This window comes from Cryptomeria japonica, chromosome 5 (genome assembly GCF_030272615.1).
Source record: "Cryptomeria japonica chromosome 5, Sugi_1.0, whole genome shotgun sequence".
Classification (NCBI taxonomy): Eukaryota; Viridiplantae; Streptophyta; class Pinopsida; order Cupressales; family Cupressaceae; genus Cryptomeria; species Cryptomeria japonica.
The window spans coordinates 362,383,736-362,960,451 of record NC_081409.1 but is presented as its reverse complement, the minus strand read 5'-3'; the positions used below and the strand labels follow the sequence as shown (position 1 = coordinate 362,960,451).

Here is a 576,716-nt window from a genome sequence, read left to right as displayed (position 1 = left end):
ATGTACTTCTTTATCTACTGCTGAAGTTGAGTATGTTGCTGGTGCTACTAACTATACACAGGTTTTATGGATGAAGCAAATCTTGAAGGATATAAAGGTGGATTGTAATGCACCGATAGTTGTTCACTGTGATAACTCTGCTGCTATTGACATATCAAAGAATCTTGTATTTTATTCCAAGACAAAGCACATATCTATCAAGTATAACTTTTTGAAGGAAAATGTGGAAGCAAATGAAGTTAGTCTGGTTTATGTGAACACTAAAGAGTAGATTGCAGATATTTTCACTAAGCCTTTGCCTAAGGAATCATTTAAGTACTTCAGAGACAGATTGGGGGTTTCTACCCCTCCGACAAAGAACTGATTGTTGCGGTTTGGCATCAGTCTAGTATGCATTATCACAAATATTTTTTATTCTGGCACAGGTGTGATAATGATACTGCTCAGGGGGAGTAGTCAGCTTTGAAATTCAGTGGTTTATGTTTTTGCTTTGATATTTATGTCAGATTTCTGGCATTAATGTCAAAGGGGGAGAGATATTGATGTGAAAAATAAAAAATTAAGGAGTTGTATACAACAGAGGGAGAGATATATGTGTAATGCAGAGCTTTACTGAGATATCATTCACAGGGGGAGTTTGGTCTTTGTTTCATAACTTCATTGCTATATCTTTGAATGGGAGATTGTTGGTTGTCTTCCATTGGGGGAGACTTGTTTGGCATTTCTTGGTACTTAGATGTTTTTCACATCTAGTCTGGCCATCAATGCCAAAGGGGGAGATTTTTGGCCATTTGGAGGAATTGATTATGTGTTGCATTGATATTTTTGTCATTGATGCGAACACTAGCTATTTGGATATTTTACCGACACCTTTCTGGTCTCGGTAGGTTGAGTAGTTTCTAGTTGGTTTGGATCCGACATGATCTGGTGGGCTCTGGTATGGTTTGGCTATGGAATTGTCTTATTCATGATACTCATGTTCATATTCAGTCAGTCGGTCTTGGTCTGGTGATCAAATGCTATCTTGTTTGCTTGGCTTGTGGTTCCGACGAGGGTTTCATCAGTAGAGCTTTTGATGAAGATCTTTGATGATATGCATAAGTGGTGTTGGTGCAGCTTCTGGTGGTTTTTTAGGATGCTGTTGGTGATCATGTTCGAGACTTGGCAGATAGAGATCATTTCTTTAGCGTGTGGGCCTATATTGGGTCCCGATTGATCTAGTTTATGGGCTGATTTAATGAAGCGTGTGGATTGGACCTCTCGATGTGTTTTCGGGATATCTTATGTATTCGATATTATTTGTTTGGTCTAAGGCCGTCATGTTTTGTAATTATGTAATTGGTTTATTGTCTAGTGGTCGACCTGATTGTTTATGGTCAAGGGTTTGTATATATATGATGTAAGATCTCATTGTAGATCATCATGGTTATGGTCAAGGGATGTAATGTACGAATAATGTAACATCATTCAGGCAGAGGATTTGTTTGATCATTGGAGATCGAATTGGGTTTATGTAAGAGGATTTAGTCCTCCGATATTGAGCTTAACCAGAACTGTACTCAGGCATAGGAGATGCTATCTTTTTGTAGTCAGTGAGGCTCTTTTTATGATGAGCAATGCACTCTAGGCTGTTGGCATCCTGCAAGTGCAGGCCCCTTAATTGTAATTCACATACTTATTGTAGAAGTATTATCTGATTGTTAGGCTTCCCACCGTGGTTTTTCCCTTTACCGGGTTTTCTACGTATAAATCTTGGTGTCATGTGGATGGAATTTATTCTGTGATTATTATTGATGCTTAATTGGTTAACTGCTATTATGGTATTTGTTTTAAGCATTCTGGTATTTATGTTTTGGGTACCGGTATTAAAGTTTTAATTGCTTAAGGTTTCAGTAATTTGTGACAACTGATTCATCCCCCCCTCTCAGTTGTCTTCTGGTTATTTGAACTATCTAATAGGGGATTGGTATGATTTCATGTTATTTTCATGTCTTTGTATGAGCTTCTTTACATCAATTTGCATATTTACATTCATGCTTTAGATCATTTATCATAATTGGTTTGAAGCATTGTTATTTACATTCACATTTACATTCAGGGTTTACTCTCAAGCGTAGAATAGCTCTAGTTTCTTTCATTTTAGGATCTTGCATACACACAAAGTTCTAGCACACACATTTTCAGTACATTATCAAATATTTATGGAGGTGGAAATCACCAATATAGGGGTTTTAATAAGGAAAAACCCCATATAGCCACCCACACCTTCCCTTTTCAGTTGCAGGTGTAGAAACGGGTACCTGGATGCACTTTCGACTCAGCAAAAGGCACAGGAACCACCCATAATCATCAAATCTGCCCTAATCTGCCTAGGACAAGGGTGTAGTGCCCTGGTTCTACCCAAGAAAGTGGTGTGGTGCCATGGTCGCTCTACTTTTCAATGATTTTTAACAGGTTGTAGCTTTAGGATCTCAGATTTGCAGTGTCTCAGTTGCAGCCTCTTGTCTGCAGAAACATGACAGTGGTGTGGCACCCTGGTCTAGGTCAATTTTGTTCAATTTGAAACATTAGGTACACATCCATAATCCTCTCCCTTTCATTCTTTCAATATCTCAATTTCAGATCTATAGGTTTGTTCAATTCTGAGTTCATTTATGCTTCATTCTTTATCTCCTAGTCTAGTTGATTATTCAAACCCTAGTTTTTCTCATCATTTCCAATAAGATAAATATAAACCCTAAGAGGTAATCCTTGGCTCTCTCTTTCTCACAAGAAGAATCCAAAGTGAGTTATCTACCTAGGCTCTTTCTTATTCCCAATGTGTTGGCAAAAGTGGGATTAGGACCCAGTCACCCAATCTCGCTTTTCCCGCCACCACATTTTGGTGAACCCGACGTGAATCCAACCTTCTTTAATTCTGTTTTATGTTCTCAGATCTGAGTGCTTTTGTTATTTCAAATTCAAATTTACATTTACAAGTTTCAATTCCTTGTAAATTTCAAAATTTAGAGGTTAATTTTGCTAAAACCTTAATTTTTCAATTCAAAATTGAACTTGTGGATAGCTTAATTTGGATCATTAATTATAAATCTGATTTTGGAACACATTTCACTCATAAATTTTATTTTCTAAATGAACATTTAGAGTGCTTTCATTGGTTAAAATTGAACATTTCCTTCTATTTTGCATATGTTATCATTTGAAAGAGGAAATTTTTTGTCATGATGCATTCATTTCATAGATGTGATAATGGGTTAGCTTCCCTCGTTTCAATTTTTCCATCTCTTAAAGAACATCCTCCTATCTATGACAACATTTTATTGCCTAAAGGAGTTGTAACTGTTGACTCTAAATTTTACTTTGAAAGTAGACAGCCTTATGGGAAATTCAGTGATGGGGGACCAATTGCGCAAAACTCACTAAATAACCTCTGGATCTAAGAGGCCAACTCTTCCTTATGGTTTTGAGAAAAGGGGAAGAAGAAAACTTAAAACAAAAAGATCTAAACTACTGAGGTGATACACCAGAGCATTTTGTAAAATCATTAACAACATATAAAACCCCAAAGACACGCGGTTTTAAAGCCCATGCAACAATCTACATATCCGAACAGAACCACAATTTAAGATACACTCAAAATTTCTTTGCAACATAAAGAAATATCAATCACGCATCTACCAGATAACAAGTGCAAAACATAGTTTAATCGACAGAGTCTTAGATATATATTTCTAAAGTTATCATAATCACAAGGAAAAATCACAGGAAAACCATCAAAGCATACTGAAAAGAGACAATTTGATTAACCCTATCAAGAAACAGTAACAGCTAAAAGGCTGAAATTCTATCTAATAAAACTTAATTGTTATTTTTGAAAGTTTTGAACCCCCAGAAAAGGGAAAAATAAAGCATAAATAGAGCCCACGACTTTGCTAACAGCTCAAGCATCTGCTAGGCAAGCAAAACCACCCCTGAAACAGAAAAACCATGTTGTAGCATTTCGCAGGAACACACCCAGCAAAACAGACCCCGAGGTTGTTACTCCCACTCAGCCATGACAATCTTCATACCCGCCTGAACATAAAAGTTTGTGCTAAGAACAACTCGGCAGACAACGCACTTTGAAGAACACGCAGAAGCTCAGAGGAACCTCCATGAAAAAGCATCCCAGCCGAAATACTACCAACAACACGGAGATGCCATGTGTCTCCATATTTCTTAAACTACAGGGTGGAGCCCAAAAAAAATGTCGAGTCACCAAAACTGATCCATTTGTCATCTTCATGCTCCTTTAGACTTGAAACATAAAACACGGGCCGTCGGGGGCAATGCCGAGATGACATTTGGCCCATATGTTGAGTGCAGCTGGAAAGTTAAAGAAGGAAAAAGGCATCCCGATCAAAATTTCGCCCGTGGACTTTAACTGAAAATAATGTGAACATTTATTGGCGACTAAAAGGGGGAATTCTGCCTGTGGAATACAAGAACCCAAAATTGTTGGTTCGGAGACAAGACTTCATGCCTGGACGGGGCAGAGCATATCAAAGACCTACTACAAGGAGGTCCAATCTTCCTCAGAGGGCAACACTTGCGATTCCAGATTCTGATAATGTTGATCCAAGTAGATAATTTCATCAAAGAGCAAGCCTACTGGTTCATCATGGACCAACTCCAAGAGCACATAGAGATGAGCTAGGGGGTGTAGGAGACATTCAACCTCCTATGTGGAGATGGGATCACTCAGGCACTGGATGAAAGTTCTATCTTGTTGCAAATGCTCGACCTGACTCAATACTTGTTCAACCCCCAGTACAGAACCATCCAAAGGGAACGGAGAAGGTAGGCCTAATGAGACAAACCTCTCTATACATTGTTTGATATCTGGGATGAAGATTTGCAAAGGCTCAAGTGTCACTGATATGTGCATAACCACTCTATGATGATTGATGAAAACATTCATCTTCTTGATCAGTTGTCGGCGATCTGCTATCCCTTTCTCTCTCAATTCTTCATCTCGGGCTGCATATAACATTTGGATTAGGTCCTAAGCCATGGGGATCTTAGGACCAAGGATGACCATAAAGTTGTTGACAAGGACTCCCACCTCAGCATAGAGGGATTACGCTTCCCGAATGAATCTTAGCATAGGCTGCAGTGAGGGGCTATATTGCTTAATTCTTTCTCAATGGAAATTATACAACTCTATTAGAATTGACAAAAAATATTGAGAAGCATGCCTGGGGGGAGGAATATTTAGAAACTACAAGACGTCCTCGCTCTTGGAAGCTACTTCATGTTGCAACTCCTTGCACCTATTTTGCTCAATGATCATCTGGCTTTCTAGAGCGAGGATCCTGGCACTTCCGTCTTGCACCGCTTGCTGGAGCTGCACTGTACGATCTCGTTCTTGCTGCAACAAAACCTCTATGTCTAGAAATTTCCTTTCGGACAATTCTAAACTATCCTCCCTATTCTGTAGCTCTACTTCAAATCTCGCTTTCTTCTCTAAGAACATAATCTGTGCATCACTCAGCTGTCGGGTGTACTCTTTCGTTAGACGGACTTCTTCACGTAGTTGAACTTGCACTTGGGTGGCATCTCTAGAAGCTTCTCTTAGCTATTGGATCTCCAGGTCTTTCTCCTACAATTCTTTTAAGGCCACGTTCCTTGTCACCTCTTGGCCCTTCAATTGGGCACTCACGTTATTAAGGACTGACTGTAGTTTCCCATCTCTGAATTGGCCTGCGTCAGCAAACTTTGAAGGCGATTGATTTTTGAGCTCCGAGCCTTGTCTTCTTTCCTCTGCTGGGTCAGGGACTCTCAGAGATGCACATTCTCTGCTTGTATTTTCTCCTAGTGATGAATCTTTTTGATGAAATATGAAGACACGGCCTTTGAAGTTTCTTCCATCATTTCCACCTTGTCAAATATCGTAGCATTTTGAAGGCTGACGTTGATAGCATGTAAGATACAATAATTGGGTCTCATTTGGGATTTTGGCTTGTCAACCTTGGCAAAATGATTTGCGAAGAAAAGACAATCTTTCTCTTCGCTGAAATGTGTCTGAAGATGTGGACGAGTTGGACGAGTGCCCTCCTTTTCTTTTCGTTTGCCCGTTCTACCAATGCGGGCAGTCTTGGAGTAAGCAACTTGCTACTGGAAATCATCTGGGTTATCAATAGCATGGCCTGCAAACGCGGCGCCAGGGGGAACTGCAAAGGGAAACTGGGAAATAGGCCTGCCGAATGTGGTCTGAATAGGATGGGCAAGGGTTGATGAGGAAAACAATGGGATGAAAGGAGAGGCTACAGATGGAAAATGACTCATGGATGTTGACCCCATAATTGAGGGGGGAGTGGACTCTCCAAAACCAAGCCTACGCGAAATGGAGGCTGCTTCAAAAATTTGTGTGGGTCGGGAAAGGAATGGAAACCTGCGGGAATGCATCTTGGGATTCAACCGGCGTTCTGACAAGTGCCAAAGTAAGGGTAGTGGGGACCTGGGTTTGCATTGTGACAGGAGGGACAGTAGAGGAAATAGCTTGAGCTAGAAAAAAAAAAAGGTAAAGAAGGGCGTACCTAAACCGTAGAAGTCGCCAACCGCTGCGGATCCGAGAGGACTCCTGGGTTTTGGGGAGGTGAAATCTTCTTTGTTGAACTCAGATGCCGCCTTTTCCTTGGAGGGGAGTCATGCACTTGCTTCTCAACTTGCCTCTTACCAGCTTGGGAACATGGTCTGCAAGTGGAACTAGCTAGAGGAAGGAGGATATGGGGTTCTGGATCTTGCCCTTTGATATTTATAACCCCTACATCCTATCGCGGGGCCACCTTGGGGGACGAGTCCCCATGAGGGGAACTATCACCTGTCTCTTCATCTGATTTATTAAGCTAACACCATTCTAGCTCGAAACGCTCGTCCAAGGGGGCATTTCCGATGTTAGTCCTCATCTAACTTACCTCCTGTTGACGGATCCAAAAATCTTCCCCCTTTTTCCTGGGCCAGGCATCCAAAGTCATGGTTTCTAACATCACCTGAGGAATAGACTTTGCGGGGTTGTACCTCTGCAAGACTATATAAAAGATTAACTAGGGGGGACGCTTGAGGATAGGAAACTCATCGAGACCAACATATAAACTTGGGTCATCGGCCTGAGGGTTTGTACGTCCCTCCCACGAGCTTCGTAGTTTATGCTTCACCGCATTTTCCCTCTTGCTGAGGCAATCATCGGGGTCATAGCTCGAGGAATCATCAATTACTACTAGCCTGAGCTACACTGGCTTGGATGTCAAGACCTCTTCTGCAATGTTTCTCTGTACCAGAGTGATCAGACCAATGGCTTTGTGGTCTTCAGTAATAGAGGTATCATGCTTTCCTTCTCCAATGGCCCTCTCAATTCTTACCAACTGTTGTGCGATCTCCAGAACAAGGGTCCTCTCAGTCACATAGATGGGCAAGCGAAAAGGTTCCTCAGAGAAACCATGAACTCAGATGAAAGAAAAATCATTGCCTATGAACCAATCATAGGGAGGGTGCTCATTTTGCATCCAGTTCATCTGGACCTCAGAGAAAAGGGCCAGTGGTTCATTGGGGATTGAACCAAAATATTTAAGCATCAGAGTCAGGAAAAGGTCAAAAAACTGATATACATCAAAGGAAAATAACAATAGGGGTGTCCAACCCGACACCGACATCCTGTTTCCTGGCTCATCACAAGTTGCCAACCGCATGTATTGGTCGAAGAAGGCCTCGTTCCTATGCAAGAGCAAATGGACTAAGACCGAGGAAAACCTAAATCGTCAGAACTGCTGAAATTCTGATAATTGCTTCACCATGGCTTTGGCTATACAAACTGAGAAGTTGAAATGGAAGGACTCCCTCTGTTTTCTGCACTTAAAAAGAAAACCCATCATAGTGGTCGTGATGTCTCGGTCATTATCATAACCGCGTAACCAGGCAAGGGTGGAGGAAATATCTTTGAGATCTTCATGCTTTAGGTCACTGTGGGACAAGGGGAACTTTGGGAGCTTGGCAGGTAGATTCCAGTTGAGTGTTCTCTGGCAAAAAGCCAATGCATCCCTTATGGTACCCCAGAATTATTCCATTGCAGTCTCAGAGAAAACCTTTGTTCCCTCGAAAATGGGACAACACATCATATTCCTAATAGTCTCCGGGATGATCACCACCCTCAAAGATGAGTCATTGATTGAATAGGAGGTGGGATCAAAACTGTCGGTGCAGACCACTACGAGCTCAGGACAGTATGGAACCATGGGGACCGCAAATTGAGGCGCACCACTACCCCAGAACCGAGTTGCCATTGATTGTGGCTCTGCTCTATGATGGAGCATTCTGTTGCAGGCAGCCTCTCTGAGATTCTTGGGCTACTTGCGGACTTCTGGTTCAAAGACGTTTTCAAAAGAATCTAACATAGCGGACGTGTTGCCGGTGATTGTCTTTGTCTTGATTTTGGTCCTCGGGTATTCCGCCTTAGGAGGAATGGAATGTGATGAATATGAGAGCTCTCCAAAAATATCCACCCATAGTCTTCCTGGAATAGAACCTGAAGATGTGGCTTTAGCTTCCATTTTCAGTTTGAGGCTCTTCTTCTGCTAACCTTTCAAACTCGAGAGAAAAACTGAAAACTTAGGCTACAAAAGAGTAATAAGATGAACAAGGGCAACCACATTCCTTAAATGTGCTAAGTGCCTAGATTTTCGCAAAAGAGGACGCTTAATGGCAAACGTCCGTTTACATGTATGCCAACTCATTTTGCAGCTATAATTAACTTTTGATGAGTACGAGTGCCGCCATCCTCACTTTCCAAGTGAGCACTTATTTAACCCACCATTGCTTGAAGCCACTTGAGATGAAAAGCTTGTCCGGATGGATCTCCTCTTTAACTGAGAAGATCGACAGATAGCGAGCCTCACACAAGTGGAGATAGTCCTGCGGTGGCTTTGGTTTAAACGCGATGTAATTACACAAATGCATGGTGTTTGCTTGCACAATCTCTTATTTCGAGGTATCGACAGGACATCGCCAACTCTGAATCAAAGTTCATTCCCTTGTGTGAATTAATGGAGAGTGACAAGAGCGTTGGAGTTCGAGAGCATTGGCATCTCAGCCACTCGCCACCTTGAGCTGTAATTTTGCTATAAATATGTGTTTTCAGACATTCTTTTGTACAGTGCTAGCTTCAACGACATAGTTTCTTCAAAAAATGGATACTCCCATTGTAGACACCTAAAAATGTCTCATTGATCATGTACTAATTATTCGTCTAATTGAATAAATAATTCTTTAATTCTTTAATTAAGTTAATTAATCATATTCTTCTAAATTCATATTTCCTCATCATTTTACTAATTATTCTATTTTCTATTTCTTTTAACACTTAATCATTTAAACCATTTTTCTAATGTTAATTAAATATTTATTATTTAATTAATTCTGATTAATTCCCCAATTTAAATAATCTTTATTATTTAAATAGATTAATTAATTCACAATTTCTATCTCTAATCATCTAATCATTAACCCTTTTCTAAATATTAATTATTTAATTAATTGTGATTTAATTCTTTAATTTAAATAATCTTTATTATTTAATTAAAGTCCATCTCTAAATAATTAAATAGTTTCTTTTAAATATTTAATTAACTAATTAATTCTTCTAATTCCATTTCCAAATCCCCAAATTCTAATTTCATCTAATTTCAAATTCTTCTAATTTCTTCTAATTTCAATTACATGTGCATGATTTCAAAAACCAAATTGAAAATCAAAGTCAAGTTCTAAATATATTCAAATACTAAATTTAATAAATTCAATTTATTTGAATTAAAATCTCATGCAAAGATTAAATTGAAAATCTAAGTTAAAGTGCAAGCACATGCTAAATTAATTAATTCAATCAATTAATTAATTAAATCATTTATCTCTCCAATCTCTATTTCCATCTTCTAGTTAGCTTTTTCTAAATAAAGTTCTCTTTGTCATCTTCTTAATTTCCTCCAATCATTCTTTTTCTTCCCTCAATTAGCTTTTTCTCAATCAGTTAACTCAATTAATCTATTCAATCTATTCTGTTTCACCTCTAAATGAACAGTTCAACTATCAATTTTCATGTGAGCTCACCTGAGTTCCACCTCTTGATCAATCTGTTCCACCTTTCAATCAATCCTCTCCAATAATCTATAAATTGAGCATTCAATCTCCATTTTCAACAATCACAAACTTGGAATCTTTGTGTCAATTGCAGGTTGCTAGCGCAATATCTGAGAGCCACCATACCACAGAGAGGAAAATAGCAATGGAAGCCATGATGCACAATAGGGAGTTTTATATTGTTTATTTTATTCTATATTGCATCTATTTCATTGGTTTTATGTTTGGATTGCTTAGATAGTTAAGGGATTCATGATTTTCCTTATTTCCTATTTAGCAATGATGAATTTGAGCATAGCACATTTTTGTGAACCCGATGTGAGTAACAGCTAATTAACCTTCTCCATTTTCTGTGTTATTTTTGCAGATCGTATGATTTTTTTTCCTTTTTTTGTAGGCTTGCATGGATTTCAAGACAAATCTCTTCATCACGCATTTGCGGTTGCATCATCACACAATCACATAGATAGGGCTACGTAATCGACCAGACAGGGTTACGCATTCGTGCGCAACCCATCACGCAATCGCCCTTACAGGATCACACAATTGATCTGATACTGTCACACATTCATTTTGAATCTTTTTATTCTGATAATTATGTTTTTATTCCTTTTCTGTTATCTGATCTATTTAATTTTGCATGAAATTGAGTAAATCTAGAAACAGATTATTTTTATTGCATGTTTTTGTTTTCACAGTTAATGGCAGGTAAGGTATAATTCAGGATTTCAGGTGCCAAAAGAACAAAGGAACAAAGAAGGCAGGCCAGAAGCTATCAGAGAATTCTCAAAGAAGAAAAGAAGATACAAGATTGGGAAGACCAACCAACCATCGACAGATACAACAAATTAGTTCTCTCATATCGGGTGAAATATTATTTGATTAACATTGAATGGATGATGAGAGATCTAGCTAGGGCCTCACAATCTGTTTTGTAGGTTTCTGATCAAATTTAGTTTCAATTTTTATTTTTTTGTGTTATTTTCCTGTGTGTCACGTAATCACCTTATTAGTATAACGCAATCGACTTGTTAGGATCACGCATTCATCCTGTCAGGATCACGCAATCGATCTGACAGAATTACGCAATTGCCTATGCAGGTTTACGCAATCGTACAGGTATCATCATGCATTCATTTCTGTTAATCTTGGATTCTTTGTTTTCTGTTGATTTGATTTTACTGCTAATCATCTATTTGTAGCCTACGGTGAATTTACAAAAAGGATCGGATTAGTATTAGATCAATTGCACTCATACTCTCACACTTCATTTTTTGGTGCTTAAAATCAACAATGGTTAAAATGGACATGCATGCATAACACTTCAGTTTGGTGCTTAAAATTAACATTGATTAAAATTGACATGCATGTACAACACTTCGATTTGGGCTTAAAATTAACAATGTTTAAAATGGACATGCATGCATAACACTTCAGTTCAGTGCTTAAAATTAACATTGGTTAAAATTGACATGCATGTATAACACTTCGATTTGGGCTTAAAATTAACTATGGTTAAAATTGACATGCATGCCTTCACATTTCAATTTGGTGTTTAAAATGGACGTGCACATGCGTATTCAACACCTCAATTTGGGCTTTAAAATGAACATGAATCAGACTGCATATAGATTAAATCATATTTGATTTTCTTAATGGAAAGAACTTTTATCGTGTCTGGGGTGGACCTACTGTTGCATTAACTAACTTTCCACCCGCCTTCGGGGTCTTGGGAGAAGGGAAGGAGGTGACAACGACACTCAATTTTATTTTATTCCACATAGAGAGGGGTATCTTTGACTGGGGATTTCATCACCCTACAGAGGTACTTCGAATTGGGATGCGTTGGGGATATCATCTCTCCCAGCGTACTCACAAGCGGGTTTTTCGAGCTGCTATATAAACATACTGGTCAGGCGGCTAGAGTGTTGAGTGAATTTGACGTATGTGGGGGCCTTCCCTGCATTGATAAGATCAACTAAAGTCTCAAGTGGCTTGATCTGAGATTCCGTCATTGGATCGAGATCCTTCAAAATTTTACAATAAGAACCAACTTAGTATCCCAAAACCCTACATTCAGTGATTCCGGGAGTGCAGATCGTACCCCATAGATACCCTTCACGTACCTTGCATTATGATACAGAATTCCCTCGGTTATAAGATAAATGTCAGTACAAATGCAAACTCTCAATCAAGTGCATCATCTTCAACAATAAATGTTGGTGTACCAACATAGAGCATACCAATAATATCAAGTGTCTCAGCACCTATTTCAACACAGATTCCTCATACAACAAGTGTGACCCAACCTCTAGTTTCCTATTCTATAGGATCGACATATAATCACCAAAATGCAAATCGAGGTCTTGCAAATACAACCACTACGATTCAGCCTAACATGGGTTCACATATCAACTATTTCACAATACCTAGTGGAACATACAACACGAGAAATTACAATCATGGTACCTTCCAACAAACTCCTAGTTATGCTACCACAAATACTTTTGTGGGAAACACACAGACACAAGGTGTACCTTTGAATCAAATGGATATTCTGACATAATAGTTACACAATTTGCAACAATAGGTAACCACTATGCAAATCGGTAACGATAAAAAGAGCTACACAATGCAGGACTTACGTCCTTATCCTTTTGATCACACATTGTACATGCTGCCTTTCCCACCACATCTTGAAATGCCAAAATTCGATAAATATTGAGGGAAAGGCGATCCTAGAGACCATATCAGAGATTTTTTTACGACATGCATAGAGGTTTCAACAAAGGACACTTACTTAATGAAACTGTTTCCTAAAAGTCTAGGGGGGCCAGCCTTAGAGTGGTTTTCACATCTACCACCAACCATCACATCATGGGGAGAATTAGCTCAACACTTTATTGCAAATTTTTCACATAACATTGAAACCCCAGTTACTTTAATGGACTTGTGTGCCGCGAAACAATACGAAAATGAAACATTTGCATCCTTCATACAATGATGGAGGGCTCTCTATAGGAGGTGCAAGACAATTATTCTAGAAACAGAGCAAGTGGATATGTTCACTGAAAACTTGATCCCTAAGATTAAATATCCCTTACAAATGCAATGTTTAACCACATTCAAACAAATCATGAAAAAAGCTCTAAAATGTGAGAAACGACTACTGGAACAAGGTCTTATTAAGTATGGCAACACCAACAACAATGACAAATTAAAGTTTTGGTCGAAAAACAAGATTGTGACCAATGATGGTGTTGTAGATGCCCGAACAGTAAATAGAACTCAAGCAGTTTTATCTCTAGGCACGAGTCAATCATCAAATCCACATATGAAGAATAACATTGCCTCAACAAATGTAAATTCTAAACAAAACATGAACACAAAGTACCCCAGGGTAAATGATCCAAGAAGGAATTACACACCTCTAGGAGAACCTATTGAGTTAGCCCTCAAAAAGTTAATACAGATAAACATGATCACTTTACCAGAAAGAAGAGTATATGAACGAGGTCCTTTCAAACCCACATGGTGGAATGATAATGATTTATGTGATTATCATCGGATTAAAGGTCATAAAATGGTGAGTTGCTATAAATTGAAAAACTTGGTCCAAGATATGATAGACCAAGGCGACATCACAATCGATACCGATAAAACCTCAATAAACACAAATCATCTTTACAGATCAATTTGTTAAGCATGACAAAGGGAAAGCTACTACATCAGGTACTCAAGATAATACAACTAACTACACAAAGGTCTCATATGACTACACTATTCATGCCATTAGCTCAGGAGATGTAGTAAACAATGATTCACAAGAAACATTTGATCAAGATGAGCAATATCTAGATACTCACATAGATGATAACCAAATTTGCATGCTGTCAGAGGAACCAAAATACGATGATGATAGAAATCTTTGTCTCAGAGACTGGGGGCATGATGAATCATCTCATTCGAGATGGTTTGAAGATGAACTCATAGAACAAATCATGGATGTCAAACATACACATGAAGACTATGAAGAGGGATTTAACATAAACCTTGATAACACAACATATGATACTGACAATACCTGTAAAAGAGATGATACAGTGGCTACGATCACAATAACTCCTAGAGACAAAGATTGTGCAATAGTTACTCCCAGATCAAAGGTAACTTTACAAGGAGTACCACCAAACCTACCACCAACAATAGGGACCAATAATGTTGTGGAGAAACTCAAGAAAACCCCGACACAAATATCACTTTTTGAACTCTTGTGTATTTCACCCACTCATAAAGCCATTCTAGAAAAAGTGCTTCAAGATTTAGTAGTGGACAAAGATATAGATGAAAATTCCTTCCAATCCATGGTAGGGAAATTGGCACAAGGCACTTGCATTGCATTCACAGAACAAGACATTCCTAGTTATAGACTGCTCTATAATGACCCGCTACATCTAGAAGCTTACATACATAAGAGAAGAATCAGAAGAGTACTCGTAGACGGAGGAGTCGGTCTCAACATTTGTACTTTAAAACTGGTTAAAGCACCAGGATATTCTAAACTTCACATTGATTCATCCAAGAGGATAAATATCAAGGCATATGATGATGACGAACATCCCTCAAAAGGCATAGTCACACCACCCGTACAAGTGGGACCTATAATAACAAAGGCCACTTTTCAAGTCTTGGACAGAGAACTAGGATATAACATGTTATTGGGTCACCCATGGATCCACACCATGCAAGCAGTACCATCCAAATTTCATCACTGTGTCAAATTCCCATATAATGGTATTGAAATCACCATAAAAGGTGATCTGAATCCCTTCCAACATTGCAATTACTTGAAAGAAAGTATGGATAATCAGGTACCTATTAATCAAGTAGCAAATCTCAATACACAACTGGATGCATTAATAATCACAGAAAGAAAGAAGAATATGCCTACAACATCTTCTTTACAGATACGAGATATGGGTTGTGGAGAGTACTCTATTGCAAATACTTCAAGTGGAAAATAATTGTCTCTATCTCCTAAGTCTTTTGGGAAGCCTAAAAATGCAGTACAAAAAAAAGACAAAGGAAAAGAAATTTTCAAGTACACAAACTCATTCTCTTTCATTAGATGGGGTGACTTACAGGAAGAATCCCTGAATGAAGATGTCAACCATTGGATATATAGAGAAGAGGATCATATGAAAATACCTAGAATACCCCTAGATACGTATGTAAATGGATTCAAAATTCTCCAGAGACATGGATATGATGGTACCACAGGCTTGGGGTCACAACAACAAGGAAGACTAGAACCTATTGTCCCTAACGACAATCTAGGGAATCAAGGGTTAGGTTATAAACATGTACCGCATATCACAAAGGCAAGACAATGTACCTTAGATATATTAAATAGACCAATGAAACCGTCAGACTATATACCGCAAAGGTATTTGTCCACACGTGTGCTTCCCTCTTCATCTCAAACAAGTAATCAAGTAACCACATCGCCTAGCATGAAATCAGATGGGGAAGACATGAGACAACTCCTGCAAGAGCCTAGCACTGAATCATAAAATGATACAGTTGTTGACACAATAGTACAAGCTAATGTTGCAACAAACATAGGATCACCATCAGTAGATGAAACAAATACATGGTTATTATCAATACTCTTGCCACAGGAAACTACTCAAGCTCAACCTAATGAATCAAATGAAGAAAGATTACAACGGCTTATTGTTAGGGTTTCAAGCAGATTCGAAGCAAATATGAACTAACAATTATATGCAGATTTAAATACAAAAGATAAAGAAATAAAACAGGACACAGATAACACATAGATTTAAAGTGGTTCACCCAGAATGGGTTACGTCCACCATACACAGTCGTCCAATCTTTCTTATTATCCAGCAAAAATAGTACATCAAAATTACAATGCCTTAAGCATCCCAGCCGCTTATAACATGCGTTTTTAGGGCAATAAACAAAGTCAGCCTTTTTAGGGTTTTATTAGAATGGCAGTTTTCATCAACGAAAAATGACAAAAAAAATTTCTCAGGGGCTGTCGCCCCCGAACCCCTGCTTGGGGCCCGGCCCGGCCCCGAACCCCGATGAGGATACATGCTGAGTGTATAGTACTTTGCTGATCAGTTGCCACATTTCAACAATCTCCCACTTGGAGAGTAATCAGGCTCCACACCGAACAATCTCCCACTTGGAGACTGATACTACATGACACCACTGTACATGCAACATCCACTGGATAAAACACTAGGACTCGACTGATATAAATTCCACAATTATCAATCAAGAAGACCAACAGAAACTGATGAAGAAATCAACTTCTCCTATGGAACTGCCTTCATGAACATATCGGTAGGATTCTCACTTGTGTGAATCTTCTTAAGTCGTAACTGACCCTCCTACAAAACAGTCCGGATGAAGTGGTACCTGAGCTGAATGTGCTTTGTCCTTGAATGAAAAGCAGAGTTTTTTGCAAGATGAATGGCACTCTGGCTATCAGTATACAATGGGCTATCCTCTTGTGTCTAACCCAATTACTCCAGAAAACATTGCAACCAAATCATCTCCTTGCTGGCTTCTATAGCAACAACATACTCAGCTTCAGTGGTTGAAAGTGCAACAACCTTTTGCAGCCTAGAAATCCAACTGACTACAGTTCCCCCTATAGTAAAAACATACTCTGTAGTACTCCTCCGTGAATCAATATCACCCGCCAGATCAAAGTCAACAAATCCACTTAGAGCAACATTAGATCCTTTGAAACATAATGCCTTCGTAGTAGTTCCTTTCAAATACCGAAGAATCCATTTCACAAGATTCCAATGTTCCATATCCGGATTGCTCATAAACCTGCTCACAACTCCCACTGCATGTGCAATATCTGGCCTTGTGCATACCATTGCATACATCAGACTACCAACAGCTGATGAATATGGGATGTTAGACATTTTATTAACCTCTTCATGTGCCTTTGGGCACATCTCCTTAGTCAATTTGAAATGACTAGCCAAAGGTGTACTAACTGCTTTTGCATCCTGCATGTTAAATCTTTTCAACACCTTCTTTATATACTCACTTTAGGACAAATTCAAGGTTCTATTTTTCCTATCTCGTGTAATCCTCATACCAAGAATTTGCTTAGCTACAGCCAAATCCTTCATAGCAAATGACCTGGTTAATTTCTATTTAAGATCATTTAAATGTTGCATGTTAGACCCAGCAACAAGCATGTCATAGAATCAATTATTTTGAAATCTAATCTCTCAAAAATGGCAGAAGCGGGAGCGGGAGCCCAAATTTCAAACTCTCAGCAAGGCGGGAACCCTGGTTCCAATGGTGAGATCGGCCAGATCAATGGCACTGATCCTATTGGCGATAAGGACAAGCCCCCGGACTTCCCAGTCGTTGTTGCTGACTCTCAGTCTGATGGTACTCTGCTAGAGGTGACAACAGATTCATCTAGGCATCTGGGGGAAGGGTCCAATGGGGGGCCCATTCCATGAGATGACCCCATGGATAGCGGGAGGGAGAAAAAGAAATGGTCTTCCCTTTTTGGAACTAGACCAACTGGTAAATCCTCCCTTCCTCCTGTAAAGAATATTTCTGACCCTTCTGGTGGTAAGTTTGCTATCTCCATCCCTGACTAGGTTCTGGACCATAATATCAATAGGATGTCGAACTCCTTGGTAGTGAAATTTATGGGTTCGCACCCTAATATTGAAGTTGTCAGGGCCTTTTTCAAATGAAAATGGGCCCTTAAAGGAAATGTTGAAGTTTCGGCACTACCCAAAGGTCTTCTATCTTTTTCCTTTTCGTGTGAAGAAGATAAGGTTAAGATCTTGTGCGGGAGCCCCTAGATGGTAGGAAAGACAACTCTGGTTCTTAGAAAATGGCATCCGAAACTAAACATGAATGATTCTCTTCTGGCCCATGTCCCAGTTTGGATAAAGCTTCCAGGATTACCTCTTGAATATTGGGCAGAAAGTATCTTCTCTGGAATAGCAAGTTCTTTTGGCGAGCTGCTCTCTATAGACCCAGTCACTACTTCAAAAAGAAGATTAACCCATGCAAGGTTCTGTGTTGGAGTAGCCCCTGAGGCAGATATGCCAGAACAGATTGACCTAGTTTCAAAATTGGGAACCTGGAAGCAACAAATCGAATATGAAACTATCCCTTTTGCGTGCTTCCACTGTAAAAAAGTAGGTCATTGGGCAAAATCCTGCCCAAATAAGCAAAAGGTAGAAGCCGAGTAGCTTAAACCTCAGATTGAAAGTCAGAAGGTGCCAGAGAAATGGGTGTGGCAAGTTAAAAACACAGTTTATAAGGAAGAAAATTCCAATCATTTTTTTCCTTTGGGGGAACAGAAGGAAGCCTCAAACTCTATCTTCAGTCCCACAATATAGGAAGCAGAGAGAAATGAAACAACATAAGCCAGTCCCATAAGAACAACTCAAAAAAAGGAAATGAAAGATCAGAATGATCCTCCAAATGAGATAGCTGAAGTGGTGGATGACACACATGAAAGCAAGGTAGTGGAAGCAAGAGATTACCAACCTGAGGAAGGAGAGATCCCTGATCCCCAAACTAAAAGGACTGATTCTTCTCTAGCCATACCTAGTTTTGAAATTCAAGATGCCCAAAAATGTGCAATTTTGGGTATGAATCTTTCGGATTCGGATCAAAATTCAATAACAGTGAGCAATGTTTCAACTGATTCAAGAACTCCTAAATGAGGTAATGAAGAAAAAATTTCCAAAATCCTCATCAACCCGGAAATGACTCCTGTGATAGAAGCGGAATGGAAGAAACCAAAATATAGGAACAAGAAAGCAGCAACTCCTTCGACATCTCTAATAAGGAAATCCAGCAGAATAGCTCAAGTTGATGTGGGATACATTTCCTCTTCCCTAGGACGGCCCTCTAACCACAAAGTTAGAGACAAGGAGGCCAACAAGAACATAGCAGATGGAACTCAAAAAACTCTCAAGGAGCTGGGAATCAGTAAGTAGCTATGAAGATAGTTTCTTGGAATATAAGGGGACTAAACAATCCCCATAAACATGACATTATTAGGAATATGATAAGAGATAGCAATCCTGACATTTTTCTTATTCAAGAAACCAAAATGAGTAGAGAAAAAGTTGAATCTTTGAAGTTCTTCAAAAATGGTAATGTTAGTGGGTGTAGTTCTAAGGGTGCTTCTGGAGGCATTGCTACCATCTAGAATCTTAACACTGTTAAAGGTCAAGTCATTATTCAGGAAAGTAATTTTTCTTGTATCAAATTTGAGCACCTTAAAGATGGTTCTTCATGGGTTCTCACAAACATTTATGCTCCTAATACCTTAAAGGCTAGAAACTCTTTTTAGAAAAAGATTAGACAGGCTAGGGACAACTTCAAAAATCTCAGCTGGATGGTTATGGGAGACTTTAACACACCTTTGAAAGAGGAGGAAAAATTTGGAGGCAGTCCTCCTTAGTTGGAAAGTAGGATGGCCCTTATGGATTTTATTAATTCTCAAGCTCTTAATGACTTGGAGATACAGGGTTGCAATTACACTTGGACTAACAGGCGAAATGGTAATGACCTTATCCAAGTGCGTCTTGACAGAACTCTCATTTCCGATGACTGGTATAGTTAGTACTTCTGTTCTTTGTCTGCCCATATTCGGGCTGGATTCGATCATTTTCCAATCACCTTCAATGCTGACTTGATCAATAGAAGGAGAAACTATCCCTTTAGATTTGAAAAAATGTGGATCCTTCACCCTGACATTAAAAGAAATATTCAGAAATGGTGGAGTATCCAAGTTGAGGGAATGGCTATGTTCAAAGTTGTTAAGAAGCTCAAAAGTGTAAAGGACAACATTCGACTCTGGAATAAGACCATTTTTGGGAATATATTTGAGGCTAAGAGCAAAATTCAGGAAAACCTTAAAGAAATATAGGACCAGATCCAGAAGGATGGTTTCAGCACTGTGTCTATTGCTGATGAAAACAAGATCCTTAAGAAATACCATGACATTATTGCCAAAGAGGAAATGTTCTGGAAGCAGAGATCGAGATGCATTTGGCTCAAGGAAGGGGACAGGAATACAAGGTTCTTCCATATGTCGACTATCAAGCATAAAGCAGTCAACAAAATGAACAAGCTAGTTGTGGAAAGTGGGGAGCTGGTCAAGGAAGATAAAATAAGGAATGAAGCTAAGAGGTATTTCTCGGACCTCCTAAAGAGGGATAACTGTCTGGATGCTGAAGTCCAATCCTCTTTTCTTCAGAACATTCCTTGTCTCATTGATGCTCAAAACAATGCCTTCCTCTCCTCCATTCCCTCTATCTCAAAAATTAAAAATGTTGTTTTCTCCTTTGATGGCAACAAAGCACCTGGACCTGATGGTTTCCCAATGTTCTTTTTTCAAGATTTTTGGGATATTATTGGGACTGATGTAGCCAATGGGGTTAAGGAATTCTTTGGGGCTAGAAAACTCCTGAAAGAAATCAATGGTACTTTTATTGCTCTTATCCCCAAGATTCAAGGTGCTAACTCTTTGGACAAATTCAGACCTATTAGCCTCTGCAACTCCTTTTACAAGATTATCTCTAAGGTCCTGACTACTAGACTTTTGTCTATCCTTCCTGCCTTAATTAAACACTAGCAAAATGGGTTTGTTCCTAGAAGATAAATTCTTGATTCCATTATTACAGTTCATGAGAACATTCACTCTCCTATTAGAGCTAAGAAGCAGGGTCTCATCCTTAAGCTTGACCTCTCCAAAGCCTATGACAGGGTCGACTGGTCTCTTCTCTAGAAGGCTCTCACTTCTTTTGGGTTTGCTCCTAGAGTTGTGGATCTTTCTCCCAGCTTACTACTTCTGCGTCTTTTGTTGTTCTTGTCAATGGTTCTCCTTCAACTTTTTTCCAAGCCTCGAGAGGCCTTAGGCAAGGAGATCCTATCTCCCCCATCCTTTTCATTATTTTGGCAGAATGCTTTGGTCGGACCATGGAAAATTTGGTGCAGCAAGGGTCCTTTAAGGGCCTCCAACCTTCTTCTGCTGACCTTATTTGTTCACACCAGCAGTTTGTTGATGATACAATAATTATGGGGGAATCAAGTATCTCAGAAGCTAAAGTACTGAAGAGTACCCTGTGTAAATTTGCCTCTGCTATGGGGCAGCTTATTAACTAGGCCAAAAGTGATGTCTTTTTCATTAATAATCCTGAGAGAAGACAACAGAGGATTAGCAGAATTCTGGAGTGTAAGATTGCTGACCTTCCTGCTACCTACCTCGGACTCCCCATGGGGATTGCCCCTTCTGATTCCTTCTGAAATTCTCTAGTTGACAAATTTCACAAAAAACTTGCAGGTTGGAAAGGGGCCCTCTTAAGTCAAGCTGGTAAGCTCCTTCTCCTTAAGGCTACTCTTCAAAGTATTCCCATTTATGCTCTTAGTCTCTTCAGAATTCCAGTCAAGTATGTTGAAGCTATTGAGAAAATTCAAAGAAGATTCCTATGGTCTGGGGTTGAGGAAAAGCAAAGAATGTCCTTGGTGGCATGGGATCAGGTTTGTAGGCCGAAAAGCAAAGGTGGTCTGGGTCTCAAGAGGATTCATACTTTAAATGAAGCTCTCTTGTCCAAACAAGCTTGGAGATGGTTTCATTCTGATTCTGAATGGTGCAAAATTTGGAGAAGTAAGTATTCCTTCCTCTCTTCTTCTCTCTCTTCTTTTCTTAATTCGGATTTCAGCATAAATGGATCCCACATTTGGAACCATGTTTCTAAATGTAAAGATGTGATTGTTAAAGGAGTGATATAGAAACTTGGAAATGGCAGAAAAGTTAGATTCTGGGAGGATCCCTGGCTTTTTGATAAACCCCTAATGGATTCCCATGAATGGGCCTCCCATGCCCCTTCCTGTATTGGCTCTTTTGGCTCCTTAGTGGTAGATTACTGGGATGAGAACAATTGGCAGAACATTGATAGTATCCACCTTAGTCTTTCTAAGCTCAAGACCCATCTGTTTGTAATTTGGCTGAATAATGAAGAGGATTCCCTGATTTGGAAGCATGATCCCAAAGATATTTTAACTGTGTCTTCGATGTATTGTGTCCTATTCCCCCCCCCCCTCCTATAAATCCTTTCTGGTCTAAAGCTTGGATAAAAGGTGTCACTCCCAAAATCAATTTTTTCTTCTGGACTATCCTCCAAAGTAAGATCCTTACTGTTGACAACCTAAAAGGCAGAGGTTTTGCCCTTCCAAATAGGTGCGTGTTGTGCTTTCAAGAGGAAGAGTCTGTGGACCACCTTGCCCTCCACTGTTCCTTCTTAGCCTCTGTTTGGGAAAGTTTCCTCAAGAGCTTTAGTTTAGCCTAGGTGTTTCCTAGTAACATCAGAGATTTGTTCTCCTCCTGGCAAATTAAATGGACTAACTCTTTTCTGAGATGTATGTGGCAGCTCTCTCTTCCTCACATTTTGTGGGGTCCTTGGAAAGAAAGAAACAACCGAATCTTCAGGGATGTTTCCCTAAATTATGATATTGTTTTCCAGAAAATTCAAAGGGCTATCCAGGAAAATATGGGAATTATGGAGGGGTCATGTTACTCAAACAACTCCCTGGAGTCAAACATCTTAAGGGCTTGGAATATGAAGATCACTGATGGTCCTAATCTCAACTATAATAAAAGGCTTGAAGCTAAATGGCAAACCCCTCCCCAAGGTTGGCTCAAAATCAATTTTGATGGTGCAGCCAAAGGAAACCCAGGTCCTTCAGGCTATGGAGCTATTGTTAGAGATCATAGAGGCATTTGTAAAGAGATGATTGCTATCCCTATTGGTACACAAACCAATCATAAAGCGGAAGCTATGGCAGCTCTTCAAGGCATTATCCTAGCTAAAAAATGGAATTGCCCCTATCTTTGGATAGAGGGGGACTCAAATAATATAATAAAGTGCCTCAATGGGACTTCAAAACCCTCATGGTCGATTCACAACATAATCATTTCTGCTATTGACATCATTACAACCTTTAAAAAATGCCATATATCCCATATCTATCGGGAGGCCAACTGTTCTGCTGATTGGGCTGCAAATGTGGCGGTTAAGAATTGTAAGGAAGTAAAGTAGCGGAAACAACTTCCTACACTAACCTTGAGAGGAGGGTAATGCAAAACTTTTTCAGATCATTACAACAGTTACAGAAAATAGAAATAGATATAATAGAATTCATACCACAACACAGTGATTTACGTGGGGAAAACCCTTTCGGGAGAAAAACCCCACCCTCCAAAAGCAGCTCAATATTTTATTCAGCAATCAAAAACAGACTACAAAATACTTGCAGAGCAAGCTCTTCGCAGGAGTACCACTAATCAGAGATTCAGAGGCAACTCAATAGCCATAAGACTCTTACACCCAACCTCTATCTCACACACCTCATAAATAGGAGATACAATACAAGAAACCGTCAAACGGTATTACAAAACCATGGGCTAAAACCACCCAATAAGGTGTAGCCGACCTTATCTCCCTTCTAGATGCCCTATGACATGTTAAAGCACACATCAACACGTGTCGCTCCCTTTTACAGCTCATTTATGTATTCGATACAAATTATTTTTCCTATTTCAGGAGTACAAACTTCCGGAGGCCATAACTTGAGAACTGGGTGTCCGATTGACGAACCGTTTGAAGCGCCGGAAAGCTCGCGAAGTGCTCTATCACCTCGTAACCCGCTTCGCCGGTTACGGCAACTTTTCAGGGCATTTCGGAGCCTCTAAAGTCCCCAAAATTAAGTTTAAACATTTTATTGCACCCCTCCAAGACGAAAACTTTAATATCTTCAAAACTAGCTGTGACCTTGCGACGAAACTTTACCGGAATGCTTATCTAGCCAACCAGAAGCTTCAGGGAGAGTTTCGCACCATTTCGTGCTCAAATAAAAACTTACTATAAATAGTAACCTCACATAAATGCAAGGTTGAGACACCATTTTTCCCAACAAGAATGAGACAATTACCATGTGGATGGGTGAGAGCGGAATGCCCGAAGATGTCAGACAAATTATAAGTGATGAACGATATCGAAGTACCCCAAAGACTCTTGATTGACAGGGTAATTATGAAAAGTATTGATGTAAGCACTTCAAGTTATTTCTATAATGAGAAAATCACTCATTATAACATCAATGCCATCAAAACTTGTTTTATAATCAATCAGATCATTAAGGCCAAGAACTCACATGCTTTCTGGGTATTTGTTTTAGCTTTGAAAAGCTCTTTGTTTTACCAGCTCTGCAATCTTCAAAATTTGACTGTGAGAAGCAACACCATGGGCGGAAATAGGAGACGATATGAGCCAAGTAGTTGCAAGGAGTGGAGATAGAAGGAAGAGGTGTGGGGTATTTTGCAGAAGGGTGGTCTGTCAAACTTCATAGAGAGACTACACAGCCATGATGGAATGGTAACTAGCCTCTTCTGCAAAAATTAGAAGAAGGGGATGCTAAAAATGGGTGATCAAATGATGGAAATTGATGAAGATTTAATTGTTAAAGCTACAGGTCTCAACAGGGAAGGCTGCAACTTCTACAGAGACAGGAAGGTCAGCAGGGGAGCCATTGAAAGGTACCCGGTTACTGAGAAAGAGAAAAAAAGACTGGTAAAGTTGAGCAAAACCTATTACCTGCCTAGGGCTTTTGCCAAACCCTGGCGGGAAATTCTCTTTGTTTTAATGCGATATATAACTCTTGATGGTAGGTTTACGAAAGTCTATGGGTATCATTTTGTTCTGTTAAACCATTTTAGGCATAATGATAAGGTGAATTTTCCTTATTTCTTGCTTTTCTCAATGAATGCCTCCCTAAAAGCCTACAAAGAGAATCCTCTAGGTGATACCACAATGCACCAAGGTCTTATGGTCCTCATTTATGACCATTTAAAGGCCAATCAAATTAACCGGATGCAACACTCTGTGGACTCTGAGGAAGATATGTCTGATTTTGCTTTTTTGGAGGAGGAGGAATCCGACAATGACTCCTCATCTGATAATGAGGATAGCTCTGATGACTCAGAGTATGAGAGTAGTAAGAAGAGGAAATCAAGACCCTCATCTTCTAAGGGCAAAACACTTCAAAGCAAACCCTTGATCAACATCTCTTCGGAAGAAGAGGATTCAGATTATTTTGAGGAGAAGAAGAACCCTAAGGGGTTGCTGAAGAAGAAAAGTAAAAACCAAGCCCAGAACCAGAAGAAGCATAAGAAAAAAGAGGAGACTGGCAAGGAATCGGAAGCTGACAAGCAAGCTAGGACCCTGGAAGCCGAGCACAGCCTGGATAAGGAGACAATGGAAGAGACTCTCAGGGCTGCCAACACTATCTCTGCCCTCCATATCCCTAAAGATGAACAAGTAACCCCTGGAAAAGTGACTCCCTCTTTTGGCCCTCCTTCCGAGGCCTTGAATGGTTTTATGAAAACGATTGAATGGCTCGTTGATGGTTCCAAGAAAGCTGCGGATGAGTATAAAAAACTATGCAACAGAGTCCTGATTCTGGAGACCATTAATATTGGAGAGGGGAATACAATGGCTGACTATATCAAGGACTTGAAAAACACTATTGCTAAAGCAGAAGACATTAGAGATGCTTTTAACCCCAGGTTTGAGAAGATTGAAAAGGAGATGCAGGACAGAAAAAGCCTTGCGGAAACTAGTGAAAAAACACTCTCGAATATAGTCACGAAAGTGGAAAAAAATGAGGAGTGCCTTAAGAATATTGCAGAGCAGAGCCTTAGTATTTTGAAAATCTCGGCCAATAATACTCATACCCTCATCAGTAAGCTTGATGACGACAAGGAAATCCAGGAAATTGATCTGGACGCTTAAGGAACAGGGGAAGCTCAAGGCCCCAAAACCCGCACCAGAGGCAAGAGGAAGGAAAAGAAAGTGAATAAGGATCTGGAAGAGCTGAAAGCTATTGGGGTGACCTATGATGAACTGGTGATAAAGGCAGAGGATCTGCTAAAGAAAATTGCGATGTAGTGTCTCCTCGGTTTCTTTGCTGTGTTTTGTTGTTTTGTTGTTCTTTCTGTTCGCTGGTCTTTTGGCGAGTTGCTATGTATGCGGACTTTAATTCCTTTTGCTACTCTTTTTCTTTCTATGATGTAATGGTTTCGGGTCCTTAAAACCCGTTTTTTAATCAATCAGAACAAGCATGTCATCAACATAAAGCAACAGGATAATATAACTGCCATTATCAAATCTCTTAAAATATACACAATGATCAGAATGACATCTATGATAATCGTGTTTAGCCATGAAACTATCAAATTTTAAATACCATTGTCGGGGTGCTTGCTTTAGGCCATACAATTTTTTCTTCAACCTGCACACCAAGTTCTCCTTACCTTTGACCTCATATCCTTATGGTTGCAACATGTAAATTTCCTCCTCCATATCTCCATGGAGAAAAGTTGTTTTGACATCTAATTGTTCAAGATGTAAATCATCTGTAGCCATAAGACTAAGTACAGTTCTAATTGAAGTCATTTTTACAACTGGAGAAAATATTTCATCATAATCTATACCCTTTTTATGTGCAAAACCTTTTACCACAAGTCTGGCCTTATATCTTTTCTGAACTCCTTCCTCCTCCTTCAGCCGATAAACCCATTTGTTAGGCAAGGCTCTTTTTTTTGCAGGTAAAGGGACTAAGTCCCAAGTCTTATTTTTCATCAAGGAGTCCATCTCCTCTTTCATGCCTAGCTCCCACTATTGTTTGGCATCTACCTGCATTGCTTCTTCATATTCTTTTGGTTCACTAGAATCCATTAATAAAATAGAATACAAAGAAGGAGAAAATATTTCAGGGGGTCTACTTGTCCTCGTAGAACATCTAACACTTGCAGGAGTTTGTGGGACAATCTGTTGTTTCTAAGCATTAGGTACCCGTGGCATTTTATTTTGAGGAATCTCATCCAACACCACATATTCTTGTTTGTCCCGTTTATGCTTCTTTTCCTGCATCTATTCTTTATACATAACCTTCTCATTGAATATAACATCTCTACTTCTAATTATTTTCTTATTTTCAAAATCCCATAACCGATAGCCATATTCATCTATTCCATATCCAATGAAGGTACATTTCTGAGATTTAGCATCAAGCTTGGTTCTGTTTTCTTTATCAACATGGACAAAAGCTTCGCAACCAAAAGTTTTTAGAAAAGAATAATTTACCTTTTTACCAGTCCATGCCTCCTCTGGAATACCACTATCCAAAGGGGTTGAAGGTCCTTTATTTATCAAATAGACATCAATATGTACAACATCTGCCCAAAAATGTAAGGGCAATCCAACATGCAATCTCATGCTCCATGCTCCTCGCGTGTTCCATGATAGTCCTATTCATTCTCTCTGACACACCATTTTCCTGTGGAGTTCCTGGAACTGTCTTCTACTTTCGAATCCCATTTAAGGAGCAGTAATCTTCAAATATTTTGCTGCAATACTCACCTCCATTATCTGATCTGACACACTTCAACTTTTTTCCTGTCTCATTCTCAACCAAAGCTTTCCATTTCTTAAAAGTTTCAAAAACATCTGATTTTTGTTTTAGGAAATATACCCATGTTTTTCTAGTTGAGTCATCAATAAAAATAACATAATAACAAGAGCCACCAAGAGATGATACCTGAGTCAGTCCCCATACATCTGAATGTACAAGCTCTAACTTCTCACTCTTCTTCTCTTTCCCAACCTTGAGAAATCTGACTCTTTTCTGTTTACCATAAACACAGTTTTCACATAACTCTAAATCAATCTTCTTTAGTCCTGGCAATAGATTTTTGGAGTGAAGGGTTTTCATCCCTTTCTCACTCATGTACCCAAGCCTATGGTGCCACATTATCGAATCTGTTCTTACAACATTTATTGTTGTTGTCCCTGCAGTAACTTTATCTGTAGCAGCTAAGGTAGAGTAAGTGTTACTAGTACACAGATATAATGTGTCTACCTTCACACCTTTAGCTACTACTAATGATCCTTTAGTGACCTTCCACATATTGTCTGAGAAGGTAACTATGCAACCTTCACTACCTAGTTGCCCTGCAGAAATTAAATTTCTTCTTAAATTAAGAACATGTCTTACCTCCTGCAGAAACTAGTCATTACCATTCTGCAACTTGATCTTTATCTTTCATTTTCCAACAATTTGACATTGCTCATCATCACGCAAATATACCTGTCCAAATTCACCTTGAACATAAACTAGAAAATATTTTCTATGGGGTGTAGCATGAAATGAAGCCCTAGAATCTATTACCCAGGAATCATTAACATTATCCAAACATAAGATTAAAGCATCTTGTAAAGTATTACTTGCAATATTAGCTTCCTTATTGTCATTTTCATTTTTGTCTCCTTCTTTGTTTTTTCGAGACCAACAGTCTTTCTTTAGATGACCAGACTTTCCGCAGTACCAACAATCTTTCTTTCCTCTAAATTGAGAGTGTCCTTTCTTTGACTTCCCTTGTGACTTCTCATTCCCAGGGCCTTTTCCTCTTTCCTTTGATCTTCCTTTGTTCTCCACATTCAAAACACTACCCGATGATGTTGGAGTCTCACCTGTGCTTTTCCTTTGCATTTCCTCGCTTAGGATAACACCAACAATATCATCAAATACCAAAGTATTTTTACCAGAGACAGAGTTACTTATAGCCATAACCAAGCTATTCCAGCTTTCTAGCAAAGAACATAAAATCAAGAGAGCCCTAACCTGTTCTGCAAAGGTAATTTTTACCGAAGACAATTGACTGATAATTGTATTAAATTCATTTAAGTGCTCCGCTACAGATCCTCCCGCACTCATTTTCAAATTAAACAAACGCTTCATAAGAAATATCTTATTCGAAGTTGAGGGTTTCTCATACAACTTAGCCAATGTTGCCATCAAATCTACAGCCGTTTTTGCTTCTATTATATTGAATGCTACAGACGGCGCAAGGCACAATCGAATGGATCCCAGTGCCTTTCTATCTAAAATGTCCCACTCTTCATCTGACATTGTGGTCGCTTTCTTTGCCTTTCCTTCCAATGGCCGCCACAAATCCTTTTGATACAGGTAATCCTCCATCTGCATTTTCCATAAATGATAATTCTGGTCGTTAAACTTTTCGACCTTGAATTTAGAATCCTCCATTGTTCCCACTCAAATTTGAAAGTCCTGCCAATTTATAGAAAACCTCACTCTGATACCAATTGTTAGGGTTTCAAGCATATTCAAAGCAAATATGAACTAACAATTATATGCAGATTTAAATATAAAAGATAAAGAAATAAAATAGGACATAGATAACACAGAGATTTAACGTGGTTCACCCAGAATGGGTTACGTCCACCATACACAATCGTCCAATCTTTCTTATTATCCAGAAAAAATAGTACATAAACCTTACAATGCCTTAAGCATCCCAGCCGCTTATAACATGCATTTTTAGGGCAACAAACAAAGTCGACCTTTTTAGGGTTTTATTACAATGTCGGTTTTCATCAACGAAAAATGGCAAAAAAAATTTCTCGGGGGCTATCGCCCCTGAACCCCTATGCGGGGCCTGGCCCGGCCCCAGACCCCAACAAGGATACATGCTGAGTGTACAATACTTTTGCTGATCAGTCACCACATTTCAACACTTATACCAGGCTTAAGAAGGGTTACTACTATCCAAAGAAAACTAGTCAATCTGCAACAAAATCAGAGGCAGGAACAAGAGGAGATAAGTAAGACCTTTGTTTAAGGTGAAATTCATGTAGGATTTTATTAGCTTGGCATTGGTCTATGTAGCGGAGTAAGACCCCATCAAAATTCCTTTTGAAAAGTACGCCATCTACAGGCAAAAATTGTTATTTTGGAGTCTATATAACCTTTTCTTTTTCGGAGGGAGACCCTCAAAGAAAATCTCGGTCTTCATAAAGTGCTTCCTGGCCTCCATCCAACATGTGTTTGGAGGCTCGGGGGAAACCATCACGACTTCCTTTGTGGCCATCTCGTCTTCACGGTGTTCGCACTCATGAACTATATATTCGCGTAAGCCTCTGCTGTGAACTGTTTTGGTTGGCCTGAAATCAACGTCGTACTCCAGGATCTTAGTGATCCAATTAGTCCTCTTTTTGGTGATGTCACCTTCCATGATGTATTCTCAGACTGCAGGATGGGCTACATACATAGTGGTTTTATTGCAGGCAATGAAGTGCCTAAATTTCTTCAGTCCCTTCACTATGACCAAGGCTTGCTTTTCGACGAAGTTGTATTTAGCCTCATATTCTTTGAGAGTCTTCAAATGGAAAGCTAAATGATGCTCACTCCCCTTTTTGACATCCTTCTGGGTCAGGACCATGACAATGCTATGCTGACCTGAAAAAACATACATTATGAAGTCTTTTGACATATCTGGGTTAGATAACATGAGGGCTGAACATATGGCATCTTTGATTTTGTCAAAAGCTCCTTTGGCTTCGGGAGTCCATTTGGAATGTGTCTCCTTATTGAGCATTAGGGTGATGGGCCTTATTATTCAAGTAAAATCAGAAATGAAACGGCTGACAAAGTTGACCTTTCCTAGGAAAGACTGGACTCCCTTTTGTTGACAGGAAGGGAAGGATCTTTTATTGCTTTGACTCGGTTAGAATCGATGGAGACACCTTCCTTGGAAACTATATGTCCTATTAGCTTACCTTGGGGGACGTCAAAGATACATTTCTTTGGGTTTAAGGAAATCCCAAACTTGAGGCACTTTTGGAAAACCAGCTCGAGATGATCAAAATGATCTTCTCGATGTTTAGAAAACACTATTAGGTCATCCAAGTATATTAGAATAATTTTATTAATGAGCTCTTTAAAGGCCAAATCCATAGCTCTTTGGAAAGTTGTTCTAGCATTTGACAACCTGAAAGGCATCTTTTGGTATGCGAACATTCCCCACTTGGTGGTGAAAGTTGTCTTGTGTTGGTCTTCCGGCTTCACCAAGACTTGATTATATCCCGAGAAACCATCGAGCATTAAGAATATTTCCGATCTCGCCACTGTGCTCAACAACTACTCCATTGAAGGCAAGGGGTAGTGATCTTTGAGAGATGCTTGATTTAGATCTCTGAAATCTACATAGAGCCAGATGTCTTCATTCTTTTTCCTTACGGGCACCAAATTGGACACCCACGTGCTGTGTTTAATGGGGTAGATAATCCAAGACTCGATCAAATTCCTCATCTCTTGAGCCATGAGAGACTCAATCTTCGGGTTGACCGACCTTTGCTTCTGTTAGACTGGCCTAGCTCCATCAGTGAGTTTGATAGTATGCCGAATGACGTTGGGGTCATAACCTTTCAAATCTTCATAAGACCATGCAAGGACACCCATGTAGTCATCACAATACCGGGTCAAGCATCTCCTATCTTCTGGAGAAACATCTTTTCCTACTTTAAGTATTCTCCCATCTCCTACCGACATTTCTGTATAATCTCCTTTATCAGCCGTAAGCTTTCGCCTATCTTTTTTGGCATCATCATGGTCGAACAAATTCTCTAGGGTGATTAGACCATTAGGAAGTTTATTGGATTTTAGCTGGAGGATTTGGTCTTTGTAAGCCTCCTTCACTTTAGGTTGCAGCTGATCTATAAACTCCCCCGAGTTTTGAATGAACAGTGCAATCTACTCATCATTCTCAAAAACTTGCCATTGGGTATCGTTATCAGGAATAGCCAGCCGGAAAACCACACAGACTGCTTGGGTATTGGCGAGCAAGTTCGCAATAGGGTCGAATTGTGATCCGATTGCAGCCATTTGATCAACAACAACATTTTTTTGGGGGGGATACTCTGGATATTGAAAGCGTCGAAGCTTTCAATTAAATCCCACATTCTGGCACGGTAAGATCTCATGCGAACATGTTTAGCACTAGAAATTCCTCAAACTTGGTGTACTACCAGCTCAGAGTCACTCAAGACTCTTAGTTGCTTAATACCCATCTTCTCTGCCAAGCTCAAACCTTGGATCAATCCTTCGTATTCTGCCTCATTATTTGAGCATGCAAATTATAGATGGAAGGACTTCAAGATTCGCTCGCCCGAAGGTGAAATGAGGCAAATCCCAGCTCCGAAACCTACCTTGCATCTTGCACCGTCGAAGTGCAAGGTCTAGAGAGTAGACAACAATTCTTCCTTAGAAAATGGCTCTTTGGTAAGCTTTGGGATGACCTGGTTTTAGTCAAAAATGTAATAGGTGCCTAGGCTGGTAGCATGGTAGTTGGAGAATGGATCAGAGTCTATGAATTCATTTAAGAAAACCTCTTGATTTGGCAGGATCTCCCTGATCACTTAAGTAATACTAGGGCACGCGAACAATGTCAGCGGGAGGCTTTTGATAAGACCTATGGTATGGACTTTATTCCCGTCCAATTGCATGACTCCCCTATTTAAAGGTTTGTACTTGATATTCAAAACCTCAGTGATCTGTCTAAGCATGAAAATAGTGCTAGCTCTAGAATCTATCATAGAATTATGCAAGAGCTTATCCCCGACTATAAGGGTTAGATAAAATGGGTTAGGTTTGGGCTTACCTTCCATCTGAGCCTTGGGAGATGTGATCTCATTGGTTAACATAGTCAGAGAGCACGATTTGTCTGTAGAGGGTTGGGGCTCTCTTTCGTTGTACTTTGGAGCTTTGGCATAATTTTCACTTGCACTTCCACCGGTGTCGGACAGGGCCTCTTTCAGCCGATTCTTTTGCTCTGGGATGCTAAGGAGATCCCACAGAGATACATTGGCTGAAGCCTTCTTCACTTGCTCCACCACATCTAGTATTGCAAGCACCGATGCTTTTGGCTCTCTTATCTTAAAGGGGACAAACTCTTTCCTTGGGTATGTGGGGACAACTGCAGGTTGCTCAGAAGCTTTATCTGTGGGTGCTCTCCCTGATGTGTTCATATTCTCCCAGGTGAAATGTCTTTTAGAGTGAATATTATAATCTAATTGTACGAAGGGGTTCCCTCCTTTAAGGTAGTTGCGCCATTGGTTAACACTGCATCTTCATCTTCCATCCAAGAGAATAATGCATGATCTGGGGCAATCTTTGTTTCCTATTGCATTGACATACCCTGCATTTGGGCGATCAGAGAAGCATTATCCATACCAAGCGATGCATAAATAGACTCATCGGGTGTCATGCCTAGACTCTGTTGCTCTACAATCTTTTGTTGTAGATTTCCTCTTAGATAATTTCTTGGTGTGTGAGCATTATTGCAGGGAAAACACCAAGAGTTAGTATCATCCGCTAGATTATTTTGACCCACTGCCAACTATTTGTCGGTGTTGGGGTAAACAGTCTACAAAGGATTGGGGACTGGGACTATTTGGCCGTTCGACTGGGCAGACTTATCGGTACAGTGGTTTGCATGCCGATTATGCTAGTATGGGGGTCGATTTCCTTGGAAATTTTGTTGAAAAGGGGGTCTAGTGGGTGAGATTTGGGCTCTTTTCAGATTAACGATTTCGTTCTAGAAGGATCTCAGCAAGTCTTTCATGTCGTTGACCTCCTTTGCTAGAGACGATTGTGAAGGGACATATGTTTGCTGGGGCCGGGGTACACATACATAGATTGCGGGGTAGATGTACTAGGGATGACCTTTTCAGGAGTTTGGTGAGATATCTCAGGAAAGACTAGCATGATGGGGCGAGGGGCAAGCTTCCCGACATCGATCATATTATTTTCTGATTGAACTGCTATGTCGAATGCTTGCAGGAGGGTGTTGCCTCCTAGAGATTGGATCATTACCGATATGTCAAAATTGAAAGCCTTTAGGTAAAAGACGAATGCCATATCCGCAAGAGGGCAGGCGGATAAAGTTATTATTTGCCAGGTCCTCTAGAATCTCAAATTGAATTTCGTCAATGCTTCTTAAGGGGCCCTCTTTATTGTGATGAACTGGTGCATCAATGATGATTTGTCGGCCTTGTTAGAGAATCTCTGAAAGAAACAGTTGCCCAGCTGATCCCAATCTGCTATAGTAATAGGCCCCAAGGATCTGAACCAATCTAGAGCTCTTCCTTTGAAAGAGGCTATGAGCAATCTCAAGGCTACATGTTGCTTGGTAATACTGTGAACCGTGCAGACGCTAGCTATATCTTGCAAATTCTCCCTAGGAGTCTTATGACATTCTCCAGTAAACTTGGGTACAACATTCAGTGCGATCATGAGGATTATCCCCTAGACTACAAGTGGAGTTGGGGGAATGAGGGGGCTCCCGTTATTCCAGGTCACAAAATTTATGGGGGGGACGTGTGCCATCACTGTGAGGGTGACTGCAAGAAAGATAGGTAATCTCTGAGAAGAGGAAGATGCAACTGAATGAATGTTTAACCAAGGGGGGAAGGAGTAAATAGGGATTTAGGGTTGTTTGACTCCTAGTGACGGGCCTATGACTCATAAAATGGCTCAAGGTTTATTCAAACTATGGTCCCACCAAGCGTGCCAAAAAAAAGAACTGTTGACTCTAAATTTTACTTTGAAAGCAGAAAACCTTATGGGAAATTTAGTGATGGGGGACCAATTACGCGAGACTCACTAAATAACCTCTGGATTTAAGAAGCCGACTCTTCCTTATGGTTTAGAGAAAAAAGGGGAAGAAGAAAACTTAAAACAATAAGATCTAAACTACTGAGGCAATACGGCAGAGCATTTTGTAAAATCATTAATAGCATATAAAACCCCAAAGACATGCGGTTTTAAAGGCCATTCAACAATCTACATATCTGAACAAAACCACAATCTAAGATACAATCAAAATTCCTTCGCAACATAAAGAAATATCAATCACGCATCTACCAGATAACAAGTGCAAAACATAGTTTAATCACCAGAGTCTTAGATATATATTTCTAAAGTTATCAGAACTACAAGGAAAAAGCACAGAAAACCATCAAATCATACTAAAAAGAGGCATCACAAAGGCCACAGACACAATTTGATTAACCCTTTCAGGAAACAGTAACAACTAAAAGGCTGAAATTCTATCTAAGAAAACTTTGTTCTTTTTGAAAGTTTTGAACCCCCAGAAAGGGGAAAAACAAAGCATAAATAGAGCCCATGACTTTGCTAACAACTCAAACATCCACCAGCCAAGCACAACCACCCCTGAAACAAAAAAACCATGTCGTGGCATTTCGCAGGAACACACCCAGCAAAATGACCCCCGAGGTTGTTACTCCCACTTAGCCGCGATGATCTTCATACCCGCCCGAACATAAAAGTTTGTGCTAAGCGCAACATGGTAGACAATGCACCCTGAAGAACACACAGAAGCTCAGAGGAACCTCTACGGAAAAGCATCCCAACCGAAATACTACCAACAACGCGGAGATGCCATGTGTCTCCATCTTTCTTAAACTACAAGGTTGGGCCCAAAAGAAATGTCGAGTCACCAAAACCGATCCATTTGTCACCTCTGCGCTCCTTCAGACTTCAAACATAAAAAATAGGCCGTCAGGGGCAACGCCGAGATGACATTTGGCCCGTACGTTGAGCGCAGCTCGAAAGTTAAAGAAGGAAAAAGGCATCTCGATCAAAATTTCACCCGTGGACTTTAATTGAAAATAATGTGAACAATTACCAATCCCTTCAAAACTCTCCCATGCTCTAAGGATGAAGATTTGAAGAGTGATCTTGACAATTTTCCTAAAATATGCCCTTCTCATCTAGCTATCTTAGAGGAAGAGGTTGATATCATAAAAACATTTCTTAATGTTACTTTACCTTCTCTACATTATGCCTCTCTAAGTCATTACATGTATGGTTAGACAGATATAAGCATGAATAATAAAACCATAACAAATCAACCAATTGCCTTCTAAAAGATGTGAGTATAAACTTGCTCTCAGATTTGTACAAGCAATACCAGTGGCTAGACTACACCAAGACGAAGGATTTAATCTATATGAGCATGATATTAAGCTAAATGGATGCAAGATTATGCTAGATGGATGAATAGTAAGCTATATGAATTCAAGCAATCATAATTGAACTAAATATGGAAAAAGCTAAACTAAGATGCAATAATCTCAAAAAAGCAAGCAAAATATCTTCAATGACTCCAGAGCAAAAACTGTATAATAATAATAAATCTCGAGGGTGTTTTGAATGAAAGATGAAGGCTGAATTTATAGAGAATCACAAGAGAGACCAATGGTCAAGACAATTAGCAATGAGCTGTTGAGATTATTCAAGAAAAAACACAATTTAGGATAATTGAAATAATTGAGAGATCAGATTCAGTTAACCTTGAGATAGATTCCAATTATAGTTTGATTGAAATGCATTCAAATTATAAGTTTGAGTTTGCATTGGAGATAAAATTCAATTAATTCCATCAACTTGAGATAAAAATAAGCAATTCCATGCATATTTCTTTGATTTATTAAAAAAAAAAGTCTTTTCAATGCAACTAAACTTCTTTTCTCAAAAGCTTTGAGTTCCAATTTTAGAGAATGATTAATAATTCATTTTAATTGTTTTTTTGATTTCAAGTTCTCAATTTATAAAAAGAAATAATATCTCAAGTTTGATTTCTCTTTCAATTCAATTCTTTTATTTTATTTTCAATTTAACTCTTGCTTTGCATATTGATTCCTCTTTTGTAATAAATTAATTCATTTTTTATGATTAAATGACAAATTTATTAATTAATTAAATATGCTAGGATATTTAATAAATTAAATGGGACAATTGATCAAAATGATTTTCTTTGAATGATTTAATTAATTAAATAAATATTTAATTAATATAGAATAATTCACTTGCCATGTGATATTTAATGATTGAAGAATTAATTAATTGTATGCTCAAAGTTGATTTAATTGCCTTTGGTTAGGACCTTGGTGATGTTGTCAAGATTAGGGGCCCATGGTTTAGGTGACCAATTTTAGGGTATTACATTTGCCCCTCTTTGAATTAATGTGCGAGCAACGTGTTGGTTCAAAGAATAGTTGATGTCTAGGAGATACCAGTTCTGAACTTGATTGATCACGAACCAGATGAAGAGTGAGGTATTTAGCTTATTTTGAAGTGATGAAACTAAACAGAGTTGATTAAAGCGATACCGATCCTGAACTTGATTGAACTAGGACCGATGAAGAGTAAAGATACTGAACTTGAACTTGATTGAACTAGACACAGTGAGCGAAGATAAAATCGATCTTGAACTTGATGGATCAAGACACGATGAGGGAAGATAAACTGTCCAACTTGATTTGAAGCGATGAAATTGAACACTTGCTTAGATTGAGCATGTGATAAAAGATACTTTTAAAACTTTTGATTGAGTTTAAACAAATAATCAGCTTGATGAAGAGCGATGAAACTGATTAACATTAAGAGATTGATTTAGATGAAGGCAATATCAGCTTGAATTGAAGCAATGAAACTGATATGACCCTAGTGATTGATTTGATTTAGATGATCGAGAAATCTCAACTTGATATGAAGCGATGAAGTTGAGATGCCACTAGCGATAAGGTCTTGTTTGATTTTCTTTAGTTGAAAAGATTTTTGCTCGACTTTTGATGAAGATTTAAAAAATTTCTCGACATTGAAGATGTGAGGTCATGAGTATGCTCCCTTGGGAGCGAAATTGAAAGATAGCGAGGGTACATGATTTTAGGCAATTTTTGGTGATGATAATTATTTGAGCACGAAGAACGAGTCAGAGGATCATTTGAAGATTTAGCATTGATTAATGAGAAATTGAGCACAAATCGAAGAAAAGAATGAGAATGTGATGAAAGTGCTAAGTGGTCATAGTTGTGCGAAATTGACTAGCAGAATGACCTTGTATTTTGATTTCAATACTAAAAATGGAATCAGGATGGGCAAATTAGCTAAGGGTATAATTTTCATGTCCATCAGAGCAAGTTGAAAAATTAGGGTTTTGGCTATATAAGGGGTCTAAGTGTCATTTTCAATTCATTTTAACCTCTCCAAATTTGAAATTTGAAAAGCCTTCTGTGAAGAAAAATGGTCCTTCCGATCAAGGAGCATCGATTCAAGCACCAGAGATGTCGCACCAGACCGCGGAACTACGAGCCAGTGGTAAGTCATCAATTTTAAGCCTTTGCATTTCATCAATTTTCAATTCTGGTTGAATTTTTGGCTTTTTAATGTCGTCCAAAATCAGTCATTATCGTTTTGTCATGCGAGACGATACTATCTCTCATACGACAAACTGTCTTTATGTTGTTTATCGTATTATGCTATATGTTTTGTCATCTGGGGTCATCCCATGTATCTTACAAGAGTTTGCTTGAGAGCCCATTTTATCATGCGAATGCATGTAGTTTATCATGCTACATGAATTCCTGACTCGTACGAGTTTCTGCTTATACTATGAAATGTCATATGAAAAACAGTGAGCATTTTTAAGGATCAAAACGTGAACTTTTTATTTGGCATTTGGTGTATTTGGATTTGCGTGATGTTTGATAGGTCGTATAGCGTAATTTGAATGACTTGTTGATGCTCTGTTGTTTGATTCTTGCAGGTTCGACTACCACATACCCTGTTTTGGTGTGTCTATCCTCCTATGATAAGGCTAGTTTGCGAGCTATCAGATATAGATAGAGCACATATTGATTTGTGTAGCTTTACTCACCTTTTACAGATCCCTGATATCCATGTGAATCACAGGATGCTTACTGCACTTGTTGAGCGGTTCCATTCAGAGCATAACACCTTTCATCTACCAGTGGGAGAGATGACTATTACTCTAGAGTATGTTTACAGGATTTTGAGGATTTTGTTTGCTGGGGATAAGGTCAACTATGATTCTACTCAACGACCTAGTATCTTAGCCTTGAGACACATATTTCATGATGAGGATATTCTTGAGCGGGCTATCACCTGGGATGATATGATGGCTAGGTATAGTGAGTAGTTTTTGTTGGCATGTGTATTAGCAGGGTTCATTGGTTGTTTCATTATGCCAGATAGGGGACAACATGACTTCTTATGTGGCTGGGCTAGGATGCTCAAGAGACTACTGACTCATCCTGAGAGATTAGGGTGGGGATTGTGTTTGTTAGCCCACATGTATCATGAGATGCATGAGATTACATATAGGGATGGGAAGAGCATGGCAGAAGGAGTGTTGGTTTTGCAGATTTGGGCCTGGGAGCATATCCCAGTTTGTAGACCTATTGTGGATGATGCCAGAGATCCACACCAGCCAATTGTTTATAGATATTCGTGATACGTTACTTAGCCCCACCTGGGCAAGATAGAGTATTAGCAATGATAGCTTGATGATCTGATCGTTGTTGCATGGAGACCGTACACAGGTCTAGAGTTGTGGGACGACTAGAGAGCTTAGCGGAGAGATATGTTCATGACCCATCCTCTTATCGGTATATTTGTGACCATTATTGAGCAATTTGTTGTATCTTGGGTGATGAGGCAGTATGGCAGGCCTCAAGGGATTTCACAGGAGTTCACAACCTACACCCGTTATGGGGAGGAGGAGAGACAAGGATGGGCCTCTAGGTTGTCATACACATTGAGCATGCAGGCACTTGCAGGATTGCAACAACTTCAATGGGACTATCTGGAGGATATTGCAGATGCGGGGGTATTGCCCCAGTACAGGAATTGGTTTTAGAGTCATCCCTTTCCTAGATTTACGGATCCAGTTGAGCATGCACCTCTCATAGAGGAGGCTGAGGATGAGGCCCCTGCACAGGCACAGGTATAGGGACAGGCACGAGGACAGAGAGTAGCAGATTCTAGGTAGGCAGGTGGTGATCCTGGTGCTAGCAGCAGCAGCGTACCAACTGGGGGGAGACAATAGTAGAGAGGGGAGGGTGGATCCCTTGGAGCTATTAGTGTGGGGGCTAGTGGTGCCAGGATAATGAAGGGTGGAGGAGAGGAGGAGCGAGAAGCTCCTAGACAGGTGCGACAATGGAGGGATGAGCAGGGTGGAGAGGGAGGCATAGATGGAGGCAAAGATAGAGGCAGAGAGCTTGTGAGGGAGCAAGGGGTAGCTGATGCAACATGGTTTATGAGATCGAGATTAGCAGGTTTGCAATCATAGTCGGCAGTGGCTCAGACACAACTTGTAGAGTGAGACCGATAGTTGACGAAGGTCAGAGCTGAGCATGATCATCAGCTCACTGAGATGAGGGCAGAGAGAGATTGACAAGTGGCTGAGCTCAAGGCAGAGCGAGACACTCTTCAGTGGGAGGTTTCGCATCAGACTAGTTGAGCGACTTATTACGTTGTGACATATAGCATAGCAGTTCTAGTAGCATAGCAGGTTGTCCCATATTCCCAGTATATGACTCAATTTGAGGGAGCTCGGGCACCTAGGTAGGATGCTGGTCAGCAGGATCCACCTCCTCCACCACCTGGCAATGAGGGAGAGGCAGAGAGATAGATTTTTATAGCTCTTAGATTTTGCTATATACCCCATTTTTTTGTATCCCATATGATTCTTACTCCGATGAGAGATTGTAGATGGCAGTTGATATCATTTGTACCCTGAGACTTTTATTTGTACTCTGAGATATTTATGATGATATATACGAGATCTTGATTTGATGTCATCATACTTGTGTTGATTGATTTTGAGATGTTTTTCTATATGCTTTATTCAATATGTATGCATATTTGTTCAGTATGGATGTATGTAATGCCGATGAATATGGATGTTTGTTTTTTGTTTTGTTTCTTTTCATATGCAAATAAATGATGAAAAAGAGTAACTAGTAATGCAAAAAAATAAATCTATGTGATAATATGAATGCAAATGAATGTGTATAATGAAATGTATGGATCTATATAAGATGCTTATGTATGCAGCTAACATCTCAATACACAAGTACTCGATCAGAGAAATGATGAAAAAGAGACCACTTAGCCGAGAAATGATGATACTTCAAACTCTCATTCAGAAGATAAAGAGATCATTGTTATCATACCGAAATCACTCGAAATGCACAAAATGCAAAATGAATGCAAACTAAAACTAGTCATTGGATTTGGAATGCTTAATTTTCATCACTCAGTGTTTACAAACATAGCAGGAAGAATAAAGTTCCTTCCTTTTTATGTGCAATATTAATTATCTTGTCCGCAATGATCCTTTTTTCGTTCATATCCTTGGACAGATTACGCATGCATCCGTATTGCACATTTAAAAAAATTCCCTCAAAATAGACAAAGAAATGATGCCAACCTCCCTATAGCATACCAATAAGTGGAGTCGAGGTATGTGTGGCAATTTCACCTTAATGTGAAGGCACTTATCACAGACACCCAACTAATTAGATGTTTCCAGATCATCGAAATCATTCCTACAAGCAGAAAACAAAGAAAATATTATGCCCCCAATCCTTTCTCCTCTTAGTCAAGATATACTTCCTCGAGTTACTCAGAGGGAATAATAATAAAAAACCAATATAAAATACAACACACAAATAAAATCAATCATATCTCAAACTGTTTAGTGATTGTTTTCAGTAATGTTGTTTTACTTGTTTACTAAGTGATAAAACTCTTTAGTAGTTAGGAGACAAGTGATTGACTCGGATTGGATGACCAGGTATCATGGATAGAAAGATGAATTGGTTGATACTCTTTAGGACACGTAAATTACTTATTCAACTACCCTAAGACTAGGACATTGATCAATTTCAAGCCATGAGTGTTCTAAAAGAACCAGGATGCCACAAAAGTGACTAAAAGATATGTACAAGTGAAATCAAAGATGCAGGAAAGCGGGAAATGCCAACGTTGCATTGATAGATGGAATGCTTGAGTACAAGAGGCGCCTGTTTGCCAGGTTTTCACCTGCTTAACAAAGATTTTTTTTTTCTTTTTTTTTTAGGATATTTTATGATTTTTTTCTTAGGACCTTTTCAGCTATATAGGTTGTTGGAGCAGAGAATACTAAGTGAATAATTTCTTCAAGTGGATGGTGTTGATCAATTAACAGAGCTTTTCTCCTTCCGATGTTGAGAGTTGATAGGCACTAGAGCCAAAGACTGTAGTAATGATGTAGGGACCCAACCAGTTGGGTTCAAACTTCCCTTTGTTGTCTCGAAACTGTTGATTTTTAGGATTTTCTCTCAAAACAAGGTCACCAACCTGAAATTCTCGTTGTCGAACCTTCTTGTTGTATTCTTTAGACATTCTCTTTTGATACACTCTCAGATGATCAAATGCCACTTGCCTATGTTCATCCAACAACTCGAGTTCTTGCAATCTAGATATTCTGTAGTCTTCATCAGTAACGAGACCTTGCAAAGAAACTCTTAGAGATGGTATTTCCACCTCAAGAGGTAAGACTGCTTCAGATCCATACACCAAAGAAAAAGGTGTAGCCCTATTAGGTGTTCTAATACTTGTTCTATAAGCCCATAATGCAAGATTGAGTTGTAGATGCCAATCCCTCCCAGATTTATTTACTGCTCTGTGTAAGATAGTCAACAAATTTTTGTTAGATGTTTCAGCTTGTCCATTACCTTGAGGGTAATATATGGATGACCAGTGCTGTTTGATTTTGAATTTTTCACAAAGCTCATCTAGATCTTTATTCTTGAATTGTCCTCCATTGTAAGTCACAATGGATGAAGATATTCCATACCTGCAGATGATATAGTCAAGGATGAACAGAGCTACTTGTTTACTAGTTGCTTTGATGAGCGGAACCACTTCTACCCACTTAGTGAAGTACTCAGTGGTAGTTATGATAAACTTGTGTCCGTTAGATGATGCAAGATATATTTGGCCAATGAGATCAAACACCCGTTGCTGAAAAGGCCAATGTGTAATGAAGGGTATGAGATCCCTTGCTGGAGAATGTATGAGATTCCCATGTAGCTGACACTTCTCACAAGTTTTAGAAAACATTGTAGCATCTTTCTCCATGTCTGGCTAGTAGCAGCCAACCCTTAGTAGTTTTCAAGCTAAAGTTAGACCATTTGAATGAGATCCACAAATACCTTCATGGACTTCAGATAATGCGTGTTGGGACTCTTCAGTTTCTAGACACCTAAGCAAAGAACTATCCAAAGCTCACCTAAATAGATCATTAGCGATGATAACATACCATGAAGCATTTCGGGTTAGGTTCCTTTTCTCATTACGTGTAAGATTTTCTGGGATAATTTGGTCTCGTAGATAAGAGTAAATGTGGTTGTAGCGAGATGAGTCATGTCCAATAATAGAACAGACTATCTGGGACTTAGGATAATCATAGGCAGGGTAATGTAACTCTTCCACCAGGAATTCAAAGTGAAAATTAGATTCTTGTAACTATGGTATAGATACCAAGGTGGCCATAGCATCTGCTGCTCTGTTTGCTGATCTGGGGATCTTCTGAAATGATACAAAAGTAAAATATTTCTTGAGATCATCAACCATTCTCTTATAAGGCATCAGTTTCTCATCTCAAATCTGATATGTATCATTGATTTGGTTGATGATTAGCTGTGAATCTCCATAGATGTGTAATTCTAGAACCTTCCATTCGATAGCCAACTTCATCCTGTTTACCAAAGCTTCATACTCTGGAATGTTGTTTGTGCAAGGGAAGAGAATCTTGTAAGCCTTCGGGATTGAATATTTTTGAGGAGTAATAAAAAGTATTCCAGCACCAGAACCATGTTGAGTGAAAGACCCATGAAAGAACATCTTCCATGATTGTTGAGTAAGGTGCATGATAGATTCATCCGGAAATTCTATATGCAAAGGTTGAGTGTCTTCAAGTGGAGCATCAAAAAGTTGATCTGCAATTACTTGTCCTTTTATGGCTTTATGTTCTACATATTCAATATCAAACTCTGTAAGAACCATGACCCATTTAGCCAATCTTCCGGTAAGTGTTGCTTTGTTGAGAAGATATTTGAGTGGATCAATCTTAGCCACTAGCTTGATGGAATGTGCTAACATGTAGTGTCTTAATTTTTGTGATGAAAAGACTAATGCCAAACATGCTTTTTCTATTATAGTATAGTTCATTTCATAAGACACCAAGGTCCTGCTGATATAATATATAGCTCTTTCATTTTTATTTTCATCCTGTTGTGCTAGAAGTTCCCCCAGTGATGAATCAGTAGCTGATATGTATAAAATCAATGGTTTACCTTGAATTGGTGGCATCGGTATTGGTGGATTAGATAGGTATTCTTTGATTTGTTGAAGGTGTTGTTCACATTCTTAATCCCAGTTGTATGGTACTCCTTTCCTTAATACTTTTGTGAAGGGTTGAACTTTATTTGCTAGCTGAGAAATAAAGCGTCTTATTGACTGGAGACGTCCTTGTAAACTTCTCATTTGACTTATATTATTTGGAGGTGGTATTTCCATTATAGCTTGGACCTTCTCAGGATCAACCTCAATTCCTTTGTTTGAAATGATGTAACCAAGTAATTTCCCAGATATCACTCCGAATGCACACTTTTTAGGATTTAGTTGGAGCTTGAATTTTTCCATTCTATCTAGTATAAAGCCTAGCTCTTGAATATGTGTGGATCTCTTCATAGTCTTTACTAAGGTGTCATCAACATAATCTTCCATGTTTTTATGCATCATATTATGAAAGATAGTAGTTACTGCTCTTTGGTAAGTTGCTCCTGTATTCTTTAGCTCAAATAGCATGCCATTCTAGCAAAAGGTTCCCCATGCACAGGTGAAAGATATCTTTTCTTGATCTCCAGGAGCCATTTTGATCTGATTATAACTAGAGAGTCTATCCATTAATGAGTACATCTCATATCCAGAAGTCATATCCACTATCATATCAATGTTAGGCAATGGAAAATCGTCTTTCAAACATGTTTTGTTGAGATCTCTGAAGTCTGTGCAAACCCTAATAGATTTGTCTACCTTTGATACAGGTACTATGTTTGAAATCCCTTCTGCATAGTCTATAGCTTTGATAAATCCATCTTTTAGCAATTTTTATAGCTCATCCTTGACTAGTAGTGCCACATGAGGGTGCATCTTATGGAGTTTTTGCTTGACTGGTTTAACTCCTGGTGTAATAGAAAGATGTTGCATGATGAGATCAGGATCTAGGCCTAGAATATCAAAGTATGTCCATGCAAAGTTGATCTTCTTTTCTAAAAAGAGATTGCTGAAATATTTTAACTCTTCTGCTGATATTGATTGAGCTAAGTGGATGATATGTGGCATCTCTTGACTCCCAATATTTACTGGCTGAGTTGGTTCAATCGATATAGAAGACCTTTCCTGGAAGTGACTTGGTAGTATATCAAGTATCTCACCTTCAGGTGCCTCAGAGAGGTTTTCACCCTTAGGTACGTCCTTTATTTTTCTATTTTTTATTCTAACACCGCCATAGTGTGATTTTCGCCATCAGATCTTTTATTTTTATTTTTTTTGCGACTAAAATACTTGATATCTGTTTCAGTCATGTTCTCACTTTGTTTGTTGGTGGAAGAGTCCATTGGTTCAACTGCATTAAGGTAGTAGGCTAACGTGTAGTCATTGGCAAAGATAGGTACATTCATAGGTTGGTTTTGGAGACTATAGTCAATCAGTTCAAGATGTACCAAGGATAAAGTTTGAACAGGTTCGAGGGAGTTTACAGTATTATCATCATAACTTCAGACCGACAAGTTGAGTTCCAAAAGACTACCTTGTGTAAATGTCTCAAGACCAGGAAGAGTTACAACATGATCATTTAAGTGCACGTTAATATTTAGTTGACCAAATCTAATAGACCTACTTCTAGCATCGTTCTCTATGCTAGAATGGACTGCATATCATGGTTTGATAGTAACAAGATCAGTAGATAGATTCTCGACATCCATGACAAAGGAGTCAGAGTTTGATGTTGAATAGGTATTGTCATAAATATGACTGTTTTCGGAGCCATCAGAGTCATAAGAGGAAGTTTCCGACTTGTATTCAAGTGATTGAGTGAATGTATGTATAGTGTCAACACCTACATCTTTGATGCTGCAAGTTCCTTCTTGATTTGGTTCATTTATCACTTGTATCTGACATACCTATTGACATAACCTTGATGGCTCTGTGAATTTATGTCTTCTACTCCATTCAGCTTCTTTTGGAATAATGACTGGTTCTATTTTTGTAGCTTCCAATTCTTCTTGTGTAGTTCCATATCTAATTTGTACTGTCCTATTAGAGGGAGACATAATAGGTGAAGATTTTTCTTGTGTTCTTCCTTCTTTCAGCTTTTGTTCATAGTCTTCTTGTCTTTTTAGTCTAATTTCTTCTATCTCCTTTGCAGCTTTAAGCGTATTAGCTCTTGTGTGTCAGTTGTGATATCATTAGATTCTTCTAAGGTTTTTGTAGTAGATGTATCTAAGAGATAATCTGGACCCCATTCATACTCATTCGAGTTAGTTTGTGAATAATCTACTTGTTGTTTACCAGTTTATGTGACTAGAATTTTCAGTGGTACAAACAATTCTTTGATTCTTTCTACCTCTTCTCTCATATTCTCTGGGACTTCTACTCCTTGTAGTGTTGTAGCTAATACCATTGGAAATTGAGTACCAATTGTTTCCTCTCTCTTGTTTGCTAGTTCTTCCTGTTCTTTTTCATACTCTTCTTGAGTCTGTTGAGTGTTTACTTCCTGTGATGTCGAAGGTAGTATCTTTTTCTTCCACTTAGACTGATGATGGGAAGTATGTTTCTGGTCTGATGTCTTTCTTGGATTGTATCCCAGTCTAGCTTTATCATTTGTAGATTTAGTTTGTAGCTGAATAGGTTCAACAATACCTTCTTGATATTTGCCTAGAGGACCAGTACCTGATAATCCCATGGGTTGAATCATTTTATATCTTGGACCATATTGTGTCGGGGAAATCTCACAATGTTGTACTTCTTTATTTTCACTATCTTCTTTGAAAATCCATTTGAGAACAACATCCTCTTCTATTTCATCTGCAAGGGAAGTAGAGGATTGTACAAAGAGACCATCATATATGACATTTGGAGTGGAAGTCTGTGGCTTCATAACCTCTGATGGTTTTCCTGACTTTCTTGGTGATGGAGGAAGAGAGATTAGTGAAAGTACTGGTTCTATCTTGTATCCATCCATGCCAGTATTTGTGACTTTCAATTTCTTTTCTAAGTCCTTCATCAATGTTTTTGAACTTTCAACTGTAGAGGCTACTCTATTATGAGGCAGAAAGGTATCATCACTCTTTGTCAATGCATTACAGGGGGAGTTTGTATCAGCAGGAATATTGACTTCAACTCTGTTATAAAAAAAATTTAAGCATTGATGATATGTAGATGGTACTGCCTTCATTTCATTAATCCATGGCCTACCTAGTAAGATGTTGTATGACAGAGGAAGATCAAGCACCTAGAAAATAACATCTCTTTCTACAGGTCCTACCCTGATTGGTAATAGTACCAGACCTTTAGAGGTTCTTTCTTCTTCATCGTAAGCTTTGATTGTTATTTTCTTGGTCGGATCAATGATATTTTCAGAAAAGCCCAGCTATGTAAGCAGATTATAGGTACAAAAATTCAACCCAGCACCTCCATCTATCAAAACACATTTAACTCGGTGTTTATGGATCATAGCTTCAATGTGCGATGGTTGGTTATGTGGGTGATTCAGCGAGTTGTCATCTTCTTCAGAGAAAGTGAGATAATGAGGTGAAGTCAGATGACCCACCATAGATTGAAACCAATCGATATCTAAATCTTTTGGGACATTAGTTGTGAGCAACGCTTTGTCCAGGATCTCTTTATGAGAAGAAGAGATTTTAAGCAATTCAAAGATGGAAATTTGAGCGTTCTTTCTTTTCAATTGTTCGACAATGCTATAACCAGGAGAGAATGATGAAGCCAGTTGTTTGGATTTAGCCATGGTTGTATCTATTTGTCTATTTGAAGAAGTTGGTAGGTTTGATGTTGTTTGAGCAGGAGTTGAAGAACTAGCTCCTTGGAGAGTGACTTTCTTTTCAACGCGGGTCACAACATTTGCATTTTGTGATTTGTTTTGTTTATCTTTGATTATGATCACATTGCAATATTCAAGTTGGGAAGACTCAATCATGTTGATCACATTGTCATTGTTGGTATAGGTGTAATTAACTTTGGCACCTCCTTTTGACTTAGAGGAATCACCTTGTTCATAAACAACTAAGGGTTCCTTAAAAGCTTGAGATCTTGAGATCTTGAGATCTTGAGTTGTTTGTGTTATGACCTTTGTTTCGATGGTATTTGTAGTATTCGTTCTCTCTCCACTATTTTGGTTTGATTTCAGGATCATATGGCCTAGAATTATCTGGTAAGGTTATCAGATCATTTGCCAATAAAGTTTTGAAAGCAGATTTGTATGATTCTTCTAGAGGAGTGAAGTCGCGTTTAGGTTTCGAAAGCCAAGGTTTCTCTTTAAACTACTCTATTACTTTCTTCGGGGGATTTTCTGCTGCAGTTTCAGCTGCTCTAAGTGCTTGTGTGCCACTAGCTAGATTAAATATCGTGGATTTTGATTTTGCTTTAACAGTGTCTACCACTCCATCATTAACAACATTTTTGTTGTTGTCTTTGCCATATTTCCAATATTTGTTCTTTTCTTTGGAACTAGAACCTTGTTGTGTTTCTTTCCAAAGTGAGATATCTCCTTTCATTATAAGCACATCTTCCATTCTAATGGCATTGTCTACCATTTTATGGAATGAAGGGTATACTTGCATTTGGATACTTTATTTCAATTCAGGGATCAAGTTTTTGACGAAGATATCCATCTTCTCAGAATCTGGAATAGGCTGTGAATATCTAGATAACATCTTTCTCCAACGTTGGAGGAAAGTGAGAAAGGGCTCTCATGTTTTTTGTTTGGTATTGCAAAGCTCAATCATAGTGACTGGATGACGAATGTTATAGGAGTATTGTTATAGAAACAATTGGACTAATTCTTCAAAAGTTTTTATTCCCATAGGTAGGCTTGAGAACCATTCCATAGCTTGCCCTCCTCAACTTCTCGGGAAAAGGTACATGAGATATGTTTGTTCATGTATGAACTCCATACATAAAGCACAAAATTCTCTAACATGGTCTTGAGGATCTGAGTTGCCATCGTATTTGTCAAATTTTGGGATCTCCACTCGTGAAGGAAATGAAGGCATGTAAACATTTTTATCAAATGGAAACAGGCATATCGTGTCCAGAGAATATTGGTTTGATGATTTATCCTTGTTTTTCAATTCTATGATCTCAGTCCGTAACACTTGTAATTGTTTGTTTACCATTGCTAAGGGTGTCTCTTCCTCTTTAGTGATGAGGGTCTCAACGTTATAACTAGTGGGAAGTTTAGCACCTTGCTTTGCTAGTTCTAGAAAATAGTCTTCTTTTTCTCTAGCCATGATAACCTTCATTAGTTTCGGTAGGTTCTAAGGCTTTAGATTCGCCTGATGAGGAATCACTATCAGTAGAATGGATACTGAGATCATCATAAGCATTGTGTTTAGCAACTCATCTTTCTTGTTTTGTTCTAGATACGGTAGGAGACAAGGGTTGATCATAAACTGGTATACTTGATGATGAAGGTTTATTAGTGACAGGGTCCTCTACGTAAAATGGATTATCTTGATATGAAAAGGATGGTCCTTTGCCTTTGTCGCCTTTCTTACGAGAAATTTTGGTTTGAGTAGGCATTTTTATTGATTGATGTGACCTAGAGTTGTTTGTGATGCAGAAGTCAAGATCAAATTTGGAGCTAGTTGTTTGTTTAACGTATTGATTGAGAGAAGCAACTAAGATTTAGTCTGATTTCAAGAAAGATCTATCCTGTGTAAGAAATGACCTAAGTTACCTAGTTTGATTTGAGAGAAGTGACTAAGACTCAGTCCGGTTTCAGGAAAGATCTATCCTATGTAAGACTTTATCTAAGTAACTTAAGTTTGATAAATGGTTGATTGAACTAGCTGAAAGATGATCGACAAAATCATGCAACACAACGACAAAAGTACATTGTTTAGATTTGTTTATGCTTAGGATGATGATAACCAGTTTTATGCTTGTTGTAGACTGTTTTTAGGCAAGTTTTGATTGTTTTGGATTGACAAAATCAGAGATTCGTACGATAGGGTTTACAAGACTAGACGATAGTTTGATATCTTCAGGACGATGAAAACTGTATTTTGTACGAGTTGCTGCCTAGGTTTGTACGACATGTGGGTATACCTCAGACGACAAACTGATGAATGTGATGTTTTCTTGTACGACATAGGACAAGGGCTCAGACGATACTTACCTAAGCAGGACGACAATTTATCAGATTTCGTACGACACATAATAGAGGCTCAGACGATAAACTGTAAGACTTGATGAAATTTCGTACGAAAACATGTATGTAGCAGGATGATAAATCAGAAGACTCGTACGACAGTTTACTGGATAGAGACAAATTTTTGATAGACAAAGTTTTCAATGACTGACGACGACCAGTTTTGAGATGGACTGAGTTTTTGATAGCTGATGTAGACTAGTTTGTGACATAGATAGAGTTTTAATGACTAAGGTAGACTAGTTTTTGATACGGACAGAGTTTTGACCACTAAGATAGACTAGTTTTTGATACAGACTGAGTTTTGATCACTAAGATAGACTAGTTTTTGATACGGACAGAGTTTTGACCACTAAGATACACTAGTTTTTGATACAGACAGAGTTTAAACCACTAAGATAGACTTGTTTTTTATACAGACAGAGTTTTGACCACTGAGTTGTTTATTGTTTTCTCCAGTTTTGGTATTCCAGTTTCAGTTTCAGGGATGAAAACACAATAAACACACAATATGTATAATGACTTCAATCACAACACACTAACCCTATGGAAATTGGTGAGAGAAGAAAACCTTTGCTTGAAGACTCAAGTACACACCCAATGCTAATCAGAATATGGTCATTGAGTCTCATGCAGTGAATTCTCAATGTTGTATTAGCCAACTCCAAATGCTAATGGGGGCACGAAATGACAAGTATCTTGGGAGAGTTACTATCTCTCTTGCATAAAGATTATCCCCCCTTTCGGAAGTGAACTGAGTAGCCTCTATCTTGTAGTTCTTAGTCAGGAATTTCATTCGAAATTACCCCTTGAAATCATGCAAGCATGGTTGAGGCCTATAGCCCGACAAGGTACCAAAACAAGTTGTAGTCATGTAAACGTGATTGAGACCGCGAGGCCCTACAAAATGCTCGATATGAGAGATCTCAAAGAGAAAACTCAAATAATCCTATCCTCTGAGACTTTAATCAACCAAAAGACTATTTATTATAGTGAGTTAGAATGCCCAGGTCCTATTGTACTCACTTGGGTCGTTCTCATAGGGTGATTACTTTTCCCACTATGACAGACACGCTAAAGGTACACAAATATCAAACTTAGAAAAAGCCTCAAGGGTCTAGATTTCTGATTGTCTGTGCAGACAAGAGCATACTCTCCTACCTCTCAGAATTTTTTTAAAACACAAAAGATAGATTTGTTCATTAACCAGATAGCAATTTAGGTGCCTAAAAATGAATTTAAAGAATACACGATGTTTACTTGAATCTCCTCAGGCAACCTGCAAAGACAACGAATTAGTAGTCATATTATTTTTGTTTGACAAGCATATTCTTCGACAAGCATTCTGCAAAAAACTGATGAGGCTATGTAAATTCCTCAGACAAACGAACAACAAGCCAGGGTCAGTAGTAGTATGATAAAAATTGAATAAGAAAACCTGAAGAATGAGATCTTCTTTTAACCCAAAAACACAAAATACCGTACGACAACTCTCAGCGAGCTGTATGATAATTTGTACGAGATCACACGATATCTGCAGTTTGTCATTCGGGTATATGGGAAATCTCGTATGATATTTCGCAGTAACTGTACGAACAAAAATTCGAAAAAATAAAAAATCTGAAAAATAAGAAAAAGTTAGTTTTCGAGGCCGAAAAGATGTGGTCTTCTGCCCCACGGTGGGCGCCAGAAATGTTTTTGTGAAAAGTGGAATAAGTATCTACAAGCTGTAAGACACAACACTTCAATTAAGTCATTACATGTATGGTTAGACAGATATAAGCATGAATAATAAAACCATAACAACTCAACCAATTGCCTTCTAAAAGATGCGAGTATAGACTTGCTCTCATATTTGTATAAGCAATACCAGTGACTAGACTACACCAAGATGAAGGATTTAATCTATATGAGCATGATATTAAGATAAATGGATGCAAGATTATGCTAGATGGATGAATAGTAATCTATATGAATTCAAGCAATCATAATTGAACTAAATATGCAAAAAGCTAAACTAAGATGTAATAATCTAAAAAAATCAAACACAATATCTTCAATGACTCCAGAGCAAAAACTGTATAATAACAATAAATCTCCATGGTGTTTTGAATGAGAGATGAAGGTTGAATTTATAGATAATCACAAGAGAGACCAATGGTCAAGATCAATTAGCAATGAGCGGTTGAGATTATTCAAGAAAAAACACAATTTAGGATAATTGAAATAATTGAGAGATCAGATTCAGTTAACCTTGAGATAGATTCCAATTATAGTTTGATTGAAATGCATTCAGATTATAAGTTTGAGTTTGCATTGGAGATAAAATTCAATTAATTCCATGCACTTGAGAAAAAAAAATGCAATTCCATGCATATTTCTTTGATTTATTCAAGAAAAAAGTCTTTTCAATGCAACTGAACTTCTTTTCTCAAAAGCTTTGAGTTCCAATTTTAGAAAATGATTAATAATTCATTTTAATTATTTTTTTGATTTCAAGTTCTCAATTTATAAAAATAAATAATATCTCAAGTTTGATTTCTCTTTCAATTCAATTCTTTTATTTTATTTTCAATTTAACTCTTGCTTTGCATATTGATTCCTCTTTTGTAATAAATTAATTCATTTTTTATGATTAAATGGCAAATTTATTAATTAATTGAATATGTTAGGATATTTAACAAATTAAATAGGATAATTAATCAAAATTATTTTATTTTAATGATTTAATTAATTAAATAAATATTTAATTAATATAGAATAATTCACTTGCCATGTGATATTTAATGATTGAAGAATTAATTAATTGTGTGCTCAAAGTTGATTTAATTGCCTTTGGTTAGGACCTTGGTGATGTTGTCGAGATTAGGGGCCCATGGTTTAGGTGACCAATTTTAGGGTATTACAACATCAATGCCTACTTCTAGTATCCCTCCTAAAACTGGTCTTATCCATGATAATATTTTAGTTCAAGGAGAGACTATCAACAATTCTTCCAACAATATTGTTCATTCCTCTTCTAAGGACACCTTTGATATTCCTAAACCATCCTCAATCAATTTGATATATGTGAATGAAACACCTAAGAAACCCCTCTTCATAGTTCAAGGTGCTTGTCCTTCTCAAAGTCCTCAACGTAAGCCTATCTTAGTGGTTCAAGGTGGTTATGCTAATGATTCTTTTTTCACTTCTAAGAAACCTATTATTACTGTGCAAGGAGGTTATCCTACTAAGAGCCCTTATGAGGATGCTAAGAAAATTACTGGAGAGAGTTATAATATGATTGCTCATACTTACAACATAAGAAACAATAGGCAACCTATTCCTCCTCTAGTTATCCCCCCTTCACTTCCTCTATCTCAACCTATTCTTCCACAAGCACCTCGTATATAAAATCTTAGCAAGGAGTATGATCTCATTGAACAACATAAGGCCACTCTTGCTAAGATTTCTATTTGGGATTTGGTTCAAACTTCACCTTCTTATCATGGGATGTTACAAGATGCTTTGAAAAACTTAGATTTCCCACCTTTAGTGACACCTAACAACATGACCGCTTTGATTGATCCTACAAACAAATCCAAAGCTCAAATTGTATTCACACAAGACAAGTTACCTTCTCCTGAAATCCAAAATAAATATGATCTTCTTATGATTGTGGTTATTATCCATGATAGTGCTATAAGATGAACCCTTGTGGACAATAAAACTGGCCTTAATGTTTGTGGTGTGGACTTATTGGATAAGATTAATGTGGATCGATCTCTCATCGAACCTTCTTCTCTTACTATTCAAGGTTTTGATAATGTGGCTAAACAATGTATAGGTGTCATAACCTTTCCTATTAGGGTAGGTCTTGTTGTGTTACCTACACCTATTCATGTTATGTCTGGTAATTTGACATATAACCTTCTATTAGGGAGACCTTGGATTCATAGCATGCAAGATGTCCCCTCAACTTTGCATACGCAAGTCAAATTCATTTATAGCAATACGACATACACCTTGTTTGTTGCCAAACCTCAAGAACCATTAAAATATGGGTCTTCTTGTTCAAATGCTTCCCATTCTTCCTCCAATACTTCTACTTCTTCAAATACATCTATTTAATTTAATGACGTTGTTCCTTCTAGTACTCCTGATTCTTCTACTCAATCGGAATCTACTCCCAAAGATATCTTTTCTCCCAAAAAAGTGCTCGCAAATGATGATTGGGGATCTCTAGACTTTACCCCTACTTTTATAGGAGAATATAGGGTACCTTGGAAAGGATCTAAGACTAAGAAGGAGAAATCAAAGGAGGAACCTAAAGAGCAACCTACTTTGTCTAAACAACTAAGTAACCATTTTGTGGCTCCTTCTAATTCAAATCATTCTTCAAATCCTTCCTCTAATTCATATAGTACCGAGACCTATGAGTCATCACCATCTCCTTCTGATTTGCAATCCCTTTATGGTCCTAGTTTTCACATTTTAGCTAAGAGTGGCTATGATGGCAATGGTTGTGGCGCAAATGAATGAGGAATTAAAGTTCCTTTAGAACATTACACATGAAGCTTCATTTGGACTTGGATATAATCCTTCTAAGCCCACCAAAGCATCTAAAACACCATCTCTCATTGTGAATGCTATATCCAGTAGTGATGATAGCCTCACCTCAATTAAACCATCTTCTACTTCTTTCAACACTCATCCCCCTCATAAGGAAATATTCGTGATGAACAAATCTCTTTATGAAACTCTGCAAGAGATCTCTAATCTCTCTTATGATGCTTTATTTTCTACTCATTCTAAAATTCCTTTTTCTAGGAATAAGGCTCTAATGAATTACACTTATCCCTCTTCTAAGATCTCTTGTGTGCAAGAGAAGTATGACGTAGTGGCCTATTCTTCTCCTATAAACTTTTCTCTTTCTAAAGCCTTTTTAACATTCATCATCTTATACATGTTTTTAATCTCACTTATAGTAGAGAATTTAACATGTGATATTCAAATACCTCATTCAATCTATCATGTCTTTAAATAACATTAATGGCTATTATGTTGCTCATCATTATGTGATATTGGTAGCTCACTTACTGGGGGCTCATTGTCATTCATGATGGTACAATTTCACGTGCAATCATACTTTTGGAAGCAACATAATAGACTATTTCTATCTCATCTCTTCTCCCTATATATGGAGGGCAAGAGTGATTTCAAACATCTCTCCTTCTTAAGGTTAATATTTCCCCTTTGTGAAGTAGTGTCTTCTATAAGTATTTCTTATTGGTTGTAGAGGTGTATTCATATTTGAATTCCTTCTCTCATATTGGAACAAGCATCCCTAATGGGTATCTTAAGTACATATCCTTAATTGGGACCTCCTCCTTGGTGTTGGAGGTCTTTGATCATTCATCAACTTCTTTTTTTCGTTGAGTAGTATATTTTATAATAAATCATTCTATTTTGTGCACGTGCATATCCCCCATGAGGATCTCTTGCCTTCTTTTAGAAGACTGTTGTTATAAATAATCTCTTTGATGTCATCTCAATCCTCTGCTCTTTTCAAAACTCTTGCATTCATTCATTCTAGAAGATGTTATATTTGTCTAAGACAACTCCTCTTGAAGGTATTTTATTTTTAACATAGATCTATTCTCCTCCAAGGATCTCCATTGCACTTATATAGCAAGATATCTCTTTTCAACTATCTTATCCTTGCTTGAAGAGTATTCCCTCTCTTGCTTGGATTTATGACATTTTTGCATGATGGATATATTCTTGGTGTTGAAGGTAGGTAGCCTTGTTCTACTTGCACACACATGCACGAGGTTGAGTGGAACTAACAATGTTCTCACTCTCCTCCCTTACATGGATCACCCAGATAGATTCTGAGGGCTAGTTTTCCTTGTCCTTCTCTCCATGGATCACCTAGTTTTAGGAGCGATATGTCCATGGTTCCTTTTCTCTTCTCATGGATCACCAAAGTGTGTATTCTTGCTTTATGTCTCTTCTTCCTTCTCTTTGCAATTGTTTCCATTTAAATCTTTCATCTTGTGTTAGAGATCTCTCAAATCCTCACACTCTTTGTTGTGTTGGAATTGAGGCTTAGTTCTCTTTCTTACCAAATGATTCTCCATTAATTTTTGATCTTGTATCAAATCTTCTTTTGAGCATTTGTCATCAATCTTCTTTCACAATTCGATGTGGTAAACATGATACCCTATTTCAACTAACTAAAATTAGCAAGCCGAAACAAGGGGGGGCATATAGCTACCCTTGAATTTTCATCACCTTCCTTAGTAAGCATTTAGGTGATTTTGTGATTTTATCTAACATGTGTTTTTTGTAGGGTGTGGATCCTAATTGTGTACTGCAGATACCGTTGGGGGCTTCATCTGACAACTTGTGGATATATCCTTTTTCAAATGATGTTTAATTTTCTATACTTTAGCTTGCATATGCACGTAGTTTCATATGACCATTCAAGTGGGGGCTAAATGTAGTGTCGTAAATTGTACACCCTTGCTAGGGTGGTACAATTTCACACTTAGGTTAGCACCCGCCTTAATGTGTTTGCATCTTGCATTATTATTTCCCGTTAAGCATTTAATTAATTAATTAAATTAAATCTAAAGTCATATTTCATCACTTCACACATTATAAAATTGGGCACTTTACCCTAAGTGTGCCCCTTTTTATTTTATTCCTCCAATAAATCATTTAATCATAAACCTTAATTATGTCCTATTTCGACCTTTAAGGCCCGATTTCGCATATCAAAACATCTCGAAGTCAGCTGTAACTTTGGGATTCTCTCTAATATCATCATATCTAATGGCCCTAAAAATTTGGTGAAAATTTGGTCGGACCGTGGCGGGAATGCACATGGTCCTCGGTTTTTTCTTGAAATTTTGGGAGCACAATTCTATGATATTATAATGCTTAACCCCAAAAGGTTGGTGGGAAATTTAATTCCTAGGTCGGCCTAAAGGCAAAATTAAATTGAAATTAAGATCTAGGGTTTCATACATAAGAGCTCTCTTTCTTCATTTGAAGGAAACTAAGAACTAAGATCGATCCATCTAAGAATCTAAGAACAGGTTTTTGGAGCATAAGGAGCCTTCTATGTAGTAAAAGATAAGCATATGTGGAGTCTTCAACAACATTCAACAACATTTTATCAAACATCCATCATCAATTAGGAGCCTTGAAGTCATTGAAGAGTAATAGGAGATATAGTGGCAATATCTCTCCATTGAACAATAGAGTCAAAGAGACCTCATAAGAAACTCAAAATTAGAGTTGAACGCACTGTTGCCAACACCTTTAAAACAACTAACCAAACACTTAAACTAAACAACATTTAGTGTGCTTTAGCAATTGGAGGAAGACAAGACTCAACTTTGTGCAATCAATACTTATTTAAAAAGAAACCTAACCTACCCTAGACTAACTAAGTGACAAAACCATTAACTGGTACCTTGAAATAGCTGCCTTTCCCTTTAATTTGCAATGATTTTCATGTTCATGAGAAGCCAAGAAGATACGAAGAAGTGGTAAATTCTTAACTAGCTACTGTAATGAATCTTGAAGAAAGAAAACAAACTCACTTACCCACGTATATTGGTTGTTCATATTGTTGTTCTAAAGTGGATGGGTGAGGTGAGATTGTTGTTCTTTAGCTCTAGCTTCATAATTTGGTACAAGCATGACCTTTGATGATTTGTTGGCCTCTATCCTGGCTAAATACCTTATAGGATAGCTTATTGAAAGGACAAACTCTAAGCTCTCTTTATTGGAATTGTTCTTGTGGATTGTTACTTCATCTTGCTAATTGAATTTACTGGATTCATGTGGCTCAAATGAAAACACACTTGCTTCCATATTCTAATCTTGTTTATCATGATTTTTTGAGATAGGAGATGTTGGATCAAGACATCTAAGCTTGTGCAAAACATTTCAAGCTCTTCCCAAACATTATTATGTTTTTTGTGTGGAAGGATTGGTTTCAACATTATGATAGGTATCTTGATGACTTGTAAGAACATCAAAGTCATCTTGTTGAGGTTAGAGTTTTGATTTTTCCTTGCACTCAACTGGACCATCAACTTGGTGTATACCAACTTCTCCTTTTTGCAAAACCAAATTGTGCTCATTTGTCTCATCATAGTCTGACACTTCATCATGATCTATTATGGATTTTGGCTATTCAAAAACTTATCTTGATATTGATATAGGTATGTTCTCTTCATCTTTGTCAGTGAAACAAGGAAGTTATTCAAATAGGAAGTTACTATATTGTTGTAAATTGCACCCTATGTGATTCCATGTTGCATAAGCACCTTCACTTTATGTTGATTCAAGAACTCCTTTATATCTTTGTCTTTTTGTTCCCGTAGCTTGCCTTTCCAGCCTTGGTTTTGGCATTTTTCCAAACTTTGTGGATTGTCTAACTCGTGGACACTAGCACACCACAAAGACATCTATGTGCTGCACCAGTGTGTCACGAATCTGCAGATTGATAGTGGCCATTTGAGGATTATGCCTACGATTGGCAGAGTTCGTAATGCCTCTTTGCATTCCCACCAACATCAGTTTCATTCCCAACATACATATCTTCCTTTTTGAGATTATTTTTGGTATGGATGATCTCTCTAGGAACTCTAGTCAAACTATCAAAAGATTTGGGACTCTTTAGATCTCTATTCATAGTTTCCAACACTCTTGGCTCTCTTCAATACATTTTTATCTCTCACATTCTGACATTCATTCTTGAGACTCTCATTATTCTTATACTTTGAGGAGGATTCGGTGCCTCATCTTCTTCACTCGATGATCTCTTGGTGTTGGGTGTGGAAGGGGAGTTCTTTTTTTCCTCTTCTTTTTAATCTCCATTAGCATATTTATATCATATTTTACTTTTTATTTCATTATTGGTTTATCAATCAATCTATTTGGTTGTCCATGGAGGTGGAAATATTAAAACGGGGGTCTGACTATGGCAAACCTCTAATCACAACCCAACATTTTTCCTCTCTTACTTGCGTGCAAATTTTGTTGGTGAAGAACTTATTATTGGAGGCTTCAATCGTGGATTGGTTGTGATATCATTCTTTCCTTTCTTTTCCTTCTATTATTCACTATTTATAGTCATTTTTTTTGTTTTTCTTATTCATTTGTTTTATTCAAAATCTATCTAGGGTACATATTAATCACTCTATATTTTTTGTACGAACTCTACACTCTATCCATACAGGATACCAGTGTGTCGCGTTGTTATCTACAATCCATGTGTACGTCCTTGGATAGAGAGCTATCAGAAGTTGTAAGAAGATTTTTGGGACACGTTTAGTGTCATCTATGGGGTACTTGACGAACTTAGGCTTTATACTCATCTTAAGTGGAGAGGTAGACTAGTGAGTCCCCAAGAGTTTGTTATATGCCTATCGGTGTGGTTCACTTTTTCCCCTGTACATTTTGGTGAACCTAACGTGAACGCTTGTCTTCTATTTGTGTAGTTGGTTGTCATTTACTCTTCTCTTTGAGAATTTGTGTCATGCTTTTTTCCTGCACCCCTTTTTTAGAATTATCAAAATGTCATAAGACTGGCCCATGAGCTTTACAACCTAGATTTCCTCTAGGATTGTTGTGAGGAGAACCTCTATACTGAGAATCCTTTCAAACCACTATAGTTTGACTCATCTAGGATTGATGTTCACAAACATGGTGGATCCAAATGATCCCTTTCCTTCATGACCCCTCAAAATTATTTTGACTATAGGCTCCTCTAGAAATAGTTTGAGAAATAATACTCCGACGAATAATCCCCTAACATCTCCACCTATTGTTGGTCATGAAATCACTCTTGAGGTCCTTTTTGAACACATTCATTATATGGAGAGAAACTTAGAGGACTTTGAGGGCTTCCTTGAATGATAAAATGTCCTTCCTCAAGTTGTTTATGTTGTTCACACTTTGAGAGATATACTTATCTCATTTAAGAAAGTCTTGGAAGTATTAAGGGATCTATCTATGATCGTTGAAAATCATGTGTCTCTTGTTGAAACCCCCACTCAAGACAACCAATTTGACATCATTGGCCCACAAATTGGTGTTGAAATCCCTAGAGTGTCACATATGTTACCTATAAATTTTTTAACTTTTGCTAAGTCATTTCCCTCCGCTATTTTTCCATTCGCTCTTGTCACAGCCTTGCTAAATTTCCTAACTTCTGTCACGAGGTCCCAGCTTCTAGAACCGCTTGATCACCCGACCGACTTGGGAAAGTTTGCATAAAGTTGACATCTCTAGGGAATTGAACTTGTGGTCACTTTTGAAAGGAGTTTGATGATTTTGGACTTGCTTGATCTCTCGACTTTTTGATATTCCTCATGTTGTGATGAACATTGAGCTTTCTCAAGATTTTAAGGGATATCTTCCATGCCAAGGATATTCTGGCATGTAGTTTCAAGTTATTTCAGTACCTTGGGGTGGCAACATGAGTGATGGTAAAGATAGGTCATGCTTGGGCGTCGCCGAAATTAAATAAACTATCAGGTCGATAAGAATAATTGCTTCCTGCCACTACTCTTGCTACCTCATCAATTGCCACGTCATGCATTGATTCAAAGGAGAAAATCAAGGGGAGATTTATGAAATACCGTCATTAATGGCCATTAAGCAACCAAGACACAAAAAAGGTGGTGGCATGCGTTACTTCACTTGATGTTGTCATTTTTGCAAGAAACATTAAAGATAGCTAAAGGAGGAAAATGTCATGATTTGCATGTATCAGAATGGTTTTGCCTAATGACGGTGAGCTATTGTTTTATAACCTAGATTTGAATTGGCCAGAGAAAGAGCAGGAGGATATAGTTCGACAATTACGACCTTTTGTATGGAAAGCATGAATTGATTTTAGTGAATAGAGGAGGGTCATCACTATATTAGACAAGATTGTAGAGTAAGTTAAACATCATGAACTACGCTTGCAGCGCGAGCTCACAGCGGGAAGGAACCTGAATAATTAGCTTCGATAAGATGGTGCTTAAAACTAAGAAAGGCCCTATGGTACAACTAAATGTTGAAGAATTCTAGGAAGATATCATCATGGACTTGACAAAAAAAATTCAAGCCACTGTACTCGATGAGGAAGAGTTTACAGATCTCCTTATGACATTGATTGAAGAAGAGGAAATAGCAGAGGAGATTGACAAATAGATTGCAGAACGACACCTGAAACCTGATGTCGAAGCTTGAGTCTGGTGACTTTATAGATTTGTGGTCTTGTGATGTGATTTGGACTTTGTTTCTTAGTAGATCTTTTTCTATTTTGAGAACAGTCATGTTCAAGACCGTTATCTTTAGTAACTATTTCTTGAAAACAAAAAAGATAGGGGGTAATAGTTATAAATAAGTAGATTAGTAGATCTTTAAAGATCTTTTAGGAAAACTTTGTTTTTATCTTAAGAACAAAAAATTCTTTAAGCATTTTTCTATTTACTGTTTTGAATATAGAAAATTTGATGGTGGCTTCAGATATTCGTAATCTTTGAATTATGGTATGTGAATGCTTTCTATTCTTTTGAATGGTTATCGGTGGATGCATCTATATTTGAAGTGGTGAATGGTTTCAGTTTTTCTATTGTTGTGTCTTTGAATGGTATTTTGTAGCAATCTAGTTGTTTCAAAATCTTGGAAAATTTAAAAAGTATTTGTATGTTGTGCATGCCTTTTCAAAGCTTTCTGGTTAAATGCATTTAAGTTAATTTCCATTCATTGAATGTCATCAGAAGGTAGTTGCCACCTTGTAAAATACGAAGAGAATCAGTTAGTAATTAGTTTGTTTAGACCGGTTCAACTATGGTTACATTTGTCACCTTTGTGGGCATGAGAATATAGAGTTAGGTGATAAATTCATTAACCAACAAGTTCACATGGTGGATATTGGACCTACTATCATCCCATTATCTAATGGAACTATACTTGGTGTAGTATCATAAATTATAACCAATACAAGTTACACCTCATGTAGAGAATCGATTCACATGGTGGATATTGTTGGAAGTATATGTTGTTATGATTATCATTGATGTCAAACTTGTTGTTTTGGATAGATGTTGATCCAGAAGTCTATCGCGTATAGATATCTTGTGTTGGTGCTGCAGTTATTGTATTTGTTGTTCCAGAAGTGTTCGGATCTAAGAATTGTTATTAATGTTGTTATCTTTATTGGCTATGTTTTAGCTTTATGGATATGTGAGTTTTGTGGTCTGAAAATATCTTTGTGTTCTCTGGATGATTGTGGAATGGAAGACCACCTACTATGAAATATTTCAAATTTTTTGGAACCAAATTTTATATTAGAAGAGATCAGGATAACCTTGGGAAGTTTGACACTAGAATAGATGAAGGGATCTTTCTGGGATATGCTACAACTAACAAGGCTTACCTGTGTTTCAACAAAAGAGTGAATAGAATAGTAGAAACTATGAATGTGAAAGTGTGTGAAGAATTGAATCTAATACTAAAACTGAGGTTGAGATTGTTCCAATAATTACAAAGAAGATAAGTGATCCAGAAGAGAACAAGGAGAATAAAACAAATGAAGAAGAAGAAGAGGAAGACATAGCAAAAACTTCTTCTAAGTATTGCCAGAAGCATCATTCTAAAAAATTAGATAAATGGAGATAAGGAAAAAGGTGTTTAGACAAGAAGGAAAATTGTAGAAGCACAAGAACAAGCCCACTACTCTTTTCAATTGATGACTGAGTCGAAGACTTATGAGGAAGCAAGTAAAGATTAAAGTTGGGTAAAAGAAATGGAAGAAGAACTAAACCAGATACAAAAGAACAAGACTTGGGAGCTGGTATCTAGATCGATGGACAAGAATGTGATAGGAACTAAATGGGTATTCAAGAACAAACTAAATGAGCAAGGACAAATCACAAGAAATAAAGCAAGACTGGTATGTAAAGGCTATTCACAAGTGGAAGTCATAGATTTTGAAGAAACTTTTTCTTTGGTAACAAGGATGGAAGCTATATGTATGTTTCTTGCATTTTCTGCCTACAAGAACTTTAAAGTTTATCAGATGGATGTCAAGTCAACATTTTTGAATTGAGACTAGAAGAGGAAGCATACATTGAGAAACCAGATGGGTTTAGACTATCAAAAGATCCATATAAAGTGTGCAGATTGAAGAAAACATTGTATGGGCTCAAATAGGCACCCAGGGCCTAGTATGCAAAATTAGACAAGTATTTGCTCAGATAAAATTTCACGAAAGGTAGACATATAGTAATCTTTATTTTAAGATTGAAGGAGATAAGTTACTAATTGTTATAGTTTATGTTGATGATATTATATTCAAAGAGAATGATAACTTATGTAAAGAATTTGCTAAAGAGATGCAGAAAGAATTTGAAGTGTCAATGATTGGTGAGTTATCTTTCTTTCTTGGATTACAAGTTATTCAATCAGAAAATGGAATTTTAATCTCACAAAGCAAATATGTGAAAGAAATGTTCAAGAAATTTGAGTTGGATGGTTGTAAACGTGCTAGAACTCCTTTGACTGTTGGATGCAAGCTGAACAAAGATGGTGAGTCTTTGGAGGTTGATCACAAGAAGTACAGATCAATGGCTGGTTGATTGTTGTATTTGACAACATCTAGACTAGATATCATGCAGGCTATTTATTTGGTGGTTTGATTTCGGGCTAATCCAAAGGTGACACATGAGAAGGGTATGAAAAGAATTTTTAGATATTTAAAAGGGACTGTATATTTTGGACTCTTGTACAAAAAAGGGTGGAGATTTCATGTGGAAGGATTATACTAATGCAGATTGGGTTGGAAATGTTGATGATGAAAAGAGTACTAGTGGTGGTGCCTTCTTTTTAGGAGATAGATTGGTCTCTTGGATCAATAAGAAACAAGATTCAACTTTTATATCTATTGTTGAAGCAGAATACATTGCAGCAATATCTTGTTCTACTCAAGTAATGTGGATGAGACAAACACTTAAAGATATCAAGGTAACATATGATGAAGCAATTCCTATTATGTGTGACAATAAAAGTGCAATAAACATTTCAAAAAAATTGCTTATGCATTCAAGAACAAAACACATTTCAATTAGATATCACTTCGTTTAGGAAAAAGGTTCCTAAGAAGGAAGTTTGGTTGGAATATATTTCTACAAAAGAACTGGTTGCAGATATTTTCACTAAGGCATTGGTAAAGGATGCATTTGAGTTTCTTCGACAAAAGCTTGGGGAGAAGTTATCTCTTAATCATTATTCAAACTTTACCAATCTACGTGTAGCATCCTAAATTATACTCCCTTACAATTTTGACTGCATTTGACCCCTCACCTTAGCGTTCATGCTCTGAGGCCTGAATAGGATCTGATTATGCTCTTTCTATGCACATTTATCCATAAATTCAATTTGTACATCATCCTACCCTAAAATTTTTGAGCCAAATTAGGCAAGACTAGGGCGCCACGCCCTGGTTCCCTCTCAGGACCAAGGTGCCATGCCCTAGTCCTCTCAATTAGAACCCAAATTTGAGCCTCTTAACGATCATAAAATTTGATTGAGAATCCCAGCTTTGTGTTGGTTCATGTTGAACAATTAGTTTTATTTTTCGATGAGCAAGTATTAAAAGAGGTCTACCCCTCTCACTTTGATATACATCTAATAATCCACGCACATAAAATTCAATTCAAATTCAAGCAATCAAGAACTCAAGTTCAAGCAAGCAAGCAATCAGTCTTCCTTCAAGCATTAGAGCAGAGATAAAGTTAGGATTCAAGATTTGGAGTTGACATTCATGTTTTATGTTATTGAAAACTTCATGAAATCCTAATTCTATGTGGAGACAAACAAAACTTCACAAGGAGGTATATCATTTATCTTTTAGTCATTATTTAGCATCTCCCTCAAAGGGAGAGCATTTACATTACTATAATTCAATTAGATTTCATTTCTATTTCATGGTTAATTCTAAAATCAAAGTTTGACCTATGACAAACCCTTATTCCCAACCTATTTCCCCTTTTCCCCTCTTTTTTTGAGTAGGAAGCAGTTAAGAAGTTGAGATCTTCGGGATAATATTTATTTACAGAGATGAATTGATCCCCCATTGGAGTGTGAAAAGTTGGGAGGACCAGAGCTACTGGCACACCAGTCCCAACAAATTAGGAGCTCCTTCTGGGAATAGGTCTGAATCTTCTTACAATCCTCAGATCTAGGTTCGTGGCTTGGTCTAGTGACTGTTGCTTACTATTTATGCTTTTTTACATCAATTTCTAACACATTTACTTGAATTTCAGAAAATTCAATAAATCAATTCAACTCAAGGGAAAAAGGGGGGTACATGAACACCACCCCTAGAATCATATCAGAATCTAGATCTATTGGATTTAGATCTATCTAATTCTTATCTTTCCCTAATGTGATGGTCTTAAATAGAAATTAGCAATTTTCATACATCTAATGGTGGAAACCCTAGTTTTACACCATTACATTTTGGTGAACCCGACTCCTTGCACTTCTAATTTTTGTTTCCAGATCTGAGTGTTTATGCCTTTCAAATTCCAAATTTCATTTGTAATTTGTAATTTGTAATTTTTATTAAATTTTAAGAATCTAGAGGTTAAATTCACAAAAACCCTAATTTTTAATTCTAAAATTGAGCTTGTGGATTGTCTAATTTGGATTTATCATTTCATATTTGATTATGTTTTTAATTTAACATTTAAATATTCCCTCCTAGATCTCATTTTCAAATTGAATTACATAGATTTAGTGGTTGAATTTACAAAAACCCTAATTTATAATTCAAAATTTGACCATGAGGTTTGCATAAATTTTCCATTTAATTTTCAGATCTAATTTTTATGAATGTTATGCTATGATCTAGATGCATTTTTCTTTCCAATTCACAAATCAAATTGCTTAATTAACTGGTTAATCAATCATTTTCACAACATTTGGTATCATTTAATCATAATTTTTTAAATTCAAATTCAAATTTCCCTCCTTTGTGCATGAGTTTTACTACTCTTAGTCCTACTTATAATATTCTTGTGAGAAGAAGTTGTTGAATTAAGGTTTCTGAAGGTTTAATTACTAAGGATATGGAGCCTAACTTTGATAACTCATTTCATGAGAATGTGGATGGTTCTTCTATTCCAATAATTGATGTTGTTTATCCCCATTCTTTATGTCATAATTCTCATGATGAGGGTGAATCACTAAGTAGGGTTTCTACTGACCAATTGGAGAAGATTCACAATGAATTTGAAAATCATCAACAATAGATGAGTCAACAATACCCAAAAAGTGAGGCTATCCCATTGATTGAAGGATTAAAAAGAATGGTTCAAAGTGATAAAATTGGTGTTGATATGTTGTGAGGCCTTGCTCATATTTTTGACACTAATATCATGCCTTTGAAAAGTTATGTTGAAGCCCTTAGTTACACTCAACCTCCTAGTGAAGTTAACATTCTATTCCTATGACTACTTCTATGACTAGTGTACCTACTTTCACATCCAACATCATGGTTACTTCCACACAAAATGTTATTCATGCACATGCGAGTCTTCCATTTGTTACCCAATCATCTCTCATACATACATATCATAGTGTTCCACCTCATTATTCTCAACCTCCTTCTTCATTTAACAATGTTACTCCTACATCTCAATCCAACGTGTCTAATTTCAACCCATCCATCAAAGAAACCATAAATAGCCTACCTCAAACTGTGTCATCTTTGCAAAAACAAATAGCTTCCATGAACCAATCAAAGTATAGTGTGCCCATATTTGATGTAGTGAGCCCATTATCTAATGATATTGTTTGTGTTGTCCCCTCTAAACATGTGGAAGTCCTTTAGTTGGATCTTTATAATGAAAAGGCGATCCTATGATTCATGTGAAAACATTTCAAACTTTGTGTAGTGATTTTTGCTTATGATCAATTTTTTTTGGCTAAATTGTTTACTAGAACATTTAGAGATAAAACTTTGGAATGGTATTGTTCTTTAGCTCTTTATTCAATTACATCATTTCAACAATTGGCTAATGCTTTCATTCAACAATTTTACAATAATATTGGTCCTAAGATTACTTTGATTGGTTTAATGCATTGTAAGCAACGTGTTAAAGAAAAAGTGACTAATTTTATTGGTAGATATAAGAATTTGTATTCTCAACTTTCTTATCATATGCCTGATAGAGATGTTCAAAGAATTTTCTTTTCTAATTTTCAAAAAGACATTAGGGATAAGCTTCTCTTTTCTGAGTTTACTTCCTTTACGCAATTATAAGCAATGCTTCATAAATATCAGCTTCAAGTGAGTCAATTTGAATCATCTCCTTCAATGGCTCTAGTTGAGAAGAATGAAAGTTCCCAACAACCTTTTGCAAAGGGTATTCTTCATCACCATGCTTCTTCTTGCAGATTGGACAAAAGATCGCTAAGGCTTTTTTAGCCTCTTCCTGATTTTTACAAGTATACAATGTATCTATTTATCTACCCACATGGCTCAAAAAATCACTCTTTAAATCTTCAAGCAACGTACCTAGCTCCCTTTTGGTGATACCGAAGGTACTTCCTCCTGCCACATTGTGCCTCCCTATTGAGCCTTGCATTGTTCAAGCAAACCGTGAATATTTCCTGCATGCTTCATAAATGTCATCAAAACAAAATTTAGAAATATCTCCCTCACCCATAAGATTTAAATTATCTCCATGTAATCATCTTGAACTCCCCTAAGGAATAACATTTTGACAGTATCATTATTTAAACCATTTTGATAGGCTTGTTGGAGACTAAACAAAAATCGTTCCAAATAATCCTCCAGTGTTTCGTCTTCACATTGTGTCATGCAGAAGATTTCATCACGTACCTTTTTGGTCTTGCAATATTCCTGATATTTAGCCAGGAAATTTTCTTTCATATTGTCCCAAGTGTGGACTAACTATGATCCCAAACTCATGAACCACCTGAGCGTTGCATCTTTTAAGGTGGCTGGAAAAAAAAAAGAGCTTATGTGCATCATTTTGATAGTCATAGTTGTTACACAAGACTTCAAATTTAAATAAGAACACATCAGGATCTTCTACTATCAATCCCCTAAATACAGGTAAAGCAAAGTGAGGGATATTTTTTATTGGAGCATCTTCTGTGGGGTCAACAATTGGGAACTCAAAAGTTACTGTATTATTATTGGCAAGTGCCCCCCTATTGTTGTTGTTGTTGTTGTCACCCATATTTCCTTCAAATGCCCATAGGGTATAAACAACTGTGAATGGATTTTCTACAATCTTCCCACTACGTAATTCAAATGAATTAACAATTGTTGGGCAAATTCTAGGGTAACTAATGGCTCTTGAGGAAACTCAGGGATTTTTTGTGATATGCTAGGTGGAGAGATAATAGAAGGTTCTACCACACACCTTTACAAATCAGGCTCAAACACCAATGGATGTTTTTGTAATTTTTCTTGTTTTTGAGTTTGTGAATTTTCTCCTACTTTGTGTACCTTAACAAATCTACTTTTTCTATCCCTAGGTTGATGCATGCACCTTTATGACTTATAAAAGCAAAAATCAAGAGTATTCACCCAAACAAGGTCGACAATTCTACAGGATTTTCTCAAGACGTATTGGTCCTAATTTTACTCAATATGGATTCACACCTTTAATACCTTTCGCCGGCAACAACGCCAAAAATGTTGGGTAAAAATGTGGTTCAAGTTGATTCTCGTTTTAGCTTGAAATTGGAATCATGTAGGTTTCCTCAGTTTGTACCTAAGAGTGTCAATTCGGGGTCGTAAACTGATGAAAGGTATAGTGGCTATCTACTCAAGGGATGAAGATAATGAGTTGAGTGGGGATGAATGCGCCTAAATCTTAAAACAATTATAAGCAAATACAATCTCACTCTATCTTTCAAATGTATCTACTTTAATGAAATTAACTAATACACATTCAATTCCTTAGGATATGCAGATATTAACATTAAACAGAAGGAATGTAATTGTTGTAAATTTTTCGCTATGGTATGAGTCACAAATGAGAGGTGACAAGAAGTTGGATGGGGTGTGCGACACAAGGTTGGATGTGTGACAAGGAATTACAGAACAAAACAAAGTGTAGAATCAAAATTCAGAGTTTTAATCTGCAAAGATAGGTATTCAAATTATGATTGTATTCCTTAGGAAATTGGTTGTGTTTATTAATATTCTTAATATTAGATTGGTCCTATAAACACCATTGTAATTGATTCTAAATTTTTTCACAGAGAATATACTGAACCATAGCTCGCAGAAATTACAATAGATGTAAATTAATGAAAATCATCATATTTTAAAGAATCAATTGAAACACAACTTACTGGCAATAGGAAGGAAATTACAACAAATAAATTCTAAGATAATGAAAACATAAAACCATCTCACTAAGCTTCCCAAGAGGGGGCCCTTCCTCTGGTCCACAAGGTGAGAAAACAAAGTCGACAAAGCTAGCTTATGACATGATCAATGCATTCATTCACTTGATAAAAGTATTAGATTAGCAATTCCACAGATTCTATATATCAGATCACAGTATACACACACATATATAGATGTATTGTCTACCAAATACCACAAAATGAACCAAAGAACTATGGTTTCTAATCTAGTAATAGTCTATAATAACAAGCTATGGTTCGGTCGTAGGCCATAACCCTTAAAAGTCTTAAAACAAACAAGATAACAATAGTTTATGGTTTGGCCGCATGCCACAAACCATAGAAGTTCTAAACAACTGACTTAAAATAGAACATAGAGACAAAAACAAGTATTAATCCAGAAATGGTTAGTCCAATTATGTGTCCAAGGGTTTGTCCATATGGCCAATGCCTCCTTCACATGTAGTTCCTGTAGCAAATATTTCAAATCATGCTATTAATTCAAGGGTTTTGGTATATTGAGAATATTTATTTACCTCTTAGAAACCTATTAAATATTATTCATTCTCCTAAGAATTAATGGCAAAAGGGCTTAGGAAAAAGGCAAGGAATGGTAATGGAAGGGAACACAAAAGGTATAAAAATAAAACATGTTTCACACCCATCAAAAACTAGTGTGCATGCGAGCATAAGAATCATCCATGGGTGATGTCCAGAGAGTGTTATGTCGCTTTGAATCCTGCGAGTGAATAATTAGTGTCTACTCCTTCCTCTACTATTTTTGTGCAACAGATGAATAATGACAGTTTCAAAGTATAAACAACTGTTTATGGAAAATAACCGGTAGTAGGTTAGAGGTGTAATGGGTAATAGTCAGTAATAGGTTAATGGTGCAAGTTGGCACGTGACATAGAAATGTGACTAGGAAAAACCATCAAAGGATACAATGAGGCAAATCAAAACAATCACGATTCACGGTTAACTCGTGACTACCCCCCAGATGAAGAATGAACCGTCCCGATGATGCCATGTAATTATTAGCAATAAATAACATTTAACAAGTTTAAAAGAGAAAATATTACTCATTGATACTGAGAACCATGATGGAACAACCGAACAACAGGTAAGGTATGAACGGAGCCAGGAATGATGTCACAAGCGAGCGAGGTAGATATACAGGTATAGATTTGAGTCAGCAAGATTATCATGATGTGGGACAAAAGGTCTGGAGCAAGCAGCTAAGGTGGATATTATGAACAAGAGTGGAAATACCCATGGTGGCACAAGGATTACCCACAAGTGCTAGGAGAGATATGGGCCAATGGGACCCACAAAACAACACCAAATTGGCCAGGCAACAGGAACCTAAGAAAAGGCCACTAGAGAAGCATCAGGAACAACAAAAAGTTTATGCCGCAGTAGAGGAAGTCCAGTGGATAATGTTTCGGGAGTGCTTCAAGCGGGTATGTTGATTTTTTTTTTCGATACTAGACCGTCCGTAAACCGGTTTTCAATCCACCATCACTTAGAGGCATCGGGAGACCGATTTTCACCTGATAAGTTTATTTAACAATTAGCACCCACCGAAGATCGATTTTCAAGTGCCAACTAGCCAACAACGTCCGAAGGTTTTTGCTATTCGATTTTTTATTGCATTTTTTTTATTATATTGGAATTCAATTATTGAGAAGGCCAAAAGGAACAACAGTAAGTTCCTTTTCTATATTACAAAAGAAAGTTTCCTTGGAGAGAGGTTGTTTATAGAGTTTCAGGTGATTTCCATTAACAAGGAGAATCTTTCGTTCAAAATCCACAGTACAGAAATGAACATCACCATTGTCATATATTCTCTTGATCCCATAAGGCCCGAGCCACCGTGTGTGAAACTTGCCTTTGAAATCTTGAAAATAAGAGTCATACAGGAGTGCCCAATCTCCTGGCTGAAATGACCGCTAGAGAATGAAGCGATCATGCCATAGAGCATGTTGTTTCTAAACTGTCTAAGCATGAAAAAGAGCCTCCTCAACGCAACTCATCCAAAGAATGTAATTGAGTGATACACTCTTTTTGTGCATCAGAAATATTCATGCCTAATTGAAGTGCAGTGCAAAGCGTCTTCACCTCAAATTCAATTAGGAGGACAACCTTCTTGCCATAGAAAAGCTAATAAGGGGTTAGACCTATAGTAGTCTTCCATGTTGTACGATAAGCTCACACATCTTTAGGAAGATGAGAAACCCAATCGCACTTGTGAAGAGCAATTATCTTGGTAAGGATATTTTCAAGTTCCTTGTCGGTGACTTCAACCTACACATTAGCTTGGGGGTGATAAGGTGAAGAGTTGTGATGCCAAATCTTGTACTCCTAAACCAAAGCATAAATGAGGTCAGACGTGAACTGAGGTCCTTGGTCTATGACAATTTCCCATTGAACACCAAATCTGGTAAAAATATCAGAATATAGAAATTCACCAACTTTGGTGTCCTTGGCATGTTGCAAGGCGACAACCTAAACCCACTTAGTGACATAATCTGTACAAACAAGAATATACTCCTTATTTTGTGATGGTAGATTGATAGGCCCAACAAAATCAAGCCCCCATTTTTCAAAGGGCTTAATAGATAGTTATGGATGCAAAGGCATCTCATCAAAGCACTTCAGACAACCCATTCACTGACATTTATCATAGTGATGAACATATCGCTTACAATCCTTGTGAATTGTAGGTCAGTAGTAACTAAAATTTAATCTTGGTAGTAGTTCTCTGAGCAGCAAAATGTCCTCTGTAAGTTTCAGTATGGAAAGCACGAAGTATGTCGAAGACATCGTCTTCAGGCACACATCGGTGCATAACATTATCTATCCCTATGCGGAAGAGCATACCATTGATCCATGTGTACTAACCACTAACTCCAACCAGCTTCCTACATTCTCGTGGAGAGAAATACAGAGGAAACTGACATGTGACTAGGTAATTTGCGATGTCATCAAACCACAAGCTTTTCGCCGACATGGCAAAAAGATGCTCATCTGGAAAAGTGTGATCAACGGGGATTGTCTCATCTTGTTGTTGTAACTTGAATAGGAAATATGCAACCACATTCCCATGACCAGGTTTATCAAGTATAGCAATGCCAAATTCTTGAAGCAAAAGTAACCATCTAACTACTCTACTAGTTACAATAGGTTTATTCATTTGAAATCGAATGGCAGAATGATCAGTATGGACAAACACCTTATACCCAGTAATATAATGACAAAATTTATTTACTGCATAAACAAAAAATAGAAACTCTTTTTTAGTTACTGTATAGTTTACCTCAGCGCCTGTGAAGTTCTTGTTGATGTAGTAGATGGAATAAAAGAGATTATCATCTTTTTGTCCAAGCACAACTCCCATGGAAGAATCAGAGGCATCGATATGGATATGGAAAGGTAACTCCCAATTCAAACCTCTGAGTATAGGTGTGGTTACAAGTTTGGCCTTAAGGGCTTCAAAGGCTTCTTGATATTCTGGTGTCCAAGAGAAAACATCTTTTTCTAGCAAGGCAAAGAGAGGTGAGGCAACTTTACTAAATTTTTGGATGAACCTATGGTAGTACCCAACATGACCTAAAAAAGCTTCGAACATCTTTTTGACTAGCAGGTGTAGGTAGGTCTTTAATGATTTGTATCTTTTTGGGATCTACCACAATACCCTTAGAGGAAATATGATGACCAAGTACAATTCCTTCCGTCATGAGAATATGAAAATTTTCATGGCTTAGAGACAAATTAGTTTTAATATACCTTTTAAGCACTTGTTCTAAGTTTGCTTAAGCTTCCTAATAGTTATTCCCATACACGGTAAAGTCATCCATATACACTTCCACACAATCATGTACAATATCAACAAAAATACTCAAAACTGCCCTTTGGAAAGTGGCAGGGGCATTACATAACCCAAAAGGCAACACATTATAGGCAAAAGTACCCCAAGGACAAGTGAAAGTGGTCTTGTCCTAATCTTATGATGCTATGCGAATCTAGTTGTAGCCACTAAAATCATCCCAAAAGGAAAATAACTTTTTACCTGCAAGAGTATCCAACACTTGATCAATAAATGGCAACAAAAAATGATCCTTTTTAGTAGCTTTATTAATTGCTCTGTAATCAACTCCACTTACCATTTTTCTTTGGAACTATAACAAGAGGAAAGACCCATTGAGTGTCATAAATTGGGTATATAAACCCTACATTTAATAACTTTTGTAACTCCTCTTTAACTATTTCATGCAAGACAGGGTTAAGTCTTCTCTGTGGTTGCCTAACTAGGCGGCTACCTTCTTCAATATAGATATGGTGCATGCAAGTATTAGGGTGAATACCACATATGTCTTGATATTACCAAGCAAATGCACCTTTATGAATTTTAAGCAGAGTAATTAGATCTTGAATTTGTTCAGTGCTTAAATATGGATTAAGATTAAGTGTACGACCTAGTAAAATTTCCATAGCCTTAGATTGTGCAGGTGAATTAAGAGCTAGGACTTGTGATGCATTAGTATAATTTTCAAAGGACAAGAATGAACTATACAAGCAATCATGAGGTAGTAATTGATGCAGCATAATAAAGTGTTGAACATATTGTGAACTACCTACCATTGGAAAATTACCAAACGGGCAATTGTCACTCATCCCAAATAAAAGCACCATCCTTTTCAAAATTTCATTAGAACCATATCTATTTTGGAGAAAATTAATAAGAATATACTATTCAGAACACTCCCCTGTATCAAATGTTTGGCCAATAGCAAGGATTGGCAATGATTCCTCATAATCACTATCAATTCCAGACTGGATCATCTATTTCCAACAAAGGTTGTGCATGAGGATATAGTGTTAATTGCTCAGTTTGTTTCTCATTAGAAATCATCATATTACCTGACCTGCAATTGATGAATGCATCTGCAATAGCTAACCAAGGTTGCCCTGAGATCAGGGGATATCCCCCTAGCTTAATTTTTGGTTGCAAAATCATGAAGTCATTAGGGTATTCCCATGAATCAATAGAAAGAATCACATCTTCTATAAAACCTTCAAGTTTGACCAAAGAATGGTCTGCCATTTGGAGAATTGTAGGAGTGGGTCTAAGTCCTCTAAGTTATAATATTTCATTTGTTTCATTTGTCATAACATTAATTACAACTCCTAAATCAACAAGTGTATTAGGAATAATAACATTACCAATGCGTACCTTTATCGTAGGACTTCCTGGATCAACATATTTAGGAACAGTTAGGTTCTCGAGCATAAGGTCAGCAAGTTGTCCAATGACTTGAACAGTCTTGGGATCCATCTTCTTATTTTGCTTGTGAGTACACAACTCTCGAATTGTCTTCATGTACACGTGAATGTCTGTGATAGCGTGCAATAGAGGAATTTTGATGTTAAAATTACGTAATTCATTTACAAAATCAAATGCAGGTTTTGAAACTTCCTTTTGTATTTGTTCAGTTTGTAGGCGTCCAGGGTAGGGAGGTTCCTTCACTTTTTCTACCCTTGGTTCTTCATAGGAATCATTGACTTCAATGATGGTGGGCCCTTGAAGGGATTTTCCTAACTGCAATTGAACTCCATCAATTTTAATTGAGTTGACATGATCAGGTGGATATCCAGTTGCCTCATTATTTTATATGGGGATTGTTGGCTTATTATTAGGATTTTGAGCTGGTTGAGTTGGCATAGGTGTAGATTTTGGGGTTTTTGTTGACTAAGGCAATTGATTACTTGTTGGTGGAGGTGGAATGAGTTGTTGGGGTGGGGATTGATATGGGTTTACAATGGAAGGTGGTGGATAAGGTGGAAATTGTCATGGGTATTGATGAGCCTATAGATTGACCATATTATTTCATGTTTTATGATACTTTACCTCATGTTTATAATTCTCTTCCAAGTAATTTCCAAACATTACCTTGGTTTTGTGAAGCATTAACTAGGATTAATGGTGTTTGATATGCATATGTATGTCTAGCTAGACAATGCTAAATATTGATAAAATATTAGAATAAATAGTTTTTATTGAATGTAAATTACTTAAGAAGGATTAACATGTTGTTTTTGATTGGTTTGAGTCATTCATATAGCTAGAAAGGAGGACGATCAAATTGGCAATTGACAGATGTAGCAGTTGACTGAAAGTGCAGAAAAATTCAAAAGACCAATTTCAGTAAAATGGGCATATCTTACTCATTTCTTAACAAAATTCGAATTTTCAAAATGATCTTGACAGCTGAACATGAGATATAAAAATGGATTAACCCGTTTGAGTTGATTCGTGATATTTAATGAGAAACATTCACCAAAAGTTGACTAAGACAAACTAGCAGATTTTCAGGCAGCTGTTATGGATTGAGTTCTAATTCAACTTGGACTCTTCTACCTCTTCATGAGTTCATGTATTTGGAGTTATTGAAGTGAAGGAACATTGGATAAGATTGTAGAAACAATATTTGATGATTCATAAATAATTATAACATGTTTTGTACACATGTTCAACCATGACTCTACTTTATAGTTGTAGAGTTCGAAGAGGATTAGAACTCTCTCAACTTTCGCTAGTTTAATATTTATTATCAGTCATGAGTAGAACAATTCATCTCCTTGCCATCATAGGAGAAATGAAATTTTTAATAAGTTGTTGAGTTTGTAATTACTTCAACTCTCAAGCTTCAAGCATAAATATGAGATTTTGTTGAGTTGTGAGTAAGTAGTGTTGAAAGTAGTGTAGATGTATAAATCTGACCACTTTCTTAAATAAATATTTAATATTTATTTTAACCCAATCCCTCCTATTAACTAAATCCTATTTAATTAGTTTATTCATTTTTATCTATTTGATTAAGTGAATTACTCGATTTGTTTAATTAAATTCATGTAAACCTTTTCTATCCTTTAATTAAATAAATCACTTTATTTAATTAATTTTCCTTTCTTCCTTTTAAATTAAATTTACATTTAATTAAATTGACCCTTGCATATAAATAAATCTAATTTATTTATAAAAATCATCCCACTTGTATTTATGCAAGTTTCATCTATTTTAGTTCAAATAAAACATTTTATTTTAATTAAAATTATTTTTCTCCCACTTGCCCTCTCCTACATTTCCCACTTGCCTCCTAAACATTCTTTTATAACCCATCTAATCCTAATAAATTAGTTTTAATCCCTCTAATAATGTCATTTCCCTAAATTTGAGGAGGTCAGTTCTCAAATTTGGAAGAAAGTCTTCTATATGCATTAAAGGCTTTATTTCTTCAACAAGCTAACTTGTTGAGTTCCCCTAAATTTGGAAGGACTCTTACAAATTTGTCCCCAAATTATTCCAAACCATTAATGGTTAATTCAACCTCCCCTCATGGTTAGAGACTTTCTCTCTAACTTAACCCTCATCTGACCCAAGGGTCTCATCAAGAACTCATGTCTTTGACCCTAGTTATCCTATTAACCCTTGCACAAGAGTTTACCCCTTGGGTAAAAGCTTTATCCAATGGATCACCCTAACCTAGCCATAATCTTACCTCCTAAGGTAATCTTCATCTCTCCTCAAGCATTTAATTCCTCTTGCATCTCCTCTCAAGCCACCTCTTATTGACAATTGTCACCATTTCATTGGTGAAAATTGTAAACATGAATTGATAACTTTCAATCTTGACCCTTGTTACCTTGTTAAGATTATTCAATCATAACCATTCATTGCCCTATTTCCTCTATAAATAGAGATCACATTCTTCATTCTCCATAACCAAGTTTCATGCATCTACATCATAGTCTAATTGTATTAATCATTTTAGCCTCTCTTTATTATAATGTCATCATAACATTTAGAAGCATTTTCATATCAATAGTATATCCATGCTTGTATATCATGTTAGGATAATTTAGCAATATCTTTACCATATCACTATCTTCATCTTAGCTTCTTTATCATATCACTATCTTCATCTTAGCTTAATCATCATAGCTTTTAACATATCACATAGATCTTAGAATGCAATCATGCATATATATCACAATATCACTTGTTCTTGGAGTTGGCATTTATAAGTCATTTGCTCAATGATCTGAGAGCAAAACATTGGCTTTAGAGATACTGTGAGATAGAGAACAATGGGACACACCTTGGGAAGTTAAACTAGTTTAAATTAGTTTTTACTTGCACTAAGAGTCTCATTGGTATGTAGGTATTTCGATCTCAATTTATTTGTTTTGATCACCACATTTTCCCACATACAAGTAGTGTTGAGAATAGTTAGTGTAGAGTGTAGAGAGAGTATCCAGTTACTGTTGAGTCTTGTTAGTGGTTTTCATGTCCAGTCAACAAGTCTGATATATGCCCATGTAATATTTGATTTGCAATAAGAAGATTATTTGAGCATTGAAGCTTGTTTATTGAAGATGGAATGCAAATGACAGATTGAAGCAACTCAAGAAAGAGCCACTTGAGGAACTGTGATTTCATCATAGTTTAGATTTTTATTCATTATGCTTTACTTTTATTAGTGATTTGGTTATGATAGGTTTTATTTTCAGCATATTTGATTTCACTAGTATTAGAACAGCCAACCTGCAGCCACTGTTGTTGCAAATAACCAGTCTTCCTGCAACCACTGTTGCGTAGTTAGTTTTATTTCCAACATTGTTGTGTTTTCAATTTAGTTTATTTTTTTGAGTTTATTTTCTATACACAACTGATACAATACCTTAAAAGGCTTCCATAGTGCATATATAATTTTGTCTCATTTCAAGTTCACGTCACTGGGTTGATAATTAAATGTAGCTTCTAGTTCATGAAGGGTTGCTTAGTGTGGATAAAAAACCCTAAGTTGTGAATTAGTATTCCAACCACAATTGCACTTAAAAATCTCAGCAGGTATTGTGTAACTGGAAACTATGGCTGAGACCTCCAAGGTTGTTGCCAAGGTTGTGGGGCATATTGATTAAGCCAAGGTTGATAAGGAATAGGTTTTGACCAACCATCATACCATCCAGATTGCTTAGTGAAGGAGGAAGGTTGACAAGGCTCAGCCATAGAATAAGGATTAGTCATCCCAGAGGGCATATGCCGAGGTGGCCAAGGACGTCTAGGAGCCATAAACTAGACTGGTTCTTTTATATACTCCACTTCTGCCATATTCACGGGAAGGGGCCTAAGAGTTGTATGCCTACTAGCTTCCTCTAGGGATGCAAATTTAGTCCTATTGTAAGGGCATTCTTCATCACTATGCTTCTTGTTGTAGATTGGACAAAAGATTGATAAGGCTTTTTTAGCCTCTTCCTGTTTTTTACAAGTATACAATGTATCTATTTGTTTACTCATATGGCTCAACAAAACAATCTTTAAATCTTCAAGCAATGTACCTAGCTCCCTTTTGGTGATACCTAAGGTACTTCCTCCTGCCACATTGTGCCTCCCTATTGAACCTCGCATTGTTCGAGCAAATCATGAATAGTTCCTGCATGCTTCACAAATATCATCAAAAAGAACTTTATAAATATCTCCTCCACCCATACAATTTAATATCTCCATGCAATCATCCTAAACTCCCCTAAGGAATAACATTTTGATAGTATCATTATTTAAACCATTTTGTCGGGCTCGCTGGAGACTAAACAAAAGCCATTTCAAATAATCCTCTAGTGTTTCATCTTCACGTTATTTCATGCAGAATATTTCATTGCATACCTCTTTGGTCTTGCAATATTCTTGATATTTAGCAAGGAACTTTTATTTCATATTGTCCCAAGTGTGGACTAATTGTGATCCCAAACTCATGAACCACCTAAGTGTTGCATCTTTTAAGGTGGTTGGAAACAATTTGAGCTTATGTGCATCATTTCGATAGTCATAGTTGTTACACAAGACTTCAAATTCAAAAAAGAACATATCAGGATCTTCTACTATCAATCCCCTAAATACAGGTAAAGAGGAGTGAGGGATATTTTTAATTGGAGCATCTTTGGTAGGGTCAACAATGGGGAGCTCAAAAGTTACTGGATTATTATTGGCAAGTGGCCCCTATTTTTGTTCTTGTTGTTGTTGTCACCCATATTTCCTTCAAATGCCCACAGGGTATAAACAATTGTAAATGGCTTTTCTACAGTATTCCCACTATGTAATTCAAATGAATCAACAAATTGTTGGGCAAATTCTAGGGTAACTAATGGGTCTTGAGGAAACTCGGGGACTGTTTGTGATATTCTAGGTGGAGAGATAATAGAAGGTTCTACCATACACCTTTCCAAATCAGGCTCAACCACCAATGGATGTTTTTGTGATTTTTCTTGTTTTTTAGTGTGAATTTTCTCCTACTTCGTGTGCCTTAACAAATCTATATTTTCTATCCCTAGGTCGATGCATGCACCTATATGACTTATAACAACACAAATCAAGAGTATTCACCCAAACAAGGTCGACAATTGTATAGGCTTTCCTCAAGATGTGTTTGTCCTAACTTAACTCACTACGGCTTCACGCCTTTAATACCTTTCCCTGAAAATGATGCCAAAAATGTTGGGTAAAACTGTGGTTCAAGTTGGTTCTTGTTTTATCTTGAATTCAGACTGATGTAGGTTTCCTCTATTTGTACCTAAGAGTGTCAATCTGGGGTCATAAACTGATGAAAGGTATAGTGGCTATCTACTCAAGGGATGAAGATAACGAGTCAAGTGGGGATGAATGCACCTAAGATTTAAACCAATCATAAGCAAATATAATCTCACTCTATCTTTCAAATGTATCTACTTTAATGAAATTAACTAATACACATTCAATTCCTTAGCATATGCAAATATTAACATTAAACAGAAGGAATGTAATTGTTGTAGATATTTTGGTATGGTATGAGTCACAAATGAGTGGCGACAATAATTTGGATGGGGTGTGCCACAAGAGGTTGGATGTGCGATAGGGAATTAAAGAATAGAACAAAGTGTAGAATCAAAATTCAGAGTTTTAATCTGCAAAGATAACTATTCAAATTATGATTGCATTCCTCTGGAAATTGCTTGTGTTTATTAACACGTTTTGATGGCCATTTGGTGGAATTGATTATGTGTTGCATTGATGTTTTGTCATTGATGCCAACTCTAGCTGTTTTGATGCTTTACTAGCACCCTTCTGGTCTCGGTAGGATGAGTGGTTTCTGGTTGGTTTGGATTTGGCATGATCCGGTAGGCTCCGATATGATTTGGTTATGGAATTGGCTTATTCGTGATACTCATGTTCATATTCAGTAAGTTGGTTTTGGTTTGGTGATCATATGCTATCCTATTTTCTTAGAAGCTCGGCTTCTCGTTCTGGCGAGGGTTTCACCGACAGAGCTTTTGATGAAGATCTTTGATGAATTTCATAAGTGGTGTTGGTGCAGCTTCTAGTGGAGTTTCAAGATGTTGTTGGTGATCATGTTCGAGACTCGGTGGATAGAGATCATTGCTTTAGCATGTGGACCTATATTGGATCCCGGTTGGTCTAGGTTATGGATCGGTTTAATGAAGCATGTGGATTGGACTTCTCGATATGTTTCTAGGATGTCTTATATGTTGAATATTGTTTGTTTGGTCTAATGCCGACATGTTTTGTAATTATGTAATCTCCAAACCAGATCTGATTGCTATAATGTAAGATCTCATGTGTCTTATGTGTTGAATATTGTTTGTTTGGTTTATTGTCTGGTGGCCGACCTGATTGTTATAATGTAAGATCTCATTGTATATCAACATGGTCATGGTCATGGGAATGGGATATGGATATGTAATGCGCGAAAAATGTATTATCATTCAGGTAGATGATTTGGTTGATCATTGAAGATCGAATTGGGTTTATGTAAGAGGATTTATTCCTCTGGTATTGAGCATAATTGAAACTATACTCAGGCATAGGAGATGCTATCTTTGCAATTCAACCTCTTCTCAGGATTGTAGTTTGGATTTATATGTAGTCAGTGAGACTCCTTTTGTGATAAGCAGTGTGCTCTAGGCTATTGGCCTTTTTGCAATTGCAGGCCCCTTAATTGTAATTCACATACTTACTGCAGAAGTATTATTTGACTGTGGGTAGGCTTCCCACCGTGGTTTTTCCCTTTACCGGGTTTTCCATGTACAAATATTGGTGTCCTGTGGATGGTATTTATTCTGTGATTGTTGTTTATGCTTAATTGGTTTAACTATTATTCTGGTATTTAGTTTAAGCATTTTAGTATTTTGGGTTCCAGTATTAAAGTTTTAATTGCTTAAGGTTCCGGTAATCTGTGACAACTAATTCACCCCCCCTCTCAGTTATCTTCCGGTTATTTGAATTGTCTAACAATTGGTATCAGAGCTCTGGTCCTCTCTGCAAAAAGCTTAACCACTTGAGGAAGATCCTATGGTGACTAACAGTTCAAGTTCATCTAGTTCATCTGGAGCTATCTTTCAGAGAGATATTTCTAGGCTTGATGGAACAAATTACACATTATGGAAGATTCAGATGGAGACTCATCTGAGATGTCTTGGCAAGGAGATTTGGGAGATCACACAGAATGGTGTCACACCTTATAATTCAACATCTAACAATCCTCCTCCAGCAAACCTAGATAAGGAGCTTGAGAATGATTGTAGAACAAGATAAGCCCTCTTGTATGCACTTTCTGATCAACAAATAATGGTATTAACCGACAAATCATTTGGAAAGGTTATATGGGATAAGTTGGAGACTCTTAATGAAGGTAACCCTAAAGTGAAGATAGCTAAACTTGATGGTTACTAGGTGAGATATGAAAACCTAAAGATGGAAGGAGATGAAAGGATTACTGCATTCATGGAAAGGGTAAATGAAATTGTTATGGGTATTCAATGTTGTGGTGGAACTCTAAGCGAAGATGAAATTATTTCTAAAGTTTTGAGAGCCCTACCACTAGCTTACAAGATGAAGGCTATTGTGATTAATGAGTTGAGAATAATGGCTAACACATTTGTCAACAAAGATACCTTGATTGGGAAATTATCTACTTTTGAGATTGAAGAATTTGGACGTTCTGGAGTTGTTAAGACTGAACCTGCTTTTAATGCATCTGCATCAACAACTGGTAAGAAAGATTGGAAAGCTTTATATGCAAAGGAATTGGATGATATAAAGAGAGAAGATGAATAATTTGAGCAACTTGAAGCACTATTTTCTAGAAGAGTACCTAAAGGACCGATAGGAAGTAAGTATGAAGGAAAAACACCTTTTAAATGTTTTGCATGTATTAAGATTGGTCATTTGCATCTAGATGTCCTAAAATGAATTCAAGAATTGAAAAAAGAGTTAGAAGATCTTTTAAGCCCAACCCTAGATATCAGAACAAGTATAAGTACAAGAAAAACAATGGGAAGGAATGGGTATTCTTGGCCATCAAGGAAGATGTTTCAGCACTGGAAGAGAATGAACCTGAAGAGAAGGCACTTGCTGCTAAAATTGAAGACAAGGATGAATGGGTAATTGACAACAGTTGTTCACATCATATGACTAGAGATAAAGGGAAGTTTCTATCTTTGCAAGAATTTGATGGCGATCTGGTTAGATTTGGAGATGACAAAGCATGTATGATCAAAGGAAAAGGAACTATATCATTGGATGGTAAGAACAATACTGACAATGTTTATTATGTTGAAGGTTTAAGGTATAATCTTTTGAGTGTAGGACAATTGGTGTATAAGGGATTTCAACTACAGTTCAAGGATGAAAAATGCAAAATCATTAATAGATCTGGTTTGGAGATTGCAACCGGTACACAAACAAAAGGTAATATATTTCATTTGAACTCTGGTAAAAAGACATGTTTGATTGTACAAATTGATGAGAGTTGTCTATGGCATAAAAGGTTGTGTCATGCTAATTTTGATTGCATTGTGAAGATCAATTCAACTGAGGCAGTTAGAGATATACCTCAGATTATGAATCCCTATAATCTGGTATGTAAAGAATGTCAAATGGGTAAACATGTCAGAACCTCTTTTAGGAGTAAAAATGATAAATCTAATGATGTTCTTGATCTTATTCATATTGATTTGTGTGGCCCTGCTAGAGTTAAAAGTTTTCAAGGTGATATATATTTCATGCTAATCATTGATGATTATTCTAGAATGACGTGGGTTACTTTTCTAAAGGAAAAATCTGAAGCATTTGAAAAGTTTAAGATCTTTAAGGCTAAAGTGGAAACTAAGAGAGGATTGAAGATTAAATGTTTGAGGTCTAATCATGGTGGAGAATTCACATCCGGTGAGTTTAATAACTTTTGTGAGAAGCATGGTATAAGAAGACAAATTTCTGCTCCCCGGACACCTCAGCAGAATGAAGTTGTGGAAAGGAAGAACATAACTATCTTTGATGCCGCTAGAACAATGATGATGGAAGCTAGTCTACCTCATATCTGTCAAAGAGCAGTAGTGAGCACAACGTTTTATAAATTCAACAAAGTACACATCAAAGGAGAAACTGGTAAGACACCTTATGAATTATGGTTTGGCAATACACCTATAGTTAAGTATTTTAGAATCTTTGGTAGTAAGAGTTATATCAGGAGAGATGATATTATTGGTAAATTTGATCCTAGATGTGATGAAGGGATATTTATTGGTTATTCTAATGAAAGCAAGGCATATAGATGTTATAACAAGAGATTGCAGAGAATTGTGGAGAGTGCTAATGTCAAAGTGGATGAGCTGAATAGAGGTCAAATAAGAGTTTATGAGAAGGAACCGATGGTGGAAATGATTATATCCGAACAAGTAGCACCTTTACTAGAACAAAGTGTTGACCCAGTTACTCCGACAATATCAGAAAATTTTGCAGTAACTGAAGAATAGGGAAGAGGAACAAAGAGTCAGAGGACTCCTAGGTACGTGAGATTGAATCATTCAGAAGATCAGATCATTGGGGATAAGAACAATATTGTAATAACAAGAAGAAGACTGGCAACTAATGAGGTATGTTTAATTTCACAAGTTGAACCAGTATCAGTAATTGAGGCATGTAAAGATGAATATTGGTTGAAAGCTATGGAAGAAGAATTAGATCAAATTGAGAAAAATAACACATGGACTTCGGTTTCCCGACCTAAAAATAAGAATATTATTGGAACTAAATGGGTTTTTAGAAATAAATTGAATGAGGATGGTCAAGTTATAAAGAATAAGGCTAGATTGGTTTGTAAAGGATATTCTCAGAAGGAAGGAATTGATTATGGAGAGAATTTTGCACCTATAGCTAGGATTGAAGCAGTAAGATTATTCCTTGCCTATGTTTCTCATAAGAAATACAAGGTTTATCAGATGGATGTTAAGTGTGCATTTTTGAATGGGGATCTTATAGAGGAAGTTTATATTGAGCAACCTGATGGTTTTTCACTATCAGATGATACAAACATGGTTTGCAAGTTAAGGAAAGCTTTATATGGATTGAAACAGGCACCTAGAGCTTGGTATGCAAGGTTAGATAAATATCTTTTGAAGATTTGTTTTACTAAGGGTAATGTTGATAGTAATTTATATTATAAGATCACTACTGATGATATATTGATTATTGAAGTATTTGTTGATGACATTATTTTTAGAGGTGAAGATAAGTTGTGTAAGGAATTTGCTAACAATATGGAGAAAGAATTTAAAATATCTACGATTGGAGAGATGATTTTTTTTTAGGTTTGCATATTACTCAGACTGACAAAGGTATTTTCATCTGTCAAACTAAGTATGCTAGGGAATTGCTGAATAAATTTGGTATGAGAGATTCTAAACTGGTAAGTACTCTTAAAAGTGAGAAATTGACAAGGAAAGATGTTTCTGCACCAGTAAATCCTACAAGATACAAATCTATGATTGGAGGTCTTCTTTATTTGACTCAGACTAGGCCTGACATAATGAAAGCTATTTGTATTGTATCAATATTTCAGAGTGATCCTAGAGAAAATCATGAGAGTGCGATGAAAAGGATTTTTAGATGCTTGCAAGGTACATCCGAATATGGTTTGTGGTACCTTAAGGATGATAACTTTACTTTATGTGCATATATAGATGCTGATTGGGCTGGAGATGTTGATGACCGAAAAAGTACTTTCGATGGAGCTTTCTTTCTTGGAAAGAAGTTGGTTTCATGGATCAACAAGAAACAATCATGTACTTCTTTATCTACTGCTGAAGCGGAGTATGTTGTTATTGCTACTAATTGTACACAAGTGTTATGGATGAAGCAAATGTTGAAGGATATAAAGATGGATTGTAATGGACCGGTAATTATTCATTGTGATAACTTTGCTGCTATTGACATATCAAAGAATCTAGTATTTCATTCTAAGACAAAGCACATATATATCAAATACAACTTTTTCAAGGAAAACGTGGAACCAAATGAAGTTAGACTTGTTTATGTGAACACTAAAGAGAAGATTCCAGACATTTTCACTAAACCTTTGCCCAAGGAATCATTTGAGTACTCTAGAGACAGATTGGGAGTTTCTGCCCCTCCAATAGAGAACTGATTGATGTTGTTTGGCATTAGTCTGATATGCATTATCAAAGATATTTTTCATTTCGGCACTTATGTGGGGATGCTACTACTCAGAGGGAGTAGTCAGATTTGTAATTCACTAGTTTTTGCTTTGATATTTTTGTCAGATTTTTGACATTTATGTCAAAGGGGGAGCGATATTGATGTGAAAAAGAAAAAGAAAGGGGGAGAGATATATGTGTAATTCAGAGCTTTTCAGAGATATCATTCACAGGGGGAGTTTGGTCTTTTTTTTTCAGAAATTTATTACTACATTTGCATGTGGGAGATTGTTGGTTGTCTTCCATTAGGGGAGACTTGTTTGGTATTTCTTGGTACTTAGATGTTTTTCACATCTAGTGTTGTTGTAGACACTTAAAAATAATTATTTTTAATTCCTCACATAATTAATTGATTAATTATGTTAATTCAAATTCTCCTCAATATTAATTAAATATAATTGATATTGTCACTATAGTATGTGACTGATTTATTTAATAAATCAATCCCTTTCTTTATTCTTCTAAAAATTGAATTCTCACAAATCTCTCTCTTAGCTAATTAATTTCAATTAATTAGTTAACCCACATGCTTCCTACAAATCATCTTCTTAATTCATCATTAACCTAATAAAGTCTTCTAGAAACTCCCTAAACTCACTTAACGTTATTCTTCTAATTTTTAATTCCCTCCACTCATTCTCTCTCCTAGTCAAATCCTCCTACAAATCCTAATCCCACCTAACATTTCCTCTAATCCCCCTCCTAATGAGTTGCTAATGGCTAATCATCATGATTAGCCATGAAGTCAACTCCTTGTCCCTTCCATCCAACCACTAGCTTTTAATGCTCTTTTCCTAGGTGAATGTGAGATTTTCAAAATCTCACAATCCTCTAGGCATCTCCTCTCCCAAGTAATTTTTAATTCCTTCTTATTCCTCTAATCCCCATGATTATCCCTTTTGGAGAATTTTAAATTCCTCCTCCCCATTCTTCAAAGAATTTCACATCCCTTGCTCCTCTCAAGGCACATTGGGAAGCCTTCCCAATGCACCTTTCTCCTCTCAAGGCACATTGGGAAGCCTTCCCAATGCACCTTGCTCTTCTCAAGGTACTTTGGGAAATCTTCCCAATGCACCTTGAGGAGTGTGGAGATAAGAAATGCCTTTAAGACATATCTCTTGGTCTCCACACCCTCTCTTGGACCTTGTGTGAACTCACAAGCAATCCTAGCCCTTCATCTTGAATCCATGTTAGCCATCAATTCTTCCTCTCCTTCTCTTATAAATTGAGGACTCCATCCTTTCATTTTTCATCTCCAAGTTCAGTAATCTTATGCTGCCCTTTTGAGCCTAAGAAAATCATTTTAGCATCCTTATCATGTTCAAATCATATCTCATCCATAATTGATCATCTCATTTCCATCATCCTCCAAGATCCATCTTATTTGTGCACAACATTGGAGAGAAATCCACATCAAGCAAGTAAGAGGACCACATCAAGTGGAGAATCATCCAAGGGCACCTTCACTTCATCAAGCTCCATCTGAAGGAGAAGGTATAAGGTTTGTGAGGTATATGCATTCTTATTATTGTTTTAAGCATTTCAAATTATGTCTTTCAATTTCGTATGATTATATGTTTGATTTGCATTCTTATTAACTAATCCACCTCACAGGTCTTTTTCCCATCTTTAGTTGCCATCAATGCCAAAGGGGGAGATTGTTGGCCGTTTGGTGGAATTGATTATGTTTTGCATTGATGTTTTGTCATTCATGCCAACACTAGCTTTTTGGATGCTTTACCGGCACCCTTCTGGTCCCAGTAGGATGAGTGGTTTCTATTTGGTTTGGATCCGGCATGATTCGGTAGGCTCCGATATGATTTGGTTATGGAATTGGATTATTCATGATACTCATGTTCATATTTAGTAAGTTGGTTGTGCTCTGGTGATCAGATGGTATCCTGTTTTCTTAGAAGCTTGGCTTTTAGTGCCAGCGAGGGTATCACCGATAGAGATTTTGATGAAGGTCTTTGATGAATTGTATAAGTGGTGTTGGTGCAGCTTCTGGTGGAGTTTAAGGATTTTGTTTGTGATCATGTTCAATACTTGACGGATGGAAATCATTGTTGTAGCGTGCGGACCTATACTGGGTCTCGGTTGGTCTATGTTATGGACCAATTTAATGAAGCGTGTGGATTGGACTTCTCAATACGTTTCCAAGATGTCTTATGTGTTGAATATTGATTGTTTGGTCTAAGGCTGTCATGTTTTGTAATTATGTAATTAGTTTATTTTCTGGTGGCCGACTTGATTGTTTATGGTCAAGGGTTTGTATATATAATGTAAGGTCTCATTGTAGATCATCATGGTCATGGTCATGGGAATGGGATATGGATATGTAATGCGCGAATAATGTATATCATTCAGGTAGAGGATTTGTTCGATCATTGGAGATTGAATTGGGTTTATGTGAGAGGATTTAGTCCTCCGGTATTGAGCTTAACTGAAACTGTACTCAGGCATAGGAGATGTTATCTTTGCAGTTCAACCTCTTCTCCGGATTGTAGTATGGATTTCTATGTAGTGAGTGAGACTCCTTTTGTGATGAGAAGTGCACTCTAGGGTGTTGACCTTCGTGCAAGTGTAGGCCCCTTAATTGTAATTCACATACTTACTGCAGAAGTATTATCTGACTGTGGGTAGGCTTCCCACCGTGGTTTTTCCCTTTACCTGGTTTTCACGTACAAATCTTTGTGTCATGTGGATGTTATTTATTCTGTGATTATTATTTATGCTTAATTGCTTTAACTTCTATTCTGGTATTTGGTTTAAGCATTCTGGTATTAAAGTTTTAATTGCTTAAGGTTCCGGTAATTTGTGACAACTGATTCACCTCACCCCCCCTCTCAGTTGTCTTCCGGTTATTTGAACTATCTAACATGTTTAATATCAAATTGCTCCTGTAAACATCATTGTAATCGATTCTTAAACATTTCATAGAGAATATACTAAATCACAGCTCGCAGAAATTACAACATATGTAGATTAAAGAAAATCGTGATATTTTAAAGAATTAAATGAAACACAACTCATTGGTAGTAGGAAGGAAATTACAACAAATCAATTCTAAGCTAATGAAAACATAAACCCATCTCACCAAGATTTATGAGAGGGGGCCCTTCCTCTAGTCCCTAGGGTGAGAAAACAAAGTAGACTAAGCTAGCTTATCCCACAATCAATGCATTCATTCACTTGATAAAAGTATTCGATTATCAATTCCACATATTCTATATGTCAGATCACAGTATACACACATATATATAAATGTGTTGTCTGCCAAATACCACAAAATGAACCAGAGAACTATGGTTTCTAAACTAATAACAGTCTATATAAATAACAAGCTATGGTTTGATCGCATGCCATATCCCTTAACAGGAATTAAATAAACAAAATAACAATAGTTTATGGTTTGGTCCCAGGCCACAAACCATAGAAGTTCTAAAAAATTGACTTAAAATCGAACAATTTGACAAAAACGAGTATTAATCTAGCAAAGGTTAGTCCAACTGTGCGTCCAAGGCTTTGTCCATATGGTCAGTGCCTCCTTCACATGTAGTTCATGTAGCAAATAATTCAAATCATGCTATTATTCAAGGGTTTCGGTATATTCAGAATATTTATTTACCTGTTAGAAACCTATTAAATATTATTCATTCTCCTAAAAATTAATGGCAAAAGGAGTTAGGAAAAAGGCAAGGAATAGTAATGGAAGGGAACACAAAAGGTATTAAAATAAAACTTGTTTCACACACATCAGAAACTAGTGTGCATGTGAGCATAAAAATCATCCAAGGGTGATGTCCAAAGAGTGTTAGGTTGCTTTGAAGCCTACGAGTGAATAATTGGTGTCTACTCCTTCCTCTATTGTTTTTGTGCCTACTCCCATTCTCGTTGCTTCTACTACCCATGTGCTTAGTTAATATTTTGTGTTGCTTCCACCCACTCTAAGAACCACTGATGATCTTTTCCCCAAAAGCATACAAGTTTCTGTTTCTCCCTCCTTGGAGCCTCCCCTCATCATTTCCTTGCCTAATATTCCTCCATTTTCCCAACCCGTTGACATGTTGCATACATAGGTTGTGTCCAGTGCAAATTTGTCTAGTTTTCTTTCTTCACAATTGTCTTTAAATCAGGGTTTTCCCCAGGTAGTTGAGCATGCTGCAATTGATCGAAGTCCTTCACCTTCACAAAAACCCAAGTGGAAGTTTGAGCAGGCCCCCCTCCCTGTGTTTCATCATCATAAGTCAACTCTAGTGCCTTTAATTTCTATTTCTTTGCCTATTTTAGTATTTATTTGTTTATTACTTCTATTTATTTTGTTGAATAGGTTCCACCTTCTTCGGAGTTCATCTTCATCCCTTTTTCAGAGGTTGGTGGTACAACTCCTATTCCACCACCTTGGGCCAAGTCACATACCTCTTTTGCTAAGAGACATTTATTTGACTTTTTAGAGGATATTCCAACACTATCTACGATCTTTACATGGTCATCGACTCTTGCTCCTCAAGTTCTTTTGGATGACAATGTGGAAGTTGCATCATCCTTGGCTCTTGCTGCTAGTAAAGCACCTAGTGTTTCCTTTGTCGTTGTCCCTCTCCAAGCTCATCCCCCTCCTCATATGATCAATATTGGGAGGATGATGACTTGATGACAAAAAACTTGTAGGATAGTACCTCATTTTCTTTATCTTCTAGATTAGAATGTGTTTGTTTGTGTTCCCTCATGCTTGCTTTATATGTGTGTTCCCTCTCAAAAGAGACAAGTTGCTTTGTTGGTGCTTGAAAATGAGAGGTTGACTATCTTTATGTGTTTGTACTCTTTAGAGGACTTGAGTTGCTTCAAATGTTGGTGCTTGAAAAAAGGGGATTTTTTGTCATGCCTTTCTTATATTTTTTATTTACCCTTCTTGTATATATCGTATCTTGATTTTTGATATCAAGGATGATGCAAAGTGTTGGGGGCATTTAGGCTCTCTTCCATTTTGACCCAAATTTTAGTTTATCTTTGTATTCATGTTCCTTCTTCATATGATCCGTAAAGTGTGGCACCATGATGAAATACTCATATGCAACCATATACATTGTCTCATCTCACTAGTATGGGTTCTGACATCGAATTATTGGATCTCCTTGTGCCTTTGTGTTTTTGTTGATATTGTGGGACCTATGTATCATTCATCAAAGATGGAATTCCATTAAAACATCTCATTATGTTGATGTGACACAGTGTCTCTTCTCCTTGGAATGACATGTGTTCCACGCATACCATTCTATGGGGGGCTTTCATATCTCTGCATCTCTTCATTTCATTTTTGCATGTACATCATGATTCTCTTAATATATTTATCTAATGATCTTTTTATTCGTTGCTTTTGTGGGGGCCAATTACACTTTTACTATGTATCTCAGAAAAATCTCTCTACTTTATCTCACATCTTGTGATAGTAATATGCTCGCTAAAGTGGGGGGGAAATGTAGTATCATAAATTGCACCCTATGTGATTCCATTCTACATAAGCACCTTTACTTTATTTTGATTCGAGAACTCCTTTATCTCTTTGTCGTTTTGTTTGCTTGGCTTGGATTTGGCCTTTTTCTAGACTTTGTGGACAATCTGACTCGTGGACACTAGTGCGTCATGGAGATGTTTGTGCATCGTGCTAGTGTCCCCCAAACCTGCATACTAAAGGTGGCCATTTGAGTATCACACCTATGATTGGTATAGTTAATAATGTCTCTTCAAGCACCCACTGATTTTGATTTTATTCCTAGCATGCATATCTTCATTTTGAGCTTCATTTTTAGTATGGATGATCTCTCTAGGAACTCTATTGTATCTATCAAAAGCTTTGAGACTCTTTAGCAACTTTCTTTAGCTCTCTATTCATAGTTTCTAACACTCTCGACTCTCTTGCATGCACTTTTCTCTCTCACATTCTAACATTTCTGTTTTAGACTCTCATTATTCTTGTGCTTTGAGGAGGATTTGGTGCTTCATCTTGTTCACTTGGCGAGCTCTTGGCTTTCAATATGGAAAGGGGAGTTCTTCTTTCCTCTTCTTTTCTATCTTCATTAGAATATTTATATCATATTTTACATTTTATTTCGTTATCGGTTTATCAATCCACCTATTTGGTTGTTCATGGAGGTGGAAACACCAAAATAAGGATCTGACTGTGCCAGACCTCTAAACACAGCCTCGACATTTTTCCTCTCTTTCTTGTGTGCAAATTTCATTGTCTAAGAGTTCTTTGTTGGAGGCTTCAATCGTGCACCAATTGGGAGATCTTTCTTTTGTTTCCTTTCTTTTTATTATTCACTCTGTATAGTCATTTTCACTTTCTGTTATTCATTTGGTTAGTCCAAAACCTATGTGGGGCACATATTCATTGCTCTACATTTTTTGTACAAACTATACACTATTCATAAAGGATTCTAGAGTGTCACACTGTCATCTACGACCCACGCATGTGTACTTGGACAGAGAGCTATCAGACGTAATTAGAAGATCTTTGCAATGTGTTTAGTGTCATCTACAAAGTAATTCACATCCTAAGTGGAGAGGTAGACTAATGAGTCCTTGAGAGGTTGTTATTTGCGTGTTGGTGTGGTTCACTTTTCCCCCTCTATAGTTACCTTGTTGTCACAGTTGATTTGTTGGCATAAGCATTGATACTTCTCCCTCATCTTCAACAAAACATGGAAGTTCATCAAAAAAATCAGCCAACACTTTGTGTTGAGCATCATCTTCTTGTTCTATACCTCACTGCTCCAATTGGTTATACTCATCATTCAATTGCAACAAACTTGATTTTTCTTTTTCTTCCTCAAATGAAGGCTCATCCACTATAATTTTCTCCTCTTTCACCTCAAAAAAATCTGTGTTTTACTCACCTCCTTGCTTAATGTCTTGTTTCCCCAACTCTGTATGCTCATTTTCTCCATGTAACAAGTCTAATTGGTTAGTTCTTAAAATATAAGAAAAATCATTAACAATGACTTCTTCTTTTTTTCCTCAAGCTCCGCCATTTCTTAGTCATGAAGCCAAAAATTTATTCATACATTAGGTCCATTCGATGGTAATAAAACAATACTAGGAATATAGGATTCAAAAGATGAGGGAAATTGATAGGTTTGTTGGGTTTCTTGTACATGAATTAATGTTAGAGGGAGCTTTTTGGAGAATAATGGACTGATTTTTGGCATGTGTAGATTCTTGCAAGGGGTGAAAGCTCCTAAAACTTGGAAAGTCAAATTTGATGGGCTTACTTGAGGATTCGGGAGGCTCACCTTGCTTAAAGCTTGGAAAATTGTGCTTGGTAACCTCTTCTTTCATAGGTTCATTTGCAACTTCAAATGATGCTTGTCTGGAACTAGGAATCCAAGGAGCTTATTAGACCTCTAGCCTCTAAAATTTTACAAGAAAAAGATTCCTCTAGTCTTCTCTAGCAACAATCTCCTTTGAAAGAGCCTCTTTATATTGCTTTGTTTGTATCTCCAACTCCTTCTCGTAAAGATGGGCTTGATAAGCCAACTCATCTTGCTACAAATTATATTCTTGATGTCTCTTTATCTCATGAAATTGCTTAGTCTAGTCTAGCAACAAGATTTTTATATTACTAATTTCCATATTGTTAATGTTTTGACGTTGACCAAAATAATCATCATGTTGTTTTAGCATGGAATTATTTTATCGAGGATAATTTTACACATATATGGGTTGCCATGAAGGTTGAGCATGGTACGCATATGAAGGTTGTTGGTTTGCTTTTGTGATAGGGCTATTTTGGTTGAAACCAACAACATAGTTGGATTGAAATGGTTAATAAGGACATGGGTAGGCAACATTCTCATGAAATGGTGAATGATAAGCTATATTTTCATGAAACATTAACATATTTATTCATTTATAAGGCTATTACACCTCACTTCAAAGAGGGGCAAAATGTAGACACTTAAAAATAATTATTTTTAATTATTTTTAGTTCCTCACATAATTAATTAATTAATTATGTAAATTCAAATTCTCCTCAATATTAATTAAATATAATTGATATTGTCACTATAGTATGTGACTGATTTATTTAATAAATCAATCCCTTTCTTTATTCTTGTAAAAATTGAATTCTCACAGATCTCCCTCTTACATAATTAATTTCAATTAATTAGTTAACCCACATGCTTCCTACAAATCATCTTCTTAATTCATCATTAACCTAACAAAGTCTTCTAGAAACTCCCTAAACTCACTTAACCTTATTCTTGTAATTTTTAATTCCCTCCACTCATTCTCTCTCCTATTCAAATCCTCCTACAAATCTTAATCCCAACTAACATTTCCTCTAATCCCCCTCCTAATGAGTTGCTAATGGCTAATCATCATGATTAGCCACAAAGTCAAGTCCTTGTCCCTTCCATCCAGCCACTAGCTTTTAATGCTCTTTTCCTAGGTGAATGTGAGATTTTCAAAATCTCACAATCCTCTAGGCATCTCCTCTCCCAAGAAATTTTTAATTCCTTCTTATTCCTCTAATCCCCATGATTATCCCTTTTGGAGAATTTTAAATTCCTCCTCCCCATTCTTCAAAGAATGTCACATCCCTTGCTCCTCTCAAGGCACATTGGGAAGCCTTCCCAATGCACCTTGCTCCTCTCAAGGCACATTGGGAAGCCTTCCCAATTCACCTTGCTCTTCTCAAGGTACCTTGGGAAATCTTCCCAATGCACCTTGAGGAGTGTGGAGACAAGAAATGCCTTTAAGACATATCTCTTGGTCTCCACACCCTCTCTTGGACCTTGTGTGAACTCACAAGCAATCCTAGCCCTTCATCTTGAATCCATCTCAGTCATCCATTCTTCCTCTCCTCTTATAAATTGAGGACTCCATCCCTTCATTTTTCATTTCCAAGTTCAGTAATCTTATGCTGCCCTTTTGAGCCTAGAAAAATCATTTTAGCATCCTTATCATGTTCAAATCATATCTCATCCACACTTGATCATCTCATTTCCATCATCCTCCAAGATCCATCTTATTTGTGCACAACATTGGAGAGCCATCCACATCAAGCAAGGAAGAGGAACACATCAAGTGGAGCATCATCCAAGGGCACCTTCACTTCATCAAACTCCATCCGAAGGAGAAGGTATAAGGTTTGTGAGGTATATGCATTCTTATTCTTGTTTTAAGTATTTCAAATTATGTCTTTCAATTTCGTATGATTATATGTTTGATTTGCATGCTTATTAACTAATCCACCTCACAGGTCTTTTTCCCCTCTTCATTCTGGCACGCCTGGTGGGACCCACGTCTAGAATTTAACGATTTTTTTTTTGTTTTTTTTGTGAAGTTTTTTTTTCGCAGGTTCACGACTATTTCTGCATCAGCACGACTGTTTTTGAATCATTGCGAGTGCCTGTTAATCACCGCGAGCACTTCGGGTTCGGCGCGACTGCAGGAGAAATTCAAAAAAATTTGGGCGTTCGCCCATAAAATTCTTCTATCTCCTCATTCTTCCTCTTCTGCATTTTCTCACTTCTATTTATTTTCTGTTTCTGCTTCAGCACGAGTGTTTTTGTAAAAAAAATGAATATTAGCACAACTGCCTTTTTTCCTTTTCTGTTATCTAATCTGTTTAGTTTTAATAATCTGTCTGTAAGTTGCTCTGTTTAGTTCTAATAATTTGTTTAGTTTTTAATAATCTGTCTGTTAGCTGCTTTGTTTAACTTTAATAATTTGTTTAGTTTTAATAATCTGTCTGTTAGCTGCTCTGTTTATTTTAATCATCTGTTTAGTCTTAATAATCTGTCTGTCTGCAACTCTGTTTAGTTTTAATCATCTGTTTAGTTTTAAATGATCTATCTATCCGCAGCTCTTTTTAGTTTTAATCATCTGTTTAGTTTTAAATAATTTGGCTTGTGTTTGTGGAAAGTGTGAAAGGAGAGTATGCTCTTGTCTATCTAGACAATTAGAAATCCAGACCTTTGACACTTTTCTATCTGTTTAGCGCGACTGTCTGCTCTGTTATCTGCTCTGTTATTTGCTTTGTTTAAATTAAGAACGAGTAAAATTTATTCTTTTTTTTTGCCATATCTGCTTTATCTTCACTCCATTTGCCTCCAAACTTCACTAGATCCCCCGCATTGCCATTTTGCACATTTCCTTCCTTGGGGACCTTATTCCAAAATCCACTTTTTGAAGCCCGAAAACCCACATTCCTCTATTTTTAGGGTTTGCCATAACTCCTTCCCCTTTTATCCAATCACCTCCAAATTTTTCCATATTGTCCATCTCCAACTTTTGCTTCTTTGTCCCTCTTGGACAAATTTTTCCATTCCTTCATCTCTCCTCCAAAATCCCCATTCTTTGTTTGCTTATCCCTTGGAAAGTAGCAAAAACCTAGTCAAACACCATTTACCCATCAAATTTTCCTCTAAATCCATATTTGTCATTAGTAAAAAAGTTTTTATTTATGTTTTTCTACTTATTCCCAAAAATTCAAAAAAATTAATATTTTTGTCATTTTGTTGTCTTTTGCAGGACGCTTGTTGAAGATTCCATTTTTCAAACTACTGATCAAGTTGTTTTGCAGGTTACCTAAGAAATCCGACCAAACATTGTGCATTTATTTAAATTAGGCACCTAGATATTAATTAAAATGGAATGAACCATTGTCTTATGTGTCTTTAAGAAAAGCGTAAAGGTAGGAGAGTATGCTCTCGTTTAGCTAGACGATCAAAAATTCAGACCCTCCAACCTTTTCTTGTTTGATTGCATGTTTACCTCTAGCGGGCCTGCCCTCCCAACTTGCTCTTTGAGAAGGTAAGAGGGGAATGACCCAAGTGAGTACACTCAGACCAGGGGTTCCCAACTCACTATAATAAATAGGCCATTGACTACGAAAGGGTCAATGGTTGGGGCTATATGAGAGTTCACTCTCACATTGGGTGCTTAGTAGGATCCTAGAGATCTCAATCACGCTTGCATGACTACTAAGTTCTTGGTGCTTCATTGGGCTATAGGCCTCAATTGCGCTTGCGCAACTTCGAAGGGTAGCTCCTAATGGGAAGACTTACTAAACACCTTGTTCATAGTGGCCAAAAACCTTCTAGTCATTGGTGTAGGAGGTCGGACCTCCGAAGCCGCCCATATTTTTACGGCCCTTAGTAGAGACACAAAGTTCGCCATGAGGAGTTTTCATGGGAATTGATGCTTGGCTGCCTCGAGAAGTGAGTGTCATGGAGGGGAGCCAGTGGGGTCAAGAATCTAAGTGTCTGCTCTGGGTAAGCATAGATGGGAAACCGATTGGGATCCAATGACTATTGTCCTTGCCAGCCTTAAGAATGTTGTATATGAGCATGAATGTCTTTGAGATAATATGCATTTGATCATTGTGTTTGCTTTGTTTGATACATACTTGCCAAGAGAAGACTAAAAACATATCACTATCCCCAAACACTTTGCAAAAACACTTGTCAAGACACAAACAATTATCCAAGTCATTACCCACACAAAGTCCAAAATTACGTCAAAACTCCATCCGTCCCATGTTTCATAAGCCCAAGAGAGAAGCTAAGAGTCCATCCTCTCCATCAACATTCAAGATTGTCCATTGAAACACCAACTATCGTCCAAATCAGGGTGGTCGTGTCCCTTCATATAACTTGTCATTCGAATCTATCCTCCATTGAGTCATGTTCATGCCAAGAACAACCTATTCATCAAGTTTCTTCTAAGCCATCACTATCATACCTCCTCCATCAATCATCCTCAAATTTACAAAGGACTTCGCACATTAAATCAATCTCCCACCGTTATCAAATTAATTATCATAATTCAAATCCAATCATCCTCTAATCCAATTTAACCTCGCGTTAAGGTTACATGCCTTGTGAAATTCCATTTAGACCTCATCATTAATCAATTGGCTCTCGTGATTGAAGGAGAATCCTCTCCAAGTACATTTTGCATAATCCTTTGAGTTGATCAAGACTCTTAACTCATGTCTTTACTTTGCTTAGGGTCATTAGTCAACCCTTGGTATAAGAGAGGCTTTTTAATCATCAATCCAAGGTCTAAATTCTACGCAACTTGGCCATCACCTTACTTGTGGTTGCATCCACCACCTAAAAAACTCATCCAAGGACTAAGGTGTCAAATCCTAATCAAATCTGGGCTCTAATCCAAGAACCATACCAATCAACAAAATCCCTTGTCATAAAAGACAAAATCCAAAATTCCACAAATATCTTGCTAAGTCCTTTCATCACAAATTTCCCCCTCCAAACTTTTCCAAGGTTATTCGTGTATGGTCACAACTCGATCCCAAAAGAGAAAGATGGCTGAACAACAATATGGCATGTCGGATATTAGTACCCTATATGAAGATCCCATGCAAGATCCTACACAAAGTGGGCAACCTAGCAATCAAGATCAAATCCAAAATCCTAACATGGTTAGCTAAGATGAACTTTCTTTGGAAGTGCAAACTTTCCTAGCGGATTCTTATAACCAAGAGATGATGGAAAAGTTTATTCAACACAATCCTACTGCACTTCTAAAAACTCTCCTTGAAAATGGAGCTTAACTTCCGCCTGAATTTAATAGATCCGCTCTCACCCAACAACCACAAGGAGACCTCACTCCCACACAAAGTGTTGCACCTATTATTTAGACTCAATCAATTGCAGCCCCATCAATCATCCAAGCTCAATCAATACCACCCGCGGCACATCCCACCGTGGTCTCCATCCCACCTTCTTCCTCCTTACCATCTATACCACTATCACATCTGATCTCATCTATTCTCCAACGCACTTCTATACCACCTCCTTCCGTTCAACCACATATTTCTATTCCACAAACTTCCCTTCCTGCCAACAATGTCGCAAATTTCATCCGAGCCATACTCAATCTCGTCACAACAGTTTGCGGACCGCAACCAACTATCACACAAATCCCTGCGACATCGGTCCTCACATCCCACGTTCCCGCCTCCTCATCATATCAATATATTGGTGGTGGTGCACCTTATTTGGCTCACCCAATTCTTGGGGCAAATACAATTCATCATTATCAAAGTCCACAACAAGACCTCATCAAGGAAATTCAAGACATGAAAAATATCATCAAAGACATGAAACAAAGGACTAATAAAAGGAAAACTTACTCATTTGAAGAGTTTTTTCCTTGTCCTTATGACCCATCTATATTAGTTGCACCCTATCCCGCGGGTTTTGAGATCCCCAAATTCACCAAGTATGAAGGCAAAGGAGACCCCCGCGACCATGTCCGCGAATTCCACATCTTATGCCAAGATGTCTCCTATAGTGACCTTTATCTTCGCAAACTCTTTCCCAAGAGTCTCACAGGAGACGCCCTGGCATGGTTCTCATCTCTACCGCGAGGTTCTATTGTCTCCTTTCCAGACTTAGCAGAAAAATTTGTGGCCCACTATGCTTACAACATGGTTAATGATGTTTGTATGATGGACCTATGCAATACAAAACAAAGGCCTGGAGAAACCTTTGCCAATTTCCTACAAAGATGGCGACATCTTATCAAAAAATTCCAGTGGGACATGCCAGAACAACATCAAATTGAGCTATTTCAAAAGAACTTGGTGCCTAAACTTTCGAGACCCTTACTATTCCAATGTATCAAATCCTTCCAAAAATTGACCAATAAGGGCCTCACCCTCAAACATGTGTTGTTGGAGGAAGGAACCTTGAAACATTACCAAAAATCGACACAAAGTTCTTCCTCTTATCATAACGACAAGCCAAAATTCTAGTCTAAAAACAAAAACGTGGTCAATGATGGTGTAACTGATGCAAAGCGGGTCCAAACCGTGGCCGCTCCCCCAAAATGCACCAAATCATCAATTCAATAATCAAAACAATCAAAATCAATCCCAAAAACCTCACAACAATGTCTCAATCCAGGGACGACCACCCCGATCGAATAACCGGACTCCAAGAGACTTCACTCCTCTGGTTGAGCCTATTGAAATGGTGTTTCAAAAACTTGTCCAAGTAGGTGTAGTGGTTTTTCCAATCACTCGCCTGTTTGACCCCAATCAACCTAAACCAAGATGGTATAATGAAAATGAGTATTGTGAATACCATCGTATCAAGGGACATGATACACGAAAGTGTATGAAACTGAAGATCTACATACAAGATCTCATTGATAGAGGTGAGATTGAAGTAGCAAATGCAAAACCTAGTAATAACAATGATAAACTCAAAATGTACGAGGAACCCTTCTCGAAGCATGATAAAGGAAAAGGCTCATCATCTAACGCAGTGGGTTATGAATACGCTAATCACATAACCGACTTTGATTTTTTAGTAGGTCGCATTGAACCTACAGACAATCATGTCAATATCATAACCATCCAAGGAGTTAATCCTCCTTCCCAAAACAGACCAAATCCTGCTAGGATAGTCATTCAAGGCACCACGCCTTCCACCTCCCATTTCCAGAATGACTGCAATGTAACTACATGCCGAGGTAAAGCCACCATCCAAGGAATCCCTCCCCCACCAAACCCCCCACCCATGTCTTCCACTCGCTGATATGACCTCCTTGACCAACTTGGGAAGACACCCGTGCAGATCTCCATTTTGGAACTTCTCAAGACTTCCCTGGTCCATAAAGAAATTTTGGAACAAGCCCTTCTTGAATCATGTGTTCCTGATAACATCAACGCCACCCAAATCCAAGCCCTCATTGGAAACCTTGCTGCCCAGCAGCACCTTGTATTTACCTCCAAAGATGCTCCTGCAGATGAAGACCATAACAAACCTTTGCACGTTGAAGCTCTTATCCACAAGCACAAGGTCAAACATATCCTAATAGACGGTGGATCCGAGCTTAATCTGTGTACATACAAATTAATAAAACAATTGAGACTTTCTGAGGACCTGGTAGACACATCAGGAAGGATCACAATAAAGGTATATGATGATGTAGAAAGAGTTTCAAAGGGCATGATCACCTTACCTCTTCAAGTGGGCCCCATTACAATTGAAACCCCTTGCCAAGTACTAGATCTTGATCTCCCCTACAACATTCTCCTTGGTCGGCCATGGATTCACTCCTTGAAGGCTATACCCTCCACCTATCACCAATGCATCAAATTCCCCTTCAATGGAAGAGAGATAACTATCAAAAGTGATCCACAACCCTTCCAGTATTGCAAACTCCTAGAGGAAAACCATCCATATCATTGCCCATTAAATAGACCATCGCCAACGCCTCCATCTGACACATCAAATGTTGCCTCCACATCATCCCAACCAGATAATCAAATCAAGATCTTGGACAATGGTTGTGGAGAATACAAATTGGAGGACGTCTTATTAATAGGCAACCTCCCTCTCTCTCCTAAGTCATTTGGCAAACCAAAAGAGCTCAAAAAGGACCCAAAACTAGTCATGCAATGCCAAAATACCACCTTCCACCAATGGGGCCCACTTAATGAGGAGAGCCTTGAAGTATATGTCTCTTCCTGGTTGTACCGGGAAGAGGATGATGATCCAGCAAAATATCCAAAAAAATTTACCCAAAAGCATTCGCCATAGTTGAAAGAATGGGTTACAAAGGACACGGCCTGGGACCAAAGGAGAAAGGAAGAAAAGCACCCATAAATCCTATCTCATACAGATACAACAAAGGATTGGGGTACACCCCAATGCCTAAGATTACTATCATTGGTGCCCCTTCTAATCCTTCTTCAGATATCAAAAGCACTGACGAAGAGGAATTCCATGAAATGCCTTGTGAATACGAGAAAGATATCTTCTTTGACACTTACATCAATACCCTCACCCCTATAACCCCTCCCACTTCAGACAAGCTACATCTTGTCCATCCTAAACTCATTGACTGGGGCCAACGAGACAAACCCACTTTAGATATCTGCGTCGATGATAATGCTCTCGTTTCTCTCCTGACGATGCGAAACCTGGAAGATTGTAACAGAATCGAGGGTATTCAACTACACGAAAAGGGATACTTTGGTGGTCAGGTCAATTCCCTTAGCCACAAAAAAGATAATAAAAGGAAAAGACATGATTCCCTCGGTGAAAACCTCCCTGAGGCACCTTTGGATGAACAAAAAATAAAAACAAAGAGCGTATCCAAAAGTTAAAACTTGGAAAAGGCACTTGACGATGAGGGACTTGACCTCCCTACCATTGGTTACCTTCCATAGGACAAATCAAATTTACTGATAGAAGAAAGAGACAGCATCAACATGGGCATTGAAGTCATTCCGAAAAATGTGCTCATTGCCAAATCCCTCACAGAAATAGAGAAACAAGACTTCATCAACTTCCTTACAGAGGTAAAAATCAATTTTGCATGGTCCTATTCCAATATGCCACGGTTGGATCCTGCCTTGGTGGTTCACAATCTCGTTGTCTGCCCAGATGCAAAACCTGTAAAACAAAAATTGCGCAAAATTCACCCACATATTGCACTCCTGGTCAAGGAGGAACTCCAAAAGATGTTAGACACAGAATTTATCAAACCAGTAGACTACGCTGAATGGGTCTCTAACATTGTACCTGTCGGCAAACCTGCTCGGGGCATCCGCATCTACACAGATTTCTGAGATCTAAATAGAGCTTGTCCTAAATATGATTTCCCGTTCCCCAATATAGACATGATTGTGGACCTTACAGCAGGACATGAAATGCTATCACTAATGGATGGGTTTTCCGAATACAACCAAATAAGGATAGCAGATAAGGATCAGCATAAAACCGCATTCACAACACCATGGGGTACTTTCTGTTATCAGGTCATGCCTTTTGGTCTCAAAAATTCTAGAGCTACATACCAACGTGCCATGACAACAATTTTTCATGACCTCTTACACAAAATTATGGAGGACTATGTGGATGATCTGCTAGGCAAATCTAAGACAAGACAAGAACACATTCCCATTCTAAAGTAGATCTTTGAAAGATTAGAAAAATACAAACTATGCCTGAATCCCAAAAAGCGTGTGTTTGTAGTCACATCGGGAAAATTATTAGGATTCATTGTTTCCCGCAGAGGCATCGAGGTCAATCCTGCAAAAGTAAAAGCTATCATGGAAATGCCTCCACCAAAAACTCTCAGACAACTGCGTAGTCTCCAGGGAAAACTCCAATCTGTTAGATGTATTATTTCACAACTAGCAGATAAGTGCCATCCATTTGCACACCTCTTGCGCAAGGACATGAAATTCAAATGGGACTGCTTATGTCAAAAGGCCTTTGCGAAATTAGAAGAATATCTAGCATCACCTCCAATTTTGATGCCACCTACCCCTGGAAAACCCCTCATTTTGTACAAATGTGCTACTATAGTGGCATTGGGGGCATTACTGGCGCAAATAGATGATCAAGGGAAGGAACACGCCATTTACTATATCAGTTGGACATTGGTAGGATATGAACTCAATTACACCCCCATTGAAAGAGCATGTTTGGCATTAGTGTTTAGCACACAGAAACTATGACACTATATGCTAAACAACAAGACAAAATTAATTGCTAAAATTGATCCACTTAAATATCTCCTGTCAAAAGTTGCTCTCACTGGTAGAACCGCCAAATGGGTCATGCTCCTAAGTGAGTTTGACATCGAATATGTGGACAGAAAGGTAATCAAGAGAAAAGTCATTGCAAATCAGTTGGCTAAAGCTCCACTTCTAGGTGACCATCCTATTCTCACAGAATTACCAGATGAGTTCATTATGACTATTTCCACATCCTCCACATGGCAATTATACTTTGATGGCTCCTACACCCAAAATGGATCGGGGGTAGGAATATTATTGGTCACACCTCAAGGAGATGGCATCCCCAAATCATACAAGATAGCCTTTGCATGTACCAATAACATAGCAGAATACGAGGCACTCATCACAGGTTTGTGTCTAGCTATCCACTGGAAAATAAAGGAGTTACAAGTTTATGCTGATTCTCAACTCGTTATAAAACAAGTCAATGATGAGTACCAAACAAAAGATGATAAACTCCTTCCTTATCGTACCATGGTTGAAGATCTTAAGAAACATTTCATAGCAATCACATTTAATCAAATCCCATGAACAAACAACAGGGCTGCAAATGCAATGGCCACCATTGGCTCCCTCCTTCAAATGCCAACACACAGTCATAAGTGCAAGTTCTTGGTTGAGCAATTATTTATACCAGCATATGACCTACCAGAGTCTAAAATGGTGTGTGTTCTCATTGGTCCTGAGTCCCCTTGATACCAAGAAACCTTTTCTTTCCTCAAAGACAACACCATTCCCCCACATCTCACAAAAACCCAACAACAAACCTTCATCCGTCGATGTGCTCGTTACACCATCCTCGGAGACACCCTATTCAGAAGGCATTTCGATGGTTCCCTCCTAAGGTGTTTAGATAAACAAGAGGTGGAATGTGCATTACGCGAAGTACACAAGGGTATCTGTGAGGCACACTCAAGTGGGCTCACATTAGCTAAAAAGCTTTTGAGAACATGATACTATTGGCCTAAAATGGAGGTAGATGCATATAATTATATGAAGAAATGCATCCCTTGCTAGCAACATGGCGACAAAATTCATGCACCATCACAAGAATTGCAGCCATTTACAACACCATGGCCCTTCTCACAGTGGGGGCTCGATCTCATTGGGAAAATCCACCCTTCATCTTCCAATGGACATAAATTCATTATCACCGCCACCGAATACTTCACCAAGTGGGTAGAGGCTATCCCTCTTACTTTCAACACCGGCAAACAAATATCCAAATTCATCCTGAACTATCTAATCTGCCGGTATGGCATCCCAAAAGTTATTATCATAGATAATGGCAAACAATTTAAAAACCAGGATATCAAAGAACTCTGCCAAAAATTCAACATCCAACATCGCTTCTCCACCCCATATTATCCCCAAGACAACGGCCAAGCTGAGGCTTCTAATAAAACCTTAATCAAAATCCTCAAAAAGACAGTCAATGAAGCTGGTCATGATTGGCACCTCCAACTCCATCCTGCTTTGTGGGCCTACCGCACCTCCATCTGCACCCCCATAGGCGCCACCCCTTATTCCCTGGTCTTTGGCTCCGAAGCCACCCTTCCCCTTGAGATTGAGATCCCCTCTCTAAGGGTATCGCTGCAAGACATCCTACCAGAGGAAGAATACAGAATTGCTCACTTACAAGAGCTAGAATTGTTAGATGAAAGGCGTCTCGAGGCCTTGAACCATCTCCGGGTATATCAGAACCGCTTGCAAACGAGTTATCACAAAAAAGTCAAAACCCGGGAATTCGAAGTTGGTGATCTTGTCCTCATGGAGAATCAAAAAAATCTACAAGAAAGAGAAAAGAAAGGCAAGTTCGAGCCTAATTGGCTTGGACCATATGTAATCACAGCAAAATATGGATCAGGAGCTTATCAGTTGGCTACTCCTGAAGGCGATCCTTTGGATGATCCAATGAATATCATGCACCTCAAAATATTTTATGCTTAGTCCTTAGAAAGTCTTAAATTGTCAAAAAAAAAATCAAGAAATTTTTTTTTTTTTTAAATGATGAGAAAAAGATCCTGAAAAAATCGTCACTTTGGTGAAAACCTGGCAAACAGGCGCCTTATGACACAAAAAAAATTAAAAAATCAGAAAAAGAAAGAAAAACAATTCATCCACCAGTGAAAACCACTTTGTGGGGCTATAGACAAGTACCTTGGTGAAAACCTCTGTGCAGGCGCCAAGGTAAATAACCGCATCCACTGTCTAGCATATCGATACTACAAATCATCCGCCATCCAACCCACCCATGCGCAACATTCCTTCTTTTCCGCCTCCCAATAAAACATGCGTATGATGATGAGTCTTCGCCTGAGTCATGAACAAGGAATGTCCCATTAGAACTGAGCTTTTATGCCTCTGTGTAAGCTTCAAGAAGTCTTGAGAAACAATCCCAAATCTACTAGTCACTCTCCAAAACCATAGAATCGCTTGCCTAATCCAAAAGCTCACTTTGCCCTAGGGATGACTCCTTCCCTCGCCTGGCAACCTAATCCTTCATCCTAGTTCTACTCTTGGCAAGAGGTATCATTTGAGTGCAAGTAAGTGACTTGTTAGATTTTGTTAGATCTTTTCATATAGACTTGCATCTTTTGCCCTACGACTGCCACTATTTACGAATGCTTGGGTTCTTCCATATCCAGGTACGTTATGATAGGCGCATACTGGGGCATATTTCATGGGATGGCATGTTTTGGATCCCTCTTGTATAAACCGGTGACCTGGTACTAGTGTTTATCAACACTTAGCTTCTCGTGTACAAGAGGTATCGGTGTGTTTGAGGGTTTCCTTGCATGAACCCACAACTTTGTATTAGTGTTTCTTAGCACTTGCATTGTTGTGTGCAAGAAATTCCCGTTTGTCTACAGAGTCAGTCCACGCCCTAGGTTTCTCATGGCATCCTAATTTCTATAATCAGTGGTGCAAGCCACTCAGGGCAACATCAAACTAGGTTGGCTCGCCACATTTGTTGTGCACAAAATCTCACCATCATTCCATCAAATCCTAAACTCAATAATCCCATGGAGTTCTCAATTTCCCTCACTTCCCATCTATTCCATATTCTTCTATCTAAGATCATTGTGTTATTATTGGCATATTCCCTCTTTTTATTAATTCATTCACATCATATAAGATTGCATCACACAAATAAAAGATACACTCATCCATATAGCATTACATTTAGACTGCATCATAAATCATTCACACATGTGTATTTATACATAAAGCATAAAAAACACTCATCCTGCATCCAAAAACTACGTCAGCAACACATCATAAACATACATACATAAGCATCCACTCTGCATCACAAAATAGATCAGCATAGCACATCCATGATTGCATCCATATATGACATCATAAGATAAACAAAAATAATCCATCACAATAAATGCTACACATCATCTATCACCAATCGAATCATGTATATATATATATATAAAGAGTAAAATATGTCCGTCATGATACAATGACCCCTCATTGGGTCCGTTGTGGCGTATATGGGCCCCCGTGAGGGCCCATCTTCCCTCGCGGTCTCGCCTCTCCTATTCTTCTTTCCAAATTCTTCACGATTGCTTCATATTTCTTCCTCATTTATCTCTTCCACCCTGATTCTTCTTCCTCTCTTTTTTTCAAGAATTTTCCGTCCTTTTTTTCGAAAAAATTCTTGAGGGGGTATACACCTCTCATGCTTTATGCTGGGGCATCCTTTTCTTCTTCTATCTTCTACACATCGCCAAAATGTAGACACTTGAAAATAATTATCTTAGTTATTTTTTTAATTCCTCACATAATTAATTATGATTATGATCATGTCTTATACAGGATGAATCCTTCCTGAAACCAGACGTTGCGCTCTGATCATGTCGTATACGGGATGAATCCTTCTTGAAACCAGATGTTGTGATCACTCATGTCTTATACAGGATGAATTCTTCCTGAAACCAGACGTTGCGCTCTGACCATGTCTTATATAGGATGAATCCTTCCTGAAATGAGACGTTGTGATTAGTCATGTCTTATACAGGATGAATCCTTCCTAAACAAGACGATGCGCTCTGATCATGTCTTATACAGGATGAATCCTTCCTGAAACTAGACGTTGTGATCAGTCATGTCTTATATAGGATGAATCCTTCCCGAAAACAGAGGTTGCGCTCTGATCATGTCTTATACGAGATGTATCCTTCCTGAAACCAAATGCTCTGATCATGTCTTATACAGGATGACTCCTTCCTGAAATCGGACTGAATCTAGACATTATCAATCGAATCAAACAATATTATTCTTTGAATCAACGCATCATTACACCTCGCTTCAAAGAGGGGCAAAATATAGAAACTTAAAAATAATTATTTTTTAATTATTTTTAATTCCTCACATAATTAATTAATTAATTATGTTAATTCATATTCTCCTTAATATTAATTAAATATAATTGATGTTGTCACTATAGTATGTCACTCATTTATTTAATAAATCAATCCCTTTCTTTATTCTTCTAAAAATTGAATTCTCACAAATCTCTCTCTTAGCTAATTAATTTCAATTAATTAGTTAACCCACATGCTTCCTACAAACCATCTTCTTAATTCACCATTAACATAATAAAGTCTTCTAGAAACTCCCTAAACTCACTTAACCTTATTCTTCTAATTTTTAATTCCCTCCACTCATTCTCTTTCCTAGTCAAATCCTCCTACAAATCCTAATCCCATCTAACATTTCCTCTAATCCCCCTCCTAATGAGTTGCTAATGGCTAATCATCATGATTAGCCACGTAGTCAACTCCTTGTCCCTTCCATCCAACCACTAGCTTTTAATGCTCTTTTCCTAGGTGAATGTGAGATTTTCAAAATCTCACAATCCTCTAGGCATTTCCTCTCCCAAGGAATTTTTAATTCCTTCTTATTCCTCTAATCCCCATGATTATCCCTTTTGGAGAATTTTAAATTCCTCCTCCCCATTCTTCAAAGAATGTCACATCCCTTGCTCCTCTCAAGGCACATTGGGAAGCCTTCCCAATGCACCTTTCTCCTCTCAAGGCACATTGGGAAGCCCTCCCAATGCACCTTGCTCTTCCCAAGGTACCTTGGGAAATCTTCCTAATGCACCTTGAGGAGTGTGGAGACAAGAAAGGCCTTTAAGACATATCTCTTGGTCTCCACACCCTCTCTTGGACCTTGTGTGAGCTCACAAGCAGTCCTAGCCCTTCATCTTGAATCCATCTCAACCGTCCATTCTTCCTCTCCTCCTTTTATAAATTGAGGACTCCATCCCTTCATTTTTCATCTCCAAGTTCAATAATCTTATGCCGCCCTTTTGAGCCTAGGAAAATCATTTTAGCACCCTTATCATGTTCAAATCATATCTCATCCACACTTGATCATCTCATTTCCATCATCCTCCAAGATCCATCTTATTTGTACACAACATTGGAGAGAAATCCACATCAAGCAAGGAAGAGGAGCATCATCCAAGGGTGCCTTCACTTCATCAAGCTCCATCCGAAGGAGAAGGTATAAGGTTTGTGAGGTATATGCATTCTTATTCTTATTTTAAGCATTTCAAATTATGTCTTTCAATTTCGTATGATTATATGTTTGATTTGCATGCTTATTAACTAATCCACCTCACAGGTCTTTTTCCCCTCTTAAGTTACCATCAATGACAAAGGGGGAGGTTGTTGTCCATTTGGTGGAATTGATTATGTTTTGCGTTGATGTTTTGTCATTCATGCCAACACTATATTTTTGGATGCTTTACCGACACCCTTCTTGTCCCGGTAGGATGAGTGGTTTCTAGTTGGTTTGGATCCGGCATGATCTGATAGGCTCCGGTATGATTTGGTTATGGAATTGGCTTATTCATGATACTCATGTTCATATTCAATAAGTTGGTTGTGGTCTGGTGATCAGATGCTATCCTGTTTTCTTAGAAGCTTGGCTTTTGGTTCTGGTGAGGGTATCACCGATAGAGATTTTGATGAAGATCTTTGATGAATTGTATAAGTGGTGTTGGTGTGACTTATGGTGGAGTTTCAGGATGTTGTTTGTGATCATGTTCAATAGTTGATGGATGGAAATCATTGGTGTAGCTTGTGGACCTATATTGGGTCTCGGTTGGTCTAGGTTATGGACCGGTTTAATGAAGCGTGTGGATTGGACTTCTCAACATGTTTCCAGGATGTCTTATGTGTTGAATATTGTTTGTTTGGTCTAAGGCTGTCATGTTTTGTAATTATGTAATTAGTTTATTTTCTGGTGCCCGACTTGATTGTTTATGGCCGAGGGTTTGTATATATAATGTAAGGTCTCATTGTAGATCATCATGGTCATGGTCATGGGAATGGGATATGGATATGTAATGTGCGAATAATGTATATCATTCAAGCAGAGGATTTGTTCAATCATTGGAGATCAAATTGGGTTTATGTAAGAGGATTTAGTCCTCCGGTATTGAGCTTAACCGAAACTGTACTCAGGCATAGGAGATGTTATCTTTGCAGTTCAACCTCTTCTCCAGATTGTAGTATGGATTTCTATGTAGTGAGTGAGACCCCCTTTGTGATGAGAAGTGCACTCTAGGTTGTTGACCTTCCTACAAGTGCAGGCCCCTTAATTATAATTCACATACTTACTGCATAAGTATTATCTGACTATGGGTAGGCTTCCCACCGTGATTTTTCCCTTTACCGGGTTTTCCACGTACAAATCCTGGTGTCATGTGGATGTTATTTATTCTATGATTATTATTTATGCTTAATTGCTTTAACTTCTATTCTGGTATTTGGTTAAGCATTCTGGTATTAAAGTTTTAATTGCTTAAGGTTCCTGTAACCTGTGACAATTGATTCACCCCACCCCCCCTCTCAATTGTCTTCCGGTTATTTGAACTATCTAACACGTTTAATATCAAAATGGTCCTATAAACATCATTGTAATTGATTCTTAAACTTTTCATAGAGAATATACTGAATCACAGCTCGCAGAAATTACAACATATGTAGATTAATGAAAATCATGATATTTAAAAGAATTAATTGAAACACAACTCATTGGCAGCAGGAAGGAAATTACAACAAATCGATTCTAAGCTAATGAAAACATAAAACCATCTCACCAAGATTTATGAGAGGGGCCCCTTCCTCTAGTCCCTAGGGTGAGCAAACAAAGTCGACTAAGCTAGCTTATCCCACAATCAATGCATTCATTCACTTGATAAAAGTATTTGATTATCAATTCCACATATTCTATATATTAGATCACTGTATACACACATATATATAAATGTGTTGTCTGCCAAATACCACAAAATGAATGAGAGAACTATGGTTTCTAAACTAATAATAGTCTATATAAATAACAAGCTATGGTTCGATCGCAGGCCATAACCCTTAACAGGATTAAAATAAACAAGATAACAATAGTTTATGGTTTGGTTGAAGGCTACAAACCATAGAAGTTCTAAAACATTGAGTTAAAATAGAAAAATTTGACAAAAACAAGTATTAATCCAGCAACGGTTAGTCCAACTATGCATGCAAGGCTTTGTCCATATGGTTGGTGCCTCCTTCACATGTAGTTCGTGTAGCAAATAATTCAAATCATGCTATTAATTCAAAGGTTTTGGTATATTCAGAATATTTATTTACCTATTAGAAACCTATTAAATATTATTCATTCTCCTAAAAATTAATGGCAAAAGGAGTTAGGAAAAAGGCAAGAAATGGTAATGGAAGGGAACACAAAAGGTATTAAAATAAAACATGTTTCACACCCATCAGAAACTAGAGTGCATGTGAGCATAAAAATTATCCAAGGGTGATGTCCAGAGAGTGTTAGGTTGCTTTGAAGCCTACGAGTGAATAATTGGTGTCTACTCCTTCCTCTACTATTTTTGTGCCTGCTCCCATTCTCGTTGCTTCTACCACCCATGTGCTTAGTTAATATTTTATGTTGCTGCCACCCACTCCGAGAACCACTAATGATCTTTTCCCAAAAAGCATACAAGTTTCTGTTTCTCCCTCCTTGGAGCCTCCCCTCATCATTTCCTTGCCTGATATTCCTCCATTTTCCCTAACCGTTGACATGTTGCATACATAGGTTGTGTCCAGTGCAAATTTGTCTAGTTTTCTTTCTTCACAACCGTCTTTAAATCAGGGTTTTCCCCACGTAGTTGAGCATGCTCCAATTGATCGAAGGCCTTCACCTTCACAAAAACCCATGTAGAAGTTTGAGCAGGCCCCCCTCCCCGAGTTTCATCATCATAAGTCAGCTCTAGTGCCTTTGATTTCTATTTCTTTGCCTATTTTAGTATTTATTTGTTTATTACTTCTATTTATTTTGTTGAATAGGTTCCACCTTCTTTGGAGTTTATCTTCATCCCTTTTTCAGAGGTCGGTGGTAAAACTCCTATTCCACCACCTTGGGCCAAGTCACATACCTCTTTTGTTAAGGGACATTTATTTGACTTTTTAGAGGTTATTCCAGCACTATCTACGATCTTTACATGGTCGTCGACTCTTGCTCTTCAGGTTCTTTTGGATGACAATGTGGAAGTTGCATCATCCTTGGCTCTTGCTGCTACTGAAGCACCTAGTGTTTCCTTTGTCATTGTCCCTCTCCGAGCTCATCCCCCTCCTCATATGATCAATATTGTGAGGATGATGACTTGATGACAAATAACTTGCAGGATAGTACCTCATTTTCTTTATCTTCTAGATTAGAATGTGTTTGTTTGTGTTCCCTCATGCTTGCTTTATATGTGTGTTCCCTCTCAAAAGAGCCAAGTTGCTTCGTTGGTGCTTGAAAATGAGAGGTTGTCTATCTTTATGTGTTTGTGCTCTTTAGAGGACTTGAGTTGCTTCAAATGTTGGTGCTTGAAAAAAGGGGATTTTTTGTCATGCCTTTCTTATATTTTTTATTTACCCTTCTTGTATATATCGTATCTTGATTTTTGATATCAAGGATGATGCAAAGTGTTGGGGGCATTTAGGCTCTCTTCCATTTTGACCCAAATTTTATTTTATCTTTGTCTTCATGTGCCTTCTTCATATGATCCGTAAAGTGTGGCACCATGATGAAATACTCATATGCAACTATATACATTGTCTCATCTCACTAGTATGGGTTCTGACATCGAATTATTGGATCTCCTTGTGCCTTTGTGTTTTTGTTGATATTGTGGGACCTATGTGTCATTCGTCAAAGATGGAATTCCATGAAAACATCTCATTATATTGATGTGACATAGTGTCTCTTCTCCTTAGAATGACATGTGTTCCACACATACCATTCTATGGGGGGCTTCCATATCTCTGCATCTCTTCATTTCATTTTTGCATGTGCATCATGATTCTGTTAATATATTTATCTAATGATCTTTTTATCTATTGCTTTTCTGGGGGCCAATTACACTTTCGCTCTGTATCTCAGAAAAATCTCTCTACTTTATCTCACATCTTGTGTTAGTAATATGCTCGCTAAAGTGGGGAGAAAATTTAGTGTCATAAATTGCACCCTATGTGATTCCATTCTATGTAAGCACCTTTACTTTATTTTGATTGGAGAACTCCTTTATCTCTTTGTCATTTTGTTTGCTTGGCTTGGCTTTGGCCTTTTTCTAGACTTTGTGGACAATCCGACTCATGGACACTAGTGCATCATGGAGACGTTTGTGCATCGCGCTAGTGTCCCCCGAACCTGCATACTAAAGGTGGCCATTTGAGTATTACACCTATGATTGGTATAGTTAATAATGTCTCTTCAAGCACCCACTAATTTTGATTTTATTCCTAGCATGCATGTCTTCATTTTGAGCTTCATTTTTAGTATGGATGATCTCTCTAGGAACTCTATTGTATCTATCAAAAGCTTTGAGACTCTTTAGAAACTTTCTTTAGCTCTCTATTCATAGTTTCTAACACTCTCGGCTCTCTTGCATGCACTTTTATCTCTCACATTCTAACAATTCTGTTTTAGACTCTCATTATTCTTGTGCTTTGAGGAGGATTTGGTGCTTCATCTTGTTCACTTGGCGAGGTCTTGGCTTTCAATATGGAAAGGGGAGTTCTTCTTTCCTCTTCTTTTCTATCTTCATTAGAATATTTATATCGTATTTTACATTTTATTTCATTATCAGTTTATCAATCCACCTATTTGGTTGTTCATGGAGGTGGAAAAACCAAAATAAGGATCTGACTATGCCAGACCTCTAAACACAGCCTCGACATTTTTCCTCTCTTTCTTGTGTGCAAATTTCATTGTCTAAGAGTTCTTTGTTGGAGGCTTCAATCGTGGACCAATTGTGAGATCTTTCTTTTGTTTCCTTTCCTTTTATTATTCACTCTGTATAGTCATTTTCACTTTCTATTATTCATTTGTTTAATCCAAAACCTATGTGGGGCACATATTCGTTGCTCTGCATTTTTTGTACAAACTATACACTATTCGTAAAGGATTCTAGAGTGTCACACTGTCATCTACAACCCACGCATGTGTACTTGGAGAGAGAGCTATCAGACATAATTAGAAGATCTTTGCGACCTGTTTAGTGTCATCTACGAAGTAATTCACATCCTATGTGTAGAGGTAGACTAATGAGTCCTTGAGAGGTTGTTATTCGCATGTTGGTGTGGTTCACTTTTCCCCCTCTATAGTTACGTTGTTGTCACATTTGATTTGTTGGCATAAGCATTTATACTTATCCCTCATCTTCAACAAAACATGGAAGTTCATAAAAAAAATCAGCCAACACTTTGTGTTGCGCATCATCTTCTTGTTCTATACCTCACTGCTCCAATTGGTTATACTCATCACTCAATTGCAACAAACTTGATTTTTCTTTTTCTTCCTCAAATGAAGGCTCATCCACTATAATTTGCTCCTCTTTAACCTCAAAAAAATCCTTGTTTTACTCACCTCCTTGCTTAATGTCTTGTCGCCCCAACTCCGTATGCTCATTTTCTCCTTGTAACAAGTCTAATTGGTTAGTTCTTAAAATATAAGAAAAATCATTAACAATGACTTCTTCTTTTTTTCCTCAAGCTCCGCCATTTCTTAGTCATGAAGCCAAAACTTTATTCATACATTAGGTCCATTCGACGGTAATAAAACAATACTAGGAATATAGGATTCAAAAGATGAGGGAAATTGACAGGTTTGTTGGGTTTCTTGTACATGAATTAATGTTCGAGGGAGCTTTTTGGAGAATAATGGACTGATTTTTGGCATGTGTAGATTCTTGCAAGGGGTGAAAGCTCCTAAAACTTGGAAAGTCAAATTTGATGGGCTTACTTGAGGATTCGGGAGGCTCACCTTGCTTGAAGCTTGGAAACTTGTGCTTGGTAACCTCTTCTTTCATAGGTTCATTTGCAACTTCAAATGATGCTTGTCTGGAACTAGGAATCCAAGGAGCTTATTAGACCTCTAGCCTCTAAAATTTTACAAGAAAAAGCTTCCTCTAGTCTTCTCTAGCAACAATCTCCTTTGAAAGAGCCTCTTTATATTGCTTTGTTTGTATCTCCAACTCCTTCTCGTGAAGATGGGCTTGATAAGCCAACTCATCTTGTTGCAAATTATATTCTTGATGTCTCTTTATCTCATGAAATTGCTTAGTCTAGTCTAGCAACGAGCTTTTTATATCACTAATTGCCATATTGTTAATGTTTTGACGTTGACCAAAATAATCATCATGTTGTTTTAGCATGGAATTATTTTATTGAGGATAATTTTACACATATATGGGCTGCCATGAAGGTTGAGCATGGTACACATATGAAGGTTGTTGGTTTGCTTTTGTGATAGGGCTATTTTGGTTGAAACCAACAACATATTTGGATTGAAATGGTTAATAAGGACCTGGGTAGGCAACATTCTCATGAAATGGTGAATGATAAGCTATATTTTCATGAAACATTGACATATTTATTCATTTATAAGGCTATTAAAATAGGAAAAATGAGATTTGTTTTGAAACATGCCACCACGGGGACCACTAAAACCAATAGACTTGAAATCAGAGTAGCTAGGTGTGTGTAATAAGGCCTCCAAAGGCTAAACTTTCTAACATAATCACCTAATATCAGCAATAAGAAGGAATTTTTTAAACTAAGATAGTTCAAACGATCCCACCAGGCCTGCCAAAAACTATTATCACCTTGGTTTGGTTCCTTGCTAAGTTGACAAATAAAAAATCTAATGATACATGGGATACTCACTCGAAGTGTGGGTTTTAATAAGTAGAGGGAAACCTCTAGAGAGGGTTGGTTCCCTTTGGATACTTCATGTAAAACTACTACTATTGGGAAAAGGGAAAGAAGATTTCTTAAAACGAAAACTAAATCTAAGGGGTGATGTACCTAAAATATGTTTTAGACTCGTACTTGCTCAAGCATACACAACAAGATCAAAGTAACCAACAAACTATAAAACTCTTAGATTTGACATATTTTTTGCATAAGTATTACATAGAAAATTCTTTTAGTTTATAAAAATAATCAGAAGGAAAAACAAATGATCTCTAAGGATTCAAATGAGAGTCTTTCACAACTAAGTCTTGTAAAAAATAGATAAACACAAACTATGACCTGCAAGAGCCTTGTATTCTTACTAAGAGGTAAGAGAATGAAACAACATATCAAGTAAAAAACAACTTTATCACAAGATAAGACCAATCATCCATTAGTTTCACACAATATAACAATGTTGAGAAGGTAAAAATTGACTTTATTATTGATAAAAAGGATACATCTGTGCTGATACAAGTTTGAAAATGTTTGTTTCTTACCCAAACATTGAGTCACAATGAACTAAAATTCTTAAAGAAAATGACTACAAAATAACTTTGAACAGTTATAGTGCTTAGCCAAAAAAAAAAGAACGCCCCCAAATGAGCCTATGGCCACCTATTTCACCATCCAACATTGGAGATAAAATAGGACAACCTTGAAGATTATTAATTACTCTTGACTTCTATTCAACCTCTACTCGGTGTTGGAAAACTACGCTCCCTATTTTTATTACACAAAAGGCTTCAAGGTGGTGTGAAAGAGAGATGATTCTACCAATCTTTAGCTTTGTTCATTCAATATGATCCATAACCAACTCCTTTATGTCCTCACAATGGTTCAAATTGTTCAAATCATCTCCTAGATTCTTAGAGGAAGTCCATATTGCTCAAACTAACTTCTTCATGATTATGGGGAATGCTCCCTATCTTCCCTCTTTATGCGGCATAGAAGATGGACTTGGTTGACCCCTTAATCAAAAGTTTACAACCTATTGTATTTGCATTTGACTCCTTTTGATAATTCCATTACTCTCCTCTTGGTTTGCTCTTTTGATTTATCTTAAAAAATACTACAGACTTGTCTTTTAACTGTATATTGTCTCCCCATGTGGACTGCTACTCCACCATTAATAACATTCTTCGTTCCTTCTATCCCTACTGAATATTATAAACTCCATCAATGTCTCAACACATTATCATATTGGATTGCAACATTCTTAACCTACCCATCATCATTCTAGTCATCTCATCTATATTTCAAGAATGAGGATAAGCCTAGGCAGAAGGAGAAATTAAAACACACTTCATTTGATAATCAACATTTTATGACATAGCTCCATAGTGAACTACCACTACCTATTATTTATTATCACTATCCCTTCATCATCATGATTTGATTATATGATTCAGGACCTCTGTTTGTTATTTTGTTGGCCTCAACTCTCCTTACTAAACCTTTAGGGTTGTCATTTGAAGTTCAAAAACCTTCACAATTATTGTAAGAAGGTTGACCTACCATGTATATTCTTCATACATTCTATAAACTGTGGTGCTTGCACCAACATTGTTGATTGTCCTTTATGTTCTTGTTGTCCATTTGTATTATCTTTGGCCTCTACATATAAATTTTGTTATTTTCTTGTTATTGTTGTACAACATGTGTTTGGACTCTCACTTTTATTTTGATATATTTTCCTCTTCTTTTCAATATTTTCATGTGCATTGGTTTTCATACTATAACAAAAGTGTATGTCTTCAACCCATAATCTCTTTGTGAGTTGTCATACATTATATAATTTCACAAATGGTGCAATCCGATAGGTTTCAAACTTGGTGACATTCAACTCAATGCCATTGAAAATTAGACTTTACTAAGACCATCACCACTCTCCTTTGTCGCATTTATGATCTTGACTTAATTTTTGGGAGACTACCATTTATGTTTTTGGAAGGGTCCAATGTCGGACCTCTATGTAGACTATATTATTGAAACTTAGGAAATACCTTACTATTCATATTCATTATCATTATGTTTCAACGCGCTTTACTGTCATGATTGGATGGGAATTTTCCTTCATCATTGATTGTCCCTTGTCATATTCTACCATTGTTTCATCATGATGATGGACTACCATTTTTTCAAGTGTCTAATAACTTTTGTCCTAACTGTGAAAGCAGTCATTATCATGTTTAGATAACATTGATTTCTTTGTTTATTTTGTCATGAGGACTATCATAATTGGTTGAGAATTAAGGTTTTTCAAAGTGAATCAGTTTAATTAGAATCATGAGTGACTCAATATCACCAATTTTCTAAGGTATTGTCCTATACCTTGCTGGCCACTATCATCTTCTTCATTCCATTCTCTACCATTACTTTTGATTGTTTCATCCATCTTATCTTCCTTGTCTTCAAGCTCTCTTTTCATTGTCATGAAACTTTAAACTTGGTGAATATTTTACCATTAGCCTTTACTAGGATTATCATATATTACTATTCAAAATTGTATCCTTCATCCATGATATCTTTTGAGCTTCATTTTGACTACCTTCTTGTCTTTTGACCCTCATTAGACAACTCATATACTTTTGAGAACTAAAACCTATCGTCTTTGTTCACATGGAATAGAGACTTCAATTTGAAGTAGGAAATGCCTATCATAAGTTATTCAAGAAAACAAAAAGTAGAACTTTGTTTTCATTCTTGACACACATATATGCTCACTAGTATGGCTGTCATACTTTAAACTTACCAAAACTATCACAACTGTCCATAATTTGACACTTAGAATTTCTGATTGACTGTTGTTTGTGTGCATCAACTATGCCAATTTGGCCTTGTAAAAGCTGAAAACTAAACTTCTCATTGAAGTAGAAGTTATATTCTTCAACAATAGCTTTTCCCATTAGTTCCTGAGAAAGCACAATTTTTCTTTTACACATGCAAGAGACTATAGGTATTTCTTCAGGTCTAAAGGAGATATGTCTATTGTTGAGCAATTTCCTTATAACTCGAGTGGTGTGTAGAATTGAAATAAAACACAAGGATGAAGGTTTGATATGTTGAGACATTGAGTTGATGTTTCTAACATTTTGCAAAGATTGCTTTCAAGTGTGTTGTAAGTTTGTAACCATGTCTGGCTATGGCCAGTGATTGAGAAACTTATCTAGAACTAGTTCTACATCCTCTTCATTTACTTATTTAGATGTTCACATCTACTGATCTTAACTACTTTGGCACAAGTTTGTTTCACTATCTTCCATGTATGACACCATTTCATAAAATAGTATCTTTGCCAATATGTTTAGGAAATTCTCTCAAATGGAACCCTTTTATCAATTTCAAGACACCATTTCTAATAGTGAATTAATCCTCTTTTCAAATCAGTTGTCTCTATTCATTGCTTTTTCATTACCCTTAGTGATCGCCAAAATTTCTTTAATATAAAACAATGAGTACTTGGTGGCTCATGAAACTCACAACAATATTCTCAACATTTAAACAATTCATATTGTAGTCTATCAATTGCAACAACCCAACATAAACCCTTCAAAATTGAAATATAGTCCACGCAGGGTATTGAATGCTTACCATGTAGCAATGACATCTTGAGAGCACATGGGTAGAGATTAAATGAACCTTCTAAAAGTTACCTCTCCTTTCTACATTATGCCAAAATTTGTCCTTCTCCATTGAAATTTGGATAAATATTTGTGCACACTCCTATAACATGGTGAATGCATGCCACAAATTTGGAAAAAGGCTAAGCAAGAAGTGCATGTCTCACACAATGAATGAGGGACATTGTCAATGATAGAAAAATAGAAAACTCTAAACTCTTCCATTGTTATGTGCCCTATTATTCCTCCATTTTTATTGGACGTGGCTTCAATCAAGAGCTTGACTCTTTCAAACTCTATCCTCCTTGGTGGCTGGAACGTGGGTTTGACCATTGTTTATGCTTGCAATGTGTATTCTAATTTATTTTTACTACAACATGCCACCATCTGCCATTATTATGCCATGAAAGGAGCCTCCTTTAAACAAGAAACCCTATTTCTTATTATCAGATTAATAGAATGCAGATATAAGACAATTCAATCAAATTTGCACAACATATACCCTAGGAAAACCCTCCAACATGAGGGGAAAAAAACCTAACAACTAGATCTTTTATTATATGTGTCAAATAGCAAGATGTATTTACAAGATACATGGCTTCATTCCTTAAAGCTAAATGAATATGAATCGACCTAATATGATCTATTGTAGATCTTCTCTAGGGGTGTAGACTGTTGTATATGTGGATCATTGTAGATGATCAGACTGATGTAGAAGTTATATGTTTTGCTGTGAATGAGCGAATTGTTGTTGTCTTTCTACAATCTGCTATGAATGAGCGAACTGTTGTTGTCTTTCTACAATCGGCTGTGTATATTCGATCCAAGGAGAGGAGAACATATCTCCCTTTATACCCCATTGAAGGTGCCTCTCCATCAAGGGTCAACACACTTCGAACCAAGATGACTCTTCATTAGGGTGGCAGAGATATATCAAGTCAACTCCCTTAATAATATTTATATTTGTCATAACAAATGAATCACTCTTGTTAATAGAGTCGACTAATACAAATAAATGTATATAGAAAACAATCGCTAGATGCAAATAAGCAAGGTCGAAGGCTATTTGCTTATTTGGATGAAGTTGGCTCCCTTAAGGAGACTCCCGTAGCTATACACGTCAACATTCCCTATTAGCTAGAGAGGAATCCTTCTTGAATCTATGTCATGGAATGACATCCACCATGGCTACTCCTAGAGGGTGGAAATTTTTTTATCACGAAGGAACTCAATGTGGTGACATTCATCATGGCTACTCCCATGTATGAAAAATGAATATGTACACAAGTGCCCATCACAGAGTCACTCAATGTGATATCGTCATCTCATCATGATGTTCATCACGGCTACTCCGAGAGGGTGATCAAACACAAGTGATATTATCATGGAGTCTCTCAATATGACATCCACCATGGCTACTCCCAGAGGGAGGAACACAGGCTTTCACCTCAAACTTCTCTCTCATAGAGAAGAATGCATTAACAAGGGCTTTCACTTCAAACTTCTATCTCACAGAAAAGAATGCATAATCAAGGGCTTGCACTTAAAAATTATCTCTCACAGAGAAGAATGCATTAAAGTACATCTCAAGAAATCATTGATGTTGAGACTCCCTCTCAACAAGTGCTTCATTCTCCACAACTCCAAGCTTGTCTCAAAAATAAACAAACTTCATTTTGGCAAGGGGCTTGTTGAGAATATCGATCGTCTGATCATCAGTGCTAATGTACCTCAGTTGAATGGCTTTCCTTAGAACCATATCTCGAATGCAGTGGTATTTGATCTCCTCATGTTTTGTTTTGTCATGAAACACAGGGTTGATAGAAAGTTTCACACAACTTTGATTATCACAATGAATGACAATAGGTTCCATTTATTGTCTAAACAATCCTGTAAGGAGCTTCTGAAACCACATTGCTTCTTAGGATGCCACACATGCTGCAATATACTTTGCTTCTGCGGTGCTCAGTGCAACTGAAGACTACTTCCTTCTACACTAAGAAACCATAGCAAATCCCAAATTAAAGCAACAACCTGAGGTGATCTTCCGATTAGTAACACTCCCTGTCCAAACAAAATTAGAATATCCTTACAGATTTAGATCTGCACTAGAAGTATATCTCAACCCATATCCTACAGTGCCACACAAGTACCTCAATATATGTTTTGCTGCAACTAGATGAATATGTCCTGGTTCACACATAAACTTGTCGAGATCACTCACTGCATAACAAATGCCAGGTCTAGTATTGACTAGGTACCAATGAACCAATCAACTCTTTGTACATGGTAGGATCTACCAAATCTAAACTAGTTGCATATTCACTTAAGTTCAAGTTTGTCTCCATAAGTGTAGACATAGACTTGCAGTCCATCATTCCAAATCTCTTGAGGATATCTATGGTATACTTCCCTTGACTTAGAATAATCTCATTGGGTCTTTGCCATACCTCCAATCCTAGAAAGTAGTGCATAATTCCTAGGTCCTTCATCTCAAACTTAGAAGCTAACTCCTTACATTTGTCAACGAGATGGTCTTCTCTAGTAATAAATATATCATCAACATAAAGAACCAGAATAAGAGTCTCGCCATTAATTACCTTGAAGTAAAGATTTGGATCTGCATCATTCTTGAAGAACCCCAAGACCATCAAGTATCGATCAATCCTCTCATACCAAGCACGAAGAGCCTACTTTAGTCCATACAAAGCCTTCTTTAGCCTGCAAACATGAGACTCCTTCCCATGAATCACAAAACCTTAAGGTTTCTCAATGTAGACTTCTTCTTCAATTACCCCATTGAGAAAATATGTCTTCATATCCATCTGATGTAGCTTCCATCCTTTTGCTGCTGCAATGACAATAATGGTCCTGATAGAAGTATAGTGGGAAACTAGAGCAAAGGTTTCTTCATAGTCTATTCCCTCCTTTTGAGAGAATCCTCTAGCTACAAATCTTGCTTTGTATTTCAAAATACTTCCATTTGTTGCATTCTTGATATTGAACAACCATTTGGAGGATACAATTGATTTTCCCTCAGGTCTTGCAACAATGTCCCAAACATCATTCTTAATAATGGATTAATATTTTTCATCCATTGCAACTCTCCATACATGCCAACTTGAAGCTTCCTCAAAACTAGAAGGCTCAGATTCAATGATATTACTCATTAATGCAACATACCTTGAAAAATTCGGAGGTCTTTGGCTTTCTTTGAATGTGCCTCTAGGAGCTGCAAACTTTTTTGTCTCCTACGTAGTTTTCCTAACCCAAAGAGGTCTCTTTTTGCTTATGATAATGTCTCTCAGATCATCAATAGGTTCCACGGGTTCAAATTTTATCAAGAGCCTCTACAGGTTCAGTAGACTCCCTTTGAATCTCAAGAGTATGATCAACATCCATTTCTTGAGGAGTTTTTAGGTCATCATCATCTATCTCCATGCATGAACCTTTAGATCTTCTGAATGCAACATCTTCCTCAAATGTAACATCTCTGCTAACCTCTATTTGTTTATGTCTTGGAATATAAATCTTGTAGGCTTTTGAAGTTTCATTGTAGCCCACAAATATCCCTCTCTTTCCAGAAGGTTCCAACTTGGTTATTTTATCTTTAGGTACATGAACATATACTATACAACCAAAGATTCTGAAATGACTAACTTTAGGCTTAACCCCTGAAAAGGCTTCTTCTGGAGTCATATTCTGCAATATCCGATGAGGACATCTATTCAGAACATATATTGTTGTCCTGGAAGCTTCTGCCCAAAGAAAGGTTTGCAAGTCTTGGTCATGAATCGTGGCTTTATCTTCTTCAACTATGGATCTATTCTTCCTTTCTACAACCCCATTTTGCTGTGGGTTGTAAGGAACAGAAAGCTCCCTCTTAATTCCTACCTCAATGCAGAAATTATGAAATCATCTTGAAGTGTATTCACCTCCATTATCAAACCTTAAGACTTTAATCCTCTTCCCAGACAACTTTTCTACTTGGGCCTTAAACTCTTTAAATCTATCTAGGACTTCTTCAGAATCTTTAGACTTTAAAAAATAAATCCAAGTCTTCCTAGAGTAATCATTCACAAAAATTACATAATACAAAAATCCACTTAGGGATGCCATATATATTGGACTACATAAATCACAATGCACAAGATCTAATATTTCTTTTGACCTACTTTCACTACTATGAAATGGAATCTTAGTATTTTTACCCATAGCACAACCTTTACAAGTGCCATCATGCTCATGAATGAGCTTAGGCACACCTTTAACCATTTTCTCCAATGATGGGAGGGCCCTATAGTGCAAATGAGAAAGTCTTCTATGTCATAGGTCACTGGAATTTGAAGAGTCATGCAAAAGTGATTGAACTAGATAGATGGAAAGCTTGTATAGACTCTCATATCGATTCCCAATCACATGTGCTATCTTGATGCTAGAGTTCTTTGGCCAAGCAAGAAATTCTCCTGAAAATGGAACTTGATAACCTTTGTCTTCCAAGGTTGAAATGGAGTCAAGGTTCATCTTGATTCCCGACATGAACAAGACATCACTTAGATGGAGAGGGATGCTAGATTCTAAGTTGAGAGAGGTAGATCTAGAGCCTTTCACCGAGTAGCATGCATCATCTCCAATTACCACTTGAAGATTGGTATTTATTTTTACCAAGTCTAAAAGATGTTCCCTATAGCATGTGATGTGATGAGAATCGTCACTATCAATCAACCAAGTGCTGAGTATCGGTTCGAACATTGCTAGATAGGGCAGAAATAAATAGAAATCTTTCTTGGTTGTTCCTAGATTCCTTTTGAAGAGATACTTCACCAACATCCGCCATAGAAGCATGTTGCGTTGGCCTTGTCAAACAATCTCTTGCATAGTGACCATACTTGCCACATCTAAAACACTAGATGTGGGAGAGATCTTTCTTCTCCTTAGAATTGCGTGTGTAAACTAAACTTCTATCTCTATTTCTTTTGAAGTTGCCTTTTATCCCATCCCTTCCTTTCTTCTTTGTAGTTTGAGTGGCTAGAGCATGATTGTCTTCATTGTGAGAGTTTTGGCCATTTCCCCTCGCAGCCAACCTAGATTCTTCTTGGATGTAATCTGTACGAAGACGGTCAAACTTGGAAAACTTGGATCTCCCACTAAAATTTTGAATAAATGGTTCCCAAGATTGAGGGAGACCATTTTATGCCAACATAAAAGATCTTTGTCCACAACTTGATCTCAAATGGTGCTTAGTTGACATCTTAACACAATAATCTTCATGAAGTATGATATGACAGATTCTTCTTTTACCATCTTGATTTGATGAAGTTGTTGCCTTAGAGATAGGATTCTACTAGTGTTGTTGATATCATAAAGTCCTTCCAAGGGTTTGAACATATCTCTAGCGGTTGACATCTTGGAGATAAGTGACACTAAATGATCGTTCACCGAATCAATCAACATCTTCTTGGCCTTTATGTCATTTTTCTTCATTTGAAGTTTCTCAGCTTCATCGATTGGTTCAGATATTTCATCCTTTTCTATGAACTCAAGATCATTTTCTTCAAGTGCAATTAGAATTCTATATTTTCATGAAGTGAAGTTTATTGCACCTTCAAGCCTATCTTCAACCTTGAGTCCGTTCACCATATTGATGCTAAGAATTACTGCTTAGAATGGGGAGGAGAATAGTGAACTTCGTTTCTTTAGAGAAATCTGATCATGATCTTATTAAACCCGCTCTGATAGCATGTTATTTGTATGATCATATTAATAGAATGCATATATAAGACAATTCAATCAAATTTGCACAACATATACCCTGAGAAAACCCTCCAACATGAGGGGAAAAAACCCAACAACTAGATCTTTTATTATATGTGTCAAATAGCAAGATGTCTTTACAAGATAAATGGGTTCACTCCTTGAAGCTAAATGAATATGAATTGATCTAATATGATCTATTGTAGATCTGCTCTAGACATGTAGACTGTTGTATATGTGGATCATTGTAGATGATTGGACTGATGTAGAAGTTATATGTTCTGTTGTGAATGAGCAAACTATTGTTGTCTTTCTACAATCTACTGTGTATATTCAATCCAAGGAGAAGAGAACATATTTCCCTTTATACTCTATCGAAGGTGCCTCTCCATCAAGTGTCAGCACACTTCGAACCAAGATGACTGTTGATTAGGGTGGCAGAGATATATCAAGTCAACTCCCTTAATAATATTTATATTTGTCATAACAAATGAATTGCTCTTGTTAATAGAGCTCATACAAATAAATGTGTATAGAAAATAATCGCTAGATGCAAATAAGAAAAGTTGAAGGCTAATTGCTTATTTGGATGAAATCGACTCCCTTAAGGAGACTCCCGTAGGTATACACGTCAACATTTCAATATTGTGTGCACATAGGGCCTAACATAAGGAAACAAGAAAAACAACATTCTGTCTCTTTGTTTTCCTATCAGATGTTAAAAATAGAATTTGACATTATACTTTTCCAAACAAAAACTATGACACAAATTTATTGAAAGAGGCCACACAAGCCATAAGTAGATCATTTAATAAAAATGCATTAGCACGGATTTTTAAATACCCCCTTTCAAAAGATTAGAGGTAAGATCCCTAGGCAAAAGAAATTAAGGCAAATAATAGACCCAAATCAGTAAAAAATACAAAAATGGGTAAATGTACAGTTTGCGATAGTGTTTTTTCATAACACTATTGTCACATGAAATTGCACCTTGTTGAAACCAAGCCCAACATTCTAATTACATAATGGAAATGCCCCAAAGATGTGGGACCCTTGCAAAATAAGGTCAAATCTCCAAGGTCGCCTTCCTCTCCAATCGATATGAAACAATGTTAGTCCAACCCACCATTATGAAACACTAAACTATTGCCTTGTACAAGGTAAGGGTAAGAAGGAATGCATGAAAAAGGGGGTGGTGCAAACAAGTTAGAATGTGGTTCTTACTACCCAGTGCTACATAGAATATTGACAAAGCTAAAAAAAAAAAAAAAAAACACAACTCTGACATTCCACATATTGACACGTTAATATTCTATAGAGAGGTTTTAAGTCTTCATGTTTTATAAGGAAATATTTTTTTGCATCCAAAAAAAATCTCAAACTAGCAACATAGTCTAGAACCTACACTAAATATATATGTTTCTTTTAAAGGTATTGGTGCATGGGATACACTATAAATGATCTATATTTGAATCACAAGATAATGCATCAACCAAAAAATAGAATACAAGTTAACAGAAAATGAGTTAAGAAAAGGTAAGGAATAAAAAAATTTATTGATAAAGAGGCATGAACTAGGTTACAATAATAGAGATGTAGAAAAATGCCTAAGGCTCTGCTAAGAACTGAAAGAAGAACCCACTGTGAATGAGGATTAACCACCTATTTATGCATATTTGAGCACCAAAAAGAGAGAGCATGTGAAAGATAAGATAAAACCTAGTTTAATTACAACAATCTAGAAAGTAATTCTATGGACCCATCCCATAACTTGAGCAACCAAGGAGTACTAAAAAGACATCAGAAACACGATACATCCTAGCATTGATTATCTTTGTGAGCTTGAGTGTCTAATACCCTAAAAATGGCCATCTACACCATGGGCCCCTAATCTCGACAACATCACCAAGGTCCTAACCAAAGGCAATTAAATCAATCTCGAGCACATTATTAATTCTTTAATCATCAAATGTCACATGGCAAATTAATAACTCAATATTAATTAAATCATTCCAAGAATATCATTTTGATCAATTATCCTATTTAATTTATTAAATATCCTAGCATATTTAATTAATTAATAAATTTGTCATTTAATCATAAAAAAGGAAGTAATTTATCACAAAAGAGGAATTAATCACAAAGCAAGAGTTAAATTGAAACTAAAATAAAAGAATTGAATTGAAAGAGAAATCAAACTTGAGATATTATTTCTTTCTTCTAAATTGAGAACTTAAAATCAGAAAAGCAATTAATTATATTATTAATCATTCTCTAAAATTGGAACTCAAAGCTTTTGAGAAAAGAAGTTTAGTTGCATTGAAAAGACTCTTTTCTTGAATAAATCAAAGAATTACCTATTTTTATCTCAAGTGCATGGAATTAATTGAATTATATCTCTAATGTAAACTCAAACTTATAAACTGAATGCATTTCAATTAAACTATCATTGGAATCTATCTCAAGGTTAATTGAATCTAATTTCTCAATTATTTCAATTATCCTAAATTGTGATATTTCTTGATCTCTCTTGTGATTCTCTATAAATTCAGCCTTCATCTCTCATTCAAAACACCCTAGAGATTTATTATTATACACTTTTTGCTCTGGAGTAATTGAATATATTGTGCTTGCTTTTTGAGATTATTGCATCTTAGTTTAATTTCTTTTTGCATATTTCATGATTGCTTGAATCCATATTGCTTGAATCCATATCACTTACTATTCATCCATCTAGCATAATCTTGCATCCATTTAGCTTAATCTCATGCTCATATAGATTAAATTGTTCGTCTTGGTGTAGTCTAGTCACTGGTATTGCTTATACAAATCTGAGAGCAATCTTATACTCACATCTTTTAGAAGGCAATTGGTCGATTTGTTATGGTTTTATTATTCATGCTTATATCTGTCAAATCATACATGTAATGACTTAATTGAATTGTTGTGTCTTGCAGCTTATAGACTTATTCCACTTTTTCACACACACATTTCTGGCGCCCACCATGGGGCAGAAGACTACATTTTTTCAGCCTCGGAGACTAACTTTTTTTATTTTTCACATTTTTTATTTTTTTGGGGATTTTCATCCGTACAGTTTCTGCGAATTGTCGTATGAGTTTTCCTACAGTGTTGGACGACAAACTGCAATTATCGCATAATCCTGTACGAGTGATCGTACGAGTCAGTGAGAATTGTCGTATAGATCTGTATTTTTGGGTTAAAAAGAAGATTTCTTTTGTCAAGTTTTCTCATTCAATTTTTATCTTACTGACGCTGACCCTGGCTTGTTCTTCGTCTATCTAAGAAATTTTCACAGCCTAATCAGTTTTTTTGCAGAACGCTTGTCGCACAAAGACAATATGACTACTGATTCATTGTCTTTGCAGGTTGCCTGAGGAGAATCGACCAAACATTGTGTATTCATTAAATTCTTTTTTTTAGGCACCTAACTTGCTATCTAGTTAAAGAACAAATCTGTATTTTGTGTTTTAAGAAAATTTTGAGATGTAGGAGAGTATGCTCTTGTCTGCATCAACAATCAGAAATCCAGACCCTTGAGGCATTTTTTTAAGTTTGAGATTTGTATATCTTTAGCGGGCCTGCCCTCTCGAGGAGCTAATAACTCTATAGCCATTACAGTCGATGAGAGGGCAACGACCCAAGTGGGAATGGCTAAATGCCAAGTACTCCAACCCACTATAAAATAAACGTGATTTGATGAAAATCAAGTCAACGACAGTGCTCGAGAATAGCTCTCCTTTGTACCTTCGGGTATATTAAACCTTGGTTTTCAAGGCTGGGAGACCTCTTAATTGAGTTTATACCCCGACGCACTGAATGGATCCCTTACTAGTTCCAATTAAGATTAAAAACTACTTGGTTCACCTCCAAAAGGGGGGGTAATCTTTGTGCAAGAGAGATAGTAACTCTCCCAAGATACTTTCCATATTGTGCCCCCATTAGCATTTGGAGTCAGCTAATATGACATTGAGAATCCATTGCATGAGACTCAACGGTCGTATTCTGATTAGCTATTGGGTGTGTACCTAAGTCAGCAAGCAAAGGTTTTCTTCTCTCACCAATTTCCATAGGGTTAGCATGCTGTAATTAGATTCATTATAAATATTGCATGTTTACTGTGTTTTCATCCCTAAAACTGAAATTGAAATACCAAAACTGGAGAAAACAATAAACAACTCAGTAGTCAAAACTCTGTCCGTGTCAAAACTAGTCTATCCTAGTCAAAACTCTATCCGTGTCGAAACTAGTCTATCTCAACTGTCAAAAAAAAAAATCAGTCCATCTTAAAATTGGTCGTCGTCAGTCATTAAAAACTCGGTCTGTTAGAAATTTTGTCTATGTCCAGTAAACTGTCGTATGAGTCTTCTGATTTATCGTCTTGCTACATATCTTCTATCATACGAAATTTCATTAAGTCTAACAGTTTGTCGTCTAAGCCTCTGTTTTGTGTTGTATGAAACCTGATAATCTGTCATCCTACTTAGGGAAGTGTCATCTAACCCTTGATTCTGTGTCGTACGAAACATCATCACATTCATCAGTTTGTCATCTGAGGTATACCCATTAGTCGTACGAACCTAGGCAGCAACTCGTACGAAATTCTGTTTCTGTCGTCCTCAAAGCTATTAAACTGTCATCTAGTCCTATAAAACATGCCATATGAATCTCTGATTTTGTCAATCCAGAATAGTCAAACTTGCCTAAAACAGTCTACAATGAGCATTAAACTGGTTATCATCATCCTGAGCATAAACATATCAAAACAGTGTACCTCTGCCATTTGTGTTGCACGATTTTGTCGATCATTTTTCAGCTAGTTCAAATCAACTACTTATCAAACTTAAGTCACTTAGATAACGTCTTACACACGATAGATCATTCCTGAAACCAGACTGAGTCTTAGTCACTTCTCTTGAATCAACTTAGATAAACGTCTTACACATGATAGATCTTTCCTAGAACCAGACTCAATCTTAGTTGCTTCTCTCAATCGATACGTTAAACGAACAACTAGCTCCAAATTTGATCTCGACTTTTGCATCACAAATAGCTCTAGGTCACATCAGTCAATAAAAATGCCTATTCAAACTAGAAGCTCTTCTAAAAATTCTGACAAGAGTAAGAAGCCCATGGATACCTTGGCTCAACAAATTCAAGATCTCAAGAAAGAAATATATGACATTCAAGCCCAACAAAAAGATTCAATGACTCCTCTTGAGGTGAAAATTCGTGATATTAAGAACACTAGACTTCAAAAAATGCTAAAACAATTACATAGGATGGAACATAAAGTAATTGAAAATCAAAAGTTAAATCTCATACAAGATCAGAAGACACATTCACCAAGACAAAAAGACATCTATTCCCTAGATAGATAGTTTACACCTTTGGGGCAATCTATTGAGTCGGCTTTGGAAGAGCTTCTTAAGAACAATCTTATCATATTACCTAAAAAGACCACATGAGGATGTGAAGTTTTGAGTAAATAATGTGCATACCATAGGCATAACAAACATAAGACTTCAATGTGTATGGAATTAAAACATAAAATTCAAGACCTCCTTGATGATGGTGTTATTGAAATCAAAGACCCTAATAATTCACCTAAAGAGAAACCATATGTTATTACCAAGCATGATCAAAATGATGAACCTGTGTCTAGCAATGGCCCACATATAGCCTCCATTTCTTGCATGATGCCACCATCTCCTAAGGCTTCTCAACAACAATTCATATCATATCCCTCAAATTATGAACCTAATGATGAAATTTTTCATGTTGACCCTCAAGGGCTATCTCAAGGGCCATCCCATCCAATGGTTGAAAAAGATCCTATCTCATTGGAATCCCATGATGATTCCCTTATACCTTTCCATTTCTTCCAAGATGATCCCCTTCCATCTCAAGAACAAAGCATACTTCCTAAGCAATATCATGATGCCTCTTCTACCTTTTCAAAAGAACATATTCAAAATGAAGAGTCAAATTCTCTATCCAATGGTCCTCTTCCATGTCAAGATCAAAGTATGCCTTTATCTCCTTGTCATAATTCTCCATGTTCACCTCAAGGATCAGTCATGCCTAAAAACCCCTCTCATGATCCTCCAAGTCAAAATATTTATAAACGCAAAGGGGTAGACCTTCACAAGCAAGAACCTCTCCATGTTAAACACAATATTAAGGGTCATGGCCTCAGTGACATTCCTTGAAATGGTTGTATCCCTACTAAACCAAAATCCAAATGCACGCCTTCCCCTTCATCTCTTCCATCCATTTTAGGACCCTATATTCCTCCATCCCTTGTGTAGGATCAACAAAGGCGTACATCTTCGCATACCTTCCATCCATATAAAAGGACACAAAGGCCCACTGAGAAAAAGAAAGAAGAATCAAAACCTATAGGGGTTCCTAAGGCAATTGTAGAAGCAATGCATTCCAAGAAACTGCAAAAGCGTGAAAAATCAAAAACCATGTGGATCCCTAAGCATCTCCTTGAAGCACAACAGTCTAAAGAAAAATCCAAATCAACAACCAAGATTATTGTTCCTCCATCCAAACCTTCCAAATCTATTCCTCCATCACCTCCTTCATCTATTTTGGAACCTTTGTCCCAAAATCCCTGATTGTTCCTCCATCCAAATCTCAAAATCTGAGTTCCACTTTTCCTCCATCAATCCACCATCCCTCAAGATGTGTGCCAATGGTGATCCCACAAATGTTTCCATTCACTCATGCACCAAACTTTCAATATCCGATCCATTATCCAACACCTCATTTTCATCCTTCCATACCCCTTATCCAATCCTTTGCATAAGACTTTACCCTAGTTTCATCGCAAAATCCAAAGAAAAAAAACTAAGGAAATCAACATTGGAGATGTTGGACATGTATACTAGTCTGAGTCCTTCTTGGAAAGACATCTTTATGCAGGACCAATGAAATACCTACACAAAACTCCCTGACCCTATGAACAACATGCACCTTCAACGATATCATATCTAAGGCCTGGGTTAGTTTAGCATTTGCTTTCTACACTGCATATCATTTTATTCAAAGCACTGCATCGCATATAGTTTCTTTTTTCTTTTTTTTCTTTGCATCTTGTTCATAAATTTTTTGCATTTGCATATAGCAACATCAATAAAACATGGCAACTGTCCAAGTTTATCATTTGTTTGCATTCGAGAAAAACAAGGGCCGTCTCCTTTCTTAGATATTCAGACATGAAGTCCTTGAGGTCATAAGGTCATTCATTTTCAACATTACCCTGTGACAACGGTTTACTTATGGTTGGGTAGTGATTTCACTATTTGAGACTTGTTAACCCAAAATCTATCAATTGCTATATCTCAAACACATTAAAAAACCTCTAATTCATTCTAGACACCTAGTTGATCATATGACTAGTGAAAAATCTAAAATTCTACTTTAGTGCTACTGTAATTGTCACACCCAAGTAGGTTTCATTACTTACAAGTCAAGGCACGAAAAAAAAGAAGAAGAGAAAAGTGTTATGCCAAATATTCATCTCAAGGCAAAAGAGCAATGATATATAATTGAAATCTCATGCATACAAGTGCGACAAAAATCTTGACTATGGGAATATGCGAGTAACTCCATCAAAGCTATGAACGCCTACTGGCAATGGAGCAATATTCAAGAAATTACAGTCTATGACCTCGTCAGAGCTCTAAAATATTTCTAGCAGTGAGGCCCTATTCGAGATGCTTTTGAAGTTAGAATAATCCATGTAGCTAGTCATATAGGATGCTAAGGATCTTTAGTGAACACAAGAGCGGGAATTAACTCATTTGCACTCACATGGGCAAAAGAAGATCAAAGTTTCAAAAATCTATGGGGAAGTTTTATGCATCTCCATTTGTAAATTCTAGTCACTAAGTGTGTTAATTTGGATGTTCCAAGGGACCTTAAGGATTGATTGACCGCTTATCTATGAAATGTTTTGTACCTCCAATTCAATTGGTGTATTACAAAGTGTTAAACAAACACGGTTATTTTTGTTCGAATAGGAAATGCATCTTCATCATGCATATTGCATTAACATAGGTCATATCAAAATTCATTGATTCCACATATATTTTGCTGGTCATCATGTCATATAGGTCTGTTTACTTGGGGCATAGCTGAGAAAAATCCTAAAAAATCATAAAAAGGTCTTGAAAAAAAAAGAAAAAAAAAAAAAAAAGGAAAAAGAGAGAAAATGCCCTAGTGAAAACCTGGTAAATGTAGGTCCCGGAGACAATTGAGAGGGGGGGGGGGGTGAATCAGTTGTCAAATAAATTCAAATCAAAAACTTATTAACCAACTTAATGCTTAATACCGGTAAGATAGTTAAGTATGTTGGTAAACAGTGTTAACAAAAAATTGCAATATCGGTAATAATTAATGCATGAAACATAAGCACAAAGTCATCCACAACACATGACACCAATATTTGTACGTGGAAACCCTGTAAGGGGAAAAACCACAGTGGGAAACCTTACCCACAATCAGATGATACTACTGCAAATAGTAAGTGTACGAAGAGGGGTCTACACATGCAGAAAGGCCAACAACCTAGAGCTCACTGGTCAATCACAAATGGGAGTCACACTGACTACAGTTGGATGGTTAAATCCAATGAGAATGTACTGCACAAAATAGCATCTTCATATGCTGGATTCAGTACCGGTGTAATGCTGATATGCTTCTACAAAAACCTAACTTCACCTTCAAATGATGTCTTCGTGTATATCCCTGCTTGATCTCACATATACCTTCCTTAAATATTTTTCGCATTCCACACTTGATCTTACAAATAAGATCTTACATTTATACAATACCCTAAGACCAATTTTAGTAGGTTAGCTCTACAAGATATTACAATAAAAACATTTTACAAATAATACAATATCCGATGCAATAACCGATTGAACATGTCGGCTTAATGCATTTACAACAATAATAAATCATCTCCATAGCGTGCCATGCTGATTTGGAAAAGATAAACCTGTCGGTGTAACCCTAGATAACTTGGACCTATTTGTCGGTAAAAGCAAATATGCAAATAAGAATATACCAATGATTATTACTTCAAAGTAAAGTGTCCACATGATGTCTTCAACATTACCAAGTGTCTTCCATGTCAATGCAAGTACCGGTTAACATTAGATCCTGTCGGTTAACCATATACCGGTAACTGTTTGCACAGTTTATTGTTTGTCGGTGAATGTTGTTGGATCTCCAAAGTAGGTGTATTTAGCAGGTGTTGACATCAATGACAAAACCATACCAAAATACCAACAATCTCCCCCTTTGGCATTGATGGAAACACAAGATGGAAAAACCATCAAAGTGCCAAAACAGAAATGCCAAGTACAAAAATCAACAATCTCCATTTCTCCCCCTGGGAGTAATATGTGTTTATACCAATCTCTCCTCAAAAAGATAATGCATTTTTATACATCTCTTCCTAATGTTTTTCCATATATATCTCCCCCCTTTGACATCAAATGCCAAAGTCACAAGAAGTCAAGTTCATACAAAATACCAACCAATTCAATATACCAACTACTCCCCCTGGGAGGTAGCTTCCTCATCAAATACCGGAATAAAAGATTTGTCCATTTAATTCTGCCGGTTGATGACAATCATCAACTGTCTAAGTCTCTACCGGTGGAGGTAAGACTCTGAGCTGATCTCTGAGATACTCAAAAGTTTCCTTAGGCAAAGGTTTTGTGAAAATATCTGCAAGTTGTTCTTTAGTATTCACATAAACCAGTTTTATCTCCTTTTCTTCAACTTTTTCCCTTAGAAAATTCAGTTTGATAGAAACATGTTTTGTTTTAGAATGTAATACTGGATTCTTAGATATATCAATTGTTGTAGTGTTATCACAATATATAGCAATAGGTTCCTTGCATTTTACCTTTATGTCTTTCAACATTTGCTTAAGCCAAAGTACCTGTGTACAGTTTGTTGCTGCTGCAACATATTCTGATTCTGCTGTTGATAAAGATGTACAACTTTGTTTCTTACTTAACCAACAAACTAATCTCTTTCCAAGAAAGAATGCTCCTCCAGTGGTGCTTTTTCTATCATCCACATCTCCTGCCCAATTTGCATCTGTGTATGCATATAGATCAAAATTTTCATCTTTAGGATACCATAATCCAAGTTTTGTTGTGCCTTGTAAGTACCGGAAAATCCTTTTTAATGCTGATTCATGATTTTCCTTAGGATTACTCTGAAATCTAGAAACTATACATACTGCATTCATAATATCAGGTCTGGTTTGTGTTAAATACAGTAAACCTCCTATCATAGATTTGTATCTAGTTGGATTAATAGGTGTAGATTCATCCCTTTGAGATAATTTGTCATTTGTAGTCATAGGTGTGCTTACCGGTTTAGAGTTCTCCATCCCAAATTTCTTAAGTAGTTCTTTCAAGTACTTAGATTGACTAAAAAATATGTCTTTATCAGTCTGTAAAATCTGCAATCCTAAAAAGAATTATATTTCTCCGATCATAGACATTTCAAATTCATGTTGCATTTCAAGAGAAAATTCTTTGCATAATCCATCTTCTCCTCCAAAGATTATATCATCAACAAATACTTCCATAATCAAGATGTCATCATTAGTTACTTTGTAATATAAATTGCTATCTGCATTTCCTTTAGTAAAACCAATCTTTAAAAGATACTTTATCCAATCTTGCATACCAAGCTCTTGGAGCTTGTTTTAATCCATTTGGAGCTTTTCTTAATCTGCAAACCATATCATTGTCATCTATCAAGGAAAATCCATCATGTTGTTCAATATAGACTTCCTCTTCAAGATCTCCATTCAAGAATGCACATTTAATATCTATTTGATAAACTTTGTAATCCTTGTGAACTGCAAAGGCCAAGAATAATCTAACTGCCTCAATTCTGGCTACCGATGCAAAGGTTTCATTGTAATCAACTCCTTCTTTATGAGAATATCCCTTACACACTAGTCTTGCTTTATTTCTGACAACCTTACCATCTTCATTGAGTTTGTTTCTAAATACCCATTTGGTTCCAATTACATTTTTATTTCTAGGTCGGGGAACTAATGTCCAAGTATTATTTTTCTCAATTTGTCCTAATTCTTCCTCTATAGCTTTAATCCAAAATTTATCTTCACATGCCTCATTGATAGATAATGGTTCAATTTGAGATATAAGACATACATCTTCATTAGCCAATCTTCCTCTTGTCATGACTCCTTTAAATTTGCTTCCAATTATCTAATCTTCAGAATGATTCAGTCTTACATATCGGGGTGTCTTAGTCTGTTGTTGTTCTTCAATTACTGTGGAATCCTCTGATGATACCGGAGTAACTGGATCATCATTCTGTACCGGTGGATTTACTGTTGGTTCATTTGTCATAATTTTTGTTACCGGTTCAGAGTCTATATACCTTGAAGTTCCTCTGAATTGTTCATCAATCTTTACATTTGTACTTTCAACAATTTTCTGTAATATTTTATTAAAACATCTATAAGCTTTACTCTTAGATGAATAACCAAGAAATATTCCTTCATCACTTCTAGGATCAAACTTGCCAATATACTCATATCTTCTAATATAACATTTACTTCCAAAAATTCTGAAATACTTAAGAGTAGGAGTATTACCAAACCATACTTCATGAGGGGTCTTACCAGTTTCACCTTTGATGTGAACTTTGTTGAATGTATAGACAGCAGTGCTTACTGCCTCTCTCTAGTACACATGTGGTAGATTTGCTTCTAATAACATACTTCTTGCTGCATCCAAAATAGTTCTATTTTTCCTTTCAACAACTCCATTCTGTTGTGGTGTCCGAGGTGCTGATAACTGTCTTTTGATTCCATTTACTTCACAGAATGTATTAAAATCTCTAGATGTGAATTCTCCTCCTTGATCTGATCTTAAACATTTAATTTTCTTACCGGTTTCATTTTCAACCATTGCTTTGAATAGCTTGAACTTCCCAATTGCTTCTGATTTTTCTCTGAGAAAAGCAACCCAACACATTCTAGAATAATCATCAATAATTAGCATGAAATATCTATCACCTTGTAAGCTTTTAGTTCTAGCTGGACCACATAAATCAGTGTGAATTAAATCAAGAGCATTATTGGATTTTTCTGGAATGCTTTTAAAAGTAGCTCTAACCTGTTTTCCAAATTGACATTCCTTGCAAATTGTATTATGAGGTTTCACAATTTTAGGTAGATCTCTAACTGCCTTAGAAGTACTGATTTTTACCATGCAATCAAAATTTACATGACATAGTCTTTTATGCCATAGCCAACTTTCATCTATATGTGCAATTAAGCATGCCTTTTCACTATTATTCAAATGAAAGATATTACCTCTAGTCTGATTACCGGTTGCAATTTCCAAACCAGTTCTATTCATGATTTTGCATTTTCCATTTTTAAATTGTAACTGAAAACCTTTCTCAACTAATTGACCAACACTTAAAAGATTATGTTTTAATCCTTCAACATAGTTGGCATTGTCAGTGTTATGTTTACCATCAAGAGATATTGAATCCTTACCTTTGATTGAACAAGCTTTGTCATCTCCGAATCTTACTAAACCTCCATTGTATTCTTGAAAGTTCAAGAATTTACCTTTGTCTCCAGTCATGTGATGTGAGCATCCTGAGTCAATAATCCATTCATCCTTTGATTCAACTTTAGCTGCTAGGGCTTGTTCTACTGGTTGAGAAATAGGTACCGGTTGATCTTCTGTTATAGCAACAAAGACCCATCCCTTGTCTACTGGATCCTCATCAGAATCATCAGTTACACCTTCATCAACAATCTAACAAGATTTATCTTTGTTTTTCTTAAATCTGTATCTCTGATATTTAGGATTAGGTTTGTATGTCCTTCTAGCTTCTTCTCTTAGTCTAGCAAGTCTATCAGGGCATCTTGAAGCCATATGACCAATCTTATTGCAGTTGAAACATTTAAAGGGTGCTTTACCTTCATACTTACTTCCAATGGGACCTTTTGGCATTTTTCTTGCAAATAGTGCTTCAAGTTCTTCAAGCTCTTCATTCTCCTTCCTGGTTTCTTCAAGTTCTCTTGCATAAAAGGCTCTCCAGTCTGATTTTTTGAAGGATGGAGCAGATGATGTTGATGCTTTGAAGGCCAAATCAGTTTTTATAGTAGCAACAAGTCCAAATTCCTCAATTTCAAAAGCTGAAAGTTTTCCAATCAATGTATCCCTAGTTACTAATGTATTAGGCATTGTTCTCAACTCATTAATAGCAGTAACCTTCATTTTATATGCCGGTGGCAAACCTCTTAAGATTTTTGAAACAATCGCATCTTCACTCAAGGTTCCTCCACAACATTTGATACCCAAAACAATTTCATTTACTCTTTCCATAAAAGTAGAAATCCTTTCATCTTCTTCCATTTTCAGATGTTCATACCTGACTCGGAAGCTTTCAAGTTTTGCAATTTTGACTGTGGAATCCCCTTCATTCAGTGTTTCAAAATGATCCCAAATAGCTTTTGCAGTGGATCTATCTGATAATCCCATGATTTGTTGATCTGATAATGCGCTCAAAAGTGCTTCTCTTGCTTTGCAATCATTTTCTTCATCTTTAGCTAAAGTAATGGGAGCAGTCTGACTAGCTACAACAGCAGTATAACCATTCTTAGTAACTTCCCAGATGTCTTTACCAATGCAATTCAGATGTGTCTCCATTCTGATTTTCCATATCCCATAGTTGGTTCCATCAAGTTTAGGACTATCCTTTCTGAAATAATTAGTAGACATTGGATCTCCTCAAGTTGTTAAACTTCTGCAAAAAGAGGATAAAGCTCTGATACCAATTGTAGGTCCCGGAGACAACTGAGGGGGGGGGGGGGGGTGGGGTGAATTAGTTGTCAAATAAATTCAAATAAAAAACTTATTAACCAACTTAATGCTTAATACCGGTAAGATAGTTAAGTATGCCGGTAAATAGTGTTAATAGAAAATTGCAGTGCCGGTAAGAATTAATGCATGAAACATAAGCACAAAGTCATCCACAACACATGACACCAATATTTGTACGTGGAAACCCTATAAGGGGAAAAACCATGGTGGGAAACCTTACCCACAATCAGATGATACTACTGCAGATAGTAAGTGTACAAAGAGGGGTCTGCACATGCAGAAAGGCCAACAGCCTAGAGCTCATTGCTCAATCACAAATGGAAGTCACACTGACTACAATTGGATGGTTAAATCCAATTAGAATGTACTGCACAAAATAGCATCTTCATATGCTGGATTCAGTACCGGTGTAATGATGATATGCTTCTACAAAAACCTAACTTCACCTTCAAATGATTTCTTCATGTATATCCCTGCTTGATCTCACATATACCTTCCTTAAATCTTTTTTGCATTCCACACTTGATCTTACATTTATACCATACCCTAAGACCAATTTTAGTAGGTCGGCTCTACAAGATATTACAATAAAAATATTTTACAAATAATACAATATCCGATGCAATAACCGATTGAACATGTTGGCTTAATGCATTTACAACAATAATAAATCATCTCCATAGCATGCCATGCTGATCTGGAAAAGATAAACCTGCCGGTGTAACCCTAGATAACCTGGACTTATTTGCCGGTAAAAGCAAATATGCAAATAAGAATATACCAATGATTATTACTTCAAAGTAAAGTGTCCACACGATGTCTTCGACATTACCAAGTGTCTTCCATGTCAATGCAGGTACCGATTAACATTATATCCTGTCGGTTAACCATATACCAGTAACTGTTTGCATAGTTTATTGTTTGCTGGTGAATGTTGCTGGATCTCCAAAGTAGGTATATTTAGCAGGTGTTGACATCAATGACAAAACCATACCAAAATACCAACAGTAAACAGGCACCTTGGTAAAAAAAATGAATCTCTGCCAAGCAGGTGAAAACCTGGCAAACATTCGCCTCTTGTACTCAAGCGCTCCATCTATCAATGCAACGTTGGCATTTCTTGCTTTCCAGCATCTTTGATTTCGCTTGTACATATATTTCAATCACTTTTGTGACATCCTAGTTCGTTGGAACCCTCATGGCTTGAAACTGATTAATGTCCTAGTCTTAGGTTAATCAACATAGCACATTACATGTCCTAAGTAGTGTCAACCAAGTCAACTTTACGTCAGTGAAACTTGGTCGTCCACTCCGAGTCAGTCACCTGTCTCCTGACTACTGAAGAGTTTTATCACTGAGTACACAAGCAAAATAACATTACTGAAAACAATCACTAAACAGTTTGAGATATGAATGAAATTTTTCTTTGTGTGTTGTCTTTTATATTGGTTTTTGATTATTATCCCTCTGAGTAACTTGAAGAAGTCTATCTTGACTAAGAGGAGCAAGGATTGGGGGCATAATATTTTCCTTGTTTTCTCCTTGTAGGAATGATTTTGATGATCTGGAAACATCTAATCACCTGAGACTCTATGATAAGAGCCTTCACATCAAGGTGAAATCGCCACACATACCTCGACTCCTCTTATTTGTATGCTACAGGGAGGTTCACATCATTTCTTTGTTTGTTTTGAGAGAATTTCTTTATCATGCAATCCGGGTCCCTGCGAAATCTGTCCAAGGATATGAACGAAACAAAAGGGTCATTGCGGACAAGATAATTAATATTGCACATGAAAAGAAAGGAACTCTAATCTGCCTGCTATGTTTGTTAACGCTCAGTGATGAAACTTAAGCATTTCAAATCCAGTGACTAGGTTTAGGTTGCATCTCATTTTTCATTTCATTCTGCATTTTGTGAATTTAGAGTGATTTCGGTATGATAACAATGATCTCTTTATCTTCTGAATGAGAGTTGGAAGCATCATCATTTCTAAGCCAAGTGGTCTCTTTTTCATCATTTCTCTGATCGAGTACTTGTATATTGAGATGTTAGCTGCGTACATAAGCATCTTATATAGATTCATACATTCATTTGCATTCATATTATTGCATAGAAAAATAAGCAAATTTGCATTACTCATTACTCATTTTCATCATTTATTTGCATATGAAAATAAACAAAAACAACATCCATATTCATTTGCATTACATACATCCATACAAAAAAGATATGCATACATATAGAATAAAGCATATAGAACAACATCTCATAATCAGTCAACACAAGTACGATTAAATCAAATCAAGAGCTCATAAATTGGCTATCCTGAGTCAATTTTTGAGATCGAAATTGAAATCTAACGTCAATTCTCTCATCAAAATTTCACGACGTTGACCACTTAGCACTTTCATCCTCAAGTCAATTTTTTGAATCATTTTGCGCTCAATGCTAAATCTCAATTTAATTCTCAAATCAACTCTAATTTTAATCATCAACACTCATTCTTTGTGCTGAAATAAATTATCATCGCTAAAAATTGTCTAAAATTGTGTACCCTCGCTATCTGTCGATTTCACTCCCGAGGGGTATACTCGTGACCTCATGACCTCACATCTTCAAAGTTGAGAAATTTTTTCAAATCTTCATCAAAAGGTGAGCAAAAAATATTTTTCAACTAAAGAAAATCAAATTAATTCTTATTGCTAAGGGCCATCTCAGCTTCATCACTTCATATCAAGTTAAGATCTCTCGATCATTTGAATCGAATCAATTGCTAGGGGCATATCAGTTTCATCACTTCAAATCAAGCTAATATTTGCCTTCATCTGAATTAGTCTCTTAACGCTAATCAGTTTCATCGCTTTTCATCAAGCTGATTATTCGTTTAAACTCAATCAAAAGTTTAAAGAGTATCTTTGATCACACGCTCAATCTAAGAAGGTGTTCAGTTTCATCGCTTCAAATCAAGCTAGATAGTTTATCTTCGCTCATCGTGTCTTGATCCATCAAGTTCAAGACCAATTTTATCTTCGCTCACTGTGTCTAGTTCAATCAAGTTCTAGATCAGTAAGATTCTCTTCTTGATCAATCAAGTTCAAGTTCGGTATCTTTGCTCTCTATCGGTCCTAGTTCAATCAAGTTCAGGATCGGTATCACTTTAATCAATTCTGTTCAACTTCATCACTTCAAATCAAGCTAAACACCTCACTCTTCATCTGGTTCGTGACCAATCAAGTTCAGAACTGGTATCTCCTAGATATCAATTATTCTTTGAACCAATGCGCTACTTGCACATTAATTCAAAGAGGGGCAAATGTAACACCCTAAAAATGGTCATCTAAACCATGGGCCCCTAATCTTGACAACATCACCAAGGTCCTAACCAAAGGCAATTAAATCAATCTTGAGCACATTATTAATTCTTTAATCATCAAATGTCACATGGCAAATTAATAACTCAATATTAATTAAATATTTATTTATTTAATTAAATCATTCCAAGAATATCATTTTGATCAATTATCCTATTTAATTTATTAAATATCCTAGCATATTTAATTAATTTATAAATTTTCCATTTAATCATAAAAAAGGAATTAATTTATCACAAAAGAGGAATCAATCACAAAGCAAGAGTTAAATTAAAAATAAAATAAAAGAATTGAATTGAAAGAGAAATCAAACTTGAGATATTATTTCTTTCTTCTAAATTGAGAACTTAAAATCAGAAAAGCAATTAATTGAATTATTAATCATTCTCTAAAATTGGAACTCAAAGCTTTTGAGAAAAGAAGTTCAGTTGCATTGAAAAGACTCTTTTCCTGAATAAATCAAAGAATTACCTATTTTTATCTCAAGTGCATGGAATTAATTGAATTAGATCTCTAATGCAAACTCGAACTTATAATCTAAATGCATTTCAATTAAACTATAATTGGAATCTATCTCAAGGTTAACTGAATCTGATTTCTCAATTATTTCAATTATCCTAAATTGTGCTTTTTCTTGATCTCTCTTGTGATTCTCTATAAATTCAACCTTCATCTCTCATTCAAAACACCCTAGAGATTTATTATTATACATTTTTTGCTCTGGAGTCATTGAATATATTGTGCTCACTTTTTGAGATTATTGCATCTTAGTTTAATTTCTTTTTGCATATTTCATGATTGCTTGAATCCATATAGCTTACTATTCATCCATCTAGCATAATCTTGCGTCCATTTAGCTTAATCTCATGCTCATATAGATTAAATCGTTCGTCTTGGTGTAGTCTAGTCACCGGTATTGCTTATACAAATATGAGAGCAATCTTTTACTCGCATATTTTAGATGGCAATTGGTTGATTTGTTATGGTTTTATTATTCATGCTTATATCTGTCTAACCATACATGTAATGACTTAATTGAAGTGTTGTGTCTTGCAGATTACAAACTTATTCCACTTTTTCACACACACAAAGTGTAGCAGTGGAAAATTTCTCACAAAATAATAAATGGAAATGGGTCTTTGATATAAGAGAGTCCATGAATAATTAATGACCATGGATGGAGTCTTCAACCTTGGGATATCTATAAAATAAGATAGAATCCACTCTTGCAGCTCAATATCTCAAGATATAGTGGTTTGAGAAATTGATCATTTACAACATTTTCGTGCTTAAAAACATGCCATTACAATCATCATCAAGGTGTTAGGGTTAGGATTTTCATCATGCAAGGCATCAAAAAAGGACATGTTGGGAATCAACCTCCTGATTTTGAGATAACACCTTGTGAGAATGGGAGGATTGATAAAGAGGAAACCCCAAGGGCCATGTGGTGAAGAGAATAAATGAAGAAAGGAAGTAAATAAAAAAGATTCATGATTTGGTCGAAAGTATTGAATGAAAAAAATGAGAGGCAAACGATAGAGATCATGGTATGAGTTTCTCTGTGACCCTCACCATAAAGGTAAGGGTTATGGAGAATTATTCGCCCAATATTATTGAATACATGCTTTAGAAGAAATTACAAGATAAGTGAGGATTGGGCTTCAGGGCTTTGAGATTCAACTTTTTGAGCATGGGAAAAGGGGAAGGAAGGAACCTTGAGGGTCAAGGGTGAAGGAGGTGAAAATGGTGGGAGGATACCCTTAAAAGAGATGACAATGGGAGTTAGAGGGGATAAATGATTAGTGGTTAAGGTTTCTTTTTAAACTCGATTATTGAGTACCTTAAACAAATTAAAGGTGAGAAAGGGAATATTGTGTATTGGGCTTTGAACCTTCCCCTCAACTCCTTACCAAAAGGTAAGGGTTATGAGGGAAAGTTGAGGGTCGATGATCAGTTGGACACAAGAACTTAGGAAATTTGGGGTGTCGAAGTTCAAGGGTCACAAGGATGAAGGAAATGGAAGGATGAAATGTGAATATCATAAACCTAAGGCCTGATAAAATCAAAACACAACCATTTTTTGAGGTTTTTAATTGGAAAAGGGGATGAGTCCGAAGACCGATGACCTAAGGAATGTCAATGTGTAGGTAACTAAAACTCCAAAAACTTGAAGAATCAATACAACAAAATTTAAGGGACTTTGCAACTAGATTTTTTGGCCAAGGTTGGAACAAAAAGCAAGGCGATCCATTTAGGATCTCTTGGATGGAACATAACTGTTGGACCACAGGGGCATGAAAAATATATACAAGCACCTAAAATCATATGAAAGAAATACAACTTATAACACATAGATCTAGGTTTCTAAAGTTTTAGAGACAAGACATTATTTAGGGATCTCTCAAAATGCTCATTTTATTAAAAAAGGTTCATTTTCTAGGTTACATAATTTTTCTTATGGGATCATAATTTATCCAAGAAAATGAATACTATTTTTATTGGATGAAATTTGGAACTAGGGTTTCAATTAAGATAATAAAACCACTAACAAGCCAAATCAGCCAACACATTAAAAGAGGGGTGAACCTTATAGATCTAGCCACAATCCAAACAAGGAAAGAGATAAAATTATAATTAGATTAACTTGTTGTTAATAGTTATTCTCTTTCTTAGTTGAATTTGGAAGGTAATTGTGAAATTAGGGTAAAACCATGAATAATTGAAGTAAATTATTGAAAACAAACTGTTACAGATATCCCACAAAGCCACAAACTAAGATCGAGGCAAAAGTAAATGTTTAGAACCCATTCCCAAAAGTTCGACCTAATTTTCAAGACTAGGAAGTACACATTCACCTCGGTCCTTCCAATTTCACTCCATCAAAAGTTGAACCTGTTCATTGTTGTCGCCTTTGTTAGAATCCTAGAGTACAACTCCTAAATCTATTTCCAGCATACAAAAAGAGAGAGAAAGATTTTGTGGGTAGGGGTTTACCTTAGGTCAAACCTCGGTTTAGGAATTAACCTTGAAATTGAAATAGGAATTGAAATGGAAATTACTACAAAATGCTTTCCTTTTGAGGGAAAGGCTAGATCTGAAGTAAAAATGCATGTGATTGAAATATACTTTGACGAAGTTTTGTTTGATCATCATGCAAGGGTTTTAGGATGTCTTGTGGAATATCTTCAAAGAAGGTTAATCATGGATGCCATCTTGAATCCATGAAATTAACTTTTTCTCTAATAATTGATGAATGTTTGATTTCTTTCTCACTTGAATTTACTAGTGTAATTTGCATCTTGATTGAGGATAGGTTTTAAATGAGAGGGATATACCTCATTTTATACTTGACTAGAAATTTAATTAAATTTTTGGAGTAGGCCAACATGGGATCAGATTTCCCTCTCATTTGAGATGATTGTTGTGGGGATAAAAATTGAGCCCTAATTGAGAGGAATAGGGTGTGAGGTAGCCTGGTCCTGTCAATTAGGACTTGAGCTTGGAAAAAATGTAGATAAGAAGATGAAAATGTAGGATTGTGGATGGTGTGAGGAGAATTAGAACATGCATCAAGATTCAAAAGGTGAAGCACCAATGTGAGGTCTAGGCGAGGGCAAAAGTCTATGCGAATACAATTTATGATGCTACATTTAGCCCCCACTTTAGTGAGAGAACGAGACTAAGCATGCTCACAGTAAAGTGCATAGTCACATTGAAAAACTTTCACCAAGATATCAAAGAGACAAGACACACCAAGCCCATATGGAGTTTAGGATCTTACTACTCAAATTTCAAGGTATAAGGGGGAACGCGTAAAAGGAAAAGAGAGAGAGAGAGAGAGAGAGAGAGAGAGAGAGAGAGAGAGAGAGAGAGAGAGAGAGAGAGAGAGAGAGAGAGCATGACTGTATTGGCCTAGTAAGATTTTATTACCATGAGTCATGAAAAATAAAAATACCAAATAAGAAAGCAAAAGGCTCAGTTTTCAAATTAACTTTAGTATCAAAAACATGTCATGGTGTGTGCATAAAGTGTAATATTGAGCGAAGTGTATGCCCCCACATTAAAGTGATTGCGTACGCCTTATTGAGAGAAATTGCTTTAAGGTAGCATGCATCCAAAAGACAAGCACATTACCACAATGAGATGCCCCCGAGAAAGGACAAATCAAAGGACAATGGTCACAAAACATAAAAGAAAAGACATATAAGGGATCAACTAACTTGGGTCAATATGCTCTTATGACATATAATGTCTATCAAGAATATTTGTATTGAATTGACCTCATCCCCCAAAGGTAGTGGAACTATGAACACAATCGAAGAAGAGCACAAGAGATAAAAAAAAAGTGTCTTTTTGAGTCAACATGGAAGAGACCAAAAAGAGATCTCAATGCTTTACATCGTCCTCAAGTAAACAACACAAGGCACGTAGTTACAACATGTAGAAGAACTGAGATAGAAATAGAATAATGTCTCAACAGACTCAAGCTCTTTATTACTTTGCACCAACAAATTAACAAGGGTTATCCAAAGAGAACCCAACATAACACAAAAACATATCAAGCAACACATCATGAGGGAAGCGCATTACGAACAAGGAAACACACAAAAGAGGATCTTTGACATGAATGAAGCTAGCCAACAAATTCATCTACCTCCATATGTTATTGAACATCATTTAGGGATGGTGGAAAAGATGGAAGAGGAGCCACTTCAAGCACAATAGATGGAGCTATTGTGAGTTCCAAACAAGGACCATGCTCTAATGATGAGTCACTTTGTCTATCACTAGGAGCTAGGGCTAATGCTTTTGAAAAATGTGCAGATAACTCATGATTAATCTCAACAAGCTCATACATATCATCAGAATCGTTTGAATCAACATTGTTAGCATGAACAACATTATTATTATCCATGTCATCATCTAGATTAATAAAAATATAATCTCTAACACAAAAAGAAGTTGAACCATCATTTTCAAGCATTTTAATTTAGGCAATTTGATGTGAACTTCCTCCCTAGAATTAGGTGAAGGTTGGACAAATGGGACCAAGTCAACATTTGGTGTCTTCTAGGAGGAAATGGTTTGGGATGCAATCTCATTAGACTTAGCATGATGTAATCGTCAACATTTTCTTGCACAATGATTCCTTTTAGTTTTAGTCGAGACATACAAAGGTTTAGGATCAATGGACATATGCTTATTTTCTTCCCTTGTAGTGGGAGGAATGAAAGAAACCTAAACAGGTTGAGAAGACTTGATACCAAACACTTTCCATTATAAGAAGGAGGAGGCGAGACTGGGGCATATATAGGGGGAGTAGAAGGAGTAGGAAGAATACTAGGTCCATTATGAGGAGGAGGAATATCCGTGGGTGTAGGGTCTTTAGGTTTACTTGAGGACATGATCATCTCATTTTTCCATTTTTGATAAGATAAGAAAAGGATGTCGTTTCTAGGCTCAAGAGGTTCAATATGTTTAGGTCAAAAGTAATCAAGGGTAATATTTCCACACTTCTCAATGGGTTGGTAAAGGCTATACTTTATTGTTATGATAGTGCCATTGTGAGATAATTTCAAACATTTGTGGATTTTAGAAGAGATAGCTTTCATGGAAGAGAGACAAGGATGTACCATCTTCACACAAAATTGATTTGATGTATGAATATTAGCAAAAGTGACATCTAAGGACTTAGTACCAACCTCAATAGGAAGGGTGATGAAAGCAATATTAGGACAGGAGAAACCATCGTACACCTTAGCCATAAAATCAGATTTATCATATGTTACTTGATGCAATTGTTGAATATAAATATTTTCTTTAGTGATCATATTCACCATACACACTGGATCAATGAGCACCCCTCATGAGAGTTTGTCTTTGCTTTTCGTACTGATATATAATGGGCCATCAGGTGCAACAATAGTATCACTAGGATCAAAAGTAATTCACAAGTCTTTTGGTGGCATAGGTATGTCAACAAGGTTCACAAAATTATTAGATTCCATAACAAGGTTGTTAGGAGAAAAATCAAGAGACTCAAACTCAACAACATTGGTAGAATGAGAAGGCAAAAAAATGGTAAATATTTGTAGGTTTTGACTAGGAGAATCTATGGATTTATTCCCTTTGTCATTGATACCAACTACAGATAAAGTATTGTTATCAATGAATTTTTGGATTTTATTTATCAACTTGTAACACTTTTTAGTATCATGGCCAGGTTGACAGTGATATTGACAAAAAGCTTTAGGATCATAGTAAGGTGGAAATGGTTTAGAATTGTCAATTGGCTTGATGGGAGGAAGTTAAAATAGATTAACATTCATTAACTTCAATATTTTACTATGCAAAGACTCAAAAAGAGGAGTTAATTATTTTCTAGCGTTTTTGGATGAAGGGGCCAAACTTGATGTCATGACTGCTACTTGAGTGTTGATGTCATCATTTATTTTGATGAAACCTTTATGGGGTTTGAACTTCATAAACGATTGTTCAACACTCTAATTCTTATCAACTAAATCAATTGAAGAGGATGATTTAAATTGAATCACTTGATAATTATGAAGTATTGCACACAATTGCATAAAAGAAGTAAAATCATAAAATGGAAGCTTATCTTTAATTTTTTTTTTTTGTAAATTAACAATGAAATTTTTTCGAACATCATGATTAGGCACTTGATAAGCAATTCGAGAATGCAAATGTTTATATCTACCAATAAAATAACTCACTTTTTCTTTAACTCCTTGTTTACAATGAATCAAATCAGTCAAATTATTCTTGAGACCAATGTTACTTTGAAATTGTTGAATAAAAACATTAGCCAATTGTTGAAATGAAGTAATAGAATAAGGAGACAAAGGACAATAACATTGAAATGATTTATCTCTAAAGGTTATAGTGGAAATTTAGCCATATTTCTTTGGTCATGAGAAAAATCACTACATGAAGTTTGAAATGTCTTCACATTAGCCAAAGGCCACCTTTTCCATTATACAATTCCAATTAAGGGACTTCCACATGTTCAGGAGGAACCACATAGACAATGTCATCGGATAGTGGGCTCACTAAATCAAATGTGGGAACATTGAACTTGGATTGAGTTATGGAAGCCGATTGATGTTGTAAGGATGTAACAATTTGGGCTAGGCTATTAAAGGTTGCTTTGGTGGATGGATTGAAATTGGACATATTGGATTATGATGGAGTAACATTGTGTAAGTAGGAGGAGGGGGAACATTATAGTATGTTGGTATGGGAGATGGTTGTGACACAAATGGAAGACTCATGAAAGAAGTAATGTAAGAATATCAATTAATAGTATTGTGCCCCATGACTAACATGTAGTAGTGCGCCCCATAACTCATGAAAGAAGTAATGTAAGAATATCGATTATTACCAGGACGGAGCCAACTGGTGATGGTAAAGGTGATGTTGGGGATCTGTCAACTCACATTGGCCCGAGTGAAGGCTCGCACGTTCTGAGTAGATCTCCGGCCTTCGATATCTATAGGATCTTAAGGGATAATGATCATGTTGATTATTATGACCGTTTAATTCAAGTCCGACACATTTATCTTAACCATTCCGTCTTGAGTTTGCTTCGGCTCTACGTTCTAGCTTTTTGTCTTTCTCAAGCTATGAAACTAGAGGATTCAAGAATGGGGGGGGACATGCTCAGACTGGAACCCAATAAAGTGGACGAGTTCAAAGCTAAACCGACGGCCTAGTTTGTGTGCACTAAAGGCGGTATTGACAAATTCATGGAAAGTATGAAGGGCAATGATGAGAGACTCTCCAAACAATTCATGACTTATTGGGAGGACAAAAGGGTGACCATGGGGGGAATCTCTTTCGAAATCAATGAAGAGGTTATTGCTTAGGCGATAGGCCTTTCAATGGAGGGCAGAAAATGGAAAAAGTAGAGCTGCATTGCGAATTCTACTAGCCTTAACCAGTTTTTCTGCCAAGGCGAGAACCCTATCAAGAGTGTTGGAGGATTCAACAGGGAGGAGCTTCCTCACCTGTGGGACGAGGTCTGCTATATTGTGATGAAGTATTTTACACTGGAGGGTAGGTATGACATTTTCTACTACTACCATCTCCCGTTCCTGAACCATTTGAGGAACAAAGACCTCTTTTTCATTCCGTTCTTTTTACTGCATTCGATGGATGCTAATATTAAAGATATAGCTAAAGCTAAGAAGAAAGGGAAAGACTTTCCCATCCTGCATCAGGGCCTTATTCTCTGCCTGTATAACTTTCACCTCGCCCTCTGCCCGCCCCGTTCCATTTCTGTGCAGAATGTCAGCCCCTCGACCCAACCTCCGACCATTAATGATTCAAGCCCTCGGTGCCCAGAATTTGGCTCCTCCGGCAAGAAAACCAAGAATCACTCCCCGGAGGAGGTCAAAACCCCTAAAAGAGTCAAAATCCAAGAGATTGACTCTGATTTGGACATTACTGAAGAAGCCAACACCCCCCGCCGCTCTAGCAGACTGGCCTCTAAACCCTTGGATAAATCCCCGAGAGACCCCTCCTCCTTGCACGACACGGGCAACTCCATTCTGGCTGTTAAAATGCCCCTGACCCAACACAAATAGACCCCTCATTCTATAAGCTCCACCCAAATTTCTGAAAGCCCCATCTCCTCTAAGAGTCTGGAGCCAACCAATTTCCCATCCCCGACCTTCAGGATTGAAAAAATGCTGGTCGTTGAAGAGGCCAGTAGCATGAAGGAAGAGGATCCCAACCTGGCAGAGCTTGAGAAAAAGATAGAGGCCCTCTCTGACAATGTGCAGGTGATCACCAACAGACTGGAGGTGATGGAGTCCAAGATGCACGATGTGTCCAAGTTCGCGTTCAATATCATGAGATGCTTGGCTACTACGCTGTGCCTTTTGCAGGATAGCACGACCAAAGGGAAAGGCAAGGAGGATGATGACTACAAAGGCCTTTTCAAGTTTCTCACTAAGGAATGGGCTAGAAAGCTGCTCCCTAAGAAGAGCCAAGGGAAAAAGAAATAACTTTCTGCATGTGGAGGAGTTTTTTGTCTATGCTGTGTAGTTGTTGGCTAGATAAGCCCAGTTTGGGCTTATGTTTATATTTTGCTGTTTATAGCCCTGAGTGGCATATGAATTATACTCTGACTGGTAGTTTTTTATCGCTGATAAACTCTCATAGTATGGTTTTTGTTTTTGATAGAGGTAAAAGACTGCTACTTTGCTGATTATATGCGGACAATGGTCCTGCCACTATTCTCTTAATTGTACCTATGGGTCAGCCCCCTCATTTTTGGCTGCTTTAATTATCAAAAACGTGTGTAGGATTCACATTTTGTGTGGAAGTAGTCATGATAGAAGATATAAATGTAGGCACACTAGGCAATAATGTAGGCATAGGAATGGTTAGCTTTTCTAGTGGGTTGAGAATAACCAATAACTTTGGTACAACTTTTGATTTGCATAATATTAGTGTCAACAATATGAGCAAGGCCATGCAACAAATCCCCACCTATCTTGTCACTTTGCACCATTCTTTTTAATCCTTCGATTAAGGGGATTACCTCAATTCTTAGGCATTGTTGACTCATCCATTGTTGAAGATTTTCAAATTCATTGTCAATCTTCTCCAATTGGTCAATAATAACCCTAATTAATGATTCATCCACCTCATGAGAAGTATGAGGAGAATGAGGATAAGTGATGTCAATTGTTGGATTAGAGGAAGGACCAACATTCACATGGAACGAGTTATCCAACTAAGGCTTCATATTCTTAGTGTTTAAACCTTGGGAATCCTTAAATCTACAACTTCTTCTCACTGGAATATCAAATGTATGACTAATGGTAACAAAACTCATGCACAAAGGAGGGAAATTTAATGAAAATTATGATTAAGCAATGCAATTCCTTATAAAGATGATTAATTAACTAATTAATTAAGCAATTTGAATTATGATTTTGAATAATAGATTCCTCTAAATCTGAACATAACATGTCATAATAATCAGATCTGAAAACACAATTGAAAAATATGCAACCAACAAGTCAATTTTAGAATATAATAAATTATAGTTTTTTATGAATTTAACCACTAAATTTATGTAATTCAATTGAAAATAAGATTTATGAGTGCAAATTTGAATGTTACAGTGCATAACAATTAGATCTGAGATAATAAATTAAAAAAAAGTATGAAAGAAGTCGGGTTCACCAAAATAATTGGATGAAATTTGGAATTAGGGTTTCAATTAAGATAATAGAACCACTAACAAGACAAATTAGCCAATACATTGAAAGAGGGGTGAATCTAATAGATCTAGCCACAATCCAAATTAGGAAAGGGCAAAATTTTTAATTATATTCAATGGTTGTTATAAGTTATCATCTTTCTTAGTTGAATTTGGAAGGTAATTGTGATATTGGGGTAAAACCATGAACAATTGAAACAAATTGTCAAAAATTGTTTGTTATAGATTTCCCATAGAGCCACAAACTAAGATCTCTGCAAAACAAGATGTTAGAATCCGTTCCCAAAAGTTTGGCCTGATTTTTCAGCGCTAGGTAGTAAAGGTTCACCTTGGTCCTCTGAATTTCGCTCCCTTGAAAGTTGAGCCTATTCGTAACTATCAACTCTGTTGGAATCTCGAAGTATAGCTCCTGAACCTATTTCCTACATATAGAAAGAGAGAGAAAGATGTCAGAGATAAGGGTTTGCCTGAGGTAAAACCCCAGTTTAGGAATTAACTGTGAAATTGAAATAGGAATGGAAATGGAAATTATTGCAAAATGCTTTCCTTTTGAGGGAAAGACCAGATCTAAAGTAAAAATGCTTGTAATTAAAATATACCTTGATGAAATTTTATTTAATCCGCATGAAAGGGTTTTAGAATGTCTTCAAAGAAGGTTGATAATGGGTCTTATCTTGAATACATAAATTTGACTTCACTTTGCTCCAATGCTTGATGAATGACTGATTGCTCACTCACTTGAATTTGCTAGAGTGTAATTTAGATCTTGATTGAGGTTCAGTTTCAAATGAGAGGGGTAGACCTCCTTTTATACTTGATTGCCCAAAAATTAATTAAATTTTCAAAGTAGGCTGACTCAAGATCAAATTTCCTACTCATTTGAGATGACTGTTGTGGGGACCGAAAATGGGCCCTAATTAAGAGGACTAGGGAATTGGGCACCCTGGTCCTGTCAATCTAGATTTAAGCTTGGAGAAAAGGTAGAGAATGAGATGAAAATGCAAGATTATGGATGGTGTGAGTAGAATTAGAACATGCATCAGGCATCGAAAGCTAAAGCACCAAGGCGAGGTCTAGGCAAGGACAAAATTGTATGCGGATACAAATTATGATGCTACACTATTTTAATTTAGTTTACCTTTTAAAATATTTATAAATTAATGAGTTTCATGGGTTTGGATGGTTATTACAAAAGATGTGAAAGAATTTTTGAAAATCACAACCCTTATTGCCGCCTTTTAGTGTAAAGATACCAGGTTTGAGTGTATAGATAAGTATAAAAGAGCCTTGTATTAAATAGAGAGTTGACTACTAGACTAATTCTAGAAGTGGGATATTTATGATAATTTTGAAAATGATTTCGTAGAAAGTATAGGTAGATTTTTAAATAAATATGGTCATGCGATGCTATACAAGTAAAGAGAATATTTTAAGCTAAACTATGAATTGCATTTAGATCATTGCTTAAAATTGCATAACTTAGAATTAAATTCCATAACCCATACCTTAAAGAAGTGGAAACACTTTTTGTGAAGCAAATTTTTGGAGTTAAATTTGATCATTTGGGGCTAAATAGAGCTAGTAGACCCAATTTAAACCTATAATTCAAATTATGATGTTTAGTGTTTCTTAGAGAGTATCCATTCAACCTAGAGCAGAAAACTTGGTGAATATTATATCAACAGTGGTGCTTACTTTTAAACAATAAAAATATCCAATTGAAATAAGCTACACTAAAGATGATCACATTGAAAGATATACAAATTGAACCCTAAGTAATGGGTGCATATGTTTGGACCTAGGACTTAATTTCATTAAACGTTAGCATATTTTACACTAATCAAGAATAGTATCAATAAATAAAAAAAGGGAAAGTGCGAAAGGATGGAGGTGGAAAAAGGGATAAATGAGTCAAGATGAAAATTCTGAACAAAAATAGATCCACTTTGGTAAGATTGGATATCCAATTTTTTTTTTTCAAATATTATATCTTTCCAACCTTCTTTTCCCATAGTGGTTATCATTAAAATTGAAAATTTGGGTGTGTGCAATCCTGGGGGTTAAAATGTGGTATTATTGTACAATTAATGACAATAAGATAATCCCCTGGATCATTAATCCACCAAGAGTGATTTATGAGAATTTTGGAGGAATAAGGGCAATTAATAGAGCCTTGGATTGTTTGAGGAAGGGTTTTATAATTAGAATAGAGCTAGAAATAGTTAAATGAAATGCATGAAAATAAGTAGAAATTTGAGGAAAACAATACATAAGGATTCAAATTACATAAATGAAAAATGAGAATGACCTATAGACTACTAGTTATTAAAATGGGGATGCATAGTCTTTGGATCGATATTTATGCGTCTAGATCCTTTGACAACCTCCATTGGAGTAATTTCTAAATCTTGCAATTATTCAATGAGAGACATAATTTGAAAAAAATATGTTATTCAAATGAAAAAAGGTTATCTTTATATCAATATTAGGTTTAATTGATTATTTAGGTTAATATTGCAGGGTAAAAGATAATTAAGACTATAATTTTAAAGTTAGAATAAATCATAGTTGATTTAGGCCTTAATGTCCAGGTGACATTTTGTCTTGAGATCCTAGTGTCTCAACTTGGAATTTAAGCCTAAAAGTTTTAGAATAAAGAACAAGGCTAGATGTCACTAGAAATTAGTTAAAATCATAATGCAAAGGGTAGAAATCAAGGTAAATAATCCTAAAATAACATCACAAGGGTGAACACTAAAATGCCTATAGAAATGTAAGGTGAAATTATGAAAAAGATACTTTTTGTCCATAGACAAACCATAAAGTATTATTTTTTTATTTATTCCTTTCATTTTTTTGTGACAATAAAAAATTTATTCACTATTTTTTGTTAATTACTTTGATCACATGTATCAACTATATCCCTTAAAGAATGTTACATACTTTTTCTTCAACATTACATAAAATTTTCCTCCCATCTTTATTTCTAAAATATAATTTTACACTTTGTATAGCCTATAAACATATTTTTTTATTAATTAAATACTAAATATTAATATAATATTTGTAAATAATTATATACTTTTCATAATTTACATTTATATACAAATATTAACAATCATATATATTATGTTGACATCATGTTTTCAAATTTTTACATTTCACATTAATAAACATACAATACTAAATATTTCTATATAACTTAAACTATACTTAATTTTTTTTATTAATACTATATTTAATTGTTTAAAAGTTAATTCATTACTTTAATTCCCCACAATCAAATATAACATGACACATTATGTTTTTTTTCACATAATAATGCTTGAGAATTACCTTTCATAGATTGTTTAATGAGAATCATGGGAGGAGGGTCCTTAGCTACAACTACTTATATAAATATAATAATGTCCTCTAATGATTACCAATTAAAGAAGTGCAAATCTCATAAAATTTTCAATCACTTCAAGTATAGTGCTTATGAAAGTCACATAATTAATTATTACTCATATTTATGGTTATTAAGGTAAGAAATTGTTGGTTCAAATGTATTTGTTTTTTAATTGAGAAGGAAAAATAAATAAAATCAAGAATAATAATTTTTTAAAATATTTTATTTGAATAGAATTCATTTGTGAAGAATTTGATTTGATTTTCTTCAATAATTTTAAAATTTGATTATTAATTTTATTTTTGAAAAATATATATATTTTCGGAAGATGGTATAACATAGTTGTGTACAAATGATTAGATATAAAAATATTTCAAAAAAATATTCTATATTAAAAATTGATAAAATTTTGACTTAATAAACATAGTTTTCTTTCTTCTTTAAGACCCATCTTCATAAACCAATAGTATCCTATCAAAGATCTATGATTTTTTTACTAAATAATTTTTTTTTTTCTTATGTAAGGTTGATCTAATATTGGAATATCATCAAATTTGAGAAAAAGAGGATGATGTATCAAAGTAAAATATAAAATGACCATTTCAAAATCATCAAGATACTATATTAATTGAAAAAAATCCTTACATTATTCATGAACTTCATAGCTAATGTGTATAAAAATCAATAAGATCATTTGGTGATGGTGTGTCTCAATGACATCATATTAATTTTATTTTAGGAGAGAAGAAAACTCATAACGTGTAAATCTATTTTTTCCCCAAAAACTTAGAAAATATCTAAAAATGTTCTTTCTATCAAATTCTACATACTTGTCGTTGGTATTGGCATGGTGTGATGGTTAAATTGTGTTGTTGTTCTTGCCATTAAGGTTCAAAATCTACTAGGGTTCTATTCTTGAACGTTTAAATGGGGATGAGGTCCCCTATTTGTGACCTCACTGACTCATAGCTCTAGGTCAAAAAGTGTGCCAATATTGACATGGTGTTGTTTTTCTTACCATCAAGATTCAAACCTTGTTGAGGCGTTATTATTGAATATTTAAATGGGGATGAGGTCCCCCATTTGTGATCTCATTAGTTCATAGCTCCGGGTCAAAAGCATTTACATACTTGTCTAATATGTACAATTATTATTAACTACTTTATTGATACATTTTTTATACCTTTGAGTATAATTGATAGTTTAAGCTCTACAAATAAAAATTGAGATTAATGTGTGTCAAGTATGCTTGAGTGTGGAAACAATTGCTCACTATACTAATTTAGAATCTAATAACTAATATCGACATGTTTAGTAATCAAACTTAAATTATTGATTTGAGATTGTAAATGTAGTGGCAAAGAGAGAACTAGAATGTGTTTATATTTGTCTAACACTTTTAGTAGTTGATAGTTATTTTTTTGATATAGGTTGTAATTGATGATCATAATATGCCTTTTAAAATTGGACCAACACTATATACTCATTACAAATTTTATTACAAATTTTATTAGAATGTTTTCTCTACTTTTGGAGTGGAACACACCCATGATTTGGGCCTCTTAGTATGGTTATGTCTTTGCACTATGACTTTGTACTCCGCTCTCACACTCTTTAGTAAGGTTGTTTGTCTGTATATATGGGTAGAATTGAAAAACACTTTTATATTAAAATTGTAATAGTTTTTAGTATAAAAATTATATTATTTATCAATTCTTTTTGATTAATTATAGATAGATCACTAATAACTTATAATTTTTTGGTTACAAGATCTTGACATTTAACTCAAAATGTTTAACATAAAATTTAATAAACAACATTAAACATAAAAATACAAATAACTATAATAAAATTAATCTCAAAAAATTACAAAATTTAAAACTTCTTAAACAAAAATAAAATATATTGAAAATTATTAATATACACAATAAAAATATATCCAAAATTATAATAAGTACTACATCATGGTGAGTACTTGCCTTCGTAGAATTGTAATAAAAATATTTGTAGAATTTCTTAATTATTATAATTTTGAATTGTTGTTATTTTAAAATTATAATATTTTAATTATATTTATGTAATATTAATTATAGCTCTCACTTCAATAGAATAGTATTAAAAATTACAGTATAATATAAGCATTATAATAAAAATATACATTTAAAAAAAAAGCATAATCCTAATTTAATTAAAAAATCTATATAATTATTATTATAATTATAAAATTAATCTTAAATTTAAATATTAATTATTAATTTAAGATTATATAATTTTAATTTTACATTTCTTTTCTAAATATAAAGAAATTAAGAAAAACCTAAAAAATCTATTATTTCTACAAATTTGCTCCTGTAACAGTGGATTGATTAAACCAATCATAATGTAAATAAATAATTTAAATTTATAAGTAAAAATCTTAATATTATAAAAATCAAATTTATTTTGAAACAAAATAATAATCACTTTTTTTTCATGGAAACATGTCAACATATATAGATGTTGTCATTTTAGCCATTATATAGCAGATTCCCCTGGGATCAAATCTGATTCAAACACACCTTTGAGGATTTGAATCTTGATGAATGACATCTACATCTATATCTATATATCTTACCATCCTCACTAATTGTACCCAAATCAATTGAACAATGCCTGTCTTACTTGGCTGCATAACTACTGAACTACAATCCCTTGACAAAATAATAGTCACTTTTAATTGATTAATTAAACTTCATGAACACAATAGTATCACCTAGTACAAGTACTAATAATAGTATATTAAATTTTCTCCCCATCAACATCTTTTAAAATTAGACCAACATTTAAGGTACTAAAATATTTTCTACCTAAAAATTGAGGTAGCCATTCGTATTGTAATTTGGCCCCGCCTGCGAGGATAATTCGATTCCTAGGTAATTAATAATTACATCATCAAACTCATTTGTTGCTTGAGGTGTACACTGTAAGGCAATGAAGAAGGACGTGCAGATCAACTCAACGAGAAAAACTTCATACAATGTGAAACCGGAAGCAACTCTTGTGCTGCATTTACAGACAATGATCAACAAGAGGTATGAAGAAATATGTTCAATTTATTTCGTAATGGTAGCACTCTTAGACATGAAGTACAAATTAAAATGCTGGGATCTTGTATTGCTGGTTGAGAAAACAAGGGATCGGGCAATAAAAAAAACGGGTATTTCTATATATAAATGACAAATAATAGTCGCGAAATCGGTTTGACTTAAATGCTATCTCAAGCTCGCAACTTTGAATCCTTTTAAGTCCTCAAATTCTTAAGAAACTCAGGTTACCAGCTTCACTACAGAGTGGGTGTTTTTTTCCCAATCACCTTTCTCTGCATCGGCCCCTTTTAAATGCCATGGAGTGAAAGAGATAGTTAATTCAATATTATTTATCATGTCCTCTGCGGATTTGAAACTGGGGCGTTGAAGACCACATTGATTTACCGCTCGAGGCAATTTTAGTACCTAAATGAACTATTCTTTTGGTCATCGTACTGCATTTGACAATTGATTCTACCATTTAAGTTCCCCTTGTTTATAAATCGTTACAGAGGAGCCTCAATCACCCATATTATGCAGAATCCTAAGGAACCTAAATTAATTTGAATAAGTGGAATCCCTGTTACCCTGTTTGAAAGCAATGCTCACATTAATGTAAAAGCTTATGTGCTTCCTGTTTGTTTTCTTTTATTTATTTTTCAATCATATATTTACATCAAAGTTTATATTAAATTTACTAAACATCTGAGGGGAACTGTTTCTCATTTGAAACACAAGTGTACCAATTTGTCCACTACACACAAAAATTGGCCATTACTCCAGACCAATTTACGGCTTTAGATTTTCTCAACCATGATGTGTTCTCCGTTTTTATGTTACCATCTTTTCAACATCGTTCTGAATAGTTATTATTGGCTGTTGTTTCCTTAAAACCACTTTTGATGACCCAAGTTTACAAAGGCAATGACGCTAGAAGGTTTGCTACTAATTCTATTGTATCGATATTGCAACAATGTAAATGATAACAAAAGTAACAATGAACGCAATGAATTTCAAATAAGTAGTCTTTTCATATAGGTAGTGTCTATAGACTCTATACAATTGTTTGATATAGGAAGGACTCAAAGATCGACAACTCTTCCTTGACATGTAACCTTTCTGTTAAATGAAAAAGCTTGTAGTTATTGGTTACACAACTAACAACCGAAATTCAAGAAGGTACTACTTAATGTGGCAACAAGTTGGCTCCAATAAAAAAATAATAATGCAATGGTCTACATTATCAAAGATGTGTAGGATGATTCTTTGGAACATATCCAAAGCATTACAAGTCCAGATGACATCTACCTGTGAGCATAGGCTCAAAGATGTGTAGGATGATTCTTTGGAACATATCCAAAGCATTACAAAGTCCAGATGACATCTACCTGTGAGCATAGGCTCCATCTTCTAATATGAAAGTAGTTTTCGAGTTGTCTTCCTTAGCTGTGCTTATCTAGTTCTATTCAGAGAGGCCATCCATAAATGAGTAGATCTCATGTCCAAACACTTCTTCAAGATTGGAATTTATGAATAGGATAGTGAATGGGTCTTCAAATTTCAAAAACCTACATAAATCCTTGTTGCTCCTGACTCTTTTTTCAGGAAAATGACTATGGGAGACACCCATCAACTTGTTTTGACTTTGAGCATTTTGTCATTTTCTTACTACACTTTGTTTGCGTACAAGGTGCACCCTTGGTACAAGGGAATCTTACACATAGTTTTAGTAGTATTCTTGTCAAGTCTTTGTATACCCATACAAAGATGTTCTTGTAGTTTGTAATGTCCCCTTTTGGATTGCCCTAAATCTGCCCTTGTAAATATCGAAGTCTACTAATTTTCTCCCTTATTAATTCTGATATTAGATATTTCTCCCTTGATCCATGGACTTTCTTGTCTTCTTTGATCTTATGGATGATTCTTCCAAATCCCCCTTCTCAATTGAATTAATCTCTTCTTTATATTGTCAATTGTGGGAAGTCACACCTCTTCATAAGAAATGAGTCATCACTTTTCATTGCTGCCCTTTGAGAATAATAATTATTCTCCAAATTGATCTCCCTTGGATGTCCTCAAATGAGACCTTCTCCTTTTTATATCCTCCTGTAATGTCCCCAAAAGAATAGGGCCTGTGGGCCCTAAGCAGTGTTGATTAACACCCTTAATTTCTGTTTTTCAATTCGTATTAGATAAGTGAGATTGTCTCATTCTCACATTTGGGCCGACTTTTGAATTAATTTAATTTTGTGCTTTTTGCCGACTTATGTTCGGCTATTCTTAACCCGGCACAGCTTTCTATATAGCTGGTTATTCTTTCTGATCGGGGATGCTTGGATAGTCATATGACAGCCTTTGTGCATGACTGGGCCTGGACGACAAACCCAGACCAGCAGCAGGTTGGGATGCAACCCCTAACCTTTGCATTTGCTTTTATCTGAGCACTTTCTAAATATCTCTGAGCTGTATAATAATCCCTTCTCTTCGAACTACTGAACAGGTGGAGCCAGTGCGAAAGATTCTAGCATCAAGGCAGAGCCAATTATCCACCGGGAAGACTTGAAAAGCTGGATTGTGGAGAGGGCGCAAGGAAAGATTGAGTTTGCCAGTGCTGTAATTCGATCCCAGGTAGCCTGCAGCTACGAATTTGGGGAAGAAACGAGCTATCTGCCTTTGCCTGTGTCTTCGACAGGGCAAAGTCAGAATATTCTTTGAAATTGGGTTAGGGGTAGATATTTTCTCTGCACACACACCCTCCAATAGCCGTCATTTTCTCTACTATGGTGCAATTTGATCTTGTAAGGACAGCCTGAACAACGCTGGATATTAAATCGTGTAACAGATAAGCTATATTTCTGGAGCTTGCTGTTAATAAATCTAGAAACAACGATTTTCAGTGTGATGACTTTTTCCTTTGTGAAAATTGTTGAATGCATTTTGGTGATTGAGTAATGAGATATTCAAGTTGTCTGGAAGTTAGATTTGTGATTTAGAAATTTGTTGAATCTGAGTGTGTTATTGGTGAAAATTCTGGAATAAAATCTGTGATATTTCACCTCCAATGTGAGGGGGAGTCACACCTCTTCACCATGTCTGCCCTTTGCAATGGTTACAACCTTCATAATTATCATCTTTTGAAAGAGACCCAACCTTTCATTATTATTACCTTTTGAAACAGTCACAGCCCTTCATTTTTTCTGCCTTTTTGAGAGAATCACTTCCCATTCCTTCTTCTCCATTTACCTTTCCTTAATTCCTATGGTCCCATCTTTTTCCCTTCCTCCTTGTCCTCTTTCAAATGAACTCTTCTCCCTTTCATATCTCATGCTTGAGGTTGTTGCAACTCTTCATAACATGCCTCTTGACTTTTCATTAAACTTAATTAACTTGTAGTTATAGTATATTATATTTTAATTTAATTATTATTTATTATTAAATCCTATTATAGAAAAGGGATATCACATAGTTCATGATTATCTTGATTGTTATTGCTTTTAGTATTGAATTTCAATTTTCATTGAGCATCATCAACTTTGAAGTCCCATCTAACTCAATATTCACCCTCATAGTAGCAGATTCTTCATATTTGATGACAACTATACTTTCTAAGTGATGGGTTGGCGTATCATCCTACTTTACCTCCTTGTCTTGTATTCTATAATTTTAGGGGGAAATGCCAAGGTTGATGGTATGGAGGGTTCCAACCGTACCCTCTTTTGATTCTTATCATCTCCTTTAACTCTTTCTTCATTAATCTCCATTATTTCAATGAAATTGTACTTAGGGAGGAATACTTAATAGTTTTTTATTTGCCAATAGAACAAGTTGCTTTGGGAATTCGTTTTATCTTTAGAACATGGATGCAACTCTAAGATCCCTTAGGATTCAACTCCACAAGCCCTTGATCACTTTTCTTTTGCCACCTTTGGAGTTTGTATCCAAGGACATTACTTCCTCACTCACTACCTAATGCAAATAAAAATGGTTTAGTTCCAATCAGTATCTTTGTGCTGCCATGTCTTAGAGCATTTTTATCCCTTGTTGGTCTATTCCTACCACTTGAAATGTTGAAGGCCAAAGTGGGCTTGCCCAAACTTTTCCAAGTGTCTTCTAGAAGCACATTCATGTCGAACTCACCATCAAAAATAGTATTTGTTAGCTTCTTGAGAATCTCTATATGTATCACTGCTATTCTTTGTGCTTGGTTCACCATCAAATGTGTCAGATCAATCATTGAATGAATGAAAGATTTTAATGACGTTCACAAGACTAAGTAGTCTATGGGACCAAGGAAAACAAACTTTATTTGTCTTCATATTCTTTTCCAAGTCTGATCTCGTACTATTAATTTTGACTAGGAGGCTGGCCGTCTGATTAATCCTATCTCCCTCAATTAATTGGTGCATATTGTCAACTTTCGAATTGTTTTCATACTGAGTACGAATATCCTCATAAGTTGTGCATTCCATGATAAAGTGCCATTTTGTTTCCACCGCCCCCTTATTGCAGAATATGCAAGCTCTTTCTTCCCAAGTTTCCTTGGGTATCTTCCACCTACTAGGCTCACATGTAAGATGATGCAATCTCGTCCTTAATTGTGCAACTAACGTAAGATGATGGAGAAGGCGAGCGGAGGGGGTGGAGGAGGTGTTAGGGTTTCTCGAGTTGGAGAAGATGCAGACAATGGAGATGCTGATGATGAGGGTGATGCCGCTTGGCTTGGTTGGTCCCGGCTTGCCTGTTGCGGTGGTTGCCTTGTTTTGGGTTTCTTCGGTGTGGGAAAAGATGTCTCTAATCCCCTGTTTCTCTTGTTCCTGGGGTTTGGGCTGCACCTCTTTTGGGTTCTTGTGGCTCTTTGCGTGCCTGCAGTGCTGTGGGGTGGGTGGTGCGTGGTATGCCGGTGCCTTGGGTGGAGCTTTTGCCCGTGGATCTTTCCCACTTTGTGTTTGGGTGCTTCGCTTTTTGGCGCATGGTTTTCTATGTGTGGCGTGTTGTAGATCTTTCTGCTCATAGGGCTCTTGGGTGTGACAACGTTTGGTGGTGGGTTGCCTCTTTCTTGGGTCAGTGCCTCGTCTTCTTCCCTCTTCGCCATTGCCTCTTGCAATTGGTGGGTTTTGTTTATTTCTTGGTCGATGGGCCTGCATCTTGGGGCTTTTGTCCTTCCTGAGGTTCACTTTGCCCGTGAGGTTGGGGAAGATGATGATGGTGTGGATGATGGAGAGATCCCCCACTTCTCACTTTCTCCTTTTGGGTCGTGGGTTCTGTCTGATGTTCTTCATGGTCTGGCCCCTGTGGCTTTCGTGTGGGAGTTGAGGGTGGAGGTGTCCGGTACTATGGAAGATATGGTTTTAGGTGCGACTTCTGCTAGAGGTTTTGCTGGGGTTTTTATTCCCTCTTGCGCTTCTGGGTTTGGGGCCTTGCGCTCGCCTTGGCTTGGATGGGTTGTTTGGGACCCAGGTGGCTACAAATATATTGACAGCTTGGCCGTTGGTTGGATTTTGAAGCTGCAGGGGACTTTTGTTTTGGAGGTCTGCCTGTCTTTGTTTTGTTTTCTCTATGGGTTCCTTCTTGCCGTGTTTGAATACGCCTCTCTTTCTATCCTTTGCAAGAGGTTCCTAGGTGTTTTGCAGGATGATTTTTTTCATCTATCCTCAGTTCGTCCTATTGAGGGGGACCATTCCTCTCTTACGGGGAAGTGTTGGCTGAGCTTGATGGGATGGTTCCTGTTGGGGGTTTTGATTGCCCTTTTTCTTGAGGTTGGTGTGCTTTTTTATCTTTCGTTGTTGCCGGATGTCTTTCCTATGTCTCCTATAGAGGTGGAGAGGTTGGTGGAGCCTGTCTACAGGGATTTTGATTGGATCAGGCCTCTTCTGTTTTGTAAGGTTGTGGGTGCCTTTTCAAAACCTAGCTGTCCAACAAAGCTTCACCGTGCCTTCTCTTGGTCGCTGGATTTTTGCTTGTGGCCAGCATATTAGGTCTCTCTGCGGATGATTTCTCTCTTTTCAGCCCCTATGGAGGTGGGTCACTATCCTATAAAGGTGGATGGGTGTTTTGCTGTTAAAGGAGTGATCAGATACTATGGGATTGCTGGTTGTTTCTTTGTGGTTTTGGGAGCCATTTTAAAACCCAAATCGAAGGTTAGGGGAGCCTTTCAAAACCCCCTTGCTTATATCTGGCTGGATGCTGACAGTTTTGAAGGGCCCAGCTTAGATCGTGATAGTTTTTGGTTAAGGGTCGGGCTAGCCTTTTGCTGCCGGATTTTTCTGTATATGTGTAGGGGAAATCGGAAAATCCCTGATGTTTGGATGAGGGAGTCTATCGACATCATCTAAAGACCTAGGTTGTGCTGCCAGCAGGTTTTGTAATGATTTTCTCTTAGTTTGGCTGGCTTATTCCTGCTTATGGTTGTGCTGGCTTTTAGCTGGCATTAGCCAGATTTGTTGAAGTGGTCTGCTGATCTTATTTGCCTATCTTTTTTGGCAGAAGTTTCATTGTAGGTTCTAGATCCTAGTAAAATCTGAGGGTTTCGGGTCCCTTCAAAACCCGTTGTATGGGGTTTCACGGCCCCCTCAAAACTTGTTTTTCCCTTAATCAAAAACAACCTCACTTTCCCTTTGATAGCTGCACCTAAATAAGTTTTTTCACTATGATCCTTTGTTGGGTTAAAGTCTTTGATGTAGTATGCTTTTTTTTGCCCAATTTGTTTCGTCCACATTGCAGTTCTAAATTTTTCAATTGCATAACTTTTTATTTCACTATTGGTGCTAGGACATTCTTGCAAATTGATGTTCCACTTGTTCATCTAGTTGTTGTTTTACTTCATCCAAGTTTTCTTCCTACAATCCAGCACCTCCTCTATAACCATTTTGGGCCAACGGTGGTTATCCATGTTTTCAACCTTCTTTAAATAACTTATCAAACGGGTTATTGCTGATGCTTCCAATGGAAAAGTCCATGCTTTATCTAAAGGAATTTCATGTGGGATCGTTGTATTAACTTTGAGATTGTTTGTTATTAGATGTTTTTGGATTCTTTCTAGTTGTCTTCAATTGCATTTTGACATACTGCTTCCCCATACTTCTCAACCATAAAGTACAACTAGTGTGACTAGCAAACAAAAAAGGGTTTTCTTGGTTTTCCAATCCCAAAGTTTAGCTTAGTAGCCTTTTTGTTCTACAAGTCTCCCAACTGAGTTTATAGTGAAAGTCAATCTCAAGATACTTGTATTCTTTCACCATATCTAGCGGGCTGCCTTCAAAAAGAAAGGTAATGTGCCTATCTTTTCTATTTGATGAGAAAATCATGATTTTGGTTTTGGTTATGTTCACTTGCATCCCAACCTCCTGACAAAAGTGTTTAGTCTCAAACTTTTTTTTTCAACAAAATTCAAAGGTATTTGAGAAGCTGATTTTTTATCTCATTTTCCATGTCTCTAGATAGCTGGAGGGATGGCTTCATTACCCAACATCATGTTGGAAGGCACTCAGAGGTTCAACAACAAGAATTACAATACCTAAAACCAAAGGATGCTCACCATTTTTGAGTATTGGTGCCTAGATAAGATTGTTTTGAGTAAATTTGCTTATCCGATAGTGGCAGACAAAGACTAGAACAAGTTTGATGAATGTAACCATGAAGCAGTTATGTTGCTCAAGTTATCAGTCATCGATGAGATGCTTTCAAAAGTGTCGTCTGACAAGATTGCTGCACAAATTTGGACTCACTTGAAGGATCTACGCAAGACGTTTGATAAAGGCAGAGCTAACTTCCTTAAAAATATGTTCTCGATAATGATGGATGGCAAAATATCTTTGCAGGATCATTTAATGAAGATCAAAGACATTCACGATCAATTGGAGGCAATTGGTCGCAAGATGGAAGAAGAGGATATGGTGGTTATCACACTAAAAAGCTTACCACAATCCTATGAGCACTTCATTGAAACTCTCAACATTACATCCACCAATGTTGACTTGAAGTTTGATGATATGTGCACCAAGCTCTTGCAGCAAGACAAGTGGAAAAAGCAATTTGGTAGGAACAACGAGACAACCAGTGTAGAAAAGGCTTTTACTACCAAGGACAAAGGCAAAGGCGAGTCCTCTTAGTAGAAATGACAAGGCAAATTTGAGGAGAATTCCAAGAAGAATATCACATGTCACTGTTGTGGTAAACTTGGTCATATGAAGAAAATCTATAGAAAGCAGTTGGCTGATTAAAAATGCAACGAAGGAGGGTCTCAACACTAGGCTCATGTCGTAGAGCATTTAGAGGAGAAGTAGTCAACCTTATATGCATTCATGGCCAAAAGGCCAACAAATCATGACAAGTCTTCTGCATGGTAGTTAGTAGAATGATCATTAAGGGAGGGTATTAAAGTAATATTGTAATATTTAGCTTAAAATGGTCATTTAAGTCATTTAGTTAGTTTATAGTAACTTTTTGTTCTATAAGTCGGTTTGTTAGTATTTAGAATCTTTCTATTTTGTCTTTAGTTCTCGATTGTTTTTGTTACGGAAAGATATTCTGTAAATGCTTATATAAGGAGCATTCCTCAGCTTTGTTAATAACAACAATCAATTATTATTTCATTCACAAAGTTTCAACATAAAAAACTACCCTGAACAATGAGAAAGAATGAGTTTTGTAATGAAAGGTAGTAGTGTGTTTGGTAGGTTTTAGTAAGCTATAGATTTTTCGCCTTTTAAGTTTTTTTAATAAAATCTGATATGTTCTTAAAAATTACTTTGGATTTTTCTTGAGTACTTGCTAGGCATGCTCAGGATGTGCCTTGTCCATTGAGGGTACCCCGACCTACCTAGGCCATACCTGTACTGCTTGGGATGCACTTGGGCTGGGAATTGTACTTGGAGCCATTAGGGACTGGTATTGCCCTAGGTATAAGGAAAATTGGTAATGTATCTTGTGATCATTTACCGTGATGGCCTAGCGTAGCCCAACCATGGTAAGTTCTAATTTTTCTATAATCATTTTGCTTCATTCTACAAACTTTGTACTATTTTTACCATTTTATTAATCTTCCTTGTGACTATTAGCTCAGTTTGTCGTATTTTAGCTGATCACTAAGTGGATTTGTTAAGGTTGTCAGACAGTGGTATTTACAACATTCTCTAGTTAATTCATATGGGCTAAATGTATTTGTAGTTGCACATACAATATAGGCCCTAACATCCTTGATGAATGTTTCATGCATTGGATAACTACAGCATTGATCATCTTTTAAAAGGAAGCTTGTTATGGTCCCCTTTTGCCCTTTTCCTTTGATATACATGACCTCTTTCTCTTTCCTGATTATCTTTTCCTGTTTTTGTTGTAACTGATGCAGATGAGGGATGTATATAGAAAATATTGAAATGAAAAGCAGGCTTGTGGAGAATATGGCTGAAAATGATATTTCTTTTAAAAGGTAAAATGACCTTTTTTAATCCATCAATGATCTTTTTAGTATGCATCATAACTTATTGCAGTGATTTTTTGCCACTTATATTTTTATAAGGAGATGGTTTCAAAATTTGAGCCATCGCAAATTCCCAATGATGATTTCTAATATTTCTAGGATTGATTGGCAGCTATATTACTTTACAAATTGGTTTCTATAGTTTTTAGCGTGAAACTCCCATTAGTTTTTTCATTTTATAGAATAACATTTGTTATATTTGGTAATGTTATGTGTTGCTCTCTACAGCTCTTCATAAAGAGCATTGGGTAGAAAACGCCAAGCAAGATAATTATGACATGAAGGATTAACTAGCGAATAGAACTTCAGAGGTAGAAAATGGATCCTAAAGTTATTGTTAAATTAATAAATATTTGTGTTAAATCTGGCATGGATGGAAATTTACCTTAGGACAGCCGCCTTCAAGGCAATAACCAATGATGATGAAGATCGTAATGCGAAAAGGAAGATTAATGTGTTGGTAACCAATAGTGTAAAAATATTTAATGGTGCGAATAATATTGGTACAATGCAGATTTTCTATTTAAGCAATTAAATGCAGACTTACAAACTTCTTATAACAAGGCAAATGTAGTGATGTTAGGACAAAAAACAAACAGAAGGCGACAGAATACCTGGGAATTCTTTTCTGTTTTGAAATTTGTTAGACATTTCCTCCTATTTGACGGGATATAGGAGTATTTTTTTCAAATGTCACCTATGTTGTTATTTTGGACATCCTTGAACGTTACCTCTTTAATCTGGTATTTAATATTATTTGTAACAGTCTTATTCTTGTTGATTGGGTTTAACATATAACACATCTGACAAAATTTTACTCCCAGCTAATATGACGGCATTACTTTTTACTATACCGTATCTATTTTGTTGACATATCTAAATCATGTTCCTGGTGGAATTTATACAAATTTGCTACTTCACAAGATGCATATTGTAGACTTTTAGCTACTAAAAATAGTACAAAATAAAAAATAGAAAGAAAGAATATACATTTTTTTCTGCATTCATAAAAAACTTTGATAGTAATAACAATATGGAAGATCCCATATGATTGGTTAGGACATGATAGGCCCAAATAGCCTAAGTTTTCATTATAGCCCACACCATGTGGGTTTTGAAAAATTAATTTTAATGACGCAGCCAATGGCAGCCCTCTGCTAGTGGGAGGAATTGGTGGTTTTAGAGAGCAAGTGGAAAGTCAACCTTGATCTTTACTATTGATTTTTGTAAAGATACAGGTAACTTGACAGAAGCAATATCTATGTCCAAGGGCCTTCAAATTGATTGGTTTTTGACTCAAGTACCCAACATTATGTTTTCTTTTAAGAAGTGTTTTTTGAAGTTAGATTCATGAGTGACACATCTAGACCACATCTTTTTTCTTCTTTCTTTATTATTTTGCCTTGTTTGAGTGACAATTCCATCTGCTGGGGCCACTTATGTTTGTTAATGTCTTAACTTACTTTTCTTTTCCTTTTAAGTCACTTAATGTTCTATTATCACTTAACTCTTATATTGTTTCTCCTATCCCTTACCTATTTCTTAATGTTCAAGACTAAGCTTCTAACTTTTTCCCATGGAATCAATCCCCAACCCTCAAAAGAGATAATCCCCAGCTTCCCTCTAAAGGGACTTGTAATGTTCCCTATTCGAAGCTGTCATGGTTCAAATAATTTATCAATCATTAATGAATAAATTGTCAATTTATCATACTAGATAATTAATTCTATCATCACTAATCGATAATTCTTAATGCAATGTACCAACCTCTGTTACTACTTCAGCTTTAAGGAAGAAGGAGGATATGTATGTTACCAAAGCGCTTAGAGACCAACTACAATAGGTTCCCTCAAAGTTTACAGATCCAAGCCCTTACCTCTCTTGGGTCTATACCCTCAAGGCTTACGGGTCGCTGATCCCCGCCCTATCTTGGGACTTAACCCATTGCTTGGATTTAGACTACCCCTCTTTGGAACATCTCATTCCCATCTTCTTAAATATTGACAGTAATAACATGATTTAGACTATAAGTATACTAATTTCTTATGTATTATGAATATATATGAAATTAAGTATGACTGTCATACATATTGCAGTCCATATTAATATTTTTATTAATTCGGCATAAGAACATTATCGGGCTTCATATATTAAGCATACTTATTAAACACATTCCCATGCATACCACCAAGAACAAATATGTTACTGCCTGTAACTTAATAACAGTTTTGATCTGATCTGATCCATGGTGATACCACTAGATGCTTTTGATTCCTTCCCTTTATATCTCTCAATGTGAGGGAGAGATCACGCCTCTTCATCATGTATGTCCTTTGGCAAGAGACACACCCTTTTACCATTAGCACCCTTTGAAAGAGTGCAACTCTTCATTCTTTCTGCCCTTTGAAAGGGACACAACCTTCCACAATCAGATCTGCACTTCTTATTTAAATTAGATCTGCACTTCTCATTTTCCCAAATTCTCCCCTCATCAAATGAGTTCTCTCGTCCCTTTTATACCTCATATTTGCAGGAGTCACAACTTATCATTTCACGCCTTTTGACCATTCATTAACTTTAATCAAATCTTAATTATATTCTTTTATATTTTTATTTTTATTTTTATTCTATTGCATTTTAATTTTATTATTATCATTTATTATTAAATTATATTTGAAAGTGGGGACATTACAGTCCGCCCTTCCCAAATTTGCTTGTCCTCACGCAATCTCGATTTTAATTTTCTCAAACCGAGTCATCTACCAATATTAATCAAGCACAGTGCATACACATGAATGAACACATGAATGACACGAAGCATACACATGGATATATGCAAACATAGAGCATACACGTGAATACACGTATCGTTAGATTTCTTCTTATTGGCTAGAATGATTCATTGATTCATCTTTACCCTACGGGATGGCAGGATCAAAGCTCTGGTACCATTTGTAGTGTTCCCTATTCGAAGCTGTCATGTTTCAAATAATTTATCAATTTATCATACTAGATAATTAATTCTATCATCCCTAATCCATAATTCTTAATGCAATGTACCAACCTCTGTTACTACTTCAGCTTTAAGGAAGAAGGAGGACATGTATGTTACCAAAGCATTTAGAGACCAACTACAATAGGTTCCCTCAAAGTTTATAGATCCAAGCCCTTACCTCTCTTGGGTCTATACCCTTAAGGCTTATGGGTCGCTGATCCCCACCCTATCTTGGGACTTAACCTATTGCTTGGATTTAGACTGCCCCTCTTTGGAACATCTCATTCCCATCTTCTTAAATAATTACAGTAATAACATGATTTAGACTATAAGTATACTAATTTCTTATGTATTATGAATATATATGAAATTAAGTATGACTATCATACATATTGCAGTCCATATTAATATTTTTATTAATTCTGCATAAGAACATTATCGGGCTTCATATATTAAGCATACTTATTAAACACATTCCCATGCATACCACCAAGAACAAAGATGTTACTGCCTGTAACTTAATAACAGTTTTGATCTGATCTGATCCATGGTGATACCACTAGATGCTTTTGATTCCTTCCCTTTATATCTCTCAATGTGAGGGAGAGGTCACACCTCTTCATCATGTATGTCCTTTGGCAAGAGACACACCCTTTTACAATTAGCACCCTTTGAAAGATTGCAACTCTTCATTCTTTCTGCCCTTTTAAAGGGACACAACCTTCCACAATCAGATCTGCACTTCTTATTTAAATTAGATCGCACTTCTCATTTTCCCAAATTCTCCCCTCATCAAATGAGTTATCTCCTCCCTTTTATACCTCATATTTGGAGGAATCACAACTTATCATTTCATGCCTTTTGACCATTCATTAACTTTAATCAAATCTTAATTATATTCTTTTATAGTTATATTTATATTTTTATTCTATTGCTTATAAATTTTATTATTATCATTTATTATTAAATTATATTTGAAAGTGGGGAAGGACTCAAAAAATTATTACTTTTCCACTCATCAATCTGATTATACCAAAACTGATCCCAATTTGCTTGTTGATATTTATGAAATCATTGATATGATAAAAAATCATAACAAGAATATTGTAAAGGTGTTCGCATCCATATTTAGGAACTGATCTTGATTAGGCTCTATATGTGATCTCAAAACAACATAAATGGATTGATGCTATGGACACTTGTGCTGATCAAATAAATGAGATAATTGTGCAACATGGTCAAACAGTGCAAGCCATTATCACTATGTAGCTTTTGGAGAATGCAAGGAGGATGGTGGATGTTTACTCCCTAAGGGAGCTTACTTGATTATGCAAAGTAAACAAAATACTAAAATAGAAACAAACCAGAAGTAATACCAATTAACAGTACTCAACACAACATATGGCATAAATATATATTCTTTATTATCAAAGTGTAATGTGTACAATCATATATCCTTCTCAATACAACAATGAGAGTATATATAGTGTCTGACAGTTGGTTAAGTCTGCCAACCATCGGCAACTACCACAACCTCTCGAGAACAATTAATTACGTTGCCAAGTATATTAACAAAACATAAACAATCTTTATTTATTATTAAGCCAATTTTGTCGACTACATCAACCTCCCCCAAAAGGAAGTCGTCTTCCAGATGATGACAACAAAATGGGGTTGTGTTGATGTGTGTTTTATGCACATAACATTCAGAATAAAATATCGAAGTAATTTACCCTCTTTTGAACAAAATCACTTCAGATGCTAAGGGTAAGATCAACTAAAATGATTCAGAGGTTTCTACAGTCAGGTCTTGACGAGTGGGTAACTCAATGGTCGATGTGAATTGCTGTTTTCATTTGGGGACTTACACAATTGTTCGACTTAACTTTTTTTAATCATGATATGGAATGGGTGTGCTGATAACTTAGGATATGGCAATGTAGTTCTGGACTCAATTCTAACAAGACTTACTAAAAAAATGGCAAAAGGGAATAGGGTCCAGGAAATCTATTCTAAGCCTAGGAATGTAAGAAATGATGAACAAATTTATTGGAATCAAACTAGGCAAGGTCTCACCATCAAATCGAACAAATTTTGACACGAGCTTAGTGCAATCATCTAGGGTATACTTCATAGATTTTCAAACTATTACCATCAAGCATTGAGACCATCCAAGTTGATGCATAACAATGGATATGTAATAATCAAAGTTAAGAAAAGTTTGCATAAATTTCCAGTTGACCACGCAAGGCACATTTACAATCAGCAAGAGGCTAGTGGTATGGATTCATAGATTCCACACAAATATACTCAACAATTCTTTCATTCAATCTAACAAACATGAAAGCAAATTTTAAATCTAAAATTCTAATCTAACTTGGAGGAATTGAGAACCTTGAATGCAAAACAACACTTGAAAGACAAAATCACCATCAAGTCGAACAATGATTTATATTCAAAAGTTGCAACATACACCAACAATTCTACAAAAACTCTCTTACAAATGAAAGGCAATGAGGTATATATAGAGTCTCATACAAAATGGATGGCCAAGATTAAAACTAAATCAAGGGCCAAGATCATGCCAACAAAACCCTAGAGTTGCCCTAATTAGGGTTTACATAAAAATGGAGCCACCAACATATGGCCCAATAGAAAGACACCTATTCATCAAATAAGGAATCTTCTAGAAGATTCCATCCTGCATCTCTTTTTCTCCTAGCATACTCCAAGAATCTAACCAATACAAAATCTAACTCCTCCATGGAAATGTTGGGTAAGGTATCCTGCTGTAAATCAATCACGTCCAAAGCATCCGAGCAAGCATCCAAAGTGTTCTCCCAATCTGGCATAAGTTTGTGTGTATTATGAACATGAATCAACAAAGAGACCAAATCATCTATTTGACTCTTCTTCAAAGAGTCCAAGAATTTCATTTTGTCTCTTAATTCTGCTAAGTGTAAACCACTGATTTCACTGACATCAACTCCTAATAACTCCTCAATTGAGGCAAGGATCTTCAATTGAATATCATGAATTGATCCTTCCATCTATGCACAACTTAGCTGTGCGCTCTCATAAGTTGATTTCTTAATGGCTAATGAACAATACCAGCCATGGAAATCGTATCTATCTCCATTGTGCACAACATTCTCCCTGACCAAGGTGGACTTATGAATCTTCTTCAAAGCTCTGAGGCGTGGAATAGTCTTCTCCTGAATAAGTTGGAATTCTTCCCAAACTCCCTCCAAATACTGTGTTTAGAATATGAGCCCTGTTCTTCTGTTAAATGCCTAGACAAACCAAGTACGGAAATCATCCACCTATCTCTTTGTATTTTCAATCGATTTTTCCACCTTCGAGAGTGTATCTCTCGCTACCTCCTAATGTGAATGTAGTCCACGATCAATTGCAATAGGGGAAATAAGGGTGGGATTCTCACGCCTTATCTCTGCAATGTACTCTCGAAGTCTGATATTCTCTTCTTCGTACTTCTCTCTTTTCTCTATCTCTCTATCCAATCTCGCACTGATTACCTTGAGGTTATCACCAACCTCCCAAAATTCTTGCTCTATTGTGGTGCGGCCAAGGGCAATTGAAGTAATCTGGAAATCCATGGGAGTAGCAATGTCCTCCTTCACACCTCCAATAGGAACACCTCTTGCGCAATCCTCATTCCCGTCTCATCTCTAGCTATGTGTGACAAAATCTTAATTCTCTTAGGTTCTCTCTCCTTATTGCTCCTAGCTAAGTAGTCATCAATGTCATCAATAGGCTGTGCTTCTATCATCTTCTTACTTTTCTCCATACTCTTCATCAACCAATCAGGAATAGCGGCCATTTCCATACCATCATCGAGACACATCTCTCGATCAAGCCCTCTCAATGCTGAGATAACATCATCATCATCATCATCATCATCATCAGGATTATCCCTGGTCAAATCATATACATTCTTTCCCAAACTAACCTCCAAAAGGATAGTAGGGGATCTCGACTGATCATCATCCTCATTAGGTGGAGTAGATGTTGCTGTGGCATGTAAATCTTGAATATTCTCTGGTAGCATCACTGTGTTGGAACATTGCTCAGTCCCCTTGTTTTGTTCTGGCACTTCAACTTCCTTGATTGATAAGACACTGAGGGGTGGTGAAGGAATGATAGTCTTTTGCTTCTTCTTCTTAACCTCCTCAATCTTCTTCCCTCTAGCCTTGACTTCTCCTGGTGTGTTCTTTCTTCGCTTGGGAGCTTGTCTCTCCTCATCCGCATGAATCCTGATATAACCAATAGTCCTCTGATCATCTTTGGAAGAGGATTCCTCCGGTTTCATCTTTTCATAAGTGAAGGTAACACCCATATCAACTAATTTGTTCATTTGAATATCCACCTATTTTCGGGAGAAACTCAAGATCTCTCTCATCAATACATTCAAATCTATTTCTTCTGGTTCTGACCAATTAGGCAATAGAATCGCTTTCTTCATTTTATTTTTATATTGTGGATGCGTATGATCCCTGTCATCTAACACTTGGTCAGGAATGAGGAAAAATCCACACTTCCTCATGAAATCCACTGACATTCTGGACCACATTCTTCTCTTTACTGCCTGCTCGTCCACTGACAAGTGGCTGGAAATGGAGTTTTTCTGAGGACAGCCACCTACCAATGGAGTCTCAGACCTGTAACAACTTAAACAGCTCTGAAAAATGCTCTAAAAATGCCTTCAATCAGCTTCTAGGCAAAATCGCCTTAGGTGGAAATCAGCTGGGAACAAATTGTTAAGTCTGAAAATTGAACTTCCAGCCAACAATGGAGGTAGAAAATCTTCAGCAATGGTGGATATATCAGGTCTGAAAACAATTACTAGCAACTCCCAACAATGGCACCACCACCCAAGGAGGAAGAAATCACCATAAATGGAGGTAAAACCTCCCCAAAACAAAAATCACCCTCCTCCAAAAATGGCGCCACCTCCCACAAATCGCCAAAGTTTGAAAAATGAAGTTTCAACACACTCCAATGGCAGCCAATAAAAATCGCCTTGGGCTGGAAATGAGGAAAAATGAGCAACAAAACAATCTTCAACCCAATGTGTCAACTTGACACTTCACCAAAATTTGCCAGCTGGAGGAAAAATCGCTTTAGCAAGCACAAACTTGGCAAATATAATAATATTATAATTCTGGCCTCCTTTTAAACTTGTTTTCACCTTGAACTTTCACCACACAAGCAATGTGGGATAAAAAACTTGTACTTATACTTGCCTGGCAAAAACTGATTTGCTTCTAGAAGGTAAAATCATTAAATGCTCATTGCAAATCATTTATTAATTGTTTTTTATTTTTAAATAATCGTTGCACTTAAAAAAAACAATTAAATGTGGGTCACTTTATTGAAAGATTTAAAATTTAGATAAAAAATGACCAATAGGGGAAAATCGATGTTAATTGGGATAAAAATTTCCAACAAAATCATTAAAAAATCATTATATATCCCCTTTGGGGGAAAATCGCCCTAAGTAGGGATAAAAATCCCTATCAAAAATTCATCAACTTGCACAAAAATGGGTCCAGGGGAAAATCGATTTCGGTCTGGAATCAAAATTCCAACTTAAACTTCATCACTTAGCACAAAAATCTTCCTAGGGGAAAATCGCCCCCTGTTTGGACATTCATCCGAACACAAAAAATCATCAAAATCATCCGCAGTGGAAATTCGCCTAGGGTTTGGAATGAATATCTGCATAAAAATCCACAAAATCTCGTCACAAAAATCCTAGTGGAAAATGGATCCATGTCAGGAATCATCATAAAAGTCATCCGTAACCTTATCCACACTCCTAGTGGAAAAACGAAGGTAGTGTTGTGACCTTTTTCACACATCACCCCATTGAGAATGGGGACCCTCTCCTTTCCTGCTTTCTAGGGTTTTTGTTAGTGTCCCGTGGCCTTCCCCTTCAGTTTTGCTCAGTTCTGTCAAGTTTTGAATGGTTCGAGTCTTAAGGATTGAAAGTTAGTTTTTGCAATCCAAGTGATAACAAAGTCTAGACACCATCAAAATGCCCATAAACGCCAAAGGACAAAGAACACAATTGATTTGAGCGAATTCAAACAACTTTCTATTTTTGGAAAGTTGGCTTTTTTTTTGCTTTTTCCTATTTTTTAGGAAGTTTCATTTTTGGCATTTTTAGCTCGATCCTTGGGATGGCTTTTTTTAGAAAGTTTTCCCTTTTTTTAAGGGATGTCTGCTTTTTGCTTTTTCAGAGTGGGTACCTGTTGTGATGTATTCACACATCGCCCTATTGCAAATGGGGACCCCTACTTTTTGCTTTCTGGGGTTTGTTTTTCTAGGTCTTTTAGGGTTTTGTCTATTAGCCTTTGCATGCTGAGTGTTGCCAGAGGGATCACTAACATAGCAGGCCCTATTTTAGCTAAAGGTGAGTCAGTGAATGTTCCGGGTTAGGGTCATCTTTGAAAGTCTTCCTTAGGACAAGGTTTTGCTCTTGTTGCTAATTGTGTCTTGTTTGAGTTTGAGGAGGTCAATGAAGCTTGGTGAGTGAATATCATCTTTGAAGGTCTGAGTTAGGTCAAATTGGTGAGTGATGAAGTCTGGAATGTCATCCTGATCTTCAAATGTCCTGAAATTTGGCTAAGTCTGGAATGTCATCCTGATCCTGAAATTTGACCAAGTCTGGAAAATTGAAGAATCCTCCAAAAACTAGATTTTGCATTATAATTCCTGGAGGTCCGAAACCACTCTCAAACATCCTGACAGTATATGGAATATAACTTAAAGTATAAGTACTTAAATGTTATATTCCATACATGAATCCTGACGGAGAGACCAAAATGTCAAATTTCGCTCCTGACCCTTCCAAAGGGTCCAAAGCGAATTTCAATTTCACTGCTGACCCTTCCAAAGGGTCCAGAGTGAAATTCTCCATAAGACATTCTACTTTGACCCAAACTTAGAACTAACTCATTCTCAGGCATTATTGAGGGCAAAACACTTGTTTGGATGAAGAAATGTGAGAAATGAAGTCAAGATTTGAGCCTAAATATGAATTTCGCTCCTGACCCTTCCAAAGGGTTCAGAGCAAAATTCTTGAATGACCTTATTTTCTCACTTAGACCTTGAAATAAATGCCACTTTGAGAGCAATTTTACTTGATGATGGTTGGAGGAGGCCTAAGAAGTCATATTCAAGCCAAGAAAGGGAGGAAAAAGGTGAGAAAAGGGAGGAAAAAGGTGAGAAATGAGCCCAAGTAGGAATTTCGCTCCTGACCCTTCCAAAGGGTCCAGAGCGAAATTCACATAACCTTCATTATCTTCCTTGATATGGCCAAGTTTTGGACTTCTAAGGCATGGTTGGAGTGACCTTGAGGTGTTCTAGCCTTTGAAAGAAGGTGAATTGAGGCAATGGAGTGTGAAATCAACCTAATTTATGAATTTCGCTCCCGACCCTTCCGAAGGGTCCAAAGCGAAATTCTTAGAAGACACCCTTTCCTTCCTGGATTAGACCAAGGTCTTAGTTTCCAAGGCATGTTGTGAAGGTTTTGGTATGTTCTTGCCTAAGGAAGTGATTGGAATTATTGAAAAGTGAGGGTTTTGTCCAAGAATGGAAATTTCGCTCCTGACCCTTCCGAAGGGCCCAGAGCGAAATTGCCCATAAACCTCATTTTCTTCCTTGTTTAGGCCAACATTCTAGTTCCTTGGACATATTTGGAAGTGGATTAGCATGTCTTTGCTTTTTGAAGTGATATGATGTAAAAATGTGAAAGATTTTGTCCTAAAACTAGAATTTCACTCCTGACCCTTCCAAAGGGTCCAGAGCGAAATTCTTGGAAACTCATATTTTCTTCTTGGAGATGGTCAAATTCTTGAGTTTTGTGGCATGGTTGGAAAGATTTTGATGTGTTCTTGCCTAGAACAAGAATTTCGCTCCTGACCCTTCCAAAGGGTCCAGAGCGAAATTCTTGATAAACCTCTTTTGCTTCCATGTTTAGGCCCCAAACCTTGTTCCTTGGGCGAAGAGTGGTGTATTTTTACCTTGCAAAGAAGATTGGAGTTGAAAAGATGAAGAGTCAAGCCTAGAGTTGAAATTTCGCTCCTGACCTTTCCAAAGGGTCCAGAGCGAAATTTCACAAAACCACTCTTTTCCCTCAATTTTGTGCCGAGTCAAGTGTGGACTAAGATGAATTAGGATTGGAGATGTCTTTGGGCATAACTTTGGGTCGCTAAAAATCAACAAATGTGAAGGAATTAAGCAAAAACAAGGATTTCGCTCCTGACCCTTCCAAAGGGTCCAAAGCGAAAATCCTAAAACCTATTCCATCCTCCAAAGTTTGTGTCAAGACAAGCCTAGGCCAAGGTGAGAGAAGTTGGGAGATGCCCCTAGGATTGTCCTGGAATGGGTTTTTCTCATCAAAGATGAAGATTTTAGGCTAGGACAAGGATTTCGCTCCTGACCCTTCCAGAGGGTCCAGGGCGAAATCCTAAATAGGTCCTGTCCTTGGCCATGGTTTTTTAGCGAAATTCTCCTTTTTAGCCATGTTGAGGTCAAGCAAGTGTTGTTATGTTGAGAGATAGATCCAAAGGTGAGAATCAAGTAAGAACAAAGTGAGAGTAATGGAGTTGAATGAGGGAAAACAAGCAAGAAATGAATTTCGCTCCTGACCCTTCCAGAGGGTCCAAGGCGAAATTCTTCTAACCACCTATTTTTTTCCTTGATTGAAGCCAAAACCTTGATCCCTATGGCATGATTGGAAGAAAAGTGATGTATTCTTGCCTTGCAAGATAGATTGGAGTGAAGGAAATGAAATATCAAGTGAAAACTTGAATTTCGCTCTTGACCCTTCCAAAGCGTCCAGAGCGAAATTCTCAAAATGTCATTTTTCCTTCAAGTTTGTGCTAGGCCAGGACAGTGATCAAGGTGAATTGGACTTAAAGATGGCCATAGGCATGTGTTTGAATAGGTTATGAGTCCAAGAGGTAAGGATTTTGAGCTAAAGAATGAATTTTGCTCCTAAGCCTTCCAAAGGGTCCAGAGCGAAATTCTCAATTTCACCTAAATTGCTCATGATGAAGGTTAGGAGATGGATTCCCAGGCCTTGGTGGAGAGAGGACTAGCGTATGCTTGCCTTGGAAGACATTTCGGAGTGGAGGAGTGACAAAACTTGAGCCTAAACTAGAATTTCGCTCCTGACCCTTCCAAAGGGTCCATAGCGAAATCCTCAAAAACTCCATTTTTCTCCAATTTTGCATCAAGCTTGATGTTGGTTGAGATTAAAGGGATCCTTAGACATGCATTTGAGCAAGTTGTGGTCACAAGTTGTGAAGGTTTTGTCCTAAAATGCAAATTTCGCTCCTGACCCTTCCAGAGGATCCAGGGCGAAATCCTTTGAAACTCCTTTTTTTCATCCCGTTTGAGCTAGGCAAAGGGCTAGTTGTGAGATTATGATGAAATGAGGTCTAAATTGGCCAGGAATGCAAATTTCGCTCCTGACCCTTTCAAAGGGTCCAGAGCGAAATTCTTATAGGGCCTGTCCTTGGGGAGAATCTTGAGCAAACTTCATTTTGATGTCTTCTTGTTGACGATTTAAGGTAGAAAATGCTATGTTACAATGAATTTATTATGTGTCCTTAATCATCTTTTGGTTTGTTTTGTAGATGAAAGAAGACCAAGCCAGGGCAAGGACGACCTCTTCCAGTCCATCATCATCAAGGACATTCCACAGGCAAAAGGGAAGACTCAAGGTGCTTTGAAGCATTTGAAGACTAGGGGTGTTCAAGGAGTTCGAGTTAACCTCAAGACTTCATTCTTTCACAAGATGACAAAGAAAGGCTTCGCCAGCACTTCAAGGCAAGGTATGCTATCGGAGAAGGAAGACTTGACGATTAGAAAGCCTCATCAAGCACTTGGGAGTAAAAGAGGTACATCATTTATCAAATTGAGACAGAAAAGAGGATCAACCAAGTCACAAGCATTAGGCAAGGTGGCTTCCCAGTCATCATTCCTTCGGTTGGATTGGTCCACCTGAGTATGACCAGATTCAATGTACCTAATTTACCAGAGGCGGCACAAACTCCGATGTACCTACCCCTGCTTCCTATTGGTCCTCACCCTTGGAATGTAATTTTCTCATTGGCTAGAGGAAGTTTGTTGTAACAAACCCTAATTAGGGTTTTTATCTTGTAATCCTAGCCATTGATTCTAAATCAATCAGAGCTGCCTGTTTGTAAAGGGCTCCCTATATAAAGCCTTGGCTCCTCATTTGTAAAGGTTAATAGTTGGTAAATAGTTAATAGTGGGTGAATAGTTAGAAATAGTGAATAGTCAGTTGATAGAATAGCAATTAGAGTAGATTAGGAGGACAAGGCAAGAAATTGTTGCCATTGATTGTAAATAAACTCCATTTTCATTGAAGTTATGGTGAAGTGTGTTGTTTCTTTGTAATATGCATGGTCTCTTGTTGAATCTTCATTTTAGATGATAGATAATTAAATTCAATGAAAGAAGTTATTGAATGCACTCGCATGGAATGCACCTAGTCCAAACCACTAGCCTTTTGCTGACTGTAAGAGCGCCTTGCATGGTCAATTGGCATAGAACGAGCTTAATCCCGAGTCATAGCACCTCTGTTGTTCCCGCATTATCTTGAATGGTGATCAGTATCTGATGGAGTACGATTTGGACGTATTTGAAACATCCCTTAGAAGATCACACTGAGTTGGTGTTGAATTGTTCAGCTTGATGGTGAGACCCAGCCCAGTAGGATTCCATCTAGTCATTCATCCATCTTCTCGCATTCTAGGTCTTAGAGTAGACTTCCTGAACCTTGTATCTTTTGCCATTTCTTTATCTTCCAGTTAGTAAACAGGACTTGTGATTCCAGCAAATCAGACGTTCAGGTCGTCAAAAGTAAGTCCCCTTGTGATTCCAGCAAAATCACATCGTACCGCAAAGAGCTTATCCAAACGTAGAGAACCTACATAACAGAACCTTGGAGTTTCTTTGATTGATCCTTTAGCAGTCGGGAAACTTTGTTCAAGAGAGGATAAGGTACCTTTAGGTATTTTATTTTGTGTTTGGTCGTGTACAAAAGACACATCAACATGACCTAGTGTTTGCACTAGTACCACTGGCCTACATCGATCGCAATCGAATTTTTTTAAGTTTTGACCCAAAAAGCTAAGTTCCTACATTTTAGGGATCATGGCGCGTCGAATGGGTTACTTGAGTATGGGTTCCAAATATCATGTTAATCTGGCTAAAATTGAAGAAGTTATCAATTTTGATGTTTTCCAGGTATCTCTCTAAGTCTGGCTAATCATGTTTGGTGTCGAATGTTATGTCAGGAGCCTCACAAAGTCCGCCCTCATGGAAGGGAAGCGTGGTTGTGACCTTCTTAAAGTCCGCCCTGCTGTAAAGTCTGCCCTATGGAGATGGAGACTCACAAAGTCCGCCCCATGGATGATGGAGAAGGTACAAGGAAGTCAACAAAGTCCACCCCTTGATGGAGAAGGAAATTCTCAAAGTCTGCCATGTAGGAGAAAGTCCGCCCAAGCAATGTGGTGTGAAGCTAGTAAAGTCCGCCCAAGCAACTCCGTTGATGAAGAAGGTCCAAGGAGGCAAGAAAGTCTGCCCAAGGTGATGAGTGAGGGTGCCTAACTCCAAAAGGTTCACCTTGTCAAAGTTGAAGGAAGTTTCTAAGTGTTTGGAGGTCATAGCCATGGTGCAAAGAAGCAAAAAGTCCGCCCTCCTAAGATCATGGATCAAAGGTCCGCTTTGAAATGAGAGTTTAAGGTTTCTCAAGTTTCTCAAAGTCCGCCCTAAGGTGAGATAAGAAGCAAGTAAAAAGTGCATAAGTCTCACAAAGTCTGCCTAAGGAGATGGTGAGTGGTGTGTGAACATGAGGAAGTCCGCCCTCCTACAAAGACCTGTTGTGACCTAATCACACATCACCCCATCCCAGATAGGGACCCCCCCTTTGCTTTTAGGCCCTTTTGGTCGTTTGGCTTCTATTTTTGTGTGTGTTAGTGGCAATCTCTTCAATCCCTCTTGTTGGGACGTTCGGGGGTCAGTTAGTGCTAATCTGCTTCTCTGTCAGGCGAGTTCTGTGAGGTCTAAAGCCTGTTTTGTTCTTTTTCTAGGGTTTTGCCTTCTGTCCTAGATTTTAGGGGTTCCTGTTAGGGTTTCGAGAAAACTGAGCATACGACTGGAGTCAAGATCCTTCAGGGCACCTCCCAGCAAAATTTGAGCCCAAATAGAACAACTTTCTATTTTTAGAAAGTCCCTATTTTTTAGGGATTTTTTCAAGTCCCGAAATGTCGCCATTTTGCCAAAAATCAAACTTACTATTTTTAGTAATTTCTATTTTTAGTAAGTTTCTATTTATAGTAAGTCATTATTGCACCCGGTTCAGGGATCTAACACTGACACCTGGAAAGTTTCTATTTTTGGAAAGTTATTATAGGCAGGGCTAGTCAGCCAGAGCGACAAGGATCAGGCATTCACAGGCATTTCTATTTCCGGAAAGTCAGATAGCAGTCAAAGGTGGCCAGAAATGGGTCAAGTGTTGGAAATCCATGCCTAAAATGGAAAGCTCGGGAAAACACTCCAAAAACACAGAAGGTCAAAATAAGCTAAGTCTGGAAGTCATTCACAAGTACAATTTTCCGCCTCTCCATGGACATGGCAAAAATGCGCCCAGGTCAGGCCTGGGGCGCTGAAATCAAGAAGGCATTCATAAGTACAATTTTCCGCCTCTCCATGGACAGGGTGAAAATGTGCCCAAGCCAAGTCTGGGGCGCTGAAGCCAAGGAGTCATTCACAAGAGCAATTTTCCGCCTCTCCATGGACAGGGTGAAAATGCGCCCAAATTAGGTCTGGGGTGCTGAAATCAAGAAGGCATTCACAAGTACAATTTTCCGCCTCTCCATGGATAGGGTGAAAATGCGCCCATGTCTGGGGCGCTGAAACCAAGGAGTCATTCACAAGAGCAATTTTCCGCCTCTCCATGGACAGGGTGAAAATGTGCCCAAGTCAGGTCTGGGGCGTTGAAATCAAGAAGGCATTCACAAGTACAATTTTCTGCCTCTCCATGGACATGGCAAAAATGCGCCCAGGTCAGGCCTGGGGCGCTGAAATCAAGAAGGCATTCATAAGTACAATTTTCCGCCTCTCCATGGACAGGGTGAAAATGCGCCCAGGTCAGGCCTGGGGCGTTGAAACCAAGGAGTCATTCACAAGAACAATTTTCTGCCTCTCCATGGACAGGGTGGATATGCGCCCAAGCCAAGTCTGGGGTGTTGAAATCAAGAAGGCATTCATAAGTACAATTTTCCGCCTCTCCATGGACAGGGTGAAAATGCGCTCAAGCCAAGTCTGGGGCACTAAAACCAAGAAGGCATTCACAAGTACAATTTTCCGCCTCTCCATGGACAGAGCCAAAATGCGCCCAAGCCAAGTCTGGGGCGCTGAATCCATGAAGGCATTCACAAGTGGAAAATTCATGAATCCTTGGCATGGTAAAATTTCACCCAAACAGAAAATTTGAAATTTTGCCTAAGGCACGGATTCCAAGGAGTCAAGGAAGAATAAAAAGCAGAAATTCCCCTCGGGCGAATTTTCAATTATGCTATTTTTAGACATCAAATCCCGGCCAAATATGGAAATTTTTATAGATTTCGAATTGGGACGAAATTCCCCATCCAATAAACCTGACTCCTAAAATTTAGGAAGATCCCTAAAAAATAGGGATATGGAGAAAAGCCGAGAAAGTTCCTTCGATGGCACGAGATGACAAGTCGGAGTGGAATTGAGCAAATCCCGAGAAAAATCTTGCAATCTCCCTCCAAAATTGGAAAGTATGGAATCAACGAGTTGGCAGGAGGAATCTTCCAAGTGTGACGCATGGCTGGGAGCATTTAAGGAAGGTTCTAAGTTTGAACTCACATGCATGGGAAACTGCCTTGCATGTCGTAGTGATTAAGGAAAGTATGACACGCCATAAATACAGTTACTAATTTGATGCCTCTTGAGAATTCTATATAAATTGAAAAAAAAACATTTCATTTTTCACGTGCGAGATTCAGGAAAGGAAGAGTGAAGAAGTGAAAAGTTTTTTATACTTAGTCTCTATTTCATCATTTTGAAATATTCCCAAGATGGCGGAACCTAGCAGGAAAACTACTATCTCCAGGTAGGCAATGATCAAAGCAGAGACGAAGGGTTTTCTTCCCCATTCTCAGTTGAATTCAAGATGGGAAGAGATCAGTGATACCAACTTCGGCACGTTCAACTGGCTGCATTCAAGATAAGAATGTTCGGAACTGCAGGACACAATCCATCTCTGACAGCTATCAAGATTGTGAGAAGTGGAATAGTTGCAGTAGTTGGCTTTCCTCCCGCCATTCAATGCCCAGATCTAGTCTTGGAATGTGTAGCACGTTACAATCTGGAGCGGAGGACGATCTCAACGCCAGACGGCAAGTTACTGGCAACATTGACTCCAGAGGCGATTGGTGAAGCCTTCAGAATCCCTTCACATTACTCCATGACATATAGGACCAGCAGCGGAGCCCAAGCAGTCTATGAAGCAGGCCCCACCAGGTGTGCTGATTTGATCAACAAGCAATGTTTGCTGAAACCTAGAGTACACGTTTCCAAGATGCCCAAAACTCTCACAATCTTCGAGTTCAAGCAGGAATATGTGGACATGATAAAAATGTTGAGCAGAGTAATGGGATGCTCACGCACGGTGAACTTCGAGCCTTGGATGTTCTTCTACATTGGCGAGATCATGAATTCTAATACATTGATTGACTGGGCTAGATTGATCAGCCACTACTTGCACGAACAATCGAAGAACCTGCAGGAGAAAAGGTCTCAGTCCTTTTTCATGAGTTCCTACCTATTCTATATGTTGGCACGAAGGCGTGGATTCGATGGGCTGCCAGCAAAAGGAATCATGGGCTGCGGGCCAGCTCAGCTAAAGGTGCATGAATGTTATCCTCGGCTACATCTCCACAACGTGAATTCTTACAAGTTGGCGAATGACACCTTCACCATGTACTTGACACGACTTATGCAAAATAAGTTGCACATGAGGTTGTCTCCGCAAGCAAGTGCTTTGGTCCAGAAGTATGGCGCCGCATTCCTGCAGTTCCCCAAGTTCACCTACATCAGGATGTAGGGTTTCTCCTTCCAGTCTTACAAATTGCCTAGATATCCGTCAGATAAGCTTATATTGCTTGAGCTCATGAGGCAATTGACTGCCTACGATCAGCTGCAGAAGAAGAAGAAGAAGCAATCTATTGAATTTCCAGTTGTCTTGGGGGATTTCATGGACATATGCCCAGGATTGGAGGCCGCTGAAAGTGCAGCGAGTGAGTTGGCATTCTACTGACTACCATTTTACACTTCCAGGGCCCAATATGATCCTTACAGCCAGATCAGGAAGGTTGCCGGTGTCAAATTCATACATAGATTTCACTTGGAGGATTACTGGGCCGGTGCCGAGGATGACTTTGAGGTTCGGAGAAGAATGCACTCCAGATTGCCCCTCGACACCATCAGAATAAGTGAGATCCATCAGGTGCCAGACCAGGTGAAGGAAGACTCAGATTTGATGCAACCCGAATTCGAGAGGATAAAAGATCAACCTATCCTGTTGCCAGATTGGTCGGAGCCTGAGGTAGATGATTTGAACATTTTGGCTAGGCCAGTGCTAAAATTCACTAAGCACTGGATTGATAGGCAGACAAGAAAGTTGGTTGAAAACCATGTCCCTCTGACATACCAACTGATGGGAAATCTGGATTCTCACAGCGAGGCAACTGAAGACTCTTCACAGGGTCAAGCAGGAAGAGAGGCTCGGATAGACAAAGGAAAATGTGCCCCAAAGAGGCCAAGGATAACAAAGACGAAGGATGCCCAACAGGAAATCCCGCGCGAGGTTTAGCAGGAAGCCCAGCAGGAGGAGCCTCCACAAAAGAGAACAAGGATAGGAAGGGAACATTCACCAGTTAGCTCCGCGAGCGTACAAGAAGTAGAAATGTTCCTGCATCCTGTAGGCCCACTTCCAGGAAACGTTCCAGCACCTGATATACTCAGCATCAATGCTTCACAGGGCCGTCATCAGCCAAGAAGTCAGAGGCAAGAGGTTTCCCCGCACCTGGAAGAAGTTCGCCAGGATAATTTCATAGAGACTATCCTTGGCGAAATGGAAGAGGAATCTCAAGAATGGGAGCATGTAGAGGATTACAGCCATTCCATCCCCGTGCCGGGTTGGTTGGTAGGCAGATTGGGAAATGAAGCAGGAGGAGAGCCCAATCTTGCTCAGGAATTAGAAGAATTATTGAAGAGGATGGATCAGCCACCGGAAAGAAAGGCCCCTTGGAAGTTTTCCAAGGTAGTCAGGGAAGAATCCGGAGCTTGGACCTTGCACATTGTTGAACCTGTGGTGGATAAGGATAGGAGTGAGATTAGGCAAGAAGATTACGTCATCAGACAGGTGGATCTTGGCCATGCTTCCACCAGTCAAGTAATGGAAGATTTCGACGATTCTTCCTTTGCCATGAAGGAGAAATTGCTGAAGTCAAAAGCAAAGTGTAAGCGGCTGAAGGAGGAAAACGAACTTCTATGCGAGTATGTCAGGAGTTTCAAGAAACCCCTCAGGGAACCAAGTCCTTCATCCACTCCCCCTCGCTTCCTTCCCAAGGAAGTAATTGATGATGCGAAACTTACAAAGGCAATGGCACAGAATTCTTGAGAATGGGTAGAGGATGTTTATGTTAAGGCAGGGAAATTTGTAGAAGATCTAGCTTAGCTCCATTCAAGGTTCATGGCCCTCCTAAGTAGGTTGGAAACGGCGGAAGGACTATGGGAAGATGTTGATGTCTACCAAGACTTAACCATTTCCCGACTCAGGGCTCTGATGAGGACTCCAAGGCAAACACTGGTAGACGGGAAAGTAATCCAGGAGAATGAAGCCTACGACTTTCCCCGATGGTTCTACGCCATCTGTTCAGGGAAGAACACCTTTGATAAATTCAGCATTGATTCCGTCACCTTGAAGGAATCTATCAGAGGGATACAGGAAGAAATCCTCAGTGCCATGGAAGCTTTATTTTCAAGGAAACTCAGCGACGGGGGAATAACAGTAAATTCCTTGAAATCCCAGTTACATGATTTCTTCTTCGTCGGTTCGTTTCCCAAGGAACATTTTGCAAATGTTTCTTCATTCTCCGATATGATGAAGAAAACACAGGAGGCCATGGCAGATTGGGAAGGTTTCTTTTCCAGAAGCGAAGAGGAGATTGCCTTGATGGAATTCAACATCGAGAATGTGCCAAGTGTCTCCATCGGAGAATTGGAAGCCGCCGTCGGTAGGTTCATTACTTACGCCATTAATGAGCGAGATAATGGTCGTCCGTTTTTGGACGAAAGTCTTTTGATTGAACCATGATGGCGTATTTATGGCTGAAGAGAACATTGACTAGACGCGGGACCGGTCAACGCATGCCACCACAGGATAAGGGAATCTTCTTGCATGTCGTCCTCTCATAATGGTTTTATGACGGATTCTTCTTGCATGCCGCCGTCGCTTGGAGAGTGATGGGCATTTATGACGACGTTATATTCTGGGCATGATCATCATCATGGGCGCTATTTTAGGCCCTTTTAAATTTATTGTAAGTGGGCATAATGGGTTATTTAATGCAGATTCTCACCTTGTTGCATCATGTGTGGAGAATCTTTTGGGCAAACCCTAATTAGGGTTTTGCATGTAATCTGGGTTTGAGGCCTATATAAGGGGGTGACCCCCTCATTTGTAGTCAGGAGAGACTATCGTCAGAGATTGTTGCTAAGAGTTTTTGAAGCAAACACTTAATACATTGTTCAATTGTTGGTGTGTTCTTGTGTTGTTTTGGAACTCGCATGGTCTCGTTCTCTTCATAGATTAGATTTGTTTTTTCATGCAATTAAATGAACTGGATTTGATAGGATCGCTTGTTGCCAAATTTGTGCTCATACTTTTGGTATGCAGCTGATTGTTGCATACCGTGCAAAGTTAGTCTGAGCCTCATTATAAGTGTATGTTCAACTTCGATTGTTAGAAGAGATTGTTCTATCTGATGGTTTCTTTTGACGATTTGAAAATCTTTAGCACGCCCCCTGAAGATTGCACCGCCTTCGTGTAAGTTGTGCTTTGCTGGCGAAGCGAAGCGCGGTTGGATTTTGCACAAGTTTGTCCCGTCTCCTTGTTCCTAGGATTAGATTACCCTTTAGTTTATTTCCCCTCTACCCTATTCCTATTTACTTTCTGCATATTTCATAATCCGAAAATCTAAAACTTAGAACTTCATTGCAAATCATCCGTGTCAACAAAGTCCTGAGCTTACATAAATATCTCCGACATACATAAGGCCCCTTGGATTACCAGCAATCACATTCGCCAACTGAGTCACACCCGTAGCATAAAGGAACCTTGGAGTCGATTTGTCTGAGCTTCCTACAAATATCAACATGCAATCGCACTTTGATCAAGAGAGTGAAGTGACTGTTAGGCAACTTTATTCTGTGTTGGATGCCGTCATAAAAAACACGTCAATAGAATTGGCGCTAGAAGGAGGGCGTGTTTTCATTTGAAGAAGAAATTTTGTTGTTCAAAGAGGAAATTATGACTCAAGATGGTGCTACCTGGCACTAGAAGTTCACCTCTTGTTCTATGGTCTGGTTTGGGATTTGACGATCATCAGGAGGATATCATTGCTGACTTAGCTAATTTTGCTCAGAAGATAAGTAGAAGTGAAGAACAGTACAACGAAATTCGGCTGGTGTTGCAAGGAGAACGAGAGAAGGCTATTGAGATCGCTGTTGAGATTGAAAGAGATTTGCTCAACCAAAGGTTTCCACTTGCTCCACGTGCTCCCCGCCGTCGGTGATCCAAGAAGCTGGAGCATATTAATTCATTCTCACCAGAAAGACATCAAAGGATTCTGCGATCTACCGCAGGAGCAAAGAAATTACAAGAGCTTACATTCCAGCCAAGACGTGGGAAGAAGGAAACCGCATCCTCAAGTCAAGGTTCACCAAGTGTCGAAGATCTTACCCGTTTGTTCCAGACTCCACCATCACAGCGTTCAATAACAAGAGTAGCTACTGTGGGTATTCAACAGAGATTCACTCAAGCACCAACGCAACCAGTTGTTCAGCAGCAGCCGATACTTGCAATGGCACACCACCACCAACAACAACAAGCCCCAAAGCTGAATTGGCGCCTTGTGAATGCCTCACCACTCGCTTCTTTCGTAGCATATCACGACATGCCAAAGAATCCGAAACACTTCTGCACCATGTTCCACATTAATGATGTCAATCGCACTGCTGAAGAACATATTAAAGTATTTGAAGACATCCTCCAGAATCGGGATATCCGGCACGAGGATGTCGCTTGCCGGCTATTTCCATATTCTTTGGGCGAAGAGGCGTTCTATTGGTACATCAACTTGCCGGTGGACTCTATTGGAACTTGGCAACAAATAAAAGACACATTCTTGGCCAAATTCAGATTGCCCGTCTCCCCAGCAGAAGTATATCGACAATTTATCGAAGTAAGGAGACAAGAACGGGAGCCAATTGGCGCCTTTAATAACAGATTCCAAAGAGCCTACTCCAGGCTACGCTCCCCTTACAATGTGAGTGATGAAGCTGCCCGAAATATATACTATGCAGCACTGGATTGTTTCACCTCTATGTTCGTCCAGCAAACTAACCCCGTTGACCTGAAGGCGGCCTATGATGAAGCTTTCAAGTTAGCCTACGATCACCGGCGACTGCTGCAGGAACGACGCCTTACAATCCGCAAGTTGGCGTAGCAAGTTATCTCCCTGCCATCAATCCAGTTCCTGCACCAGCCAATCAATTAGTGCCGCATCCGGGGGCCCCAATGTCACAGGCCCCACCATCGAAGCCGGTCTATCTACATAACACAGCCACTCCATCCAGGACTCAGGAGGAAAGAGATGACATGAAGGAACTGATAGAGCAAGTGAAAAAGTTGTCTATTGAAGTAACTTACCTTAGAAATCAGAATAACCAGATGCAGAGCATGCAGAGAAATCATCAGCCGTACCAAGGAGCCAACAGAGGGTACCATAATAACCCTCTGAATCATCATGAGAACCATCAAGGACATAGTGTCGGGCATCAAAATAACAATCATGGTTTTCAGAATAACAATAATAACCAAGGATTCCATAAGAAAGCATGGAACACGGCACCAAATAATGGGGGTGTGCCTTCACCGCTGGACAATCCGCCACCCTCCGACAGTAGACTTGCAGATAAGATATTCCTCACAGAAGCTGCCCTGTCAACTTGGTGTAGGCTACACAACACCAGCCACCATTTTGAGCTACAGTGTCATGAATTCCAAGTAGCTGCTGATATTTTCCGGCAAGAAATGAGGAATTCTGAGGGTCCTGAAAATCCTCCAACCACGGGATATGAGATAGTCCCAACACAAAGATATGACGAGGCTCTTATCCTAGAGGATTTCAGATTCCCACCTGAATTTGAAGATTACACGCCGCCACAAGGATCTTATAGATTCCCACCAGCATCGGCAAATGGCCCCGTGGAGGCCCCAAGGTACCATGGATCCTCAAAGGTCTCGCCTGACGAACCTCAGGTTAAAGATGGATACATCTTTCCTCCATTGAATAATAGTGTTTTGGTGGAAGCGGTTGGCGAAGTTCAGGCATTTCAACAAACGAATGGAAATTCCGCTCCAAGGGCATATCAGAGAAATTATCAGAACCATGAGCCCCTCACGTCTTCTATCCCTTCGAATAATTTCTCAACTCCGCCAAATCCCAACGCCAGCAACGTTCCTGGTCCACCAAAGGATTCACCAGAGTATGGACAAGCAGCCGCTCCTCAGAATGAATGAGTCCCACCATCCGCTCAACCTACAGAAAGGAGACAACAGGAGAATCCTCCCAGGGAGGAATTGAAAAGATTAAGCTCTTACATTCTGGAAGAGTTCAAGAAGATTAAGATAAGCTTGCCTCTGTTCGAGCTAATGAAAGTCTCTGAGGTGAGAGAGTCTTTAGATGATTTACATGGTATTCTAACAGCCTATGAAATGAGAATGACAAAGTGATGATGAGTCAAAAAGAGAGAAGTTGCTTTTAAGGCAACTAAAATTTCTTGGGAAATTCAAAGGAAAACTTCCTCTTTAATGTTTTAATTGTGGGAAAATTGGACATTTTGCTGCCAAATGTCCTTATGCTAACAACGATGAAGAAGATGGGTTCAAAAAGAACAGTTTGCTTATAAATTAAGAAAGTTTCAAAAGAAATAGAAAAGTTTATATATTAAGGGAGAAAGTACTAATTTTGATGCTAGTAATTCTGATTCTAATGTTTGTGAAACTTTGTTAATGGCATTAGGACCATGTGCTACAGGTGATGTTGATTCTAACAGTGTTGCAGAAGGAGAAGTGGATTTGGAAGAAGAGCATGTTTGTGCTTTAGAAGAGATTAGCATATTGAAAAAGGAAAGGTCACAACAGTTGAAAGATGCAGAAGCCAAAAATTAGATTATCACTAATTTGAACGTTGAACTTGAAGAAGGTAAAAAGCAGGCAGAAATGGTAAAATCTGAACTTCTAAAAACTGAATATTGTTCAAAACTAGAAAGTGAACTAATTTCTTTAAAAAATGAAATTGAAAAGTTAATTGTGATTTTAGAAGAGCAAGTTAAGTTTGGGAAAAGTTCAGAATTGTTAAGTGAAATGTTGGGTAAATAGAGACAAAATAATAATCAGTCAGGTTTGGGGTTTGAGAAAGGTGAAAGTTCTAATAGTGCAAGAGTTAACAGTTTTGAATCTCACAGATAGAAGAATTGGTATTCTAGAAGGTCTTATTCTTTCTATGGCTACTGTAATTTTTGCAACTATTTTGGTCACAAAGCAATCCGTATGTTTTTGGCATTCTCAGTTTATAAAGACTTTAAAGCCTGGCAGATGGATGTTAAATCAGCTTTTCATAATGGGTTTTTGGAAGAGGAAGTTTATATGGAACAACTAGAAGTATTTGTGTGTGCAGGTAAGTTTGCAGGCTCAAAAAGGTCTTATATGGTCTTAAATAGGCCCCTAGGGCATGGTATTCCAGACTTGATCAGCATCTTCTACAACAGGGTTTTCACAGAGGTAATGCTGCTAGTAATTTGTATTTCAAATCTATTGAAAATCAGGTGTTTGTTGTGGTAGTATACGTTGATGATATTATTTTTGGTGGGAATGATGAAGTTTGTAAGGATTTTGCTAATCAAATGCAACCAGCATTTGAAATGTCTATGATAGGGGAGTTAGCATATTTTCTTGGATTGCAAGTTTCACAGTTGGATGCAAGCATATTTTTGTCATAGACTAAATATACCAAGGAGATGCTTAAAAAGTTTCAGATGGAGGACTGTTAGCTAGTTAGTACACCTATGATGATGGGAGTAAGAATGATGACTCACTAGTCATGGATCAAATAGAATACAGGTCAATGATAGGCAGTTTATTGTATCTCACAGCATCAAGACTTGATATTATGCAATCTGTTTGTATGGTTGCCCGTTTTCAGGCTGCTCCTATGGTGTCACATCTTAATGCAGTTAAAAGGATTTTCAGGTATCTCAAAGGTACTATAAATTATGGTTTATGGTATCCTAGGACTGATGATTTTACTTTGACAGCATAAACAAATGTCGACTGGGCAGGTTGTGTTGATGATAGACGAAGTACTAGTGGTGGTGCATTCCTTTTGGGAAATAGGTTGGTTGCATGGTTGAGCAAGAAACAAGATTTCGTCACTTTATCTACAACCGAGGCAGAATATTTTGTTGTTACCTCTTGTTGTACACAGGTCTTGTGGATGAAACAAAGCCTCACAGATTTGAAGGTGGTATTTGATTTTCCAGTTTCCATATTTTGTGATAATTCTAGTGCTATTAACATTTCCAAAAATCTTGTTCTTCATTCTTGCACTAAGCATATCTCTATCAAATATCCTTTTTTGAAAGAAAGGGTTGCTGATCATGAGGTTTGTCTTGAGTATGTAAATAGTAAATACTAAACAACAATTGGCTGATATCTTCACGAAGCCTCTTCCTACAGCCACTTTTGGACTTCTTCGTGCACAGCTTGGGGTTGTGCCTTTGTTACATTGAATTTGGCTACAAATTGGTAGCTACCTAGGGGGAGTATATTTTTGTTTCTATCTTTTGTACCCCATCCCTTTGCCATTGATGTCAAAGAGGGAGAAAATTTGGTGGTTGGGTTTGATTTATGGAAGTTCAGATTTGTTTGGTGTTGCTGATTCAGATTCTCCTTTTTGTTGAGATCAATGTCAAAGGGGGAGATTGTTAGACATTTTGCCATTGATGTCAATCACAAGGCTTCGATCATTGAAATCAATAGGCTCTATGATACTGTTCATTTTAGTGGTAACGTGCATCCCTCTCCATAGGTTAAGATTCACAGTCAAATTTGTGATTGTTATTGCATTGTTTTGTTGCCCAAATTATTGTATTGCAGAAATAAATACAGACATGTATTACCTCTTAAACTTGCATTTGGTATTCACTTCAGCATCTAAGTGTGGTTCAGATCAGATATTCTATGTGGATTTCGACTTCTGTTTCAACCTTGAGTTTTGGTGATATTTATGGGAAGTTATGGAAAGAAGACAGTACATTTGATCAAGTATTTAAAACGTATGAATTGGTTTTTTGTTGGTCGATTCGGTTAAGGCAGGTTTATCGAACTCTTTCTTGTTCTTTTCTTAATAAAGAATAAGAGTGACTTTATAACAAAACTGCTTTTGTTCAACAATGTCATTAACTAATGACAGTTATAATTGATTGGCAAACTGTCTGTTGGTTTTAAATCAACTTAGTGGCTACAACTTCTTCACCGATATGATGAAGAACTTTTCATTGCTGGTAAGATATATATAATATGTTGATTGTTGTATCTTGAGAAGAAGTTTTTTGAAATCAGTGAAAAGAGAAGTGTGAAAGAATCGGCACTTAATGATTATAAAAACCATTCTATGAAAGTTCAATAAAAACTTTCTGTTTTTGCTTTATGAATGAGAAGTGCAGTTTTTGATAAAAAAGCCTTGATAAGGCTGAGAGAGAAGTGTGTGACTAAGGCTGAGAATTGATAGAAGATCAATGAATGTGTATCGCTATCAAAAGAGGAATTACTGTTTGCAATGGAAGTGCTGTTCTGGTAATGAAATTTTCAGATCAGTATAACAATATTTTGTACTTTGTTTAAGCATATTCTGAGTTTGTGTAAACAATTTTTTGTTTGCAAATCACTGATACAGTTGACAGCATTTAGTTATTAAAAGTTTACTTGCAGATCTTTACTATCGAAAGGAACTATATTTCTGATATATAGTTGATATATCATCTGATATTTATGATTCATTCTTGATATTCATGATCCATTCTTGATATACAATTGTTTTGAAAAGACTATTGGTTGGTTGCAGATTTCACATTAACAGCATACAGATTGTTACCAACTGCAGATTTATATCCTCAAAGGCAGACTTATATCAGACTCAGGATATTTTCTAGTGCACTGTTGTTTCAGACTATGTCACAAGGTTCGAGTACGAGTTTGAGTTTGGCAACAATGAAATTCAGATGAAGTTCGACAAGAGAAAAAATTCGAAAAAAAATTCATGATTAAATTTGCCTTATATAAGTTTTAAAATATTAAAATATAAATATTTAAATTTTAATTTAAATATTATAAATATTAAATATATTTATTTAATATTTTAATAATTAATCATTTAAATTAAATATTTTTTGTTTTCTATTAATTATAAGAGAGTCTATTACATAAGAGCACAATGTCCGAAAGCAGCACAAAAAGCAGCTAGCTATTCCTGATAGCAGCCATATCCCCCTTAATCCCACAGCCAAAAAAATAGAACTACTGCATATTCTACTGTCCTGGATATACAAAGTCCTAAACTATACATCACTGATCGTTAACCAAAAGACCTCCCCCCTAAACTGACTATATACATCATGTACATGTTACTAGAGAATTATTTCTGCATACGGGGAGCTGGAATCTCCCATTGTTTCCATCCATGCTGTCCATCCTAGTGGTCCATCACACCATTTCAGCTCTTTGCCTCAAAGGATAGGGTCCACGTACGGTGGCACAACTGGAATTGCCACTGGTATATTTGGCACTTGCCCTTGCCTGTTTCTATCCTTCTGTGCTTGCAACTCTCTAATGAAGTTCGCCTACCCCTCCTCAAATGGAGATCTCTCCTCCGTAGTCCTGGTCCAAGAGAAGCCATGCGAGGCCTCCCATGTGAAAACTCTAGTGTGGCCATCATGAAAGCAACAAGAACCAATAGAGAAAAATAGATAATATGCTACAAAACCTACTAGATATGAATCAAGACCATCTTGTAGGAAGTTCTCAAATTTCCGGCGGGCTAATCTCACAGTCACTGTAACCTGCACACCAATGTTATAAACAATGAGTCTCCTCAGAGACTCAGTAAGGGATCTATCTTGCCATTAACGACATTATCACTCCTGAATTTCCAAATAAGCCATAAAACTTCTAAGGAAAAAATAGACCAAAACAAATTTGCAACTTTTTAAAGGCTTTGGACACTACCCGTAATCACCTCCTCAACATGAGAGAGAACAAAGTAATCATCAGCTAGAACAACATAGACAAACTTGGCTTTGAGATTAGGCAAGGAGGATCCATTAGGTCATTGAAAAGAAAGAAATCTGGAATTATCAATTTGAAGGGAGCAAGCATCTCTCAAAACATAATAGGTTTTGCGGTGAGAAGGGGGGATGTGGAAGTTATCCATGATATCATTCCAGCTCAAAAGTTGGCCGTTATGAAGAATATCAACAAGTCTATTAATGCCTCTAGAAGCCCAGTTCTTAGTTGAGCAACCTTGCAATAGGGCAAGGGGTTTGCCATTGTATTTCAGATTCCACCAAATTGATCGTTCACCACAGATCTCCCCATCCACTCCTGTTATACCATTATTGGAGATGTGTCTCCTCATGACCTCCCAAGCCTTCCAAATAGACTTGAACACAATGGATCCTGAAGGTCTAATATCAAAACTTCCTGCAAGTATATCACAAAGTGAAAGTCCTTTCCATAGTGAACTTTTTTTGGAAGTAGCCATGGAGAGATTATGTCTGATCAGGACCTTCCAGGGCTCATTGTAACATGCTAAAAATTTGAAGGAAACATTTATTCAAAAATGTAACTAACGGAAACGAATGTAACTGCTGCAAATATAGCCGTTAACATAATCATTGCAAAGTAACATAAAGGAAGAGTTTTTTTTTTTTTTTAAGATAACAATAACTGAAAGTATTTCCATAGATCTAAACTAAACATAAACGTAAGATAAGGAAGTAATTAACATTACATTAATTGAAAGAGCAAGGGTTTAGAAGGTACTTTTCATCTGATGCTAACTTTTGAACTTAACAACTTTATCAAGATACTAGTGAGGAGGGAAAGTATCATTAGGGCGCTTTTCCGCGCAACCACAGACTGCTTAGTCCCCCGTGCCATATCCAGTTGGATTGGCTTGGCCCTTCGCAGGAATGTAACGAGAAGATGAACTCAATGCGATCTGAATTGAAGATAATCCTACACAAATCCCTAGTCGGTCATACCCTATAGGTTTCCCCTAACTGGTATGACCTCTGACTGGATTGTGTATCTGGATAACATACTGGTTGACGTTTACAAAAGTATCGTCTCCATGTCTGGAGTTTTCTAGGTTATTGCAAACACGCTAAAACATGAAGTCAATTGTTTAACATCCTGCTAGGTTGGAATGAATTCCTCTAGGTGACCAAGTCCTCAAATCTGTCTCTATGCTACTGCATTCTGACTCTATGAGGCCCATCGGCTACCATACATGTTTGGACTCAAGCTTTCCCTGTTGTTTAACAAAATCGAGATGACTTATTCTCTAAGAATGAAATCCTTCTTGACAAACCTTACATTAATTTAATACAGAAATTCATACTTGTGCCCTTGAGCTAGCAACCTACTCTTTCATGGGAACAAGGTTGAATCCAAGTTTAATGAATATGTAGAAATCACTGACCTTCTTCTTTTCATGAACCAAAGTTTTGTACAAATATACCAGCTTGGAGTACAATAGTTGAATAGTTCGTAATCCGCACAATCTCAATGCTATTTACATAAGGAAAGTAGCCTATACTTGACCTTTATTAACTGACATCCGCCATTAAGTTACAAATGATTAACAAACGGTGCCCTTTTTGCGCAATAAGGTTACATGAATCTCAATCATCATTAGTTCACCACAGATTGGCATATTTGATTTTATCGACTGGTACTTTCGTCATCCTGAGGTTAAAGACCTTATTTTATTTAGATAAAAATTGTTCCCTTCTAATTTCATTGAAGCATGGTTAAAATTGAATTACTTCCTTAGTGAGGGAAAGATGAGATAGACGACACATTGCCAACACCCCCATCAATATTAGTTTCTATGTTTTGTGCGTATTGAGAGCATTCTTGCTGCTACTATACTGTTTAGAAAAACTATTTATATTACTTGAATGTCAACTGCATTAAGGTTGAGGAGCCATGTATTTCTATACATAGGACTATTAGCTTAAAAAACATTATAAGCTCCCTTGCCTATCAACCCCTTATCAAATAATACAAGGCATCAACGGAGATAACAAAATAGCTGGTGCTAATGGGCACCCCTGCCTGATGGACCTAGACAGGTCAAAGTATTCAGACTTGCATCCATTAACCTCAACACATGCTCTAGCATCCCTCATCAAGATATTCACCATATTACAAAAATGCTCCGGAAAACCCTAACTTTCCATCATCATGTGCACAAAGCTTCATTCTATTTTGTCATAGGCTTTTTCAAAGTCTAAAAGTAAAAGAGCAGTGTCCTGATTAGATTCCTTAGCCCAATGCATGGCCTCCTAGCATGTGAGTAAATTCTCAAGGATATACCTACCCTTGACAAAGTCTGTTTGAGTAGGGCTGATAAACTTAGGAAGAATGTCTTCTAATCTTTGTGCAAGAACTTTGGCCAAGATCTTATAGGAGACATTCAACAAAGTTATGGGCCTCCAATTTTTTATTTGAGTTCTGTCTGTAATGTCCCCACTTCTTTAGTTGCTATTCAGGTGTATAGATTTGCCTGTCAACCATCTCCGCAAGCAAATTCACAGTGTAGGTGATGATTGGTTAGCTAAAGGGGACCAAAACTTAGTCAAATTTTGCTTTGGTGAGCTATTTATAATAAAACTTTATAATTTTGTGTTATAAAGCTACTTTTTTTAAATTTAGAAAAAGTTAATAAAAAAGTAACTTAATGTTGGAATAAGTAACTTTATATTAAAAGTTACCTTGCACACTTCCCTAGGATGTTTTTAATATCTTAAAAGGTGGTTATTATTTCATGATGAGATCCCCCCTCAAATTGGCGCCACATTTAGGGAGAAAATGATTCCAAGGAATCTTTAAAAGATGCCAAAAGGAGTTCGATTTAGGGTTGAGGAGATAAAAGAGCCTTGTACATATCATTTGGTATGATTGGAGATTGTTATTTTTTGAGAGTTATTTGCATTTGCAGGTTTGCAACGCTTCTTGTAGGGTCTGAATTGAGTTTGAAGAAGAAAATCTTCAGATTTTGGGTGAGAGGACGAAATCCCCCTCACCACGGTGCCATCGATTTTTCCAGGAATGTTCATATTTTGCCAATAAGGGCCAATAATCAAAGTTTGAGAGCAGCTACAACAGGGTTATAGTCTGAATATCAGATCTGAGCAGGTTTTGGGAAGTTATTTCAGAGTTTGTGGCATATTGTGGACAACCATTCTCTCCCTAGCTAAATCGTACCACTTGGAGCATGTTTGGAACTTCAACAAAATAAATTAAGGGGTTTTGCATCAGTGTTTTAATACAAATTTCATTGTTAGCAGCAAATAAGAAGAAATCCATTGCTTATTTGGTAAAATTGGTTCATACTAGAGCTACAGGAGCAAATCTGTGGGTAGAAGACACACCAAATTGGAGTTTCTCCTGGGGGAAATTCAGGAGGTGCATTGGAATAAGGATTTCTTCACTAAATTGTTTTAGATAATTATCCAGTAGGTGAATAAAGTTCTCAGGGGTCATTGGTTGCAGCTGGAGGTGCTTCATTCATTCATTTCACCTATTCAGGCCAATAAGTCACCCTCTATTCCCAGCGCTGGACTTCTGGTAGGCCGTTGTTGGCTTTGATTGTTGAAGATAATCATTTACATTCATTTGTTTAATGCTGATAAATAAAAATCAGAAGTCTGAGATCCATTTTCAGTCAATTATTTTATGTGTGGTCATTGTTATTCATTTTGCATTGTCAATTCCCAAAGCTTAAATTTTAAAAAAACTCGAAAAAAGCATAAAACTACAAAAAACGCATTTAAAAACCAAAATTCCAGCCGCTGGTCAAAGAAATCAGACTTAGAAAAATATATCAGATTGTTTCAATCAGCACTCGACATCTTTCACTGTCTCCCTCTTTTGGGATTACCTTAATAAGTCCTTTATTGATTTCTTCTCCTAAAGAACCTCTAAGGATAGCATGATATACCTGCAGCAGATCACTCCCAATCCAATCAATGCATTCCTTGCAAAACTCAATCGGTAGTCCATCCGGCCCTGCGGCTTTTCTATTGCTCAGGGTCCTAATAGCTTCCTTAATCTCTTCCAGAGAGAGCTCTCTGTCCAACAACTTAGCATCCTTTCTACTAACTCTCCTTGGGATAATCCCTTTAATATAGTTTCTAGCATTGGCTTTATTCAATTGATTGTCCTCAGATGAGAAGAGGTTTTGATAGTATTGAGCAAATGCTCTGAGGATAGTTGCTTGATAAGAAACAACTGCTCCATCAACATTGATACTTTCAATACCAACTCTGGCTTCCTTGGCTTTAAGCAGCTGGAAAAAATATTTGGACCCTTTGTCTCCATTTTCAAGCCAGTTAATTCTTGCTTTAGTCCTAGCCCCCTAAATCCGCTTATTCTATATTCTTCGCAGAGAATCTTTTGCGAGATATATTACCTCTTGAGCCTTCTCATCATAAGGATTACTCTAGACACTTTCTTTAGCCTTCTGTAGGTTCCAATGAGCAAGAGTCTCCTCTCTCTTATCATCCTTAGCCAATTTTTTTCCCACTGTTTGAAACAAAATTTTCCAGCTACTAACCTTCTGTGTCCATCCCTGAATGGGGCTGTTATGTTTGCTATTGTTCTTGTTGAACTGACTGATAATATAGACTGCCTGTTTCAATTCTATCTCCTCCAACAGACTAGTATTGAGGGCAAAGTTCTCCTCATGACACAATCTTCTAGGAGAAGCATGACTAAAAGAAAGTTGAGCTTGAATAGGATTATGGTCCGAGAGAGTATAGGGGGTGACTCACAGAAAATCTCTCCGGATTCTTAGTGATTCTGAAAAAGACCTTGTTGATTTAAAATCTATCAAGCTTGCAATATTTCCTCTTGCATCCTCTTTGAAAGTTGCACCATGTAAACCAAACTTTTTGTTCTTCTCTGTTACAACTAGATAGAGGGTCAATTAGCCCAAGCTTCCCCTTCATTCTATTCCAAAAGAAGAGCTATTCACCTTTCCATTCGGCCTTACTGCCTCTTGATTTATCTCTCGGGCTCTCTACCATGTTGAAGTCTCCACCTAGGATCCAAGGAAGGTCTTCCAGATCGGACATCCATTTCCAAAGTTCTATCCTTTCTCTATAATCATTAGAAGCATAGACTGAGCAAATACCAAATTCCATACCATTTACATTCAAGACAACCCATACCAATCTATTACATGGAGAACAAACCCATCTAGAAACAAGCTTAGCCCATTTACAACTGAGGAGAATAGTAGCACCCCCTTTTCCTTTACTGTGTTTGGTGGTAAAATATTCAACCTCCCTCCAAATGCACTTTAGATTAATATCAAGCCAAAAATCCATTGCCTTGAGCTGTTGTAGTAGGAGAACATGAATATTCTTATAGAGCTTGAGAAACCTTCTAACCACATATTTCCTATCTGGGGTCTCCAATCCCTCGCATTCTAAGATGCAATATTCAGATCCATGAGGATAGATTAGGGGTTAGAGTCCACTGGGGTCCTGAAACTGTTGTAGCACTTGGGCAATTGTCCATGGGGGGCCTTTTTGTTTTTGGATAGAGCAGTAGAGCCACTAGGTCTCTCCCTCTTCTTTTTGAATTCAAAGGGCTGGTCAACACCTAGTTGAGAGGTGTCAGCTAGCTTGTTGAGTTTCATGTGTTTCTTGGTTTTCGTTTTGTTGACAACCTTCCTAACTCCGAATTCTTTCATGGCCTTCTCAATAAGGCTTGCTTTAGTGTCTCCCTTAAAGGGGACAATAGCCCATTGAACTGCTTTTTCATCATCGTTCAATCCAACACTAACCATTTCTACCTCCATATTTTTACTAAATGCCTCCTCCACTGAAGGACCAATGCTCAAACAAGGTACTCCCTCACCCCCAGTGGCTCTCAGTACATAGTTGAAAGGGGGGGTGCGAGGTGCAATTTGAGGTGTATCTTTATTAACCTCTCCAGGCTCATTAACAGCCTCTTGTCTACCTGGAAATTTAACATCCTCAATGGTGGATTCTTTCTTGGCACTCCCCTTAGCCCTCGACTTAGCCCCCTCCTCCTCAACTTTAGAAAGGGAGTCACAAGGGATAGGAGAGTCTCTCTTAAGGGAATTGGCCTTACCACTAGAGGAAGGCACTTGAGAGTCAGGCGAATAACCTTCCTTACTCACATCCGAGTTCACCATTTGCTGAATCCTATTCCGAGATTCATTCAGTTTCTTGAATTTTTCCAATATGATCTGTTGAGTGTTCAATTTCAAGTTCTGAGAAGGGCTTGAGGTAGCATCCAGGGGAAGACAACATGACAGAGTAGAGCCCCCATCTTTATTTACCCTTCTAATCTCAACACAGTGCTTTAAGCTTCTCAATCATGGGGGTTTCATTACAAAGATTAGAAGGGGAAGTGGAAGAATCCACTAGTTCAGACGATGATAGGGGATCAGGAGATACAACACCAAGTTCAGATAGAGAGGCAGTAGGGGGAGGGTGGGGATTCAATGAAGGAGATGGGTCGCTCAACTTGGAAACTGGGGGGATTGCATCGAAGTAGGCGGTTTATGCCCAAAATTTCCCACTTTATCATTCTTCTTCAACAGAGGATAGTTTTTCCTAAGGTAGCCCTCCCTTCTACAGAAAAGTAGGTGTTAATACCACCTAGAAATTCAATTGGACAAGAGATAGTTTCAGAGATAAGTTCAATTTTGAGATCATCAGGAAGGTTGTGTCCAGGAGTCAAGGACACCAACAATTTGGCATTCATGTGTGGAAGCAAAGAGGAGGTTTCATCAATTCTAATCACCCTCCCTAGGGGCTCTATAGCTTTAGTTATGACATTCCATAAATAGGGGGGGGTATTCTTGACTATGACACATCTAGGGCTTGAGAGAGCCAAAATTTCATTCGTATTAGCATCAGGGTCCCATGAAAGGGCTCAAAAACAACCCTTCCCTATGGACTAATACTGCCTTTTAACCACTTCTAACTGACTGTTAGGGTTATTAAAAAAAATTAAGAACAAGCCCTTTTGAATCATTCTGCAGAAAGAAAAAGAGAACCCTAATTTTTTCTCCCACACATTTTGCAACCAATTATTTAAATAGTTCCTAGAAGGCAATTTAGAAATGTCCAAAGCCGCTAAAAAAACTGCAGATTTCCTAAGCCTATTCTTCTCAGAGATAATCGCACTGGCCATTTGGGCAATAGGAAAGACAACCAAAGAATTGGCAGAGATGCCCTTACCTCTCCCTTCGTCGCCATCCTAGTCGCTACTATGTTGGACTTCTTTGCTAAGGAATCTCATGCCTTCTGGAACAAAAATTTTCCCTTCCACCACCTGCTTGAAGGACTTGAAACCAGTCTCGTTCGACACGTTGCTCGGAGAAATGCCATCTTCGTGAGAGGTTGAGCCCATAAACACTCTTCATGACCAAGCATTCAATGCTCTCCGGCTGGTCGACCTTGGGCCTGCACGAGGCAAGCCTCTGACGAGCGATCGACCCTCTTCGTACCACTTTCGACCTCTACATGCTCCAAGTTGTAGAGCCCCTATTTTTTTCGTTTCAACTTTAAATTAAATATTTTAAAATATTAACTAATAGTAAATAATTAACACAATAATCACAATTTATAAGGACTATCGTTTATTTCAAATGATAACAGAAAATTTTAATATGTTCAATCTAATGTATTGATAATTAATAATTTATATTAAATATTCAAAGATATTAAATTTTAATATACTAAAAATTAAAATAATGATGATTATTTTAATATGTTGAATTTTGTGCACAAAAATTAAAACAAAAAATAAAGAAAAAACGAACAAAGTTGCAAACCACCAAAGCAAATGAAAAATAAAATAAATCCCTCCTATGCGCGAACAAAATAAATAAAATGAAATCTCGCACACCCCATCCCATTTTGCACGGCCAGAAAAACCCATCGATAATGGCTTAACCATCAAGGATAGAAAAATTCGTCGATAATGGCTGCAAAAAAGGGTTGGTCAACACCGTTTTGGGGGAAAGATTCTTAGAAATGAAGCTCGCATTTCTCTCTCTTGAAATAAGCAGGTTGAAAATGTGTTTAAAGATACATTTTTAATTAAAAAAGTTCTAACCTATTTTACCGTATGAATTTTAGGGCAAACTTAACGAATTTTTTTTGGGGTTTTTAAAAATTCGACAAATTTCAAATTTATTGGATCAAATTCGCCAAACCTTGTGACAGAGGTTTGAGATATACAGTAACATCTTGATTAAATCATTTGATTCATCATGTGTACTACAGATTAAACCATGTATATTCCGTTGTAGAGATATTGTGGTATTTAATGTTCAGATTAATGCAATAATTCTAGTTTGTTTTTGTGTTCATAACAAGCACATTTAAAATTATTCCAAATTGTACTTGATTTGAAGTCATTCAAGTTAATACTCTAATTTTGAGTATATAAATTGTATTTGTGTTACTAAATGAGTGGGTTCTTTGAAAGAGAATTTTGAATTGAGTTGGTGCTCAGAGAGATAGGGGTTTGGTGACTCCTTAGGGTTGGGGGCCTTAAATATTGTAAAGCATTTCAATTATGAGGTCGGATTAGGATAGTAGATCCTAGCGGCATTTCTCACCGGGGTTTTCCCACATTGGGTTTCCACGTAAAATCCTATGCTTTGTGTTCTTGTTGTTGCACCTTATTCAGTTTCAGTTGTTGCATCTTTATGTCTTTCACTTTTTCAGATTAAAGCTTGGAAAATTTAAAGTTTTTAAGAAAAATTGAAGTTTTGTGTACTATTGATTCACCCCCCCCCCTTTGAGTAGTACTTCAGTGTTCTATAGGTTTGAGGTGTAATCCAGTGGTGACAAGGGGCTCATAAGTGCTCACAAGGACCCTTGGAGTCAAGGAACCAAATTACACTCCCCACGCCGAACTCAAAAGATGTTTTGTGTATAGCTAATGGCCTTGAAGGGCAAGCAACATGGGCTGCCAAGTCTAGCAAGGAGGTTAGAAGCAACCATTCCTTGGGCTTGGTAGACAACGAACTCGTGTAACCCCTCTCATGTCTCATATACCAAATTCTATCTATTTTTGCATTAGAATGAATTAAGTCTAATTATAATTGAACATGTATGTAGGTGCTTGCCTTTCCTTTTAGGTTCAGGTTTTCTTTGCAAGACTACACTCATCCAATATAAGATTAATTATTATTAAACAGGCCTATATCTAGTAGGGGACATTAGAGTTCTGCACGTAGAGTTACTATCACAAATCGTTGTGGGGTTGATTGGATTACCCTCGTAGCGTGTTCAAGGGTAACTCCAGAAGGTGGTGGGGTGGGCCTAGTCAGCAGCGAGTTCTAGTGGTGACTACCCAACCGAAACAAGTCACACACACAACCGTGCCAGCAAGGGAACAAGACTCATCGTTTGGGGAAGGGGAAGAGATTGTTTTATGGTTGAGTCTGCCAAACCCTCAGGATCCAATCAACACAGTTCAGTGTTTCCTTTGCTAGTTGGGAGGTATGGCCATCTTTCTTGGTCATGGAGGAGACATTGCACGAGACTTAGACATTGGCCACGACCCTCTGGTGGCACAGGCGGCAGAGCGTTTTCTAGCCTTTATGCAGTGAGAGTGTGACAGGGAGTACTTTAGATGTTTCACTGCCAAAGGATGGTTGAAAATGGAAACTCAGGAGATGAGAGACGCATGAAGCCCACAACGACCTACAATTGGAGGTCGCTATGGACGAGTACTTCAAGTGATTTATGGAATGGAGGTTGCTTTCAGAGATTTATTCCTTAACCATCGGAAGCTGGCAATCACACACTCCAAGATTGTTTTCCAGCAAGCCCAAGCCCTCCACTAGGTAGAACATGCTCGACAGGCTCTTATAGACTAGGCACAAAAAGCTCGAGACTAATTGGCATAGGAACACTCTCGAGTCACTTATTTGGAGAAGAGGGTAGGTGAGCATGAACAATAGTTGGCTGACAGAGGTCGATAGCTGGTAGAGCTGACCGTATAGTTGGCAGGAAAGGATGAGCAAATCATGCAGTTGAACACACAATTTAGGGCGAAGGGTAGTGAGTAAGAGGCAATGCATGCAAAACCGATGTAGGCAACATACATGGTGAAGGTGTCTTGCGAGAGGGAATTATTGGCAAGTCAACGCTTCCACCCCCTGCAGCAGTAGCACCTGCAACCTTCCACCCCGATATCATCTTTACTACCAGGGGCGCCATCTCACCCTCCTCAGTGTTTTTGCACATTCTAGCACCATTTTGTTTTCGTCGTCTTGAAGACGACTTCCTTTTTGGGGGGGGCTAATGTAGTAGACAAAATTGCCTTAATAATAAATAAAGATTGTTTATGTTTTGTTAGTATACTTGGCAGTGTAATTAGTAGTTCTCGAGAGGTCGTGGCAGTTGCAGACGGTTGGCAAACTTAACCAACCATCAAGCATTATATTTACTTCTATTGTTGTATTGGGAAGGATATATGATTGTACACATTACACTTTTATAATATAGAATATATCTTTTTGCCATATGTTGTGTTGAGTAGTGTTAATTGGTATTACTTTTGGTCTGTTTTTGTTTCTATATTTTGTTTACTCTGTGTAATCAAGTAAGCTCCCTTCGGGAGTAAACAGTGGAGATTGTGCAAGAGAAATCTGATTTGGTTTCATTTTGACAAAGACAAGCCACTCATGCTGAAAGTTCTATTTCTGCAACTTTAAGAAGCCTTGCTTGGAATAGATCTCTTTTTCAATCACGATATATGACTATTACTCTAGCTTGGTCTTCTTGTGATGCAAATGAGGAAAGTCATCTTTGTCACTTTAACCATGAAGCTCGATACTTTTCAAAATTATTTTTTATAGTCATACTAGTTTCCTTTGTCCTATGGGGATGTGTCCCCTCCTTAAAACCACATTTTTCTGGGATGGGGATGTTTTGGATATGCAAGGACTTGGGGGAAATGTTCCCCCTTTGTCCCGATATTGTTGCCACGTGCCTAGGAATGTTTTCAGGGTGTCTCCCTAAAAAATGGTATATTGTTGGGCTAACCCTCTTGCTGGGTATGCAAAGGAGATGCAAATGGGATTGTACCATTCACACAGGAAAGGTTCTATTAACTAGAGTACCTGTTGTGACCTTTTCACACATCGTCCCATTGCAAACGAGGAACCTCTCTTTCCTTCTTTTTGCGTTGGTTAGTTTGGGGTTTTTGCATCATAGTGGGTAATTTTGAGTTCCCGTGCCCGAGTCTCGGATTTTTGATCATGCCTATTTGTCGTTTAGGGTTTTGAAGTTATAGGATCAAGTGCGTAAAAGTTGAGATTTTATCAAGTGTGTAAAAGTTGAGATTTTAAATGATCCTAATTTTGTCTAAGTGTAGACCTTTTGAGCGTTAACGTGTTTTTGAACATCCTCGTCAGTGATTTTTAAGTGCTTGGGTGTTTTCTAGACCTTTAGGAGTTGTTTTCTCGCTCCTAGGAAGTTATTCAAGTTGATTTTGTACTTTATCTCGATAGGTTTCCTTTTTATTTCTCTCAAATTTTGGTAAATTTGCCTAAGTCTCAATGCGTTTTATTGAAAATTCTAAGTGTCAAGATGATTTTGAGTGGTGAAATTGTTAAATTCATGATGAATATCCATATTCTAAGGTTCAAAATGTCAAAATTCCCGATGGGAGGCGCTTTTCCTCCCCACATTTCCGATGACCCATGATTTTCCGCCACTCAAAATCTTGATGGGAGGTGAATTTCCGCTAGATTCCTAATGGACCCAATTTCTCGCCCACTCATTATCCAGACATGGATTGATTTTCCATTAGAGGGGTTAAAATTTGAATAAGTGTGGGAAATCCTCCCGATGACCCACGATTTTCCACCAGGATTGCAGATGACTTTAATGAACTAAAATGATGATTCTTGATGCCTATTGATTTTCTACCAGAGTTTTTTATGACGAGATTTTAAGGATTTTAATGTGGATTGTGATTCCAGACACAGGGCGAATTTCCACCAGTGATGATTTTGATGATTTTAAGTCCGGATAACTGTCCAGACAGGGGTCGATTTTCCTCCAAAGTGATTTTTGAGCTGAATGATGACATTTAAGTTGGAATTTTCATTCTAGACAGGGGTCGATTTTCCCTTGGAGACAGGTTTGTGCAAGTTTGATGAAATCTTTGTTGGGATTTTTATCCCAACATGGGGCAATTTTCCCCCAAGGGCATTATTAATGATTATTAATAAATTTTTATTGGGATTTTTATCCCAATATGGGGCCATTTTCCCCCTTGGGGTTAATTTTGATCTAATTTTGAAATATTTTAAATAAATTGACCCCAAATTTAATTGGTTTTACAAATGTTGACGATTATTTAAAAAATAAAAACAATTAATAAATGATTTGCAATAAACATTAAATGATTTTTACCTTCTAGAAGCAAATCGATTTTCCCCAGGCAAGTATAAATATCAAAGTTTTATCCCACATTGCTTGTGTGGTGAAAACTTGTGGTGAAAACATGTTTAAAAGAGGGAGGCCAGCATTATAAAATTATTATATTTGCCAAGGGTGTTGCTGATTTGAACGATCTTTCTCCAACTGACGATTTTGGTGAAGTGTCAACTTGACACCTTGGAGGCTGAAAGTTGATTTCATTGTTTACTTTCTTCCTTTCCAGCCTTGGGCGATTTTTCTTGGCAGCCATTGGAGTATGTTTGAAGACTAATTTTCAGATTTTGGCGATTTTGCTAGGGTGGCGCCATTCCTCCTAGCTGGGTGATTTTCATTTGGAGGTCATTTTCCTCCTTTTTTGGGTGCATTTCCTTCACCATTGTTGGTGCCATTGCTGGAAGTTTGCCATTGTTGTCCTCAGACCTGATATTTTCCACCTTTGTTGAAGATTTTCTACCTCCATTGTTGGCTGGAAGTACATTTTTCAGATTTCACACTTTGTTGCGAGCTGATTTCCACCTTAGGCGATTTTGTCTAGGGGCTGTTTGGAGAGTTTTTAGGTGCATTTTCAGAGCAATTCATTGCTGTTGCAGGTCTGAGACGCCATTGTTACAGGCTGTCCTTAGAAAAACATCATTTCCAGCCACTTACCTACCTTAGCGATTTCACTCAGAGGGCGTTTAGAAGTCATTTTTCTATCATTTCCAGAGTTTCTTGTCACTTTGCAAGGTGCTGGTAAGTCTGAAACCATCATTTTCAGACTTGTCCTCATAAAAGTTTTATTTTACCAACCATACATACATGCCCGGAATTGATTGTTTTCACCATGGGAAGAGTGTTTTCATCAAATTTTTGCATAACATGCGATTGCAACATGTTTTTAGTGACTGATTTGTAGAGTTGCAGGTTGTCTTCAGACTTGCTGGCAGCCATTGTTGACCTTGGGAGGTGTCCTCAGACAACTTTTAAGTGAAAAACACTACTTTCACACCTTTCCTAGTTCATTTCCCAATCCGGTATACTCCTTTGCACTCTAATTTGGATAAAATTTCCAAGTATAAGGAGGTGTCTTCAGACTTTGTTAAGTCTGAAAATTGATGATTTTAATGAGTTTCATGAGGGTTTCATACCCTAGTCATATCACATTTTGTTCTATTTTCAGAATTCATTGAGAATGTGGATAAAATTCTTGATTTCTATCCCTAAAATTGTCCAAATCATTAAGAAATCAGAACTTATTCAATTCTGAAAATTTGTCAGGAAAATTTTCCGAAGTTTCTAACTTCCAGCTTCATATAGGTACAATGTCAAAGTCCGAAATTAGCATTCGGAAGGAACAACAGAGGATAGTTGAAACAGGATTCTATCCAGAATCCAAGATGTCATCTAGATGGAAGGAGATTACAGACATGAACATGCATTTCCTGAACATGGACCAGATACGGCAGTGGATGTTCGGAATTGGAAGTCAGATTCCTTCCCCAGTTTATGCAAACATTATGAAGAGTGGTATTTATCAGGTCACTGGGTTCCTGTAGTCCATACAGTGTAGCTAGCTAATTCTGGAGAGTGCACGATGTTATGGTCCTCGCTCCCGAATGATCAAGACTCCCAAAGGTGCCATCATTGCCTAGTTGAGATGTTCGGAATTCCACGTGGAGCAGACATGAAGGATAGGACCAAGGATGAATATGAAGAAAGATATAAGAAGAAGATGGATGCGTGCAAGACCATAGTGAATAAGGAGTGGATGATTGACCCTAGGTCTCATCATTCCAAGGCTTCCAAGGCACTCATGTGCACAAATTTCAAAGAGGAATATAGTGACTTTGTATTCCTGCTTAAGCGAGTGATGGGGATGCCACTGGGTGCAATATATGAGGGATGGATGTTCTATTTCATCCAAGATTGTCAAAAAGGAACATTGATTAATTGGTCAAAAATCATAAGTGACAATTTGATTTTCAGCTGAGGAATGTGGAGAGATCCAAATCATTCGCCACAACTTCCTACCTGGTGTATCTACTTGCGCAATTTGTTACTTAAAAAGGATTGATATGCAAAGTTGAAGTCAGGAATGGACAAGGGCAATACAGGAGTTATGAATGCTATCCACAGCTGAACATGTATCAAATTGAAGATTATAAGAGAGTGAATGATGGATTCACTATGTACATAATACGGATGTTGCAAGGCGGAATCCACAAGAAGTTGTCCAAGGAGGCAACAAAGCTGATAGAGAAATATGGATCATGGTACATACAGTTTCCCACTTTCACATACATAAGGATTCATGGATTTCAATCTGAACCTTAGAGGCTTCCTAGGTATCTTACAAACAGAATGATATTACTTGAGGTGGTGAGACAACTTTTGGAGTTTGATTCTATCCAGAAGGACAAACATAGAATAGGGATGATATTTCCTATTTCGGTAGGGAAGACTTAGAGGTTTGCCATTCCGCCGCAGCAACTAGCACAACAGTTGAAGAATTCGCATTCTATCAATTTGCAACATACAAGAGAAGAGAAAGATTCGATCCGAATAAGAAAGTTGGAAGGATCAGGGGAGATAAGTTCATTCACAAGGTGGACATAGAAGATTATTGGGCCAACCTAATGGACGAGCAAGCAGTGAATAGAAGAATGTGGTCCAAAATGTCAGTGGATTTCATGAGGAAGTGTGGACTTTTCCTATTTCTTGATCAAAAATTAGATGACAAGGATCATATTCGTCCACAATATGAGAATGAAATGAAGAAGGCGATTCTATTGCCTAATTGGTCATAACAAGAAGTGACAGATTTGAATGTATTAATGAGAGAAGTCTTGAGTTTCTCCCGAGGATGGGTAGATAGTCAGATGAACAAGTTGGTTAACATGGGTGTTATCTTCACTTATGAAAAGATGAAACAGGAGGAATCCGCTTTCGAAGATGATCAAAGAACTATCGACGACATAAGGATTCATGCGGATGAGGAGAGTCAAGCTCCCAAGCGAAGGAAGAACACACTAAGAGAAGTCAAGGCTAGAGGGAAGAAGATTGAGGAGGTTAAGAAGAAGAAGCAAAAGATTATCATTCCTTCATATTCCTTTAGTGTCTCATCAATCAAAGAAATTGAAGGGCTAGAATAGAACAAAGAGATTGAACAATGTTCCAACATAGTGATATTGCCAGAGAATGTTCAAGACTTATGTGCCACAGCTACATCTGCTACACCTAATGATGATGATGATATCTTGGCATTGAGAGAGCTTGATCAAGAGATGTGTCTCGACGATGGTATGGAGATGGCCGCTATTCCTGATTGGCTGATGAGGAGTATGGAGAAAAGTAAGAAGATGGTAGAGGGACAACCGATTGACGACATTGATAACTACTTAGCCAGGAGCAACAAGGAGAAAGAACTGAAGAGGGCTGAGATTTTGTCACATATAGCTAGAGATGAGAGAGGAATGCGGATTGTGTAGGTCGTTGTTCCTATTGGAGATGTGACGAAGGATGTTGCTACTCCCATGGATTTCCATGTTACTTCAGTTGCCCTTGGTCGTACTACAAAAGAACAGGAATTTGAGGAAGTTGGTGATACTCTCAAGGCAATTAGTGCAAGGTTGGACAGGGAGATAGAAAAGAAAGAGAAGTATGAAGAAGAAAATATCAGACTTAAGAGAGTACATCGCAGGGATAAGGCGTGAAAATCCTACCCTTATTTTCCCTATTGCAGTTGATCGTGTACTACATACACATTATGAGGCAGCGAGAGATACACTCTCGGAAGTGGAGTAATGGATTGAAGATACGAAGAGACAGACGAATGATTTCGTTACTCGTTTTGTCCAGGCTTTTGATAGGACACCAGGGCTCATATTCAGGATACAATATTTGGAGGGAGTTTGGGAGGAATCCCAACCTATTTAGGAGAAGACTCTTCCACGATTCAGAGCCTTGAAGAAAATTCCTATGTCCACATTGATTAGGGAGAATATTGTGCATAATGGAGATAGATACGATTTCCATAGCTGGTATTGTTCATTGGCCATGAAGAAATCAATTTATGAGCATGCACAAAAGGATTGTGCAGAGATGGAAGGATCAATTCATGATATTTAGTCAAAGATCCTTCCTTCAATTGAGGAATTTCAGGAGTTGATGTCAGTGAAGCCAGTGGTTTACACTTAGCAGAATTGAGAGACAAGATGAAGTTCATGTACTTCAATCAGTTGGACTCTTTGAAGAAGAGTCAAATGGATGACTTAGTGTCTTTGTTGATTCACATTCACAATTCGCAGAAGCTCATGCCAGATTGGGAGAACACCTTGGATGCTTGCTTGAATGCGTTGGAGGTGATTGATTTACAACAGGATACCTTACCCAACATTTGCATGGAGGAATTAGATTCTGTATTGACTATATTCTTGGATTATGCTGTGAGAGAAAGAGATGCATGACGAAATCTTCTAGAAGATTCCCTATTTGATGACTAGGTGTCTTTCTATTGGGCCATATGTTGGTGGCTCCATTTTTGATGTAAACCCTAGCTTGGGCAACTCTAGGGCTATGTTGGCATGATCTTGGCCATCCATTTTGTATGAGACTATATATATACCCCATTGCCTCTAATTTGTAAGAGAGATTTTTGAGAATTGTTGGTAGATGCTGTAGATTTGAATATAAAATCATTGTTCGACTTGATGGTGATTTTTGTTTAAGTGTTGTCTTACATTCAAGGTTCTCAATTCCTCCAAGTTAGATTAGAATTTGCTTTCAAGTTTTGTTAGATTGAATGAAGGAATTGTTGAATGTATTTGTGTGGAATCCATTTATTCATACCACTAGCCTCTTGCTGATTGTAAGTGCGCCTTGTGTGGTCAATTGGAAATTTATACAAGCTTAACTTCGATTATTATACGTCCATTGTTATGCATCAACTTGGATGGTATCAATGTCTGACAGTAGTAATTTGAAAATCTATGAATTAACCTTAGATGATTGCACTAAGCTCTTGTCAAAATCTGTTCGATTTGATGGTGAGACCTTGCCTAGTTTGATTCCACTGAATTTGTTCATCACTTCTCACATTCTAGGTTTTAGAATAGAATTCCTAAACCCTATTCCCTTTTGCCTTTTTTTAGAAATACTTGTTAGAATTGAGTCCAAAACTTCATTGTTAAATCCTAATTTACCAGGACACCTATTCGACATTCATGATAAGCAAAGTTGATTCGAACAATTGTGTAAGTCCCCAAGTGAAAGCAGCAATTCACATTGACCATTGAGTTACCCACTCGTCAAGACCTAACTGTAGAAACCTTGGAATCATTTTAGTTGATCTTATCTTTGGCATTTGAGGTGATTTTGTTCAAGAGAGGGTAAAGTACTTTGGTATTTTATTCTGATGCTTGCATGTGCACAAAACACACATCAACAATACCCCACTTCTATTGTATGAGGTTGGAGGATTCTTCAGTTTGGTGGGACCACATTAATTTTGGATGCAGCCACTGTGGTTGTGCACACTGTGAGTGGTGATTTGCAGTATAGCTCAGAAAGCCTACCCATTGGTTGAGGTTGGCACTTGGATGTATCGGAAAATGGGTGCAATCATTTTATCCTTGAGCCGTAGTAGCTCAAAATCAATGTAGGGTCCTTTAAGCATGCTAGATATTCCCTAGTTCTTTTTTGTATTCTCCGTGTGCTTTAGCAATGAATTTGTTATGATGTTCAGTGCTAGAGGTTTGACAATACATTCTAATTTCTGTTAGTTGTAAATCACATTTTACATTTTGGTTTGCTGTTCTTTCCTGTATGTTTTGTCCAGGTGTTCTGTTTACTACAAATCTAATAGTTGCAAACATCTGTTTCTGAATTATCAAATTTAAAACTTTTGGTGTTTTTTTTCCTGCAACTATATACTAGTCCACAATCTCCAAGCATATTAATTTCAGTTGTAAGATTTAAAATTTAAATTCTAAATCAGATTTTAGTTTTTCCTGTTTCTCAAAGGTATAACCGCACTTTTCTATCAGCTTAACAGTAGAGATCAATTTGAACTCATAACATAGCAATGCATCTCCTCAACATTCTTGATTTCTATCACATCTTGCCTAACTAGCTTTTTAATTTTTTCATCAAATTTTTTAAACCTTCCAAATCATTCATTGCCTCCATCAACATTCATCATTTCTGTTTTCATCTCTCATCTCTTTTAGTAGTGAGATTGCTATGAGATTACTACAGTTTTGAATCTTCTTAGTATTCTCTTATATTTTTTTTTATTAGTTCCAAGATAAGTTTTAGATTTCTAGTAGTTCTACTTTCCTGTTATTTAGAGGAAAATTCTAGATTTTCCAATGTGCAACCAAATGTGAAACACAAAGGGAAAGAAACTACAAAAGAGGATCTTTGCCATTGAGTAGGGGTTATGGTTGTAACTTGTATGTGGAATCGTGGATAATCACTGGAAGATGAGTTCTAGGCAAAGTCATCAGCGTTGGTGCCTCAGGAGAATATTTTTTCTTGTTTTATTTCATCTTGTTGTTCACATCGTTATAAACTCTGTATTTAGATCAAAGAAGGAAAGAATGACACATTTTAGCCTTTCATTTTGGTCTTCGTGTTCTAGGTAATAACTCTTTTCAGATCTGTTCAGCTCAGATTCCAGCTTTTATATCAGTAGATTCATTTCAGCATTCCAATTGGAATTTTATAGCTCAGATTTTAGAATTCCAGATTTTAGTGCTGATTTGTTTACCATCTATAGCAGCAGATTTCTGTTATATAGACACAATAACTCATGACATTAAATGTTCTTGTATTCTGTTACTGTAATCTCATTTATAAGAATTTTGAATGAAAATCTTTGTCAAGAATGAGCGAAATTGTATCTTTTAGCAAATAAGCTCAAGGTTTGTACCCATCAACCAACATCGGATGAGTTGATCTTGTTCAGCCTACGTTGAATGGTTTTAATTATAAAATATAGACTCAGTTAAAAGAAGGAAAGAATAACATATTCTAGCCTTTCATTTTGGTCTTCACGTTGTTGGTTGTAGCTTTTTTCAGTATTGTTCCCTTTGGTTCACATTCCACCTTTTAAGTGGCATATATAGTGGTAAATTTCATGTTAGTAACATATTTCAGCATTCAAATTTGGAAATTTTCACCTCAGTTTTGAGATCTACAGATTTTGGGTGCTGATTAAATTCCCAGCTATAACATCAGGCTTCTGTTGTAAACGCAACATAATACATGACACCTAGTGTTTTTGAACCTTGTAATCCCACTTCTAATAATTTATACATCCTTGTTAAGTAAGCAGAGAGAAATTGTGTCTTTTGCCAAAAAGATCAAAGTTTGTTCCCATCGAGCAGCATCCTATGAGTTCAATATCATAAACAAACAAGTCAACGGATGTTGATGTTTAGCTCTTTGATTATTGGTATAATAAATATCTATATGTCAAGAATTATTATTGAAAAATCAGGACAATGATCGTCTGACCTCAATGAATAATAGAAATGTGGAGAGATTTGTATTCTTGTGCTTATATTAAGGATGATTTTTTTTTTAAGTTTCTGGGAATCTACTTGTACAATTTTAAATTAATTGCATGTTTCATTTACAGATACTCTGCTGCACTTGACTCCTTGAAGGAAAATGATGGCCTGATCATTTGTTTGCAGTTAAAGAACTGCCAAATTAATGATGAGAGACTCTTTGAGGTAAGTAATTCTTCTCAACAAAAACAAAAAATACTTATTCATCCTATTTGGGCCATTGATGCAGGGTTGGTTCCCTAACACAAAGCAACTCACAACATTAACAATGAAATTACAAGAAACATGCAAGACATGATTCTTTCTTTCAATTATTTTTCCTGAAAACAGAATTACAAAGTTGTTTTGAAAGTTACAGTAGATTTCAGCCTTATTGGCTTCATACAAAAATCAACAACTTATGATGAAAATCAACAACCTGCAAGCAAGAACTACCATGGAATTCTTCAATTCTTCAAATCTGATTTCTGAACATAAACATGCTCCTCAATCCTCTCACCTGCAAAATCTCCCTTTGCTTACTACCACCTCCTCTTTGAAAACTTCAGAAAGAAAGGTTAATCATTAAAGTTTCCAAAACCATGGGTGGTTCCAACTCCAAAATTCTCATCCCAAGATAAGGAAACTACAAATGGATTTAGAAAATCGCCTAAATTGCTCTTCCTCAACGGCAAATGGCCACCTCCTCAACCAATAAAAATAGAAACTTCTAGTACTTTCCGGGATCCAAAATAGGCATGTTTTACCAAGTGTGCTTGGGGGCACAAATTTGAAATGTATTAAATGGCAAGTCTCATCATGAGTGATTATGGAAGGAAAGTTTCTTTCTACTCCCATATTGGATGCCAAAATAGAAGATTCCCAGGGTGTGCCTTGAAGATGCTTCCGACATGTGTCTTTCTCCCTTGCAATTTGAAACCTTAGGCTATGGCCAAAATATTTATTAAATATTAGGCCCTTATTACATAATTTATTCTCCAAAACAGTTATTCCTAAACATTTGCATAAAAATTAACTTAAAATATTTTTGGTGATTCAGGATTGCCCTTACACTATGGATGCTCTTGCATCAGACACCTGGGGTAAGAAAATTTTGTGAGCTTGGTGCACAAAATGGAGTTGAATGGTAGAACCATCCTTTCAGGTTGTAAACAACCCTCAACAAACTGTATCACTGTAACAGGTACTTTAAATAAGTGGTTCTTTCTTCTCTTGTAGCACCTAGTTGGAACAATCATGCTCCTCCTGTGACAGCTATGTTCTACGATCCTCTTCCTCAATGTGGAATCTTTTTCCACCATGATCCGATCTCCTCCTCCAAACTTTGCTCCATCCTCCTCATTTCACCACTCAGCATTCGCTTCTCTTCTTTATGGGTTTTAACCCACCCAAGTCTGACCACCTCCACCAAATGCACTCTAAAATCTTCTCTGCTCTCACCATCTCAATGTACACCTCTCTGGCATTCTCTGCTACAACATCTACAATATTTTCTTCCTTTACCATCTCCGACATCTCTATACTCTGCTGCTCCATGCTCTCCATCATCCTTATGCCGTGTAAAGGACATTTCACAACTTCTTTTACATCTTCATATTTCTCTATCTCTGCTGCAACACCACCCATAGCTGCAACTTCTTTCTTTTCTTCCTCTGCTATCAATATTTCCAAGCCTTCACAATGACTTGCCTCATTTGCAATCTCTTTGCTTTCATTTTCCATACCTTCCAACAGTCATGTCTCTACTCCAAACTCATTCTCTTCTTCCCGCAGTCAAAACATTATTAGAAAAATGATTTGTTTCACCCTCACCTTTATTCTTCTTTTCTTTTCTCCGTTTAATCTTTCCTTACATTTCTTTCACATGTTGCTTCAACTCTAACATTCCAACTCTTATTTCTTCTTGCTCTCTCTTTTTGATTTTCCAAAGTCTTGTTCTGATTTCCTCAAGTCTAGGACTTGTCAGGATCCATCCAATAATAAATGTCCTTTTTCTCTTTCCCTTTTCCATACTCAAGGTTTCACAAAGCCTCAAAAACACAAACTTTTAAAACCCTCAGGTTGTACACATTTAAATTGTTTCATGTTCAACGATCTGTTTACAAAACCCTTTTAGAATATTCACAAATATTATTGTAAACTGCCTCCTTCAACGATCTGTTTACAACCATGGGAACCTCAGCTCCTCAATCCCTTTGAAAATTTCTTCTTGCAAGTTGCATATGCTCATGCCACAAATCTCTCACACAATCCAACCCTCAGGTCTTGGTGCAAACTGCTTCACATCGGCGCCTTTGCCTGTACGCTCAGGAACTCCCGCTCTAATGCCATTTGATGCAGTGTTAGTTTCCTAACACAAAGCAACTCACAAAAACAACAACGAAATTACATGAAACATGCAAGACATGATTCTTTCTTTCAATTGTTTTTCCTAAAAATGGAATTACAAAGCTGTTTTGGAAGTTACGGCAGATTTCAGCCTTATTGGCTTCATACAAAAATCAACAACCTGCAAGCAAGAACTACCATGGAATTCTTCAAGTCTTCAAATCTAATTTCTGAACATAAACATGCTCCTAATATCCCTTTGCAAAACTACCACCTCCTCTTCAAAAACTTTAGAAAGAAAGGTTAACCATTAAAGTTTCCAAAACCATGGGTGGTTCCAACTCCAAAATTCTCACACCAAGATAATGAGGCTACAAATGAATTTAGAAATTTGCCTAAATTGCTCTTCCTCAATTGCAAATGGCCACCTCCTCCTTAACCAGTAAAAATAGCAATTTTCAGGATTTTCTCGGACCCAAAATAGGCATGTTTTGCCAAGTATGCGTTGGTGCCCAAATTTGAAATGTATTAAATGGTAAGTCTCATCATGAGTGATTATGGAAAGAAAGTTTCTTTCCACTCCCATATTGGACGCCAAAATAGAGGATTCCCAAGATATGCCTTGAAGATGCTTCCGACATGTGTCCATTTCCCTTGCAATTTGAAACTTTAGACTATGACCTATTTATTAAATATTAGGCCCTCATTACATAATTTATTCTACAAAACATTTATTCCTAAACATTCACATAAAAGTTAAATTATAATATTTTTGGTGATGCAGGATTGCCCTTACACCATGGATGCTCCTGCATCAGCCACGATGCTAAAAATGCGGTTATTTGTTCCCTATTTTTCTTATAGGAATGGTCTACACTGCAGTTGCATCTAAATTTATCGAAAAGGCTTCATTTGCATGGAATCACATCTTCAGCAATTTCGTGTTTAAGGAAGAAAATGATTCTTTTGATTTGGCATAGGAAAGTGTTCGCAAGTCTGAGTATACTGAAGATATCCCAAGATATCCCAAGCTAAGAAGCTATTTTAATCATCCCTTTAATTGTTCTGCTTGATAGTGATTGTAATTTTTGTATTGTGTCTGTGAAGAAGCTTTGCTTCGATTTTTTTGTTTGCTGAGAATTTGATAGTGGAATACCCTTTTGTCACAAATTGCAAATACTTGCACTTCTTTTTCTAGATATGTCTGTAGTAATAATTTGCAACCTGGTGCAAAACAATTGTTTGCATGCCATGATTCAATTTAGTGAAGATTATGCTTATTCTATGTTTGCAAAATAGATCATGGGAGCATGGTGATTTCTTGCTTTCAATTAAAAAATGCAACACAGATTCCAGCTGTCGTGCAGCTCTACTACTAGGTTGCTGGTTTATCTTGCAGAAAAAATTCAAATCACTGAAGATAGGTGTCGATTTCTCAAACTTTTTATCAAGATATTAAAGGGCCACTAGATTAATCAACATCAATCTCTGATACCACTTGTGGTAAACCAAGTAAACGGATACAAAAGTCATGTAGAATAATGGGTACTTGTTATTTTACATATTTCTAAATGAAGTGATATCCTACAACAATGGTTCATAAACATTTATAATGTTGAATTCCTTTCATGCCCAACATCATCAGGGACTGTATAGCCAACAATATTTCTGCAAGATCTTCCTACCCGGTACCAATTCAGCATCAATGCCAAGTCAAGGTTGTGCCAAACTCTTTGCAAAACATCAGAAGATGAATGTTTCCTCTTGCCTTGTCATCTAGTCATTTTGTATTCTACATTGGCTGTATATAAAAATTTATTGCATGGTTAGTAGAGATTTATTTTCTTAGTTTTATGTCTCTTAGAGATTTGCATTGTTCAACTTTTTGAATTTGGACACGTAACACATTTAGTTTGAATGTGATAGTTTAGCAGCTAGCTGATCCATGTTGGACCAGCAATATTTGTTATCTTCAACATTGTGAGACATATGCAAGGTGCAAAAAAAAATGCAATTCCATATTTTGTATATTGCCATCTGAAGTTTACACATGCATGTATTCAGACTTGTTATTGGACGGTTGTTTCTTGCCATGTAAATTTGACATGCACATACATTCAGAATTTTTATTGAACAATGGGCTTCTTGCATATATGTTCTTTACAGTTGCAACTTTCCTCATAACATCTTATGGTATCAATGACCTGAGGCAGGCTGCTACGTATGAAATGAATGAACATATTCTTGTGTTTAGCTTATTCCTAACAAGCATTATGCTTCCTATGTATCTAAATCATTCTAGTGATCTCTTTGTGTAATATCTTATATTTGAAAGTTTGAATGCCACCATCTCCCATTATGATAGTAGATACTATGCAATTTAGGCTGTTGGAGTAATAGTTATATGGTCTATGGTCACTTTCAGCAGGGCTGTGTTGTGCAGAAAGGAACTGAACTTCCTTATTCTAAGTTTTTGCTTGGCATGGAAAGTTCGAAATATGTTTTTAACTTTTAAATGTATGTATTTTTGCAGTTGTTCTCAGCTATGGAACATAGTGAAACAGTAACATCAATAGATCTGTCAGACAATTTGATTACAGATGATGGCGTTTTGTTTTTGTCAAAGCTTTTAAGAGGAGGAGGAATCCAGAGTTTGATTTATTTAGATGTGCGAGGGAATCTAATCACTAGCAGAACATATGAATTACTTGATGAAATTCAGCATGTTCGCAAGATTTTGAAGGTACTTTCTTGTATGCTATGTGACATTCCCCTTGCTTGTGAAGTAACATTTTACAAGATGTTGCTAGAAATTTTATATTGAATGGAGGAGTAATAATGAGTGCAGTGGAACAAATATTTTTTATTGGTAAATCTGGGACATCACTGGATCCAAATCAATTGGGGATGCAAACAGGAGCCCTAATCCTGAGATGTGTTACTGGTGTAGCACACATGCTTTATCATGATCGAGTTATCAGGTGGAGCTTGTTCCATTGTTTGGATTTGAACCTGTGTTTTAGTTGTGGTAATTGCTCTGCTTTACCACTCAGCCACACCTGCTGGGATTGCAATGAAACAATTTAATTTGGCTGATTAATAACTAATTTGATACTGTGTGTAAATACCTATGAGATTGATGTTGCTGTCCAGCCATGGTTTTTAATAGGACCCTTCATGAATAGAGGCTTAATGAGTTCAGCCATAGTTGCATGCATGTCTACGATAGCATTTCCAACTATAATATCTGACAAAAATTTCCTCTCTGTCATGCTTTGATGGCTGTTCAAACGCTGTTTCAAGGCTCCCATTGCCTGTTTGAGAGCTTTGAACACCATTTGGTATGAGTAATATGCCATGTTTGTGCATCCACATTGTTGCATATATGCCCATGTGTTGCCCAAAAGCTTCCATTTCTATGCAAAAGTTTCTAAAACCTTTTCAACAATCATTTTGTGTATATGCTGCAATCATGGCATCCATCAAACCATATTTCTTTGAGACATTTTTGTCAACGGTTTACATGCTTTGATGGAGGCCCATATTCTGCTCCTTCCATTTTGTGCAGGCAGCACAGCTTCTACACCTGCCAATTGCATTTGCTTGAAAGTTGCTAAAGCCCTTTTCAACAAATACTTTTCATGTCTATCTTGAAATCTTTGCAGTCCATGAGATGGTCTCTCTTTTGAGATATAATGTTAAACAGTTCAGGTGCCTTGTTTATGCTTTCCATTTTTGCATATGAATCTGCCATGAACATTCCAAACTAAAACCTTTGCCAAAAACCTTTTAACAAATCATTTTTGTGCAACCCTGTAATCATGAAATACCATGCGAGGACATCTCTTTGATGCATTTTGTCAAGAATTGCGTGCCATTTTGTGCATCTCAAGCAATTATTGTATATCATGAGAGGACATTTTTGTTATGATTGCTGCAGACAAGGGATGCGGGCAAAGGTTGTAGAATTTGGCTTTATGCTTGCCAATTGCTTTCATTTGAAAGTTTCTGAAGTCTTTTCAACAAATCTGCCATGTACACATTCTGCTCAAGGAATTTGAAGTGATTTTTCCTTGAGTTGCTCAAATCCCCGGCAGTGTGGTGATTTTTCCTTGAGCTGCTCAAATCCCCGGCAGTGGGTGCATTTTTCCTTCAATTGCGAAAATCCAGGATCAAGGAAGATTTTATCCCTCACTTGAAAAAATCTATGACCAAGGGCAGATCAAAGTTAAATAAGACCTATGAAGTAGATAACAGACCTGATTCGCACCTGAAAATCAGAAATCAGAACATCTAGAGTCTATGTTAGATAACATGTCTTTTGAAATCAAGATATATCTTATGTAGTTGATCCAAGAATTCCTTTGTTTTCAGGTCAAGAGCCAGCAGCTGGATGCATGGTGCGAGGAGGTGAACTTATCAATAACATGGGCAAAATTTACAAGTCAAGGCTTGGGAGGCTTGAAGCAACATTTCTTTACATCAAGGCATCACTTCAAGGATTCAACCACTACATGGGGATAGCTTTATGAACAAAATGGAGAAGTTCAAGTCAAAGACAAGTGAGATAAGATGCAAGATGAAGGACGAGATGTACAAGATAAAATATCATCTATCTTCACAGACAGCAGGGAGAGAATTTCACAATGATGGAATGGAGGACTTACTACATCCAGATAGAGAAATGAAGAAGACGAAATTTTGCAATTATCTTGAACTTCCTTTGGTAATCCAAGATTCAAGGCTAGTTCACCATGGAGACATCCCTACATCAATATAAGGATCAAGGTCAAGAGCAGTCATGATGAAGGATTCCAACATTGAAAGTCGAGACACATCATGATGAAGGATAGATGAAAGTGAAAAAGTTATTAGAATATTTAATTATATTTTAATCACTTAAAATTTAGTTCTTTTATTAATGGTCATTTAGCTTTTTACTTTTTAGTTCGTTAAGTGAAACTATTGCTTCTTTTATAAGAACACATAGTTTTCTTTTTAGATTTTAGCTTTTAGCTTTATTTAGCGCTTTAAGTGTTTTAGCTTCATGTTGAAGCTTTAGATTAGCAGTTCGTTCTTTTTAGAACACCATCTTGTAATTCCTTTATATACACTTGTATATTTGTGATTAATTCATTCAAGATCATTCAATTATTTTTCATGGTATCAGAGTGGGTCGATGGGATTTTTTAGAGTTTGGTGAATTTTTAAATAAAAATTCGAGCCTCCTACCTGGATATTTTTCTAGAATTTTAATATTTTTTTTATGAAAAAAAATTACAAAAATTTTCGAAGGGTTTTTTGAAAGCTTTTTTTCCCAAAAAAATTGAATAGGTTTTTTCTGAAAATTTCGTGGGCAAGGTCGAAGCCATTTTGGGCATTGAAGTTTATTTTTTTGGGCATCGTGTTTTTTGTTCGTGGCTTTCAAAATTGATTTTTTTGGAAATTGAAGCCTTGTTTTAGCGCACAACAGGGTTTTTCTGGGCGATTTTTATCGTTTGTGGGCATATTTTCATGGTCCAAGTTTGTTTGCAAGTTTGGTTTCTGACGCGATTTTTTTCGGGTCTCAAAAGCGATGGCTAGGGTTTTTCTTTGCCTGGAAATTTCACGTATCTTTTTTGATCGATTTTTTTACAAAATCGTGGTTGAGTTCTTGCAAATCACGTCGGGGTTTGCATCTATTTCCGTCTTACGATTTTTCGTGACGACAATTCGTTTTTTGATTCTCGCGCTTTGCTTTCTCACGCGATTTTCGCGTCTGCCTTTTCCGACCTATTTCAGCATGATTTTCATTGTTGCGACCTGTGATTTTTGTTTGGCGGCTTGCGATTTCTAGGTCTTCTTTGCATGGCGGCTAGGGTTTCTATCGATGTCTGAATCTTTTTAGGACTCTTCCACAAACTCGGGCATCAAGGGTTTTTAAAAAAAAATCATATTATTTCCTTTTCTTTCTCTGCTTTTTTTTTTAAATTAAGATATTTTTTTCTATAGGAAATTCTCTTTTCTGGGTTTTCTAGAATTCTGAGTTTAGGGATTTGTGGCATTACAATTTTTTTTGCAGATTATTATTTTTTTGATTCTTTTAGAAAAATTATAGGTTTAAAATTTGCAAGAAATTTTAAATTTTTGGGTTTATAGCAAACCTTGCAGTTCGTGCATTGGGATTTGTGCCTCGAATTTTGTTCTAGGGTTTCTCAGCATTCAATTTTTTGTGCAGTTGTTTTTGCTGTAATTTTTAATCAGTTTCTTCTGTCTCGTTTTCTGTGCCTTCACCAAGTTGATTTGATCAACCTCAGTTTTTGTGATGGCATCTTTGACCAACATCATGTTGGAACACAGTCAAAAGTTCAACAGCCACAACTACAACACCTGGAAACAACGCATGTTGATGATATTTGAATATCGTTGCCTTGATCAGATTGGTTTGGGCAAGGCCTCTCGTCCTACAGGTCCCAGTGTTTTCATGATTTTTTCCTCAAAAATGGTTCGCAGGGTTTATAATTTTTCCTTAAAAATTATCATTTGTAATTCACACAGTTTGCGTGGGATTTTGTTATCTGGGTTTTCTGATTTTTCTCCACAAAAAATCATGGGTGGGTTTCTTGATTTTTCTCCACAAAAAATCATTGGAGGGTTTTGCTTCCTTTTTCCTCAAAAAACAGGGAGTGATGTCTGATGTTTTACCGTGTGATGTCTAGTGTTTTGCCACGCGATGTCTGATGTTTTGTTGCATGATATCTGGTGTTTTGCCGCGTGATGTTTGGTGTTTTACTGCGTGATGTTTGGGGTTTTGCCATGAGACATTTCAGGTTTTGTTTGATTTTTTCCTCAAAAATTGTTTCAGGGTTTTAGTTCCTATTTAGGGTTTTTACCACTTTTTTCCACAAAAAATGATGATTTGTAACTTCAGTTTTGGAGTTGGTTACCCAACATCAGGTTGGATGAGTTTTGGTAATCTTGGTCATAAACACTTTGCAGATCCTAGGAGGGTCTCCGCCGTAGTAGAGTGTTCTTTCCATTTGTGATCAAAATACCTCTAGTGTCTCCTGTAGGGTAGTTAGTAGATAGAATGACCATCAAGGGAGGGTATTAGAATATTTAATTATTATTTAGTCACTTATATTTAGTTCTTTTATTAATGGTCATTTAGCTTTTTGCTTTTTAGTTCGTTAAGTGAAACTATTTCTTCTTTTATAAGAATGCATAGTTTGCTTTTTAGATTTTAGCTTTTAGCTTTATTTAGCGCTTTAAGTGTTTTAGCTTATCTTGAAGCTTTAGATTAATGGTTCGTTCTTTTGAGAACACCGTCTTGTAATTCCTTTATATACGCTTGTATATTCGTTATTAATTCATTCAAGATCATTCAATTATTTTTCACAAGTTAGATAAGATGAAGCTATTTGGGAATATCTCTCACCATCATCTCATTCATTACGGGCTTGGAAATGTTGAATATCAAGAGATATTGCCCAAATCATAAATTCTTCTTTGTGATGATCTACCAAATTAGCAAGTTGAGGTGGAGACAACTCACCTTCATCAACCCAATCACATCATTCTAAGTCAAGGAGTCCAAATTCAATGTACTTGACTCATCCAATGAGGATGATAACTACCACATGTGGAGGCACAAAGTTCGATGTACCTAACCTCATCATTCATTGGTCAACATTCAAAAGATGTGTCCTAAAAATTAAAGTTTATCATTGGTGAAGCATTAAATGTTATGTAATGGTGTAACAAACCCTAATGAGGGTTTCTATCTTTCAATCTTGGCCATTCATTTGTGAAGGGAGCTCTATAAAAGGACATGCTCTCCTCATTTGTAAGTTTAATAGACAATAGTTGATAGTAGATAGCTAGAGTAGAGTAGGAGAAAAGGAGATTGTTGCCAAACCTTTGTTGCAAGAGGCATATTATTTTCATTGAAGATTTGGTGAATTTCATTTGTTAATTCAACAATTTGCATGGTTTGTACTTCTCATTTGTTTTGATGTTGATTAGATGGATGGAAATTATTGTAGATGATTAATGGTGAAATTTGCATGTTTGTACTATTATTTTGCTGATTGTCAAATATTTTGCGTGGTCAACTAAACTCTTTACATAAGCTTACCTTTGATTACTATTCACTCATTGATATGCATTCCATTGATGGTGTCTATGTTGGTAGTAATTTGAACATCATTAGCCCTCCTTAGAAAATTGCACCAGCTTTGCCTAGTTGTTCATTGCATGGCGAAACAAAGCATGGTTGAGTTTCATTAAATCATTCATAGTCTCTTACATTCTAGAAATAGATTAGTCTCTCTAAACCCTTCCTCCTTTTTATCCTTTTTTTCATTTGAGTTCAAGTTAGGAGAAAAGCATCACAAGATTGCAATATCAGATGATCCAAGTCCTAGCCGCATTCAAGCAAGAGTTCAAGTACAAACGTAAGTCCTTGTGATTTTGGCAATATCACATCGAACCATTGAGCTTATCCACATGTCAAGACTTGACATTTGGAACCTTGGAGTCACCTCAAGCGATCACTTACTTAGTTAAGCATTCGAGGAGATTTTGTTCAAGAGAGGATAAGATACCTTGGAATTTTATTCTGTGTATGAAGTGCATACAAACACATCAACAAAATCCACAATATAGAATTTCTTTTAAGCATTCTTCTAAACACTTTGCATACTTCCCCTTTCCCAAATTCTCAATTTGTGCAGGCAAGGAGGAAGTTGGTGGAGGTCATGGAGTTTGTCTTACATCTGTGAGTTGCACTCACTTGAAAGTCTGCAAAGCTTGAATGCTTGAGAATTTTAATCTTTGCAATGAAATCAACTGCATTTCCACCGTTCGCATTTGTTTGAATGTTTGTAAAGCCTTTTCAACAAATTCATTTTAACAATCACGAGATCTAGTTCGTACCTAAGGTAGTTATAATAACTACCTCTTTTGAGGCATCAATAGTATATGTCTTATCCACAAACTTGTTGGCGAAATTCCAAGGTCTCAAAACTTCTTAAATCCTTGATGAAGACTACATTTTGTTGTCCACATCTTTTGGGTAGTTATAGCAACTACCTAGCCAGCCATCAACAAGTTATCAATCTTTATTAAGTTGCCGACCAATGTGAACATGCCAATAGGCTCTTCTAAAAATGCTAACTTACAATCCTTTTGTTGAATGGGCATTTGAAATGCAATCACTTTTTTTTTTAATTTGTTTCCACGTGATGATAATGTAGAAATCACCAGCTCAACTTTAACAAACCAGATGAAGTTGTCAACTTGTTTTTGGCATCGACTGAAAACTTGCTAAGACAGACCCAAAGGCCAAGAGATGGCCCATCTCTTTCCCTTCTCGTGCTTTACACTTTTATACCAACTTAGAGTCAGCTATCGTGGGTAGGTTGGCAACTTTAATATGTGAGTCGATGGTAGCTGGACCAACAAGTATATGTGGTAGAATATATGCAAGCTGATGACCAGAAACAATCTTTATCACTTACGCATTCTTAAATCAATTAAGAGACCATAGTTGGCAAGTAAAGTTTGGCGTGGAAGAGTAGGTTCTTGACTTCGACAAAATCACCGACGCTTAACCGAAAATCAACATCTTTTTAAATCTCCGTTGGCTTCTCTAGAAGTTTATATGATTATTTTCAAACTCAAATAACTTGGCAATGTGGGATAAACTTCTGAAGGAGCTTCTTCATCAGAAATCCAAGTTAACTCTTAAAACCTTGTCAGTGGTTGCCAACATTCAATAGGCTTGCACAATTATCTGAAGTCAAACTAAGAGTAATCCAAGAGAAGTTTGGGAGGCTTTAAGTCTGTCTATCAGTGGTTGATAAAGATATTTCCAAATGAGCTTTAAAAGAGACTTCTTTGGTTGGTGTTTGTGGATGTTTGACCAAAAATGACTTTTTCTTGTCTTCGCTTTCATTGCTTGGAGTCAAGTAAAGATAAATTATCCAAGTACATTTTCTTGAGTTCCATCACTTTTACTTTCGTAATCAATCCTCTATTGCATGACAAGATATAACAAAATGGTAGAATTGTCCTAATTTTTACCTGTTTTGATATTTTCTTACGAAAGTTGGCCACATTGCTGACAATGACACCATAAACCTCCTGGTCAAACTGCTCTGTCTCGATATTTTCTTATGAGAATTGGCCACATTGCTGACAATGACACCATAAACCTCCTGGTCAAACTGCTCTGTCTCGATCTTTATAGAAATGTCGATTTAATTTTTTCCATGTTGAGTCTGACGGAAAATAGAAGCTTTAAAATCTTGTGGTCCAAAAGACATTTGTGCATGAAAACTTGCCATATTGCAGAAAATATTACCGATAAAGTTCTCATGAAAGGATTTTGTTGCAACTCTAACCAACTTTCAAAATTAATTGTTTTTGTGAATTTCTGCAAGCTGCACCACTGCTCCTGAGGGTTTTGATTGAGATAGCTGGTGATTTAGCTTTGAGAGGCTTAGGATCCACAAATGAAAGGAAGTTCTTAGTTCAAGTATTTTGACAGAAAAGTTCAAATTTTGAGCTGTTTAAAATGAAGGCTAACACCACCAAAGCGTTTGATTTAACCTGGGTTGCATCTGCAACTAAACCAATGCCTTAGTTGCGTTCAAGTCAGTCTTAACTCTGATAAAGCTCAGAATCTAATTTTGAACCTCACTAGCTGCAGTTGGCAGTGAACTTGATTTCCCAGCAATTTGAGCCCATAATTTAAGGTTTTTATTACTTCCTAATGTACCTCTTTCTGTTTGCTGGCTTTAATCTTTATTTATTATTTTAAATTCAAACATCTTTTGTGAAGTTAAGTGAATAATAAAAGAAAGGTTTACATGAAGTAGGTGCTTTTGTATTTCATTCCATGATTTCCTTTTTTGTGAACATGATCTTTGCAAAAGTTTACCCACTTATCACTCGATAAATTGTGGGTTTTGTTTATAATTCCAAATGTTTAAGCTTTTTCATTAATTAAGCTGTAAATCACATATTGTATGTTCAGATGTAACGTGACTCTTTATTTTGATCTTTTTCGTGTTATCTTATTCATTTACAGAATATCCATCTTCCATTAAATGTTTCCATAAATAAGAAGTACAATACTAAAATTATTATCTTATGGGTTTCTTCATTGGAAAATGAAGATCTATTATGATTCAGATATCTCAAGTGAAGGACTTTCTGGTTTAGATGAGGATGTTGGCACAGAAAGAGCAATCAATTTTCGCAGCAGATGGTCAGCTGCGTGTACTGATAATGGTGATAACTGGCTATTATCAAAATCAAGGATTTGTGATCAAAGTGTTTTCAGTCTCAAAGACAAGGTAAGTCATGACTAATGATCCATTTTGACCATCGTGATCAACCCTTTATCCTGGAAGTTAGTTTTCTTCCTAGGGTGCAGCATATGCATTGTTGTTATTGTTTAAAATATTTTAAAGATTAGGTGCAGAACTTTCTAAATATACAGGCACATATGTAACATATTAAATAGTATATTTATAATGTGAAGAGAATCTCATTTCATTAAATTATGCATTGAATAACAGGTTTCTCTATCAATTATTTAGTTGTAAATGGATATGGATGCTTGGAACAAAGCTCTGCTCAAGATATAGGTGCAATTCTCAAGTTTAACACATTTTTTAATGGATAAACATATAAGGATGGCTGTTACCGTAAAACAATCACCATCTGTACATATTAAATGAAGCATTATCATCTTTACTGGGATTTCCAGGTGTGTCTCTCTTAGAAGTGAACTAATATATATACCTTTAACTATATGCAAAATACTTTTGCATAAATTTGCCTTCTTAAAGCTCTAATTTGTGGACAGAAGTATGAAAGTTTTCTTCAAGGCTGGCAAGTAATGTCTTAAAAAGGTGTATAAGATGAATAATGTACTTGTGGTGCAGATTGATTGACAAGGCTTAGTTTACTCCTGAGTCTGGCCATGAGATTGAAATCCAGGGAGTGCAAAATTTGAACTGTATATAAAGCAAAATGCAAAAGTCTCATTATTCCTGGGAGGGGTCTCTTATAATCTTAATTTGCATGCTTACTAGGCTGCGATCTTAAAAAATACCTTTGTCTTTACCTTTATAGAAGCCATGGATGGATTCAAAGGAGTTAATGGGGCCTAGGGAGCTTAGAATAGGATCACACTACTTAAGGTTTCTAATTGGGTAGCTAGCCTAGATATATTATAACATTTTCTACTGCCCACTAATGACTAGTGGCTAGTTAATGGGTGTGCATATGGTTCAGGTTGGCACATTTAAGAGAGGGGAGCACCGACAAGTTCAGTAAAAAAACCTAACTGCAATGAAACTATAAGGAAGCTAATTAAGCATGGACACTCTCTAGACCATAGTTTGCAAATTTGGACTTGACTCAGACTTGATGGATCAAATTATTTTGCCTTAGAAAATGACTTAAAACTTATTTACAAACACAAATGTTTTGCAAAATTCAGTTAAAAATGTATCAGATGAGTTTGTAAAACTACTGGAGGTGTTTTTAATTAGATTTGAATACAAGTAGAGTACAAAATTGCATTATCATGCAGATATGATAGCTAGCAGATAAGTATTATGAATTTATGATGATTGCCTTCGAAAATCATCACCATAAATTGAATATCTAGGCAAGTCACAAATTACAAGACTTCACAATTTCCTTTTCTTTGTCCCTTTCATTCCCAACTTTTACTCTTGCTTTAGCCAACCTTTTTTGTTGATGGTTTGAGGTAGTCTACCTTCCTCATTTGTGATCTTGTTATGGCTATTACTTTCTCCTTGCCAAGTATGTTAGTCGTATTGATGTTGGTTTGTTTTGAACAATTAGCATCTCCGTGATCCCCTTGTCCACACCATTAACAAAGAAGATTTGGAGTGTTTTGATTGGTAGGGCATCTCTTGCGAAATGGTCTTACTTATTGCACTTCCGAGACTTATATTTGTCGGCCTTGGCAATTGTATTCTATATGTCTTTTAACTCCACTTGCATTCTTGCGTTTGTTGTGTTTTTGGTTTTGGTATCCATTGGCATTAGGGGAGTTGTACATTTGGCCAAGTGTTTAGTGTTGATGGTTCATTTTGAGCAAAGAGTACTTGGGCACTCTTAGTTTTTAGATTATAGGGTTTCCCTAATAGAATAACCCACAACTCGGCATATTTCACATAACAAAATTTTGGGATAATGAGTTTAGGTGTGACCTATTTTACAATAGTACACCAAAGTTCTTTACCTTCTTCTTTCATGTACTTCAACTCTTTCGTCATTCTTAAAATGTCTCTATAAAGGTCTTGCACCATCTCTTCTTTAGCCTATACAATAGTTCTTTCTCCAATTTGCTCGGTAATACCTTGATCCCCTTGTTGTAGGCTTATACGCTTTTGTGCTTTCCCTATTGGGTATTATAAATTTCAATGACTATACTAGTGTCATCTCTTAAATAGTTTAAACTCATACCTTCTTTATTCTCTCCCACATTACTTTCTCAGTATAGGAAGATTCATATACTAATCTATATCCACTCTTTGCAATATGATTGGGAAAGATCTCAAAGTTATCATCTCTCAATAGTTTAAACTCACATCTTCTCTATTCTCTCCCACGTTACTTTCTTAGTATAGGAAGATTCATATACCAATCTATATCCACTCTTTGCAATATGACTGGGAAAGATCTCAAACTTAAGGTCTTTGGTATATTTGCCCATTTATAGTCCATATAGTAATACATGTTTCATAGTGCCTTAGAGAGTATTCAGATCCATCTTTGATGAACTTTAGCAACTTCTACCTCTCGACATTTGGACTTGTTTAAGGGATAACCATCACTTGACTAGGAAACAACTCAAAAAAGGTTTGTTCTATTTGCCCATTTGCAATCCATATGATAATACATGTTTTGCAATGCCTTATAGAGTCCACGGATCTGTCTTTTTTGAACTTTGGCAACTTCCGTCTTCTTAAAATTTGGACTTGCCAGAGGGGTCATCATCAATTGATGTGACTACAATGTTTGAAATATTCTCAAGTTTTGGTTAGAGTGTTCCTATGCTCCTTGATTACTTCTTGACATGTCTATGCTTGAACCTTTCTTCAAAAACCTTGATAATTCAAACACCACTTGTAATGTCACTTTTCTCCTAGAGTTAACAAAGTATTTGTAGCGGAATTAATACAATGGTTCATATTAGAGTTAAGATAATTTGCAATGTATAATGTTACCAAAAAAGATATAAATTGCAATGCATACTATACATGTGATAATTTATAAGAACTCTAAAGGAGATATCTAACATGGTAAATTGAATGACACAACCACAAAGCAATCACATTATCACCAGATTCTTGTATATAATATTCTTCAAATATCTTTTGCCATCAAGAGTTTTCAATACTTAAAATTTGAGTCTTGAGCACTTGCAACAAGCATTCTCACTCTAAGAAGATTTTAGTGGTCTTGGTCCTCATAGCTATGACACTTCTAGGAGGAACTAGTTCTTATTCAAAATCAACATAGATGCTTTGTAAGCATCAACACAACATACTCCAAAGTAATTACTCAACATGCATGCAACATGCTCTCGAGTAGTTACTCAACATGTACAACAGCCCTGGCTAGGATAATCCCAAGTGTATGTTGTACCCTGAGTCGGACACACACTTTGTGCTCCCTTCTCCAAGCCCATAGCCCACCAAGACACCTTTTTCTTCCTCGAGTGATCTCCACACCCCTTCCTAGTTTCATTTGAATGCTTTATATAAACTTTTAAGGGGTGGTTTCCAAATCATCACACCATTTTGAAAAGGTTCCTTTTAATTGTTATTTAAATAAATAATTATTCTTTCACTTTTATAAGAGTTTTTTATAATATTCTTTATCAATCTCTCTTTTAACCAAAGGATTATGGTATCCTTTATTTTTATCTCCCTTTTAATTCTAAAGGGTTATTTCATGACTTTATCTTCCCTTGGGGAAAAAGTCAACATAACATTTCTTCCCCTGTAATTTAGCTGCTGTCCTCAATAGCAAGAGATGCGTCTGCATCACAACTCAAACAAACATGTAATCAATAAATTAAACTACTGCATTGAATATTTTCATAGTTCATTTATGTTTCTATTTTATTGTACTTCATCCACATTCTTTTCATCTTTAAATTCATAGATCTCCCGTTTTAATTTAAGTTCACAAGTAATTTCAATAGAAATCACTCTACCAATCAAAATTATGATGAGAACTATATTTCTTATAAAATCTAACAAATTTATAATTGAATAAACTAATTTTATTCTATATATTAAATCTCATATATTTCAACTTTATCAACTTTCTCTCATGTAACAACTTTCTTTAATAATATATTTTAATCATTTACATGTAATTTGATCAGTAACTTTACAAAATTATTATCATGTCATGACATAACATTTATTTAGTGAATGCCATTCATATCCCATACTATGTAGTCACTCATTATTATTTACTCAAAATATATTCTAAGATGATAATCATGCATTTCGGATTACATGAGTATCCTCTTTTACTATAAATTGAGTATAACTGAATAAAAAGAAAGTTCATAATCATTTCATGTAGTTTCTCAAAGAATGCTTGAGTAATTTTTTGAATCTAACAGGGATCCAATGTAAACTAGCTTATTGGTATTAATAGGGTGTTTATAGTAGCTAACTCGGTCTCAAATAATTTCAACATAATGTCTTCTATTCACAAGTAGGCAACAATATAAACTTTTCAAGAATCATAGTCCTATAAAATAAAGCACATATACAAGGTTATTGGGTTGATCAAGTCCAATAACGAAGTACTATAGAAAATCAACCAAAAAATGGTACGAAGAATCACCTATTATCGCGCACAAAGTATATTACTTAGATATGTTAGACCTAATATTTCCTTTTTAAATTAAATTGACTTAATTTCCTACACTGCTCTCTTCCTTTTTTCCATCTAAATTTCTTTGCAACATGATTGATCTTTGAGCCAACTAATTATGACTATGCATTAAAAATGAATTACTCTTTCACAATTTAAAGTCCTTGGGTTAATAACCCAAATCCCAAATATTGATCTAAAACTCAATGCTCTTCAATTGGGTTGCTATTTTTATACTCCCTTAGAGTCTTCAAAATTGCTATTAAATCAATGCATAATTGTCAATAATCGATTTTTTTCAAAAGTTCCTTAAATGATCTATCTCTAGCCATTAGCCCATAACAAATAAATATGCATTCAAAAAATGAGAAACAACTAATACAAATTGTGACATTTACTAGATTGTTCAATGGAATTGACAAGTTTATAATTGCAAACTACATTTTCACTAGAATAAGGTCATCTTATCCTTTTCCTATTACAAAAACGTTTAAGCATTTTAAGCAACAATATTAGCAAGTTATTACCACCCTTAAATTCAAGGATGAGGATTTATTCAAGTAAATTTGTAGGTGATTGTTTGACTATAACTATGAGGATTCATATTGACAACCATCTAGGAAACCTAAAAAATTTAAGTGGATCAAAATAATTATTTTTCTCATGAAGTGAAACCAGTATTGTCAGGTTGTGTGTAATGAAAATGTATTAGTATAAATCTGAAATCTAAGAAATAGTTATAATATTGAGATGTTGTCTCTCCCCTTGTAAAAATCTGAATTGTCCTCATGTTTGATGATAAGAGTTTATTTGATTTCATATTATTTTACTCCAACTAACTAGGTTAAACAACATTATATATTCTAAATATGTTAAAAATATATTCTAAATATGTTAAAATGATGCAAGGAACTCTAGGTTATGGGTCAATAATGTAACCTTTCTTAGAATTGAGTAACAGATCTAGGTTTTTAAAAAATGGCCGTTCTTTTCATGCCAAAATTGTGGATAAGTGTGATGTCCCCATCTTTGCACTAAAGGAAAAATGGCAATAAAACACTTATGTGATCAAGGAGTAGCAGACCTTGAGCACCTACAAATAGTTAGAAAATAGTTAGAAGCAAGTGTACATAGCTAGTAGATAGTTGGAGACTTGGAGTAATAAAGTATTTGGAAAATCGTGAAGTCTTATGAATAAGACGATTTTCCTTGAGCAGCAATTAATGATTCTATTAAAGATGATCATAGCACAACAGATAGATGATACAAACGGATCAGTCATATGCACCCGATGAAGAAGAACATGGTGATCAACTGATTACTTGAAGTTGATCAACATCGATCATACTGGAAGTCACAAATAATTGATATTGATTAGAGTAAAATCGATCATCAAGCATTGAACAGATAATAAACAAGAATTACAACATAATGGTCCGATTGCCTTGATCGGATTGAAGAAGCCATATATATTATGGTTAGAGACTAATATATATCGATCAGTCTTTGAAAATATCAAGTACTATATGATGTGCAGATTGGTGATTAGTAAACAGATTGACTAAGGCATATACATTGGGAGAAATTGATGACATTGATATTAATCAAGGAAGACAGTGACTTGTATTAATTATAATGTTAGCAATATCAATTTAAGGGAGACGATGACTAATCAGATGATTAGTCATGAACACTGATAATGATAGCAAATTGATAAGCAAGGAATTTTTTAATAATCATAGCATGATAAGTGGCAACGATTACACAAGCAATACAATTGATCATTTGTTACAAGATTAATGTTGAGCATCACTGATGACAGCAATTATGCTAATTGGTATCAATTGTGTACAAGACCTATTTGTTATGAAGAAGGACGATGGGTAGGAAATAGGTCTTATCAAACATGAAGAGATGCAACCCCTTCGATTTGCAAGATATAAGAAGGCAATTGATCTCATTCTAGCAATCATCGATTTTGGAAACTTATTTTTACTTCTTTGTGTCCTTTAGTGGATTTGCACGAAGAGCATCAGCCATTGGCCTTTTTTCGGTTGCATAAATTGAAGGAATTGATCAGAGACAGCACCATTGTTGCCTGAGAAAATCGACCATATCTAGAACAGCATCATTACCATTGATGCAAAAGCAAATAGACCATATCAGAAATGACATCATCATCATTGTTGCAAGTATTCATATTCAGATCTGAAACAGCAACAGATTGCTTCAAGCAATCTTATCATCCTATCTACACTGCATATACTTAACGATTGAAATCAGAAATAGCAATTCATTGCTATAGGTGATTGGAGGACATTATAGCATACTATCCATTGTCAAATCAGACAAGGCTAACATCAAGATCATCTTTGCATAATTGTATCAGTTTATATCAGATATAGCAGTGATCTATATTCAATATATACATTATTCTTTGAATAACATTATCGTTATCTATCTTATCAATTGCATAATTTAAACATCAAAGTGATATCATACATCATTATTCACAGTAATAATTGAGATCTGAAGGAAAGAAGTCTCTTGCAATTGATCTTTGCAAGTTAATTGTCCCTATTTCCTAAGTTATAAAATTAGGGGACATTACAATAATAGCCAAAGAGGCTTACCAACTATGGAGATTAAGCACTAATTTGGAAAGACATGCAAATGATAAAATAGGACAACTATATTTAAAATACTGCTTACTAGTTGGATTATTACTTTGGATTTTATCCATATGAAGACTTGCTTGTCATTGAGAATTATATAGGAATATGTTTCATTCTTACGAGAATAATAAGTACATATATGTTTATATAATGAACAAAGAGTGAGTAGGACACCATAGACCTATTAAGGAAAAGAGTTTGGCTTAGCCATCAATACATCATTTTCACAATTAATACTTACTTGAATGCCTATTGGTTGGTTGCACTTATGTATTCAATATGTCAGATGGAGCATTATGTTTTACTCCACACCAAAAGAATAGTTGATATTGACATATAAGACATGAAGAGCACAAGAATATACTGAGAGGGGGAGGAGGGGGGATGAATCAGTATATTAACAAATTTTTACTTCTTGAACTTTAATCACAAGCGTATAACTTATCTCATAAACATATTTATTGTGTATCATTATTCACATGAGATCTAACTACTATGAACACAAATACAACACAACATATATACGTGGAAACCCTTACGGGAGAAAACCACGGCAAATTAATGCTTTTATATTGTTCTTATTTTACAATGTATGTTGGCACCAACCTACTAGAGGCACCAACCCCTACTTTTGTGAGCACCAACCCACTGGAAGCACCAACTCCCAAATCTGAATTTGTGAGCAGCGACCCACTGGAAGCACCAACTCCCACTTCAGAATTCGTTAGCACCAACCCACTTCACATAAATCTGATTTTTCATCTTGAAAATGTTGCTATAACAATGAATGATGGATGATTTTACTTCTGCAAAATCTCTTTCTCCAACTGCTATTATGATGACAATAAATTTGCCACAAAACTGATTACAAATCTCCTTGCAAAACTGTCATACTTTCTTTTCATACTCTTCATCAATTCTGGAATCCATCATTTCTTATCAATTCTGCAGTCTTTTTGCACAGTCTTCTTATAAATCTGCATGCATAAACTTATAAATATCCTGGTATAATTATTATGTATGTCTGTGCACATATTAGCCTTTATCTTTATCTTCATACACTCCTTATTTAATTCATTCTTTATTTCTTACTTCTAGATCTGCTGTGAACCTGCGAGACCTTAATGATATTTCTTTTTCTTCATGCACATACACTTCTTAGAATCCTCTTTCTATTTACAAGCGCACTTACACTACACAAATCTTTCTCCTACACACCACGTAACTCGTACACACTTCACAACATTCTTCATATATATTCCTTCTCAGATCTGATATAATATATTCATCTACAGTCCTCTAACAATCAGGTGTACATAAATAATTATTTATTTCACAGTACATATACACAGCATAGTTCTCTTCTTACTATATTCCCACTTCTACTTACTTCTTCAGCATTTTCTATCACTCTACACTCACATTCACCACACCTAAATCTGTATTAGAAACTTCATACATATATATGCTTTTTATTTAAAAGACATACCCTTTGATTATTGAAGGGTCACATCCTATATCCACCTGTGGCAATTAAGATACGTAACAAACTCATATCTTAATATTAGCAAATACATAACAAACCTGTATCTTATTGTTGGCAATCATTTACATAATTTTTTATCTTAAGCCTAATCGTTTCTTTAAGACAAAAACTGTACCTCTTGGGTAATTGATCTCGCCCTTCACTAATTACTTATGGAAACCTTTAGTCAAACAAATCGTACTATTTTGCTTATCGGACTTGTTAATAAGAAAACATTGTTTAGTTGACCTGGCCATTATCGAATATACCAAACACAATAATTATCATATTCTTATTGCTTACTGGGTCCCACGTTTTGTCCAAACTAATTGCTTACTGGGTCCCACTCATTATTAGCAGAGTAGTTTTGTTTTTTATTGACCTAATAAATCACATGGACTATACTACTTGGTCGCTGTTTTCTGTTTCAGCAGACTATCTCTACTCTTCTGTATTAACACTGTGTATCAGTATTATACTAAGATTTCTGGATCTGCGTTTACGCCACTATCAATCTATTACTGTAGTAGTATTGTGACTGCAGTAGTTGCTTTATTTCTCTTATGTAATCCTCATAGTCAGCTATTGATATTATAAGTTTCTCATATAATATCATCTTCAATATTAATATCAACTTCGATACTGATTGCTACATCATTGTGATATCTTTATCAATATCCTCTCTGTATATCATTCTATGGTTTTGACATCAGTAATAATAATTTCACTCTTGACATCAATGACAAGCTTATCTATAACATTGTCTACTTACTTTCTTGACATCAATGACAACACTTCCAACAAGACATGCATCCTCCTTATGTATCCTTCTAATAAAATCATTATCAACCACATATTTATTTTCACTCCCGCTTGTATCTTGTGTGTTAGCTTAATGACTTTTCCTCTTTAGAATTGTACTATGATAGATTGTGTTCCATTCATGTTATCATGACTGGGGATAAACATTGTTTAAGATATAGATTGGTGTATGGACCTCAACATCCATAATATTTCTAGTTAGTGGAACTGTCAATTCAGAAGATAATTGACTTTCTATGGAACCCAAAGTTCTTATTAAATCTCATAGGGCAAGATAATTTAGTTTCAAACGTACTTGGCCAAAGTGGTCTCTAGACCTTGCCTAATCATAATTTTCTTTTCCAACTTATTTTTGCATTTGCTAAATTAAACATGTCATGCTCATGAACTACTTTGAATGTGGGCATCATTATAAGTTTTGATTCATTAATGACTTCACATGCTGCATCCTGTTCTCATGTCCATATATTCATTTATTGGTTCTTCTAGGATGTTTGCATATCAGTTCTAGAAGATGGTGTCTTTATTATCCAAACCTCGTGCCAATAAATCACATAGTAGTCAGCAAGTGACATCCACAATATGAAATGTTTTACGTCAAATGGATTTGTAGACCCCAAACTCCTTATGTATATATTGATTCAAGAGAGCATTTACATCTCTTCTTAAATTGTGTTTCAATGCTTCTGATGAATTTGAAAAGTACGGTAAGCTATAATTTAGTCTCTTGGTTGCATCATAGTTCAATCAAGTTTTGTTCCTAAGCAAACCCTAGGCTTAAAAAGGTGAGTAAATCATGATTACTTCCTACCTCGTCTCTGCATAGTGTATGTCTCGTGTTCCTCTAATTTCACACATCATTTCTTTTCATTTGATGCCACCATCTAGAGTCTAACTCTTTCATTTTGAAAGAAATAGACAAGATATCTAGGCTTAGTTTAATTGAACTTCACGCTTAAGAATAGGCACCAGTAATAAATCTTTAATCCATTTGTAATAAAATCAAAGTTATTTGTGCTAAACCATGTTGTAGTTATGTATGATTTCTTGACCTATTGATAAGAAATCATCCCATTGCCATCCGATACTTAAATAAGGTTTAAGTGACCAGTGATCCACGGAAACACATTTCCCCTCCCCAGGCCCAAGTCTCTCCGTCCCCTAAACCCGTCCCTGAAACTTTTTCCCTTTGTCCCCTCGTCCCCGAAGCCCGTCCCCGCGTCCCCCCATCTCCCCGTCCCCAACGGTCATGGAACAATGGGTTTAACTAAATATTTGGGAAAAAGGTCTTTCTATAAAGACTACACATAAGAAACCTAATTTGTAAGCAGGGGAATCTAACCATTTCATACATGGATTTCCTGTGATCATTTCATTCCATGAGATGACATTTTTTCAAGGTATTCTATCAAATAGCTAACGTGCCTTGCCTATGGATCCACATTTTGCATACATGTCTACCTACAACTATAATATTTGATGAAAATCTTCATTCCTTTATGCTTTTATGGATGCCCATGCTTTGGCAAAGGTCATCGAGTTTGGCTTTAAACTCACCAATTGCATTTATTTGAACATTTTTGAAGCCTTTTAAAAAAATCATTTTTTGATACTTTGACTATAGTTTGATGGTGGGTACCAACGACAAAAGCTATGAAAGTGAAGAAAATTATCCAAGTCTTTGATATATGGAGTGACGACTTTTCCAAAAACACAACACCCTTGCTGTTATAGTTGATAACAATTTCTCTGGTGCTATGATTTATCAATCATCCCATCAAAGGAAACACACATTAACACCTTGGTGCATGACTCTCTTAGTCTTTGCCACTCATAAATGTCAAGTCTTTCCTTTGATCGACAAATGAGTGTAGTCAAAATGTAGAATCTAACAAACAAATCATTTGACAATTATTATAGGACAAATTATCTTTGAATTTGCAGCAGTTTCACCTATTTCTTTTTAAATCCTTCATACTTTAATACAAATTTCTAGAGAAGTCATAATTAAATGATAGATCCTCTAAAGATAGGGCACAATCATTTAAAGTGAGGTTTGGTGAACAAGGTGAAAGGATACAAAATTTGTAAGATAACGTTTGGTAAAGAAAAAGATAAATGATTGTTGGTATATGGTGAAAGTAAGCATGAATAAAAATAAAAATAAATAAAAATAACAAAGTAACATGAGTACCTAGTGAAGCGTAGGGTGAGAAATAGAAAATATTTTAGGGAATGTAAGAGAAAGATATGTAAGGAAACATATTGTTTGTAAGTCTAGTAAGGTTTAGGCATAAGTTATAAATAAAAAGGATTTCAATTTTAATTTAAATAATCAAAAATAAAAAAAATATATAATTAATTTTCAAAATAAAAAAGCACATCAAATGTATTTTGAAAAATAGTTTTACATGTTTTGATTGATCATCAAGAGTTTTTTCTAATGTTCTACATGTCTTCCAATATAATCTATAAAAATGACTAGTGTAGTCTACTTTTGGCTCTAATACTGAATGTAATGTCACTTTTCTTCTAGAGTTAACTATGTATTTGCAGTGGAATTAATACAATGGTTAATATTAGAGTTAACATAATTTGCAATATATAATGTTAACGAAACTAGATATAAATACCAATGCATACTATGCATCTGATGATTTATAAGAACTCTAAAGGAAATATCTAACATGGTAAATTGAATAACACAACCATATTAATCAATCATATCATCACCAACTTCTTATATATAATATTCTTCAAACATCATTTATCATCAAGGGTTTCCAATACTTATCTGAATCTTGAGAACTGGGAACGGCCATTCTCACTCTAAGAACTTTTAAGTGTTCTTGGCCCTCATAGCTATGCCACATCTAGGAGGAACCAATTCTTATTCACAACCAACACAGATGCTTCCCAAGCATCAACAAAACATGCTCTAGAGTAATTACTCAACATGCATATAACATGCTCCAGAGTAATTACTCAACATGCACAACTGCCTTGGGCCAGGACAATCTTGAGTGTATGCAATACCCCAAGTTGGACATATGCTGCGTGCTCCCTTCTACAAGCCCATAGCCCTCCAAGCCACTTTCTTGTTCTTCCTTGAGTGACCTCCAAAACATCACACCCTTTCGAAAAGGTCCTTTTTAAATATTATTTAAATAATTAATTTTCTTCCACTCTATAAGAGTTTTTATAAATATTCTTCATCAATCTCTCTTTAAACCAAAGGATCCTAATATCCTTTGTTTTTATTTGCTTAATTCTAAAGGGCTATTTGATAACTTTATCTTCTCTTGGGGAAAAGTCACATAACACCACTAGTACCACTGTAAAGTTATTTTTCTTGCCACTCCAAGGGTTTGTCATGGTGTCTTAAGCTTGGTTTTTCTTTGTTGCCTTGGAGGTTTCTCTCATAGGCTTCCCACTCTTTGTCTGCAAAGAAAAAGTGCTCAAACTTTGTTTCACCAAGAAGACTTCCCTTATGAAGATGGGATTTAGTCATACCTAGAGATTCAATTATTTCTTCGTTAGACCTATCTTGATTGGCAAGATAAGCAAATGCTTCTTTAGGAAGAGGGAGTTGCTCAACAACCTTGATCCTCTCTTCCTCAAGTCACTCTTGGGTGCTTGCAATGGGTTGGATGGTTTGTATATTTGTTCTTGATTATGACTCTTACTCACACTTTTTCTTTTGCTTTAAATCTGATGATGTAATTGTATTGATGGATTTTCTTCATGTAATCTTCTTCTTAATTCCTTTTGTTCCACTAGTCTTAGAGACCACTTGATCTCTTGGTCCATAAGGAAGAGGGAGTTGCATAGCAACCTCTAGCCACTCTTCCTCAATATGCTCTTGTGTATTCATTTTTGACTACGACTCTTACTCAAACTTTGGTGTTTGCTCCAATTCTGATGATGTAATTGTACGGATATATTTTCTTCATCTAATCTCCTTCGTTCTCTTTGTTCCACTAGTCTTGGAGATTGTTTGATCTCATGGTTCTGATCATGTTGTGGTCTCAGCTCACCTTTATTGGGGTGTAATGATGTTAGTTTCTTAAATTTGACTCGACTTCTTAAAGGCAATGGGGCCAACATTTACTTCTTTATTTGATAAGACTGATACTTTCATAATTAAACATAAAATACAATTTTTATCAAATTGGACTATTTTTTTCCTTGGGTACGAGTATGGGAATATATATGTGTGTGTGTGTGTGTGTGTTCAAAACTATAAATTATAAGAACATTGATACTTGTAGTTGTAGAAAATCAACAAATATTTGTGAAAATTGTAGATGTTTATCTTGCCGCCACCAGCAAAATATTTACACATGGAAATGGCTGAAAATTTGTAGAATCAGGCTATTTGGCTCATAGTTGGAAAACTCAGACTCGGCAAAAGCTTGGCAAATCCAAAATTTGCTAGTCAGATAACACTTGACAAAAACTTGACAACTTAAAAAATTGCTTAAATTTCTTTAAAAACACTTTTTTTTGTGCAAAATTCAAAGACAAAATATATTCAATGAGTCCATAAATGAGTACAAAAATGTTTTCTATTAAATTTGGATCATTTCATTTCAATACAAATTGGTACAAAAATCGCATCATCATGCAAAATTCTGATATAGTAGTTAGCTGGCAACTATTATGAATTGATGATGATTGCCTTTGAAAATAATCATCATAATTCATAAGTTGCATATGACAACATTTTATGTCCTCCTCTTCCATTGTCTAGTGAAAACTTGGGGAGAGGTTCTAATCTTTGCATCCCATTGAAGCTCCTTGTTGATATTGAAGGAAGTTTTTGTGGCTCTGACTTGACCAAATCAATGACTACCTCTAATTTGTTTTCTACCTTTCTTGTACAGGGATAAAGGTTGTATTGTATTTAATATTTTATAATGACAATGGCATTTGAATCTTTGATAATGATAATTTATCATTGATCAATGATATTATGATAGTAATAAAGATAATTGTCTAAGTTGTCAATTCTGATTTGATTCTAGTCTCTACTCCCAAATCCCTTCATTGTAATCAAATTTCTATTATGAGAATTGATCCTAATAACTAGTGGGGGCCTAGGAGTGGAGAGCTCAATGGGGCTGAGGTGCAATGCCCTTAGTGGTTTTGAGGGGTATACCCCTTGTGGGGGTTGCCCCCAATAGAGTTGAGGGGCAGTGCTCTTTGTGGGATCTAGGTGGTAATTCCCCTATTGGGATCAAGGGTTTGCACCCCTCATAGGGTTCGGGGGATATGCCCCCAGCAAGGTCGAGGAGTAGCACCCCTCGCGGTGTGTGGGGAAGCACACTTGGTGCATTTCTTGTTGTGGTATAGGGCAGGGTTGAGGGGCAACACCCCCGCCACCAATCCCAAATTATGGCCTTTGAAACCACACAAAACTTCTTGTTGCACACCATTTCACAATTCTATTACTTAAGGGAGAAATTAGGTGTTTAGCACATTTTTGTGAAAAATATTTGCTCTTTAAATGCTGCGTGAGGAGGTGTGAGTGGTGTTCATGCATTTATAGGGAAAAATTGTGATTTTTTTTTTGACTATTTTTTTCGCTTTTTATGCATTTTTTTTTCATGTTTTGCATTCGTAATGTGTTTGGTGAGTTTTTTATCAAACTCACTGAGTTTTTGGCGAGTGCTCACCAAAAAATCAGCAAGTACTTACCAAAAACTTGATGAGTTTTTCTAGCGGGTGAACATTGAAAAACTTATTTTGTAAAGAACTTGACGAGTACTTGCTAACTCTGGAAGTCTTCCAACTATGGTTCAGCTAAAGCATGTAACTGTTGTGCGTTGCACACGCTCCCTGTCGCCGATAGGGTCCCCTTTCCCTTTTTTGAGCCTTTTGTCTTCGCCCTGTTGAGTTTCGCGCAGAGCATCTTGCATCCTTTCGAGCGAGTCTGCGACCAGTCCTTGAAGTGATGATGTTGAAAGAAAAGAGCCGATGATTCCATTAGGCTAGTCTAGCCCTCGGGCACGAATACCAAGAGTTTGTTCAAAATTGTGAAATCGCCTTGGATAGGCGTAAGGTGATAGAAGTTGGCGAAGCCCACCAAGCAAAGAGCAGTGCGTCTGAAGGTCGCACAAGGACCCAAAGTTGCCATTTTTCGCATGAGAGTGATGAGATAGATTGCATGAGGTTTGTCTTTATGAAGTTTATGGGATTTGAATGAAGGATGATTTTCGCCCGCTGGTGGAGGAGTGAATTTCCTGGCAAAATGCCAAGTTTGACAAAACTTGCCCAAGTGCCCAAGCTCGCGCTTCTCAAGGAGAAAGTTAATATCGCCAAAATCACTCTAAGGGTGAATTTCAGACTTTCAGGCCAAATTGAGAGAAATTTCAAAATTTGTTAAATTCCCAAAATGGGCCTGAGGTCCGAAAATGCCTTAAAACTTACAAAATCTCCAAAAGTCTGAAATTGCGAAAACTAGCAAAACTGGCCCAAGGTCTGAAATTTCACTTAAGTTGCCAAAATTGCCCAATGGGCCGAATTTCAGACCCTGGGGCCAAAATTCAAAAGTTGAAAAATGGGCAAAAGGTCCGAAAAACTCCAAAATTGCGAAATTGCGAAAGTTCTTTAAATTGGCAAAAAACGTCTAAAACTCCGAAATTTGCAAAAAGCCTCCCAAGGTCTGAATTTACTTAAGTTGTCGAATGTCGGACCCTGGGGCCGAAATTTGAAAGTTTGTTAATTTGCAAAAAGCGTTGAATACTCCGAAATTCCAGAAGGCGTTCAGAGGTCCGAAGTTCTTTAAAAATTCGCCAAAAGGCGTTAAGTCTCCGAAATTCGCCAAAAGGCGTTAAGTCTCTGAAAGTCGCCAAAACTGTGAAAAACTCTGAAGTTCGCAAAGGGCATCCAAAGCTCCAAAATTTTAAAGATTAAAGTTGCAAAAGGTGCTTTAGGGTCCGAAATTCGTATAACTTGCAAAAAAACGGAAAGCCCTAAAAATTGCCAAGGTCCGAAGTTCGCCATAAATCCTCAAAGTCGCAACGCGTAGGGCAAATGAAGGAATTTGAAATTGGTAAAACCGCTCCATTCCTCCGAAGATCACAGCGCCATAGCTCCGAAGTTCGCGATTTGGGAACGAAGCGTGAAGTTTAGAAGTTTGCAAAACCCCTCCATGGTGCCGAAGTTCGCACAAGGGAGGATCGCGTTCGATTTTGAAAGGGAAGCCAGAGAGTATAAATTGCATTCAAGGTAAAATGCTGACATAAACCATTACAAACATTCAAGTTCAGATTACCAATTGCCCAAGGTAAAAATCGTTTAGTCTAAAAATGACAAACTCCTTTTAAATCACAGCTGCGAAAATTTGAATTGAAGGATAACCGTTGAAATTCCAAAATTTGCAGAACTATCCATTCGTCTTTGCACAAGAAGTCGGGCAATTTCTCGCCATCCATTTTCATCAGGTAAGTACGCTTTGTCTCTCTTGATCATCTGAAATGTTTTTTAAATTGGATGCATGCCTGTGCAAAATTGATTAAAGTGCTTAAGCCTTCAAAATTCACATCTTTTTCCGATTATGAAAGCGTCATTCAAAGCAGTCGAAAATTAGAATTTGCTCCTAAGATTTAATCAGAAATTGCATTTTTTAAACTTAGGAGAATTTTTCGAGCTTTGTCCCTTTTGAAAATTAACCCAAAATAAAAATGCTTAAGTATAAATTCGCGATCAAAAGCTTCATGAATAAATGTTTTGCTCAATCAAGCGCTCAGCTAGCAATGTCACTCTGTTTCCAATCTGAATTTTGAATTAATCCTTGAATGCTGGAGTATTCTCTATCTAACCCGCCTTACTTCTTTTGTATCGCCTCGTAATCCGTGTCCAACTGTGCAGGATAAATGCCTAAATCGGCAGTAGAATCATCGAAGACGCCCGCTACAGCGGAGACATTGCGAGCATCCAAATCAGATATCCCACGCAAAGTTGAAAGGATGAAGTACCAGTATCAAAGAGGGGGATTGAGGGAGTCAAAAGTTCAGAGCGTCTGGGACAATGTCGGTGATACCGACCTAGGCCATATTGACATCCAGGACTTCAGGAATCGGGTCTTCTCCCCTAACGCATATGGCAAACCTAGACAGATGGTAGAAAGTGGCTTCGCCCAAGCGGCGGGATTTCCTCCAGCAGTACAAAACTATGAGTTAGTGGTAGAGGTTGCCCGACATTATTAGCCAGGTTCCAGATTGGTGCTCCTCGAGAATATGACTCTCGCCAACTTCACTTCTGAGGCCATTGGCGACGCATTCGACATTCCCTTCCCAAACAATCCCACGGCCACGACTATAGATGAAGCACAGGGGGCATATGATATGAATCCGACCAGATGCAGAACACTGATCAACGAAGAGTGGTACAAGAAGAGAAGGCTTCCAAGTGCCAGAATTGGGAAAAAGACCCCAAGAAGTGACTTTCATAATGAGCATGGGGATATGGTCACATTACTCAGCCGGGTTATGGGACTTCCTAAGTCCAACTACTTTGAAGAGTGGATGTTTTATTCAAGTCTTCGCTGGGAAGTCTAAGTTTGACTGGGCCCAGAATATAAGTGACAACATCCACGCTTAGCTAATTGAACTCGAGAGCAAAAAGTATTTCACTATGACCTCTTACTTGGTCTACATGTTCGCCAAGAACCAGCCGCTGCCAGGTTTGATAATGAGAGGTGAAATCGGGAATGGGCCTGGTCAGGTAAAAGTCTATGATTGTTACCCGTAGCTGCACTACCAAGATATAGCTCAGAGGGAAAAGAGCAGCCCAACTTATGCAGTTGGCCAATATGAGCGCGTCAATGACGCCTTCACAATGCGCCTGGTCAGGCTAATGCAGGGAGGGTTGCACATAAGGCTCTCAGAGCAAGCTACTATTCTAGTACAGAGATACGGAGCCTGGTTCATCCAGTTCCCAAGGTTCTCCTATATCTGAATAGCGGGCTTTGATGGTGCCCCTCTCCAACTTCCACGGTACTCAACCGACAAAATAGTTATTATGGAGGTCGCAAGGCAGTCACGTCCGGTCGACATCTTACTCAGAGAGAGCAAGCAGGTTGGATTCGCGTTCCCCATGATTATAGGCAATCGGGATGTCCATCTGAAGACCCCCACCCTAGCAGAGGAATCCCTCGCAGAGCTGGCCTCTTATGGCCTACAAGAGCATTTTTCGAGAAGATATTTCAATCACGATAATCTGGCAAAGAGAGCCTATGGCCGGCAGTACAGAGCAAAGGAATCAGTTGAAGACTATTGGAAGAATTGCTCTGATGACTATGAAGTCCGAAGGCGTGAATATTCCAGGTTGAGTGTGCAGCAGATGTGGCTCTTTGAATACCGTTGGGTCCCAGATCAACTCACAGATTTAGGGAATTGCCTCCAAGTCCAAGAATTTGAGGCAGTAAGGCATCTTTTGCCAGGCGTTGATTGGTCCCAGGACCTGATCATTGATTTTGAGGCAGTCATGGCAGCCCTAGCAAGATATACAGACCAATGGTTACATTAGCAGATTGAGAGGCTAATTCATGAGGGAGTCCAGTTCACTTACCACCTAATGGGCAGCTCAATTCTAAATCTTCCGAAGATGAAGGAACGTCTAGTGCACCCAAAGAAGAAATTGAGAAACCTGAGAAGAGAAAGAAGGCTAAGGCTTGCAGAGGGACTCGGACGTCCAAGAGAACAAGAAGGGGAAAGATTCCTATAAGAAGACCAGAGGTCACTTCATCGTCAAAGGACCCCAGTTCGTCCGACGATGTAGTAGAATTAGACTATATACCTGCTCCACCTTCTCAAAGTGACATTGATCCGTTTGGAATTGATGATCCTCCCGCACCCGACATGTTAGAAGCTGAGCTAAGGGCCATTGAATCAACCCAACTGGGTAACCAAATAGAGGAAGGAGAGATTCCATCCATTCAAGGGATCGAAGTGCATGAACCCACCCAACAGAGCCGCCATGAACTGCTGCTCCATAATACAACCAAAGATGACTCTATCGTTGAAGGAGAGCAAAGGGCAGAGGAGACCCGTGAGCTCGAAAGGACTGAAGAGCAACCATAGGCACCAGACAATTGTTCAGTGAAGTGGGAGAAAGTTCAGCTGCAAGTAAGGAACTTGGCACCTCCTCCACCCCTCCGGTAACAGAACAACTGTGAATTTGTGATGAGACGGCTGAAAACATCAAAGAACGGAGTGAAAATTTAACCATAGCGTCAGCCCAGACTATACCCTCAGGAATGGTTAATTGCCAGAGTTCAGCGCAAGGCCGCCACCAAACCACCTATCGACCTTGAGGACATATTCTCATGCATAGACCAAGCTAAAGCTAAGGGGAAGAAAAAGCCCAATGCATATTCCAGAATGACTAATGATGAGTAAAGGAACCGTACTCTCCACATTGCCACCCCGCCTATAGATAAGCCAGCAGATTAGATCACACTGGCAAATTATAGCATCACCGTCTCCATCGGACGAGCCACTAAGGCACAGGAAAAGGAGGAATTCAAGGATTCAGTGCAGAACATACTCAGGCAACTTGAAGAGATAACAGCTGAGAAGGATATGTATTGGGCTTGTGCTGAGCAGGTCGAAGGGTACATCGATCAACTCCTCAGACCATTACACAATGCCTCCGAATCCCACATTCCCCTGACAGCATTGGCACAGAGGACCACAACAAAATTTGAAGGAGTACGAGACATCGCAAGGGCCGTCAAGGAATGGATACAAGGCATCAGAAGAGGGGGAGAACGAATCCCTGAGGAAGTGAAGGAAATGGCTCGCCACCAAGAAACCACTTTGGTTAAGTTATTAGAGGTAAAGAGGGAATCCCTCCACATCCAGGAAGTGGCTGCCACTACTCTTCCCCTCATGAACGCTCTTTTTTGGACCCAGGCACAAATCTCTACACTCTTCGACATCCTGCACCCTCATGGTATCGGCATTTTCAAAGAATGGTACTGGACTATCAACATGAAGAATGATGCGAAGGAAATCATCGATAGAGAACACAATGCATGCGAGGTAATTCTGAAAACCATGCAGGAACTTGGCAAGATAATCCTTTGATCAATGGTTTTGAGATGGGTAAATGACCAATCCGATGAAGTGATACCGTTGGACTGGGAGGAAAGATTGGGAACAAGATCACTTATTCCACTAAGGACCTAGGCTTTGCTGGTCAATTCCACTTGGACATGTTGTGCTTTGAGCGTAATCGTTCCAGTTGGCAAGATGGTCTGAAGCAGGTAGACCAATACCTCGAGGGCATGCAATATAAAATTCGCCATCCTCCTATGCCTCCATTCAGTCTGCTTTTCCAATTATGTATCAGATTCGAGGAGTATGTTCGTGAGGAACGTGCAGTAGGTCGAGATCTCTGGCGGGAATATTTGCATGAAGAAAGTCAATTTTTGATAAAAGGATTTGAAACTGGAAAAGAAAAAGTGCTTTCCTAAAAATGCACTTTTTTCCTTTTTAAATTTTGAAAAGTGCACTTTTGGCCAAAAGGGTCATATTTGACTTTCAAGTCAACTAAAATGTAAAACTTTATGAATGCACCTTTTTGGATAATTTTGGATGAGTTTTAATTATCCTTTTTGGGTAGTTATTGCTCATTTTGGGGTGGTTGTTGATATTTGCCTCCCATTTATGGGTATGGGCAGCCATGTTTTATGGATGAATCTGGGCCATTTGTTTAGATTAGATCTGGGCCATTCATCCAATTTTGGAGCCTATTTAAAGGGGACTGGTTTTCCCTCATTTTGTAAGAAGTTCTTGAATTGTTGCAAAAGCTCTGGCGAAATTTACAGGATTTAATGCAAAGATTAAGACTGTTTCCAAATTTCCTTGTGAGTGCATGGTCTCCTTCTTCATTAATTTAGAAAATTTTCAGTTATGTTTATTTCCTTTATATAGCATTTTCAAACAAACATTTGACAGAATCCTCGTAGTTCACACCATTAGGGAATGGCTGATTGCCTTTCTCTCTGCATGGTTAATCTGAACCTTTCACATGCTTAGTTCGGTTATTGAATACTCACTATGAATGTAAAAGTTCTAATGTTGTAGTTGATAACATGAAAATCCTATTTTCCTTTGAAGATTGCACTAGATTTATGCGAATATTGTGCTTAAGTAGCTGGTGATGCTTAGTCTAGTTATTTGGAGGTGTCCTTTTGTTTACTGAATTTGCTATCTTAGTTAAAATTTATATTTCATGCATCTCTCTCTCTCCCTATCCTCCCCTCCTTTTCCCCCTTTTTTATCAAGAGAATCCGCAGTCCCATCAAAAACAGTATCAACTCAATTGAAATCTTTTGATAAGAAAGATCATAAAGATTCTAGGGAACTTATCTATCAATCGCCTGTCTCACCGTAAGTCCCCCTTGTGTTTCCAGCATAAACACATCAAACCACTGAGAAATCCCGCAGTCAAGACCTAACAAACGAAACCTTGAGGTTGTCCCCTTAGATCAAACGTAGAAAATAGCATTAGGGACTTCCTTATCTCAAGAGAGGATAGGATACTCCGCTGGTTTATTCTATTATGCGTTGGCCGTATGGAGTTTGCAGCAATGCGATTCTAGACACGTCAACAGAATTGGCGCTAGAAGGAGGGCCGTATGATGAATGTCTAAATAGCTAAATCCGCATCATATCGGTCCACATTTGCAAAGAGTAACCCTATAGCTTTTTTACCCTCCTCCGCGTGCAACAGAAGTGGCGCTAGGAGGGCGGCTAATGATGCAGTATGGTATTGCTGCATGAATTCCCACTCAACCTTCCCCTTGAACAGCCTGATCAAGGACTGAACCAGTCGTATATTGCAGATCAGCTACGATCCCTGGCTTGGAAATCACAAGCAGATCACCCTCTTTTTAGACGAGTAAGTCGCACTATTAATCAGGAAGAAGAAAAGGGTTTGCAAATAGAGATTGTGATCAGGGAAAATTTACAAAGACAAAGGATTGCTGCCCTTCGCAAGCAAGTTCTTAAGGAAATCCAAAAGTTCTCTTTCCGGTTCGCTAATATGGTGAGCAATGGGTCTACCCATTAATCCTCCTCAGCCAGAAAGAGACCCTGAACCAGTGATACAACTAGATTTGAATTTCAGCGACGAACAAGAAAGCCTTATCACCGAATTATATAGCTTGGCCTGGTCAGTAAAAAGAAACTATCGAGACTGGTCTTGAATGCACTTGATCTTTGAGGAAGAACAGGAGATTGTTGATCGTATCGACACACAGAATCAGAGAGATCAAGAAGAGGCTAATTTAGCTCCCGCACCGCATCCACAAAATTGACACTGAAATTAACTCACGCTGGAACAAATTGGATCTTTCTCTCCGGAGAGATTCGAAAGAGTCCTAAGGTCAAGCCCAGAGCGGGAAAGATTTGCTGGATTTCAGTTCTACAGACGCAAGAGTTATCGCCGGGCTGCAGATCCCAGTGAGTCCAGTTCTACAAATCAGCAGTTTGCTGTCCCAGTGAATACAGTTTTTACAGCTCCAGCGGTTACAACTCCAGTTCCTAATCAAATTCAAGTAAATCAGCCACAGATGGCGCACAATCCACCCGCTCCAAATGGTGCCACTTGGTTGGTAGACAATCCGTTGCCCATTATTTTTTCAACTTACTATGATATGCCTAAGAGCTCGGACAGGTTTTGTTCTATTTTTCATGCAAATGATCCAAACAGAACAGCAGAAGAACATATCAAAATATTTGAAGATGTGTTACGCAATAGACAGATTGAGTATGCAGATGTTGCATGTAGACTTTTCCCTTATTCATTGGGGGAAGACGCATTTTACTGGTTTATCCATTTGCCAGTATCTTCTATTGACTCTTGGGAGAAGCTGAAAACAACTTTTACGGGAAAGTATGGTATCCCTATAACCTCGACAGAGCTATACAGGCAGTTTGTAGAAGTCAAAAGGTAGGGGCATGAGCCAATCGGCTCTTTCAACAATAGGCTCCATAAAGTCTTTACTCGATTGCAAGATCCGTATGTGGTAAGTGATGCTTCGGCGAGGGAAATCTACTATTCAGCTCTAGACTACTTAACAGCTATGTTTGTTCGACAGTCACACCCTGCACTGACCACGTTAACTGAAGCCTATGCTAAGGCTATGGAGATCAGCAAGGGACTAGGCCAAAACATCGCCGGACCATTGGTGCAATTAGGACCTCCCGCTATGCCTAACCAAATTCAAGAAATCAGCCAGGCTTTGGCTCACCAAACGCCTATTATGAATCCAATTCCGCAATCGGCATATCAGCCTCAGCAATCTACCAATCAGCTAGTGCTTCATTCGGGACCACCTATATCCCAAATCCCTCCTAAACAACCCATATATCTGCAAAATACTACAGTGTCATCTAGAACCCAAGAGGAGAAGGATGAAATGCGGGAGCTGACTGACCAAATGAAGAAGCTTTCCTCTGAGGTCACTTATCTGCGAAATCAGAATAACCAATTGCAGAATAGTCAGAGAAACCAGCAGCAAGGTCAGCACCAAGGTCAATACCAAAACCAAGGATATCAATGACCCACAAGGACGTGGAACACCCGTCCCAACAACGAAGGAGTCCCCACTCCACTTGATAACCCGTCGGCATCAGAAAACAGGTCAACAGACAGGGTATTCTTGGCAGAGGCAGCTCTATCGAATTGGTGCAGATTGCATAATACTAACCAGCACTCAGAGCTGGAATGTGATGAGTTTTAGGTTGCAGCAAATATATTCCAACGAGAAGTGGAAAACACAATGCCTTAGCCAGTGCTTCCTCCCACCGGATTTGAAATAGTACCATCACCAAGGTACGATACAACACTTGTCTTAGAAAACTACATTCCCCCGTTCTTCCCTAATCAGGATGAAAATGAGGTGGTAGACCCAAATCAGCCTGCTGATGTGAATGCATTTCAGCAATACCAACGCGACAATTGAAGATATTACAACAACAATAACCAGAACAACAATAGTGGCCCTTACACTACTTCCACACCTCCCAAGGATATTCAAGTTCCTCCAGATTAGAATGCCAACAACAACCCAAGTTATCCTAGGGCATCGCAGCAGTATGCGGGCCAAGGTCAGCCGCAAAAGGCGCAAGCCCCTCCGAGAATACTTACTCCTCAGAATCAGCCGACCGCTGCCACAAATCAAGGCTCCAGTGATAAGCCATCTAGCAATATAGAGATTACTAAACTAGGCCAATTGGTAGTAGATGAATTCAAAAAGATTAAAGTCAGCTTATCCCTTGCTGAACTGATGAAAGTTTCCGAGGTCAGGGACATGGTCTTGGGCAGCCTTAGGGAACCCTTGCCAGTTCAGTCCAAAGGGACCGATGAGAACTCTGGACAGAGAGCACCGCCAGGACAACCCCAGAAGGTCAGGAACGAGGTAAGAGCACTAACAAATCCTAGGGGTGCAACAGTAAATTACGCTGCACCGCCTGAGTTCTCAAATGATCAGCCTATGGAAACTGGTTTTGGAGTGCGTGCACGAGGAAGAACTCAAGACATCTCGATCATGAACAATGACACCCTGCCATCAGAGCCTATTATTAGTTTGTTCACTGAGAAGCTAGAACCCCTGCCTTTCCTATTAACTCTCAGAATCTTTGGTAAGAACTTGCACAATTGTCTAATAGACTCAGGAGCTTCAGCTAATGTTATGCCTCTATCAGTATGCAACGCTCTAGGCCTAACCCCCACCAAGACTAATCGAAAGGTTACTCAATTAGATAAATTTGAAGTGACGGTAGTGGGGGAGTTGAACAATATACACATGCAATTGACAGCAGATCCTCGTATCCAGATGTACATTGATATCCAAGTAGTAGACATCTCGGGAGCATATGGCATGTTGCTTAGCCGAGATTGGACCCGCGTCCTTAACGGCTGGCTGCATTCTAGTTTCACTCATATACCATGGAGAGGGGTAGCAAACCAGATCCGGATTGAGTCCGAACCTAGGCTTAAACTAATGATCACCGAATATAACCAGGCCAATGAGACCCTGTTTCTAGAATCAGATATGGGCACTTACAGGGCTCACACAGACTCAGCAAACGAGGTTTTGTTGGTACAATGCTCAAATCCAGTCCAAAATCTGGAAGGAATTGTAGAGAGTTATGATAAAGAGATCTCTTCACTAGAAGAAAGTGAGTTGTTCAACAGCTTTAAGGAGTTTTTTTGCAAATACACGGAGCAGATGCTCCATCTCAACTGTCAAGATTCTATTAAGGATTTGCTTCTAACCGGCTGGTGCAGAGTTCACAATGCCGCCCATTCAGAAATAACATGTTCATTATGCAGAACAACATTAAATCAAGCATGGAAGAGACATTCAGAGGTGCTGCAAACCCACACTCTCAGGCCAAAAGACACCGCTTTCCCTGCGATTCCTGAAAGGAGGCCTCCTGAGCAAGAAAAGTATGAAATGGTAGGTCCAACAATCGCAACCAATAAGGTCGCCGACTCAAATCAGACTTGGACTTCAAGGTTCGATGGTTCAAAGTCCAAACGAGGAGCTGGAGTAGGGGTAGAACTGATAAGCCCTACCGGTGAAACCTATTTGGCCTCCTACTGACTACAGTTTCACTGTACTAATAACATAGCAGAGTATGAATCTTTGATTCATGGTTTGCTGCTAGCCATCAAGAAGGGAGCTCAGATCTTGCATTGTTTCGGAGATTCCGAAGTGGTAGTCCGGCAAGTTCGAAAACAATACACCTGCCATGACAAGAGACTCAGCGTCTATCGCAACCGTGTGTGGGATATAGTTGAGAGTTTTACTGCTTTTAACATCAAGGCCATATTTAGATCACAGAATCACGTTGCTGATTCATTCGCACAGGCCGCAAGTACGCTCGAGCCTCTATCAATGCAAAGTTTGAAAAAATTCACAGTGGAGTTAACATCAGTCCCATCAGTTCTGGACAATGTTACTAATTTCCAGGTGTTCGATGAGGATAAGCACATCATTGACTTCATTACAAGCTCAGATGTGTTTGCGACACAGATCATTGATGAGGAAGAACCTCAAGAGGCCGAGATTGACATAGGAGTCTTGAATTTTAGGACTAATACCATTCCTAGAGGTATGGTACAGTTGGAAAGGATTTTCGATTGGGACCAGCTCAAATCTCGCAAGGAAGGTACTTCTGAAGGAGGCGCCTGTGATAAAATCAATGTTGGCACACAAGAAAATCAAAAGAATGTGCTGATTGGCAAGGTATGTACATCTCAGGAAAGAGATGGAATCCTCAAGAACATGAGAGAATTCCCACAACTGAATTTGTAGGCACCTAGAGAGACACCAATATCTCCTTTAGGAAGCACCAACTTCCAAAGAAAAGTACCACCGTTTAAGTCGCTTCTTCAACGTGATGGATATTAATAGAATAATATCTTCGTAATATATCTTTCTATTCTAGTTTAATGGCCAATATTGTAAATCTTGTACATATTTGATTCTTTCTAATTTTAACGATCGTTTCTTAATAGAAACATCGTTCCTTTGTAATCTACAAATGAATGCTTTGTTCATTCATTAATTCTATCAATTTTTTACCAAATACTCTCGTATTATGGTATCAGAGCCCACAAGTGAATTTTTTTGAAAATTTTTGTAATCCTAATTTCGTATTAGTGAAATTTTTTCAAAATTAATCCAGTTCGTTTTTCGAAAACCCGTCTAGGGTTTTTCAGTTAGAATTTTGTCTGTGTTCGTTCGATTTTGCTTGAAACCTACGAGTTAGTAGCTCAACAAACATGATTTTTCGCGTGCGACTTTTTCGAGTTTGCATTTTTGTGACCTCAGTTTTCTGATTGGTGGTTGCGTCTGATTTTTCTTGGTCGCGTGTAATAGTCGTGACTTATTTTTCCGCGCAATCTGTTGAGCCGACTCTGCGCGCGACGAAAGCATCTGCAACCTGTGCGGTGTTGTCTCCGTTCGCGTCATCTTTTTAACCCAATTTTCGTGTCTGTATTGTCTGAGCTCGCACGACGTCTTTACTTGAGAAAAATCACATCAGGTTTTTCTATTAGTGGCTCCACGAAGGTTTCCAGATCAGTTCTTTTTTTTTGGGTGGTGATTTTCCCTTTGTTATCTTCTGCACTTCTAGGTGGACGTATTTTTTTTCATGCACAGGCTGCTATTTTTGCAAGCCGCTTAGGGTTTTCAAAGACCCTCAGTTTATTTTTGGCGGCCAGTAATATTCCTTTTCAGGTTTGTAGACTCCTACTGACTAGGGTTTCTATTTAACCCTTTGTTTTTTCAGCGGCTAAGAAAACTGTTATTTGGGTATTTCAGGGTTTTTCACAAACTCATCTAGGTCTGTCAAAATTTTCTGGGTCCTTAGAAATCCGTACATTGGGATCTGTGTTGGAAATTTTTTCTGTTCAGCCTTGAAATTTGTGTCAGTTTTCTACCTCAGTTTTATCCACACATCGTGTTTACACGATTTCACGTGTTGGTACCTCTTGCATCAATATTCGTGCCATTATATGGTCAACCAACTTTGACCTTAATTTTCAGTGATGGCATCTCTGACGAATATTCTACTTGAGGGGGGTCAAATTCAACGACAAAAACTACAATACCTGGAAACAATAGATGCTCACAATTTTTGAGTATCATGTTATTGATCAGTTGGTTCTTGGAAAAGTCTCACGTCCTATTGTAGCCAGTCCTGATCAGACAAAGTTTGATCAACAAAACCGTGAAGCTGTCATGCTGATCAAACTTTCAGTGATCGATGATCACCTTCCTCAGATACCTTCCGGCAAAACAGTTGCCGAGATATGGGAGCATCTCAAGACGTTGCATGAGATGTCTGATAAGAACAGAGCCTTCTGTCTGAAAAATATGCTCTTCTCTATTGTTATGGATGAGAGAAAATCCCTTTAGGATCATCTCAATTGGATCAAGGATATCCGTGACCAGTTGGAAGCCATCGGTCGAAAAATGGAGGACATGGTTGTCATAATCTTGAAAAGTTTGCCAAAGTCCTACGAGCATTTTGTCGAAACACTCAACATCACCTTAACCGGTGTTGATCTGAAGTTCGCTGATCTCTGCAGTAAACTTTTGCAACAGGATCGGTGGAAGTAGTAGTTCGGTAGTAGTACTAACTCATCCTCTACAGAACAAGCATTTGCAACGAAATCCTTTCATAAGGATAAAGGCAAATTACAGTCTTCTTAGTCTTCTCAGCAGAAACCTTCTGCTTCGTGATCAGAAGGCTCGAAGAAGAAAAATGTTCAGTGCAATTACTGCCATAGGTTTGGTCATATGAAGCTTGAGTGCCGTAAATGCTTGGCTACACAGGCTAAGTAAAGTGGTTCACAGCTGAAAGAAAATGTAGCAGAGTGCACTGAGCAGAGCGAGTCTGCCTTTCACGCCTTCATGGTTAAAAGACCTACAGACCATGTCAAATCCCCTGCCTGGTATATTGATTCAGGGGCCTCGCGCCATTTCACTCATCGTCGGGGTTGGTTCATTGATTTTCAGACTTACTCAGATTCAATTATTTTTGGAGGGGAAGAGTACACGGTTGTTGGAAAGGGCAATGTGCAATTTCAGTCAGGAGGGAGGAAATTGATTTTCCTTAATGTGTACTATGTTCCAGGAATGGAACTCAACCTTCTCTTAGTCAAATTTTGAGACATTCTGCTCGGCTCGACATGACCTTCAGCTCACATCAGTGCAGTATCATTGATTGGAAGACTCAGTCTATTGTAGCCGTGGGTCTTGAGGATCATGGTCTATTTAGACTAGTTGATTCTGGTGATTGTCATGAGCTTGCCATGGCAGCCAAGCGCTCCTCAGTTTGTACACTCTGGCATCAATGTTATGGGCACTTAAATGTGCACTATCTTTCTTAGCTTGTTTGGGAAGATCTTGTTATAGGATTGCCAAAGATTCAGACCTAGAACCTCGGAGTTTGCGGAGCATGTCAGGATGGGAAGCAACATCGGACTCCGTTTTTCGAATGGGGACTCCTGGAGAACTTCTAAGGTACTACAACTGGTCCATGCTGATTTCTGTTGACCTATGGCTACTCCTTCTGTTACTGGGTCCAGGTATTTTCTACTTTTTGTTGATGATTTTAGTAGAAAAATGTGGGTGCATTTTCTTCATCAGAAATCAGAGGTGTTTGCTGTGTTTCAAAAGGCCAAAGCATTAGTTGAAAAAGAGTTTGGTCAACCTATTGTTACTTTTCAGTCTGATAATGGGGAAGAATTTTGTTCTTTTGCCTTCTCCCATTTGTGTGAGCATGGCATCAAGCACCAACTCACTACACCTTACACCCCTCAACAAAATGGTGTCATTGAGCGGAGAAACTGCACGATTACCGAAATGGCCCAGTCTATGCTTGAACACGAGTGTTCCAAAGAAGTTTTGGGCTGAAGAAATTAACACTGTAGTCGATCTTCTAAATCAGTCTCCTATTGTGGCTGTGAAAAAGAAGACTCCGGAAGAGCCTGGTAAGGCCGCAAGCCCAGAATCAGTCACCAGAAAGTTTTTGGCTCCATTGCCTTTGTTTGGATCCCTGATGGTAAGTGCACCAAGTTGGATGCCATGAGCCAAAAACTCATGCTAACCAGGTATAGTGATACTCACAAAGCCTAAAAACTAGTTGACATCGAGACAGATCATCTCATCTTCAGTCATGATGTGGTTTTTGATGAGGAACGAGGGCCATTTCAGATTCAGACGATTAGCCTTTGAAGGCTTCAGACTTGGGTTTCTGTCTTCCATTAGGTCCACTTGATGGGAGGGCTCCAACTGTTCCAACTCTTGCACCTGCACTGGTTCCTTCTCCTGCAAGATCACCTAGACGTGCAACTGCTCCACTTGACTTTCCTCGGGATTCATCCGATCTTTTGCTTGACAAACCTGATCCTATCGCACCTCCTGCATCTGATGTTGGCACTTATACTCTCCGACCTAAATGGTGGGCTAAGACAATTGCTGCTCTTCATGATGATGAGCTCATTGAGGGTAGAACTGCTTGGAAGACGAGTAAACATCTTGATTATGTCAATTTTTCTCTCATGGCCAACATTTACAGTGTGTATGAACCTCAGATATACACAGAAGCGAAAGGGATACCTGAGTGGGAACAAGCTATGGCAACTGAGCACCAGAGCTTGTTGAAAAACAACACTTGGGTTCTGTCAGATCTTCCTCCAGGGAAGAAACCCATTGGATGCAAATGGGTTTATTAGGTCAAATACAAGGTTGATGGTACTTTGGATAAGTACAAGGCTCATCTCATTGCCAAAGGCTTCTCTGAGCGTGAAGGAATTGGTTATGAGGAAACCTTTGCTCCAACAACAAAGATGAGCACCATTAGATTAGTCCTAGCCATGACAGCTTAGTGTGGTTGGAAGGTCCATCTGATGGACGTCAAGAGTGCCTTCCTGAATGGTGAGTTACAGGAAGAGGACTACATGACGCAAACTCCTGGATTCAAGGTTGCCGAACAAGAACACCAGGTACTCAAACTGGTGAAAGCACTCTATGGCCTGAAATAGGTTCCTCGGGCATGGTACATGAAAATTGATAAGTACCTCACAGATCAGGGTTTCCAGAGGAGTCCTTCTGACTCAAATTTGTATGTCAAGACTACTGGTAGTAATATCATCATTCTGGTTATTTATGTTGATGATCTGATCATCACTGGTAGTTCGACATCTTTGACTTAGGGAATCAAGCAAAACTTATGCCAGTCTTTTGACATGACTGACCTTGGGCTTCTGCACTACTGCCTAGGTGTTGAGGTTTGGCATCAATCTCATGGCATCTTCATTTCTCAGTCCAAATATGCCTAGGTTTTGTTAGACAAGTTCCAAATGCAGGACTACAAACCTGCATCTACACCTATGGAGAAAGGCCTGAAGTTGTCAACCAAATCCGGTTCTCTAGTTGAAAATGAATCCGATTTCAGGCAACTAGTGGGCAATTTAATTCATCTCACCTCCACTAGACATGATTTGAGCTATGCAGTGAGTTACATATCTCGCTTCATGATAGCTCCTACATCCGATCATTGAGCTGCAACGAGGCCGATCCTGCGCTATGTCAAGGGCACTTCAGACTTTGGTATCCTTTATGGACAAACCAAAGACCCCAGACTCATCGGTTTCATAGATCTGGATTGGGTAGGTTCTGTTGATGACATAAAGTCCACATCCGAGTATGTCTTTAGTTTGGGCACAGGTGCTGTCATTTGGACTAGTAAGAAGCAGCAGGCCGTAGCTCTTTTGTTGACCAAAGCTAAATATCGAGGAATAGTCAAAGCAGCTTGTGAGGTAGTTTGGCTTCGAAGGATGCTTTTAGACATCCAGCTGTCTCAAGTAGGTCCTACACCCCTCTTCTGTGACAATCAAGGGGTGTTGAAACTCACTAAAAATCCAGTCTTCCATGAGCGGACCAAGCATGTGGAACTTCATTGTCACTTCATCCGCAAGATGGTTGAAGATGGATCTGTGGATTTGTAGTATGTTCCTATTGAGGACTAGACTATAGATATCCTCACCAAGTCCCTACATCCGGATAAATTTGTTAAGTTCAAGGGGCAACTTGGTGTAGTAGACAGATTGACCATTAAGCGAGGGTATTAGTATAATATCTTCGTAATATATCTTTCTATTCTAGTTTAATGGTCAATATTGTAAATCTTGTACATATTAGATTCTTTCTAATTCTGACAATCGTTTCTTAATAGAAACATCATTCCTTTGTAATCTATAAATGAACACTTTGTTCATTCATTAATTCTATCAATTTTTTACCAAATACTCTTGTATTAGATATTATAATCTTTATTCTCTTTATGACGATATCATTTATCTCCTTCACCAAATCTTAATTATATTCTTCTTCTCAAAATCTGCTCAACAAAATTCACTATCCATTTATGAATTTCATCATATAATCTTCATGGAATTGTCCCTAAAAATCTGCTCATATACTCACACAGATTTGCTCATAATCTTCCATAAATCTGGTCACATACTCTCATAGATCTGCTCATAATCTTCCAGAAATCTGCTCACATACTCTCATAGATATGATCATATAATATTCAATAACTGTGCTTATAAAATATTCTACAACATTGGACATAAATCCTTCATAACTTCTGCAAATACACTTCTTAAAAGTCTGCTCTTTGTATGTTTCTATTTACTGGTGTGTAGATGATATCACTCTTTGTTCAATCCACACTTTCTATCTCTCACACATTACTCCCTTTATATCTTCCCAAGGGAGTAAATTTCATTCAGAGATATCTCCTTTCACTTTTAAAACATAACTCTTCATTCCACATGCTAATTGCATCTCTTCATTAATAAATCTGATCATGTTTGAATGATATATCTTTATTCTCCACTCACATCTCTTATTCCATTTCATGAAACTCAATTTATCTTCACAAGTCATACCCATATATTTCTATGTCTTCATGAAAAGATGCAACTCTTAGGTAAGAGACAAACCTTGAATGGGTCTTTTCCTTTGATAAGAAACTTCTAAACACTAATCACTGCCTTTGAACATTTTATTTATCTTCAAATATTTATTGTGATCTTTATATATATATTTTTTCAACACACACTTCACATATTTCTTATGCCAATATATATATCTTCATATCCTTATCAAGAGATGTGATCCTTCTTAAAGGAGATGACCACTTGAATAGTCATGACTTCTCTTTAAAATTCTACTATAAATGCTTTATAAATCTGCATAATCTCCTCTTTATAAATGCTTCACAAATCTGCATAAAACTCTTCTTTATAAATTTGCCATAAATGCTCCACAAATCTGTATATATGTCTTTCTTCTAGATCTGCAATATTCTTCATATTTCCTTCATAATTTTGCTCTTATTCCTTTCAAGGGTCCACTCTTCAAATCTGAATGATACTCTTTTCTTGCTCACTCATTTTCTTCTCCATATTTCACTATGACCTTTTATATGTACATATCCTTATGTCTCTTCATGAAAAGAGACATCTCTTTGAATAAAGGTGACCTTTTGAAAAAACCACCCTTTGTTAACAATTCTTTATGTTGATTGCCTTTTAAAATTCTTTTATTTATCTTCAAATCAATCTGATTTCATATCTTCTTAAATTCAAATAATCTTCATTTCAAAAAACTTACTTATTTTATTTCCCATTCATCTTCTGTTTATACCATGGCATGGTCTTATGAAGATGGTCATTCCATTCATGTAGAAAGGCAATTCTTCAAGGGAAACATCCTTTGTTAACTAATCGCTATACGCTTATCAACAATCTTCGATACACCTTTGACATTAATGACAACCTTCTAACAATATCGTCCATACATCAATGATAAAATGCTTAGACAACAAAATCCTTCTTGACATGACTTTGACATCAATGACAACTTCAACCTTGTACCTTTGACATCAATGACAACATTTCCAACAGTTGGCACCTAAATGTGATTATTGAAGACATGAGATTGCTTTCTAGTAAATTAGATTTCACATTTTTTAACCATGGAGAGAAGAGGAAAGAAAGTTGCTGATGTTGCTGCGAATTGTTGTGTAGGTATTCTAGCACTTGTAGGTGTCTTGGACATGTCTTGGTATGTGGCCTTTTCAAAGAATTTTCAAAAATTACTTGAAGATGCCTCGGTCACATTATGGTTGAAAGTAATATTTCTATATCTGTTGCATTGTTTTGGGGACCCAACACAATGATTTATCTATAGGTGGCTGATATTTTTCCTCTAGTTTGTTGTGGGAATAAAGTCCCTAACCCTTGGTATCTTGTAATGTCCCCTTTTCATAGCCTTTACAAGATCTTTATAAGCTCCAACTTTCTTGGAGAGTGCTAGTGTTTTGGAATGGATTTCAAATAGTGGCATTGTGTTCAGGTGATCAAGTTGAATTGATTGGTTCTTTTTGTGAGCGATTTTGACATTTCTTGTGCTTTCATACTCCCTCGAGAATTCCATTTTTGGAATGTATTAATTTTCATTAAGTTGGTTATCCAGTGAGGTTCAAATATGTTGGCATATTTAAAATTCACTTTCGGGCTATTTTGTATTTTCCACAACTTTGGGCAGATGTGCAAAAAATAATTAAAATATTAAATAATTAATATGTAAGTTGCCAAAAGGTGAATTAAAAGACAACTTATATTAATTATTTAAAGTTGAATTTTAAGTGACTTAAGTACCAGAAAAGTAAATAATATAATAAAGTCACTTATTTAGATCTGAAAGCTCATTATTAAAAAGCAATTTAAAATTATAATTTCGGAAAGTTCCAAAAGTTCTTGTAAAAGGGAAATTGGAGAAAAAGATCATTTTGAATATTTTATTAAACCTTGTTTTCTCTGGGAGGTTGAGCATTGCTCATCTTTTCTGCTTTAGATGAAACCATAAGGTAAGATTGATTTTGGTGGTGAAAGATTTCTCCCTAGCCAATACTGTGCGGGTCATTTAGGGTCATAATTTGTGCAAAAAAGATTCAGAAATGAATTCATTTAGAGTTAACAAGTGTGCAAATTGATATAGGTTTTTGCACAGGATTGAGCAAGATTGAATATTTAAAGGATCTGCAAGCAAATATCAAATATATCTTTGGAGTTTGAAGGGTTTCAAGCTATAGTTTGATGAGACATCTTTATTGTTGGTTGAAAATTTTGTACATTTGGGGAAATATACAAAATTGTGGTTTCAACCATAGCACACGAGTAAAAACTCTCCTAATTAAGGGAAGGCTCCTCCTATCTAACTACAACTTTGAAAATAAAATAGGATGGGACAACAATCTTTCTTCTTTTTTCAAGAAAGACAATATCCTTTTCTCTTCACAGAAAAGGATAACGATTGAATATGAACAGCAGTAACCACTTTCAAGTGAAATGAGAGAAAGGAAATGAAGTTTCCTGAAAGCGCAAAGACTTCCATCACTTCCTTCGGGTCGGGACAGCAATATCAAACTCAAAGACTTGACTATTGGAAGTCCTATCTACCCTTTGCTATACTAAATTTTACAATGAATAAAAGACGAGCTCAAAGACTGGAATAATCTATTCTTTCAACACAAAGACAAGAACTAATGCAAGCTCAAAGAATTGCTGCTATTTCTTATCAAATAGTAATTTTTCCTCAAGAATAGACGCAAGCTCAAAGACTTGCTGCTCCTTCTAGAGATTTTCTTATTTTAATTAATCTTCTCTACTTGCAGCTCAAAGACTTCAAATCAGATTGGACTAAGCTCCTTTAGAAACATTTTGCATAGAAGAAATAAAAAGATTCAAACTCAAACATGTAGCTCAAAGACTCAAAACTTGAGTAATCCTTCTTTATTATTCTTCAAAACCTTCAATTCACACATATAAGCTCAAAGACTTCTTGCTGTAAATTTGACAGAGTTTTTGCTTGCTTTTCAAAAGATAAAGATTACAATAGACCCCTCAACTATTTATAGAAGAGGAGCCTTGAGAAAAAGGTGGGAGGATCATAACTAACTTGAGAGATTCTCTCAACCACCAAGACTCATTCAATAACTAGCTGAGACTTCAATAACTAACTAAGAGTTATTCCAACTAACTAAGACTTATTCCAACTACAGTCCTAATTGGACACAACTTGTAGTTGCCTTACATGTAATTACAAAAGTGCAAGTAATGTGTAACTTGCTTTTAACAAAAAATACTTTTACATGTAACTTGTCAAAACTAAATTACAACTAAAGATTACAAAAAAGGGAAAATTCAACTAAGTGTTGAAAAACACTTAAGTTGCATTTTGTGAAGACACAAATCCTTGAAATTTCTGGATGCTCGTTTGTAGTTCCTCGGGATTTGGTTCATGGGTGTTCTTGGCAACAACCATAGTCTTCACAATGGTGTCATGACAGCGAAGGAGCACAAAATTGTTTTTATCCAGGATAGACTGGATTTCATGCAGAAAGGCTTGGTGTTTCATTAATGCTTGAATTGAAGTGGCCGAGAATTGTTCGCTCCTCCATTCATTATGAATCCTCATCTGTAAATCAGCAAGAACTTCTTCTTCTGGAATCAGCTCTCCATCCTGACTTACTATGTTGCAAGAGGCCCTTTCACAATGTGAGACAATATCTCGGAAAACTTCACCTCGGAATCTCCTTGCATCACTGATCTCCTCAATGAGGGATTTAAGAACAAGGGTCTTGTTTTCCAATGCTTCTTCAAATTCCAAGTACATGACCCTGGAAGGGATGATGGCGTGCTCTTGTAGAACACTCAGCTGTTGTTGGGGCATGGTACGCCAGATTGTCAACCTTTCTTCAACACTTTCTAGATTCCTTTTGAAAGTGTTAGAAGTCTGATTGAGTTTCTCCTCAATGGTCTCCAATTTAGACATTATCTAGAAAATGTCTTTCATTACCCGTGCACATAGATCGTGAAGCTGATCAACCCAGGAATCCAGTGCTTTTACCTTTTGAGCAGCCCTTTCCACTCCACGAATTGATTCTTCGGAACCAGAAGAACCTATGGATTTATTCCCTTCAGCAATAGGTTTTGTGATTTTATGAATGGCTGCCATAAGCTATCGGTTTTCCTCTTCTAGCTTGTCTTTCTTTGCTAGAAGCTCATCACACCTTTGCACCAATGAAGCAACAAAAAACTGAGCATCATGTTTAATGACCTCATGCGTTTGTTTGCCGAACTCTATCCTTGTAACCTTATAATCAGCAGCTGACATTTCATCAAGTGGCTTATCTGCAATAGGTTCCACAATTTCAGCTACCTTCATCTTGTTACTGTCAATAGTTACTCTGGAGATAGTCTTGGCCTTCTTAGCAACTTTGGATCTAGACTGTTTCAGTTGTTGATAGTCAAAGGCATCAGGTGAGATTTCTTGCTTCTTCCTTTTCGGGGTGAAAGAACTAAGCCATGGAGGCAAAGTCATCAACTCCCCTCCAGTAGCAGCCGTAGGCAAAGGAGAAGCAGTTTCTGTTTGAATCACCGTGGTCATCTTGGGAGGAATATGTAATGTCCCCTACCTGATCTATTTAAATATACTAAAATTGATAGATTTTCTTCAATAAGTTATTAACAAGTGCTTGTCTATTTTCCTCATTAGCTGATTAATTTTTTTATTCATAGTTCTTAATATAGATATCAAACCCTGCTACTACTTCAGTTTTAAGGGAGAAGGGTTTACATATGTTACCAAAGCGCTTAGAGACCAACTACAATAGGTTCCCTCAAAGTTTACAGATCCAAGCCCTTACCTATCTTGGGTCTATACCCTCAAGGCTTATTGGTTGCTGATCGCTACCCTATCTTAGGACTTAACCTATTGCTTGGATTTAAACTGCCCCTCTTTGGAACATCTCAATCCCATCTTCTTAAATATGAAAAGTAATAACATGATTTAGACTATAAGTATATATATTTCTTATGTATTATGAATACGTATATGAAATTAAGTATGACTATCATACATATTGCAGTCCATATTAGTATTACTATTAATTCTGCATAAGAACATTATTGGGCTTCATATATTTAATATTAAGGATACTTATTAAACACATCCCCATGCATACCACCAAGAACAAGGATGTTACTGCCTGTAACTTAATAACAGTTTTGATCTGATCTGATCCATGGTGCTCTTACTAGATGCTTTTGATTCCTTTTCTTTATATCTCTCAATGTGAGGGAGAGGTCACACCTCTTCATCATGTATGCCCTTTGGCAAGAGACACACCCTTTCACCATTCCCTTTGATAGAGTGCAACTCTTCATTATTTATGCCCTTTGAAAGGGACACAACCTCTCATAATCAGATCTGCACTTATCATTTAAATCAGATCTGCACTTCTCATTTCCAAATTATTCCCCCTCTCAAATGAGGTTCTCTTCTCCCTTTAATATCTTATTGTTGAGGGAGTCACAACCTTTCCTTCCATTTCTTTTGACTTTTCATTAACTAAATAATTTATTAATTAATCATATTTAATTATATTTAATTATTTTATTTTATATTTTAATTTAATTTTAAATATTTTAATTTTATTATTATCATTTATTATTGAATTTTATTTCAAAGTGGGGACATTATAGAATATTTGTTAGGACAGCGACCACGGTTTGCTCAGTTACCAATGGGCATGGAGAGTGCCTCATGAATTCCTCAAAACCAGAAGTGGAAGTATCAATTTCTGATAACTGGATGCAAGTAGGAATATTCTCAGGAACTTTCAACACACTCTCTGGTTGATGATCAGGAGATGGCTCGTATGCTGAAATGGGAATGGCATTCTGAGGAGATTCATCCACAAGCAAATCAGGAGGAGAAAGAGGCGTCTCAATGGAAACTGTCATAACCCCTCTTGGGACATTGGATTATTGTGATTAAATAAGTACGATAATTAAAACATTTATTAATTAACATTTAATAATATTGGAAAATTGTCTCATTTATGAGACTTCACGATTTTCCTCTAAAGTGAGAGGGTTGTTATAACCCCACATCCTGGTGATGTAATTAATAATAGATTTTGTGATTCTTCATCATATTAATAAATTATCATTTATTATGTAATTAATAATTGATGTTAATAATATTAATAGTAATAGTAATCATTCATTAATATAAAAATAATATTAATATTATAATAATACGGTCATGTTCCCTCCTAGATAGTTATATACATAATTATTATTGATTAATATAATAACTACCAAAAAATGATTATTTGGAATTTATTTATTTATTAAATATTATTATTTAAATTAATATTTATTAATGTTTATTACTAGTAATATCTTGAAATATTCAAATAAAAAGATAAATTAATATTATATTATAAACACAATTTATTAATAGATATCCTTGTTTATTAGTGTTTATTATTAACACCCTTATTATTAATGCCTATTATTCTAAATCGATTATCGCAGATAACGGCACATCACATTCACCGGGTCGAGAGGCTTCCATAGAGCTCAAAGATATCATTTAGAATTGCCGTTAATAATAATACATATTGTAGCTATGGCGCCGCCAACCCTTTTCTAACTGCTCACTACTATGCAGTAATCATGGGAAAGATTTAATCAAAACAAAGATAAAAGAATATTAATCAATGGGAAAGAGGGATAGTATGGAGAGATAGAGACCAGCAAACAAAAGAATAATTCAAATAAAGGAGATTCGTCAATAAGACATGTGATCAATGAATGAAGAATCAATAAGGAATAATGTTTAGTCAAGAGCGATTAAGGTATAACAATAATCATTAGCATGAAAGGTAGACGTATGTAATAATCGTTTGATTTAATGAAGGAATGCAAATTGTTTATGAAGTGACTTAAGAAGGAATAATATTGGCAAAGGCAGCAATGTAATAAGATAGATATGAGATATTAATCCCGACATAAGGAAGGAATATGATCTGCTAAGGTACCGGCTCAGTTATTAAAAGATCGAGATTATTATCAAACAGCGATCCTTCAATATTAAAATATTAAAACAAACCATAGTAATGATATACAAAGATCAACAATGACTTGATACCATAATTCTGAAGCAATACAATATGTTGAGGCCATGAAGTAACTAGGTGAAATCCCATAATACGATTTGGTCAAAGACAATGAAAAGGTACGGTTCATTAGTTTGTTGAAGAATTATTATTATCCATAGGGTACGGTCACATACTCTTTAATTAGAGAAAGGGTGCGATGGGTTTAAGAGAGCCTATCTATTGTGAAGAGACGTGCCCCAAGAGATGTTACCATTCAAAGTTATATAATGGATATCAAATCCATTCTATAAAGACAGGGAATTGGTATATATCTTGTTTGCTATTTTTGGTGGGAAGAATTCTAGCAAGGCCGAAGGCCCAAATATCGTATACAGTTGCACAATCCCATAAATGGCATATATTAGAGACGATGCCATTATTGCATGTAGTTCAAGGAGATATCAGAACACAGCATACCATCACACAGAAAGGAGAAAAAAAAGCTAAGAAAACATCTGCGGTGGTAGTAAATAGGAATAGGTACGAGTCTGAGAAATATCATTACTAATATAACATAAGAGAATGCCGAAAGCACAGTCCGATATGACTGTTGCGATTGGAAGATAATGTGGTTCGGTTTGACATAAAATTGTTGGTGTAAATAATTATTCATCTTGGATATTATTACACCTTACTTAAGTTTACTTAGGATAATGCATTTTCATAATAGTTTGGGTATGAGACACTTGGGTGTTTGTGCCACATTGGGATAGTGTGTGTAGGAGAAATTCCACCTTTTATGGTGTTGATCTTGTTGTTACACTCCACATTCAGTGGGTGATCCACCTCATGTGGACTATTATATTATTTCTCCTACCTACCCACACCTATTTCCTACCTACCCTTGTTTCTTATTGAGCCACATGTCATGTTTGTGTGCTCACATATCCCTAGCCTTGCCTATATAAGCAAGCTCATCTACATTGTATGTAACTAATTGAATCATGTTATTGATCATTTTCTATTGATGAGAATACAGTTTATTCTTGTCCTATATTGTGTCTCTATTTTGTACATTTCATTGACCTCTTGATCTTGGCAAAATCTCACATGGTATCAGAGCCATTGGGGCTTCATTGATTCGTCTTGAAGAGGCATTATTGTGACGTCAAGAGGCAGATCTGAGGAGCAGCATCTTTTGGAGGCGTCCTAGACCAGATCCGACCCCGCCGTTGCGTCCAGAAGGCCGTTTCCATGAATTTTGGTTATAAAGTCGGCCTATTTTGGTGAGAAAATTTTTTTCGCCAATTTTGCTATAATCGTACGGATTTTCAAATTTTTTTATCATTTTTTCGAAATTTTTTTTTTTCATTTTCTAAAAGTAATTTTTCAAAAAATCAAAAGCAAAAAAAAAAATTGAAAAAAAAAATTCGAAAAATTTCAAAAAAAAATTGAAAATAAAAAAAACAAAAAAAAGGTGTTTTTTGGGGGTCCGCAGAGCCCCCCTGTGACCCGCTGTACCTGCAGGTCTGCAGCTCTGTCTCTGCGCGTACTTGCTTGCCGGTCCGGACCTGCCCGCCGCCGCCGCCGAGAAGTTCTGCACGCCGCTGTCTCTGCCGTTCGCTGCAGTCCGTGCCGCTGACATCCACGCGCCTCCGCCCGCACCCGCGCCCGTCGAAGCCCGCAGCCGCGGCCGTCCCGTCCTCGCTGCAGAGGTTTCCCGCGCCACCGACTGCCGCCACCAGCGGCCCACCTGCCACCGCCGGCTCTCCAGCGAGCCCTCCTCTCCGGTAGCGCCTCCTTCTGCCGACAGACATTAAAACCAGCGATCCACGCCCGCCACGTGGTAGGAGGCCACTGGCCCGTGGCCACCTCTGACTGACACATCATCCGTACGGTCGCCATGCAGACACCACATGGCTCACACAGTCAGATTTCCGTACGCCCACCGTACTGTGACGCATCAGCATCCGTACTGCGCAGTCATCTGCCACGTCAGCTGTCCGTACAGTACGGACGCCCAGTCAGCAGATAGGCGAAGTTTTTGCGATGGTCATACAGCCGTCAAATTTAACCCAGTGACTTGCTGACGTCAGCATTTTTCAAAAATTTTGCAGGCTCCTCTCATTTGCATTTTTGATTTTGCAGTTCAACTTCAAATGGCCATAACTTGCTCATTTTTGCTCCTTTTTTCTAGCAATTTTTTTTGCAATGGGCTAGAATTTCGTGCTCTCCGCAGTGGTGAAGAAATTTTTTGATTTTGATGCACAGATTTTTCAGAAAATGCAGTTTTTGGTGACTGTACCTGAGTAATCCCAGTTTTTGCAACTTCAGAGGCTTCGTTTGGGGTCATACAACCTCCTTTTCAGGTGCCGTTTTTTTTGAAAGTGCGTATTTTTTCGGATTTTGGCCATTGTAAGTAGAAATTGTACTTTCAGATTTTGGCCATTTTTGGCTCTCTTGGTACTTGTATATTTGCTTGAATCTCAGTTAGATTCATTGCACTATTGATTGAAGTCTCTTGTATCTCATTTGAGAAGTTGTAAAATTTGCATCGTAAGCCCACTTTGCCTTGTTTTGCAAGTGGCTCATCATAATCGCACTAAGTGCCAAAATCATCACTTTAGGGGGGGTACTTTGATTGAGTGAATTTGGAGGGGTGTCTCTTGTGCTTTTGTGCTCTTGTGTTCCTTCCTTTTGGTGCTATGGGTTCTTCTAAGTTTCCTCTCTTAACTCCACATAATTATGCTACTTGGAAAATTGATGCATGGAGTAAATTCATGGAAAAAGGACTCACCCATTACATTGATGGAACTATTGTTGCTCTAGCTGATCCTAAGGTTGATTTTGTTGGTCACTTGGATTGGCTCACTAAAATATCATGGCAATTGGTACCTTAAGAAAGTATGTATCAAAGGATCTCATTTTTCATATTGAGAAATGTACTCTAATCAAGGATGCTTGGCAAAAGTTTCAAAACTTGTATGGTCAAGTTGATGAGATTAGGGGATATCAAATTGATAGTGATTTCACCATGTTAGATCCCAAGAACTTTGATACTATACAAGATTATGTCACTAAGGCAAATGAGTTGAGGGCACAACTCAAAGATTGTGGCATTGATAAGAAGGATACTCAATTGATATTCAACTTGATAGGCAAGCTTCCACAAGAATATGCAGCATTTGTTTCTAGTTTCCAAACCCATAGAATGACAATGGGTTCAAGCTACACAATGCCTACATTTGATGCTTTCAATGAAATGTTGATGATGGAACAAACTAAGTTGATAAGCATGGGCATTCTTAAGGCTTCTAAGTCTCAAGCATTAGTGGCAAATCAAGGGAACAAAGGAAATCAAGGAAAGGACAACTCAAACAAGAAGAAATGGCAATCAAAGCCTAAGGACAAAGCACCATCTTCTCCACAACAAGGAGATTCATCCTCTTCCAAGAGAGATAATTCACCAAAGAGGGAAAGACCTGCTTGTGCCAATTGTAAAAAGATTGGTCATGAGGAGCATCGTTGTCATTCTAAGAAGATTGATGAGCTCACACATATCATCAAAAAGCATAACATTGATTTGCCTAAAATCTACAAGAAGGATGATTCATCAACTTCCACTTCCTCACATTCAAAAGGAAAAGGGCAAACATTCATGGCTTCTACAAGTAGAAAGACTCACTCTTTTGGAACAAGAAAAGGAAAAGCTCTATGTGCTACTATCAGTCATGATTCAGAGAGATGGCTTCTAGATTCAGGGGCTTCTCATCATATGGCATCTTCACAGTCTATGTTCTCTACATTTGAGCCTTGCACCATGCCACAGATTTTGATGGGCAATCATACATACATGGATGTGATTGGGAAAGGATCTATTGACATTGGGGATAACTCCTTCAATGATGTGTTGTGTGTACCCCACTTGACAAACAATCTCCTTTCTATCTATCAAATCACACATGGCGCAACTAAGAGAGTTGTGGAGTTCACAACTGACTCAGTTTTCATTAGAGACATGGAGACTAGAGCTATCATTGCGACTGGGGTGGTTGATCATGCATCTCGGTTATACTCCTTTTCAGATTTTGTTGATGATGATGATTGCACATTTGATGATTCTACACATTATGATCACACTTCTTGTGATGGTTTAGACTTTGAGGAGAACTTTGGACACTTGAACACGGGGATTCTCACATGTGAACCTGTTCTTGAGCCTTGTATTTCATCTCCTCATATTGATATCACATCACCTATTGCACCTGATAGTGCGACAGTTTTGCCTTCATGTGATTCAGTGCAGCAGGATATTCATTGTCTTCTAGCTTCAGCTTCATGGGATGATTACTTGACAGATATTGCAGATTTGTTTGTGGAATCCTACATTGCAGATTTGGGAGACATCATTGATGACATTCATCTTCTCTTTGCTGAAGGTGATTCTTCTTCGATTGTTGCGAGGGCACACTCTGACCCTCTTGTTCATTCTCTACATGATCATTCTTTCGAGGTTGACATGATTGTGGATACTTATGTACAGCAGTTGGAGGAGGTCTCTTTATGTTTTGAGGAGACATGTGAGTCTTTGGGACATGTTCTACATCCATCTCCACTAGATCTTGGAGTGCCTTTTTCAGCAGTGTGGCACAGTTTACCACCTTTGGAAGGGGTATCTTTCAGCATCGACATGGGGACACTTGAGCAGTTTTCAGAGATTCCTTTCATCATGAGTTTTCTTCATACATCTTCCCTTCATGATTGGGGAGACTTCATGGATACACCTTTGGTTTTGTTTCTTCCTAAGGGGAGGAATGTTGTTCGACGTTCGTGGAGTAGTTTCTTCATACATCGAGCTTCTATCATTGGTGCAGATTCCACATTGAGGGGGGGCTTCCTAGCTTCTCTTCTTCTCTCATATGGGGGGGATTTTTTCCTCACATGGGGTTTTGTTCCTCACATTCTTCTATGAGAGTTCTCTTGTATGTTTTTCATCTCTCTTTTGGGGGAGGGTTTTTTCCCATTGGGTTTTTCTCTCTTTCCCCACTTTGTGAGAGTTTTCATTGCATTGGTTTGCATGCATTTGCATTTGTACATGGGTACCTATCATGGCCTCGTAGCCGGGACCCATCTTGCTTTGCTTAGTTGCATTGTAGACTTAAGTGCATTCCCCTAAGTTGCACTTAAGGGGGGGTGTTGGTGTAAATAATTATTCATCTTGGATATTATTACACCTTACTTAAGTTTACTTAGGATAATGCATTTTCATAATAGTTTGGGTATGAGACACTTGGGTGTTTGTGCCACATTGTGATAGTGTGTGTAGGAGAAATTCCACCTTTTATGGTGTTGATCTTGTTGTTACACTCCACATTCAGTGGGTGATCCACCTCATGTGGACTATTATATTATTTCTCCTACCTACCCACACATATTTCCTACCTACCCTTGTTTCTTATTGAGCCACATGTCATGTTTGTGTGCTCACATATCCCTAGCCTTGCCTATATAAGCAAGCTCATCTACATTGTATGTAACTAATTGAATCATGTTATTGATCATTTTCTATTGATGAGAATACAGTTTATTCTTGTCCTATATTGTGTTTCTATTTTGTACATTTCATTGAGCTCTTGATCTTTGCAAAATCTCACAAAAATAATAATATATTACACACATATTAAAATATATTTATCATATAACCTATGTTGCCAATATAATCTAAGGGCTAAGAATACAATACATTACTGCCTACGTAAATCTGTTTTAATACAGTAATTTGATACTATAATATAAGGCAGAAAATAAAGAAGTTCTCATACGTGTGAAGCATGGAATTATACAGTGTGAAAAATATATGGAGGCAGTGGTAATTGTGAGAAAGTAGAGTGCAATAAGCAGGACACTCATATGAGATATTTAGTGGCAGACCAGATCTGACGCATGTCAGATCTGTCTGTTTTTACAGCCACCCTTATACTAACAATTTATGTTTTAGGCAGTAGTGGTATTAGTGATTTATACAAAAAGGTAATTAGTAAATATATTAATAATTGGTAATTAATAAATATATAAATGATATATAATACAATATAATGTATTTAGTTGATTATATATATGATGTAATAATACTATATGAATGATGTAATATCAATAAATATGCATATAGATATAAATAAACATATACATATATTTGTAATATAATGCTGTAATCAGACATAAAAGTATTAGATTGTAAATAAGAAAGAACTCATAAGATAATAAACAGTAAGAAGAATATTGTTTGGATATAATCCTTGCTACTGATGTCAATATTCACAAAGTTGGGAATTGAGATGTTCCAAAGAAGGGTGGTCTAAATCCAATTAATAGGATGGATCCCAAGACAAAGTAGGGATCAACAACCCATAAACCTTGAGGGCATGGTCCCGAGATAGGTAAGGGCGTGGTTCTGTAAATTTATTATGGATGTATGATAGATTAACAATTTATCTATTAATAATTAATTGATCGAGCTGTGGAATATCATTGATTCAATGCTCGTTAAGGTGGAATTGTCTCCAAATATATTTAGTTAAGTTATAAATATATTGGAAATCAATTAATTATGGTTAAAACTATCTTGAACCTAGTTCAGGACATTACAGAAACTGGTGGAATGATCTGATGAGGCGAGTCTGAAACTGGAGATTTGGGAGCATCATCAGATTGCTGCCCCTCTTCTGGATTATCCAGATCAATTACCTGAATATGGAATCGTGATTTTTCCTTCCCACGAACAGTCATCTCCTCAGGAGGAAGCACTACTACACGACTGACTCGCAACTTGATCCTTGTGCCTGAAGATGAAGCACCCTCTTTGTTGTCAATCTGAATCTCAGACGTTCGTCCAAGAGGCTCCGTAGAATCATCTTCTATACCAACCTTGATTTTTATAAGTCTAACAGCATTACTTTTTAGCCATGCATTGGTGTTGGCCAAGATAGGCTGAAATCTGTCAAGGATGGATATGCACTCTTTGTGTGACCATTGGATCAAAGGAAGTGGAGCTTCCTCAACCCTCCGTGAAATGTATTCAGGATCAAGTATATGCCCGTCATCAATCATCCCTTGTGGGATATCCGCCAAGTTCAAATCAACAATTTGCTCAACAGTGAGCCTGCAGTAATCCATCTTCAGAACTTCGGCTTCTCTGCGGAGATCTACCCAAATGTCTTCAATGCGATGAACATGCACAAAGGATTTCTTGATCTTCTCCTTCATACCTCTATAATCAAAATCAGCTCTAGGTTTAAACCTTTTGAGCTTGATTTCCTCCAATTCAGTCTCCATGGCCTTAGCCTTCACAGATGTGACAGGGGAATACCGACCGATTTTCAATGGGTTTGTGGTAGAGATCCCCATTTCAACCTTGTGCCTAGCAGACTGAAAAGTGTGAACAGCCATGATTTGTCTTCCCAACTCCATAAGAATGATCTTATTAGTTGGGTATTTGGGAAGCATATATGGCTGACCATCATAGCATTTGATCCTCATATAGGTGAAGGTGGGAAACTGCAGAAACAAACATCCATACTCACACACCTTGTCCCATGCCTCATCTGATACTCTCTTGTTCCTGAGATTTGTATCAAAGTGACACATGAAATATACGAAGAATGCATCTTGGACTCTTCGGAAATGCAGTCTGCTGGGTCTCAATGGCATCTGGTCATAATACTCCCAAACTGGTATAAGTGAGTGATCACCCTTGGTAGAAAGACCTGGAAAGTGTCTAAGTGATGCTGCCAAATATACCAAATATGAATTCATGAAGAAGGTCATGGTGGTAGGAACTGCTGCAAGTTGTTGACACAAGGCATCGCTAATGACTTCTCCCCATGAAATGTGACGAGCCTGCCGTATAAACATGATGAACTGGTACATCCATGGCTCAAAGACATTGGAATGCTCAAGGCCCATCATCCTACTAACAAGAGTGATGGTGTCTCCTATCTCCCATTTGAAATCGCAGCAGTACAACTTTGCCCATCTTGAGAAAGAGGCTCGTGGCTCTTGGATCCACCTATTGATGTGTCGCTTGCAATCATTTTCCCTCTTCACATAATACTCCGCTGCACTTTCTTTGGAGATTTCCATATAAACAAGTGCAGGAGGTATTCTGAAGACCTTCTCGATTGTATCTGCATCGAGACGAATTATAGCTTCGCCATCATCATTTTTGATGACTCTTGACTCTTTGTCAAAATGATGGGCGCAGGCAAGAATGAACTCAGGTTCTAGGGCAGCCACCGGGAAAGAAGATGCATGATGCATATGGCTGTCCAATAGCCGCTGCAAGTTATTATTCTGTGGATCTTCTACCCATTTGAAGAATTCTGACATATCAACGTGCCCTATTTCCGTGTCTCTGATGTGATCCAAAGGAGAAGAAACCTGGGAAGTTGTAACCTCGTTCTGATATTTGTCATATTTGTATTTCATCTTCTTTTGAATTGGAGATGCCGACAAATCTGACATTGATTGTGAACCTAGAATACTGTGATGAAGACTTAAAAGAGTTAAGGCAACATTAGAGTCAGCTGCAAATATCATTCTTCCTTCTCCAAATGGGTAAAACTTCGATTCTAGAACTTCACGATTTTGTGAGAGGAAGAGAGGAAATATATGGAAATGGGAAAATCTTGACTTTGACCAATTTCGGATCTTGGGGAAATTTTCTCAAGTATACAAGTTGGAATGAACATACATGCAATCGGGGTTTTAAAACCCGAATGCAAGTACACTTATAAAATTGCAAATGGAGAAATGGATGGAAAATGAGATTTTGACTTGTGGAAAATGACAGAGATGGAAAGTATGGATATGGAGAACATGAATGGATAGAAATGGGAAAATCCGGGAAAGTCATTTTCATGAAAATGGGAAGAACTCTTCAACATGTAATCCGGTTTTTAAAACCCGAATTTGAAAGAGGGTTATTTCACACTTTTCAACTTGGAATTTTAACCAAAAATGGCTAAATTCTTTAACAGTAGGGGAAGAAAAAGAATTTCTAGCGAATTTGTAATTAGGATTAAAAATCCCGAATACAAGTAAGGAGGAAATTTTGGGAAGAACAATGCAATTCGAAAATTGCATACTAAGGGGAAGATTTCTCTCACAAAAACCTATTTTTGGGGGAAGAACAACACATGCCAAAAATGCAACTAAGAAAGAAAACTAAGAGAGCAAGAAAATAACTAATGAAGGAAGGAAAGGAAAGAGAACATACCTTTCTTGAAAATGCAAATGCTTCTCCAAAAATGCAACCAATTTTTGGAAAGAAGAAGGAAAACGAATAAATAGAAGCAATCCGCAATGCCAAACCTTTAACACGGTTTTGCAAAAATGCCCCAAACTGATAAATGTAGCAGCAATCCCAAATTTGGATGGCCAAAATGCCAATGAGAGAGCACACCCAAGAGGGTTATAGCAAAACGCCTAAGGAGGAGAAGAAGAAATGGTGTCAAGTCTTTGCAAAATGCAGCCAAAGGAATCACGTGGAGAAAAACGTGGCCACCAAAAGCATCTTCAATGGCATCATTAAATAGCTCAAAACTCCTCCCAAACTCCATGCCTAGGTGAGAGAGGTCAAAACGATTTAGGAGATTGCAGCTTGTTGGAGATTTGATCAACCAAAATGTGGCATTAAAGAAAAAGGTGATTGCTGATTTAGTGCGAAAAACCAGTCAATGCAACCCCCAAATGGCATGACAAGTGGTTTCAAAAGAATGAGAATAGGGTAGAAACCAAAACGCCTCTCTTTCCTTGAAGATCTCCACAAAAATCGATTGAAAACTTCAACAAATTAGCTTCCAACTGAAAATCGGGTTTTTTGGAGAGAAGAACAAGTTCGATTTTACCCTTGCATGTGAAAATTAGGTTTTTAGATGACAAATACAAGTTTTATTTTCACTTTTTCACTTGCCAAGCCAAAATCGGGATTTTTTTAGACAAATAGCAAGTTTAAAATTCACTTTTTCAGTTACGAAGCCAAAATCGGGATTTTTTAGACAAATGACAAGTTTAAAATTGTCAAAAATGCACTCGCAAGGCAAAATCGGGTTTTTTGGAGAGGAATTCAAGTTTTAATTACTTGTAAAAGGGAAATAAAGTCCCTACAACAAGTTAGAAACACATATGTAATGGGGATTTAAAATCCCTATTACATGTAAAAACCATTAAAGTAGGGGTTTTTAGACCAAACTGCAAGTTTACTTGTAATTGAGCCCAAAAATCCGTATTTTAACTAGACAAGACCAAAAAACAATAAAAAAGACAAAAACATGAAAGGGAAATTTAAAACAAATTGCAAGTAACATCTTTTAATAAAAGTGCACATGTAATAAGCTAAAAATTCCCCTACAACAACCAAAACAATGAATATCATTAAAACTTGCAGTTTGAAGAAAAATGTCGTCCACCTGCAATCGGGTTTTTAAAACTCGAAATTGAAGGAAAGACATAGCAAACGAACCGAGAATTTGACGAAATTCAAAACGTAGTTCCAGGATGGACTGAGGATTAAGCTTGTCCAAGGATTAGTCAAAATTTTGCCTCGGGAAGCGTGCCACAGAGTAATTTTTTTCATTGTTTCACAAAATTTTTATGTAGTGGTCCTTCATTTTTGGAAACAAAAATGAGTACAACAACTAGTTCTGATTGGGGAATTCTTTCATTTATCCTTCAAGATTGTGAAAGAAAAGAATCCAGAACTCTGAGTGTCTTCCTCTTAACCATTGGGTCACAGAGTCAAACAAAACAAAAACAAACAAACAAAAGATGCAAAACAAACAAGAGAAAGATATTATTTACTAGAAGTTACCTCAAATCTTCATTCAAAGTAATGCTTCAAATGCTGACCATTATAAGGCAGCGCAAATGGTGTACCATCATGATATGCCAAGATAAAACTATCTTCTCTAGCAACACGGTGAATAGTGAAGGGTCCTCGCCAAAGAGAATCAAATTTGCCATGTAAACCTTTCGGTTCCCTTCGCTTATCCTAAAGCAAAACACGATCACCAACTTGGAATCCTTTTTGCTTTGCTTTCTTATCAAAAAGGACTTTGACTTGTTTTTGATGTTGAGCAATCCGATCTACCACTTGTGTTCTTTGTTCTTCCAGCTGGGAAAGATACATGATCCTTTTGTCTAAAGCATTCTCATAAGTTTGATTTTCAATTGCTTTAGCCAACTTGAGAGCAGGAAGTTCCAAAGTGATGGGTATTTCTGCATTGATCCCATAAAGAAGCTGAAATGGTGACATACCAATAGCCCTTTTGGGTGTAATTCTGTCTGCCCATAAAGCATCAAAAAGAGCCTTATGCCAAGACCTTTGATTTTCCTCCACAAGCTTGCGAATAATAGTGATCAATTTCTTGTTACTGGATTCCGCCTGACCATTACCTTGAGGATAATAATCGGATGAATGAGTTAACAAGATACCGTATTCAAAGCAAAATTGTGAAATTTCAGAGGAAGAAAAGGTGGTTGCATTATCAGTCACGATTTTGAATGGAACACCAAACCTGGAAATAATATTCTCCTTGAGGAATCTACATACTATGTCAGAAGTAGCATTCTTTACTGGTATTGCTTCCACCCACTTGGTGAAATAATCAGTAACTGTAAGGACATACGAATGACCTGCACTTGAAGAGGGATTGATCACACCAATGAAATCAATGCCCCATTGCCGGAAAGGCTCTTCAACAATAATCGGCTTTAATGCTAATGCTGCAAGCTTTGGTTTGCCTACAAACTGCTGACAATGTACACACTTACGCACCCACCAGAAAGCATCTTGAAAGAGTGTAGGCCAATAATACTTTTCTCTCAAAATTTTGTGAGCAGTCACTGGTGCAGAAAAATGTCCACCACAAGCCTTGTCATGGAAAGATTCCAGCAATTTGGTTTGTTGTGCTTTGTCAACACAACGGAGGAAAGTACCATCAATTGCTCTTTTGTACAAACCAGTAGCCCACAATACAAAGTTCCCAGATTTCAACTTAATACTTCTTTTTTCCTTGAACAATAAATGTTGTGGACATTCACCATAAGTCAAGAAAAACGCTATATTAGAATACCATTCATTAGTAGTACTGACAAACAATACCTTGGGAAGATCTTCAGAATCATCCAATTCTTGCTCTTCTGGAATACCTTCCACCATCAGCTGACAGAATCCTCTTCCTCGAACAAGCTTTGTAGGCTTAATCTCCAGGTCATACTCCTGGATTTTAGCAATCCAATTTCCTCTCTTTGTGCGAAACTCCTGTTGTGTTAAGATAGATTTGAGTGATGTATCAGGAACTAACACAACGGTATGAGAATTCAAGATGTAAAAACAAAAGTTCTTAACTGCTTTAACAACCGCATAGGCATTCTTCTCAATAGAGGAATACTTGAGTTCATGAGACTTCAAAGGACAACTCATGAAAGCGATAGGAGATTCAATCCCTTTTGAATTTTTTTGCATCAGAATAGCCGACAGAGTATGCTCGGAAGCATAACTATACATGATGAACTCCTTGGTGTAATTGGGACAAACCAACACGGGTGCATGAGCAATTGCATCTTTGATTTCATTGAATGCTGCTTTTCCTTCAGAATTCCAATGGAAGGTAGACTTTCCTTTCATCATATCCACAATATGACGAGTCTTTTCTGCAAAGTCAGGAATGAATCTTCGCAGAAAATTTACTTTACCAAAGAAGGAATGAACAACAATCTTGTTGGATGGCAAAGGGAGATTCTAAATAGATTTAACCCTTTTAGGATCAACTTTTATACCTTCCTTGGAAACAATATGACCAAGAAGTTTTCCCTCCGTCACCCCAAAAACTGACTTGTTGGGACTGGGAGAGATGCCGTGCTTACGACATCTTTCGAGTACATCTTGTAAATGAAAAAGATGGTTCTCACGATTTTTAGAAAAAACAGTAAGATCATCAAGATACACTACAATATACCTTCCCACAGTACCACGGAAAGCCAAGTCCATAGCTCGTTGGAAAGTAGCCCCTGCATTGATCAACCCGAAAGGCATTCTGCGGTAGGTAAATGTACCCCATGGAGTAGTAAATGCAGTCTTATGTTGATCAGGTCCACAAACCTCAATCTGATTGTATCCCGAAAATCCATCTAGCATAGATAGCATTTCGGAACTAGTCACCGTTTGCAAAACTTGATCCATGATTGGCAATTGATAATTATCATTGAGTGATAGCTGATTAAGATTTCTGAAATCAACACAGATACGTATTTGTCCATTCTTCTTACACATCGACACTATATTCGCCAACCATGTTGAATGATGGATGGGAAAGATAATCCGAGCATGAAGCATTTTTTGAACTTCAGAAAGAATGGTACTTGAAATCTCCGAATTATACTGGCGTTGCTTTTGTCTGAAAGGTTCTTCACCAAGCTTGAGAGGAATGTCATGCTGCACTTCCTTGGGTTGAAAGGATTTTAGATCATCATATGAATATGCCAAGACATCACGGTATTGGCGCAAAAATTGAATAAACTGATCTCTCTCATTTGAAGTGCAGTTATTGCCAATATTGACAAACTTAGGATCATCTTCTGAACCAATATTGTATTTTTCATATCCCATAGGAGAATCGACACTTTCTTGTTGTCGTCTCTTGATATAATGATCATGTTGATCAAAAAGTTTTTCGAGAGAAACCAACCCCTTGGGAATTTTATTTCCTTTCAGCTGAAGAATATTTTCATCTGATTCGGATGATGTTTCAGACATTGAATCTGATAACAACAAAGTAGGAGAATTACTTACTTCAAAATATAGGTTGTTGAAACCATCTTCTGCTTGCAAGAAATTATTGATCTGCTTGTCATCATTAAAAATCTGCCAATGATCCCAATTGTCAGGCACACTAGGTCGGCAGATTATCTCAATAATATATTTATCTTGACCAAAGTCAAGATGGGGAATTAACGAAGTAGCTGAAACAGCAAGAGAATCAGCCCTATCATTGTATTCACGAGGAACAACTGAGATATTAAAAGAATCAAAATCTTCAATATTTTCCCATACCAAATTGCGGTAATGCTTGAGTCTATCATTCTTAGTTTGATATATATTCCTCACTTGACAAACAATTAATTCTGCATCACCCTGGGCATGAAAATTTCTGATTCCTCTTTTCAATGCAACGCTCATCCCTAACAAAAGCGACTCATATTCAGCCGTATTGTTAGTATTAGCAAATTGCAACTTGAAAGAGTAAGGGAAGATCTCTCCCTTAGGAGATATAAGAACTACACCAGCTCTGGATGCATTTGTAGTGCAGCTGCCATCAAATTCAAGAGTCCACACATCATTCAAACTGTTATTTTCATTGGAATGATTATAGCTGCCTTCATCCGAAACAAGTGCATTATGAAAAGAAAAGTTGTCATCTTCTTCCATAGGAGAAGATGAACTCTCCTCTTGTGTAGGTGAAGAGTGAAACTCTTCTTGTTGAGAAGGTAATGGAATACTTTCATCAGCAACGAGTGATGAGACTTCTTCAACCATAACATATGAAGTGGAAGACCCATCTTCTGATGTGTGATCCTGATCAGTATCAACAAATTTTTCATTTGTTGAAAGTAGTGAAATGTCGGAGCTGCTTGAAGGATAATCTTCAGCAAATTCTGAAATTTCATCTATATGAAGATAATAATTCCTGAAACTTGAAGATTCAAAAAGAATCTGAGCATGGGGATCATTAGACTTGACAACCGTGTACTTAGTTTCTCTTTCGGGAATTAACTTCTGCACAACACCTTTGACTGGTATTCTTGCTTCCGTCATATCCATGTTGAGTTTGCCTCCAACATCCTTACAAAAATTACGGCCAAGTAACATTCCATATGACGCAGGAACGTCAGCCATCAACACAGTCATCTTTATTTTATTATTCGGAAAAACAGCAAATGCAAATTCAGCATCCTTAATTTGCCCAATAAGAGGCACTTGCTTGTTCTCCATGGAATAACAATGACCAAAAGTTTTGGTTAAGGTCAGCCCCAAAGCTTGAGCAACCTTTGCGGGCATGACGTTATCAGAAGCACCAGAATCCAAGACACAATTGCTCAATTGAAAACCATTGATCAATAGGGAAATGTAAAAGGGTTCTATCTCTCCTTGGGTGGTAGATGGAATGGTCACCAAATGATTGGGCAAATTCTTGGGTTCTTGCGGGGTAGTATTTTCAAGTATAGGAGGAGTTTCCTTACTTTTAACAAAATCAGCTAACCTATCAAATTGATCAGGATTAACTTGTAAATACTCAACTTCGGACATTTGAATCTTAGTCTTCCTAGCATGGTCAATAATATCGAAAGCTTGAAATGAACCAGCTAGAGAGGGATTAACATTGCCCGATAGTGGTTTGGAGTTAGGCATACTGGGCTTGGGATCAATAGATGAAGCAAAAGGAGGACTTTTGTTACTTGAATTTTCGCTGCATCCTTTGGAATATAGGGCAGCGGTGTTCCTCTTTTAGCAATAATAACAGGTGGTTGTAAATCACTCGCGATCTTTGCAGCTTCTTGTTGAGCTAGCCGGGTCTGGGATCTTGTCATTACTGCAAATGCTTGACTATGAGTCCTTTCGACAGCAACAGAGTCATCATAGTGCATGTAACGTATAGTAGAGTCGCCAGCCACTTCTTCTTCTTCTTCTTGTTGAGGAAGAGCAACTTCATCAGACTGATAATCAAAATAAGAACTCATTTTGATCAGTCTCATAATAGCCAACCACTGCCTTTGAAGGAGATGGTTCAAGCGCAAGTCTCTTCGGAGGGAGAGGTAACTTGGGTTGATTCTTAGTAGCGTAACTGGCAGCAACATTAGGATACGTCCTTCTTGGGATATCCTTGTATGGTGCGGGGTAAGAATTTTGCGATACTTGCTTCTTTAAAGCAAGAAGTTCATTTGCTAATTTCTGTACCATAGGATCGGTAGAACCAAAAAATGAACCATCCATATGTGAACCTCCTTTGGATCAATTAGAATCCTTTTTGATTTTACTAGCTAGGATCAAATCGTCCTCAATCTCAGTAGTCATTGATTGAGCAACTTCTAAATTAGCAGGCGATGCTCGCCTTAAGAAGAAACTGACCTCGAGCAACTGAGTATTAATGAAAAAGCACTTGAGGTTCTCAGGAGTAGGTTTAGAATTGACAGGAATTCTATTTGCTAATTTGTTGAATTTAGCAATGAATTCACGCATGCCTTCATGCGTATCCTTCTTCATTTGGGTCAACTGGGCCAACAAGGTGTGTTCATCTTCCGCAGGTTTGAAACGTTTTTTGAACTTGTCTCTCAACGAGTTCCAAGAAACAATTGAACCAGCAGTAAGATTGAAAAGCCAATCTGCTGCAATACCTTGAAGAGTCTCTATGAACAAACAAACAACAACATCTTGATATTCAACTCCAAGAACACCACATGCCATATAGAAAGATTTGACATGTTCGTCCGGATGCTGCTTTACATCAGCATAGAACTTGGGAAGATTTTTACGAGAACCTAGTGGAAGTGGATGAAGAGGTGGGGTTAAAGCCAAAGGACCAAAAGCTACTCCCCACGGACCGGAAGGAGGAAGCGGAGGTGGATTAGCCATACTAGATAATGAAGATAATGAAGATATCAGTGGTTTGAAAAAGAAAGAGGAATTTTCACTTGGGATAGATTTCTTCATCCTTGCAGGAGGATAACTTGTGGTTCGTGAAAGGGAAGATGTACTAGTGAGCAAATGGAATCTAGCTCGTTCAGCAGGAGAGATTTCTTCAGAATGTTCACCTCTCTTCTGACGAACGTAAACATGCAAACTTTCCAGCTTAGAGAAATGAAAGTATTTCCAAGCTCTTCTTTTTTTTTACCAGCAAGACACTAATCTTCAAACGAAAGCGTGAGGCTTCCGAATGCGTCCGTGTCCCGAGCAAAGTCGCCAAAAAACTGTTGGTTGAAAATTTTGCACACTTGGGGAAATATACAAAATTGTGGTTTCAACCACAACACATGAGTAAAAACTCTCCAAATTAAGGGAAGGCTCCCCCTATCTAACTACAACTTTGAAAATAAAGTAGGATGGGACAGCAATCTTTCTTTTTTTTTCAAAAAAGACAATATCCTTTTCTCTTCACAGAAAAGGATAGCGATTGAATATGAACAGCAGTAACCACTTTCAAGTGAAATGAGAGAAAGGAAATGAAGTTTCTTCAAAGCGCAAAGACTTCCGTCACTTCGGGACGGGACGGGACAACAATATCAAGCTCAAAGACTTGACTTCCTTCAGATTGCTGCACCTCTTCTGGATTATCCAGATCAATTACCTGAATATGGAATCGTGATTTTTCCTTCCGACGAATAGTCGTCTCCTTAGGAGGAAGCACTACTGCACGACTGACTTGCAACTTGATACTTGTGCCCGAAAATGAAACACCCTCCTTGTTGTCAATCTGAATCTCAGACTTCCGTCCAAGAGGCCTCGTAGAATCATCTTCTTTACCAACCTTAATTTTTATAAGTCTAACAACATTACTTTTCAGCCATGCCTTGGTGTTGGCCAAGATAGGTTGAAATCTGTCAAGGATGGATATGCACTCCTTGTGTGACCATTGGATCAAAGGAAGTGGAGCTTCCTCAACCCTTCGTGAAATGTATTCAGGATCAAGTATATGCCCGTCATCAATCATCCCTTGTGGGATATCCGCCAAGTTCAAATCAACAATTTGCTCAACAGTGAGCCTGCAGTAATCCATCTTCAGAACTTCGGCTTTTGTGTGGAGATCTACCCAAATGTCTTCAATGCGATGAACATGCACAAAGGATTTCTTGATCTTCTCCTTCATACCTCTATAATCAAAATCAGCTCTAGGTTTAAACCTTTTGAGCTTGATTTCCTGCAATTCAGTCTCCATGGCCTTAGCCTTCACAAATGTGACAGGGGAATACCGACCGATTTTCAATGGGTTTGTGGTAGAGATCCCCATTCCAACCTTGTGCCTGGCAGATTGAAAAGTGTGAACAGCCATGATCTGTCTTCCCAACTCCATAAGAATGATCTTATCAGTTGGGTATCTGGGAAGCATATATGGCTGACCATCATAGCATCTGATCCTCATATAGGTGAAGGTGGGAAACTGTAGAAACAAACATCCATACTCGCACACCTTGTCCCATGCCTCATTTGATACTCTCTTGTTCCTGAGATTTGTATCAAACTGACACATGAAATACCCGAAGAATGTATCTTGTACTCTTCGGAAATGCAGTCTGCTGGGTCTCAATGGCATCTGGTCATAATACTCCCAAACTGGTATAAGTGAGCGATCACCCTTGGTAGAAAGACCTGGAAAGTGTCTAAGTGATGCTGCCAAATATACCAAATATGAATTCATGAAGGTGGTCATGGTGGTAGGAACTGGTGCAAGTTGTTGACACAAGGCATCGCTAATGACTTCTCCCTATGAAATATGACGAGACTGCCGTATAAACATGATGAACTGGTACATCCATGGCTCAAAGACATTGGAATGCTCAAGGCCCATCATCTTGCTGAGAAGAGTGATGGTGTCTCCTATCTCCCATTTGAAATTGCAGCGGTACAACTTTGCCCATCTTGAGGAGGCTTGTGGCTCTTGGATTCACCTATTGATGTGTCGCTTGCAATCTTTTTCCCTCTTCACATAATACTCCGCTGCACTTTCTTTGGAGATTTCCATATAAACAAGTGTAGGAGGTATTCTGAAGACCTTCTCGATTGTATCTGCATCGAGATGAATTATAGCTTCGCCATCATCATTTTTGATGATTCTTGACTCTTTGTCAAAATGATGGGTGTGGCAAGAACGAACTTAGGTTCTAGGGCAGCCACCGGGAAAGAAGATGCATGATGGATATGGCTGTCCAACAGCCGCTGCAAGTTATTATCCTGTGGATCTTCTACCCATTTGACGAATTCTGACATATCAAAGTGCCCTATTTCCGTGTCTCTGATGCGATCCAAAGGAGAAGAAACCTGGGAAGGTGTAACTTTGTTCTGATATTTGTCATATCTGTATTTCATCTTCTTGGGAATTGGAGATGCCGACAAATCCGACATTGATTGTGAACCTGGAATACTGTGATGAAGACTTAAAAGAGTTAAGGCAACATCATAGTCAGCTGCAAATATCATTCTTCCTTCTCCAAATGGGTAAAACTTTGATTCTAGAACTTCACGATTTTGTGAGAGGAAGAGGGGAAATATATGGAAATGGGAAAATCTTGACTTTGACCAATTTCGGATCTTGGGGAAATTTTCGCAAGTATACAAGTTGGAATGAACATACATGCAATCGGGGTTTTTAAACCCAAATGCAAGTACACTTGTAAAATTGCAAGTGGAGAAATGGATGGAAAATGAGATTTTGACTTGTGGAAAATGGCAGAGATGGAAAGTACGGATATGGGGAACATGAATGGATAGAAATGGGAAAATCCAAGAAAGTCGTTTTCATTAAAATGGGAAGAACTTTTCAACATGTAATCCGGTTTTTAAAACCCGAATTTGAAAGAGAGGGGTATTTCACACTTTTCAACTTGAAATTTTAACCAAAAATGGTTAAATTCCTTAACTGTAGGGGAAGAATAAGAATTTCTAGCGAACTTGTAATCGGTATTAAAAATCGGAAATACAAGTAAGGAGGAAATTTTGGGAAGAACAATGCAATTCGAAAATTGTATACTAAGGGGAAGATTTCTCTCACAAAAACCGATTTTTGGGGGAAGAACAACACATGTTAAAAATGCAACTAAGAAAGAAAATTAAGAGAGCAAGAAAATAATAAAATGAAGGAAAGAAAGGAAAGAGAACATACCTTTCTTGAAAATGCAAATGCTTGTCCAAAAATGCAACCAATTTTTGGAAAGAAGGAAACCCTATAAATAGAAGCAATCCGCAATGCCAAACCCTTAACACGTTCTTGCAAAAATGCCCCAAATTGATAAATTTAGCAGCAATCCCAAATTTGGATGGCCAAAATGCCAATGAGAGAGCACACCCAAGAGGGTTATAGCAAAACGCCTAAGGAGGAGAAGAAGAAATGGTGTCAAGTCTTTGCAAAATGCAGCCAAAGGAATCACGTGGAGAAAAACGTGGCCACCAAAAGAATCTTCAATGGCATCATTAAATAGCTCAAAATTCCTCCCAAACTCCACGCCTAGGTGAACGAGGTCAAAACGATTTAGGAGATTGCAGATTGTTGGAGATTTGATCAACCAAAATGTGGCATTAAAGAAAAAGGTGATTGCTGATTTAGTGCGAAAAACCAGTCAATGCAACCTCCAAATGGCATGACAAGTGGTTTCAAAAGCATGAGAATAGGGTAGAAACCAAAATGCCTCTCCTTCCTTGAAGATCTCCACAAAAATCGATTGAAAACTTCAACAAATTAGCTTCCAACTGAAAATCGGGTTTTTTGGAGAGAAGAACATGTTCGATTTTACCCTTGCATGTGAAAATCGGGTTTTCAGATGACAAATACAAGTTTTATTTTCACCTTTTCACTTGCCAAGCCAAAATCGGGTTTTTTTAGACAAATAGCAAGTTTAAAATTCTCTTTTTCACTTACCAAGCCAAAATCGGGATTTTTTAGACAAATGACAAGTTTAAAATTTTCAAAAATGCACTTGCAAGGCAAAATCGGGTTTTTTGGAGAGGAATACAAGTTCTAATTACTTGTAAAAGGGAAATAGAGTCCCTACAACAAGTTAGAAATGCTTGCACATATGTAATGGGGATTTAAAATCCCTATTACATGTAAAAACCATTAAAGTAGGGGTTTTTAGACTAAACTGCAAGTTTACTTGTAATTGAGCCCAAAAATCCCTATTTTAACTAAACAAGACCAAAAAACAATAAAAAAGACAAAAACATGAAAAGGAAATTTAAAACAAATTGCAAGTAACATCTTTTAATAAAAGTGCACATGTAATAAGCTAAAAATTCCCCTACAACAACCAAAACAATGAATATCATTAAAACTTGCAGTTTGAAGAAAAATCTCCACCTGCAGTCTGGTTTTTAAAACTCGAAATTGAAGGAAATACATAGCAAACGAACCCAGAATTTGACGAAATTTGAAATGCAGTTCGAGGATGGAGTGAGGATTAAGCCAGTCCAAGGATTAGTCAAAATTCTGCTTCGGGAAGCATGCCATAGAGTAAATTTTTTCATTTTTTCACAAAATTTTTATGTAGTTGTCCTTCATTTTTGGAAACAAAAATGAGGACAACATTTATGTTGTTTTATGTTGGAATAAGGGTTTGGAGATTTCACATGAGCAGCCACTGTCCTGTTTGGAGCATTTTTCATCATATTGAAGTTGGCTACCCAACTACACAACATCTCTGGGCTTAGTTGCAGAGTCTTTTGCTGATTGAAGGGATATTTTGGTGTTGAATAGAGGGTTTCCACTGCTGTTCACTTTCCCATGTCATCTTAGCATTATTGCAAAATTTCAGTCTATTGTGAGGTGAGAAATTATAGTTCTCTTTGCTCATGTAATTCTGATTTGTGGAGCAGCGGGTTATAACTATTCTATGAATGTGGGTATGTGTTTATGATGAATAAAAGATCTAGAATTTTAAATACAACTGTTCTATGTGATTATAATCAGAAGTTTTTCATATTAGCGTGTATGTTGAGTGTTTGATGAAATGTCTGCAAGATAAAATCAGCAATATTGCAAGTTTGGGACAAAAATCTGTGATAGGGACTTTACACATCTTAAGCAAAAGAAAAAGGGTTCAATTCTCCAAATATATGAATAGCAATATGACACCAACAGAATACAAGAGATTTCCCAAACACTATGGTTATTGAAAGATGACCATAGGCTATGGTTGAGGCACATCAGGAATGGATTTTGGACGACAGTTCAATAGCTGAACTCAACCACTGAATTCTTTGTCAAAAGCAATGAATCTTACATCCAAACAAAACCATTAATTAATATCAAATATAATGTCTTATAGTTATTATTATTTTATTTCCCAGGCCTAGATAAAAATTGTTTTCGCTCTACTTCTTTGTCCTTACATTCTTTATAAAGCTACAAGAAAAAAAATTGTAGATTTTTTTCTACAGTCAATGTGCTGTTTGGTTATTACAGGTAGATATTTGTTGATAAATTAGAGATTCAAGTGATAAATTTGACAAATTAATATTTTTCTTTTTCTTGTATTTCTTTTCTGATGTTCAAGTTACGCCATATTGAAATAATCAAAAGCATCAAATATACATAAATTCCATGTAAACTGTACATCCTTTATTAAGTGTAATAACTTGTTTTGATATCGTCAATCATGCCTTCATGTTCTTACATGCTTTTATGACTCCTTGGCTGTAAATGCTATTTTAGGTACAATCTGCTGTTGGAGTTCTAAAATTCAAAGAAACTCTTGATACCTTGAGATTGGCTGCCATGTTAAAAGAAATTTCAATTTTAGTGTCCAATGAAGTTTCTCTGGAAAGGCAGAATGACATTTCAAGGCCAGCTCGAATTCAATATTCTGAGGTAGCCTATTGCAATATCACTTTGTTGTATTTCTTGAACAGATATCTATGTTAACAGTGAGAATCTGTGGAAGAAGATGCCGATTTAGAATAAAAAAGCTCCTCAGATTTTTTTTTTTCTTAAAATCTTTATAATCAACATTAGATTTCAGTCACTTGAGATTTGTCAATTTCACGCAAATTTGTGTAGGAAAAATGGTATTCCGTATTAGTAATAGAGTATGAAGTTCACTTCAAGTTCCTTTTTTCATTTTGTAAAAACATTTATCTATTTCTTGAACATTATATAGCCATGCAATATGCTACCAGAAAGAAAAGCAAATTGAGACACTAAAAATGAATTCCTTATGTGGAAAGATGTTTCAAAAATATCGTTTTTATATTTACGATTCTCAAATTTAGAAGGCACCAGAAACATATAAATATCATGAGTCAACAGTGACCATAGGGAAAAGCTATACTTGTGTACAGTTGTACTTTGTTGATAGATTGATTCAGGTTTACTAATCAAATATTTGTTGGAGCAATTAAGCATTTCAAAATAACGGGGCAATTAATGGATACGAAATGATAAGTGAATTATGTATGTGAAATTTCACAGAAAAGTTGTAAAGTCAAGGGTTGGGACATACAACATAGGAGTTTGAAAGATTGTTTATGAAATCTATTTAATTATGGTTTCATAATGCAAAAGAAACAATTCTTGATGCGTTATCTTTCTTATACTCTATAATGACTGGCATGCTTTTTTAATTATGCATGGATGTTTGTGGTTTCAACTGATATATTTGTAATATATACCCCTAATTTTATTTGAAAATATAGCAACTAAAATATGATACAATTGATATCCTTTTCACTTTCTGATCACCTAGTTCTCAAGGTGGGCAAGGTGAGAGCATATGGTGAAAGGATTACACATAAACTGAAATGTAACAACTGAAAGAGAAGTTCTAGGCAACAGTGTTGAAATAGTAGCTAGCTCGGATACCTATCTATTGTATTTTAATATTGTCAATGGCAATTAAAATACACATGTATTATCTATTATGTAAATCGAACTTAGGGCTGGGCCCAAACACATGTAACTTGTAATTATGTCTTGTTTGGGCAAGACCTATATATAATGTAACTTGTGGATAAGACAGGCCCTATAAATGTAACTTGTAATTTGGTCTGACCCTAATTGGGCGATGTAACTTGTGGTCCTATATTGAATGTAACTTGTAGATAGGGTAGGCCCAATATGTATTTTGAGCGATTATGTAATTAGGCTGGGCCCAAACTCATGTAGTGTTTGGTAAAGGTAATCAAGCAATAACGTCTTAATAGGTCAGACCTATTTGGACGATATACATAATATTATTATTAAATTAACAAGGCAGGTTGACTTGAGACTTGACACCACAAGTCAAGTATATAAGCAAGTCATTTGCATAGCATAATGAATCAATTTACATATAAGGCGAATCATTCTTAAGGCTGTCAACACATGTAATCTGCTCTCCAACATTTGGCGATCTCTCTCGCTCTCTTGTGCGAAATTGCTCCTCATCCATTGTGTGAAGGCTGGCTGTTAGGTGATGCTATCAAGATCTTGCGAAGCTAATGAAGACTTGCCTTGGGCGAATTTGATGCTGATGATAAGGGCTGCAATCTCCATTATCATATAAAGAGGAATTCAGATCTGCTATCTTGCTGGTTGAACAACAATTTGAGATAAGCACACTTGCCTTGTAATTGCCTACATTTGAGATAATACACATTGTACTTTGTGGCTGGGTTTTTCACCTCCAAGAGGGAGGTTTTCCCAGGTTATTGGTGTGTCTTGTTTTGTGTTTTTATTGCTGTTACTGTTATGTTATAACCTGATTATTTAAGATTAACATCTGATTGCTTAAAATTAACATGGTATCAAAGCTTTAGGTTCATTCTAAAGAATCAGATTATTAGTTGTCCTTCACTTTTAGTTTGTTGTTAGTTTTGCAAGATGGTTACAGGTCTGAAAGTTGAGGACAGACTTGAAGGTGCCCTAAATTTTACACCATGGAAAGGTCTGTTACAGTTTGTGAAACATAAGGATTTGACTGAGCCTTCGTATCTGGATGAGCTAAAGCAATTCAAGAAGTCTACCGTGAATCAGAAAGTTCAACAACAATGTCTGCTTGACAAATTAAAGGCAAGAATAAGATTTCAGGTGCTCTCATTCCTCAATTCTCAATTATAGGGTCCGCTTGGTTGGAGATTTGCATCTGATTACCTTATTGTTATTAGTGTCTTATCTAGTGCACAAGGTTCTCTTGCTTGTTAACTACTTCATGTAAGGGTGCTTTCATATGTCGGTTTGTGCACTTGTTTTCAGATCTTAGTATTGCCTAACTTTCTTCCTAAGGTTTGGAACAATCACCCTAGTTCGAGCCTTGTTCTTGTGTTAAGAATTTGTTCTAATCCAGTTTGAACTATTGAAGATAGTTATGCCCTACTCTCTACTCTATTTTAAGTATGTTTAGATCTCAACCTATTTGATGTGGTGATCTGAATTGATGCATTGATCTAAATACATCCTTGGCACTTAAAACTTCAGCATGTGTATTTAGATATAAATCTAGGAGTATTATGATGGATATAACAGCAAGCCCAAATAGAAAGATGAATAAATTTATAGGAGATTCAAAAACATGGAACCTCAGTCATTGGTGTGATAGACATCCTACTTAGTATCTATGCGCAATGTTGACCTTACTATCTTCATATTATGATCCGATCCCTTATGATACTTGCTGCATAGTTCTGATGCACTGTATTCTATCTAAGTCTTGAAATGCTTAATAGTCTTGCTGCTCTGGAATTATATACTCTTATGGTGTGTCTCTTGATTTGCATCAAATCTCTTAACATTGTATGGACTGCATTTTCTGTTCTATTTTATGTTTGGATAAGGTTGTCATGTAGGGCTGTGACTGTGTAACACTCGGTTCTCTTCAGCTCTTCATAATAGGCCCTCATGTTCTTTGTTATGTTGTTATTATAACCTTGCTTTACTCCTCTTGTGTAGAGGATTGCCTTTAGCTCTAATGCATTTTCTGTTATGGCTTTCATCATCCTTACATAATATTCATTGCGAAACTATCTCTTCAATTTAAGCATACTGCCTATTAGATTCTTTGAAGTAAGTATTCTCTTGATGATGAAACCTAAGATGAATGAGGTATCTAACTTATTGAAGTTGGCTTTCGATCATATGCTTGTGCTCAACTACAATGTGTATCCTTTTGAGTGGTCGATACTCATATCTGATTTTACGCATTGGCTAGAAAGACAATTAGGCTTATATACCTTGCTTATGGATTTTGTAAGATGTTTTCTGAAGTCATACACTTGCCTTAGTTTTCTAATATAAGCTAACTCTCTGTTATTCAACTATGGAAAACAATTTTAGAATGTTGTGTAGCTTTACACTATGGTTGAAGTTGATCATAGACTGACAATATCCTTTTGAGCAATCTTGGCATATGTTGTTAATGGTGGAAGTCTAGATAAGTTACTTTACATGTTAATTCATTCTATTGGGATATTTTCTCTTCAAGAGTTTCTTGAATTACCATGCCTTCAAGCTTAAGAGGGAGCTTGGTTTCTTCACTTGAAGGTATGCCTTGATCATAATGATTGTACTATAGGTCCATTTCGTAAAAGTGAAGTAGGGAAAAGATTGGCATTTTTCATCTTTGATTTATGGCTGCCTTACTTGATTGATTCTTAGTTTATGCAACCTTCATGAGACTTGATTATCACAATTTTATATTAAGAATCAAAAGAGAGTTCCATATGGAAGTTTTTGAAAATATGAAGCTAGATGTAGTTAGAAGGAAACATTTGCTCTTGCTGCTAGATATACTAATATTATAACCACTATAGCTAATGCTGCAGGCTAGAAGTTAGATATAAAGATTGTTTCCTTAATGTTGTCTATATTGAACAACTTGAAGGTTATGAGATTCATTATAGAGAAACGTGTGTGCAGACTGAAGAAAGCTCTCTACGGTCTCAAGCAAGCTCCTAGGGCTTGGTATGAAAGAATTGATAAGTACTTAGTTAGTTTAGGGTTTTATAAGAATGATGTTGATCCTAACATTTACTTTGAAGTATTTAATGGTGAAATGCTAATTCTGGTTTTATATGTGGATGATTTATTTCTAACTGGTGAAGATAGTCTCATCATTAGGTGTAAGAAAGAATTAGCTACTGAATTTGAAATGAAGAATCTAGGTCTAATGCATTACTTCCTAGGGTTAGAAGTGTGGCAAAGACCTAATGAAATTATTCCAAGTCAAGGAAAATATACTATTGATATATTGAAAATCTTTGGTATGATGGATTGTAAACCTATGTCTACTCCTATGGAAACTAACTTGAAGAAGTTGAGTATTTTTGCAGGTAACTCTGATTTTGTAGATCCTTCAGAGTACATGCAGTTGATTGGATCCTGGATGTATCTAGTCAACACTAATTTTCTATGCAGTGAGTGCACTTAGCCAATTCATGAACCGGCCAAAGCATGTTCACTTGGTGGCAGCCAAGCACATCCTGAGATACTTGTGTGGAACAGTTGGCTATGGCCTGAAGTATCCAATCAACATAGTAATCAATTTGAAAGGTTACTCTGATTCTGAGTGGGCTGGAAGTGTTACTGACAGGAAAAGCACTTCAGGAATTTGTTTCAGCTTGGGTTCCGCTATGATCTCTTGGGCCAATAGGAAACAGTCCTCAGTTGCATTGAGTACTGCAGAAGCTGAATACATTGCTTCAAGTGTGGCAACTAGAGAAGCAGTTTGGCTTCGCAAGCTTCTTGCTGGGTTGTTTGGACAACCTTGGGAATCCACTGTTATTTATTATGATAATCAGAGTTGTATTAAAATGTCTAATAATCCCGTGTTTCATGACAGGTCAAAACACGTGGAAACTCATTATCACTATATTCGTGATATGGCACAAAGAGGTGCCATCCAGCTGAAATATATCAACACTGATGAACAGGTTTCTGATGTTCTCACCAAGCCTCTAGCTCGAGTGAAGTTTGAGTACTTCAGAGAGAAGCTTGGAATTGTGGAGAACACAATATTGATTGAGAGGGAGTCTCAATCCTAGTGATGCAATTTAGACTGCATCTTCCACCCTCTGCGGGCAATGCAAGGTGGAGTCACCCTCCGCGGGCAACGCAAGGTGACAGTGTATCCTTCTCTGGGAGAAGGCTGAGGTGTAAGACCTCTTACACCCTCCGCGGACAATGCAAGGGGGATCCATCCTTTGCAGGCAATGCAAGATGGACATCATGAAATGAGTTCATGATATTTATGTATTTTATTGCAAGTATACTCTATGGATCTTATGCATTCATCCTTGCGGGCAATGCAAGATGAAGGTCATGAATGGATCATGACAAGTGGCAGCTATCCTCCCTAGCTAAGAGGGAGTGTTGAAATAGTAGCTAGCTCGGATACCTATCTATTGTATTTTAATATTGTCAATGACAATTAAAATACACATGTATTATCTATTATGTAAATCGAACTTAGGGCTGGGCCCAAATACATGTAACTTGTAATTATGTCTTGCCTGGGCAAGACCTATATATAATGTAACTTGTGGATAGGACACGCCCTATAAATGTAACTTGTAATTTGGTCTGACCCTAATTGGGCAATGTAACTTGTGGTCCTATATTGAATGTAATTTGTAGATAGGGTAGGCCCAATATGTATTTTGAGCGATTATGTAATTGGATTGGGCCCAAACTCATGTAGTGTGTAGTAATGGCAATCAAGCAATAACGTCTTAATAGGTCAAGACCTATTTGGACGATATACATAATATTATTATTGAATTAACGAGGCAGGCCGACTTGAGACTTGACACCACAAGTCAAGTATATAAGCAAGTCATTTGCATAGCATAATGAATCAATTTACATACAAGGCGAATCATTCTTAAGGCTGTCAACACATGTAATCTGCTCTCCAACATTTGGCGATCTCTCTCTCTCTCTTGTGCGAACTTGCTCCTCATCCATTTTGTGAAGGTTGTCTATTAGGTGATGCTATCAAGATCTTGCGAAGCTAATGAAGACTTGCCTTGATCAAATTTGATGCTGATGATAAGGGCTGCAATCTCCATTATCATATAAAGAGGAATTCAGATTTGCTATCTTGCTGGTTGAACAACAATCTGAGATAAGCACACTTGCCTTGTAATTGCCTACATTTGAGATAATACACATTGTACTTTGTGGATGGGTTTTTCACCTCCAAGAGGGAGGTTTTCCCAGGGTATTGGTGTGTCTTGTTTTGTGTTTTCATTGCTGTTACTGTTCTGTTATAACCTGATTATTTAAGATTAACATCTGATTGCTTAAATTTAACAAACAGGCCAGCCCATACCATTTATTTAGTGGCATGCATATGCATTACAAGAAATGAAAATAAGCATCTTCTACTTAATTTAGTGGTAAGCGAAATGGGCACACCCACTTATTTAGTGGGAAAACTTAATGAACACTAACATTTATTCAATGGGAAAGCTTAATACAAATTTACTACTTATTCAGTTGGGTAAGTATATCAACAAATATCAAGAGCAACTCATTGGAGGTATTACCATCCAGTATTAGAATTTAGAGTGCATAGAAAAGTTATATCTTCAGTGGTATAACCTTTTGAAGGATTACAAAGTTAGAACCAATTCATTATTGGCACCACATAAGAGGATTAGCTGCTAGCTATGTCACAAGATTCGTCGAATTTCAAGCACGAAATTTGAATTTTGGCAAACATTAAACTTATATATATAATTTGTTAAAATTTGCTTGAGATTCATACAAAAAATATGGGATATGTTTTTTATTAAAATATAATTTTGGAAATCACTGATTTAGGGTTTTTTAAAAGTGTTTTTAAGGTTTTTGAGCTATATTTCTTATAAAATACTGCTAATTGTTGATCTAAGCACACATCTATCTACCAACATGTAGAAATCAGATTGTAAAACAGTTGTGTTGATGTGTGTTTTGTGACACTCTCCAACACAAAATAAAATACCTAGTATTCTATCCTCTCTTGAATAAGGAAACCTCAAATGCTATAAACAATGTGATCAAATAAGGTAACCCCAAGGTTTACAAATATTAAGTCTTGATGTTGCAATGGATAGACACAGTGAAATGATGTGATTTTCTGTTTTCACAAAGGGACTTACGCTTTTCACTTCTACAAAGCAACTACAACTTGAATACTAAACTGATTCGAACTTCAAACAAAAGACAAAAAGGATAAGGGTTGCATAAATCTAATTTAAGAACCTAAGGACAATGATGATAATGGATAGTGCTTAGATAGCTCACACCACCATTGAAATAGTGCAATCCTCTACGGTAGTGAAAGATTTTCATGTTGCAAACATCCATCCAAATACCAATGCTGGTGCAATCCAAATGAATATCCACAATCGGACCATTGTCAAAATGAGGTTCAGACTAACCAGACACTGCAATTTGCAAGCAACGAACTACAAATGGTATGAACCAAGGAATTCATCAAATATCTCCACATTTATACATTACAATCAATGAACTTCAACTAAAACTTGAGAAGTAGAAACAATGCAAAATGTAGAAACTCCACACAAAGATCCACCATATCTTGAATGAAAATTATGTATTAATTTCGACGTAGTCTTGGCAATAATTTTTAATTTCCTCCTACTAATACTCTTGCTAACTTTTAACTGTTACTTAACTATTAACCCTTGCAAATGAAAAGGCCAATCCTTTTATAGACTTTGAGTTACAAAATGAAGGGAAAAAATTAATTATAAATCAATGGCGAAGATAATTCAATGAAACCAATTCAATGAAACCCTAAGTGGAGTTTGTTATAAGTATAACTAACACCTCATACATTTAATATCCACCAAAAATTACAGAACTCTGAGCACGTCCTTTTAGAGAAAGGACCAATTAAAAATTATATAGCCTTAATGGCACAATTTACAAAGAGTAGATGAGTACATTTCACTCAATGCATCCACATGTCCCTCTGTTCTCCTTTGGATGAGTCAGGTTCGATGAATCCGAACATGTTGACCTTGAATTATTTGATTGGTTGAGATGAGTAGACATCACCTCAGCTTGCATATCTTGTAGACTTTATTCACCTTGCTCTTTGTTTTAACTCCACTTCTATGTCATCATAAAGAAGTTTTTGCATCTCTAACTTTGATTAACTCTTTTGAAACTTCGAAATGCTTTCTTTATGCTTCATTGCTCATTTCATCTTTATCTTTCGCCATCTTCTTCTTGGATATCCTTGACCTTGATGTCCTTGTTGCAGTTGTCCTCCATGTTGTAATGTTCTTTCCCCTTGTTCCATACGCTTCCTTGCATCACATGAAAAGAGAAATATTTGAATCATGATTTATGAATGAAATTAAATGTTAAATTTTGAAAGTTTGCAAGAAAATCATGGTAAGAAAATGAAAATCCAGATCTTGCACTCTTAATCATCCTGAAATCTTAAAAATTTAATCATGGCAAATCATTACAATTGTGAAATTGTGAAAACAAACCATTCCAGGCTCTTAATCTTTTACCCTTTGCACAAAATTCCCAGAACTTTAAAGCTTAAAGACTTTTGGTTTTATCATCAGTAGTTCTGGAAATACTTTAAAAGTTCTGGAAATGAGGTTTCAGTTCTTGAAAAATGATCAAATTGTTGATGAAAATCGCTTAGATTTGGGTATGAAAGGCTAGTTTTTTCTTCAAGATTGCCTGTTCTAACCTTCAATAGCAACTCCTTATTGTCTTGATTCTAATTCAAATGCTCTCTTGCATTTCGCTTAACTTCTTTGCAATTTGATTTTTACTTATGCTAGAATTCACATGTCCTCTTCCTTGAATTAGCTCTTCTCCACCTTCCATATCAAGTTTTTGCTCCTTTCACTCAATGCTTTGTTTGAAATCTGATCTCCTTATACCAAATTCATATCTGCTTTTTTGGAATTTTCCTTTTACTGCTGTGCGCTGCTTTTGAATTGCTTTGTGAAAATGATTGTTTGATTTCTTCTTTATATGCACTCATATATCAATTCCTTCACCTTGATGATGGTCGGCTAAGGTTTTATTTATATTGCAAATCCTCTCCACTTTGAGTCGGCCTTCTTCTCACAGATTTTTGAATTTTAAAATTGACTTTAGGAGGAATTTCATCTGGTCGGCCTTCCTCATTGCTAACTCAGGCCGGTCATCCATCTTAATTGCATATTTGACTTGAATGACTATAAATGAAAGGTGAGCGCTCATATTTTTGCAATGCTGGGGGGAAATGCAAGAGTGTTTTGCATTTCCCAGCGGATTTCTGCCTTGTACTCCAACATTTTGCATTTCATTCCACATGTTTTTCTTTTGAACTAGCCTCTTTCTTTGTCGTGGATTTTTAGTATGCATGCATTCAGTTTTTTTTTCCGGGGATTTTGAGTGTTCATGTATTGATGTTTTCGGGGATTTTGAGTGAGTGTGCATAAACCTTTTTGGGGTTTTTGAGTAGTCATGCATAAATTTATTTGGGGATTTCATGTAGTCATGCATAAAATTTTTCAGGGATTTCATGTATGCATGCATTCAAAATACCTTATGCATGGCGAGGATATGCATTAACTCTTTGGTGAAATTCAAAGTGATCTTGCAATTTCAAGTGAGAATTGAAGGTGATCAAGTAATTCTTGGTGAAATCCCAACTCTTGCAAGGGTTTTCCAAGCAAACTTGACCTTGCTTATGCATTTTAGAGTGGGATGTTCACTTATGCATGAAATTTCATGTGGAAATGCCTCTTATCCTTGCATTTTCAAGCGAAAATTCACTTAGGTTTTACATTTTTGAATGGGATTGTAAAGTGGAACAACATTTTCAATCGGAAATATAAGGTGGGTTTACAATTTGAAGCAGAAATGCATATGATGGAATTGCAAGGTAATCTTACAATTTGTATCAGCACTTCACCCATCTCTTTCAAACTTCATCCATTCACATCCACATTTCTTCACTTTCAAAATTCCAAGTTTTGAGTTGTAATTTCATGATTTTCATCATTGGAGTTCACTTTTACACAAGACTTGATTTCACCATTTTGTTCCTCAACCAAGTTCAAGACTTGACAAAACTAACCCCTCATTCTAAGGCCAGACTAAAATTATCACCAAGCTACACAAAACAAAGCTAAACTACTAAGACTAACAAGTGAAAAAGAGGGGTCCCCATTTGCAATGGGGCTTGTGTGTTTACAACACAAGAAGTTGTAGTGATTTTGAGCGAGGAAGGAAGATTGAGCTTGTTGATAAACTAGATGCTACTAGGCGCAACTTATTTGTAATGGGTCTTGAGATTGATTATTGGTTGAGAAGGCACCAGTCAATTTTGTAAATCTTTCTAAGTATCTTGACAAGAGGTCTAATGTGTTGTTATGTAAAGAAAGTAAATACGAATCTTCTTTTGTTAGTAACCAAGCCACTTGTTAAAATTTCAATATCTCAAGAAAGAATTCCAAAAGGCATGCTCATCTCATGTTATTTTCAAACAATGTCCAGGTGTTGGTGAAAACCTTAGGTTTAGGGTTTTTGATAGATGTCAAAGCAGATTGTTTGGTTTTCTTAACATTGGCAGGTGTCCCAGTTGGTGGAGGAAGCATGCACGTGTTGATATGCTGCAGGGTTGTCAAAGTTTTTTCTTACATTTGGGGCAGTGAGGGGGCTTTATGTTTTCTTCAATAACAAGCAACATAAAATCAGTTTGATTTACTTTCTAAAAGATCGGTGAATCTGCTATCTTGCATCCTTATGGAAAATTGAATAAAGCGGCATGTGAAAGTTCACCCAATCCATTAGAACATTACCTTGAAGATGCAAATGAAGTAGGTTATGTGAGTAAATAATTGTAGGGAAATGGTAAAGTAACGATCGATAGTGCAGAGTCTCAAGAATCCTTTTGAAGGAAATCAAGAAGAACAAGGGAGTTTTTTTCTAAGGCAAATGGTTGCTGTGTTATTCTTTGGAGTTGCCAATGATAGACAAGCTCTTGTTCTTGTTGTAAAATAGTAGAGTACCCTGGTATCAAGTTAACTACAATCCACTTTCTTGAGAATCTATCTTATGTAAGAGTTAACATTTTTATCCAAGCAACTAGTGGGTTTTTCTCTGATTAAAAGTTTGTGTAAAAAACCTTTGAGCAACAACTATAGGTTAGTACTAATTAGCATTGATTGGCAATGAGATGTTCAGAAGTTAGATTGTCCAAGCCATTGTTATTGTGGTTCTAGGTCCTCTTGAATAGTGCTTCACAGTTAATGAGCTCAAATAATGTTTTTGTGGTCTGTGTATCAATTTTTGAGTACCTTTTTATGTCGCAACATGATTGCTTTCCATGGATTGTTAATCATATTTCTATCACTTCCAATAAAAGAACTTGGATAGTGTGTTGTTGGTACTCCTCACGAAGAGATGTGTACGAATTGTGAAGACCACCAAAAAAAAGAAGAGTATGTGAGGTGCTTGACAAAACTCCTCAAACAAGATTTGATTTTATGTAATGTGTTCAAAATAAGCATGGTAGGAGAGGAGTGTCTCCAATTTTGAGATGGTCTATAGCTTATGGATCTTGAAAGCGATTGATTTGGAATTTTTGGCATTGCATTAAAGGGAATGAAAATGGGTGTCGACATCCATCAAAGCAACATGTTCGGTTGACGCATATGCAAGTTGTAGAGGCACAAGCAAGCCTTTGGAACTTATAAAGAAATACACTTAGCAAGCAAAAAACTATTCACCACAAACTTTGGCAGTATCCTCTCAAGATGCATTATTGGTTTCCATTTACAGAAGAAGCAATAGAACAGAACAAGTAATTTGTGATTGGAAGTAGGGAAAAGAATGAAGATGATTTTGTGGACACATCATGTGATGCAGCTAGAGTGTCAGTTCTCTTGAGTAGTTGTTGTAGATTGCAAAAATTGGTGCTAAAGGTGCACGCTTGAAGGAAGGATCACACATAAATAAGAGTCTGATGATTCTTGGAACTGATATTAACAAGCTGAGTGAAGGTGGGAAAATCCAAGGAGTACATGCGCCATATTGTGATTTTAAATTGACTAGAATTTTGCAGCCCATCTTTGGTGGTAATGTGAAGATTGCAATTTGTATGTAATATCGCACTTGCATCGATCCATGTCGATGAAATTAGGGGAACACTTTAGTTTGCAAGCAAGATACTACATGTCACAAATTGTGCTGAAGTTAATAAGGTCTAGAAAGAATTGTAGAGGTTATCCATGGAGACGTGGAGTTGGGTTAGGGCCTATTGTGGAGGATAGACCTACCTAGGGCTCTCTAAGTCTAGTTTGTTGGAATTGTAGAGGTTATCCATGGAGACATGGACCTGGGTTAGGGCCTATTGCGGAGGATAGAGACATTATTTGTCTCATAGAAACTCATGAGCATGAAGGGTGCAAGACACCTTTGTTTGAAGGGTATTTGAAGTTGGTAGTGTGGAACAAGGCAGCAAGGAATGGCAAAGGTCATGGGGGTATTATGATCTTAGTGAAGGAAAAGAAGGGCGTTCGATTCAGTTAGAAAGAGAAGATTCGAATAAACAATTCATTTGGTTCAGAATCACAGAAAATGGTAATCTCATTTGAATTGCAGCATGTTACTTTGCTCCGCAAGTTTCAAAAACTTACAAGAATAGAGGCCTTGACCACAAAGATCCTTTTGCAGCTTTAAAAAAGGATATTGCAATGTATTCTCAGCTCGGTGAAGTGCTTTTGGTGGGGGATTTTAATGCTAGGACAGCAAGTGAACAAGCCAGCATTTTGTGTTGTAAAGAAGATCGCAATCCTTTTTGGCTTATAGAGGAAAGTATTGATTGGTGAGCAACTTTGGGATTTAAATTCTGATCATAAACCAATTTATTTAAGTTTTTCGTGGACTGAAAATGAACAACTTGAAAGGAAATTCATGGGTATCCCACAATCTATTTCAAAGGGCAGAATTTTGTTAAGTCAAAAAAATTGTGATACTTTTCAAATAGCGCTTGAAAGGCTTTTTAAGGAGAGAATTCCTATACATGGGCCTTGTAGTCTTGAGCTAATTAATATAATTCACAAGGCACTACTGAATGTAAAAGAGCCAAAAGCAGAAAAGCTGAAACAAATTCTTTTCCGCTCAATGCTTGGTTTGATGAAGAATGCATGAAGGCAAGGAGAACTTTGAAAGAGACAAATAATAAACAAATTAATCTCGAAGTTTACAAGCAGATTTTAAGAAAGAAAAAAGATGAATTCATGGTCATAAGGAGGGAAGAGTTAATCTTCCTTGGAAAAAAGAACCCCAAGCTATTTTTGAGGGAACTTCAGTCAAGAAATAAGGAAACTGAAAACACTATTACAGCATCTCAATGGTTTGATTATGCAAAGCAACTTTATGAGCAGGATTCTCAAGCTGCCTCCCCCCCTTTGGTCAATACTACCACTAAGCTTTTCACCATTCAAGAGGTCAAGATGGGTATTAAGAAGATGGCTGCTGGTAAAGCAAAAGACTTAGTTGAACTTCAGGCAGAGTATTTAAAGTGGGGCATGGAAATTCTTGCACCACACGTCACAAGAATTTTCAATAACATTATTCAACAAGGGTTCCTTGCTGATTGGACTACTAGCTTGGCAATACCTCTTTTCAAGAGTGGGGATGTGAACAATCCCTCAAATTATAGAACCATCATGATAAACCCTTTGTTTGCAAAGTTATTTGGCAGCATGATAGAAAACAGAATCAGCAAGCGGGCTAAAGAAAGTGATAAGCGTGCTAAAGAGTAGGCAGGTTTCAGACCGAAGCATTCCATGGTTGATCATGGCATCACTCTAAGGCACATTATTGAAAAAGTTTGGGAACAAAAAGAAGTTTTTTGTTGCTTTCTGGATTTCAAAAAGGCTTTTGACACGGTCCCTAGAGATAAGCTTTGGCAAAGAATGGAGGAAATAGGGGTTCCTATACATCTTAGAGCAGCTGTTCATAGGCTGTATGAGGAGGTTAAAGTCAAAGTCAGAACTTCGGCTGGCATCTCTGAAAGTTTAAGGAGTGATATCGGGGTCAAGAAAGGGTCCCCTTTGTCCCCTACACTTTTTGGTTTATACATTGACAAATTTGAAGAATAGTTAAATCTGCAAGAAGGTGACGGTGTTCGTTTGGGTGAGTTTGTTATAAGGCTCCTTTTGTACGCGGATGACCTTATTTTGATTGCTAGGTTTGCTCTTGGCCTACAAGAGCACTTACACTCTCTTGAGAAGTTTTGTAGAATAGTGGGGATGCAAGTCAACATTAGCAAGACGAAAGTGATGGTTTTCTCCATCAAAAGAAAGCATAACCAACATATGTTCTTTTTCGAAGGTAGTGTTCTTGAAGAAGTGGCAGATTACAAGTACCTTGGTATTGACTTCAACAAAAAACTAAGTTGGGAAGGCTGCAGAAAGAAGAGAATGCTAGGAGGTTGGAAAGCATTTTATGCTTCTCAAAATAGGTGTAGAGAGGCAAAATTATGGGACTGGAAGACTACCCAAACTGTCTTTGGGCTTTTAGTGCTTCCAGTTGTTCTTTATGGTTGCAAAGTGTGGGCTAGCAGCACCACTGACGTGCAGTGGAAACAAATCGATCAATTTCAAAAATGCTTGATTTCAAACAATTTCAAAGTCAAAAGTTCAGTCCCCTCTGATATCAGTTTGAGTGAAGTGGGGGCTGCACCTATAGAAGCAATTGCTTTGGCAAGACTCATAAGTTATTTGAAAAGAATTGGGCAAATGGAAGAGGTTCGATGGCCTAATGACACATTATGCATAAGAAAGAAGTCTTGGATGCGACAAAATAGCAAATGGTTTAGAAAATGGGATATATTCTTGAACATGTGCCCCACGGATAGTAAGGGGATGAAAGCATATGTTATGGTTAAATTCCACTAGCGTACTTGGATAAAGAGCTAGGGAGAAAGAAGAAATACTAGATTGAAGAGTTTAACCCCTCTTGCAACCATCATCAAAAAGCGTACATAGAGGCCAATATACCGTGGAAAGCCAAAATCCTCATTGCTCAATTAAGAATTAATTCCCATCAACTCCGCTGCGAAACCGGGTGTTGGAAAAGACCAAAAGAGGCTTGGGAGGAAAGGGTGTGCTTTTTTTGCACTTCAGGTAAAGTTGAGACTGAAAAACACTTCATTCTTGGGTTTGGCGCTTTTAAAGTCAGCAGGGACAGCTATGAAAACTTCTTGGCAGCTAGCTTGTGGGATAATTTATTCAGCAAGGGGTTTGTGGAGAAGTTAGGAGCACTCATCATCGCACTACACAAGAAAAGAGTTGAAATGCAGAAGTTGGTTTGTGAAGGGGTCTGTCCTATAGGCTATATTTAGCCTCATGAACGTTAAAATAATTTGTTTCTTTCTTTCTAGATGTTGCACTGTTGAAGAGGCAGAAAAAGGAGATTAAAGATTTACATGCAAAGTTGTCGAGCATATTTCAAAAGCAATATTGATCCTGCACAACATATTGTTGTAGAGTGAGTTGGAGAGGGAGTGCATTGCGTTAGATTTATAGGAATAGAACTTGAGTAGAATTGTTTTGTATTTAGATATGGATGATACAAAGAAGTGTGCTAAAAAGAATCACCGAAGTGAAACATGGTGCCCAAATACTTTATAAAAAGATTTTTCATAGGAGGATCATAATTGGTCGTCAAAAGAAAATTTTGGTAAAATAGTTCTTGGAAAAACGAAAAGATATTTGTCACCTCCTTTCCAGAAATTATGTGAAGAGTAGGAATCTAGCTGCTATACTTCCTTGAAAGGCCGCAGCAGTGCATCTATTGAAGTAGTTTCTAAAGATGACATGAATATCCCAAGTTCATGGACTGAATGTGCTTTTCTAGATGCAAGTTTATCTGTAAATGTAATTGACAGAAAGAAAAGCTTGCAGTAGAGTGTATGACTTTAGGTGACAAGAGGCCTTCCTAGCAGTTTGAACAATGTTAAGACAATTTTCAATTATGATCAAAGGAGCCTTGAGAATTTATGAACAAATGATGGATTGCAAAGGAATGGTGAAGCAAGTGTGCTATGACATAACAGTGAATAGGGATCTAATGACTATGCCATGGAATGTCAAGATTGGCAATCTTCAAGAACACAATATTGTCATCAGGGCAAACAAGTGTGACAATGAAGGATACCTTGACAGTGAATTAAATTACAAGTTAAGTGAATAGAGATTGTGAAAGAGTAATAGTGCACAGAGGTCTATTAGAGATTTCATAAGGATGTAATAGGCTTTCAAGCAACAGAAAATGATGAAGCGACAATCTTAGTGTATGAAGTGTCAAGTAATAGAGCCATGAAATCAATGGAGAGTTAGAAGTGCAAATAAGATATTATGGAGGATATTAATAAAATCCTCTTAAGTTTGGACATGTTCACTATTACTCATACGTATAGGGAGGGCAATAAAGGCACAGATTTAATGGCAGCTTTAGGGCTACAAATGGATGGTATTAGATGTTGGAGATAGTGGGATTCCCTTCCCTATCATGTTCGAAGACTCCTTAGAAAGGCGAGCTAGACCAATTAATTGTAAAATGCAAATTGATTTTATTTGGTTTTGGTATTTCCTTTTTGGCTTGCTTGTGTGTCTTAATAGAGACCATGTGCAAATGAACAAGCATACCCAGTGGCAGTGTTTGTCTATGGTGGGAGAAAATTCAAACCACATGACCTAATAGAAGGAAGCTAATAGATGGAAAGATGATGAGGCTAAGACCCTAGGGGATAAAATGACGTGGCCTAAGGTTTATAAAAAGCATCATAAAAGGTGATTACGCTACGACGGCAGGATGGCATCATCCAAAGGACAAAGATAAGAGGGTGATTAGACACTTAATAGGCGGACAAATTTGGCAAGATCATGCTAGCTAGTTTGTTCTCATTTTACCGATGAGGATGGCCTATCGGCACATGTAGAGTGTTATTATAGGAAAAGGGGGATTTAATAACATGCAAAATAATGATGCCCTCAAATTCCACATTGTTTTTACAAGTTTCCCGAAGGGTTATTTTTTCCCTCAAAAGAATAGTGCCAATAGTGAAAATTTGAAGTGTATGAAGTATACTATTGTTGAGAGTGATAGAATGGGGGTGATAGAGTGAGAACAATCAATAGAGCCTGATAAGCATGAAGAACTCAAGAACAAGGCTACTGTTTGGCATATTTGTAGGGAGGGAGGAGTGGCCCAATATATTGAAAGTATGAATGGATATAATGAAATTCTATCCATTCAATTCGCCTCATCATGGGTAGATCACAGAGTGACAATGGGAGGGATGTTGTTTGAAATCAATAAAGAGGTGATAGCTAAGGCTACGAGACTCCCTACCAAGGGCAGAAAATGGAAGAAAACGAGTCGGGTCATAGACAATGAGAGCCTTAATCCATTTTTTAGGGAGGATGAGAACCCGATCAAACTCCATAGCGACTTCAACAGAGAAGAACTACTTGAACCCTGGGACCAGGTATACCTCATGATAATGAAATATTTACACTTGAGAGAAGATTCAAAGTTTTATACTTTTATCATTTCCCCTTGCTCAATCACTTCCGAACTACTCTCTGGTTTCCTTTCTGTTTTTCCTTTTACATTCTCTGGAAACAATTGTGTTGGAGGCCGTTGAAGGTGCTAAGTCTTAGGGTAGAAAACCCATCCCCATACACCAAGGCCTTATTTTCCACCTCTATCATTTTGCTCGACCAATTGTGGTCCAGGAAACCCCAAATTGGCCTTCCCCCTCTCTTAGCGTTCTTGACATCCTAGGACCTAGCTGAAAAAAATGTATCAAGCAGTGTAAACTTAGGTCTGCCCAAAACTCTCCAAAAATCCCTACACATAAAGCCAAGTGGAAGACTCCCTCGCTCAATAAGAAGGGGAAACTCACAGCCAAGAAGGCTAAACTCACTATCCATGAAGTGGGTTCCGTGGATGAAGTGGTTGAGGAAACCAATACCCCAAGGAGATCTAACAGGTTTGCTTCTAGGCCTATTATGAAGGGAAAGAAGAGACTAATTGAAAATTTGGGGTCAGAGGAGGAGGAAGATCATGGAAGTGAGGAGATGATCAATAAGTGTAAAAAGGTGCTGTCAAAAATGAAAGAGGAGAAAGATGAGGAGGACATGGAGACTGCCAATAGCTTAGTACATGTTTTTGACTCTAGCAATGATGGACCTATTGATCTTACCTAGGAAATAATGCCAAATGAGGTGGGACAAACTGCAAATCCTTTAGGGACCTGCTTGAAATGTGCGGAGTTGGAAGTAGAGTTGAAAAATACCAATGGAAGGCTGACCAAACTGGAAAGTAAAATGGCAAGTCTCTCCAGGTTTGGTTTGAGAGTGATGCATAGCTCGGCCACCACCTTGTGTTTTCTTTGGCAATAGATGATTGGACAGAAAGACAAAGAGGATGAGAAATGCAAGGAACTCTTCAAGTTCCTAACTAAAGATTGGTCTAATGTGCTGCAGCAGGCAGGATGCAAGATTGGAAAGAACCGGTTGGGATATGATCCCTTACATTTTCTACTGTACTATTTTATGCTAGAATTGGCTTGACTTTAAAGACTCTTTTATTATGGTTCCTTTAGTGTTTTGGTTTAAATTTCTAAGATTGGTTTTAATTATGTTAATGTGCTGTAGAAGAATGGTTATAGTTAGTTTCTTTTTGTTGTAGGTGCTGTTTTGGTTTTGTTTTGATCCTAGTAGTTTGTGATTAATGTGTTGTTAATGTGCTGCTGCTAGTCTTCTGGTTGACTGTGCGCCCTTTGGGCTGTTGTATTTTGGGACATCACCCATGTTTGCTGCTTTTAATATCAAAAACATGTAAGAACAATATGGTGGGGAATAAATACCACTCTCTGGTAGTTGTAACAATTCACCATTATCATTAGATGGAAGATGGTAAGAAAAAGGAGGCATATTAATAGCTTCAAGAGAATAAGTCAATGGCCATCATTTTTCTATGCGATACTTGGGAACTTGTAAGATGTTTTGAAGGAGAATATGGAGGAAAAGTTTATCTAGTGCCCAAATCAAGTTTGACCCAACTTTAAGAATTTGAAAACATTTATTTCCCACTTAGCCATGCTTTTTAAAGAGCTCTCTTGTTGTATTTAGGAGGAGATATGTACTTGTCAGAGTGTGCCGAGTTTGTTTATAAATAAATATTAGTTAGCCAAAAGTATAAAATGTGTAGAAGTTAGTCGGCTATTTTGTAAATTAAACTATGTTATGTAATTGTATTTAATTGTCCCTGATGAGTGGTATGTTACTTGACAGTTTCTGATGGTTGGTAATTGTAACCAATCAAGACTACTATATACCTACTCATTTTGTGTGTCTCGGGAACTTGTTATCATTGCCATGTACACATTGCATGTGAAGTTGAATGGAATCAATGCTCTATCTTTCTAGAATTTGTATTGGTAATTGATATTCTATGTTTTGTAAGTTATATTCTCTTTTACTTTGTATGTAAGTAACATAACCCTATCTGAGTAAACATTAGGCGCTATTGTTGATATGAATCTGGAATATACAATTCATAGACAGGTAGTTGTAGAACACAAGATATCACTGAGAGGGGGGGTGAATCAGTGATTATAAACAATTTCAAACAATGTGTGCAACTGGTCGGATAATGAAAGCACTAACAAGCAATCACACACAAGAGCACATCACATAACATCGGATATACAAGGAAAACCCAATGTGGGAAAAACCTCGGGGAGAAATGCTGCTGGAGATCTACTGCTCCAATGCAGCCTCACAGTGAAATAATAGTTTTACAATGTTTAGGGCACCAACCCAAGGAGCACCAACCCCTAGCAATTTATGGGCACCTACCCAAAGGAGCACCAACCCCTATTCTATTCTGAGCACCAACTCAAGGAGCACCAACCCTTGCATCGAGCACCCACTTAGTGAAATACAATGAGATATAAATCAATACAATGATAAACACCTGGTTACCTAGAAACTATTCACTCTGCCGGTTAAACTTCTTTTCTGTTTCATTGCTTCTCTGATCTACTTGTCTTCTGTTCTTACTTTCTGAATCCTCTACAACTCAGTTTCAGCCTTGCCATATCTTCTTTGAAATTCACTTTGCTCTCCTTCACTCTCTTCTACTATCTTACCAGTTCAGACACTGCTGGTTTAATAGACTGTTAACCTCTGTAACAATTTACCGGTTATCTTAACCCTTGCCGGTTAAACCTTCCTCACCGGTTCTTCTCCAACACTCAGTCGCTTTAATATTCTCTATCGCACTCAGACTGATCAACTCTTGCCTCACAGAGATTCACTGTATCATAAATCTCTCATCAAGCATCACCTATCCACATCCTTAAGTTTTTGATCTGCATATTTATATATATGCTTTCCCACCAAAACAAAAGTCTCAAACTTCACACGCTTAGGGTTTTCTTCACCGACCCCGAGCCATATCAAATCAGATCTCATCTTTCTTGAATCGACACCCTGCAATAGTACAACAAAAAGCTCTGTCCTATTTTATTCTTCCTATGAAAGTTTACTATATTTAGCAAACTGAACTGTGTTAATCAGTCTTGATTTTGTCGATTACAATAAATAGTCTAGTAGTTTCTTTCTCCAGATCAACTAGACGATTAAATATCTTGCTTGGATCATGATGTCAAAGAATAGAATTTCTGCCCTTCGATCTGCTTTGAGCCTCAATCCTCTGCAACTGATCCGTGATTTTCGCAGTCGACATTTAATACGGACTTAGTTGGCAACTACCTCACCGACGCACCATTCACCTACCACTGCACGTTTGCCACTTGGAGTCCACGTCACATCTTTGTCAGCATCCGACTCACTTGATTGTGTCGGTTCAACTTTGGTCACTGACCGAACATGCTACTGGCATACACTAACCAGTTAAGCTTCATATTGTGCACTTCTCTGTTCTGCCGGTTAGAACATGTTATCTCGTACTGCACTTACCGGGTTTGCTTGCTTACCGGTTGACATCCCATACCGATTGACATCAACATGCCAACAATCTCCAATGCCGGTAACAACATCTTGCATACCGGTTGACATACTTATCAGTTGACATCAATGACAATACAATGCCAAGAACAGTATGGCGATGTAATGGGCTGACCAGTAGAAGAACCAGAAGTAACTGAAATTGAAGAAGAGGAGTAAACAATAATGCAAGAAGCAACCTATCAAACATTGTGAATCGACAACGTAAGAAGCAAATTGCATTATTTTGGCCAAAATTTTATACTACAAGATCGCATCTCAATATGGATATGCGTGTCATTGTTCACATGTCTTGATCTCAATCTTGTCAATAGAAGACAATTTCATACTCACATAGATATTTCACAATGACAACACATGATCTAACTCATAAATATGATAGGCAAAACTGAGTTTCCCAATAGATAACCATTTTTTAAATTGCTTTGATTAAACCACAACATCATGTGAAGGAAAGTCTATATTTTTCCCCTACAAATGTATAAGTTTTCAAGAATGTCATAGCAGTACTCAACTCAAATTTTATAAACGGAAAATAGCAAGCTTTCATTTTTTAGTTTCCATGTAAATATATCTATGGTTTAAGAACTATGGATAGTCTCCAATGTGAGGAGCAATGACAGTATCCTTTTAATCATCAAAAGGATAATAGGGCAGGATGGTTGCTAGATTTTTCTCTATTGGGTATGTTTGTTAATTTTGGTTTCGAGATCCTTTCAATTATTAAAAGGATACCGCCATTGGTCCTCATGCTGGAGACTATCCGTTGTTCTTAAACCACAGATACATTTACATAGAAACTAAAAACAAACCTGAATATGATCAAAATACACAATAATTTCTTCATAATATGTGATTGATAAATCTGAAAGTAGTCATGTCATTAAACCCAGACTTGTCTACAAAAAGGCAACTCAATGCCTTGAATATGGGCAATATAATATGCAGACTTATTTCTTTCAAGTCCACACAGTCTTATGGAAGGACTGTTAAAAATATAGTCTCATTACATTCAAGACTCTTCACTGACCACTTTGTGGTCGAATGAAATATACTTGGATTCATAACCTTTCAGTTGTAAATAGAATTGTGCATAACTGTCAATAATGGCTAATACCATGCAATGACTATAGTTTCTAATTATCCTTTTTAAACTACATACTATTTTTGTTTACTACAAAATATATTTCTAACATCTTTGTTTGTGTGTACAAGATGACCTTAACGGTCAATGATTTACATCTTACACAGTATGATATCGTTGCTCAATAGTTTACATCTTACATAGCGTGATACAATTGCTCAAAATTTTACATCATGATATAGCTGTTCAATAATTATAATTTTGGGGACAATAAACCCTTACTTGATTGACTGTATTATTACGGTCAATAATTATAATTTTGGGGACAATGAACCCTTACTTGATTGACTGTAGTAATACAGTCAGCTAACTAATGGTTCATATCAACCATTGAATGGTACTTTTTTGCATTCAGATAAAAGTCATTGTTGGGTCTCATAACATCAACCCTATATTTACCATATACAGATTAAAACATAATTTATGAGGTCTGATTAACATAGCCCTGAGACATATTTTGCACATGGTAATATCTAATATTTATGTGGTCTGATTAACGTTGACCCTAATACACATTTTACTCACAACAATAACAAGTCTTATATGGGTGGATTCAAATTTCACCCAACACTCTTTTTATACATAATATTACCATGATATTTACTTAGTTAGATATGCTTCACCCCTTTCTCTTTCAATGTACAACAGATCTATACCTTTTAAGACCAAGAGTATGTATGTTTCAAACTAGTATTGCAAACATTGTCCTAAGGTTGCTGCTAATAAGGTGCATATATGCAACTATAAAGTACAGCTATGGAAGTATTGCTGCAACCGAGGTTTTTATAACAATAAAATGTATAGTCCACAAGTGAGAAAGTCTAATTCAACCTAGGAACTTCAAGAAGCAAAAATAAAACATAGAATGTGCCATTTATCAGCTTCTACAAATTTTTCCTCTGAAGAAAAAACGGAGAGAAATGTTAATTAGATTAACCTGGAAGTTTTGATCTGTTCTCTCTCTTCTCTCCTCCTCCACCTTGCAGCTTGTCTCTTTTCCCTCGTAGAAACCAAGTCAACCAAAATGTGGCCTTCTCTGTCTCTACATTCTCTTTGAAATTAGATCCAATCCTTCCTCTCTGATTTTTCTCTTTCCTTGCCACATCTCCTCATGCAAAACTAATTTCCTTTCTTCCACTCTCTCCATTTTCTTCTAATCAGGCAATGAAAAATCCCTCTACCCTTCTACATTCAATAGTGCTTTTCTAGAGTTATGTGCACTCCCAAATTGGTTTTCTTTGCTTCAATGCCATAAGAGTGGTAAGTGCAGTGGTGGCGAGTTCCAAGCAAGCTATTTTAGTTTATTAAATTCACATTGAACTTCACATGCTTCCACTTATGTGTAGCATTTTGTTTTAATTTATTTGCAAATTAAAATATACACAAACAAATAAAAGCTAATTTTTAATTTAGGCTAATACACAAATAATTCCTCTAAAAAAACAAACAATATTCTCACTACGAAGATGATAACCGTGAGTTGAGATGAACTTGAGGTTGATGCCATTGACATCAAGGGATATGATCAAAACAACAGTATACCAATTCGGTAGACAGTAAGGAAATTAAAACAAAATGATTACTAATACACTCTACATAGGCAAAAATGCTGACTTTTGACAATTAAGACACCAATGCCAATATAACCAACTTTGCATGTTCAAACATAGATAGACATATTCTTACGACAGGGAGGGCATCTCCAAAAGGCATGCAATCCTAGTAGTGTGTGTGTGTGTGAGTAAATTTTCTTGGTAAATATGATATGATATGCTGACCATCTTGATCTGTTGCCCTTTCCTTGATGATGCTCTCCCTCATCAATTGGGAGGGGGAACTAAATTCTCCTGCATCCACCTCAATCATTAACAAGTTAGTTTGTCCATCCACTTTATAATCACACAAGTTTTAAATAAACAAAAATCAAATTGATAATCAGTTCAAAAGAATTAACATGTTAAAGATCACATTAATTTCATTCATCATTTAAAAATTGATATTTATATCCCACATGCACATGGATACATATCAAATGATTATATCATGGAAACTGGATCTACCTTTTTTTTGTGAATATTGTACCATTGTTATTTTAATATGAAGAAGAGTGGGAATATCCATAAAAATAAAATAAAAGAATTTAGGAGAAACTTATAACTTTAATTGTATCATCTAACATTTGAGAATAAGTAAATAAAATATAACAAAATTTAATAATTCAAAAATGAGATGTAACAAGAAATTCTTCTTATGCTTTTGGATGCGATTACAAAAGAAGATTGGATTCCGTTAGAATCCTAAAGATGATGATTTAGTGCTCAGATTTATAATAATGTTACGAGCTGCAAAATTTAAACCTATTGCTCTCAATGCACCTTGAAGAAATTCAATGTAAGGAATCGGGCTTGATGAAGGTAGAGGACTTAACATGATTTGCAGGTTTTTTAGCCATAAAGGTGTAAAAGGCAGATTCCTTTTGCTTAGTGTGCTTTGCAACATTAGCTTTCGACCCTGCTTCTTTTGTTCAGAAGCCAAGCGTTGCCTATAGTCTTTCTTCATGTGACCATACTTGTGGCAAGAATTACATTGAATGTTCTTTTTTCTTGGAGCTGTCTTGGGATTGACCTGAGCCTTTCTGTTGAGAAGACTAACTTTTCCCTTTAGCCTTATAAAAGGATTTAGCTGAAGGCTTGTTTTGTGGAGGACAAACTAGCACTATTACTAAATTGTTGTTTCCAACGATCTTGTTGTAGAAGTTTCTTGCACAACTTTGAAAACATCAAGTCAACATTAGTGGAAGTAATGTTGAGCGTCTCAATAAAGTGCTCAATTGACTTTGGTAGACTTATCAAAGTATCAACTACCATGTTTTCTTCCTCCATCTTCTTACCAATCTCCTACAACTGATCACGGATGTCTTTGATGTTCATGAGACGCTCCTACACAGACATCTTTTTTTTTATTATTATGCAGAACAACTTGTTCTTCAGAAAGACCACACGACTCTTGTCTTATGTTTCAGGGAGATCCTTTAGATGAGTCCATATCTTTGCAGTTGTCTTGCTGGACAACACTTGAGGCAGCTGATCATTAGTAACAAAAAGTTTGATAAGCATCACGGCTTCCCGGTTGGGCTCATCAAATTTGTCCAGGCCTTGTCTAGCTATTGTAGGACTAATTTCCTTACCCAGAACGAGTGCATCAAGGCAGCGATATTCAAATATGGTCATCATTTGTTGCTTCTAGGTGTTGTAGTTTCGTCCATTGAACCTCGGACTACCTTCCAACATAATGTTTTTCAAAGACGCCATCTTTCACGCTCTCCAAGGCCCAAAAAATGAGGTAAACAAAAGAGGCTAAAATCTAATAAAAAATTTGAGTGCACAAAATACGAGGCACAAATCCTAATGCACTAAAAACGGTAGATTTAGAAGCATGAATTCCAAGGTAGGAAACCCTAACACGGATTTGGAGGCACATTTCCTAGAAATACAAGTTTTGCTGAAAACCCAAAAATTTTCTACAGCACCCAAAAATGCAAACCGTAGGTTGACCGAGAAAATCGTGCCCTAGCCACGGGCAGAGAACAAAATTTGTAGGTCGGGAATAGTAGAACCTTGTCACAACAAAAATTGCAAAATCCGTCGTGCGATATTGTAGGAAAAAATCCTGAAAACAAAAAAACCACCCCTGAAGACAACACAAGTGCCCAAAATTGTACCATTAGGAAAAGAAACGTGAAACTTACAGAAAAACCTGACGAAAACTGTCACAGGTTGTAGAAGAGGTTGAGGGTTTGCAGAAGATGTGGACTAAAATCCACAAAAAATTGCCGGAAAAACATCGCAAGTAAAAACTGTCACTTATAAAGATTGCGCGTAGGTTTAAACAAAATGCATGAAAAAAGAAACGTGCAGGCTGGGAGAGCCGAAGTTGCGTGGGCAAGAGACGATTCGACCACAAAAAATTGTATGTACGAAAACATCGCCACAAACAGAAGACCTCGCGAAAATTTCTGGAAGAACCCTTCGAACATGAATTGTGTTGTCCAAAACATGAATAGATGCCAAACACGGACACAAATACCACATAGGTTTGCACAAGTCCAAACACCACGTGGGGAAAACACTTGGAGAAAAAATTTTAAAGCTAGGAAAAATTTCACTAAAATATTTTCAAAAGAAAAATTTTACGATTACAAATTTAACAAATTTTTTTTTTCGTCCCACTCTGATACCATGAAATGATGGCAATTGCATGATATTATTAAAGGAATGTAAATGTACATATAGACAATTACACAGACGAAGTTTCCTAAAGAAACATTCAATAACTAGAAACAAAATTAGAAAGAATCTAAACTACCTAAAAATACATTATTGACCATTAAACTATAAGATATGCAAATAATTATCTAATAAGATTTATAATAATGTTAGGAGCTGCAAAATTGCAACCTATTGCTCTTTATGCACCTTGAAGAAATTCAATGAAAGGAATTAGGGTTGATGAACATACAAAAAAATACAGCTTATTCATTGTTAATTATTAGGTTAATTTTTATATTATGGACCAGGACAATATAAAACAATTGAGCAATATTCTAGCCAAGCGTAGCATTAAATTCAGAGAAATCTCCATGTCTCATTAGTACTAGAACATTTAAATACAAACCAAGCAGAGAAAAGTAGTGAGTTTGACCCTTGATGTATGCAGAAACAAACTATAAAAAATAAATATTTGCAACTAAGCAGAGAATGGGTAAAGGAGGGAAAGTAAAAGAACCCTGGAGGGCATCAGACCAACATTATTGTAGGTGCCTTTGAGAGTACTACACTTCTCAATGAAAGTAGCCTTGAAGCCAAACTGAACTGCCTTGATAGCAACCACATATTAAAATAAAGTTTGTTAATTGTAAGAAAATAAAACCACTCCACATAAATATTCATGGTAGATAAATGCAATAAAGCAATGATAAATATATTACCATAATTATATGAGTTGGGACACAAATGCATACCTAATTGGACCTGAAAATAGAATGAAATAAAAAAGGGTAAATGTGTACCTTCAAGATGAAATGAAAAAGATTGTAACAAACAATTGATACTCGATTTCTGAACAGGATTTATGTAATGTCCCCTTCTTAGTGATGATGCATTCAGTGGTCCATTGGCCTATTCCGGAAACCCGTAGGCTATGTGGAAAGGAGAATTAGGGTTTGCATCTTTTGTGGAGTTCTGCTCGAGCTTGTCAGGGTTAGTCAATAGGGATTTCTTCAATCCTGCTTGTGGTTTCCTTCTAGATTTTCCATGAACTCCAGTCTGGCATAACATGCAGTTGACTCTTTGGTGAAATGTGAACTTACTATTTTTAGTAAGTTAGGGTTTGGGTGTCTAGATGGTGTAGTTTTACTGAGCTTTCCAAGCTCTTTCTCTGGGTGCAAAGATCATGATTTTCGGAGCAGTTTTTCTTGACTTACTATTTTTAGTAAGTGGTAGATTGGGCATTTCTATTTTTGGCAGTCTTGGATATTGTCCTGATCCAACGTAGTTCAGTGGTCTTCATTGCTCAACTTCATCCTGGATTTTGTTGATAATCAGTATTGGAGTTATAAATTATTCAATTAAATATTATTTCTTTCCTAAGGTTTAATATTTAATTATTTTATTACTGATTAATAATATTGGGAATTGTGCATTATATGAGTTATCCCAAGTTTGCTAGGCAAATTATTTGTGCCATGAAGGGGGACGCCAAAATGAATAAGGAGACCTTATTTTATGTGACAGTATATTTTATGCCAAAAATCGTGGTCTCCTTTGCTAGGCGTGGGTTTGACTTAGGGAGGGATGCCATACTTGGGTCCACCATTGGAAATGAAATGCAAATTGGAGAGGTGGATTTGGTGGGAGTTGAATTTGAATTTCAGACTTGAAAATCTATATATACAGGTGTTTGGCTCCTCATTTGGTTATCCAGAGAAAATATAATGTTATGCTGTCGGATTGATTCCAGACTTCTTCAAGGGTGAAAACCTCCTAGACTTTTCATTAAATCAATTGCAGTTTCGAGTGTGAGACATCACTCCTAGCTGAGGCTCTTTCATGTGGATTTCGTGGTGTTCTTGTGGATTGCGTGTGTGGATTTGAGAGAGTTGGTTTGCTGCTGTAATTTTCAGTGTTATTGGTACCTGTGTGGCTGAAGCGAAGTTTCGATCCTACCTCCCTGCCTGTGCGACCTATCATTCTGGGTATTGGCTCGAACAACTTCTATGTTGTAGGTGATGTGTTTCGTAAGTTTGCAGCCTTTAATTTGGAGTATTTGAATTTATATTGCAAATTGTACTTTTCAGCTTGGGCGTGGGTTTTTGGGAGTGCTTTGGGAAGCGTGCTTGGTATTTTGTGATGTTTAGAAGCTCTATTTCAGTTTGTTCTTAGTCGCTTGGTTCTTAGTGTCAGCTTGGGTGAGTTTTGGGGTGTGTTGAGTGAGTTTGGCGAGAGTTGGAAGCATTTTAGTGTGTCTTGGCACCGTTGGTTATGCATTTCCAGCCTGCCTGTTATTTATATCAGATTTTAGGAAGTTGGTGTTGAGCTGGTTTGGTGATAATATCTTCTGTGATCAGCTTTCTTCTTCTATTCTATCTTTCCTATATTGTGTAAGGTTGAATAGTAGTACTATCAACCAATTCTGGACTGTAAGCATACCCGCTGAACAAGTGGAAGAGGCAGTCTTGCCGCCTATTTTTTGGTATTTGTAACTTAGTCCTCCCATTGAATAAGTGGTCGAGTGATAAGTTTTATGTATTGTCCTCCCGCTGAAATATGCGGTAGAGTGATAGCTTTATTTAATGTCCTCCCGCTGAAACACGCGGTAGAGTGATTGAGTTTAAGTTTCTTGTTGTTTTTCCTTGGTTGGTTTACCGCCACGAAGTTTAGTTTCTATCCTGCTGGATAAGTAGAAGGGGCTGGCTTGCCGCCCGTGCATTGTAATTTCAGTTTGGTTTATGGTGCTAACGATCCCCAGAACACTGTATGCTTTCACCCTCCTAGATTGGGCTCTCGGTGAACAAAAGGTGGAAGGGTTTCCTTTCAGTTGTTTGGATTATTTCTCTAACCTTAACGGGTTATGGTGTTTGCTTGTAATTCTCATTGAAAAATAAAAAAGATTTAAGGGGAATATTACAATTTGTGATGGATAGGATGAGAAGACTACAATCTATAAATTTTGTAGCCATATGAAAACTTAGTTCAATTTCTCAGCTGTGGAACTGATCCCCTCATTTGTAGAATTGACGTTTTTCCTGTGAAATTGAACTTTTGTAAAAATGAACTTGTTGCCTTTAGACCTTTATTACCTGCCAACAGAGACAAGCCCAATCGATTGATTTAATGGCTTGATAATATTTGAAGGCAAGAAACAATAATGCAAATGATGTAGCTCTGATGATATAAGGCTTTATGTTACACTCAAAATGGAAGTCCAAAACTTAAGTGTGTTATCAAGTTGCTTGTTTTCTGTTGACACTTTACTAATTGTTTTGTATGTCGAAATAAATTTTCGATAGACATTTTTGGTGGAGTCATAGGTTGTTGTGTCAGAGTCTAGAATTTCAAATTTTTAAATCTTGGTAGATTGTCTTTCGTTTTTAATTTTTAACTAACAATTTTTTAGTTTAAAAAATCTTTAGTTTTTAGTTGATTTTAAAAGAATTAAAAATTTAAATCAATTACTAAGTGATATTTAAAAAAATAAAAATAAAAAATAAAAGTAAAATCTAGAAAAAGAAAAGAAAAGAAAAAAGAAGAAGATAAAAAGCTAGCCATCTCTTTAAAAAAAATATTTACCTCTTTTTTAAAAGAAAAGCAGCGACCAACTTTAAAAAGGAGGTGGCTAGAGAAGGAGACAAGAAATGCTGCTAAAGGAAACTAAATTGCTGTCAAAGGGATTCAACAAACAGTTTGGAGGTCTGGTAATTGCTCAGCCAGCGTAGGAAAAAAAATCAATAAAAACAAAGTTTGTGTGCAACTGATAATGTCAACATACAGAGGAGCAGACGTTTCATAAAGTTTTGACAATTTAGAAAAACAGTGCAGCATAAGGTAAAGCTTGCACACCTTTTACAAACATTTGATAATAATAATGATAATAAAGGAAACCATTCCCAGTGAAGGAAAGTTGTGCCTAAAAGTAGACACCCTTTCATAGAGTTTCGTTAACATCTGAAAAAGTTTATAATTCATTAAAGACATGCCTAGGCCTCAGGAGTAGGTGAAAAAGTGCTCAGGTTGTTGTCCACTCCGTATACAGACCAATTTAAGCACATATCTCAGCTGAATGAGGATGCACTCGAGCAAATAGAAAGTGCTCATGAACACTTAAAGGCTGAGGTGGACAAACTGAAGCAGTAAGTGGATGCTGAAGTCTCTACGTTGAAAAGGAGGATAAAAGACCTAGAAGCGGAAGTAACACATAAAGAAATTGATTATTTGCATTGAAATCAGCAGTTGAGGAGAAAGAAAGTGTCCTCATTAATTCCACAAAAGAAAGTGCAGACTTTGCAGATGAACATTACTTAAAGACATGGCAACTTGAAGATGCTCAGATCTGTATGACTGCTTTAAAAGAAGATTTGGAAAAGGAACACTAGAACTAATGTATTGATTAGAATAACTATGAGAGATGGGATTTTTCAAGCATAAAGTATACATGAATTGAGCAAAATCTCTCCATCACTGGAAATCCTACAACAGGAGCTATCAGAGTTGTGGAAAGTTTCAAGTATAGTAAAAAATGAATATGAATCTTTAAAGGATTTGTGGGTGGTGGAAAAGGAATCGTTGCAGTCTCTATATGTTGATTCTGAGCGAAAGTATAAGGAGAATGATGAGTAGAAGAAGATTTAACGTGATCACTTGGAAGCCACACATATAAAGATAGCAAAAAAGGAAAGAATTGACATTGGCTTCACTCTGCAATGTCAAGCTTCTGATAATCAAGGTGAAAGTAATCTAGAAATGTAATATGCTATTTACAATGATCAATAGAGACTGCAGACACAAATATTTCATTGTTAGAAAAAAGAGTGCATGCAACTTTGGAAGCAGCATGAAAGTTCTGTCCAGGTATTTGAAACAACACAAGCTGCATTGGCTAGAGAAAGTGAAAATCTCCAGACTAATATCTATATAGATAAGGAATTCAGTGTAATGCCCCATTTTAGGATAATTAGGAATTATGGGACAAGTACTTGAATTCCTTAGTATTGCAATATCTGAGATTGCTATGAACTTATGTAATTGATAATATAAAGACAAGTATATAGAAAATGACAATTATCAATGCGACTTGCTATCTCTGATTTATACTATTAAGAATATGCTTAAGTAAATTGATATGATTTGCACTAAGTGCAGTGATCTCTTAGGATCTCTGCTATGTCAGGTATGGCGATATGAATATGCAGTGAGATACAATATGATATTTCTTATACCAATATGTCTTTTCTCTCTCTGATATAAACTCTTAATACATGCAAGATGCTATCAGAGACGGCATAAAATCAGTTGCAAGCATATAAATACGAATCAGAGACGGCACCATTGACTGCAAGTGAAGAAAGTACATATCAGAAACAGCATCAACCATATTGTTGCAAGTTACCATATCATAAGAACAATTTTATCATCTACTTAATGGGTCATCTTGATTCGAGGGTTCCAAATCAGTCTTGGGAGTGGATCGCCATGCTGATGCTGCACTACTCTGATTTCCATAATCTGATTCCCATGCCCAAACTGTGTCTTTTTGGAAATTTTAGGTAGTGTCCATTGTCTATCTTCCACCTGAAATGGATGTCTTGGTTAACCCTATTCTTAGTCAATGGAAAGATTTGGTTCAACCATTGGAACAAAATCTTAACTTCATTCCTCAAGAACTCAAAAGGATAATCCCCAGTATTCCGACTTATCGCAATCATGAATGACTTGTAAAGTTGGTAGGAATCGTTGTTCATTGTGATGGTGGTGAAGTTTTGAATCGCACTTAGAGAATTTTTCTTTATTAGCCTTCTTAAAGATAGGAAAGGTTCGACAACCACTTTATTGACTAATGTTATTACCGCGGAAAAAGGATGGCAACAATAACTTTTGTGTGTAGGAGATAGTCGGAGCGTCACTTTCCTTAACCAAACTTAAGCATTCAATATTTGATCTTTGTCCAAAGGAAGGAATCCTATTCTGAACTGCAACCTCTTGTAGTTTGAATGGAGGGTGTTTAGTGTCACCATTGTTAGGGTCTGTTACTTTGCTCCAAACTTGTTTTTATATATCTCTGATAGGAGTTGCATTGTGGTCCCAAGTTTTGTGTTCATCATTAACTATATATGCATTCAAAAGAGCTTTATCATTCCATTCAAAAAGTGGGTTGTCATAAGTTTTGTCCACTTCAACTTCAATCATGGGATTATTTGAAAGCTACAGGTTATCCTTATCTTCTTCCAACCTTTCTTCATCGGATTTCTCTAGACAATGTTTCAAGTCGTAGGTCTTAGCAATGATGTCCAAATCTTCATTTCTTCTTTTGTCACTTGGTTTCTTGACATGCTTAGTTACTATGCCTTGATTTCTTGTTTGTGAGGTCTCTTCTATTTTTTTCAATTTATCCTCTTCTTTATATTGATTTAGGGTTTCAAGACAACTAGCTGCTCTTTTGTCTTTGTTCACTTTCTTTTGTGTCTTGTCTCTCCATACTTTCAATGATATATTTCCTCGTGTATCTATCTTGAGGTGATCAGATTGGGTACAAGAAGTAACTTTTGATTTACTTGTACTAGACACATTACTTATCTCATCCCCAACCATTGTCTTGGATGCCATGTGTTGACGTGGCTAAAGTCGCATTGGTACAACTCTATCCGGCCAATGCAGAATAGAATTTACTCGCCGAGTATCCTATCCTCTCTTGTATAAGGAAGCCCTAATGCTGTTTCAAATTGATCAAAGGGGACAACCTCAAGGTTCCAAATGTCAGTTCTTGATTGCGGGATAACTCAACAGTTGATGTGATTTTTGCTAGGAGCACAAGGGGTCTTACGTTTTGCAACAAGCTGGTCTATATCTGATTCTCGAATTGGGAAATAAAAGCAAAAAAGAAGGGTTTAGGAAACCTAAAATTAATAAGACTAGTATGCGGGTAGATGGATTCAACATTAGCAATCCCTGCTTGGTCAGAATGGCTCACAACCTCGCAAGAACAATGCAATCTTCAAGGGGACTTGGAAGATTTTCAGACTGCAAATGCATGACTAAGCACACAATTCTGGGGCAGCTCAGACGGACACCTCCAATTGAGCTAAGCACGATATAAGGGTTCAGGCTAACCATACACAAGGATACACAATCATCATATCCTCAATGGTATGAGCCCAAATCCATCAAATACCTGCACACCCAAAAAAGAAAGATCTATCTAAATTTGCTGAAAGAAACCATGCAAACAGACTAAAATCAAGATGATAAACACCAAATCAATGTCCATTATATTGATTCTAGCTGCCTATTACAACAATTTTTGCAACATTTCTATGCTGCTCCTAAAATTTAACCTTCTACAAAACTCTAACCTATTCTAATTGAAATTTAACAGTCTAACTGTCTAAAAAATCTAACAAGAATCTAACCCTTTATAAAAGAAAGGCCTCTGCCTTTTATCGATTTTCTAATTTGAACCGGTGGCCAGGATGGACTACATCCAACAACCCTGATTTGCCTTCTAGAAGTTGGCAGCCTTAACCCATGCCAACTCAATTCTCAACTATCCACCCAACCACTATCTCAACTACCTACCACTATTTGACTTTAATTTAGTCAATTTGGCAGTTAGACATAACTGTCCACAACTGACCTGTGTCCCCAGTTTTAAAATATCTCGAATGGGACCCACAGGCACTTCTTTACAATAAACAATTTCAGTTCTCAAAAACTGAATTTCTGGAATTAAATCCAGCTATGTATCCTTCTGGGAATGCATACTTTGAGCATTCTGTGTGTTCTTTGTCTTCAATCTCGTTGATGGACTTCAATTCGTCGTTCGGTGGTGGCGCGCTTTCCATGCTTCATTTTTTGATCCTGTACTTTGCATCCTTGCTTCCTGGCTTCGCTCGCGATCCTTCTTCGATTTGTGTTTCGGGCTTTCTCTTGGTTCTTCCCGACGACGTCGTGAACCTGCAAACAATCAATTTTGATTTGCATTAATCATTTTGAAAAATTAAATAAATTAATTTAACAAACACATTAAATTTAACTTTATATCCCTTGTTGAAGCACGCTCGGTTGGGAGAGACAAGGTGTGATTTTAGGCTCCTTTGGCTTTAAACGTCTCTTGAATAGATGAAACTTGGGCCTTTGAATACAATTGAGAGAACTTTGTTATTGTCTTTTTGATACAAAACTCGGCCATTGTGCATGAAATGAGCGGTCTTTAGATTTACAATCTTAAACTTTAAATGCCCCCCCCCTCTTTGACTTGACAAAATCCGGCCTTGAGAAGAACTTCGTGAATTAAATTACCTTGGTAACTCTTTCAATCTTGCTGATTTGGGAGAAAATTCGGCCTTGAAAGCCAAAATGCGAACTTTGTTCTTTAATTTTCAAACGCCCAACTTAGCCCTTGTTAAAAAATTGGCTATTTTCATTAAAATGCGATTTGGACCTTTTTTCAGCTTTTTAGGATAAAATGTGCAAACTTGACGTTTTGATTCTTCGGCCTGTTAGGCGACATTGGGCCCTTTGGTGATTTTCGGCTGATAAGGACATTTGGGGAACTTAGATGTTTTCTTTCCATTTTCGGCTTATGGAAGTTAAAAATGTGAGATTTAGAGGTTTTCGGCCTAACTGGGCCTTTTGCAAGATTTCGACTGTTTTAAGTTTCAACGCCCAACTTAGTTAATTTCGGGCACTTTAGAAACTTTGTGAGATGTTCACCCTCACCCTATTAAGCGCCTCCTTTGCCCTTTGTCTTCAAACTTTGGGCATTTAGATCAATATGCACGACTTATGCCCTTTTCGGCCATTTAGAAACTTTGTGATATTTTCTAAGAGAGGGATTTTGCAAGCCTTTCTAATATCGGCCTTATGAACGATTGTGCGTATCTTGGGAGACTTTGAAGTCTATCTCACATTTCAGCCTTGGAGGCCGATTTGTGAGATTCACCTTTTCTTTCGTGGGGTCTTCATCTAGCATTTTGGGTTAAGAAGCTGATTTCGGGCCTCTATGTTTGAATTTCGGGTCACAAAGCCAATTTGTGAGACCTTTCCTTCATTTCGACCCTTTAGGCCAAATTTTGAGATTCTAACTTTGTATTTTGGCCTACCAAGCCGATTGGAGAGTTTTGTTTGATATTTCTGGCTTTTAGGATGATTTTGTGAGCTTTAGTGCCCCTCCCTTAATGATTTTTGGGTCTTTTTGCAAGAAAGTGCGATTTGGACTAAGAAGATGGACACACCCTTTTGACTCGTGAGATGAAATTCGCCCATTAAGGTCATTCTACGCGATTTTGACTATTCTAACTCCAAACGCCCATTCCCTTTCGGACATTTTTCTTGAAGTGAGCGGATTTCTTTCATTTTGGTCCTAAAAGGCCTCTCTCTTTCTTCCCTCAGGCAGACTGCAGAAAAAAAGATGGGGTCCCTTGTCCAGGACAGAGTGTGTGTGCAGAACACACAACACCAAGTACTCATTAGGATGTAAAAGAGAATTATGAATGCCATTTCGCCTACTAAAATCATTGGATAGGCTATCCTCAACACATGATCTTGGAGTAAGTGTAAACTCTTGGTCTTCATGAATCCAAGTATTCACTTTATTTGTGATAGAGGAGTGTAATGTCCCCTTTTTAGCGCAACATGATATGGGGTGTCGTTAGCCTATTCTGACATGGTCCCGAAGGCTAACAAGGACATTGATGGGATCCTGAGGTGTTTTGGCCTAGGTGTTTTCGATTTCAGGCCAATCAGTGCTGCTTTGACAGGGTTTCTAGACACTTACTATTTATAGTAAGTTAGTCTCCAAGCAGTGACTTGAAATTTTTAGTGTTTCCCTGGTTGGCATAACTATCAGTAAAAATATTTGAAGGCGACAATGATTTAAAGGGATTATCAACAATGTTTTAATATTTAACGATAAAGTGTAAAGTTAAATTAAATATTTAACTTTATTGTTATTTTATAAGGTTGGGAATATAAAGTAATGTTTAAAATATTAAAAGTTCCCTTTAATGGTACATTGTGGGAAATAATATTTTATTCTAATTGTATTATCCCACATTTAGGAAATGAAGTGTTTGCATCCAGGGAGAAGATATAAATGGAGGTTGAGAGCTCTCTTTTGGGATATGCTGGGATGAATTAATGTTATGCTGTTGGATTTCGTAGAAATCTGATTATTGGGCTTGGAGGACGGAATCCCTCTTTGCTATCATTCTCTTCGCTGTTGAAAGACACAGTCAGGAGGATTAATGGTGTTTTCATTCAGGAAACACATTGGGCTTCATTTGGTGCTCTCGCATGATGTTTTACAGGAGTTTGAAAGTGCAGATTTGAAAATAGTGTTTTGCTACAGTACCTCGTGAATAGTGATTTGCTACAGTACCGCGTGAATAGTGTTTTTGCTACAGTACCGCGTGAACAGTGATTTGCTACAGTACCGCGTGAACAGTGATTTGCTACAGTACCGCGTGAACAGTGTTTTGCTACAGTACCGCGTGAACAGTGTTTTGCTACAGTGCTGCGTGAATAGTAAAAATGCTACAGTGCCGTGAATAGTGCAGCTACAGTGCATGAACAGTGTTTTCAGCAGGTTCTATACTTGTGGAGTCCAGGTTTGAATTTGTTTATTATCATATGGTCTGTAATATTCTTCAAATCTGATTTGTATGCTTGGAGTTGGAATTAAATAAATACCATCAGCATTAATCCTCTTGTTTTGGTATTTGATATGTCTGGTTATTTTTATATTGAATAAATTTTGAAAGCTTTACAATAAATATCAGTTTACCAAATTTATCCTATAGCAAATCAAGAACCAAAAAATCCAGTAGTCAGCTTGCACGCCAACTGTTTGACAAAATTACACTAAGTAAAAAGGACATAAATTTAGTACCGAACAGGGGGTGCCCATTACAAGGAGTCACATGAAGAATCAACTGCTCCTTGTGATGCTTGATGATGACTTGTAGCTGTTAAACCTTTTAAGCCTTCTCCCTTTGGTGAAACTACCTCCATGGCTTCTAATAACATTTGTTGTGAAACCCTTGATGCAATTTTGCAATCACTGTTTTCAACTTGTCTTATTAGGCCAAGGTGCTGACCTCTACATTCTTTAGGTGAGTACTTCACCCTTAGCTCTATGTAGTCTTCTAGAGATATATATTGTTGTAGACACCCATTTAGCCAATCTTGTTGGAATTGATCTTGTAGATCAATCATCTTGGGTTCACTGCTTTTTTGATGTTCCACCTGAGATGGGAATCTTGAACTTGTTGTAGACTTGTGTTTGGTTGGAGTTTGAATGTTGGGGGATCGATTTCTATCACCTCCTTTGTGACTATTATTGTTTAATTGTGTTAGCCTGTTCAATAGTTGAGTCAGTTTCTCGAGTATTTCAATATTGTGCCATGGTTGGATTTATATTATCCTTTGAGTTTGTACCAACCTTGGAGGGATCTTCATCTTCTGCTCATCTCAATTGGTCTTCTCACAGGCTGATAGGTTCATTAACTCTGATACCACTTGTAATGTCCCATTTTAGGATAATTAGGAATTATGGGACAAATACTTGAATTCCTTAGAATTACAATATTTGAGTTTGCTATGAACTTATGTAATTGATAATATAAAGAAAAGTATATATAAAATGACAATTATCAATGCCACTTGGTATCTCTGATTTATACAATTAGGAATATGCTTAAGTGAATCGATATGATTTACACTAAGTGCAATGATCTCTTAGGATCTCTACTATGCCAGGTATGGCAATATGAATATGTGATGAGATACAATATGGTATTTCTTATACCAATATATATTTTTTGTCTCTGATATAAACTCTTAATATATGCAAGGTATGATAGGTAATGTCGCTTATAGCGAGATAGTTGCTGTATCTGATCCTGATATAGTAACTTGCAATAATATGGTTGATGCTGTTTCTGATATGTAGTTTCTTCACCTGCAATCACTGGTGCCGTCTCTGATCTGTATTTATAATTTTATATGCTTGCAACCGATTTTATGCCAAATAGGCACTTTCTCAAATGAGCAGATCCAATCGAGGATAAAAGGTTATAAGTTTCCAAATCAATACTTGTTTGAATGCATCTGATCCTACTCTTATACCTTGCTAGATGAAAGGGTTGCACCAATTGAATAATGAAGGGACATATCACTTGCAGATTGGTTCTCTTAATATCATAACAAATTGATTTGTTATCCAAATCGTAACTCTTCATGAGGATTGGTTTATTTAGTAATATTGATTAGTCTTGTATAATTGCTGTCTAATTACTTGAAGCTTTCCTTCCGTACTACTTTCCATGCCTAGTAATTATTATTAATTTACTGTTATTGATTGTGAATGAATCGTTGTTGGTAATTGTCTTCTTTCCTCATTGTATTACTTTATTATTTATATCTTTATCGCTGTTACTACTCGCTGTTCTGAGTCTCTTCACATCATCGTTCCTTCCTTCTATTGCTGACGTGAGGACTGCACACTTAATCGCTGAGTTGCATTCTTAACCAACCTTGTTCATATGTACTGCTGGTTTGTATACAGTATACACTAATGGCAATGATTCCTTGGCCTCATCAATGTCATCTAATCCTATAGTTTTTGTTGCACCCACATTCTCCATTGTCTACCTCTTAAAATCAAGAATCTCATCTTCAAGAAAGAGTGGTGGCTGCTCGTCCCACCTTGTCCAATCGCTGTAAGGATCAATGTCATCCAAATGAATGAGCTCCTTTGATTTGTCCTCTGTCCTTAATGTGCAAAGCCGAACATTTTATTGCACAAAGACAAGGTCATTGAGGCATTTTTGGGTTAATTTGTTCCTCTTCTTTCTGTGGATGGCCTCCAATGAACTCCAATTGTGCTCAGAGCTGGATGCACGCTGCCCATCCTGCCCTGTCCAATTGCTATAAGGATCAATGTCTTCCAAATCAATGAGCTCTTTTGATCTGTCCTCTACCCTTCTTGTGGAAATCTAAAGGTTGTATTGCACAAGGACAAGGCCATTGAGGTGTTTTTGAGTTATGTTTTCCTCTTCTTTGTGTGGATAGCCTCAAACAAACTTCAATTGTGCTTGCAATTGGATGCTCTACAAGATTCGCACAAAATGTGGAGGGCTAACCTTTGAAGATTTGGTGTATTTGCACCCCAATTTATCCACTAAGAATCTACAAAATAAAATATGCAAAAGTTAGTAAGCAAATCAAATTTTTTCAAATTATCAATAGTTTAAATTTGAAATTTGTAACTTGTAAAATGCATGTGATGTACTCCAATTTTCGTTACTTGGTGACTAAGTGATTCTTCTTCGGATAGCTAGTTTTGAATAAAAGAGCTTATCCCTACAAGTCTTGTAATCGTGCAATTATTGAATAATGAGATCTCTCACCTGAATTGGGTTATCATCCTCTCAATGCATGTCATGAGGCCCTGTATAACCTCTCCATTAGGATTAGAGTTGCTATTTAAAAGGTAAAATCTAGGGTTGAGGAAGTACCTTGTTGCATGGATTTGTTGTTAGAGTTTATTGTTCTACCTTTGATCAATAGTCTCTCAAATGGGATCAAACTTAAGGCTCTTGTAATAGCAAAAAGAAATAAATCAAACAAAAAACTATCAATCTAACAGTAAATAATTACTTAAAAAACTAACAGTAAACTAATTACTAAAAGACCTCAGTTGCTGCATAAGAAATTTAATGCTGCCGTGCGGTTGTCCTTAGTTACTGAGCCACAAGTATTGTCTTTAGTTGCTGCACACCTAGTTTTAGTTGTTGTGCAATAAGTTAGTTACAAACATAGCTGAATTTCTCAGTATGTAGAAGTAGTTCTTAGGAATGTCAACATAGATTTTTTTGGTTGAAGCTATAACTTTCAATGCACCCTTGTTTGAGGGTTGATGCTCAAATTGCTGTTAATCGGTTTTTCTGTTTTAAACAAAGAAGTGGACCCATAGTCCACAATTATTTTTCAAAACCTGCAAACCCTACCTAAATGTAGAGCTAAAAAAAGCATAGTTGAAATAAGAAAAGTAGGAACATTTTTTTGGTGAAGGTAAAACTATAGCTAATTTTTCTCCAAAAATAATGAGTTTTTGCCAAAAAATTGGCAAGCAAATGGTAAGTCAATGACAAGTTTTTCTGGATAACTTGGTGGTGAGTTATTTTCTAAGTGGTTTTGACTCATGCATTTTGCAACTATGGTTTCAATACTACAGGTGTTGGGGAAACATTTCTTGTTTGGTCATTCAAATCATGAAGAGATCTCATTTTTTTTAAACAACCATACTACATCAATTGTGAATAATCTAATCAATGGTAAAAGAGCTATTCATTTGGGAAGCTGACCTAAAACTTTATATATATATATATTATTAGAATCCCATTGCAGACTGCCACCTAGATCCAATATTGTTTGCCATAATGTCTTATATTGATCTTTGATCCTTTAAGGTACTATACAAGAGGATACACTCAACAAAAAGGTCAACTAAAGAATAGCTTAACTCAATAGGTAACCATATCCACAAATATAGCAAGCTGTTAGTGTTTTTACTTATACCTTTCACTGCAACACAAATTGGAACAAATGTTTTGTATAACTGCTCTTTGAATTAGAAGGGGAAGCTCCAATGTAAATAATGTTTACTGGGGTGTTTCATTCATAGCAAACAAAACTAAAGGTGTATTTGAGATTCACCTACGGCAAACTGGGAATATACACTTCTACTTGAGGTAAAAGCTTTATGCTTTTTGACTGCACGAAAACCCTACAACAGCTACTATGTTTTGCTGTGCAACTAAATGCAGAGTGTGAGCATTGCAAGTACACAAACGAATAAGATTGGTTTGAAGTTTAAACAATACAAAGATTCATTAAATAAGGAGCGGATGGAATTCAAAGCTACAAGACTCACTTCATTGCAACTTGCATTTAACAGTAAAAGCACTTCAATTAACCTCATCAGCACATACATCACATGTTAAGAGCTAAACAGAGCAGTTGCATCCAAAGCTACAACCATCAACTTAACTATTGTAATACAAAGCTTCCAATAGCAGTTAAATGATATTTGACTCATAAAAGCACATTAGACACATATACTAAAAAAACAATTAAGCAAAATAGGCATGTTAAATTCTATTAAATCAGATTGAATTCATGATCCCTAAACTAAATGCAAGGAACACCTATTTATAAAGATTTATAATGTCTTTGTGAAAAATATTAAAAAAACTAACAACTTATACCTGAAAATAAATTGCTTGCATGCAATGCAAACTTTATTACAACATTTAATCAACTGTTACTAAACCGGAACTCAGGCAATCTTCAGTTAGACTCCTGATAAAGACAACTTCAAACTAACAATAGACCTTCTAGAAGGCAGCCTATTAATAGCACTATTTAGTTTTAGCACGGGTTAAAACACTTAATGAATATTTCGTGACAGGATTCTTATGAAGCTTATTTGCATTGTCCCTGGCAAATCCTCTGATTAAGTGCAGAAACATCGACAATTCCTCTGTTGATGCCTTGAATCTGATTTCATCTCTTTTCTACGTTGATCTTCACACCAAATTCCAGCTCAAACTACAAGCCGTGGATGCTTTGAAAACCTCAGCATCTTTTTTCCACCATCTTGAATACATTGAAATGCTAAACTTTTAGGACAGTCTCCTTTGGTAAATAATAACTTCACACTGTTTGTTCACAAAACTAAAACTTTACACTGAAGGTCTGCTCTTGACAATTCTTTGGAAAGTCACTGATTTTGATATAAATCCACAATAAAATTCAAGATAAGATGGGTGCTTATGATGAACATGCTGTGAATATGACAAAATTTCTCATTTATAAGTCATACAAAGACACTTTCCTGATTATAAAACCTCACCGTTATGACTGAATTCCCTGCTGTCCTGTACTAATGGTTGTACTGTTGTTTAGGAGTTACTAATGATTCTAGAAGTTTTTGCTATGATGACTGCTTTAGAATTCATATTGCTGCTGCTGATAAAAGAACAGATTTTTCTGCTGTTTTGCTGATAATGTTCTGCTAGACTTGATAAGAATAAAACTTACTCTATGTGAGGCCCCGCTGTCTGCCGATTATAACTAATGACCTCAACTATTTCAGAACCGACTTATCCTTTAATCCCCATTCACCACTATATATACCATTATTTCAGTTATATGAATCTGCTTTTTTAGATTTGAAAGGACATGTCTCTATGGCAAGGGCACATTTCCATAAATAGCTCACATGTTTGGTAAGAGTGGTTGACTGGGATAATAATGGGCACACCACTTTATAGTTTTGCTCCATTTACATTATCCTGGTCAGCCTTCATACATAGGTGTGCACCTATAGGAATGATGTCATGCCTTGTATTTGAAATGTCTGTTTTACCCTATATAGTATGTGCTTGTAAGAACCCTGCTGGTTCTAACTCTCCTGAAATGCTATTGCTGTTGTGTTTTTTTGGATTTCCAAGGTTTTTGAACAAATTTAAAGTATAAAATAACACATGTGGCAGGCAAGAAATGCACATAAAACCAAATAGAACTAAAATTGAGAGCAACTGCAACTATATTATGAATAAGATACCTGATACTATAAATCCTACTGCTAATTGCATACCCATGGATCCTTAGCTTATTTTAATTGAAGAAATTTGGTGTTTGCTAGCCAAAACTGGGAAATTGACCAAAATGGCCGTACAAGTCTGGAAAGCAATTTCTCCAGGCCAGAAAGTAGACAAATCAACTTGTTAGAGCTAGGCGTTGGGGAATGTGCCTCTAAACTGCAAGAAAGGGAGGCGTTTCAACCTCCAGCCAAAAACGCCCAATTTGGGACCCCCACGTGCTAAGCTGAAATGGTATGGTCAGCAAGAAAACTTGTACGGCTGGTTATTGAATTGATGCTATGCTGCTAATGAGGCATCTAACTTGAAATGCCTCCTTCCTTATTCCAAATCTGCAAATAACTAATACAAATTATTTTTGATGAAGCACCTGAAAACTTCTGTGTGAAGCCCTCTCAGATTGCAATAATTCAGCTGATCTTTCACAGCCTCAGAATCACACATCCATGAAGAATGAGCGTTCTTCAATAGCAAACCGTCTGAAACCCTTGTCTTAGACAATCCACAGAGAAAATACAAGCAATGTCAAATAATCAATAAAATGTTTGAATTGCTTCCAATTTCCTTATAACCCCCAAATGGCACGATTTTCACTAAGTACGCCCAAATGCATTTTAAATACATTAAAATGTATTTAATTTACTTTGCATAGTTTGATATTCAACTTGGGCGCCCAAAATCATTTAAGTGATTTAATAGAAATCACTATATAATATTAAGTGGCTTTTTAATTTAATAAAGTCACTTTATGACTTTATAATTACCATATAAGTTAATTAAATAACTTAGCCACTAGAATATTAATATCTCCTTCATTATTCAGTCTTTTGATGTGCTGTCTGTAGCTGAAGTCAATACTGAATAACCCCCATGTGTTTAGGTGCCTTGACTAAAAATAGCACAACTGCCAGATTGACTTACTAAAAATAGTAAGTCCCTCAACTAAGCCCACACACAAACTGGTAAGGCTCTGGAACTGAACCCAAGACTGAACTGAAGAAGTGGAACTACCATTGAGACTCTCTATCCAGAACATGTTAGCCTACAAAAGTCAAAATAATAGGCTAATCCCTCGAACTTTGATGCTCACGAAAATGGGGACATTACAGTGCTCTACATAAGTGATTTCTGATTTTGACTTTTGACTTAAGTTTGACTTTACTAGCTCAACAGTGATTATGGATTTTAATTTAGAAGTTTAAAACTCTTGTTTTCCTTTTTGAGCTGTGCACTTAATGTAAATTCAAATCTTGGTGTGCACCACTACATGCGTTTTCATAGTTTGTCTTTATGTTTATTTGTCCTTTATCAGATGTGTGACTATATGAATGATTTCTACTTCTTTGAAACTCATGTCAATTGCTCAATAGTGGTGTGCACCCAACAATGCTTTAGGGATTTTGACATGAATTCATGATGTCACACATAAAGGCATGGGACTTTAAATATCATCCACTATATTTCAAAACCTTGAATAGGTCCTCCTTTCTGGCATGCGCTCCACAATATGAATTTGTTCATTTGACTTCAGACTCTAACTTCTGCACAGTTAGGTGAGCTCTAGCTCATTCCCTGGCAAGATTGTGCTTCTATAAATCTGTTATTTCAGATTTGGAAGGCCATACATGTTGAGCATTACTGATTCCCCTTCACCATTTTGATTTCTATACTTTGTTATGATGAATACCCCTGAGATTCCTACCATAACCCTGCGACTAAGACTTAGCAACATAGACTGACAGGACAATACTCAGATATATGATTCATGATTGCCGAAAAGACAAAGTTTAGCTGAGAATTTGGTACAATATGAAAATTTCGTATGGGTACAAGAGAAATTAGGAGTACATTTCCAGAAGATCCGATTAGGTGATTCTTTTCTCCAGCATTAAGCATGCACAGTAGCTTATATATCAAATGTATGGAGCCTTCATTTGACTGCTAAACCTCATTGAAGAAACAAGCTGTCCAAGGCTTTTTTCCTGATAAGATACCTCCATTTCCAATTCAGACTGACCATGCTTTTGTCACTGCCCTTCAGGGTTACCCCTTCCATTGCTTGTTTAACTGTGAACCATAGCAGAAATTTCATTGAGTCAACCAATTCTTTTGTAACTAATTTTGAAAGCCACTCCCATTACTCAACTTCTAATCTCTCTTATAATGACCCACCGCTTTATGATGCACTTTGAAGTTGCAATCTATGTCTTACTGTTACCATTACCAACATATATTTCCCATTTCTATTAATTATTTTTTCTCCATGAATATTTAACTTATTTTCTTCCTTTCAATCATTCATTTTCTTTCTAGTCCCACAAGATTTCTTTAGGAAATGATCTCGGAGTTGTTAATAGACAGAGGCAGTGGGAACATGATTTTTTTTAACATGGTAACAGCACTTACTATTCATGCCATATAAAGTGTCACCAAGATGAACTGCTTTTTGGGTTTTTGCTGACTTTGTTCTATAGTAACTGGTCTGCTCATTTAAATTTTTTTAGAATGCTGTCAATTGCCAGGCCCGTGTTCATTTTAGATACTTTCCATGATAAAATTTCAGATTTAATCATCTAAAGTGCATATGCCATTTATATTTATACAGAATTAATTTTGTACAGGGCATAAAATCTTTGGTGGATAATTTCCGATTCTTCATCTCTGCACTAGATTTGAATTCCTCACAAGGGGATATAAGAGGCCAAGGTGCTGGATTACATCGAATTGCTCTAGCTGAACTTCTTTGTGTTGTTAATTTGCATTGTGGGCCACTGGTGGAGGATGATATTCTTTCTAGTGGTGTTTTGACAAAGATGTTGAAGCTTTTTTGTGACTTTCCACAGAACAGCATATTGCATTGTGCTGTTTTTCGCTGTTTGCAGGTACCAGCAATTCATTTCTCGGTTAAAACATTTTTCATGCATGCATTTTCTTTTATCAGAATTTCTAAATGTGATTTGTGATCTGGGAATCATATGTTTATTCCTGCGGTTACTGGATTACTTTTACAAATGTGGCCTGGGTATTACCATTAATTGCTATTTAAAAAAAATTATTTGAAAAAAATCGAGTAGATATTTTTATTTATGGCAATTTTGTTTTTAATTAATACAATGACCTAATGCTGATGGTCTTTATCGCTGCTTAAATGTGCTGATTATTGATTTGTATCTGTGCAGGTGAATGTGTTTTTAGTTTTTACATTTTTTTAGTGATATATTAGTGAAACCATATATAAAAAATGACCTTTAGTGGCCTTGCAGTGAATGATATTTAATGACTGGCTTAGCTGTCTCTATTTGAGGAGATGCCATGGATGCGAACATAAATTCAGGAGCATGCATTGGCTGTAAAGAGTTTATCTTTTATTATTACTTTTTGACAATAGTGTTCTGGGGATCTCAGACTATCTTATCCCTCTCAATTGTCTCAAGAGAATATGGTTGAAGGTTCCCTTTAGATTCAACAGATACTTGGTGTTTGCAGAGCTTGCCAAGTAGGGAAGCAACATAGGAATCCATTTTCAAAAGAATAGGCTTGGAGAGCACAGAGGGTCTTTCAGTTGGTTCATGTAAATGTATGTGGACCAATGAATACTGCATTGGTCACTAGTGCCAGGTATTTTATTTTGTTTGTCGATGATTATAGTAGGAAAATGTGGTTGCTTTTCCTAAAAGGAAAATTAGATGTGTTAAATAAATTTTAGAAATTCAAGTCCTTAGTAGGAAAAGAGTTGGGTTGTCCAAGAATTACTTTTGGTCAGATAATAGGGGTGAATTATGTTCCAAAGAATTCATAGACTTCTATGCGAAACACGGTATCAAAGGCCAACTCATCACATTGTATACCCCTCAATAAAATGGTGTAGTTGAGAGCAGAAACTATACCATAACAGAGATGGCGTGGTGTATGTTGGAGAATTGTAGTGTTAGAAGTTTTGGGCAAAGGCAATTTGGGTTGTAGTATACCTTCTCAACAAGTTTGTGACACAGGAAGTGAAGGAGAAGACCCTAGGGGAAGCTTGGTCTAGGAGGAAACCAAGCGTTAGCCACCTTAAGGTTTTCGATTCTACTGTGTATGTCTAGATTCTAGATGCCAAGAGAACCTAGGTTGACTCAAGAGTCAAGTTGATGATCACAGGGTACAATGAGAATCATAAAGCCTATAGGTTGATTGATGTGGACACTAATCGTTTGATAGCAAGGATGTGGTGATTGAGGAAGTGACATCAAGAGTTCTATAGATCACTCTTTGAAAGCTAAACAATTAGATGTCCAACTTCCATTAGCTACACTTAGAACAGGGGAATCTAATGTTTGAACATGTAGGATCTCTTAGATAGATACCGGTACATATAGTAGAAGATTTTCTCCAAGAGAACCTACATCAGCATTTAGATGATATATTATTAGGGAGCCCAAGTCATGTTGACCATGTTGATTTGAATGAAGGGGTTTCATCAAAGAGATGAACTTGTGGGAAATAATTTTTGGTGATGTTTGAGATGATGAAATGCTCGAGGGTAGATCATCTAGAGGCAAGAACAATCAGACCACAATTAATTTTGGTCTATGACTAACATTCAAAGTGTTTATGAGCCCTAGGATTTTGCAAAGGTGAATGGTAAACCAGAATGGAAAAATGTCATGGAAACCAAACATCAATTCTTATGAAGAATAAGACTTGGATTCTTTCAGATTTTCCTCCAAAGAAGAAACCCATTGGCTGCAAATGGGTATACAAAGTGAAGTACAAAGCTTATGGTATAGTTGACAAGTATAAAGCATGGTTGGTGGCTAAAGGATTCTCATAAAGAGAAGGTATTGATTATGAGGAGACCTTTGCTCCTACAACAAAGATGAGCACTATTCGTTTGCTTCTAGACATGGCAGCATAGTTTGGCTAGAAAGTCCATCAAATGGATGTGAAGAGTGCCTTTCTCAATGGAGACTTGGAAGAAGAAGTGTAATGACTCAACCTTAGGGATTTCAGGTTGCAAGAAAAGAACGTTAGGTATGTATTTTGAGTCTTGACAAAGGCTCTTTATTTTTTGAAGCAAACACCCAAAAATAGCACAAAAGGATTGACAAGTACTTGTATAAATAGGGGTTTGAGAGAAGTCCTCCAAATCCTAATTTGTATGTCGAAAGAGTAGGCAATGACATCATCCTTCTAGACATTTATGTAGATGATATCATCATAATAGATTGTGGGGCACATTTGATTGAGCAAATCAAATGGAATTTGAGTAAGACTTTTAACATGACAGACTTAGGCCTCCTACATTATTGCCTTGGTTTAGAGGTTTGGCAGACAGGTGGTGGTATTTTCATTTCTTAGTCTAAATATGCTAGGAGTTTGCTAGACAAATTTAGGATGGCAAATTGTAAGATCTCGTCTACTCCTAGAGAAAGAACTGAAACTTGAAGCCAAAAAAGACTTAAAGTTGATCAATGAGTCAACTTTTAGGCAACTGGGCATCTTACATCCTATTAGCTTATTTTTGCACTTTTAGTTTAATAAGCTTTCTAGAACAAGTTTTAGGGAGTTTTATAGAGTTAAAACTTTAATCCCAAGAAATTTAATTTCAAGTCTCTAGGTCTTGGGTGTCCTAGCACAAAATAAAGAATTAATGTTGTCTTTCATCACCACAACATGCACTAAGAAGAAAGTAGGGAAACAAAAAAATAAAGTTTTGTTCTTTGTTATCAATCATACACCCATGTTGTTGAAGACAAAAACAAGAAGCTTAAGAGTTTCAGTTTTGCATTGAAGAAGCTTTACCCACATTGCAAAGGGAGATGCTACAAGTTGCTTGCCGTTGAATGACACGTTACACACTTGGAGGCATGGGGGTAGTACACACTCCCCTTCTTCGACAGGGACCCCCCTCCCTTTGTTTGCCTCGTCGAGGTCTTGCAATAATTTTGTTTGTTTAGTAGAGAGAGAGAGAGAGAGAGAGAGAGAGAGAGAGAGAGAGAGAGAGAGAGAGAGAGAGAGAGAGAGAGAGAGAGAGAGAGAGAGAGAGAGAGAGAGAGAGAGAGCTGAAATCTGAAATGTGATTGGAGCCAGACAAAGGCATGCTTGTAGACCTCAACCTGGAAATTTGAATGTCACCACAGGGAAAGAGCCTTAAAGTGCCAAGATAGTACCCAAGTCATTGCCTTAGAGCGTTTAAAAAAGCTAACATTTGAAACATGACTCCAAAATTCGATAAAAAGGAAGCCGAATGATGAAAGTGTTTATTGCCAAAATGTTTGAAAAGGCCAAAATAAACTTTGGATGGTGTTTGAAACATTTTGAGAAGCAAATGTTTAAAATGTAAGACAAAAAGTTTGGCATTTAATGCTTAAGTGGAGTAAAATGTTTTTGTTTGTTTTCGCCTTTGCTTTTGCTGATATTAACCACGAACTCTATATTAAGCGATCAAAAGTCAAAAGTTTAAAGCACAAGCTAAGCTCGGCTTTAGCAAAATGACTTAAGTCATTATGTCTTTCAACCTTCCTAGATTGATGAAAACACCGAAATGAGTTTTAAGACACTTAAATTGAAAAAGCGCAAAATAAAGTTCTGCGTTTAACAAAAGTAAAGTGAACATTTGTTTTTCAACCTTCTCATGCCCTTGCAAATGCCGAGGAAATACCCAAAATTTGTGCTAAGTGATAAAAAATTTGAAAGCATAAGTTGATAGGCCAGATTTCAGTCTTGGCAAGCAAAGCAACTTAAAGCATTGTTTCTTTTTTTGACCCTTCTAGGTCGACATAAACCTGAGCTCCCCCTTTTAAATACTGAAGATCAATATTTTACAAGTCGTATAAGCTAAACTCGACATTTACCAGTGCATCCAAATTAAGTGTTATATCCTGCGCTCTTGCTTTTGCCGATGAAAATACCTAAGGTAGGCCCGAAGTTCTGCCTTAAAGCTTTTAGAAATCAAAATTTTAAAAAAACATGTGAACCAAATGTGGTGTCTGATAATCATACAAAAATCGTGCCCTTCATTTAGAGCCGTTGCTAAAGAAGGAAGAGCCCATTTAAGAACACAAGGAAGGAAGAGCCCATTCAAAAACCCAAGAAGGAAGAAATTACAGAAAAATCGCAGCAGAAGGGCGTTTGTGAGGAAAGACGCAAAGGCGAGTTGTAGAATCAACAACATTGTAGAGAAAAGAGGTTTTTTACCAACATCATTGCAAAAGAGAAGAGCCCATTCACAAAACGTAGGAAAGTAAGAGGTCAGAATCACACAAGGGAGTTGCCAAACAAAAAAGAAAATGTTTTTAGGACGGGATCACGCCATTGCAAAGGCGTTGCATAAACAGAAAAGGTTTTCAGAAGTTGAAGCTTATTCAAAGTCCTCCAAATAAAATCATGCTTTCCACCCAAGCAAAACTCAATAGAGAGAAGAGGATGTCTTAGCAAATATCACGTTTTTTGGAGGGAGAACAAAATCAGCAAACAAAACACATTAATCCTTCCAAGTGTGTTGTTCTGGCCTATGGCAAAGCAAATACAGTTTTTGTTTAAATTGATAATGAAATGTCACTATCAAACCCTAGGTTAAAAAAACAACACATATGGTTTTGCATCTGTTAAAACTTATTCAAAATTAACCTAGGTTAAACCTTAGGTTAAACACAAACACAATCACCCAGGCTGAAAACAAAACTACAGAAATTACCTCGTTGACACAAATTTGGGATTGGAACAACAAAAAGTGAAACCAAATCTTATCCCTACAAAACTTGCCAACTCTGAAATTTTCCCCAGGTTTTGTCAAAATTGGTTTTGAGTGATAAAATGCATATCAAACATTGTGTCAGAAATTTTTCTGGAGTCCTCAAATGTACCCAAAGCCAAAAATTGGTAATGGCCGCTTGTGGAAACTATCAATTAAATGCTGAAAACTACCTCTTTGCATTTGTATGCTTTAAATTGAATTGCTTTCGTCATTGTGCTAACACTTCTATGCTAATGTTGTCTTTGGCAAAGTTGTCCCCCTGTTTTTATTCATCGAAAAATCCATCATAATTTGTATGTCCTAGTGCGTAGAATAAATGCCTCCTAAGGTAACTAGCTCTTCCAAGGCGCTTGAAGCACCAAGTACATCCTAGACGTCTAAAGCAAAGAATCCCCGCAAGCTAGATAAAATGGAGTACAAGTACCAAGGAGTGTTGCGGGACTCTAAAATTTTGAGTAAACGGGAGAATGTTGGGGATATAGATTTTAGGCACATCGACATCCAATTCAAGGATAGGATGTATGGCCCAAATTGAACCTGGAGGGCACAAATGATGGTACAAAGTGGGATAGCAAAAGTTGCTGGTTTTTTGCAAGCTATCCAAAACTATGAATTGATCATGGAGTGCGCTAGGCACTACAAACCATCAGAAAGGGTGATCTTCGTCAACGAGATGGTGATAGCTGATTTTATTCCCCAAGCCGTCACAAAGGTCTTTGGCATCCTTGTCCATCAGGATGCGATAGTTGTGCATATGGATGAGGTCCAAGCATTATATGACCAAAACCCATCCAAGTGCAAAAATAAAATGAATGATAATTGGTTTAGGGAGAAGAGGCCCCATAGCTCCAAGATCCTCAAAAAGATCTACAATAGTGAGTTCAACGAAGAGTATGGGGATATGGTCACCCTCCTCAGTTGTGTGTAATGTCCCCTACTAGGTTTAGGACTGTTTTATTCATAATTAACCCATCTCAACATACTTATGACTTAAACTACATTGATTAGCAGACAAACCATCTTAACATGAAACCAATCAGTGATTACTTAATCTTCTTCCTGATATTAAATTTAATTTGATTTATAATCTAAGATTTATTGTTTATTCAAATTATAAATAATTTATGTTCAGATAATATTATACTATATATTTTATACACTGTCTTGGGGCTCATCCTATTAATTTGATTTAGGCTGCCCTCTTTGGAACATCTTAATTCCCAACATATTCTTTATTGTTTATTATTTTGTGAGATCTTTCTGATTTATAATCTAATATTTTTATTTGTCTGGTTAAGACATTATATATATATAGTCTTTATTCTGATAAAAACAAATAAATACATTATATTATATTATAAATCATTTATATATTTATTAGTTACGTATTTACAAATTACCAATTATTAATACATTGGTTAATTATCTTTGGTATAATTCACTAATACCACCACTACCTAAAAACATAAGTTGTTAGTACTTAGTATATTGGTGGTTGTAAAGGCAAACAGATCTGACATAGGTCAGATCTGATCTGCCACTATATATTAAAGATGACTGTCATACTTATTGCAAGCTAAATTAATATTACTATTTAATTCTTCATTAACATTATTCAAGCTTCATAAAGTAAGCATTCATATTAAAGACATTCCTATGCATATCACCAAGAACAAGAATGTTACTGCGTGTAACTTAATATTGGTTATGTCCTGACCTGATTTGTGGTAGTCACAAATAGAATAATCACTTCAAATCAAAGATTATATGGCTACGAAGTTAGTATGGTGAAATAGATATTACCCGTAGTGTGTTGTGATGTCGGGTCCTTGTTTAATGCTCACAAGAACGTGTCCGATGTCCGACTGATATAGATCGATTCAATGGGAATTGCTGATGAAATAATTTGATGCTTATGAGTTTTCTTCCTTCTATTCAGATCGTACTTATTCCCCTTTCTTTTCTATCCCCTGGACCTTATATAACTTCCATATGCCCCCTGTTAAGAGTTGTGACTCTTTAGTCAATTAAGAGTCCGCCATCATCATAATCGTGACTTTTGGGAATAGTGAAAGATTTGCTTAATCATAACAACCCTCGGACCTTAAAAGAGATAATAAGGCATTATAGTAATTTTACCCTTTTTACATAATTCACTTGATGAGCAGTAGTAGTCAAGACATTCACCAGTACAATTTCTATTTGATATCTCTTTCATTGCTATTCCTTATTTGCCAGCTCGTTCAATGTTATTTATATATGTATATTATATCTTTATTATTTTAAATATATAAATTGTGTTTGAGAATATGTAATATAATATTTATTTTATTTTATTTGGTAATTTCAAAAATATTATTAGTAATAAATATTAATTAAATAGTAATATTTAATAAGTGAATAAATTTCAAATAATCATTCATTGGTAATTATTATATTAATTAATAATAATAATTGATTTATTTAGGATACACATAACGATCATGGAGGGGACATGACATTGTGTCATGGGATTACCCGGATGTTCTACTATGCAGAGGAGATCTTTGGGGGCAAGCTCATGTTAGATTGGGCTCAGATGATTAGTGACAACATCCATGAGCTTGTTGTGACCGTTTTCACACATCGCCCCATTGCAAATGGGGACCCATGTTTTTTGCTCGTTTTGCTCGTTTTCGCTTTGCTTTTTTAGGGTTTTGTTAGTCAGTTAGTCGTCTGGATTTAGGGCCAAGCCTTAGGGTTTTAAATTTTGCCTTTTCAAGCCAAAATCCAGTCATTTTTGAGAGCTTTTGAGCTTCTTTTCTAGAATGCAAATTTTGAATGCAATGAATTCGCCAAAATGGTCTAATTTTCAATTGGAATGTTCATACAGAGCTTAAACTTGTCTAAATGATGACCGTCAATATGAATTTTTGTCTGACTGAATATTTTGACCAAATTTTGACTTTTTTGAAGTTTGATCCTGGGCATTGGAATTGATTTGTTTTCGCCTTGTGAAGTGTTAAAATGTGAAAAATCTTGTTATTTTGGCCTGTAGGAGCAAAATCGCTCCTGTCCCTCAGTGAAGGACGGGAGCTCAATTTCAAATATCTCATCATCCTTGCAGAGTCCAGACAAATTTTACGTTTGAAGTGATAGAGAACGACAAGATCTTTCCATTGAATATAAATTGAAGATTTTCATGAGCACAGAAAGGCCTCCAGGAAGAAAATCGCTCCTGTCCCTCAGTGAAGGACCGGAGCTACGATTCAAATTTCGTTTTGTCCTTGCAAGATTTTGATAACTTAACAATTTGAGGACGCCCGAAGGAAGATGCCTTGCCAAATGAATATAATTTGAGATGCAAAAACGAAGGAAAATGACCTATATTGACTAAATCGCTCCTGTCCTTCTCCAAGGGACCAGGGCGAGGTACCTTGTAGCTCTCGTCCCTCTCCCAGGGACCAGAGCGATTTCCTTCATTTTGCAAAATCCAGACAAGGGTCGGGGCAAGTTTACGTTCAAAAACAAGGGAAAACATGAGATGAGCACATTGAATATGAATTGAAGATTTTTGGGACGTCCATACCAGCATTAAATGCCTAGTTCGCTCCTGTCCCTCAGGAAAGGACCAGAGCGATTTTTGATATAATTGCCTTTTTTGCAAAATTACAAACAATGTCAAGGCATGGACGGATCGAGTAAAGAAGGACGAATCCGTTGAATATAAACTTAGAACCTGGCAAAGTAAGATGAAGGCCACAAAGGCAGGATCGCTGCTGTCCCTCTCCAAGGGACCAGAGCGATACAATGGTGATGATACGTCCCTCCAAAGTTCAAGGTCGTCCCTCCAAGGTTCAAGGCCGATCCAAGTCAAGACGAAGGGTGGCGAAGACATCTCAAGGCATTTCCATCAAGCGCAACGTTGCAAAGGTCATCACATGGAAGGATTTGCACTCTAAAGACCTAGATCGCTCCTGTCCCTTGGGAAGGGACCAGAGCGATATCTACATAATGGCGTAGATTTCAAAAGGCAAACAAGTTTCAAGTTACCAAAAGAGTCGAAAGGACATCATTCCACGCAATGAAGATAATTGCAAGTTGGTACAAACAAGAACAAGCATGTTATGATGAACTTCGCTCCTGTCCCTCAGGAAGGGACTAGAGCGATATTGATATATTAGATTAATCCATGCAAGATTTACGTAAAGACAAAGATACACAAGGTTACATATGCTCCAGGACATCGTTTGAAGACAATTTGCAAGAGTTTTAAACGTCCAAACATTGCTAATCAAGGTAAAAGTCTCCCATCGCTCCTGTCCTTTGGACAAGAACCAAGGCGATGCTATTAAAACACTCCCGTTCCTTCAAAGATCAAGGCGAAATAAGGATAGGAAATGCGAAGGACATCGTCGGGGAGACATTGCAAAGGAGATCGAAGTTTAAAAATCGCCAAGACCAAGGAGAAATGTGGATCGCTCCTGTCCCTCTCCAAGGGACAAGGGCGATGATCCTTATAACATCGAAGGTACCTTGCAAAAGCGAGTGGGACGTGCGCAAAGGACACAAGCGTTGATAAGTTCGAAGGTCAAAGATACAAGATGGACATAAAGACATGGAGATCGCTCCTGTCCCTCTCCAAGGGACAAGGGCGATGTTAGACAAAGCGCATGATATTCTTTGAAAATCAAGGACGCACAGGGTTTTAAATGACACTTAAAAGATGATGCAAGGAAAGGATCGTACCAAAATGAAGAATTTCAAGCAAAAACATGGAGATCGCTCCTGTCCCTCTCCAAGGGACCAGGGCGATAATGATCATGAAATGCATTTGCTCGCACAAAAAAGAGATCCAAGTTAGAAGGACCACCAGATGATCGATTTGGGATGTGGAAATGAAGGGATTGAATGTTGAAAACGCAAGAATCATGCCAAGAATCATGGATCGCTCCTGTCCCTCTTCAAGGGACCAGAGCGATGAGGTACGTCCCTTTATTTTCATATTTTGTGGCGCCAAATTAAACAATTCAAATTTTCTTTAAATGCTAAATCAATTTAAAAAATTGAAAATCCATTTTTTTTATTGGCATTTAATATGGCGTTAACATTTATTAATTATTTTTGCCTTATTTAAAAATCGAAATTTGCAATTTAAAAACGCAAGGCATTAATAGTTAATTATTTAATTAATAAAAAATCGATTTGAGCGCTCATATATGGAGGTCGGCCTTGTTATGTCATTGCAAATCATTTAAAAAATGGTTTTATTTTTATTAAGTCGGCCTAAGGGGTAAAGGATGCAAGCGCTATATAAGGGGGGTAGAAGTTATCATTTCTACATCATTATTTTACCTTCCTTCATGCGAGTTGACAAGAGGCGAATATAGTGCGAGTTTCATTTATCCAAGGTGGCGAAGACATTCCCAAGGTGGTGCGATTGCAAACCAAAGGTGGCGTAGACATTCCCAAGGTGGTGCGAGCTTGAGGATACACCAAAAGCGAATTTGAAGATCCATCCAAGACCACGCCTAAGACGAATTTGCTAAAGACTTGGAGATTTATTTGTGCGAACTTGAAGATCCATTTGAGACCACGTCCAAGGCAATAAGTGAAGATCACATTCTATCCAGAGGTGGCGAAGTCAATGTTGAGGAGATCATATTGAAGACTATCTTTATACCTCAATTTTGCCTAGGCAAATTTTGTTTTTTGCATTCTAGAGTTAGCTCTCTATCGAGGTATGGCGATTTTATTGTTATTGTTTTATTCCTTTATCGTCATATTTCAAATTTTGAAATTTTGAATCTTGAATTTCTCTTGGCTCAGTCGTTGTATTTTAGGAAATGATATCTCTAGAGACTTATCATGAGGTTTCCTAAAATTTATCTCTCTTATCTACGTTATTTATTGCAAAATCTATTTCTTATAATGAAATGTTGTGTAGGTATGGCGACCCCAAAGGTGGGAGCATCCACCAGTCGCTCGGCTCTCATGAAAGAAGATCAGAAGACCGAAGAAGTGGAGACCAAGATCGTGTCCAAGTGGAGCAACATTGGAGATACAAACTTGGGGAACTTTAGCACGAAGAAGTTCCGAGAGGTCCCTTACATCGGCAAGCCATCACCTGTAGCCCGGAGAATAATAGAAAGTGGCATCATTAAGGCGGCCGGTTTTCCTCCAGCCATTCAGTGTCACGAGTTGATGATCGAGTGTGCCCGTCATTACAATCCACAGTCCAGGACAATTGTGTCCAATGAGGGAAACACTTTGGCGTACCTTTCAGAGGAAGCCATAAGTGAAGCCTTCCATCTTCCAGAGCACAGGGACATGATATACAAGAGCATTGAAGGAGCCAGATCAGTGTACGATGATGATCCAGATGCTTGCCTAAGCATAATCAACAAGAACTGGCTACTTAAGAGTCGTCCCCGTCTGAGCAAAGTACCGAACACACCACACAGGATCGATTTCCAAGAGGAGTACAGAGATTTGATCACCATGCTCAACAGAGTTACAGGAGCACCTCATGCCTTCTATTTTGAGAAATGGATGTTTTATTTCATCCAGGTGATTGTTCAAGGAAAGGGTACAATACATTGGGCTAGGATAATTAGCCATTGCTTAGACGTACAGTTGAGAAGACTCAGGGCTACTAAGTCCTTCCACATGAGTTCATACGTCATCTATGCCTTAATCAGGAGCGTTGAGTACGCAGGACTACCTCACAGAGGAGTGATTGGTAGAGGACCCGGCGAGGTCAGAGTTTGTGAATCCTATACCTACTTGCATCATCCACCAGGGAAGAACTACAAGTTAATCAATGATACTTTCACGATGAACATCACAAGGACGTTGCAAGGAGGGATTCACAACAGATTATCTCAGGATGCTCAGGAGTTAATCAAGAGGTACGGTGCTTGGTTCATTCAGTTTCCCAAGTTCACTTACATTAGAGTGTATGGATGTCCTTTACCTCCATACATGTTGCCGAGATACCCGACAGACAGGATTGTGTTACTTGAAGTAACAAGGCAGTTGGCAGCATATGTGAAGGCATTCAGACACAGACATCAGAATGGAGTTCAGGTACCTATTATTTTGGGTAATTCAGTTGAGGTATGTCCCAATGTCTTAGCCATGGATGACGCAGAGAGGGAGTTAGCCTTGTATCCTTTTTCATCTTTTGCTTGGAGGAATAGTTTTGATCCACATGGACATTTAGAGGAGACAGTCGGTAGAAGATTTAGACATGAGTACCAGATTGAAGATTTTATGATGAATCTCCTAGATGATCTCGAAGTGAAACGAAAGATACATTCTAGATTGCCTTTGGATTTCATCAGGAAATGTAAGATTTACAGAGTGGCCGACCAAGCTCAGGACAACGGCAGGCACATCCAATCTTCATATGATAGAGAAAGCAAAACAATAAGTTTGAATTGGAATGAGCCCGAGGCCGTGGATTTAGATGAATTGATGGCACCAGTCTTGTCTTGTACTCGCAGATGGGTAGACGTTCAACATCAGAAGTTGAGAGAACAAGGCATAGCCATGTCTTTTACTTTGGAAGAAAAGCCAGCCGAAGGTGGAGCCAGTGTTAGTGAAGGCAATCCTAATCCTAGGAATTCAGGTGAAGGTAACCTTCGATGTGCCAGTGAGGGCAATCTCCATTCGAGAGGTTCAAAGAGAAAGGAAAGATTAGAAAAGAAAGAGCCTTCCAAGAAAAAGCAAGGTGCCAACAAAGATCAAACACCAGGTACTTCTTCCAGGCCAGAGGATAGAACGATTCGAGTGGAAGAATCCATGGAATCAATGGTACAGAATGATAGACAGGAAGAGGAACAGGCACAGCATGTTTCATCCGATGGATCTCTCCAAGACTATGATTTAGATAATGATAATGAAGTAACATCTCCTCCCAGACAAGAAGAAATAGTACATAAAGAGATTCAAGTTCAAGAGACGAGATCAAATATCCCAGATTGGTTGAAGGAAAGATTGACTAAGGTGATCGTAATTGAGGACGAGGACAGTGCAATTGATTTAGAGAGCCTTGTTGGACGCTCACATATGACAACAGAGAAAAAGAAGGCTACAAAGATGTCCAAGATGGTTCGAGATGAGACTGGATCTAGAAAACTGCAGATAGCTACACCGACAGCAGACAAATATGAGGATGAGATCCTAGCAGAGGACTATCATATACAGACTATTGAGTTAGGACCGTCCACAGCAGAGCAGACTTTAGATGATGCCACCGACACATTTGAGGCATTGAAGGATAAGTTTAGAGAAGAAGTAGAAAAGAATAGAAAGCTTGAGAAAGAGGTCGGTGCATGGAGGACATATTTCAGTCACATCAATGAACCTTTGGGACGTCAGGATCCAGTTAGATCACCATTGCAGGCATTGCCTCTTCAATCAATCAATGAAGCAGAAAGATTCAAGAATATGGTCCAGCGTACATGTAGTTGGATGGATAGATCTCACACGGTGGCCATTGAGTTTGTTACAAGGATGTCGAAGATCACCCATCAGGCTATCCAAGTTCTTGAGATAATCCACAGATTGATGGCAACAGTAGCTGCATTTGCCCATACCAAGGACGTTGTCATCCCTGTCTTGAAAGTTATAAGACATACATCCAGAAGAATTTTAGCACAAGAGAAGATCTTGGAAGGTGATTCTCACAGTTTGTTTTAGTGGTCAACCTTACTTCATATAAAGAGTGTTCTCTTTGAGGACATCAGTGTTAGATGTGGTCAAATTGAGGAGGTGATCAATCCGATCCAGGACAGAGTATTTGAGGTACTTCGTACCATTCTTGGCAGAAGGATCGAGGTCGAGACAGATGTGGATTTACAAGAATTTGAAGATAGAATCAAGATCATCTTTCGCAAGGACGCAGATGTTACAGATGAGCAGTATGATCAGATGTATGCCACCATGCTCCTGATTGATAGAACTAAGGAACTTGAACCCACTTGGGACACAGCTCTTCTAGATGCATTTGATCAGGTTATCCACTTAGAAGAGAGTATCAAGAATCTTCCCGAGATTCCAAGCACAGAAATCGAAGGGATCGTGACAAAATTCATTGCATATGCTAAGAAAGAGAATTGGAAAGGGAATAAGATTCTAGATGAAAGGTTGTTACAGATGACATGACATCTTATTTCTCATTGGTTGATACCTCCTAGATTTTTGTGCCAAATTTAATATTTGGCTATGTATTTAATATTGTTCAGTAAAAAGGAGGTCATTTGTAACAAACCCTAATTAGGGTTTAAGTGTCATGATCTTGTCCATTGATTTACTTTCAATCTGGACCTTTCATTGTAACTGGGGATGCTATTTATACCCCCATTTTCCATTTCATTTGTAATAGAATAGTCAATAGAAAAATAGAGAATAGAGTTGAGAGATTAGAGTTGTAAGCAATTTTTATTTTGTAGCAAGATTGAGTCTTGAAGAGAGAAGTTCAAGCAATTGTTGTATATGATGACTTGGAAATCAATAAAATATTGAAGTTATGGTGTTTTGTTGCAAATTTCATAAGTTATCTTCATGGTTGTTGGATGTACTTGAATTATGCTCAATCAAAGTAGTTTGTTAATTTGGAAGGCTAAGTGTGAGATTTGATATTTGGTAGGATTCGCAATCCAAACCACTAGCTTCTTGCTGATTGTAGGAACGCCTTGCGTGGTCGACTGGAAAACATTTTGAGTCCTTAACCTTCAAGCATTTTCGCATCTAGGATATGTACCTTCGTAGTAGTGTCCTTGGTCTTTGATGCATTGAATACCATTATTACCTTAGAAGATCGCACCAATTTCAATTAAGTTGTTATCTTATGGCAAAATTGAAGTTGGTTGAGTCTTGCCAAATCTCATTCATGCTAAGTCGTTCATAGGGTTAGGCTAGATTAGACCTCTTAAGCCCTATCTTTTTCCTTTTTTTTTGAAAGTTCCTTTAGATTAGTAAAATCTTCGAGCCTTTGGAATCCGTAAGACGCCTTGAAGGAAACAGCAAATCACATCATACCACTAAAAAGCTTGTCCACACGTGGAGACCCCACTAAAAGAACCTTGGAGTCCATCTAACTGATCCTTTTTGCAGATCTTCAGCAGTTAGAGACTATTTTCTCAAGAGAGGATAAGATGCCTGTCGGTATTTTATTCTGTGTATGATTGTGTACAAAATACACGTCAACAGAGCTGCTGCTGCTCTTATGAGAGAAGAAGATGTTCACCATGTCTTCTTATGTGGCTCTTATTGGGCCACATGTCATGATTGTGTGCTCTCATTTCCCTATGGCCTTGCCTTTATATGTAGACTCATGTTCATTATATAGTTGATCGTTTTTTTCATCTTGATGAGAATACTGTTTGTTCTTGTCTATCTTTGTCTCTCTTGTGTTTGTGCTATTCATTGGCCTCTAGATCTTGGGTTGCTATAGGCAAATTCTTACATGATATCAGAGCCATTAGAGTGCCATTGGTTTGTCATTTGAGAGAAATTTGATGCAATTTGGGGTTTTTGTATTTTGGAGCTTTTTATTGTAGGTTATTATTGGAGCTTGTTGTGCTAGATTTGAGGTTACCATTGGGTTGAGGAGGTTCAAGAAAGTCATGTTGGTTGAAAATTTTGTACACTTGGGGGATGTGCAAAATTGTGGTTTCAACCACAGTGTGTGAGTATGATACTCTCCTTATTTAGGGAAGGCTCCCCCTTTTGCTTTCTACTTCGACAATTCAAAAATAAAGTCTAACTCTAAATCTATTCTAAATCTATTCTAAATCTGGGTGAAACTCTGTCTTGTTCTCTTTTTTCAGAAAAGACGCTTATTCTTTTCTCTTCTTTTAAAAAAGAATCACAATTGAAAGCACAAATGATTAATGGAGTAAACTAAATAAAGAAGCAAAGTTTCCATAAAAGCACAAAGTCCTCCGTTGCTTCTTCGGGACGAAAAAACAGAAAGAGAGCTCAAAGTCTTCAACTATCTACTCTCCTATCAACCTTTTTAGATGATTTTTTGGTAACCAAGCACAATATGTAGCAGCTCAAAGTTTAACTACATGATGCACCTCTTATGTTCAAACATAGAAAATAAAAGTAGCACAAAGTCTACAAGTTACCCCCTTTGCTTGGACGTCCTACAATAGTTTCAAACGTGACAAGCAGCTCAAACTCTATAGTGTCAAATTTGAAAACCAATCTAAAACTCCAAACGCAATAAGCAGCTCAAAGTCTGCAAGATTGAGCTTGAATCCCCCTTGTATAACACCTCAAAACTCACAATCAATCTCCAGAAAATGTCATCACATAACACTTTGAATCAACACAAAGTTTGAAAGCAAATTGCCTCTTTTAATTGACTGCAATCTGATTTACAACTAAGCTCAAAATCTTAGAGTGCACATACAAACTGGCAGAGTCTTGTTGCATTGCCAAAAGATCTTCATTACAATATACCCCCTCAAGCATTTATAGGAGAGAAGCCTTGAGAAAAAGGTGGGAGGATCCTAAGTCCTAACTAACTCGAGAAATTCTCTCAACCACCATGACTTATTCCAACTATAGTCCTAATCTAATTGAACTTGTAGTTGTCTTACATGTAATTACATTTTACAAAAATGCAAGTGAAAAAAAAACACTTGCAATTACAAAACTTGTTTTTACATGTAACTTGTCAAAACAAAATTACAAATACACAATTGAAACTATTCTATGTGTCCGAAGATACGACCCTAACTACATCATCCTTTGTCTATGATGATCCTCATGCTGCTTCAGGATGCTAGAACTTGAAGTATTTAGGATTGGTGAAGACATCTTGAACCGGAACGAGAATTTGCATCCTTAATGATCTTTGTGTCCTTGTCCAATGAACTTCAATCTTATCTTCTTGCTTGGGGTAGTACTGGCTTTTCAGGAGAGAAGTTCTTTGCAAGGTTGAAGTAAGAAGCCTATCTCTATCTTGAAAGCAGTCTATACTCTCAATCATTCATATCACTTATCCATCTCCTTGTGTGGCTCCCTCATGTTGTTGTTCTTTCTCCAATCTTGGAATCTGCTTGCAAAATAAGGCCCATGCCTTAATTTATTGATTTGGTAGGTCGTGTGTGCAAACAAGACTGACATGGGTCAGACAAAGGGACTGCAAAAGTGGGGCCAAAGCTCAATTTCAGGTTTTGGAGACTGCATTACATGTGTGGAAAAACAAGAGCATTGACTTGCAATTATGGAGGACAAACATGCAACTTCATATGTGTAATGGGTAACTACAAGTTTGCACTTGTAATTGGACCTTTAAAACTCATTTTCAAGTGCTTTTGAGTGTATTTTGGACCAATTTCCAGTTCTGGAAGGTTGATTGCAAGTAGGAAAACACTTGTGAAGACGCAATTGCAATCGGGTTTTAAAATTCCGACTGCAAGTAGACTTCAAATGGGAAAAATGGATGAAAGTGAAATGAATGGATGAAATGGTGAGAAAGGGATTTTGACATGAAGGAGAAGATGGAAAGAATGATACCAACCAGTAATGGCAAACTTTATGTGACAAGGAAAGACGCATTTTCAGCTCGACAACTTTGGGGGAGGGGAAAAACACCTACTTGTAATCGGATTTTGAAATCTCGAATACAAGTAAATAAATGAGAAATTCAACACTTGTAATTTTGCAAAAAGATTGTGAATTCTTTTGACAATATGGGAAGAACAATACTATCATTTTCACTTGTAATCGGATTATAAAAACCCGAATACAAGTAGAAATGAATTTTCAAGAGGGGAAGACATACCAATATACAAGTTGCAATAAAAAACTTGGGAAGAACAAATAAAAACTCGAATTTAAACAAGACTATCATTCATCTACAAATTTGATCAAACAAGAACAAAAAGATGCAGAAAAAAAAAGTAAAAATAACAACTAAAATCTGAAAGTAAACATACCTTGAATGATCAAAGCCCTAGGCGAAAATAAGAAGAAACCAAAGCTCAAGATACTTATAAATAGATCATTGTAAACTCCACGTCTAGACTCCAAAGCACAAAAAACGGCATGAAAAGATGACACGTTTTGCAGAATATGTTGAAGAAAAATGTTTCCTTCTTTACATAAAACAAGTAGCTTTGAATGCCAATCACCACATAGCTGAAAACGTGGTAATATTTGCCAAAATAGTGGAGAAAAAACGGCATGGGAAGCTCTTAGAATACGCCTCCCTCTTAGTTTCATTTGGAAATCTCACTTAGTTTGGGTTTTAGACTAAGAACTACAAGTTCGATTTTGGGCAAATGCAAGGGCAAAATAGAAATAAAGAGATGCAATCGGGTTATAAAAACCCTACTATGTGTTTCTTCAAAACACACTTTTCATTCAATCTTCCAAAATCGGGTTTTTAGCAACCAAAAGCACATAAAATATAAAAACACATAAACACTTGTAATTGGGTTTTAAAATCCCTATTACAAGTTTAAAATAAAGAAAGTAGGATCTTTTAAGAGAACTTACAAGTTCTCATAAACTTGTATTTTTAAATTCACTTGCAGTTTGACTAAAAAGTTCCTACAAAACAATTTAAAAGACACAAGGGAAATGAAAAAGAAAAAGAAAATTACAACTTACACATCCTTTATAAAATTTCACTTGTAATTGCTTGAAAAATTCCCTACAACTTAAAAACAAAAAGATCTCTTTACTTGCAAAAGAAGGAAAATTTCCCACTCGCCGTTCAGAGGAAAAACCTCGATTTTGAAGAAAAACCAAGCAAACGAACTTAGAACGCGATTAAATTTGAAACGTGGATCAAGGATGAACCGAAGATTAGTCTAGTTCAGAAAGGAGCAAAAATTTTGCTTGAAAAAGCATGCCTTACAAAAAAATCTCCAACTTGCAAGTATTGCTTTGAAACCCGAAATTGCACAGAAAGCTAGGGAAATGAAGGCCAAAACTCACCAAAACTTGGACAACGATGGCAAAGACAACCCTTGATGATTTGACACTAACAAATGTGAGTTTTGCACCTCATAAAATGTGCCTTGGAAACAAAAATGACACATTTTGAGCAAAAATTTGTAGGGATTGTCCCATTTTTGAAAATCCAAAAATGAGGACAACAAGTCAGAATCACCTTTTGTTTCGTTCAAAGCCAACACCGGAGGCCAAATCTAGAGCAATTTGAAGTGGGCCTGTTTTAAAAAAATAAAATTAATAGTTCTTTTTAATAAGTTTTTTTAATAAAAACTTCAAATTATTTTTTTAATAAACTTTAATAATATTTTTTTATTATTTAGTTTTTTATGAAATAAAATGTTATTAACAGTTTTTTAATAAAGCTTTTTTTGAAAAAAAATAAAAATTATTATTTAAATAAAAGTTCTTCCATGAAATTTAAAACAAAAAATGAATATGTTTTTTTTCTTTGTTTTTTTAAATATTTTTTTTTCAAAAATTAATTTTTTTTTTCTTTATTAACTTTTTAATAAAGTTTATCATGCTTTTTAATAAAATGTTTTTAATTAAGCTTTTAATTAAGTTTTTTTATAAACAAAATTACTCATAATAAGCAAAATTGGGAACATTTTTTTTCTTGTCCACCTATCATACCTGTATTGCAACATCCTCCAACCTACAACCAAGGGGTGTCAGTTTGCTCCTACATTTTTCTTGGCAACATACCAATCAGAGGCATCTTCTTCTGTGATCTTCTATGGGGCATCTTTTTTGGTGGCATCATCTTCATGTTTCTAGATTTGCACTGTCATGTTGTATTCTCTTGCACGAGCTATGTTGTAACACACTAAAATAAAGTGCCACACCTCTTTGTGCTTTGTCATTGATGACATATTGGATGTAATCTTCCTATACTTAGCAGATTCGGAAATATCTTGTGAGACTTGGTGCATCCCTCCTATTGAGACTTCGATTGTACAAATTTGTGCATGGCTCCAGTGAGACTTAGATTGTACCAATCTGTTATTGATCTTAGGTTGCTATAGGCAAATTCTCACAAAAACAAAGTACCATTTACATTTTAATAATTTTGGAAAGACAAATATGAATGCTAGAGGGTTGTAGAATCAAAATCTATAGAGACTAGAACTGAGGGTGCATACTAGTTGGTACAAAGTATTCGAGATTGTATTTTAAGGGCATTTGTATAGAGTCTTCATGTTAGTTGCGTTTTGATCTTCTTAATCTCTTTCTTTGGTTCGATTGGGATTGACTAAGACTTGACACCCATTCATTTAACAGAGATTTAAAAACAAACCTTGACATAAAGCTCGGTGAAAAGAACGCAAAGAGGAATGAGTTTACTTCAATTCATTGGAAAACGCTGAGTTTGGGAGCTTTTTTTTAGCTTGAGACGCTATCAAAACTTTGTTTTAATAAAGTTCGGTGTTTTTATTGGTACCTGGAAGAGTTTCAAGAAAATCGTCTTGAGCTGTTTTGACTTGCTAAGACCGAACTTTGTTTAGGCGTTTTAAAATTTGACTTTTCAAGGCTTACGATGAAGTTCGGCAATCATTTTGGTGTTTGGAAGAATGCTGGGACTAAAAGCTCCGAGAATGAGCTTACCCTTACTTTACACCTAGCCAGTTCGGCCAAAATCTCAGCAGATGGAAAGATAAATGGATTAAGCGATTTTTATATCTGGCGTATTTTTAGAATTTTGACTTTCAAATGCTTCTAGGGGAAATTTTGGCATATTTTTCGGTGTTTGCCAAGACATTGGGAGTAAGAGGTTTCATCGTTTTAGTTCCCTTTCTCCTAACTTTGAAGTTATTTTCAATGCTTGAACAAAGTTTGGTATGAAGATATCCTTTAGGAATAAATGATTTTTACCACTTCGGTGCCAAGGTTGACTTTGGAGTGATTAGAACTTTATTTCGACTTTGGTTTTCAAATCCAAAAAAGTTCGGTAAAAAGCTAGGCATTTGGATGGTTAATAGGAACATCGTCCTATTTCATTTTTGGCTGCTTATACTGAATTTTGGGACCATTTCACTTAACACTTGCCTTTTCTTTTCAGAAATTGGAAAAGTCTGGCAAAAACTTTGGTATTGGGAACCTAAACAGTAACAGGCTTATTCAAATCTGTGTGCAAATACCGAAGTTTGGACTGGCAAAGTTTAGAAGTTTTGTCTTCAGATTCAGATTCATAGGCACACTCACCCTGCTCTCATCATATTTCAGCTCTAGGTTCTCTCTCTCCTGCTAGCAAGGCAAAAAGAAGAAGAGGGAGTCCCTGTTGGAGACAGGGAGTGTGTGCAAGGCACAACAGGGGGTCCTTGTCGGAGACAGGGTTTGTGTGGGCAACACAACATTAATCCACCTCCCATTTACTCTAGGCTACAACCTTTTTCTGAAGTATGCTTTATTGCATAGTTCTAGTAAATGAATGCTAAAGGTAGGTCATCCTTAGCTATTGTTTCGATCAATGTTTATTTTATTTTCTGGGATAGGGGTACAGGGTGGTTGTAGGTGTGTCGTTGTGGGACAACAAAGTATCTCACATTTTGGGGATGATTTTTATAATATATTTACAACATTACAATTTTATAATAAACTTTTAAATGTATTAAACAATCTGCATAGCTGAAATTCAAATAATAATAGCATTTATGACAGAATACAGACCATTGAAAATTGAAGTATGAGTGAACACAAAAAAATGAATGTGAAATTGTACATATGAATATTTCATTGTCAGGAAAGAAGACATTTGAAAATATGACACTTTTCTTTTAACTTTTTATAAATATGGTATTTCTAAAGAAAGGTTACATAGGGGATGTTAAGCTGTCCCTTGTATGCTTCCAGTGGATGAAGAATTTCCCTCAATGTCTCAGGGATGGGTACCTCCAGACATCCCAATCAACCCCCCTAAGTAGGATAGATCCTATGAATGTCGAAATAATCCTGAAACATTCTTAGGATGTGAGAATTTTATTTGAAAAGAAGGCAATGTGCGGATGACATCCCAAACATGTCCCTTCACTCCCTGAAATGTCTAGGATGGCCTTGGTGGGCAGGTTACATGTCCCTGTGTGAGATGCATCTTCCTAGACCCACTGCACTCCTTTACAAATTGGTATAATCTTTTTCGCGAACCAGCTTCTCTCTAGACTCACAACCTGAGGCTTCCCAGTATTTCCCTTGGAATACCAATCTTAGGATGGACAAAAATCCAAGCCCATAGCTATAATCCTCAGGAGAGCTAGTGATTTGCTGACAAATATGCTGAAGCCTGCAAGTGTGGAAATCACATTGTTTGCTGCTATACATGATATGACAGCTACTTTGCAGACAATTATTAAACACTTCGATGAGATGAATTCACAATCTCTACTGGAGATCTGTCTGACAAGGCTTCTACATAAAAAGCAACAAAATGGATGGTTACCATGGAAAAGTGTATTAAATGTTCAGACAATGTTATTGAGCAACATCAGTAGAGGCCATAGGCCATTGAGAAATTTTTAGTCTCTAAAATTCTAAGAGAAGGATTCTGGATTGGTCCAGGAGTATTTGGAGCTTGGAACACATCCTAAAAGGCACACCACTCATGTTGATACCTCAACTGAATCATAAGAGGCTTTGCATGCCCTGTTCCTGTTTATAGACCCCATGCAACCCCTGTCATCCCAAATTGGTAAGTCATGATGACAAATGGGGAAAATAATTCTGTTAATCCTGCACAGGGAGCTTTACCACTTATGTGTAATGATATCGAAATTTTCACTATGGTTTTGTGTATACTTTGTCTGCAAAAAGTATGGAACACATATAAATATGCTAGGGGTATTAAAACAGCAACTAAATATACACATGAAAATAGTTGTAATGGCAGTTAGGAGTTTATTTCTGATGTTCATAATGAACAGAATAGTAAATAGGAATGTTAGAGCCTTAGAAAATATTATTAATGAAACTACTATTTTATTTTGCAAATGTGACTCCAGAATTATATTAAAAAATTACAAGTTTGCATTCTTTCATTTCAATGTAATAAATATCTATCTGATGATCAATGGCAATTGGCTGAATTTTGTTATTTCAGGAATCTGCTCTGTAACCCACTTTTTACCATTTCACTATGATATTATACCTTTTCAAAAATAAAATAAATGACAGGATAGAATATTCTTCCTTTAAAATATGCTGGGATGAAATTGTTACTTTTATTATGGTTGCATTTGATCTAAACTATTTCTTATAGTTGAATGAAATTTAGTTTGTTTTTGTTGAAAATCTCTATGCAGGCCATTTTGTCAGGGTCAAGCACAACAGTTTTCTGGCATCTTTTAAAAGACGCATGCTTACCTTCTTTTCTAGCAAGGGAAGGAACCAAATGCTCTGCCCTTCTTCAGGGAAGACGTCCTAGGTAATGTGTGCTTTGTACAATGACTTGCATCTCTCTCTCTCTCTCTCTCTCTCTCTCTCTCTCGCTTGTATGTGTTGGTGTCTGTTTTATCATCTACCAAACATTAGAATAGGATACCCGAAGGTATTCTATCCTCTCCTGAAAAATCACTACTGATTCCAAGGTCTATATGTGCAAACAAGCAACTTTAGTGGAATGGCTTCTTGGGTAGTGTATGCTGAAAATCTCAAGGGGGACTTACGTTTAACAACTATCTTTGAACTGCTGGACTTGGACGGATTTAGCAATTTTAGGCCCTTTTTTTTTTGATTTTCGGGGTTTAGACTTTCAAGAAAGGAGAAAAGAGATAGGGTTTAGGAAAGCTAATCTAATCCTACAAACTCCGGAGACGGTATCAACTAGGTGCTCTCGGGAAACCAAACTTTGCTTCGCCACACTAGGGACAACTACACAAAGCCGGTGCAATCTTCAATGGATTGTACTTATGATTAAGATATTGGGATGCACAGAGGATGGGCTCAGACTAACTTTGCATGGTGAAATGGAAATCATCCATTCACCAAAAGTATGAGCGGAGATACACCATCGATTGACACTTATCAAATCTTTCATTCAAATTAACAACAATGAAAGCAAATCTAAATTAACTTTAACTAAGTGTTGAGAAAATTGAAACCATGCAAATCATTCAAACAATAGGGATTACAAAGCCTTAAGAGAAAGCGCACATGCAATATATTATCTGGAAATGACCTTACGCAACAATACATTAAAAACTCTCCAAATGAGAGGAGGTAACCTTACATAGTTTTTCAAAAATAAATGAACGGCCGAGATCGAACAGTGATCAAGGGCCAAGATTGAAAGCAATAAACCCTAATTAGGGTTTCCCAAAACACTATCAGCTTGAATGAATAAGAAAGTGACATGTGGCACAGTTGCTAATCTCACTGAGGTGAGCGTCCACTTTCCTCTTTTGCAGATTCGATGTACCTGGACACAATAAGCCTGACCTCCTCCATAGTGACACTTGGCAAACTGCTAATCTGGAAGTCGAGGATGTCCACATCATCGGTACATGTGGCGAGGATGCTTTCCCACTTGTTGTGACCATTTCACACATCGCCCCATTGCAAATGGGGACCCTTGCTTTTTGCTTTCTAGGGTTTGTTTTCTAGGTCTTTTAGGGTTTTGTTTGTTAGCCTTTAACTTTTGAGGGTCGCCAAGGGGATCACTTGGATAGCAGGTTCTGCTTGAGTTAGGTCAAGTTGGTGAGTGATGAAGTTTGGAATGTCCTGATCCTGAAATTTGGCTAAGTCTGGAAAGTCCTGATCCTGAAATTTGACTAAGTCTGGAAAACTGAAAATCCTCCAAAAACTAGATTTTGCAATATAGCTCCTGGAGGTCTGAAACCACTCTCAAACATCCTGAAAGTATATATGGAATATAACTTAAAGTATAAGAAAGTTCTTATACTTAAATGTTATATTCCATAAAATGATCTTGACGGAGAGTTCAAAAGGTCAAATTTCGCTCCTGACCCTTCCAAAGGGTCCAAAGCGAATTTTCGCTCCTCCCCCTTCCAGAGGATCTAGGGCGAGAATCAACCTAGGATTTATTTCTTGCCTTATTTGACCAAATTTTGACTTGCAAGGCATTTTGAAGGGAAAATTGGAAATGTTTGAAAACCTTGAAAAAATGATGGATTCTAGCCTGGAAGAGGAATTTCGCTCCTGACCCTTCTAGAGGGTCCAGAGCGAAATTCATTATAAAATTCATTTGCCACCTTGTTTGAGCTTGAAAACTTGTTCCTAACTTGGAAAACCATCTAATTTTGCCTTGTGAAGTCGTTTGAAACTTGAACATTGAGCAGTTTATTCTGGAATAAAGATTTCGCTCCTGACCCTTCCAGAGGGTCTAGAGCGAAAATCTTATTTGAGCTTATTCGTCACTAATTTTGGCTAACTTTTTTATGTGCAGGGTCTCTGGGAATGAAGATTGGACGTCGTTTGATACATTTGAAGACTTGGAAACATGCAAAATGAAGAATTTTGGACAAGGAAGGCAATTTCGCCCCTGACCCTTCCAGAGGGTCCAGGGCGAAATTCTCTAAAAACACTTGACTCTTGCAAGATCAAAACATTTTTATGGTTGGAGTGGGTGTGAAGGAGTATGTTTTATTCTTTGAAGATAATTTGGATGGTTAACAGGAAGCAACCTAGCCTAGAAAAGGAAAATCGCTCCTGACCCTTCCAGAGGGCCCAAGGCAAAAATCCTAAAACATGACTTTTCCTCCAAAGTTTGAGCGAAGCTAAGCCAAGGAATAGGGTTGAAATGATGTTTGAATTACCTTGAAGTGAAAAAGGATTGTTGAGAGTAAAAGTTTTGAAGGCAATTATGAAAATCGCTCCTGACCCTTGCAGAAGGCCGAGGGCGAAATTTCTAAATCCTCCTATTTTCTTGCACTTCAAGATGAGATTTTGGTTTTCATGGCTTGGATGGGAGAAGGACGTGATATGTAGAAGTGATTTGAAGATAAAAGAAAGAAGGAATGTGTTCAAAATTCAAAAGTCGCTCCTGACCCTTGCAAAAGGCCCAGGGCGAAAATCACAAAATCTACCTATTTCTTTGAAGTTTTGCTAAGGCAAGGATGCACTAAGGTAAAGATGCCCTTTAAGATCATGATGAGTAGTGGTTTGCTTCAAAACTTGATGATTCTAGGCCAGGAGAAGAAAAGTCGCTCCTAACCCTTGCAGAAGGCCCAGGGCGAAAATTTGAAAAACCTCCACTTTGCCCTGCAGAAACAAAACAAGTTTGAATGAGTGGATGAGGAAGGACATTACCTAGCGATGAATGAAATATTCGAGAGAAGCTGATGAAGGAGTAAGCCTAAGGAGAAAAAGTCGCTCCTGACCCTTGGAGAGGGTCCAGGGCGAAAAACACCAAAATCACACTTTTTCTCCTAAGTTGGATAGAACTAAGTCTAGAAATCAGTGAGAAGACCTATTTGAGATGCCTTGAAGAGATTTTGAACTTTGAAAAATGTCAATTTTGAGCCAAATTATGAAAGTCGCTCTTGACCCTTCCAGAGGGTCTAGGGCGAAATTCCTCTAAAAGCATTATTTCCTTCAAGATTTTGATGAAATAACTCAGTGGTGCAAGGAAATGGATCTTGGAAATTGCGTTGGGAGAGTTCAACAATCAAGCTAAGGTGGATTATAGCCTAAAATGAGAAAATCGCTCCTGACCCTTCCAGAGGGTCGAAGGCGAAATCCGCATTTCCACCTAAATTCCTCATGCAGAATACCAAAATTTGAAATGCAAGACCTTAACTGGATGTGAATTCACCCTCCAGGAGATTTTAAAGTCAAGGTATGAAATATTAAATTTGGAAAATTGCTCCTGACCCTTGGAGAGGGTCTAGGGCAAAATCATTAGCAAGCTTCATTGAGGCCTTGATCAAAAATTGATATTCTCTAGTTTGCACTAAATCACGAAAATTGCTAAATTTGAGACATTTGGAAAATTAAATTTAAATTCGCATTAATTTAAAAGCATTTTGCATTTAATAAATTAATTTTAAGCCTTGAAATAATCAAAATTTTACTCTTGGAGGATTAAAATTAATTTTTTTAAATTTAAAATGAGCGCTCAAGGGAATTGCTTTGCTTTTATAGGCAAGTCGGCCACCCTTTTTTAGAGATTTTATTTATATTTTACCCCTTTTTTGCCAAGTCGGCCTTGAAGGGAGTAGGGTGAGCACTCTATATAATGGAGGAGTGTTGCTTCACATTTCAAATCATTCATTTATTCCTTCTAAGTGCGAAATTGAAGAGCAAATTGAGGAGCGAAATCTAGCAGATTGGAGGCGAAATTTTGCTAAGTGTTGAAGGCTAAGTGGGGTGAAGCTCTTTTGGAGGCTAAGGGAGGCGTAATTCATCCAAGAGAGGACTATGATTTAAACCTTGCCTAGCAAAATCCATTTTTCTTGCATCATTTTCAAAGGTCTTAGAGTTTAGTACTCAAGAGAAGGTATGGACTCGTTTTGATATTCCTTGTCAAGGCTTGTTTTAATAAGCATTTTTTGAAAGGGTCTAAAACTTGAGAATTTTATTGATTTATTAATAGAGAAATGAAGGATTCTAGATTTATCATTCTTAAATTAATATCTTAAATCTTCCTTGTGAAGAATCTTGATATCTACACTTTAAGATATAGAGACTAATTTTTGAAATTGTGTGTAGGTATCAAGTGGTGACCCCTAAAGCCGGAGGATCAACTACTTGGGGGACCCTCATCAAAGAAGATTAAGTCAGGACAAGGACGACCTCCTCCCGTCTAGCATCATTAAGGGCGACCTTCTCCATCTATCTTCCAGTCCAGCATTTGAAGGAAAGCATCACCAAATTGAGCATCAACCAAGAGTTAGACAAGGTGGCATCCTAGTCATCACTCCTCCAGTCGGATTGGTCCACCTCAGCATGTCCAGATTCAATGTACCTGACTCATTAAAGGTGGCACAAACTTCGATGTACCTACCCCAGCTATCCATTGGTCGAATATGCTAGAGAAGACATGTGTCCAATTAATACAATTATTTCATTGGTCATAATTGAGTTTGTTGTAACAAACCCTAATTAGGGTTTTCATTGTAGAATCTTGGTCATTGATCTCAAATTGATCTTAGCCATTGAATTGTATTAAGGGCACTATATAAGCCCCAACTCTTCATTTGTAAAGGCTAATTGAAAGTAGTGAGTGAATAATAGAAAATAGTTAGTCAATAGTTAGAAGGTGAGTAATCAGTTGATAGAATAGCAATTAGAGTAGAATAGGAGGACAAGGCAAGAAATTGTTGCCATTGATTGTAAATAAACTCCATTTTCATTGAAGTAATGGTGAAGTGTGTCGTTTCTTGCAATATGCATGGTTTCTTGTTGAATCTTCAATTCTAGATGGTAGATGATTAGATTGAATGAAGGAAATTGTTGAATGCACCTGTGTGGAATCCGTCTAATCCAAACGACTAGCCTCTTGCTGATGGTAAGTGCGCCTTGTGTGGTCAATTGGAATAAAATGAACTTAATCTTAAGTCGTTACACATCTATTGTTTCATGCATTATCTTGAATGGTGATCAGTGTCAGATGGTGTACGATTTGAACATATTGGAAGCATCCCTTAGAAGATCGCACTGAGTTGGTGTTGAATTGTTCAGCCTGATGGTGAGACCCAGCCCAGTAGGACTCCACCTAGTCATTCATCCATCTTCTCGCATTCTAGGTAGTAGAGTAGACTTCCTGAACCTTGCATCTTTTGCCATTTGTTTGTCTTCCAGTTAGTAAATAGAACTCATGATTCCAGCAAATCAGACGTTCAGTCATCAAGTGTAAGTCCCCTTGTGATTCCAGCAAATCACATCATACCACTGGTGCTTATCCACACGTAGAGATCCTGCAACGAAGAACCTTGAAGTCATCCTGATTGATCCTTTTCGCGATATCTTCAGCATTCAGAGGCTTTATTCAAGAGAGGATAAGGTACCATTTGGGTATTTTATTTTGTGTTTGGCTGTGTACAAAATACACGTCAACACCACTCAACTGCTTGGGCAAGAAAGTTTTCATCGATGAAGAGAAGGTTTGTAATCTTCGAAAGATCGCCTTTGTCAATCATCCCTGAATCCTTGAAGAAGCTTGATTGAATCCTGGCTCTCAGGTTCTCTGCCTGCAAATGCTTCTCCCTTATACTCTCTTTCTTCCAGATCTCAGATGCTACATGAAACACCTTGCTCAAGATCTCCCTGACACTCTCCTCTGTCTCGAAGCACTTGGTCTCGGATTTCTTCAAAACTTCAATCTGGGTGACCAAGGCATAATACCAGGTGTTGAAGTCATACCTATCTCTGGCCTGTATGACACCTGCATCCACTAGACTTCTCTTCGACAACCCTTGGATAACCTTCAGGAGAACATACTTTCTCCACTGCTAGTTTTCTTCTTCAACCTTCTTTCTCTTTTCTTTCTCCTAAGCTAAACTTGCTTTCAGAGCATTACAAGAGTCATCAAAATACTAGACCTCTTGGTCTTGGGTGGGCTTACCCATCTCTATGATGGTGATCTTGTAATCATCTGCGGCGACGTTGTCCCTAGTTTTTCCTTCTTTAGGCACCGCTATCTGGACTGTCCTGAATCCTGCACCGTCTCTTTGGATTAAAGAAAACTTTTTGGCGGGCTTAGATGGTTTAGCTATAACTGGCTCATTTACCTTCTCCAGAAATGTTGCTGTGATTTCTTCAGAACAGGCCTCCTTGGGGACCTTAGCCTTTATTCTTTCCCTTAGCCAATCGGGGATAGTTGATTGCTCTACGGTATTCTGGTCAAACCCATCATCTGTCCTTCTTGGATTAGTAGCTATACCATCCAAGAAGACTATGGGAGATGTAGGCGTTTCAATTTTCTCTCTGTCCGGACTTTGGACAACTTCCTTCATTACTTCCTCAATCGAAGGACAAGGCACTCTTACTTCATCATTAACCATGCATATGTTCATCTCCTGCTCCGCAACTGCATTCTAATCAAGTACGATAGAAGCGGCACAAAGGATGGACTGGCCTTCGCTGGGCTCCTTTCTTTCCCCTACAATCTTCTTTCCTGTGACCTTTACGGAGCTTCCAACTAACTCCTTCCTCTTCCGAGACTCAACACTTTCTGGATTTCGGGCATTACCTGCAGAGATACAAGGATTGGAGGACAAAGAGTCATCCACTCGCATCAATTCATAGGTCAAGGCCACACCTTTGGACTTTAATTGCCTTGTCCTTTTAGATGTCCACCACCTAGAATACTCAACCACCGTCCTCATGAGGTCTGCTAGATCGGATTTCTCTCCCTCTGCCCAATCTATCAAAACTAGTGGTTCATTCTTCATCTTTTCAAAGCCCGGCTGCTGAAGCTCAAGGCTATCCTCTACTTGGTCAGCGACTTTGAATACCTTTGTTGCTCTTACCATGCTCAAAGGAATTCTCGACCAAAATCTCTTCCTGATCTCGAAACTATCAGCTGCGTTAGCCTAATAATCTTCTAGATCAGCCCTATGTTCAAATGTCATTCCTTCGACCTTTTTTATTTTGTGGAATGGATCAAAATTCCTTCTTGCCTTGTACTGATAAAGGGGATACCAGGCCAGCTCCTTCTCAGTAGTCGCAGCAGCTTGTGACGATGGACATGTTTCCAGCCCATTACCAATTGTAAGAGAGGAAGTTCCTGCCTTCTTCTGTTTATCCCTTTGAATCACCATATACCCCTCCAATTGCCTTACAACCTCGAGTAACACAACTCGATTGGTAGGGTAAGCTGGAAGCTTGTAGGGAGATCCCGAGAATCCCTGAATTCTAAGGTAAGTGAACTTTGGATATTGGATATACCAATACCCGAATCGACTGATGAAGTCCATAGACTCTTGAGAGAGTCTCTGGTGCAGTCCAGTTTGCAACGTCCGCGTGATGTGCACGAGGAAGGTATCATTCACTCTTTTAAAATGGAACTTCTCTTCCATGTGGAGCTGGGGATAGCAATCATACACTGGAAACTGGTTCTCTTTGTTCCGTACTTCTCCTCTGCAAGTGAGACCTCTGTATCTGTAGGTTCTGGCCAAGGAATAAAACAGGTATGAGCTCATGAAGAAGGTCCTATTCGCTTCTAGGTTCCTTAGCTGGCTGTCTAGGTTGTCACTAATCATCCTGGCCCAGTCTATCATCTTTACTCCATTCATTATTTCATTAATGAAATAATACATCCAAGGCTCGAATGGAGCACCTTGAGGATTTCCGATTATTCTATTCAGTAGAACGATCATGTCTCCAATGTCTTCCTTGAAGTATGCTCTCACTAAGCTCTTCCTCTGAAGTTTGGAGGTGCCTTTCCTTGGTTTGTCTAGCCAAGAATGGTTGACGATGGCGTCATACTCCTCCAAGTGCTCCTGATACATGCTATCAGCTTCGTCCTTTGTCACATACATCGTGTTGTGATATTCTGGGATCCTGAAGGCCTCTTTGATGGCCTCATCACTGATGTTCACCAACACTCTTCCATCAGGTGCAACAATGTCTTTACGGGTGGGGTTGTAATGCTTAGCACATTCAACTACTAATTTAGTGCATTGCATGGCGGGGAGAAAACCAGCAGCATGCACGATGCCAGTCTTCATTATCTTTCGTGCGGTTGTGGTAGGCAAAAGGTTGTCCAGACCAAACATTCGCTTCTTAAATTCCCTCAAATTGATGTGTCTGAGGTTGGTGTCGCTAACATTTTTCCACTTCGAAGTCATCCTTGACTCAGGAGGAGCGTCTTTATCCACTTGAAATTTCATAGTGCCTAAAATCTGCAACTAGACAATGAAACCTAAGTTAGGAATTGATTCACAAATTGAATAAAATAAAGGGGGCTGCGAATGGCTAAGTGTTTGAAAATTTCATTTTATTCTCATACTTAGCCAAAAAAAAACTGAATTTTCATCTATAAACCCTTAAATCTCAAGGATGGTTGTGATCATAAATCAACACCAAGTGTTATAACTCTAAAACTCTCTTATACTTAGTAAAAAAAAATGATTTTCCTCCACTAGAAATTCAAATAAATCCACTAAAAATCATTTTTCATAACTCTGAAAAAAACTCAAAAAATACACAAATTTGCATCATAAATTCAACTTCACCTTCGAATAGATTGAAGTAAGGCTGGAAAATTCTTTAGAACACTCAGCAAGGATTAGCTATTCTTTCTTATACCAGCTGGCTTCACTAAAATATCTGTGAATCTTTCGTCACGAAGTTCGTCAAACTTCCAGCAATATCAAAATTTTCTCCAGATGAATTCCAAACTGCCAACACTTTACTATGCTCTCCTCAAGAACTTCGAACTTCTTGGTGTGTAAAAATAAAGTTACAAATGAAGTATTTGTAAATAAAGTTGAATTGCGAATTAGAAACACGCAAAATCCTCCAACTCATATTTCTAAATCTAACTCGCATTTTGGGAAAGTATTGTCATCTTCTTTAGTTCGAAAATCCTTCAATCATGCAAGTTTCTAATTTGTTTTAGTTGGTTAATTCGAACTAGGCTCATTAAAGGAATATCTTCCAAAGTTTCTAATTTAGAACTTAGTTCGAAAATCCTCTTGATTTTGCAAAATATCTTCTTTCCAATTTTAATTTTGACTTTCCAATTTAATAATCTTTGAAATCTCCTTTTGTTCAACTTTCTAATTCGATTAAGAGTTCGATTTTCTTGGGAGATTTGATGACATCACTCAAAATTCTATTGACTTTGTTTGACCTTCATGTTTGGGCGGACTTTTGAAGGCTCACCTTCATGTTTGGGCGGACATTTTATAACTCTCTTCATGGGCGGCCTTTCTACTAAGGCATAGGGCAGAGTTAGATGCTACCTCCACCAAGGCGGACTTTGCTTGGGCTTCAATTTCTCATGAGGGCAGACTTTCTTGACCCCACCATCTTATCCATCAAACTTGGGTGGACTTTTGATGCATCTCCTAGGGTGGACTTTGGAGTGATCTCAACCTATGGCGGACTTTGGACACCTCTCTAGCTTGGTCATGGTTGAGCGGACTTTTTGAACACCTCCTACACTCAACATGGTCGGAGTTATGGCTACCAAGGCAGACTTTGAAGGCGTCATGGAGGGTGAACTTTGGTCTATCACCAAGGGCAGAGTTTTAGATTAGCTCCTCAAGGTATGGGGTGGACTTTGATGGCCCCTCCATTTTGGGCGGAGTTTTATGACCTCTCCTTGGCAGACTTTGAAGGGGGGGGCCCTACCTAAAGCATAGGGCGGAGTTTTAAGGTATCTCCTTCAACATGCATGGCGGAGTTTTAAGTGTTCAACATGGTAGACGCGGAGTTTAGGAAGGCTCCCACATGGCGGACTTTTGAAGGTCTTCAACGTTGCATCTATTTCCTTGGGCGGAGTTTAGGAAGGACATCAAGGAGGGCGGAGTTTTAAGGTATCTCCTTCAACATGCATGGCGGAGTTTTAAGTGTTCAACATGGCGGACTTTTCCCACTCCACAAGGCATGGCGGACTTTTGGTTTCCCTTCATCATAGCGGACCTTTGCTTGGGCGGACCTTTTTGAACACCTGTCTTGACACTCAACCTAACCTTATCCATTAGCCATACTTAGAAAAAATTTGAAAAATTTCAAAATTTCACATTTTAACCAAATTTAACCAGATTAACTTGAAATTTGAAATCCATACTTAGGCAAACCATCTGAAGCAATATGACCCCTAAAATGTAGGGAACTAGCTTTTTAGGTCAAAACTTGGAAATTTTGGGTCTCGGTCGAAGCAGGTCAGTGGTGTCAGCGCAAACCCTAGATTCCCATTCTGAAAAAGCAAAAAGAAGACATCCCTAAAAAATAGGAAAAACTTTCTAAAAATAGCCATATCAGGGATCGGGCTAAAAATGCCAAAAACGAAACTTCCTAAAAAATAGGAAAAAGCAAAAAAACAAACTTTCTAAAAATAGAAAGGTGTCCAAATTTGTCCAAATCAATTGCGATCTTCGTCCTTTGGCCTTTCTAAGTACTTTGGCGGTGTTCATACTCTGGAATCACATGGTTTGCAAAAACTAACTCATCCTTAGGACTCAAACCATTCAAAATTGAGCGAGGCTGGACAAAACCGAAGCGGAAGGCCACGAGCTACTAACAAAAACCCTAGAAACCAGGAAAAGAGAGGGTCTCCATTTGCAAATGGGGCGATGTGTGAAAAAGGTCACAACAGTATGTAAGACTAGAAAGATGAATTTAAACTAATTCGGTAATGAATTAATAATTTATATATGCCTAACTCCATTCTACTTTATTGAAGCCTAATTTGTCTGCTTGATATGGTTGCTACATTCAAGTGCTCTAATAATTTTTGGTGTGGCATAATGTAGTGATTTGAAGGGCTCTCAATTTGGTTGAATGTCGGTTATGCTAAAATTTAGCTTGATACATGCAAATTGCATTCTCTATATTTTATTCTAGTAGTTGCTAAATAGTGTATAAATGTTTCCATGATGATAAAATGACTTGTCAGCAATGTTAGCAGGTAAATACCAAGTTAGTAAAAACTTGACTTTTAAGAACCAAGAAAGTTGTGGCCTTCCAATATGAAAATCTAGTTGCAGATCAAAGAGGGGTTAATACATTTGATGTATTTATAATTTCAATCATAGTGTTTAGAGTCAAGATCAGCAGAAGCTTGGGCAGCCGATTTTTGACTTGGGCTGGGCCTCTGAGAAAAACATGGCAAGGAATTTTGACTCTGGCTGGGACTTAGAGAAAAATGAGGCAAGCCAATTTTTGACTCAGGCTGGGACTTAAGGGAAAAACATGGCCAAAATCTGGCATATAAAAATAACTGAAAGAAACTAGTAATGTGCCATCCTTAAATATGCATGTTTTTGAAAGATGTTTTAAGCAAACAAAGACAAATTGCATATCCTGGAGCTAAGGGAGGACACATTGCAAGAAAGGAAAGAAATGTTGCAGAACTATCCAGTCATGCCAGAGTGAAAGGAAATGGGCGCTATACAGAATACCATTTGTTAATACCAACGATCTTCATTCCTCTTGGTTCAAAGTAATTGAGGCCAAGTGGTTGGGTTGCTTTCTTTACTCGGTACTTCTCGAGAATTGAACTTGGGTGGGATTTTGTTCTTTTACAAAGGCAGCCTTGAAATGTCCTTATGAAGCACTCTCATGGTCCATCCTATTTTGTTGTAGATATTGGGAAGATAATGGTCGTTTACGATTAAGTGCTCTTGCTAGTGGTAATTCCCATGGGGTGCATTGGGGAGATGCAATTAAACTCTTTTGGCCAAAATTTAAAAGGATCAAAGATATCCAGATCATCGAATTAACAAAGATATTAAGGCTTGTTAAAAAACAAAAACAAAGCTTGGCCTGATGGAATAAAGGGGAACGTGGCAAATTTCAAAGGAGAACATAATCTCAATAGGGGTCGCTAAGCTTTTGGGGGTATAAATTCTTTAATGAGTAAAAGCCAGAGCTGTTGCGAATGCAATTGTGATGACCCAAATTCCCTGAGACGTGAAAACTAATGAAATCTTATGATCTATGTTAAGTGGAAAATGTACAAGGAAATGATAGAATGCTATACTTCATAGATTTCATTTGTGGTTTTGATAGCTTGGATTATGATGATTTGCATGGTTAATAATACTAGCTCTAATTATTTAAATGGTTAATGATAATGGATTCAAATTGAGCTCACTTTTTGCAGATTAATGCCATTGGAAAGACTTGAAAGAGGGAGTCCAGCGCACAGATTTAGAATACAATCGTGATCAAGCTCGGGGTTGGAAATGCACAATGCCAGATCATAGCTATTACCATAGGACAATGCCAATGAATTACAAGCTGCAAAGCCCAGGGTAGAGTTGGATGAACAAAGACCACCACCACAATGCAAAAGGCCAAAGTGATGTCATTCCTAGAGCCTTGGAAGGCATTGACAAAATACAGAATGCTACAGGACATCTAGAAGCAAAAATAAACAACTAGAAATAACATGTAAATTTATTGTAAAAGCAATTGCTTTATTAAAAATGAGTACTTGTGGGCCTAGTTTAATGCAATTCAAAAGGGGACCACAACTCAATTATTTCCCAGCTACCTGATTTACCCTTTTGTGCCTCGAGCCCAGTGAAATTTCTATCTTCTAGTGAGATTAATTGAAAATATCCTAGTAGTTGAAAGGGTGGTTGATGGTTGTTGAGATCATTAATCAGAAAGTTGTTAGAGCTTCTAGAAGGCAAATCAAAGCCATTGGATGAATTCAATCCTGGCCACTGATTCAGAATGTAAAAACTATAAAAGGCCAGTGTCTCTCTCATTGTAAATGGTTAGAACAGTTAGATAGGATTTTTATAGGCTAGCAGTCAGAATTAGCAATAGTTAGAAGTAGAATAGAGTAGGATTGTTGGGCAAAAATTGTTGTAATGGCAACTTGAGCAAATGAATAAAACATTGAAATATGGTGTTTTGCCATTTGCCCAAACTTGTTTGCATGGTTTCTCTCTCCATCTAGATAATTAAAGTTCAATGATCTTAATGGTGAAGTGTGAGGGTATTTTATTTGATTTTGAGTTCATACCATTGAAGGCTTGATGATTGTAGGTCTCTATGCATGGTTAGTCTGAACCCATTATTGTTATTGTTCTTAGTTCAATTGTGAGCGTTTGTTCTAGATTGCACCAGAATTGGGTATTTAGATGAATGTTCGTGGTTTGAAAATCTTTCATCTCCTTTGGAGCTTGCACTATTCCTGTAGAAGTTGTGAGTTTATCTCTGGTTAAACAAGAACTAGTTTATTCAAAATCTGTGTAACTATAGCACCAATAGTTATTGTCATTGTCCTTAGGATCCATAAACCCTAAATCTTTTGTTGTTTATTTTTCCTAGTTCGAGAATCCAAATACCGCCAAATGCAGGCCAGCTTGTAAAATGCATAAGTCCACTTGTGTTTACCAGCAATTCACATCAATTGCTGAGTTATCCTAAGCAAGTCAAGACCTAACAACATGAGCCTTGAGGTTATCTCTCGTGATCAGCCCCAATAGCACTAGGGATTTCCTTATTCAAGAGAGAATAGGATACATTTGACATTGTATTTTGTGTTGAGCGAAAGGGCATTGCAAGCAACCCATTTTCGCCATCAACAAAATTGGCACTAGAAGAGGGCCCATTAGGATTTTGCAGCAAGCTGAGTCTATTGTGCCCCTTTTAAATGCTATATCTAAGATATGTCAGATCTCTCCTATATTGAAAAAGCCCCCCAAAAAATTAGAAAGCCAAAAAATACCCAAAAAAGTAGAAAAATTTGAAAACAAAAAAAAAACATTATGAGTCAAGATGTGGGTGCAACCACTTCATAGAGACAGTCCTTAGGGTGACATTTCCCGACTTCATGAGAGATTGGGTGCACATTTTTATCCCACGCAGTTATGTGAATTTGCATCTGCAAGGCACTGTAGAATCCACAACACAGCTGAACATGATGAGCTGAACTGCTTGACTTTTTTGTCAAGAGTGGAGCTAGCGTTGCAAGGAAAGATCTTTTTTTGGGGTATTTCCAAACCAGAGGTGTTCATACAACCAAATAGTCCCAACCCTCCATCATACATTGATGAATTTTTCCAATTTAGGGGTCTAATAGAGAACGAGTTTTGTCTCAATGAAGAGATATGCTTGGAAAGCATGTTGTTGCTTTGGTGGTGTAGAATTCATCACACTCCTCATTCCAAGTTTACTTGTTCACTATGTCTAGAGGCATTCAATCAAGTTAGATACTAGTTGGGATTGTCAGAATCACTAGAGGAATAAATCACAGATAAAGTGTGGAGCGCATACCTCGTTGCTGACGAGTGCAAAAGAATACAAGAGCATTGTAGTGCCACACTCTCTGAGGATGAAAAAGAGCAGTCACTAGATGTTGGCCAGGATGAACCCACCAATCAGAGTATGGCCAAATTGCCTTGCTGGTCTTACCCCTAAGGAGGAAAGCGCTAAAGAGGATGATCTGGTGAGCCTAGTAGGATAGCCAAAGGTCGAAGAATAGTTTGCGGCAAAGAAGCAAACATCGGGTAAAAAATCATGATCAGTCGCGATTAATCGGGGATCGAGAAGGTTCACAATTTTTCCCCAGAAAAAATCGCATAAAATCGGTCAACGGTTTTTTCACATTTTTCAACGTTTGTTTCTCGATAAATCATGAAAAAATCGCAGGATTAATTCAGTAAAAAATTGCAGATGAGAAAATAGTCGCGAAACCCTAAAACACAATGAAAAGGCACGAAAATGAGTTAAAAATGTTTGCTGGCGTGGGGTTGCAGGTTAATGGCATCACTCCCTCATCGAGGGGATAGCACCTTTCAAGATCGATAACCTATTGGCAATTGATGAGCAACTGATTGTACGTTTCAACGACGGGGTGGAGGTGGAGGGTGTGTTTGGTCGATGGCATTGTGTTGCAGCTTAACAACATCGTTTTTCTCATTTTTTAGTCAACGTCTCAGTGTCAAAAACTACTCAGGAATACACAATCTAGGGAAGCTGGGAATGCACACCAGTGAAGCGGAAGCCGCGAATGTGTACGAGTGAAGATGGATCACAAAAAGAGAAGGTCGATTAATTTGAAATGAGAATTATAGTTCTGCTTTTAATTTTTTGATTAATATTTATAATTTTTATTCATATTATACTTTGTGTGATTTAATATTAACATAAATATAAATTTCAATATTATTAAAATAATTAATAAAATCACTCTTACAATTAAATTAAAAATTAATAAATAGAATATAATATAATTAACTATTAGCAATAAATAATAATTAAATATTTCAGTATTTAAATCTGAACCTAAAATTAGAATAAAATATATTAAATATAATTAAAAAATATACATATATGTAAAATGTAAGTCTTAACTATTAATCATTGTTAGTATATTTTTTAATTATATTTAATATATTAACAACAATTAATAGTTAAGAATATATATTAAATATAGTTAAAAAATATACGCACAATGATAAATAGTTAAGAATTATATTTTATAAATATATATAAATTATAACGCTTAATTATTAATCATTGTTATTATATTTTTTAATTATTTAAATATATTAATCATGATTAATAGTTAAGAATAACAATGATTAATAGTATATATATGCCCTTAAATATTAAAAAATAAAAAATTTGATTATTTTTATAAATTTTTATCTTTCTTTGTAATCCGATTTTTTGAAAAAATCTTATACTTTTGGTTTGCCAATTAATTCCCCAAACGGTTAATGCTTCTTTGGTTCGTAGAAGCCCCACAAACAAAGGATGCATTCCAGGAACCAATTAAGGATGTTTATGAAGATCAAGCTATCAAAGAGTCCTTGCTGTTTAAGGACATGTTGACAAAAACGCATAAGGTTGTGTGGTTTATGCAATAGGAAGATGCATCGTTAGGCCCGACACCCCTCTTTCCTAACTTCGAGTTCAGGAGTGATTTCCAGCCTATGTAGCCCATTGTGGAATTTGATGTTGATTTGCACGTCGGACGCAAGCGAGATGTTGCACCACTAGTTGTGACCTCCTGAAGCTGCTGAAGGTCTCCCACCACACAATACAATGCATGACTCAGAAACACACCAGGTTGTTTCTTTCCTTTATGCTGTCAATTTTGAATATTATTAGTTTGATCCTAAATGTTTTTGGAAAACAACCTGCATATGGATCATAGTTCCAAGACTCGCCAAGTTTTGGAGAGTCCTGGTGGGTCCCGAGCCGAGTGACCCTAGCCGAGTCTCAGGGATTCGAGACTCTCTAGGAACTTTCTCTAGGCAAGATTCACTAGAAACTGGTTTTTTACCGAGTCTTGCCAAGTTTTTTGCCGAGCCTTGATTCGGGTCAGCCTTACCGAGTTCGAGTCTCGTCTCTATGATATGGATTGACCATGGACTCAACGAATTGCCCCAATTGCTAATATTGCTTGATGTCCTGGTTGAACTCAAGCATGGCCCACTGAATTTTTTTCTTTCAAAATACAAAGACAAATTAGCTAGACTTAGGACTATGCCCTTTACCTTGTTACTGTTGCACGTGCTGAGAAACCATCCTAGGTCAGGGATTCATGCGAATAGTCCACATTTCGTACAATTAGTCTCTCCTTGTACATAGTTAGTTTAGTTTTCTTTTCCATTTTAGAGTAGTTTTCTTTTTGTTCTTAGCTTAGATTTCCTGCTTTCCGCTTTAGTGTAGTTGCTTTGTTTTCTTTAGTGTAGGTTCGCTTTCAGAGGGGCTCTCTCTTTATCATTTTGCAAGGGTATGTATGTTTTGCTCAGCTTTGGTGTATGAAGTCAGGATGTTTTCCAATCTGTTTCTTGGATGCCGACTTTGGTAGAGCACTTAATTGATGGTTGCTCCCATAGTCAACTCATTTGGTTTAAAGCTTATTCATTTTAAAAGCTTAGTTGCTTCTTGTGTCTTGTCACCAATATTGCGATCATAGCACATCTTACGCTTAATATTACTTAGGTTTGTCGTTTTGTCAAAGGGAAGTCATTGCAAGTGAAAAATCTGAATCTTTGCTTCAACAACCACTTTAACGCTCAAACCCATGTAGGCTTCATAGCTTAAAAGCAAAAATAAGTGAAAAAGAAAAAAAATCATATGAAAGAAGTTGAAAAGCAAAAATATCAAAAATACTTGGTTTGGGGAGTGCGGAAACCTCTACCCATACTCAAAAAGAAAATTTACCGGAAATAGAGAAATATGTGCGAGCTTATAGGCGGTTACCCCATCGAGGCTATAGATGCTCACTGGCAACGAGGCAATATCCGGGTTGCTTTTGGATTTAGAGTTGCCCTATGTAGCTTGCCATGACTAAACAATGATGTTTCAACTTTCTTTAAGTTGGAATTGAACTTCACTACACACACTTGACCCCCAAGATCGGTGACTTGATTAATTTGTAATCATTTTTACCTTGAATCTATCGTTTTGTCATTTGGTTTGGTCTGTGGGGTGTTAGGCAGAGATTTTGGGTTCAATTCGAATAGTCATCCTTGAAATGTGCAGGAACATTTCCTATCCGAGTCGCCATTTGTTGTGTTGTGCACACACTCCCCATCTCCGAAAGGGACCCCCTCTCCTCCCATTTTTGCTTAGTTAACATGAGAGAGAGAGAGAGAAAGAGAGAGAGAGAGAGAGAGAGAGAGAGAGAGAGAGAGAGAGAGAGAGAGAGAGAGAGAGAGAGAGAAAGAGAGAGAGAGAGAGGACTGAGGATACCAACTTGCACTCAGGACCGGAACAATGGTAATTCTAAAACTATCCCAACACCAAACTTTGAACCCAGAGGCTTGAAATTCATTATTTGGCGTACAAAGTCTATTTTAGTCTTGTCCCAGAGTATCCCAAAGTCGAGTTTCTCAGTATTAGCTACGAAGCTGACTTCATTGGTGTGGGACCCAAGTTTCATGAAAAACAAGAAAACTCAGACAAGCAAAAGAATCAAGAGTCAAATGCAACACAAAAAAAAAACGTGAAGCCTGTGTTGTGATCTTGAGCCTCCACGAAACACAGAGTTGCATGGCTATTATATTATAAGCCGACAAAATGCTTAGTCAAAGCGAACTTGTTTGAGTCGTGGGTCAAGAAAAGGGCGACTTAAAACATTTCTCCCCTTGACCCTTTCAAACACAATGGAATACAACATGTTCACCTTCGAAGCATTAGAAGGTCAAACTTTTAACAAAAAAGAAGAAAAACACCTAAACTTGACCTTGACTAGCAACCTAAATCGCTTTGTTTTTTTACTCTTTTTAGGCCGATAAAACATCAAAATTGGTGTTAAGAAACTTAAATTCAAAAAGCCCGAACAAAGTTCGGTGTTTGACAAAAGTGAAGCATATTGTTTTTGATCTTTCCTAGATCGAAATAAATACTGAAAAGGCACCAAAGTTTTAAAACAAAGACAAAGTTTGGCGTTTGATAAGATGCTGAAATAAAATCATTTTCTTAACACCCTTGAAAAAGCCGAGAATAATGCCAAAATTTTGTTTCAAACATTCAAAAGTCGGGTTTTAGCAGAACATGCCTACAAGCTTTGGTGTTTTCAAAAGCTAAATAAGTTTCTTTCCTTTTCGATCCCTCCAAGCCGAGATGAATGCCGAGCTTTATTTTAAAAACCAAGTTCAAATGGCATTGCTCCAAATTTCGGCATTCTCTTTTGTTATGCAACGAAATAAGCATGTTTTAGGCAAACAGAGACAAATCGCATATCCTGGAGCTAAGGGAGGACACATTGCAAGAAAGGAAAGAAACGTTGCAGAACTATCCAATCACGCCAAAGTGAAAGGAAATGGGTGCAATACAGAATACCATTTGTTAATATCGACGATCTTCATTCCTTCTGGTTCAGAGTAATTGAGCCCAAGTGGCTGGGCCGCTTTCTTTATTTGGTACTTTTCGAGAATTGAACCTGGGTGGGATTTTGTTCTTTTAGAAAGGAAGTCTTGAAATGTCCTTATGAAGCACTCTTATGGTCCATCCTATTTTGTGGTAGATATTGGGGAGATAATGGTCGGTTACGATTAAGTACCCTTGCCAGTGGTAATTCCCATGGGGTGCATTTGGGAGATGCAATTAAAATCTTTTAGCGAAATTTAAAAGGATCAAAGATATCTGGACCATCGAATTAACAAAGATGCTAAGGCCTGTTACAAAACGTAAACAAAGCTTGGCCCAATGGAATAAAGGGGGACATGTCAAATTTCAAAGGAGAACATAATCTCAACAGGTGTCACTGAGCTTTTGGTGGTATAAATTCTTAATGAGTAAAAGCTAGGTTGTTGTGAATGCAATCGTAATGACCCAAATTCCTTGACACGTGAAAACTAATGAAATCTCATGATCTATGTTAAGTGGAAAATGTATAAGGAAATGATAGAATGCTATACTTCACAGGTTTCATTTGTGGTTATAATAGCTTGGATTATGACGATTCGTATGGTTAATAATACTAGCTCTAATTATTTAAATGGTCAGTGATAATGGATTCAAGTTGAGCTCACTTTTTGCAGATTAATGCCATTGGAAGGACTTGAAAGAGGGAGTCCAGTGCACAGATTGAGAATGCGATCGTGATCAAGCTAGGGGCTGGAAATGCAACATGCCAGATCAAAGATTCCCACAGCACAGTGCCAATGAAGTACAAGATCCAAAGCCGAAGGTAGAGTTGGACGAGCAAATACCACCACCACAATGCAAAAGGCCAAAGTGATGTCATTCCCAGAGCCCTAGAAGGCATTGACAGAACACAAAATGCTACTAGACATCGAGAAGCAAAAATAAACAGCTGGAAATACCAAAATGTAATTTTATTGTAACATTTAAGAAATGACTAGTGGCCCAGTTTAATGCAATTCAAAAGGGGACCACAACTCAGTTATTTCCCAGCTACCAGATTTACCCTTTTGTGCCTCGAGCCCGGTGAAGTTCTATCTTCTAGTGAGATTAATTGAAAACAGTTCCAGGTAGCTGAAAGGGTGGTTGATGGTTGTTGAGATCATTAACCAGAAAGTTGTTAGAGCTTCTGGAAGGCAGATTAGAGCCATTGGATGAATTCAATCTTGGCCACTGATTCAGAATGCAAAATCTATAATAGGCAAATGCCTCTCTGATTGTAAAGGGTTAGAACAGCTAGATTAGGATTTTTATATGCTAGTAGTTAGAATTAGCAGTAGTTAGAAGTAGAATAGAGTAGGATTGTTGGGCAAAAATTGTTGTAATGACAACTTGAGCAAATGAATAAAACATTGAAATATGGTGTTTTCCATTTGCCCAAACTTGTTTGCATGGTTTCTCTCTCCATCTAAATAATTAAAGTTCAGTGATCTTAATGGTGAAGTGTGAGGGTATTTGATTTGATTTCAAGTTCATACCATTGGAGGCTTGCTGACTATAGGTCTAAGATAAAAGTATCATCATCAACCTAAGTATGTCTACAAAGTCTGTACCATGTGTTCTAACATTATAAACATTTATAGTGGGACTGAGCATCTATTTGGTTATTGTTATCTAGAAGATAGGGTTATATTTTGAAGAACTGTAATTGAGTCATTTTTTAAATTGAAACTATTTTTGTTAAATGTTTCTTTTTCAGTTAGCCTTGAGTACAAGTCTGTCTTCCTTTTTAGACATTGTTATCTGTAATTGATGTTATGAGTTTGATTGGCAGCTATAGTGGTCACATATTTGTTCTTTCAAGAACTTTGAAAGATCTAGAAGAAAACGATGAAAGATTGAAGGTCAGATACTTAATGTTGGCCTTGACTTTTGCATTTGAATCTTATTTCTATCTCATTATTTAAGTTATATTTGGTTGACTAAAGATATAACGATGTTTCAAATCCTAGATTTGTGCATTTGATGTTGGGAGAAATTTCAATTCCTTGCTTATTCTATATTATAAGATGGCATCTTGTGTTTTAGGCTTTTCTCATGGAGAACATGGAATGGCAATCGTATGTTGTTCAAGATGGACCTTTTCAGAAATTGCAGGCAGAGCAGTCAGGTGATCTTTGTGGACCTAAGCCTGTTCTTCCTCGCTTGGTTACAAATTTCCTCCAGAACCCAACAAGAAATCTTGTTCAGGTTAATCAGTTCACTGTCTGAAGAGGTGTTACATTTATTATGATGTCTCATTTTCAAAAAAAGTTGCTGTTTTCCAAGAAATTAGTCTGAATATTTCTGTTCCATTTCCATACTGGATTTAAATTGAATTGATTATTTATCAACAGTTAATTTAATTGAAGTGGATGCACCCTAAGCAAAACAAGTTTGTAGAAGCATTCATAGGGATCTCTTCATTTTGTCTGTTTGTTGTCTGGGAGAGGAGACAAGAAATAGCAGGGATGTGGGAAAGGTAATGGGTGATTTCATTTGGTTACTGCATTAAGTTGTTTTGGGTGAGATTAAGGTACCATTTACTTTGGGGCTCATTTCGAGTGGCAAGGAACTGACCAGAACTTTAAATTAGGCTTAGGGTTGTAAGACATTTCATTTGGCATCATAAATAAAGGTATTGAAGGAAGTATATTTTAATGAAAGTATATCACATTGAGATAATTCAAGGTTTTGCATGGTTCTTAATAATCTCTTGCTACTGGTCCATCAACCCATTCATGATGTAAAACAGATCCATTGAAATATAGAGAGGGCAAAACACATTCTCTCTATTCTTTCCCCTTTTCATAGGTAAAATAAAATATAAATTTTCATTGCACATCTAGAATTTCTTTGTAGCGAGCAACGAAAGGATTAGGTTTAAGTATTCCATAAGTGATATTGACTATCGGTGAAAAAATTATTCTGCTAACAAATTAAACTCAGAGAGGAAGTTCTGATTGCAAAGTCCTGAAATCACTCTAGCAAAATTCCATCACAAGACTAGGAGTATCCAAGTTCTATCTATGCGAGCTAAATGTTGATACTTGAAGGGTTCTTACCTTTTGTGCCACATTCACTTATATGATCACATTGTGAGTTTTCCATTGTATGTTGGGTCTTGTAGTTTTTATTTTATTCTGTATGTCCAATGATAAAGGTTTTTTTTAAAAACAAATTGGCAAAAGATATAAGGATTTACACTTAAACTGTGCTTGAGATTCAGGTTATGTCTGGATATTCTATGTTGTAGTTACAGCTACACAGTAATCTCATAGAAATGATAAATCTTGTTTTTGTTTCATACTTAGAAAATAGTATTGTATGGATTCCAAAAAGCAAATATTCTGCATTTGCTATGTATGAATGAAATTTTTTAATGATGTCCATGAGACCAGGTAGTCTATGGGACCCCAAATTGGAAATAACACAATAACACTTGGGGACCCAACCAATGAACCTCAACCCCTACTTCTAATCATCCACTGTTTCTTTGCTGATCATGATTATTCTGCTATGGATTTGATCAAGTAATCTACCATCTTCGTAATTTGCTCCTTGAACAAAGTAATTAGAAATTCAGCTTTTAGAGTATTAGCATATTTAGCTTGAATGTCCTCATAAGCCAAACACTCTATGATGTAATTGTTTCCACCAACCTTGATGTGCAAAGATGGTAAACAGTGTCAGTGCACTCCTCCTTGAGTGTTTTCCACCTCCTTGTTTTGCACCTAAGATGGTGCGAGCTAGTCCTTAATTGGGTTATTAGCCTTTTATCTTTCCATTTTATATTTGTCTCTATATAGCCTTTTTTCTTATGGTCACATGTGGGATTGAATTGTTTGACACAATATTCCCTTTTTCACTAGTTGTTTTGTCCATATCACCACTTTGACTTTCTCTCTCTCGCATACCTTTTGATTTTTGCATCATCCACTTGATATTTTGTTTCATCCATGTGTTTTTTCTTCTATTTATCTTTCCCCCTACAACAAATTTGGATTAATGATGATCTTGCATGTTCCCCATTCTCTTCAAATATCCTAACAACCAAATCATCGTATTCACCTCAATTGGGAAGGCTCTGACCTTAGCTAAGATGGTCGCATTTGGGACTATGGCTTTAATTTTGAAACTGCTTGTGAAAAAACATCTTTGTAATCTTCCTATTTACCTCCATCTTGAAATTTACGTTTTGTTGCCTCAACCTTCACAACCATACAACACCACCGATGTAACAAGCAACCTAAATAACATCTTTTTTATTTCTAATCCCATAGCTTGGCTAATTTGCATCTGTTTTGAAGCATGTATAAATCTTTTCATCCCTCTTGTATGCCTCCCAACCAAGGTTCCTATGAAAGTCAAGGTCCAAGTACTTGTATCCATACGCCACTAGCAAGAGGCTTCCTTCAAACTCAAACTTTATCTGCATGTCATTTCTTCTTTAGGTAAAGATCACGACCTTGTTTTTTCAAATTTTCATTTGCATTCCGACCTCTTGACAAAACAACTCTAGGGCTCTTAGGTGTTCTTGCAAACAATGTGCCATTTTATCCAATAGGATGAGGTCATTAACATAGAGCATTAACTTTATCACAAATGTGGCTAGATGCACACCCCTACTAGAAGAATTGTCTATCCACTATAACTTGTCTATTTATAGCCCAAACTAAGTGAGGCACAATTGGAACCCTTTTTCGATTCTGATATCACTCCCAAAACACTTTAATAGACCATCCTTAGTTCTGATTATGACTTGAACCTACTTGAATAAAGCCTATGGACTGCTGCCCTATATTTTTCTAGTACCCGCAACTCTTGCATTTTGTGCTACAGTTTGCTCTAGGCACTATGTCAAATACCTTTATGAAATGGATAAAACAACAAAAAACCTCTCCCCCTATTTCTTTAAACCTTTTCAATCAAATGCTTGAGAGTGAGGCAATGGTCAATTATAGGGTGCCTTGGCCTAAAACTCACTTGACTTTTTACCCTTTTACTCTCTTTTTCAGGACAAAGGTTGATCCTATGTTCCACCATACTTCAAGAGAGTTTTCCAAAAAAGCAATTTGATCATTAGAGTGCAATAGTTTGCCAAGTTGGTTGGGAAACTATCTTGAATGGTCTCATTAAATATTCTTTTGATGTGTGGTGCAAGAGCTTCCAAGCCCCATTTTAAGAATTCAGCTTGTAATCCATCTATGTCATGAGCTTTGTCTCCAACTAAGGTTTTAATTCCTTCTGTGAAACTCATGTAGGGACATTGGCTGTTTTTTCTTGAGGTTATGTAATGGCATATATATTTGAAATTTGAGTTCACAAACCCTTAGGTCTATCCAATACGATGCATAAATAATATTTGGAATTATAAAGAGGTAATTTATGTCAATACAATTCCAATACAAATTGCTTTGTTGCAGAATTTATTCCAAGAGATGCACACTATGTAAAGAAGAATTGTGAAAAAGACACCTTTTAAGTACATATATATATGACAACCTAATCTAATGTATACATATCCAAGGTCTAAGATGTAGAGGCAATTCTTCCAAACAACTATTGTGACAAGATCTGTCATGTGTGCAATTAGTATATTTAAGAGACTTGACCTATGCTCATCATCATACTCTGAAGGATGCCTCACCAAAAGTAGAGTGTTCACTATTTTGAGAGGCAAATCTAATATCATAATAGCATCTGAGTGTTATATATAATGGTTTGGTTCATTTTCATGGCCCCTCCTATCAACAACTCCTTACCCAGTGAGAAAACCTAAATAGATGAATCAAGGGACACCATTGATCAAAAAATCATCTCATTTATGAGACTTCACAATTTTCTAAAGTAACATGCTATTCCAAAGATTATAAGACCTGGCCACTATCATGCATCAATTAACTAGGAACAAATCAGAATAGGAAGAAGGGATCTCAGTAATTTGTGTTCACCAATTAAATTAATCAAATGCTAAGCAATGGGACAAACCCATAAGCAGTTGCTATACTTAAAGCATCTATAACAATTATCCTTCATGATTTGACTATACTATACAACAACTTATGGAATTAACAAAGTATAATCCAATGGTATTTGTGTCAAGGATAAGGTATGGCCACTCTAATTATTAATTAGAGGTAAAGGGTCGCCACCTTCCAAAAGGGATAACTGTGAGAAGGGGCATGTCCCTCCAATCGATAAGAAGATATATATGTAGATCATGGAAGGGATCGGATCGAAAAAGGATATAAAAGGGTCAATACTTATCGAGGAGAAGATAAGGCATTAGAGTTATATGATAGCAGATTGGTATGAAGCTAATATCTTATAACATCAATTTGTTTATATAATTATATATATTGTTTCCCAAGTATTTAATACAATCAATTACATACATGCACTCAGAGTATTGATTACAATATGATTGATGTTTATATATTATGCTAATGATATTGATATATGCATATATTCATAATACAGAGAGTACTAGCATATTCACAACCCAATTACTTAATCATTTCTATTGCTCCACCCCCCACCCACCTCATAAGGAGAGGCATGGTGTTTTGAGGGAAAGGTGAAGTAAATCCATCCCAAATCAGGTGAGCCCCAAGGGTGGTCTAGGTAGATGTTCTTGAAACCTAGGCCCAATTATGGAGGTGGTGTCATTGTGCCCTAGACAAGTAAATCCCCATTTAAGGTTAAGGACTAGAAAGGAAGTAAAAATTGGGGCTTGCATATAACCACTATCAATTGTACTATGAATACATATGGCTATCTAGTTTAATAAATTAATTAAGGCATGATAATATTAAGCAATGGGTGTTGATTATTGGGAAATTGGCAGCCTCCTAGTAGGGGACATTACAATTTCTATCAAAGCTTTGATCTCACCATCGTGCATGATAAAGCTAAAACAATGAATGCAATCTAGCCAATAAGGAGGATCTAACAATACATGTATTCATGTGTATGCTTCATGATTGCATATATTCACCTGTATGCTTTGTGTTTTTATGTGTATGCTCTGTGTTTGGTTCATACCTAATGTGTTTCCAATGATAAACTTGGTTTAAAATAATAGTTCAAACATAAAAGTTTGTATCGATCATATGAAGTGATAGTGTTATATGGTTTTAAAGTGATGACCATACCAATTTATAACAACTATTGGCAAGATTACTCTATGAACAGATTGTTATACGATTTGGTATCCCCATCTAGATCACAAGCGATCAGAGGGTACACTTTGTGAATCATGTCATTCGGACAATGACGGTGGAGTTCAAGATATTCCATAATTTGTCGAGCCTATACTACCCTTGAGCCAACGGACAAACGTAGTCTACAATTAAGGTGTTGGTGTCCATCATATACAAGTCATGCAGAGTGGAGCAGGAGGATTGGGAAGAAAGACTGTTGGTTGTACTATGGGTATACCGCACCATGTACAAGGCAACAACGGGACATAGCCCGTTCCAGCTAATGTACGGGCATGAAGCAATGGAGCCAGTGGAGTACACCATATCAAGCCAAAGGATTGTAATGGAGAACTATCTAGGTGTTGCGGAGAGCTTGAATGAACATCTTTTAAATTTGATTAAGTTGGATGAATAGAGGATGATGGCGCAATGGGTGATAGAGGTGGCCCAATGACAACAAAAGTTTTGGCACAACAAATATCTTTGACGGATGAACTTCTGGCTAGGATCATTGGTGCTAAAATATAAAGTTCGTAACAAACTCCAACTTGGGAAGTTCAGAGTTAGTTGGTTGAGGTTGTATAAAGTCATAGAAGTTGGCTTGAATGATGCAATTAAATTATCCACTTTGGACAACCCCATCCGAGATCTTGTAAACGGATCAAAGTTGAAAATTTACAAAGAGAGGGAGTGGTCGGCTGTGGCAATAAACATGTTGGGGTATACGACCCATGGAGATTGGACAATTGGATGAAGTGAAGAACTTGAAGAAGGCCCAATAATAATTGAAGAGTCGTACAGGCCAAATCTGGACTGGGCCAAGCCAATAATGGCACCAGAGGAAAGGCTTGGAAGGAAGAATGTGGATGGTGTCGCAGTCCCAAGAGTCCACAAACACCTTACTATTGGATTGTTTGGCAAACCCGCACTATGGGTACAAATGAATGACTACTGGAAGTGGAAAGTGCCATATGAGGGGAGGACCCAAGGATATGTGGCGTATGGCATTGATGAAGAAGGTGAGAGGAAATGCAAGGAAGAGCAAGTTGAGAAGAGGGAAGTCCAAGAAGAGGAGTTGGAAGAGGAGATAGACCTGGAAGAGTACATGGCTACTCTCGAACCTTGTCTCAAAATGGTGGTTAAAGTAAATGATTTGTTTGTAGCAGAGAGAGACAGACACAACAAGCATATCCTTCTGAGATGCATGGATGGAGAGAGACCCCAACCTTGCCTACTTCTAATTCATTGTGGAAACTCATTCCAAACCTAGCAGGACCACCAATGATTGACGGGGATGTACCAACAATATGACAGGAGGTACAAAGGGGTGGGGTAACACCCTTACTTGACAAGATATTCGATCTCAAATACATTGAAATGTGTTGCAAGGATGAATGTTATAAGAGCCGATTGAGAGTTTGTTGGTGGCGGTATGCATCGGAGGTCAGGGTCCGACTTGATGTTGATCCAAGGGGGACAAAACATAATGTTGACAAGGAAGATTAAGAACCAAATAAAAAGCAAAAAGGTGATATGGAGAATTACAAAGCTGGCAAGCCCAAGAAAATTAAAAGGAGGAATTGTTATCAAATGGTGAAAAATAAACAATTCAAAGGGAAACAGATGAAAAAGCAAGGAAACACGAAGGTAAGCGCAAGTCTCTCAAAAGCGAAAAAAATTAAAAGGGGGAAAATATTTCTCATGAGGAAATTAATAAATATGATGGAAGTGCAAAAAGAATTAAAAATGAAAATAACAAACATGGAGTTTAAGGAGAAAATCAAGCAAAAGGGAAAAATTAAAAAGAGCCAAATGGAAAAAATGAAAAACATAGGAAATAGATTTTTTTAATAAAATTGATAGAACATTCAATAAAAATCCTAACCCTATAGCAAAGAGGTGATTATAAAAGAAGTCATTAGGACCAATTCTTCACACATTCAGAATTGCTAGATGAAGGGAAATTGTAGCCAAATGAAGAGAAATTGCAACCACACGACAAGAAACCAAATCCATACGATCTATATGATACCAGCAAGTTGCAACCATATGAATAAAGTCTATATGTCGTATAAACAGTGAAAGGGAGGTCCATATGTGTGAACTTCGTATGGTGGAAATCCAAATGCAGTACCAACAAAGCCCAACACCAAATTAGTTCATACACCATAAGGGTCAAACACAAAGGCCATAGTCGGTTGTACGGAATCCATCTATACAATACAGGAAGGAGTGAAAGTCATCCGTACGACACAAGGAAAATGAGAAGTCGTTTGTACACTTCAAGGAGGGGCTTGTATGCAAAAGCACACCCATACATAGCATTGCAAATCCATATGCTAGAAGAGAATGTCTGTACACTGAGAGAAGCAAATCCATATGGTGAGAGTTGTTGTCCATACGAACACAAAAGACACATACTGTACGGATCCTAGAGGCAAGGAGTGATAGTTTTGTATGAATGAAGGGAGCCACAAAAACTGTACGACTTGGTACGAAAGAAGTACGTGGAAGAGGAAGATTGTGGCGAGGACCAAAATCCCATCATGGTCAAAATCAATTATGGGAACCAGAGTAGTTACAACAGGTATTTCAAAACGGATAAAAGCAAAAAAATCAAACACAAGATGTAACATCACATAGCCATGGCAAGCAACAATGGAAAAAAGAAAATAAGACTGAGGGTGCAGAAGGATGAGAGGGTGACAATGGATACTCTGACATTTGAGTGTCACTGGTAGTGATTGTCGCGCATGGTGTGGTAGCACTGCAAACGACCACCCAGTAAAAACCTCACTAAGGAAGGAAGAAGTAGACAAAGGCATTTTGATGCCTATGTTTAACATATGGGAGTTTGGGATGATAGTGCGAACTATGGTGGTAGGATATGATTCAGGCTCGCACAAGTCCATCTTGTAGTTCCAAGGAAATTCAATTGTGATATCGTTTGAGTCAAAATAATTCACAAGGGTTTTCGGTATTCGGTCAAACCATCGACCAGGAGGCCCACCGAGGAGAAAGACAGTTTGCTTAGATTGGTATGCCGAAGCGACCTCTTCTTGAAATGGTGGCGTAGTCTATGGAGTAGCAGCAATATCTGAGGAGTGAAAAAAACTTTCATCGCAACACCAAAATGTAGGTGCATTCTTGATCTCGTAAAAAGACAACTCGTCGTTGCCAACAATGCTTCAAATATAGCAATATGGATGCTAAAGTTCATGAATGGCATCGTGACGGAAAAAGGTTTCTAACTGGGCGGAGCTGTTATCAGAACGCATTGGGGAGTTTCTAACTCTCAAACACAAGAAGTTTTACATGTGTCACCACGCCATAGTACTTTTTATGGAGGCACTCAGAACATAAGTACCAGTCGACCAGTGGGGAAGTTTTACATGAGCCAGCTGAGTGGATCCCAACAAACCGGTCATGTTTTACTAGACCCATTTGGACACACTTATGACCGAAGGGGAGCATAGCCAACCATTCCGAAAGAAAATAAGGCAAGATAGTACAGGGTTGAGCGAAGTGGAAGAAGACAACCCTGAGGAAGAGGAAACGATGGAGTTTTCATCTTTAGAGGGTGAGAGTGGGGACGAGTTCAGGATGGAGTGACATAGAGAGTAGTGTGATAGGGAAGAAATGGAGGAAGCATAGGTTGCCGAAGGTGAAGGTGAGGAGTCAGTCGCAAAAGTGACGATAGCCAAGGGGATCATATCACCATCATGGGTTGTTGTAGCTGAGTGGGGGGCAAGGAGAGCTACAAGAAGGAGAGTTGTGTTTGCACCACCACAGTTGTTCCCTGTGGCACACCTGGTGATGCCACACAAAGTACGGAGGTTGATCCATTCGACGCACATGTGGGCACCCAGTACATTGTGCATCTTCACATCACAGGGAGTTCAGGAGGCGACCCTCGTCACTGTGTTAGTAGTCTTTACACCTACAAATGAGGGTACTCTTGATGTGTTTTTTATGCACTATGCAACATAAAATAAAAGACTAAGTATTCTATCCTCCCTTGAACAAAATCTCGTCTTATGCTAAAGTTCGTGATCATAGGAGGTGACTCCAAGGTTTTGAATGTCAGTTCTTGATGCTCTTGGATAGACTCAGTGTTATGATGTGGATTTGTTGGAATCACAAGGGGACTTACATTGATACTTGAATGCTTAAATGTTGTTGGAACGTGAAGACTTACTTGAGAAAGTTAACCTAATTCTAGGAATGTAAGAAATCATGAATGACTTAGTGAAATTCAACTAGGCTTTGCTTTGCCATGCAAAGAACCAACTCCACAAAGCTTAGTGCAATCTCCTAAGGTAAGTGTATGATCAAATCACTACTAAAGACATAGACACCATCAAGACAATGCATATCAATGAAGAAGTGGCAATTGAAGTTAAGCTTATAAAGAGTTCAGTAGCATGAACATAAGAATTCCACCATTAACCTTTCACAATAGCTTCCATCCATCCAATTATCACAATCTAACATGAGGATCCAACAAGAAACCATCTTTCATGTAGAAGAAATGATACATCCACCATGTCTTCAATGAAAAAGATGTTTATTTACAAACTTGGCAACAATTTTTGCCTTCTCCTACTCTACTTCTAATTGTTGCTTGCTATCTACTACTTTTTTACTAACTATCCACTATTTGTTATTAACCTTTACAAATGAAAGAGTGGAGCCTTATATAGTGCTCTCATTACAATGAGCAGCTTAGACTGAATCACAATCAATGGTCAAGATTACAAGATGAAAAGCCTGACCAGGGTTTGTTACACCCATTACAAAGCATTTAATGCTTGAACAATGATAAAATTACAAAATATAGGACACATGCCCTTTGAACATTTGATCAATAGATGATGAGGGTAGGTGCATCGAACTTTGTGCCCACATGTGGTAGTTGTCCACCTCATTGGATGAGTCAAGTACATTGAATTTGGACGCAATGACTTGGAATGATGCAAGTGGGCTGATGAAGTTGAGTTGTTGCCACAACTTTCTCGTCTTGTAACTCATCACAAGTTGTAGGTGATTGATGCACATCTCTTGATACTAAACATTTCCAAGCTCAATCATGAATGAGATGAAGGTAGTAGATATTCCCAAATTGCGTCATCCTTGGGGATCAATCTTTCTAACTTCGATTAATTATTTTGGAACTATCTCTTGTCTTGATTACCTTTGCATCCTCTTCCTATTCTGTAATAATTCCTTCCTTATGATGTCTTGAACTTATCTTTAATCTCTTCTATGTGATGCAATCTCTGTCTTCATGAAGTAAGCCATAATCCTCATGTTGCATATACTTCTCTAGCTTAAAGTGTAATGTTAAAAGAGTGAAGTATATGTGTTGACTTCCTTTGATGTTGCGCCCTACACTTTCTTTATAGTGTCTTTCCATGATGTGATTGTGTGATCTCTTCTTTACTCCTTGAAGTCCTTTATTACTATCTTTGATTATCGTCCATGTTATATCTTGAACTGTTGATCATCTTTGTCATTGCTTCGTTCAAGTGTAACTCTTGATGTTGAACTTTTGACACGACACCCCTGGGACCTTGATGCTAGCTATATTGATATCCCTTGATGAAGTCCATTTGCTAATGAACTTTGGCCTGACATCCTTATACTTCCTTTGTATTAACTTGCAATCATACTTGCAAGAGAAGTATAATTTGAATTAAAACATCATGAAAATTAATTACATCATCAAGTATAAAGGATCTTTCATGTGTTCCACTTAGGTCTGATTACTAATCCAAAATCTGGGATATGTTCTTTTCTTCAAAATAATCATGGATGATTGATTGGATTCCATGATGTTTGCCTATGAATCGGTGATGAAAATGTCTAATTATTTATCAGAAATCAAAACTTGAAAGTGACAAGGGCTTGGCCAGGTACTAGCCCACTTGAGTCTTCTTTCAATGCTCAATGTTGATGGTGATCTAACTTATTTCTCGTGTATGATTTTGGAACAATTTTCTTTCATGGATGAACTTATTTCAATCTTCCTTCTTGAGGAAACCTGGAACAATCTTCCTTGTAGCGACTTTGAAATAATCTTCTTTATTTATCACAGTTTTGAAACAAATTTCCCCTTTGATGTTATCTACTGTGTGAATTTGGAGAAGCATATCAGATGTGATTTGAAATGCTTTTCAGACAATGCTCTCTTCCTTCGAAGTGAATTTGTTGTGTTTCTATCCTTGGAGCAAATTTAGAAGACCAGTTTTTTGAACTGGTTTTTAAATAATTCAATTTCTTCCTTTGTTATATAGGCATCTCTCACCAAGGACAACATCCCACTTAGGATGGAATTCTTTGGTTGAATGTTGAAGTTTGCCACTTTATATAAAAATTTGTTGTTCTAAAATTCGCCTTGATATGAAGGAGATCGCTGCTGATTATCAGAGATAAATTGCATGAGATGGATGGTTGATCAAATGAAATGATCAACCATCCTATATAGGTGTTTATCTTGAGGGATGTGTCTTTTGATATTTAAATCTCTCATTGGACCCACCTATCTTTTAAATTTTATTAAATGATTTTTAAATCATCTTTTCCAATGTGAAGGGCCGACTTGTTTTTGCAATGTTTTATTTTCTTTTATTTGTATCCAACAGTTTCATTTTAAATAAAATGCATCTCATAAGAGTCAGCCTTCTTTTATCCTTATTAGCGCCAACTCATCACATGCCATGTCACGGATTTTGGGGGTAACTTTCTATGGTCATGAATGATCAGTCTTTTCAATGTTTACTAGATGTTCATGGATTTAGGTGGTCACAAGAAGTGGTTAGGCTTTTGGGGAGGTATAAGAAGTGGTATGACTTTTGGGGTCTAGGTGGAAGTTTGTGAATTTTGCCCCTAACTTGATGTTCATGGATTCTGGGAGCCCAAGCATGTGTCGTGGGCTGGGAGTGGAGAAGGATGTTGATGTGAGGGATACCTTGATGGAAGGGGAGGTATAAGGGATATGGATTGGGAGATGTTGCAGGGGAGAAGGGATAAAGGATCAGGGTTTGTGGATGGTAAAGGATGAAGGATGTGTTGGGGGAAGAAAGGGGGTAAGGGATGCGAGAAGGAGGATATGTCGTGGGTGGGAGGGAGTAAAGGATGTAGATATGTGTAGAAGTATGCCATGTATGGGGAGGCATAAGGGGAATGATAAAGGATATAAAGATAAAAATGGATGCTTGTCAAGGATGTAGGATGGAAGGATGAAAGGATAAAGTAATGGAGGATGAAGGGATGGAAGATGGAGGATGAAAGAAGGTGGAGTGGAAGGTGAGAAAGATGGAAAGAAGGAAGTAAGGTGAATGATGGAAGGATGAAAGATGAGGGTGATCGGTGTTTTGAGCACCCACTAGTAGCCAACATAAGTAGGTTGGCCTTATTGAGGGTCATTGACGGAGAGTGAAGGTAGGTTGGAGTTTTGAGGGGTCATAGGAAGTGATCTCTCTTGTTCAATTTTGTGGGTTGGGGCACTTACCTTACTCAATTTAAGGGTCTCTCGTCATCAACCAAGCCTCATGATTGTTTAAGCCTTCATCTTGATTGGCATTCATCAAACATTTCAATTCTTGCAATTGACCTCCACGCTTGCACTCAACATATCACCTATGACTTGATAGCATATGTTGATGATCAAATGAACATTTGATCATTATAAATCGCTCATTACCAAGGCATTGAAAGCTAAATTGACCTCATTTCAACCCAAAGAGATAGACATGACTTGATCAGCTCTTGATATCCTGAGAGTTAATAGCTAGAGACACTACTAGACGACCAAATTGGGACAACTAGCCTAGAAATCGAGAATTAAAGTGGGGGTCCCCATTTGCCTTCATGAGGAATGGCTATGAGTAGGAGCTCACTCAACACTTTATAGCCCATGGGTGGTTGACCACAGAGACACTTGAGATGATTGAGGCATGGTGCACACCACACTCACAGTTTATGCAGGGTGGTATGATAGAAACCCTCCATAGTATGGAGAATGTGTTTCAGGACAAATTTTTCCAGTTGCAGAGGGCAACCCACTCTGTCGATGAGGCTAGGGTAGAGGGAGTGGCCACAGTAGAACATGCAACAACCGCTCAGGAAAAAATGGTGTAGTAGCAAAGACTGACCATTGTCAAGAGAGAGTGGAGAGCGGCCTTGGAGGGGAAAATGGAGCAAGAGAGGGCAATCGGAGCAAGGAAGGAGGTACAACTCAAAGAGATGGAGGAATGTTTGGTAGCAGTGATTGGAGAGCTCGAGAGTACCAACAATGACTTGATCAAGGTTGTGTAGATGGTAAGCGTAGCATAGGAGAGGTAGAAGGTAGTCGAGTGGGATCTACGGCTCCTTCATGGTGCATCCAAGCCAACGTCTTGAACCACTCCAGGGATGTCCTCTCACCCTGCTTCCTAGTCGTAGATGTTATAGTTCATCAACTCCATTTTTCTTCTGTCGTCTGAAAGACTTCGTTTTGGGGGGGTTGATGTTGGCAACAATTTTGCCGATAAGAATAAATAATGTTTTGTTTAAACAAATGGCAATGTAATGGTTTGTAGTTCTCGCATAGTTGTTAGTCGCCAACAGTTGGTACTCTTAACCAATCGTTGAGTGCTATATGGTTTTGGCTTGTATTGGGAACTAGGATTCTATGTCATTGTACACATTACATGTTGATAATAAAGTTTTGTCTTTCGGCCATGTTAATGTGTTGTTTCTTAATTGTTATGTTGAACATGATCATGGTGATATTTCTATTTACTTTGTAAGATAAAGCATTCACCAAAGGTAGTAAACAAATATAGAAACAAGAGTAGTTTATGTATTATTGTCAAATGGTTAGAAATATTAGTACTCAACATAAATCAAACCATTTAAAAGGCAATATCAAGGAAGATGATTAGCATAAAGAGACTACAAAATATAAGTAAATGATACTTTCCTCATGATGCTCTTGATGTTGCTCGATCTTCCTTGTCCTCCTCGTCTTCATGAACCTCATTGCTCCAAGATTGACAAATGAAGAGTGGGAGATTGGATGGAGGGTGAAATGTGGATTTCTCACATTTGCATAGCAACATAAGGATGTGTGGATAATGATTTTGACTTGGTGATGGTGCTATGGAAGTGATTATGGTGTCAAAGTGACAACATAAGGATACTGTTGGTGTAATTATTTATTCATCTTGGATATAATTACACTTTACATAAGTTTACTTAGGTAATGCATTTCATAGTAGTTTGGATATGAGACACTTAGGGAAGTGTGCACATAGGGATAATGTATGTAGGAGAAATTCCACCTTTTGTGGTCTTATCTTGTTGTTTTTTATTAATAAAGCAGCATTAACTAAGGCACTGACCCTTTACATAGCCAAAAGGCTATCAATTTTAAACAACGTCCCAAAGGCAGCAAACAGACCAAGTAGGGGTGCAAACCCCAAACAAACAAAGTTGGATAGGCCGAACAAACCTGTCAAACGTAAAACAACCCAACCCAACTCAAGAGTGGGGGAAATACCCAAAACTTGACGAAGGGAGGGGGGGATAGGAAAGGGGGGTAGATTTTCCCTTCTGCGACAAACAATCGTCTAGGCAACACTGTCATTAGGAACATTCAAAGAAAAATTAGGCGGGGAAGACCTTGCAGAGTTACTGTCAGACTATCATTGCAGAACAACAACGGATTGTTGCTATAGAACAACATCAAGAGAAGAATCGCCTGAAGAAGAGCGAAGCTGTGGAGCATGAGAAACAAATGTAGGAGCCAAGGGGGCGGAAGAGTCCACGACAACAGTAACATTAGCAAAGGCTTCATCAGGAGTAAGGGGCACCTCATCTCGAGAGGATTCAACCGAAACAGAGTTTGAAGCATTAATTGTCAAGTGATCTTCAGTAGCATCCTTCCACCAAGTAGCAACACTTTTGCGGCGATAGAGAACAATCTGAAGCTAAGTGACCAGTTGAGAAACACTTTCGACAACAAAAGGGGAAGTGTGCACATAGGGATGATGTATGTAGGAGAGATTCCACCTTTTGTGGTCTTATCTTGTTGTTACATTCCACCTTCAATGGGTGATCCACCTAGCCACATGTCATAATTGTGTGCTCACATATCCATATGGCCTTGCCTTTATAAGCAAGCTCATCTACATTGTATGTAATTTTTGATGATCCATTTGATCAGTATTTTGCATCTTGATTAGAATACAGTTTATTCTTATCAAATCTATTTGTCTCTCTTTTGTGCTATTCAATGTGCTCTAGATCTTGGCTATTTTCAACAAATTCTTACATGGTATTAGAGCCATTTGGGCTTCATTGAGTAGTCTATTTGGAGACATTTTGGAGCATTCTATTTTCGGATATGGGGAGCTGCACATTTTGGGGGTGTCCTATGGCGATTTAGACCTCACCGTTGCGTCTGAGAGGCCGTTTCCATGAATTTTGAGTATAAATTCTCCTACTTTTGATGAAAGTTGATTTTGGGGCTTTAAAAAAAATCAGCCTATTAGGTTGTATGATACGGATTTATTAAAAAAAATTATATTTTTTTTTTTGCGAAATTTTTTTAATTTTTTCGTAGATTTTTTTAATTTGTAAAAAGTTTATATTATTTAAAAGTTAAAAAAAAAATCATCAAAATTTTTTTTTTTTTTTGCGGGGGGGGGAACCCGTGACCCCCCACCCCTGCACCGTAGTGTACAAACTGCACTTTTTACAGCTTTTCGCAGGCCCTCTCTTTTTGGTACTCTACTCTCCACAACACCACCGCCGATCTCCCTCGATCTTCCCAGGCAGCCATTATGCAGCCCGAGGGCTTTCGCTTGTGCTCCACCGTGTTCTGGGTTCTGGTGAGACCCCTCGCCTAACGTTGTTGTTGTTCCCTCCAGTCTACTTCCTTCGCCCCGCCACTTATGTTCTCACTGTGGTCTTCACGCTGCTCCGCAAGGCATCCTTGTCGTTCAACGTCGGTTAGCTCTGTCTCCCACCATGCGAGCCACCATGCCACCTGCGCACCACACGACAATAGCTGATTCACCACGCGACACACTCACTCAGCCACAGAGCCAACCACATGGCAAAGTACCATTCGTCCACGAGATGCCCAATCGACGCCACATATCTGACACGGAAGTGCCCAAATGGTGCCTACTCAACACTCCACACTGATCAGTCGTACAGTCCAGTCAGAGCCACATCATTGTACGAACTGCCTAGTCATCGCCAGTCAGCAATTCTGTACCGATAGCTCAGTTGCAACATAGATCGGTCGTACTGACACATCATTTGCCACATCAGCATCTGTACGCCACGTGTCATCATCAAATTTGGCCACGTCATTCTCCATATTGTACGTACAATACATGTAGGCATGGAGGTGAAGTTCTTTTGATAGCCAGACGGGCGTCAAATGCCGATGTTAGCACTGCATCAATATTTTTGAAATTTTTTGGCCCCCTCTCATTGAGCTTTGTGGTTTTGAAGTCCGACTTTGAGAGATCATAACTTGCTCATTTTAGCTCATTTTTTGGTGCAATTTTTTTGATTTGGGCTAATTTTTCGTGCTCTTCACAGTGAGGAATTTTCTGATTTTGATGGACAAATTTTTCACAATTTTTTGTTTTTCATGATTGTACTTGTCCAATCTTCAATTTTGCAACTTCAGAGGCTTCGTTTGGGGTCATACGACCTCCTTTTCAGGTACAATTTTTTTCAAAGTACATAATTTTTCATCTACTTTCATAATTTGCCATCAGTTTGCAGTGATTTTGAGTAGAAGTTGTACTTTCAGTATTTGGTCTTTTTTGGCCTATTTGGTACTTGTATTTTTCTTGGATCTCAGTTTAGATCACTTGCAGTATTTGTTGGGGTCTGTTATAGCCTATTTGAGGTAGTTGTAAAGTTGATATCAAAAGTCCACCTTGCCTTAATTTGCAGGTGGCCCATTGTACACACACTAAGTATAAAGTGCCAAATCATCATTTTTTAAGGGTGGGGAGGTGGGGGTTTCTTAATTGAGTAATTTGGGGGGGTGTCTTGTGTGATTGTGCCTCTCTTTTCTTAGTGCTCTTTTATTTTGTTGCTACGGGTTCTCCTAAATTTCCACTTTTAAGTCCACATAATTATGCTTCTTAGAAAATTGATGCATGGAGTAAGCTAATGGAAAAATGATTAACTCACTATATTGATGGAACTATAACTGAACCAACTAATCCTAATGATCACATGGAATGGCTCACTAAAAACATTATGGCTATTGGTACATTGAAGAAATACATATCAAAGGATCTCATCTTTCACATTGACAAGTGTAAAACAGTTAAGGAAGCATGAGATGTCTTGGGAAAATTGTATGGGCAAATTGATGAGATTAGAGGCTATCAACTTGATAATGATCTCACTATGTTGGATCCCAAGAACTTTGATACAATCCACTATTATGTTACCAAGGCAAATGAGCTAAGAGTGCAGCTGAAGGATTGTGACATTGAGAAGAAGGGTGCACAGTTGGTCTACAACCTATTGGGAAAGCTTCCATCAGAGTATGCAACATTTGTTTCTAGCTTCCAAACCCATCGCTTGACAGTGTGTAGTTCCTTCACTATGCCTTTTTTGATGCATTCACAGAAATGTTGATGTTGGAGTAATCTAAATTGTTGAGCATGGGGATTCTCAAGCCTTCCAAGTCTAAGGGTTTGGTTGCTAATCAAGGGAATCAAGAGAATCAAGAAAAGGATTCCAATAAGAAGCAGAAGTAGTCTAAGCCTAAGACACAACAAGATAAAGCACAATCTTCCTCTCCACAACAAAAGGATTCTACTTCCTCCCTTAAGGGCGAACCATATAAGGAGAGGATTTGTTCTTATTGCAAGAAGAGTGGTCATGATGAGCATCGTTGCCACACCAAGCAAATTGATGAGTTGATCAACATCCTCAAGAAGAACAACATTGATTTGCCATCCACTTATAAGAAGAAGGATTCATCTCCTTCCCTTTCCTCGTAGTCAAAAGGTAAGGGACAAGCTCTTTGTGCTACTACAAGTCATGATTCAGGGAGATGGATTCTAGATTCAAGGGCTTCTCATCATATGGCATCTTTGCAGTCTATGTTCTCTTCATTTGAGCCTTGTCACATGCCACCTAATTTGATGGGCAATCGTACATACATGAATGTGATTGGGAAAGGACCTATTGCCATTGGGGGTAACTCCTTCAATGATGTGTTGTGTGTACCCCATTTGACAAACAATCTTCTTTCCATCTATCAAATCACTCATGGGCAACAAGGAAAATTGTGGGGTTCACACCTGATTAAGTTATCATTAGAGACTTGGAGACTAGAGCTATTATTGCTAGAGGGTTGTTGGATCATGCATCTCGGTTATATTCCTTTGCAGATTTTGTTCCTATTGATGAGGATGATTCTTCACATGATGATCACACTTCTTATGATGATTCGAATTCTGAGAACTTTGGGTACTTGAACTTGGGAATTCTCACATGTGACCCCGTTCTTGAGCCTTACATTTCATCTCCTTCCATTGATATCACATTACATATTGCACTTGATGATGCAGATGATGCGACAGTTTTGCCTTCTTGTGATTCAGTGCAACAAGATATATCTTGTCTTCCAACTTTAGTTCATTGGGATGCCTACTTGACAAACATTGCAGGTTTCCTTGTGGAGTCCTACATTGCAGATTTGGGAGACATCATTGATGATATTCATCATCTCTTTGATGAAGGTGATCCTTCTTCAATTGTTGCGAGGGAACACTTTGACCCTCTTGTTCATTCTCTACATAATCATTCTTTCGAGGTTGACATGATTGTAGATTCTTATGTACAACAGTTGGAGGAGGTCTCTTTATCCTTAGAGGAGACATGTGAGTCTTTGGATCTTTATCCTTAGAGATTGCATTGCATTTGTACATCGATACCTAAAATTGCCTTGTAGTCGGGACCCATCTTGCATTGCTTAATTGCATTATAGACTTAAGTGCATTCCCCTAAGTTGCACTTAAGGGGGCATGTTGGTGTAATTATTTATTCATTTTGGATATAATTACACTTGACTTAAGTTTACTTAGGTAATGCATTTCATAGTAGTTTGGATATGAGACACTTAGGGAAGTGTGCATATACGAATGATGCATGTAGGAGAAATTTCACCTTTTGTGGTCTTATCTTGTTGTTAAATTCCATCTTCGATGGGTGATCCACCTCATGTGGAATATTTTATTATTTCTCCTACCTACCCTTGTTTCTCATTGAACCACATGTCATGATTGTGTGCTTGTGTATCCATATGGCCTTGCCTTTATAAGAAGGTTCATCTACATTGTATGTATTTTTTTATGATCATGTTGATCAATATTTTGCATCTTGATTAGAATACAGTTTATTCTTATCAAAACTATGTGTCTCTTTTTTGTGCTATTCAATGTGCTCTAGATCTTGGCTATTTCAGCAAATTCTTATAGATACAAAGATTATGGATAAATGGCCAACATAATGATATGAAATGGAGTGGATTGTACAACCAAAAGGGCACCATAAGAATATGATGAAAGTGGATTGATTTGTGATAAATGAAGGCTTCAATTTATAGACTTCAGAGATCTGAAATGGACAGTTAAGATTGGAAGTCAAGTGATGGTTGAGATTAAAAGAGTGTGGTCCCAGATTTGAAGGCTTAGCCTTGAGACAAGCGTGCACACACATGAGGAAACTCATGAAAGGGACATGTCTATGACATGTGTAAGAGGTAAGGTGGCTATATGGAGAAAAACATTCTCACACGAGTGTGAGTACCCCTTGGTCAAAGTTGAGGTGGATAGATGAAATTACTTGTGCATGCAAGACATTTATGAGGCGAGTCACATGTGGACTTGGGTAGGTGTGTTGTATTTAAAAATTGAATAAATACTAACAAGGATTAGGCTTTGGGTTAATCAGCTTAATGAGGGGGATTAAGAGGTGGATTTTGTAGGAATCACAAAATTAGTTTAATTATATGAATTAATTTGACTAATTGGGATTATGAATAGAATTGAAATATTCCCTAGGGCTGAGTTTGATTTATTAAAATAAATCAAACTTTAGAAGAAGTGGAAAGGGGGAATTGATTAAATATGATTTAATTAATTTGGGCATAGAAAAGGTGTAACATGATTAGTCAGATTAATCATGCAACGAGAGATAATTATTAAAACATTATTTTAATTAATTTTATGTGTCTACAGTTTACATATCTACGTTCCAAGTAAAACTTGAAAATGTCAAATAATACAAGTTTAAGAAAGGTGCATTCACAAGCATGTTGTATTCCCCAAAAATTATGTCCAACACCATATTGCTTTGCTTATCTTTAGGATACTAATCCATCTTTTGGCTTCCACTATTTTCCATTTAAATAGATTGACATCAATTTTTCTAAAATTGTGAAATAATGTCACAATGAAAATCTGTGAAACCCAAGATGAGTTAATGAGGAGATCGCGGCTAAGAAGAACATTTAGTAGTCACTACACTCTTAATTCCTCAAGATCTAGAAACAATTTATCAAACTGATAAGAATTGATTTCAGCAATAAACTTAAAATATGTCATCTTGGAATCTCTCCATAAAAAAATCAAAAGGCTCCTTCGGCAAATGAAGGGAAAATGTCGTCATAGAACATTACATGGATGTGTGGCATGCTTATAATCCTTATCTTAATGCATAAGTTCTTGTGTCAACGTTGAGAGATATCTATGATATTGAGCCATCTATTCACAAAGTGATATCAAAGGAGGGAGAGAAAATTACTTCCAACTCGAGATTTAGCTGTTATAAGTTTAGTAAAAAAAAATTCAATTAGGATAATATTAGAATTGTCCAATAACATTTAATACCACCACAAACTTTAAGGGTTGATTTGGATCTGCATGCTAACAAAAGACTAAACGAAATATGAAATTTCTTGAGAAAAAGCAATTTCAGGAAGGACGAACTATCATGCCCCCTCCTATCAATAACTGCTTACCCATTGAGAAAACAAAAATATATGAATGAAGGGACACTATTAGAAAGTCGTCTCATTTATGAGACTTAACGATTTTCTTTAGTAATATGCTAGGCCAAAGATTATAAGACCTGGCCACAATCATGCATCAATTAACTAAGAACAAATCAAAATAAGAAGTGATCTCAGTAATTGTGTTCACCGAATATATTGATCAAACGTTACCAAGCGATGGGACAAACACATAAGTAGCAACTATAGTTAAATCATCGATAACAATTATCCTTAATGATTGGATTATACTAGACGATGACTTATGGAATTAACAAAGTATAATCCAAAAGGTATTTTTAAGTATAAGGTGCGACCATTCTAATTATTGTTAATTGGAGGCAAAGGGTCACCACCTTCCAAAAGGGATAACTGTGAGAAGGGAAATGTCCTTCCAAGCGATAAGAAAATATATATGCAAATCATGGAAGAAATCAAATCAAAAAAGGATATAAAAGGGTCAATACTCATCGAGGAGAAGATCATGCATTACAGTTATGTGATAGTAGATTGGTATGAAGGTAATATCTTATAACATCAATATGTATATGTATGTATGTATGTATGGTTTCTTAAGTATTTAATAAAATCAATTACATACATGCACTAGGAATATTGATTACAATATGATTGATATTTATATTATGCTAATGATATCGATATATGTATATATTTATAATACAAAGGATATTATCCCCAACCAATAAAGAGAGGTGTGGTGTTGTTAGGGAGAGGTAGAGTAGTTCCATCTCAAATTAGGTGAGCCATAAAGGTGGTCTAGACAGATGTTCTTGAAACCTAGGCCCAATTATGAAGGTGGTGACATCGCTCCCTAGACAAGTAAATCTAGGATTGAGGACTCAAAAGGAAGTAAGAAATGGGGCTTGAATATAGCCATTATCAATTTTGCTATGAATAAATATGAATATCTAGTTTAATAAATTAATTTAAGCCATGATAATATTAACTAATGGGTGTTGACTATTAGGAAATTGGTAGCCTCCTAGTAGATTGCACTCATAAGATTGTAAATAATATCTCATCAACCTTGGTAAGGTATATGCACTCCTCGAATTAAGAAGTGTACCTATTATAGTTGAAGAAGTCTATGTAATTCAAACCCATTTGCATCTTTGTCTATTCATGAGACGCATATAGTATGAAGTAACAAGGCATGCAATTGCATGAAAAATAGAGTACGCATTTTATAAAAAAAATATATTGTATTTTTTCTTCCAATTTGAAGACGCTCAAAATTCAAGGCAAGAATCACACATTGATTATGGTATATGGGTCAAGCTTCCCAACAAGAGTTGAATTGTTGATTGCTAGATAAGAATGTTAATATTTAATGTGAATTAAGCATTGCTTGAATTATAGTTATGAAATATGTTGTTCCCATCAAATATTTGCAATATTAAGGTTTACATTACTAAAGTCAATTTAGTGACTTGTTATTTTTGTTATTTAATACTTATTAATTAGTTGTATTTTCGTAAGATGGTAGTTAGAGTAATATTTGAAAGGTTTAATAAAAGCGATATTGTAATACATTCTTACATCAACTCGAGAATATTGTGGAGAACATTGGGATCATTGGGGATTCTTGCTACTTTGCCAACCCCTTGGAAGCTCACATTTTCAGTTCTTGGAATTTGAAGAGTGTTGGTAGTATTGATCCCAAACTAAACAAGAGACTTGCAGCCATATGGCACACTCCCCCTCATGGTTGGCTCAAAATAAGCTTCGATGGAGCTGCTAAAGGCAATCCTGGCCCTGCGGGATGTGGGTCAATTCTCAGAGATGAAAATAGTAGATGTAAGGAAATGATTGTTGTTCCTATAGGTTGTCAAACTAACCACAAGGCATAAGCTATGGCTGCACTCCAAGGTATTCTCCTGGCCAAAAGATGGAATTGTCCCTATCTATGGATTGAAGGGGATTCTAATAACATCATCAAATGCCTAAAGGGAACCTCTAAGCCTTCATGGACTATCAATAACATAATAAAGGTTGTTAGAGATCTCATCAACACTTTTGAGAAATGCTTTATATCTCTCATTTATCGTGAAGCTAATGGTTCAGCTGACTGGGCGGCCAACGTGGCGGTCAATCACAAAAATATGGCTATCTAGAAGGGGGAAGAGGGCCTCCTCGATGACGTCAGATCGATCATATTTAAGGATCGATACAATAGTACCCCAAAGATCATAAACGAACAAAATAATGATGAAACAGATTAATAGGAGTGCTATGAGTAATCATAATAATGTTAGTACCATTTATTACAAGACACAAGCTACCTTTTCCCACACTTTCTGGGTATATGTGGTAGTTTCGAGAAATTTCTTGCCTAAAGCTCTCTGCAATTCTCGGCCTTATGTTCTGAAAAGTGAAAAAATGGGAGGAAATAGACGTCATTATGAACCCAACAACTGTAAGGAGTGGAAGCAAAAGGAGGTTGTTTGGAACATTTTGCAGAAGGGTGGGTTTTCAAAGTTTATGGAGAGGCTCCATGGGAGGGACGCCACAATTACTAAAATCTTTTGCAAAAACTGGAGAAAGGGTACTCTAAAGATGGGAGATCAAACAATCTCCATTGATGAAGACCTCATTGCTCAGGTCATGGGTCTCCACAAGGAAGGAAGCAATTACTACAGAGACAGAAAATTGAGCAAGGAGGCTATTGAGCGATATCCTGAAACGACAAAGGAGAAAAAGCGCTTGGTTAAGCTAATTAAAACTTACTATCTGCCTAGGGCATTTGTTAAGCCATGGAGAGAGGTTTTATTTGCTATTATGCGCTATGTTACCTTGGATGGTAGATTCACAAAGGTGTATGGCTATCATTTTGTTTTGCTTAACCATTTCAGGTATGATGAAAAAGTTAATATCCCTTATTTCCTGCTGTGGTCTATGAATGCTACCATTAAGGCCCATAAAGAGAACCCTAAGGGTGATACAACCATGCATCAAGGTCTAATGGTGTTAATTTATGATCACCTAAAAGCCAACCAAATTGCCCGCCCTTAGCCTTCAATCTCCGAGTCTGAGGAGGAAGGGTCGGATTCTATTTTTTCTATGGGTGAGGAGTCTGAAAGCAACTCGATGAGTGAGTCAAAGGAGAGTCTGGATGAATCTGAAGCTGAAATTAGTAAGAAAAGAAAACAAGTGAGTATCAGGCCTTCCTCCTCGAAGGGAAAGAAAAAATCTAAGGAAAAAGTTTTTCAGATTCGTTCCTCCTCAAAGGAAGAGGTCTCTCAGGATTTTGAGAAGGATGTACCCCAGTCTCCTCGGAAAAAGAAAACCAAAGTTTCTATTCAGACAAGGAACAAATGGAACAAACAAGAAGATAATGTTATTGAGCTGGAGCAACAAGTGCAGAGAAAGGATCCTGAAGTCAGCCAAAATTTGGAGGTGACCACAGGGGAAGGTTTTGATCAGAGGATAGATGGCAAAGATGACAAAATCACTGGTAGAGACCCCCCCAAAAAGGAACAGGATAATTCTGGTGAGAAAATTCCCCCCTCAAATCCTCCCCCTGAGGGTTTGAAAGGTTTTGTGGACACCATTGATTGGTTAATCAACAATTACAAGAAAGTTGTGGAGGATAATAAGAAGCTTATCCACAGGGTTCAAATTCTGGAAACAATCAGTATTGGTGGAAGCAAATCTATGGCGGAATATGTTGAGGATTTGACTAAAGCTGTTGCCAGAGTTTAAGAAATCAGAGATTCTTTCAACCCTAGGTTCGAGCAAATTTAGAAGGCCCTGACAGAGAGAAAAACTAATGATATTGTTATGGACTAGAGAATGGCGGAAACTGATAACAAATTCAACAAAATTGAAAAGTGCCTCAAAAGTATTGTTGAACAAAGTTTTAATAATTTGAAGGCTTCTACTGACAATACCAAAATCCTCATCAGCAAATTGGAGGACGAGAAGGATTCCCTGGAGTTGGAACCAGACATTGAAGGTACGGGAGAAGTGCAAGGACCCAGAACAAGAACCAGAGGCAAAAAGAAAGAAAAAAAGCCAAACAAGGATATGGAAGAACTCAAAGCTGCTGCGGCTAACTATGACCAGCTAGTCAATAAGGCGGTGAACCTTCTTAAGTCCTTATAGTTATTTTATGTTTTCTCTGGTTGTTCCGCGTTGTTGTTCCTTTCTTTTGTTGTTCGTTCGGTTTACAGGCCTTTTTGCCAGTCATTTTGTAAGCTTTATCTAGCAGGATGCTTTTTGATGAACTATTTTATGCTCCTATGTTAAAGCTTTCGGGTCCTTAAAACCTATTTTTCATATTAATCAGAAGTCGAGAATATTATTATCATTTTGGATTTGGTACTATGTAAATGTAAATGCTATTTGATTTTTTCAATATGGTATTAGAGCACCAAGAAGGTTAGGCATGAAGATTTTGATTGTTCTTGCTACATTGTTTTCTTGTGGTTGTTGTTACTCGCTGGGTGAAGAAAAAAAGGAATTGGGTGTTGATATGATGAACCTCTATTGCTAAACAAATGAGTAATAATGTTTGTTGGTCAAAAGGAGAAATTTGAAGAGGTCAATTTAAGGAAGACTACATTGCACAAGGGGTGAAAAACATATTTGGGAGGATGTAAATTTATTTGATGTGGATGTTGACATTGTAAATATATAATCATTTGTTGTTGTAGATACTAAATGGTCTCTATCATTTGTTCCATCTAGTGCCAAACCTTTGAAAATCACTCTCATGCTTAGTTTGATTTGCTTATTGGATGGAAATTTAGTGAAATGAGATGTAATGCAGTAAGTGCAGTAGCATGGGGAGAAACATTGCAAAATGTTTAGGTTTTGCAAATTATTTTAAGAAATTAAATAAAACTTGATTTTTGGCTTTGGAGTTACAAGTTTGGATTTACATTTTTGGAATACTTTTTAGTTTGTAATATTTTAAAAGTTAGAGATTTCTTTAGACAAATAATTTGGGTTCAACTTTCAATTTGGAAAATGAAAATTCAAATTCAACTAATGAAATGAAAATGTATGTGGAATAGTTAGTGAAAATGGAACACTACTTATAGATGCAAATAAGTATTAGATTGACATAAAACAAATAATAAAGCCAAAATTATTATTGATCTTTTCTTTTGCAACATTGAATTAAATGCTATGTATTTAGGATAATTTGAATAAAATATTTGAAGAAAAAGTAGTTAATGCAAAGTTTTCTCTAAAACACCAACTATTCAAGTTCAAAATGGAAGATAGAATCTATATGTCAAATTACATAAGCAATTTGGGTTCTCTTGATAAACAACTAGTAGAAGTTTGTGCGAGAGTTGAGAAATACAACACCACAGGAGTCTAAAGATCTCTGCAAGCTGAATAACCTGTTACAAGGAGAAGCAAGGAAGCAAATAACAAAAAAACAATACACAAAAAATATGCTCAAAAATATGAGAGCTCAATATTCACAAAATGTGTAATGTAATGATGAAATGATACAAAAGAAAAGAATACAACCTCTAATAGGTCAAGAAACCCTAAAAATGAAAACCTAGGCTTGCACATAATAATTAATAAAAGAGTTAATTATTATGCACCTAAAGTTAGCTTAAGTGTAAAAGAGATAAAGGGAACTTAAATAATTAAACAAATATTGTTTAATTAATCAAGTAAATACCTGAATACTCTAACACCCCCCCTTAAGCTAGACTTAGGGAGAAGCTAAAACCTAGAACAGCTATTGAAAGCAAGAAAGATGGGTCCCGACAACAAGGCCTGATCAGGTACCTAAATACAACCAAAGCTCTATGAACCGAAGAAATAGAGAAAACCACGTGGGAAAAAAAACTCTCCTCCAAATAGAGATAAAAAAGCAAGAGAAGGACTGAAAAAGCCTCCAAACAAGAATGTTCCAAAAAGATAGGAACTGGAGAATATCAGAAGAATCACTGAAGCATGAAGAACCTGCAAACATTGTCGAAGAATAACTGCTGATCTGAAGAACCTCCACTGAAATATAACATGACTAGGTAGAGAAGACTGTAATCTGTATGAGTGCCCTCAAATGACACTACTCGAATCAGATGGCAAACAAAGGCAAACAATTGAACTCAAAGATACAGATGGCATGAGAAACCAAAGGTTGAAGAGCTGATCAATCGAACTATGAAAGCATTAGAACCAACATGACAAACCTCCCCATAATGCTGAAGAGGGAGAGGGACAGGTACACTGAAAAGAACGACCAACAAGAACTGCACGACGAAGAACCAAGAACATCGAAGGTGCAGAGAAAAATTACATAGTGTCGTGGAAGGAACACTCACTTGACACACATCATGAGGCGAATGTTATGGAAGGAACACTCACTGGACAAAGGTAGATGGAAAACAAAAGGCAAACATCGACCCCCCCATGGCACTTTATAAGTAGTGCATGTACAATAAGGCACAAGATGTGCAAGATCCCAAGTAAACAATGCATGATGGCACTTTATTTTAGTGTGTTGCATAAATAAAATGCTACAATGATAAGAAGAGTGGAAACAAAAAGGAGAGCCAAAACTGAGACATCCTACTCAGAGAAGAAATACCAGGACTTGAAACAACCAAGATATCCACAGAGTGCTAAAAAACAAAAAATTGAAGAAAATATTTCTGGAGCAGAATCTGGAAAGAAAACTCATATGGCTGGAAAGTACACAGGACAAGCTTTCCAAAAATATAAATTTTTTGAAAAACGGAGTTCAGATGCTCATTCTATGTCTCCTGGAGTGCAAAAAAGAGATCCCACTTTGGCTAGAAAAAAACACAGTCAAACAGAAAAATTGGAAAAAAAATCCGACACCACGAAGTTTGGTTTGGAACCATCTCTCCGATGCCTATTCGTTTTAAAAAAAATAACTTCGTTTGCCCAAGTTATGGCAAAAAAACTAACCCCCCCAAAAGAGGCAAGAGGGAGGTGCAATGGGGGTAGGGCCGGGTGAAGGTGGCCTGTGGGTGGTGCTCCGGTGGCGGGCGGGTGGCGTTGCCGTGGACGTGTGGAGGTGCTGTGATTTCTGGCAGAGGAGCCATGGCGACGGCCAGAAAGCGTAGGGGTAGCCGGCGAAAAAGGGCTCGACGATGGTGCTGTTTCCGGTGGCGGTGATGGGAAGGGCACTGACGGGGCAGCTGTGGCGGCCAGTGGGGTGTTGCGGGCGGTGCAATGCAGAGGCGGGGCCGGCAGGTGAGCCGACGGGCGGAGCGTTGCGGCGGCACAACGCAGAGGCAGGGTCGGCGGTTGCTGCGGCGGCGAGGGCCGGGAAGACAGACGTCAGCGAGGAGCCGGGGGCCGGTGGTGTCAGAACTGCTGGCGGCGCCAGACCTGCAACAGGTTAGGGGGCCCCACGGTACCCTGCGTACCGTGGGGAAACCTCCCAACAAAATTTTTGTTAAAAAAACTTTTTTTTGCCGTTTTTCAATATTTTTTGATTTTTTATTTGTTTTATATTTTATTTCAAAAAATAAAAAATCAGCCTGCATGCCGTAAAAAGGCAAAAATTTTTTTTTCTCGAACTACATGTCAAGGTCGTACGATTTGGTACTGGAGAAAAAATACTCCCAGAGATTCAGGAGCAAAAAATGGTCAATTTTTATATGACTATAGGGGTTTTTGGGCCTTCTGAGCACAATGGTGGGGTCCGTTTAGGCCCAAAGTACTCAGAAAAAGATCTATCGCTAAGTGCATATAAAAACTTCTTAAAACCCCAGATCTGCTTCCAATGCACAAATTCTCAAAACAAGAACAGATAGCTGCAAAGTTGAAGCTCTGATACCATGTGAGAGTTGAGAAATACAACACCACAGGAGCCTAAAGATCTCTGCAAGCTAAATAACCTGTTACAAGGAGAAGCAAGGAAGCAAATAACAAAAAAACAATACATAGAAAATATGCTTAAAAAGATGAGAGCTCAATATTCACAAAATGTGTAATGTGATGATGGAATGATACAAAGGAAAAGAATCCAACCTCTAATAGGGCAAGAAACCCTAAAAAGGAAAACCTAGGCTTGCACATAATAATTAATAAAAGAATTAATAATTATGCACCTAAAGTTAGCTTAAGTGTAAAAGAGATAAAGGGAACTTAAATAATTAAATAAATATTGTTTAATTAATCAAGTAAATACCCGAATACTCTAACAGTTTGAAGCTCCAATAGATGATGATGATGATGCTAAAGCTATTTTGTTAAACAATTTATCTTCAAAATAAATGTATAAAATAGAAAAGTTGAATCTCAATACAAGAATGCATTACACTTGTAAAACAATAATAAAAATGAAGAAATTGAATGTTATTATTGTAGGAAAAAAGGTCACAAAACATGGGCTTGTAGAATTCAAGTCAATGGTGTTCTTAAAAAAAAAATACAGTGATGAATCACATAGTGTTAACTTAGCTTGTATTAATGACTTGGATCTACTAGATGATACTTTTGTTGAAAATTATTGTTTTGAAGATACTATAGATGAATACTTGTTTTTAGCCTAAAAAATTAAAGGTTGGAGGATTTTCATCATTATAAGCAAACTTTTCATTTAGAGATGGTGCATTACGTAAGAAGTATGTGTGTGTTTTTTTCTCCTTTTTTGATGTTAACAAGATTGAAGAATGCATATATTATGAAAAAAAAAAATTGAAAGCATGAAGGGATCTAGTGAACTCAATATGGATTGTTGCCCAAATAGTTAATTAGTTTGTTGATCTAGAGAATTCTACCTTTCCAAGATTCATGAGAGAACTTGACGAAGCACTATGGATGGCTCAACATAGATTGTTGTCCTATAATTTATGGGATCTACAATTTGATTTTTGTTTTGTTTTGATTTTTCTTGAGTACCTTATCTTATTAGCAAGGGCTTGATCATCTTTTGCATTATATTGTTAGAGAGGGTTTGATGAAATAGATTGAGAATGATTGTTGAGTTAAAACTGAAATTTATAATTTAGCCAAAGCAAATCAAGTGCAATGAAACATGCAAATCCTATCTAATTACTAATATCTATGGTACAATGATAGAAGGTGAAATTTTTTAAGGTGAAGAGAACTTAATCTATTGTACTTGGTACTTAATTAAAACTTCTGAAAGTGAATAAATTAGAATATGACATCTAAACAAGATGCTAGGTGAAGGTGCTCATAACAAGGTTGTCCTTGGTGGCTTGACTTTTGTGGTCACTTCTCTCCTCTATCTTGGGTTAATCCACTTGATGGAAGAGGAGAATTGAGACAAAGGGAAAATAGTAGGGTATTGTGATGCTATAATATAAGTTTTAAAGCTTCAAATTAATTGGAAAAATTCTTAATGTTAAGAGTAAAATGAGAAAATAACCTAATTAATTTATTAGGTATGCTTTATTACTTTATCATGTTGAAGCTAAATTTAGGGAAGTACTATTTTATTCTTAGGTCATGATCTTTTATGTCTCAAAGCATATGATGATAACACATGTCATGATATAATTTAATTTACATAAGGTTTCATTTAGGGTTGCTTTTTCTCTCCCCTTATCATAATGATTCATTGTTATCTATTATAATCAATTCAAAAGTCAATTCAAATGCTTGCTTGGATTAATATAATTATCAAGGTTATATAACAAAGTCAATTATTTTTATCTCTTTGCGATAGGTGTTTTGGTTGTAGGTGATTTTTGGGAGTTGTGGGGTTCAATAATTAACTCCAATATGGTGTCAGAGTGCTATATCTTTGACTTCTTATTCTCCTTTTGAGATATTCTACCTTGAAATAAAATCCATGCATCTTGGAGTAAAATAGACCTCATTGTGTCCAAGGGGTTGAGCTTAACTGGTTAAAACACTGGGTTCTCACTGTGGAGACCCAAGTTCAATTCCCAATAGGGACATCTAAAGTGGAATTCTAAGCTATGACTCTTGGCCTTCCATAAAAATGGGGAAGGTCTAGGGTCAATCTAATCAAACATAATAATAATAATAATAATAATAATAATAATAATAATAATAATAATTCAAAATATTGAGGCTTCGGCCTATTACCTACCAAAAAAAAAATAGACCTCATCGTTTCATCTTAAGCATCTAAAATCCTTGAAAATGTATGTCCAGATGCTTAAATATTAGAGAGGTAAACCAAGGGAAAAATGTATTGAGGCACAAAAATTAAGATGAAAAATTTCATATAGTCGTAATAAATCCATATGATAGTATGGATCTGTGTAGACTATATAAGGCCTTATGGTGTTTGCATCAAAAAAAATTCCTTGGTCTAAGTAAAAATTTAGCAAACTTGTGTAGTGGGAAAGGGGCTTTTGGAAATTTCAATGATGTGACTAAAATAGTGGCAATTCTCTTAAAAATTTCAAGCATATAGTTTTTTTTGGTGGATCTCTAATTTTTTACCACTATCATTTTTTGCAATTTTGTATTTTTAGGTCATGAGCTTTTATTTCTAAAAGCATGGGATGATGACACTTGTCATGATCTAATTTATCCTCACTTAGGGTTTCATCTAGGTTTGTTTTCTTCTTTTCCTTATCATAAGGATTCATTATTATATATTATTATTGATTCAAAAGCTAATCTAGATATTTTCTTAATAAATACAATTCTAAAAGAATTTTTTTTCTCCCTTTGTGATAAATGTTTTGGTTATATATGTGATTTTTGGGAGCTATGGGTGGCTCTATTATCAGCTCTAACATAAAGGATATTCAAAGCATGGATGTTGAAAAAAATGGAATGTGCGTTGAGACCTTAAAATCAACTGCCTATCCTACTTAAACAATGGTGAAAGGAGAGGTGGAAAAATTATGATTTCTACATGTGGATTCCAACAAAGAATTAAAGATCATTTGGAATAAAATATGGGTTTTGAATGGGCTTGAAAACTCAATAAAATTCATTATCGGAGGAAAACCAAAGAGCGATATAAGTAGGTGGAGTGAGGATTGAGTTAGGCTTCAATTTATTCAAAAAATGGTGGAGAAATGGCTAGAAATATCAAGGTCACCCCTTTTACCAACCAAGGTTACCCCTTTTTCTAGTACGGATTATCCCTATTTCAAGGGAAGCTTGCTCAAACAACCTTGAGAATGCTCAAGTGACCCAATAATTTGGGTGAAGATAGTTTTTTTTGGCAAGAAAAAGGGTAAGAAAGGAAGTGAAAGGCTTGGGAGGATGAGGTTAGAGAAATGGATGGTTCTAAACGATTATAAAATGCTTCCATGAAAATTGGAAAGTCTAAGAGGGATTTGTATTCACGTGAGTCATGAGTTGAATCACTAGATCATCAACGGATTGCCACCTATGAAATTTTGGGCACTTAAAATACTACTATTGAGATAATTGTAGTGAATTGAGATTTCCTAAAGGATTTCAAAGAGATAAACTTTTGGGAATTATATTTCACATAGGGTAGATTTATCTTATTTCATGGGTTTTTCTAGAAATGTTGAAATAATTGTCAAAAGTAACAAGATTATTAATAGGGGATATAACAACATTGTTAGACATGCTTAGGTGAAAGGTCACAACATATTTTTTAAAAAAATGGTTTGGACAATGATTAGATGTTTCTAGTATTATAATTTTTACAAATAATTTTCACTACATTTGGGGAATAAAGTAAAAGGTTGTGTGAATTTACTCTTAAACATGTAAGTAGCATCAATAATTTTCCCTTCCATACACTATATTGTAGTATACAATGATTTGTCACTAGATGGAAACATTGTTTGAGAGAAAATCATCCTTATCCATGAACTTAGGCACACATGTTGCATCATTGTTTGTTTCCTTACCATTAGAAAGCCATTTTTGGGACCCTCAAAGGTTAGATCATATGGATGAAACCAATCTTCTATTGATCCTCCATAATAAAGTTAAGATGGTTACATCAAATATAAATATGCTAATTAAATTGTTTATCAACTTCACCTACATTGCACTTAATTTGTGATCGTTTCTCAAATGTATTGTCATGGATTTTTATTCATAATTATCATGGGACTCATATATGAAATGATTCATGTAGTTGTACATTTTCAACATTGTATTAAGCTCAAGTAACCATTGAAGTAACCAATGTTTTGAACCATTTTTGTATGAAAGGATCTTCAAGCATCGAGAATTTGAAAAGAAATTGTTTCATCACTGAACTTAATCATGTTTTTCTATCTAGGAAATGTCAACAACATCTAATGTGCAACCATTATATTCACATGAGAAACCACCCATTAGAGGACCTTCATTTTAATATGAGAGTCCACCCCTTATAGAACTAATATTGTCTCATATGCAAGAAATTATCATTAACACCTACATAACAATCATATCATATAGATGAACATGAACATTGCTTCTGACGACAAGTAGAGCGAGGTTTTTTGAATTTTCATCAAGAAAGAAATCATAATTTGAACTTTGAGGTGCAAATCGTGGGTAACAATTGTGTGAACCCTAGTGCGAATGTAGGGGAAAAGGAGGTCTGTGGGCCTGCATGCAATCACAATGGTGCTTGTCTTGTGAGAAGTCTAACTTTTGAGTCTGCAAGTATCATGGACTCTTCTCCCTTAGTTTAGGCTTAGGCATGTGAAGCAACAGTTGGAGGGTCATATTTCTCTCAAGTTTAACATTCTAAAGGAGATTCTTAGGATGATTCTGCTCTGAAAGATGTGGTAGGTGGGTCCTTTGCAAGGCATGTACAATATGATCTTACGAAGGAAGCCTCTAAATGGTTGCATTTGTTTGGAGTCAAGCCTAAGGACAAAAGTCCTTTCCCTCCTATTCAAAACCTTTCTAACCCTACCAAAGGTGAGTTTTTTTATTTCTATCATGGATCGTTTAATTGATAAGTCAGTTTCTTTGATGGACATGCCTTTGGTTGAGAAATTTCTGGGTCCTCACCCCTCTATTGATGTGATTTAGACCTTTACTAAGAGGAAATGGTTCTTGAAGGCCAAGTGGAAATCTCTGCAATGGCTAAAGTTATTTTCTCTTGTGAGAAATATTTAAGATCTATTCTATGTTGGGGTCCTTGGCTTATTGGAAAATCCACTCTATCCTTGAAGAAATGGGAGCCAGGGTTCACTTTGTCCAATTAATGCATTCATTTGACTCTGGTTTGGGTTCATTTGCCTGGTATTCCTATATAATTCTAGGCAAAAGAGGTATTCAAGGGCATTGCAAGATCTTCTGGGCAATTTCTATCAATATATGACCTTATTGATGCAAGGAGGAGACTATTTTTTTTTCATATGTGTCAATGTTAATCATACAATCATTCTTCTTTTGTCCATCATGATAAATTCTAAGTTGGGGGTTTGGGACCAAAAGTGGATTTTGAATCTATTTCACTTGCTTGTTTCTATTGTAAAAAACCTTGATTATTGGACCAAGTATTGTCCTTCTAATTCCTAGGCTAATAATCATATTCCTAAGATGGTTTGGAAAGCTAAGAGTAAAGTGGGTGGTAATGGTCTGTGGTCTCAAGGGAGAATAAGCGAGCTTCTATGGATATTAAGATTACTGATGAGTCTCTTACCTCTGATTCCTCTTATGGGAAGGATTTTGTGCTAGTTTCTAAGGTCTCTTCTCCTAGGATTAGCTCTCCTGGTATCTTGAAGGATGGGATTCAAGATGGTGATGATAATCACCCCCCACCCCTCCATATAGTTGTTGTTATTGGGCGGCACCAGGTAGGGAGCTAAAACGATTCCCACCTCGGGTGTGAAAACACCTATTCCAGGTCTCTATTCACTCATCTAGATTAGCTACCCCGAGAGTCCTACCCTACCGAGGAAGTTAAAGCAGGAACAACTGTCTAGTCCTAGTCCTATGAGGGTGCATATGAGAGCAAGAGCATAGATCCCCCCTACCATAGGGGGTGTAGGTGAGGGCAAGGAGAATGCCAATACCGGTTGGCCCAACCCAATGTCCCAGTGTTTATGTCTACTCCCACCTGCTGTGAGACCAAGGATAGGTAGACGCGTTATTTGTGTTATAGGATAATTGATTCCTCCGGTGCTCTAGTACAATTGGTTCAAGGGTTGGATTTTATGAGGTTAAGCCTATTGTTGAGCATTTGAATTTGGAGATTTCTTTGATGGTTTAGGGCTATGCCATCTCCTCTGTGTAGTCATCTTTGAGTTGGGATTTGGCTGATTTTGTTGTTCAGTTGATGAACCACTTTAATAATGCCTCCACTGCTAAGCATTTTTGGAAGAAGGAGCTTCCTTCGCTTAATGAATTTAGTTGGAATGATGTTTTGGCCTTGAAGAATGTGGTGGAGGAGAAACCCTTCAAGTTGATAAATCAGGCTCAGAGGAGGAAGGATAAGGCATTAAACATGTCTTTAGGATGTTTTACATGTGTTTCAATCATGCATTGTGTATTTGTAATAAAAGACCCCATCTTGTGAGCCAAACTCCTATTTTGGCATCTTGGTAAGCCAATTAGGACTTTTGGACAAAAGGGGATCAATTGTGTGTAGGAGATAGTTATCCTAGTAGTTTTAGTGCTTCTAGGGTGTGTTAAGAGGGGTTAGTCTTAACCCAAGGCATTAGGAGGCAAGAAATGACATTTTGACAACTTTGTCAAAAGTTGTCAAAAGCAACTTTTATACACTTTTTGCATTTTTGTTTGTTTGAACTCCTCCAACGACTCTAACCTCTTGTTTTCGGTTGAGAGTAGTTGTGGAGTGGTGTATACACCTTGTCGATCCAATTCCCAAGGAGAGACTGTATGAAGGAAACTTTTGATGACTGCAAACTAATGAAATTCTGAGTTTTTCCTACAATTCCGGAGTTTTGGTACGGGGTACGGCATTGTACGGATTGGGATCAATTCCCAATGAGCACCTTTGATTTGTCTTTGGTTTGAGGTTCAGATCATGTGTTTTTCTCCTCTTATTCCAATTTTGTTGTAGGTGCCCGAAAAACCAGGGTTTACCTAGGGTTTTGCTTCTCCATGGCCATAACTTGCAACTTATCAATCTAAGACTCATGTGATTGGGTGAATTACAAGTATAGCCAGTGTATTCTAAGATTCCAAAAGTATTTTGCAGGAGGAGCAAGGGAGGTGTGTGTTTGAACCGACCCTAGGTAGACATCTCTATGTGGCTACCTAGTCCTTAAACAACAAAGTTACCCTAGAATGCAAATGGTGATGATTCCAGGAGTGTAACCATGGAATCCATGATGGTTTATGGTTCCCCACATGCTCATGGGTTTGATATTGTATGGTTTTCTCATTTGGACATAGTTGCTTCACAAATGGAGACCTAATTAGCCCTTTAGGACAGTTGACCTTCACTGGTTTCAAACCTTTGTTTGTAAGACCTTGACCCTTCCTTTTTGGGAATTGTGTAAGGCCCAAAAGGGTATTTGAATCCATGACTTGTTTTTCAGGGTGTTTGGAAAATTTTGGACTTAAGGTCCCTTTACCTGTTTCAAAGGGCTAGTAGCAAATAGGCCTAATTGCGAAGGTGCTATAGGGAATGGTGTTGAATCCTTACAACCAGTGTTTGATCTGGTCCAGGTGAGTCATGTTTGACCCAAAATAGGTGTGGTAATGGTCAGTAACCCTTGGAGGCTTCAAAGTGTATGTTGGAGCAATTTACCGAATTTGAGTAAGTATGAGTCTTGGAGATTGTGAGGTGTTGAACTAATGTTGTAGAGCCTTGCCTTGATAGGATCCTATTGTTGTTTTGAGGGGTCAGTGTCATACATCTTGGAGTGTTTGGTAGGATACAGGGAGGGCTCTGCATAAGAATGCTTTTTGTATTGGTTGTGGTGTGGAGGGTTCCTCTCTCCTTGACTCTATGAAGGTGGTTATGGAGACTGGATCTGATGTTTTTGTGGTTGAGGCTTCTACTATCGAGGATCTCAATGGTACTCCTTTTATCACTATTAAGTCTGGGAAAAGGGGAATTCCCTCCTCCTCCCCTCTTCTAAAGGTATGACGACTTGAAATAGACTCAAAGCTAATTGTGGGGAATCTAGAGGAAAAGGAAGACCCTCTCTGATTCAAAGTAGGAAAAAGGAAATTAAGCATGATATTGCAAATGGATTACTGAAGACTCTTCCAAAGACGTGCTTGAAAAGCACTACCTAGAGGAAAATATGAAATTCATTTCTTGGAATATTCAAGGTTTAAATCACCCTCATAAACATGAGGTCTTATCTAATATGATAAGGGACCATAAGATGGATATTATTCTTATTCAAGAAACTAAAACGCACTCTAACAATTAGCTAGGTTAAAGAATTCCTTTTTTAAGGATTGTGGGCTTCACTGTTCCAATTCAGATGGAGCTTCAAGAGGGATTGCCATGTTTTGGAATCCTATATTTACGAAGGGAACACCTCTCTTCTCTAATATAAAACATGTTAATTATTTTACTCAGTTGAGGGATGGTGCTTCTTGGATTACCTCTAACGTTTATGCCCCAAATATTGAGTAAGCTAGAAGAAGGTTATGGGCATGTCTATCAGTCTTCAGAAGGTTTGTTCCCTCTAATCAGTGGTTGGTTATGGGAGACTTTAATACTCTCCTTAAGGATAGTGATAAATTGGGTGGTTCGTAGATCTCTCTTGATAGTAGATTGAATTTGTTGGACTTTATCAATGATAATGCCCCGTTGGGCCTAGATTTGTAGTGGGTTTCGTACACTTATTCTAATAGAGTTCATCTTGATTTGATTCAAGTTAAGTTGGATTGGGCTCTGATTCCTCTTGACTAGCTCTTTTTTGTATTCTTTTTCCTTAGCAGTGATCTCTCAAATTGGTTCTAATCACTTTCCCATTTCTCTTTTGGTTGATTGTTTAGGAAGGAGATTTTTTTTCCCTTTTGGTTTGAAAAAATGTGGCTCAAGCACCTTGATCTCTATAGTGAAATTAAGGAGTGGTGGAATGTCAGGATTGATGGCACAACTATGTTTAGAGTAGCTAAAAAGTTGAGTTAAGTCAAGGTTGAGGTTAACCATTGGAATAAAACTTCCTTTGGCCATATTTTTTCTGAGAAAGAAATCATCTGAAGGGATTTAAAGGCTATGCAAGACCCCATATGGAAAGATTGATATAATGACCTCATCCAAGCCCAAGAGAATTCCCTTCTTGCCCGTCTCTATAAACTCATTTCTAAGGAGGAAGAATTTTGGAAACAAAGGTCAAGAGCCTTATGGTTGCAATGTGGGGACAAGAATACCAATTTTTTTCACCTTTCCACTCTTAAGCATAGGGCCTCTAACCAAATCTCCCTTATCGATAATAATGGTGTCGTCTTAGATTCAAAAGAGGACATTAGGGCGGTAGCTACTAACATTTTCTCCAATCTTCTCTCTAAGGAAGGCATGCCTAAGGCTGGTGAAATGGAAATTTTTCCAGATGTTATCCCAATATTATTGGAGAAGATAGTAATAAAATGGTAAGTATCATTTCATCTGACGACGAGATTAAAAAGGTTGTTTTTTCTTTTGAAGGTAATAAAGCCCCGAGCCCAGATGACTTTCCCATTTTCTTTTTCCAATCTTTTTTGGGAGATTGTGGCAAAAGATATTTGTGATGTTACTAAGGAATATTTTGGTTGCAAAAGGATTCTTAAGAAACTTAATTATAATTTTTTTGTTCTTGTCCCAAATTCTCTAGGGGCTAATTCTTTTGATAAGTTTAGACTGATTAGTCTTTGTAACTCTATCTATAAAATCTTTTCTAAAATTTTGGCTTTAAGACAACAACTTGTGCTTCCAGGAATTATTTCTCCTTAGCAAAATATTTATTTCTGGGAGGGAAAATTTTGGATTCTATTGCTATTGTTCATGAGAATATTCATTCCCTAATATGTAATAGGAAAATGAGCTTCCTTCTCAAGTTAGATCCTATGAAGGTGTATGACTGGGTTATTTGGGGTCTCTTTCTTAAAGTTCTTAAATCTTTTGAGTTTGGGGCTAAGGTCTTGGACATTGTTTGGCAGTTTGTCTCTTTGCCTACCTTTTCAGTGATCATTAATGGCTTCCCCTCTAGTTTCTTCAAGATTTCAACCCTGGGTATCAAACAGGGGGATTTCCTATCCCCTTTTCTCTTTATAATATTGGCTGAAGGTTTGAGTCATTTCATCCAAAAAGCGGTGGTTGATGGTTTGCTGAGAGGTTTAACTCTGTCCTCTTCAAAATTGGTTTGTCCCATCAACAATTTGCTGATGATACTTTGGTTTTGGGAGATTATTCAATCAAAGAAACAAGAACTTTGAAGTCTATTTTGGCTAGGTATGAAGCTAATTTGGGTCAGAAAGTTTTGCAAAGAGTTACATGTCCTTCATCAACACTCCTCTTCCTAAATAGAGAAGGATTGGAAATATCTTGGATTGTAAAATTGAGGATCTCCTGAGTACTCATCTAAGCCCCCCTCTCTATGGGAATGAGGTTCCTGATTCCTTTTGAGATGGTTTGATTGATAGGTTTACTGCAAAACTTGTTGGATGGAAAGGAACGCTTCTTAGTCAATATGAAAAAACTTAGTTGATAAAGGATTCTCTTCAAAATCTTCTAGTTTATTCTATTATCCTTTTTAAAATCCCCACAAAATTCATGGAAATGATTGAAAATATTCAAAAATGGTTTCTTTTATCTAGCATGGAAGATAAGAAATGCATCCATTTGGCTTCCTGGCATCAAGTTTGTAAGACTGATAAATTTGGTGGTTTAGGGATCAAAATACTTAAGGAATTCAAGTTTGCCTTGTTAGCCAATCAATTATGGTGACTCATCTCTATTGATTTGGATTGGAGTAAGATTGTGTTGAGTAAATATACCCCTACTTTGCCTTGTTTTGGATGTTTTTTGGATTCATGTTCTCACCCTGCAGGTTTAGTGTTATGAAATAATATGATTGAGGCTAAACCTATTCTTTCTAAAGCCATTAGATGGATTTTGGGGGATGAAAGACTCATTCAGTTTTGGGATGATTAGTAGATTGGGGGGGTCCCGTCTTTTTTATGTTCCTTCTTTTTGGTCATATAAGGAGTTATGTATGGCTCATTTTGGTGAAAAGGTGGCAATTTATATCCTTGATGGTAAGTGGAGGGATGTTCTTGTGTTGGATTGGGGTCTAGGTGATCTCCAATCCATGTTAAGCTTCCAACACATCCCTTCAATGCCTTTTTTGGATCTGGTTGTTTGGGCGCCATCTCCCTTAAGTTTATTTTCTATTGCTTCATCTTTTTCTCTACTCTTACAACCCACTTTGCCTTTTCCTCTATGGGCTTCAGTTTGGAGTTCAAAATTAATCTTGAAGATTACATTTTCTTTTGGCTTCTAATTTAGAATAAGATCTAACTTTGGGTAACCTTTGGAAGTTAGGGTTCTCTCTCATCAATATATGCCCTCTTTGTTGTGAGCTATTGGAAACTGTCTATCATCTTTTCCTGGATTGTTTGTTTACCTAGGAATTGTGGTCTTTCGTCTTGTAAAAATGGAATCTAAACTGGATTTTTCCTTCCTTTGCTGGGGATGTGGTCTTAGTGGTCTCCTCCTTTTCACAATTCAGTGTTGGTCTTTCTTTGGTCCTTGATTATATCTTGTGTGACTTGGGGGATTTGGATGGAGAGAATCAACTGCATCTTTAAAGATTCTCTTCTACCTCCTAAGGTGATTTTTCATAATAAATGCAAGGATATTAAGGAAAATTTCCAGATTGGTGTTATGGAGGTAAATCCTATCTCTCCTCATGTGTGTGTTAGTGATTATAAAAGAACAAGTTTCTAGTAATTGGGAGTTAGATTATGGTATTTCCATACTTATGGGAAATGTTAAATCAACAAGAGATAATATCAAATGGTCTGATCCCCCTTCAGGTTGGGGTTAAGGTTAACTTTGATGGGGTGGATAAGGGGAATCTTGGGGCAGCTAGTTGTGGGGGTGTGCTAAGAGATGATTATGGAAGGCATGTGTTGATGGTGGAACTCTCTTTGGGAATCCAAACCAACCACCTTTCCAAAGCCACTGTTGCTTTCCATTCCATTAAATTGGCTCATGCTCCTGGTCTCTAAAAAAATTGGATTGAGGATGATTCACTCAACATTATAAATTGTTTGAAGGTATCTCATAATCCTAGTCAATCCATTGAAGATCTGATCAAGGACTCCTTAAACCTTATCAAATATTTTGGTAATGTTATTATTTCTCATGTTTTCAAGGAAGGTAATTCTCTTGTAGATTCCTTTGCCAATTTTGGTGTCTTGTAGAGGGAGGTATATCATTGGGATAGAACCTCTTCCACCTAATGTCAAAGATATCATTAAACTTGATAGGCTCCATGGTGGATGACTTGACTTTGTGGATGGATTTTTCCATAGGCCTCTATTTTATTGGTAGATCGAGGTATTTTCTTGATGATAGCTAGATGGATTATTTTTTTTGTTGCCACAAGGTATCCCCGCAGCCCAGCCTAGACCCCATTTGGGGTGAGCTGAGGCGAGACTAGTCCCTGATAGATAGATGGATTTTTACTTATGACATGCTTGTTAATTATTGCTACATGCTTGTTAATTATTGCTACATGGATTGTGGGCAATTATGTGTCCATATTTTGGTTTCTTAGACTTCAAATACTTGTTTGTTGCATAGTGGTTTTGTTGGCTTGGGTTGCGACTATGCAGGAGTGAATTTGGTTGTGTGGTAGACCTTTCCCTACTATTTTATGTGTGGATTCCACCATGGGAGATAATAGGAATAGACTAGAACCAATTTCTTGTGATGATGTTTGTAGAAAAAAAGGGAAATTTGTTGGATTCTAGTTAGGGGTGGGGTCTCTTCTTATTGGAACGTCTTCATGGCCATGACCTGAAGGTGAGTGAGGTGTTTTATAAAAGATAAAATAACTGTAAGCTTTCTACTGGCAACAAATACATGGATGTCTTAGAGGATTTGATTGTGAAGGTCATATGGCTATGTATGCAAGGTAGAGAGATCTTCAGGGACCAAAAATCTTATCAGATTGTGGTGAATATTTTCTAAAACGCAAAGAGGGGAAGAACTTGGTTAAGAAATTGAATGGTGGATACTAGGTAAAGTCCCTAAAATCGCTTTGGGCAGGAGTGGTTAAAGTCTTGATGCAATACTTTACTTTGGAGGGGCAATTTACCAATGTTTATGGATATCATTTTTCTTTGCTTTATTATTTTAGACATAAACAATTTTTATCATTTCCTTTTTACCTCTTATCCTCATTAGAAGCTAGTATTAAAGAGCATAACAAAATGGTTGAAACCTTATTCTTCATGAGGGTTTAATTCTTCTTATTATGGTGCATTTCAAAGTCCTCTTGTCTTCCCTTAAGAGTAAAGGTAATGATAATCCCCCTTTTCATTCAGAGAACACGAGGTTTGAGGATGATGTGGATATGGATACAAAGGATGGGGAAGATGATTCCTTAGATTAGGACTAGGAGATTTAGGATAGTGCTTCTTTTGAACAACAAAAAAAAGGTAGTGTGTCTTTGAAGGAGAAAAAAGGTAATTTCCCCCTTAGGGATCAAAAAGGTATAAGTTTGGGTAAGATTCTCCTAGTAGAGTGGATGACGATTTGGGGCCTAAGGAAGTGATTGACAACCAAAATTTGGGAATGGAGAGTGAGGTGGGTGTGGGGTAAGGCTTCATACGAACAACCCCTTCCCCTCTCTCTTCTAATTGGTCCAAGGAGGATAAAACTAGTTACCCTCCCTTCCCTAGGGACTTGCAAAAAGACTCTCGTTTTATTGGGGTTGATTCAGAGAACCATCCTGACCTTTTGGGCATTGCTAGAGCCAGGTGAATATCAATATTTGATCCCTAAAAAAAAGGGTTGTGTTGGAGTAGGGTGGTGGTCGTTTTGGTTAAGGGGCTAGAGATGGCAATATGATTATAGATGAAGAGAAGACAATAATGATTTACATTCTTAAGAGTGTTAGTAAAGACATAGTTCAGTTGAAATTAGATTATGAAGGCAGGATAAGGGTTTTAGAAGCAAAAATAAAGAGAATTGATGACAACCTCACAAACCTGGTTAATATGAGCTATAGAAATTTTCATAGTAGCTCAAAAGGGATTAAAATCCTTGTGAATCAATGGCAGAATATACAAGCTTTGAAACTAGTGGATTGCATTATTATTGATCTTGAGTTGGTAGAGAAGGGTAAACAAGGCAACAATGAAAGTGGTCCATCAACACCAACCCATGGGAATCTCAAAAATTCCAAGGAGCAGGGTAATCTCAAACTACAAGAGATGAGGAACTTGTCTTAGAATCTAGACTGGATGGAAGCTGAAGTTGCAGAAGCCTTGAAGAACCTGTGTTAGTTCTCTATTTGTTTTTTGTCTTTGTCCTACTATGTTAGGGGTCTATCTCTCTATTTTTGGTTTTTGTTGTTCTTGAGTTGTGGGTTGGCTATGTGTTTTCTGATTGCAAATCTTTGTACTTTAAGGGTTTCGGGGTCCCTTAAAAACCTATTTTTTTCTCAATAAAATAATAATCATATCATGTGAGCAATTACTTAGTTAAATATCATTATTGTAAGGGTAGCAATGTTATGATACTTACAACTAATTTACTTTGATTTCATACTTTTCATAGTTGCTCGTGTCTCAATTTTTATCCTAATAGATCATATATTAATTTGTAGTTATAATTGCCTATGTAATTAATATAATGTTATAAAGTGAACAAATTACTAACAATTCATATACTTCCATAATGTAGTAAATTTATAGATATTAAGATCTTTATTACTATTACATGAATTAAAAATTAAAAACTTAAGAAAGTGATAAATTTTATTAAAATTAAGAAAAAAATAACATTCTATAAATGAAAGAATTCAATGCAAGAACTTAACAATTTTACCTCGAAAACCCATCAAGAGAAAAAATTATGTTGGTAGAAGCACATTTCACCTATAATAATTCAATAAACAAGAGTATTGGATACATGGCTTTCCTAATGGTATTTATGGAACCTAATAGGGTCAACAAAATTAGGATGTATACATGAAACTAGTATCATTAGTATATAATCAAAATAATTTTGTCATACATATGCAAGATTTTCACCAATAAATTAGACCAACTAACAATATTTAGTCAAAAAAGAAAGCAATACTTCAATTAGAGAAGTGTTGCCTTAGTTTTTTCATTCCCCTCATAAAAGTTTATTATTTTATTAAAGTTAAGATTTAATAAGGTTTCCAAAATGTTGTAGCCCCAATTAAGTTCTCAAAACTCTTTTAAACCTTGACAAACCCTTTGCCTTCATCCCACTATTTTTCTTTGGTTTTGAAACTATTATTGAGAGCCAACAAGGTTCTCAAAACCCCTTTAACCCCCAACAAAGTTATCAGAACCACCTTAAGCTCCGACAAAACCTTTCTTTTCAATATGTAAAAGTTTCTTTCCTTTTTGTGTTAGCACATGGTTTAGTTTCAAGAACCATGTTGAGAGTTGATGAGGTTCTCGCAACCCTATTGGTCTACAACAAGGTTTTCAAAACCTTTGAACTTTCAATGAGGCACCTTTCTTTCAAAACTCAAAGTTCATTTTAGTTTTTTTGTTGATATCTAGACAAGGTTTCAAAACCATTGTTGGGACCCAACAAGGTTTTCAAAACCTTGTTGAAACGTGACTCAAAACTGACAACTTTGAAAGTACACAACTTGTTACAAAGAAAACTCCAGAAGACTTATAAGATTGGGTGTTGGGTATGAAAAGAAGTTTCAAAATCCCTTTCAGAGTCTAACTAGGTTTTCGAAACCTATGGAAAGGTCGCCTAGCTTTATCAGACTATTATTTGTTTTAAGTATGGCATGAAGTGTTAAATGAAAATCCCATCCATTAAAATTAATACTCGTCATTAATGTCGTCTAACATGTTGAGGTAGTAGTTATGAGAGCACTTAAAATACCAAAGGCACTCAAATGTAATTCATTTTAGCAAGCATTCAAAGAGGAGTTCACAAAGAGTAAAGGATAGGATTGTGGAAAACTTGCAAAAGAGGATTAATGTGAAAATTCATGTTCATTGTAGTCTTTTGAAGGTACAATAAATCATTGTCTCTCTTTGCTTATTATATAACAGTAAATGATTTAAAAGGGGATTTCTAAATCATTTCTCCAAAAGGAAAATGTGTTTTTCCTACCAAAACTCTTACCAAATATTCTCTTGAATTGAAACTATTTGTTTTCACTAAATTCTAGCCACCATGAAGTATAAATAGTTGGAATATGAGCATTTATCTGGTTTAACTAGCACTACTCCTCAAATTGGAAACATGAGGTTAGGGAGCACAATTTTGAATGACTTTTGGGAAAAGATTAGAAAAGAGAATACTACCAATAAAGCGTTTACTTTTGCAAGTGGCTGGTTTCCTAGTAGTTGTAAAATACATAGATATGGTGATAGAGTCCATTAATCAATGTGACCCAAAAATAAGAGAGAAAGAGACAAATGGCAATGGTTTTTTGATTACCATATATAGAGACACTTTTAGTTCATTTTCTCACTTGACTAGAATGGATGAATACATAGATTTCAATTTTCTATTGTCTTACTACTGTTTCCATGGAAACAAGAGTTTGTATAGGAATTTAATTGTGAAAGAACGGTTTTCCACTCCTAGATATGAGGGCAAGTGCTAGAGGTGAATAAGAGATTCTAAGAGAGGAAGAAGGTAGGCATCCAATTCCTATCAGCCTTGGGTGCTATTCTTGTGAATCAATGTTTGATGCTCTCTTGATATTGAGATTTGGTTAAGTATTCAATGCAATTCTATGAGACAAGGTTTCTATTTGACAACAAATATTTTGTGAAAAAAAATTTGCAATTAGGCCTAAGTTTTCATCATATCCCACAAGTAGAATATTATTGGGAAAATTATGCAGATGAATATGACATGAGAAGAAGCTAGATGAGAATGACCCTGATGAAAATTGTTACTTTCACACTGAATTGGGATATCTCAAGTGTAATGGATGATGAGTTTGATTTGGTAGATTCCAATTTCATCAACAATGTATAGTTGTAGACAATAGTACCAATAGATTGGAGCATCAAGGAAACAAAATATTTTGGGATTAAAATTGTGGTTATTTTAAATAGAACATAGTAGTGGATAGAAAAGACAAAGGTAGAGACATCAAATGTAAAGCCACATGGATCACATAATGTCATAGGGAAGAGAGACAAAGGACAAACTCAAACTATCTCAACTTTAGGCACATATCTCCTAGGTGTTCAATAGATGGCTTCATTTGGTGGAGTGAGTGATGGTGAAGAATCTCTAGAAATGGGATTTCTTGAGAAGACTTGTGGAGATGCCCCTCCAAAAAGAACAGCGAAAGAAAATGAGGAGAAAAAGGTTGTTGTAGAAAAGGTTGTAAATGACACCTCATTAGAGTATCAAGCAATTGAGTCTCCTCCTCATGCTTCTCTTGATCCTCCACCAAGATAACCACCTAGAGATGGTCCCACTCCACCCTCTTCTCTTGAACATGAAGTTACTAGAACAACTCCTCTTAAGAAAGCTTTAAATTGTTTTTCTCATAGCTCCATATCAGAGACAAAATCAATAGCAATCCCTTTCTCCCCTTCATGGTTCGAATAAAATCTCTTGAAGAAAAGGAAGGTAGTAAAAATAAATCTATTAGATAGGTATATTGTGGTATTATTATAGTAGAGGACCCCTAAGGCCAAAAAATTAAAACCTACATCTAGGCTAATAAAGCACAACAAAACTAGAAGCTTGTATGTAGAAGTAGCTCATCCCTCTACACAAAAGGATCCAAGTCAAGATACCCCTAGTAATTTCAATATAACTAAGATCCATTTGTGCTATCTATTAGGAATGGAGATGTGCAGAACTTTGAGATGATAGCTTCAAAGCTAGTAGAAAGTGTAAGGAAGTTAAGTAGCAGAATAACTTCCTACACTAACCTTGAGAGGAGGCTAATGCAAAATTTTTATAGATCGTTACAATAGTTACATAAACTTAACATAAATAAACATAATATCATGCATACCAAAACCCTTTTGGGATAAAAACCCCACACTCCAAAAGTAGCTCAATATACTATTCAACAATCAACAACAAATTACAATATACTTGTAGAGCAATCTCTTCACGGGAGTACCACTAATCAGAGACTCTGAGGTAACTCAATAGCCATAATAATCTTACACACAACCTCTATCTCATGCACCTCATATATAGGAGATACAATACAAGAAACCATCAAACAATATTACAAAACCCTGGACTAAAACCACCCAATAAAGTAGAGCTGGCCTTATCTCTATTCTAGTGCCCTTTGATGTGTCAAAACACACATCAACATGTGTTCAGGATTCCAAACTTTTGGATGCCATAACTTGTGAACCGTGTGTCTGATTGATATGAAATTTAAACCTTTCATCACACCCTCCAAAAATGGAAACTTTAATATCTTGATAACTAGCTATGATCTTGTGAGGAAAATTTACTGACGTTCTTTTATAGCCAACCAGAAGCTTTGGGGAGAATTTCACACCATTTTGTGCTCAAATGTAAACTTGCTATAAATAGTAACCTTATGTAAATGCAAGGTTGAGACACCATTTTCCCAACATTCTCTCACTTGTCGAACACCTTGCAAGAGAAAAGGGAGTATCAACACAATAAATTAATTGCTAGGGGAGATGAGACCCATAGACTTTGAACATCATCTGAACTTCTCTGTGCTCACAGTCTTAGTTAAAGAATTTGAAACATTCATCAAAGTTTCTACCTTAACCAGCTTCACCTTACCATCTTCGACCATATCTCTGACAAAATGATACTAAACATCAATGTGTTTGGTCCAAGCATGAAGTGTCGGGTTCTTAGCTAGGCAAATTGCACTCTGACTGCCACAATAAATTGTCACTGCTCCTTGTTTTATTCCAATATCTTAACACAGTCTCTTAAGTCAAATGGCTTCTTTACAAGCACACAAGTAGCTTCCATATACTCTTCTTTTGTAGTGGACAAAGCAACCACAACTATTGCTTACTCGTCCAACTAATTGCACCACCAAATAAAGTAAACACATAAGAACTGGTGGATCTTTTGCTATCAATATCACTTTCCCAATATGAATCCACATAACCATGAATATCAAGGGAAATCATGTCTCCAACCAAATTACCATGATAACACAAATAATTCTCTAAGGTACCCTTCAAATATCTGAAGACTCTTTTGATTGCATCTTAATGAACTCTACCAAGATTAAACATGTATCTAGAAAGAACTTCCACTACTTGGGAAATGTCTCGTCTAGTACAGACCATAGCATACATCAAACTTCCAACTGCACTCTAGTAAGGAACTCTGCTCATGTCTTCCATTTCTGATGGAGATGTAGGACAATCTGAAATAGATAATTTCGTTCTAACTATGAAGGGAACACATAATGGTCTACAATCTTGCATGTTGAACCTTTGTAAAACTGAATTCACATAATTACTCCGGCCTTGCCATAGCTTTCTATTTACTCTATCTCTTCTGATTTCCATCCCAAGAATGAGTTTCGTTGTACCAAGATCTTTCATTTCAAATTTAGCAGCAAACTGAGACTTTAGTTCTAAAATCATACCTTTCCCTTTACCAATGAATAACATATCATCACCACGTAATGCATTGTACACAACAAATGATAACCATCAGATTTATAATAAACATAGTGATCAGATTTAGAATGTTCAAATCCCAAAATCAACACATATGTATCAAACAATCTCCCCCTTTGGCATTGATGGTTAAACCAATTGATTTGACCTTAAAAGATTCAGATTGCCGTGATTCTGAAATGCTGAAATGCTCTCCCCCATACATTAGACTTCTCCTCTTTTCTCAGTCTTATTTCCAAACTTCAGTCTTCTTTCCCTTTTTATTAGTCTTCTCCCCCTTTGACAACAATGCCAAAAAGTAAAGAACTAAAACATAATTTCATCTTGTATGAAGTGAATTCCTGCTGTAATGTGTCAATTCAGTCTCGGTCAGAGCATTTTGTCTTCAATTCTTGTTCCATGTATTGGTTCCTATAATATTTCCTGTACACCTTTAGAAAACATCCTAAAGTGTGTAAATCAACATCAACTCCTAAAAGATATTCTATAGAGTCATCGGATTGATGCTTTCACCGAACTCGGTTAGTGAGTAGAAGATAGGGGTAGGACCCCTAACTTACTTCTAAGATATTCAAAAGTGTCCCTTTGTAGCAGCTTGGTGAAGATATCTGTTATTTGTTCCTTTGTGCTGACATACTCCAACACCACTTTCTTCTCTTGAGCTTCTTCTCTAAGATAATGATATTTGATAGAGATGTGCTTTGTCTTAGAGTGCATAACAAGATTCTTTGAAATGTTAATGGCACTAGTATTGTCACAAAATATAGTTACTGGCTCGGTAACTTTCTCGTTTATACCTTCCAACAGTTGTTTGATCCATGCAATGTTGTTACAATTCAATGCTGCAACAACATATTCAGCTTCTGATGTTGACTGTGAAACACATCCTTGTTTCTTGCTAAGCCAACTCACTAGTCTTTCTCCTAAAAAGAAAGCTCCTCCACTTCTGCTTTTTCTGTCATCAATGTTGCCTTCCCAATCAGCATCAGTATAAACTTTTAAATCAAAATCATTTCCTTTCTGATATACTAAGCCATAATCCTCTGCGCCTTTCAATTATCTTAAAATTCTTTTGATTGTTGTCATATGGGTTTCCTTATGATTTACAGAGAATCTTGCAACTATACCTACTACATGTGCTATGTCTGGTCTGTTGTGAACAACATATTGTAGCTTTCCAATCATGGATCGGTAAAGTGCCTCATCAACAAATGTTGATTCATCATTCTTTGATAATTTATAGTTGGTAGTCATAGGAGTACTTACTGGTTTTGAATCCTCCATTCCAAATTTCTTCAAAATTTCCTTTATGTACTTGGATTGAGTAATAAAAATTTCATTTTTCATTTGCAGTATCTATAAACCTATAAAATACTTTATCTCACCGATTAATGACATCTCAAATTCTTTGCTCATTTCATTTCCAAAGTTCTTGCATAAAGAGTCATTTCCATAAAATATAATATCATCAACAAATATGGCTGAGATCAGTATTCCATTTTCATCATTCTTCATGTGCATATTGTTGTTCTCACTTGTCCTTATAAAACCAATCTTAATCAAATAAGAGTGCAATCTTTCATACCATGCTCTAGGTGCTTGTTTCAAACCATATAAAGCTTTGTTCAATTTACATACCTGATCTTTATTATTGTCTTCAACAAATCCTTCAGGTTGTTCAATAAAAACTTCTTCTTCTAATATTCCATTCAGAAATGCAGATTTGACATCCATTTGATATACCTTGAAGTTTTTGAAAGCAGCATATGCCAACAATGTTCTTACTCCTTCAAGTCTAGCAACAGGTGCAAAAGTTTCACCATAATCAATTCCTTCTTCTTGAGCATAACCTTTGCAAACTAGTCTTGCTTTGTTTCGAATGGCCTCTCCTTTTTCATTTAGCTTCTTTCTGAAAATCCATTTTTGTACCGATTACATTTTTGTCCTTCGGTCTTGGGATTAGTGTCCATGTGTCATTCTTCTTGATTTGATCAATCTCTTATGTCATAGCATTTATCCAATCTTCACTGTTAAATGCCTCTTTCATTATTCTCGGTTCAAATTCAGATATTAGACATGTGTTCTGTCTCAGTTTGTTCCTTGTCATCACTGGACAATTCTTATCTCCTATAATCTGACTTGGTGCATGATGTCTTCTGACATACTTGGCTAATACAGGCTCGGTAGGCTCTGTATGATCTTCTTCATCACTCGGTAACTGGATATTCTCTTCATTTTCTTCAACAGTCTTCTCAGTAAGACTTCTCGGTTGAACATAGACAAATTCATCATAGTCTTTTGGTTCCTTGGAATTTCTTTCATCATTTCTTTCTGCAAATTCATTAATTTTCACATTTGCACTTTCTACTATTTTGTTAGATGATTTGATCAGACATTTAAATGCTTTGCTTCTAGAAGAATAACCTAGAAATGTTCCTTCTTCACTTTTCTAATCAAACTTGCCATTTCTATCATCTTTTTGAACATAGCATCTACTTTCAAAGATTTTAAAATAACTTACATTGGGTTTCTTATCATACCAGATTTCATATGGTGTCTTCAAAGTACCTTTCTTCAATTGTACTCAGTTCAGGGTGTAAACTGTTGTGCTTATTGCTTCTCTCCAAAATGTTTGTGGCACTTTCTTTTCAATCATCAGTGTTCTAGCACAATCCATAATAGATCTGTTTCTTCTCTCAACTATTCCATTTTGTTGTGGAGTTCTTGGTGCAGAGACTTGTCTTCTAATACCATGATCATTGCAAAATAAGTTGAATTCATCAGATGTGAACTCTCCTCCTTTATCTGATCTAAGAAATTTCAGTTGTCTTCTTGTTTCATTTTCAACTCTTGCCTTGTACCATTTAAACATTTGAAAAGCTTATGATTTTTCTTTTAAAAACATTACTGACATCATCCTTAAATAGTCATCCACAAATAATATGAAATATTTATCACCATAATAACTTTGAACTTTCATAGGACCACAAAGATCAGTGTGCACTAGATCTAAAATTCTCTTAGAAGTGTAAGACTTACTTGTAAAGCTTGATCTTGTCATGTTACCCATCTGGCATCCTCGACACATAGCATTCTCAAGTTTTTCAAGACTCGGTAGACCTCTTACTCGGTGCTTCTTACTTATTCTGATCAGATTATCAAAATTTACATGACAAAACCTTTTATGCCATAACTAGGTATCATCTATCTTTGCATACAAACACTTGTTACGAGTTGAGTCAAGGTGAAATGTGTTACCTTTTGTTTATGTCCCGGTAGCAGCTAACTTTCCATTCTTGTCATGAACTTTGACAATTCCTTTCTGAAATTCTATTCGGTAACCTGTGTTGTTTAGTTGTGCTACACTCAACAAATTGTATTTCAAACCTTCAACCCAATAAACTGTTGGCATATGGACACTCCAATGAGACATTGTGTGTGATTGAAGGTTTTGTCATTGATGGCAACCTTGCAATCCTATGGCACCGACAAGACATTCTACTAGCAAAGCATTATTCAAGCAAGACAGTGCACCGACATCAACAAGACCACTCTACACCGGCACCAGCACCAGCACAGAAGAAAAGATGTATACCGGCATAGAGGCCGACAAGATTTTTGATATGTAATATTTTGTTTATTATTGTAAGCCGACTTGGCAAATTGTAAAATGACTCTTGTATATAAAGGAGATCATTGTAGACATTTGTAGGAGAATGTAGCGAGCATAAAGAAAATTATTAAGCAGACCTAATGTGCGAATTGTAGATCAAGGGTATATGTAAAGAACAGAGCAAGAACCGGTACTGAATCTGGCATTGAAGATGCTATTGTAAAGCAGTACAGAATATTGGATTAGCTTAATCCTCATTGTAAGTCAGTGTGACTTCTCACTGAGCAGTGTGCTCTAGGCAGTTGGCCTTCCTGCATGTGCAGACCCTTATTGTAAGTAATATTCTCTTATTGGCCAGTAATTGAATATTGTGGGTCACAAATCCCACTGAGGTTTTTCCCACATTGGGTTTCCTCGTTAAACATCTTGTGTTATGGTGTTCTTTTCATGTGGATGTTTTTTTGATTCTATTTATTACATTAATTCTTGCATACCAATACACTATTACTTTATGTTCTGCATGTTTTATCTTAAGAAAATTTAATACCGGTTAGATACTGATTCACCTCTTCCCTCTCAGTATCTGTAGGAACCCTAACAATTGGTATCAGAGCCTGGTCCTCTATTTTCAGTAGCCTAACAACTTAAGGAAGATCTTTACATCGGTAAAAATGGAAAATCTAATGAAGCAACTTGAAGGAGCTCTTACTAACTATGATACAGAGAAGTTGAAAAATATCAAATTAAAAGATGATTTAAAAGCAGCTCAGGATATCATTCAGGCACTACAAGAAAATCTTACTGTTACAAGAAATAAGAGAAGAGAACTTTGTGAAAAATTGCAAAATGAGAATGATGAAAAGGAATCACTTAATGATATGATAAGCAAGTTGAAACAAGAGATCATGAAAACAAAAAATGAAATGTAGGATATGACTATGAGATTTTGCAAAGAGATTGAGGATAGAAAGAAGAATGAAGAAGAATTGACCAGAAGACTAAGTGATGTAGCAAATGAGAACACAAGACTTAGCTATGAAAATGACATGTTGAAGACAGATTTGATGCATACTCAGAATGACTTGAATGAACTAATGAGACAAAAATAAATCTTGGAAAGGGAATTGGAAACTGCAAATCAACACAAAGAAAAATTCAAGAAAAGATTAGAAGAACTTGGTACCTTATTGAAGAATCAAAAACCTAAAGGTGACACTTCTGGAATTGGATTTGAAGTTGGAGAAAGCTCCGGTACTGCAAATACTCAAGATCATAGCAAACCGATAAGACCTCCTAATACTTATAAATTCAATGGAAAATGCTTTAACTGTAATAAATATGGTCATAGGGCAAACGAATGTAGATCTAGGAATTATCAGAATATCAATCCTCCCACAGGTCAATGCTCCAAATGCAACAAAGTTGGTCATAACTCTGAAAACTGCAGAATGAATGTAAGATGTTATGTTTGTGGAAGATTTGGACATTTATCAAATCAATGCAGAACACAAACCGGCATAGGTTATGGGAAAGCTATTCAGAAATATAATGTAACTTGTTATGCATGTAACAAGATTGGTCATATTGCTAAATTTTGTAGAAGTCAAGGTACATCGGTAGACAACAAAAGTACTAGCTTGAAAGGTAAAGAAAAGGTTGAAGAGGTTAAGAAAGAATTCTCAAAGCAATGGATTAGAAATGCTAATCTAAATATTGGGAATACTCCTCCACTGGTAGAACCAACAAATGCTCCACCGACAGGACAATGTGATGCTCCACCGGTAGGACAGAGCAGTGCTCCACCGGTAGGAAGTTCTTCATCTAATTGAAGAAAATTATCTTGAGGGTTTGGCAATCTAATGACACATATGCTATTATTCTCTCGGTTAGAGAAAAGAAGTTGAAAATCACTCATTACCAGCAAATAAAGTTAAGTGAATACATTACCGGCAAGCAATTAATATGGTAGGTAGCGAAAAAGACTTTATAAAATAAGGTTTTGGCTCCATTTCATTTCACCGTGATTTCAAACTTTCAAAGAGTGTGAAGATCTCCGAGCTAAGGCATTTCGAGCAAGAAGCAAGCACACTCCAAGCAATCATTCATCCAAGACAGAAAAAGGTATTTTATCATGGCATCCTCCTCTGCAATTGAATACATAGCGAACCCTACTGTTGTGGAAGTAATTAAAAGACCTAGGCCCGTATTTCAATTGGTCCCCAAAATAGCAAAGAAAGATGATACCTTAGGTGCATTCTCTCAAATCCCTAAAGGTGTTGTATATGTTGAAGACCCTAGAATGTATATTCACTACAATATTGAAGAGCTAGGAGACGAGGAAATCAAAACCATGTACAAAATCGAGATATGTGATGATACCGGCAATATCAAAGCTGAACACAAAATCATTGAAACCCTAGGATTCACAGAAATCCTTAGTATTCCTGAATTTCCTAAGGATGTGATTAGGATAGTATTAAGCAGAGTTCATGGAGAATTTTTCTGGTTAGATACAATTCATAAGATCACCAAGCAAGCAATAAAGGTTGTCACAGGGTTACCAGCCACCGGTAAAAGACCAGATAAAAACAAGAAAGTTTCAAATGATTTAGTCATTGACCTAACAGGTGCAACATCTGATAAAAGATCTTTAAGGGTTAATGATGTAAAGGATACAAATGTGAGATTCATAAGCATGATATTAGGTTACAAAGCCACTCATGCCAATAGACTCAACTCAGTTTCAAGTTTATGCATCAAGAGTGCTTATGACATAATAACCAGCAATGCAAAAATTGACATCTGTGAATGGCTAAAGGATGAACTGATAGACAAAAGGATGAACTAATAGACAACCTTGGAAAGATAAAGAAGGATAAGAAAGGAACCTTCAGATTTGGAAATCTGTTAGTGTGTCTAATGCTTCATATAACAAAACAAGTTCCTGGTATAGGATATAAAGATTTCGGATATGACATACCAGTAGGAAAGCAACTGACAGAACTGTTCAATACCATGGGCGAGAATAAGGAAAACATCATTCATGACTTTTTCCAAGCACTAAAGACAAAAATGAAGAAAAGGACAAGGTTATCACAGAAGATTGTAGACAAATACAAAGATGATATATGCTTTGTTATCAAAAAAGATGAAATATGGATGGAAGCAGTCATCCCCAGGACAATCTGGGTAACAGAAATGGGCTATGAAATAGATGACCACATAGTTGAAACTTATGCCAAAACACTTCTAGAAGCCCCCAATGAACCTAAAGAAGAAATATTTGGTAGTGCTGAAACCATAGAAAGTCAAATTCAATCAAAGAAAAGAGTGAAAAAGGTAGAAGCATTTGTGAGAAAAGGATCCAGACAAGCAAAAGCCATTAAGAAAGATATATTAAAGAAAACCGGCATAACTAAAGATGAGTTGGCAGCCCCACCACTTGAAGCTCATCTATCACCGGTAGGTACTTCCTCAGAAGGAGATATGCCAGCAACTTTTAAAAGAGTTGTTAGGAAAAGAGATCCCTCACCAGCAACCACTTCTTCACCTAGAAGGACAAGACAGAAGCAACAAGCTGTGAGATCTCCGGTCAGAAAGGTCACACCTAAAAAGAAGCTGACCCCTAAGAAAAAGAAAAGGGTAAAAAATGACTTGGCACCTCTAGACATTTTGTTAAATGAGATCACAGAGGAAGGAAAACTAAAGAACATAGGGAAAATTTATGACACCCTATCGGTTGATGAGAAAGGGCAAGTTGAGGAGAGTGTAATATTAGACATGGACATGTTTAAAAAGTTTTTGATGCAAGTCTTAAATGAAATTCCTGATGACTTATACCAAAGACTTGAGGCCAGAAGGCAAGGAGTAATTGAACTGGACAAGAAAATAAAAATAGAAAAACTACTTGCAGTATATCCAGTAAACTCCCCAAAAGAAATTGATGATCTGATAGCTTAGGCTAATCGGACAGTTTTTTCCACTGCACACCGGCAAATTTCACTGATGGCAGGTAGAGTTACAGAGGTTTCAGAGGAAATAGAAGATGGTTGGGACATATTTTTGGTTGAAAAAGAAAAACAAGAAGAATATAGGAATCCCAAGCCTATTAAGGTATATCAGAAGGATAAGGACAAAGGGAAAGGGAAAATTGGTGGACCTCCAAGCATAAAGGTTAAAGATAACCTACCTCCACCTGTAAAAATTACAATCCTTGAAAACCAACCGGTAGCTGAAAGCATGGATACAGAGGATAGCAATACAAATCCTGAAGTCCTATTCACTGTAAATGTTGATACCCAAAAGATCAACATAACAGTTGATAAAGACCCAAGTGAAAAATCAGATATATTCAAAGAGCCTCCGGTAACAGGAAATACAGAGCAATCGGTAGCGGATACAGGGAAAAAGATGGAATCTGAAGCACAAACAGAGAAACCGATAGAGCTAAAGGCTCCAGAACAGATGCCACCGGTAAGAAATGAAGCAGGAAAACCAGTGCTAAAGGAAATGTAGACACAAACTGACCTACCAAAGGTCAATACAAGCATGGTCACTTCCCCCAGTACTCAGTTTGTTGGGTCACCATCAAGGTCAACAAATGTGACTGAGGTATTACTTGAATCCATCAAGAAAATAATTGATTATAGCTCACAAGCTTACAAAGCAATAGATGATTCAATACCAATTTTTAAAACAATCGCTCCTAATTGTAATATAGATAATAAATATTCTTTAGGACAGTTGGATACACTATGTAAATACATTTCTAGAAATATTGAGCAAATAAAGGTAGAATCTGTAAAAGACATTGTAGAAAAGGAGAAACATAAATTCTTTGAGGAAGAAATTAAGAAGTGTAACAAAGATTTTGACACACTTCTACCGGAATTGTGTAGTTTGTTAAAAGAGTACAAAAACTTGTACAAAGACACATGCAAAACAAACTTCCTGATTGTAGATATAGACAAGAAGATAAGCAAGACACAAGAAGAGATAAACAAACTTGCAGACAGTTTTTGTCAACTCGCTGGATTCATTATTTGTTTTTGAAGATAAGTTAGCAAATTTTGAGACAGAATTACTTAAACAGGAGAAAGAGAAAGAGACAATAATAAATACGGCAAAATACTTGAGATCTAAACTGAGTCCAAGATTGGATTATCTAGCATCTCTACGGAAGGAAATCTCTAAGGCATTAACACCAGGAAGTAAAACACCGGCAGAGCAATTGCAGCATCTCACCGGCACTGTGAAGAGAACTGAAACAACAATAAAAGATAGCAAAAATTTTATGGATAGTATAAACTTAATTTTGGGCGATCTTTTTCAGATAATAACTACCCAACTACAAGGTTGAGGTTATGGACTAGTATAACTACAAACTCTACTAATATCTTGACAACCTTTGTCATTGATGCCAAAGGGGGAGTAGTAGGATGAGAAAATTCAAAACACAGGGATCATATGCTCAGGGGGAGTCCCTCATTTCTTTTGGTAAATTTTTTGGTTTACACATTTTTGGACATCTTTTTGAAATTTCTCATGAGTGTTGCCATCAATGCCAAAGGGGGAGATTGTTGGCATATGGACACTCCAATGAGACATTGTGTGTGATTGAAGGTTTTGTCATTGATGGAAACCTTGCAATCCTATGGCACCGGCAAGACATTCTACCGGCAAAGCATTATTCAAGCAAGACAGTGCACCGGCATCAACAAGACCACTCTACACCGGCACAGAAGAAAAGATGTATACCGGCATAGAGGCTGACAGGATTTTTGATATGTAATATTTGTTTATTATTGTAAGCCAACTTGGCAAATTGTAAAATGACTCTTGTATATAAAGGAGATCATTGTAGACATTTGTAGGAGAATGTAGCGAGCATAAAGAAAATTATTAGGCAGACCTAATGTGTGAATTGTAGGTCAAGGGTATATGTAAAGAACAGAGCAAGAACCGGTACTGAATTTGGCATTGAAGATGCTATTGTAAAGTAGTACAGAATATTGGATTAGCTTAATCCTCATTGTAAGTTAGTGTGACTTCTCACTGAGCAGTGTGCTCTAGACAGTTGGCCTTCCTGCATGTGCAGGCCCCTATTGTAAGTAATATTCTCTTATTGGCCAGTAAGTGAATATTGTGGGTCACAAATCCCACCGAGGTTTTTCCCACACTAGGTTTCCTCATTAAACATCTTGTGTTATGGTGTTCTTTTCATGTGGATATTTTTTTGATTCTATTTATTACATTAATTCTTGCATACTGGTACACTGTTACTTTATGTTTTGCGTGTTTTATCTTAAGAAAATTTAATACTGGTTAGATACTGAATCACTCCCCCCTCTCAGTATTTGTGGGAACCCTAACATAAACATCATTGCATCTTGCATTCTCAAGGAGTGTTATAGATCCTTTACCTTTCACCAAACATGGTGCATCATTACCAAATCTAACATAGCCTCCATCATAATCTTCTAATATAACAAACTTGTGTTTATCTCCTGTCATATGATGTGAGCATCCACTATCTATGATCCAAGAATCATTAGTGTTTATGTGAGATATTAGGGCTTTTTCTTCATACCTTTCTTCATCTGATCCATCTTTGATAGCCACGTAAACTACTTCCTCTGTATCAGTTTCATCTAATTTATCATCATTGGATTCCTCATCGGCTATTAAGCATGTCTTTCTATCTCTTCTTTTGAAGTCTCGGTGTCCTCTGTAATGATTATCTTTTTGTCTATCATCTCAGTAATCTCTCTTTTCAGTAAAATCTTTGTCAGGATAGTTAGAAGCCATATGTCCTATTTTATCACAATTGAAACATTTCAAAGGTAGTTTTCCTTAGTACTTACCTTTGCCTCTCGGTAACCTTTTGGCTAATAGTGCTTCAAACTCTTCTTGCTTTCTGATTTCCACATATAGTTTGTGTACTTCTTCCATGTTCTTATGAAATCTTTCACTTGCTCCACTGTGATCTCCTTCAGAGTACTTATACTTTCTTTCATTGAAACCATTAGATTCATCAAGATGAAAAGAACTAAATGCAGATTCAACTTTATTTACCGAAGATCCACTGTTATCAAAGCTACTTAACTCAAATGCATGTAGCTTGCCAATAGTAGCATCTAAAGAAACTGGCATATTAGGTATAGACCTCAATTCATTGATTGCAGAGACTCGGATTGCATAAGCCGGTAGAAGGGTTCTTAACAACTTACTTGTTATATCCTTTTCTTCAATAGTTCCACCTGCTCCTTTGATTTGATTGACAATCTCATTTAGTCTTCTACTATACTGAGTTATATTCTCACCTTCATTCATCCTCATAGATTCAAGTTGTCCTCTTAGACTATCTACTTTTGGTCTTTGAAGATGTTCATCTCCTCCATATACTGATATGAGCTTATCCCACATTGCCTTTGCATCATTGCAGCCTTCTAGATCATTAAACTCTGAATCGGTCAATGCAAATGTTATTTCAATCATTGCTTGGATATGTTCTTGCTTTGCCTTTATCTCTTCCATAGTCAATGGATAGATGCTCAGTGTAACAAAATCATTCTCCAGATAGTATACAACATATTCTCCAACTCCTGATAGATGCAGCTTCATCCTTTTCTGCCATGTAGAGAAACTTGACTTGTTCAGGTTCTGTGCATCCCTCTTATACATCTTTGGATCTTTAACTCAAGTGCCTTTAAAATTTTCTCCTAGAGTCCAAAGCTCTGATACCAATTGATAGTTCTGATACTAAATGTAAGTACAGATCCAATAGCCAACAAGATGAGAGGGGGGGGTGAATCATACAAATTTAATCTTGTATAAAAACATCAGATTCAACCTCGGTAACATATACTTTAGTAATATAACCAAAACTGTTAAACATCATAAACCTCATAACACCAGATTTAATGTGGAAACCCAAATAGAGAAAAACCACTGTGGGATTTCAGACCCACTAAGAAATATACTCTTCTAGAGTATGCTCGGTTAAAAGCAAATCCTATTAAAGATTACAAACACATTGCTAGATGTGACCCGGTTAAGGGATTTCCCTCAAATCTATTAGGATCTTGACCTTGTCAGAAGTGACCTTGTTAAAGGATTTCAAACACTCAATCAGAATGTCACCTTACTAGAGGGTTTTACAAATAAGACTGTTAAGTCCACTCGGTTAAGAGATTTTCTATCACTTTCACAAAATAACAGTAATAAAAATCTATCTGCAACTTCACGTCTAAAATGCTAAAGCAGATTCTTATTTGTTCAATACAATCTAGACATAGAACTAATCTTGTCCATCTTTTGGGCTTCTATACTCTATTATTCAAACAGGTCTTCAAGCTTCTGTGCTCGGTAATCACTATGTAGCATCCCTGTGCATACACTTGCCTGCATGCATTGTTTATCAATAGTTCCCTATTTATAAACAATTACTTAACTGCTTAATCTCCTTGATCACATTTCCCATGATCAATCATAGCCATCAGATCTTCAATCTTGTCCAGGTTCAATGCATCTTTCGATCTGAAAATGTTTTACCCTGCCTAGGAACTTGCATATATTTCTTGGAACTTGTGTTAGGGTATTGCGGTTCAATCTATGCTATAGATCTTCATGCCGACTTTTCTTTGCCATAGATTCATTAACAAACTTTATTTACAGCATACCAATCATTTAATTAGTTCCAGCTCATTAGTTTCCTTCATTAAATAACGCATGTAACCATTTAATGCATTATGTTATAGCTCGGTTACAACTCGATAAATACTAAAATTCACTTGGTAGACATTCTGCCTTCATTAACCGATAGCGATAACCTTAGGGTTTACCGACTAGGTTCCTTAGGGTTTACCGACTAGGTTCTTTGCTTGGTAACATAGTATAGTATTAACCTTACAATTTACAACATATGTATGATGTTAAAACAATCTAAACATCATGATCTCATCATTGTCTAACTCGGTAATAGTTGCCCATTGAATACCTTATTCATCCTCTTATTCATTATAATCTTTCCTCTGTCTTTTACCGACATCTTTATATTCTTCAAATCATACTTCTCAAGATATGGCAACATCATACTAAATTAGAAAATCAATTTCTTAACATCAATGACAAAATAATAATATCAAGACGGTAAACATCCTTAATCAATTATATCCATAATCATCAACAACCTTCTCAATATACTTATTGAAATGTCAACAATCCTTCATTGTCTATTATAATGCTATATTGCCAACACTACAGATCTAGGTTCATCCACATTAGTATTCAAAGCAAAAATACATCTTCAATAATCAAGTGAATACCTTTCAGGTGGTTGTCTATGTCTTGTAGACCTTGAAACAAGTTGAGCTAGAGGTTCTTCCTCCTCTTCTGAAGATTCAGAGCTAGATGAGCTCTCCTTAACTTCTTTCCTATCAAGTGGTCTTGATTCAATTCTTTCAGGCGTAGAAGGGAATTGAATCACATCTTCTTGTTTAGTCTGTTATGGATGCAATGTAATAGAAAGAGACTTAATTTCTCTAAAAATAACACTTCTACTATGAATTACCTTTTGTGCAACAGGGTCCAAAAACTTGTATCCTTTCACACCATAACTATAACCGATGAATGTATATTTCACAACCTTGTTCTCCAACTTTGTTAACTTCTCCTTTGACACATGTGCATATGCCTCGCAACCAAAAACTCTAAGATGTCTCAATGAAGGCTTGTGACCTAACCATGATTCCATAGGTTTTTTATCAACAAGAGATGATGTAGGAGACTTGTTAATCAGGTAGCAAGCAGTGGTAACAACTTCAGCCCAAAATTTTTGTTCTAGACTAGCACCACTTAGCATACTCCTAGCCTTCTCCATCAATGTCCTCTTCATTCTTTTTGCAACTCCATTTTGTTATGGAGAATACAGAGTTGTCTTATGTCTATTAATGACACAGTCTTTATAAAATCTATCAAAATCATTAGAACAAAATTCACTTCCATTATCAATCCTCAAACATTTAATTTTCTTTCCAGTCTACAACGCAAACATTGCTTTAAATTCTTTAAAATAATTGAAAAACTTTAGATTTACTCTTTAGAAAGTATATCCATGCCTTTCTACTAAAATCATCAATAAATGAAACATAATGTGTGGATTTTCCAATCGAAGGAACATCTATAGGACCAAACACGTCATAATGGATAAGATCCAAAACACCACAAGATATATGAGAACTCAAGTAAAACTGAACGCTATTTTGTTTTCCATAAATTCAATGCTCACAAAAATCAAAATCAAGATTACAATCATTCAAACCTTTAACAAGGTTTTTATTTTTCAAGATCCTTAGACCCTTTTCTCCAATGTGGCCAAGTATCTAGTGCCATAACATAGTCTTCTCTGCAAGTAACTTTTTTTTAGAATAAAGAGCACACTTAGGTACCCAAAATCCATGTCCATTCATTGAAGGTGAAACCCTCAAATATTTCAACATGAAGTATCCATCGATTTACTTTTTACAGAAGTGTTATTACACTCAACTGTGTATGCCTTTAGCTTATATAAAGTGTCAAACTTGACATCGATAGAAATCACCATAGAACCCTTAATTATCTTACATTTTGCATTAGAAAAGACTACCTACAAACCCGCATCTCACAGATAATAAATTTTGTTTTAATCTAGGGAATTGCAACACATCACTAATCCTTTTTATTCTACCATCAGGAAACCTGATCCTAACTTTACCTTGACCAACAATGTCTAAATGTGAATCATCACCCAAGTACACCTTGCCTTCATTAAATTCTTCATATTCAGAAAAACAATCTTTATTGAAAGTCATATAAAATGATGCACCTGAGTCAATTAACCATGCATCACTACTGGCATGAGTAGCCAAATCTACAATGAATGCATCACCATCTTCCTTCTTGGACTCATAATCAAAACTGAATTTCTTCTTTTTCTTCTTCTTTTCTTCTTTGCAGTCCTTATGAATGTGACCTGAATTATCGCAATTCCAGCAAACGACTTTGGACTTTCCAGGAGATTTCGATCTCCCTCTGGATTTAGACTTATTGTACTCTCATTGTTCTTGCCTTTTTCCTTAGGTCTTCCACGAACAGTTAGGGCTTCACTCAAATTGGTGGATACCTTCCTCTGTATCTTTTCACCAAGTAGGGCACGCACCACATCTTCAACTTCAAAACAACAGAAGTACTATCGATAGCCATAACAAGAGAATCCCACAAATCAGGCAAAGAACAAAGCAAGATCTGACATTTCTCCTCTTCGTCCATCTTAACACCAACTGATAACAATTGAGCCACCAACATATTAAATGCTTCCAGGTAGTCTGTAATTCATCCACCCTCTTCCATCTTCAAGGAATAAAATTTTTTCCTCAAAGAAATCTTATTTAATAAGAATTTTGCCTGACACATTTCACCAAGCTTAGTCCATAACTTACTTGTAGTATTGTCTTCATGGACATTGATTAGAATAGAGTTTGCTAGGCACAATCTGATTAGACCTTTGGCTTTTCATTCCATAACATCATATTGAGTAGCCATAGTAGGATCTGCAAGTCTTGACACATTCACATCAACAACATCCCACATATCTCAATCTATTAGTAGATCTTCCATCTTTAGCTTCCACATCTCAAAATTACTTCCATAATTTCTCCACCTCTATTCTCCCTGACAAACTTGCCATCTGGAAATTCCTACAACAAGATCAAAAAGTGTCTTCTACACAAGCTCCCACTCAAATCTGGATTAGTTCAAAAAACCCAACAACCCACGACTGAAACCAAAGGTGATCAAGCTCCGATACCACTTGTAAGGAAGTTAAGTAGCAGAACAACTTCCTATACTAACCTTGAGAGGAGGGTAATGCAAAACTTTTACAGATAATTACAACAATTACATAAACTTAACAAAAATAAACATAATATCATACATACCACAACATAGAAACATAGTAATTTACATGGGGAAAACCCTTTCGAGAGAGAAACCCCACACTCCAAAAGCGGCACAATATATTATTCAGCAATCTATTGGCATTTGCATGAAGATTGCATTAATTATATGTTATGTTTTCACTGATGTCAATTAAACCGGTAATGATATTGTTGATATTGTTACTGTAAATGGTAGGAAACATTTGTGGAGTGAACCGGTAACCGGTAAACCCTACCTGTTGTTTTTGATAAACCCTAACCGATTAAGTTTGGTGAATTGGTTATATTGGTTTATGATTTGATGATGAGTGGTAATGATTATGTCACGCATGATTATTGTATGAAGACAATTCCAAGAGATTTTGGCGATTTGTCGTAATGGTTTTTGTCTAGGGAATGAGCAAATGTATTGCATCTAATGCAAAGCACGTGATGAGTTACTAAGTTTGATGAAGTGGTGATCAAAGAGCGATCAAGGTTTTCTTGATTGATGTGCAAAGATTGCTATGTAATCCAACGGTCATACTTGAACCGATTTGTTTGTAATCTCAATGAGAATTAGGTTTTTGTTGTGTTACTGACATGATTGAGGTGTTATTAAGGTCGATGAAGTTGTTTAGTTTAATAGAGTTGGCAAAGAGATAGATACAGTTCAGTTGAGTGTATGGTTGTCGAACTGGATGATGTATCTACAGTTTGAATAAAGGTTAATAGGAGCATGAAATGGATCTAATCAAGCAAGTGTAGTTCTATTCAGACAGATCAGTAAACTCTTGTTGTTTTCTAACAATTACGACAGAATTGAAAACCCCCTAACTGGGTAATCTCTAACAAGCTTGGTGTTATTCAAATCCTCTAACAAGGTTGTCCATTAGATTGGATTTTCAAATCCTCTGCCGAGGTTACTCCTTACAGGGTATTTCTTCTAACAAGGCATTTGTAGTCAATCCCTTAGCCGGGTGATTCCTAACAGGATTAGTTCTTAATAGGACTTTTTGTAAAGCTTTAACAGGCTAGGCTCCTAACAGGGCGAACTTCAGAAGAGTTCAGATAGTTATCTTGTGAGTCTCATCTCACCTTGTTTTTTACCTATTTTGGTTTCCACGTCAAAAACATTTGTGTCAAGTGGTGAATATTTTTGTGGTTATGTTTTCATGGTTGATTTACTTAACTACTTAACTATTTTTGATAAGTCATGATAACCGGAAGCATTGAGATATGAAGAAGTTGTTTACTGTTAATTTGTTGTAACAGTCAACCGGTTTATCTTATGAGTTTTTATCTTAACTGAGTTATTATTCTAAGTTTACATTGAGAGATTGATTTTTGAGATTGGTGAAGTTTATATCAGTTTTTCTATCTATTGATTCACCCCCCCCCCTCTCAGTAGTTGACCAGATACTTATTCTTTCATCATACCATCACAATCAACAACAAATTACAATATACTTGCAGAGAAATCTCTTCATAGGAGTACCACCAATCAGAGACTCGGAGGTAACTCAATATCCATAAGACTCTTACACACAACCTCTATCTCCCACACCTCATATATAAGAGATACAATACATGAAACCTTTAAACGATATTACAAAGCCATGAGCTAAAACCACCCAATAAAGTAGCTGACCTTATATCCATTATAGATGCCCTATGACTTGTCAAAACACACATGAACACGGGTTTCTCCCTTTTACAACTCATTTATGTGTCCGATGCAATTTACAATTCCTATTTCAAGAGTCCAAACTTCCAAAGGCCATCAATTGGGAACCATATGTCCAATTGATGAACCGTTTGAAGCGTTAGAAAGATCATGAAGCTCTCTATCACCTCATAAGTGGCTAAATTATTTACACCCACTTTTTAGGTCATTTTTAAGGGTCTAAAGTCTTCAAAATTAAATTTAAACCTTTCATCACAATCACCAAAAACAAAAACTTTAATATCTTCAAAACTAGCTATGATCTTGTGATGAAAAATTTACCAGCATGCTTATCTAGCCAACCAGAAGCTTTGGAGAGAATTTTGTACCATTTTGTGATCAAACGAAAAGTTACTATAAATAGTAACCTCATGTAAATGCAAGTTTAAGACACCATTTTCCCAATAGAAAGTACAACAAAGGACAATAAAGATAAGGATGATTTAAAATAGTTGGTAAAAGTATTGACTAAATGATTGAAGTCTTTAGTTGACCCATCCCCCCAACCAATAAGCCAAGAAAGTAATTCATTTGATCCTAATTTAGTAGTTGGAAAGGAAATGGCTAGAAAAGAGAAGAAGTATAGATCATACGGGAGTCACTAAGGATTGGGTGCAAGGCTTCATAGCCAAAGGAACCACATTAATATAGGGTATAAATAAGGTCTATGATGATATTAGACCACTAAAAAAGGCCATTGATATATAAATTATGAATACTAAACATGGAGAATCTATATGGCAATAGGCAAATAATGAGTTGAAAGAAATCCTTGACCTAGGAATGGATAAAGAAGCAATAGAATAAATTCTTCCAAGTATTGATAATACCAAGTGAATTATGTGGTGAAATAATATAGAATAGAGAGCCACATTCTTGAAGAAAAGCATCGTAGAAAAAATTAAATTGTTGAAATAATGTCATCAAGTTAAAACAAATATTCAAAAAAAGTTCTCTAGCATAGGTGTACAATTAGAGAAGAAAGATAATGTAGATGATGAAACAATGGAATCATTGAAGGGTGATTTTGAATAGATGATTAATGATTTATTCAATGAGCGGTCATTCTACATTGAGAACATTAGTAAGGTATAAATGATTGATTCTATCCTGTCACAATGTGAAAGCCATCCAACAACTTATACAAATAAGTTGGACTACATCAAAGGGAATAATATTGTTTAGAAATTAAGGACTAATAATGTTGTAACTGTTGGAGTTGTTGGATTGTTGTTGCTAGAATATGTTTTTGTCATTGATGTCAACCTATTCTTGTGGTTTATTCCGGTGATTTTGGGAAGATCTTCTGATCCAGTTTTGTAGTTTGGTTATGTTGATCACTATTTTGCAGAATCTGGTATATTCTGGTGTGATCAGATCTTGTGTTGAGGTTTTGGGATATTGTTTGGGATGATCTTTTGTATCTTCATTTCAGATGTTTCATGATTTGGTGCCCTGCAAGTTATCTTTCTATGTGACAGTTACTAATTGGCTGTGTTCTTGAGAAATCTAATGTTGATTGATGAAGATTGATAAGTGGTGTTGGTGTAGCTGTTGGTGATGATTCTAACGTGCTTTTGGGTGTTTCCTAGTCATATCCTATTTGTTTTGGCAATCCGATCGTTGTGCAAGTTTTTGGTGTTTTTTGTCAATTGGTATTGATTTTCGTGTTATGCGATATTTTCGGTGGTGTAGCGTGTTGCAGTTGAACTTGGAATGATTTCTGGTGGATGTGATCATTTGGGAATTTGAATTTGGTCCATGCTATGTAATGTAAATCACTATATTGGTCCGGTGATTGATCTTTGTATCGTGTAATGTAATTTTTGTAGTTGTGAGTTGAGGTTTGAGGGTTTAGCTGACCTTGTTATCAAGGTTGATGAATTGTATATATAGGTGATTTATCCACTTAGTTTTGGTGTTGGTTTTGTGTTTGCATTATTAGAGAGAGGTGAATGTGCGAGCAAGAGATTTATCATTCAGTGAAGTATTGAGGTGAGATTGGTGTTGCAGGGCAGACAATTGTGCTTAACTGAAACTGTCATCAAGCATTTGTAGATGTTAACATTGCATCTCATTTCTTTTGGATTGCAGTCTGAATCATATTGTAAGTCAGTGATACTTCCCTGAGGGTTGTAGCCTTCAGGGCATATATCTTTTGAGCAGTGAGATCTAGGTAGTGTACCTGAATGCATGTGCATTCCCCAATGTAATATTTTCACATACTACTGCAGAGTATCATCTTACTGTGGGTAGGTACCCATTGTGTTTTTTTCCCTTAACTGGGTTTTCCATGTCAAAAATCTTGGTGTTGTGTGTTGTGTTGTTAATTTTCTTATATGTCCATTGTTGTAGCTTATTAGTTTTGTTTTGGAGTTTAATTTTCAGAATCCGGTGAACACTGATTCACCCCCCTCCCCCCCCCTCTTAGTCTTCCCTCTTGATTGCTGCTAACAATTGGTATTAGAGCCAGATCCTCTGGTAGAAGCTTAATCGCTTGAGGAGATTTGGGATGGCAGCTCAAGGTATTCTTTTCAAGAAGGATAGTCTGAGGTTTTATGGAAGTAACTATACTGTATGGAAGAGCCAGATGGAGGTGCACTTGAAATGTCTTGGAGAGGATTACTAGATGATTACTAAGAATGTCTATGTTGTTCCTTAGAATGGACCATCCACTCCTAATGAGGTTAAGGAAGAAGAATATAACATCAAATCAAAGGAAGCATTGCTTAGTGCCCTGATTGATTATGAAATGACAAATGTTATGGGACTTCAGACCGCACATGAGATCTGGAGAAGCTTGAGATCTTATAAGAAGGTGATAGTCAAGTGAAAGTTGTTAAGTTGCAGAGCTTAAAAGGAAAGTATGAGACATTGAAGATGGGAGATGATGAGAACATACATTCATACATGGCCAAGGTGAATGAACTTGATCTTGGTATCAGGTGTGCCATTGGAAAGATTGAGGAAGATGAGATTGTTACTAAGGTGTTGAGATCTTTTCCTCTTACTTATAAACATAAGGTTGTTTCTATTGATAAGATTTGGAGTGTGACTACAGTAACAAGAGATTTATTGGTTGGAAAAATTGTTGTATTTGAGCTGAGTGAATTTGTAGAATCACATGGAAAGTCTGAGACAACATTTAGAGCATCGGCATCTATATCTAGTAAGTAGAAATATGACCCTGATGATTGTAGGATATCCAAATATGAAGGAGAAAGAAGAGAAATAGCAGAGAAAGAAAGAGATCTTGATGAGCTTGAATCATTGATTGCCTGAATATTGCCTAAAGGTGTTAGTAAGTATGATGGAAATTGGCCCTTGAAATGTTTTTCTTGTAATAAGATGGGACATTTTGCTTCTAGATGTCCGAAGAGAATGGCTAAGTATGACATACATGATAAGTTGCATAAGCATGATAGGAATGATAGATATGAGAAGCATGAGAGGTATGATAAGCCTTATAAGTCTAACCAGAAGTTTAGGAACCAGAAGATATGTTATTATGTTGCAGATGAAGGTGTTATAGATGATGAATCAGAAGGAGATTTTGTGTTTATTGCCATTAAAGAAGATAGACCTGTACCTACTGATTCCACTAGTTGTTTTGTTGAGGAGAAAACTTTGGAATCTAAGGTAGAAGAAAAGGGTGAATGGGTGATTGACAGTGGTTGTTCACATCATATGACCGGCGATAAAATAAAATTTGTAAGCATGGAAAGGTATGATGGTGAAATAGTTAGATTTGGAGATGACAAAGCCTGTGTAATCCGTGGGAGAGGTTCTATTTCTTTTGATGGTAAACATAACACTAATGATGTCTTGTATGTTGAAGCTTTGAAGCATAATCTTTTGAGTGTTGGACAGATGGTTGATAAGAGTTATGATCTACAATTCAAGGATGGTAAATGCAAGATCTTGAATGCCTCCATAGAAATTGCATCTATAACTATGACTAAAGGTGACATTTTTCATTTGAATGATGGTGAGAAAAGTTGTTTGGTTGCTAAGATAGATGAGAGTTGGTTGTGGCATAGAAGGATGTGTCATATAAACTTTGATTCATTGATTAAGATCAGTTCTACGCAAGTTGTTAGAGATATGCCTAAGATTGTTAAACCTATTAATCCGATATGTAAGGAATGTCAATTGGGTAAGCAAACAAGGATTACTTTCAAGAATAAACAATATACATTTGATGGATTGTCAGATCTTGTGCATACTGATTTGTGTGGACCTACAAATGTTAGAAGTGTGCAGGGTGATAGATACTTTATGCTGCTAATTGATGATTACTCCAAGATGATGTGGGTTGTCCTTTTGAAGGAAAAATCAGAAGCATTTGAGAAATTTAAGATATTCAAAGCTAAAGTTGAAACTGAGTTTGGATAGAAGTTGAAGTGTCTAAGATCTGATAGAGGTGGAGAATTATGTTCCAGTGAGTTCAATTCATTATGTGAGATGCTGGAACCAAAAGACAACTATCTACTCCTAGAACCCCACGACATAATGGAGTTGTTGAGAGAAAGAACCGTATTGTTTTTGATGTTGCAAGAACTATGTTGATTGAAGGAAATATTCTGAAGGCCTCCTGGAGAGAATCTATTAGCACTGCAATCTATACATTTAACAGATTTCATATCAAAGGTGATACCAGTAAGACCCCTTATGAGCTTTGGTTTGGTCATGTTCCTACTGTGAAATATTTCAAAGTTTTTGGTAGCAAATGTTATATCAAGAGAGATAAGGATATTGGAAAGTTTGATGCTAGAAGTGATGAAGGTATCTTTTTGGGATATTCTACAAAGAGCAAAGCCTACCGGTGCTATAATAAGAGACTGAGAAAGATAGTTGAGAGTGAAAATGTGAAGGTGGATGAGAACCTTGGGAAGGAGATTAGAGCTTATGATGATAGTCAACATGTTGTTTTAGCTCATATTCAGCTTGAAGAGCCTAAGAAAAATGATCTAGTAGAGATTGTTAATCTAGATATTGCTGCTACTGGTGATGATGTGTAGGAACCTGAGGATTAGAACAAATAGAAAACTCCAAGGTATGTTAAATTGAATCAATCTGAGAATCAAATTATTGGTGATAAGAATAAATGTGTGATGACTAGAAGAAGGTTAGCTATAGACGAAGTATGTTTGATTTCTAAAATTGAACCTAAAGGTATTGCTGAATCCTGTAAAGATGATAATTGGATAAGAGCCATGGAAGAAGAGTTCCATCAAATTGAAAAGAATAACACTTGGGAACTTGTGCCTGGACCTAAGGATAAAAATGTTATTGGTACTAAATGGGTTTTTAGGAACAAATTGAATGAAGTTGGTGAAGTAGTTAGAAATAAAGTTAGACTGGTTTGCAAAGGATACTCACAGACAGAAGGAATTGATTATGAATAAACTTTTTCTATGGTTGCCAGAATTGCAGCTGTTAGACTGTTACTTTCTTATGTTGCTTATAAAGATTTCAAGGTATATCAGATGGATGTCAAATATGCATTTTTGAATGGTGATCTAGAGGAAGAAGTTTACATTGAGCAACCCGATGGATTTTCACTATCGGATGATGCTGACATGGTATGTAAGTTGAAGAAAACACTTTATGGATTGAAACAAGCTCCTAGAGCTTGGTATGCTATATTAGACAAATACTTGTTGAAATTGGGATTTACTAAAGGTGTTGCTGACAGTAATCTGTACTTTAAGATTGAAAATGATAACATTTTGATTCTTAAATTCTTTTTTGATGACACTATCTTTGGTGGTGATGATGATATGAGTATGAAGTTTGTCGGTGATATGCAGAAAGAATTTGAGATGTCTATGATTGGTGAGACAAAGTTTTTCTTAGGTTTATAGATTGCATAGACATTAAAAGGTATCTTTATATCTCAAACTAAGTATGTGAAGGAGCGGTTGAAGAAGTTTGGACTAGATGATTCCAAACAGGTTGGAACTCCTATGGTGACTGGTTGTAAATTGTCCAAAAATTATGAATCCCTGAAAGTTCATCAAAGTTTGTATAGATATATGGTTGGTGGACTGCTATATCTTACTTAGACTAGGTCTGACATTATGCATGTTGTGTGTATGGCTACTAGATATCAAGATGATCCAAAGGAGAGTAATGTCACTGTTCTTAAGAGGATATTTAGATATCTAAAGGGGACTATGGATTATGGTTTATGGTATCCAAAGAATGATGATTTCATGTTCTGTCCCTACACTGATGCAGATTGGGTTGGTGATGTTGGTGGAGAATTCTTTTTGGGAAATAAGTTAGTTTCTTGGGCAAGTAAGAAACAAGATTCACTATCCTTATCTAGTGCTGAAGTTGAGTACATTTTTGCTGCTAGTAATTGCACTCAGATAGTTTGGATGAAGCAAATATTGTAAGATATCATAGTTATTCATGATGAGCCTGTTGTCATTTATTGTGATAATTCCAATGCTATAAACATGTCAAAAAATATGGTACAACATTCACAGACTAAGAATATATCAATCAAATACAATTACTTAAGAGAGCAAGTCTGTGAAGAGAAGATGAAGTTGGAATATGTATCTACAAAGGAACAAATTGTTGATATTGTCACTAAGCCTTTGTCCGCGGATACATTTATTTACTTGAGAGACAAGTTAGGGGTATCCACCCCTCTTGATGAGAACTAGATGCATTGAGTTGCATCGATCCGATGGATTTCAGAGTCTTATTCTTTTATTTGTATTGGTGTGTTGGTACTACTCCTTTGCTGCAGTAGTCTGTTGATTTGGTTGTGTATCCCAGGGGGAGAGAGATTCATGTTTCTATTTTGGGAGAGTTTTTTTCTATTTTGGAGATCTTTGGCATTGTTGTCAAAGGGGGAGAGAGATCATGTGAAAAATTGCATTATCTATCTTGATCTTAGGAGGAGTTTGCTACTGATATCTTCTTTCTTTGCATTGACTATTTTTCACATTCATATGCTGCCATCAATGCCAAAGGGGGAGATTCTTGGAGTTGTTGGATTGTTGCTACTAGGATATGTTGTTGTCATTGATGTCAACATATTCATGTGGTTTATTCTGGTGAGTTTGGGAAGATCTTTTGATCTAGATTTGTAGTTTGGTTATGTTGATCACTGTTTTGCAGAATCTGGTATTTCCTCTGGTATATTCCGGTGTGATCAGATCTTGTGTTGAGGTTTGGGGATATTTTTGGGGACTTTTATATCTTCAATTCAGATGGTTCATGATATGGTGCCCCGTAAGTTATCTTTCTTTGTGATAGTTGTTGACTGGTTGTGTTCTTGAGCTTTCTGATGTTGATTGATGAAGATTTGATAAGTGGTGTTGGTGCAATGATTCTAACATTCTTGTTGGTGTTTCCTAGTTGTGTCCTATTTTTTTTAGCATTCCGCATTGATCATTGTGCGATTTTTTGGTGGTTTTTGTCAACTGGTATTTATTTTCATGTTATGTGGTATTTTCGGTGGTGTAGCGTGTTGCAGTTGATCTTGGCATGATTTCCAATGGATGTGATCGTTTGGGAATTTGAATTTGGTCCATGCTATGTAATGTAAATCATTATATTGGTCTGATGATTGATCTTTGTATCATGTAATGTAATTTTTGTAGTTGTGAGTTGAGGGTTGAGGGTTTAGCCGACCTTGTTATCAAGGTTGATGAATTGTATATATAGGTGAGTTATCCACTTAGTTTTGGTGTCAGTTTTGTGTCTGCATTATTAGAGAGAGGTGAATGTGTGAACAAGATATTTATCATTTAGTGAATTGTTGAGGTGAGATTGGTGTTGTAGGGCAAACAATTGTGCTTAACCGGAACTGTCATTAGGCATTTGTAGATGCTATCATTGTAGTACATTTCTTCTGGATTGTAGTCCAAATCATATTGTAAGTTAGTGAGACTTCCTTGAGGGTTGTAGCCTTCTGGGCATATATCTTTTGAGCAGTGATCTCTAGGAAGTGTGCCTGCATGCATGTGCATTCCCCATTGTAATATTTTCACATACTACTGTAGAGTATCATCTTACTGTGGGTAGGTTCTCACCGTGGTTTTTCCCTTAACTGAGTTTTTCACATCAAAAATATTGGTTTTGTGTGTTGTGTTGTTAATGTGCTTATTTGTTCACTGTTGCATCTTATCCTCTTTGTTTTGGAGTTTAATTTTCAGAATCTAGTGAAGACTGATACACCCCCCCTGCCCTCTCAATCTTCCCTCTTGATTGGTGCTAACAGCAACTCCTCAACCTTGTGATATACCAATTATTAGTCAAGTACTCAAAGACTATAAGGCCAACTATACAACCCAATTAGCATAGGGAGATGGTGTCAATGTGGGCCCACAAAATGTGCCACCTCAACAATAACTATTTTTGCTTGATGAACTTGCTTGAAGACTTTAAGCTTTATTATGTTGATTTTAAATGTTTTAAATGACTTGTTTAAATATTTGGTTATATGATTACATTTGAAAGTTTTAATATTATGTAACGAAAATATTCTTTTAAGGGTTGATCATTATTTTGATTCACAACTAAGAGATGGACTAATAATAATTTTTTTCCAATTTTGAAGAATTTTTTGAGTTTGTGTGCTTGCATATCTTGAATATTTAGATTGTGTGATTTATTGTGATCTATGTGCAACAATTAATCTTTGGTTATCTTTCTTCTATGTGTGTGTGATAACCATTTTTAATCATTTCATTTTCTCTTATAGTAGCAAATTATTTGAATTAAGAAGATTACTTTTCTTGATTGATATTTCAGTTTGTCTTCTAGAATCATTAAGAGATTCATATTCAATATATATGATAGATTTTTTAAACTTGTTTATTTCATTTTAAAATAAGTGTTTGAATGCCTTCCTTCTTTATGGTTAAAAGCATACCATCGTTTTATTATTAGAAAATTAAAAAAAAATCTTGCAAGGGAGTTCCACCTCCATAACTTAGAGAGAAGTTAATAATCATACAACTTACCCAACTATTGGAGACTTCCTTTATAAAGAAGCCGCAAATATAGTTAAAAATCACAAATATCTAATAAAGACAAAATTGTTAACCAATAAAAAGGAAATAAAAATAATTCAGAATGTGGACCTAGTGTTGATAAATTTTAGAAAGTAAAGATTCTATGCATTAACACATAAAAAGATAGAAGAAAGTAGGTCAACGCACATGAGATTGAGTTGCCATGAAATCTAGACTTAGATTACTCTTTTTGTTGTGATTGGTCTATATAGTTATAATACAAATATTGAAATAGAAGTTGAGACAAAAGAAAACATATGTTTGTATGCACTAAATTGGAAGGCATGGATGCCTAAAAAATAAAATGAAAGATTGATTGCAATTTTTAATAGTCATAATGAAGGCTAGAAGGAAATAAAATTAAATATTTAGTTAAGTGGAAGAACATAATCATAGAAAAAAAACATCATTTGAAATGTTAATAGAAGCTAGTTGTTGTAAATATCAAATTGAAGATTTCTTAGCATAGTCATGAGTAGGGTCTTACAAATTTATTACTTGAGTTGTCTAATAGATGAACTTCAAATGTAATAAAAATTATGCATCACATAAAATATGTTAAATTTTCTTCACCCTATTTTTATGTTTTACATATTTCTTCATATGCATTTAGAGTTTGTATTTTTTATATATATATTTTTAATCACTGATTACTACTATGATAATGTGAAATTATCTAATTATAAAATTATTATCATACAAGGATACATATATCATTTCACAACCTTTGACTTGTTAATCTATGTGAAGTTTTATGACAGTGACCTGAGAAAAGATCATTGTCAAAGAGTTGCACATTATCTTTTTAGTCTTATAACTTAATGACTACTCATCCAAAGAGGGAATGAAGCTAATATCCTTAATTATCATCAATATTCAACTAAGATATCAATTTCCTACATTAATAATTTTGTGATCACATGTGGACATGCATCTCCAATATATCTTTGAAAAATAATTCCTATAACACATGTCATGAAAACAAAATGATCTTAGAGATTACCACATGCAATCCAAGGGTTAAGGGATCTAGAATCCATGCAATTATTGCATGACCCAATTAAAATATAGATTAGATGATCATCATGTTGTATGGAAATATAGCTTGAAAATTAACCTTAATTTCATTTGTTATGTAGGAATTAAATGAAGTATCATGTTTAGAAGGTTATTCCAATTCATGGGGGTTTATAACACATTTTGATGGCCCATATGTGTGCATATATATGAAACACAATAGTGATTGATGGTATTTATATCCAAGATCATTCAAAATTTTCTTAAGATAATTCAATCATAGCCAATCTTATGATATGATTTATTAGATTGTTAATAGGAGATAGGTGTCAATTTTACTCTTTGAATGATTATATTATAAGAGCTATAAATTCTATAATGAAAAAATTCCATCTAATTTATTGGTATTTTGTGAAGGTGTTTGTGTGAAATACTTGGTTTGATAACATTTAATTAGATTCTCTAACTTTAACTTATACTAAATATTAATAGTTGTAGTTTTTATTATTACGATGTGACCCCTTTCCTATATTTCCCAAGGTTTGAAATACCCTCAGAAGATATTTCTAATAGCCACATTTTTCATTGTATATCTTCTTTCAGGCAACACACAACATAAATTGTTTTTATACTATTGGTTATAGTCCATAATTGTATTATACTAGTTCCATCAACCCTATGGAAAGCATAATTAATAATAATAAAGATGCATACATTTTTACAATGAAATTGTGAGTGTATTGTAGACATCCCAAATTTACCACCAATTTGTCATACTTATCTATAAATTCAATAAATAAGTCATTAATTTAAGAATTTTATTCACCATTCATCATTGAATAGTTCTTCCATAAGGTTGATTAATTAAATTAAACCAATTAACCTTCGTCCCTGATTCCTCCAACTTAATTAATTAATTAATCTCTATTACCATTCATCTAATATTTATAAATGGGTCACCTTTAATCCTTCCCCATTTGATTCTAGCTATTAAATCTATCCCAAAATCCAAACTTGTGATCACTTAACAAGTTTTCTACCCCTTCACACTATAAAAAGTATGAGCATGCCTACTCACCCTACTTATTGTTCACACATGTGTGATCATGCTTCTCACACATATGTAGCCTCCCTACCTCTTGCAAAAGCCATCTTTCTCACACATGTATGAGAATTCCTATCTTTAGCAACTCATTAATCATATTGTCTCCTTGTGACACTTATCACAAGACTAAGCCTTCACTCCTTTCTATTATCTTCCTCAAATCCTAATCCTCCATCAACTTTTCTTTTTTATCTTTCATTTTTTATATGAAAAATTAATAAATTAGAGGCTTCTTATCTTATTTTGGCATCCACTCTTATGCTATCATTTTCTTGATTTATCAATCCTCATCTCAACATCACGCCATTGGTTTACTAAGTAACCACATCAAGTGGAGCTTTGGGTGCACTTCACCTCTTCTCAATTAAAGGAGCACAAACTCAAAGTAAAATGTTTCATCCTAAGTTTTTCTATTATTTTCATTCTAACATACATAATTTTTGCTCTAGGTTGGCAATTTAGCACTTTCACTCTATGTTTTAGTGATTTTCTTCTATGTTTTAACACCTTCATGGAGAAATCAGTCTTGTGAATCAATGAATATGTGAACCAATGCTTCCAAATTGTCATATAGTGTTTTCACAGCTGAGACATTTCATTCTATTTTTTAATTTATCTTTTTCTACTTTTAAATCCTTAATACTTAACTTTTTAGTCATCTACTAACATGGTTGCATATCATATCCATCATTTCTAAGGTTATATTTTGCAAGTCCTTACTATTTTTTAGAAAAAATATTAACATATATTTTTTAGAAAAAATATTAACATATATTTATCGTTTCATTTATAGTCAAATGTTTTAGTGGTTTTGCCTATACTAGAGCACATATGCAAATTGGTGCATTTGTAAATTAGAGTGTTTGTTGATTAGTGCCTTCATAGATCAATGCCTCCATTATTTCCCAACTTGACATTATTTCTGGGGTTTTAAAGTATTTAAATCTCTAACCACTTTTATAGTTTGATCATATTTGTGTAGATAATAAATCTTTTCCAAGAATGTATATTTAAATTACTAACACATTTGTGGTTGTAGCAATATTTGTTTAAGGCCTTATCATTTACTAGACTTAGTTGCACACTTGATTTATAAAGTTTCATGACATGTTCCTAGATTTGTATGTTCTTCATTAATATTTTTGACATAGGGAGCTTGTGATAGAAACTTTTATGGGTTGCATATGTTGTTGGTGAGAGTTCTATCAATGTTGAGTTATGGATGATTTCATGGATTAATATATTATGTGTTTTTTATTTCTAGTCATGTGGTTTTATTCTTCATTTGACAACATCTTGGATTTTTTTTATCATTTGGATTTTATGCTTGCTTTTGATTAGTGCATCTACACCTTATTTATTCATTTTCTCTCATTCATGACATGTTATATGATGAGAGGATGTCTTGCTTGATATGGTGGACATCTTGGATTTTATTGTACGTTTCGTGATGGAGCATGAGGAAATCCTAGAGATTCATGTGGTTTTAGGGATGGCTATTATGATTCATTTCATTGATTAATCCTTTGCAATGTATACAAGTGGGAGAATTTTAAGAATAAGGTATTGTACACCTTAGGTAAGAATGAACTACTTTAATTTTATAAAATAAATATTTATTTATGGTGCATCTTAGATAGTGCGTTTAGCCACATTATTTATTTGGGGCCAATTGTAAAGTTGTATGCAGCATTAGTTAGATATTTTGTGTGGGTCACATATGAATATATATATATATATATATATATATATATATATATATATATATATATATATATATATATATATATATATATATATATATATATATATATATATATATATATATATATATATATTGGGAAATGCAATACTAGAAAAGAAATAATGAAGTATAAGAACTTGCAATAGATCAAGAATGCAAAAAACGTAGTCTAAGAGCATGTTCAATGCTAGAGAATGTAAGAAAGAAAATTAGGTAAAAAATATTGCCAACAATGCATCAAATTGAGAGTGGGGGTGAATCAGTTTGCACACAAACTTTTCTTAACTTAAACACAAATTTAAAATTGATAATTAGCAATGAAAGCAAAGATCAACACCAAATCAATAACGCACATAACACCAAGATTTTTGACGTGGAAAACCTGGTTAAGGGAAAAACCATGGTGGGAACCTACCCAAAATGAGATAATACCCTATTAGGAGTAAGTGAAATATTCCAATGGGGAATGCACATGCATTCAGGCACAGTGCCTAGAGCTCACTGCTCAAATCACGGAACAAGTAGGGGTACAACCCTTGGGAAGGCTCACTGCCTTACAAAAGCATTCGGATTACATTTGTAGATGTTGGCAAGAGACACTGCATTGGTGCTTAGTTGTTGTCATTGATGGAAACTTGAGTTAGATATTCCATCTGTAGTTCATGATTCATTCATACCAGAAGATTGATTGAGGTCCGGTGAGGTCCGATAAGAAGAACAGGACATCCGACAGAGTGTACAGTGCTTGAGTTGGTAGATCATTTATTTTGAGTATTTGGTGTTGTGGATCTCAGAGAAGTATTGTGGATGTGCAATATGCCTTAATCCAAGTTTATGGCCTCCGATATTGAGTGTTGAGTAAGATGGAAGATCTGATAGACAAGTTTTTAGTTAGAACAATGCTTATCAGTAGTATCATGTGGATATTCATTGTGCGGATCGTGCGGAGTAATTTTGGTGATTATTTATGTGTTCGAGGATAGTAGGCTGACATGTGGGAAGAATGTGGACAATTTATTTTGGTTCGCATTATTTTTTTTGGATCCGATTGAGCCGACTTGGGTAACACGTTTCATTTGTATTATGTGTTTTTGGGCCGACATGTAAAGATTTAATTTGATGTTGCAGATATATACGAGCAATTGATTTAATCATTTTTTATATTGATGGTTATGTGTGAAGTGTGTATGAGAAATTGTGTGCAGATTCACGTGCGGAGTTGAAGAATTTGTTCTTTGAAATACAACAGAATATCAGAACAGAGCAGTGTTGCAAAGCAGAGTATTTTGTGAATAACTGAAACTATTTTTGGCATTTGTAGAGTTTGTTTATCAATTCGGACATTCCAATTATTATATGTATTAAGGTTCATTTGTAAGGCAATGAGTCTTATAGGGTTGTAGCCCTTATTGTAATTTGAGCAGTGAGCTCTAGGTAGTGTGCCTGAATGCATGTGCATTCCCTTCATGTAATATTATTATACTTCTAACAAGTTATATTAATATTGTGAGGTTCAATCTCACTGTGTTTTTCCATTAATCGGGTTTCCACATAAAAATATTGGTTATGGTGTTATTGTTATTTGCTTTGTGTTTTTGCACTCTACTTTTATTCATTTGCATTAAGTGGTTTAAAGGACGAATTAAGAATGTTAAAAATTGCAGAACACTGATTCACCCCCCCCCCCCCCTCTCACTATTCCTTAATTCCAACAATTGGTATCTGGGAAAGTGAACCAATGGATTCCGGTAGTCTTAGATAATAGCTTCTTATTGCACTTGAAGATCTTGATCAATCACAAGATGATGTCCAGCAAGTGAAAGCAAGCCTTAGGGATGCTGAGAACTTCATTGAATCATTGAAAGATCAGGTGAGAAATTCAAGGGAAAAGAGAAAGGAACTTGTTGATAAGTTGAAGGAGAAAGAAAGTCAAAGCATTGATGAAGAAGCCCTGAAGGAAAATACAAAAGAGTGTGAGAGACTTGCTAGAGCTAATACAATCTAGAAGAATGAGATAGAAGCCATTATGATGAGATTGACAAAGGAGATTGAGGAAAGGAAGATGAATGAGGAGAAGCTTGCTCAGTCCCTAAAAGACAAAGTGAAGAATGATGTAGACTTAAGAATGAGAATGATCAACTAAAGTAGGAATTGCATGAAACCAAGAAAGATCTTGGAAAGAAGATCTATTTTCTTAAATATGATCTTGAAGTTTCAAATGAGTATAAGGAGAAGTTCCGGATTACCTCAGTGAAGCTTGCTGAGATGCTTGCAAGTCAGAAGAATCCACAAGATACTCAAGGTCTTGGATTTGAGAAAGGTGAAAAATCTAAATCAACCCAACAGGAGAACAATTCAAGAAGGCCTCTGGTAAGGCAACCTAATGCTCATAAGTTCAATGGTAACTGTTTTGTTTGCAATAAATTTGGTCATATGGCTAGTCAATGCAAAAATAGGATGATCAATAATGATCCATCTGTTATTACTGTTTAAGAAATGGATTTTCTTTTCCCATAATTGGCTAGGTTTTTGAAATTTTGAGTCAGACACTATCAACTGCTTCAAGTCTGAGTTAGGTCTTAAGGGTTTAGGGTTTTAATTTTAAATCGTCCAATGTTTGATCAAAAACCCTCTGGTTTCTATTCCTTTGTTACTTTATCCACTTAAGTAATGGGTCTTGGGGTCGTTTGAGGTGTCCCCCCTTGTCATTTGCATGGGCGGTTGTTGAATTAATCGTAAAAATTTATGCCTTATGTTTTTTCTTCCTAATGTTGTTGGGCCCAGTAAGTTGCACACAGCTCTCAGATGGATCTATGGTTTTTGCTATTTTGTTAGGCGGAGTTGCGTGTTTTTTAAGACTCATGAAATGGCGAAAGGGAAAAGTGTGTTCAATGGAGCGCAGTTGGTCTGGTTTAAAAGGGCTCCATCTTGTTCAAGATCTAACGACTAGTGTTGATTCACAGCCGAAACATGCAAGTGAAATACCTTTCGTGAAATGGCGAAAAGGCTTGGCGGGACCCTGCAGCGAAGACTTTTCAAGCGACTAAAAGGTGATCAACTCCAATCTGATTTGACAGTTCGTGCTATTTCATGGCTCAAAGTTGCTCATGTGTTATGCCCAGCGAAATAGCGAAAAGGTTTTTTGGCCTACGAAAAGGGAGTTTTAATAAGAGCATAACAGATGCGCAAGTCTCATTTGATTTGACAGTTAGCATAGCTTCACATGAGAAAGATACTCAACAGTTAGCTTTCACGAAGTAGTGAAATGAAATGGCACTCCAAGCAGGCAGTCCAGTTGGTTGAGATGGCAAGTAAGATGATGGCACGTGGCAGAAGGTCAAAATAGTCAGCAAGTCGGATCTAAGGATTAAAGGGTGGGTCCCAGAGGTGAGTCATGCCGCGGGATAAGAAATGACCTGGCAGATGCAGGTGTCAAGGATGAGGTAGAATTAGATGTGTCCTCTCAGCGAATAAAAGGTGAACATGTCAGTTCAGAAACGACTAGATGCCAGGTGGATGGAGTTGAGTCAGAGGGCCCACGTCTGCCGGATTCAGTTAAGTTGTTAAGCATCGAGCAAGTCAAATATGATCTAATGGTCTGCGTATATTCACGAAGGTAAAATGCTCGTGTTTTAAAACCAGCGAAACAGCAAAAAGGTTTTTAGGCCTCGAAGATAGATAAAGCATGAAGTTAAAAGGGGATCAACTCCGTTTTGATCCAAGGGCTTGCGTTGTTTCATGGTTGCGAACCAACCAAAGGATATGCTTCGCGAAATAATGAAAGGAAGAAAAAGTTCATCTAGGTGTAATGCTAGATGGTGACGTGTCGATTAACATGTGGTTTCAGAAGAAATTGAGGGCCCGCCAAGGTGTAATCAGCGGTTATAAGGGAAAGACACGTGGCTGACGTTGAACTAAACTCGAAGAGTTTTTCAAAGCTAATGGTTGACTGCCACGTGGTATTCGGTAACCAATGAAAGAGTGGCATAAGTGAAGCAAGCATAAAGGTCTCGCTTAAAGGATGGTCATCTCTGATTTGATCCAACGCTTCGCGTTGTTTCGTGGTCCAAAGTTGAAAGCGGTTTAAGCTATGCGAAATAGCGAAAGACTGTTAGCCATCAAGATAGTGGCGCGGTTAATGAAGAAGTTGACGGTCCCGGTAAGAGTTAAATGCCGAGCAGTTAAAGTTCCATCCAACGCCTGGTGTAGCTTCGTGAAAGAAAAGTGCTCGGAGGATAAAGTCCGCGAAATGGCGAAAAGGAGGTGGGGCCCGGTGCTAAGGCAAAGTTGTTAAGTCAGTGTAAAGACTGATCAAGTCTCTTTTGATCGAACGGTTGGCGTGATTTCGTTTCACGAAATTGCTCGAAGGTTATGCTCTGCGAAATAGCAAAAGAGCGAATAGGAAAAATGTACACGCATGTTGTGACCCGTTGGAGCGAAAATTTTGAATTCTCTCACGAATTCAATTATGAAGGGACGACCGACGCATGCGGTATCAATGTCACAGTTAAGAGCCTGAGTACCATATATGATCTCGTATCAATTGAGTGAGAATGTCATTCTAAAGAATTGTTGCAGAGAAAGTGGTTGCAGAGCTATTTTCTTCAAATACAGAGAAAATTCATTCAGTTGCAGAGTGGATTCCTTCAAGCTAAAAATAGGTTTTCTTGTACTCTTGTTTGACAATTTCTTAGTTGTGTGTTTTAATTGAGGTCTTGTTTTGTCACAGAACCAGTTGGAGGTAATAGTTAAATTGCTTGCATATTTTAAAGATGGCACCTAAGAGGGAATTCTTAGGAAAAGTTAATTACCAGGAAAGGGCCATTTGTGATGATTTTCTTGAATAGTTGACGTTGTCAACTAATCTGGCATCAAAGGTGAAAGAACTAGTGCCAAGAGCCCCTCGCTTGAAAATAGTAGAGGGGTTATATGATAAGGGTAACTGGTTGAGAGAGCCATGGGTTGGGTTGTTTAGGTTGGGGTTGTTCAAAGTTGGATTCGGCATGAGAAATTGCCCAGCCCCAATGAACAACATTTGGGAGCTAGATGTGGGAAAATTGGTAGTTCTAGGAGTATTGATGGACATGGATCTCCTAACTCAGATTGCACATAATTATGATCCAGTCACAAGGAGAATTAGGGATATAAATGGGAAATCCCTCATTGAAGTACATAATCAGGAATTCAGAAGTGCTTTTGGTCTTAATGAGTTCAACAATTTTCAAGAACCTATCAATTTCAAATCATTATCTCAAGTATACAATGTGCAGAGGAACCACCTTAGAAATGGGCCTCTTAAATAATTCTTTGTGAAGATAGGTGGGTTAACAGTTGTAGGACCCAACACTGAAGAGCCTTTCTCATTGAATTTGTTCACCCTAAGGGCTCAGGGATTGTATTGGTCACTTTGCCAGATTTTAGGAAAGGATGCTGAAGCAAATATGCCTACTCATTACTTGCTAATGATTGCTTAGATTTTGAATCCTTCTCTTGCACTAACCTTTGATTATGCTTCCTTTATTACTGATGCTATCCATGAAGGATTGATAGGAATAAAGAATGAAAAAGTAGATAGGCCTTTTGGATGGTATTCCCTCCTCATGCATCTATTTTTATTCAAAGGTGGTGATTATTTTGCAAATGGAATGGATCCTATAAAAGAGAAAGATGGAGAAAAGATGCCAGTGCAATTATCAAGTACAGTGCTGTCATGGGACAGAAATGATGCTAGTTTCTTAAGATTTGATAAATGTTTTGCATCAAAGATTAGAACTCTCCTCTGTTCAGAAAAACCAAGAGTCCCCAAGGTTCTTTTGGAATTTATTAGACCAAAAGAATTTGCAGAAAATATGAAAATTGTCCATAATTGGGGTGATATTTACTTATACCCTATCTCCATAGTTTTTAGAGTATTTGGTTTCATAGGTACTCCATTTTTATTGCCCTATCAGGTCCCTCTCAAAGTGGGAATTGCAAAAGTCCTCATACAAATTGATAGTGTGCAAGAGGCAAAGCTAATAGGTAGGGGTAAAGGGACTATTTTCCCTACAATTACTATAGCCCACCAATTTGTAATAACCAAGGGAGGTTGGAACTGTTTTGAAGATTTTCTTCAACTTTATCATTTGTCAACTGCAGTATCTAGGTGTGCTGATCCTGAAGGTTTCTTCAATGGCATGTTTAGAAAAAGGGCAGTATGCAGAGGTAAACCCCATCAATTCTAGTTTCCTGAAGACCTCATTAGAAATGAGTTTGATCTAGATGAGCAGGAGTTGAGGAAGGAAAAGTGGGTGGCTTATAAAAATGCCTTAGACTTTGTACATCAATTTGATGCCAGCTATGACCCATTGTCTAGCTTTCACCCTTTTGAGGAAAAAATAAATTTCCTAATTCTTTGTTTTGAGGATATATTGCAGACTTTGAAAGAAAAGAGAGAGGTTGTAATTAAAAACAACCCTGAAAAGGCAAGAATGGTTCTAAGTAGATCTGCATCCACTAGAGCAATCCCTCCTAGTGACTACATGTTGCACAAGAAGTCTACTTATAGTTTTTTAATGCCTACAACAGGGGAGCCCTCTACCTCTAAAGGAAAGAGGAAGATACAAGATGTCATTGACATCCAAGATAGCCCAAAGAAGCAAAAAGTGGGAAAAGAAATACAAGCTGATACACCTTTGTATTCTCCATCTCAATCCCCTATTCATATAGGAGATGAACAGGCAGTAGCTGAGCAATTGATACAGTTAGGTAGTCTGGGAGAAATAGCTTACAGATATGATGAAGTAGAAGAGGAAATGCTAGAAGAGCCCCTTGCTACTGAGATGAACATCACTACCAATGAGTTCAAGGGCCATGAGTGGGATCCTGAGATCAAGCAGGCCAGTGATGAATTCTTGGTTGATAACAACTTTGTTACATCAGGAGCATTCATGCAATTTGTGTGGAAGCAAAACATTGATAAATACAATGCAAGGTGTGAAAAGAGAAAAGGTGAGCAGCCTCATAAAGATCCAACTATGGTTGAGGAGGAAATAAAGCAAGAAATGATAGATGAGTTTAAGACCATCACTCCTAAGCAAGGGAGAGATATGGTGGCACAAGCTGGAGTACTCATTCTCTTTGAGTTGGGCATAGCAGATGCCTTGGTATTGGAGGCGGTGAGAAAAGAAACAAAACCCATGGAGGGAGTCACTTTTAGCAAAGAAAATGCTGCATTGGTCATGTGGTCCCTGAAAAGAGATGAAAATAGGAGAAATAAGGACACCCCAAGGTCAAGTTACCTTGGTGGAATGATAGTAAAAAGAGTGCAAAACACAGGGGTGGTGGAAGCTACTAGCACTGTGCTGGAAACTACAAAGTTTAGTGTTGCAGTAGCAGAAAGGGAAGCTAAGGAAAAAGCAGACCTCCAAGTCAAGTTGGAGACAATTTTGAAGGCTTACAATAGTGCCAAGGAAGAGGTAAGGGGTAAAGATAGCATCATTGCTAAGCTGCAAAGCCAGTTGACATGACAGTACCATCAAGGTGAGTCTTCAATGATGATGATCTCCTCTTCTCCTGCAAGACCTCCACCTACCAGCCCCATTATTAAGTTCCCACCATCTCTAGCACCTTCTAGTTCTCAAATGATCGAGATCAGTCCCCAAGAATTGGAGAATTTAAAATAGGCTTGGGCCTTGTATGCAAAGAAGTATGAAGAAAGAGTAAGGGCTACAATTTCAAGTTTTGCAGACACCATGGGGGCCTCACTATTGTATAACAACTTAAGCAAGATTTTAGATATGTGGAATGAGATTAATGGAGATAAGGCCATTTTGATGCCTATTTTTGACAAGTCGAAGCTTAGAGAGAAGGATTTGGAGCTTATTTGTGTATCTTATGATGAAGCAGGGGCTAATCCTATCATCAAATCCACTTGTGACACCACAAAGGATCTAATAAAATTAGCCAAAGGGATAGACAATGCTGACAGGAAGATAACCTTGTACAAAAAGGAGTACACTGATTAGGTTTTTGAATTGATTCCAGTTGTTTTTGTCAGCCCAAATCAATTGAAGGACAAACAAGTGTGGCTTAAGGAATTAGAGGCCAAATTGTCAGCTAGAATAAAAGGAATTGTTGACTTAGATGATGCTTCCTTTTTTGTTGTAACAATTCAAGAATTAGAGAGAATCAAATCTCATTACGATTTTCTCAATTCTGAGGTTAACAAGATGAGGAATTCATGGAAAAGGTTAACCAAGGCTAAAGCAAAAGTGATTAATTTCGCATGGCCAGCTGATGATGTATACAAAGAATGGACAAGAAAATATGCCATCCAGGATGTAGAGCAGTTAGAAGGCACTCCTGAAAATTTAGAAGAGCTTGCAATCGGACAACAAGTAGAAGAAGTTGCGAAGGTCGAAAAGGACTTGTAACCGTATTTGTAAAATATTTTGTAACTTCTTCTAGAGAAGAAATGATTGTAACAAATTCTCCTAGGAAAGTCCAAAGCTATGTGCATCCATATTGTTATAAATGGATACCAGGACTAGTAGAAAAAGATCGCAAAAGAATTGTAAGAAAACGCTGCAGAAATTTATCTGAGCTTTTCCAAGTTTTAATGGAGAATATTCGAAGGTTTCTTGTAATACTTTTTTGAAGAAAATATCAATATACAGACAATTGGTTTTGAGTAAAAGCTTTGTGTTGTCTTCAAATGTGTTTGCAAGTGTTTACTGTTTCATTCTAAATAATCCAGGGTGATTTCGTTTGAATAGGGGTTGTAAGGCAACTTTTAGTAGATGTGTTTGTCAGCTTTTCTCTTGAGGAGGGAAATTAAATATGCAGGGATCACTTATACTAGTAAATTCCTTGTGAGATATTTTGAATCTTGATGAGCATAGTTTACTTTGGTATGCATAAATTCTTATATGTGTCAAGCATATATAGGGATCTACAGGAGACAAACTAATGGGATATGTATAGATATTTGACTGTGAGAGTATTGTTTGAACTTAGATGACTCAGTGACCCTGGATAAGGCACTGGTATAGATCGAGGTTGTTTATTACATGTTTGTAGGTCAAATACTGAATACGAGTACAATTTTCATTCCTTTGTTTCAGTAAGTTTTAAGGTGATTAGATCCACTGGTTTTCTGGACTGGTTTGGCGTGGATTTATCTTTTAAAAGTGTGAATTTAGTTCACAAAGGTATACCCGCCTGGAGTAGGTCCGAAGTGTAGAAGGTTAAATCAAACCTTGTCATATGTTGTCCTGAGAGTTTCCTTCTCTTTAATATCTCTGCACACAAAGTTAGCACATTATTTTAAGGATGTTGAGGTGAATCAGATTTTGAAGACAACAAAAGTGGCTACTCTGCTGGGGAGAGTCACATTAAGGATCTAGACGCAAATTTGTGCCTAAGTTTGTAAACAAAATCATTGTGTTTGTAGAATTACCGTGTTGTATTCTAAGCTTGCTTTCATAATTCGCATAGTCTTGTGGGTGGGGACTCTATTATCTTGGAACCAGTCCTTGTGAATTACAAATCATTCTAAAAGGAAAACAAGCGTAATGCAAGGAGGAAAAAACACCAGATCATTCATGAAGAAGCATCCACGTGAAACTTTTCAAGAAGGTTTGCTAGAGTAGTCATGAAGAGGTCAGAAGAGATCAGTGCTTCACGAACCATCAAATGTTGCTTGGGTACAAAAGAATAATAATACCGGTAAGATTCTTGATCAACCTATTTATGCAAAGTCTAATTCTTCTTCTAGAGATTCTAAACATGATATATTAGGTTTACATTCTGGATTGTTTGGAAATATTGATAATGCACATGCTTTAAATCAATATTTATCCCATGTTAGTGTCTCTACAAAAAAGAGGACCAGTTCAAACGCAATTAGACAATCTGTGCCTAGAACAATTGATGGAAACATTATTGTGATTGACATAGATTAAGTAAATATATCTGATTTTGAGGAAAATTTCCCTGATGAAGATAAAGTGTCCCAAGAGATTGAAGATTTGAATAGGAGGGTTCACCATTTAATCTCCCTAAGAACCCAAAAGGAAGAAAATAAGGAGAAGGAAGTCAAAGCTAAATTGATGGAGAGAGATAGGCTTCTTAGATAGATAGTTGATCTTGAAGTGCTAGCTAAAGAAAAAGAAAAGAGTGATGAGGAAGGCCCTGTGATTAGAGAAATTCTGATCCCCAAAGCCAAGCAAGCATATAGGTCAGTAGTCCAACCAAACAGGGAAGTATTTAGTGATTCTTAGCTTCCTAGGACTAATGTGGATAAAGGAAAATAGAAATGGGTAGATGATGGAATTGGATCTAAAAATGCAGAGGATATTTCTCATAGGTTGTCAGCACATGAGAGAGAAATGGAAAGAATGAGGAAAGAAAAGGAGGATTTACAAATGGAGTTAGAGAAAGTTGAATTGGAAGCAGCAAATCAGGAAGTGAAAAGAAAAATTAGCTACTTAAAATCTCCCCCTATCACGTTTCCATCAAAAGATCTTAATAAGCCTGATCCTCAACAAATTTCCCTTCCCCGGTTAAGATTCAACCTAATGTGCCTGCTAATACTACATCAGTCAGTCAAACCCCTGTGAACAGTCAACATGGCCAAGTATCTCAGTCATTAATTCCAAAAGTTAGAATGAACATGGAAAATAATAATGTTGCTCCCCCTTTTCAAAGGAGACCAATCAATTTAGAACAATATAGACAATTGTTCTTTGATGGGATCCCAGGATATCCCAACCATGTTCCCACTGAGTTAAGGGATAGACTCCATAAGGTCTATTATTCCAGCAGAGAAAACTTTGTCTCTAGTGTTGCTATATATGTTTCCTATGAAATGATGAGAGAAAACAAGAAATATGATCTTTGTGAGTTGCTCCAAAGTGAGCTTATTAAGAATTTGAAGAAGATAAAATAAAATAAGAAGCATCTGTTCAAATATGAAACCCTAATTCTATGCATATTCTTTTACTTCATGAGTGAGGTTCCAAGAGTTGGGCAAGTGTAGTGGGAATTTGATAGACCTATAGGAGTTCAAATCCGGGAATATTTATACAACTTCAATGACTCTAAGGTCCAGAATGAGGATTTATTGGGTTATTTCAAGAACTTCCAGAAGGAGATGCATGAGAGGGAAAGAATCCCTAAGACCATTGTAGAGAAATATCAACACACCATCTATTTTATGGTGGATACCGATCAGTGTTTGATGGAAGCAGTAGACCCCCAAACGGTATGGATCATGCCTATGGGTTATGAGGTTGAATATCAAATTTTGGAACTGTATGCACAATATTTGTTGAGTAAACCAGTGGACCCTAGCAAGGAGAGGTTTAGAACATACAAGGAGAAGAGATTAAAACTACATCAGTAGGTCAAGAAGTTGGTGATCCAAAAGAAGGTGAAGAAGGAGGTAGAGGCTCTTGCAGAGAGCATGGAAATATCAAAGGAAGCGGTCTAAAAAGATATAGAGGAGAATATTATCTCTGAAGAGTAGGCTATGAAGAAGGAGACTAAAGTGGAAGCCCTTGCCCCTAAGCCAAAACAATCAAGGAGCTCTACACCCTCCTCTGGTGTTCAGAAACTTGTTAGTTCATCTAAGCCTCAAGCCAAACCATCCGGTGAAGGAAAGAGGAAGAAAGGGCAAACTAGAGTATTTATTCTTGTTAATGAAGAAGAGACCAAATCAAATGAAGTTGCCAAGGAGGTTAAGGCTAAAGTTGCTAAAGCTGCCAAAGATGCAAAAGAGAAACCATTCAGTGGAGCTAAATCTGGTAAGAAACCTAATCCATTTGAACTTGATGAGGCATTAAAGAAAGGAAAACTTGAAGTTAAGCCTCCCATGTCTTTGAATGAAATTGTAAATGAAGTCATTAAGAATAGTAACTTCAAAGCCACTATCAGAGTGGTATGATAATTTTGATGAGAATGGGAAAGGAACTTTAGAGGAAGCAACTATAGAATACTTGAATGTATATAGTAAAGCTTTGATTGAACTAATGACAATCATGACCAAGAGCTTGTATGAAATTTTGGATGCTAGGTGACAAACAACAAATGAGGAGGATGAGAGATTGAAGAAATATGTATTAGTCAACTTATGTTCAATTATTACTAAGGAGGAGATAGATAGATTACTTAAACTAGAAAAGAATGAGTTCAGGAGTAAATGTAGAGTAAATAAAATCATGTATGGAAAAATTGATGAAGTTGCAAAGGAAACTGAGGAAACCTGGACAATTTTTTTGCTAGAGAACAAGTATGAAGTCAGTTAGGAAAAAGGACAAGAAGAATCCCATCTGAAAGAGCAAAACATTCTATCACAAGCCAAAAAAACAATGGATGATACTTTTGTCCCAGAAGTTTGGATAGTTGAGCCAGTAGAAGCCTGTGTGCAAGAAGAAGTTAGAAGAGAGGATGTAGGAAAAGAAGATGAAGGAAAGGACAAGATTGAGAATCCTTCGGTTGTTGCAGTTGACCCTCTGATTCCTGAGAAGAATGCAGAAAAGGAAAAGGTGGAGGTTAAGGTTGAAGTTAAGACTGAGGAAAAAGACACTACAGAGATAGTGAAGGGAAAGCAAGTCATTGATGATCTGAAGTTTATTCAAGGTTTGATTAACCTTGCCTCTTTATCTCCAATTCAAAAGCTTCAACTTGCATCATTTGCACAAGCAAAGGCTAGTGAGGATCTTCTAAAGTCTCATATAGAGGATAGAATGTTGCTAACCCTGGCAAATGGTATTTTGGAAAATTTGATGCCTCATTTCAAAAGAATACCTCAGACACTCCATCTGGGCAGTTAAAAAGTTTAATCAATTCTATAAATACAGATTTTGAGTCTTTTAAAAAATCTATTGAGGAGAAGGTCCAAAATGAATTCAATGCAAAGAGGCTCTGGAATTTGAAAAAGATGATTGCTAAAGATAGAGTCACTTTAGATGCATGTGAGAAGAGTATGCAAGATGCTTTGACTGAAGGTGGAAACTTAGACAAATCATGCTTATCATAGTCAAAGTTCATAGTGGATATTGAGAAGAATTCTAAGGTTCATGAGGATGATCTTGAACATATGTCTCAATCAGTTAATCCTATGTCGGTATCATTGAGTAGTCATAAAAATCAAGTAATATCATTACTTGAGAAAATCAAAAGTCTGAGCCATGACTGGGAGAGAATAATTGGTAGAATTGGAGAATTTAGGAGTCCCATTACTCCTAAACTAGACATTATGCTCAGTGCCTTGAAGGATTCTCAATATGCTCTAGAAAATAGTGATCTAGGAGACCTAAAGATAGTAGAAGCCCAAGCTTATCTTCTTAGTAGTTTGATAATATTTTTGGAGAGCTTGAAGAAGAGTTGGGACACTCACATAGATACATTGAAGAATTCCTATGCAGACATCTTCAAATTTTTGTGAGTATGTAAGGACTGTGTACATATGTGTATAACATTTTTGGCTTGAATTTTTGGTTTTTAGAACACTACCTTTTCCATTGATGTCAAAGGGGGAGAGTAGAGAAGTACAAAATGTTGTTCTTAGGGGGAGTCTTGATTCTTGGAGTCCCATAGTCAGAATTTTGGTTGCAATATATATATTTGGGTTTTGGTCCGACACTTAGTCATTTTTCACTAAGTGTTGTCATCAATGCCAAAGGGGGAGATTGTTGGCAAGAGACACTGCATTGGTGTTCAGATGTTGTCATTGATGGCAACTTGAGTCAGATATTCCATCCCTAGTTCATGATTCATTCTTACCGAAAGATTGATTGAGGTTCGGTAAGAAGAACAAGACATCTGACAGAGTGTACAGTGCTTGAGTTGGCAGATCATTTATTTTAAGTATTTGGTGTTGCGGATCTCGAAGAAGTATTGTGGATGTGCAATATGCCTTATTCTAGGTTTATGGTCCTTGGTGTTGAGTGTTGCATGAGATGGAAGATCTGGTAGACATGTTTTTAGTTAAAACAATGCTTATCAACAATATTGTGTGGATCTTGCGGAGTAATTTTGGTGATTATTTGTGTGTTCGAGGATAGTATGCCGACATGTGGACAATTTGTTTTGGTCCGCATGATTGTTTTTGGATCTAATCGAGCCAACTTGGGTAACACATTTTATTTGCGTCTTATGCATTTTTGTGTTGACATGTAAAAGATTTAATTTAATGTTGTGGATATATAAGAGCATTTGATTTGATCATTTTTATATTGATGGTTGTGTGTTAAGTGTGTATGAGCAATTGTGCACAGTTTTACATGCACGGTTGAAGAATTTGTGCTCCAGAATACAATAGAATATCAAAATAGAGCAGTATTGTAGAACAAAGTATTTTATGCTTAACTGGAACTATTTTGGGCATTTGTAGATGTTGTTTATCAGTTTAGACATTCCAATTATTATATGTAATCATTTGTAAGGCAGTGAGCCTTCCGGGGTTATAGCCCTTATTGTAATTTGAGCAGTGAGCTCTAGGCAGTGTGCCTGAATGCATGTGAATTCCCCTCATGTAATATTATTATACTTCTAACAAGGTATATTAATATTGTGTGAGTTTCATTCCCACCGTGGTTTTTCCCTTAACCAGGTTTCCACGTAAAAATCATGGTGTTATATTGTTTTTGCACTCTACTTTTATTCATTTGCATTAAGTGGTTTAAAGGACATATTAGGAATGTTAAAAATTGTAGAACACTGATTCAACCCCCTCTTAGTGTTCCTCAATTCCAACAGTAGAAACATCAACTGATGAAATAGCATCTCCTCATGCCAAGTGATAGTTTCGGCTAAGCACATATACTCAAACTCTACACTTTCACACTTTTGCACACTCTTTCACACTTCTTCACTTTTCACCTTTGCTACTAAAAGATCAAAACAATGTTTGCACATGCAGATGCATCTCTCAAATACAATTCATCAACCTATATTTCAAGGTTGGCTAAACCCTCAACACAAATTACAAAATAATAACCTCACACACTACAACAACACATGCGAACCAAAACAATGTAAGCTAAGACATAGTCAGGACCAAAATCAATTCCTTGAACATGCAACACCAACAAGAATTACGCCTTGATCATCCGCAACATGCTACAAACACCATATATGTCGCATAACACGAAGACCACCACCGGATCAAGAAAATGATCAATATTGTGCACAACAATCAATGTGGACCAACAACATAGATAGAACACGATCTACAAACACCCACAAGCAATGAGAATCACCACAGAAACAACCGCAACATCACCACTTACTAAAATCTTTATCATCATTATACCGAACCTCAAGAACATCAACTCAATTGACTGACAAACTGAAAGATTCTCTTGTGGACTTCCAAATCATGAACCATCTGAATTGAAGACACGCCTAAACGTCCCAAACACTCTACCAAAACTGCAAACCAAGATATTGCAATTTTGGAGCAATGCGGAGCACAATCCAGGATACCGAATAACACGAACAACTGAATATCAACCATAATACTAGATCACACAACTTGATCAAAATATCATGCGGACCACTGAAACTTCTATTGAATCAACTAGAGATAAGCCTCTCAAAACCCATTAAACTACAACAACTTATCTGCAACATACTGACCAAATGAACTCATTTAATCTGAATACAACACTGGAATACATAGAAGAATATGTTGACATCAATGACAAAACATCATTCTAGCAAACCTCTCAACAATATCCAACAATATCCCCCTTTAGAATTGATGGCAACATATGAATGTGAAAAACAAGTAATGTGAAGAAATAAATCAACAATCTCCCCCTAAGATCAACACAAGATATAGCAGTTTTTCACATGCTTCTCTCCCCCTTTGAAATCACTGCAAAAGACACATACAACACAATTCTTGATTCTCTGCCCCTTAGATAAACACACAAATTTCAACATTTGAACCACAACATTGACTACTCCCCCCGAGTAGCAGCCTCACTCATCAATCTGGATCACAAAATATCTTTGTGGAGCTCACCGGACTGATGCAACTCCATGTATATTAGGTCTTATCAGGAGGGGCAATCACCCCTATCTTCTTTATGAGATACTCAAAAGTATCTTTAGGTAAAGGCTTTGTGAAGATATCTACAATTTGTTCCTTTGTAGATACATACTCCAATTTGACTTCCTTCTCATTCACCTTCTCTCTCAAGAAATGAAACTTGATTGATATATTCTTGGTCTTTGAATGCAACACCAGATTATTTGAAATATTTATAGCACTTGAATTATCATAGTATATAATAGAAGACTCATCAAAAATAACTCTAATATCCTTCATCTGCTTCATCCAAATCACTTGCGTACAATTGCTAGTAGCGGCAATGTATTCAACTTTTGCAGTAGACAAAGATATAGCATTTTACTTCTTACTTGCCCATGTAACCAACTCTTTCCCAAGAAAAATGCACCACCACTAGTACTCATTCTGTCATCAACATCACTTGTCTAATCAACATTAGTATAATCACTCAAAGTGAAATCATCATCTCTAGGATACCACAAGCCAAAATCAACTGTCCCTTTCAAATATCTAAAAATTCTTTTAATAGAAACAACATGAGATTCTGTATTATCAACTTGAAATCTAGCAACAAGACAAACAACATGCATAATATCTAGTCGTGTTTGAGTTAAGTACAACAATCCACCAATCATAGATCTGTTTCTAGTCTGATTTGCTTTTGAAGAATCATCATCCTTAGTCAGCTTACATTTGGTCACCATAGGTGTACCAACTGGCTTTGCATCATCCAAACCAAACTTCTTCAACAATTCCTTCACATACTTAGACTGGGATATCAAAATACCTTTCAACCACTTAATCAAAAGAAAGATGTAAGAACATAAGACAAACATCCACATCATCATAACATAAGGATTTACTTGAATTCCAAACTCTTGATTTCTTTCTTCTGCACTAGCACTTGCACCTTCTCCTTCATTCTTTGGTTTTACTAGAACAATTTGCACTTGGTTCTGGGTCTGCACTTGCATTCCTTTATTTGCACTGAGAACCTGATTATTTGAATCATATCTGCAAGATTTGATCTATCTCTCATTTCCTTCATCAACCTTCACATTATCACTTTCAACTATCTTTCTTGATCTCTTATTATAACACTAGTAGGCCTTACCCTTAGTAGGATAACCAAGAAAGATTCCTTCATCACTTATAGCATCAAACTTCCTTAGATCTTCATCTCTATTGATATAGCATTTACTACATCTAATTGTAGGGGCATGACCAAACCATAACTCATAAGGATTCTTACCAGTATCACCTTTCATATGAACTCAATTAAAGGTATACACTACAGTACTCAAATATTCTCTCTACTATATATGCTGAACATTTCCTTCAATCATCATGGTTCTAGCAGCTTCGTGAACTATCATATTCAGCCTCTCCACAACACCTTTTTGTTGAGGGGTCCGCGGAGCAAATAACTATCTCTTCACTCCATGCTCTTCATAGAAAGAATTAAACTCACTAGAGATAAATTCACCACCTCTGTCAGATCTCAGACACTTCAGCTTCAAACCAATTTTTGTCTCGACCATAGCTTTGAAAATCTTTAACTTCTCTAATGCTTCAGACTTCTCCCTTAAGAAAGTAACCCACATCATCCTTGAATAGTCATCAATTAGAAACATGAAATACTTATCATCCTGCAAGCTTCTCACTCTAGAAGGACCACAAAAATCTGTATCCACAAGATCCAATATTCCATTAGAAGTATATTCTGTTTGGTTTTGAAAGAAACTATTGTCTGCTTCCCTAACCGACATTCCTTACATATTGGATTGGAAGGTTTTATAATCTTAGGTAGATCTCTCACTACTTGAGTAGAACCTATCTTAACCATGCAATCAAAATTCACATGACACATCCTTTTATTCCATAACCAACTTTCATCAATCGAAGCAATAAACAACTTTTACCACCAGCATTCAAGTGAAATATATTACCTTTAGTATTTGTATCTGATGCAATCTCAATTCTGAAGCTACTCAAGATCTTACATTTTTCATTCTTGAATTGTAAATCATAACCCTTATCAACCATATGTCCAACACTCAAAATATTATGCTTTAGACCTTCAACATACAAAACATCATCAGTGTTATTTGAAGATGGGAAAAAGAAGCAAGGTGAATTCAGATAGTCAGTATACAAATAAAACACTAAAACATATTAAAACATGAAGCATGAATCAAATCACATAAAAACATGAAGACAATTCTTATACCTTGCAAACCTTTACCTTCTCTCTCAGATGGAGCTTGGATGAAGTCAAAGTGCATCCAAATGCCTCTAATGTGATGTTGATTTTCTCCTATATTGCTTGATGTGTTTGGCTCTAACATTGTGCACAAATGGATGTGATGGATTTAAATGATGAGATGGATAATATGGCTAAGTATGGATGAGAAGTAGCTTTGGCATGATAAGGGTGCAAAGATGGTTTCCTAGGCACAAACTAGCAGCATGAACTTGTTAAAATTGGAGATGAAATATGAGGGGATGAAGTCCTCAATTTATAGGAAGAGGGGAGGAGAAATGAACGGCTGGGATTGACCTAAGATGGAGGGTCAGGATTCCTTGTGAGCCCACACAAGGCCCAAGAGGAGGTGTGGAGACCAAGTGATATGCCTTAAAGGCATTTCTTGTCTCCACACTCCTCAAGGTTCATTGAGAAGACTTCCCAATGTGCCTTGAGAAGAGCAAGGAATATGATTCTTCTTGAGGGATGGAAAGGAAGAATTAAAAATTATTCAAAAGGGATGCTCATGGTGATTGGAGGAATAAGGAGGAAATAAAAATTCCTTGGAAGATGAGATGCCTAGAGGAATGTGAGATTTTGAAAATCTCACATTCACCTAGGAAAAGAGCATTTAAGGAGAGTGGTTGGTTGGAAGGGACAAGAATTGATTTTGTGGCTAATCATGATGATTAGACACTAGCAACTCATTAGGATAGGGATAAGATTTGTAGGAGGATTTGACTAGGAGATAGAATGAGTGGAGGGAATTATAAAATTAGAAGAATAATGCTAAGTGAGCTTAGAGATTTTCTAGAAGAACTTATTAGGTTAATGATAGATTAGGAAAAAGGTGATTTGTAGGAATCACTTAGATTAACTAATTAATTGAAATTAATTATTTAAGAGGAGGAATTTGAGGAGATTTAATATTGAATATTTTTAGAAGAATAAAAGGGGATTGATTTATTAAATGAATCAATCAACAGACTATAGTGGCAATATTAATTATAATTAATTAATATTGAGGAGAATTAAAAATTGGCATGATTAATAAATTAATTATGTCAAGACCTTTAAAAGAATTAAAAGAATTATTTTTAAGTGTCTACATTATTCTTACTATCAAGATAAATAGAACATCTGCCACAGATTACACCAGATTTGTCATCTCCAAACCTTACTACACCACCATCAAACTTTTTCATACTCACAAACTTACTCGACCTATCATATGGTGAGAGGAGTTGGTGCCCAAAACCACAGATTGGAAAACCCAAAGACTTGGCAAATCCTCAAGCAGTCCAATCAGCCTTGGCCAACGAACATGGATAGTCAAAGACTAAATCCCTCTGCACTTTAGGCTCCACTAAACCTAGGGGAGTGTACCTCACACTCTCAAGCACAAAAGAGATTATATAAAGTGGATTTAAGTCTTTTAGCAAATTATAAACTGGCAAATTGTTGTCTGCAATTATGCTTCATTATGTGCTTTAATTGAATGCTTTGAAAAGAAATGATTGTGAATGTATATTGAAAATAAGATTGCTTTTAGGACCTAAAAGACATATGCATAGATCATTTCATATAGGATTTGGGAATAATTTTTTTCTGTCAAGGACCTTGAATGCATACAGATCAAAACCTTGAAAAATCAATAATAACAGACCAGTGCCTCTATCCGGAGATATATATGACACTTTGTGGATAGAATATCTTATCAACTCAAGAAACAATTTCTCATCAACTATGAAGGTTCAGTATGTGTTACACAAACAGTAAGAACTCAATCTTTCACCTAATGCAACAACATGTGATTCACATCATAGCAAATCTATAAACAGATTTATCAAGAGGACAAAGATAACTCATCAACACAAAAGTGTACACAATATTTGGAAAAAGAGACCGTGAACCTTGTATATTAATCTTCAGGAAATAATTGCATACATAATCTGCACTTGTAAATACTTCATTACAGATTGCTTGCATAAAATGATGTTTCTTCTTCCTATAGACTTCTCTAATACAAAATGATATTCAATCCTTACAGCATTATGTTGTTCTTATGACTCTCCCTATATCTACAATTTTCAACCACTTATATATGTGGTTGAGTGGGCACCATACCCTTTTTGGGGTTAAAATTCACCATTTTACATTAAAATTAACAAAACCCTTTGAAATTAATATGCAAACTAGTTAGTCAATAACCTTGCTTTAAGCTATCTTTCGGGTTTTTGTTTGGTCGGCTGCCTTAAACTTCAGATACGAATCTGAAAAAAAAATTTGGTGGTAGGAAACATCCACTTCTAAAATGGGTCTTCATTAGATTTGATATTTTCATATATTTGCATTCCAAGTTGACATCTTCTTTCATTCATGTCGAAATAACAGGCTTTTCAGCCTTCTTACGGTCTTCTGTATGGTCTATAGCCAAAAACACATTGTACAGATCTAATATTTTTACTGGAGCTTGGAAACTTGATTTTCAGAAATGGCTATTTCTTATATTTTCACGTTTCATTTATTTTAATTCACTTTTCATATCATCTTTTCTACAAATCAAAAACACTAGTCTTTCATGGGATCCATTGGAATTAATTTATTCATATCCTCCTTTACTCTAGTTGTTCAAATAATTAATCATCCATTATGTGTCATTTCCATGAAGTGACCACCATTTTTAAAAGTAGGGTGCTTGAAATTATTTGAAAATTTGAAGTCCCAACAGTGGCTCTGTCTGGGGATGTATGCCCCTTGCGGGCATAGCAAGAATCTAGTTTTCTCTGGTAGAGTAGACCATTGCGAATCACCTCCCTTCTATAGATTATGTTAAAACTGCATCTGGTGGCCCCTAGGTCCCAAAAACATGAACACTCATTTTTCTTGGATCAAACACCTGGTTCTCATCATGCAAAAATATTCCAGTTTGGCACATATCATCAACCAATCCAATTTCATCGTAAAGCTTATCAATTGTCATATTTTCATGTTTACCATATATGTTGTAATATATTTTATTTTTTCCTTGATATTCCATGCTAAAAGAATCACAACAATCTCCTTTTGTTTTCACCACACAGGGCATCAAACTTTTATAAATTGTTATATCATTTGATTTATAAAGTTTTATCTTTTGAGACTTTCTAATATTTTTAAATATCACATTATCTCTCCTTACTTTATAGACACGCTCCAAATCATCCCCAACATATTTCTTTTTACCCCTCCTTGAATTTACCATATAGGAAATCAAATTCCTCTGAACCATCATGCTTTTATCCTTATAAGGGTTTTTCATTTGAAATACTCCTATATTTGGAAATACATCAATATTCATCCCTATTTTATAGGGTTTCTCCATTTCTCTTGAGAGATGTTGGCTTTCAACCTTTATTTCCTTGTTGTGATTAGGTGAAATCATACTAACAATATCAATATCAGAATTGGGAGATTTTTTTTTTCTTTGTTAATCCCCTATGTGATTGATGTAAACCCAAAGTCAAAAATTCATAATTAGGCTTACTTTTCAATTGTACCTTTTGTTAGAGATATAGATTATTTGGAAACCCTAAACTTTTCTCATGAACATTTTCTTGTATTTTTGAAAAATTTATATCACCAATTTTATTTGTCTGAGTGTGCTTTGGAGAATGCAACTTTTCTGATCCATAACAATGCTCCCAATTATCCTCATTGTTATTTATGTCATTGCTTAATAAGATCTCCTGATCATCTCGAGATATTTTTTGTTCTTCATATAGTGGATTTGAAAACACATAGACATCTTTGTTAGACATACTCTGGCAGTATGTCATTTCATCATTTATATCTACATTATTTTAAAGAGGATTTATAAAACATTTAAAATGATCTTGATAGTTATACGACTCTTCAGTTTTTTGGTCATCATATGTGCTCTCACTGTCATTAATGTATTTATCAAAGAAATAGGAAGACTCATCACATAAAGTTTTTTCCGAATGGAAGTCATCCTTTGTCATGTCATCACAAAACTGATTTGAAAAAGATTTGAACCTATTTCCAGGTGCATGTGCACATTCTATCTGATGTCCATGACACACCTCTTTTTCCTTTTTTGCATTTCTCTAATACTCTCTATCCAGAAGATCTGAAATTTGTTCACTACTGAGTAGACAATATTCCTTTTGATATTGCATGTTGTCTATTTCCATACAAGTCTCATCAACAATGGATTCTTCTTCAATCTGATCCAAACTTCCCTCTTCATTAGGGTTTTGTGTTCCTTCTGTAGACCTCATCCTGCATCCATTATCTTCTGCAACAATGTCATCATGTAGATACTTGAGAAAACTATACAACTGAGAGTCATACCCTAACTTATATATTTTATTTAATAACTCATAAAATGGAGGCTTGACATCTGAAGGTATCTCCTGATAAATATTGAACATCCTCTTGAAGAAATTTACTGCAGATTCATCTTCTTGTTTTTTTATATTTAAAAATTCATCCAAGGGAGATGCACATAATTTTGTTTCCATAGTGTATTCTTGGTCTTCCTCTAGCTCATTGCACATGCTTCCTTCTTCACCTACATCATGAAACACATCAAGGAACCATTGCTCCAACTCCCTCCATGATGAGATGCTCTGTGTAGGGAGTGATTCATAGGCTTCTCTTGCATTATCCTTCAATGTCCTGACAAATAACTTCATCACGTAATCTTCTGCATAAATCTCATAATCCTTTACGAATGTATAAAATAAGCCCAAATGATCAAGTGCTAATTCATCATATTCCCCATGGAATTTTGGTACAAGTTGTGAAAGCTTAGGGAGCAACTTTTTTGGGATACATTGAAAGCTTATGAGATCCAATGGCCTAATACCATCTGGAATAAATGGTTTTCTTTGAAACATTCTAAACCAAAATTGCTATTTCTTTCAAATAAGGAAAATTTTCATCTCCTTCTAGATCTTCTCCCTCAATAGAGTCACCAACTGAAATAGATCTTGTTATGTAGAATAGAGTCGCCACCTCCTGTGGAGGAAAATATTACTTACTGATCTTGTGGGTTCTTCCTTCCAGTAGAGCACACCTTAACAGAGATTCTGGAATTGAAATTATGTAGACAACTCCCCAGCAGAGTCGCCAATTAGTTGGGTGACTCGGATGGGGAAAATAAAACTTATCAAATCTTCAATGAAAAAAAAATACCAGAGATTTTAAGTGAATGTCAATCTATGTATGACAACTCCCCAACAAATTCGCCAATCTGTTGGTGCCCAAAACCACAGATTGGAAAACCCAAAGACTTGCCAAATCCTCAAGCAGTCCAATCACCCTTGGCTAATGAACAGGGATAGTCAAAGACTAAATCCCTCTGCACTTTAGGCTCCACTAAACCTAGGTAGGTGTACCTCACACTCTCAAGCACAAAAGAGATTATTTAAAGTGGATTTAAGCCTTTTAGAAAATTACAAACTAGCAAATTGGTGTTTGCAATTATGCTTCATTATGTGCTTTAACTAAATGCTTTGAAAAGAAATGATTGTGAACGTATATTGAAAATGAGATTGCTTTCAGGACCTAAAAGACATATGCATAGATCAATTCATATAGGATTTGGGAAGAATATTTTTCTGTCAAGGACCTTGAATGCATACAAATCAAAACCTTGAAAAATCAATAACAAACCAGTGCCTCTATCCAGGGATATATATATGACACTTTATGGACGGAATATCTTATCAGCTTAAGAGACAATTTCTCATCAACTATGAAGGTTCAGTATGTGTTACACAAACAGTAAGAACTCAATCTTTCACCTAATGCAATAGCATGTGATTCACATCATAGCAAATCTATAAACAGATTTATCAAGAGGACAAAGATAACTCATCAACACAAAAGTGTACACAATATTTGGAAAAAGAGACAGTGAACCTTGTATATTAATCTTCAGGAAATAATTGCATACATAATCTACACTTGTAAATACTTCATTACAGATTGCTTGCACAAAATGATGCTTCTTCTTCCTATAGACTTCTCTAATAAGAAATGATACTCAATCCTTACAACATTATGTTGTTCTTATGACTCTCCCCATATCTACATTTTTTAACCACTTATATATGTGGTTGAATAGGCACCATACCCCTTTTGGGGTGAAAATTTGCCATTTTACATTAAAATTAACAAAACCCTTTGAAATTAATATGTAAACTAGTTAGTCAATAACCTTGCTTTAAGCTATCTTTCAGGTTTTTGTTTGGTCGGCTGCTTTAAACTTTAGATACGAATTTGAAAACTCTTGTGGTGGTAGGAAATATCCACTTCTAAAATGGGTCTTCATCAAATTTGATATTTTCATACATTTTCAGTCCAAGTCGACATCTTATTTCATTCAGGTTGAAATAATAGGTTTTTTAGCCTTCTTACGGTCTTTTGTATGGTCTACAGCCAAAAACACACTGTACAGATCTAATATTTTTACTGGAGCTTGGAAACTTGATTTTTTGAAATGGGTATTTCTTATATTTTCATGTTTCATTCATTTTAATTCTCTGTGCATATCATCATTTCTACAAATCAAAAACACTAGTCTTTCCTAGGGTCCACTGGAATTAATTTATTCATTTCCTCCTTTACTCTAGTTGTTCAAATCATTAATCATCCATCATGTGTCATTTCCATGAAGTTACCACCATTTTTAATAGTAGGGTGCTTGAAATTATTTGAAAATTTGAAGCCCCAACAAGAGCAACCACTGTCAATAACCCATTCATTTTTCTCTTCAACTTTAGTAACTAAAACTTTCTCTTCAGCAATGCAGCTAGTAGAATCAACAATCACCAGGTCATCTTCCTTGGTAACATTTTGCCCCTCTTTTACGCAATGGAAAATTTGGCGGTGGATAAAAGATAGAAGAAAAAGAAATAGATGCCCCAGCATAAAGCGTGGGAGGTGTATGCCCCCTCGAGAATTTTGTCGAAAAGAAAATTGACGAAAAATTCTGGAAATAAAGAAGAAAGAATTTGAGTGGAGGAGATAAGTGAAAGAGAAAGAGGAAGTAAATGTAGAAAATCTAGAAGAGAAAGTAGAAGGTGCGAGACCGTGGAGGGAATGGACCCTCAAGGGGGCCCATATAAGCCACAAAGGGCCCAATGAGGAGTCATTGTTACACACAAGCCTTGGAGCCAATCAGAGCCTAGAAGGAGAGATGGATCGCATTCCTACACGTGATCATCACGCCGAGAGGATCTGACGGTATGATAGACCCACTAACTATGGACCACTGGTATGTAGGACTATCCCCCCTTTTGAATTTTTTTAGGGTAGGGCTAGAATTAGGGCTTCGAATAGGGCAAGCGGTAGCGAATAGTGTGGGCGCTCACCAAGAGAGGGTAGTTAGAATAGGTTTTTGAAGGGAGGGGAAATCTTTAGCATGGGTGCTCGCGCATCGACGTGGGCACTCAAGGTCTTACGCGGGTGCTCACATTGTTGCACGGGTGCTCACGTCGAAGGAGGTTGCAGGCAGGGGTTAGGGGGGTTAGGTTCTTTGTTAGTGCGTGTGCCTGCAGATTGGCGTGTGCGCTATGGGTTTGGCACGAGCGCTGGGCAAATCAGCGCATGCACTCGGGAGGGGGGAGGTTAGAGGTAGGTTTATATTTTTTGAGATGGAGTCAGGATAAGGTTGGTTCCAGAGGGTAGAATAGGACTTGAGGACATGGAAATAATGAATTGGTTTGTTGGATGCAGGCGGAGTTGAGGTTGTTGGCTTCGAGGGAGTACTGACCTGCTACTATGAGTTTATATCAAGAGTTGGGGTGTGATGAGTTGGAGGTTTTAGCTGTTCTAGGGTTGCATTATGTGGGTAGGTGGTTGAGGATACGAGCGCATACTATGATGATGATGACATTAGTTGAGAGGTGGGACAGTAGGTATAATACCTTCCGTCTTCCTACTGGTGAGGCGACAGTGACCCTTCTAGATGTATGGAGGATTTTGAAGATACTCGTTCATGGTGTTATCCCAGAGTATCATTTGGATGTAGCAAATTTTTACCTTCGGGAGGTTTGCGAGTATGAGACCTCGCCAATGTTGGATAGGAGTAGGATGTACTTGGGTAGGGCGATGGGTATTCAGTGTATTCCTCACGTGGTACTGGTGATTTGTGGGCTCTTGAGTGGATGGATTATATTTGCTCTAGGCGGGCATGGATTTCCTATTGGATGGAGCAGGTGTCTTTATTTCATATTTCATGATGGCTTGCAATATGCATGGGAGTTATGATGTTAGCTCAGTTATATCATGATATGCATCTGGTGGTGTATAGGGAGTATGTGAGTTTGTCCGCAGGAGTGACACTTCTCTGCATCTGGGCTTGGGAACACATTGTGGTTACTCGGCCACTGGGTGTACAGGACAGGTGGGACCATCAGCCATATGTAGATAGGTATAGGGGGCTGCTACATTATACTCAGATAGGGTCTGTATGGTTTTGGTGCCAGATTCTTGATGAGCTTATGTAGTTTACATGGCGGTTATTTTTGGGGTGTGAGAGATGGAGGGGTGACTGGCAGCTACACTGGGCTGGGGTGGAGATGTGGACGTTTGGCAGATCAATGTATATTATGGATTATTATGCACCATTCACGGTGGCGAGACAGGTTGGACAGGATTAGGATATAGTAGGGGACATCCCAGTGTATCCGCAGATTACATGGGAGGTGAGATTTTAGGGCCCGACGGTGAGTCCATTGGAGGGTAGGTGTAGTTTTCAAAAAGTGTCTCATTTGGTCTAGGACGAGCAAATGAGGGCAAGTGAGGATCTAGGGATGACAGGGGGATACAGGAGCTGGTGAGAGGGGCACTTGCCAGTACGTCTTACCATTCCTGGGGTTTTGGAGGATGATGAGCTATAGCCGATCATAGACCAAGTAGTTGGTGGGGAGGATGATGTTTCAGGGGAGAGAGTTGTGGTTGGTGCAGGGTGTGGTGTTGGTGGATAGCAGAGGAGGGTCAAGGTTGTATGGAGGAGAGACTCGAAGGATGGAGAGGGAGAGGGAGAGGGAGCACTAGCAAGAGAGGCTACAAAGGCTGTGGGTGGCAGGGGAGAGGATGTTGTACCTATGGATGTACCTGAGGCATAGGTGGAGGAGAGGGGAGGGGTATCACAAGGTGACCTTGATAAAGTGCAGTAGGAGTGGGATACTACCCGAGTGAGGCTCCATTCTCTTGAGGATGAGCTACAGATAGAGAGATCTGGGAGGGAGAGTCTGGAGGCAGAGGTGGTGTCGCTGCAGCGCGAGATAGTGGATTTGACAGAGAGCCTCCATATAGTGAGGACAGAGGTGGATGCCCTGAGGGAGGAGAGGGAGGAGTCTGAGTGGATGCTAGAGGAGGCACGGACAGGGACAACCATAGAGGCTCTTCAGGATGTTATCCATCAATAGGATACTAAGTTAGAGGGGTTACAAGCCAGAGTGCATAGGGCAGAGGCAGATGTCACACGACTGCGGGGGGAGAGGGATGCAACCCGTCAGATGTTATTTCCTGCAGGGCTTGGATAGATGTACTCTGATATGATGTAGCAGCGGGATAGGGTGGAGAGGGCAGCTCGGAAGGCAGGGTACTACAAAGGGTTATATCACGAAGCAGTACTTGTGGCACAACGAGTAGCCTCGTATACTGAGAGTGTGTGATCTCACAGGACACAAAGTCAGCGGCCCACACAGAGCCAGTAGACAGGCGGATCAGTGGGTTTTAGGCCACTGAGAGGAGAGGGAGCAGGAGGATCAGGTGGAGGAGGTATAGAGGAGGGGGGTGGAGAGACAAGAGGGGAGAGCTAGCTCCATTTTGGCTTGTGTATCATCTTTTAACCCTTCAGGGTGGTCATTGTATTATGATAGACATATTCATCTCTTTTGAGCTTATATATATATGATTTTGTGATGATGGATGATGTGTGTACTTTATTATGATGGATTCTATTTATTTTCTTGTGATGTGATGTATGGATGTAATTATGGATATGATGTGCTGACCTATTTGTGATGCAGTGTGGATGCTTATGTATGTATGCCTATGATATGTTGTTGACATGTTTACGGATGCAGGATGAGTGATCATGCTTTTTGTTGTGTATATATATGCTGCATATGCAAATGTATGATAGGTATGTAGATGTAAATGGTCTAAATGAATGAGTAATGTAATGTAATCTATGTGGATGAATTAATGTTGTTTATTATAAATGATGTATGTGATGAAATCTAAGTGCAACCTATGTGATAAATGTTTTTGAAAAATGACAATCTAAATGAGTAGTGTAATGAAATGAATAAGTAATGCAATCTATACGAATGATGCCACCTACATGGATAAAGTGAATGAATAATGGAAAGAGGGAATATGTCGATAATAATAAAATGATCTTAGATAGAAAATAGAAGAATGTGGAATAGACAGGGAATGGGGTAAATTGAGGACTCCATGGGATTATTAGATTAGGACTTTATGGAATTATGGTGAAAGTTGTGCACAAAAATGTGCATAGCCAACCTAGTTTGATATAGTCCCGGGTGACTTGCACCACTAATTATAGGAATCAGGATGCCATGAGAAACCCAAGGCGTGGATTGACTCACAATCAAATGGGATTTCCTTACACACAGTTATGTAAGTGTTGAGAAACACTAATACAAAGTTGTGGGTATGTGCAAGGAAACCCTCAAACACACTGATACCTCTTGCACATGAGAGGGTAAGTGTTGATAAACACTAGTACCAGATCGTTGGTTTATACAAGAGAGATCCAAAATATGTCATGCTATGAAAATATGCCCCAATATGCACCTATTGTAAACATACCTGGATATGGAAAACCCGAGCAGTCGTAGATAGATGCAGTCGCAGGGCAAATAATGCAAGTCTAAAATGAAAAATCCAAGAAATCAAATAGGTCATTCACTCATGACCAACTGACACCTCTTGCGAAGAGTAGGATTAGGGTGGAGGATTAAGTTGCCAGGCGAGGGAAGGATTCATCCCTAGGGCAAAGGATAAAATGGGTGGACTTTTTGGATTAGGTAAGTGATCATATGGCCTTGAAGATTAGCTTGTGGACTTAGGATTGTTTTGAAGACTTCATGAAGCTCACACAGAGGCACACAAGCTCAGTTTGATGGGACATTCCTTATTCATGATTTAGGCAAAGACTCATCATCATATGCATGATTTATTCAGAGGTGGAAGGGAAGGAATGTTGAAATGGGCAGATTTGGATAGTGAGGGTGATTGGAGCACCGATCTGATAGACAATGGATCCAGTTTATTTACCTTGGCACCTGCATGGAGGTTTTCACTAAGGTACTTGTCCATAGAGCCACAAAGTGGTTTTCACTGATGGAGGAATTGATTTTTTTTATTTTTTTTGGTGTCACAGGGTGCCTGTTTGCCAGGTTTTCACCAGAGTGATGATTTTTTTCAGGATCTTTTTCTTATTTTTATGTATTTTTCATGATTTTTTTAATTTTTTGACAATTTAAGACTTTCTAAGGAACTAGGCATAGAATCTTTTGAGGTGCGTGACATTTATTGGATCATCCAGAGGATCTCCTTCAGGAGTAGCCAATTGATAGGCCCTTGATCCATATTTTGTTGTGATTACATATGGTCCAAGCCAATTAGGCTTGACCTTGCCTTTCTTTTCTCTTTCTTGAAGCTTTTTCTAATTCTCCATGAGGAAAAGTGATCATATGGCCTTGAAGATTAACTTGTGGACTTAGGATTGTTCTGAAGACTTCATGAAGCTCACACAGAGGCACACAAGCTCAGTTTGATGGGACATTCCTTATTCATGATTTAGGCAAAGACTCATCATCATACGCATGATTTATTCAGAGGTGGAAGGGAAGGAATGTTGCGATGGGCGGATTTGGATAGTGAGGGTGATTGGAGCACCGACCTGATAGACAATGGATCTAGTTTATTTACCCTGGCGCGCGCATGGAAGTTTTCACCAAGGTACTTGTCCATAGCGCCACAAAGTGGTTTTCACTGATGGATGAATTGATTTTTAAAATTTTTTTTTGGTGTCACAGGGTGCCTATTTGCCAAGTTTTCACCAGAGTGACGATTTTGTCAGGATCTTTTTCTTATTTTTTATGTATTTTTCATGATTTTTTTAATTTTTTGACAATTTAAGACTTTCTGAGGACTAGGCATAGAATCTTTTGAGGTGCATGATATTTATTGGATCATCCAAAGGATCTCCTTCAAGAGTAGCCAACTGATAGGCCCCTGATCCATATTTTGTCATGATTACATATGGTCCAAGCCAATTAGGCTCGAACTTGCCTTTCTTTTCTCTTTCTTGAAGGTTTTTCTGATTCTCCATGAGGACAAGATCACCAATTTGGAATTCTTGGGTTCTAACTTTCTTCTGATAACTCATGCGTAGACAGTTCTGATATACCTGGAGATGGTTCAAGGCCTTGAGGCGCCTTTCATCTAACAATTCTAGCTCTTGTAGGCGGGCAATTTTGTATTCTTCATCTAGTAGGATATTTTGCAATGAACCCTTAGAGAGGGGATCTCGATCTCAAGGGGGAGGATAGCTTCGAAGCCAAAGATGAGAGAATAAGGTGCGGCACCCGTGGGTGTGTAGATGGAGGTGCGGTAGGCCCACAAAGCAGGATGGAGTTGGAGGTGCCAATCACGACTAGCTTCATTGATTGTCTTTTTGAGGATTTTGATTAGGGTTTTGTTAGAAGCCTCAACTTGACCATTACCTTGAGGGTAATATGGGGTGGAGAAGTGATGTTGGATGTCAAATTTATGGCAGAGTTCTTTGACATCCTGGTTTTTAAATTGTCTGCCATTATCTGTAATGATAACTTTTGGAGTGCCATATCGACAGATCAAGTAGTTCAGGATGAATTTGGATATCTGCTTACTAGTTGTACAAGTAAGAGGGATAGCCTTTACCCACTTGGTGAAATACTCGATGGTAGTGATAATGAATTTATGCCCATTGGAGGATGAAGGGTGGATTTTCCCAATGAGATCGAGCTCCCACTGTGAGAAGGGCCAGGGTGTAATGAACGGCTGCAATTCTTATGATGGCGCATGAATCTTGTCACCATGTTGCTGGTAAGGGATGCATTTCTTCACATAGTTATATGCATCTACTTCCATTTTAGGCCAATAATATCCTGTTCTTAAAATATTTTTAGCCAAGGTGAGCCCACTCGAGTGTGCCCCACAGATGCCCTTGTGTACTTCATGTAATGCCCATTCTGCCTCTTGTTTATCTAAACACCTTAGGAGGGAACCATAAAAATGCCTTCTGAATAGGGTGTCTCCAAGGATAGTGTAACGAGAACATCGGCAAATGAAGGTTTGTTGTTGGGTTTTGGTAAGGTGTGGGGGAATGGCTTTGTCTTTTAGGAAAGTGAAGGTTTCTTGGTACCAGGGGGACTTGGGACCAATGAGTACACACACCATTTTAGACTCTGGTAGATCGTATGCCAGTATAAATATTTGCTCGACCAAGAACTCACACTTCTGACTATGTGTTGGCATCTGAAGGAGGGAGCCAATGGTGGCCATTGCATCTGCAGCCCTATTGTTTGTTCGCAGGACTTGATCAAACTTGATTGTTGTGAAGTGTTGCTTAAGATCTTCAACCATGCTACGATATGGAGGAGTTTTTAATCTTTTGTTTGGTATTCATCATTGACTTGTTTTATGACAAGTTGGGAATCACCGTAGACTTGTAATTCCCTTATCTTCCATTGGATAGCCAAGCGTAATCCTATAATGAGTGCCTCATATTCTGCAATGTTCTTGGTACATGCAAAAGCTATCTTGTAGGACTTTGGGATGCAATCGCCTTGAGGTGTGATCAGTAGTATTCCTGCCTCCGATCCATTTTGTGTGCAAGAGCCATCAAAGTATAATTGCCATGTGGAGGATGTGGTGATAGTCATAATGAATCCATCCAGTAATTTTGTGAGAATAGGATGGTCAGCTGGCAATGGAGTGTTAGTGAGCTGATTTGTGATGAATTGTCCTTTGATTGATTTTCTGTCTACATACTCAATGTCAAACTCACTTAATAACATGACCCATTTAGTGGTTCTGCCAATGAGGGCATCTTTTGACAAGAGATATTTAAGTAGGTCAATTTTAGCAATTAGTTTTGTTTTGTTTTGATTAATTAAAAGCAGGTTTTTGAAAGGAACCCGAACCTTTTACAAAATAGGATAATTAGAAAGAGCTAGAAAACACTATGCCTAATCACTTCAAAAACTAAATCAGGTCCCAACTAAACAAAAAGGGATCACAACCAATAAAACATAACATTACATTTATAAACCAGGAAAAGACAACATTCGGAAAGCAGAACGACAACAAAAATACAGAAAACAAGACAACTGCCAAGACAGAGACAGAGACAGCTATATACTCTTCATGATATCCTCAGCTTGGACAACCATCAGCTTCATGTTGTCCACCGAAGTCTTTAACTCCTCCAGCTCACAACCTTTGATGTCACCCTTGATCCTATTATTGGCTCTGGTCCTCTTCTCATGGCCTTTTTTGTCCGGTTGTTCCTTGTCAACATCCTTCTCAATGTTGTTCTCAAATCTATAGATCAGGATGTTCATGTTATCCACCAAAGCTTTGAGGATCTAGAAGTTTTGTTTTGTAATCTTCTTAATAGTGAGTTCCATCTTATCAATTCTGCTACCAATATTTTTCATAGTAGTGTCCATTCCTTTCCCCTCCTTGTTTTCTTCCACCTCTTTAACCTTTTTTTTAGTGGCAATAATTTTACCCACCATAATTTCAATGGCTTCCACGTTATTAATTGCAACTGCCAACTCTTTAACATTTTCCATTAGGGGTTTCTTACCTACCATAGCTCTTTTGACAGTCAGCATATCTTTCTTCAAGCTACCTATATCCTTCACCATTGTACCAACAGTCTCACAAAAACCCTTTATAGTCGCATTCTCACCAACACAGTCACTAAGCTTACCACTTTTGTCTTCTTGCTTCTCTTTCTACATATCTTGGGCATTCAAACCCTCATGTTGTCTATGACCTGGTTCTCCTCCCCCTCCTTATCATGTCCCTCATCCCTTTAATTCTCCTTTGCCTTTTCTTCAGAATCAATCAGGATTTGGCTGATATTTTTATTGCTTTCCTTGTTGGTCTTCTTCCTTTGCTTTTGCTTTCCAGTAACTTTCCCTTTCTTTTTTCTAATAAATTTCCCTTCAAAGGATTTAGCCTCAGACTCCAAAATATCTGAATCCACCACAATCCTTTTCCGCTTAGCCTTATTCTTACCTTTTTGGCTAGTCTCCTTCAAATCGCCCTTAGTCTTCGAGTTAAAGTTAAAGCCACTGGCTTCACTCTACGTGTCCTCATTTCTTGCATATTTGCCTTTATAAGGTTTTTCAATACTCTTCCCTTTAAGCACTTTATAGACAAGAGCCATAAGACCCTGGTGAAGGGCATGGTCACCTTTAGGATCTTTTTGAATCTCCTTGATAGTGTGGTCCATGGAGCAGGCTAGGTAGAACGGCAAGCTCACATTTTCCCCATGGCGAAAATGGTTGAGCAAAACAAAATGGTGACCACGGGCTCTGGTAAATCTACCATCCAAAGTGATATAAGTGATAGTAGCGAATAAAAAAAACCTCCATGGCCTGCATATCCTTTTCGGGGAATGATAGGAATTGTCAACTTTTACCATCTTCTTCGTATCATCATCCGTAATAGGGAATTTGTCTGTAGCTTTATCAGAGATGCTACGGTCCCTATAAAATTGCATGCCCTCAGTAATCATCCCCATAGCTTCAGCAATAATCTCCTCATCTACAGTCATCATCTGGGACCCGACCAAGATTTTACCATTCTTCTAGTTCTTGATCAAATGTTTGGTGACTGCGTGATCTTTCCCACTAAGCCTCTCCATAAACACACTCAAACCCCCCTCCTGAAGGATATCCCACACTTCCCTGTTCTTCCTCCAATCTGAGCAGGAAGTAAATTTGAACATTTTTTTATTTCCTCCCATTTTTCCTTCGCTATCCCTGAATTTCCTTCTCTCAGCTCCTAATCTTCTTCTCTAGTTTCTGTGGATGCCCTGAAAAAAAGCCCAGAATCAGTGCCAAACATTAATGAAAAGACACTTGAATAAATACTTATTACCTCCGTAATAACCTTGCTTTGAAATAAGAGGAGGGGGCATTTAGAAATTATATTTGATGGTGCCACGTAGCCTTGTCTGGATATAGTCCAGATTGAGCAGAGATTTCACATCACATGCAAGCTCACTCTCTCCATAAGTAGTAATAATATCTTCTGTTTGGCAAGCCGGGTTGGCAACCCAGTCTACACATGAGTTTGCTTCCCTATACACATGTAAAAACACACATTTCAAATTCCTCACTAATTTTCTTTGCTGCTTTGATAGCATTGCTTATTGTCCAAGAAGGAGGGAACTTCTTATTCAAACAATTAATTATATTTAATGAATCTCCTTCGCACCAGACTCTAGTGCATTTGGCTTCCTTCGCCAGGACCATCCCATGGTATACAGCCATAGCCTCAGCTACATGATTTGTCTGATTTCCAATGGGTATACTTTTTATAATTTTGCATCTTCCCCGTTCATCCCTAAGGACCACCTCACATCCTGTTATCCCAGGATTTCCCTTTGATGCACCATCAAATTTTATTTTCATCCATCCATTGGGCGGGCTTACCCATATCACTCCATCTCCAGGTTTATTCTGAAAGTGTTCACAAACTTTTAGTCTCCACTTCTTGAAGATTGATTCATCATCCTTGTCTTTAGGACTTGCAATACCACCTATTATATTCATATTTTCCACTATATTTCTTTTAATTTCCTCAAACATAATTTGAGCCTTAGACACCTTCTCTTTGAAGACTCTTTTATTTCTCTCTTTCCATATACCCCAACACATATGGGGCAGAGCTAATTTCCACAACAAAGTAGTAAAGTTGTTCTTTGAAGGATGATACCAAGAATAAAAAACCTCTTGAACTGACTCTGGGAAACTCCAGCTGATTTTGAAATGATCTAGACATCTTCCCCAAACCTCAGCGGAAAAAGGGCAGTGAAAAAGAAAATGGTTGATGGTCTCCTCACTCTGAAAGCAAAGAAAACAAACACTAGGCATACACATACCTCTTTTTCTAAGGTTCTCAATACTTAGAATTTTCTGATAGTAAAGAGACTCTCCATATGATAATACTTATGATAGTAAAGAGAAGCCATAGTAAATTTACCATTTGCTGTGAGTTTCCAAATTAATTGATCTTCCTCTTCCACCACAACCATGGAGTTCATAGTTTTGTTCAGACTTCCCAAGGTCTCATCCACCTGAGATAAATCCTTCCACTGACCATCTTGCCAATAATCACTCACAATTGATCCATATCTTTCCTTGCACTAGTTCTGGAATCTGCTCCACTCTAGAATTTCAGTCAAAGGGGACTCGAGCAACCAGGAATCTTCCTAGAATTTGATAAGATTCCCTTTCCTCATCTTCCATTTTGCACCTCTGACAATTAAATCTCTTGTTCTAGTGATATTTTTTTAGATATTGGAGCCGATTGGGATATCTTCAGCTTTGAGGAAACTTTGAAGTGTGGGACATTACCTTTTATACTTGTTGTCCCAAATCTATTTCCATTCTCCTAGGTTTTTATACCCTCTCCAGATCTTCTTTGCCATAAGGTATTCGTTCATTTCTCTTATTCCTCTAAGACCCAGACCTCCCTTTCTTATTGGCTTACAGACCTTGTCCCATGCAATCAGATTCATTCTCTTCTTCTCATCAACCCCTGTCCACAAAAAATTTCTTTGGATCTTTTCAATAGCCTCTACATACTTGGCTGGAATTCTAAAAAGGCTCATGGCAAAAAGAGGGATACTTTGAAGAGTTGATTTCAACAATTGAACCTTACCAGCTTGGCCAAGAAGAGAGCCCTTCCAGCCAGCTAGCTTCTTATGGAATTTATCCACCAAAGTTCCCCAGAAAGTGTCAGGAGGATCATGGCCTAAGGGAAGCCCCAAGTAAGATGCAGGAAGACTCCCCAATTGACATCCCAAGATATTACTTATTTTGATCTTTCTTCTCTCTGAAGTGTTGATAAAATAAACAAATCTTTTAGACCAATTAATAATCTTCCCAATAACAGATCCAGAACTACCCAGAGCTTTCTTTAAACTTTTATAATCCTCCACTATATCCTTCCCCATAATTATAGTCATCCACAAACTACTAGTGGGAACAGACTTGATCCGCTGAAGATGGCTTCAACCCACAAAACTCCCCCTTCTCGACCAACTTCCCTATACCTCTCCCTAGACATTCCGCCATAATAATAAAAATAACCAAAGAAAGAGGATCTCTGTGCTTGAGTCCCCTTGAGGACTTGAAGAAAGGGGAGGGAGATCCATTAATTAAAACAGAGAATGAAGCCAAAGAAACTAATTGCCTTATAAGACTAATACTTCTAGCACAAAAGCCAAAAGCTGAGAGAACTTCCATCATGAAATCCCAATCCACTCTGTCGTAGGCTTTAGATAAATCTAGCTTCAGAAGAAAGTCTTCCTTTTTTGAATTAGATAAAGAATGAATGTTTTCATGGACTAAGATTATCGAATCCAAGATTTATCTTCCAAGGACAAAACCACTTTGCTGAGGCAAAATGATAGAAGGGAGCAACTTCAGGATTCTCGAGGTTAGAACCTTGGAGATGATCTTGTAAAGAGAGTTGCAAAGGCTTATAGGTCTGAAAAGGTCCATGGAATCAGCTCCTACCTTTTTGGGAATAAGAGCAATAAAAGTGCCATTTATCTCTTTCAAGATTCTTATAGCACCAAAAAACTCTTTCACAGCTCTAGACACATCATCATCAATAATGTGCCAATACATTTGAAAAAAGAACATGGGGAAACCATCCGAACCTGGCACCTTATTGTCTTCAAAGGAATTGATAGCTTGCAGAATCTCATCATTGGAAGGGATAGCAATCAGGTGAGAATTCTGGTCAGCCTCCAAGATTGTAGGGATGCAATCCAAAAGGTTCTTTTGGGCCTTCTTGTCCAAATTATGATCCTTAGCTAGCAGATTGGAGAAGAACTCCATAGCAGCCCTTCTCATAGAATCTTCCTCATCAACTCTTCTGCCATTCACTTTAATCTGTGATATTCTGTTGATGGCCTTATGTTATAGAGTGGACATATGGAAGTATTTAGTGTTTTTGTCCCCTTCCTTCAACCATACATTTCTTGACCTTTGTTTCCAGAAGGTTTCTTCCTTTGCTATTATGTCATGATATTTCATAAGGATAACATCTTCAACATCTCTTGAAGTGTTAGTATATCCATTATTCTGAATCTCATCCTGAATATTTTTTAGCTCTAAGATAATAGTTGCTTTCGAGGCAAAGATATTCCCAAAGCATTCCTTATTCCACCTCTTGACATTTTCTTTAACAAACTTCAACTTTTTGACCACTTTATACATGGCGTTCCCTTCAATACTGACCTGCCACCATTCCTTGATCTTGCTCTCCATAACCAGGTGTTTAGTCCACATTCTCTCAAATCTGTAAGGGAAATGTCTCCTTCTTTTCTTAGCCTTTGCCGTGAAGGATATAGGATAGTGATCTGATCCTGCTCTTATGTGAGCAGATAAAGAATAGAAGTAAAGATTAAACCAATCTAGGGAGATAAGAGCTCTATCAAGTCTTACCTGAATTAAATCCTTGCCACTCCTTCTATTAGTCCAGGTAAATTTAACTTATTGCAATTCCAAGTCATGGAGAGCATTGTTATTGATAAAGTCCATTAAGTCCACTCTACTATCCAGATTAGTTTGGCTCTCTCCCTTTTTCTCATTTTCCTTCAAAGGGGTATTGAAGTCCCCCATAATCACCCAACTATCTTCAGCAAACCTACTTCTTAATAAAGTAATTTTATTCCAAAATCACTTCTGCCAGTCTTAATATTACGAGCATATAAATTAGTTAAGACCCATGAAGTGTTATCTTTCAGATGCTTAAATCTGATACAGACCAAGTTGTTGTCCTGAATCAACACTTCTCCCTCAACATTGTTTTTGTTCCAGAAAGTAACAATACCTCCCGAGGCACCTTCTGAACTGCCACCACTAGATCCTCCATTATTGAAGATCTTCAGATCTTCTACCTTATCTTTAGACATCTTGGTTTTTTGAATTAAAAAAATATCCGGATTTTTGTCTCTAATCATACTTTTTATTAAATCATGTTTGTGAGGATTATTCAATCCTCGAATATTCCAAGAGATGATCTTCATAGTTTTTTAGAAATACATGCCTCAAAGATGGTTCTTTGAGTCCCATCTGCAATATTCTTGCTTGTTTCCATTGTCCTCTTCTTTGCATTTGAATATCTTCCTGGAGAGGTATGTTGCACTCCTACATCCTCAAGCTTGCTTCTAGTATTTCTAGTAGATGTGTTGTTATTGATATTGTTGTTATTCTTTTTTTTTTGCTTGATCTTTCTTTTATCCTCCACTATTTCTTCTTCCTCCTATTTAGACACACTCTTTCCCAGTGCTTTTTTAATGTCTTCCTCATCTCCCCATTTTGGCTCTTTATCCTCTGAAAAAGTCATCTTCACCTTAGCTGGAGAGGCTAATGAGATCTTCGACAGCCCTTGATCCAGAATATTATCAGGTTGAGCATCTTGGATCCAGTCTATTTCTTTTTCTAATTCAGTTGAATTAGAAACTAAGTTGAAATTGTCTCCTCCCTCTTTATTGACTTTGGATTGATTATCTCCATTATCATCATCATTATCTGAGTTTTTCTCAGTCTTGTCCTCTTTTGTTTCCTCATTTTGGCTGCTAACTTGTGATTTTCTTTCTCCCTAATCTGAATCCTTGCCACTTTGCTCCTTCTCTTGATGATCTATTTTTTCGTTGTCTTCTTTCTTCAATTCATTTCCCAACTCTTTGATGATCTCTTCCTCTATCCTACCAACCTGGGACTGTTTTTCCTGATCTTGGTTATTAGATTCTGTAGCTTTCAAAGAGTTGTCTATTTTTTTCAACACTTTAGGTTGGGGTTGAGGTTTGACCCCATTACCAGGACATTTTTTAGCCCAATGCCCAACTTTATTACAATGAAAGCAAGCAAAAGGGATTGTTTCATAAACAATATTTTTTTTCAATTTCTTAAGTTTAGATTCTATCTCTATCTCCTCTGGCATGTTCGTTTCGGGCCCAACTCCTACACATATCCTGGCATAAATAAGCCTTCTTCTGGTTGTCATGACTGGATCGATGGCAATAAGCTCCCCAAAAGAATTGGCTATTCTTGCAAGCACATCTTCCTCCCAATATTCCATTGGGAGCCCAGGTAGTTTTATCCAGACAGGAACTTGGACCAACAAAAAAAAAATTGCCCGCATTAGGGTACCACTTTTGAGTGTACATGATATATTTTTCAATCGCCCATGAACCAAAGCTGAGGATGTTTTTGCAATCCTCCTCACAAGAGAAAGAGAAGGACAGGCATCCTTTGTTCATTGCAACCACGTCTACCTGACCTTTCAAGCTCCACTTCCTCTTAACAAACCCATGAACTACCTCAATATTCAGTCTCATTCCACAAAATTTACCAATCAGAGTATTTTCATTCTAGCAATATTATGGTCTATAATCTAGTTTGGAACAGAAATGGCAAACTTTCCCTGAGACACATTTGAGGTATTTTTGACCGGAGGCAAGGACGACTTACCTTTAGGTTTGACCCCAAACAAAGAGGACCAATTGCCAATGTGTCCATTCGATCTGGGTCCCCCCTTAAGATCCTCTGATCTCAATGGGTTCTTGAGATCCTTCCCAGAAGAGTCTTTTCCTTCCATAGTTTCCTCTAAACCGCTAGCCGTTTGATGACCTAGAGCCACTTCCGGTATGCCACCTCCCGAATTTGTAATTTGAACATGTCTATTCCTACTACCTCCTACTAATTGCTCCTCATGTGGTCTTGGACCTCCCCCTGGGTCCCCCTAATCCAAAGGAGCATCGGGATCTTTTCCACCTGAACTCCCCCCTTCCACCGAACTCTCTGAATCTCCTATAGCATACTATCCCAATGCTGAACCAGAACTCCTACCCAAAAAAATTGAATTTTGGGCCCGACCGCTCCCCTTCTCCTCCCCACTCCCCATTCCCGCTTAAATGTCGCAATCAGTTTTGTTGTGTTGTTCAACATATAGTGTCAAAGTTTCTATGTTCTAAACACCAATGTTAGGCATGCTCTTTCAATTGGGGTATAATTGAGTTCATACCCGACTAGTGTCTGAATGATGTAGTATATGGCATGTTCCTTCCCTTGATCATCTGTTTGTGCCAACAATGCCCCCAATGCCACTGTGGTAGCACACATGTACAAAATAAGAGGTTTTCTAGGAGTAGGAGGCATAAGTACTGGAGGTGACGCCAGATATTCTTTTAGTTTTTCAAAGGCCTGTTGACACAAGTAGTCCCTTGAATTTTGTGTCTTTGTGCAACAAGTGTGCAAATGGATGGCACTTATCTGCCAGTTGTGAAATAAAATGTCTAACAGATTGGAGTTTCCCCTAGAGGCTGCGTAGCTATCTAAGAGTTTTCAATGGAGGCATTTCCATGATGGCTTTTACATTTGCAGGATCAACCTCGATGCCTCTGCGAGAAACAATGAAACCTAGTAGTTTTCCCGACGTCACACCAAAAACACTCTTCTTAGGATTCAGGCGCAATTTGTATTTTTCCAATCTTTCAAAGATCTGCTTTAATATAGGGATGTGTTCTTGTCTTGTCTTTGATTTGCCTAGCAAATCATCCACATAGTCCTCCATTACTTTATGCAAGAGGTCATGAAATTTTTTTGTCATGGCACACTGATATGTGGCTCCAGCATTTTTGAGGCCAAAAGGCATGACCTGATAACAGAAAGTCCCCCATGGTGTTGTGAACACAATTTTATTTTGATCTTCGTATGCAGTCCTGATTTGATTATATCTATAAAATCCATCCATAAGTGATAGCATCTCATGTCCTGCTCTAAGGTCCACAATCATATCTATGTTGGGGAGTAGGAAATCATCTTTAGGACAAGCCTTGTTTAGATCTCAGAAATTAGTGCAGATGCGGATGCCCCCAGTAGGTTTGCTAATAGGTACAATGTTGGATACCCATTCAACGTAGTCTATTGGTTTGATGAATTTTGCGTCTAACATTTTTTGGAGTTCTCCCTTGACCAGGAGTGCAATATGCAGATGCATTTTGCGCAACTTCTGTTTTATAGGTTTTGCCTCTGGGCGAACAGCGAGATTATGAACCACCAAGTCAGGATCTAAACCTGTCATATCGGCATAGGACCATGCAAAATTGATTTTTACCTCTATAAGTAAATTGATGAAGTCTTGTTTCTCTTGTTTTGTGAGGGACTTGGCAATGAGCACGTTTTTTGGAATGTCTTCGGTGCCCATGTTGATACTGTTTGTTTCTTCTATTAGCAAATTTGACCTATCTTGTGGAAGATAACCAATGGTAGGGAGGTCAAGTCCCTCATTGTCAAGTGCCTTTTATAGGTTTTCACTTTTGAATATGCCCTTTGTTTTTGCTTTTTTCTCATCCAAAGGTGTCTCGGAGAGGTTTTCACCTAGGGAATCATGTTTTTTCCTTTGATTATCTTTTTTGTGGCTAAGGGCATTGACCTGACTACCAAAGTATCCCTTTTCATGTAGTTGAATACCGTATACTCTGTTGCAGTCTTCCAAACTTTGCATAGTCGGGAGAGTAATGAGAGCATTATCATCAGTGCAGATATCTAAAGTGGGTTTGTCTCGTTGGCCCCAGTCTATGAGTTCAGGATGGACAAGATGTAGCTCATGTGAAATGGGAGAGGCTATGGGGTGATGGTATTGATGTGAGTGTCAAAGAAGATATCATTTTCGTATTCATAAGGCATTTCATGGAACTCCTCTTCGTCAGAGCTTTCAATATCCAAAGAAGGACTTGAAGGGGCACTAGCGATAGTAATCTTAGGCACTGGGGTGTACGCCAAGCCTCTTTTGTACTTGTAGGAGATAGGATTTATGGGTGCTTTTCTTCCCTTCTCCTCTGATCCCAAGCCGTGTCCTTTGTAACCCATTTTTTCAACTATAGCTGATGCTTTTAGATACATTTTTTTAGATATTTTTGCTAGGTCTTCATCTTCTTCCCAGTACAGCCATGAAGAGACATCTATGTCGAGGCTCTCCTTATCAAGTGGGGCCCATTGCTAGAAGGTGGTATCTTTGCATTGTATGACTGGTTTCTGATCTTTTTTGAGCTCTTTTGGTTTGCCAAATGACTTAGGAGATAGGGGGGGGTTGCCTATTAATAAGACATCCTCCAATTTGTATTCTCCACAACCATTATCCAAGATCTTGATTTGTGTGTCTGGTTGGAATAAGGTGGAGGCAACATTTGATGTGTCTGATGGAGGAGTTGGTGATGGTCTATTTAGTGGGAAATGATATGGATGTTTCCCCTCTAAGAGTTTACAATATTGGAAAGGTTGTGGATCACCTTTGATAGTGATCTCTCTTCCATTAAAGGGGAATTTGATGCATTGGTGATAAGTGGAGGGTGCAGCTTGCAAGGAGTGGATCCATGGTCAACCGAGAAGGATGTTGTAGGGGAGATTAAGATCTAGTACTTGGCAAGGGGTTTCAATTGTGATAGGGCCCACTTGAAGAGGTAAGTTGATCATGCCCTTTGAAACTCTTTATGCATCATCATATGCTTTTATTGTGATCCTTCTTGATGTGTCTACCAGGTCCTCAGAAAGTCCCAATTGTTTTATTAACTTGTATGTATAGAGATTGAGTCCAAATCCACCATCTATCAGGATATGTTTGACCTTGTGCTTCTGGATAAGGGCTTCGATGTGAAAATGTTTATTATGGTCTTCATTTGTAGGAGCGTCATTGGAAGTGAACACAAGGTGTTGCTGGGCAGCAAGGTTTCCAATGAGAGCTTGGAATTGGGTAGCATTGATATTATTGGGAACGCGAGAGTCAAGGAGGGCTTGTTCCAAAATTTATTTATGGATAGGGGAAGTCTTGAGAAGTTCTAGAATGGAGATTTGTGCGAGGGTCTTCCCAAGTTGGTCAAGGAGGTCAATCATATTGGCAGGTGGAAGACATGGGTGGAGGGTTTGGTGGGGGAGGAGCTCCTTGGACGATGGCTTTACCTCAGTGTGTGGTTACATTATAGTCATTCTGAGAGTAGGGGGTGGAAGGTGTAGCGCCTTGAATGACTATCCTAGCAGGATTAGGTCTACTTTGGGAAGGGGGAGGATTAACTCCTTGGATAGTTATGACATTAACATGATTGTCTACGGGCTCAATGCGACCTACTAAAGAGTTAAAGTCAGTTATGTGATTAGTGTAGTCATAGTTCACTGTGTTAGATGATGAGCCTTTTCCCTTATCATGTTTCAGGAAGTGTTCTTGGTACATTTTGAGTTTGTCATTGTTATTACTAGGTTTTGCATTTGCTACTTCAATTTCACCCCTATCAATGAGATCTTGTATGTAGATTTTAAGCGTCATGCATTTTCGTGTATCATGTCCCTTGATACGATGATACTCACAATATTCATTCTCATTATACCACCTAGGTTTGGGTTGGTTGGGACCAAATGGGCAAGTGATCGGGAAAACCACTACGCCTGCTTGAACAAGCTTTTGGAACACCACTTCAATAGGCTCAGCAAGAGGAGTGAAGTCTTTTGGAATCCTATTATTGGATCGGGGTGGTCACCCCTGGATTGAGGTCTCATAATTGATTGAGTTTGAATAACAGGTGCGGCATTCTACGTGGGAGCGAGGTCTCCTTGTGGTTGTTGACCAAGGGTGGATTTATCAAAATCAGGTGGGAGTTGAGCTCCATTTTCAAGGAGGGTCTTTAGAAGCACAGTAGGACTGTGTTGGATAAATTTCTCAATCATCTCTTGATTATAAGAGTCTGCTAGGAAAGTTTGCACTTCCGGAGAGAGTTCATCTTGGTCAACCATATTAGGATTTTGCATTTGATTTTGAGTGCTAGGTTGCACACTTTGTGTAGGATCTTATGTAGGATCTTCATATAGGACACTAATGTCCGGCATACCATATTGTTGTTTGGCCATCTTTTTCTTTTGAGATCGAGTTGTGACCATACAAGAATAATCTTAGAAAATATTGGAGGAGGATATTTTTGATGAGAGGACTTAGTGAGACTCTTGGATTTTTGGATTTTTTTTAATGAAAAAGGATTTTGCTGATTGGCAGGGTCCTTGGATTAGGACCCGGATTTGATTAGGATTGACACCTTAGTCCTTGGATGAGGATCTTAGGTGGTAGATGAAACCACAAGTGAGGTAATGACCAAGTTGGGTAGAATTTAGACCTTGGAATGATGATTAAAAAGCCTTTCTTCCACTAAGGGTTGACTAATGACCCTAAGCAAAGCAAAGACGTAAGTTAAGAGTCTTGATTGACTCAAAGGATAAGGCAAAGGTATTTGGAGAGGATTATTCTTCAAGCACAAAAGCCAAGTGATTAAGGATGAGGTCTAAATGAAACTTCACAAGGCATGCAACCTTAATGTGAGGTTAAATTGGATTAAAGGATGATTTGATTTGGATTTTGAGAATTGATTTGATAATTGAAGGTGATTGATTTTGTGATTGATTGATGTGCTAAGTCCTTATGAAAATATTGGGGATGATTGATTGAAGAGGGATGATAGTGATGATTAGAAGAAATTTGGTGACTAGGATATCCTTTGCATGAACATGACTCAATAGATGATTGGTTTGGATGGCAAGTTGTATGAAGGGACATGACCACCCTGATTTTGACGACAATTGGTGTTGAAAGACAAACCTAAACCTTGATGGAGGGCACAGACTCTTAATTTATCACTAGCATCAAACTCGTTGCCATGGACATGGGCGTAATCATGGTAATGGTGCAAGAATGTCCTATATTTAAGCAAGAGTTTGCGGTTTGTATACCAAAATTTCTTACGTTTAATGAGTTGTGGTTGTGTGAGCTTCTTCTTCTTGATAGGTCGGTGGATCGACCTCTTAGGATGCTTATACAACTTAGGTTTATGAAACATGAAACGAACGGAGTTTTGACACAATTAGGACTTTGTGTGGATATTGACTAGGATGTGACTTGGATGATTGTTCGCTTTTAGACAAATATTTTTGCAAAGTGTTTGAGGATAATGATGTGCTTTTAGTCTACTCTTGGAAAGCAAGTATCAAGCAAAGAAAATACAATGATCAAATGAATTTTAGCTCAAAGACACTCATGCTCATGTACAACATTCTTAAGGCTGGCAAGGACAATATTCATTGGATCCCAATCAGTTTCCCAACTACGCTTACCCAGAGCGGACACTTAGATGCTTAACCCCACTGGCTCCCCTCCATGGTACTCACTTCTCTAGGGTAGCCAAGCATCAATTCCCATGAAAACTCCTCATGGCGAACTTTGTGTCTCTACTAAGGGCCGTAAAAATATGGGCGACTTCGGATGTCCGACCCCCTGCAATAATGACTAGAAGGTTTTTGGCCACTATGCCCAAGGTGTTTAATATGTCTTCCCATTTAGAGCTACCCTTCGCAGTTGCACAAGTGCAATTGAGGCCTATAGCACAATGAAGCACCAAGAACTTAGTAGTCATGCAAGCATGATTGAGATCTCTAGGATCCTACTAAGCACCCAATGTGAGAGTGAACTCTCATATAGCCCCAACCATTGACCCTTTCATCATCAATGGCCTATTTATTATAGTGAGTTGGGAACCCCAAGTCCGGGTGTACTCACTTGGTTCATTCCCCTCTTACCTTCTCAAAGAGAAAGTTGGGAGGGCAGGCCCGCTAAAGGTAAGCATGCAACAAACATGAAAACTTGGAGGTTCTGGATTTTTGATCGTCTAGATCAACAAGAGCATACTCTCCTACCTTTACGCTTTTCACAAAACACAAAAGACAATGGTTCATTTATCCTTTAATTAGATCTAGGTGCCTAGTTAAGAAAAGACACAATATTTGGTTGGAACTCCTAGGCAACCTGCAAAACAATTCGGATTAGTAGTTTTTTGTATTTCTTAGGTCTTGGACAATTGAAGAAGTTGAAACACTCAAAAAAAAGAAAAATCAGTAGTCACTTTAGATGCATGTGTGAAGAGTATACAAGATGCTCTGGCCGAAGGTGGAAACTTAGACAAATCATGCTTATCACAGTCAAAGTTCATGGCGGATATTGAGAAGAAGTCTAAGGTTCATGAGGATGAGCTTGAACACATGTCTCAATCGGTTAATCCTATGTTGGTATCATTGAGCAGTCATAAAAATCAAGTAATATCATTACTTGAGAAAATCAAAAGTCTGAGCCATGACTGGGAGAGAATAATTGGCAGAGTTGGAGAATTTAGGAGTCCCATTACTCCTAAACTAGACATTATGTTCAATGCCTTGAAGGATTCTCAAGATGTTCTAGCAAATAGTGATCTAGGAGACCTAAAGACAGTAGGAGCCCAAACTTATCTTCTCAGTGATCTAATAACAGTTCTGGAGAGCTTGAAGAAGGGTTGGGACACTCACTTGGATACATTGAAGAATTCCTATGCAGACATCTTCAAATTTTTGTGAGTATGTAAGGACTATGTGTACATATGTGTATAACATTTTTGGCTTGAATTTTTGGTTTTTAGAACTCTACCTTTTCCATTGATGTCAAAGGGGGAGAATAGAGAAGTACAAAATGTTGATCTTAGTTGGAGTCTTGATTCTTGGAGTTCGGTAGTCAAAACTTTGGTTGCAATATATATATATTTTGGCTTTGGTTTGACACTTAGTCATTTTTCACTAAGTGTTGGCATCAATGTCAAAGGGGGAGATTGTTGGCAAGAGACACTACATTGGTGTTCAGATGTTGTCATTGATGGCAACTTGAGTCAGATATTCCATCCCTAGTCCATGATTCATTCTTACCGAAAGATTGATTGAGGTTCGGTAAGAAGAACAAGACATCCAACAGAGTGTACAGTGCTTGAGTTAGCAGATCAATTATTTTAAGTATTTGGTGTTGTGGATCTCGAAGAAGCATTGTGGATGTGCAATATTCCTTATTCTAGGTTTATGGTCTTCAGTGTTGTGTTGCGTGAGATGGAAGATCTGGTAGACATGTTTTTAGTTAGAACAATGCTTATCAGTGGTATCGTGTGGATATTCATTGTGTGGACAATGCGGGGTAATTTTGGTGATTATTTGTGTGTTTGAGGATAGTATGCCAATGTGTGGGAAGCATGTGGACAATTTGTTTTGGTCCGCATGATTGTTTTTGGATATGATTGAGTCGACTTGGGTAACACATTTTATTTGCATATTATGTGTTTTTGTGCTGACATGTAAAAGATTTAATTTGATGTTGCGGATATATAAGAGTAGTTGATTTGATCATTTTTATATTGATGGTTGTGTGTTAAGTGTGTATGAGCAATTATGCATAGTTTTACATGCACGGTTGAAGAATTTGTGCTCCAGAATACAATAGAATATCAAAACAGAGCAGTGTTGTAGAACAAAGTATTTTATGCTTAACTGGAACTATTTTTGGCATTTGTAGATGTTGTTTATCAGTTTAGATGTTCCAATTATTATATGTAATCATTTGTAAGGCAGTGAGCCTTCTGGGGTTATAGCCCTTATTGTAATTTGAGCAGTGAGCTCTAGGCAGTGTGCTTGAATGCATGTGAATTCCCTTCATGTAATATTATTATACTTCTAACAAGGTATCTTAATATTATGTGAGTTTCATTCCCACTGTGGTTTTTCCCTTAACTAGGTTGCCACGTAAAAATCCTGGTGTTATATTCTTTTTGCGCTCTACTTTTATTCATTCGCATTAAGTGGTTTAAAGGACATATTAAGAATGTTCAAAATTGTAGAACATTGATTAACCCCCTTCATAGTGTTCCTCAATTCAAATAGTAGAAACATCAACTGATGAAATAGCATCTCCTCATGCCAAGTGATAGTTCTCGTTAAGCACATATACTCAAACTCTCCACTTTCACACTTTTGAACACTCTTTCGCACTTCTTCACTTTTCGCCTCTGATATTGAAAGATCGAAACAATGTTTGCACACGCAGATGCATCTCTCAAATACAATTCATCAACCTATATTTCAAGGTTGGCTAAACCCTCAACACAAATTACAAAATAATAACCTCACACGCTACAACAACACATGCAGACCAAAACAATGTAAGCTAAGACATAGTTTGGACCAAAATCAATTCCTTAAACATGCAACACCAACAAGAATTACGCCTCGATCATCCGCAACACTCTACAAACACCATATATGTTGCATAACACGAAGACCACCACCGGATCAACAAAATGATCAATATCATGCACAACGATCAATGTGGACCAACAACACAGATAGAACATGATCTACAAACATCCACAAGTAATGAGAATCACCATAGAAACAACTGCAACATCACCACTTACTAAACTCTTTATCATCATTATACCGAACCTCAAGAACATCAACTCAATTGACTGACAAACTGGAAGATTCTCTTGCGGACTTCCAAATCATGAACCATCTGAATGGAGGACATGCTTGAACGTCCCAAACACTCTACCAAAACTGCAAACCAAGATATTGCAATTTTGGAGCAATGCGGAGCACAATCCAAGATACCGAATAACACGAACAACTGAATATCAACCATAATACTAGATCACACAACTTGATCAAAATATCATGTGGACCACTGAAACTTCTGTTGAATCAACTAGACATAAGCCTCTCAAAACCCATTAAACTACAACAACTTATCTGCAACATACTGACCAAATGAACTCATTTAATTTGACTGCAACACTGGAATACACAGAAGAATATGTTGACATCAATGACAAAACATCATTCCAGCAAACCTCTCAACGATATCCAACAATATCCCCCTTTATAATTGATGGCAACATATGAATGTGAAAAACAATCAATGCGAAGAAATAAATCAACAACCTATAACCCTCAACAATCTTCCCCTGAGATCAACACAAGATATAGTAGTTTTTCACATGCTTCTCTCCCCCTTTGAAATCATTGCAAAAGACACATACAACACAATTCTTGATTCTCTGCCCCTTAGATAAACACACAAATCTGAACATTTGAACCACAACACCGACTACTCCCCCTGAGTAGTAGCCTCACTCATCAATCTGAAATATCTTTGTGGAGCTCACCGGACTGATGCAACTCCATGTATATTAGGTCTTATCAGGAGGGGCAATCACCCCTATCTTCTTTATGAGATACTCAAAAGTATCTTTAGGTAAAGGCTTCATGAAGATATCTACAATTTGTTCCTTTGTAGATAAATACTCCAATTTGACTTCCTTCTTATTCACCTTCTCTCTCAAGAAATGAAACTTGATTGATATATGCTTGGTCTTTGAATGCAAGACCAAATTATTTGAAATATTTATAGCACTTGAATTATCATAGTATATAATAGCAGACTCATCAAAAATAACTCTAATATCCTTCATCTGCTTCATCCAAATCACTTGCATACAATTGCTAGTAGCGGCAATGTATTCAACTTTTGCAGTAGACAAAGATATAGCATTTTACTTCTTACTTTCCCATGAAACCAATCTCTTTCCCAAGAAAAATGCACCACCACTAGTGCTCTTTTTGTCTAATCAGCATCAATAAAAACACTCAAAGTGAAATCATCATCTCTAAGATACCACAAGCCAAAATCAACTATCCCTTTCAAATATCTAAAAATTCTTTTTATAGAAACAACATGAGATTTCATATTATCAACTTGAAATCTAGCAACAAGACAAACAACATGCATAATACATGGTCTTGTTTGAGTTAAGTACAATAATCTAGCAATCATAGATCTATATCTAGTCTGATTTGCTTTCGAAGAATCATCATCCTTAGTCAGCTTACATTTGGTCACCATAGGTGTGCCAACTGGCTTTGCATCATCCAAACCAAACTTCTTCAATAATTCCTTCACATACTTAGACTGGGATATCAAAATACCTTTCAACCACTTAATCAAAAGAGAGATGCAAGAACATAAGACAAACATCCACATCATCATAACATAAGGATTTACTTGAATTCCAGACTCTTGATTTCTTTCTTCTGCACTAGCACTTGCACCTTCTCCTTCATTCTCAGGTTTTTCTGAAATAATTTGCACTTGGTTCTAGGTCTGCACTTGCATTCCTTTATCTGCACTGAGAACCTGATCATTTGAATCATATCCACAAGATCTGATCTATCTCTCGTTTCTTTCATCAACCTTCACATTAGCACTTTCAACTATATTTCTCAATCTCTTATTATAACACTAGTGGGCCTTACTCTTAGTAGAATAACCAAGAAAGATTCCTTCATCACTTCTAAAATTAAACTTCCTTAGATCTTCATCTCTATTGTTATAGCATTTACTACATCTAATTGTAGGAGTATGACCAAACCATAACTCATAAGGATTCTTACCAGTATCACCTTTCATATGAACTCGATTAAAGGTATACACTACAATACTCAAATCTTCTCTCTAATATATATGCATAACATTTCCTTCAATCATCATGGTTCTAGCAGCTTCTTGAACTGTCATATTCTACCTCTCCACAACACCATTTTGTTGAGGGGTCCATGGAGCAAATAGTTATCTCTTCACTCCATGCTCTTCACAGAAAGAATTGAACTCACCAGAGATAAATTCACCACCTCTGTCAGATATTGAACACTTCATCTTCAAACCAATCTTTGTCTTGACCATAGCTTTGAAAATCTTTAACTTCTCTAATGCTTCAGACTTCTCCCTTAAGAAAGTAACCCACATCATCTTTGAATAGTCATCAATTAGCAACATGAAATACGTGTCACCCTGCAAGCTTCTCACTCTAGAAAGACCACAAAAATCAGTATCCACAAGATCCAATATTCCATTAGAAGTATATGCTATTTGGTTTTGAAATAAACTATTGTTTTCTTCCCTAACTGACATTCCTTACATATTGGATTAGAAGGTTTTACAATCTTAGGCAGATCTCTAACTGCTTGAGTAGAACTTATCTTAACCATGCAATCAAAATTCATGTGACACATCCTTTTATGCCATAACCAACTTTCATCAATCTAAGCAATCAAACAACTTTTACCACTAGCATTCAAGTGAAATATATTACCTTTAGTATTTGTATCTTATGCAATCTCAATTCTGAAGCTACTCAAGATCTTACATTTTTCATTCTTGAATTGCAAATCATAACCCTTATCAACCATATGTCCAACACTCAAAAGATTATGCTTTAGACCTGCAACATACAAAACATCATCAGTGTTATTTGAATATGGGAAAAAGAAGCAAGGTGAATTCAGATGGTTAGTATACAAACAAAACACTAAAACATATTTAAACATGAAGCATGAATCAAATCACATAAAAACATGAAGACAATGCTTATACCTTGCAAACCTTTAACTTCTCCCTCGGATGGAGCTTGGATGAAGTCGAAGTGCGCCCAAATGCCTCCAACGTGATGTTGATTTGCTCCTAGATTGCTTGATGTGGTTGGCTCTCCAACATTGTGCACAAATGGATGTGATGGATTTAAAGGATGAGATGGATAATATGGCTAAGTATGGATGAGAAGTAGCTTTGGCATGATAAGGGTGCAAAGATGGTTTCCTAGGCACAAACTAATAGCATGAACTTGCTAAAATTGGAGATGAAATATGAGGGGATGGAGTCCTCAATTTATAGGAAGAGAGGAGGAGAAATGAAGGGCTAGGATTGGCCCAAGATGGAGGGTCAGGATTCCTTGTGAGCCCACACAAGGCCCAAGAGGAGGTGTGGAGACCAAGAGATATGCCTTAAAGGCATTTCTTGTCTCCACACTCCTCAAGGTTCATTGGGAAGACTTCCCAATGTGCCTTGAGAAGAGCAAGGGATAGGATTCTTCTTGAGGGATGGAAATGAAGAATTAAAAAAATTTCAAAAGGGATGCTCATGGGGATTGGAGGAATAAGGAGGAATTAAAAATTCCTTGGAAGATGAGATGCCTAGAGGAATGTGAGATTTTAGAAAAGAGCATTTAAGGAGAGTGGTTGGTTGGAAGGGACAAGGAGTTGACTTTGTGGCTAATCATGATGATTAGCCACTAGAAACTCATTAGGAGAGGGATTAGAGGAAAGATTAGGTGGGATTAGGGTAGATAAGATTTGTAGGAGGATTTGACTAGGAGAGAGAATGAGTGGAGGGAATTAAAAAATTAGAAGAATAATACTAAGTGAGCTTAGGGAGTTTCTAGAAGAATTTATTAGGTTAATGATGGATTAGGAAAAAGGTGATTTGTAGGAATCACTTAGATTAACTAATTAATTGAAATTAATTAGTTAAGAGGAGGAATTTGAGGAGATTTAATATTGAGGATTTTTAGAAGAATAAAAGAGGATTGATTTATTAAATAAATCAATCTACAGACTATAGTGACAATATTAATTATAATTAATTAATATTGAGGAGAACTAAAAATTGGCATGATTAATAAATTAATTATGCCAGGACCTTTAAAATATTTAAAATAATTATTTTTAAGTGTCTACATTATTCTTACCATCAAGATAAATAGAACCTCTTGCACAGATTATACCATATTTGTCATCTCCAAACCTTACTACACCACCATCATACTTTTTCATACTCACAAACTTACTCCACCTATCATATGGTTAGAGCAACCACTGTCAATAACCCATTCATCTTTCTATGAAACTTTAGTAACCAAAGATTTCTCTTCAGCAATGCAGCTAGTAGAATCAACAGTCACCAGATCATCTTCCTTGATAGCAATGAACACCCATTCATCTCCTGAATTTCCCTTCTCAAACTCATCATTTGTCACACCTTCATCAACATCAAAATAACACTCCTTCTGATATCTAGGCTTATATGGTTTCTTAAGAATTCTTTCTCTTTCTGGACACCTTGAGGCAAAATATCCTATCTTATTGCATGAAAAACATTTAAGAGGTAACTTACCCTCATACTTACCGGCATCTTTAGGTAATCTTCTAGCAATCAGGGCTTCAAGCTCTTCAATCTCTCTCTCTTCTTCTTCAAACTCTCTCATCTCCTTTTAATATATGGACACCCTTGTAGAAATTTCTCTCAAATCATATTTTTGTTTCCCGTATACAGTAGCTTTGAATGCAGATTCAAACTTAGGAGGGGCTTCACCGAATTTGCTCAACTCAAAAGCAGCAAGCTTTCCAATCAACATGTCTCTAGTCACATTTGTCACAATCTAAATCTCTTCAATAGAAGCAACCTTGTGCTTGTAAGCAGGAGGCAAGGATCTCAACACCTTAGCAACAATCTCAAATTCTTCCAATACTCCACCAACACATCTGATATTCAATACCAACTCATTCACTTTCTGCATAAAGGAGGTAATGTTCTCATCTTCACCCATCTTTAGCATCTCATACTTTCCTTTCAAGCTCTGCAACTTAGCAGCTTTCACATGACTATCACCTTCATACAAAGAGATTCTTCCAGATCTCATAAGTAGTCTGCAAATCCATCACATTAGTCATCTCAGAATCGGACAAGGCACTCAACAATGCTTCCTTCACTCTAATATTAAATTTTGCTTCCTTAATCTCATCCAAAGATGTAGGACAATTTTGAGGAACATTATACACATTCTTAGTAATCTTCCAATAGTCTTCACTGATACATCTCAAATGACATTTCATTTGGTTCTTCCAAAGAGTGTAATTTGTTCCATCAAACCTCAGACTATCCTTCTTAAAAACAAAGGTTGTCATCTCACATCTCCTCAAGCGGTCAAGCTTCATTTGGAGGATCTAGCTCTGATACTAATTGTTGACAACAATGCAACAAACTAAGAGGGGGGGGGGGGGTGGGGGTTGAATCAATTTGCACACAAACTTTTCTTAACTTAAACACAAATTTAGATCTGATAATTAGCAATGAAAGCACATATCAACACATCAATAACACACATAACACCAATATTTTTGACATGGAAAACTTGGTTAAGGAAAAAACCATAGTGGGAACCTACCCACAATGAGATAATACCCTATTAGGAGTAAGCGAAATATTACAATGGAGAATGCACACGCATTCAGGCTCACTACTCAAATCACAAAATAAAAAGGGGTACAACCCTTGGGAACGCTCACTGCCTTACAAAAATGTTTGGATTACATCCATAGAAACATGAGCTGATGAAATAGCATCTCCTCATGCCAGGTTACAGTTTTGGTTAAGCACATATACTCAAACTCTACACTTTCACACTTTTGCACACTCTTTTGCACTTCTTTACTTTTCTATACTGCTGAAAAATCAAAACAATGTCCGCACACACAAACACATCTATCAAATGAATATTACATGTATTTATATAATTCATCAACCTATATTTCAAGGTCGGCTAACCCTTAACACAAATTATAAAATAATAACCTCACACACTACAACAAAGCATGCGGACCAAAACAATGTCGGTTAAGATATAGTCTGGACCAAAATCAATTCCTTGAGCATGGAACACCAACAATAATTATGCCTCGATCATCCACAACATGCTACAAACACCATAAATGTCGCATAACACGAATAACACCACCAGATCAAGAAAATGATCAATATCGAGCACAACGATGAATGCAGACCAACAACATGGATAGAACATGATCTAGAAACAACCACATCATCACCACTTACTAAAATTTTTATCATCATTATACCGAACATCAAGAACATCAACTCAACTAACTGACAAACTGAAAGATTCACTCGCATACTTCCAAATCATGAACCATTTGAATTGTGGACACACTTGAATGTCCCAAACACTACCAAAACTGTAAACCAAGATATTGCAATTCTAGAGCAATGCGGACCACTGAAACTTATGTTAAATCAACTAAAGATAAGCATCTTAAAACCCATTAAACCGCAACAACTCATTTGGAACATACTGACTAAACCAACTTATTTAATATGACTGCAACACTGGAATACATAGAAGAATATGTTGAAATCAATGACAAAACATCATTCCAAAAAAAAATACAAAGATAAAAGGGACTGGGAATAATCTTGACTTCGGTGGAAGTCAAAGAGGCGTTGCACTACCATAATTTAGCAAGTGTAACATCTCAATGTCCACCTTTAGTTGTTGATATTTGTGGGATGAATACACAACATTCTGACATCTTTTTGTCTTATGACAAGATAGGTTGGACAAGCCGGTGAGGTGGATGCTTAGTCATTCTCTTCAATTTGGATTGAAGTGAAGGCATTATGTGACATGGATTTGCACAAGGTACAATTTACAACATTACATTTTTCCCCCACTTTTGTGAGCATATCAAAAGGAGATGTAAGCTAAAGTAGAGAGAGAAAGAGAGTTAAGAGAATTATATTGAGATACGAAGGGGAAGTGGAGTCTTTTGACCATGCGGAGTTCCCCCAAGGAAAAAACTTAGGTCAAACCTTTGTGAGATGATGTTGGGTTGTATAATCACAAACGTGTTAGCTATTAATAAACATGTTGGATGAAAAGTAAAAAATTGAATACAAAAACATTTGATTTGACCAAACATAGTTTACAAGATAATGAACAATAAGATAAAATATCATTGAGATTGCACAGGTATGGGTAGAAACTTATGCTAGATAGCCATACAATCAATCAAAATGAGACTTCTATAAACTGAATTATAGGAAAGCCACATAAAATATAAAAAGAGGTACAAATATTAACTTAGAAAAAACACAACGATTTGGCCCCCATGTGAGGCAACAAATGAGGTAGCCAAATGCAAACATATTTCAGAAAAAAAATGAGATAAAAGATTTAAGATAAATATGATCATGAATGCAGATATGATAGTCCCCCTCAGAATGATATGTGTTACACAAAGGGGAACACAAGCCATTCTAAGGAGAAGATATGTTGTGCCATGTCAACATAATAAGATGTTTCCATGGAATGCTACCTCACGACAAATAGCACATGATACCCACAATATCTACAAAAAACACATAAAGAGATAAGGGGATTGGATTATTTAGGGTCAAAAGAACTTGTAGAAATGAAATTAGATTATGTGTATATGGCTACATATGAATAACTCATCACATTCCAAAAGTTTGCAAACCTATAGAAAGACACAAGAAGAAAAAGAAAAAATTAAAATTTGGGTCAACATGGAAGAAGGCCTAAATGCCCCCAATGCTTTGCATCATCCCTGAATATCAAAAATAAAGATATGAAAAAAGAAGGATGAGCCAAATAGAGGAAGTGCATGATATATATTATCCCTTGAATCCAAGTACTTACAATGTAACTTAGGTCCTTTAGGAGAGCACACATGTAAAGATAAGAGAAAATAGACACACTCTAATCTAAATATATGAGAAAATACTACTCTAGTGATCCTCAACAATTAGATCAACATCCTCCTAATCTTGATCATAAGGGGAGGGAGGACGATCCCAAAGAGGAACAATCACCAAGGCAATACTGATGTCTCACTAGCTGCAAGAACTAAGGATGAGGTTGCCTCAACATTTTCATCCAACAACTCTTGTGAAGAATGAGTCAATAATCATATAAATTTAGATGAAAACACTGAGATCTCCTATAGAGAGTCAAATGCAATCCTCTCTAAAGAAGAGGCAAGTGACTCATGTAAAGGCTGCAAAGTGGAGCTGCACCTACCAACCTCCAAAAGAGAGGTGGTGACAAACTCTAGAGAAGGTGGAGCATCCTCAACAACAAGCATAGATGCAGACAAAGAAATTGCACAAACTGAAATCCGATTACAAAAATCAAGAATAGGGCCTTGCTCAAACTTACCTTAAGAAACTAAGGTGAGGGCTTTGAGTCAATCATGGCAGGTTTGAGGAGCCTAAGAAAGTTGCGATGAAGATGTGGAGATGAAACAGGGGGACCAAAAAATGTTGCACTAGACACCACTTGTGTATAAAAAATGTCTATAGGTTGGTAAAATGAATGGATGTCGATGAGAGGTGATAAGAAGTGGCTCCAAGGAGGGAGCAATGAATACTTGCACCCACTTAGGGCAAGGTTCATCAACAATCCCTAAAGTGGATGGAAGCGGCATAGAGTATGGAGTAGAAACAAATTCATATCTAGTAGGAGTAACAAAAAATTGAGCAAGAATGGACACAGAGGAAGTAGAAGTGGATATTGAAGAGTCACCTTCATCCTTCAAAGAAGCCTCACATTACTTATCCATTGCTCATCAAAAATGATTATGCTCGTGCAAAATCTAGTTCTAATATAGATGGAGACTAGGAAGGAAAGCCTGAGAAGACTCTGTAGCATTCTACTTTGTAGGAGAGGTTATTGGTGTTGGTACTGAAAGAGAAGAAGGCCCAAACCATGAAGTAGGAAGTGCTACCATAGAAAGAAATATACTCATTTGTGAACACCTTTGCTTTTTTTTCTCTAGGAGCAATCATTGGAACAGGAGGAGCCCTTAGAGGTTGGGATATAGGTGCTAAAGGAGAAGAGTGAGTCGATGGTGAATTATTACCCTTTCCATACAAAGTAGGGTGAGGAATATATGTGAGCATGGGAAGCTCAAAGGGAGGGAGGGTGTTAGACATTAGTAGTGTGGGTGCATTTCCTTTGTGTGTACTAGGTACAATCATAGGAACAAGAGACATTGTTGGACATTGTGTGATCCTTGGTGGACAAGGAGGCCTACTCTAAGGAACGGGCTTGCCTTTAACTCTTGAAAAAGAAAAATTGAAAGATAAAGCACACTGAAATACCAGAGAAGACAAAGATTGAGGAGCATATACATATTTGAGGAGAGTCAAAGACGTTGCAGGTTGGATTGACTTAGGTTCTAATTCCCTGATCTTATACTTGTAATATACATTATATAACATATCACCATGGGAAGCATGGACCAAACCAGAGCAGGCCAAAAATGAAGAAGAGAGAAGCCCCCATGTGACACCAGTGGTTAATATCTAGTATCTTGGATTGTATGCACAACACCCTCATGAGAAAACTTGAGACATTTTTGCACCACTAAAGGGATTGCATCCATAGAAGCCAACTAGGGAATGCCTAGCTTTACATGGAATAGGTCAAACTTAGGGATGACAACAAATGTGCTAGATATTACCTTGGGTCCCATGAGGACTATTAAGGTAGTGCACCCATAGGTGGAACATAGAGTCCATCACGTGTCTACACGGTGGTCTACCACTCATCATATTTCATTCTACAAAATATGTTGATAAAAGAAAACCTCCTCTATTTGACATCAACTTTGCATGATGGACGACTATAAGACCTATGATAGTGATACCACGGTTTTTTGGAAGAGATATGAAGAGGAGAGGTTGTCCACTATACAACAAGTCAAGAGGTTTGAATGATATATCAGTACTCTTAGTCCTCTAACTTGGGGAGAAATTAGAGTGATGGTGACCATGTTCACATAAGGGCAATCAGTCAATGGAGGAGAAGATGATGCAGAGATAAAATTTGATGAATGCAAAGGGAATGGATTAGTATAATTTTTTAATTCATTGTTTATTTTATAAGTAGACTAATTAGATTTATGCTTCCTATCTCCAACCCAAATGGTAACATTATCTTTATGGTCTTAGATGAGGTGTCTCAAACTGTTACAATGTTTAGTATCACTAGGCACACAATGATATTGGCAGAACTTAGAACAATCATACCAATGAGGATATGATACGTTGTCTAGAAGAGGTCGTATCTTAGGGAGGGTCACCAGGTTATCTTTTAATAATTTTTGTATCACACTCAAGTAAGAATCAAATAGTTTAGTGAATATCTGATTGTGTTGAGGCTCTGGTATGTATCTCTCAATTTCTTAAGGAATTGTGATTACAATAGAAATAGATTTATTATTTCAGGACCCACTTAAGGAAGATGCGCCTCTAAAGTTATCAACACATGAATTCAGAGTAGGATCTTTGAATTGAGTTAATGTATGTTGATAGTTAGTGAGAGGAGTGTGAAGATTGGGGAATGTCAGATATTTGTTTAAAGAAGCTTCTCCCTAAGTGTCAACTTCTTACTATCGATAAAAATCTTTTGAAGGTCACCATTTGGTAGGGCATAAGGGATCTTAGTAGATATAGACTAATACCTCGATATAAAATCAGTCAAATTCTCATTCAGTCACTATATGTAACTATAAAGGTCAACAATGGTGACCTTGCTGCCAATGTTAGTTTGAAACTATTTGAGAAATGAGTCAATTAATCAAAGGTTTGATTTGAACAATATAGTAAAGAATTGCTACCAATGTTAGTTTGAAACTATTTGAGAAATGAGTCCATTAATCAAAGGTTTGATTTGAACAATATAGTAAAGAATTGTACCATTCTAACATGTTCCCTTTTAGATACCAAGAGAATAGTTTAAGCAGAATATAATCTTGACTATGGGAATCACTGCAAAGAGTAAGGGAAGAATCAATGTTCAAGTGAGGATCTCCATCATCATTATATTGATAAAACTTCAAAATCCCAATCCCTTGGGTAAGGCTAGTATTAATAATATTCAATACAAGCGAGTTGTGATGATAGTATTGTGCAAAAGAGAGCTAATTAACAGTATTTGTGATAGTAACAAACTGTTGTTGGAGTTGCCCCATGTTCTGCAATATGGTGTTAAGAAAAGGATTAACAAGTGGATTTTGCATACAAGTGGAGACACCAAGGCCAACACCACCACCAACAGGAGGTTCAATACTAGCATTAGCATCAAAACCGAGGCCAACACCGATACAAAAAGGAGTTATGGAAATAACAACAACATGGCTAGAAGTTGTACCAATATACCCCAAAGTAGTCTGAGAGTTATCAATGCTTAGAATTGTACCACCAAATAAAGGATCAATAGTAGGTCCTATATCCACCATATAAATTGACACCCCAACCATAGCAATACCAATTTGAGGACTAGTGATATTGGACTAAGTATCCTAAGCTTTAGATTCAACATGAGAAAAATGAGTACTCAAAATCATAGATAATTCCCTAAGAACCTTCAAGATCTTACAATTTGAGATGGGCATCTCTCTCAGATTACTTATTATAGAATCGGCCTAAGGGAGGACATTCTCCCAATTTCAAAAACCTTTAAAATTCCTTAGGTTCTCTTCAAGAGATATATTTGATCAAATGAAACTGCTAGAGAAGACTCATGATCCACCATAGGAGGAGACCCTGAAGGGGTATTTGTAGGAGTATTATTTTAAGATTTGGGATGATAAAAAGATGTAATAAAACCTTAAAAACCTCAACCTGGAGGAAAAGATTGAGGAGCAAAAGGATCATCTGGAATAACCATCCCTAAGAATATTGGACCAAGTCTCATAGGACTATACCAATCAAGGGGAATGTTGTGTCTAGAAGTCCTCACCACAATCCCTAAATTAGTCTGGGTTGTAAAGCTCATAAATGAGCTTCAAAACACTCCAAAAATATAAAGAATGAGCAAGAGATAAAATAGACAAAGCACTAACTTTTTAAGCTTGTGATTTTATTTTTTGCAAAAGTTTTAACAAGATGCTAGTTCATATCAGGTACACCAAAATATTGAGGAAGAAAATTGAACCACTGTGAAGGGTGATCAAACCTTAGGAGGAATAAATAACCTTCTCACTACTCTGAGCAAACCTTCAAGGTTCTCTTGCATCTAAGGTCATTTGCTTGGATGAAAAAGATAAAGTGTGTGAAACTAGATTATGCTAACAAATAAAAGTATTCCAGCAATAGAGAATGAAGGTGCAGGTTAAATCAAGACTATATAGACAAGTTCATGCACTCTCTATCCAAGACATATGTGTGGATCGAGGATAATAATAGACTGTGCAAGTGTCTTGTAGAGACAAAGTACCAAAAACACACCAAAAGTACAAAATAATAGGTATTTATACTCTACTATAAATATGATAATAGGTATTTATACTCTACTATAAATATGATTAAAATAATAAAATTCAAATGAATAGGATGCAAGGGGTTACCTACATACATACGATGAAGGAAAAAATATTGGGGTGGTTGTGCTTAGAGGTTTTCCATAGTCAAACCCCTGCTTTGGTGTTTCCACCTCCACAAACTGCCAAGATAGATAGATTGTATGACAATGATGAAAAGATAAATAAACGATAATGTACAATAATTGACATGCTAAAGAATGAGAATGAGATGTCTCCATAAAGAGAACTTCTCTTAAACACTAGAATTCGAGGGCTTGGTGGAGTGGAGAAGAATACAAGCTTCCCAAGTTAAGAAAGCTTTCACATGAGTGAAAATGGAAATGTAACGAACTAGTGAGGTAAGAGAGCTTGTGAGTGATGAAGAATGTAGAAAAAGTGGTCCAAGATCTTGTTGAATGCTAAAGAAAGTAAGAGAGAGACATAGGGGTGAAAATGGAAAGATAAAGGGGACTAGGAAAAATCCAAACTACAGTGGGAGTCAAAAGAGGCATTATACTGAAAACTGTGAGAGATGGTGTGCGTGCGGGGGCATCTAAGCGACCGAGCTAGGGTTTCGTGGCCCTAGCTCGCGTGTGGGGTAGTTGCAGGAGTGGCGAGGAAGGGCTTTACTGGGGGTTGGGGGAGCTCAATGGCTGCGGGGGTGGTGCTGGGTGAGGAGGGTGCTGCAGGGGTTTTGGGAGGTGGGGCTTTGGCTGCGCAGGGGCAGGGTTGAGGCTACGCGGGGCTAGGTTTTGGCTACGCGGGAGTGGGGTTTCAGGTTGATGCGGCTCTCTTCCCATGGGTTTGGGGGAGTCAGTAGGCCCTCCTTTCAGTGGTGTGGGAGGGGGTGCCTTGGGCATCATGCCTATTTGTGTGGCCCCTTTGGGGTGGGGTGCTTGGCCCTCATTTTGTTTTTTTGTTGTTCTGATATCGACACTTGCTGGTGAGGCTTCACTGGCTGCGGTAGCTATGAATTTCCAGGCTGCAGTGGGCTCAAAACCCCCACATCAGAGTATGAAGACTTTTAAAAATAATCTCTTTTCATCTGATTCTGAGAATGGGAATGCAGGCAGTTCTCGGATTATGAAGACTAATGGATGTTTGGAGAGATGCAGCGAGAGGCTGAAGTTGGTCATTCCTCTTGAGATGTTAGCTGAAGACATTGATTATTTTTTAAAACACTCCCTTTATTGCAAGTTTTTGGGAATGAGGGTGTCCTTGCAGTTTTTGGAAAATTGGGCGCAAAGGACTTGGGCACCGGAAGGGGAAATGGAGATTATGCCATTGGCGAATAACTATTTCATGGTTACTTTCAACTGCATGGAGGATCGCCATAGGGTATTTGAAGGCGGCCCGTATTTTTACAGCCAAGTGGCTCTGTTCATCAAACCTTGGCATGCAGGGTTTAATCCGTCGGAGGAGCTTCCAAATAGGGTTCCAGTGTGGGTTCGGCTACAACGTTTTCTTGTGGAATGTTGTCAAGAGGACGTGCTACGGATGCTTGTTGCACTATTAGGGAGGCCAATGGGATCTTCAACGCAAACCCTAGGGAGAAAGGTAATGACCTTCACGCGCATTTGTGTTGAAATTGATCTTAGTAAACCATTGCCAAATGCAATAGATATGTGCGCAGGTTCTTATTCTTGGGTTCAACAGTTAGATTATGAGACTCTTCCATTTCGGTGTCGTCTATGTCATGAGTACGATCATTTATAGCATAAATGTCCTAGATATAAACTAGCGGTGCGCTAATCTCAGCAGTTGGACCCAAGCCCAGATAGGGCTGAGAAAGGGAAAGTTGCCATGTCAGTCGAGGTTGAGGGTACCGATGGTTTTGTTGCAGTTAATACAAAGAACAAGAACCAAGGTCAAAAGAGGCCCTTTTAGGAGAGACAGGGGGAGGATTCCTTCAATAGATTCGAGGTCCTAGATGATCTTAGCCAGTAGGAAGTTAATCCGGGGTCTATCCGTTTGGATCAAGGTGCATCAGGGGGGGCACCAGAAAGTGTAATTGAGGACTCTACCTAGGCCCTGCTAGTGGTTGGAAGCCAACAGATGGAGATGGATCAGCCAGTAGGGGTCCATTTGGGACCCACTCTTGGCTTGGAGGAGCATTTGGTTGAGGGGAAGGGTTCTCCAACAGCTTTGAAATTGGACTCGACTGGGGTGAAAAGTAATAAGTCCTCCGCCCTCCTGGGTCTGCATCAGAAAGATATTAAGAAAAGTGCTTCAGAGAAGAGCTTGAAGGCTGGCAGAAAGAAGGACCTGGATAAGATCAAATTGATGGGGGAGAACTTGGTTGAGTCAAGGTCAGTAAAGACTATCATGGAATGTGAGGGGCTTGAACAGTGGCCCTAGACAAAAATTTGTTCAGGATTTGATTAGGAATCATTCACCAGATGTCCTATTTTTACAAGAAACTAAACTCTCAGTGGAGAGTATGATGGGTCTAGTGCCAAAGTTGTGGGGGAGAGGTGAATGTCAATGTGTTGGGGCTGCTAGATCCTCTAGAGGGGTGGCATGTCTTTGGAACCCTTCAAGATTTCGTTTGGTCTGGTGGGTTGCATCTAGATCTTCTTTATCTAGGGTTATCTCTAGTCTTGAGACTATGGAACCCATTCTATTTTCTAACATATATGCCCCTACAGATTTTCTAGGTAAGCAAAACCTATGGTCCCATATTTCTTGTATGTGAAGGCTGGCCTCTTTTCATCCTTGGATTATGGCAGGTGACTTCAATGCTATCCTTGAGTTGAGTGAGAAGAAAGGGGGTGTCATGCGATTGGAACCTTCTTCGGTCTTGTTCTAGGATAGTATATCCTTGTTGCAGCTTGTTGACATGAAGCCTAGCAATGGTATGTTCACTTGGAACAATAGGAGGATGGGAGAGTATTGGATTGCAGAGAGGTTGGACCATTTCCTGGTCTCTAGTTTCTGGATTGGGGGAGGGTGGTCCACAAGTTCTGAGATTCTTGACTGGAGAGGGTCAAATCACTGGCCCATCAAGCTAGTTTCTTCTTTGGCTCGGGTTGCTCGCTCTCCCTCTTTCAAGTTCCAACTTATGTGGCTTCGGGATCCTTCCCTTCGGGTCCTTGTTGTGGAATGGTGGAGGAGGGGGAAGCCACCCTTTGGCACTGTCATGTACTCTGTTGCCAAGCAGCTACAATATGTTAAGTATCAGTTTAAGCAGTGGAACGGCCAGGGCTTCGGGAATATTTTTCATGCGAAGAATGCTACTCAACTGATGTTGAATGAGATCACCAGTGAAATCAGAGAGCAAGGTCTGTCTGAGGAGTTGCTTAGGGATGAGGAAAGGGTTGTCAAAGTGGTTGAGGAATGGGAGCTTCGAGAAGAAATATACTGGAAGTAGAGAGCTCGTATTGATTGGTTGAAGGAGGGTGACAAGAGCATTGCTTTCTTCTTCAACTCTGTGAAAGCAAGAAGACATGGTAACTCTATTTTTGTTCTAGTCAACAATAGAGGTGAGCAGTGTTTATCCTTGCAGGAGATCTCTAGGGAGTTGTTACAGTTCTTTCAGGCCCAATTCAGGGAGGACCCCCTGGGGGATTCGGTGGTGGAGAATCGGGTTCTTGATTGCATTCCATCTTTGGTCACGAGGGAGATGAACAAGCAACTTTTGTGTCCTATTTCATTAGATGAGCTAGAAAGGATTGTCTTTCACATGAGGAAAGGAAAAGCTCTTGGCTCGGATGGGTTCTCGGTGGAATTCTTTCAAGAATTCTGGGATATTATCAAATTGGATTTATTGGATGTTATCCAGGAGTCCCAGAGGAACAAGCAAATGCTTAGGGCATTGAATGCTACTTTCATTGCTCTTATCCCTAAGTGTGAAGGGGCCAACCAGTTAGGACAGTTCCACCCTATCTTCCTCTGCAATATGGTTTATAAGATCATCTCTAAGTTGATAGTGGATAGATTGAAGAAGTGCTTGGGGAGGGTCATCTCTAAGGAGCAAAGTGGTTTTGTGGAAGGTCGCCAAATTATGGATGGTGTGGTCACTGCTACGGAGACCATTCATTCTATGGCTTCATCCAGGGAAAAAGCTATGTTTATCAAGCTGGATATGGCTAAGGTGTATGATAGAGTCCAGTGGTCCTTCCTTCAGAAGATCCTCAGGGCCTTTGGTTTTGTTGACGAGTGGGTCCAGTGGGTTATGAGTTGTGTTACAACTACTTCTTTCTCAGTGCTTATTAATGGAAACCATAATGAGCTATTTGGTGCTTCCAGGGGTCTTCGCTAGGGGGACCCTCTCTCACCTTATTTATTCATTCTTGTGGCTGAGGGTTTGGGGAGGCTGATTAAGCAGAATGTGGGTCTGGGTACTATTCAGGGTTGGAGATGGGGTAATGACCTCCAACCGCAGTCACATTTGCAGTTTGTGGATGACATGACCCTTATGGGGCTGGCTCAGGTCAGAGAAGCTACTAATCTGCGAAAGGCCTTGGATGTTTATCTTGAGGCCTCGGGCTAGTTAATCAATGAGGATAAATCTTCTATCATCTTCTTCAATACTCCTGCAACTATTCAAAGGAGGATTGCTCTTATACTGAGATTCCAAGTTGGTTCCTTGCCCTTGAGCTACTTGGGTATTCCTATTTCTCCTGGCAAACCTCCTAGGGAGTCTTGGTAGGGCATTTTGGATAAGTTTCGCTCAAAAGTTGATCACTGGACTCACAGATGGCTATCCTTTGCTGGGAGGGTCCAACTGATTCAGCCGGTGGTTCAGGATCTTTCGATCTATTGTTGTATGCTTCATGTGGCTCCTATGTGGTTCTTGAAGGGATTGGATTCTCTGGCTGGGCAATTCTTATGGGTACGCAATCTTTCCTCATCCAAATGGAGTCTGGTCAATTGGAACTTAGTGTGTAGCCCAAAGTAGTCGGGGGGTCTTGGTTTGAGGCAGTCTATTCTTTTTGGGGAAGCACTGGCTGCTAAATTGTATTGGAGGTGGTGTGTGGAATAGGATCGTGGCTGGGCTAGGATTTTGGCCAACAAATATATGATGAGGATCCCGAAGGAGGAAATCCCTAGGTATCCGCTTGAGGGAAAGGGCTCTTCGATTTGGGTCACTCTCAAGAGGGGGGCTGCTCTCATTAAATCTGGGCTCTTTTGGATTTAAAGAAGGGGGGAGGAGGTCCTTTTCTGGAACGATTCTTGGGATGGTTATCCTCCCATCCTTGTTCAGTTTCCTCATCTTGGAAATCTGAGCCAAAGGTTTTTGGAGGCGGGTTGGTCAAGGGTGAGTGACTTTAAGGCTACTTATAGGTGTGGTAGGCTGGATTTGGAGCGGTGGAAGGCTCCTAATGAGTGGTCGGTTGCTGGGATGGAGGTTGAGTGTGCAGAGTTGCAGGGCATTTTGAAGAGTAGACACTATAGCTTCCTCAAGGGAAGGGATGGGCTTGCCTAGTCTCCAAATCGTAAGGGAGTTTTTACGGTGGCTAGTGGATATCGAGAATTGTTGAACCGAGGACTGGAGGAAGGGGAGGTGAGCTGGTGGAAATAGGTGTGGAATAAAGTTTCTTGGTCGAAGTGTAACTGCTTTGCCTGGACCTTGGCTTTGAATAAATGTCTAACCTAGGACAATATCCGCAAACGGGGATTCTTGGGGCCTTCTATCTGTGTTTTGTGTGGTAATGGAGAGGAAGATTCCTCACACCTGTTCTTCAGATGTCCCTTCTTGAAGCTTATTTGGCATTATTGGTGGGGGGTGTGGAAGCATCCGTGTGTCCACGTGGACTCTCTGGTGGAGTTCTGGAGTAGTTTGGGCAGACCTCCTATCTTGTCATCCTTCCTCCAGACTGTTTGGTATATTGGGCCCATCTTCATTCTGTGGTAGATCTGGCTTGAGAGGAACATAAGGATCTTTCATGAGGTCAGGTTGTTTGTTCAGCAAGTTTGGAATAGGATTATTGCCATGATCCGGGAGACAGTGGAAGCCAAATGTGAGGTGAATTTTCCGTTGAGTAGAGATGAGGCAGACATTGTGAGTAGGTTTGGCCTACAAGAGCTGACTTTAACCTCAGCTTGTGTCAGGAGAGGTAGAAGGGCTACGAAGAATGTTCAAAGGGTGGGAAGGTGGATACCCCCTCAGGATGGGATTATCAAGATTAATACTGATGGCTCATCTAGGGGTAACCCAGGCCCAACTAGTGTTGGGGGTGTTGGCAGGAATAGTAGGGGGGAGGTAGTTTTCCTCTTCTCGGTTCATAAAGGGAGGCACTCTAATAATTTCATGGAGGGATTTGCAATTCTCTATGCCCTTGAACGGGCTTGGGAGCAGGGTCAAAGGCATGTGATTTGTGAATCAGACTCACAAATTATTGTTAATTTATTGAATGAGCAGAAGGTTAATGGGATACAGTGGCAGTTGGCAGGGATTGTTCAGCAGATTCTCCATATTAGCTCTTTAATGGAGAAGGTGTCTTTTATCCACATCCCTAAAGAATGGAATAGAGCAGCTGATTGTCTGGCAAAGTGGGCCTCAGAACATGATAGTGATTGGAAGGTTGAAGGTTGGGAGCACCTTTCTAAGGATCAATCTCAGGATTTGCAAAAGATTTTTACTGAGGATATGGAGGGTTAGGTTGTTGTTTGTAGTGGGGCTGGTTTGATGGTTCCATCCTGGGGCCCAGGGCTCGGGCTCTCTTTGTAATTCTGGTTCTTGAGTTTCAATAAAGTTTTTACCCCTTTTATTCAAAAAATGAGGCATTATACTACCAAAATTAGTAGGTATACTATCTAAATGACACCTTTTAGTCATTGATATATTCATGGAATGAATGCACAACATGTAGGTCCCCATGAATGATCTGAACTTAAGAATTGGGAATACATGAATGACAAATGATAGGACAAGTTGAACAATCTAGTGAGGTGGATGCTCAGCCATTATCATCAATTCAGCTTAAAGTGAAGACATTATGTAATATGGAATTCCTTGGGTTGCAATTTATGACATTACAACTTACCATTTGGTTGTTTTGTGTGAGCTTTATTATATAATAGAAAGAAAATATTTATTGTTTGGAGTTAGTTGGTTGTTTGATTATTTCTCTTAGATAACATTGAGTTGAGATCTATTTTGAAGAGTGCATATGTGAGCATGGAATGAGAGGAGTGGATACATTCTTGGATACATAGAGAATGCATTGGAAGAGCATGATGTTTCACAAGTATTCATGAAGAATTTGTAAGTGTATTCTAATGTTTTCATTGTTGAATAACACATTGAGTGTGGATGCTTTTGGAGGCTAGGTTTTTCTCATTCGATGGTTTTCCTAGGGTATATCTTGTGTTTCCCATTGCATATTGTTATTCTATAATCTTATATGCATGTTTTTCTCTTATGGTATTTAGTAAAAAAATAATTCAGTCAACCTGTATTATTTTCAAAATGTATTCTATCATTGATCATTCTCATTTGATTTGTTACCATATTCTTTATATCTATAATATTTAAATAGCATCTTTATTATTTAATTAATATTTTCTACTAATGTACAACTTGAGTTGGCCTAGTGGTGGAGAACTTGTGCTCTTGAAATAGAGGTCACAAGTTCAAATCCCACAAAAGGGGTAGAGTATGTACACCTTATCGGCTTTGGCCCATTACCTATCAAAAAAAATAAAATTTTTACTAATTATTTATCCTTCTTCATCATCTAAATTCATTTCTTCCATTCACTCCTAAGGTTTATGCCTTGATATATATTTATCTGATGGTTATTTACCTGAGCCTTGTCTCCCCTTTCTTCTCAAACTAAATAAATATTCCTATTTACATAATTTAGTATTTTGGTCACTTTTGATTATCTACAATAATATTTATCTAACACCTAATCCACATTGATTCATTTGCACATGGGTTTTTCAATCATTGATCAAGGTTATCTCACCCAAGTTGCCATGATTATCCACTTTCCATAGCATGCACACGACACATGGTACTTGATGGTATGGTCAAATATTCCAGTCCCTTTTAAATCCTAATTTTAAATGCAAACTATATACTTGGGTGTGGGAAACAATTTTATTCCCCATAAATCTTAAATTTGAATGTCCCTATGTACTTGGAGACTAGAATGCTTCAAAAGCTACCTTTTTAAGATCCTTCCAAAGTAAGTTATTGAGAGCAAATCTATAGTGTCATTTTTTTTTGAGTCCCATATATTTTGTGTCTTGTAATCATTTTCGATCCATTATTGATAATAAATCCAATACATCCTAAGTGATGTCAAAAGGTGCATGAATCCATAAAAAGTCTAACTCTAGGTTACTTCTAATGTTTTCCTTGGTATTTTGTCTATTGTTCAAAAAAAAAAAAAAACTTTCAAGGTTGTCCACACTTGGAAACCTTCCCAAGATAGAGAGGAGAAGTGGCCATAGATTTTAAGCCACTAAGGACAACCCTGTCATGAGCACCTTCACCAAGAATCTTTTTGGTCAATCTCTAGGTGTCATTCTAGTTTATTTACTTTCAAAAGTTTTAATTAAGTGCCAAGTACAATAGATTAAGCTACCTTCACCTTAAAATCTTTTCACATAATTTCATTGTATAATAGATATTAGTAATTAGATATGATTTACTTGTTTTATTGCATTTGATTTGCTTTGGATGAATTGTAAATTTTAGTTTTAACTCAATAGTCATTCTCAATCTATTTCATGAAACCCTTACTAACAATATAATGCAAAAGATTTTATAACCTTGCTAATAAGACAAGGTAAACAAGAAAAATCAAAACAAAACAAAAGGAAAAACATAGATCTCCTAAATAGATTATTAGACAACAATCCATGTTGAACCATTCATGGTGCTCCATCAAGTTGTCTCATGACTCTTCGAAGGGTATAAGATTGGGTCCCATGGAAGGGGCTTCCTATAAAATAGAGATGGAGCTACCAGGATATTTTAGGAATATTTTAAAGTTGACAATCCCATGAATTTTTTAGTGCAATCCACCTTAAAAATTTAAGCTTCTAAATTTAAATATGTTGGATAGTCACATAAACTTTGTAGCCCATATCAACTTAAGTTTAAACTCCTAAATTTAAATAAGTTGGTGATATAATTTCCCCACTAAAATTCAAATGATTGACAAGTGGCATAAAATATTTCTAAGTTGGTGGTTTCTAGTCCCACCTCATTTTCGCTTGCTTATATTTGCAAGCCTAAAAAATAGTGGCTTCTATTTTTTAAGAAAAGATAGCAAAAAACTAAATTCTTCATGGGACCACCTCTTCCTTAAAAATAGAAGCTTAAGACCCTCCATGGGACCCTTGCCTAACTCTCTTGGATCCACAAACTAATGAACTATATGGGCAACAATCCAAATTGAATTCACTAAATCCCTTCATGCTTTCCAAAAACAAATATCACAATATATGCATTCTTCAATCCTATCAACATCAAAAAAAAGGAAAACAAAAAACATGTATACTTCTTGTGGAAAACAACATCTCTAAGTGAAAAGTTCACTTATAATGATGAAAATCCTCCAAACTTTAATTTTGAAGGCTAAAAATAAGTATCCATCCCTAGTATCTTCAAAACAATAATTTTCAGCAAAAGTATTATCTAGTGTATCCACATCATCAACACAAGCTAAGTTAACACCATGTGATTTGTCTTTGGGTTTTTCTTTAAGAACATCTCTGGCTTGAATTATACAAGTCCATGTTGCATGACCTTTTCTCATACAATAATAACATTCGATTTCTCCAATTTTTTTATATTGTTATACAAGTAAAATGCATTCTTATATTGAGATTCAACTTTTGTATTTTCTTCATTTATTTTTAAGAAAAATTATTTTTAAAAAATAGCTATTGGAACCTTAAACTTCTACCAGTTGTCTATCAAGAGAATTCAAATTGCTTATATAATTTGGCATATGGATTATGCCTTATGTAAAATTGGCATTTTGAACTTGAATATAATTGGTGTTTTAGAGAAAACTTTACATTAATTACTTTTGCTCCAAATATTTTATTCAAAATATTCCAATTTTTTTTATGATAAGTGAATAAACATAATGTTTATTCACTTCTTTTATTTCCATTAATTGAGTTTGAAATTTTATTTTCCAAGTTGAACTCAAATTATTTGTCTAAAATGATCTTCATCTTTAAAATGTTAAAAACTTTAAAAAGTATTCCAAAACTTTAAAGCCAAACTTAGCTCCAAAGACAAAAATCAAATTTTATTTAATTTCTTACAAAAATTGTGAAGGCTTTAAACATTTTGCAATATTTCACATCTTGCTGCATTCATATTAATTACTAGAAAAAAACTAGTTACTACATTGCATCTAATTTTCACTAAATTCTCATCTAATAAGCAAATCAAACTAACTAAGCATGAGAGTGGTTTTCAGATGTTTGGTACTAGATAGAACATATAATAGAAACTATTTAGTGTTTTGAAAGTTGAAATCTTTAGAGGTTAATATTATTAGATTTTTACAATCTATTCTAATGAATATGGTTGTTTCTATATTTGATTGTGTTACTTTTTTTTATTATCAACATTTTGGATCACTCGTGATCCATTATCAGGATGTTAAGAGAATGTCAGGATATGATACTAAATTAAATATAATAAATAGCTTATGGATTTAATTGTGTGCAATTTTTTTATCATAGATGAATGAGATTCGAGGAGATGAAAAATAATCATATATGGAATGGGTAAAATAATCCTAGCTATATATGAAGGAGAGGTCCACGTGCTTTTGGCTATATATATGAAGGAATGGGTAAAATAATCCTGGCATGTGGACCTCTCCATATATAGCCAAGATTATTTTACCCATTCCTTCATATATATAAAATAAAACAATAATCATTATTGAAACAAGATTTTTTATTTTGGAACACACTTCTTGAAGAGAAACATGGAAATGAAGTTAGGGGTGCTAAACAATTATCAAATGGAACAATTACAAGAACCAATTTGTTAACATCTAGAAATGCCTTAAGTTCATATCCTACACATAATGTGATTATTTTTCTTAATTCATGCTAAATACAATTTTCTAGAGATATACAAAACTTCTGACACTAGATTGCAAACCTTCAAAGATTTGAACACAAAGAATGACCATGGCTGATGGACATTCCCCTCACCCCAAGTTCCATAAAAAAATTTAAAATTTTTTTAAAAAAAAAATCATTTTATTAAACAATAAATCAATTTTCATATTATTCAAAATTTTCAAATCAGATCAATATATTATTCAAAATCTTTTCGTACATTTCGATATTAATATTTTGAGCACTTCTAAACTATTGTACAATATGCTCCCTATCCTTCAAATATGTTGAACACCATTGTGCATTTTGATCTAGATTACTTCATGCAACTTTAAACAATAGATTAAATTACATTTTTCCAATCTTTTCAAACTTCTTTCCATGTTAATATTTCTAGGCACTTTCTATGGGGATTTTCTGACTTCAAACATGCTCGACACTATCGTACATTTAGATTAGACTTTATGTAAATTTAAAATAATACAATCAAGTTCTATTATCACTTTGTTCAAACATTGCAGAGTATTTGCTATCATTCCTTTCTTGACGATCTATCTTTATCTAGGAATCTATATTCACGGGTATTCACTTAGAAATCATGTATCATAATATTTTCTGCATTCTGCTGCTTGGAATTTTATAGATAGATGAGTATTTCCATGGCTGATGCATTTATTAAGACACCGATTCAAAGGCTTAACAATTAGCAAATAGCTCAACAATGCGATCAGCATAACCAATAAAGCACAAGAAGGCAAACAAACTTGCAGCAAGCGACCCATCTAATGGAAATTAGGGTGCCCCCGAGGTCTTTAAACCTGTGCCAATTCCCGGTTTCTAAGTATGCTCAAGGCAAGGACAGCAAAAGCATAAACACCAGTAGTCAGATCCCAGAACAGCAAAACCCAAAGTCAGAACCAGAGTAATAATTATATGTTTCTTGTGGATTGTTGTAAGAACCAGAGTAACAAGGACAGCGTCAAGTTCCTGTCAATAGTGTTACATATGTATTTAGAGTTAGTAATAGTGTTAGATAGTGTTAGGATATGTATTTAGAGTTAAGATTAGGTGAGATTAGTAGTTTGATATTGCATTGTGAATTGATATATTTTGATATTAAACTAAAATAATAGTGAATTAGTAAAAAATTATAGTGTTATTGCCATCATTTTGCAATTTGTAAACTCAATAGTTGAAAGATAAATTCGTTTTTAGAAAATTATAACTAATAGAAAGTTGGACCTAATTAAATAAAATTAAATTATATTAAAAATGTTAATGCTAAAATATTAACTCTTACATTAAAACTTACAAATAAAACGAAATTTGAAAAGTTAAAAATTAAAATAAAACCTATTAAAAATGTAAAAAGTAAATTCTCAATTGTTTTAAAATTTTAAATTTCTTAAAATAAACAAATATTTGTATTTATTAAATTTTTATTTTCTATTTTAATGATAATTATAAAAAAAACTTAAATTGCAACTTAGCTTATACTTATATTTCTAAGTTTAAAAATAAAAATAATTTTATTTTATTGAATTGGTCATATAAAAATAAAAAATAATAATTTCACTACTATGTAATATACATTAAATTTGATTTTACATTGAGTTTAATTTCACTTAAAATGTATTTCTAATTATTCTTCTATTCTTTCACTATTAAAACTCTTGTATAAATTTTCTTCATTTTTCATATAATAAAATAAATAAATTCTATTCACTAATATAATTAGTTAAATTTTAATCAAATTAAAACTATCAACATTTTCTTGGAACATATTGTTAAATTTATCTATTTTTAATTTAAAAATAATAATGTTTAAATGGTTAAGATATTAAAAATTTAATTAATTAATATTTGAATTTTATTATCTCTAATTACACATGATAGAAAAATACTTTATTATTGTCATTAATCATCATTGTATTATCATATTGTAATTTATATAATAATATTGTTACTATTAATCTTATATTGTTAATAATGTTAATATATTATTACTATATTACTATATAGTGATATTTTAACTATCATATTATTGTTGTTGATTATATTTTTATTATTATATCATTATATGTTTATATTATTCTTATAATTATATTTTACATTCTTCTTGAACACTTTATAAAAAAAAAAACATTGTATGTATTCACAATTATTTATATTTATATCTAATTGCACTATAACCCTAAATGCACCCTCTTTTAACCATAATCATTACTTTATTTCAACTTTTTATCATAGATCCATAATCATAACCATAACCCTAATTGCCTAGTCCTAGCCCTAACCGTAATTTAACTCTAGCCGTAAAGAAACACTTGTTAAAGCAAGACTTGTTTAACACTAATTGTAATTGTAATTGTGAAGGTAAAGATAATATAATTAGGGTTAGGATTAAGTTTAAAATCTATAAAATATTTAAGATATCTAAATTAATAACTCTCCAACATGATTAGTTGCCTAATATGAATTTAAAAATGAAAAAGTATAGAAAACAAAATATATCTTAAAGAGTTGTTTCATTAAATAATTGCTATTCATGCCGTCAAATAAAGGAAGGACAATCTACGGAGTGCGCAGATTTAGGAAGTAATATAATGTAAGAGAGGGAGCTAAGGGATTTTTAGCCTAGTTCGGGTCCTGAAGTAACCATGAAAATTGTTAAATTAAAAATGAGTATGAAATTAAGTAGAGACTGGTTTAGTATTTAGTAAAATACATATGGACTAATTAGATCTACAATTATCATCTCCACCCGATATATGATTTCCCTGAACCTATTAAAGATTTATTTTATGGGGATGGATGTCTTAAGTTCAATACTGGCCAATGCCATGGAAGTGCTTTATCATTTAAGTGAGTGCAGAAGATGTAGTCCAAATGGAGGAGTACGATTTGAGATTGAAAGCAAAATAATAATGTTAGTGTCTACAAATGATCAGAATAGGTGAATACAACTTAAAAGAGTACTGTCAACAATGATAAAAAAAAGAAAGGAGTGTTTTAGTTACATTGCATAGGAAAAATAAAGAGTTGTTAATGTTTGTATGGTCATCAAGAGTGATTAGATTCTTTAGGTAATGGTGTCAGGCTCTCAGCTAATATAATCTTTACTGCTACTAGTTAGAATGTACTGTCGATTCTGTAACCATCTAAGGTCAAATATTCAATGGAAAAAATAGAGAAAATGGCAATATGAGCCAAATCATGAGATTTGGAACAAGTGGGTATATTTTTATGTCTTAAACCTAAATTTAAGCAAAACAACAATATGCATTGAGTTGAGAAATACAAATCATTATAATTTTCTGAATACTTTGTCTGTTTTATAAGTCATTGCTTAAACTGAGTAGAATTCATGATAGAAGATTAAAAGTAAAGTAAGATAGTTTTTATTAAGTGCATGTTAAAGTCATCATTAGGATTAAAATTCATTTTCAATCTAACATATAAAAAAAATAGTACCTAGAAAAAATGATGAATTGCTTTCTTGATGCGAGAGTTTGAAGATTAAAAGTAAAGTAAGATAGTTTTTATTAAGTGCATGTTAAAGTCATCATTAGGATTAAAATTCATTTTCAATCTAACATATAAAAAAAATAGTACCTAGAAAAAATGATGAATTGCTTTCTTGATGCGAGAGTTTGAGTGTGAAATGCTTGATTAGTTATAATTAGGGGAGGCAAAGAAGAAACTGTTGCTTGCATATTTCAAAGAAGAAAGTTTGCAAGATAGAGAATTTAAAATGTATTTCAAATTCAAGGAACAATGCAGACAATTAATTATTTCAAAATTTATTGAACAATACAAGAAGTTAAATGAAAGTGTTATTATTACTTCGTTTTATATTCTGTGATAATATATCTTCAATGCAATGTAATACAATTGAATATTAAAATTAAAAAAATCAATAAATAAAATTAAGATATATATTCTAAATTATATATTAACATTATTGTGTATAAATTATAGCTTTTGTAACACGTGAAACTATATGCAATGTTCCAGTTCAAAATCCTATAATACACTGTGACATACAAAGAAAAAGGGAAACTTCTAAGCACGAAATGATCCATTGTCTGTATTTCAAATTCTCAAGAAATACAATTCATCTGATCATCTTTTTCTGATGGACTGCGTACATGAACTTTTGCATCCCCTATGTGGATCTTTTGATTCTGAAGACAAGGACTAGTGAGAGACAGAGGAACAAGCTGAGGACCAGCAGAGAGTACTGTTTCTGCAAGTGTTCTCCTGATGTTTCCAGCACAGCCATTTACCTGTCAGAAAATCAATGCTCAATATTTCAAGGATGACAATTATTTAGGTTTACTTAATACTAGCATAGTTAAGAGGAAAATACAGTGTAGAATGAAGAACTATATCTCTGTCCCAATCGCCATAACCACATCTTCTGGTGACTATATATATCTAAAATATAAGCATAACTAAGATCGCCGAAGCTATAAGCATTACTTCTTGTTGCCTCTCAAGCCTACATGAACAATTAATAATGAGTACAAAAGGGTCCAAAGAGCTAAATGGTGCAGATATTTATTAGAGATCTGAACTAAAAACAAATGGTGAGCTAACGTGATGGAGAAGCATCCCCGGTGGATGATCAGCTTTAAAAGAAAAGCATATGGCCACAAAAGCAGTTGACGTTGTTGGAACTGGTTTTGGGGAAATTCGTAGAAGACATATCAGATTTGCAAATAGAATATGCAACACCAATATGCAATATACACTGGAGGAACAGGTTTTGCAAAAAACCAAAAAATAAATTTTCGTAAACCCTAGAAGCTACCAGCTTTCAAAATTGAACACTGTACTGATTCTGCAACTAACTTTGCTGGGAAAGGATTTTGCATAGAGACCAAATTAAGACTTAAAACTTAAACACTGAGTACAGCTATGAAACAGATAAAATATTGTAAAGATTATCTCAAACAATTGATAGAATACATATACAGTAATGAAATTCAAGTTATGTTGCAAAGAGGATTTTGCACGTCAACACAATGAAGCATTAAACTTAAACCTTGGTGATTTCAAAACATAGCATTTGATAAATAAATGGCCTTTTACGGTTTAGGAAGTCACAAGGCAGTGCCTCTATTTGTATTTTTACTTTTATCTTTTTCTGTTCAGGGATGGACAACCTTGCAAATGACTAAAGAATCTTCAATGTTGAATGGAGGACGAATGATGTCTGCAAGGACCGTTATGGGTATCTTATCTGAAATATGGCCTCCATCTGCCGGTCAAGTCGGGAAGATTAAATCGATCAGTGATAGAGATGTGAGTATAATGTCCCAGGATCAGTTTAATGGATGGAATTTATAATGTTTTCTGTATATGCTGTGAATGAATATTCTGTTTGTATCATTTTTTGTGTGTTCTTTTTTGTGTACCTCTACAGTGAATTCTCATTACTGCAACCGTACATGGTCCATTTTATTTTTATTTTTAAATTGTCCATAGACAAATCTAGTTTTCTAGTTGTTATCATTTAACTAGTTGGGATTCTTCTTCATATGTATCTATCATATAGCAACATCACATATTTTTTATATTGAAACTCGGTTGCATCGTATTTTGTCATTTTTGCAATTATAAATAGGTTACTCAGTACTTACCGTCTCTTTAAAGGGAATATTTTTTAAGTTATATATTATGCTTCTGTCCAAGAGTTGAGTGCTGAAACTATTAGTATTGATCATTGTATATCGATCTATCGATATTGATCTTTGTAGGTTGAAGGAACAGTCTTTGATTTGCCAGATGATGTTGCAAAAGAGCTTCTTTTGAAGAAGATACAACCAGGTTATACGATATCAGCAATCACCGAGGTTGTCACTATAACTTTAACATTCTATTTTAAGAACCGTGAGATATTTTGAATTTTCAATAGCATTACATATAAGCTACTGTTTTATATTGTTAGAGCCAAGTTTATTACATTACTTCACTAAAAGCATAAGGCTACAAAGTAATAAACTGGAAATTATCACGAGGTTGAATTTTGGTGCAATTCAAAGTGAAGTTCTGTGAGATACACAGTTCTTTGTATTAGTTTCACTGCCAGTACTATTAGTTTCTACTTGCACTATTAGAATTTTTCTTGTAGATACATATCAAATTAAAAATTTAAAGCAAACATAGTCATTTAAAAAATTTAAAGCATACATAACCGTTTGAAGGGTGGGTAGCTGCAACTTATAGAAAAAATTGCACACATGCCATACCTAATTTCAGCATATTTTGGAATGATAAATTGTCAGCCAAAGGCTGAATTACACTGAAACAAGCCCAGAGATTTTTAAGTAACTAATTGATATGCTATATGCCTCGTGTAATTTTGGATTTCCTATTTTTTTCTCCCACAGGATTCAATTCATGTGTTAATGCCTCAGGCCACATGGCTAGTAGGTTTATATTTACAGAATTGTTAAATTAAATTGAGTGGGTCATGTAATAGTGAACTGTGAATTATTCTGAGTCTCCTGAGTCTCAGCTTTCTAGACTGGTTCCAAGAATGATTCTACATTATGTTAAAGGCTGAGAAGACAGAAAATGCATATGGGCACATTTGCATCCTTTTCACTAGAACACACATACAAAATGATGGGCATCTATTAATATATGCTCACGATGAAACACAAGCATGCATAGATGCGCGTTGTGATTATATATAGCCCTATCAAGTGAATAATTAAAGTTGTGGAACACAAAGGCTATTAAATCAGTTGCTACCAGTCTCTAGAGTCTAGATAATCATAGACAATTGACATACCAATATGTGTGTGTGCAACCAAAGGATTTCTGACCAAGCAAATATGAGTAGTATACATAGACATGCTTTAGTGAGAGAGAAAAACTATTAACTTTGACAACACCCATAACACCTCAAACAGAAATGAAATACGTTAAACTCTATATCCTACCAGCTTTCAAATACGGTATACAGACTTAAAGACACCAAACAGAGCGATAATATTGTTTCCCCCAAGTGACAGTTAGCCCAAAATAGCAAAATCAAATCATTAATATAATAAATGAAAATCAACAGCCATTGGCCTTAATCCAAGGAAAACTAAAGAAAATAGATTTATCAATTTCAAGGAGATCGCCATTTAGCCTTACTCTCTAGTTTTTCAAAGAATAAAATGAACAATACATTGATACGGTTCCTGTAAACTATACCTTTGGGCTGGTGTTTGCATTATCCATATGGCTGAATGTCGCATTGGCATTGGAAAATTCGCATATTGACCAAGAATTGTAGCCTGCGATATGGCATCCAATGATTATAATCCAATACAATTTAGCCAACAAAATGTTGTTTAACTATAAACAGTCAATATGTGATAGCCAATGAAATGGTGTTCAGCCATGAATGGCTTGTGCGCTATAACGAATGCAAAGATTGATTACATAAAAGACCCAATTCCACATAGACGATTTATGCACATAGTACAATGCATTAGTTGTTTAAGTGCTTGACAAATGGTCTTACCAGTACAATATGCAACTCGCACACTTCCATTGTGCTATATTCCTATTAGTGTCATTTGAAAATATCTACAGAGGAAACAATTTAGGTTCAAAGAAGTTCTGAATAATTTCAGTATGCATTTGCAAGACATGGGATATTGTTTGTTTGTGGTATTATAATGAAATTGAGAGCAATATTGCTTTGAATTTGAAAAGAGAACGGCAACAACGTTACTTGATAAATGACAAGAACTTATAATTTCCATTGGCAAATTCCTTGCAATCAAACATTGCAACAAAAATCCATAAAACAAAAACAAAGGGAAACCTGACCCTGAGTCCAGTCGTAGTTGTATGATGATTCAGTTGCTTGAGCTGATGGATCCACCTGTTTGCTGTTGATTTCCAGTTTTTGTTGGATTAACACAGGTTCAGAAAACTCAGTTTGGTCAGATGCTGAAGCATGAATCATGTGAACCATATTCTTGAGACATTCCTGGGCTTTAGACATGCAAACTAACTGATCAGAGGTGATACAAACAGAAGGAAAGCTATTATAAGAAAGGTGGTTATGTTTTGTGTTTGTAAACTCACTTGCATATAGTTTGCTTGAAGTTGTTTTTGTATAGATACTGGAAGATTAGGAAGATCAGTTGGTTGCTGAAAGTACTTATTTCTCCTGCTCCTTGCTGTAGGGCAACTAATTGAATAGAGTGCACAAATCTCTATATATTGCTCACAATTGCTTAAACCCAAAATGTTGCTTTGTTGTTGATACAGATTAACAATGCAGTAGGAAGAAATATGATTTATTTTGACAAAATTGAAAGACAATGGATTGTTGCAAGGGTTTTACTAAGTTGAATAATTTATTTATTGTATACTTGTAAATGCAAGTAATATTGTGGGTAGTGAATGCAGGTGAGAAGAATTGTAAAAGGAAAAGACATAGCAATTTATGATATGTGCATCTAGTATGCAATGAAAAAAATGCATGGATATAGACTTATTATAAAATGTATACCATGGTAAGATTTTTTATATGAATACATGAATAAAATTGGTTAAGAAGTATTATGAAACATGATAGTTGTGTTCAAATGTCTTTTGTACAATGCAAAAAGAAATAGCTTTTTATTTTTGTTTTGAATAATATTATTTGTGGATAAAGAATCTTGAAGTTTTAAAAAATTGTATAAATATTGAAACTATAGGAATTTAAACAGTAATCAAAGATTATAAATAACAGAAATAGTTGTCCACATAGGTAAGCTAGTATTTATGGGAAAGCAAAACTTCATGAAGTATGAATTGACATGAGAGCCTGAGAAAATAGCCAAAATGTCTAATAATGTGACCTATAAGGTGCTTATTGTGTGCCAAGGAATGTGAAGTATTGAACAATGATTATGATAGATATAACAGAGCTGGAATGATTTAGTTTTGATAAGACATAAGTGCAAAATACATATAGAGGTGTTGATAGTAGCACTATTCAAAACATAATAGTTGTTTGAGCCGATTAGTGACTTTAAAGTAATTATGCATATATGTTTCTTCGATTGAGACAAAAGACATGACTTTTTACTGTTCTTTGTATATAAAAGTAGGCTAGATTATAATTTTGAAAACAATAATTCAAAGACGATATGGCCATGGCGAGTAGAATGCATCATTCTTTTGCTTTAGATGATGATGTCCCTGCAGATTTTGTATTTGGATCGGTGTCACAAAATTAGTATTATATTAAATGTCATAATGTATAGAGATATATGAAATAGAAGAGGTGTAAAAGTATTGTATTTACCTTTGTGTAGCAGTTGTCGGCTATTCATCAATGTGTTTGGCTTCGGTGATGGTATTGTTTTGGTTCAATCTGAAAGAACCTGTGATTGTAAAGTCTCTTAGCATAAATATTATTGCTGATTTATCTTTGATGTAGTCTTCATAGGTCATGTTTTCAAGAGCAGGCAGAAGCTGTTGGATTATTGGTTGTTCAATAGAACACTGGATAGCTTGATTGTTGTCAGGTGTGATAGTTGCGCTGAGATGGAGAGAGTATTTGTAATTGATATCTTTATCACATATTGTGCAATGGGTAGTTTCTTCTTCAAGCATTCCGTAGTCGTCGAACTTGTAGTTGCATTTGGGGCAATATGCATGAAATGGATTGGAAAAAGGATTTATTACTTTTAAGATCCCATGAACCTACAAGATAAGTTTAACTGTTAGCAAGAGGAAAAAATATTATTATAAATTGAAGAGTAGAATTGTGTGGAAATAAGTACCTAAAATGTTGTATGTAGTAGTGCATTGAGTCTGTCCATTGTTCTTTTATCATTCAATCTGCATATAGTTGTTGATAAACCTGTCCGAAGTGTGTTTTTTAAATCTGTTCTTTTAACAACGTTTCTAAACAGCATTGCTGGGATTTCATTTCTTTTGAGTTTCTCTTCAATTGTTAAGTAGTGGTGTGCAAAATTTGGATGTAATAGTAGCTGTTTACCAGTAAGAAAATTAGTTTTGTTGAAAATAGAGTAAAAAATTAAGAAGATTATGTGAGGAAGAATAAGGATAGTTTCGTACCGTTGCCTTGTCCATGTCGCTGAAGCCATCTTTGATTTCAATCATGTATTGGAAAGCTTTTTTCTTTGTTGCAACAACCAATGCACCAATTGTTCCAGTGGCATATTCGTTTGTGCTTGTGAGTAACTGTTTGATAGTTGTACCTGGAATGAAGTTGTATTGCTTACAGATACTTGGTTTGGTCTCCACCATAGATGATTCTTTTAAAATCAATATACAATCGCAATCTCCGCGATCATAGTCTGTTTTTGCAGCGATTTGAAATCCTGTTATAGATATTCCTGATCCTGGAATAATCTTGTTTTCATATTGTTGGACAAGATTACTGGGTACATTCAATGTAATTGTCATTTCTGCCTTCAAATCTGTTAGATCTGCACGTAAAACCTCGCGTGTTTTGTTCACTTTGTCTAGTGTTGCTTTATAGACTACAAGAACATCACCGTCAAACATGTTTCCGGCTTTTCTTGCATTCAGTTCTTCAATTGACATACAATTTTGTGTTTTTGTTTTTGATCTATAGCAAATAAAATCAGATGTTTTTAATACTGGGAAATTGGGTATAAATATTTGTTGAATAGAAATGAGGCTATGTGCTTACCTTTTTGGTGTTTGTTGTTGCTTTGGTTGTTCTTGCTTCAACTGAGCTTGTTTTGTAGGGCTTGTGCTCAGGTCCATTGCTTTGCTGCTAAAAAAGTGTACAAATAGTTGTGTTATAATATTATAATTATAATTTTGGATTGGACTATATAAGACTATATTTTTTTTGTATAATGTTTGCTAGTTGGGCGGGTTGTGGTTGTGGTTGGTGACATGTTTATTATAGTATTAGGTGATATTATTGTGTTGGGTATGATGAATATTTATGAAAGTAGCAAGGTGATCAGTCCAATAGGCTTCTGATTTGTATATAGAACATATATTTGCATCAGAATTGGACCAAATGTGATCTATTAATGGTTTGTTTAGACTGTGTGCTTCGTTTAATAGAAATTGCAATTTGTGTAGTTGCATTTGATGTAGAAGGATTTTTGTAGTTTTGTTTTTATTGCACATGTCAATATTGAAATCTCCTACAATGTATAAAGGATTTACTGTGTTTGCATATGTGACTACTTCATTGATGATTGTGGTAATTTCTAGTATTGGAGCATTGGGTTTTGCATAAATATTACAGATATTGATTTCATTGTTAGGTTGAAGTATTGTGACTGTTATGGCCTCAACATTTGTTGTTTTGTGTTCTTTTGTTCGGGACAGTAACAAATGTTTTTTAGTTAAGGTTGATATGCCATGTATGTTATGTATCGTATGACTATGAAACTGTTCAAAGACATTGTTGGTTTGAGAGGGATTCATGTGTAGTTCTTGTAAACACAAGATGTCAGATGACATTATATCATAGTCATTGACAATGTCATTTATATGGGCTTTTAAGCTACGAGTGTTTAATGTGCATAGAAGCATTTGTGATGTGTTATTTGAACATGTGATCTCATTTTCAAATTGCCATTGTGCATCTGATTCAAGGCGAGACATTTCTAGGCATATCTTTTGTTTGACTTTGAAATTTGTTGGATTTAGAGGTTTGAGAAGAAATAAAGATTCAATAGATCTTGTTCGCGAAAGTGCTGTGTATGTTAAACCATGTTGTTTTATGCCAGTTGGGTCAAAAGCTAGGCCTTGCATTGTGAGTCCTTGTGATCGATGTATGGTTCGTGCACATGCTATTTGTATTGGGAACTATTTTCGAATAACAATTTTTGTGTTTGTCAATATTTTCTGTATGGGCTTAGCAACTCTGAGTATGGGCACCCAATCTTTATCAATGTGCTGGACATAGCAATGTGCTAGTTTTTTCTTTTGCTGTTGTCCAATTTTTGAGTCATTAAATTTTATCCAAATAATATCAAAATCCTGGTGTTTTGTGTATGCTTTAAATATTCCATCTGATCCATTTACCAGGCCGTCTTGTGTGTTGTAGTTTCCTGCGAAGATTTCTACGAGGATATTTGGTTTTAAGTTTATTTGAGTTGGTAGAGCGGTTGTATGGTTATATAGACGGATCGCATTGTTGTTTTCCTCTTGTTCATCGATTGCATTTAATACTATTAATTCGCCAGGTATGATAGATAGCATATTATTATTATGGATATCAACATCCTTTCTCCTATAAAATAAAAAAGGGAATGTTGGGTCAATGGGTGGTGGGTGGAAGCAAAAGTAGTTTAGATACTGTAAATCATCATCTGTTTGTTGACCTATTCTAATTCTATTGAGGACTGAGATGAACTTGGCGTCTTTTTGCCGCATTGTTGTTTTTAATGAATAGCATTTTATGTTGTCTTTCCAAAAATTGTAAGGCATTAGTTCTGTTGAAGTTGGGGCATTTTCAAATACAACAAAGTCAAGTACAGGTTGTGCTTGATAAAGGTCACCACAAAAAATCGTATAAAGATTTCCAAAGTATACGGTAGGCGTTTGCATTATATCACGTAATCGTTTGTCAATGTAGCGTAAAAATGTTGATCCTACTAGTGATATTTCATCTATAAGAAGTACATGTAATTGATAGTAATGCTTAGACATTGCATCTAGTGTTTCAGTGTTTAATGGAACAAATTCTGACTTGTTGAAAGGTATGTGAAATGTTGAATGTAATGTTGTTCCACCTATATTGTATGCTGCTTTTCCTGTGAATGCAGTTATTAGGCCCTTTGGTTTCTCTGGGTCATTGTCAATTGAGTTATTGTAGATGCGAAGAAGTGCTTGGTAAATGGCCTTTGCAGTAAAAGTCTTTCCAGTTCCAGCTCCTCCTGTCAAGAACAAGTGCAATGGAGCTTTGATGTTTTTTAATTTTTTCATTATAATGTCCTTGACAATTGTTTGTTGTTCTTTGTTTAACATTTGCCTCAATTTGTAATAGTCATTGTTGTCCATAATTTGTGGGTGTTGAGAAATTTCGAATGCATTGGGGGCTATGTTATTAATTTTGTTGCAATGTACGGTTTGCATATCTTCATGCATGTCATATTGTTCATTTTGTTTACTTGTTTGACCTATGGAGGATTGGGTATGAGTGTTATTGTCTTCATAGTTAATTTCATGAATAGCTTTTTCAATGTCACCCCATGTAGCATTTATATTGTATGTAAACTTTGTACGGTTTCTTTGAATTGTTTTTTCATGAAGTAAATAGGCATCTTCCCATGTATTGACATTTTGTTTCAATGTATGTTCGTTTATTATGAAAGGCACGTAGAGTAGTAATTGTTCTCTACAATGATTCTCTAAATCAGTATGTTTGTTGAAATTGATAAAGCGTATAACATTTGGTTTAGTCTTTGCATTGATTTTGTTGCCTTTTTTGTTGTACTTTGAGACGAATTCTACAAGACAAATGTGTGCAATTGCTTGAGGTCGTTTTATGTAGTAGTCAATTAAAGAGTTACAGATTACATTTTCTGACTCATCTGGTTCCTTATTTAATAGTTCGACAGGTTTCAATATAAATGTGCGGTTGTTGTCAGATCGTGTGTCAATAAATATGCATTTTCTTGAGCTATAATTCAATGGAAGTGATAGAACAATGTGAGCAGCTTGTTGTGATGACATTTGTTGTAGGTTGAGCAAGGTGTTTCCAAGTTTGCTTATCATTTTTATTGCATCAATATTGTCTTGTTGGTGCTCTTTGCGTATTCTTTTGAATGCTTGTGTCATTGACTTATCAACCTTTGCCATGTATGAGCTACAGTACATTGCTGCAACATATGCATTAAGCACAAATTGTGCATCTGTATTTGCTTTCCAGAGCTGTGGGATTTTTCTCCCAAAGCTATTGTTCCATGTTTCTGATGGCTTCCTTTGTAAGAAGAGAGTGGGTCTATGGATTGTAGACCTCAAAGCAATTATGTACTCATCTTCGGTAATGTCTAGTTCATTTAAGAACATTTGGAAGGTGAATGAAATGTTATAGTTTGTTGTTTGCAATTTTGAAAGAATATTGTTGGCGATTGATATTATTGTTTCGTTCTTTTCTATTAGTGGTTCTAGTATCATAGTTTTTTGTACTGGTGGGAGTGGAAAATTGTATCTACAAGCTCCATTTTTTGATCTCCTACATTGCTTTGTATGATGATGCTTGTGTAGTATGGTTATGCTAGGTTCTAGGTGTTCAGTTGCACATGTAATGTACTTGTCAATGAACTCTATAATACTTGAATTGCTATGTTTTCCATAAATTGGTGCATCTTTTACCCATATCAAAAAATGGTCATGCTCATTGCCTCGATTTTGGAATTCAGTTACAGAGAAGTAGTCCAATACATTTCCAAAGAAAGAGTCATCTGTACTTATTAGCTTTTTTAGTGCATTTATTCTATGTCTATAGTAGCGTGCACAAGTGACTGGATCTCTTTTGATGAGTTGAAATTTATCTATTTGATTTATGTTGTAAGCTTCTTCTTGTTGTAATGTTGATTGATGCATGTTGTGGAGTTCTTGAAGTGTGCTTGTCAAAGCATTCCAATTTTGTTCAGCACTAGTGAAAGTGAGGAAAAAAGTTGGTGGTCCTAATTGGCGTATCATTGCAAATACATTTTTCTTTAGTTGGTGTATGTAGTCAGGTGATATTCTTATTCTTTTGAAGTCAACATAGCCAATATCTGATTTCAACAATTTTTCTAGGTTTGGTTTATGTTTGACGTCTTTTGCTAGTAGCTTTCTACCTTTCAATTGGCCTTTTCGGATTCTAATTGACATGGTAGACAATACTTGTTGTATAAGTATTTTGATGGTTTTGAAAAATAGGTTGGTTGTATGGTATGCGAAATGTCTTTGTGAATTTGACAATTCCCATTGTGCAATTTTTTGGTAGCTAAATCTTTTGACAATGTCATCATCACGCGGGTTGCCGAAGAAAAGTGTAGGAAAGTTCATTTCCTCAGCATATTTGTCTTTAAAGATTCCAATAGGGTAATTATCTTGTGTGGGTGCAATTTCTATGATTTTATCCTGCATTCTATGTATACATGCAGACTCAGTGAATCCATGTATCAAAGTTTCAGATGGATTTTCTTGTTCTAACTCACTTTCTGACTCAATTTCAGTTGCACTAATTTCAACATTGTTTTCATTTTCACTGTTGCTTTGTAGAGCTTGTTTCCAATCATTGTTTATTTCAACATTTTCCATTATGTACAATGTAGTTTTTGTTAATTGGTCAAGAGCTTGCATAACCATATTTGGTCGCACCATTCCTGTTTGGAATGCATTTTTATATTCCAAGCGTCTTTTTAGAGATACAGCAATTGTTGATGTATTGCTAACTGATTGTGGCAATGCTTTTTGTATAATGTTCATGTTAACTGGAACATTGATGATAGAACCTGTTAATCCCATTTGAGATCTTTTGTATCCTAGTTCCCAAATTTGGGCAAATGCAATTCTAAGTGAGACAAGGCGTTCTTCTAGTTGTGTTAATATTTGTACATACTGCAATGGTTTATTTGTTCGCATATTATGTGGTGTAGCATACTTAGGTGTAATTGATTGTTTTAATGCAATATGGCATTTGCAACAAATTGAATTTGTTAATACAACATTATTGGATTTGAGTAGTTTGTTGTATGTATGTTTTTGCTTTTCTCTGAAAATTCTAATGTCTTTTTTGAAACATAGTAGTTGGCAAATTGAACATGCATGTTTTGGTGTGTCTAGGATTGCAGTTTGGAAAATTTCTATTGGCGATAGTGTTCTCCTCTTTTTTGAACTTGAACATATTGGTGTATGGTTGTTTTGCATTTGTTGTTGATCTTCGGAATTCAGGATTGTATCTATATGTTCGACTTTTTGTGGTTCTACTAGGTCCATTGTTTCATGTTCTTTGGCACTTTTAATCAATTTCTTCAATTGGCGCAATGAAAATATTGGCTGGGAGTTTGTTTTTTGTCCGTTGTATTCTTTAGGTGTATCTGTGTTGATATTGCCTGGGCTTTTGTTTTTTGTGCTCATGTTACTATTTTCTGGCCTTTGACTTTTTGTAAATTTTATTAATTCATCCTTTGTATTAGTTCTGATAGATTTTTTGACATCTCTCAGCGTTATGGTTTGTTGGAATTGCAGATTTTGTGTTTGTAATCTTAAAAGTGGTTCAAAATGTCCTGCAAGTGGATTTGCATCATGGAAGAGGATGGAATACGATTGTCTATTTGGTGATGGGTTGGAATGGTAGTACTTTTTCCCTGTGGACATTGACCAAAGACATATTTGTATATTTAGCTACTTGGATAGCCATTGTATACAAAATATGTCTCCCCATAATCCATTCGCTTGGCCAATTGTAGTTGGTTTTGCTGTTAATCGCATTCTTCGAAAGTATGTCTCAGGATCTTGTATTTTGTGTAATTCATATAGAGTTTGAGGATTTAGTTCACGGTTAAATGAGTTGATTGCTTCTATTTCACCTTTTGCAAGGCAACTTAAGAAGTAATCAATGGTTCCGATCCGCAGTTGTGTTGATGTGTATTGATGGTTTAGTAGGTATGATAATGAGTCAAACAAGCAATCTCCAATATTGTATGTAAATGCACTTATTCTATATAGACCTTCTTTTTGTAGTATATTGTCAATGCTGACAATTTGAGGTTTGCTTGTAATCTTGTAGTTGTCTATGTCAATAATTTCTATTTTTTGTTTGTCTAGTTGCTCTCTTGATCTCTTCATTTTTTTTGATAAATGCACAATTGTTGTCTTAGACAAATGAGACCTTATAAGTATGATGTATATGTGGCTAGAAGCTGTAAATTTTGTTTGTTTGTTACTAGGAGACTGTTTTCCTTTTCGTGATATCTTCTCCTAGTTGACAAAATCAATATTGTTAGAATCATATAATCGTAGGCAAACTGATCTTTTTTTTTTATTGTTCGCTAACTAATTTTTCATATAATATAATTCCTATTTTATTTTATGAGAATTCTCCGTACGTGCGATGTCTTCTCCTAGTTGATAAAATTGACACTGCCACTAGGATATGATTGCCAGGAAAGCAATCTTCTTTTTATATTGTTACATAACTAGATTTAATATCAAGGTATATTGGATTTTAACATGCTAGATTTTATGATAGCAATTTTTCAAATTCAAGAAACAATGAAGCATTAATTTCAAAATATAGTTGTTTGCTTAAAATTTGATTTTGGAACATGAAAGCAAACTATAGACTGCTAACTATAAGGAATAGAAAATGAGTGAAAAAGCGTACCTTGTAATATGGTGTTTGATAATCCAGTAGACTTGTTCCTTGTCTTAAATGTTGCTGCTATTTGTAATTAATACTTTTCTTTTCTATGGATGACAAAAGGAGAAACATATTAGTATTCATAATTATTGAGAAGAATAATAATAGAATATTTCAATATTTTACAGAAAATCAGACCATCATATAAAAAATATGCAATAGATTTTTTTGATAGTATTTAATTGGTTACCTATGAAACCAATCAACTTGGTTTCTTGCAAGTTCTACCACTATTCTAGCATTGTGAATAATGAACAATTATTAAGAATGGTAAATTAGACTAACAAAGTTCGGAACTAAGATCAGGGTAATTACAAAAGCCCTCTTGACCTAAACAAAGCTCTTATGCTAAAATATCTACTTACGTGAATAAAATGCCAGCCTGAAAGTGGAGTTTGAATGTTAGTATAAGAATTGTTAGATGCTATCAATGCTTGGAAAACCCAAATTATAAAAGATAAGCGGAAACATAAGGGGAAAAAATTGAATTTTCTTACAAATACATGACACAATTGCAAAGAAAATTTAAGGCCATAAGGACTTTAAGATGCCAGATTTTATCATTGTAATTTTTGAAATTCAAGAAACAATGAAACATCAATTTCAAAATACAGTTGTTTGAAAAAGAGAGAGACATAGATAAGGAGATAGATAGATAGAGAGGAAGAAGTAGAGGTAGACACAAAGGGAGAGATAAAGGTAGAGAGAAAGATGAGTACATAAGGAGTGGATGAGATAGATAGGTATAGAGGGAGAGGGAGAGGGAGAGGGGGAAATAGAGGTATATGTGGCAATATGATAAAAGGATAGAGGGAAAGGGATAGAAGCACATAGAGAGAGTGGGAGAGCTAAAGAGAGATAGGTAAAGAGGGACAAGAAGGGAGAGAAGAGAAGTTAGTGTTATCAAATTTTAATTTAATATATTAAAATTCCTTTTTAATATTAAAAAATTCTCTTGTAGTTGAAAAGATTTAATTTCAATTGTTTAAAATGAGTGTTACAAAATATATATATATATTATGTGGATTGAGTCATGATGTCACTATATATATTAGATTATTCCTTAAGGGATAAAAAAGTTAGAAGTTGGAAAACCTAAAACCATGAGATTTTTCTATTAAGATTTTTATTAACCGTGGTGTGTTTTAAATGAACCAATCACTTTACAAACAAAATTATCACCATTACAATAAATACTATAAAAAATAATTTGAATTATAAATAATAATGTTTTTTTATAAATCTAATTATTACTAATTTAAGAGAGGAGGTGAAATCAAATAAGTCAATGAATTACAAACTGGCTTTTTACTTTTTTGTACAAACTCAATGACATAACCCACTTGCCACAATAAAGAGGGGAATACGTTTTTAAACTTATGATTTAATTTATTATTTCAATCAAAAATAATTACAATAAAAAATGTAATTCTAATTTATTTCTTTTTTTTTTTAATTAATTAATTAATTAATTCTAATTGTATAAAAAATAAAAAATAAAATAAAAATGTAAAAATTAAACCTTAATTATAATGAGTCTATTCCTAAGTTTTCTTCAGCAAGTGTTCAATAGTAAATAAAAAGAAAAATTAATTTAATTAAAAAGACTCGCATTTCTGGTACATGGTTGAAGGAATATTTTTTAGTGTACTGAAACAACAAAAGGGAAAGTGGAGGATGAAGTTAGATATTATAAATTTGAAATTTGTAGAAGCAAAGAGTTACATACTTCCATTTGATTGTAATTTGCAAAGAATTCCAGAACTTAGAAACTCAATTGGAGTCATGAATATAGAGGAAAACCTTTTAAAAAAGTACTAAAAACAAGATACATGTTTACTATAGATACCTGGTAACCTTGCAGGTGCAATCTTCTATGGAGAAGGAATATGAATGCGTATGTCAATGAGCGAAGGTCGTCTCTTTTTCTTTGTGTTCTTTGCAAATGTGCGTGTACAGTTACATATTTTGCAGCACCTCTGAAGAGAAAGATAAGGAATATTAATTAATAAAAAAGAACATACGATTTGTTTGAAGTATCTGAGAACAAATGTAAAATTGTATTATTACCACTATAAGTAAAATCAAAACTAGAACTTATCACATTTTATCACTCATTTTGTAGATCAAATAATTAATTCTTTGAAACAAATTATGAACTTTAGGCTAATCCAATTAGCAGCCAAAAAAATGGCATGAGCCACTCTAGATTAAAGAAGACAACTCATATAAACTTAGCGATGGCCACTTTGTTGATTCAAGACATCTGTCTATTGACTAAAAACTGATATTTTATTAAAAAACCGATACTGTGTCCAAACTACTTGAGACAGAGAATTGAATCATATTGAACATGAGGTGTAAGCAGTAATAAAAAACCAACAAATTTTATTTTCCTTATGTTCATTGCATTTTCTTGAAATTATAGCTTTAATTTTTTTAATTCATTCTAATGTAAGGTTCAAGTATATTGCAAAACAATATAAATGTCCATTAATATATTTTATCAAGAATAATATATTTCATAATTAGACAGACATTGGAAATATTGAACCAAATAGAAAGGAAATATATGCCATGTGTCAAGAAAGACCAACACGTGGCCAAGGGAAGAAGTAGGAGATTTAAGTTGGGAAGACAAATACATGCAGTTGGGCGCGTGTATGCGTACAGCTCTCTTGCTATTTCTTCAAAAGTTGATTTTCGTCTCAATAGATGCCATGGAAATATGAGTTTGAGACATGGACAATTGAGGATTTAGCTGTTATTGCACTGGGAACTGTTGTTGCTCAAGAGGATGAGGGGGGCATTGAGACAGCCATGATTACAGGTCTCTAACTGTATTTAGCTATCCATAATATAAGTCGATTGGCATCTGTGAATTCAATTCAAGAGAATAGATAGCTACGTTTGTAGCTTTTTTCATTTAGTTATTTCTATTAGATAGTGTTCAGAGTTAATTATGAAAATAAGATTCAGAAACTATTAGTATTGATCATTGTATATCGATCTATCGATATTGATCTTTGTAGGTTGAAGGAACAGTCTTTGATTTGCCAGATGATGTTGCAAAAGAGCTTCTTTTGAAGAAGATACAACCAGGTTATACGATATCAGCAATCACCGAGGTTGTCACTATAACTTTAACATTCTATTTTAAGAACCGTGAGATATTTTGAATTTTCAATAGCATTACATATAAGCTACTGTTTTATATTGTTAGAGCCAAGTTTATTACATTACTTCACTAAAAGCATAAGGCTACAAAGTAATAAACTGGAAATTATCACGAGGTTGAATTTTGGTGCAATTCAAAGTGAAGTTCTGTGAGATACACAGTTCTTTGTATTAGTTTCACTGCCAGTACTATTAGTTTCTACTTGCACTATTAGAATTTTTCTTGTAGATACATATCAAATTAAAAATTTAAAGCAAACATAGTCATTTAAAAAATTTAAAGCATACATAACCGTTTGAAGGGTGGGTACCTAATTTCAGCATATTTTGGAATGATAAATTGTCAGCCAAAGGCTGAATTACACTGAAACAAGCCCAGAGATTTTTAAGTAACTAATTGATATGCTATATGCCTCGTGTAATTTTGGATTTCCTATTTTTTTCTCCCACGGGATTCAATTCATGTGTTAATGCCTCAGGCCACATGGCTAGTAGGTTTATATTTACAGAATTGTTTATATTTTCTTTTGTAAGTTCAATTTTTTCTTTTGGCGTGGCCATGCCTTTGAGTCTTTCTTTCCTGAGTTTTAGTTTGTAATTTTTAATTTCTATACTCAGATGTTTTCATTTGCTTTCTGGGTTTGAATTGCAGTTTTTTGTTTTGGTATTTTGTGTATTTTTTTTCTGTGGAGCATCATTTTTAATGGGCATGGAGGTAGGCAGCAGCAAGAATTCTACGTTCTGGAGTGGCTGATTGGAGTTATGGATAGAAAATGGTCAGTACATCTTATACTCTGCTCTCCTGTTTTTTCTTTCATTTTGAAGAATTTATATGTTTTAAGTAGTTCATTTACAAGGGAATTTGGTGTATATTATGTTATTGAATTTCTCCATCCATTCAGTTGAACGACATAAATATTTCTCCTCTCCATCCTCTTTGGATTTCTTAATAGGATTTGAAATTGTTAGGGTAGGGTACTATTTCGAAAAATTCATAGGTACTCTATAAGGAAAAATACACGTATATGAAGTTATGAGTTCAGCAATTAAAAAACTTATGCATTCAAATTCAAACATGTATGTATTTTGTTTTAAATAGAATATATGCATTTCTACACGCATTGTACATTACGATAGAAGGGTTAGGAGGTAAATGGAAAAATACTAACAATTTACGACACAGATGACTACAACAAGGATTTGTGTAGGTCTGTGTAACAAATTAAATGCATCCAGATAAATCAGATATACAAGCTACCTTTGAAGACGAAAGTAAAAAACCCAGGTATTGTTTGTGAAAGAATTAGGGTTCTTGGGAGAAAATTAATGGGGAAAATTCAGATTAAATTGCAGTTAATCCCAATTCAAGTTTCACCTCTTAAATAAATCCCCTTCCATATGAATGACGTTTAACTTACACTTTGACAAAAGTCAAGTTGTTTGCTTTATTAACACTTTCATTTGCACAAAAAAAACAAAGAATATTTTAGTCAAATTTAAAAATAACAACAATTACTAGTCACAGATCATAAAGAAGACTTTGAGGCAAACTAAAAATTTGTTGTTTGCCAGATTCTCGGTCGAGAACATTGTGCTGCCCATATCCTGGAGTGAATGCACACAACAGATTTTTATGTAGTGGAGGGCCTGCAATCATTTCTATTAATAAAAGCTTTAGCTATAGGAAGCCCTCAAAAAAATGGGTTTAAATTTTTTGAAATATTTTTTACAAAAAGATAATTCTGTTTTCTATCAGAATTAGGAAATTTTAGTCTTCAAGCTTTGACAAAAAGACTCAAAAGATTTTTTTTTTCTAAATAAACATTGTATAAAGAGTTACAGACACCAGAAACAAAATAAAGCCTATCTAATAAACACTACCCGGATTTAACTCGCAATTACTAGTCACAGATCATAGAGAAGACTTTGAGGCAAACTATAAATTTGTTGTTTGCCAGATTCTCCGTCGAGAACATTGTGCTGCCCATATTCTGGAGTGAATGCACAAAATAGATTTTTATGTAGTGGAGGGCCGGCAATCATTTCTATTAATAAAAGCTTTAGCTATAGGAAGCCCTCAAAAAAAATGGGTTTAAATTTTTTAAAATATTTTTTACGAAAAGATAATTCTGTTTCCTATCAGAATTAGGAAATTTTAGTCTTCAAGCTTTGACAAAAAGACTCAAAAGATTTTTGTCTTCTAAATAAACATTGTATAAAGAGTTACAGACACCAAAAACAAAATAAAGCCTATCTAATAAACATTGCCCGGATTTAACTCGTTCGAACTTCATGGGTTGACAATAAGATTTAACACACCCCACAATGCATCCAAGGCTCTAGCGTTGACAAATCACTACAAAACCCTAAAGGTTTATCTGCAAAACCTTTACATACAAGCAAACAACTCAGTAATTTCGATGACACAAAAAAAAATTTAAAAAGGAAAAGGAAAATACAAAGCACACCCAAAAAAACCAGACTAACATTAGAAAATTCACTTGTGTACATTAAAAGGAAATTTACAACAGACAAATTAATTTTAATAAACTAATAAAATACCAGCGCTTTGATATGTCCCTGAAACTGTCAAAAATGTATACAAGTCCCTGAAACAGAAAATGTAAGAAGTAGAACTAGACAGACGAAGGAGGAGGAAAGTCGAGAATGTGTTGCAAAGAAAAATGGACAAGAAAGCATCCTATTACTCCATCGATGATGCAAACATTTAATATGTACTAACCGACTTAAAACATTTAATTTGCACAAACCGACTTAAAACATTTAATTTGCACACGAAGCAACTTTAAAACATTTAATATGCATGGAAAACAACTTTAAAAACATTTAATATGCACGATAGCTCAGGGAAAAAATTCTTATATATTTTTTACTACTACTGTAGCTCTTGCTAGCCAATAGGAAAGCAAATAAATAATGTTATTTAAATTATTTAAATATGTATAAACATTTAAACTATACAACATGACACAAATTTTTAAAAATCGTCACAACTGATTGGTCACCTGAAAAAAATAAATTGATCCAGGTGAATGCAAAAGTATCCTGCCTAGCGGCAGGAACTAATAATTATATTACACTGCTTAATACAATATACAAAGTCAGATTTTTATATTCCAAGATGCAGTCAGAGAACAACTCAAAAAATCTAATATGAACAATTTCATAGTAATTCATTATTGCCCTGAAAGATTATCTGAAATTATTTAAAAAATGTATAGAAAGAACATATATATTAGTAAAATACAGCATAAAAATATTCTATAGGATTTTCACCCCCAAAAGAGGCTAATTACAAAATCTAACAGAATAGAGCGCAGGAAATAAATAAAAATAAAATAAAAAGTAGAGAGTTGGTAGAATATTTAATTTACTGTCTAAAGAAAATCAAACGCTATAAAAATGTGATGACTTTGCAGGTGGGAGTACATGCCTTTTTCGGCCTCTACAATCAAGGACAATCACTAAGATATGATTCTCCAAATGGCAATGCACTATAACCTTAACAAAATTGAAATGGTGAATTGAGATATTTTAAGAAAATCTACATTACCCCAAGTTTCGGGGACGGGGGACGGGGGACGGGGGACAGGGGGGCAGGGGGACGAGTAGGCAAATTTTTTTGTCAAATTTGGGGACGGGGGATGGCAAAGGGAATGGCTATATAAAATATAGGGAAAATTTAAAATATATAGGTAAATTCTAAATGTTCATATGAAAACATGGATAAAGCATGCATCTATACATTATATTCATATGAAAACATGGATATAGCATGTGTATGATACTATGAAAACATTCTAGAATGCAAATATCGAACATACAACATTATCATTATGCATTTCATAATAGATATTAAAGAAATAACATACAAAATGCCCAAAGGCTACACTGCTGCCATATTGTTTCATTGTCAGTTGCAATATGGAAATCAAAATAGTACTAACTAAATACTAAAAAGCAAAGTATAATATTTATTATTTAATATTTTATTATTTAATTTATTTTCTATTTATAAATTTTAAAATTTATAATATTAATTAATTTAAAATTATAAATATTTGATATGAATTAATAAATTTAATATTGCATTTTAATTTTGATTTTAATGTTGAAAAAATTAAAAAAAAATTGAAAATACGACATTTTCTTATTTTTTTAATATTCTTCCCCTGGTTTCGTAGAAGAAAATCAATATCACAACAGGTATTTGATGCACTCCTTTTGAAAGACCACACATCTGAAGGTCCAGCTTTTCGAAGTCCATCTCTCTAACATGGGTTTTTCTAAATTGATGCCTTTCATAGAATGCAACTTCAAAAAAAAAGGGAACTAGAAATAGTTTTGAAATATAGCACCTTCAAGCAGCTGACCAAAGATGTACAAATATTTAACACAGCAGTGACCAAACTCAGAAAATCCACACACATTAATCCATCCATATCAACCCTTCAGAACCTATGTACCATGACCTAGCACCATATAACCAGCTAAACAAAATGATTAAAACAGGGAACAACCTGAAAGAGCAGACCAGTACATATAAAAACAATTCATACCATATAAAAGCACCTAAGATCAACTGTCACCAAATTTCTTATCTAACTTGTCAATGTAGTACTGCATCTTTTTTCAAATAAAAAACAGCCAGCAGAGGGGAAATATCTAGATCCAGGTCAGCATCAGAAAAAATCCCAAGATCAATATGCACACTAGACTATTGAGAAAAGCCATTGACCACAACAATAACTTTTAAATTGTCCATCCATCATGATCATAAATTAAATACATCCACGACAATTAAACTTCAAATAGAGCAGTAAATAGAGCAGAAGACTAATAGAATCCATACCATTATTACGATAATTTCAAATCCTATCCTTCAATAACAATTGAAAAAGTAAATGAGACTCAAGACTCAAAACACCAGAATTCAGATCCAAGAACAGCTAAACCCAAATCAGAAACAGAGTAAATATATGTTTCTTGAAGATTGTTGTAAGGACCAACCTTGTTCATCCAACGCATTACAGGGCCACCTATATTACACTGCTCAAACGGCAATTTATATTCCAAGATGCAGTCAGAGAATATATAGAAACTTAGAAAAGCTAACAACCACCAACATGAGCAACTTCATAGTAATTCATTATTGCCCTGAAAGATTATCTGCAATAAAATAAAATAAAAGGGTGACAAACCAGAATGCATTACTCTCAAAGTTATAGAATGAACACATATATCAGTAAAATACTACATAAAATATTCCATAAAATTTTCACTCCCAAAAGAGGCTAACTACAAAATATTGTAGAAAAGAGTGAAGGAATGAAATAAAATAAAATAGAAGGAAGTAGAGAGTTGGGCACCCTTGAAGCCGTAGTCCAGGCTTGGATTGGGCCCAGCAGACCGGTTCCAAGGCAGAGAATTGGGCAAACATGAGCTTCCCGATGGCCGCCAGGGCGATTCTGATTTAGCCCATGGAAACCCTAATTGGAGTGCCCTGGAAATCGCCGCCACAGAAACCACAATATGGCCTCTCTGAAAATCTAGGGAAGCGGCCAGGAAAGCCAGAGCTACCCCATTCTAACCCAAAACTTCAGAAATCAACCACATTTGACCTACAAAACAGAGAAAAGCATTTCAAGCTGCGCCCCATAGTTTACACTCAAGCAAAACTGATATTGAGCTGTGTATAGATTATCTGAGGTTGCCTCTATATATACATAGAGAAATCAACGGTCCCTTCATCAACGGCATTATTCTATAGAAAGGAAAAAAACACAGGCCGTTTCATCAACGGCACTATTTCGTAAAAAGAAAAAAACACAGGCCCTTTCATCAACGACATTTTTCTGTAAAACGCAATAAAAATCAGATAGGCCGTTTCATCAACGGCACTATTCTATTAATAGGAAAAAAAACAGACTGTTGCAATGGTCATCCAGCCCCTCGGCGCTGAGTAGAGATAGGCTACAGTCACCAACATAAGCAGGAAAGTCTGGAAAGGATAAAAGTCTCAAATATCAGTTTACACAGAAACAGTCGGACAGATTATATTTCTAAAGTTTATATAATATTTCTAAGAGTTCCTATATAAGTGATTTTTTACTTTTAGTTTCTGCCAAGCATTCATTCAATTTTTATTGATGTTATCACATGCCTCAAAACTAATTAATTCATTCATCGGGAACAGTGCCAGTCAAGAAAATAAAGTATTATCTTTAGTTTGTGGAGCTTTTTATTATTTAAATAATTTTTTTGCTGATTTTATTGGTATTTTTTAATTGGCTGAGCACATTTTTGCCAGCACTTTTACTGTGTCCAATCAGAAATGAGGAGAGGTGAACAATTAAAATGTTTACTAATGTTGAAAACCATTTAACGGGGATTTACACATGCCGTTAATATTATGCCCATTAACTAGGTATTCGTATTTTTTTTTAAAAAAAATTTTAAAAATTTTGTTTAGTTTTATATTTATTGGGGTGAAATAAATTATTTTTGATTTGGTATGTTTTTATTGATTTTTATATTATAATTTGAGTTTAATTTTAAAATTTTCGTTTTATGTTTAAAAGTTATATTTATTTGATTATATTAAAATTAATTAAAAGATTTATAAAAATCTTAGATAAAATAAGTTAATTTTTTTATTATTATAATAATTTTTAATTATGTTGTGAACTCCCAGGGTGTCCCTACTCTATAGGAATTGGAAAAGTTGTGCATGGATGTGTTGGACATCACGCAGAGGATTGAGAACTTGGGCCCCGTGCTTGAATTGCAGGCTATCATGGACGATGTCAACCGGCTCAAGAGTAAGATGGAGCCCTGGGATGCCCAAATGGCGGGCCTTAACAAATTTCATTTGCAGGTGTTACACATCTCAGTGCTCACCCTCTCTCTATTGAGGGAACGTACTGCAAACGCGGAGGAGGATAAGCAAGAGGCTAGGGACCTTTACAAGCTCTTGTCCAATGAATGGAATAGTGTCATGGATGCCACTAGGATGCGCAAGGCACCCCTGTAGTTTGTTTTTGTTTTTTGTTGTTGTTTCTAATTTCTAAAGACTTGGTCTCTTTTTGTTGTTAGTTGTTGTTATAGTGTTGTTTCTGCACTGTGGTTTTTAATAGTTATGCTATGTAAAGGGTCAGTGCCCTTGTTCTCACTGCTTTATTAATCAAAAACAAATCATAGGATGAAAACCAAGATCCGCCCCAAAATTCAGTTGCTCAAGACGAACAAGGGGATTTAAGGGCAGAAATGAACAATGAGCAACCGGACAATGGGGTAGGAGACTCCCATGAAGTATGCTCGGAGAGCGAAAAGGAATTAGAAGCGGAGATGGACAATGGTGAATTGGGTATTGTGGCCAAAAGGAGTTTATGTCAAACTATGATTGCAAACATGGAAAGGAACAAAGGTGGTAGGGGAAGGAAAACAAATAAAATGAAGAGAGAAGAGGAGGTGGCTAAGAAGGGCTTCCTTAGTGTTTCTGATTTTCTCAGAAGGAAAAGTACTAAGGGGGTCGAGGGCTCCTTTGGGAAGAAATGAAGATCACTACGTGGAATGCCAGGGGCCTTACGGCCCCTGACAAGCGTCGGATGTTAAAACGACATCTGGTTAAAATAGCAAGAGATATTGTATTGCTACAGGAGACGAAATGTAGTGTGGAAGAGGGCAATAAATTTGTAACCTATTGCAGAGATTGGACTGGTTTCTTCCAACTGGCATTGGGCAAGACTGGGGGATTAGGGGTACTGTGGAAATTTGCCACAGTTGGTGTCGAGGGATTTAGAGGAGGCAATAACTGGATTTCTTGTTTGGTGCACAGTAAAACTAAACAAACAGATTTTGAACTATGGAATATATATGGGTCCACACAATCTCAGGAGAAAATGATCTTATGGGAAGAGATTTGACAATTGGTTTCTGCAAGTAGCAATAAAAAATTAGTAATGGGTGGAGACTTCAATGCAATTTTAGATCTTTTTGAAAAAAAAGGAGGCACAAACAAAATTACAAAGGATATGTTGGGATTCAGGGAGTTTGTTCAGAGACTTGAGGTCGTTGACTGCAAGCCTTCGGAGGGTTGGTTCACTTGGACCAATAGACGGATGGGATTCTCCAACATTTTAGAGCATTTGAATAGGTTTCTGATTGGACCTTATTGGATGAAGGAAGGAATACAGATTACAACAAAAAACACTACCATATAGCATCTCAGACCACTACCCTATGCATATGGATATTGGTGTGGAAATCCAAGGTGGTAGTGGATACTTCAAGTTCCAGAACATGTGGTGGAGAGAAACTTCATTAAGAGATCTTCTAGAAAAGTGGTGGAATCAATGCAATCATATAAGAGGTACACCTAGTTTTTGTTTTTTAGAAAAGATTTTGTATATAAAAGACCAGCTTGGAGTCTGCAATAAGGTGGTTTTCAAGAATATCTTTTCGGAGAGAGAAAGGTTAGAGGTAGAGCTAGAGGCTCTTATTATGAAAGTCTTTGTCGAAGGCATGAATGCAGAGGACTACCATCATGAGAAGGAATTGAAAGTGATGTTGACAGAAAATTTAGCCAATTGCTATATATTTTGAGCTTATTGCCATATATTTTGACAATTCAAATGCTATCAATATTTCAAATAATTTGGTGTTGCATTCCAAGACAAAGCATATATCAATCAAATTTCATTTCTTGAGAGAGAAGGTGAATGAGAAAGAAGTTAGATTGGAGTATGTATCTACAAAGAAACAAATTGCAGATATCTTTATGAAGCCTTTGCCTAAAGATACTTTTGAGTATCTCAAAGAGAAGTTAGGGGTAATTGCCCCTCCCGACGAAAACTAAGGTGCATGGATTTGCATTCGTCCAATGAACTTCACAAAAGTATTTTATGCTCTGCATTGGTGAGTGTGGCTGCTACTCAGGAGGAGTAGTCAGTGTTGGTGGTTCGAATATTCATATTTTTGGGGAGAGAAGACTAATTCCTGAGCCTTTTTCATTGATGTCAAAGGGGGAGTTGATCCTTGTGATTTTGAGAGTGGTTGCTATGAGTTGATTTCTTTCTTTGCATTGATTGTTTTTCACATTCATATGTTGCCATCAATGCCAAAGGGGGAGATTGTTGTATATTGGCTGATATGTAGTCATTGATGTCAACATATGTGACATTTGTGGAGATTGTTGATGAAGAGATTATTGGAAAGTGTTTTATGTATTCCAGTATTGCAGTTTGATTGGATGAGTTGGTTTAGCCCGTGTACTGCAGATGAGTTGATGTGGTTTGAAGGATTTATGTTATGTTGTTTGTAGATGGTTCATTCCCATTTGCAGAGGTCCACATGATGATTTGATCAAGTTGTGAGATCTGGTACTAAGGATGTTATGCAAATGTTTGTGTTATCTGGTATTTTGGTTTGTGCTCCGTATTACTCTGGACTTGTTATATCTTTGTTTGTGGATGTGTGGAATGTGTTTTGGATGTTGATGTGTGTCATCGGTTAGCTTGGTTCATGATTTGGATATCCACAAGCAAATCTTTCAGGTTGACAATCAGTTATGTTGATGTTCTTGAGCTCCAATAGAGAGATGATGATGATTATGATGATCCGAGTTGTTGAGGTTATTGTGATGCAATTCACGTTGCTTGTGAATGTCTTTTGATCATGTTCTATGTGTATTGGTTGTTTGCATTGATTATTGTGCACATTATTGAAGATTTTCCTTGTCTAGTGATGTTTTTCATGTTATGTGATATTCTTGGTGGTTGTAGCATGTTGCAGATGATCGAGGCATGAATGTTGGAGCTATTGCATGTTTGCGGTATTGATTTGGGTCCAGACTATGTCTTAGATGATATTGTTTTGGTCCGCATGTATTGTTGTAGCCTGTGAGGATATTATTTTGTAATTTGTATTGAGAGTTTAGCCGACCTTGAAATACAGGTTGATGGATTTGTATAAATATATGTAATAATCTTGTAAGATGTATGTCTGCATTGTATATGCGAGTGAATGATCGAGTTGGATGTGCGAACAAGTGATTTAATCTTTTGTAAGTGTGAAGGAGAAGAGAAGTGTTGCAGAGCAGACTATGTGCTTGACCGGAACTATACTCAAGCATATGGAGATGTTATTTTCATAGTTCATATAATCCGGATTTTAGTCTGAATGTTTTTATAAGTTAGTGAGACTTCTTGTAAGGCAATGAGCCTTCCCTTAAGGTTGTAGCCTTTCTGGGTTTCTTATTTTGAGTAGTCAGCTCTAGGCAGTGTGTCTAAATGCATGTGCATTCCCATTGTAATATTCATGTTTACTCCTAACATGGTACTATCTCATTGTGGGTAGGTTCCCACCATGGTTTTGCCCTTAATCGGGTTTTCCATGTCAAAAATCTTGTTGTTATGTGTGTTATTGATGTGGTGTTGTTTCCTTCTCTAATTGTTAATCATCATATATGTTTTGTGGTTTAAGTTCCTGAAGTTTTGGTGCAAACTGATTCACCCCCCTCCCTCTATCAGTTTGCTGCATTGTTGCCAACAATATTGTCATAGGACCAATCTTAGATAACTATTTGGCTTGACAAGCAATCAAGAAATCATTTCATTGTTTTAAGATTCTTATGCTTTCCTTCGACCCTTTCACATTTTGCAACACTTGATTGATATTACTAAAGAATTTAATCCTTGATTGAATGGAAGAAGCATTTTCAAGTTTTTAGAGGCATACAAGTCAAGCTACTATAGTGCATCCATTAAATTGTAGCCCCACTGCACTTCAGAAGTTAGGACTACATTCCATGGAATTTTTCCATGTTACCTCATTTTCTACCTTATTTATTTTGTTCTTTAGAGTTTGAAATATTTATATCATATTTTTACTTATCTAAGTGATGCTTTGTTCTTCTGCTTAATAATCTTGTTAAATACTTTATAGTTCAACTCAAAGGAAATTGCTTGTATTTAGTTTCTTCTCCTTACTTAGGTTATGGTGGCATCAAGTGCAGATAGCATTCATGATTGTAGATTTATTTAACTTTATATTTTATGCACTTTTAGTATACTAATATAGATTATTGATATGTAGCATCTTTTCTCAAGTATTAACATTGTAGAAAGCTAATAAAGTAAGATAGAAAAGAGAAGCATGTTTAGTAGTGTGCTACCAGCATTTCATGACCAAAAAACATCACCAACATCAGAGTTGATGGGGAGTTTCCAGACATTGAAGAGTGATCTACCACAAAAACAAACATTTCCTACATTGTAACAATGATTTCCATGTATCACACAGATGTTTTAAACATAGAACAAATCTCATTTTTTTGGCAAAAGGCAGGGACTCTAGTTCTATCACAACTCTTGTTTTAAAATTAGTTCAACTAATAGTTGCAGATAATTAAAATTCTTGAACAAAATTTTTTAGTCTATTTTTAATTTTAATTTTAAATAATTTAAAAATAACATTTTTCTTTTTTCTAGTAAGTGAATTAATTTTTTTCAAAAAAATCACAACTTTTACATTTAATTCAATAAAATATTATTATAACTGACATCATTACTATATGAAGCAATAACTTCCTTCTAACAACATAATCTATGACGGAAATTTTTAGTCTATTTTTAATTTTTATTTTAAATAATTTAAAAATAACATTTTTTCTTTTCTCCTATTAGTTACAGTAAGTGAAATTTATTTTTTTCAAGAAAATCACAACCTTTACATTTAATTCAAATAAAATATTATTATAAAGTTGACATCATTATTGTATGAAGCAAAAACTTCCTTCTAACAACATAGTTTGTGACTACTTACGGAAAAGACTTTATAGCAAGCAACACAACAATATCACAATAGTTGGTGAGTATCTCGCATGCAACAAGAAAATACATGACTGAAATAAATAATATTTTGGCAGATGAAAGGGTCAATAAGGAGAGTGGACATGTTCATAGTAGTTTGCTAATCCCTATAATTCACAAGGCTTTGAGTACATGTAAAAGGAATTGTAATAGTAAGAGGATCGCAAATACTTTCTCGACAAACCCGCATGGTATGATTAAGAGTGTAAGGTAGCCAAGAGATCTTTAAAAGGGAAAGATTTGAGCAAAGAAAATAAGAAGTATGCAAAATTGGTTCAAGCAAAAAAAGAAGGATATGTAAATAAAAGAAGGAAGGAGTTAATCTCTCTTGGAAAACACAATCCCAAATATTTTTGGAAGGAACTACAAAAAAGGAGAAAACAAACTAAGAACAGTATTATAGATGCTCAATGGCTAGAATATGCAAAGCTTATTTATGAATGAATACATGAGAAGAACTTCCCTCCCATAGTGAGCTCATCGATGGAGCTATTCACAGTGGATGATATCAAACAGGGAATAAACAATTTAGCAAATGGTAAGGCTAGTGATATTGATGGGCTTCAACCCAAATTTTTAAAATAGGGAGTTTAGCTTCTCACTCCTCACATAAATGGAATCCTCAATAGTGTCATTTGAGATGGTTTTCTAATCGATTGCACAACTAGTGTAGTTATTCCCCTCTTTAAAAGTGGGGATATCAATAACCCATCTAACTACCAAACTATTATGGTCAGCCCCCTTCTTGGAAAACTTTTTGCGAGCATGGTGGAACATAGAATCAGTAGTTGGGTAGAACGTGAAGGAAAAAGAGAAAAAGGCCAAGCTGGTTTTAGGCCTAGACATCCCACCATTGATAATTGCATCACCCTTCAACATTCGATAGAAAAAATATGGGGCAATCAAGGGGATGAAGAATATTGTTGTTTTGTAGACTTTAAGAAAGCCTTTGATATGGTGCCTAGAGATAAGCTATGGAACAAAATGGAAGAATTGGGTATCCCTGACATGTATAGAGCAACAGTGAATAGACTATATGAGAAATTCAGAGCTAAAATAAAAAATAGTGAAGGAATGTCTTAATGTTTCAGTAGTGACATTGGCATTAAGTAGAGATGCCCTCTATCCCCCACTTTATTTGGTTTATACATTGATAAATTAGAATCATGGTTAAACAAAACAGATGGAGAAGGTGTCCAACTTGTAGGCTATATGGTGAAATTACTTTTATATGTTGATGATCTTATCCTAATTTCTAAAATAGCTCATGGATTAAGAGATCATTTAAGGGCCTTAGAGCACTTTTGTCAAGAGGTAGGGATGTAGGTGAACATTACCAAAAACAAAATCATGATTTTCTCTTTAAAGAGGAAAGAAAAAAAAATTACCTTCCTTTTTGAAGGTAGTCTATTGGAAATTCTGAAAGAATACAAATATCTTGGGATTGACTTCCACTATAAGCTCAGTTGGGAGACTTGTAGAGTGGAAAGGATACAAGGGGGATGAAAAGCATCATGCCTACTCCAAAATAGGTGCAGAAAAGTTGAACTATGGGATTGGAAAACCAAGAGAACTCTTTTCAGTTTGTTGGTTATGCCGGTTGTCCTCTATGGTTTCAAAGTTTGGAGAGGCAACATGTCAAAATTTATGGATGTAGACAATTAGAGAGAATTCAGAAACACCTAATCACAATAATCTCAAAGTTAAAATATCAATACCATATGAAATCCTTTTAGCGGTTCAATGGGTACTTTTCCATTGGAGGCATCAATGATAACTTGGTGAATAAGTTATCTATAGAAGGTTGAAAACATGGATAACCAACGGTGGCCCAAAATTACGATGGAAGAGGGTCTTGACCATAGGAAGAAAACTTGGATGAAACAAAACAAAACGTGGTTGAGCAAGTGGAACATCAAGTTGCACGAATGTCCTAATACCAACGAGGAAATAAAAAATTGTTTCATAGAAAAGTTTCAAAATACCACATGGACTAACTACATTGGATGTAAAAAGGTGTATTACATCAAAGAGTTTAACACAACTTGGGAATACAGAGAGAAAGCATATTTAAGGGTAGTTATTAAAGGGAAAGCAAGGCTATTAGTGGCACAATTGAGGACCGGTTTGCATCATCTCAGGTGCAAAACAGGTAGGTGGAAAAGGCCCAAAGAGGTATAGGAAGAGAGAACTTGCTTGTTCTGCAGGATGAGTACAATTGAGACATAATGGCACTTTCTCATTGAGCGCATAGCATATGATGATATATGTTCTTGACATGAGATCATCTTGAAGGCTGGCAACATGCACAATTTATTTGATGAGGATAAAATCGACCAGATTGCTAGATTTATAGTCAAGATACATAGTAGGAGATCAAACATTGAAAGGAATATGTGGATAGTTTAGGGTTGTGAATCCTTGGTCCCATTGACTGATTAGTCTCATGGATGTTGGTAAAATAATTCATTTCATTCATTTAGTCCACCAAATAGTGGTAAATTTGCTCATAAACTTCAAAAAGTTGCATGACCTCAAACATCTAAATGGCATGTCAGTTGAATGGCCTCCTAGTTTAATATTCCACAAACATATATATTTAAAAATGTAAAGGAATAATTTTGAAAAAGACATTTAGCTAGAAAATTATTTCAAATAATTTAAATGTAATGTTTAGATTGTTTCTGCGTGGATTTTTTATTTGTGGTAGTTTTTTTTTTTTAAAAATAATATTTTATCAAAAGAATAGATTATTTTGTCATTTTTTTAATATCTCATGACTTTTATTTCATGATGATATTGCAGAAAAGATTATATTATGTATATTTTTAATGACAGATAATTAACACAAGTACACACTTATCTTAAACAGATCTTTGTAAAAAAGTACATTATTTAAATTAGCTATTTTAGTTGTAATAGATACATTAAGATACTTGAAAAAAAATAAAGGTAAAACAAAAAAATTAAATAAATTATATTCAATTTTGAATTTAAATGGAATATTGTTTAGGGTTTTCCTATTAAGTTGGTAGCATTTAAATTTTTTTCAAACATTTACACAAATTATTTACAATGGTGAGACACATACAAATTATTTAAAATATTCCAATCAACACATACATTATCTATCCATCATTGATTGCAAAACTATGTACATCTATCCATATCCATAAAACATTTAAAAAAAATATACAATTAAATTTTAATTTTTTTTATAAAGTTCAACATAAATATAACTTCTCACACATATTACGCAACTCATCTTATCTAACCACCTTTCATATACTTAATATAAAATATAAATTTTACTTATTAATTTTTTTTTTACCTTGATCTCTCCTTCTACCTCTTCATCTCTATTTGCCAATATTTTTATCTCTATCTCTCTATTTTTATCTCTACATCTACCTCTATCTATTTCTCTTCCTCTTCTTCTAGCCCTCTATCTTCATCTCTACTTTTATCTACTCTAAACCAACCAAACTAATGTGACCCTTTGCATCTCTTGTTACTTTTTGTTTTAAATTACTAAGTTTTATACTATGATTTTAAAATATAATTTTTTATCTTTTGATGATTCTTAAAATTAATTTCATTAAAAAATATTTTTTAATAATAATTTAATCTTTGAAAAATTAATTTAATAATCTATTTTTCATTTAATTATTTTGTATACATGTCATTATTATTATTTCATAATATATTTTTATCTTAAGTTTTCAAATTTTTAAAACTAATTTCATAAAAAATCATAATTTTAAATTTTTTTTTGATAAAAGTGGATTTACCACTAAATTATATTAATATTTTAATTTTTTGCATAGTGTCTGGTTCAACGAGCACTGGAGGGAAAGAGTTAGTAAGAAAACCCTCCAGTATTGCTCCAAAAAAACTTAAGGCCTACCTACCCATTACAAAGAGGCCTCTTGGGCATAATCCAAAATACCCCTCCCCATATTACATAGTGTCGTGCTTGTGAAGTGTGATACCTGCAGCTGCAACACAAACACTCAATAGATCATTACAAGCATGGTTAGTAAATTTAAAACAAAGAAAGATAAAACCATGGCAAAGAGATCTATCGCCTCCTAAGAGATGCGAGTGTGGATTTGCTCTCAGATCTGGATAAGCAAATTCTAGTGACTTGACTACACCTAGATGGAGGATTTGAAATGATAATGATGCAATTAAGCTAGAAAAGAGAATAATTAGGCTACATGATTCAACAATTATGTTAGAAAATGATCAAATTAAGCTAGATCTAAGATGCAATTGTCTATAATAACAATGCTCAAATGATATGCTAAGAGATATTATGCCTATAGTAACAATGCCTAAAATGCAAATGAGATGGGATCCTTATTGCTCCAAAATGGGGGATATTTATAGGATTTCCAAGGCCAGGGGTGAGGTGGTAGGAATCAACAGTCAAGATTGAGTCTGAAGATATCAATGGTGAAATTGGAAGAGGTTGGAAAAGAGGTTGGAGGAAAGGGGACATTTGTCATCTCTATGGTGACAAGTGTCAAGGGGCTTCCAAGAGAGGGACATGTGGCCGAAGAATGCCATGTGTCTCAAGGGGAGAGTATCCACACCATAGGAGGTTAGGATAAGGAGGTTAGGATGTGCAAGCTAAGATAGGTTTAAGCAAAGGTTAGGTGGTTAGAAGTTAGGAGACATGTGGGTAATTTGAATTTAAAAATTCAAATAATAGGAAAAGACTAATTAACTTTCAACAACTCATAAATTGATTTGTTTTAATTAATTAGAAGATTAGAAGAAATGAATTTAAATGGGGAGGGATTAATTAATTAGAATTAATTAATCAAAGGGGGTTATTGAAATGAACCTATTAAATAAATCCTTAGATTTATTAATAAGTAGATGAGTGGAAGAATTTAATCAAATTGCTAATAAATTCAATTAAATTGGGGAGGGGGATTAATTAAATAATTGCTTATTCAATTAATTATCTTCAGACCATTTTTAGGTGTATACACATAGCACTTTCAATTGATACAAAAGAGGATGCCATAAAAGACATACAAAAAGATATCAAATGCATAATCATCCTTTCAGCTCACTGTGAAGAACACCGCAACAATGGAATAGAAGAACAACTACCAATTACAAACTTACAACAACAAAAAATTGAACATCCTCGAACCACCCCTAGCTACACAGAATAATTCTCCAATCCATTTAGAAGCATAAAACTCAAGAAAAGAAATGAAACCACTGTAAGTGAGCATGCCATAATGAAAACTGTGATCAGACAGAGAATAAACCAAATAAGAAGGAGAACAGGATGCTGAAACCTCGATGGAATCAACAAGAGGCCAAGCCAAAAGATTGACCATAAGAAGAACCAAGCAAACAAAAGAAAAACAAGAAACCACTACATATATCACAACACCTGCAGTTTCCAAGATCCAAAACTCAACCACCACCTTCCAAGCCTCAAGAAAATCATCTGAATGAAGCATATTACACTCCCACCCAAAATCCTCATCTTAGAATGAATGAGAATGACAACCCCCAGAAGGAAAGAAACACCAAGATGAAGGAATGCTAAGATCAAAGATATAACAAACTCATATATATCTCAAACCAAATGAAAGAAGACATCATAATAAATATAACTTGAACCGATGCTCAAAATCTCACAGAAGCTAAGATAAACAACTCACACAATCATAATTACCAAGCCAATGATCCAAAGAAATGATCAGTAGCTGAGATAAAGAGCACACACATTCATAATTAACAAAACCAATCTCCCAAGATACGATCCACAATAATAAGTAAGGCCAATGAACAATAATGATTGCAGCAATACCGAATGGAAAAAAAAAATAGATCACACATGATAAGAAATCAAATAACAATAAGCAACCAGAGAAACCCGATCCAAATGTTAAAGGAATCATGAAAGAGATACCACACAGATAAACTCCATCAAAACCACCTTTTATAGAGAAAACACTTGGTATGTATGACATCAACAAAAATGTTACCACAAGATAAACAAGTGGACAATACCCTTCCTAATGTAACACATACAAGTATATCCACAACAAAAAGGGTGCATGACAAAAGTATCAGAGCATCAACTTTCTGAAAGGACACCACTAATCCTAATGATTAAACCAAATTGTCCAAGCTCCGATTTCACACCTACAAGACTAAGAAAACACATGCCAAACCTATTCAAAAATGAAAAGCACCCCCTAGCCCATGAATCAACATAATAAGAAAGAAATGTCGACCAAACAAAGCTAGTATAAAATGCTTATGCAAGAAGAGGGAATATCTATGGGGGATACCTCCAAATACTCCAAGCACTCGACTGCTGCCTTGTTAGCAAGAAAATCAGCAATACAATTAATTTCCCTATAACAATGAGAGATAGTAAAGGAACTAAAAAACTTTAATTGAGCAAGAATTCGATCTAAAAGGTATTGTAATTGCTAGGAGGCACATTTCTTATTGGAAACCAAATGAAAAACCGCCATAAAATTCCCTTCAATTACAATATCCTTAATGTTCAAAGAAATAGCTAAATCCAGACCAAATAATAAAGCATAGTTTTTTGCAGAATTGTTAGAACCAAAACCAATATATTTTACAAGCAGCCTTGACAATTTTAGAATTATGATAAAAAATGACAGCTCCAATCCCAAATTTTCCCGGGTTGCCCTTGGCAGCCCCATGAAAATTTAATTTGAAAGAGAAATGCGGAGGAGGGTACCATTTAGCAAGCCTACGCTTGACAACAAAAGATAAACCTAATGATACAAGCCCATGAGAGGGAATGACTCGAAGAGCCTCCAATTCCATGTCACCCAATTATCCCAATGAGAAAAGGAACACAAATGATCCAAATTTTTATAAATAAAGGAGAGCACCACTTCAGAAATGGAAGATTGAATCCTGCCTATTACATCCACCAAGGAAGTAGATTTGTGTTTGAAAATCCTTTAATTCCTCTCAAGCTAGATATTCCAAATAACAATAAACAGAGCAACAATCTAGACACAGGAATAGAATGAAGTTGAATACAACAAAAGGCCAAGCCATGAATTGAGTTAATAAATTAGGATAAATATTAGATGTCCATCCAAGATTACCAAACAACCAATACCATCAATCTAAAGCAAAAGGACAATGTTAAAACACATGATCCAAAGATTCCATGAAGAAGTGATGCATTGTCTGGGATGTTATATCACTTTCTTGGTTTTTACTCAAAAAGGGTCTCCACTTGGTATCACCCAATGGACCAATGTCTTTAACCTTCTCAAGGTTTCTAGATCTTTCCCTAGATCCTTCCCAAGGATCTCTTCAGTCAGGACAACTCACAATTGACAAGGAGTCTCCTACCCCTAAGGTTACAACCCTTCAACCACGGACACCTAACGACCCCAAACCCCAAGCAACAAGATCTTTACAC

At 36.8% G+C, this 576,716-nt stretch overlaps 4 protein-coding genes and 2 long non-coding RNA genes across 21 annotated transcripts; 3 read left to right on the top strand and 3 right to left on the bottom strand.

Moving 5' to 3' along the window:
- Positions 1–159,671: 159,671 nt before the first annotated feature.
- LOC131034615 (uncharacterized) lies at positions 159,672–385,686 on the top strand. Of its 10 annotated transcripts, XM_057966186.2 has the most exons (12): positions 159,708–159,864; positions 169,205–169,285; positions 193,808–193,975; positions 194,450–194,553; positions 218,191–218,287; positions 222,984–223,193; positions 231,613–231,792; positions 294,444–294,599; positions 340,491–340,751; positions 363,865–363,986; positions 384,813–384,882; positions 385,067–385,686. In XM_057966186.2, the coding sequence occupies exons 6-12, from the start codon at positions 222,996–222,998 to the stop codon at positions 385,247–385,249; spliced, it is 1,170 nt and encodes a 389-aa protein (XP_057822169.1). In that variant the 5' UTR covers positions 159,708–159,864; positions 169,205–169,285; positions 193,808–193,975; positions 194,450–194,553; positions 218,191–218,287; positions 222,984–222,995; the 3' UTR covers positions 385,250–385,686. The 10 variants fall into 10 exon arrangements, with proteins under 10 accessions (XP_057822160.1, XP_057822192.1, XP_057822147.1 ...); XM_057966200.2 differs by lacking the exon at positions 194,450–194,553; XM_057966171.2 differs by lacking the exons at positions 193,808–193,975; positions 194,450–194,553.
- A 155,096-nt stretch (positions 385,687–540,782) lies between these two features.
- On the bottom strand, positions 540,783–545,035 carry LOC131034604 (uncharacterized). The gene is made up of 5 exons (XR_009103816.2): positions 544,904–545,035; positions 544,643–544,810; positions 544,332–544,396; positions 544,019–544,101; positions 540,783–541,092 (listed from the first exon to the last, which is right to left on the bottom strand). It is a non-coding gene; the product is annotated as an uncharacterized LOC131034604 (long non-coding RNA).
- LOC131034575 (DEAD-box ATP-dependent RNA helicase 3B, chloroplastic) lies at positions 541,883–546,565 on the top strand. Of its 4 annotated transcripts, none has more exons than XM_057966114.2 (3): positions 541,883–542,113; positions 542,569–542,664; positions 546,261–546,565. In XM_057966114.2, the coding sequence occupies exons 1-3, from the start codon at positions 541,889–541,891 to the stop codon at positions 546,327–546,329; spliced, it is 390 nt and encodes a 129-aa protein (XP_057822097.1). In that variant the 5' UTR covers positions 541,883–541,888; the 3' UTR covers positions 546,330–546,565. The 4 variants fall into 4 exon arrangements, with proteins under 4 accessions (XP_057822097.1, XP_057822115.1, XP_057822108.1 ...); XM_057966132.2 differs by having other exon boundaries at positions 546,252–546,565; XM_057966125.2 differs by lacking the exon at positions 546,261–546,565 and adding an exon at positions 545,231–545,387.
- Positions 546,566–546,597: 32 nt separating this feature from the next.
- On the bottom strand, positions 546,598–563,478 carry LOC131034564 (uncharacterized). 3 transcript variants are annotated; one of them, XM_057966094.2, is made up of 8 exons: positions 563,320–563,478; positions 562,760–563,011; positions 562,401–562,559; positions 556,042–556,171; positions 554,157–554,239; positions 547,497–547,583; positions 546,896–547,412; positions 546,598–546,807 (listed from the first exon to the last, which is right to left on the bottom strand). In XM_057966094.2, exons 6-8 carry the CDS (start codon positions 547,571–547,573, stop codon positions 546,598–546,600), a joined length of 804 nt encoding a protein of 267 aa, XP_057822077.1. In that variant the 5' UTR covers positions 547,574–547,583; positions 554,157–554,239; positions 556,042–556,171; positions 562,401–562,559; positions 562,760–563,011; positions 563,320–563,478. The 3 variants fall into 3 exon arrangements, with proteins under 3 accessions (XP_057822077.1, XP_057822087.1, XP_059077446.1); XM_057966104.2 differs by having other exon boundaries at positions 547,497–547,580; XM_059221463.1 differs by lacking the exon at positions 562,401–562,559.
- On the bottom strand, positions 548,639–552,412 carry LOC131875930 (uncharacterized). Its single transcript, XM_059220667.1, has one exon. The coding sequence runs from the start codon at positions 552,410–552,412 to the stop codon at positions 548,639–548,641; it is 3,774 nt and encodes a 1,257-aa protein (XP_059076650.1).
- Positions 556,858–567,816, top strand: LOC131034610 (uncharacterized). 2 transcript variants are annotated; one of them, XR_009103818.1, is made up of 3 exons: positions 556,858–557,022; positions 557,225–557,320; positions 567,183–567,816. It is a non-coding gene; the product is annotated as an uncharacterized LOC131034610 (long non-coding RNA). The 2 variants fall into 2 exon arrangements; XR_009103819.1 differs by having other exon boundaries at positions 567,173–567,816.
- Positions 567,817–576,716: the final 8,900 nt, after the last annotated feature.

Bases quoted from the DNA above. Each gene is read 5' to 3' on its own strand.
- LOC131034615 (XM_057966164.2), top strand. From the start codon at position 159,764: ATGAAGAAGGACGTGCAGATCAACTCAACGAGAAAAACTTCATACAAT. The intron at 218,288-222,983 runs GTAAGTAATTCT...GTATTTTTGCAG, and splicing joins ATGATGAGAGACTCTTTGAG to TTGTTCTCAGCTATGGAACA. The intron at 384,883-385,066 runs GTCAGATACTTA...CTTGTGTTTTAG, and splicing joins AAAACGATGAAAGATTGAAG to GCTTTTCTCATGGAGAACAT.
- LOC131034575 (XM_057966114.2), top strand. From the start codon at position 541,889: ATGGCCTTTTACGGTTTAGGAAGTCACAAGGCAGTGCCTCTATTTGTA. The intron at 542,114-542,568 runs GTGAGTATAATG...TGATCTTTGTAG, and splicing joins AATCGATCAGTGATAGAGAT to GTTGAAGGAACAGTCTTTGA. The intron at 542,665-546,260 runs GTTGTCACTATA...TAGTCTTCATAG, and splicing joins CGATATCAGCAATCACCGAG to GTCATGTTTTCAAGAGCAGG.
- LOC131034564 (XM_057966094.2), bottom strand. From the start codon at position 547,573: ATGGACCTGAGCACAAGCCCTACAAAACAAGCTCAGTTGAAGCAAGAA. The intron at 547,413-547,496 runs GTAAGCACATAG...TATTTGCTATAG, and splicing joins CAACAACAAACACCAAAAAG to ATCAAAAACAAAAACACAAA. The intron at 546,808-546,895 runs GTACGAAACTAT...ACTGGTAAACAG, and splicing joins GCGACATGGACAAGGCAACG to CTACTATTACATCCAAATTT.
- LOC131875930 (XM_059220667.1), bottom strand. From the start codon at position 552,412: ATGCGAACAAATAAACCATTGCAGTATGTACAAATATTAACACAACTA.